Below are 499,912 nucleotides of genomic sequence, written 5' to 3'. Positions count from 1 at the left end.
CAAGTAGAGAACAGGAATGAGGGGTTGCCTCTTCCATATATATTTGTACTACCCAGGACAGGATGGGGTTGTGCAGAGTTGTTAAGGCAGCAGAGAGCATTGTTGGCTGCCCACTCTCCACCGTAGAGCAGATTTATGCCACAAGGTGCCATAGGAAGGCACTGGACATAGTAAAAGATCCATCGCATCCTGGTCACTGTCTCTTCGAGCTCCTGCCATCGGGACAGAGATACAGGACGATGAAGACAAGAACGAGCCGTCTTAAGAACAGCTTCTTCTCCAGAGCGATCTCAGCCCTGAATGGGAAGCCTGGACTTTGAAAGTCATCTAATCCTCCTTGCTGTATTATCCTGTATTGTTTTAATTAGTGTTTTTATAGTTGTTTTGATTTTGTGTGGAGTGCCCTACCTGGGTGGATGGAGCAGCCAAGTAATTTCGTTGTCCCCGAGAGGGGGCAATGACAATAAAGATATTGTTGTTGTTGTTGTTGTTGTTGTTGTTCAGGGCTGGGTGCTGATTAATGGACTGTCAGTCCTAAGCAGACTTCTGGGGGTGGGGACGGGGATTGAACTTCTGGCAGGAGGAGCAAATCTAAGGAGGACCCAAATCGGCGCACCAACCCTTTAGTATTTCTCTTTCCTACAGAAAGACTCCCCTGTGGCATCCCATGGGATGGGATGGGGAATTGATGCTTTCCATTGTTGTTCATGGTATTCTATCGGAACCATAACTTTAATTTCACGAGGTGCTATACAATATGCAACATAAGATTGGTAGTAACAATTTATTATGTAAATCAATTTCCACCAACCTGGTGCCCTAAATATGCTTTGGGTTATAACTCTCATTAGCCACAGCCAGCTTGATCCATCCTGACAAGTGCTGATGGGTCTTGTAGTCCAAAATATCTAGAGGACACCAGGGTGGGGAAAGCTGACCTAAACAGACAGAAGAAAAAGCTGGAATTAAAGGAGGGAAGGAAAGGTAGGCACAAGCTCTTGGGACTGCTGAATTTAGAGACCGATTCCAATACATCCAAATATAGGATAACCAGAATAAAATTGTACACTTAATGGTGCAGTCCCATACTGAAGATACACCAGCTGGTGGTCCCACTAAATTTGTGGAATGCAAAGTATTAAAAGCATGCTGGCAAACATGTTGGAGTCATGGACAAGACATGAGTGTTCCTCCAGTGTTGGTACGGAATTTGTATGGTTTATTCACCTATTTACACTTTCAGTCTGCATGAAGGAAGTCCAGATCTTACAGCCTGGTGATTTAAAGAGGGGATTGTACCCCACAACAGTGCAGCCAGCCTTCAGCCTGCCTGCCCAAGATGGATTCCAGCCTTCTTCCTGCTTCTTCTTCCCAGAACCCCTTGCTACGAGACCCCCTTTTCCTGCCACGTCATACACACAGCTCCCCTGGCAACCTTCCAAACCTGTCTCTGTTCACACCTCAGGGCAAGGGGGAAGGCAATTCTCTTGCATTGTCAATGGCCTTGTATTGTTTTTTATGGCCCTCACTTGGTCAGGTCATTTTTGCATAGGCTAGCCCTAGAATTCCTCTGCGGCTTGTATTCTCCCTTCATATCCCAAACAATCAAAATCCTACCATTTATTAATTTCTAGAGTTTAGGGAGTCCCGCCCCCCCAAAAAACAACACCAACTATGTACACAGATCCCACACCACCACCTCTCCATCTTTAGAATGCACAAGTGGTGGCCCAAAACTTTCCTAGCCCTTACTCAGGTACAGTCAGAAGGGAAAAGCTGTAATTTAAATGTGGGCACCCCTCATAATGAGGGGCGCATGTGGCACTGTGGGTTCAACCACTGAGCCTAGGACTTGCTGATCAGAAGGTCGGCAGTTCGAATCCCTGCGATGGGGTGAGCTCCCGTTTCTCAGTCCCTGCTCCTGCCAACCTAGCAGTTCAAAAGCACGTCAAAGTGCAAGTAGATAAATAGGTACCACTCCGGTGGGAAGGTAAACGGCGTTTCCGTGCACTGCTCTGGTTCACCAGAAGTGGCTTAGTCATGCTGGCCACATGACCTGGAAGCTGTACGCCAGCTCCCTCAGCCAATAAAGTAAAATGAGCACCGCAACCTCAGAGTTGGTCACGACTGGACCTAATGGTCAGGGGTCCCTTTATCTTTACCCTTTACCCCTCATAATAGATGATATATTCTGAATAAATTGCAAGTACCAAACAGACAATACAATGTATTCCTTGTTGTGAGGATGGGATGGTGAGACAGGACTCTGCTCATGTCATCAGCACTTCAAAATCCCTTCTGATTTTTTTCCAAAGATTTTACATGCACAATGGTCAGCACGTGAGGTAGCATATGAAATCTAGTGATCAATGGGCCCCTCGCTCAGGATGCAATATTAAAAGCTATAAACAAAGTTACACATAATGAAGAAATGCGGCTACAAAATGCATCCCCAAGCCCAGTATCTCGTTAAAAAAGGGTGCCTTTATTTATGATGCAAGTGAACAGAGGTATTCAGGTTGTTATCACTTTGTTTCACATTTTGTCCTTGCAGACAGAGCATTTCATTAAGTCATGGTTACAAAATAGATCATTCATCTACATCATCTAATTGAATTGTCTGGTTTGCCGGCAGGATATAAGTGAAGTCTGAAGAAACTGATAATACTCATGTTGTGATCAATAATGCGTGTCTCAAAAGGGTGTCTCGGGGCTGATTATGAACGCTTGGCAAAAATCAGGAAGGCCAAACTATGTCTCCAGCAAGCTTATTGAATGAAAAGGAATTGCACAGAATTGGAAGGGACCCCAAGGGTCATCTAGCCCAACCCCCTGCAATGCAGGAATCTCAGCTAAAGCATCCATGACAGATGGCCATCCAACCTCTGCTTAAAAACCTCCAAGGAAGGAGAATCCACAACCTCCTGAAGGAGGCCATTGTTGGGATTTTCCATTCCACCTTTAGTTGCAGACATGGGATTGTTACGTGTTACATGTCTGTTTACATTCCTGCACAGTTTGCTGGCGTAAGCGGAACTTCCGCTGTATGGCTTTTGTTTGGATTCTCTCTCTGAGAAGTCAGCAAGGAGAGACGGCATGTTTCTTTGTCATGATTTATGATTAATAAATCTGTGGTTCATAGTATGCGTCCATAGCCTCATCCTGTTCTGTTTGTGTGGTTTACACTGCTGAATATAGTGTGCACAAGTCTGAGAGGCTTGAGTTACTGATTTATGTCGGAGCCAGAGGTCAATGGATCTTCACAGTAGCATGGCTGGAAGGAGACAATCCAACTGGGCTTTTGACCCAAGGATGCTGACAACCATTCCACTGTTGAATAAGTTCTTACTGTCAGAAAGTTCTTGCAGATGTTTACTCGGAATCTCCTTTCTTGTAGCTTGAAGTCATTGGTTTGAGTCCTACTGTCCAGAGCAGGAGAAAACAAGCTTGCTTTTCGTTCAAAGCAATTCCATCAGGTTTGGGCAAAGAGATCTCTCAGAACCTTGTGGTTCCCCTAGAGACAACCTGCAAAAATCCCTCCACATGTTCATAGGTCTGTAGGTCAAGCTGACCATTTCAGGAACCAAAACACAGAGGCAGTGATTTCACATATACTATTATATACCAGAAAGGAAAGAAACAGGTCAGAGTGAGAAAGAAATGGAGACCATTGCATATGAGATCCATTTTCATTTCTCTATATACCTATTATTAGCTAATTTTTTCTACCCAACAAAGAATTAATTTCATTTTGGATGCTTCCATATAACTACAGCTACAAAGCTGGTCCAGCAAAAATATATGGTATTACCTCTTTTCGACAAAGCTCTTGTGTGTAGGTTGGTAGGTAGGCATTTGTTTATACAAAAGCATTTCTATACCACTTAATTTGTAATAACCTCTAAGCCAGCGGTTCTCAACCTGTGGGTCCCCAGATGTTGGACTACAACTCCCATCATCCCTGAGCTCTGGCCTTGCTAGCTGGGGTGATGGGTGTTGTAGTTCAACAACATCTAAGCAGTATGCAAGAAATACAACATGGAAACAACAGTATCATAAAAACAGATACAACATAAAAGACAATAAAACACAAATTCAGTTGACTAGGTTGACCTGTTAAAGAAGCTGAATCACTGTCTTCATGAAGATGACAGCTTCTAAAAAAAGAAGGCAAATAAATGCAACCAACAAAGAGAGAAATAAATAATTGTAACTAGGCAAGCATTTCTTCACTGCATGATTAATGTATATAATTAACAGGTACAAGCTGTGATGATGATGTTGAATGTGCTTAGATGGATTGGACAAATTAATTGTGGATAGACCTATCAGTGACTCTTAATCATGATGGCTGTATAGTACCGCCATGTTCAGCAGGAGTTATTGCTTTTGTGCCCATGTGACTTCCTGGAGGCATCTGATTGGACGCTTTTGAAATGAGGATGATGAACTAGAGCATGGGCAGGCAAACTAAGGCCCAGGGGCCAGATCCGGCTTTCAACACATATAAAAACATAATATAGGAGGAACTCATATTCTTAGGTTGAGATGAGAGAATACCCTCCAACATTCCTCAGGTGAAATTAGGGACATTCTATTCTACATCAGTATTACTGCTGGGGGGGGGGGGTTCCTCTCTCTTTTTGCACGTTAAGTTTTTTATTAAAGTTTTTCATGACACAGTCAACCCCTGAACTCTAACAAGGTGGGCGTTATCTCTCCCTACCTCTTTTATGTTTTTACTTTGTTAAAAATATAATTATAGTACTTCTTTTTTTCCCCTGCAGTCTATCCATGCACGCTAGTCCTAAATCTAACACCCTACCTGGAGAAAGTGAGAAGAAGAAAAACTGGGCAGCCTCCAAATCAACTTTCAGCGACAGCCTCACAAAAAAACTCCTTTAATTCCAAAAGAGAACCCATTTTCTCCCACAGGACTTGGGGAAACGGGTCACAAAAGCAAACTCAAATTGCACCACTGGAGATGGGGAAGTTACCGGGGGGAGGGGCAAAAGCTCCTAATTCATCTGTGGTGCAGATGAGCCATTTATACCCATCTAAGGTCTAGCACAGCACGTTCTCTTCCTACTCCCATTTCCTCTCCCACCCACCGGACCTCTAGGGAAGTTCAGGCATGATCAAACTGTAACCTGTCCCAAAGGTATGATTAAAATGATCTAAAGCAATGCATGCAAAAGCAAGCTGCAGCAGAAAAATGAAATGAAATAAACCGCAGGACTTGTTGAGTTCACAATTGAATTGTAGAATTGGAAGGGATCTCTAAAGACCATCCAGTCCAAACCCTGGCAAAGTGGGGACTGAATTCAATGGGGATTGCTCACAGGTTGCAAACCTACACTTATTTATCACGGAGGAGGTTCTGGTGGGCTCAGCAGGGCTTACCTCTGAGAAGACATGCACACAGCCTCCCGAAGAAGAAGAAGAAGAGGAGGAGGAGGAGGAGGAGGAGGAGGAGTTTGGATTTGATATCCCACTTTATCAGTACCCGAAGGAGTCTCAAAGCAGCTAACATTCTCCTTTCCCTTCCTCCCCCATAACAAACACTCTGTGAGGTGAGTGGGGCTGAGAGACTTCAGAGAAATGTGACTGGCCCAAGGTCACCCAGCAGCTGCATGTGGAGGAGCGGGGACACGAACCCGGTTCCCCAGATTACTTAAAGAAACCATTAAACCAAATGAGGCATATACCTACCTACCTACCTACCTACCTATAATTGTAGAGTTGAAAGGGACCCAACCCCCTTCAATATAGGAATCACAGTGAACAAAAGGAAGGTAAGGAGAAGTAGATTGTTTCCATGCAGCCCAGATCACTCACTCTCCCTTCTTAAACTTAACTATTGCTAGAATAATAATAAAAATTCATCATGTTTAGTGAGGCGCAATTGGTCCTCTGTTCTCCTCCTTCACGACAACCCTGCAGAGTAGCACTGAAGAATGATGAATGGCCACATGGATAGCTTGGCAGGCAGGCAGGATCTGAACCAGGGCTTCCCCGTACAGCAACTTTAACACCACCACTGCCCTCGATTTCGCTGAGCCCTCTCTGCAAAAGCTCACATGGAGGCGATTCGCTGCCCATCCCATTTCCTGCTCGCTCACTGAGACAAGAAAAGGACGCATGTAGGACTACCCAGAGTCTTATGCACAGGCTAACGGCTTCTGGCATATCATAGGTAAAGGTACCCCTGACCATTAGGTCCAGTCGTGACCGACTCTGGGGTTGTGGCGCTCATCTCGCTTTATTGGCCGAGGGAGCCGGCGTACAGCTTCCGGGTCATGTGGCCAGCACGACTAAGTCGCTTCTGGTGAACCAGAGTGGCGCACGGAGACGCCGTTTACCTTCCCGCCGGAGTGGTACCTATTTATCTACTTGCACTTTGACATGCTTTCGAACTGCTAGGTTGGCAGGAGCAGGGACCGAACAACGGGGGCTCACCCCGTCACAGGGATTCGAACTGCCGACCTTCTGATCAGCAAGTCCTAGGCTCAGTGGTTTAACCCACAGCGCCACCCGCGTCCCTGTGCATTTCATACACAGTAGAAAAACACAGGATTCTCTTCATCCACTCTCCAGACAAGCTGCCCAAGGGAGGAGACTGGTGGCTGTGGCCATGGAGCAGCGATGGGATGCTCCCTCACGGACGTCACAGCTGTCATTATCACTCGGGACAAGCGCTGTCTCATCCTCATCCCCCAAGCTTGGCAGTGGCAGTGCTGGTGGGGAATTGAGACATTCCAGGATCCAACCAGAAGCTGGGATGGCATTAGTAATTCCGGGACACTTCTGGCAAAATTGGGACACTTGGAGGGTACGCTAGAGTCCCTTTTCCCAGGAACCACTTCAGCCAGCATTCCACTCATCATAGTCTTAGTTAAGAGGGAAGCCAATGCACCTTCTGCTCATGCTCAAGAAAGAAGACAAAATGGCGGACTGGCAACAGAAAGTGGGACCCACAGGTGAGACCACCATTTCCCCCTGTGCCTACAGTTTGCTTAACCTCTCTGCTAAAGATTTTCCCTTGGCAGCAGAGTTATTGTGGGATTTCCACTCTCCATTCTTTTCTGTAATCAAATAAACAAATAACTTTGCGGTTCCTGCGAATAATCGGAAGACCTGAATGCATGGAGGCAATCTTCCCGGGTCATTTGCAAAGCAAATTAGCTGGGGTGTAGAAGAAAGATAAAGGGCTTCAGTCTTCATGGTGGCTCATATGACATATTCCATGAAAAAAATAACCTTGATTTGGCACAGCCAGATCTTACGTCTGTAACAACAAGAATTACTTGAAAGAAACATTATTGAGTCTACCCACACAGAAGGTTTAAATGCGCAATTTGTTGGCAGAGGAAAGGCCAGCTAAAGCCGGTTGGGAAATGCCAGCGGTGCTACAAATCAATACAGCTGACTTCCTTGATTTATGGGGTGTGTGCATTTGTGTCAAGTGTCTGTTGCAGCATCTGAATATAGCTCATTTAATTGCTCTACTTGACCTGTCTGGAAACAAACAAACAAATACTGAGTAAAAGTCTGTACAAAATCCCTGATGCAGAACTATCCTGAAATGTGTTCCTTCTGTAATTTCAAACCATCACTATCTGTTCCCGCTAAAGCTGTTTCGGTGGATTTTAAAGTTTTGATCCTATGACTCGGCAGAAAAGAAATTTTTCATTTAAGATTTTCTGTTGTAGCATGCATTCCTTTATGCAGGAAGTGCCAGGAGTCAGTCTGTGGGAGTTCTAAGTAAAATGTAAAACTGTAAACATGCAAAACCTCTCAGTAAAACTGTGCTGATTAACCTACCGTATATGTAAGAAACTGACAAAGGAATCCCATGCATGTCTATTAAGAAGTACTCTCAGGTAACTCTTTGTATAGCAGAAGTGTGGAAGCTTTTTCATCCTGAAGGCTGCAAATTTATGGCAACCAGATATCTTTGGACCTCAGAGCAGGCACGCCAATTCTAGGGGGCGGAGGTGTCGTCATTCCCCTCAATATAGGCCCAATATTGAGTTTGAGGGGATAAATAGGTACCGCTGTGGTGGGAAGGTAAACAGCGTTTCCATGCGCTCTGGTTTCCATCACGGTGTCCCGTTGCACCAGAAGCAGTTTAGTCATGCTGGCCACATGACCCGGAAAGCTGTCTGTGGACAAACGCCAGCTCCCTTGGCCTAAAAGCGAGATGAGCGCTGCATCCCATAGTCACCTTTGACTGGACTTAACCATCGAGGTGTCATTGACCTTTGCCTTTACCTATTGATGGGGCAGAGGAGGCCGAACTGCCAAGCTGAGCGTGGCACAGCATCAAAGGCAGACTCCTCCTGAGCGCACATGGCCTTTCAAGCTGCATGGCATTGGGCAAGGCCTCCTCCCGACGGTGCGCCTCCTTCTGATGACACGCATGCAATGTCACAAGAGTGCGTTGCGTGCCACGTGTGCAACATCACACGCACAATGCACCCCTGGGCACCCCAAGGCAGCGCCTCTGCCTCAGACCCAAAAGTGGATGGAGTACTGAATATAAATTTTACCATATACGGTAAGATAGTTTCTACACCCATGAGCACACACATAGGAGACAACTCCTAGGGACCAAGGTCCCTTCGGCTCCTCCCAATAAAATATTTGAAGGGTTTGTTGTCCGCCCCCCCCCCCAGTTGATGGGCATTGCCATTCAACTGGTGTTGTGTGATCGATTATGCAGGGTGGGGCTTAACTGCCCCCTCCAATATTTTACTCCAGTTGACACCCCTGCATATACACCTCTCTGTCCTCCTTCCAGACAAGCAAGAGGCATCATCAGGGGTTAACAACACATTCCAGGCAGGGAAGGCCACTCACAGAAGGTGTGAAGCTGGGCCTGTGAGAGGGAAGGGGTCATGGCCTAGATGGATTCCTGAGGGCCACATAGAGAGGCCCGGAAGCTCCCCCCCACTCGACCTCTCCTGATATACAGGATGACACCCTTAAATGCTTGAGGTAGCAGTAACTACACTAGCAGAATGCAAACCGAAAACAAAAACACACACAACTGTGTTTCCATGCGCTAGCATCAAAATGTGTTAGCATCGAAGGTCAGTATAGAATTGCAATTGCCACTGTGAGCCTAATGCTGTCAGTATGAATGAATGGCCAGGATACAATACTGGCTGACTGAGCCATTTTCAAGATATCCTACTGCATGAATTAAAGCACCTGCCATATTCAGGTCATTCTGGTCCTGCCAGCCTTCAGCTCTGCCCTTTCTCTATCAATCACTTCTCCTACCTGGGCAGTTATCTTCCCACAATGGCCAACATTGATGCCGAAATCCAGCATCGCCTGAGCTCTGTGAGTGCGGCTTTCTCCCAACTGAAGTGTTGAGTGTTTGAGGATCGGGATATTCACTGGGAAACAAAAATGCTTGTTTACAAAGCTATTGTACTACCAACTTTACTGTATGCTTGCGGAACATGGACCAATTATAATCGCCATCTCCAATTCCTCAAAAGATTCCATCAACAGTGTCTCCAAAAAATTTTACACATCACTTGGGAAGACAGGCAAACTAACATCAGTGTACTGGAAGAAGCAAAGATCACCAGTGTTGAAGCAATAATTATTCAACATCAATTTCGTTGCACTGGTCATGTTGTGCCAATGCCTGATGATCGTCTTCCAAAGCAACTACTCTATTCTGAACTTAAAAACGGAAAGCGTAATGCTGGTGGGTCAACAAAAGGTTTAAATACTCCCAAGGCAAATCTAAAAAAATGTAGTATAAAGCTTGTGCTGTCTTCTTTTGCCACGGTACAGGCTATGAAGCGGGCATGTGCAACCCACATGTAGGACTTCTTTGGCGACCACTCGTAGCCAAGTGAGATTGTCTTCCATGAACATGGTCTTAACAGTGAGTCCGTAAGTGACTGTGGAGGCCAATTCTGGATCCACATGTCCTTCCACAGTGGGGACATTGGTTTCTGGGTGGGAGTTGATCATGGTGAGGGCTTGCCAAGCGTTCCTTCCTCTTAGCACATTTCTCCCTTTGGTCCTGACTTTGAGCGTCTTCAAAGCCCATGACACTTTTGGTAAAGGCTGTTCTCCAACTGGAACGTGTTTCCGAATTGTTGGTGTTTGCAGAAATGTTTCTTGTGGTTGTTTCACAGCTGGGCGCTAGGGGGCGCCAATAAACATGGTAGCTCAGAATGAGTTCTCAAGATGTCTGCCTAAAAAAACTACCCTAATTTAACCTGACACGTCTGGTCTTCTGGATTCACGAAACAGTTTGCACAAGGATCATAATTCATATGTGGAAGTACTACGAGTAAGAAAATCCAATTTTTGAAAATCCCTTTCTATGTAAATTTTCTTCCCTCCATCCCCCAAAGGTTTTATCAAAATTTTCACAATACTACAGTAAAATAATATCTAGAACAAATAAAATCAAAAAGACAAAAAGGAAAGGAAAGAGAGAAGAACAAGAAAAGATAAGAGCAAAAAGAAGAAAAGATGAATCAGAGACCTAAAGAACATTAAGAATAAGAGCAATAATAATAACAATAAAGCTGTGTAAATTTTCAAGGATTTTTGATTCCATGAAATTGGCAATATAGCTTATTAATAACAGAGGATTTTGTACACATTATTGTGGCAATGTAGCTGACATGTCCTTCATTCTCCTTTTTTCAAACAAAAGCTGAAATATACCAAATGATCATTGTTTATTTCTCATACCAGTGGTTCCCAAACCCCATGAGCCACTTGAAAATGGCTGAGGGTCTTAATTATTTTTCTGCCTGTTGTAGCAATTGTAATGAGCTGCCCTCGATGTTGGATGACTTTAAAAAGTATTCTTATTTCTTTTATGGTCTTTTCATAATTGCATTCTAATTGTGATACAGTAAAATACAATACAGTGGTACCTCGGGTTACAGGCACTTCAGGTTACAGATGCTTCAGGTTACAGACTCCGCTAACCCAGAAATAGTACCTCAGGTTAAGAACTTTGCTTCAGGATGAGAACAGTGGCAGCGGGAGGCCCCCTTAGTTAAAATGGTACCTCAGATTAAGAACAGTTTCAGGTTAAGAACGGACCTCCAGAACGAATTAAGTTCTTAACCTGAGGTACCACTGTACAGTGGTACCTCAGGTTACAGATGCTTCAGGTTACACATTTTTGGGCTGCGCACCACGCTGAACTTGGAAGTACCAGAACAGGTTACTTCCGGGTTTCGGCGTCCGCGCATGTGCAGAAGCACTAAATCGCGCTTTGCACATGTGCAGAAGCGCTGAATTGTGACCCGCGCATGCGCAGACGTGCGCTGTGGGTTGCGAACGTGCCTCCCGCACGGATCATGTTCACAACCCAAGGTTCCACTGTACAAGAAATAAAAAAGCCACACATCCCAATTAAAATACAATATTGATATTTAATGCAGACATGCTGCGGACGACTCAGATGAAGTTCATGGACCACTGGTGGTTCACAGACCACAGTTTGGGAACCCCTGATTGATGCCATGTGGTACCATTCAGAAGTTCTATTGGCAGGCAAAAAAGATATTGTGGGCACCTTGGCACCTGCAAGGACCAAGATGGCAAAGACAGATGTACACATTGCTGAGCTATAAGGCAGCGTTCTGTGTTCCTGGCACGAGAGCCCAGGTTTAATCCTCAGCACAGCATTGCAGACCCTCCCAAGTTTTCCTATTTTCCAGGGACATCCCTGATTTGGAGAAGCCATCCTGGTTTCCGATTTGATCCAGGAATGTCCCACTTTTCCTTTGAATGTCCCTGTTTTCATTGGAGAAATGACAGCAACCTTGTATAGGGAAGCCCCCCCCCCCAATCCCATTTCTATTGGTTTTAACATTCTTCTATGCTGCTGTTTTACTGGTTCTGCATTGTTTTATTGAAATTGTTTATTATCTTTTTACATTGTACACAGTGCAGAGATTCTTTAAAAGTATCAAGTGGCTTATAAATGGTTTTAAACAAACTACACGAGCAAAGATTCACATTGACTGATCCTGATCCTGCAGCAAATAGCTTACTAGCCCCAGCAGGCAGATTTTAACTAGAATATAATTTTTCAAACTCTAGGGATTGTAAGAAGTTTATCTGGGATGTAGGGTGTGTGTTGGGATTCTCAGTGATAAATCAGTTTATTTTATTTTTTATAGCTATGTAGTGAAACAGGTGCAGGAGTCCCGAAGGGCAAAAAGTTGGCAACCCCAGGAAGGAGCCAACCGTGATTTCTCTTGTGTCTCCATCTTCCCCTCAGCCTCCTTCTCCTGGGGCTTTTCTCTCCTTCCCCGCTCCCCCTAATAACTGCCTCTTCTCCTTCAGCCACCATGTCCTTCTGTGACATCAGAGGCAGCCTGTTGCTAATGGCAACAGCTGAGAGGCGTCATCACAACCTCCCTAGGCCTGACCATTGTGGGGGCATCTTAGGAGCGATCTGTTTACCATTAAAAAATATGTACAGTCCACCCTTCATGTATACTAATATCAGGGTGGGGTGGCGGTTTCACACCACAAATGAAGGTACAGTATTTGCCCTTCCATTATCCGTCTTTGAGAAAAGAAGATAGAATAGACACAACCGCTGGATGTAGTTGGTGGTGGGGAAGAGAAGTATAAGATGGTTTGCACTTAAGACCTGCAAGTTCTGCTCATTGCTTTCACAGGGGGTGGCTGTGTTTTGAGAAAGCCTCACAGGCTTCAGGCTGCCCTATGTTCCCTCGTCATTGTTTTCAAGCACATTCCTGGCTTCAGAGATCCCCAGAAGATGAAAATGATAGATGTGACGAGGGGGATGGCTACCATCCCACAACAACACCCAGAAGCACCTCCACTGGCTTCTGCCTGGCAACTTCATCTGCTAACTTCTACCCTTCGCCTTGCCCACTTTCAAAACCTCCTTTGCACAGACACAAGCATACGCCAGCCAATATTCATGGAGAAGACGCATTCACTCACCTTTTGCTCTTCGTTCATTCACGGAAGTGCCCTGGCTTCGACCTACAAATATCCGCAGGCTTCTGTAGATCAGCTTCCGAAGGTCGAATTTCAACCAGCTCACATCAACAAACATCATTACCCTGTTTCAGCCTTGTAACATCCAAATGAGAACTCCATTGGCTTCCACCCACCAACATCTGCCAGCTTCTGCTAGTTCTACCACTAGAACATCACACAACTTGAACCATGGATATCAGCTGCCTTCAAGCAGCAATTCCACACTGCAAGGAACTTGCCTTATTATTGCTCCGTAGCATCCTACAGCCAGATGATCATCTCCGTCCATCTACCTATTCACCTCCTCCAGGTGGAAGAAGACTGAACGTCAAAGCTGTTGCTTGCTGTGTTCTGTTGGGGAAGAGGAAAAGGCCCACCTTTATAATCCACTCAGCTGCCATGTACTTTTGTGATGTCACAGGTAGTCTGTAGCCAATGGCAACAGCTGGAGATGCATCATTATAATCTCTGCAGGCCTCACAATTGTGGGTACATCTCCGCAGTGACTTACTTGTGTGCTTGTTTATTGTTAAAAATAAATATTTGGAGACCAACCTTCATCTGTACTGATACTAGGGAGGGGCATATTATAAAACTGTTGCTGGGGACCTTTTTCGGCACAAGGGGCACATTTCCATGTAGGGAATCTCTCTCTCTCTCCCCCCCCCCCCCCCGTTCTGGGGCTGCATGCCAGTGACTGATGGGGGTCAGAGGCAGGTGAGAGTGGAGCAGCCAGGTGTCTCATACCTTTGTAGCCTAGGCTCCATTCCAGCTATGCAAATCGAGAGGCTTCTATAGTCCCCCTGCCCATTTTTTTCAATCCACTAAATAAGAAGTATAATAAAAGTACAAGGAAATAAGGGACTGCAGCTGGTGATGGGAATAACCTGAAGCAGAATCCAGTGATCTGCTCTTGATTTGTGGACTAGGGGTTCCCCACCCCATAATAAAACCCAAGGGTTATATCCAACATGAGTTGTATTCAGAGTAGACCTACTGAATCAAAAGACTTAGTAAATCTAGTGATTTCAGCAGGTCTCATTTCAATGAAGTATTTGGATATCGCTCCAATAATTAAAAACAAAACCCTACTCCATAAACACACACACACACACACGTACGGTATACATATTTTTCTTCATTTTTTTTAGTTTTGCACCTTATCTGTCATGGTATTATCCCAATCATAATTTCTTTTGTTTATCCTTCCTGGAAGAGAAAGGAGAAAATATTAGTTTTCTCAGACTAAGACGATTAAGACTATAAAGGCTTATAAAATTTATCTAAGCTTTTATATCCTTAATTGTCCCATTTGCTTATGAATTGTTATATGTGCTGAAATTAATCATGTCGCCAATGTTTATTTTATCTTACTTGTTTAGACAATATTTTACACTGTATATTTATCTGATTTTCATTATTGTATTAACATCTTAATACAAATTATAATTTAAATCAACAACAGAGCCAACCAAATTAAAATAACAAAACACTATGACAAATTAATTACATTTGATTAAACATTGATTACAAATTGGACCTCACATCTTTTTCTTCAGTGTTGCAGGTGGAAAGCTGTTGCCACAACAATGAGTCATGCCCACAATCGCTGATCATGATCAGAGTGTCTTCCCTTGATGACATTTCCCAGCACAATTCACCTTTAAAGCCCTAAATGGCTTCAGCCCTGTATACCTGAAGGAGAATTTCCACCCCCACTCCAGCCTGGACACTGAAGTCCAGCTCCAAGGGCCTTCTGGAGGTTCCCTCATTGCAAGAAGTGGGGTTACAGGGAACCAGGCAGAGGGCCTTCTCGGTAGTGGCGCCCGCCCTGCGGAATGGCCTCCCATCAGATGTCAAGGAAATAAACAACTATCTGACTTTTAAAAGACGCTTGAAGGCAGCCCTGTATGGGAATGTTTTTAATGTGTGATATTTTGCTGCGGTTTTATAATTTGCTGGAAGCTGCCCAGAGTGGTTGGGGCAACACAGTCAGATGGGTGTCATATAAATAATACATTATTATTATTATTATTATTATTATTATTATTATTATTATTATTATTATTATGACCCCCGCAAACACATAGGGCTGTGGGTTGGGGCTTCAAGCAACTATACACCTTGTATCAGAACTCCAAAGTCTGTTGCTGTTGCTTGGTTGTTCTTTGAGTAAGGTTACGAGGTGGCTTTTTTTCAAATGCTTAGCTTCAGAACACAAGAGCTCAGTGGCCCAGCATCCTGTTCTCACAGAAACTAACAAGATTAGAAAGCTGCAAGGAGGACATGAGCACAACAGCACTCTGCTCTCCTGTGACTTCCCATAACTGGTATCCTGAAGTACTGGGCCTCCAACAGTGGAGGTAAACCACAACCATGCTGGCAAGTAGCTGTTGTTGCCTTGTTCCCCCTGAAATATTATTTTAGTATTTATGCATTCTATTTATTGGACTTACATACCACCCTCTGTCATAAGATCTCGGGGCAGTTCATAAGATAAAAATGCAAGGTAATAGCACAAATAAATAGTTAAAACAAAAGCAACAACAAAATCCCCTCCCCCCCCCAAAAAAAACATTTAAAAGGCTGTAGGATATTAATCAGCCTAAGGCCTGGTGAAAGAGTTTGTGCCTGGTGCCTAAAAAGATATAATAAAGGTGCCAGGCGAACCTCCCTGGGGAGAGCATTCCACAAACAGGGAGCCACTGCAGAAAAGGCCCGTTCTCGTATTGCCACCCTCCAGACCTCACAAGAAGGAGGCACATAAAGAAGGGCCTCAAATGATGAACACAAGAGTCTGGGGTGGTTTATATGGGGAGAGGCGGTCCTTGAGGCCTTGTTGTTGATGAATGGTACATTGAGTTGAATACAAGTAGAGGGCATACAGCAAAGGTGTGCTTTTATTTTATTTTTTAAAAACAGAACTGAATGCTAATGCTGCACAATACCACACTATGAAATTATTCATGCTGTAGCCTTGTTAAAACTAATGAGGTGCCCCCTGGCCAAATATACAGCCCGTTATTTTAATTGTTGTAAGCTGCTCTGAGCGATCTAAAATGCTCAGAGACGTGCTTGTGTAAATGTGCTCATACACATGAGCTGTACCTGAATGAGTGACACGAGACATTAATCTTGACCATGATATTATCTCAAGCCTGAAAAGATGCACCAATCATCACTCTCCTCTTTTCCTCACAGAGTGACAGAAATGACTTAACACCTGCATTTCCACACAATTTTTTAAAAAAACTTACCTGAGGAGTTGATGGCATGCTCATACTCTAAAATAAGAGGGTGCCCTATTTGATCAGACATATTTAAAACAGTGGTGTACAGTGGTTTAAAAAAGAGAAGAGGCCGCCATGCAACCTTCTGTTAAGGTCACTTAAAAACATTAATGAGCTGTGACTTAAGGATGCTGCCTCACTGAAATCAGTGGTATTTGGGTTGGTTTCAACTGGAGCAGAATTGCACCTGTGCAGTGTGAGCCTAAGTATGCCTACTAATAAGTAAGCCCTACTTTGTGTAATGGGACTTTCTCCCTAGTCTTTGGTGTGTTACTTTTTCCCCCCCTTAACATCAAGGTACACATTTACTTTGTGTTTTCAGACCATAGCTGTCAACTTACAGATTTGAAAATAAGGGACTAGCAGCCTCGAAAATAAGGGATTAGCAGCCAAAATAACGGATCAACAATTACTTTGATAAAATACATATTTTGTAGCGTGCAAATGGCTTTAGATACCTATTAGGTCCATAAATTACCATATAGCATATATTCAACACAAAAAACCCACAAAAAATTGTTGTTGACAAAGGACAGCTGGACATAGAAAGGGTCCCATTACCTTCAGTAGCTTATTTAAGGGACATCATCAATAAGGGACAGCAGCAGGACATGGCGCTGGGATAAGGGACTGTCCCGCCAAATAAGGGACGCTTGATAGCTATGTTTCAGACATGTGCTGGGTTCTCCATCTATTATCATGGTTGCCACCCTAGATGAACAAACAGAAGCTTTTTGAGGGGTAACATATGGAAAGGCCTTTAGGTGCACGTTTCTCCAGTCCATCAACACAATCTAGAAGCACCTTGAGTTGATTGTACATACTGCAGCTGCTGCACCTATGAGGATTGTCCTAGTCACTTCAGTGAGGGGACATCTCTGCCCACACAATGGAAAGTGTGTATTGCACTCCCCACAGCGAAGTAAGTTAGGTAGTTTTTTCAGGTGGGGCATCCCGATCCGGCAAAAGGACATAATATCAAAATATTAATGTAACTGAACAGGGCAAATCCATCTATATTAGTGGGAGATACATTATAAAAACATCACTTATTTATGGCCTTCCGATTTAATATCCTACCTTGTGGCGCTGACTTCCCAGCCCTAATTACACAATATAATTTACTTCTTCCTATGCAAAGTCTGTTTGTCATATGATGTACAATGTACAGAGGACAGGAGTCGAATGCAAACGGTGTTCCTCTTTCTCTCTTCTAATTCCTGAACATATACCATTCTTTAATTGCTCCATATTTTCACTTCTTTCAAGCAATGAATTTGTGAAAGGAGATTAATAGGTAAGCAGTCAGTGCGAACAGCATTCTTCCAGCCTTCCTTTCTCAATGGTAGAATTGGAAGCAGCAGAAGAAAGAGAATTTGAAGGTCATATAAATCCTGCACTCCAAGCAGCCAAAAAGCCGTCCATAATTCTAGAATTATACATAGCAGCAGGAGCAGCAGGAAAAGCACAAAAAGACAGTTGCTTTATAAAATATACTCTAGGTCACTCATCTTTTTAAACCATTCTGTGCTAGTATGTGTGGAAACTAACCTACTGTACGAAGATTAAAACGGCATTAAATGCTTCTCTCACTTTTGATTTTGGTGCTGCTCTCCACAGCTGTTCGGCCTCCAAAGGACTTCTCAGAAGGGAATATGGCCCTCTAGAGGAAAAAGATTCAATACCCCTGACATACACGGAACAGGAACTGTTAAGTTGTGGGTGAACATATCAGACAACACAGCGATTCTCCAAACAGCTCTTGTTTATTCACAGGTCAGAACAGAACTGAACTGAAGGGTTCAGCCAGCCTGCTTATATAGAGCTCCAATAGAACGCAACAGTAACCATTTTCTGTAACTATCCAATCACTGAACGTCACTTTCGATCACTTATTTGCATATGTGGACCTGAACTATCTACAGTATCCCCCTGCTGGCCCAGGGTGAGAACTTCAGTAACTTCAGGAACAATGAAACTATTACAGAAGGCGAGATTAAAAGATAAAATGTTGTGGAAGTGGAGATAATCACACATTACCGTAATCAATAACAAGAAAATATGTTGACGGTATATTACGAGGCCTCAAGATCTAGTAGAATCACACATCTAACTAACCATTGCCAATACCTTTGACTAAATTTTTTTGACTAGCTTTCCTAACTCACAAGCGCCAGAAGTGTTCGATTACATTTTTTAAAAAAAGTAAATAGACGGGTTAATAAATAATAAATAATGTTAATAAATAATACATATTTATTAACATACTTACATTGATTTTCTATCTATACAATACCTTCCAAGCAGCTATATAACTTCCATTGCAAGTGGAAATCAACACCAAAAAGTACAAATGAAGCAGGGAGAACCATTAAACCAAAGAGGGTCAAAATCAAGCTCATGGGCACATTGTAATTGTAGTGTGATGTGGTGTCTCTAACGACAAATATAAATTCAGGAAGCCAAGCGAATGAATCCCACAAGTTGCCACAAAAAAGCCCTTGTCCCGTGCATCCTGTCTTTTGTCATATAGCTCACCTGGCAGCTGAAACAAACCAGGAAATCTGAAGATCATGCTCATCTACTGTTCTATAGAACCAGCATGTGTAGTGGTTATAGGACTTGGGAGACCAGGGATCAAACCCCACTGGGGTGAAGCTCATTGGATGACCTCGGGCTAGTCACTGCCTCTCAGCCTAACCTATCTCACAGGGCTGTTGTGGGGATTAAATGAAGAGGGAAAAGAACCATGTACACCACCTCAAGCTTCTTGGAGACAAAGGTGAGATGGAAATACAGTAAAGCTAATTAATAAATAACAAACTGCCTTTTGGGTGCAGCTGGGATCTGTTTTGGACTGTCCCAAACACACACCTACCTACACACCTTAGAAACATTTCCAGGGGCCTTGTACAGATGCACACTTTTGTGAACAGCTGGAATTATTGGAAAGAGAAAAGGAACTGCAAAGGGCAGCTTTCCTTCTGTCAAGGATTCTGCGCTTTTAATAGCTGCATATCAGGCATCTATATTCCTGAACGGCAGCTGTCGAAGCACATTTGGAGCTGTCAGTTGTTTTGATGCCCTCACTGTTTTTTTTTTAATGTCCTGTTTCTTAAAACTATTACCTCCACCCTGGAAAAAAAATACCTCCAGTAATCCTGTCACCTGTTAATTTCTCCTCAGTGAAACACCATTCATTTAAAGCACATGGCTTTACCCAAAGAATCCTGGGGGCTGTTAGCTGCCCCTCATGGAGCTACAGTTCCCAGCACCTGTAACAGACTACAGTTCCCAGGATGCCTTGCGAAACCATGTGCTTTAAACATACGATTGTGGATGTGACCGCTGTTGGTAAATTCACAAACTAGTCATTGGCAAGGGTGGGGGGGGGGGGAGAAGGAAGGCAACCCCAGTGCTACCATAGCATAAGCCACACAGGATGTGGGTGAGTATTGCCCAATTCAAACTAAGGAGGTTTTCACTGCCTGGAAACAGCAGCACAGAGGCAGAAAAAACAACCCTTCACCAATGTTTTCAGTACCACAGTTGATGGCATGATAACTTCTTTAGTCTTTAATAATACCCTGTTTTCAGACAGGGTTCTCTTGCCTGTGAAGAATTTTGCCTTGCTTATGGGCATCTTTTTTTTCTTTTTTCTTTTCAAATCCTTGCCTATGTTATGAGAAAAAAACTGCTCCTTTTCCCTTATGGGGTACCCCAGGCCCATATAGAGTCCTTTTGTAGGTTCTCTATCGGTAGGAGAAAATAACAGAGACCAACCAGAGAATACAGTATTGAGAAGCAAAGCAGCTAGTAAGCCTGATCTTTATTAAAGCTGTTACAACAGGGTGCTCACCGCCACACACGGGGGGGGGGGGGAGGACCCCAAGCCATGCGTGCAAGCCCTTATATAGACATTTTAAATTGCCCCCCCCCCAGAGTCCAAGACCACCCCCAGAAACATCATACATACATCACAGAAGGGCTGTGGCCCAAGACCACCCCCTTAATACATCAGAGAAGGGGCGGAAATCTGGGTGTGTTGTTTCTTCCTGTTTGCCAGGTTACCTGATTGGATTACCTGGGCATCCTGGCCACTCTTGTTATGATAACTACTCAATTCCTGAATCCAGGTCACAGGTCCACACCTTATTCATATATTAAATGTGCCCTTAAGACAGGATTTGTAAAAGAGACAATGGGGAGATTTCCCATTTCCTTTGACCTTGCAGAGAAATATTTGAGGTCATTTTGGGAGAGAAAATGGTTTCAGGACTTTTCTGTGGGTTTCAGACATGGGGTTTACATATTTGTATGTGTTTGCTTGGTACATTTATGTACATTTTATATACTGTATATAAGACCTTAAAATTATTATAACACCTACACAGCAATGTTTCAAGTAGCATCTGCTTCCATCTGCATCTGCACAGCATCAAATCTATTCCATTAACCTCTTTATTGCATGCACGGGGGCTCCATTTGGTCAGTATTCAAGTTTTTTAATTATTATTATCGTTTGTTCTCATCTGCACTGCTGTGGAGTCCGACATTATTTTGATGTAACCTTCAAAATCTGTCAGCAGCATGCAAAATTAAAACAGTTGCTCATATAGTATATGGCACATATTATTATTTTTTTTAAAAAAATGTTCCAAAGGACATATAGCCCCATTTACAAAAGAGGGGACCGTACCTTGGAAAACACACACATTCAAGCTTTTGGTAGCTTTGCGAAATGACAAAAGTAAGAAGACCCTGCTCCGTATTGGTAAGACTAGAAATTCTGTGTTGTAGAGAAAAGTTTTTTTCAATTTAAGTATACAATGGGCAACCCTTGCAGAAATGTTGAGTTCAAAAACAATGGCTGCATTTCTACAGTTGTTGTCATCTCTTCATATAACTGGGGGGATAAAAAACAGAATTCATCTAGTTTGTTTCAGGCTTTTAAATTTGCAATTTTGAAACCACTGCAGCAGCCTTGAATCGTATGCGTATCTGTCAGAAGCTGAGAGAACTACAGGAGAAACCTAAGTTCTTTTGCCGTTCGTTCCACATGTCCAGCTACCTAAAATGTGTTGAAACGGAAGACTATTGCCTTGATGTGTGTAAAACCCATAGCCTGCGCAGATCTGAAAAAGCAAATAAACACAGTGATGTAAAATGGAAAGACTTCCCTGTTACCTCACAGGAAATTGACTGATTCTCAACATCCCACATTTGCTCTCTTCATTCAGAGCTAGATTACAGCCACACTAATAGCTAGGCAGTGGTTTCTACATGAAATGCCATTTCCCCTTAAAGGTTTTTTGGGGGTTATTGGTAAAGCACTTGCATTTGATTTTGTTTTTGAACAGGCATTTGGCATATCAAATATTTTTCTTAGTTCTGTGAATGGCTATAAATGGTTTTGCCAGATCCACAGGGCAATCCTATGCATGTTTGCTCAGAATTAAACCCCACTGTGTTCAGTGGGGGCTACTCCTAAGCGTGCATGAGCCTAAAGTACCAATTCCATGCCCACGTCAGCCCTGCAGTGTAGGATTGCGAGGCACACCTTTTCCTGGGTTCAGAACTCGAGATGCAAAATGACTGGAGAAGACACGCCCTTGAAATTTCATGGGAGGCGTGCAATCCTTTGTACGCTGACCTGAGAGTAAGGTCCACTGAATTCATTGGGCCTTCCTTCCAACCGCACACAGTCAAAGAATCTTAGAGTTGGAAGGTACACCAGGGGTCATCTAGTCCAAGCCGCTGCAATGCAGGAATCTCAGCTAAAGCATCCATGACAGATGGCCATCCAACCTCTGCTTAAAAGCCTCCAAGGAAGGAGAGCCCACCATCTCTCGTGGGAGTCTGTTCCACTGCTGAACAGCTCTTACTGTCAGAAAGTTTCCCCCCTGAATGTTTAGTCGGAATCTCCTTTGTTGTAACTTGAAGCCATTGCCTCACCTGGAGTTCTACCCAGCAGAGCAGGAGAAAACAAGCATGCTCCCTCTTCCATGTCACAGCCCTTAAGTCGACATGCGTAGATTTGAGCCGTCAGAATATACAGTGGTAGCTCTGGTTATGAATGGGATCCGTTCCAGAGGCCTGGCCATATCCCGAAAACTTTGTAACCAGGGGCGCCTTTCTGCACACGTGCGCAGTGCGATTGAGGTACCACTGTATATGACGTTATATGTGCAATTGTGTAACAATTTATATGCTAGGAATAAACAAAGGCAGATTGCTCCTAGAACTCCACAGGCATCTTATATTTTATCAATATTTTTTAACAAAGTTATACTATTTCTTTTTTTTAATTAAATTTTTATTATTCAGTTTTCTTTTTCATTCATTACATACATCTCATATTCATAGCATTTTCTATTCATTCCCTCCTCCCTCCCCTCCTAGGCTTCCCCCAACTTCCGCTTCTGGTTTGTTTCTCCTTTCACCCACCTTGCTACCTCCTAAAATAAAAAATACTAATAGTATACTTATACAATAACATCTAACCTAAAAACATAAAAATGAAAATAAGTACACCATATTATTTCCCTTTCTTCTACACATTTTCTAATACTAATGATGTGAATGTTTATTTAAATCCTGCCATCAAGTCTATACTTTCTTTGTTTCTGCAGATATAATCTAAATGGTTCCCATTCTTTTTCAAAGTCACTGTTGTCTTTTTCTCGTAGTCTGTCTGTCAAAAGTTATACTATTCCTTGTACAGACTTCATCGCCAAATGAAGGCGTCTGCCACACAGTAATATCTTGGTTGCTCGTGACACTTACCCTCTGATCGGGAAAACTTCTCCTCTGATCCTAAAGACATGGCATTTTGTTGATGTTACTCAACCATGAAGACATATGGATAGCTCAGTTGGTTAGAGCATGCTGCTGGTAATGCTAAGGTTGCAAGTTCAATCCCTGTGTAGGATGGCTGACTCTGCATCTGCATCTATATGGTAAGAAGCGCTTTTCTTTATTGTTTCTCATTGCCAAGCCTGTGCCTTGGATTTGGCAACGTGTTCCTGCGTTGACCCTTGTACTTCCTGCAGTGTCTGCTTCTGTATGGTTCCTATTGCGTAAAAGAAATAATAATACTGTGGTAGATTCTCATCTGTGAGCATGGCTACTGCTCCTCCAGCATCTGAGCAGTGGGAAATTTTAAATTCAGGTGCCATAATTTTCCTGAAAATCTTTATTATAGTATATTTAGCACAGCAATGTAATTCAAGTCCTGCAAATAAATAAATTTAAATGAGAGCTGGGTGGGCTGAATGGAAAGAAGATGGAATTAATGGGTGACAATAGGTAGAAAAGGTAACTTGCAAGAAAATGGAATTATTGGAGTGGGGGGGGGGGGTTTAGGGGGAAACGAACACAGTGTGATGTGAATCATCACTTCTTGAAAGTTACGAGTAGGCATGATTCACTCAAACAGAAAATGAGATACACCTACTCTGTCACATGAACAATCTTAAACAGAACTGCCACAAACTATTAAGTTTCTGAATGTTAGCACCAATAAATTTAATGGGGAAAGGTACATTGTCAGAAATGTACATTTGATTTAAAAAATGGCCCACGTGCTGTTAACAACATTCCTAGACTAAAAAAAGGGTTATTTGCATTGTCTCTTATGAAAACAGTGACATGCTGTGCAAGTTTGTGAGGCCTAGGTTTCAAACTCAACATATACAGAGTACTGAGGCTTGTATGGTCGACTGTAATATCAATCTCAAATTTCTGCATAATGTTGGCACTGCACATCTTGCAAAATAAATGCACAATCACATACTAAATGCAAAATCTTCCTTCCATTTTATTGCTGTTCAACTGTGCAAACACTGGAGTTTGCTAACTAGGGGGTGTTCTGTGGCAAAACCCAACATTTATTGTGTGTAATACATTATGTTACAAATGTTAAATGGTCCAGAAAGTAACCTTGTACAGTACTATATAAAGTACACACAGGCATCTTTCACAAGTTAAATCCCCAAACCACAGTGGGCAGGAACCAAGATGAAGCTTTTGTGCTCCGGTAACCTGAGAGGTAATAGTCACCCTGTAGTCCCTTTCTTGCAAACGTTTTGGATTTAAAACGTCCGGCTTTGATTATCCAAGAAAGTTTTTATCCGCTCCTCTGCGACCCACCTTGTGTGCGGCAGGATGCTTAAAGAAGTGTATTGAACAGTCACCGATCTGAATTGAACAGATCAGGGCCGCATGGCAGGGAAAAATAAATGCTTGGTTGGCTCCCCAGTTTTTGGAACCGACGAAGAGTCACAAACCGCATAAAACCGCTCCTCTCACCCATCGCCTTCCTATGCAGCAGAATGCAATGCCTGCTGACTCGGAAGTAATAATAGTAACAAAAAGAAACGGGAAAAGAAACCCTGCCTGCGATGCTCAAAGAGACCTGCTCATTCCCACAACGAGGCTGTGCACTTGCTTGAGAGGAAGTCCCTCCGAAGTCACTGGGACTTGCTTCCGAGTAAGCATGAACAAGAAGAGGATCGGGCCCCTTAAACGTTATTATTGCACCCATCCTCTCGGCGGAGAGGAGGAGCGTTGTTTGCAAACCTCCTTCCCGGGAGGGCTGGTTTTACCCCTCTCTCTTTTCTTTTTGAGCAACTATCCCTCCTCAATATTATGGTTTGTGCCAAGCGGATCAATTCCGGCTCTCGACTGCGTAGGGCTACTCCTGCTTCTAACGCGTGTAGCAGCAGCAGCAGCAGCAGCAGCTCAGCCTCCGCCCCCTCGGTGCGCTCCCTCCCCCACCGCGCGGCTGGCTGGCTGGCAGGAAGGATGGGAAAGAGGGAGGGAGTGGATGAGCGAGCTGCGGATGAGGGTTAAAGGTGCTGCTGGCAGGGAAGTTTGAAGGAGGTCGCCGCCGCTTGTGCGCTCCGGCAGCATCATGGCGGAGCAGAGCGACTCGCCCGTTCACGTCCAGCAGCAGCAGGAGCAGCAGCAACAGCCGTCGCCGCAGCCGTCGCCGCCGCCGCCGCAGCAGCAGCCGCCGCCCCAGCCCCAGCCGCCGGTGCAACAGACCCAGCCGGCGCCCGCTGCGCCGCCCCCGACCCCCGCGCCGCCCGCCGTCGGCTGGCCCATTTGCCGGGACGCCTACGAGCTGCAGGAGGTGATCGGTCAGTGGCGCGTGTAGCAGGGAGCGGCGGCTCAGGGGGAGGCGGGTGGGTGCCGGGGATGCCTCGTCAGCCGGCTTTGGGGCCTACCGGCTTTTTTTCCCTGAGCTTCCCCAGCCCAGAGGCTCTCATTGCGGCGTATGCGCCCGGCACTGCAGTGCCCGATGCTGCAAACTTGACTTCCTCCTGCTTCAGGCACCGGCTCTTTGCACAGCGCCGCTTTCATCTCGCTTCCTCTTGTTGCAACGTTCCGTGATCCGGGGGAGGAGGACGGAGCCCGGCTCGTTCTAGAACACTTAGGGCCGGCTCCCCTGCTTGCTTGCTTGCCTGCCTGCCTTCATTGAGGGGTGGGGCATCAGCACCCCCCCCCTTTGCTCTCTCGATTTCTCTCCCCCACCCCCACCTCGCCTCCCCGGAGTTTTCCCTTAAGCATTGCGGCTTCTGCCGGCCTCCTAAGTTGCCATGGCACTTCTTGCCTTTCTGGCTCCCAACTTTCTCTCTCTCCTGTTAGTGGGGAGATGTAAGTCCACCCCGACCTCCCTGAATCTCTCTTGTCCACCCCCCCGCCCCCACCCTCCAACTCCTTTTCTCCAGGTGCAGCGTCACTCTTGCATCCAGAAACGTCACGTCTATCAGTTTTAGATGACAGTTTTCTGCACATTGCCCTGGCCAAGGGCTTCAGTTACCGCTCTCCTTTCTCTCCCCTCCGTACCATCCGTGCCCCACCCCTTTAACATATTCTTCACTCTTTAAGTAGGTTTCTTTTGCAATGGCATAGCTATTGCTTTAAGTTTTTTTAATGCCAGTGCCCATCTTTTTCCCCTCCCCAGTTTAATAATCTGCTTGTTTGGTGTTGCAGCGATGTTAGCACCATGTAGGTTGGGTCTGTTTCTTGTTTCTTTCACGTTCCCCGAGAAGTTAATTAAATAAGCCTGAGGGGTGACTTGGATGCTATTTGCTGGGCATCAGTTGCTTTGCAAGTCTGGTTTATAGAGAGAGATAACACGGCTAAAGCCTTCAAATGCAACAAAACTCCAAATCCAGGAGTGTCATTGCTTTGTGAGCTAGGCCGCATCCAGCAGTGGGGTAGGGCTGCCTCCAGTATCTCTTGCAGTTGTTTTTAATATTGATGGCCTCAGAACTGCTGAAATGGGCATTTAAAGAAAAGAAAAGAGCAGACTCTCCTTTGGGAAGTTTTGGCACCCCTCTTGTACTTACCGAAATGTGCGTCTGTATTGCATGTGGTCTCCTAAGGACTGCTAACAAGAGAAACCGTATCCTTTTGTCCTTTGGATTTTTTAGTCCTTTTGTCCTGCTGCCTGTCATCCTACTACTTTCTTGGCCTTCTCACAGCCATGGCACTGAAATAGCTGAAGGATGCTGTGCAAGCAAGGTGCCTAAGCTCTCCTCTTTTCTGCTTCTGGAGCAGGGAGGTATCCTGCAGCAGCCCCACTTGTGGATTGCCAGCATCCTCATCGTCCAGGGGGAAGAAGACCATCAAAAGCACCTTGTAAAACTGTCCACTTAACATTCTTCATCAAGATTTTGGGGACACTTAACAGAGTCGCATTGGACTCAGCAGGGCTTACTTCTGGGTAGAGATATAGGACCGTACTTTTCTGTTTTAACTATACGTTCCAACATATAGTTGGCACCAGTTTAAGTTGTTTTTTAAAGATCAGCTCTTGACAGAGAACATTGCAGGGAGAGTAAAATAATATCTTTATTGGGGCCAGTTGATGTTCATTATGTGGCTTCCGCTCAACTTTTCCTCGGAGAGGGATTTATTTTAAAAAGCAAATTAAAACGAGAATTTTTTTCTGGGTGATGGTCTGCCTTGGTTTCTGACCAGTTAGCCTTAGAGACCTTGTGTTGACACAACTTACATTGCAAATGGACACTCTGCTTTTGGAAATAGCTCAGTTGGTAGAGCATGAGACTCTTAATCTCAGGGTTGTGGGTTTGAGCCCCACATTGGGCAAAAAGATTCCTGCATTACAGGGGGTTGGACTAAATGATCCTCATGGTCCCTTGAAATTCTGTAAATTTGTGAAATGTAAGAGCCAGCCATGTCTGGCCATGTTCTCCAAAGACTGCTGCATCATGGTAGGAGTTAAACAAGCCTCTGCAAGAAATCAGTGAATCACTTTCTTAGAGTGGTAGCCTAAGTGTGTTTATTTGGAAGTAAGTTCTATTGAATTCCGTGGTAGTTGTTCCCTTGTCCTCCTTTCCAAAATGCTTAATAAACTTTTTATTAAGTAAGCTAAGCAGGATAAAATCCCATTGACTTTTAAATGAATTGCAGACTGTCTTTATTTAAATCAAGGTGACTTCTTTCTCCAAGAAAACAAAATCTGAATTAAATAGGAAACTTTAGAAAATCAGTGAACAAGCTTGCACATTCCTTGGCTGCCACAACAGTTAAAACATACTGGTTTGTAACAAAAATCTGGCTTTGTTCAGTTTAGGCACATTCTCTCTTGCCACATAGCCCACACACTTTTTTGTGGTATAAAACTTACATTCATAGACTAGGGAGTTGTGAAATGAAGGATTTCTGTTTTGTGCTGCCATCTTAATTCTAAGCAAGATTTGTTTACTAGGAAGTGAGCACCATTGAACACATGTATAGGACTGTACTTTAAGTGCCCCATGCTTTCTATGTATAAGATCTGGTAGTAGAATAGAGACATCAAATGACCATACTGTTTGCAGAACAGCCTAAAGATTCATAGTTTGCACAATAACAAATACAGTACAAAAAGTTGGGTTACCAAGAGAATTGGGCTTTAACTGATTGATAGAGGGTTCTGAATTAACTTTTAAGAGAGCCAGGGTAGATTTTTAATATTTTGAGTCCTTATATTAAATCCAGACTTCATTTAAACCAAATGCTATCCCTTCGAGTGTTGCTTAATAGAATCAAACTTTTAAAAGCAACTATTTTTTTTAAATCTTGGTCCTTTAATTCCGTACTATGACTTGTAGCTTCTTTGTATTATGTATTGCTTACAAAATGAGGAAGATGAAGGCCTAAACTAGGCATTTGAAAATAAGCTTTGGATATGAGCTAAGCATGTTTACCTTTCAAAGAAAAACAAGCAGAAATAGTGCAATCTTGAACTTGTGAGAATAAACGTAACTTAAATCAAAGTTGGATCTTCGCTCAGGGTTTCATAATTACCATATTTTTAAAGAATATTTTAAAATACATTATATTATGCTGATGTTATGATAGGCACTAGGTCGGAAAACCCTAACCAGTGCAATTAGTCGGTTCATTCACTGCAAACATGAGCATGTAAGATTCTTGATCTTGGCTTAGTTTGAAGCCATGGATGTTCAGTACTTATGGCATTTTTATAATACATGTCTCTCTGAGTTGCATTTTTGGAAGGGTGTTCCAGATGGATCTTAATTTAATCCAGAGCAATGCTCCTTTTGAATTAACTTAAGATAAGTAAAAGCAGTGACAGGCCACAAAAAAACCACAGTTTTATTATTGTAGTTGCAAGGTAGTTGTGCAGAGAGTCTTGTAAAATCCTTGTCTTGATTAAATGTGGCTTACCTGCAAGATTGTTTTAAAAGCATGATCGGACTAGTGTAACAACTGTGATTCCTGATGGAAGCATATTTGACAGCTAAAAGTGCCAGAGGAATGGATTTTAACTTTCTCTGGTCTAATCCGGATGACACTTACCTGCTGGTTTTCTGTTTCCTTTTGTGTAATTTGCTTTGCATTCATTTTCAGGTCAAGATAATGTAATCTCTGAATTGGCTCTTAAATGCTTTATACTTACAACAAGAACACACAGTGTGTACCCACTATAGCAGTTAGACATAATTTATTCTAGGTCTTTAGCTTTCTTTGGGGAAGCCCTCATTCTGACAATTGGCTTCAAATATCCCATTGCTGTTAATGGGTTTGAATACCTTACTGGTGCATATCTAGTAGGACTCTGCCTTACGTTCTTTTAACAGTATTAGATAAACTCCTGGAGAATAAGGTGATCAATTGTCTACTTCCTACTCTCTGTTTCCTGCTACTTAACCAATTCCCGATGCACAAGAGAAGAGCTTCCCCTCTCATTCCAGGACTAGTAAGCTTACTCAGAAGTCTTTTATGAGGTACCTCATTGAAAGCTTTTTGAATGTCTTGAGTACACAAGGTCAGCTGGATCTCCTCTATCTATATACACTTGTTGACACTCTCAAAGAACTGCCATGGACTTGGGAGGCAGGACTTGCCCTTGCAGAAGCCATGTTGGCTTTGCTTCAGTGAGGCTTGTTCTTCTATGCTTGGCTACTGTATCTTTAACAATACTTTCTAACAGTTTTAGTTTAGAGAAAAGGTAAGAGATGACATGATAGAAGATTATAAAACTATGTCTGCCATGGAGAAAGGGGATAGAGAAAAGTCCACCCCCTCAATAACACTAGAACTTCTGGACATCTGGCAAAGTGAAGTGTTCAAAGATTTAGGGCTGATAAAAGAAACTACTTCATGCAGCGTAAATTGAACTACCGGTATACGGCTCACGCCAAAAGGAGGCAGTGAGGGCTACCCAACTTGGAGGCTTTGATTAGATAAATTCATGGAGGTTAAGGCTAACAACTATTAGCCAGGGTGACCATGTTTCATCTCCACTGTCAAAGGAGGTACATGCCTCTGAATACCAGTTTCTGGGGACTGCAAGGGAGCAGAATCCGGTTGTGTTTAGGTCCTTCTTAATGCTTCCCATGGGCGTTTGGTTGGCCACTGTGTGAACAGGATGCTGATAAAGCTAGCCTTTGGCCTGAGCAAAGAGAAACCAGAGGAGGAGGATGGATCACTGAGCCCACCATCCCATACACTCTTGAGTACTTTTTGGAAGATGCCACACACACCTCAGCAGGTTTTGTATTATATCCATCCTCTTAAAATTGGGACCCCAGTAGTCCATTTAATAGATACAAAACACTGGTTTTCTGTGTATGAAGGTCTGCTGGCGTAGTTTAGTGTACTGGCAAAAGGGCTACCATGCAGCATCCAAGACCCTTGGGAATCTGGTTGGGAGGTTCTGCTCTCCCTTTAGAAACTGCGGGAAAGTAAGATAGCAAAGGCCTTTCCTTCTTTCATCCTTAGTGGAAACCTTCCTTATTCCCTGGACTAAGCAAAGCTGCTCCTAGCATACTGTTGTCATTGCATCAAACTTGCAGGGTTGAGCAAAGGCGTTCATAAAGTTTCAGCTAGATGAGTTTTGCCCAGCTTACCTATTGCCATAGTTTCCCACTTTAGTAGTAGCTCTTTGCCCTGTAGTTCACTATAGTTACTTGAGGAGTTAGTGATTTCGCTTGTGGATTAAAGTGAAGCCTCCCAGGGAGCTGTTAATACAGTTAGCAAACCAGCAGGTTACTTGCAGCTTAAATAGGAGGTAACAGCATTTTTCTATTTTTAGGCTTTGGTTAAACACTCAGGAGTGACTTTAAGGGGGCGGGAAGAGTCTATTAGCTCCTGCATTCAAGCTATTGCTTCTTGGCCAGTATATCTGAATTGCTGTATATACCCTGAGCTTCAGGCTTGACAACTGGCATTGAGGTCCCAGCCTTTCAAGCAACATCTGTTTGTACACAGGCAAGAGTTCATTGTGAGTCGCTTTACTCATGCAAATAAAATTAAGCACATACCTGTGCACATACCTTTTTCTGAGGGTGCAGTTCAGTTCAGCTTCCTGATTATGTCAGCATATTTACATGAATAAAACATACCACTCTAACAAACATCAACTTGGTTTTACTGATTATTTTAAAAGCCACTATCCTTGTATGGAGTCGTTCCCCCAAGTTTGTGAGACTGCTGTACACAAAAGAACAAAGGGCTCCTATGAGAGCTATTTGAGGGTTTTTTCTTACTTCTGTTTACATGTGGCTGTTTTTGATAAGAATGCATCTCTCAGTTTTCCCTGCCAAAGGAGGATTATGTTCATTGATGAAAAATGTATGAAGATTTTCTGGAATTCTCCACTCTGTAGAGGAGGATATAGTTGTTGCTTTGCAACTGACACAGGCATCCTAGGAAGAGATAGCTCCGGTCTGCTAATGATCCCATGAAGAAAAAGTTAAGGAGGTCTGTGCCTCTTTGCCTTAATGTAAGGATGAAACTTCCTTTGAGAATTATACAAAAGCAGGAGTTCACAACTGAAGTAAGCAGCCATGTTGGCCCGTCACACTAAACCATGGTTTAATACGATATGCAGGAGCAGTGTGCAACTCATACCTCCTTCCACATGGGGGCAGGATTTTGGAAGCCCTTGCCTCCACTTTGCCTGTGGGGTTTGTTGGTTTGTTTTAATGGTGGATTATACTGTTGTGTTGTGCGACTGTTTTCAGTACAACTACTTTTAGTCTGTTTGAATTGTATTGTATGTATTCTGTATATTTCTGCTGTATTAATGCAAATTGCCTTGAGACCTTGTGGTAATAATGTGAACACATAAGGGAATGATAATTTGCCGTTTGTTGTGCTGTCCGTACTTTACCTTTAATTATGGTTTGTTGCAAACAAGTCTGCTTCAGACCATGGTGTCTTTTTAAACTATGGTCAGTTTTATGTCAATGGCCATTCTGTGTCCAGATAACACGGCAAGCTGTGATCAGGCAGAATAAACATTTAATAAATGATATAAAAGCTTAACAGTGGAAGCAAAAGCTTCTGAACTTCTACTGATAGTGTGGGAAGACACAAGGAGAATATGCTAGCCCACAGGTTTTTGTAGCTTGTTCCTAGTCATGCAGCTTGGGTATTAAACCATTTGAGAAATATGAACGTTGCTATCTGCAGGCATGACCTGAACGGCAGAATGTTAGTTCGTTCATTTTGTGATGGCTGACACTGCCAGTGTTTTGGTGTTGGATCACTCTGTTAAGGTCTTACAATAATAATCTAGTTATGTAAACACTTAGTTCTCAGGTTTATTACTTTAGCCTTGCATATAGTTGAGGCCCACTGTGTTCCCCTAGGCCAGTGCTTTTCAACCGGTGTGCCATGGGGTGCCTTGAATGATGGTCAGGGGTGCTGTGGGCAACACTGGCCTCTGTCCCTCTTTCCTTCCCACCCTCTTCTGATGCCCTCTTGCATTTCTGCCTCCCAAAGGCTCCCACAGCTGTTTGTTGCAGCAGCCGTGGCTACAAGCTCCCCAGGGAAATGGTGCCTCTGGGGCTGGCCAGGGAGTGCTTCCCTGACCCTCTGTGGCAATATGAGGAGGCACCTCTCTTTGGGGCAGGGGGTGCAGCTCAGAGAACAGGGGCAGCAGCTGTGGCTGCCCAGAGGACTCCTAAGGAGAGGGGAGAGGAGAGGAGGTTGAGGGAGGGTGTTAGAAGGGTGAGAGGCTGCCAGCTCTGCAGGCAAGGGGTGACATAACTGGGTTCCAGAGCCCCACAGGGGTTCCGCAGAAAGAATGCAGTTGGTCAAGGGAGCCGTGGACTCAAAAAGGTTGGAAACCTCCGCTCTAAGCTTTCCCCCCCTTCCAGTTAGAGTCAGGGCCATGAATGGGAGGGAGAGTTGTAGATGCTGTTGCCAAAGTACTGCTATATTTCTCCAGCTATAGGAAAGTGCTAAAAGTGGCATGGAGGATAATATGGTTGTGAGAGACTGGGCAGGTACAAGTATAATTATTGACTGTTGCTCAGATGAGCAGGTAGTCTTGATTCCAAGCACGTTGCATGGTGGTGATATAGGTCCTGTTGCTGCTACGGCCATCTCTGTTTTGAAGAAAAACATGTATGTGGGGTTGGTAATCTGGATTAGATGGGTAAAGGAAACAGAAATACGTTCATAGTTCAGAATTTTGCCCATTAATCTGCTACAGCCTTTTTTTCCTCTTTCTCAAAGGCAGGGCATTTTTGAACTCTTGATTTCCCCTTCCTGTGGAGCCTTGCATGAAGATTTACCTGAAATTGTCATGTAACACCATCTTTTTCTTTTTAAGATGGGAGCAAATGTCTCATGAAGAAGATCGGAAGTTGCATCAGATCCAGTGATCCACCCAGCTCTGCATCATTTGCCAGTGTTTCCCAAACTTGGGTTTCCAGATGTTTTTTGGACTACAGTTCCCATCATCCCTGAGTACTCATCCTGCTAGCTAGGGATGATGGGAGTTGTAGTCCAACAACAGCTGGAGACCCAAGTTTGGGAAACAGTGAATTATACACGGACTAGCAGTGGATTGCCAGGCTTTCAGACACAGGATTCCCTCGCATCCATGTAGCGTTAAAAACTCAGATATATTCGTTACTGTAATTGCAAAATGGTTACTTAAACCTAGGTTACGGTCACCACAATAGAATGCTTAGATGCCCTTTTTTTTTTGGCAGTGGAATTTATTTTTATTTTTATTCATTTCATTTCAATACCACTTTATATTAAAAATAATAATCTCAAAGCGGTTTACAACAAATTAAAACACCAAACAATCCAGAATAAAACAAATTCGAGCGCCAGGGAAAATATTTCAGATCCTCCTCAAAGTCACAATTTGCTTTCCCCGTATTTTTTTTTATCTACTTAATTTATATAACTGCCCCATAGCAGAAGTACTCTATGAAACCAATGTGGTGTAGTGGTTAGAGTGTCAGACTAGGACCTGGGAGATCAGGGTTCAAATCCTCACTCGGACATGATGCTCACTGGGTGACCTTGGGCCAGTCGCAGCCTCTTAACCCACCTCACAGGGTTGTTGTAGGGATTAACTGAGGAGCAGGGTGAATCCCGCACTCTTTGGAAAAAAAGGTGTGATATAAATGCAATAAATAAGCTCTTCTGCTTACCTGCAAAAGAAAGCTGGAGGGGCCAGCCAGATGGAGATGTCAATCACCAACCTGGTATCCAGAGATCTCCACGTGGTCCCAATTGAACCCGCGCCAGTCACAAAACTCGCCTGTCATCTGGGGGATTTCGAACCTTGCCTATGTGGAGATGATGGGGACTGAACCTGAGACATCTTTGCATGCAAAACAGATGCTCTGCCATCAAGTTGCAACCCTTTCCCTTCTCCTGTAGATGTCAGGTGGCAAGTCTTCCGAACTTGAAACCCTACCTGAACCCGAAAATAAAGTCGCCAGACTAAGTGGTGGAAATCTCAGAGTGGAATTGCTTGGTTGGGTGCACATTTGTCTTAGTTTTGCTACAGTTCCCAGAATAGTTTAATAATCATTCCCTCTTCCCAGAGAACTCTGGGAATTGTAACTCTCTGAGGGGAATAGGGTTCTCTGAAGAGCTCTCAGCAGCTCCCAGAATTCCCTGGGGGCAGCCAGGACTGTTAATAGTAGCATCATTGAGCACTAAATGATGGTTGTGAGTGTGGCCCTAGTGAGGACTGCATGCTTTACTTGCATCTTGGTGCAATTGTGTGAATAAAGCCATCCATATGACCAGTGTTGTTGTTTTTTTCCTGGGGGAAAAGGTAGGGGAATGCACCACAAAGTTTGTTTGTTGTGGGCCTAGTCACAGTGCCACTACCTCCTCGGGCAGTGGCTAAATGTAAGATATGATTAATAAAATCAAGTAGACAACAATCTGGATTAGAAATGGCCACAACTTTAGTGATTACAGATTATAGGTGAATTTTGACTCAGGCATTGGGTATATATCTGTTCCAGCCCTGCCACCCGACAAATAATTATTTATTATTATTTATTATTATTAAATCTTTATTAATTTGAATTAAAAAATATCCAAACTCAACGACATTTAATACAGACGCAAAGCGAGAAAATAAAGATGAAAGAAAATAAAAAGAGAGAAAAAGAGAAAAGCAAACAAAAAACATAATACTATGCATTTCATATATGTAAATACCATATCATACTGTATTTACAAACTCACAAAAAAGAACAAAAACATTACTGTGAATTAGCTAAAAAAGACTTCCAAATATTTTCATTTACTATATCTATTCTTTCCTTTATAATGCACAGTCTCAAATTAACTTAACTATTTTCGTAAGTCCAAACATAATATCATTTCCACCTTTTATTTACAAGAATCACTCTAGTTCTGCCAGGACATTCTTCTTACAATATTTTTTTAGATATTCTTTAAATATTCTCTATTCTTTATATACATTCTGTTTCTATTGATCTCTTACTCTCCCTGTCATCTTTGTTTTGTTTTGTTTTTTAATAATATTTTATTAAGTTTTAGGAATAACAACAAGCAGAAAAAAGAAAAAACACATACACAAAAATATAAAGTTACAAAATACAAAAAATACAAACACTTAACTTATAGAAAAAGAAAAAAAGAAAAAAACAAAACACACTAAAAACAAAAACCAAAAATCCCTCTTTTTAATTTCTCATCTTTGATTCACTTATTTTCCTGACTTCCTCACATCTCCCTTTTTTGTATCCCTTTAAAAAATTAATTCAGCAAATTCATATCCAATTAATTTATCTATTATCAATCCAATCTTATTTTTAGCCTTGTTGCTAGAACCCCTTCAGTTCATTTCAATGTCATCAACATTCAAAAAATTTACAATGTTTCTGTAAATAAATTTTAAATTTCCTCCAATCTTCTTCCACCAACTCTTCTCCCTGGTCTCGGATTCTGCCACATCTTTGCTAGCTGTAGATATTTTATCATCAGGGCTTGCCACTCTGCTATTGTAGGTATTGCCTCATTTTTCCAATTTCTTGCCACTAATATTCTGTCTGCCGTCGTTGCATTCATGAACAATGTTTTTATATTTTTTCCTATTTCTATTGGCAGTATGCCTAGAAGGAGGGTTTCTGGTCTTTTTTAAAAATTAAGTTTAAATATCTTTTCATCATAAATATTGTTCCAGAAGCCTCGGATAATTATGCAGTTCCACCACATATGCAAATAAGATCCCATTTCTTTTTCCCACAGATAGGTGATCTATTTGTGTACATTTTTGCCAGTCTTACTGGAGTAAGGTGCCATCTATATATCATCTTCATAATATTTTCCCTGAGATTATAGCACGCCATGAACTTGATGTCCTCCTTCAATAATGAATCAATAATTAATTTTTTTAAGTCAAGGGAACTTGGTTCCCCCAACTTCTTGTTCACAAAACCCCCTTCGTATGGCCAGCTGCTGAATTAGTAGCTTCCCTACCAAATACCACTAATGTTATGCCACAGTTAACGTTGTTGAAATATTGCTTAGTAAAAGCCCAAACTTCTGTTCTGGCACGCTTGGTCTCAATGTCAGCCTGGACAGTGCTGGCTCTGCAAAGTTTGGCACCGGGCAATGCGGCCGGATTCTTCTTCCTGACAGCTGCATTTGTAACCAGCTGCAGTATTCCTTACTAATTATGTTGTCCGAGGAAACCACAGCCAGATGGAACTGGCTTTGGAGGGACAACTGAATATCTAGTCATATGCTGCAAGAGAGGAATCAGCTGTCCTGGGAGAACAGCCCTCCTGAGCGCACTTTAGTTTCAAGTGTGTTTACAGTTCTGCTGCAGAATAATAAGGAAGCGCAATGATAACCGAGTGTCCGCTGTGCTTTCAAGTGTTCAAAAGGGGTTCCTTACTAAGTAGGCCGGTATCATCATCCCAATGTAGTGAACAAAGGATATCCTTTTTTATTTTTGTTTTAAGTTGAATTTTTGCAGCATAGAATCCAATTAAAAAACACTAAATAAGAATAATAAACAACAAAAAAGAGACGGAAAGAGAGAGGAACCCCCCTCCCAAGCCCTCCAACAGAGGTGGATTTTAACCCTTGCCTCTCAGCTCTCACCTGGGGGAACAAGGGATTTTTTGATTCACCATACTCTTTTGGGGGCTATTGTGTATGGGCAGACCAACTATGTGTTGGCTACTCTGCTGCTGGGCAAACTCTGCTCAATTTCCAGGTGCCCTTTCCCCCTTAAATAGTCTGCTGGAATGTACATTGCCTCCTCACTCCTCTGTGCTTTAGCTTGACTCCTGCCCCCTCTTGCATGCTTGGTATGAATTTGTTTTGCCCTATGAGATACTTTTCTTAAATGTTAACCTTGGAAAATTGCTCTTGATGGAGAGGAGGTAGCTTTCTGATGGTTGTCACTTTGATTTACTGCCCATGCTACAGCCTAAGGTACCACCAGCACACTTTGCAAAAATAGAAATAAATAAAATAAAAATACTTCATTTGCTGTACAGAAATACTGCAAAGTATTAAATAATACTGTTAAAGTATTATTTAAATGAGTAGGTATTTACTTATTTAAATAATACTTATTTAAGTATTATAAATACTTACAATAATAAGTGTTATTACTTAACAGTATTTATATCCTGCACTTCACTGAATGTTTTCAATCTTGGAGCGGAGAACAAAGTAATACAAATAAGCAGGGAAAAACAATACAGAAATTGCAAAAATCGTATTAGCAAGCCCTATAAGCAATATCTCAAAAATTCAGTCATAAGGTAAGCAAGCGAAACTGCAGTAACAAAAAATTGCATTTCCAATTTAACCAAATACCTAGGTAAAAGCAAACAAGATAGCTGGGATAGGTCAGTTGGTAGAGCACAAGACTCTCAATCTCAGCTTTTTGAGCCCTATGTTGGGCAAAATATTCCTGCATTGCAGGGCGTTGGACCAGATGATGTTGTGCCTTCTAATTCTACAATTCCAAGACATTCAAATAGATTAAATAACCAGTGGTCTTAGCAACAGTTCCCACCCTGTTTTTCACTTGCAATAGCCCTCTTCCTCCCTCTTCTGCCTCTTGCACAAAGAAGACCACACTCTGAGCCAATAGACCTCAGTGGCATTTGAGTAACTTAACATTTCCCCCTTCCCCTCTAATCCATCCAACCTCCCCACACACCATGAACTGCTGCCCACAAGCATCTACAGCAAGAAACTCCAGCCCTTTATCTACAATAGCAGCAGCCATGCACAGAAAAAGGAGCATCAACATGCCACAGCTGGTGTTTCTCTCCCTTTCCCAGTAGGGCTGCTAGATGGATTTGCTTCCTCCTAGGGTTCAGATCTACCGAGATGAGTTGCTGTGCTCTCTAGGTAGGCCTGATAGAATATTAGAAATGTACAGTTGGAAGGGACCCTGAGGATCATCTAGTCCAACCCCCTGCCAACGCAGGAACATGCAACTGTACCATATGGGGATCGAACCTGCAACCTTGGCGTTATCAACACCATGCTCTAATCAATTTGAGCTTTATGGCCGACCTGCTCCTGACAGGCATTTAGGTAAGAAGCTTGTTGTTGTTTAGTCGTGTCCGACTCTTCATAACCCCATGGACCAGAGCACGCCAGGCACTCTTGTCTTCCACTGCTTCCTGCAGCTTGATCAAATGCATGTTGGTAGCTTCGAGAACACTGTCCAACCATCTCATCCTCTGTCGTCTTCTCTCTCAAGAGTCTCCTCCAGCACCATAATTCAAAAGCACCAATTCTTTGGCGGTCAGCCTTCTTTATGGTCCAGCTCTCACTTCCATACATCACTACTGGGAAAACCATAGCTTTAACTATACAGACTTGTAAGAAGTTAAAAAAGGTAAAGGTAAAGGTACCCCTGCCCGTACGGGCCAGTCTTGACAGACTCTGGGGTTGTGCGCCCATCTCACTTAAGAGGCCAGGGGCCAGCGCTGTCCGGAGACACTTCCGGGTCACGTGGCCAGCGTGACATCGCTGCTCTGGCGAGCCAGAGCCGCACACGGAAACGCCGTTTACCTTCCCGCTGGTAAGCGGTCCCTATTTATCTACTTGCACCCGGAGGTGCTTTCGAACTGCTAGGTTGGCAGGCGCTGGGACCAAGCAGCGGGAGCGCACCCCGCCGCAGGGATTCGAACCACCGACCTTTCGATCGGCAAGTCCTAGGCGCTGAGGCTTTAACCCACAGCGCCACCTGTGTCCCCATTGTAAGAAGTTAGTAACCATCAAAAAAAATTCCACAGATGATACAACATTTACTAGTCATAATACTAAAATTAAAAAACAACAATGGGATATGTGCGCTCCAAACTAGAGGATGTGGTTGAAGACTTCTTCTTATGACATTTTTCCACTTTGAGGGGGATACAGGAGTAAGACTTGTGTGCTTATTTTTTACCCTTGCACAAGCAGCAGATCACTTTCCCGATTGCTGCCTTGCCTGGGGTTCATTTCAAAGCAACATTTCCACCCCTCCAGATTAAAGCAGTGATTTAAGTGTCCGTACATGATTCACAGCTGATTCAAGGAGAGGTCTTTGTATTTGTAGTTTGGGATGTATGTACCTGAATGCGAAACTGGCAAGGGAGAAGGAGCCCTGGAATGTAAGCAGGAGCTACTATCTCAGAACAATGTTCCTAAGGTGGTTTAAGTTTTTTAATAAGCCTTCAGTGGGTGGCATTATAGGTCAATCTATGGCATGAAGAATAAGAGATTCACCTTCGTCTTAAGTGGGCTGTAGTTAAAGCCACAGTGTTGGCGGTGGTGATGGTAAGGGAGGCAACTGCAGAATCGGACAACAGCTACTCAAAATGCAACAAATCCAATAGCTACTCAAAATGGCTGAACTTATTTTGAATGACACCACAGGATGACTGGCTCCATTCAGATATTAACAAGCATGGTCAATGGGCCACATAAATAGCTTTGATGGTAGCGCTTGATAACTGGTCCACAGAGGACTCTTTATGTGTGGAGATGCACATGTTGCCCCTAGGAATGAATTTTCTCATGTCAACCAAGCAAAGCCTCTTCAAACTTGATTTTTCCCCCTTTTTTGCCGGATAGATGGTGCACTGAGAGAGATTTAGCTTTTTTTCTGTTATAGAACTGCTTTTCTTTTCAGAGGTTTCCAGGGTGCAATGGAGAGAGCCTGAGTGAAGATGTTAATAATTAGTTACTTGTTAATTAAGTGGCAGATTGTTATGACATCTGTAGGGTTAATATTTCCACTTTTTCTCCCCTCTGGGTATTTGACCTGATTTGAGTGCCCTGTATGCTGAATTAATATTGGTTTTATTCCAGTTGTATGATTAATACCAACTTAAATCATCTCGCCAGACTAATTACATCTCAATACTCTGTGGACAGAAGCTGCTTTGTGAACTTGATGTGAATCCACAGTTTCAGGAGAGGTGTATTTAAAGTTTTAAATGATAGAATGGCCTCTCTTTTGGTATATGTATTAGGCAGAAACGTGGGGGTATGGATTTAAGAAGGTGTCAAGGTGGTGACCTCATGCTAGTGGTGATTTGTACCAGGTGTTGGACCTCCAGATTTGCTGAGTTCCCATCAGCCCCTGCAAGCATGGTCCATGGCAAGGGATGATGGGAGTTGTAGTTCAGCAACATCTGGAGGGCCAAAGATTCCTCACACTTGCGGTAGTGAATCACTCTGTGCAGAAATACTTATGTGTGCAAGAGTAGCATAAGCAGACCTTCCTCAGCTGGTAGATCTTGGATGCTATTAAAGGTTGACAGTGTGGGAGGCACTGTTTGCTTCGTAAAAGTTCTTGCGTGTTAATATCCCAAGACCTCCCTCAATAAATAAAGACACAACTGACACGGAATTTAGTTTAAGGCTATTGGCATAATTTTGAACACAACTTTATTGATTACAGATCATGAGTGGTTTGCTTAGGCATTGGTTCCCGACTAGCTGCACCTGACCTCAGCAGGGCAGCACTGATACCTGGACTCCAGCAGACGTCAATACGGGAAAACATCCTGGGGGAGCATTGGACCAGGTTCAGACTCTAGCTCACCCCAAATGCTCCCAGGGGCTCTAGCGTGGCCCTAACCCCTGGAAGGGGATTGGACAAAAGCAAGGCGAGCCCCTGGATTCCTTTAACGGAATACCCTAGCATTGGAAGGGCAGGCACAGCTTATCCACATCACCTCCACCACCATTGAACCAGTGCCTATCCGCCAAACCTTACAAAGTTGTGACGATTTGCTATGCAGCAGGCGAAACCCAAGTGGCACCAGCCAATCAGCCAAATGGGAGAATTCCTACCGGGCCCCCAAGAACAGATGACCCACGACGGCATAGCAAGGTCATAATGAACCCTAAATATAGGGAGGGTGGGCGGGTGATCCGATGCACAAGGCGAAAAGAGGAAACTCAATGCAACGTGCAGAGGTATATAAAAGGCCCCTCGGTTAATGTATGAAATGACCCCATTGGCCAGAATTATCCCAGCAACCAAGGGTCCACCAACTGGGTTGTTGTGGCTATCCAATCGCTCCCACTCACAACAGCAGTGAGGTCAGCCTTGATGATCAGACCGCAATGTGTGCGCTCTGGGAGGAGGACACGATTTCCCACACTCCTGCTTCCAGAAAACAAGCTATGGTCTAGTTGTCATTGTATCCAAATGTTGACCCATGACTTGTTTTTTCTCCCAACAAACCATGAGCGGTAACCCAGGACAGACCTAGGCTACAGTTTGTAGTTTGTGTGGAGAGAAACAAACCATGAGCTCAGCTTCAGGGAACATGGGAAACTAGACTCTGGCTTGCTTCATCTGCAGTGCAACAGCAGGAACGGTGGAGAAGAGAGTCATAATTCATTTTTAATTATGGTTTAATATGACGTGCACGCCAAATCGTGGTGATACTGTTGGCACTAGATGGCAGAACTGCTACAAGAAGTGTCAAATGTTATATGGGATATGCCTTTGTTGGGTCATCAAATGTTTGATGCCATATGGTCAATAGGCTAGTGTACTATGTACGTCAGCATAAAGATAGAGGAAATAGGATGCAAGACAGATGTTGCTAGTTAGGTTGTAAAAACTGTTCCTATGCATACTTACTCAACATTGTGAATGGGAATGCAGCATGAATAATTTAAGATGGTACATTTTTCAGTACATTTTTCTAACTCTTGAATCTTTTAATTATTCTTAACAGTGTTTTTTTCTGGCTTGTAGTTACCTCATTAAGAGACAACGAGAGCAGGTTGGTTAGTGTTTTGAGTTGTACCAAAGAAACTTTTGCATTTCTTTCCTTTCCTCTCCATGCTTAACTAGTATTTTCTAGATCTCTGTTTAATGAATTAACTACTAGTTGATGAAATTTGATATCCTAACATTCAGCTTTAAAAATCTAGGATATAAAATGTTGTATCTATTTATTGTATTGGACTATTCATAAGTAAGCCCTGTTGAGTTCAGTGGGCCTTATTCCCAGCTAAGTAAGGACAGCATTGCTGTCTTAGTCTAAAATAGTTTCATCTTGATATGATCTGGTTGTTACGGCCTCTTTGCTGTTGTCTGCAAACTTTTACAGCTATGGTGAAAAGGAAGAGAAACTGTGGTTGGTTTCAGTGCTTTTCCTTTTGTAATGAATTCTCACCTTCCCTTTAGTTAATTGCTATTAAAGTTCAGATTTGCATATTATGTTTCCACGTCCTGCATAGGGGACCCTGGGAGTTTTTCTGTTGGAAAATACAAGGTTTAAACATAGTTGTGGATCATACAAGCAAGGTAGGAAAGAGATCCCTGAGCAGCAAACAAGGCTGACCGATGCCCAGAAAACATAAGGGGGTGGATTGGCCTTCAGGCAATTTATGAGATTAGAACTGCTGCCTTTTCAGACTTTGCCCTCTGATCCCTGTGCAGCATGTTATAGCAAAAATATATTATTCAACGCTGGCATGCGGGGAGACCGCATCCCATTGTTTTGGTAAGTGCTCCTATCTCCTGGCAACATCTTGCCACTGATGCCAGGAGACGGAGGACTACGGAAGTGGCCCCTTGCACCGGTGCAAACCTGTGTCAGAAAACGTCTGGGAAATGTGTCTTTCTAAGAAAGGTTTGCTGCTTACATAGAGCAAGGGCCAGGCTTAGCGTCCGGTAGGTGACGCCGAAAATGAACGAAGCCAGGCCTCAAGCCTGACGGGGAGTCAAGTAGACTGCACCTTCCATCTGAGCATGCGATGTTGGGTCAGTGAGGAGGGAGTAGAACGACACTATGGGCTTTTATTAATTGCTTTGTATTCTGGGAGTCTGTTGTGGTGCTGAAAACTGATTCCCCAGCTGAGCCCTATTTGTGCCACACCTGCTACACGAGAGTCGGCTCAGGCTGCCAAAGACTTTGCCTTTCACTTCCTGAACCGCGGCACCTCCATGCTTTCTGTTGCTTTTCATACACACCTGTCGGTGTGGCGGAAAATCCCCCCTCCCCACACTCACGTATTTCACGCGGAAGGTTTTAGTCCGTGAGGGGGGGAGGGGACGAGGTTTCTTGGTTCAACTCATTCGTTAGACAGCTCTGAGGTGTTCTTCATATTTTTAATGATAACAGATAGATTTTATCCAGACACACCCAGCGGTTCTGTTCCGTGGCCTGGATTGTATAGCAATTCACAGGCCTTGGGCTGCAGCGAATTCTGATGCGTGGGGGTGCTTTGACCCTCCCTGTTGCACCCCCACCATCAGTGGGGAGGTAGACATGCTCATTAATTAGGGGAGAGGCTTTTTTTCTTCAGTTATCTACTGAGATGAGCAAAAAGAGAAAAGGGGCATAAAGGTTCTCATTTCTAGACTATAGTCCCTTGCTGCCTTTTTTTTCCTTTTCCCTATTCTGCAAGCTATGCCAGTGAGAAAAGACAGGAGGTTTCTACTGGCAGTCAGCCTGGAAGGCTAATTAACTGGAGGAGGGGCTAGTATTTTTCCAGTACCTCTCCGGAGAGAGCTGCATTTAGTCTATTTTTTTTTAAATAAAAGAAACCTTATATCAAGTTTGTTTTCCCCATAAAGCTCCTCCTCGCATTTTGCAAACAAGGCTTCATGGCACAGAAGTGAGACCCATAGATGATTATAATTTCCTGAAAAGATTTAAGTAGTAAATTTGAATATGCATTTGATCTTTATTCAGATTTCATACTCGTTAAGAGTATCTGATGAACAGCTCCTGGTCTTAACTTTGCACTCTGTGTACCAGCTGCCCGTGAGTGTGCGTATGTGCCTGATTTGTGCCTATTACAGGAGCACTTTGTCCAAGATGTGCCCATTTAGTTGCAAAGTAGATTTAAAAATAAAATAAAATAGGCTCATCATTGGAATGAGTCTTAACAACTTTTTCCAATTGCCGGGCATACTTATTGTCATAGTTTTGGGAACTAGAGCTGTATGATTGCTGGGGCTGGGGTGGAAATGACGACTTTCAGAGAGTTAGTTTTGTTTGCCACAACAAATCAAGACAATTTTACTGTGGCATATGCTTTTTTTTTTGTACCATCCGGCACAGGGAATTTAAGAATTGCCTCATGTTTTGCTGAAGTGCACTCTAGTCCGTGGAAGTTTATACTATAATAAATTTGTTTGTCTTTTCAAGCAGATTTGCAGGTAGATGGGCATGTATTTTCTACATGCTAGGGAAAGAGATTTCTCTCTCTGAATACTTAAATAGACATATTGGAGCATGTCAGTTGTTGGTTCCATGGAAGCAGGTTGGCATCCTTTCTAGATGATCTGTAGGAGCACATGCTTAACACACACAAAAATAGAATATTTTTTTTGTTTGATGTAGGTATCCTATCCTCCCCAAAGGAGGATAGACGATGACCTAGAACGGACATGTATAAAATACTAGTTTGAAACTGTCTTAAAATGGTAAATACTATGCTGGTTGGGACTGTGATGCGAATCCTAGCAACGACTGCAGGTTCTCCACCCCTGGGGAAATATAAAGAAGGGTTTGTTGCTTACACCCACAAAAGTTTGTTGTTGGGTGAGGAGGGTGCCCAACTCTTGTGGGGTAGACACAGAATGCATTAGTTAACTCTTTGACACTTTAAATATTATAGTAGAATATAAGACACTGCCTCCTCTGCGGTATCTTGGGACTGTAGATATGCCTAGAAACATAGTCTATTAGCTGTTTTACCTTAATTTATTTCTCATCTAATGCAAAATAGAGGGACTGTGATCATAATTGCTGAGATGAACTCATCCATTCCTCGCACGATTCTTAGCAAGTGTTTGAATTGCCTGATACTCGGATAATCATGATGAGTTCATGGTTTTTCTCCTCTTCCCCCATACTTATTATCATGTTAATTCATAGCTTCATTAACATAATTCCTCTCAAAGGTTTACTTGGCCTAGTGCAGGGGTCAGCAAACTTTTTCAGCAGAGGGCCGGTCCACTGTCCCTCGGACCTTGTGGGGCCCCGGACTATATTTTTTTTTGAGCGGGGGGAATGAATGAATTTCTGTGCCCCACAAATAACCCAGAGATGCATTTTAAATAAAAGGACACATTCTACTCATGTAAAAACACGCTGATTCCCAGACCGTCTGCGGGCCGGATTTAGAAGGCTATAGGGCCAGATCCGGCCCCTGGGCTTTAGTTTGCCTACCCATGACATAGTGTGTCCATAACTGCTAAGGCACATTAGAACCTTCCCTGTCTTGAAAGTATTATAGGAAGAGTGTAGAAAACCTCTGCTCTTCAACTGCTCTAAGGTTAAAGGCCCTGAAATACACAAGTAGTAACTTAGGACAGTTGGCTCATGCTGGAGTATAACATAACATGACTGGAGTGTGGAGTATGGAATATCTATATTGTTCATCATAAAAAATTATCCCATGGCAATTAAAAAATAAAAACATAAAGTACAATGGGCATATAAAATAACAGTAAAACTGCAGCAGCGAAGTATTTTGTTTACTTAGGGAAAGCGTATTTCCAAATGTTGCGGATGGGGTTTTGGGTTTATTTCAGTGCTTTCAAGTCTGAGTTGAAAAGCACAGGGAATGAGGTAGAGATTTTGGAGTAGGGAGGCTGAATGCGTTGAGGAGTCAACTATCAAGCTTTACTCCAGGTTTGTTAACCTGAGCTAACAACTCCCAGTGAGGCGTTCCGTATTTCATACAGAGTCATTTGTGGGTCGTGATACTTGCTTGTGTTATTAACACAATCACTTTATTTTTTTTTTATCCCAGGATGAGTCAAGAACATCTGGCCTTTTCAGATGATCTTACCACCTGATTCACTCTTTGATATATAAACAGAGGTTGAAGGAGGTTGAAGCTGGTTCACGGGTGATTTTCTTGGATGAACCAGTGCATTAGTGCGAAAGATGTGTGGGACATAGAAGGGAGTGAAGTGGCTTGTTTTTCATCGCAGTATGACATGATGGAGGAAATTCTTCTGTGGGTGTTCAGAGTTTTCAACTTGCCTGTTTCTCCTGACACCTCCTAGCAGTGATGCTCTAACATATCTGCCAGGAAAAAAATACCTCCCCAGATTTTACTGCTCCATTTACTAAGTTCAGTGTTTTGTTTTATATTCTGCCTTTCTTTCATCACAGAACGTCATGTGGGGCTCTGGACGGTCAATTCAGGCACTGAACAGGCCAAAATATGCTTGGCTTTAGTAGGGGGACTGCATTGTTAGACTTCAGAGCATAGTCTGCTATTCTTTAGTCTATTCTTAACAGCTGCTGTTGCTTTGTATTCACTGCAACCCATTCACTGTATCTTTTAATATTAAACTGTTCAGATGGGTGAAGGAGTGTGGTAATTAAAATGAATATTCACAACCTGGCAAAAAACCTACTTGGACTACTGCAGAGTGTATACAGAGGTGGATAGCTATTAGCCGTGGACCTCTTGTGGAAGTACCTCCTGGCTTTTGGCCAGGCCCATAAATTGAACTCTTGTTCTAGCTGTTAGTAGCAGATTCTTCCGAACACGTGGGTCTCTGGTCTGCTTCCTTCCTCCCCAAAGTAGTTTTTTCAGCATTTAAGAAGATTGACCCTGGCTGATTTTTAAAAGTACAGCTGCCATGTGGGTTGTGAGAGTTGGACGAAGCCGACCTTGAGCCACAGGAGAGATCCAGAACATTCCAGAGGCGTAGAAGTTGCTGCTCAAGTTTGTACCAGAGGCTCTGAAGAATAAAGTCGCAAGCCATTCCTCATCCCTCCAGTTTATGTTCCTAGAATCATTGCACCTGGGTTGGGATCCACCTGGTGATTATGCTAGGCCTTATGGTCTTCTTCCAGTTTGGCTCTCTGATTTTGAGGTGGATATTGCTTTGTGTTCTGCATTTAATCCTCCCTGGTTCCCCTTGACAGTGGGTGTGAGGGTTGAGGCTGGAGCACAGGAATAGTGGGCAGGATTCAACTAACGAGCCCCGTAAGTGGGAACCCTCTGCAAGGACCTCCGCTTGTGCAATGGTGCTTTCTCCTCCTCTCCCTGTGCCCCCCATAATTGGCTCCGGGTGGTGGTGTGAGAAGAGCGCTTAGGGGAGGGGAGGTGGCAAACAACAATGCTTGCACAGACAAAACGTTCGTAAACGGGTGATGTTGAATTTCACCCATTGCCCTAATCTTGCACAAGAAGCAGATTTGCAGACCATATAGCATGCTGCTTTAATACCTTCCACTGCCCCTCTTCCCCGACCCATGGTTCCCCCCCCAGATTTTATTCCCATGTCTCATCTCTTAATGGTACTGTGTTGCAAATGGATGGAAAGGCAAGCCTATAAAACAGATTGCCAAATGTGTGATTTAAACTGAACATCCGGCTTTGCTTGCCCAACCACTAACCAGCGGCTCAGAGTGATAAACTCTTAGCCACTTACGGTGTCTTTCCATCATCCACTTGGAGCGTGCAAAATGCTCAATTCCATGCGTACTTCCCCTCTCTCTTCACAAATGGCAAGTGAATCATTTCCCCGTTGCATCAAAGGTTTATGCACTCCACTGGTAGATTTCAGGGGTGAGAAATCTCCCTGTAGAGTGGAGAACGAATGCCCAGTGGCTTCTGATGCCACCAGATGAAGTATGGAACATTTCTCTGTGTGTATATGTGTTTGTTTGTTTGTGTGTGTGTGTGTGAGAGAGAGAGAGAGAGAGAGAGAAGATCTGAAAGGTGTTAACATATCAAAGGCATATGGAAAACCAGGCTTCTGTTTGTTCTGTAAAATACAGATGTACTCCCTTTTCCTTTTTTCTGTTGCTGTGGTTAGCTCTGCAGGCCTCCTCCCGTATTAAAACAGAACACAACATCATTTTTTTTACTCTGATGTTATATTTTGTGTGTTTGTGCCAAGGAGTAAGGACTTCTTTCCTTTCATCTCTTACGGAATCGTTACAACTTTATCTGCGTTCTCATCCTCCTCACCTAAAGCGGAGGAAGACAGTGACTCAGCAGGCAACTAATAATATAATGGAGTTGCTTTTTAAAGGAGCTCTCAAGCCTTAGTGCATGCCTCAGAAGTAGTAATGCATGGGCTGTTCTTTTCCTATCACACTCCTCTTTCAGCTGGTGTGTAGGGGGACAAATTTGAGCACAAGAGGAGTGTTTGAAGGAACTGGTCTCAGCTCCTTATCTCTTACTCCCAAAATGGCTCATTGTCACTATGACAGTGATGGCACCTGTGTCTCTGTAACTCTTCCCACTGGTCAAAGGTGGGAAGAGGCATTTCAGGTTCTCCTTTGAACCCACATACTTCTTCTGTAATTTTAAAAAAATGGAACTTGGAAGAAAATCTCTAATGATCTCTCTCAGCTGCTTAACCTCAGGCCAGGCTCATTCTGTTTTTTTCCTCAGTTTCAACACACCGCGCATTGCTGCAGGCAGTGGTGTAGGTTTTCCGGAAAAGTTTTCATTGTGCAAGTTTCCGTTTATAGGATACTCTCTAGAGCGGGGCTGTCCCGAGACATTATGGCACCTGAGGCGAACCACAGAATGGTGCCCCCCCCCGAGGGGGGGAAGAGCTACATTAGGAAGAAGGATGGGGGAATAAAGATCTACATTAGGAACAAAGAGGGGGATCCAGTTAACCTTACCCAACAATTGAAGTGGCAATCAAAGTATGTTTTTTGGGGGGTGGAATTGGTGAGAAAGGTTGGTGCAGAGCCCAGGAGACCCCAGACGGCAAGCTCTGCCTTTCCTCCCTAGAGGTGGGAGGAGACCTATTGGCCAAGATGCTGCTGTAAATATGGCATTAGAGGGGCTGCCGTGGAAGTGGCAGATCCAGCATCCTAAGAGCACATTGCTGCCACCACGGCAGCAGCAGTGGGCATTGCTTGGGAGGCCAGATCTGCTCCTGTGGATCCTGCCACCTGAGGCGGTCACCTTACCTTGTTATACACCAGGGGTGTAAGCGAACAGGCAATATGGAACACCCCTGCTCTGCTGAAATGAACGACCTTGAATATGTAATCTTTTGCAACCTTCCCAAGATCTTCAGGTGAAGGGCAATATAAATATAAATACAGTGGTACCTCTGGTTAAGAACTTAATTAGTTCCGGAGGTCCGTTCTTAACCTGAAACTGTTCTTAACCTGAAGTACGGTACCACTTTAGCTAATGGGGCCTCCCGCTGCTGCTGCTGCGCAATTTCTGTTCTCATCCTGAAGCAAAGTTCTTAACCCGAGGTACTATTTCTGGGTTAGCGGAGTCTGTAACCTGAAGCGTCTGTAACCCAAGGTACCACTTTACAGTATAAAGAATAGAATAGAATAGAATATGTACTCTCTTGTGGCACAGCAGCGATTCCATGTTACAGCGCAGCCTGCAGTAGACAATGTCCGGCCTTACCTGCAATTCAATTGTCTTTTTAAATTTCCTGTTTGACTGAGGAAGGCGGCCAGATCGAAAGAGTGAACAACAAGAGATATCACTAGAGTGAACCAGCAGGCCGAGATGAGCTTGAAACAAGCTGTGGCTGTGTTTTTGTTTTCTAACCCCCCCTCCCCAAAAATTGATAAAGCAGCCTATTTAGGATTTCCATCACCCCGCCTCTCCATAAGAGCAGTAACAAATGGTCTTTGTGTGCTTTAGAACTGAAAGAACAGAATGTGACGGAATCCGAGCACCGAGCTCTCCCTGCTTTTTGGAACTTCAAAGCTGCGTGCTTCTGGTGGCGGCGGATGGTTTGCAGTGCCTGTGACTTCTAGGTTCAGCGAAAGCTTTGGCTGCGCGGCCACTTAACATGCAGTGTTAGGGTCTGTTGAGGACGGCGTGCCTTAGCTTCTGTTGACACATGTTTTAAGCGCAGACATTTTCACCGCTAGAAGGGCCATGTTTGGCGAACTCTTGCGGGTGGAGAGAGGAGAATATCCCAGGATTTTTCTTGGCTCTGCTAGCTAGAGTACAGATACACATTCTCTCTTCCAGCCAGGGGCATTCCGAAGAGAGATCCATTTTTCTCGAAAGGAAAGGAACAAGGAGGACTCATCTTTAAACGGCTCTCTGCAGTGAATAGCACACAGTGTTGGGGGAACATTCACAGATGGGTATGTCTGGTAGTTGTCACCTAGCTGTGCTCATCGACTTATGAAGTTGGCTTATGCTAAGGCGGCGTTCACACTGCAGTTTATTTAGTTTCCCTGACATTTCCCTGTTGCTTTGCACATTATATTTGAGCTTTCGCACAGTGTAAAAGCCACTTCCAGAAAAGCTAATGGAATAGAACGTAGAACAAGTTTAGCACTCATTTCTGTGCCGTTGGATTCCTGGGGGAAAAAATCACTTTGCCGCTTCCACAACCTAGCTCAGGGTTTCCCAAACTTGGGTCTCCAGCTGTTTTTGGACTACAATTCCCATCATCCCTGACTGCTGGTTCTGCTAGCTAGGGATGATGGGAGTTGTAGTGCAACAACAGCTGGCGACCCAAGTTTAGGAAACCCTGCTCTAACGCGATGAACTCCACATGTGAAGACAGCCCAAGTCTAAGCTATTGGTCTTTCAGTTGCGCCCAATGTTGCCTATCCCAGTTGGCAGCTATTCTCCAGGTTCTCAACACAGTGTGAGTTGTGTGTGCAAACTGCCACATCAGTTGTGCACAAGCCTTTGTGTGTGTTTGTGTATGAGAGTGGGTGCAGACAAGATGTAGCGCAGGTAAGAGGTGCATGGGTATTAGTTTAGTTTCCAGACTGGTGTAAATGCATGGCAAACCATAAAAGCAACTGTGGCCGAAGACAGGGTGAGGACCTGTAGGGCATCAGATGTTACAGGACTACAGTTCCCATCATACCTGCCTTTTGGTCATGTTGGCTGGGGTTGATAGGAGTTGGAGTCCAGCCACGTCTTCAGTTCTGCAGGTTCTCCATGCATGGCCTAAGAGAATTTCTTTTGCTAAGAGCATGGCTAATCTTGTGGCCACCAAAGGGGAAGTGAAAGGGAAAGAAAGGCAAGAAAGGGAAAGGATCTAGGAAGAAGAAACCACCACCACTGCCACCCCCCCCCCCGATTGCAAATTCCCGACTTGTTTTCAGAAGGGTTTTATTTGAGCGCGACTGTAAATGCTGATAGCTGCATAATACAATTAAGCAGAGGAATTGTTGACATCGATTATACTACAAAATCAAAAACAGGGAGCTAGCCTGTTGTCATAAGAGCCCAGTTTACTTTGTAGCTCCCTGCAGTTTTTGGACTGCTTGAATCCATCTGGATTACTTTGACGGAACATGCAGCCCCCCAGTCGGGCCAATTTCAGTTCCTCTTTCTTTCGCAGATTGAATGTGGGCATGTCCAGTCTTTCCACAGCTGCTGGTCTGCACCCTGGTGACTTGTCTGCACAGCAGTGGTATTTTATTACAATTTGCACACCACACAGCCCTCTCTTCTGCCTGAAATGCCAGGAGTGGTTGGGTGGATTGTCTACGAAGAGTCAGCTGGCAAGGAGAAATCGTGTGCTCCTGATACCAAGAAGTAGTCTGTTTTTGGGGTCTGTATGTGAAATGGAGCCATGTATCTTGCTTCCCACTCTGTTCCTTCCCCAATCTGGTGCCACCCTGTTGTGTTGTATGACCGCCATGCTGCCTAGGGCTGATGAGAGTCTTTGCCTGAAATATCTGGAGTTCACCAGATTGGGGAAACCTGTGCTAGACTTCCTGCTACTTAATCGTGTAGGCAAAGCGGGGAAAGCAAATACTGTATGCAGGATGTTTACTTCTTAAGCGAAACAAAGATACTAAAGCGGACCTTCTGCCAGAATCACTGCAAGACAAACTTCAGTTGTATAAGACTGTTCTGGTCTGTGTGCTTATTATGATCTGTACTCGTTTGGCTGTACTGCAGAAGTGGGCTGGGCAACGCTTCTCGTTTGTCAGCCTAACCCGAGGAAAAGGGTTTGGTGTGGTGAGGCAGAAATCGTAAGTTCCAGGTAAAAGAAAATGGCTGACTGGGGATGCATTTGCAAACAAAGGTGATTAGTGTTACGGTACTTCAGTCAAGACTGTGCAGCCGTATTCTTTCCATAAAATTCAAAATAATTGAAGTGTTTGCCAGTCACTTTAGTGCCTTGGCATTCATTAGCCAGGTGGAATTATGTTCTTTATTACTACTTAACCCAGCAGTTTTGGTATAATACGGCGTGCCTAGGATGTGGAAGTTCTGGGAAACTTTTTGTGTGTGTGTGTGTGGGGGGGATTTCACTGCTCTAAGTAGCTTGAGATCTGATACAGTATGTTCAATCTATGTTGAGTAAATTAAAACAAAAATGCTGACATATTTCAATTTTCCAGTAATTTTCAGAAATAGTTGAACCTGAAATAGTTGATCAAGGAAAAACAGCAAATCACTTGGGCGGCAATCCTATACATTCACCTGGCAGTAATTACCACACAAACTCATGGGAACTTACTTTTGAATAGACTCGCATAGGGTCGCTTTGGATTGCACTGCTAATGTGGCTTAATTCTTTATCTTCAAGCAAATTCAAAGCTTTACCTGGAAGTTCTGTTTTCATTGGAATGCGACTCTGCTAAGAGAAGAAAAACAAGCCAACTTGGCTTCTTGGTTTTAAACCAGAATCTCCAGTTTGTACATGGTGAAAAACCAAGAATCTGAGAAACCAAGAAAATTCTACTGAAGGTCTTCTCCTGGTTGCGTAAGAGACGAAAATGTGTGAATTACAGGCCTTACTTGGGACTCCTTCCTGCACATGCACTTAGCACTAAACCATGGTTTAGCCTTACTTGAGGTCCCGCCCATACCTTCCTAGTTAATTTTAGGAAATGCCAGTTTTCCAAAGGAAAACATGGGTGCAGGAAATTTTCCAGCTGACAGTGCTGCCTGTGAGATTTCGTTTCTTGGAAGTAAGAAGGTTGGATGTTTTCAGAAATATCCCTGAAAGGCAAATGCCCTCACAGACATTAGCATAGTTTCAACCCTACACAGTTTCTGCTCGGTGAGAATAGTCTTACACTTCATTAAGTACACACTTCTTAGATGCTTTGATTACAAATTTATGCCTCAAATTGGCTTTTACTAGGTGGGAGAGAATTGTGCTAGCTTATATTGTATCTCTCTTCCCTGCCTCCCCCTTTAGCACTTTTCCTTTTAATGTGTTTTGGTTTGACTATTTCATTGCCAAGATGCAAAATAAACCCATACAAATTCCTATTTCAACATCCTTCAAAGACTCCCCCCCCCCCCGCAGAGCTCTTATTTAATCTCACAAGAAAAGGGGAAATTGGAATGTATGGTTTTAGTAAAGCAAGGGGAGAATGTCCAGGTTCTCCTTTTTGGCTGCAGTTTGTTCTGAGATGTCTAGCATCAGAAATGTGTGCAGTGCAAATGTCAAAATGATGTGATTAATTCTAAGACTGTTGTCAACTCTCCACTGCGGTTTATTCATCCCTCGCCTGGGGTGTTTTTTGTTCAGTTGTGTGCTATGTGATTCGTAATCAAAGGTGGGGCAGGTGACATGCTCATTTACATTGAGAGGACATAACACCTTCAGTGTGAGCTGGCAAGAGAGCTCTTTACTCCTCTAACAAGGATCTGGAAAATGTAAAAGTTAGAATAATAAGCTGAGGGGAGGGGAGGCCTTTGCTTCAATTCTCTTGTTCGGAATTCTTTATATAGATATAAATTAAATTTGGTGTGTTTGTTTGGGAATCAATGCAGTTTTACATTAGAAGTTGAACATAAGCTCCCTGCCCCTTCAGTTTAAAGGATAACCCAAGAAAAGATGCATTAGAATGGAACAGTAAGTGACAGGTTTGATCGGTGGGAAGAAGCCTTGACCTTATGAACTTGCTGATCACTTTCCATGATTAGGGAATTCCAATCCCATTTTAGCAGTAAACCATTGTATGCTGTTCTGCCCAAGTTCAACCGTGGTTTTCCATCCAGGATTGCAGATCTACCATGGTTTTTAGCAAACCATTGTTTACCAGGTTCAGATAGAATAGTAACAGTATTGTTTGCTGCTAAACCAGGATTTCATAGTTTCTCACTGAAAGCAAGGTGAAGACGAGGAAGGAGCTTATAAATCCCATGCTCCTTGGGGCTCACTGTTGTAATGCTAAAAATGGTATGTGTGTGTATATGTAGATATATATGTGTGTGTGTGTATAAATAAATATGTATCTGTGTATGTATGTATAAATATGTGTTATGTATGTGTATGTATCTATATCTATATCTATATCTATCTGTATATCTATCTTCTATCTATATAGCTATCATCTATATCTATCTATCATCTGTCTGTCTATCTATCTATCTATCTATCTATCTATCATCTATCATCTATCATCATCTATCTATCTATCATCTATCTATCTATCTATCTATCTATCTATCTATCATCTATCTATCTATCTATCATCTATCTATCATCTATCTATATCTATCTATCTATCTATCTATCTATCTATCTATCTATCTATCTATCTATCTATCTATCATCTATCTATCTATCTATCATCTATCTATCATCTATCTATCTATCTATCATCTATCTATCTATCTATCTATCTATCTATCTATCTATCTATCTATCATCTACCTACCTACCTACCTACCTACCTACCTACTATCCCCTCATATTATAACACAATAGTTGGGAGTTTTCTTTAACTCTGTATTTTTAGAAAGCTAAACAGCCATGAAATTGACAGGTAGTGAGGACAAAACAGGGCAGGTGAGAACTGCCTGTGCTTCCTTGAGGTCTTCACAAGGACACCGCAGGATTAAAAATGAAATAAGTAAAACTAAGTAGATCTTTTGTTATGCAGCTGTGGGGCCTGAGACTGCATCAGTAGCTCGCTGTAAGGCCACCTAGTGGGTTTATGGCTGAGATTACCTAAATCAGGAGCTCCAAGCTTTCACACCCATAGCTGCTCTGCTACAGCAGCTCTTGCCAGTTTGCTTCAGTTGTTATTGCATAATACCAGTTGTTTAGCTAAAACGTAGTTGGAGTCCATTCTTGGAAGATTAAAGTTGTTATTCAAAGGAAGCCCCTCCTGGCCATTTAATTCAGTAAATGGATTTTGAGGCCTAGCAGCTTTTGTCTTCCTTTGGCCTGGTGTGCACTAAGCATCATCTCAGTTTACAGTCCCCCTCCCCCGCCCACCAAATTCTCTCGGTCTCTTTGGATCATTGCTCAGCTTGACTTGTTCGCGATTGGCAGTTGTTTGCGTTGCTTTGAAACAATTAGCAGAATGGTGAATTCCTAGGTCTGTGTGCTCTTGTGAGAAATGAATACCCGGTTTCCAGCCATGCTTCTTAGACATTTATAGGCACTGACAGCAGCAGATTTCATTGTGGCAGGCCTTGCGCTGTGGCTGAGAGGAAAAGTTAAGGAATTAATGTGAAAATTATATCCTATCCTATCCTGTCGCAATCCTCTTTCACCGAATTGGTTGAGCAGCGTAATTTGCTCAGTACCTTTTGTGAAAACCCAAGTTTTCTTCCATGGCAGAAGAATAAATCTCTTCTCATTTTACAGTGGCTTGGATAACAAAATTGCTCAGTTACTCTGGTGTCAGACCAGCATAGGTTGCCAGGTTAGAAAACCACATCCCCCTCCTTTAAAAAAAGAAGAAAGCTGCAGGGTATTTATTATAAAGAGAGTCATTTTTGTTCTACATCTGCAAAGATCATTAACTTTCACAAACATTTTCTGCTAGCCTGGATCGTTTTCCTGTCCCCTCCTATATAATGGTGGTTTTCAAAATACGTTTTGGTGAATGGCAAGCTCCTCCTTTTCGAACAAGTCAGAATGTGTGAGGGTAGGAATGCAAACATTAAGCTACAATCAGGTCTCTGGTACTTTAAATTGGCTGTATAATTGCAGTCTAGGCTCTGCTAACACTCTCTGTAGGTTGACCAGGTAGATGGGGCTGACATGGTAAAATCTCTGTGCGATGACATATTAACTCATGTGTGTATGTGTCCCGTCCAATTCTTTGAATTATTTCTCTGATAGAGAAAGCCGAACTGTGACAAACAGTTTGCAAGATAGCACCTTTAGTTGCCTGGTACTCTTTTTTTCATAGAATTCTGATCTAGCTGAATTTTGGATGCTCTTTCCACCCTATTAATATTAAATCAGCCTCAGTTCTCTTGTGGGGGAAGGTAGCCAGCTGATGGAGGTAAATGAGAAGCCGTTTGTGTGCCTCTTTCGCAGCGCCGTTGTATCCTTTTACATCTGGAGAGTATCTTCTGCAAATGCCTCGGGGATTGCACATTCTCTCTGCCAATGGATCATATGTTCTCCTGTCAATGCTACCTTCAGTTAGCCGGAAAGGAATACAGGGAGCGACTGCAGAAGTTGTCTGCTGGTTTTAAAAGTCCGTGCCTACTTCCTTGTCAAGCAAAGTAGCACCAGACATTTTTGCTGACGGGTGGCGCTGTGGGTTAAACCACAGAGCCTAGGACTCACCGATCAGAAGGTCAGCAGTTTGAATCCCCGCGACAGGGTGAGCTCCCGTTGCTCAGTCCCAGCTCCTACCAACCTAGCAGTTCGAAAGCCTGTCAAAGTGCAAGTAGATAAATAGGTACCGCTCCGGCGGGAAGGTAAACGGCGTTTCCGGGCGCTGCTCTGGTTCACCAGAAACGGCTTAGTCATGTCAGCCACATGACCTGGAAGCTGTACGCCGGCTCCCTCGGCCAATAAAGCAAGATGAGCACAGCAACCCCAGAGTTGGTCACGACTGGACCTAATGGTCAGGGGTCCTTTTACCTTTACGGTGGTTAAAGTACATCCTGGTACCGATTGCAGTACATCCTAACCCTGAAAAGTAGCAAGTTAACTTGTGTGTTCCTTGCACATGGGTAGTGTTGACGGTCAGTCCTTAGTCCCGTCAGAGAGTTACAATTCCCAGAACTCCCTGCGAAGAGGGATTGATTATTAACCTACTCTGGGAATAATGGCCGCACCTGTAGCAAACCGCAGCACCCAAAATTATTTGGAGGAAGCCGTGACTGTTTAAAGAATGTACCGTATTTTTCTGGGTATAACATGCCCCTGTGTATAAGACTCCCCCTATTTTGGGGGACTCAAAATTAAGAAAATGGGAGGAGATTGCCCTCATGTATAAGACTACCCCCCCTTTTAACATTATTTTTTAGTCTTATACACGGAAAAGTACGGTATGTTGCTGCTTTAAATGTCCAGTTTAGTTGCGGCTTAGATGGAGAGCTGCTGGAGCCCAGAGGTGATGATTTCACATAATCCTTGGTGTTTTCTGTTGGAGTTCATTGACACCTTCAGCTTTCAGCAGTGAAATGTAGAGGGCTAAAGTGATGTGCAAGCATGCATGACGCAGCTTGGGGGACTAAGTGCAGTGAGTGCGTATTTGTATCTGAAAGTTCATGTTTCGTGTTCTAGAGAAAGAATCTGAGAAGAAGATAAATTGGCCTTACTATAACTTTGAAGCGAAAAGTTTGTGTAACAAGTTCAACTTGACAGCTGACACCTCAATAGTCTTAAGGACCAAGTTATAGGTTACAAATAAAACACTTATATAAAGTGTGTGTGTGTGTGTGTGTGTGTGTGTGTGTGTGTAAAATAGAAATGTGAGCTGCTCATGAGAATTTTACTAAAGGAACCAGTGTTTGGTGGGGAAAGTTGAAGGTTCCCCCCTCCCCCAACTGGTTACTCCTGCAAAATTTACAGTTGCTATTAATTAAAAAAAAAACTTTGGAAGTTATAAGTGCGTCACTTGTGACAATCTAGTTTTAGAAGATGATGTGTTTGCCTCTTCAAAAAAATAATAAAAAAATTCTCCCATCACTTGTTAAAATGATGCATATTGGCAAAGAGATTAACTTCTGTTGTGCTCAAAACTTTCCCAGGTCTCTTCCTCCTTCTGACTTTAGCTCTTGGAAACGTTCTCAAAATAAACTCTCTGAGCTCTCCAAGTGGACAGGAGCAACTTCTACTGGCACATTTTAAGGAGATGAGCAAAACCCACCTTGAAAAAGCTGGGAAAGGCTCTCTTTTCTCCCCAAATAACCTCTCCTTCAGACTAAATGGACTGAGTCATCATCAAATTCATTTTTTTTACACTATACCTCTACAGTATTGCATTACTGGAGTTCTGCAAAGAAATGCTGCCTCTTAGTAGTAATACTCACGAGAGGGAAGCCTAATTTTGGCCCAGGCGGTGTAAACTTCACACTTGCCTTTCTACCATCCTGTTCTGATTTACAGGGGACAAGATGTCTGGTGCATAGATGATTTTCCTCTTTCAGACTGTCAGTGCAATTGCACCCTCAGATCACTGTGATACATTAAAGGGCCCGTGTTTTTAAAGGCCTAAAACTCAAGTTATTAGAATTATGGTTTGCTCAGCCTCATACTTCTAAATGGCTAAGGCAGTTTTTGACACCAATTTGGGCCTCATCCTGAATGGTTTACCCCTTAAACTTTATACCAGCCTTCCTTAAAACCCACTTCTTTGTAATTTTATTGTTGGTATGATTATGCGGCTGGATTAAAAAAACAAAGCCATTCCCATCCCCCCCCCCCCCCGCATTGCTACTTCAGCCTATATTTCTCACTAGGTTTTGGGAGACAAGAATACTAGTTTTTGGGATTGCATTCTATGCTGTAAAGATCTAATGCTTAAACTGGTTCAAGCTGTGCTAATGTTGGTCATGTAGGGACCACCATTTCAGAAAAGAGAGAGAGAGAGGGAGCTGGTGAGTTCTCCTAGTTTTGGGTTGTCTTGGTAATCTGCATCATTTTAGTTAGTGGCAAGGAAGGTTTTTTTTAAACACATGGTGGGTTCTAATGTCGAAAACCAAAAAAGGTGTGTGTGTGTCCACTTGTTTGAAGGGTAAGCCAAGAACAAAGGATAGTCTTGCTGATTGCTAGGCTGAAATTGTATAGACGTGTTCTCTTCCAGGAACTTCCGTGTGAAGTGAGACTTAAATGACAGAGGCTTATGAGGCTTTCTTAACAATAACCTATTGTGGGCTATTGTTTGTATAATGATCCAATGAGTTGCCGTTTCTGATGGTGTGCCAGGGGCAATTCCTTTGTACCTTGCAAGGTGGAATATGTAGTAGTTCGGTCTTTTGCGGCACCTGCATGATTGCTCCCCTCCCCAGCTCTCCATTCCTAAGTCCAGCAGCTTAGAGTATGGTATTCCTCGGGCAAGTATATCATCTGTGTTCTACACCAGTGGAGCTGCTCATAAAAATAAAATTAGGGGTGTGTGTACATATCGGCACACTTGCCACATGCCACTTAGAATTTTCCCACCTGTTAAAGCTGTCTTCTAGGGAATGGATTTCCTCTTTTCCCTGTGACAGGCCATCTCACTCCTCCCCGCCTCTTTCCCAGCAAGAGTGCAGGTATGTTCTTCACTTATGCAACTTTTAATCTATCCTCCCCATTGGGGTTCTGAGACCATTGTGGAACTGCTGGTTCTGGGAACTGGCTCAGCGGGCCCTTTAGCTCAGTTGGTAGAACATGAGACTCTTAAACTCAGGGCTGTGGGTTCAAACCCCCCATTGGGCAGAAGATTCATGCATCGCATCAGGTTGGAGTAGATCCCCCTTGTGGTACCTTCCAGTTGTTCGATTCAAAGGTTATTCGGCCTTTTGAAGCATCAGCCTAGCCTTGCAGGATGTTGCTGAAACCAATATGCTGAGACAAGTCTTCTGTTATTTTCTTCTCGTAAAGTTATGTGGTTTCCTTCCCCTTCCCACACACTGCTTGTAAGTTTATGCAGTTTGCTCCTTACTTACACACATCATAGTAAATGTACAAGAAAAAAACGTGTTAAGTAAGAAGGAGATACCGGAGACCAGGCTGGTGGCCACTTCCTTGTCTGATTTCAAGTAGTCCCTCTTTCTACCCCCCACTCCAAGTCTTTCTCCCCTAATTTTAGTTGTTGCTCAAAAGCCACAAGTCTGTGCCACATGGATGTAAGTATGCAGTAGTACAAAGTGAGCATTTCATACAAGGCAAAAATTAGTCAAGTAATGAAGAGTTGGGAAAATGCTTAAAAACATTAAGACCAAAAACAACAAGATAATATATTAGTAGCAGGCAGCAGTCTAGGGAGGTGGTTAGACCCTAAAGGAGGATAAGGAGATTGCAGTGGTGCTGAATGAATTCTTTGCATCTGTCTTCACAGCAAAATATATAGGGCAGATCCCAGTGCCCAAACTAAACTTTTCAGGAGGTGAGTCTGGGGAACTCAGGATTTGTGAATGGATAAGCTGTGAGAATATCTTTATATTGCCATTGGTGTATAAGCTCATACCTAGAAAGAACATTAAGTGGAACAATAAATAGCAGTGAATCTTAAGAACTAAGGGTGAATAAAGAGAACCAATTTGCCACATGATTAAACTGTCACAATTAATTTATTAAACGTGTTCTGAAGCCCCCTAATATAGGCAGCCATGGCTGTTACTGTTTCCACAAGCTATTTAGTGATGATATTCTATTTCTCCATGCATTGCTTCCATGTTTTGGCACCACTTCCCGATTCTTTGTTTCTGGAGCTAAACCGGCTCATTGCTGCCTTCTAATAGTATGGCAACTTGCACTGAAAGTGAAGTTTGTAAAGTACAACTGTATTAGTTTAAAATATTTAACATCCTGATGAAGTAGTTGTATGTGTGTGCATTTGGGTTGTTATTTATAAAACCATGCCATGTACTGGTTTTGTGCCTTCATCTGCTTTGATCGCCAGTGGCAAGTTTGCAACAAGTGGACAGTGTGCTGTACCCTTCAGAAGCTTTAGCTGGCGTGGTTGGCTTTGTACCACCAAAATGCCAAGCCAAGATCCTCCACTGTTCTGAGTATTATATTAATGAAGAAGAAGAGGAGTTTGGATTTGATATCCCGCTTTATCACTGCCCGAAGGAGTCTCAAAGCGGCTAACATTCTCCTTTCCCTTCCTCCCCCACAACAAACACTCTGTGAGGTGAGTGGGGCTGAGAGACTTCAGAGAAGTGTGACTAGCCCAAGGTCACCCAGCAGCTGCGGGGAAGTGAACCGGGTTCACCAGATTACAAGTCTACTGCTCTTAACCACTACACCACACTGGCTCTTGAATGAAGATTAGAAGAACAAGGCAAGGAAACTTGTGTGCTCTTGGGTTGCTACTTTGTCTGATTATGTACTGCAGGAAGAATTACTATATTGGGATAAACCAACGTTCATTTATTTCATTTAGGGATATTGATGTTTCAGATGAGGTCAATATTGCCTCCACCCCTACCCTGTAGAACAGAGCTTTCCAAACTGTGCGTCGCAACACATTAATGTGTTGGCCGTAGTGTGTAGGTATGTTGTATGAACGCTTCCTGTACCCCTCCCGGGGGCTGGAAAAGGGTTAGTTTAACCTCTGAATTACTGAGCTGCAAAATGATGCATGTCTAAAAATTGTGTCATCAGCATGAAAAGTTTGGCAAACTCTGCTGCAGAACCTAAGTCCCTCTGAGTTATACTAGTAGTAACTCTGCCTCAACTCAGCCAATACTTCATTCCTGCCCTTGACATAGTTGCTTCCATTCCTTCCTGCATGTGCCCCTTTTAAGGATTAATGCCTAACCCATAATCCATTGTTTAGAAAAAAGGAAGAAAACGAGAGGACAGGGAATGAAATCCATTTGTGTTGGCAGGCAAGGAAGATCTGTCTCCTATGAAGACAAGGCAGCAGTAACTATTGATGCAAGTTTCCCCAATAAAACAAAAGGGCAAGGGAATCGCCACCACTGCATCATCAAGAGTCACTCTCTTAGCTGTAATTACACAGCCGAAATGATAAGGAAGGGATGTTCATAAGCAATAGGTCTGGCAGTGTTTTGCCTAAATTTGATAGCCTCAAACTGCACACGGTGGTTCACAAAGTTGCAAACTTACATATGGTCCCGGTCCATTTGCATTTTGAGCTGCTCCAGTGATAGCTGTGCCCCTCTACCCTTTGATTTGGGGGTGTGCTCTTATTTCGTGAGTACAGTTGTACCTTGGTCGTTCCAGAAGTCCATTTGACAACCAAGGCTCGGCTTCCAGTTGGCTGCAGGAATTTCCTGCACGCGATCGGAAGCCTGTTGGACGTTTGGATTCCAAAGAACGTTCGCAAACCGGAACACTCACTCTCCGGTTTGCAGCGTTCAGAAGCCAAAAAGTCCAAGTGCCAAGGCATTCGGGATCCAAGGCACGACTACATTGCTCTGCCGAGATCCTTATTTTTGTGGGTCTTCTTCCTTGCCTGTTATATGTTTGTCCCCTAAGAGGACCAAGTGTTGCCAGCAGGATGATCCTGGTGTCTTAGCGCTTCTAAATTTATAATGCTAGCATCAGAAATATTTTATGCGAATATGAACTTAAGAAGAGCCCTGCTGGATCAGTGACCCATCTAGTCCAGCAACCTGTTCTCACAGCAGCCAATTAGATACCTATGGGATGTCTGCAAGCAGGAGCTGAGTGCGGCCACACTCTCCTCACCTGTGGCTTTGGGCAAGTGGCATTCAGAAGCAAACTTTCTCCAACAGTGGAGCCTTTGCTCCAGCAGTTTAATTTACATTGAAGTAAATTAATACCAGCGGGACTTCGGCAGCTAGGAGTTAGCACTGGGATCTACGAGGTAATCATAGCTGGGTGTCTGCAGTAAATTTTCTCCAGTATGCGAGCGGGGTGCGCTCTTGAGTGTGTTTGCCCATTTGCACTTTAATGGGTTTTTAAAAAAGAATGAAAACAAAAAAGATCACAGGGTGAAAAAGGGTACAACCCTCTGGAGTGTGTATCAAAGCACTTGTTGCTATGTTGTGGTGTCGGTTTTTGTCTGTGTATCTTGGTAATATAATTGAGTGGATATGCTGAGCTACATGCTTTGTCTTCAAAGCGTGGCAGGGCGAAAATTGCATACAAAACATCCTACTTCTAAATAACTAAGCAAACATCAATTAACACAGAGACAATAACTTCCAGTCATGAGGTATTGTGTCAGTTCTGTTGTCCGATGGGAGGGAAGAGCACCCTATTATTCTGGATTAGGCACGTAACTGAATTCCCATTGTAAAGCTGCGTAACAAAAGGCCCTTTATGCACACGTTGTGTTAGTTTAGGGCATGCCAGTTTTGCTGGCAGAATGAAACCTAGTGTTTGAGAAGGCCAATTGGGGTATCTCACAAGTGTGGTCTGTTCACTGAATTTGTAAAATGCAAAATAATGTATTTTTTAAAAATAAAAAGGGGATCTTAGAGGAAACGTCAAGTTCTGATTCATGAACCAAGCAAGGGTTACGTATAGGAGTAACAGAGTTGTATTGCTTATTCACAGAAGATACTCAAGTGCTTGCGTAGTAGTCCTGTTTTGTAAATTACTAGCTCGTCTCAAAGGAATCCACTCATCTTGAACCTGCCATAGAGGATGCTTGCTTCCATGATGGATTTAACCAAGGAGCGCACTGTTCTGCTAGCTTTGGGTCCTGAATTTTTAGCTCCATCCAAAATACCACTTGGCAACCTTTGCACAAGGCTTCCATATTTCTGCACTCAGGCCAGCTTCTTACGCAATGTCTAGGGTTTCAAAGGGTCCATGTTCCCATCGGCCCTTTAGCATCTATTAAATAAACAAAAGAGCTCTTTTGCCTAATTGTCACCTCAGATGGTCCCAAATCTGAAATGTTTTTCCGTCAAGGTCGGCTTTATTCCCTAAGCTTTTTGTCTGCCATCAGTTGGGTAGGTAGGGGTGTCACTGAAACCACTGACAAGAGAGTCCAGCGTATCTAATCAGGCAAGCAGAAGTTGTGTAACTTGAAACTGAGCCCTCTTTTTTTTAGGTTCACCGAACCCTCTTTCCACAGAGCGGCTGGAAAGCTACGGGAGTTTAAACTAAGCTTGATCAGCGTGAACATTTTTCAGCTGAAGTGTGTTAACACACTCTCTTAGAAATTATTTTCAGATGTCTATTATTGTCACTGGGGTGGTTTAAAGAATACTCTGTTGACATCAGTGTAGCATCCATTTTCAGCTCGTAAAGGTTCTGAGTTACCACCTCCAATGCCTTAAAAAGTTGGAGGCAGGGTGGATAAAAATCAATGATTTTTTTTTAAAAAAAATAAAGCAGATTTTATACAAATTTAAATTGGATTTTTAAAATAAAATGCTTTTGGAGGAAAAATCTTTCTAAAGATAGTTTTCTATTTAAGTTACATTATAGTCCAAAGGCTATTCATCAGGAAATAAGGATTTGTTTTAAGTTTTTCATGTGTGCTAAAACTCAGTCTAAGTTTGGTTTTTTTAAAAAATGTTTTAACCACATTAGTCAACAAACATGGATGCGTATGCTATAATGTTATTGTTTTAATTAAATAATTTGTTTAAATTATTATTAAGGAAATGATTATTTTTCTCCTTCCAATAAAGTACAGCAGAAAAGTTGTCCAAATATAAACAGTTAACTTATTAAGCCTCACAATAATTTCATAATTGTCTGTCTATGTATTTCTAAATAATATAACCAAATCGGTAATTTTTGATATAACTGTAAAAACTACTCTGAAAATGTATTATTCCAAAAATAAAAACCTTCATCCCGCAAGAATACCAGCAAGAATGAATCTTTCTGTGAAAAAAATGATTTAAATCAAGTCTTACTGACTAGTGATTTAAATTGTTATTTAAATCAAACCTACCCTGTTTGGTGGTGCACAGATCATAGAGGCAGCTGGTATATAAGGAGAACACCAGGAATAATAATATTTTTTTACCTTCCCATCTGTCTGGGTTTCTTCTGGGAAGTCTTCCTCCTTGTGTATCTATTATTTGCTACACTTGCTCTAGAGTTCTTAGACTCCAGCCTGACCCTAACTCTGGGAAGACCTCATCTGAGGAAGGCAGCTCTGCCGAGGCCCCCAGAACCACTAGGGACCCGTGAAGAGCCTTTAGCTGCCATCGTACAGCCTGAGTTTCCCAGCCCCAAAGACGCATTCCTTGGGTCCTCTTAAGACCCTACACACCTGGCTTGATCCCCTCCCTTTTGCTTCCAGGTTCAGATCCAGTGGAGGCTTTGCTCACCTGGCTTCCAGAGAGGGCTTTGGCACCAGGTGTCTACTTCGGAGGAGGGAGAAGCCAGGGAAGGCCCCAGGTGTGCCCTGGGATCTAACAGATAACCAGGAAGGAGGAGCAGCCTGCGCGGATGAAAACCTTCCATCTTGGCTGGCTCTTTGTTGGGGTAACAGCTCCCCATTGGGCTCTCTTCGGCAGCTTTTGCTTTGTTTCCTAGTACTTGACACTGTACAAGAGTCTGCAGGCAGTGTCCCTTGTGACTGCATTGCAAGTGATGGGAAGGAGGACATGGTTGGCAAGATACTCTCATTGAGGATGAACCCGAGAAGCTCCTCTGAAACCTCTTTTGCAACCCACAGTTTGAAATTTGCTGCAGCAATAGGTAACTTTGAACCTTGTTTCTTCTATCTCTCCCAGGTAGTGGTGCTACAGCTGTGGTCCAAGCGGCGCTATGCAAACCCAGGCAAGAACGCGTAGCAATAAAAAGGATCAACTTGGAAAAATGCCAGACCAGTATGGATGAACTGCTTGTAAGTTAAACTGAGTTGAAGGACATGTATACATGTACATACTAGACGCCCTAACGTTTGAATGATGTTCATGAAAATCTAATATTTTTATAACAATGAAAAACTCTTAAAGTTGCTGCCCACCCAGAATCTTTAATCAGGTAATGGAACCAATGGCCAGTTGGCATGTTTCATCTCTCTCTTTTTATAATTCAAGAAAGGTCATAGTCTGAAAATTCATATTTGGGTTCAAACATTTATTCAACTCGAGGGCTATAGCTTTCCGGCCCCCTTCCCGAATAATATTTGTGCACATAGGGAGATGTCCTGTGTTAGTTATATTCAGAGTAGACCCACTGAAATGAATGAATTTAAGTAAAGTGGGTCTACTCTAAGTATGACTAACATGGCAACCACCCATATAATCTTAGTCAAGGTTAGTCAGCGTGTTGTCTTCCAGATGTTTTTGGATATCTAGCATGGCCAAAGAACAGGGATGGTGGGCGTTTTGGTCCAGCAGCTTCTGGAGGGCATGATGTTGGCTATCCCTGATCTGAGCCATATTTTCCCACTCTGAAAGCTGCAAGTATAAGTTGCTAGTTTTTAAAAGATGGCCATTCTGCAACATAATTTAAATTCCCTAGCTCTACAAAATAATGCCTCTCTTGGGTTTGAATAGCTGGAACATATTTTATAGAACATTTTTGTTTCCTTGCCAAAATAATATACTTGCATTTTGCATTACTTATAGAAAGAAATTCAAGCCATGAGTCAATGCAACCATCCCAACATAGTTACATATTATACGTCTTTTGTGGTCAAGGATGAGCTCTGGTTGGTTATGAAACTGCTAAGTGGAGGTAAGTCTCTGTAGTTTATCTAAATTGATGCAGTGAGATATTGAGATTAACTTTAGCTAATCAAATCTGTGATCGTGAGCACCTAAATCAGTGTTTCCCAAACTAGGGTCTCCAGCTGTTTCTGGACTACAATCCCCATCATACCTAGCTAGCAAAACCAGCAGTCAGGGATGATGGGAATTGTAGTCCAAAACCAGCTAGAGACCCAAGTTTGAAAAACACTGACCTATATAGTGAGTTGAATTTCTTTATATCTTTCTGCCCCCCCCCCCCCGCGCTTCAAGGCTGCTTTTATAGTAGCATAGCTCATTATCTAATAATATTCAATAAATCCACAACAAAACTAACAATTTGGTATGTGTGGTGTAAATTTTTAAAGCTGTGCAAATAGTTTTCTTTAGAAATAGGCTGCATGTTGCTACACTGACCTGTAAGAGGGTGTGTGTGTGTGTGTGTGTGTGAGAGAGAGAGAGAGAGAGAGTTTTTTCATTTGTGAAAAGCAACACATTTTGGGGTAATTTTGGGGAACGAGTCCTGAGAAAATGAGGCAGAAGTGTTCCCTGCTCCAGAGTGAAGGCAGTGCTAAAGCCCTTATTCATGTCTTAATCTCCTATTCAGTATATCATTTGGCTCAGATCACTCCCCAGGAAGAGAGAGGGCCCTAGTTTTTAAGGGTTGTGGTGGCATATGCCCATGTTTGTGTTCGGAACTGGAGAAAAAGCATTTGGCCCACCTGAAAGCACAACCTCTATACCAAAAATGTTAATGGGGTGACATTCAGCAAAGCTCTACTTGTTGGAGGTCTTTGTATGTATGTCAAGGCTGAGTTGAAAACGAAATGCTAAAGTATACATCATTAAGCTTGAATTGCAAGATGACTTCCTAAAAAGAACATTTCTCTTTTTATTCCGTTATATGTATATGTATGAAAATCTAGGCTCCATGTTGGACATCATAAAGTATGTGGTCAACAGAGGAGAGCACAAGAGTGGCGTCCTTGAAGAATCAATAATAGCAACAATTCTTAAAGAGGTTTTGGAAGGCTTAGATTATCTACACAGGAACGGACAGATTCACAGGTAAAAAAAGCTAATGCGCCATGTGTATTAGTGTAATTTCTCTTCCGTGATTTTCTAAAACGGCATTTACATACCCCTTAATTGTTAGCATTTCTAAGCGGTAAAAACAAAGCATATAGAGAATAAAACAATGAAAAAATTGCCATGAAACAAGATGAATAAAAAACACTGAAATGCAAGCTGAAGTAAGAAAGTCTTTGTCATATACGTGAAGTCCAGCCAGGAGAGTGTCTGTCGAACCACATGTTTCAGACCACAACACTGAATTGTGCCTCCTTCTATTTGATTGGTGTCCAGAATTTGATGCTGAGAGGAACAGAGAAGGAAGAAAAACGTGTGGCTGGGAGTACTGATGCTTCCTGGTTTCCACTTGGCTTCTCTTCCTATGTCACCTCATCTAAAGAAATTAAATTGTTGGTGGAATCTTCAACCTGCCCCAACCCTTTATTTGCTATAGTAGAGTGGGAGCAGTTTGAAGGACATAGCAGGTTGAAATGTGGGGGGAACTGTATATCCCGTGTTCCGCAGCACTTCAGAGACTTCCAGCTCGGCATGTGATTTAAAAGATAAGCTTTCAAGTGAGTGGAATAATACCCGTTTTTCGCAATCTCGTTTTAAAAGTGGCAATTTCAGTATTAACGAGAAGATCATATAATCACTGCGTTTTGAGTAGCTTTTAATTTATCCTGTGGCATGTTTCTCAACAAAAAAAATTCCGTCGAGTGTGATCATATTCTCGTTTACTTGAACTGAAATGACTCCTATTCATCCATTTTTATAGGGATTTAAAAGCTGGTAATATTCTTCTGGGGGAAGATGGCTCGGTACAAATAGCAGGTAATAATCATGATCATCAAAGCTTCAAAATGTGTATGGAGAATCTGAAATGTGCTAAGAGACCCAATTGAAGTTTTAACCTTTTAAAAATGTTACCAGGTTGAAGAGCCCTGGTGTTCATTGATGACGAACCATAGGCTGAAGCACCCACTGTGCGCTTAGAAAATGTTTATGTGGGTTGTGAGGTTTAATCCCTGCAAGGCGTGAAGCTAATGTCAGAGCATTGGTTAAGAGCGGGAGCCGGCGAGTCCTCAGTTGAAATTTCAACACTCACCGGACCTTACTTAGAAAGCCTTAGGCAAGCCGTTGCTACGTCTCCCTTCTGCAAAACTTTATATTTAAGATACAGTGGTACCTCGGGTTGAGAACTTAATTCGTTCCGGAGGTCCGTTCTTAACCTGAAACTGTTCTTAACCTGAAGCACCACTTTAGCTAATGGGGCCTCCCGCTGCCACCGCACAGTTTCTGTTCTCATCCTGAAGCAAAGTTCTTAACCGGAGGTAATATTTCTGGGTTAGCTGTGTCTGTAACCTGAAGCGTATGTAAACCGAGGTACCACTGTACAAACAGAGGTGATGGATAGAAAAGGGAGACCTGGGTGGAAGATGGGTCAGAGTAGGTTTTCCTCAGGGTGTGAGGCTGAGGAGGAAGGGAAGCTTCTTCAGGTGAGAGCAGAGATGACACACTTCTTTGCATGTGGATTGAAGATTAAGGTATAATATTATGATTATTATTAGTGTTATCCTCAATGTTTGTTATTTCTCTGCTTCTTTTCTTCCCTTTCTTTTCTAGTTCTTTTCTCTTTCCTTTCCTTTTTAAATTTTATTTGTTCTAGGTATTATTTCACTGTATTGTGAAAACTTTAATAAAATCTTTTGGGGGGAGGAACCAAACGATAGTGAGTAGTATTGACAGTTTATTTTTAAAAAATGACCGATATATCATAGTAAAGTGATTTTTTATGTACAAAATACTGTGTAAGCAGAAGGATGTCCCTTAAAAAAACACTATGGTCTATTGTTTTAACAAGTGCGGGGGGAGGATCAAAACCTTTTCCTTGGCCTTTTATCAAAATAGCAAGGAGACATAAATTGACAAGGCTGGAAATTTTAATTTTGTACCTCTTTTGTAGTTACTTGATGAAAGATTTTCATGAAGCTAATTCATTGTGGTCACTGATCCATCTCATGACCAGTGTTCCACAGTAAGGACAGTTTTGTATACTTTAAGCTTACATCTTGGCACAGCGCTTAGGTCTTAACAGTTGCACTAACACAGTTACGTGACTTTTAAGAAAACAAAAAAAAAACATGCTCTTCATGTATTTGCATAGTTTTACTTTGCTAGACAGGCAGAGTTGTAAAGAGCTTTTGGCAAGCTGCTGAAACCCCACCTCCAGAACAATGGAAATCTTGTTGCTAGCATTTTGACCCCAGGCGCTAGGCCTTCAGCAGGTGTTGATCAACAACTTAGGGCCTCCCCCCCATATCCATTGGTATTGGTATGGTTTCTGGGCAATGTACAGTCATACCTTGGATCCCAAACTCCCTGGAACTCAGACATTTTGGCTCCCAAAAGCGACAAACCTGGGAAGTGAGAATGGACTTCCCAGATTCCGTTCAACTTCCAAGGTATGACTGTATCGATACATTGCCCAAGACTGGTTTGAGGGTCCTTTGGATCTCCTATATTCCCATGATACTAGATTTCCAGAATACTAGGCATTAAATCAGGCACCCCCAGAGTCGGCCCTCCAGATGTTTTGGGACTACAGTTCCCATCATCCCTGACCACTGGTCCTGTTAGCTAGACATGATGGGAGTTGTAGTCCCAAAACATCTGGAGGGCTGAGTTTCAGGGTGCCTGCATTAAATAATAGTAATAAAGATCTATCCACATGCTCTTAATTCTAACACCTACTGGCCGAAATAAAACAAAGTCTTTCCTTTTTCCATGTAACCCCCTATATTTTATTTCTTTTTCTATGTTCACAGACATTTGTGTGTGGTAATAACTGTATTAGTCAAGAACATGGGAGCCAACTCCTAGGGGCTGAGGTCCCTTCGCCCCCCCCCCAAAAAAATTGATGGGCATTGCCATTCAGATAGGGTGTGTGTCACGTCCTGTGAGTGATTATGTGGGGCTTAACTCCCCCCCCCCCCCCATTATTTTATTCAAGTTGGCACCCCTGGCTCAGAATAATTCTGGGAACTTGTTTGTGGGGGTTATTGACACCTTACCAGCATTGGATAAGTGTTGGTGACAACCTCTTAAATTAATCCGTAATGACTTTATTGGCGAAAGAGATGTTTGCGGTGGTCTGCTTGTCTACCACAACACTCCATATCGTTCAATCAAGTCTTTGTTTTCCTCCCTCTTGAACTCTTGCTATTTAATATCAGGAGCATGAACAGAGGGCTTGTCTTTAGTAAAAAATCAGAATGCCACTACTTTAAGGTGCTGTAATTTTATTCCAGGGACCAGTGAATTTTAACTGGCCGCATAAGGAGGGGTAGACGAAACAGATGCTGATAAAGGTTTCTCTGCGCTCAGGAAAAGCGAGCTGTTGTTGTTCCTTTGATCAATGTCTCACAAAGAGCATCTTGATCAAGTGGCTCTTTTTCTGGAGGGTTGCATTTTTTTTCTTCCTTCATCGTATGCTAGAAAAACTCTTCTGCTCTCCTGCTGTTGTGGATATCTTTGGAGAAAACAAGGCAGTTCAGACAAAAAAGGCAAGCATGTGGCTTTGAGGACGTGGTACATCCTTGAGCACAGAACTTTTAAAAAAACCCCTTCAAAATAAGAAAGGTTCCCTCGTTGTGGGCTTCCCATAAACACCTGCCTAGCCATTATAGGAAATAGCCCTTGTCGTCCAGAATTCTTTGGTCTGTTCAAGCAGCAGGACTGCTTTTATTAATTGCCTCTTTATTTACACCCACACTTAGCATCTTAATCAGTTTCTCCCACAGCCCTCACATGACTGTTTAAAATTCTCCCTCTGATCTTGCAACTTCCAGAGTTACTTGAAGCAGAATGTGAAATAACTGTGCAAGCAGCTCTCTGTTGAAACTTTGATGCATAGCTAAAAATAACACTCTTTAAATTCTCAATGGAGCGTGTGGAAAACTGACCCAGAATGCTGCTTTGGAAGCAAAAGACCTCTTGTTCATGTCCATGGGTATTGCATGCCTTAATACATAAGGACAAATATTATTTAAAGGTATGATTCACGAGGGGGAGAGGCGTCTATGCAGTTTATAGAAGTGTTATTGTTACACCTACTGAGAAAACATTTAACTTCACAGCTTCATTTAAATAGGCGTTTCATATTTTATGTAGGAATCCAAGTGGAAATAGCATAGTTACCTCAGTATAAGCTAATCAAACACTAAAAGGGTTTCCTGTCTCTTCTATTCCTAGACTTCGGCGTTAGCGCATTTTTAGCCACAGGAGGAGACGTTACTCGGAACAAAGTAAGAAAGACATTTGTTGGTACTCCATGTTGGATGGCCCCTGAAGTCATGGAACAGGTACCTGTGTGATACACCATTCTCCTGGCCTTCCTCGAGTTCAGCATCTCAGCGCTAAACTAACCTGTCTGTCTTATGTTTTCATGCGATAGGTGAGAGGCTATGACTTCAAGGCTGATATTTGGAGCTTTGGAATAACAGCCATTGAATTAGCAACAGGAGCTGCGCCTTACCACAAATATCCTCCGATGAAAGTAAATACAGTTCTGAAAATAAGAATAAAGTCTAATTTTGTATAAAAAGTAGCATTGCATAGACAGCACTGTTGTGCCCCCCCCCCCCGCATTTTGTTCCCCGCTAAAAGTATGAAGTGATGTTGCAAAGTGGATTGTGTGCGCCATCTTGGAACTTTGATGGTGGGCTTACCAGATGAGACACCTAAGGGTGTTATCCTCCTCCTTCCATGTGGCAGAAAAAGTCCTCAGCAGTCCATTGGTGTTCTCTTCTGTTTTGGTACAGGTTGCCCAATGGAAACCATGCAGCACTATTCCCAGGAGTGTTCTTGGGAGCAACACTACATTGTGATGGACTGTTGTTCCTGTGAAGCCTTCTTTCCCAGTTTAGGAGGGAATGCGACTGGCATGCTGAGGGCAGCCTAGCTTCCTGTTTTGAAACAGCAGTGAAGCACTTTTTTCGTAATTAAAAAAAGAGAGAAACTCAAGCCAGGTCACCCAGATTTCTGAGAATATGCCAATATGTCTGTCTGTCTGTCTCTCTCTCTCTCTCTCCCGCCTCCCACCTTTCATGGAGTAGCACAGGCATCCCCAAACTCGGCCCTCCAGTTGTTTTATGACTGCAATTCCCATCATCCCTGACCACTGGTCCTGTTAGCTAGGGATGATGGGAGTTGTAGTCCCAAAACAGCTAGAGGGCTGAGTTTGGGGGTGCCTGGAGTAAGCAAGTTATCCCATGGAAGGAAAGCAGGATGTCATTCTGTGGTGAATTGTCAACACAGTTTTATGATACGATACAGTAAAATCCATAAAACCCAATTATTAAAACCAAATCAAAACAATAGGGTGGGTTAGGAACCGTGAGAAAAGTAGGCACCGGAGCTTTCTAGCTTGTTTTCTCTAAGGTGACTAACATAAGCTTCTTTCTGAAAAAGGATTGCCAGAATAACACGCAACAGTGGCCTGTGTTGAATCCCTTGTGTGCTTAAAAGAAATCTTGTCAAGCTACCAAGTAAAATACCAGCCCTTCCTGAGCAAATCCGAAAATGTGAAGGTTGAGATATGCTTTGCAAGATTGGACGGCATTGCTAGTTATTGTTGTTTGGGGCTTGTATGAGTGCCAGGTGTACTGATGTGCCAACTTGATGTTTGTTTTGATTCAGGGGTCTGTTAAACATGCGTAAGTGCGTACACATGCACACACGCACTATCGCTAAGATGGCCAAAAAGGTCTGAGCAAACAGATCTGAACATTGAAAATGTCTTATAGTCAATGTCTGCATAGCAGCTTCCTCCTAGGCTGTTGACTTGCTGAAGTCCTTCTCCTTCCTTCTTCCTTCCCTGTATCCCTTCCCCAAAGGATGTGCCAACATCAGTGATGCCAACTGCACAGCCAGTGCTAATATTGCCCCCCCCCTATTTTTACTCTTTCGGTCCATGGGACTGACTGAGAATGCCAAGCTTATATCAACTCGGTGCAAGCATCTTTAAGGTGTAGGTGGCCTTCCAATCATCCAGTTTTAATCAGAAATAAAATTTGCATATATGAAGTCATTTTTTGAGGAATTTAAAGTATTGAGTCATGTATGAATTATGTGTTAATTAAAATTATAACGCATAAGATATATATTAATCTTGCCAGTTGTAGGAATCGGGAATCTGTTCTAGGTTTCTGCTTGCAGTATTGTTGGTAATTTATACCGGGGGTGATGGACCATAGCCTAAAAAAGAAAGTGGACGACAGATACAACTTATGTTCCTTCATTATTTCATGCAACACAGAAAGAATAAGGCAGGAGTCTATTAGGCAGAGACCCCCAGAAATACCCAAACATATGTTAGGGTCATAATTTGATTTAGGAACATAAAAGGGGCTATGAACTTACAGAAAGTGAATGCCATATTTATATAATGACATAAGAATAGTTGCCATAATATGAACGTGTATATTTTGCAGTGGCTATTTAGATGTCCTGGACACTGGTCTTAAAAGAATGGCAACCCATAGGACAAGTTTGAACAAGCTCACTCTCCTTGGCCATGTCTGTCACAGGGCTGGAAAAACACTGCAAATTCCTAGGATCCAGTTTCACATATTCAGAAACTAACCCTTAACAGAGCTGAATATAGCAGTGTAAATTCCTAACCAAACAGGCTTAAACTTTTCGGTGCCTAAGAAACCAGATACCTGGTATGTTTTTGGTCCTGGTGTTGCAACTTCCGTGACTCTTGGCTCAGTGCTATGCTATTAAAGTGGATGACCTCTGGCCCCTCACTTTGATAGTAACAAGAGCACACAGACATTTTGAAGATGGCAGTGCCCGGTTTCGTTTTGATCTCGAAAAGAGTATGCCCGTTAGCAAGGGTGTTGTGCAAAGCCCTTAAAGGCGCCAGTGCGTAGGCTCATGACACAACTTGCATGTGTGTACAGAGTGCGTCCAACCAAATTAGGAAGGTACAGATGGCTGGGGTCTAACTTAGCACTACAGTGTGTCCTGCCGCTGTGTAAGGTCAAAGGGCAGAATATAGGTCCCGGCAAAAAAGATCCAGTACTTGGGCCCCCAGAACCACCTCCTATAGTGGGGTAGCATAGCTGACAATAATGCCAATATATTTTACACCTAGCAACCAATGTGCCCCTCGGGTTTCAGATAGTACATGGGTAAAGGTAAAGGGACCCCTGACCGTTAGGTCCAGTTGCGGACGACTCTAGGGTTACGGCGCTCATCTTGCTTTATTGGCCGAGGGAGCTGGCGTACAGCTTCCGGGTCATGTGGCCAGCATGACTAAGCCGCTTCTGGCAAACCAGAGCAGCGCACGGAAACGCCGTTTACCTTCCCGCCGGAGCAGTACCTATTTATCTGCTTGCACTTTGATGTGCTTTCAAACTGTTAAGTTGGCAGGAGCAGGGACTGGGCAATGGGAGCTCACCCCGCCGCGGGGATTCGAACCGCCAACCTTCTGATCAGCAAGCCCTAGGCTCTGTGGCTTAACCCACAGCGCCACCCGCGTCCCTAGTACATCGGTAGACGAGGCTAAAAAGTCTGGCACACAAATTTTCATGGCTGTATAGCGGCTGTGGTGGCTCATTTTCCAGAAGTAACGTATTTAGTGTTACTCCGGAAGTATATACTTGATTCTGGCCAAATGAGGCCTCCTAGGAGAGTTAACGCTAACTATAAGACTCTCATCATAATTTGATTCGACTTTCATATATGTTTCTAACTGCTATTGTGACATAGTGTTTGTTTTAACCTGTTTGTCTGATACCGTTTCTCTTGTCGCCTTTGGTTTTAAAATAGGTATTAATGTTGACATTGCAAAATGACCCTCCAACGTTGGAAACGGGTGTGGAAGATAAAGAAATGACAAAAAAGTACGGCAAGTCCTTTAGAAAATTAATTTCACTGTGTCTTCAGAAAGACCCTTCTAAAAGGTATGTCTCTTTAAAAGGAAAAGAAAAGGGAGGTGGGAAGGCTAGAGTTTGCTGAAAGTTACGCAAAGCTTCTCTGGAGTAAGGGAGGGAATAACTTTAAACTGCCTTGTTTAACAGTGTTTCTTTTGTTTAAAGGTCCATCTGAAATATATTGGGCACCGTGTTGGGTTATAAAGATGCCATTTTCAGCACACTTGAAAATTTGTTTCTGAGAACTTCAGGCTGTAGGAACATTGGCTATGAAGACTATATGCAGTATTTTTGCATTGTGAAGCCATGTTTCCTTTCCTTTCTTTCTTTTCATCATTTTGAGTCTTGCTTTGGATAAACTCAGTTTATTGCGCAAGAGCAATCTCAGATTTTGAACAACCCAGGGCTTCAGATAACCACCCACCTGTTTCAGTCACCTTACCCAGTCCGCAAAAGCAAGCCCCCACCTCAAAAACATATTTTTCTTCTCTTTTAGGTGGCAGTGATAGTAGCAAAGGTGCTTGGTTTGAGGGGAGAAATACCCCCCTTACCTCTGTCCCTCACAGTTCCCTGACCTGCTGGATAATAGCACCCATTCAGGGCTGGGTACCATATAGTTCTCACAAAGGTTGCTATGTTTGTTTGGCGGTCTAGTTGGGGGAAGGTGATTGGGGCTTTAAAAGCTCCCCTCTTACTTTTTTGGGTACTTTTTGTATTTTTATGTTGTGAACCTCCCTGTGATCTTTGGATGAAGGGCAGTATATATTTTCTGAACCTGGCTTTGAGCAAATTCACCAGCATCATTGTTATTATTAATTGAACGTGTATCCCTCTCTTTCTCCTGTGGCAGACACATCCACAACAAACATGTATTTCTTAATTATTATTTTTTAAAAAAAATCTAAAGTTTAAAGCGCTCCAGAAAGCAGTTTCAGTTAAAAATGGCCAAAACAATTAATTGTTCTAAAAACCTTCTCTCATCCAGTGATCTTAGGGTTGCCAGGGAGTTTATCTTTTCTAAGGAATGTAGCTATAATGTGTTTGCATTTCTTAAGATCAAGGCATAAAAGAAATTTCAGTAGTTCATTTCCAGTGATCTTACAAATTGCAAATAAAAACAGTAAAACAAGCCACATGTCCATTCTGTTTGTTTGTTTGTTCCAGTTCAAATGGAGCAGTTGTGATCATAACTGAGAAATTTGGAGTTGCGAATGTCTGCTATAAGTTAGCCTTTTGAATTCTCCAGGAGTCCCTGATTTTCTTCTCTCCTGCATCCTGTCTTCAATTTCTTTGGCCTTCCACTGTCTCTCTTATTAATTTCTTATTAATTCTCAATCCCCAGGGCATGTGCTTTGAAAGCAAAGGTTTGCCACTTGGCAGCAGATAGAAATGTGTTTAGTTATTCAGTCTGGAATGCTCCAGACAACTCATTTCTACTAAGCTGCTAACTGTGCACAAATGGCCTACTGTTTCATTGTTGGAATAAAATAAAGCAGATGAGCAGTTATCTCCTGGGAAAAGGCATCAGGACTATCCAACTTTGAAAATAATAATAATACAAGTTTAATATTTTTGTTTTGCATAAGTTGTGGTTTTTCTTTTAAGTTCACAGTAGCTTGATGGATATACAGTGGTACCTTGGGTTAAGTACTTAATTCGTTCCGGAGGTCCGTTCTTAATCTGAAACTGTTCTTAACCTGAAGACCACTTTAGCTAACGGGGTCTCCTGCTGCCGCCGCGCCACCAGAGCACGATTTCTGTTCTCATCCTGAAGCAAAGTTCTTAACCTGAAGCACTATTTCTGAGTTAGCGGAGTCAGCAACCTGAAGCATATGTAACCTGAAGCGTCTGTAACCCGAGGTACCACTGTATCTAGCATCTGGCATCCCACAATATGCCAACTCTTGCTGCAAAATGTTCCTTTTTAACGGCACCATCGAAGTCCTATAGCCCCCGCTCTGGCTACAGATTGAGAACTGATCTAGAACTTCCTTCCATACCTGATTGCAAAGAGTGTTTGCTGCAGCTGTGGAATAATGCTGTGGATCCAGAGCAAATGTGAAACCGGACTGGTATAAGGAAGAACCAGTCCTGTTTCAAGCAATATATGCTTATGGGCAGTGAATACACATACAAAATAAGGGGTATATCAAGAGATACAGTGGTGCCTCGCAAGACGAAATTAATTCGTTCCGCAAGTCTCTTCGTCTTGCGAGTTTTTCGTCTTGCGATGCACGGTTTTCCATAGGAATGCATTGAAAATCAATTAATGCGTTCCTATGGAAAACGCCTTCCCCCGACCTCTTCTGGCGGGCGGCATTTTAAAATCGCCCGGGACAGCGGAGGACTTCTCCGCTGTCCGGGGCGATTTAAAAGCCCCTGGGAAGGCAGGCAGGGGGGACAAAGGCTTTCTCGCCCCGCCGCTCGGCTTCGGGACATCGTTCCGATGCCGGGCGGCTGGGGGAGGCGTTCCTGCCCCACCGCCCGGCATCGGGACGATGCCCCGAAGCCGGGCGGCTGGGGGAGGCGTTCCTGCCCCACCGCCCGGCATCGGGACGATGCCCCGAAGCCGGGCGGCGGGGGGAGGCGTTCCTGCCCCACCGCCCGGCATCGGGACGATGCCCCGAAGCCGGGCGGCGGGGGGAGGCGTTCCTGCCCCACCGCCCGGCATCGGGACGATGCCCCGAAGCCGGGCGGCGGGGGGAGGCTTTCCCACCCGGCCGCCCGGCTTCGGGACATCGTTCCGATGCCAGGCGGCTGGGGGAGGCGTTCCTGCCCCACCGCCCGGCATCGGGACGATGCCCCGAAGCCGGGCGGCGGGGGGAGGCTTTCCCGCCCGGCCGCCCGGCTTCGGGACATCGTTCCGATGCCGGGCGGCTGGGGGAGGCGTTCCTGCCCCACCGCCCGGCATCGGGACGATGCCCCGAAGCCGGGCGGCGGGGGGAGGCTTTCCCGCCCGGCCGCCCGGCTTCGGGACATCGTTCCGATGCCGGGCGGCTGGGGGAGGCGTTCCTGCCCCACCGCCCGGCATCGGGACGATGCCCTGAAGCCGGGCGGCTGGGGGAGGCTTTCCCGCCCGGCCGCCCGGCTTCGGGACATCGTTCCGATGCCGGGCGGCTGGGGGAGGCGTTCCTGCCCCACCGCCCGGCATCGGGACGATGCCCCGAAGCCGGGCGGCTGGGGGAGGCTTTCCCGCCCGGCCGCCCGGCTTCGGGACATCGTTCCGATGCCGGGCGGCTGGGGGAGGCGTTCCTGCCCCACCGCCCGGCATCGGGACGATGCCCCGAAGCCGGGCGGCTGGGGGAGGCTTTCCCGCCCGGCCGCCCGGCTTCGGGACATCGTTCCGATGCCGGGCGGCTGGGGGAGGCTTCAAAAGCCGTCCGGGGGCTTTGAAATCGCCCCAGACAGTCCCGGGGCGATTTAAAAGCCCCCGGTTAGGCAGGCAGGGGGGGCAAAAGTCTTTGCCCCCCCTGCCTGCCTTCAAAAGCCGTCCGGGATAGCGGGAAGCGCTTCCCTGCTATCCCGGACCGCTTTTAAAATGCTGGCGGTGGGGAGCAAAGCCTTTCGCCCCCGCCGGCCTTCCTGGACCTCTTCTGAAGTCCGGAGGGGGGGAGAAGGCTTTGCTCCCCACCGCCAGCATTTAAAAAAAGGTCCCCGAGATTTCCCTATGGGCTTTCGTCTTGCGATGCAAGCCCATAGGGAAAATCGTCTAGCGAAGCGTCGCAAAAACCGAAAAACCCTTTCGTCTTGCGGGTTTTTCGTCTTGCGAGGCATTCGTCTAGCGGGGCACCACTGTACATATGTATTGGTTCAATGAAAGGAATTGGCTAAATGTAAGGTTTCTCGAGTGATTTGATATCAAGGTTTTTTCCTTAATTTTTTTTTTTTACTTCAGATTTGTGCAAAAGTGAAGTACAGCTGCTTTTTGAACCCACATTTTATTGGTTTTCTCGGTGTTTGCAGAACAGTCATTCTTATTCAAAGCTGCTCCCACCCTCTTTTCCCCACTTTCTAGAGGATCACTCCATTAGGTGCTGCGTTGCAGATCAGAGGAGGCAGAGAGGGCAGTGATGGGAGACCTCAAGCATGGTTAGGTCTTACCAGACATTGCCAGTGGTGTCATTTTCCCATTAGCAGCCAACAAACATGAGAGCTTCCACTATTTCTGGCTGTAGTTGCTGAGCCACCAAAGTGGCTTTTATCTATCTGTGTTGCTTTGTGAGAGGCGTCTCAAATTTCCAGTCGGTTATTTCTAGATTATAACTAACAATTTTTAAAGTATTCAAGGTGAGATGAGCCAAATGAGATTTATTAGTGCCCTCGGCCACCACCTCGAATGCTGCTGTTGATTCAGGCACGTTTAGAAGGCCTTATCTTTTTATGTATCATTTCTTAGGGGTTTTTGTTTTGCTGCCTATGTTGATCTGCTGAAGACACAATGTTTGCACTTCCCCAGTAACTATTTGCCTTAATTTTTTTTTTTTTAATATATTGTCAGCCAACCTCAGTTTGCAAAATAAGGACTGTTTATACTGCCCTCTCTCTCTCTTTGAAGTATCTGTTCTTCCCTACCTAAAACAGTACGTTGGGTTAAAATTCAAGGCAATATTTGGGTACCAAAGGACTGATAATGCATGTTTTAATAAACAATTGGAACAGATTCTTAATCCTTTTGTAATGAACTTGTTGAAAGCAGCTTTTTGAGCTATGAGGTAAACTAGAAAATGTGAGTTTCTAGACTGTGTGGCATCTTTACATTTTTAATCTCATATGTAGATTACAACTGTAATTGATTTTTTAAAAAGTCATACATTTTGAAAGCTTATGTACCCCCCCGCGCGCACGTGTGTGTGTGTATATGTATACATGTGTGTGTACACGTGCGTGTCCAGAATGGTACTCGCAATACCATTCTGAATACCTGTCTCAAAAAATATGTTTAATCACTGGAAGTTTAATGTTGGATTTTTGAACAACAGCTATCACTGCTGAATACATTAAATCCTGTGTACTGAGTAGTGTTTTGAACTGTATTTATTAGGAAATAGTTTTGTGTTTATGCTCTAACCTAACTTTTAATCTCTTTCAGGCCTACAGCAGCAGAACTTTTAAAATGCAAATTCTTCCAGAAAGCAAAGGTAAAAATAATTAAGGCCACAAGTAAACTGACCCTGTCTTAATATCAGTTGATTACTTATTTATTTATAATTTTACTTTCTCGGGGCTGCCTGGCCTTAATTATAAGCATGTTTTGCTTTGCAGACTAGAGAATACTTGATTGAAAAACTGCTTACAAAGACACCTGACATAGGACAAAGAGCCAAAAAGGTAAGGATTCTCACAACTTTTATTCCCTAAAGTGTAAGCCTCTTTGTTGGGGTGTGGCAGTAATTGCTTTGGACTGCCGGGGGTCCCAAGTTGGCCTGCAAGGCAGTTTCTCCCCAAACCATGCCCACCTGTCCATTCAGGGTTCAAGCCTGCTGGGATCTTCTTCACTTTCAAGTTAATGTGTATCAGCCCTCCAAGGCGTAGTGGCTGTCCACTGTGTTTATTTAATATTGGATATTCAACTGCAGTTGGCAAAACAGAGTCTATAGATGAGTGGCTTTTGTTGCGTTACTTGACCAAATACATGTTAATGTGATTAAAGCCTGGAGCTGATACTGTACTACTCTATTATTCTTAGATATTGAAAGCCAATTTCCTCTCACACAGAGATATAATTTTTTTCCATTACAAATGCCTAAGATTTATCTACAATCTATATAGAGAAGCAATATTTCAGGGTGACTTTGGTCCTGTATTTTAGTACTGAAATATACAGCAGAGGGCAGCAGTGCACTTGCAAGTGTTTAATATTGGTTCAGATGAAAAGGGGGGGGGGACAATGGCTTTTTCCATTTTTTAAAATGTAGTAATTTGTAGTACCGATATAATTCCATTCATGTTAGAATATTTCTACCCTTTACTTTTTATATTTTGCCCTTTGCCAACGATTGCACCAGCAACAATATAGGCTATTTAGTATTTATATAGGAGATTTACAATACACTCAATACACTCAATACGTTTAATGAGCGCTCCGCAGAACTGCAGCAAAGCTGTTGTTGTATCGGTATGAAAAATAAAGGTTGGGGAGTCATTGCTGTTTATTGTTAAGAACCATTCTGATAAAACCAGTCCTTGACTTCTGAGAAAAGGGCTGATCTGAGGGAGAAAGAGGTTCTCTTTGGAAGTAGTGCATGAGTATTTTCAGGTGCAATATGTCAAATGCCCGAGTACAGTTTTATGACAGATTTTGCATTTTGGCCTTGATACATTTTTTGAGGGGGGGGGCATCCTGTGGCCCTCCAGATATTGCTGGACTCCAAACTCCCATCATCATTGACTGTTGGCCATGCTGGTTGGGACTGATGGGAGTTGGAGTCCCTGCTGGCTAGGGCAGATGGGAGCTGGGAGTCCAGCATAGGGCCATTAGGGTGTGTTTCACCATTCTTTTCCCAGTTCATATTTACTGTATAGTCTTACGACTTTTGAAAACAAAATCTGCCCTTTTTCCCTTATGGGGTATCCAAGAGCCTGTATAGAGTCCTTACATGGATTCCCTATTGGTAGGAGAAAATAACAGAGGCCAACCAGAGAATATTGGGAAGCAAAGCAGCTAGTAAGCCTGATCTTTATTGATCTGTTGCAACAGGGTGCTCCCCTCACACGCAGGAAAGGAGGAGCACCTTGAACAATGGCGTGCAAGGCCTTATATAGACATTTTAAATTCCCTGCCCTGGAGCTCAGGACCACCCCTCCATACATCACACATACATCACAGAAGGGGTGTAATCCAGGACCACCCCCCTCAAACATCATACCTACATCACAGAAAAGGCGGTCTACAACAGAAATTTGAGTGTTGTTGTTTTTTCCTGTCTGGCAGGTTTTCTGATAATGCCTTATCTGATTGCCTTTCCTGGTAGTCTGCCCATTCCTTTGAAATGGTGATTACGATTACCCATTTCCTGAGACAATGGGAAAGTTCTCTCACCCCCTCCCTCCTTGCAGAGAAAACATTTGGTCAGTTTGGGAGTCAAAATGGTTTCAGGGAATCAGAATAGTTTCAGGAAGGTATTCCTGTGCTGCATCCAGACATTGTTACATTTATGAACATTTATTATATATATATTTAAGACCTTAAATTTTTATTACAATGGCTAGAACTATGTACTACTTAACTGCAGTAGAAAAAAAATATTGAGATGCAAATAGAGTGCTCATCATTGCTCACATTTACTTAGCTCTGTTCATCAAAGATTTAATCTGTATGGGGTAGCTCTGGGTTTATACACCTAGATTAGGTGTTAAAATTCTGAAATCAGAAATGGTGATTTTATCACCATTGGTATAAAACTGAAAGCAAATGAAGAGCAGGAATTATAGCACATTTGCATGGGTTTATCTTTCCTGTTCCCTGCTTTAAATGCCTGTGCATGCAATCCTAAATCTGCCATAGTGCTCTTTTGCTGCTGGAGAAAATTTACTGGGACATGATTATGTTCGCCACTAGAGGGGGCAGCCAGAACAGATCATTTCAGAGCCTGGTTTGAACACCACATATGTAATCTTATTTTCTTTCCCCCATTCTTCGGAACTTGATGGGAAAACTCGATTCCCTGCATGTTTTCCCTTTCAGGTTCGGCTGTTCCACTCAGACTCTCAGGCTGATTTTATCATGCATTCACAGCAACCTCCATAAGGCATAAAGCTAGCAAGCGAATAAAGTGGATAAATGGTTAAGGGGCATTTTTATTTTATCTTAATGGGATGAAGGAGAGAGGTTCACCTGCAAACTCCCTGCTGAATGATGCATGCCTTCTTATCTGCATAGCTTGATAATGTCACAGCAATGTACTTGAAGACCTAATTTTTAGTTTTTTAAATAAAGTGGAGAAAGAAGACTCACAAGGCTTCTGGTTACAAATCTATATTCAGGTATTCACTTAGGCTCCCAAAATACTTGTAGCAGTGCTATACAAAGCACCAGGCTTCCAGATTATAGCTTAATGTAGAACAGGAGGAGGAAGTCCCTGCTGTTAGTCATTTCTTTTAGATCCCTTATCTTAAAAGATTAACATTGTGAATGAAACTTGCATGTCTTATCCTTGCGGCATCTGACGTGTGAATATTTAAGGTGGAAAAGTAGAATACAGTGGTACCTTGGTTGTCAAACAGATTGGCTCCCTAACGAATCGGCTCCTGAACGCTGCAATCCTGGAAGTGAGTGTTCCGCTTTGCAAACATTTTCCTGAAGCCAAATGTCTGACACAGCTCCCGATTGAGTGCAGGAAGCTCCTGCAGCCAATCAGAAGCCACGCCTTGGTTTTCGAACCATTTCGGGAGTTGGAACGGACTCCCGGAACCGATTAAATTCGCGAACCAAGGTACCACTGTACACATTGCTCATTTTTTCAGTTAAACCTTTTTGGGCTTGTTCAATAACCCAGCCCCCCACCCCTTTGTCACTTTGCTAGGTTGCTGCTCTGAATATTGAAAGTTTGCCAGTCAGCTGGTAAAACCTGGTTTTTCCTGATAGTTGGGAAATGTCTGGGAAGGGAGTGGTAAAATGGATGGTTTCCCAGTCAGGGAGGTCTGGAAAGATATGTGCATAAACATCGGGTTGCAAACAAACTCACTTTCCGGGTGTCTCAACCCTGGAATGTTTATTTATTTATTTAAATTTATATCTCCCCTCCCACCACTTCCCAAAGGAGCTGGGACAGTTGGGAAAATCACCAAAAATGACAGAACGATACAATTAAAAGCAATATAATAACATAACGTTCAAAAACATTAAAACGTACACATTGAGAAACATACTGTATTTACACAACACAGGCTTGGCAGAGATTGATTCAATAACTGCTGAACTGGTGTCACCTGGAGCCAACAGTCCTTGTTCCGAGCCTTTTCATGACAACCACATTTAGAATTGTAGAATTGGGAGGTTGGAAGGGGGGTCCCTGAGGGTCATCTAGTCTAACCCCCCATGGCTCTTGGTTTTGTGCCGATTATTGTGTGCCTGCAGCGAATTGCCGGATTTGTTAATCATGGATACTTTTCAGCTGGCTTGGGCCTGATGTTACGGACGGGATTCTTCGATGCAGGAGCGAGATATCCCGCTTGCCCCCTTACCCAACCTGGCAAATTCTACCAAATGACACTGCATACCCACCATACATTTAAAGCACATGGCTCCCCCCAAAATAATCCTGTAGTTTGGTAAGGATTCCCCTGGGTCCTGTAGTTATGTGAGTTGCAAGCTACAGTTTCCAGGATTCTTTGCGGGGGAACCATGAGCTTTAAATACATGGTTTGTACATAGCCTGAGTGAAAGGATATTAGTCTCTTCTTATTAAGAGAAGGTTTCCTACCAGAAGCTTTAAAGGAGATTGAGGTGGTGAGGCTTTTGTTGAAAATGCCTTCACTAGATCCTATCTTGGCATGTAACTGTATGTAATCAGCTTAGTCACCATATCTACCCATTTGGACCAGTATAATCTGCACAGACTGGTTGTGGTTCTCCAAGGTTCTCCAGGGTCTCAAGCTGAGGTATTCTCCATCACCTGAACCCCTTTAACTGGGGCTACCAGAGACATTGGGATGCGGGTGGCGCTGTGGTCTAAACCACAGAGCCTAGGGCTTGCCGATCGGAAGGTCAGCGGTTTGAATCCCCGCAACGGGGTGAGCTCCCATTGCTCGGTCCCAGCTCCTGCCCACGTAGCAGTTTGAAAGCACATCAAAGTGCAAGTAAATAAACGGGAAGGTAAATGGCGTTTCCGTGCACTGCTCTGGTTTCGCCAGAAGCGGCTTAGTCATGCTGGCCACATGACCCGGAAAAACTGTCTCTCAGACAAACGCCGGCTCCCTCGGCCTGTAAAGCGAGATGAGCGCCGCAACCCCAAAGCTGTTCGTGACTGGACTTACTGTCAGGGGTCCTTTACCTTTACCAGAGACACTGAACCTGGCACTTCATGTATACAAGTCTACGCTGTACCCCTGAGTTTCTGGTTGCTCCCCAGCGTGGGGGGGATAATTATACATCATTGGGGGTTTTGGGGGCACATTTTTTTCTATTGCTTTTGTTCAATTTTTCATCCCATTCTGTTGTCATGTTTTAGGAAACTTGAAGATCAATTTTGAAGGATATAAATATACTGATTATCATCTTAGTATTAAATTAGTTATTTCAAAGACATTGTGGTTCAGTGTATAGTATAGTGGGCCTAGACTTTGACAGATCAGTGTTCAAATTCTGCCTCCCCTCAGACTTGCTTGTGTGGGCAAGTCACACATTTTTAATTCTCTGTCTGTAAAATGGGGCCATAAAGATATAATTGGTTAGCATAAACAAGGCAAGAGAGGAAATGACTTTTTTTTTGTTTCCTTAAACATTTTAGCTTCTTCACTTGCCAACAGGAAAAAAGACCGGTGTTTAAAATCTCAAATTCATTCCCCAAATCAAGATTGCCAAGGATAGTAAAATGGCAATTCATATTTATTCTCTTTTTTATTACTTTCCCTTGCCTATACCTTTTTACAGCTATTAGCAAGCAGTGTGATGTCATCAGCAAAAGTTGAAAGAACCGCTTTTAAAGCACATCTCCTTTCTCTCTATAAATTCTCCTAATTGCCTTAATTAAATGAGATGATATTCATTTTTTATAAACATCTTTTATGGTAATTAAACGTATTTAATTATAACTGAACAAATGAATATTTGATGAGTTGCTTGTAGTGCGACAATGGTTCCAATTTGCGTATATTTTAAATTGAGTTGCAGTGGCTTAAAACTGAATGAACCATGTTTCATAATCCAAAACTGCTTTTAAATCATGGAGTATTGTCAAATAATCACATTTTTCGAACCTTAACAACTAAAAATGAAATTTCTATACTAGCGGTACTGAGCAGCTATTTCAGAGTTGACAATATACATCCTTTTAATGGGGATTGAAAAATCCTAGTTGTCCAGATTTTTTGTTTTTAATGTGAAAGGTAATTTTAGCTCCTATCAGTTTTTGATTCTGGTCCAAAGATGTTTAGAACTTCTTTTTTTGTATTCATAGCTACTAAATTTGGGGAAAGCAATGTGTAGAACCATTGTTTACATCTATTTGGATTGTTACTTAAGAGTGAGACGCCTGTACAGTACAGTGGTTCCTCGGGTTAAGAACTTAATTCGTTCTGGTGGTCCGTTCTTAACCTGAAACTGTTCTGAACCTGAGGTACCACTTTAGCTAATGGGGCCTCCCGCTGCTGCTGCGCGATTTTTGTTCTCATCCTGAAGCAAAGTTCTTAACCTGAGGTACTATTTCTGGGTTAGCGGAGACTGTAACCTGAAGCGTCTGTAACCCGAGGCACCACTGTGCTCATATCTAGCCTGAATTTAGCATCTCCCCAATCCGTTACTGAACTGAGGCATCATATATGCACCAAATTCAGAGGGTGACTCCCCCTCCCTTCCTATGAGGAACGTAAGGAAGGACAAAGGTATTGTATACAAATACTGCAATGGAAGTGAAGAAAGGCTTGCCAAAGACGACATTCTCCAACTTGCTCCTGAATTGCACCCAAGGCTGAAAAGAGCCCATACAGTTAGACCGAGGGCTCGCGAAACAAACGTGTCTTGTTCATTCCTGGCGGTTTGCAGCGCCTGCTGTCATTTGAGACAGTCCGTGACGGGCTACCTAATCCTAAAGGTGACCTTCGGGATCTTAGATGCACCTTCAGGTGACACTAGCGGCAGTTGTACTGCCTGCTCCGAATTAACGTCTTCTCTTTTCTCGTTAGCACAGGACTAAGCTACAATGAGTTCTTAGAAATGACCTTTGTTAGAAGATTTCTGGCACCTTCTGACACAAATTGCTTGAGTAGTAGCCAGAAAAAGGGAAGAGAGAGAAAAAAGCACAAACACATCGAACCTCAGTAGAAGCTTGTGCGGGTGGCTTGCTTTTTTGCCATTTCTGTCATTGTGGTGTTGGTGTGTGTGTTTGTGTGTGCCTACCCTCTAATTTGTCCTGCATTCTCATGTTCCAGCTGACGTTCGTATTGTCTCCTTCCACAGCTGTGGCAGTGTTGGCAGCAGCTTGCGAATTTCCCCCTCCTTCCCTGCGTGAACAGCTTTCTGTTGCACATTACCATGTGCTGAAGTGCTGTTGTGTTACCTACATTTTAAATGTCAGCCGCTCTTATTCATTCTTTTTTATCACCTGCATGTTTGTCTGATTCATGTGCGCTGTGCCCTCTATATGTGTTAATTTGTCTTTCGGAGAGTGAAGGTTCCTTTTTGTTTTCTTTATGAAAGTTACAAATAAGTTTGCCTTTCCTGCTGGAAGGAAAGCTTTTGTTGCTGAGAGATAATAGGACCCAAATTAGAAGCTCTTTTTTATTATTATTATTTTCCTCCTCCATCTGCCAAAGCAGTGCTAATTGTGGCACATGGTATGATGCAACTTTGCTATTTCCAGTCCCCAAATTCCCTAAAATTCTTGATACTGGCACCCAGTTGTGCAGTACCCTTTTCTCTCAAGTGCTGACCTTGGTGGGTTTTTGGCACCAGCTGAAAACTTATTTATTCACCCATATCTTGAATATTTATTGCTGAAGGTGAGCCCTGCCGTTGCTAGACATGCTGATTTTCCCCCTTGCTGTCTAAGGGGATAGTAGTTTGTGGTTTATAACGTGGTCTTATTACAGCAGTTCCCTGAGGGAGCCGGCGTACAGCTTCCGGGTCATGTGGCCAGCATGACTAAGCCACTTCTGGCAAACCAGAGCAGTGCACGGAAACGCCGTTTACCTTCTCGCAGGAGCGGTACCTATTTATCTACTTGCACTTTGATGTGCTTTTGAACTGCCAGGTTGGCAGGAGCTGGGACCAAGCAACAGGAGCTCACCCCGTTGCGGGGATTCGAACCACCGACCTTCGTGTCCCTCTGTACAGTCATACCTCAGGATAAATACGCTGCAGGATAAGTATTTTTGGGTTGCGCTCTGCGGAGACCCAAAAGTAATGGAGCGTGTTACTTCCGGGTTTCGCCTCTCGTGCATGCGCAGACGGTCAAAATGACGTCATGTGCGGAAGCAGGAAAACGCTACCTGCGCATACGCAGACGCGGATCCTGTTTGCACCCCGAGGTACCACTGTATCATGATGTTTGGTATCACGATGTTGAAAAGCTTGACATCCCCCAGTCCTCGTGTCCATAACACCTTTTACTTAGGTTTTTCTTGGGAGACCATCCAAGTTATATATCTGATTAATTCTTGATGGTTGTTCTTTAGCTACCTTGCCAAGTTTGTTATTTCCAGTCCCCAAATTCCCTAAAATTCTTGATACTGGCACCCAGTTGTGCAGTACCCTTTTCTCTCAAGGGGGGAGAAAGGCAGTAAACCCTGAAATAAAGTTCCTGTTTATAATCCTGGAAATTAAGATTAGGGCACTCATTTCCTTATCCCGCCATTTTCATGAATACTTTGAGCCTTGCCGTTTTGTATGCTGTGCTTTATTCTTCGCCCCCTGCTCCCTTCCTGTGTCTCAGTAAACCTTGGGCAATGTGAACTAATTTAATTTTAATAATTATGTCCTGGTGCATCTGCTGATTTACTGAGCATTGCTCTTAGTCATCATGTGATTTCTGAGAACAAGAAGCGTCAAGCAGCCTGGCAACATATTATTTTGATCAAGCAGGCTGAGGCATAACACACAATCAACTAGGAGGATACTGGAAATGTACTGTAGCATCAGAAGGCCTCTCGACTTTAAATTCTGATGTGTGGCTTACATTATATCGGTATGCTTGATTGCCAGGCATATGTCCTGTCAGCAGTACATTTCTTAATAGGAATGAATCCATTTTAAATATTACATGTCATATGCACCTATTCATTTATAATGATAGAAACTTGACCAGCAAGGTCAGAACGCTATGGAAAAGCCTTTTTATCACTCTCATGTGTTGCCGGTGGTATTCTGCCTTCACTCTTCCTTTTATAATGAATCTGTTAGAGATACAAATGCTAATGTGGAAAAGGGGAGGCGAACAGAAAAAAGCAGCTTGGAATTTTGTTTCTGCCTATACGTTTAATATGTGAACAATCCCAAGGACACTTTGAAATGTTTCATCTTGAATCTTGTGCGAGAAGAATTCTGCGTGCTTAATTCCTTCACACACACTCGCAGCAAAGAAGGTTAGGGGAAGGGATTAAGGGCCACATACTATAAATTAATTATTCTACTTAAACTTTTTTTGTTTTTCCTTTTTAAGAAAAGCAGTTTAAGAGCCAAAGAATTCCATGTCTGTTTCAGGACCTTGGTGTGTTGGGGTGACAGTCTTCCTGATAAGAATCCTCTACTGTGGGTATGAATGACATATTTGAAAGGAGGGGGGGCATTTTCATTGGGACCATGGTGCAGAGTTAAAGGGTTAACCCGTGCACCATAGTCACAATCTGGTTTTGGCTCCCCTCCGTGTTTAAACATTAAACATTTAAAGATCTGCAAATATGACGATGCATTTAGCGTATCATCCAATTTGCCTCTAGTTGGAAACCACAGTTTTGACCCGTACTGAGATTCTGGTGGCTCAGACATCAGTCCTGGAAACAGAAGCTGACAGGTTTATAAGCTCTGGGGGTGGGATGGGGAGAAAGATAACGGGCCAGAGTGGGAGGAATTTGGCGCCTTCTCTTTTTCTTGCATTGTGCGATGGAGCTGCTTTCTACAGAAAGTCCCACAGTACGGATATTTTTCTCTCAGGATAACATTGCAGTTTTATTTCACCTACCTGGAACCAACAAGCACCCTCAACCTGCAAGTCCTCAGCTTTTGCAGACCAATCTGTACAGGCATCTGGAGACCTGCATTTTAATTTTACACCATAGATTTTGTACAGTGGTAGTTTTGCTGCTGTGACCTGCCCTTAGGTCAGGCTGTGACCCCAAAGCAGAAAACCAGTGCCTGCTATGCCATGTCTTTGGTGTGATACCTGAAGGCTACCGGCATCATTTTCTGGAATTGGGTCCTGTGTGGCTTCCTAAGCCAGCCAGGCAGTCGACCTGCATGAGCAATAACTGTCCTTTGAAAGCGAGACAGTACAGCAACCTGGAAGCACAGAATTGTAAATTCTGCTTCGTGAGGCCTGCTTCTGGCTTCCCTCTCCCACCCTTCTGCAGGATTGTTCTTCAATACGGAGGCTGAGACTGCTACCCTTATATTTGTCTGGAAAGTCTAAACTCTGAGATGGGGGAAAAAGAACCTTCTGGTATAGGAATCTTCTTATCCTCTCAGTGGGGAAGATAGGAAGAGGGCCAAATCAGTTGGACAAAATGGCCGCTTTGTGAAATGTGTCTCCATATTCTTGCACCCAGTGCAAGTGAATGTCAATGTCCCACTGTTGTAACCTGATTGTAAAAGCCTGGATTTTCACCTGCACTTACTGGCATTTCTAAAGTAGTGATTGTGAGAGTCCTAATAGTTTGGGAATTTTAAAATATCGACCAGCCTTACATAAAAAACCCCACAATACTGGACTGTACAGATTCTGCTAAACAACAACACCCTATCACCCTGCTTTCCCACAAATGCAGGCCTTTAAAAGCATGAGCCTGCATTACAAAAATGCTTCCCATGTTGTCTTTTCTTAATAAAACTCATTCGGTTCACTATTTTTTCCCTTTGCGAAGTACACTTGCCTTGTACTTTTTCAATTATTCAGCTAAGAGCAAGAGAAAGCAAAATGATCAAGGGAATGCAGACTGACTCTGTGGCAATAGGTGGACCTCACACAGAGCGAGGCTGTTTGTGCGAAACAGTAAGAAAGCTTCTGGAACGAAGTAAAAACACTCCGCAGTGTATACTGACCATGCATGGGGTTTTTTGTTGTTGTTTTGAATGGCCAGTCTGTCAATGGGCACATGATACAAATGAGCACCTGAGACTCTTTATCTTGGGGTCATGGGTTCGAGGGCCACATTGGGCAAAAGATTCCTGCATTGCGAGGGGTTGAACAAGATGACCTTCACGGTCCTGTCCAAATCTACAATTCTATAATTCTGTGATACAAATGAGGACCAGCTCATCTTGCAGGACAGCTCCTACTACCACCCAGGCCTGTGGTTATTTTCAAGCTTGCTATTCACCATTTACTGTTACGGAGACGAGTGTGTTCAAATTTGGTTCTTCTTCTTGAATTGTTAATATGTTCTATAGGGGTATTATTTCTTGATGATCTCTACCATATTCTTAAAAGCCAGGCATCGTGGTTGAGTACACTGTATGAAATTGCACTTTGATAGAGGTTATTCTACTAATAATTTTGTAAACCTTTGAGAGCCTGAGGGGAAACCATTCTTTTTAAAATTATTATCATTTATTGAACGTATGATTTTAAAAATTAATATACTGCCCTTCATCCAAGGATCACAGGGTGGCTTGCAGTTACTGTTGTGAAGTATGTATATTAAAAATAAATGCTTTAATGTTATGTGATGACCAAAGTATGTTTAAAAAAAATGGCTAAGAGGACTTCAGAAAGAAAACGTTGCAGTGTTGTTGCTTTTATATATAAGTGGTATAATGTTTTGTTTTTGTTAGGTTAGAAGAGTACCAGGTTCCAGTGGCCACCTCCACAAGACAGAAGATGGAGATTGGGAATGGAGCGATGATGAAATGGATGAGAAGAGTGAAGAAGGCAAAGCTGCATTTTCCCAAGAAAAGGTGACTTTTGGAAACTGCCCACTGTTACACACATATGTGGAACTTGGACCTTTTGCTCGTCTTCTGAGGCCCTTCTCCATGTGTCCTCTCCAAGGGATTGTGGAAAGGGTGATGACATGAGAATGGGCCTTCTCAGTGGTGGTTCTTGTTCTATGCAATGCTCTCCCAAAGGAGACACACCTGATGCCATCACTATCTGATTTTATATGCGATCCAAAAATATTTTTATTCCCCCAGGCCTTTGGACTTTAATATCTCCTGCATATCTTTTAGTGAGTTTGGGTTGAGTTAGCTCTGTTCTTCTATATATATTATTAGTGAACATTTTAGGTTATTTTTTTCTCCTGTTTTTATTCATTTTTAATGCTTGCTTCTGTGAGTTGCTTTGGGTTCACCTTTCTGGAAAAAAGACCAATAAATACACATATAAATAATTATTATTTTGGCACTTAAAAGCATGCAACAAGTAACTCTGGATGTTTCTCTTCTAGTCCCGAAGAGTAAAAGAGGAGGAGGATGCTGAGGTAAATAACTGTGCTCTTATCTCTTATGTTCTGAATAGGTGAATGGTCCCTTTTATATTTTTGTCTGTGATCACGCTAGGCATTGTTGGCATCTTAAAATATGAAGCTTTAGGCTTGTATTGTCCTCAGAATAGATAATATATGGGTGAGGTGTAGATTTCAGCTAGAAACCCTCAGCATTTATTAAACTATTTTGAAAAGGCACCACAGCAGATAAAGAATTTGGAGCATAATCTCACGCTCTAACCAACTGAGCTATCCACATAATTATACACCTCTAGAGCTTTTGCGGTTGCATTTTAAAGAAGGTTTTACTTACTTAAATTCCGCATGTCGCCAAAGTGGTTTGCAATCTGTCCAATTAAAACCTATCGACTCAATACAAAGCCCTTTTAAAAAAAAAGTCGCTCGGTACTAAATAAAGGAGCAAGGGAGACCAAGTGCCTACCTAAAATGATAGGTTTTATTTGCCACTAGTACCTGAAATGCACTGTGTCAAAGGAATTCCACACAACTAGCGTAGCTGCAGAAAGGAATAGGTGGAAATCAGTACAGAAGTTTAAGACTATAAGGAGCTCTCCTTATAGTCTTAAGGAACCCAGAATAGTTTAGGTCCATCTAAGTGAGTCTCTTTTTCTGGCAATGGTCAACGAGATGCTACTGTTGTTGTTCCTAAGCATCTAATACTTAGAGCTTGACTGCCTCTGAACCTGTAGGATACATCAAGCTATGATGAGTAAGTAGACTTCTTCCAGGAATCTGTCTTAATTCTCTTTAAAAGCTGCCTGGGCTGGTGTCCACCACCTCTTGTGGCGAGTTTGTTGTGTGAAGTACTTGGCTTTTGTCTGTTCTGATTAGTCTGTTGGTTCCATTGGACCACCCTAAGTTCAAGCAGTGGTGTGAAATTCCATGCAGGTGCTTAGGTTAGAGTAATTGCATACAGTGCTGTCCTTTCATTCACAGCAGGCTCTCTGATCCAGCAGAAGCTTCCATGAGTAGAGCAGGAAAGGAGGGAATGTGCACTGATTTCCTCCCTCCTGCTGTGTCTCTCCCAAATCTGCCCCACAACAGTTTGAGAGATGGCACAGAGGTCTGGAGCTGCAGGAGAAAGGGAGAATTTGAGATTCACTTCCCTCTCTGTTCTGCTTATAGAAGCCTCTGCTGTTGCGTTGAGCCTTCTTTGAACGGGAGGGGACATGTTCTCTGATTTTTTAAAATTCTTCCTTGAACTTGTGCAATGTTGGGATACGAAAACAAGCAAATGAAATTCACCGTGCTTTCTTTTAAACAGATTTCCATGAATTCCAGCAATATCCCCGATCAAATACAGAATCTATCTATTAAAGGTTCTGAGGTACGACCACTGTTAACATTACTTACGGTTTGGGTTGATGGGGTGGATTTTATGAGGTGTTTTGCACAATCAAACTAGCATGGGGTGTACGAGAGAGCACTGAGTAAGCAGCCTAAGGCTGGGTTTGGCATTCGGTGAAGTGGTTTCATGATAGCTCTCCACAACGCCAGTTTTCAACTTGCTACAGGTTTACTGTGCTACCAACTAGATTAGAAGTTATGCCATAACACATATTTTTTACCATGCGCCACAGTGATCGGTCCACATACTAACTGTGCAAAGTTAGCTGAATGTATTGGCCTTAAGCAAAATGGGCATTTGTGATGAGAGGAGTTGAAATTGTGCCCCTGTCCAGAGTCTTTGTTCCTTCCTCTCTCTGTTCTCAGTTAGCCACAGTGATTCTTCGTTTAGAGGCCCTTAACCTCATATTTGGGACGCGGATCCCAATGTGGGTTAAACCACAGAGCCTGGGACTTGCCAATCAGAAGGTCGGTGGTTCGAATCCCCTTGACGGGGTGAGCTCCTGTTGATCAGTCTTTGCTCCTGCCAACCTAGCAGTTTGAAAGCATGTCAAAATGCAAGTAGATAAATAGGTACCACTCTGGCGGGAAGGTAAACGGCGTTTCCGTGCACTTCTCTGGTTCACCAGAAGCAGCTTAGTCATGCTGGCTACATGACCCGGAAGCTGTACACCGGCTCCCTTGGCCAATAAAGCGAGAGGAGCGCCACAACCCCAGAGGCAGTCATGACTGGACCTAATGGTCAGGGGTCCCTTTACCTTTACCTAACCTCATATTTTATGTGTTGGACATATAAACAAAATACACATTACCTGGTTTCTTACTAAATTCAATTCTACGTTAAACCAGGGGGTGGCATAGTTAATACAGTGGTGTTAAGCTTTGCCTTCTTAAGTGCAGGTTTGCAGTTTATTGGATTAATCTGGGAAATAGATTTAAGGTGAGTGCTCTGTTACTGTCTTGTATCTGTTTTAAAGTTTGTTTTTGTAAGGTTAATTGTTTCTTCAGAAAGAATAAGTGTATACTACTTTCTCTTTCCCTCTCTCTCGTTGGAACTTAGACTCGGCCTGCTGTTAGTAATGAATTTGGTGAAGTTCCATGTGCTGTGAATCTTGTTTTAAGACTAAGGTAAGAACTTTCATCTATTTGCCTTCATAGACTTGGTGGGGTGGGGGGTCAGTGTTGTTAACTTTAATAACATTAGCAGAAACTAAGTGTTCACATAATCCTCTCTCAGTATGACCAATATGAATGGCATTCCCATGACTAATTGCTCTCTTTTAATTGCTTACTAAAAGAGAAGGGGTGGGGGTGGGGAGAGAAATAACTGAATATGACTGTAGCTCCAGGCTAAGGGTACCCTTCATTAAGTATTTTCTCTCCCCCCCCCCCCCGCCTGCCTGTTTCATTCCATTGCAGGATCACAGTGAGAGATTTTTAATGAGTTTCTTTCACACTTCAGCAGTCAACCTCTGACGGAAATAAACCATGGCTGTATTACAACTCGCCTGCTCAGAACATTTTTACTGGGCAGGTTTGATCTGCAGCTGCAGGGAAAAAAATGACTGATATATTTTCAAAGAACATTTAGCCTTTTAGGAAATGATACAAATATGGTGTCAGGCTTTATAGTTTTTTTGGCAGTAGACAAAAGTTGATTTCCATTTTAAGAAAATGAGTCTGTAGTCTATTAATTGCTTCTTAACGAGCAGGTTTTTCAGAGGCCTAATTAATTTCCACAAAACTAGCTTAACATGCTTTTCATGTAGACGTAACCTAGTTTTTCTCTTTAGCTAACCTAAAATAACTTTCGAAACTGAAACTTCTTTCGTGTTGATCTACGTCTTAGTCCTTCTTTCAATGGAAGGAAGTGGTTATTTCTAATGTACTGTGGGAAGATTGAGTACTGGTCTCTTGGCTGTAGCAATGAGATTAATCAATGATACAGAAGAGCTCACTACCACCCGTCCTCTTTGCATGTCCAAAGATCTTTCCTCTAGTTTCTCATGTGATGTGGTCCTCTGCAAGTTTTCTGGAACCAGCCCAGTCGGTAGTTGCTAAGATAAGGACTTCTTTTGCATTTCCCATGTACTCTGTGATGGAAGGTATTTGACATGTATTTTGACATGTATGACATGAACGCCTCATTTTGTCAATAACGCAAAAGGGGGGGGGAGAGAATTTAAAAATGGAAGCAAAAGTCACTTGGGCTTTCTCTTCCTAGTCAACCTTGCGCTCCCACGCCCTGGGAGATAGTGAAAATGCTGCAGGTTCATGTGCTCACTTCCTCCTGACCTAAATTCGCTTTCCCCCTGACCTCAGCAGGTCATCACATTTTGAAATTTCTTCTGTAGCTTGCCTATCCTGATGTCATGATGAAAAAACTTTCATTAGACATTCTAATTATGCACCATAAATGTAGGGCAGAATCCATTGTAGCTCTATGTCTCTTCTTTGTCAGTGGAGGAATTTCTCCTTGCTCAATGGAATATTGTCCTTGTTTTGTCCCCTCCTATGTCCCCTGAAACATTTTCTCAGGGTTCCCTTAGCTCTTTGGAGCAAATTTGAGGAGGAGAGGGGGAGGCAGTCCCATTGTGCAAGTGAAAATCCTTGTGCTGATGGGACATGGTAGTATACGTTATACAAAATGTATTCCTCTTGATTGTAAAACAAAAATACCTTTTAAGCAGTTCTATGTATGCTTACCTGGGAGTAAGACCCATTAGATGTAGAGAAACTTGATTCTGAGTAAACCTGCCTAAGATTACTTTGTTAGTCTCTCTATTTACTCTTTTCCTCTGCCTCCATAGCAATAGTATTTTAGCAGTGCTCGAAAGAGATTTAATTTTATTGTAACTCCTTTTGTGACTATTACAGATTGTGAGACTCTGTAGAACTCTGTGTGCATTCATCTTGTAGAAGGAAAGGGCAGGCAATATTTCTATTCCTGCCAAATTTACAACGGCAGTCCAAGATAAGGAGTTTTATTTTTGCTATTTCGCATGTTAAAGGAAAGTGCTATGGCCAGTGTAGGAATGGCACAACCTGTTTTTGCTATTCATAGATGGGGGGGGGGGGGTTGGTGGGATTTTTTCCCTCCTCGTCTTTTTTAAAGCCTTTGTCGTAAAACTATTTGCCATTAACAAAAGCTGTGAGAGCACAATAAGCTATAACTATTCTATAAATTGTATTCAGTCTATCTGTTGCTTTCATCAGCCCTTTCTGCATGGAGAAAAGCGCTTATATTTTGTACCTTCACAAGCCCAATCTCTTGGTTTTATACGGTTTGCTTTGTAATGCGCTGCATTGAGTTGGTATTAACACGAGTTCAGGCAGCTAAAATCTAGGGTTTTTGGCTTTACCCATCTCGACTACTTTCCTCCCGAGAAATTTTGTGCCACCACCTGCTGAGCTGATAGTTATATCAAGTCGTTGATGTGACCTGAAAAGCACATTGAAGAATTTCCACTAAGAGCTGGCTGTAGTCTGATGAGTTTTTGCCAAGGAGTAATCGAACCATTACATGTTAAACACATTCTCTTGGGAATTCCTATGCTTTTGGGATTGATCTTCACATGTACGCACAAGGGCGAAGGATGGAGAAGTGTCTTGGTGATCAAATCCCATTTTGGCTTCCCTTTTTTAAAACTGCTTTAAATTCTTTAATGACTAAATCTTTTTCTTAAAAGCATAGTTTGCCTTTTAAGAGCGGCAAACTTTTCTAAAGCCATTTCCTAGGCTCGTCACGAAGCAGTTCAGTATTAGTAATGCTTCTCTTACATCTGTTATTGCTGCAAAAATTGTAGGGGTTTGGTTGAATTCATGCTGGGTGCTGCAGAAAGGAAACGCTAGCAGAATTAGTGCTGTTCCACTGCAAATGGTATCCCTGTACCCCTGATCTCACCCATAAAGCTTACACTTTGTGGTTTTCAAGTATACATGAGAAGCAGTGCTCCTGAACACAATCCCAGCCACACTCTCTACTTGCACTCCATGTAATGTGTAAGGAGTCTTGTTGTGAAATGCAGAAACACTCTCTCCTCTGCCCTGGCTTGTGGCCATGGACTAACAATTTGATAAATGAATTATTCTGATGTTTGGCAAAAAGCACAGATTTTAAAACATCTATACGGGCCTGGTGTGCCCTTAAAGCTGCTATGTTGACCATTTCTCCATATAGACGTTCACATCCTGCTACTAAAGAAACACTAGTAGCTAGAGAAAATTGAATTGTGGCCGCTATACTTCTGGGTTTAGACGTGACTTAGTGCTGCACAGCATACAGTAATTAATTGAAACACTTTACAATCTTCAAGAGCTAGTATGTCTGTTAATGGGGGGAAATATCTTCTCTTCTTGGGATCCAGGAATATTTCTAAAATATTTGATCTCCAGCTTTAATTGCTTGACTTGCCTATACTTGTTTCTTGGCATTTTGTGACAAAAATGTAATATATAGCTTGTGCCAGAGGAGGTGGTTCCCTGGACGGTGAAGTCCAGTCAAAGGCGACTATGGAGTTGCGGCACTCATCTCACTTTTCAGGCTGAGGGAGCCAGTGTTTGTCCACAGACAGCTTTCCGGGCCATGTGGCCAGCATGACTAAACCGCTTCTGGCGCAACAGAACTGTGATGGAAGACAGAACACACGGAAATGCCATTGACCTTCACGCCACAGCGGTCCCTATTTATCCACTTGCACTGGTATGCTTTTGAACTCGCTAGGTTGGCAGAAGCTTGGACAAAGCAACAGGACCTCACCCCGTCATGGGGATTCGAACTGCTGACCTTCTGATCGGCAAGTCCAAGAGGCTCAGTGTGCCACCTGTGTCCTTTTTAACACAGAGGAGGACTCTGTGCCAAGAGCTGGTACTATGCATTTTACTATTTTTCAAAGCATTTTAAAATTCTAGGCTTGTTTGGTATTTTCACAGATCCAGAACACTCCAGCTAGAATATAGTGATTGTTTTGGCTGTAGGAATTAAGACAGCTATTCCTAGAGTACAGTTGACAAGTTGCAAGGTTCCTTTTTAATGGCTTTAATTATCCCCCAAGTATCTGGTGTAATCTGAGTTGGACTTATTTACATAAAATGAATATAATCCAGGCCCACGCATACATTATTTTATTTATATACTGCCTTTTAAACTATGGAAATAGTTAAGAGATAAGAGATCTGTGAACAGATCTTTGAGGGGCCAAAACTGTGTGTTTCAGCAGAGTCTGAATTGTAGCCCAAAATAACATCTCTATTCTCCCTGTAGTTTCACTTACCTGTGATACTATTGCATTCCCTTTGTCCCCATTACTGGTCATTGACCGTAATGAAGAGATGGAACTGAACTGCATTTTCCCCATGATTTTAAACTGATCTAATAGCTTGGCTTTTTCCAAAGCCGTTCATTGTGGTTTTCCAGTTTGAATAAACTTGGAAAATATGGTTAATTCAACTATGATTTTATTGCTTGATGCATGAACCACCTGTGTGTACGGTAAAAAGACTCATTCATATCTCAGATAATAATGGTGATTCTAAGATATGATCCTCTGAACTCTGCCCCTGAGATGCAGTTATTGGCAGTAACTGAAACGAGTGACATTTATGATGAAACTTCAGCATAACATTCATGTTGAAATTTGCACCATAAATGTACACTGCTTCTTTACAGCTTAATCGAAATGGTCAAAATGCAAACTTTAGAAAGTTAATTCTAATGCAAAGTTATTTTCAGTTCACTTTGATTTTACTTCTACAAAGACTTTCCCTCCACCTTGCGTTTAGGTGTATTGCATCATTTTTATCAAGGTTTCCCTGAACAGTAAAACTTAAATCAAACCATGATAACATATCTTATAGTAAAATTGACTTTGTGACACTCTATCAGTAAATCACCATCCAGAGAGACAGTGAACTCATTATAGTAGCCTTGAAATAGAAGTTGGGAGAACTGTAAAAGATTAATTTTGCATTTTCCCATCTTCCGTTCTTGGGAGCAAAACTTTTTTAAGCATCCGAGGCTTAATATAGTAGCCTGCCCCCACAAGCGTTACCTAATAATGAGGGCCGTGCTTAACTTTTGTCAGTTATTTCCAGAATGAAAAGAAGTAAAGTAAATGCAATTATAAAAGAGGTTTAGGGAAAAAAACTGAAAGAGGAGCTGGAGCTCACAAGAGCAGTAATTTATAGCCAAATTACTGTTCCTTTCCCACCACCGCCCCTCAGATGTGCTGTGTGTGTATATAACAATACAGATTTTTTTGATGCAGTCAGAGTAGGGGATGCTAGAGGCAGATTGGCAGTGCGAGAGAGGGATGGGCGGTGAGGAAAGGAAGAGCGGAACAGGAGGGATGGGTAATTGGAGCCGGCTTCTTTCTACTGGAGTGTTCATCCCTTTCTTCAGCTTGCTTGCTTCTAATTTAAGGCAGCTGTCAGATGAATCCTTTACTTTAAGGCTGGATTTTTTGTGTGGAGAGTTTTTTCCCTCAGTTGATTTTCTTACTCATGAGCTGAGGCTGGGGCCAGAGCCCCACACATAACCATCTCGTTTCCATGATTGGAAGAATGGCTGCATTCCCATTTGACCCAAGTGCATGGCAGTGCAGATGCCCTAGGCATTACATACACACTTTGTGCATAGCTTCCACCCATGGGTACATGCAGAGAATGCCAAATAGCTTTCATAACTGATAAGGATTGCTCTCCTGCAGTGTGCAAATCCTGCCTTTCTTCCCTAATGGAACCCATTGGGTGGCATCCATCCTAGCACTCACAGTTGGCAGATCTGCCAACTCATCTGCCTTCAGACCAATTATGTTGGATTGTGGACAGACGGGTGCTCAATAGCCTTATTGTGAGAGGAATAAGGTTACTAAGTATGGAATATGTTTCGACAGACAAGGAGGGAAGGGTCAGGATTTACTCTGTGGACAAAGGACACCCCAGTACCAGGATATGCCGTGTGTGGAAGGGTGGGCAACCAAGGTTTGTCAGTAATCTTTTGGTGAAGGAAGTATCCACGTAAATATGGGGGAAGGAGGATTAGAATTGGGCAGGGGGGATAAAAATCAATGATTAAAAAAATAAATCAGATTTTAAAAAAATTAAATTGGATTTTTAAAAATTTAAATTGGATTTTTAAAATAAAATGCTTTTGGAGAAAAAATATTTCTAAAGATAGTTTTCTATTTAAGTTACATTATAGTCCAAAGGCTATTCATCAGGAAATAAGGTTTTGTTTTAAGTTTTTCATGTGTGCTAAAACTCAGTCTAAGGGTTTTTTTTTTAAATTAACTACATTAGTTAATAAGCATGGATACATATGCTATAATGTTATTGTTTTGGTTAAACAAATTTTTATTAAGGAAATGATTATTTTTCTCCTTCCAATAAAGTACAGCAGAAAAGTTGTCCAAATATAAACAGTTAAGTTATTAAACCTCACAATAATTTCATAATTATCTATGTATTTCTATTAGGATAACAGAATCAGTAATTTTTGATAAAACTGTAAAAACTACTCTGAAAATTTATTATTCCAAAAATGAAATCTTCTTCTGGTTGCAAATATTAAGATTATACCAGCAAGAATGAGTATTTCTGCAAAAAAAATTATTTAAATCAAGTCTTACTGACTAGTGATTTAAATTTATTTGATTTAAATCATATCCACCCTGGAATTGGGTGGTTTAATCAGAGGCATGGTTTCAAAGACCACCCGTGCTTGACATGTGCTTGACATCACCTTCTCAGGAGATAAATTTATATGTTTAAAGTGGTATTATACCAAAGAATTCTGGGAGGTGTTGTTTGTTTAGGATGCAGAGACATGCTCAGTGGCCCCTGTTCCCCTCATGAAGCTACTCAGAGTGGTTTAGGAATCAATCTGCCTAGGGAATGGGCACTTAATCACAGCCTGTTCATAAAGATTGGTATAACCGTTCTATAAGATTTATATTCTTTGCCCAAATTGAGAGGAAGACAAGATGTGTTCCAATTTGTATAAAGTTCCTTGCTGTCAGAATTCTTCCACAGATGCAGGCTGTACACACACAGGAGATAGAAAGTCCAATAATTTTGAGCAACTGCAAATTGGGAGTTCTCATTTGAACCTTATTAGGGAGAAGGCAGTGTCTTCTATCAAATTCCTCACTTCTATTGAACATACAACATCACCAAGTAAAGCCACATCTTACTGCCCAAACAAGGTCTAATTCCTTAAAGGTTAGAATATGCCCATCATCTTCCCAGTGAGTCTCCAGATTCAATGCACATTAATGTTTTGTGGGTTTTCGTGTGCGAAGAAGCTCACTGGTTCAAGGGATGCAAGACTGCAATCTCTGGTTGAAACACTGGAAGCAAGTTCACTTCATAACTCCTATCAATGCTTGCTCCGATTGTTCTGAGGAATGCTGAATATTGACTTAGTTGTACCATCTTTGAACAGGCAAGCACCATGTGTGCCTGCACACATTTTCCAAGCAGAGTGATTTCAAATCTTGAAACGTGGTCAAAGAGCCCTTGGAACAATAGCACTGATCTTCAGCAGACTTTGGATATACTTGAGATAGTGGTGTGTTCTGATAGCTTTCATCATAACAGTCGCTGGTGTTGAGAATACTTAGGCAATGACTGTGCCAAATTGGGGTGACTGGATTTAAAATGACATTTTTGAAATTAGCAGAACTAAATGATATTGAAACCAGGCATTATGGAATCTTAGCGCTGTTGAGCAAGCCAATAACCTCTACAGGCGATCTGCCACCTTCAGTCACAGAGGACAGCCATCATTTTAAGTGGATAATTTAGAGAAATTAAAGTCTGGATTTTTGTAAGAGCCTAATGATGATGAAGAATAAGAGTGAGATTATTTCAACCTTTGGTGTTCTACAAGAGCTTCCGCAAATTGGGAGAAATATGAAATGGTGGGAGGGGGCAGTGATTTTTGCTTTTTGCTGTTCCCCCCACTCACCCCAAAAAATCTCCAAAAGGGTTGTGGAACTGGTAGTATGATAATACACATTTTGGTATAGGCCTTTAAAATTTTAGGTCACGATATCATAGCCTACTGGAACAAGATATTGGTTCAGGACTATATGCAAAAGCAGCCATGGTTTAGTGTTATGAGCTGCAGTGAACTTTTTCACCCCAAGCCCCACATCCCTTCTGAGAAGACTTTCAAGGGCCGCGTGCTCATTGTGTGGGGGGTCAGCAACCAAAGTGGGCAGAGCAATCAATGTAAATTTCATCTTTGTGCAACAGGCTAGTTTTTACACAAACTCACAGAACCTTCCATTATCCAGGCAGGCAGGCAGTATTATCAGAGTTCGTGTGCACATTTTAGCCAGGCAAAACCACTTGTGGGGTGAAACAGGGCCAATGAAGGATGTGGCCTGAGGAGAAGGGATGTACAGTGGTACCTTGGGTTAAGAACTTAATTCGTTCTGGAGGTCTGTTCTTAACCTGAAACTGTTCTTAACCTGAAGCACCACTTTAGCTAATGGGGCCTCCTGCTGCCGCTGTGCTGCCACTGCACGATTTCTGTTCTCATCCTGAAGCAAAGTTCTTAACCCGAGGTAATATTTCTGGGTTAGCGGAGTCTGTAACCTGAAGCTAATGTAACCTGAAGCGTATGTAACCCGAGGTACCACTGTAGCCTGCATCATCAGAAGGTCAGATAGGGAGGCCTGGCGGTCCCCATTTGGTCTCTTGAGCCTGAGGCTCTCCATCCCTGGTCTAGCCCATGGACATGTTTGCATTGCAAAGCCTGTCTTCTGGATTCACGGTTTTATTTGTTTTATATATTACATGCTGGGTAGCTAGAATGCATAGAAATATGCTTTAAGTTCCCATCAGATATTTTCATTAGCTGCTGCTTGGGGTGTGAGGGGAGCTTGCCTAATATGTGTAGCAGATAACGCAGTGATTGTAAAGTAGCCATGTGGATTCATCCGCAATGTGTAGTAATGGTCTCACATTCATCACAAAAGGCATGTTGTTAGAGAACACCATCAGTTCCCTGTTGCGTGGGGATTATAAAAGAATTTTCTTTTCCTTAGGTGTGCAATTGTAAAGGCTATTCCGTTCATCCTCCTAGGTCTAACTAGAGTTAAGTATAAAACTGTGTCTTCACATTAGCATTGCAAAGAGCTGTGTGCACAGGGAGGAATTTGCGTTGGGCCTGAGGTGTTGTGGCTCCAATTGTTGATGGGTTCAATCCCAGCGTTGATTCATTTCCAGCTGAGTGAGAGTTAACGAGTAGAGATTCATGGCAACTGCAAAGATATCTTTACATTTAATTGGTGGTTCTGTCTGTTGAGATCATGCGATCTTTCCCCCAATTTATTTTACCCAGAGCTCTTGGATAATAAAAACACAAATTGTGAATGTTGCCTCCGCATAGAAAGGTAGAATTAGCCCACTGGAGAAGTTTATTGGTTTGTGTACTGTTTGGTAGTATTCAGCAGCTAGAGGCTATGTTGTTTTTGCATTTTACAGTACTTTCCTCTTGTAGAGAGGTCAGTGTTGTGAATGGCAAGCACAGCCATTGTGCTATACTGTTAGCTGAAACTCTCCCCTTTCCCCCTTTTTATGAGGAGCTGGGGAAGTGAAATGAAAGTACTGTACGCCACATCAGACATTAGCCCGGGTGCTTTTATTTCATGAAGACTCTCTGCTAGACTACGGCACGTCTTAGGTTGGAGGCAAACAACATCCAAGAGAATTGGAGACAAACAGCATCTATGCTGCCTGATAGTTTCATCTGGTGTGCATGCTCATCCCTTTATGCAACGTTTGTCTGCAGCCTTTAACAGGCTTTGAGGATTTTTGAAGCACTGCCACTACAAAATGCTGGAAATCTGCATGAATGGAGATGACAGTTGGAATAAGCTTGCACTTCAGTTGCGGGGTGAAATGTCTTCAGCCGTACAGTCTGATCGGCAGAGTGTTTGCCCAGATGTATGTCACACTGAGTTCAGCAAGACTTGCCATTTTAAAGTTTAGGATTGAGGCCATGTAACACAATTCTATGCGTGCTTTGCTTCGGGGCTTACTCCTGAGGTAGGTGTGCATAGGATTGCAGCCTTGGATTCCATACACTGTATGGCACGTATATTTGCTCCAGATGCATAGTGTGGAATGTGGTTGGAACCAATATTTTTCTGGAAGGAAAGAGTGGTAATTCCAGCCCCTATCAGTCCCATGAAGTTTGTGTATAGGGAAAGATGCTCTGAACAGAGGAAGGACAGGCAGCCTGCAGAGTGCACAGGGTCAGGGTATGGAAGGAATTATGGAAGGAACAAGATAAAATGGAGGTTGGGAAAATGGACTGCCCTGTAAGAAATGTTACATTCTAAATCTTTATAACAAGGGAACCGAGTAAAAGTGCTGATGTAAATGGGAGCCTGTCAGTTTGAAGTATGAATGCGAGTTCTAGGTATTTTTATGTGTGAGGACTCAGTCCATTTAAAAATGGGAATGAATGAGGCTGTCTATAAAAAGCGAAATGACCAAAAATCAGTAAGACTCTTGGTATTAAACTGGAATAAGGAATTATAATGCAGCGGTCTGGCAGCCAATATTTTACTATATAGATATGGAACTATGCCAGTAATTTCCTACTATATCCTTGTTGAGTGAATTATTTTAGAATGGGGCTCTTCTCTAAATAATGAATGATTAATATAAGCACTTTGCCCAAATAATTGTTATAGAACACTGCTATTCTTAAGGATGTATGGGTTTTATGTACCTTGGTTTAAATCCCATTTTTACACTCAATTTTATTCAGCTTTGTAGTGCCAGAGACATAGAAAAAGAAATATATTATTTGCTGCACTTGCATTTCAAGTGGATTTTTAGAAGCTGGGAAGGAAAATCATGTTTGGAAAGACCAGGGAACACAATGGATCATTTATTAGGGTTTTCCTCGAGTTTTTCAAAGAATAATTGCACTATGTATTTAAGCTGCATTCAACCGGATCCAATGATACCTCTCATTGGAGGGGATTGTGAGCCAGCTTGTCTCACCTCTGAGGTCTCTTGCTGTCTGTGCAGGGGAATAAAGACTGAACAGAATCCACCAGAGTAAAATCAGCCCACTCAGGCCTGTTCCACATGGTCAATTTCCACACAAAATCTGGCAATTGACTTCATGATGTGGACCTAGATACACTGAATTTTGGGTGAATTGCCTCTATTCCAGCATCACACCCTCTGAATGTGGGTGTCCGGGGATGTTTGTGGCGGACACACTCCCTCACCTCTGATCCAGTCCACTAGAGATTTTCCTCCTAATTACAGGCACTCTCCTTTTTTAAAGTCATTGTTGTAAATGTCATTTATCCCATGATCAACCTGTCTCAAGGGATCAGATTAATACAAAAATGGGTGTGAATATGTTAAGTAATTTCAGTAAAAAAGTCAGTATTGAGATTTATGGTCATGGAAGGATTGTTGGGAAACAGAAGGATGGGGTTTATTGGAGGTGGGTGTAGTTGCTGAAATGGATCTTGCACACACCGTTGTGCCATGTAACCTTTTGGTGGAAACTTCTGCTGTTCCAGTAGGAGTGTGACTGGCTAAGCAATCGTCGTGCCAACAAGGCACTCAGTAGCATCTAGTCAAGATAGCTCTCTGACATCCATTGCTCATTGGCTGCATTTGACTCCTTCATAGGGCCACGCATTCACTGCCCTCCCTAATGCTTGTACCAATATGTTCTGCGCACTGAGCCCAAACTTGTCTGTCTTAAAATCTGCATTCGGCTTCATCTACCCTGAAAAGAGTCTTGACCACTCTGTTGTTTGCCCCTTTTAGTGGCCTTTATCACATCCTTTGCAAGCTGTACATGGCCCGTCTTCTTAGCCACAGTGCATTGATTAGTTTCTTAGCCACAGTTTCTTCAGTTAGTTTCTTAGCCATGGTGCATTGATTAGTGGTACCTCTTCTTGTCACTTCTTCTAACTGCTATCTCAAGGGGTACAAAAAAGAACGAAGAAGGAACTGAGATCCAGATGAAACAAACGTCTTTACAAAACAACTCCTGGACACAGGGAGAGATCTGGAGATCTACAAACACTGCCATATCCTCATCCACCAATATTCTCCCCGGTCTTGAGAGAGTAGGGATGCCACAATTCCTCCTCAATTGGGTAGGTGGGTGTGGTGTTTTGTGTTAAAACAGTGGACTGTACCAGAGGGTCTCTGCTGTTGTGGTGTAGTGGTTATAAGCGGTAGACTCGTAATCTGGGGAACTGGGTTTGCGTCTCCGCTCCTGCACATGCAGCTGCTGGGTGACCTTGGGCTAGTCACACTTCTCTGAAGTCTATCAGCCTCACTCACCTCACAGAGTGTTTGTTGTGGGGGAGGAAGGGAAAGGAGAATGTTAGCCGCTTCGAGACTCCTTTGGCTAGTGATAAAGCAGAATATCAAATCCAAACTCTTCTTGGACAAACAGATTAGCTCTGGAGTTGTGCCGGAGAACGGAGAGCCTAGGAAGTAAGATCTCAAAACCCTGACTATGCGCCTTGGCAAGTCCACCTTGCATATAGAATGCATGTAGAAACACAAAGGTCAGAGATTATTGTTTCCGGGTTTGTGAAAACAGAACTTTGGGGTACCACAGAGAGTATAAGTCAACTGTTTGTGGAAGAAGTCCTAATTTCCCTGAAGCCCTAAGTTGCAAATTACAGTCAATAGTCTCTTCTCGGTGGACAGTACTGAGGGTCATTTTTAATTATTATTATTTTGCATTGTGGGATTGTACTCTGTGCTGTAAGACATTTAATTTTTTGTTTTTAACCTTGCCGCTTTTACCTGTGTGAACGATCAATTTCGTTTTTTTCAGCAGCTGAGTACCTCTCCCTCTCTATTTTTTTTTTTTTAATCACATATAAATGGTTGATTCAATTTATTAAGGTAAATCGAACTCAGTACCTTTTTGGACAGCTCAGTAACTCACGTTATACACCTGCATGTAGACTGCTGCACTTTCAGCATCCAAAGTCATATTTTCTTTTCTTTTTGCATATTGCATTGGCTCATACTAACAGTAGATTTATATCTGTCTCTTAGATTATAAGGAGAGGTTCAAGAAGCCCCATATGCTTCTCTCTCCACCCCTAATATTCATAGGGACATCTGTGTGAGTCCAGATGCAAGTGAATAGATGGGGCTTTCAGCTAAAGCCCCCTCTCTCCAGCATCTTGTGAGCAGATCTGATACTTCCTGTGGGCTCTGAAAAGTTCCTACTTTCCACCCTTCAAAATAAAAGAAACCTTCTGTTTAATGGTCGGAGCTACTGAAGGCAGCAAATGAACTTTACCATTGCCTCTCACTAATCGAAACAGTTCTGCATGGTTGTTTGGCTGCATAATACTGCACTATGCAATATCCATTTGGTCTGACTAAAGAACGGGATAACAAGAAATTAATTCACCTTTCGAATCGCGCCTGCTATACTTAGCAGCTGGATACTTCTTTTGCTGCGCTCATTTTGCAAAAGTTGTATCTGTTGTCTTGCCAATCCATTTTTGTTGTTCTTGCGTGATCGTGTTTTTGTGACTGTGTGACATTTTCTTAATATGTGTTTAGCAAGTGATAATAGTTCTGAGTCATGGCTGAGCGTGCCTGGATGTTGGATTTAGTTTTCCCACAGCAAGACTTCATGGCCTGGTACACTGAAATATGAGTCTGCTTACAGTTTCCATGCTGAGGAACAGAAGAATAATGGACCGCAAAACACATTTCACTGCTATTAGCTTTTCAAGCAGATTGAGCTATTCGCCAGGAGAGGGAAAAAGTGTGCTACAGCAATTATGTTTGTATCTGGTCTTTGCCCACTTGCTGTTTCCAAAATGAGATGGCTGTCTTCTTTTTTCCTCTCCCTATGCCCCCACTTCTGTCCTCGGGCAAAGGAGATTGTTTTATTGACAAATGGGAAAGTGTCAATCAATATGAAAGTGGAAGTGCAGAATTAGCCGCATTATCAGAACATAAAGTTGTTTATGTTGTGTGTGGCACACATGTTAAACATGCTCTATCCTGCATGGGCAGATTGACACCGAACTCAGCGAAAATGTTAAAATAAATGATGTAATTAAATAGAAACATGTTAATGTTAACTACCTGCCCACCTTCAGGCGTATTCTAGAAGGGATTGCCAGGATTAAGATCTCCTTATGTTATATGCATTCTTACATACAAAGCTGTTACAAAATCCGTGCGCTACCGAACTTTTTTATGGTACTAGCAAAACACCTATCACTATGAATTGAGGAAAGAGGAGTGAAATTAGTCTCGTGCTGCTCTGGAGCTGTCTATATGCACAATACCTTTTTCTGTTTTTTAGTGGAAGGTGAGGAGAGGAGGTTTTCTCTCAATGAAATGTGTCTTCAGGACTCACAGGAAGTTGCTGCCTTAATCCATCTACCTCAGTATTCTCTACACTTGACTGGCAGCAGTTCCCCAGGGGTTCAGGGAGTATGTCTCAGGTGTACCTGGACATGCCGTGGATTGAACTTTGAATTTTTTTACATGCAAATTATGTGGTCTGCAGCTGAGCCATGGCCTTTTCAATCTTAACTCTGTGGCCTTTCTGCAATCTACGTGCCCACAGGTGTGAGGGGCAGCCATAGTAAAGGACACCGTTGGGAAGTAGCTAAACCCGGTGATCCAACTTTTGCCCAGGTGAGCTGGTTTTCACTCCCCCACCCCCGAATCATCCTGCTGATTAGTTGAATTTTGCATATGTGATCTCAAGGCTGAAATCAAGTGATTTCTTGCAGCCCATTCCTGAATTTTTTTTTTTTAAAAATTATTTATTAAATTCCCCAACATTTCAAAAGGGCGTAGGACATCAATGAAATCAACCAAAGGTCTGCTTAAAAAGGAACGTTTTTGCCTGGTGCCTAAAGGTGTATAATGAAGGTGCCGAGTGAACTTCCCGGGGGAGAGCATTCCACAGATGAGGAGCCACTGCAGAGAAGGCCCCGTTCTCATGTTGCCACCCTCTGGACCTCTTGAGGAGGTGGCACATGAAGAAGGGCCTCAGGAGATGATCTCAGGGTCCGGGTAGGTTTATATGGAAAGAGGTAGTCCTTGAGGTATTGCGGTCCTGAGCCGTTTAAGGCTTTATAGGTCAAAAGCAGCACTTTGAATTGGGCCCGGAAAGCAATAGTTAGCCAGGGCAGTCAGACCAGATCGGTGTAACCCTCTTCCTCCGGTAAGCGACCTGGCCACTGAATTCTGTACTAGCTGAAGTTTCCGAACTGTCTTCAGAGGCAGCCCTACGTATTAAGTTCCCTTTACATAAGAAGGGCAGCATTTTTCAAAACAGATGTGCAGACTAATTTTTTTGTTGAAAGCTCAGCTTATAAAACTGAAAGAGAAATATAACTTAACCTGCTGACTTTAGCGTGCTTGTAAGTGCTCTGCTGAGTGTTTGGGCAAGTGATAGCACTTGTCTCTTGAATTCGATTCCGTAATGCTTGTTTGTTTTCTTCCTTCTCATTTAACCTTACTCCTCTTCAGCTTAGTGATGCTGTGAAAATAAAGTCTCAAAAGAACGCCTGAAAGCTCTTGGGGCAGCACAGTGCTGTGGATTCAGCCCCTTATGATGGTCCCCCCCCCATTTCAGTGGCAGAATATAGAATTCACGATATATGAGTGGGGAGCCTTCAGCTTTCTAGATGTTCTTTGACTACCACTCCCGTCATTCCTGACCATTGGCTATTCTGATGGGATTTGGAGTGCAACAACATCTGGAGGGTCGCAGGTTTCCCACCTGTGCCCTAAGCTTATGTATAAGCACAGTTGCACTCAGAAATACAGGTAGAAATACAAGACAAAAACTTGGAGGAACTTGAATTGAGTTTTCTGATTGTAATCTAGCCCTTTACTATTCAGGGAGAGAGTGCTGAGTTATATTTATACTTCTTTTGGTACAGAACAAAACTTACTTCTCTCTCATACTTTTTTCTTTTAAAAAAATTGGATGCTCATAAAACTGAATGTAGACGTGTGTAATTTTAGATTTATTTGAAAAAAATGCAATATGGTTAAACTCCCCCCCCCCCTTTTCAGGGTTTTCCCTTGTGTTGATGCCCTTGTGCCTTTGTGATGCACTTGGGGAAAGACAAGGCCATAAAACTGCAAAATACTGCCTACATATTAATAGCAACTTATTTATGAAGCTTGAATACATTTGGAATGCACAAGGCTTGCACTTCATTACATTTTGATGTGTTTACCGTGGCTCCTTTTTTTCTCCCTCCAGGAATTCCAGAAAGGAACTTAATGACATACGATTTGAGTTTACTCCAGGCAGAGGTAAGACTTTTAATTGAAATTATGCTTTTATGGCTCCAAATGGTATTTCGGAAATTGATTTCTGCTTTATAGTTTAATATAAATTAGCTCTGTGAAATCGCTTGTACCAACCAAATGTTTTATATTACGCTACTTAACTGAAACAAAACTAGTGCCAAGTGTGTAAATTTTTAGTGGAATGTTTTGGTTCAAGGTAGAGGATACTAAAGAGAGAAAGAGAGAGAGAGAGGGAAAGAACGAGAAAGAGAGCACTCTATCAGTCTCTCTGAAAATTAATGTAATGAAGTGCGCAGTTCAAAGCAATCCTGCTGATAACTGACCTCAGAGTTGTACAGCATATGAGTTACTGTGGCATACAAATAAGTGATGGCTATGTAAAAATTGTTAACTGCAGGGCAGAATATAAAGTGTGGGAGCCTTTGCAGTGAAGATTCTACTAACCGACCCCCTAGGGTACAATCTAGCAGTTTCAATTGCAGGGAGACACTGCAGCCTTGTAGCTCTTCTCATCTCTGCAGGATGTTTTGCCTAGTGCTGACTCCTTATCGATGTGCCCCAAAGGCACCACATGGGACCATCTTGGGTACTAAGCTTCAGCACAGTTGACTTCTCATTATGGGCACATTTGCGACCCAGGGGGGTGGGGAAGAATTGGCTGTATTGTGTGTCAGGCTGCCATCTCCCAAGTGCCATTGTGGCAACTTGCCTGCATGGCACTGTTCCTGTCATCAGGATTCCTTACTTCGAGGAAGTCTGCGTGTAAGAAAATGGCTCTGGCATTGCGATGCACGAATCTACACTTCCTTGGATTGTTAAAAGGGGAGTCATCTTCTCGTACAGCTTTCCCCATGCTGCCTCTTGCACAATGCCACAGTTGCAGGTTGCCGGTTAAGCTGGTCAATGAAGGCCCGGGCGGTAGTAATAAGATTGTGCAAACGGGGTCTCTTTGGGCCACTGCTTCAAAGTGGGAGGGGCTGCCAAAGATGGTTCTGGCCATTTGAATCTTCTGAAAAAGTCGGGTGGGGAGGTTGCAAGTTGCTGTTCTAGTAGTTCTAGGACTACTTTTGGATATTAATCGGCCCGCTGGTAAGTTTTTATGCTCACTTAATTTTATTTAATATATTTAAAATGAACTATTACTTATAGAACGGTTAGCGCTGTAGGGAGATTGCAAGTTTGATTACCTATTAGGAGTATTTTATTTAGGCTGTTATTTTTGTAAGCTGCCTTTCATGTGGAAAATGTCGCATATAAATAGATTGACTAGGACTGTTTAGGTATTAGGAGCTACATTGAAACCTTAGTGGTTTGGGGTAAGAAAATTCTATTGGGAACCCCCATGTTTGCTTCTAGTGCTGTTAACTTTGGGTGATAATGGCATTTGGTGGTGATATAGTAATTCAGGCCAAGATAGATACTAGCCGGGGGTTGACCCCCTTTTGTTACAAAGGTCCATACAGCACCCCTAATGCCTTTTGCTATGGTCAAGCCATTTGCAGTACTTAAGAACAGAGTCACATTCTCTGCAGAACACATGTCCTTTATCACAAACCCTGGTTCTGATGAAACAAGTATGTAAAGCATGCATCTGCCTTTAAATGCATGTATGCCAGCAATGCTGTGCAATGTTCGGAAACCCTGGAACATTGCATTTGTGATGGGAAGTAGCAGTTTGCACATGGCAGTTCATAGAATCCTAGAATTGTAGAGTTGGAGGGGACCCTGAGGATCATCAAGTCCAACCCACAGCGATGCAGGAATAAGCAGTTGTCCCATATGGGAATCGAACCTGCAACCTTGACATGATCAGCACCACGCTTTAACCAACTGAGCTATCCAGTTTGCGTTTGCTTCATAAACTGTGGGCCTGCCTTAACAGCGTACACACTTCCAAAAGCCATCTTGATGAACTTAAACACTTTCAATATACAAAATATTATGATGGAAGGCTTTATCCAAAGCTGTTCAAGCTTAACCTTTTCACCAAGTAAACGGTAAACTTGGACTTCATTGCCTGCACAAAAGAGAAGGATGCACTCAACAGGGCTTTCCTTTTTGAAGTTTTTGTTGCAGCAAATCTGAGCGTTGAAGACATAAGTCACTTAGGGGAGAAACATACAGCAGCAGCATGTGTGTATATGGCTGCTAGAGCTTCTATGGTGGAAGACCCAGCTGTCCACATGCCTCTCTCCTTACATATCCATTTAGGGTTTTTATTTATTGTGGCATCAAGTGCTGCCATGTCATTGTGGTCCTAATACAGGAATATGTTACTTTTAGTTGAGATAACTAAAATGTCGTAGCATTGAAGGGTTACACAGATCATGGAAGTCTTGGAAGTCTTATACGTTACTCAGTACCTGTAGGCAGGACCGTATCAAACCTTTACATGGGGAGAAAGTTGTTTAGAGTGTTGTCTTTTCCTCCGCAACACTTTTACGTCGAGCCAGTGCAAACACTTGCTTCTGAAGCTGTTCGTGAATTTGGGTCTAGCTGCTCCTTGTGTCCTGAACTGAAAGCTCTTATTAAAAGTGAGGGATGGAGAAAGACCGTGTGGCTCTCAGGCCCTGTTTATTTCATAGGCCCCCTTAACTTTCCTACATTCATTACAATGTGGATACCTAATTACATGGCTGAGGAGGAATTCCACTGGCTTAAACAAAGGAGCTTTATAGGATTGGTGAAGAATTAAACAATTAACCCTGTGCTTTTGAATGTGTGTAGAAAATGAGAGAACTATCAGTGGTGGAGTACATGGTGCCTCTAACAAAAATAAGTTTTGGTTTTAAGCACCCTTTGGTAATGGACGTCCATAGATTAAAATTACTTTTAAAACAAATTTCCCTGGCTTATTGATTTTTGTTTTGTTTTGCCCCCCCCCCCCCGTTTAATTATGACTAATACATATTCATTTCATGTTCCACACAGACACAGCAGATGGCGTTTCTCAAGAGCTGTTCTCTGCAGGCCTGGTTGACGGCCACGATGTAGTCATAGGTAAATCATGTTTCGTTTTGAAATTACACTGTTGCTGTAACTCAGTATGGTTAAATGGATAAGGGCCCATTCACAACCTCTCTTATTCTTTGGTTTTGCACAAAAAGGACCCGTGTTATCAAAACTTCATTGACTACCATCGATTCTCAAGGGAATCCTCAGCATGATTTCTAATATAAATAAGCAGTACGGTACTTCAGTGTGGTTTAACTAAGATATTTTTATTTAGCTTCAGTGATTATCTCTGCCTCCTGGTGGAATTCTTGCTTGTTTGGTAACATAAAATGTTCAGCTTCATTTGGAACTCTTCTGTATCTGTGGTGTTAGGATCTATGCGTATGCTTTTAAAAGTATGAGGTTTTCTTCTCTTCTGATTCCCCCCCAAAACACACACACACACTCCACAGCATTTCAGGCTGAGATTTTCACAGAAATAGGCCTTACAAAAGGCTCCAACATATCTGTTATGGGATTAGGGGGGCTACTCGTGCGTAAGCGTTTAAGCCCTCCAGGCTCTGTAAATCAGTTTCTAAACTCTCCCAGTCCGCGGAGCCATGGGTGCATGGCTACCTCAATCGCTGGCAGAATCCGTCAGTGGGCGCTTCCGGAATTTACGCCAACATAAGAGTTCCTTAACGGAAACTCTCCGTCTGGATTCTCTGCGTGACAGTTTCCTGCGCGGAGTGGGCGTCCCCAGTGGAGGTCCTGAGCCCTCCCCGCTGTTCTCACTGGAAGCATCTTGGAGCCATTCCTCCGCCTGAGTTTCTGCAGGAACTCTCCCTCTCCCCCTGCTGGTTCCTTCCTCAGCATTTGAGGGTCTCCTAGCCTCCTTGAGCCCTTCCACCACCTGACTCTCCGATGGCAGTTCCCGGACAATATCTTTTGGCCACCAGCATCCTGTCCCTAAGAAAAATGAGGTTTCTTTATGGTTCTCATAACCTTCCAGTGTCCCCCATAGACATGAGAAGGAGACCCAGAAAATGAAAGAGAAGAGAGTGTTCAACTTCCTCTGATACAAAGATAGGGCCTATTGGATGAACTCATTAAAGAGGGAAGATTCCCAGTGTCTGCCAAAAATGCATATAAGCTACTTGCTTACTGGTGTGTGCGACTTGACTAACTGACATTTCTCCTCACCAAAACAATCTTCTCAGGGGTTTTTTTCCTACAGGGATTGCTGTTTAGCTAAATTTATTTTTTTTAGGAAGGAACAGGTTCCATCAGTTCCCAAAGCACCCTGACTCAAAGCAACCGGTACGTTGCAATTCCACTTTTCAGCTGAAGCATGCAGAGAAGCAACCTGTAGATAATAGTAATTTATTATTTATACACCGCCCATCTGGCTGGGTTTGCCCAGCCACTCTGGGCGACTCCCAACAGAATATTAAAAACACGCTAAAACATCAAACATTAAAAACTTCCCTAAACAGAGCTGCCTTCAGATGTCTTCTGAAAGTCAGATAGCTGTTTATTTCTTTGACATCTGATGGAGGCGCCACTACTGAGAAGGCCCTCTGCCTGGTTCCCTGTAACCTCACTTGCAGGGAGGGAACCACCAGAAGGCCCTTGGAGCTGGACCTCAGTGTCTGGGCTGAACGATGGGGGTGGAGATGCTCCTTCAGGTATACTGGGCAGAGGCCGTTTAGGGCTTTAAAGGTCAGCACCAACACTTTAAATTGTGCCCGGAAACATACTGGGAACCAATGTAGGTCTTTCAGGACCGGTGTCATGTGGTCTCAGCGGCCACTCCCAGTCACCAGTCAAGCTGCTACATTCTGGATTAGTTGTAGTTTCCGGGTCACCTTCAATGGTAGCCCCACGTAGAGCACGTTGCAGTAGTCCAAGTGGGAGATAACTAGAGCATACACCACTGTAGCGAGACAGTCTGTGGGCAGGTAGGGTCTCAGCCTGCGTACCAGATCAAAGTGCAGACAAAACTCTCAAGTTCTGTGAAAGCCTTGTGAGATTTGATCTTCCAGTAGGTTTTATAGAATTGTAGAGTTGGAAGGGACTCGGAGGGCCATCTTGTCCAACCCCCTGTAAGGCAGGAATCTCAACTAAAGTATCCATGACTGGTGGCCATCCAACCTCTGCCTAAACACACACACACCTGAAGCTACAGAAGCAGAAAGATACCGTATTTTTCGCCCTATAGGACACACTTTTCCCCCTCCAAAAATGAAGGGGAAATGTGTGTGCGTCCTATGGGGCGAATGCAGGCGTTTGCTGAAGCCTGGAGAGCGAGAGGCGTCGGTGCGCACCGAGCCCTCACTCTCCAGGCTTCAAGAAGCTATTCGCAAGCCTTGGGAGCCCGGCAGGAGGCTGCAGCCTGAAGCACGTAGTGCACTGCGGAGCACGCCCCGTGCTTTGGGCAGATGTCCTCTGGTTCTAATTTAAACCTTTTTGGTGTTGACTGGCTGTCCTTCCCACCAGCCCTAGCCAGCATCGCCCAGTTCTCAGGGATGATGGTAGCTGGAGTCGTACAAACATCTGGAAGGCTACAGATTAAGCACCCCGCCTATATAAATAGGTAACAAAGATGGTAACTGCAACTGGCTTTGACAAGCTGACTGGGAAATCTCTGGTGTAAAATAAATGTAAAATATCATTGAATGAATTTTCTCCAGTGCCCTCTTCAGCCTATGAAGTTTGTACAGCAAGCTTTGCATTTTGAATTTACTGTGAATGTGTATATATATATATATATATATATATATATATATATATATATATATATATATATATATATAAATATATAAATATATATATATTTGCTTTCGTAGATTTTCACGGGTACAGGAATGCAGGTTTTGGTGTCCTCGGGTGTCTTCCCGTGTAAAAGTTGGGGTGTCTAGGCGACGTTTCGACGAGGTCTCACTCGTCATCTTGTTACTGGAACAGAGCAGGATCTCAGTGTTTGAGTTCCTATAAATACTGTTGAGGGGGTGTGGTGTATAGCCTCCAATGTTCTGGGCAGAGAGGAAGTTCCCAGGCTAGTGTGCCTTTTCTTCTTTTGTTCCTTAATTACTTGAGGGATATCTTGAGTGATTTCTTGAGTGATATCCTGAGTACCACTTAGGTGGGTCATTAGGTGTGGATTAGTTGCTAAAGTCTTTGTGTCTTGACCTCTTGAACTTTGTGAAGAGTTTTTCTGAGAAGATGGCTGTACTGCACTTAGTTGTGCTCTGGCTTGGCTTCGTGTATAGGGGCGAGCTGTGGTTTTGTGGCCTGTGTCAGCCAGATCTGTGTAGGGATTGCAGGGGGGTGCAGCATCCGGAGGTGCCACCATGGTTTGGCTACTGGATGGTGTCTGTAATTTATCTGTGGAGAGGGTCTGGGTTTGGGTCTGGTGTGGTTGATTGGTGATGGCGTTCTGTGTGCCTCTGGATCTGGTGTCAGTTTTTGTGGGGAGGGCTAATTTCCAGATGTCTGGCAAGCGGGATGTGTCGTCACGCTTGTTCATGTTGTGAGGGTGTTTCTCTATCTCGATGGCTTCCATGATTATTCTCTTGTGGTGATGTTCCATGTTAAAGAGCAATTTGGAATCTGCAAAATTAATTTCGTGTCCTGTTTCTTTCATGTGTTGGAAAAGAGAGGAAGTTTTTTCTTCTTTTTTGACGGCATTCTTGTGTTCTGCGATACGTGCATTTATTCGTCTGTTTGTTTGTCCAATGTACGTGGCTGGGCAGACTTTGCAGGGTATTTCATAGACCCCTTGGTTTTCCAACTGGATTTTATCCTTGGGGTAAGACACCCGAGGACACCAAAACCTGCATTCCTGTACCCGTGAAAATCTACGAAAGCATATATATATATATATATATATATATATATATATATATATATATATATATATATATGATAATAGGAGGCTTATGCCTTGGTAACCAAGAGGGGTTGAAATATTATATGACATCGACTTCTGGTGAGACTTGAGTAAAGAAGAATTGTTTGTTTAGTCTTTGCGCAATGTGTTTAAAAAGAAAAGGCATAAAAGGTTAACCGAAATAGCGCACTTTAACATAATTTCTCGCCATACTTCAGTCGGATTGGTCAGACACATAAGAGTGAATTTGCTTAAGGATATGAAAATAACAGTATTCTTTCTCTTGAAAAATCCCATAGTGACTTGCTCCATGGCATGGTTTGCCTTCGTAATGTAAAAGTCGCTTGCTTCAGTTTTATATTAAAAGAGAGATCAAAGTGTCTGCATACAGTCTCTGCCTAATTTGCAATGGCATTTGTAGTTAAAGCACAGGAGAATATTGTAAAGCTTCTGAAGACTTGCCACTTCTGCTTTCATCATTTTCCCTGCCTATTCATTTCCCCGTCTTCTACACCTCCGTCTCTTGATACATACATCTAGCTGAAGATGGAATTTAGATGTCTTTTTGCGCAGCTTTCCATCCTGCTCCTTAATGCACTGTGAATCGTTAAGATACGGGAAAGCCATGAAACAGTAACATGCATGGCCAGGGGTACAAAACACAACAGAAACCCTTTTCACAAAGCACTCTCTGTCTCAAAACTTCATGACTTGATCCTTGTTTCAGAAGGCTTTAGGTTTTGTCTCCCCCCCCCCTCTCTCTTTTTTGTATTTTTTTCAAGTTGCTTCTTGGATAAAATAGTGATATTAATTTCCCCACCTATTCTTGATCTCCACTTTGTGTGTTCCTGTCCTTCAAAACCTCGTTCACAAATCACCAGGATTCACTTTAGTATTCCTCAGAGAGAATTTGATAATGTAACGGGGGGCTAAACTAAATTTTGGACAGCAGACCCCCTGTAACAATCTCACAGCTTTTATTTTTTATTTTTTAAGGAAAAGCTGCTGTAGCAGTGAATCAATGCGGGAGAGAAATCATTTGACCCTTTTAGTTTATTGCTCAGAACTAGGATTGAAATACAGGAATGTGTGTCTGCACTTGTGCACATCAGAGGTTATTTTTAACCTTATGATGTTTCTGAACAAAGTGTGGCTTCTCTTAACAGTTAGCTGACAGTGCAATTTGCAGGGATTACTTGCAGGCATTCCCTTGATCTGCACCTCTATCTGCCATTGCGTCCTATCTCAAAACAAAGGTATCGTTGTGTTTCAAACCTAAAGTAGTTTCTTCAGGGGAGATACCTTGAGTTAACAGGAATTGGTTGTCAAATAACATTTCCTGTTTTGATTAAAATATAAGGACTAAAATTTGTCAAGAGCTTCTGCTTGATCTTTCTTCACTAGTCAGTTTTATGAAAGTGATGGTAGATGTTGACAATGGAGGCACTGATTGATAACTGCCAGGCTAGTATGAAGTGGCACACCTTGATTTTTAACAACTCACACAAGTACTTTATGCTGTACTGTGTATGTTTTTCAAGTGTTCTCCCATGACTGCAAACCAGCCTTTTGAGCATCTCTTGTGTGTACTGACGCGGAATGTAGGCTGTGGGAGAGTCTGAACCAGGGTCATAGCCTAGGTTACCGAAGCCCGGCGCCGCTGGAGCGCTGGGTGGCTGGGTAACGGATGGAGTACACATGCGCATTCAACTGCCTAATGGCATCTACGTAACCCAGGAGATCACAGCCATTGAGATAAGAAGAGTCATTTCCTTGTCTGCAGAGGTCACTTCCAGGTTCACATGCAGAAGCCGTTTTCAATGGAGCCCACAGCTGTATTGAGGCAGCACTGGCTGTTGAAATTTTGTGCTCCTAACAATTTTGCTCCCAGGGCAACCACCCCTGTGGCCCCTCCACACTATGCCACTGGTCTGAACTGTAGCCAGCACAGGAGTGTTTTGTGGCACCTTTGATGACTAACAGATTTATTATGACATAAGATTTTGTGAGCATGGAAAAATGCACAAGGCACTTCCAGTATTGTATAGAAACTTCTTTAATCAATATCCATGGGTAATATTCAAGTAGGTTTTACTCAGAATAGACCCATTGAAATGAATGACCCTAACAGACATGTTCAGCATGGCTACTTTGAGTAAAACTTGTTTGACTACAAGTTCTGCATATTGTGCTCAAGCTGAAATGTTGTGAAGCTCGCTCTCTCTCCCCCCCCCCCCCAGGTCAGCAAAGAAACTTGAACCAAGGCATTTTCATTCTGTGAGTCTCTAATCTGGGCCTACTGTGGCCCTGTTCTTTGGTGAGAGTACTGCTTTTCTTCACCTAGTGCTGCCTCAGCTGGGATCCTTCTTTTCAAGAAAACTTTGGATAAAGGCTGACTGATTGAGTTATTCTGGAAACTAGTTAATCACAAATTCAGTTCCTTCTACTCTTGAAGTGCAGCAGGTTTAATGAACCAACGACTTTCAAATGTCAAAATTAACATAGTAATGGCATCAGATCAATGCGGAAATAAGTATCTTAAAATGCTTGTCAAAGAACACGAAGTAATTTCCAATGGTTTCTTCATACTTCTAAAGCTGGGCTATACCTTATGCTCACCACTGAAAACATGAACGGCCTAGCCTAGTCTGTTGAACTCTTAAATAACTCCCAGTAATGGGCAGAAATAATAGGAGTGGGGATTCTTCACAATCAAACTCAGAGGAGAGGAGGAGCTACCCTCTTGTCTTTGTCCATTGTCTGTCTCTACTGCCTCTTTCCGGAGTGGCTAATTTTCCCAAGGATTTGGGAGGATGAGGTCTAGGGACTGCTAAATATGAGACTTCACACCAGGAACGTTGCATCTCTATTTGTTTCTTCATTATAATTTGTTTTTACATATCATAAAACCCATGTGGCACAACTTACTTTTTGATAGATGCTTGAATTTATCACTGGGGGACATGGGCAGGACTAACCAGGTTTTGTTGGACTCCAGTTCCAACCATCATGGCCAGTGGTCAGGGATGATGGTAGTTGCACAGCATTTGCCCATTTTATCATAATAAAGAGTGAAAGATTGCTTATGTAAGCACATAACTAGAAGAGAAACAGAATTACAATAAGAAATGATTGTCAACACACTGGTGTTTTTCTAATAGCCAGAAAACAAAATTACTGTTTGCGTTAAAAGAAAACAGAAGGGACAGGAAGGGAGCAATGACACTTAAAAGCAAACAGTGTTTGTGACTTAAGAGTATTTGACTGCATATGATCAAGCTCAGGCTGGATTGGGGTGGAGCTCATGTCGTATTTGACATGCTGCCTGAAGCATCCTGGTTGCAAAGTTTGCACCATGTTGCTACTGCCACATTTGCAAATACTTTTCACAAGCGTGTTCTAATAAGTATATTCTTAAATGCTGTTAGGGCAGTGGTGGTGATGGTGAACTTGCCACTGGGATGCCACTTGTGATTTCATCCACTACTCTTAGAGCAGACGTACATTTCTTCAAACTGACCGAGACAAGTGCAGCCCAGGGACCATGTATTTTAGGTGCTAGAAAACAGTATCAACACCACCCATCTTCACCATACCAGGCAGCTGACAGCAACAGAAGGGTAATGAAGTTGGTGGTGGGGCACCAGAGGTGACAGGTGAGCTAAATTCAACTTGGTGGGTCACAAGAGATAAAATGAAAGTTTACCTCCTGGGATTAGCATTGAATAGATAAAAGCTGTAGACTCAGGAGTCAGAAGGTGCCAGCTGACTATTATTTTTCTGCTTTTAGAATATATAAAGTTTAGACCTCTTCTTAGTGGGGAGAAAAACCCACACTTTGACCTTTAAAAATAAATCTATTTCTTCTACTACTTAGCAAGAAAACTAGGCCATATAGATCTTTTTTTAAACTTGCAGTCCTACAGAAGATGATGGTCTTGTGGGTTGTGTGTTAATTACTACCCTGTTGTTTCTCTTTTAAAAGCTATAAATAACATTCTGTTTACTCACTTAATATGCTGGGTTGAAATGGCTATTAAATTATCATAGTCTTCAGAAGTTGAGTGCAAGTGTGCAACTAATACAATATATATTTTCCCGTCTTTCTAAGTCCTGGTCCCTACAAAACAAGCTCTGCGAAAATGTTAGAACAGAAACCATATCGAGATGAAATTTTGTAATCCCCCCCCCCTAATGAGGATCCATCTACAGAGGACAAATATTGAATTAGGACACAAGGAAATAGAGCAGGTGTTTGCCATGCATCTGTTGCAATCAAGCGGAAATTTGTGTAATTTGGGGTGCAGCTTCTTACAAGTTCACCATTCTGCTTCTCCTGAATAAATGTATTCAATGATTAACTGTATACCATGTTGCTTTCTGTGTACTCCATTTTCTATGCTTTGTTTTCCTCAGTTGCTGCTAATTTACAAAAAATAGTAGATGATCCCAAGGCCTTGAAAACATTAACCTTTAAGCTGGTAAGTACAGTACTGCGGTCAATAAAGTAATGTAATAAATAGAAAACAATTACTGATCTTTTGAGCCAGGTCTTCTTAATTTCTAGTGCTTTATTAGCTGCCTTTCTGTACTGAACATTGACCTTTTCAATGTTTTATTACCCTACACAAACTGAAACAGGAAAGCAGAAAACAGTTTTAATGGTCTCCTCTTTTTGAAAAAAACAAACAGTTCACTAACTGGAAAGGATAATTTGCAGAAAACAGCACTACTTAATTGCGAAGAGAAAAAAACAAACTTGGCATATGTATCCAAAGACTCAACAGCTGCTCTTGAAGTTAAGCGACTATTGATGTCTCAGGTTTATTACTTAGGAAAATAGCCAAGGCTTTCTGATTGGGACCAGCTGAACCAATGGCTCTACAGTATTTTCTATAAAGAGAGCAGAATCTGAAGTATTCTTTGTGGAGGGGACTTGCTGTTGTTTTGTGTTAACAGCGCTGCGCTTGAATTGCAATAAGCACTGCATTGTTCCTGAGATCCAGAGTGCAGTAATAGCATGCCAGCACCACATGTTTAGTCAGATGAAATTGTGGCTTGCACTTCTTACACAGCATGCACTTAGTTGCTCGGGCGCTGCTAATTCTCCATGTTCATAAACTTGCAGCTAAACGTGTCAATTCCTTCCTTGGTGCATAGTGGTTTGGATTGTAAGATAAGTTAACTTATGGAGGTTCATAGAAGGAAAATTTGCCTTCCCCTCCGTCCCTCTGCAGCCACCTCAAAAAGCCTCTCCAGAGGACCCATCTAAACAATTTGGGATGGATTGCAAATAGCTCCTACCTGATGTGGGGCGTTTCTCCATTTGTGAGCGATTCTCCCCTTTCCCAGACCCCCACCACACCATTCGATACCAAGGAGCTAATGTTCTCTGCTCTGTTTGCTAAGGGAGAGTGAAAGAAACAAGTGAGATTTATCAGCAAAACTGGAGAGTTCATGGATCACTTGCCAGAAAAACGTGCAGGTAAAAAGTTCCTGCTTTTCTGAGCCACCATTTTTAGTGATACATTTTGTAGGAGCCAAACTGGGAAACATGGATCTGAAAACTGTTTTCCTATCTTCTAATATTGTAGCTTTTAACACGTATATGTCCAGTAATTTAAAATGGACCGCAGCGGTGGTTGTTCTAAAGAAGCGTTCTGGTGGAGCCAATTGACTAAGATCTGTTTAGTTGTGAAAGATAACTGCGACATGTGATAGGAAGCAACTGTAGAATGGCCCAGGTGAGAGGCTGTCATACAAAGCCATCAAATCACAATAGCGGTCATTTATGCCAAGGCTGTGTTTGGGAGCCATTGAACCATAGATGTAATTGGTTTGTCGGGGCTATAACGTAATATGGGTGGCATTCAGGTTGCTCAAGGTAAACGTGAAGCCATGATGTAGCAACAGTTGTCTTAGCGATTACATACAGTTCAGAATTTAGTGCAATTCTTAGATGTTGAAAGGGGGATTGTGGTGGAGTAGCAGCCACAGTTAAAACTTGCAATGAGTAGATTTCAGTAAAAAGTGTTTATTATTGGATGTGCTTCTGTATTACATTCTGCACAAAAAAAACCTCCTTTCGGCTCTTGGAATCAATAATGTACTTCATTTATTCGCATAAATGCAGTGCTTTTGCATTTAAAAAGGTATTGTCTACATTGGGCTATGAAGATAAGTGCTGCAGAAACTATGGTGGGTTGCAATTTTAGATGCAAAAGAAACACAACTTACTTCCTTTCTATAAGGCTTTGTGGGGAAATGTATGGCCTCATGTAGGAAACACTGCTTGGGAGGAAACTCTTCAGGTATTTATTATGTTAAAAACGGTGAGCCACTAAGCAGCAAGGAAATTACTATGCTTCTACTATATGGTCTGTTCCCAAATAAGGATTAAGTAAGTAAGTAAGTAAATAAAGCAATCCATGATTGCAATTTTACACATAACATGAATTCAAGTGCCAAAATCTTAAGGCACCTTCGCTGCTGTAATCACACACATTTCGCTAACGAAAGCTAGTTGGAAGGCTCTGGGCAAGTGGGTCAAGGGAGCAATTAATGCTTCTGTGGGGAAGGCCTGGCCTGATTGAGACGGCTGTAAGGCATCTTCTCAAGAGGCCCTCCACAGATGCAGAGGTATTAGATAACAGGAGTGTGTTCGTAAGATAATTGAAAGTGTATGTGAGGGCTGGTCGACTCCGGTTGTACCTGAATGTAGTTGATTGTCTATCTAGATCAGTCTCTCTCAACTTTAGGTCCCCAGATGGTGTTGGCCTACAACTCCCATCATCCCTAGCTAGCAGGACCCAGTGGTCAGGGATGATGGGATTTGTAGTCCAACGACATCTGGGAACCCAAGGTTGAAAAAGGCTGACGTAAACAAAGGATGGGAAACTTTTTCTGGTTGGAGGGCCAGATCTTTTATCTCTTCCTACCCCTGGAAAGTCAAAGTTGACAGTTGGGTGGAGCCACTCCTGATAATCACCTGATGTCATAGTGATGTCAGGTGATGTGTCCCTTTGAAGCCCTGATGGTTGGGAGTTTAATGTGAACTGCAGGGCTCTCAGAACCTGCCTTGCAATTCTCCCTCTCTTTTAGGCATCCAATAAGAGACATTTGTTTCTTTAGGCAGGCTTATTGAAATAGCTGGTATAAAACCTAAATTGTTCCCGGATTCTTTTTTTAGTTGTGAGGTGCTTTTCAAAAACTTCTTAAATTTATATAATATATACTCTTGCTTCTTTTATCTTTTTAATGATATTTCAATGAGATAATAACAAAAAAAAAGTTCTGCTTTTTTTAAAATACAACAACAAAATTCTTTTCTGCCTGCAGTAGATGAAGCCTATTCAAGAATGGCTTAAAATGGATATATTCACAGAACGATTAGGACATGTTAACACTTGGGATCATTGACACAGGGTAGTTAATTGCAGAAGTGCTAAATTTATGCTCTTGACAAACGTATCAGTCTCTGCTGATTTAAAATGTCGGACAACTGTGGCTTATTTTTCAGCTTGCCCTCAATAGGGAGAGGGGAGTGTGTGTCTCCAAGCTGTTGTTTTAATTAGTAATATTGATTCAAAGATCTATCGCATCTTGATAAAACAAACGCGAACTTGAGTTAATGAAGGTCAGCTACATTAGCCCTGTTGCAGTTTCCAGGAAATTGGCTAGGGCAGGCTTGGAAGAGGGGAGAAGTCCAACACTGCATATTTAAAGGTCTTGCATTTTGAAATATAAAGAAAATGGTTTGCAGCAGGAGTAGCCAACATAGTACCCTCAAGCTGTCGTTAGTCTACAATGCCTATTGTCCCTGACGACAACAACAACAACAACAACAACAACAACAACAACAACAACAAAATAATAATAATAATAATAATAATAATAATAATAATAATAATAATAATAATTTATTATTTATACCCCGCCCATCTGGCTGGGTCCCCCCAGCCACTCTGGGCGGCTTCCAACAAAACACCAAAATACAATAACCTATTAAACATTAAAAGCTTCCCTAAAGAGGGCTGCCTTTAGATGTCTTCTAAAAGTTTGGTAGTTATTTTTCTCTTTGACATCTGGTGGGAGGGCGTTCCACAGGGCGGGCGTCACTACCGAGAAGGCCCTCTGCCTGGTTCCCTGTAACTTGGCTTCTCGCAGCGAGGGAACCGCCAGAAGGCCCTCGGCACTGGACCTCAGTTTCTGGGCAGAACGATGGAGGTGGAGACGCTCCTTCAGGTATACTGGACTGAGGCCGTTTTCAGGTATACTGGACCGAGGGAGCTTCAGTCACATTAGCTGAAGCTGTTGGGAGCTGGTGCCTTTCACATGCTATGGGTGGTATATTGGCTATTCCTGGTTTAACTACTAAAACTTTTTCTCATAAACACACAGGTCCAACCCCCTTTTAACAGGTAGCTGCCACCTGCTACCCATTCAGGTGTCATTGTAGATACCCCTTTGGCCGGGAATATTAGCATGCAAGAGTTTTCTTAACACTTATTGGTGTTAGAAAGTAGGAATAGGAGTAGGATATACCCTGGGCTTTTTTTCTGCTGGAACTCAGTTCTGGCACCTCTCAGGTGGGCACCATTGCCATTCTAAGAGAACAAGGGAGGCATTCGTGGTGAGTTCCAGCACCTCTTTTTTTCTAGAAAAATAGCACTGGATATACCACGAAGAAATCCTTGCTGCGATAGAGACCAAAGGCTGCTTGGTTGAACTTAAGACAAGAGAGATATTTTGCTCCTTGTCTGTATTAGAAGGTGTAAAAAAACATAGTTCTCACCCCCCCCCCCCGTAAACTTGTTAAGATGTACAGACAAGGGTCTAATATATGCTGGAAATGCTCAGAGGTTGAGGGATCCTTTATCCATATGTGATGGCATTGTAAACTTGCCCAAAAATTCTGGGGGATGGTTTATGACGAACTCAAAAAAATTCTCCAGATCACATTTCCAAAACAGAAACAAAAAGCGGAAGATTTCCAATTAACGATCATTGGAGATGAGATCCCCACAAAGGCTCATAACTTATTTCTCTACGTGACGGCAGCAGCCAGAGTAGTATATGCCAGAAGTTGGAAAGGGGAAAATATCCCACTAAAGAACAATGACTGTATAAACTAAAATAATTTGCAGAACTTGCAAATCTCATAGCCAAAATAAGAAATCAAGATGGAAAAACAAAAAGGGTGAATGGTACAGCTTTGGGGAATATTTTTTTAAAAATTCAATACTAAAATCAATCTTCAAGTAAGGGTAATTCCATAAACAACAGTTAAACACAACGAAGGAATAGGAGGAGAAAACTAGGGTGGAGTAACAAACTGATATGCAGCAAGAGCTAGGTTTGTTAAGAATGCCATGGAATGTAAGGTTGGGAAGTCTGCACAAAATTTCTGTACAATGGTAAAATGTGCATAAATAGAAAAATAGGAAATGCACAGTTGTTTTTTTAAAAAGTAATGTGCATTAAATTAAAGAGGTTATGAAGATATTATGCAAGCATATAGATAGATATGCCTCAACACATTATGGCTTGATGCCTATATGATATGCTGTGTATCTGTCAGATGTAATATAATAAAGGTCTTTAAAAATGCTTGCAAAACAAACCAACCATAGTTCTCCTTACACATATTGACATTTTTGTGGGGTTTCCCTTCTGCTTTTTCCCCTCCAGGCTTCTGGCTGTGATGGTACCGAGATCCCTGATGAAGTAAAACTGATTGGGTTTGCTCAGTTAAGTGTCAGCTGATGCCAATCACTTGACCCCCGGCGAAACGGTGAGATTGCGAAGAGGCCAGCTTTACATTGCAAAGGAAAAATTTCAAGCACCACACACTGAATTTCTGCTTCATTCTCTAGCAATTCACCAAGTTGGAACCCAAGCAAAAGTCCACAGCTACACTGCTTCTGCTAACATTCCAAAAGCTACTAAATGTGTCTCTAGCAATCAGTTTGGATTTCCCTGAAGTTAAAAAACAAAACAAAAACCAGACAGATTGGAAATGTGCTCAGGTGGCTATGTATCCATTGGTTACAAAAGGAATTTTCTATCAGAGCTATTCTTTAATTAAAATAATAATGCAGTAATAACTATTTTAGTGGATGATACCAACTCTCTTTTGTTGTATGTAGAAATGAACATAATGGTAAATGCTAGAGTTTATTAGCCAAACTTGAATTCTAGTTTTAAAACCCAACTGTGAATTTTATTTCCCCCTATATTTATGCATTATACATCCTAGTTGTAAGAAATTGATTTCTCCCTCTCCATTTCTTGATTTACGTGCTTATTGCAGTTAAACATGTTTGTTTTAAAGAGAGTTTCAGGTTTATCTTTGAAGTATTTGTCACTATCTCTGGTTTCCCCCTTTTTTGAACTGTTGTAGGCATTTAGTTTTGGTTTTGTTTGGTTTGTGTGTCCTTTTAAAATCCGCAAGTGGATTGTCAAGAGTGTGGGAGGTGCCTTGCAGATATTAAATGTTCTAAGACTGTGCCTGAAGCTGGGTGAATCTGAGCTCATCTCATCTCTAGGCCTGCCATGTCTAGATTGCTGAGTAATGAGGAAGATTTATTGTAGCAGAGACTTGAGACAAATATGGCCTACGTTCTGCTTTGTTGGGGGAGTCTACAAGCTGAGACCTTATAAACAGTTGCCATTAAGCTAAAAAAATGCCTTTACTTTGCCCATCTCTGATTTGGCTTATCTTTAAGGGATAGGAATTGTTTTATAATGATAAAACTTGAAGAGAATCTGAGCTTTACTTGAAATTCTGCAGAACACCCAGGTGGAGTGCAAATAATAAGAAAGGGCTTTGTGCAATGACTTAAAAGGTAAAAGATACAAAATTCTGTTACAAAACCTTTTTAAATACTTCAGACCGAAGTAGTCATACGCTTAACCTGTGGCATAGATATTTTGGAGCTAGTAAATGTTAGAATGATTCTCTAATCTGAAGCGTATTTTCAGAGAAGTGGGTTTCTTGGATGTTATCATGTTAAACAACTTCCTTGCTAAACTTAGATAAATGGCAGCTCTCTTAACATACTGGGGGGGAATGGCAAATGTGTTATTTAAGAGTTATTTATAATGCCTTGTCATAAATGTTTGAGGTGTTCTAGAACCATTTGCATACAACTCATTGTAATTCCATTCCATTCTATTGTTTACACAATGATTACTCAAAGACTGACTGCAGAGGTAAAAGGAAAATAAAAGTGTATTGCACAAATAAGTTGTTGACTTTCCTTTAAGGGTGAAGCTGCGTTGTATTAAGTCAGAATTCCAAGTAACCGTGAGAGAGGAATAAAAAATTCACTCACCCCAGGTGACTGGTTACTGTCTCCAATTGCTGTTGGTTCAGTGTATATATGGAGCACTTCAAAATGTGCCCCACGTGTTGCACATGCTCAGTTCAAGGATGAGTCAGTCTAGCATCCTAACACTTCTTACCAACCAGAAGCAGTCTGCTTTTCTTCATCTTTATGGCGCCACCTTCATTGTTTTTGCTGCAGCAGACTTAACTCTGGAAGTCAACTCCATTTTCTTTCCATTTCCTGCTTTCCTTGAGTTCGTGTCATTTCTAGTTTTTTAGTAATTAGCAGTCAACCCCTGCACATGTTTAACTGGTGAGAAGCCTCTTTACTTCCATTTTTTCTTTTCTTTTTTGAGTTTTAGTTTTTCAAAAACAAAAACCACTTGTCATCACAGAACAATTGTTTAAAGCTGTTGTGTTAATAAGTACTTGGTTTTCTTTTTCAAAAGTTTTTTTGCGAGGAGGAGGCAAGGGATTCTAAAAATCCATCCCTGTGGGCAAGAAAGACCAGAAAAATGGGGATGTTCCTCTACGGGTGAATAGAGACCATGTGCAGCATTTATACCACCACTATAGAGTAGGTAACAGGCAGTATTAGAGAGTAATGGTGCAGAGACAAAATGCTAAAGCTATTTAAACATTGCTATGAATGAAAACAGGGTTACTGCCGACTACCTTGAAATAAGAGGAAAAGCTGTTACCTGGCACAGACAAATGATCAAGGAAGAACACAATAAGCTCAGCTGAAGTAAGAGCACGCATAGGAAATCAAACACCTATGGCTTTTTAATGAACCAGTTGACAGTTTCTGCTGTTCAGTCTCTCCCCCCCACCCTTTTAAAGTAGAAATCAGAATAGTTTAGATATTTAAGGAGTGACAAAGCACCATAAACATTGCCTAAGAAGCCTCTTCACTGCAACTCTATTTAATTCATGTATTTATATACCATCCTCTAAGAAAACAGCAGTGTACAGCAGCATAAAAAAACATTTAAAAGGAATACAGCACAATTGTTAAAATGACTGGTTACCAAAGACATTTTTTAAACAATTGCCTAGGTATGTTGGCATAAGGAAGCCTTCCAAGGATCTCCTGACAGTCAGAAGTGAAGATTCCTGCTGAATTTCTGCTAGAAGAGTGCTTCAAAGCATGGGACTGGAAACACTAAATGCCCAACTTCTGGGGCCATAAAAGGTAAAGGTACCCCTGCCAGTACAGGCCAGTCTTGACAGACTCTAGTGTTGTGCGCCCATCTCACTTAAGAGGCCGGGGGCCAGCGCTGTCCGAAGACACTTCCGGGTCACGTGGCCAGCGTGACGAAGCTGCTCTGGCGAACCGGCACCAGAGCAGCACACGGAAACGCCGTTTACCTTCCCGCTATAAAGCGGTACCTATTTATCTACTTGCACTTAGGGGTGCTTTCGAACTGCTAGGTGGGCAGGAGCTGGGACCGAAAGACGGGAGCTCACCCCACTGCGGGGATTCGAACCGCCGACTATACGATTGGCAATTCCTAGGCACTGAGGTTTTACCCACAGCACCACCCGCGTACCTGGGTTCATTGGGGGTAGGAGAAACAAATTGAGCAACCACTCAGAACAGCTATTTGCACCTCTTATTTCAGAAAGGAAGTAAACGAGGGTGTCCAGTCTTGGCATCCATTGAAACGTGGGCATGTGTAAGGGGGCACATTCAAAACAGGAGAGGCCAAGCCAGTATAGATGGGAACCAAGAGGGAAGAGCAATGGGTGGATTTCAGGTGAGATATTTACCTTATGCAAGCATCCTGTGAGGTTTTGGTAGATAGCCTGGTGGCGCTTGTGGGTGCCATGTTGGCAGTCCCTGAAACAATTACCCCACAATGCTTTGCAGCACTGTGCTATAACAAGACTCTGTTAGCCTGTGGAAGAGTTCACAGTGCATCACTAATACATTTTTTTCTCCCCGAGCCTCTTTCTATGCAGCATTCCTTCAGAAATAACAATGGTAGTCACCTGAACTCCTTACATAGTTACTATTGACAGAAGTAGAGGCCACGCTAATACCCAGAGAGCGAGCGCCTGTAATATGAAGTGAAAAGTCAACACCATCTTGGAAAAGTAAACTACAGCAGCTAATGCTCATTCATGCATTAATGATCAATGTAGAGGCGCAAAAGCTTTCAAAGGTTTTCTGAATACATAGAATGAAGCATTGGTATTGTTAAAAGCTGTTCACTTGAATACTAAAAAAAGAGGAAAAATAACCAGTAAAGTTGTGTTAACATTAATTTACAAGATTTATATAACTAAGGGAAACTGACGCTGAGGTTGGAAGTGAAGATTGCTTAAACTGCAGGGGGTGGGAATGTGAAACCTTGAGGTGGCAAGATGGTTCACTTCCCAGAATGCAACACCTGAAGCCATTTTATCTAATGCTCAGTGTTTTTACTGAATTTAAATTGAGCTACAGCAGAAAGTTTGCTCAGTTTCACTTGTCAGGGAAGGATCCCCCCACCCTCACCCGGCCCCACAATTGTAAGAAACAGAAACATTTCACAGTGTTGCATCTTGTTGATTTTGAGTCAGATGCAGTGGTGATTCACAGACAATGTTTCTGCTCAGTTAAGACAGCTCACCTAATTTTCACATATCAGCCTTCATTTGCCAGGAGCAAAATTTGAAGTCCATTGGAGTTTACTGAACATCACAAATGTACACTGAAGCACACAGGGTGTGTTTTTCTTTGACTTGTCAACAGGTAGCAAGTGCTCGTGTAAGCCATGCTTTCCTATGTTATCGACTTGATGCTATAGCAAAAACCCAGAGGCTGAAGAAGGGTTTTGTGGGAAAGCAGCTGTCATGGACCTAACTCTTTGCAAGTGATCATGAGAAACCACATATGACGAATTGAACAATATATGGCCTTTTAAACTGTGTTTGTGGGGTTTCTTACTATGCTATATATTTTTTTGTTTTTATATTGTTAACTACTCTGTGATCCTTGGAGGAAGGACTGTATAGAAGTTGTTGTTGTTGTTGTTGTTGTTGTCGTCCAGTCTCGGAGTTATCGGCAGATAGTCCTCACCAGGAGCCACAGTGGGGAGAATGAAAATTGGTTTGCTTGAACTGCTAATAGCTTCAAGTATCCTGGAGGAAGGTGTGACTGGAACCCTGAGTGGGACTGATCCTGTTTCAGGGTGAGGAGGATATAGTACAACATCGCATTGCAGTTCCTGCATGTATAAAACAGTATTGAAGGCTGCACAAACCCGTCCTCTCTTAAATTTATCCTGAGGTTCTACATGATATGTTATTTGCACTCCTGGTAGTGATATGTTAAGTGTGGTTAGGACGTAAGTTTCTGAGGAAAAATGTGCTTCCAACCATTGACTTAGAGCGCAACCGCTGAGAATTCAGAGGTTGGTCCCCCTTCCCGCAGAGCCTTCTATTTGGCAAATTGCATGTGTGTCTGCTTTGCTGTTTGTACATTCTGTGAAGCTCTAATTCTGGACCACACAATTGTCACCAGAGATGATCTCCATTAAACTCGAGCTGTTGTTTTTCTCTGCTCTTTTCCAGTTGCTGGGGGTGTGTCCCACTGAGCACAGTGTTTTTTGTGTGTGGAATTCAGCCATTCAAGTGGGTCTGTGGTAATTCATGAAGCAGAAACCGAAACCCACATAGCTGGTGATAGTAAAGTATACAGCGACTTGCCTCAGAGGCATGAAGTTGAGAGCATGACAGGCAGCTGTACGAGAACGAGAACGGCAATACACAGGAGGAAAAGAGCAACATTAGTAAGCTGGCATTCGAAGGCGAGAAGGCCTTTCAAAGGCCAAATTTACATATCTCACACTGTGAAGGGGAATATCGGTGAGATCACTCTGAGTGACAATCAAAACCGAAAATGTGGACAGCGGCTCGGCTGGTTCATCGCAAGCCTGCCTCTCTAGTTCAGCTGGGTCTAATGAGCCTGTAGTGCAATTAGCGTAAAATTTGGCCCTGCTGCTTAGCATAAGAATTTAATCAGTCAAGAATGGGATAAAAGGTCAAAAGGAAACAGCCAAACACTTGTACTGCTGTGAATGCATTAGCCTTTCCTTGGTTGTGGTCTTTCTTGTCAGGGCTCCCAATTCCCCTGAGGGCACACACAGTGCCTCAGATTTTGAAAACCTTTGCCAAAATTGCATTATGTGGTCAAATAATCTGCACGGGGCTGCCTGTTTATGCCTTTTCCATGCCCGGTATCTGCTGCTGCACAGACTGACCTGACCTCCTCACAAAGTGTCAGGCTGTGTAATAAATTTTATGTAGGGAACTAACTCCATTTGGGGGGAATAAATGAAAAGTGCAATAGCTCTGACCTGCTTCCCAACCTTTTATTTTAACTCCTAACTGCAGGGATCTTTGGATTAGTGCTCTCATCATCCCTGATTATTGGCCGTGCTGGCTGGATCTGATAGCGAGTGGAAGCACTACAAGAAGGCCTCATTTTTGCCCTAAATAATACTTCTTCTGTGTCTATTTTGCCTTTTTTTGGAGGCATCCGCAGCTCTGCATGCAGCCCATATTCCCTCAGTGTGAAGGATATTACACTGTGTGAATAGCCCTAGAAAGGGCACTTTTTTCCCAGACGGAACTTTCTGGAACTCAGTTCCAGAACCTCTCAGGTGGGTGCCATTGCCATTCTAAGAGAACTAGAGAGGCATTCATGGGTGAGTTCCAACACTTGTTTTTCTAGAGAAATAGCACTGGCCCTAGATAACCTGTGAGTTTTGCAGATGGGCAGGGATTCATATGCAGGACTCCTTAAATCGAGTCCTCTAACTGCTACACTATACCGCTGAGCTTTCCAAACTGTGTCACGACACGTTAGTGTGTCGGCTGCAGTGTGTATGTGTGCCACACAAACACTCCCTCCAGTCTTATAAGGGGTTAGTTTAACCTCCAGTTTGCTAGTAAAACGGAATTGCTGTGTTAAGAAATGATGCATGTCTAAAAAAGTGTGTCACCAACATGAAAAGATTGGAAAGCTCTGCTATACCAGTTCTCAAATAGCATCTGCAGAATGTCCCAGTTTCAGTCCTCAGCATCTCCAGGTTGGGCTGGGAATGTCCCCTGCCTAAAAACCCTGGAGATTGACTGCCAGTTGGAGTAGATAATGTTGAGCTAGAGAGACCATTGGTCTGACTCAGGAAAAGGCAGCTTCATATGTAGAGCCTGATCCCTTGTGAGGAGATCTGTGTGAAAAGACACTGGGATTCTGAAAAAGCTGCAGCTGCCCATGCATGGACTCTTAGATCATATATCCAATTTCGGCTGGAATTTCAAGGATGGTCTTGAAAGAGCAGGGAGCTTTGGCAAGGAATCTGTTTTTCTATTCTTCCATTCTCTACATTTACTGACTCTCACATAATATCCTTCATATCCTTAAGTCCTTAACTTCTGTCTAATTTTTATTTCCTCTGGGCAAGTTGAAGAACAGTTGTATAATGACAAGTCTATATAGAAACCTTGCTGCTTTGTGTTTTGTTCCAGTTACAGATAGGTAGCCGTGTTGGTCTGCCATAGTCAAAACAAAAAAAATTCCTTCCAGTAGCACCTTAAAGACCAACTAAGTTAGTTCTTGGTATGAGCTTTCGTGTGCATGCACACTGTATCTGAAGAAGTGTGCATGCACACGAAAGCTCATACCAAGAACTAACTTAGTTGGTCTTTAAGGTGCTACTGGAAGGAATTTTGTTTTGTTTTGTGTTTTGTTGTTAGTTTTACTGTATTTAAATTGGTTTCTTTTTAAATGTCAGCTGCTTTGGAGGTCCATTCTGAAAGTGAAAAGTGGCATATATTTTCCAGACAGTGGCGTAGCGTGGGGGGTGCAGGGGGGGCCGGCCGCACCGGGCGCAACATCTGGGAGTTAGGGAAATCCACGGGTTAGGGGGCGCAAATCCACGGGTTAGGGGGTGCAAATTACTTGCCTTGCCCCAGGTGCTGATAACCCACGCTACGCCACTGTTTCCAGAATGCCTTCCATCTGCTTAATGTGAAGGTGAAGCGACTGATGGACGTCAGATTGGGTTACACATATACCTAATGCCTGCTAACTGACTCACCTTCTTGCATTATCTGTTATGCATGCATTTTTTATTTTCTGCTTGTGAAACATTTAATTGTGTTAATGTTGGCTCCCACCACATGGCTGCCCATCACTGTTCTCTAGGTGTGCAGTCTTCACCTTCTCAGAGCCAATCCTGTGAACTACCTTTAATCCAAACATGGATTTGGGGACCCTTTCTAATTTTTCAACCAAGTTGGTGGTTGTGAATGATGCAGTTGTGACCCTCCTTAGATTAGACCCTACCCACCTGTTGTGTGTGCTTATAATAGCCACTTTTTAAAATCTTTTTGCCATTTTTGCTTTCTGTGATCTCTGCTTTCTCCTCCCTGGATTATAGCCACATGAACGATGCCACCCAGTTAGAGAACTTAACCAGGCAAACCAGGGTAAGGACAGATATTCAGCACTGTATCTTCATTTTTCATTCTGTAGACATGTAAGAGCTACTTGTTCTTGAATTTGTGTCCATGAAAGTAGCTTTATTTTCATGCATCATTAGTTCTCTGCTAATGAACTGCAGGATTTGCCCGCCTAAGCAGGAACCACCGCCCCCCCCTTGCAACCCTGCTTTTTTCCACTGCTAGAAAATGTCCTTTGTTTTTACTTGTCTTTCATTTACATGATGGCCCAACTGATTAGATATCCAGATTTAATGGCTGAGCACTGCGACACTCTGTAATTCATTTTGCCACTGTGAATAAACTCAACCTTACAGGGTACATAAAAACCGAGGTTTTATGGCTGTTTTTATGATTGCTGGATTGCTACTTGTCAAGCTTATATGCATAGCCAAGGCAATCAGACCTGCTCAATGAAACCAAGTTAAGTGAGAACTCCCCAATTATGGAAGGCCGGGGCAATGCTGGATCATCATGCAGATGAGACGTTGAAGAGGTTCATTCAGAAAAGCTTATGCCCCAAAGCAAGAAGTCTTCTAAACTGCTGACAGGCGGGGTTTTTTGTACCAAAAAAAAAAAAAAGGCCACGTGTGGGTGAATTCTTGCCACCCATTATACAAACATGCCTTTGGAAATGGCATCATTCTGTTATCTCAGTAGGGTACACAGAAGGCCATTATGGCAGCTTATGTGAAGATATGGAGTTATGAGGCAATTAGATACTCCTAGACTATTTTCTGCTCATTCCTCCCCTCCACCTGTTTCCCTGTCTGCCTTACTGTTCAAACCAACATTTCCCCTTTATCTCCTTTTGTTCTACAGTTATTAAATCCATTGAGCTTTCACTGGGGTGTGTTAGGGAGTCGGTATTACTGAGATTTGTATTAAACAATGTAGATAATATTTTATCATGCAATCTACCACACCTCTGCACCTGGTCAGTAGTTGAATGCCCCTCACCACTTGGCAGTTTCATACAAGCTACTCATGGCTCCCTACCCCCGTTTATATATTTTGCTCATTTCCTGTGTCTGTGGTTAAATGGCTCCAGAATGCAAGTCTGTTATATCTGTTCCCCTCCCTCCTCCCCCAAAGAGAGTTCTTTCTTTCTGAATTCCTGGGTTTGTTTTTCAGCCTTCATTGGCGGGAAAACAATGTCCTCTTCAGAGTTAAATGGAATTAAGGTAAGTAGGGGAAACATCCTGCAGCCTTGGTTTCCATCTGAAATATTAAAAGATAATCCAGAGGTAATGAAGTGGGCTAAGCCATGATTTATAGGAGGGATTTTAAGTTATTTTAAAGATTAATAGGAAACAAACTATAAATCATCATTCCCACTTGCAAAAGCACTGTGTGGGAGTTGGGACAAATTAATGGTTCGAGGAGAAACTGAAGCGTCTTGTGTTTGTATGCTCATGTGACCGGGGGGGGGGGGGAATTGAGAGAGCGAGAGCTCATGCTGGGCACAGCAATTTGGGATGCTTTGCTAAAGGAAAGCTTTGTAGCCACTTTCCTGGCTTTCAGTTGATATGCTTTTGCTTTGATGCTAAAAGCCACGTATCGGTCCCGTAATAATAACAAAGGCAGAAAACTCTGCTGTTTCCATATATAATTTTTACTTCCGCAGACTACTGCTAAGAGGAATTACATACACATTTTTAAAAATGAGGGTGCTGGGCTTCTAAACTGGATGTGTGTGTGTACTTGGAATGGGGAAATGGCCTGGTTAGTAACAGGCTTGGTAAAGGTAAAGGGACCCCTGATCATTAGGTCCAGTCATGACTGACTCTGCGGTTGCGGCGCTCATCTCGCTTTATTGGCCGAGGGAGCTAGCGTACAGCTTCCGGGTCATGTGGCCAGCATGACTAAGCAGTTTCTGGCGAACCAGAGCAGCGAACGGAAACACCATTTACCTTCCTGCTGGAGCGGTACCTATTTATCTACTTGCACTTTGATGTGCTTTCGAACTGCTGGGTTGGCAGGAGCAGGGACCGAGCAATGGGAGCTCACCCTGTCGTGGGGATTCAAACTGCTAACCTTCTGATCGGCAAGTCCTAGGCTCTGTGGTTTAACCCACAGCGCCACCTGCATAACAGGCTTGACTGACTGCCAAATCAACCTTGAAGAACTCATTCTTCCAGGGGAGTGGAAGCCATAGTCTTATGTCAGGGGTTGCCAATGTGCCACCCTCAGGCACACATGTATCCACAGAACAGAACAGAACAGAACAGAACAAAATAGAGTGGAATGGAACCAAACAGAACCTGAAGGTCCCCTCCAAGGCAGGTATGGATGATGGCCATGACAGCTTGGGCTTTTTCAGTGGTGGCCCCTAATTGTGGTAGGTTCTCCCCAAGGAGACCTGCCTGGTGCTGACATTATCAGCTTTTTAACACCAGGCAAAGACATTCTTGTTCTTCCAGGCTGTTTTTTTAAAATGTGATTTTTTAGCCTGGTGTTCCATCTTTCGGTAGGGTGGGGAAATGTGCGTACAGTGGTACCTTAGGTTAAGAACTTAATTCATTCTGGAGGTCTGTTCTTAACCTGAAACTGTTCTTAACCTGAGGTACCACTTTAGCTAATGGAGCCTCGTGCTGCCACCGCGTGATTTCTGTTCTCATCCTGAAGCAAAGTTCTTAACCCGAGGTACTGTTTCAGAGTCTGTAACCTGAAGCGTCTGTAACCCGAGGTACCACTGTATATCAATTATCTATAGCTATACACACACATCTATTCTATGTTGTGTTGTTCATGGACTCATAGTATGTCTGTTTTTTTATTTTCCTGGCATTCTTGAATTTTACATCTTTGTAAGTCACTCTTAAGACTCTTGCGAAAAGCTATGAATACATTTACATAATGATGATAAATAAATAAATGCATTCAATAGAACTTACTGCTGAGCAAATACACAGTTCACCTTTCTCAGCATGTTTGCTCGCCTTGGTGGCCCCTGATCAACTGTTTTCACCTTTCTGAATTAGTGGCATGCGTAATCCCACCCAGTTATGGATCTTCAAACTGTAAACACAACAGCACGGTACTATGTTACATAACTAAGCACATTTGGCTACAAGGGGTTACAAGATGATGGAAGTGAGGCCAATATAAATGAATTTGCAAATAAAAAGCTTGACTCCCAAGCAAACAACTGACTCCCGATATCCTTGAGTTGAGTTAGGTCATCAAGGCTTTTGAAAAAATCCATTTATAAGCTATTCAATATATAAACTTGTCTCTTACTCCATTTATAAGCATATCCTAAAGGCTTGGGGGAAGTCCCAATGGGACTTATTAGGAAGCAAGTATTTTATGATTGCAAGCTTACTTTCTGATGTGAAATGAAATCATGTCCATACCATTGTGGAACTTTCTATCTGGCTCCAATGTAACCAGCCTCCACATCATATCCTTTGCCAATGAACAGAAGCAGTGGTCACAGGAATTAGAAATCGGATCATGGTTTGGTTGCTCAGTAAGAAAGAAAACATCAAACATACTAAAACCCTATGTGAAACTTAAAAAAACAACACGGCTTCTGGTAGTTATGAGCCACATCGAGTTCCACCTTGATCTATCCAGCTCCAGGCTAGTTACCTTTGGCTATAGTCTTTGTCTGCTAGCCCCCTGCTAAACTTTCACAATGTGTTCTACTGCTTTTTTATTCATGTCTCAGGGTATAGCTAGCTACCCCAATGATTCCCAAAGACCCAAAAAGAATTATATGTATTCCCATAAAATACAGAACAGTCCATAAAATAAAGCCCATTCTGTTCAGAGCAGCCAAGTCCATCAGGAAAGAGAAGGGAGCCAATCTTTTCTTATTCCTTGAGTTTTCTAGAAAGTTCCGCTCATGTCTTATCTACCACATCCCCAAATGTGTGACCATAGGGAGGATCATTAAACAGAAGCCCTCTTTTTCTGAATATAAATGGAATGAAATCCACAGTTTTGCCTGGGTCAGAACAACATTAGACATTGACAAATAGGCTGTCTGTTCTCTAGTTTTGCAGCCAGAGGGTGAGATTTCCTCCTGTTTTCTTATGTCTTTGCTGTAAGCACCCAGGCTTACAAAATATGTCCACTAGATTTCAGCCGTTAAGATCATGATAATGTTTTCACAGCCATTTGGTTGCAATATGAATCTTTTAGCATATGTGTGTGTGTGTGTGTGTGTGCAAATATATATATATATATATATGTGCAAATGCCTGCATATGTATGTTAAAGCAACTGCTTGTGGCACAATAGTGACATCAGCTGAGTGATATTAATGACAAGTTGAAATGAGGCAGGGAAGCATAGATAAAGGTGTGCCTAAAATGCTCTGTCAAATAAAAGTATCATAAATCATCCCTTTCTTCCATTCCAGAATTTCTTTATATTATTCCTATCCCATCCTGTCACTCCATATTGTTGTTGGAATTTGTCTGTCTTGAGACACAATGCATCTCTGGGGGTGAAGTCAAACCTCTGTGTTAGGAGCACCGAAGTGACCTCCCTGGGACACAAACAAGCCTGGGCAGTGTGTATGGAGGCCCTGGGCTGCTTAGTTGACAAGACCCCCTCTCTTGGTCTCACTGATGCGGTCCAAAGGAAAGCAGAGCAATACATTTGGCACCAGCTTGGCTGCAGGAGTTGCTGGAAGAAGGAGTACAAGATGCCATCCAACCATCTTAGGGACTCCACTCTGGATTTGTGTAGGGTTTACTCCTTAGTCTTTCTTCTCCTGAAGATGTCCCGCAAGGCAGTGAAAGTCTAGGATCTGAGTTTTGGATGGACTATCTTCCCAGGTTGATGAGCCCCATCTGCCCCTTACTTCCTTCTACTGCACATTCAGAAACCTCCTTCTTGACTGTTGGACCCATTATTCATCTTATCTACTCAATCCGCTGGACCCATTCTTCACATGCAGGGGAAGTCCCTAACTTACCAAAGGTTTAAAACCCGTTGGCTACCCTCACCTGGTTTAGCCACCCAGTCGAAGCCATTCTAGGAGCTACAGGTGACAGCTGAGTGCAGGGAGGGGACTAAAGGTGGACAAACTATCCTAGAAGAAGCGCAATGTGTTCCCCACCAAAGATACTAACCTTCCCCTAACACTCCATGCACCCCATTCCATACTGTGACCCACAGAAAAGAACCAAGCATCTGTAGCACTTTTTGCTTTTAGCCTAACAATGTCAACAGTAAAATGTGAACTAGTTTCACTCTGCATCATTTTAATGTTGAGAAGTTAAGTATCCAGTCACCATGCATGGTACTCTTACAAAGTTCTGGAAGCTTCTAGACAGTTGCTCCAATGTATTTAAAAGTGGAACCCAAATTCTTCTGAGTATCGGTCATTCTTACTCCTGTCAACCTCAGAATATACACGGGAGGGTTTGAATCTATTAACTTCATCCAGATGAGAATATGTTCATCTGTTCAGGTAAACATGAAGAGCTATAGAGCTCAAGTAATTTGGACGTCATTAAGAGACTTTAATGGGGAGAAAAGCCAAGGCCCAAAGACATCTTCTGCTCTTGGGTACATTCAAGACTGAATTATTAGTGTGTTCTAAGAATAGGTGTCTTTTTCTTTTTCTTACAACAGCATTAACAACACAATTGTAACTTATGTGAAGGGATTTGTGCCTTTGCAATTCCTGTCTGATGTATAGTTCCATTTGCAAGTTTTCCAATAGCCAGCTATTCAGTGTTTAGAACCAGTGGGCTCTCCAAATTGTGGTCTGAAGCACAGCAAATAGCAAATATCTTACCCCCTGCCAGCTGTCTTTCCAAAATGGTGGCCATACCTGTGTACTTATTTCAGAACATGCACACCCCACACATTGTACACTAAATAAATTGGGTACATTCTAAAACTGATGGAAGAGTATTTTGATGTGATGCATGCTTGGACAAACACATCAGCATTTTGGCCCCTTCTGTGAACTATTAAATTTGGTGGTATGCACAAATGCAATAACCAAGTAAATTAAATGTGATTTGCTGGATTCCAGCAGTCATCTCATTTTCCTCTCCAGGGCATTTTCAGTTGTTAGTCCTATATGTATTTGTGACACTTTGTGAGTATCTCAGCAATAATTTCTTACTTCCATTTCCCCCTTGCTCTGAATTACAGAGCATCTATACTCACTTGGTGGTACTTAACTTTGTTTATCTGTGAGAGATGAAACTTACCTAACTTTAATCTCTGACAATTTTTTCTCCTTTTTTCTGCTACCTTATTCTCCGTAATGACCAATTTAATTTTCTCATTAGAGCCATTGTATTTTATTAGCACTCCCCAGCATTTCATTTACTGGTGCCTGTGGAGACACAAACAATCAGTATGGATTCCCTCTCAAAATTAAAACTACCCACATCTCGATAACAATCTCTACACAGATCCCCAGAGATTCCTTACACTTCTGTGTGACTGAATTCTTCTTCTTCCTTTGAAAGTTTCCATGGCTGAGATTCAGTCGCAACCACTGTGTTGTTTATCTTCTTTTTCAAAATATTCCTCTGCTCCTTGGAAGTATGTGCCCATCACCACTTCCAGGTTGGAAAGAGGGACTATGGACTCCCCTTCTTTGGATGTCTCCAGTTTAAGCCTGGACAACAGGTGTTTTCCCTTGAATGGGAATGAGTCCCACTCAACACAGTGAGGCTTACTTATGAGTGGCTTCCAACATATATAAAAACATAACAAAACATTACACATGAAAAAGCTTCCCTATACAGGGCTGCCTTCAGATGTTTTCGAAAGGTTATACAGTTACTCATCTCCTTGACATCTGATGGGATAGTGTTCCACAGAGTGGGTGCTACTACTGAGAAGGCCCCCCTCTCTGGTTCCCTGTAACCTCACTTCTCGTGGTGAGGGAACGGCCAGAAGGCCCTTGGTACTGGATCTCAGTATCCAGGCTTATTCACAGCTGGTCCAGCAAAATGCTGTGATGGGTGATATCAAAAGCTGCTGAGGGATCAAAGAGGAGCAAAAGCCCCAAATGAGAAGCATACCATTAAAATAAGGGAAAATAAGATGAAATGTGACTACATAACTCGGGGGCTTCTATTTTTAAAATGCACTGTAACCCATAAGAGCAATTCAGTGAATGACAAACTTTGCTGGTGTGTGTAAATTCAAATAAAATAGATTTCTGTGTGAATGTATTGTGGTGTGTTTTTGAAAAGCTACTTGAGAACTACTAGGTACAAATGTTTACTTAGATGCCTGTCGCCGTACGTGATTATCCAGACAAGTGCTTGAGAAGAATTGCAATATGAATCACAAATAATTGTCAAGGAGCTGCCAACTATCTAAGCAGAGCCCTGCATTTGAAAGTAATGTGCAATCAGTGATGTAGTTCAAATAGATCTGTGCTGGGAAAATTCTCTCCTGTCTCTCTTACCACTAGGTAGAATTTAAACATGCCATTGGCTCTTCTCATTCATAGCCTTGCCATGACAATGTGGGGTTTTTTTTCTGGAAGCTGCAACTAGTGCAGAATGAAGGGCAGGGTTGCTAAAGGCAGTGGCTGGCCGTGTAACTGTGGAATATTTGCAATACAGTCAAACCAGCAATGTATGTTTGCCAGATAGGCACATGATAGGAGCAGAAGCTCAAAGAGTTTCCCTCTAAGTTTGCTAGAGAGAACTCTGAGAATCATTGGTACTGATAGGGGGAGTATGTAGCCATATATAATCTCCTCACCTGGCTAGGCTCTTTCCTCTTTGACCTCATTGCAGTAATGTAGAACACCTGCATGTCTGAGCTCCACAGCTCAGACACCATTTTAAATTAGACTAAAGCATGTCTTTGTTACTGGATTACCATTTTAAGCCTGCCTGTACAAAGCTGCTGTTATCGATTACTCTTCAACAAGTATTCTGAGTGAGTAAATGCTATTTTTACCTTTGAAAAGACTGTGTGATGACTGCTTTAAGGGGGGAGAAATACCAGGATAGTCATCTGCCTTAAAGCATCCTGGATTACTTAAACTAAAAGGCTAAAACTAGCCTATCTAAGCTTCCCTTTTAAGCTGCAAAGGGTTGCACTCTGCTCAACTCACAAACATGGGGAAGGAAGGATAATTTCTAACAAATACATTCTCTCCTACCATCTATACACATCCCAACAATAACACCATTATTAAAAGAACTGCACTGCCTGCCAGTTTGCTACCAGGCCATGTTTAAGCTTTTGGTATTAACGTATAAAGCCCTTAACAACTTGGGACTAGCTTATGTGAACGAACACCTTCTGCCACATAGAACCTGTCCATTTATTAAGGTCAGGGCTTTTTTACAGCCGGAACTCACCGGAACTCAGTTCTGGCACCTCCAGTGGGCGCCATTGCCATTCTAAGAGAATGAGGGAGGTATTCATGGTGAGCTCCAGCACCTCATTTTCTAGAAAAATTGCACTGATTAAAGTCATCAGTTGAAGCACTCCTGACTCTGCCACACTCTGCAAAAGTTCATTTTGCAGCAAAGGGATGTGGGTGGTGCTGTGGGTTAAACCACAGAGCCTAGGGCTTGCCGATCAGACAGTCGGCGGTTCGAATCCCCATGACTGGGTGAGCTCCCGTTGCTCGGTTTCAGCTCCTGCCAACCTAGCAGTTCAAAAGCACGTCAAAGTGCAAGTAGATAAATAGGTACCGCTCCAGCGGGAAGGTAAACGGCGTTTCCGTGTACTGCTCTTGTTCGCCAGAAGCGGCTTAGTCATGCTGGCCACATGACCCAGAAGCTGTACGCCAGTTCCCTTGGCCAATAAAGCGAGATGAGCGCCACAACCCCAGAGTCAGTCACGACTGGACCTAATGGTCAGGGGTCCCTTTACCTTTACCTTTACTGTAGGTGGAGGATCTTTCAACCTCCCCTCAGAAATAAGGTGAGTGCCAACAGTTCACTGCGTGCTAAAAACTTGCCTGTATACTGAATCGTTTGCTGTCTGTTGGCCATTTGTTCTAACATCTGTGCTGACTGAGGCTGCATACACACCATGCATTTAAAGTATATTTAAAGCATGTATTATCCCTCACTGAGCTACAATTCCCAGCACCCATAACTACAGAGCCCAGGATTATTTGGGGGGAAGTCATGTACCTTAATTGAGCTTTCCGTGTATGGTGTATACTCAGGCTGTTTTTTGGAATGGCTTTTATTGAAAACCACCTTGAGATGTTTTCAAAAAAGCATCTCCAACTAACTAACTGACTGACAGACTGACTAAATGCCTTTTGAATTATGAGAAAGGGAGAGGTAGATATCTATTTGTATCTCTCTCTCTCTCTCCACATAATGCTGGGAAACCTTGCTACAGAGCATGATTTGGGATAACTAGCCATTTATAACCAACATGCTTAAGTCTAATTAATGCATGAAGGGGTTAAGACCATAGAATAAGCTGTCCTGCCAGGCTTAGCCAATTTCACTCCCCCTCACCTAGGGAGGAATGGCTATCGAGCTCTTTGTTCTTTCATTCCATTATGAGAACTCCTATGAATAAGGTGGTCTGAGATGGTTGCTTCGAGTTTAGAGTGTGCGGCTGACAGAAGCCATCTTTAGGATTCTATACAAATGATTTAGAAACTCTAACCACTTTGGAAGCTAAGTTTTACTGCCTGTGTTTTCTGATTGCTGTGTGGAAAAGCACACGAATCTGACCTTTGAAGGGTTTGTAAGCAAAATCTTTTTTAAAATTTACCAAATGTGTGGTGGAAAGGTAGAGCGGAATCTTGGAAGCAACCCAGAAGGGGGTACAGTGGTAACTCTGGTTGTGAACGGGATCCATTCCGGAGGCCCATTCGCAACATGAATACAATGCAACCCGCAGCAGCACGTCTGTGCATGTGCGGGTTGCAATTTGTCGCTTCTGCACATGCGTGTGATGTCATTTTGCGCATCTGTGCGAGCGGCATAACCTGCAAGTAACCCTTTCCGGTGCTTCCGGGTTGCTGCGGGACTCAACCTGAAAAAAAGTATCATGAAGCAAATGTAACATGAAGTATGACTGTATTTGAAAGGTCCAATAGCCTAATTTCCATGTGTTACTTTGCTGCATATTTTGTGATCTTAAATATCTGCTGGGGTTCTCTGACCAAAGAGTACTTGCACCAGACCTGGATCTTAGGCATCCAGGAATTCTCCTTTAATTGTACCTATATTTTTCTTTAACCAAAATCCAACATAAGGTTGGGCAACCTTTTGTCTGTGGAGGACTGCATCCCCTTGGGGAAAATTTGTCAGGAACTGCATGACATGTGTGGGAAGAGTCAAAGACAAGTGTGGATGGGGCTACTCCTTTTCTTCTCACTTACCCTGATCCCCTTTCTCTGATTGTCGAGTAGGTAATTCTGTTTTTAATAAAGTTTTATTATACGTTTTATCCTTGTTCTTTTAAAAAAAGAGGAAACTGAAAAATCCCTCCTCAAAGTTTGGATTGCTTTTTAGTTTTCATTGTGCTATTCAATCTGTAGACATCAAATAAATTACGTCTGGTGTATCATCTGCAAAAAGTCTCTTAGTAGAATCTCTGAACCATTATGTAATTTATTGAACTTAATTAACACAAGCCAATATTTTACATAAGTAATTAAATGAGTTGAAAGTGTTGCACGACTCTCCCATCTGTTGGAAGCAACAGCTAAATTGCAGTACAAATTAAAACACATAGTGTATGTCTTCCATGTGTGACTATATACCATTTTTGACTATGTGTCTATTTACATATAAATTATGCTATTGAAATGCCTCGCAGTATATATATTCCTTATTGTGGCCCATTAGTTTTATTCCTGACTGTAGAAATGCTGATTCCAAGGAATATGGCAGTAAACAATAGAGCTTAAGGACCATTTAAACCAGCCTAACCTCCACCTTGACATCTGTTGAACTGTAGCTCACGGATTACTGTTGCCTTTTAAAGGTGCACCTGCCCATTGATCCTCCTGATTATATGCACCTCACATTTGCCCTTTATATTGTTTTGAAAAGCATCACTAAGCTGGTCTCATCAAACTACTCGTAAATTGTCAGATGAACTTTGGAAAATTTAGCCGTTACTGTAGAAGATTAGTATCTATCATTAAAGTACCACGGAGTCATGCCAGTTTCACTGCCCATTCAGAATAACATTTAGGGAATAATACATTTGGTGGATTTCTCTCTCAGTGTAGAGGGCACTCAGATGTCAAGTTGTTTTTGTTTAGTCGTTCAGTCAAGTATCTATCCACTATGTTTGTGTTCTGGCCTTCCCCAAAGCAAGGTTGTCCAGCCATCTTAAAACAAAATGGAAGCTTATAAACAGTTGTACTCGGTGCTGTTTTTCTAGAAAAAGAGGTGCCAGAACTCACCACGAACTTCTCCCTTGTTCTCTTAGAATGGCAATAATGCCCACCGGAGGGATGTCAGAGTTGTGAGTTCTGGCTGAAAAAACACACCCTGGTTGTACTTCAGAATGGTCTCAAAAGTATAAGAAAGCATTTTAGGCTGGAAAATAAGAGCACTGGAAGATGAGGATCATGAAAACTAAGAAGATGGGGCATGGTGTCCAGATTCAACAATGTCACTATACCTTGACACCTGCCAATATTCCCTCCTTGTTCAAGGCCAGTATTGGGATTTCCTATATAGCAACAGCACAGGTTTGCTGCGTTCTCAGCAAGGTATACCTCAGCTTCTGCTGCATCTGGATTGAGTAAACTATGGCCAGTGAAGAGGTATGGGGAGAACTTAGATTTAGTTCTCATTTGAAGGTGAACCTACCTAATTCACTCTCTCTGAAACAATACACAAATTGAAAGAATAGCCATCCTTCACAATAGGCCCTTTTCTGAATTTTGCAGTGCAGTTTTCCAGCCAAGCAATGTTTTCAGAAATGCACAGTCTAGGGCAAACTGCATTTTAAATGCATATGTTGGTGAAAATTGCTTTTTAAAACTGTATATTGGGCAAAATTTTATTAAAAAGGTATATTTTGGGAGAAATTTGCCCTAAAATTTCCAAGAGAACTTAAAAAATAAATAAAGTCATAACCGACATAGAAATGTGGAGAACTGAATTTAAGACTGGGAAAATGAGAAATGGAGGGGAAGTGAAATGGACAGGTTTTCCATCCCTTGGTCCTGTGTTGCTCATGCTGAGTGACTGATGACCCATTGTACTTCCAAGGCAGCATCTAGAGTAAAAGATATGAGTGTGGTAATTTAATCAGCTGCACCTCCTCAGACAGCCAGTCAGAGAACAGGGACGCTGGGATGATCGAGAGGGGATCACAGCTGGATTTCAAGCTGCTGTGGCAGCAAAATAAAGAATCATGGGGAAGGTGGACAGCTTAAAGAAGGTGTTACCAGACAGGGAGATAATAGCCTGCCCTCTGAACTGACCTGCACAAAACTCTATTTCTGCTTGTTAGCTCAGGTCAGGACTGGCCTCAGGTCTGTGTCAGAAGCCCATTAACAAACTGGACACAGCTCAGAGGGCAACAGCTAAGAAGCCATTTCTGCTTCCTCTTTCCTTTCCAGTGGCAAGTCTGAGCGGGGTAATATTACTCCCAGCAGGTTTTGGACCTTTTTCTTATTTTATAGCAGGGGTTGGGATGAGGGAGGCCTAGCTTTCTGCTGAGGGGATAAATCTGTAACTCTACTAATTACGGGCATGGATGCGAGCTCCCTTGGTTCAATGCTGTTGGATAATGCTGTTTTTGCTTTGCAATGTTGTGTGTGAATGAATGGGTGTGTATTATGTGTGGGAATGAATATATGTGGGTGTTATGTGTGGATTCTTATGAATCTCTGTGTGTTGCAATGAATGGGTATGGGTGTGTATATATGGATAAGAACCCACCTTTTCCTGTAAGGGGGGGGGAGTTAGAAAAATTATACACCCCACAATTCCCTTCTACGACACAGTGCCTGAAGGCAAAGGAATCCCAGGCTCATACTTCCTGCCAATCGTGGCACATCCACCATGCTTATCAAAGCATGCTGCAGACTCACACAAAGCTTTTATCTAAGGTTGCCTCTGTTTGCTGATTTAAATCCGCAGAGGAAACCTTCACAAATCCTCTGCTGTCATTTCCACAAAATATGAACCCTCCTGAAGCAGGCCATCTTGCCCGGCATCCTGTTTCTCACAGTGGCCAATTAGATGCCATGGGGAATCAGACAAGCAGGATCTGAGTACAACAACACTTTTCCCGCATGTGATTCCTAGCAACTGGCGTTCAGAGGCATTCTGCCTCTGCATTGGAAGTTGTATATAGCTATCATGACTAGTTGGCATTGATAGCCTAATCCATGGGTAGGCAAACTAAGGCCCAGGGGCCGGATGCGGCCCAATTGCCTTCTCAGTCTGGCCCATGGACAGTCCGGGAATCAGCATGTTTTTACATGAGTAGAATGTGTCTTTTTCTTTAAAATGCATCTCTGGGTTATTTGTGGGGCATAGGAATTCGTTAATCCCCCCCCCAAAATATAGTCTGGCCCCCCACGAGGTCTGAGGGACAGTGGACCGGCCCCCTGCTGAAAAAGTTTGCTGACCCCTGGCCTATTCCTCTTTTAAAACAATCCAGTGAGCTACAGGAAGGCTCAGGTCACTGCAAGCAGCATGGCAGTTACATAGCTGCTATAATATCGAATAAACAGACTTTTTGTTGTAAGGAAGCTAAATGTGTTTTTTAACCTTCTGCACAAGCGGCAGCCGTGCCGACTGCCTCCACCACCTTTCTGAGTAGTCTTTTCTTCAATTTCACAAATGTCTATTTTTAAGTCCAAAGGTTGGCAGGTATTGTTCAGGGCAAAGTTTTTCATTGCATGCATATTCTTTCGAGGCAGACATACTCTCCTGAGAGGCCTCGTTTCAGTACTTTTAAGAATTATATTGGCTTCTTGTGCAGTACTGTGGATACGTTGGGAGATCTATGACAATTAACCAAATGAGAAAATAGAGTGCTTGTAATTAAGATAATCAAGCTCAGGAAAAACCCACCCTCCTAATACTAATAGCCATGCAGCTTTAAGCTGTACATTAATTAAACCCTGGATAACAGTTACAGTCACTCACAGGCAATTTGGGGGAGAGAAAAAAATACGCAAGATCTGTGGCATGGAGACAAAACTGCTGCTAAAACACATCTACTTCTTCTTTGGCGATCACTCGTAGCTGAGTAAGATATAAACACGGTTTTAACAATGAGTCTGTAAGTGACTGTGGAGGCCAGTTCTGGATCCACACGTCCTTCCACAATGGGGACATTGGTTTCTGGGTGGGAGTTGATCACAGTGTGGATTTGCCAAGCGTGCCTTCCTCTTAGCACGTTTCTCCCTTGCGTCCTGAGTCTGAGTGTCTTCAAAGCCCCTGACTTTATCTGCAAAGGTTATTTGTCCATTTTAAGCAGTTGCCAGGATGATTTAATGTGCTTTTTGCTTAAGGCCATCTTCCTGCAAGAGCAATGAATGTGCCCAACATATGTTTCTTATCTGCAATTCTGTTTTGAAGCCTATATATGTGGCACAATCCCAGCCTCTCCTCGTTGATCTAGAGGCTCTGATCTGCTCCTGATAGGATGATAAAATACAACAGGAGATTTGTGTGAATGGTGTATGATCTCTGCTCTTTTGAATCTGCTCATCCCAAGGAAGAGCCCATTTCTCTGCTGCATCTGATCATGCTAAAACATGGCAGTACTTGCCCCAACCTGCAATGGCATCTCCATCCATGCCAAAGGAAGGGGCAACATTGCACTCACAAAAATGTGTTTGTGCTGCATGGAGATGTCCTCTCCTATGAAGTAATTGGATCACAGGGCTCTGGATATATATGGTAGTGAGCATGGGCGAAGCTACATTTCTTTGAGTATTATTATTATTATTATTATTATTTATTTTGCAGCACTGGAAATTTCACAGTGCGTCAGAAGAAATTCATCACTTTAGGAGGAATAAGTTACAGAATAACTGTAAAAAATACAGGGGAGAATAATAATAAATTTTATTATTTATACCCCACCCATCTGGCTGGCTTTCCCCAGCTATTCTGGGCGGCTTCCAGCAAAATATAAAAAAAATATTAAAATGTCAGACATTAAAAACTTCCCAATACAGGGCTACCTTCAGAAGTCTTCTAAAAGTTGTGTAGTTCTTTACTCCTTTGACATCTCATGGGAGGGCATTCCACAGAGAGGGCACCACTGCTGAGAAGGCCCTCTGCCTGGTTCCCTGTAACTTCACTTCTCACAGTGAGGGAACCGCCAGAAGGCCCTCGGAGCTGGACCTCAGTGTCTGGGCTGGATGATGGGGGTGGAGACGCTCCTTCAGGTATACTGGGCCAAGGCCATTTAGGGCTAAAGATCAGCACCAACACTTTGAATTGTGCTTGGAAACAACTGGGAATCAGTGAAGATCCTTTAGGACCTGTGTTATATGGTCCCAGCGGCTACTCCAGGACCACATGTAAAAGAAACATGTAAGATAAACATAGTGATCAGCAGAGTATATTTAATGGGTACAGCAAGCTCCAAATTCTAACAAAGATGTGCAGGTAGCCAGCAGGCGGTGTAATAAAGGGGTAAACAGGAAGCCTTGACAGTTATTTAAATATGAAGCAATTGCATTATCCATTGTTAAAAGAAGCCCCTCAAGCAGTGAGTTTATTACTGGAGAAAAAAGAAAAAGATGAAAAAAAAATGAAGGAAGATGGATCTTTTTGGTTTCACTTAGGAAAGAAAAAGAAGAAAATAATTCAAAAGATGCTGACCAAAGGAAATGTGGATTACTTTTCTCCAGGTCTAAAGTTCATGGGAAGAGATTATCATGAGACCAAGGATGCCACTTGGGTAATGAGTTCTGCTGAGTGGGTTAGAAATAGGTGATCCATGGAGTGAGTGTCAAAAGGCCGTGTGCCGCTCAGACTGGAGGGTGCAATGCTGGAGTTTCAGTGTCCAAGTGTGCAGTGATTGTATGTGTCATGTAACTAACAGGAGCGAAGAAACATCAGTTTTGCACCACTGTGATCAAGTATATGGTGCAAGAGATGCTGCTGTACTGTAACACCTCATCTGTTTTCTTGCCTCAGTAGGTGTTACCTAGAGCTATCAAAGCTTTGGTATATTAGGGCAAAAATGATGACAGGAATTCAGTACAGGGGTGGAAATTTGGGATAAATCTTGACATCGAAGGTTTGTCAAGAAGTACTTAATTTGTTCCGGAGGTCCGCACTTAGCCTGAAACTGTTCTTAACCTGAAGCACCACTTTAGCTAATGGGGCCTCCTGCTGCCGCCGCGCCGCCGGAGCACGATTTCTGTTCTTATCCTGAAGCAAAGTTCTTAACCTGAAGCACTATTTCTGGGTTAGCGGAGTCTGTAACCTGAAGCGTATGTAACCTGAAGCGTATGTAACCTGAGGTAGCACTGCATGGAAGTTTTAGAATGGTTTTATGCAACTGATCAGATGATTACATATATCACCAAACTTAGATGTGGCATAAATTCACCAGGCCCTGCAGAATATTGCTGTTTTGAATGAGGTCCCATTCCCTTGACAGCAGTTCTGACATCCTGGTTGTCCTGATATGGGAAGCGCTGGAATACTCATTGTGTGGATGATGAATGAATAAATGAAAGTCAATGAATGAATACCAATGAAGGATTTATATGGGATGCTTATAAATGGCAGGCCTTTTGTGGTTGCTGTTGAGCTTGCTAGCAATAGGAGGCTGAGGATGTCAGGAAGTTCTGATCAAAGCTATATGTGCACTTCTTTTGTTTACCTGCAGCAATTATGCCACTGTGTGAGGAAACAGTGACTTGTGGATACTTCAGATGCAGTGGTATACCAGAGGAGATAGTGTTTTGTTGATGGGAAAAGAATAACGCTCCTTGGTTTGTCTTCCATTTTTTTCTCTTGAGCCAATGGGAGCAGACCAGAATGAAACAAAAGGAGTAGGTATAGAAAGACTACTTGTCCACAAAATGAGAGCAAACAATGACAAAGTACTGTTGATGGGGGCAGATATCCATATTGATAAAGTATTTTATTTTGTTCAGCCTTACACAGAATGTCCCATACACAAAATGTGGAAGTTGGCACATTTACCCCCTACTCTCAATGCAGTTATCATGGTGCAAAGGGAAGAGTCAGGCCAGTTTGGCTGGCCCTGCCCCCAACATTGTGTCTTCCCCCTGTCATCTATACCAGTGGTTCCAAAACTCCCCCCACCCCCACCGCCTGCATGGACCACTTCAAGATTGCTGCAGATCTTGGTGGACCACTTAACACTTTTTCTGCCTGTTGTAGAAATTCTAATTTCATAGAATGTAAAATGTAAAACAATAAAAAGCAGAACAGGAATTGAAAGGAGTAATAAAATAGAACTGAAAATCAATATACATATTCAGTGCAATGGATGTGACATCTCCCACCTTTAACCACAAATCCACAGACACCCTGCAGAACACCTGAATGAAGCTCATGGGCCAAAGTTTGGGATTTATGCATTGGAGGAAGAAGGTCTGAGGCAGAGAGCCTGCTTTAAGTATGTTGACTCCTCTTGCAATTTAAAGCTCTGACAATGCAGGGACCCCACACATGTGGAGCAGGCTCTCCGTCTCACACCTTTCCCCTCTAATGCATGCAAGATGGTGAGGGCCAGGTGATGGGCTGAAACAGAAGGGGTAAGGTATAACCAGCAAGTAGAACCTGTGTGGTGTAGTGGTTAAGAGCAGTAGACTTGTAATCTGGTGAACCGGGTTTGCGTCTCCACTCCTCCACATGCAGCTGCTGGGTGACCTTGGGCTAGTCACACTTCTTTGAAGTTTCTCAGCCCCACTCACCTCACAGAGTGTTTGCTGTGGGGGAGGAAGGGAAAGGAGAATGTTAGCCGCTTTGAGACTCCTTTGGGTAGTGATAAAGCAGGATATCAAATCCAAACTCTTCTTCCCCTCACTTGTTTGAGGGTGAGCTAACATAGTACAGGGCTATGCTACTCCCAGCTCCAACAGGAAATTCTCCAAAGAAGAAGAGTCAGAGCAGCTAGATAAGATGCTCTTACGACGTCCTCCCTTCTTATGATGAACTTGTCTCCCATTCATGTAAACTTGCTTCATATTGTGCAGCTGTGGAAGCATGACAAATGGATGGTGTTGGAGTCTTGGCCAAATTCTGACCTATCTCTTCATGCATCTCTTTTGCCCTGGCATCCTATTCGTACTGTGAGTCAATATATTTCAGCTGCCTAAAGAGCAGATTTCACTCTTGAAGAGACCTGCTAAGTTACTATGAGAAGTGTTAACCCTGCATTTGAACTGATTTTGACCCGAATTTAGCATGGCTTACTACTAGGAGTCTTATCTGTATGCTTGCAATATATCTAGCTACAGTTCCATAGGATACATAACTTATTCAAGAAACATGAAACAACATTGTAGAAATGACGACTTGATACAACTTTATTTTTCCTTAATTTATTTCCTCACCCCCCCTGCAATTTTTAAAAACAATCAGCAAAACAACACTCTGTCCTCCTCAGATGTGGTTATAGCTTGGCTTCGTGCTGTCTGAGTCTAGTTTACATTTCAGTAAGGAATGACAAAAAAAGAAAACTGTACAGGACACTTTCATTTCCCCCCTTCATCTTTTTTTGAACATTTATATATATGTTTATAAAAACTTGATTAGCAGCTTGGCTGGCACCCCCACAACCCCCTAGATAATACTTTTCAACTAGAAGAAATGCACTTTTAGACAATTACACTAGATAAAACAATATATACAGTTTTGACAAATAAATACATAAATACAGCCATCTGTATATAATGGTACATTTAAACTTCAGATAATGTCAATAAGTTTTCTTAGTTCATTACCTTTTTTCCTTCCTAAATTGTACTTCTCTACATGACTCTATAAAGGTTTAATCCCAATAAGGGGTCATCTAATCCACCAAATCTTAATGACTCTGGAATCCTCCAAAGTCGCCCACTAAGGAAATCTATTATTATATAGTTCTTCAGAAGATAAGACTTCTGAAAGCTTATTGGCAACATGTGCTTTGTCCATTCAAATTTCAACAAAAATCAAACATGACTTTGATTCGGATGTTGGTTGCAATTGTAAAAAAAAAGAGTGGTTTGTTCAAAAGTAACGTAAGCACTTATTTTCCTCAAAGATTTTTTTTTTTAAAAAAAACCAGTAGTTGTTGGTTCTTTACAATCTCTCTGTGACCAAATACTTCCAAGTAACAGAACTTGTATGCAGGTTTCAGGTTCCAAAATTGGTCTCCCTTTGCTGATTTAACCCCCTCCCAAATTTGCTCAAAATAATTAAGAAAAGTATAAAAAACCAGTTATTTTTAAAAACTTCTTGTACATTCAAAAATCAGGGCACTCATGCTTAAGGCTTTTGAAACACTAAGAGATAAAAAGCCTGTCGCAGCTCCATGCAGAACAAAATGTTACATTGCAAGCTGACTCTACAGACATATGCAGTGGGAAAGAGAATAAATTGATTTAAAATATATACAGTACAACACTTTCCGTGATGAATATTTACAAATCTGTCAAAGAAAAAAAAAAGAGAGAGAGGAGAGAATGCTAAGCATAAATGCAACACTGAGGGAAATTTCAAAATCTCTTGACTTAGGAAGATCTTATTTCTTCACTGTTGAAAATGTGTTTTTCCCATAGTAATCTTGCAATTTTTAGATTTTTTCTTTAAATAGCTGCTGGATTTGAACTTAGATTGCCTTGTACTCTTTTAAAACACTGATTACATCTTGATGTATTGCTAATTGTGATTCAATACTGCATTGAAACCATATCTCTCATCTATATTCCAAGAATAATTCATACGGTAAGCCAACATACTTAGATATTTTATAGAGCCTGCCAGCTTCTCTAAGAATGTAATGTAGGATCCTATGATGTGAAATGTGCAGTTTGTCCTTCCTCCTAATGAAAGCACTCCTGTGGAGGGTTTCATCCAGCCATTCCCTCAAGCTGAGCATTTCATTCGTCTCTCCATGCCCCTGGTTTTCCATTTTTCTTGCCAACAGACATTCAATCATCTGTGGCTACTGAGGATGCTCACTGAACTCCCTTTTTTTGCCCTGTTTGTGGGTGTCTTAAATATTTTTAAAAGCTTGAGAGTTCTTTGTGATATGATACCTCCTCCTTATTTCTCAGTTTTGCCACCAATTCTGTTGAAACGTACTGAGTTTGTTACTGGAGGGATTCATGATATGGCCACAGACCAGCAGGGAACCGGTTTATATGTTACTCAGTCTATACATCCCCTGCTATTTCCGAATGATGAGTTTCCATCTGTGCACTTTAATATCTGCAAACATTCTCCATGTGACATTGTTGTCATATGGTGAGTTTTAACTCACCATGTGACAACACTGCGTCACATCTCACAGTGAATGTTTTGTTGACATTACGGTCTCAGGCACAGGTTCAGTAACATCTCAGTCACTGTGAGTTTTCAGTCCTGTGTAATGCTGGATTGCAAATTGCTGGCCACCACTTATTGCCGGTGTGCTAATGAGAAAGCAGCTCTCATATAAGAAAACGAATAAGAAGTGTCAGGAAAATGCTGAGGTTCTGCATAAGCTGTTAATCAAGCCGAAATACAGGAACTCTTTAACAGCCACTACAGAATGCCTTCCAGCATGTTGGTAGTAAAATGTTAGTCAATCTACCCGAAGTACCCAAAGATGAAGTGATTTATTGAAGCCCTAACTTCTTTGTGATCTGTAATGAGTTCCACTTCTTTCCTGAGACATTCTTGGGCATCAGTGCAACTGGTCATTGCTTATAACTAATGCTCACCATCACTGTCACTATTTTTTATCCTAGTTTGGGTTGTGTTACACAACCAGTAGGCACACCGACATCCAGTAGTTCGTTTACAAAATATTGAGCAAAGGTATCAGTTCTTACAGATTATTTGCACAGTATATTAAATGCATGCTGCATACTTAAAACATACTTTCTAAAATAAGTCAAACTATCTTAAAAGATAGAACAGATTTTACACTGGTGTCTTTCTCCTGTAAGTATGATAAAAATGTATCTGAATGTCTCTCTTCCTGGCTAGAGAGCAGCTTTCATCGGATGATGCTGGTCTAGTGAAATGCTACTCTCCCTACTACATCCTAAAGCTGATGTATGCATCATGTGAACACATATCAGTGTCTGATATAAAAACTTCTTCTCTGCAATGTTTGACCTGTGACATACGATGGGCATTTCACACACTGAGCTATCATTTGCTATTGCAGTCATTTGGGGGCAAGTTAAAGAGAAGCCCTTTTCAAGCATTCACCATGAATGAATGAAGTGGACACAGGTACAATCCCTGCCCTTAATGTCCTCATTCCCACAGGAAACCTTTGCACATTGAGTGTGAAGTTCAGAACGAGACTTGCAAGTACATTCAGCTGAGCATGCTTAGAAATATCTGCATGATGAGAAATCCTGCATTATTCTGATTCCCTATCAAGTGGAGATTTCTAAGCATTTATTTGCCCAGTCAATGTGGGAAAGTTGAGGTGATGTATGTGGGATGGAAACACTGAGTGAGCAAGCCTATGCACCTCCTAAATGCTGTCTCCCTCCCATGTTTCTCGGATGCCCAACTAGTCCTGAGCTTGTTGGCTGCAGCAAAATCCAGATGCATTGCTTTGAGCATATCAATTCTGAAGAAAGCCCCATCTGAGTTCAATGGGACCTACTCCCAGGCAACTGTATATAAGGTTGCAGCCTAAGTGATGACTAACTTCTGCCAGTTACTCAGCTACATGAGTAAAGAAAAAGCACCTTGTATGTGTTATAACACTGTGACACCAGATGGCACTGTGGAGTTCCATCTTTCGCCAATGCGATTTCCCCCTTTGAAGTGTACAATGCGTTTTTCTGAAACAATTTTTTTTGATGTGTCTTGATCCAGCCAATGTCCACCAAGCAGCCACAAGCGTGTGTGGACTTGCTTGCATTTTCTAGGACTTATATGGGAAGTCTCTACCAAACCGACATGCACAGCTACCATGTGATATTAGAACAAAACACCTTTACATCTCTGATATTAGATATTTAGAATTTAAACTCTATTGATATGCTGAGATGTGCTCTGTCCATTGCCTGCACATATTCTCTTTGCCAGTAACGCCATCTAAGTTAAATGGAAATTGTTAATTACTTGGCCTGCTTTTATTTGCTGTTTGTTCAGCAGTTTTAAAATTCAGATTTATTCCCCAAATTATTTTTCAAATTTAATATAGTTATGTGTGATCAGAAGTGGGCTTATTTTTCTTTGCTGCTATTTTCAAAATTCCTTATTTGCATAGCAAATTTTTAATGTGGATTATCACCAGCATGAATTAGATGGCTATGAAACTTTTCTCTCTGCTTGAGCTAAGGAAGCAGGTATGTGGGGTTGGGCTGGAAGTGGACATCTTCCTGGAATCTCTTGACAGAACTGCTGTACTCTGTGGCATCACACAAATGACACTAGCGTTCAAGAGAAGGAGGGAAAGGAATAGGTGGCTTTTGAATGTTCAACTTGAGACACTTTTGTTAATTTCAAATCATGAGGCAATCATAATGCCACTGCCCTTTTGCTTTTTGGCAAATGCAAGGGTCAACTTATACATGACACTGAGCCACATGCATTGTTTACTAGAGTGGGAGATGTGTTTGTGTGTGGCATGAACCTTTCCCCCTCAAATAATATTTTAAACTTTAAGGGGGGGGGAAGACCCCCAGCTGCTTCTTCCACTGCCATGGGGAAAGCAACAGGGGATTGTTGATGTTTCGGGAAAGGCATTGAATGCAACAGGGATAGAATCATGGAATGGTAGAGCTGGAAGGGACCCTAAGGGCCATCTAGTCCAACCCCCTGCAAAGCAGGAATCTCAACTAAAGCATCAATGTCAATCTCTGCTTAAAAACCTCCATGGAAAGAGAGTCCACATCCTCTTGAGGGAGACCACAACCTCCACAGAGGAAGCTTCTCCTCCCATGCAGAACTTCTACCACAGGTTGAAGCATCAATGGCAGGTGAAAACAACAAATGACTGAGCATCTGTAATAGATTTGCTCTAAGTCTTTGAGTAGTATTTCCAGCATAAACACTTTCCTTAGTAAAAGAAACAAAGAAAAAAATGAAATGGAACCTGTGCTGTGTAGGGGGCTTTGTAATATTTTTTCTTCCACCCTTTATTTCAGAAAATATCTCCGGAGTCCAGACTATTAAATATGCATCAAAAACGTTCCAATCCCCTCAACTAAAGGAGAGCATGCTCATTAGTGTTTTAACGGACCCTGCCCCTGCTCAATCGTAACTTCTGAATTCACTTGTAGCACATAGGAAGCAGCAAGGGGGCGGGGGAAGGAGGTTGTTAACAATATTCCATTCAAACTATGTGTTGTGTATGAAGAGCAAAACAAGCTGAGGATTTATCTGCTACTCTTCTAAGTGGAAAGAAATTATCGCCCATCCCAGGGGTACTAAACTGGTGCCTTTCAGATGTTGTGGACTCTAGCTCCCATCAGTTGCCAGCCAGCAGGGCCCAATGGTCAGGGAAGATGGGAGCTATGGTCCACAGCAGCTGAAGGGCAACACATTGGCTATTCCTGAACTACTCCTTCCAGAGTGCCCTGTGGTTCTGCTGTCCAGAAAAAAATAAATCAAGTAGTTACGAGATGGCCCATAAAAAATACTGGGAATGGTCCACAAAGTTCCTTTAGTTCAGGAATGGGAAGGTTTTGGCATCCTTAACCACGAGCTGGTATCCAATGACACCTTGAGGAACCCAGTTTCCTTGCCACCCAGCTTGAGTTGCTGGTAAATTTAGGAAAGATTTTGAGTTGAGTCCACTGCTTGATTTTGTAACAGCAATCTCTTTGTTTTTTTTAATATTGGGTATCGCTGCTTTTAATTGACCTAGCGATGTGTGTGGCTTATTATTACGAAGTTGTCAATGTGTCTGTCAAATGATGATAACTGCTGGCTTCAAATCTAATTACTACTAGTGTCACTGGGAAAGGCATGCAGGGAGTAATAAACAGAAAGCCCTCCCCTTTCTATTGGTTCTCTGTGTAGCTCTTAGGCCTTTTAATTATGGGGAAAAAACTAATTATGCTTATATCTACAGAATACAGTGCTATAATTCCTATGGGCAGCCTTTTATAATTGAAAAAGCACTTAGGCTCTTCGAAAAGCAAAGTGCCGTAACAAACGGTTTTCGGCTGAGGATTTGCTTCCCTCCCACAGCAGTTACAGATGTTTTCCAGTTAACATTTTGTTTTATTTAACAATACTGCATATCCTTAATAATCATGTGATCTTTAATTCTGTGTCTACAAATATAATAATAAAACGGAAAATCTTATTTTGATAAATGGGCATGTCAACATCTGTATTAAAACTGCAAAGTTCTAAAAGGTTCCTTTTTTGCAGTTTACATACTGGAGAAATTTGCCTTTTGTAAAGAATATAATGTAATGTAATGTATTTTGGCACACACTTTTTGTTCTGTATTTTAACATCATCATCATCATCATCATTATTGTTAGTGTATTTTGAGGCCTTATGTTGCATCTCAGTGAAGAAATTGTGCATAGTGATTTTTTAAAAAACAAAAACCCTGCACCATCCCATTTTGGGGTCTGTGTTTTAATCTCTAACAATGCATGTCTACTCAGAAGTAAGTCCAGTGGAATCCAGTAAGGCTTACTCCCAGGTAGGTGAGATTAAACACTTGCTTCCAAACAATCCTCTGCATGGAGAGAGACTCCTGATTTTTTTTCTTCTTCCAACCACAGCCCCATGTTCTGCTTCAGATCAGGAGGCCACTAGTATTTAGGGGAAGGAGAGGCTAATTTGAAATAGAAGACCATAATAAAACAGCTTAGCTTTCCCCATTCAAATCCATCTCAGTGAGCATGAGCTCAAGAAAGAGCGAGCTAGGATTCTTGATCTTTCAGACTGCTTACCCTTGCCTTAGAGGAGGGTTCCTATTCTGGATGTGTAATAGGAATAGATTACACAGCATCTAGCAGTCATTTGTCCCCTTTATGCAGTTATGAGACTGGCCAAGACAGATGTGACCCTACCTTTTTTGACAACTGCGTTATGTGGTCTGTAAACCAGAAATCAAAGCCGTAAAGAAGAACAAAAACAAAACAAAAAATACAGAAGATCTTCCCCTCCTGAAAGTTAGCATCCCATTTTCCAATCAAAAGACATCCATTTACTCTCTACTCAATTAATTTTTTTGTGTGTGTGGGGTTTTTTTTTTACAAAAAGCATTTACATCTGCAAAGTGTCCTAACACCTGAGGTGCTTCTTGCTTGACATGTCATTCCAAATTCTGTGCATTTCCTCAGGTGATATCTGATGCACTGTGATAACGCGCCGGTATCTACATAGGCTGTAGGCCATCTTCCAGTGATTAAAGCCACTGTTTTGAAAAGGGTGGATGCCCAGCTTCCGCAGGCAAAGTCCCACGTACACATCTTCAAGATGAAGAAGTCTGGTGTGGAGGGAGGTTTTGTAAATCATCTCCGCTACATCCGCTGAAAAGATGTAGCCAGTGCCCGAGCAAAATGGCGGGTAGTTACTGTCAGGGTACAAGTCCCTAGGCATGTACCACTTGCTACGGACATCCCTTATTGGGCCTCCGTTGATGACGTAGCCAGTGAAGTACCTCCGCCTCGGCTTGGTATTGGGTTTTAGCAATTTGTAAATGAGGTTGTCCATATTCACGAAGATGTCGCTGTCCGTTTTCATGATGTACTTGGCTTTCGAACAAAATGTCGCCACCCACCTCATTCCCATCAACGTCTTCAGAGTCAGGTTGTGATAGGAGTCGATGAAATCCTCCACGATGATGTCATGGAAGATTTGACTTTCCTGCTCCACCATCTGATTTAACACGGGGTCTGTGTTTTTCCCCAGAAGAAAGAGAGTGGAAATCTTAATACCTTTGAAGTTGTTCTCGTCTCCCCATGTCTCCCGAATGGCTTGCCTGGCATCAAATTCTTTGTGTGTGGTGCTGATGAGAATGACCAGGAAGGGGGCATTCTTTTCGCATTTCTCCGGCTCGTTTATGAGGAAATCAAACGAGTGAGGATTGATTGGCCGAGTCCTTATATTGCCGAAGGAGACATTCTTTCTAGCTATTGAGATGGTGCGGAAACTTTTGTGGACTGTGTAGGACGAAGTGGGTCGTGTTATACTTAAGTACCACAGAGCACTTGCCCAGCAAACGACCGTCAAGACATACAAACAGGAGACTTTTGAAGCCATTGTTCCTGGAGCTTTCCTATTCAGCAGAACAAATGAATAGCCTCGCTACCTCTGGCCTCTCCCACAAGGGCAGCATGTTACTTTCCAAGCCGTAAAGTTCGACGTAGAGAAGCAACTTGGGACGCATTCATGGAGCTCAGAGAAAAGGTTTAACGTCTTGAGGGGTCTTCCTTCTCCTGTGTAGCCCCCATTCCTTGTGGCAAGGTGCTATTTCTGAAAAACATGAACAGAAAATGATTTTTTTTTGACAGGGGCTGGTTTATGTTGATGCTAGCAGCAAAACATTTGAAATGCTAAATGATACCAGTTGAAGATGTTTTAAGGTTTTGTGCAGAGATAAATGAATGGTAACTATTATCAACAGGCTTGGTCACGACTGTAGGGAAGCAAATAAAGCATCATTAACTTAACATGGCAAAGCAATGCAGTTCACTTGGGTACTTTGATATTTTCAATATTGCCTAGCAATTATGGTAGCCCATCTAAGATCTTCAGCAACAGGTCACAAATATCCATACTGATGTCTTTCTCTTACAACTAGTTTCGGCAACCCGCCCCGTCCCGTAATTGGCTGACCTAACATTGATCTGAACCATATGAAAAGAACCATTTATTGTAGGCTGATATAGCACAAAATATCAGCTGCCTTCTGAAGTTCAGGCAGCTCCTCACTTACCCAGGGGTTACGTTCCGAGGCATCGTATGCATTGGAAATTGCGTATAATTGAAACCCTTTGAAAAAGCCTGCAAACACCCCACTCTGCCTATTTGCTGATGTTTCAATGGCGACTTTATGACATTTCTGGGTCACTTATGGGTTCAGTGCAATGCACATGTAGTCATGCACATATTGTATGCACATACCGTATTTTTCACCCTATAGGACACAATTTTTCCCCTCCAAAAATGAAGGGGAAATCTGTGTATGTCCTATGGGGCGAATACAGGGTTTCGCTGAAGCTTGGAGAGCGAGAGGGGTCGGTGCGCACCGACCCCTCTTGCTCTCCAGGCTTCAGGAAGCTATCAGCAAGCCTGGGGAGCCCACAGGAGTTCCCGCAAGCCTCCCTAGGCTGCGGATAGCAGCCTGCTGTCCGGCGCGCGGGCGCCCTGAAGCAGAGCGCCCCTCGTGCCGGGCAGACATCGGCCAGCCCCACAAGCTCGGGGGACAAGCTGTAGAAAACTTGGGAAAATCCAAAGTTTAGATCACTTTTTGGCTTCTTTTTTTCAGTTTCCCCCTGAATACAAGTTAGAGTATCTCCCACAGAATACAATGGAACCAGCTAATCACTGCTGACTTATGTTAGACCCAAACCATATCTGATTACACCCAAGTTGGTTAATTAAGCTTCTGCTGAACTTTTTCTCACTGAACTCGTGGAGGCTTAAAGGTGTTTTAACACCTCTACATTTCCACTCAGATCTCCCAGGGTCCTCCTCAGTTCAACTAGACATGCCAGGTACTGAACCCATGGACCTTCTACTCTACCACTGAGCTTATAAGCCTTTGCATATAAATTTAGGTTAGCTCACCCCCCTCCCCGATTCTGTGCCGTACTTTCAGAGTGGAATGTTTTTTTGGAAATTTGTTCCAGAGGCATCTAACTCTTGTATTTCCCCTCTCACTGCCTTTAAGAAATTGTTCTTGGAACTTCCTCGGATTCCGTGTTGCGCGATAGGTCGCCTGTGATTACATCGATCACATTCCGCTATGGTAGTAACGTGGAAATTGCATCCTGGAGAGATTATAAACTGATGCAAATAACACATTTCACCTTCAGTTGCCATAGCCACTGTGATTATTCCTCATCACATATGTGCCAGGCTCTCCTCCAAGCTTTCTCAGCGAGCCTCCTTCCCTCTATTAAATCAACTATAGTGTTTTTCGTTTGATGGAAACTTTACCACAGCAACAGACAGGGACCCCCGCCCCCATACGAGGCCTCGGCGCCTTTCTTTTTTTTGGGTAGGGATGTCTTTCAATGCTATTTAATGAATTCTTCATTATCTCTGCAATAATGCTACTGACAATAATTGCCACTGGAGCCTGTTAAATTATATCGTAGTAAGGAGCTGTTTCTCTGCTCCTTGTCTTAATCTTAAGCCTATTCTTTCTTGTAGTGTTCATAAAGATGCTTGTGGCGTGGCAGCCTGGGTTGTGACTTTCAGAAGGGGTGACAATGGCCTTGGTGATATAGAAGCCTCTTGGCGGAGCAGCGCAGCTTTCAATTAATCTGTGTCAGGATGAGAGGAGCTAATACTAATATGATGGCTCAAACAACTGAAAGCATACTTACGATGTCCGGGGTGTTAGCTCACTGAACTGAATAATGAATCAGCCTCCTATAACTCAACAAGTTATCACGACAAACAATTTAAAACTTTGGCATTTATTGGGCAAATTTCTAGGAGAGCTTTCGAGCTTACACGTCAGATTATCCACAAAAATTATCCAGGTATTTCTAGTGCCCTTCACTCCAAGTTCAGTTTTCCACATTTCTATTTTTAAGTCATCAAGAAAATTCATTAGCATTTTAGCGCTAATTACCCGCAGCAATAATTTTGACAAATCCCAGCTTCCTTACTCTTGGCCATGCCATTTGTGCCATCTTATTAATTGTCGTCTTATTAAAATCACTCACTTTTGATCTTGCTTCACTTACTATTTATAGTGGCACACTATATGGAGTTGGTTTTTTATTTATTTTTTGCATGCTGCCATGTGATGTCATTATTCAGCAAGTATTCCAGAAGAGTGTTCTTAAAAAACAACAACACAACCCTTGCTTTTCCTTCTCTACCACAAAAAAATCTGATACTTCGAGAATGATCTGGAATGGCTTTGTGTGTGGCATTATTCTGGATTTGGTGAAGAGGGGATGGGGGTTGGTGGATGTGGTTTGGGGGACAGCTGTTTCATGCCACTTCTATTTGACTGGTGTGAGTTGTCAGTTTGAGAGTTCAATTCTGAGGAGAGTGGTGGGAGTCAAAGTACTGCCCATGACATCAATTCTTTGGTGCAGACAAACTTTCATCAGAGCAACCAGGTTTGACGTACCTAAGGCAGACACATTTTCCTCTTTTAATCTCATATACTGCACATCCACATGATTAGAATTCCTGAATGCTAGGCATTAAATACGAAAAACAAACAAACAAACAAACCCCAATAAAATGGCTGTCCACAAGTGTAAGCTCATAACTACAGCATTTACTGGCTGAAGGAGCATGAGGGTATGTAAAGGGTGGGACGTCTTCTTTGGAACTTTTTCCAGCTTGGGCGCAACTTGTCAATTGTGTGGAAAGTAAAACCCCACACTCGCTCTCTGATAACAAAGGCATGTGATCAAAGCTGCAGATACAATTTCACTCCTCAAAACATCACAACAGACAGCAGTTATACAGCGGTACCTCGGGTTACAGACGCTTCAGGTTACAGACTCCGCTAACCCAGAAATAGTACCTTGGGTTAAGAAATTTGCTTCAGGATGAGAACAGAAATTTGCATGGTGGCAGCGGAAGGCCCCATTAGCTAAAGTAGTACCTCAAGTTAAGAACAGTTTCAGGCTAAGAACGGACCTCCAGAACGAATTAAGTTATTAACCCGAGGTATCACTGTACCACAATAACTGGTAAGTGCAGACAGGCCTTTCAAAAACTTTGGGTCCAAAATCAACTACAGATCCTCCAAGTGTCCCTATTTTCCAGGGACAGTCCCAGATTTTCAGAAGCAATCCTGGTTTCTGGTTTGATCTTGGAATGTCCTGCTTTCCCTTAGGACGATCCTATTTTCATCAGAGAAGTGTTGGAGGGTATGTAACTATACCACTACAAATAACATATGCAGAAGGCCCCCTTGTTTGTAAAAATAAAATAAAAAATGGCCAACACCACTTCTCCCAAGAGCAATGCCCCACTTCATGAATATTTTACTTAATTATTTTGAAACTGAGACAGAAAAGCACACACCCATGATGTCCTTCCAAGCCACACATAGGTGCTGGCTCCCTGCGGACCTGGGTGCCTGAGCACCCACAAAATTCCTCATGAAGGGGCCGGGCACCCAGACATTTTGGTGCCAGGGCCACTTCATGGCACCCACAGGCCCAGGCACCCACAGTTGCAGGGCCAAGATGGCACTCCTGAAGCTGCGTATTTAGTGCAACAGATAGTTTGCATTGGAGCAAAGGCTAAAACGGGGTTGAGGGCCACACACTCACACACTTTCTGAATAAGCAGAAAATTGAGAACCTAGAAGAAATGTTTTGCATCTAATAGTCTGCCAGCATGGTTCCACTAGTGCAATGGGATTCTCCTTCCACTGTGTGCCCCCAAAATCTTCTTTTGAGGGTGCACAGGGAACTGGAGGGGACAGGAAAAGAAGTTCTATTGTGTGCACGGACCTTATGCCAATGGTCCATTCTGGTTTAGGACTAAGGAATCTACTATATATAAAGAAACAGCAATCAGAAAACCATAATAACTATTTTCATTATTAATAGAATTTCAGTTGTATTCAGTATGATGAATGCAACAATGGCAATGAATAGAAGAATCAGACACCTTAATTTTTTTACCCATTAACTTCTATTCTTTGAAAATAATTGATCATGGAAATCATCATATCTCAATGCAGGTGTCATGGAGGGCATTTAATGATGTTAATTGGCTCTCTAGACTCAGGGACAATAGAAAAATCATGTACCGTTTTGAATATCATAATCTTCAACGAATTCTGTTTGAAGCAACATACGTGATAAAATTGCTTAGAATAAAGGTCATCAGTACTGATCCTTTTCTACAGGAGACATCTTTGATTAAACTCTGTTCAATCACAGACTCATATTCTAAAATATGTGATTAATCCATCATTTCACAACCCATTAGGATTTTCAGTCCAGACATTGTGCAGAAGGAACTGAACTCTTTGACTTTTTATGAAAATGAAACATCTGCGTTTTAGATTTATAAAGAGGAAATTGGACAGCAATATGAATGTGCAGCAAGAATGTGCAATAATCTAAACAGGAAGGGAACCTGAAATTCTACCTTTTTTGTAACAAAAAAGAGTTTTTGTTAAAAAAATGCTTTTTAAAAGAAATGATGTGTTATAGATGTAAACATTTTAAGTGCCAATAGATACGAAGCAGCAAAATATTTTATAATGTTTAAAATTGTGACGTGTAATTACAGCTTTTTATCAACATAATTCTGGAACCTACTGAAGATATATAACACAAGGTCTCTAAACTTCCAGTTACCCACCACAAATAAAAGCAGACATAAGCTATACAGGGAACGTGCCCATCACAACATGACTGAGTGCTCTCTCTCTCTCCACCCCACCCTAATTTCTAAATAAAATTTTAATATGCCGATTCCTACCTGGAAACGATTTCTAACCTGCAAACTGTGTTCCTTAATCATGAACATGAACTTACTCAGGCCGACTAGATGTGTGAATTCTGCTTGCTGGTTTCGCTGCAGCAAATGTTCAGCCACTGTGTGAACAGAATGCTGGACTAGATGGGCCATTGGCCTGATCCTGCAGGATCTTCTTATGTGAGCTCTATATGCAGAGGGTCCACAAGGCATCACTCACTCCCCTGAGATGCACAACATTCTCATCGCTTTCCTTAACCTCTGATGGGGAGCAAACGGCCAACACTGACTCCAGTGAAAACATTGCACATTTGAGGCAACCTGAAAGGTTGCTTCTTTATTTGGTCTTTGTTCTGCCCTCTGTCACCTAAGTGTCCTCGGTTTGACTCCCAATTTCAAAAAAGAAAAGAGAATATGGTCAGCATAGAACAGTGATGTGGATCGCCCAGATGTTGGAGTACTCCACCTCCCATCAGCACCAGCTAGCATGGCTGGTGGTCAAGGATGATGGGAGCTGTAGTCCAACAACATCTGGAAGGCCACAGGGTCCCCACTCCTGGCACCAAAGATCAGAAAACTACAAAAACAGCAGGTAAAAAATTATTGTTGTTGTTTTGAAAGCAGCTTGAAACGATTTAAAGTTTGGTAGAAAACAGAAATGGTCTTTTTGGATGTTATGAAAATGACATCAAGGGCAGATGGGGAGAACATTCCTCAGGCTGGCTGCCACAAGATGGCCGCCGTCTCCAGTTGCCATCTGCCTCACCTCAGGACATTCAGAGGTGAGTCTCTTGGAGTCTTCTGCCTCTTCAGTTCCAGTCATTTCCCAGTCCCAGCCTGTTTCAGTTACACTCAAGAGGGTTGTGGTAGGTGAAACACCTATATAGTTCACCCCCACTTTGAAATTGGCTGGTGTGGGTGGGTAACAGAGGTCTGGATTTTGTCCTCCTCCTCTCCTCCCATAAGCAGATGACTGACCATATCGAACCACCTCTAACAGTAGGCCTAGATGCATTAGGTCCCAACATCTGGAGCAAGTTTCTCAGTTTGGGAAAATGTATGCACGGCACCCTTGTGTTCTCGCCTGTTGGATCAGGGCACATGTCTTTAAATTGTAAGTGTTTAAAATGTATAGCGTAAAATAGAAGTTACCAAGGGGTCTAAGGAAGAAAGTGCTACGTGAGTATTTCTGTCTCCTGTTTCCATAGCAGCGATATTTAAAAAGTCCTGCAAGCCACTCCAGAAAAAAGGTTCTTTTTTCCCAACAGAAAACTCCAAATCGTAATTCTCATTCATTGCAGAATTTTGTTCCTAGGTCTGTGTGCAGGAAATATGGTATGCTAGTTAAAAATGACACGCTTTAGGCAAAAATATGCATCTACTTAAATGCACAGCTGGCTGATTAACGAAATTTACAACCGCTGTCAGGGTAGCTGTTAAATCTAGGAACAGAAGACGGAAACTAGGTTCAGATGTGTTTAAGAGGAACAGCTATGCAAGAACGAGCTTGATGGGTCCACTTATTACTTTGAATGGGGAAGTTCTGACATCTTTGTTAAGTTCTTATTGAAAATAAGGCAGAGCTGCTCACTTTGGTAGGCCTGGAGCAAGAGGCTGTTTGTTGATGAACAGCCCAACATGCAACTGCAGAGGAGAATGAAAGGAACCACAAGAACAAACTAACGGGTGGAGTTTTAGCTCCAGCCACTACCACATTCTTCTTTTGAAAGTCCAGTCCAAGAGAGGGAATTGCTCTGTAAGTTTATGTGAAGATAAACAACCTGAGCGTTCTGACTCTTCCTCCACCCATTAGCTATCACAGAGGCCGCAACCCCTTGTGCCCTAAAACCAGGGTGCTGCTGATAACCTAAATGCAACAATGAGAGCATTCAGACTTCTTGCTCGGTCTCTTATTTCTTTCTCAGCATCATTAGAATTACCTCTAGTAGATGTTCTTGTGTTTTTATTTGAGGTGCATAAAGTTCCTGGAGTGCTGGAACCTCTGGTCAAACATGCTAGTCCAGACCTTTAATCTAATCTATCATCTATCTATCATCTATCTATCTATCATCTATATCTATCTATCTATCTATCTATCTATCTATCTATCTATCTATCTATCTATCATCTATCTATCTATCTATCTATCTATCTATCTATCTATCTATCTATCATCTATCATCTATCTATCTATCTATCTATCTATCATCTATCTATCTATCATCTATCTATCTATCTATCTATCTATCTATCTATCTATCTATCATCTATCTATCTATCTATCATCTATCTATATCTATCTATATCTATCATCTATCTATCTATCTATCTATCTATCTATCTATCTATCTATCTATCTATCTATCTATCATCTATCTATCTATCTATCATCATCTATCTATCTATCTATCTATCATCTATCTATCTATCTATCTATCATCATCTATCTATCTATCTATCATCATCATCATATGGGGACGCGGGTGGCTCTGTGGGTAAAACCTCAGCGCCTAGGACTTGCCGATCGTATGGTCGGCGGTTCGAATCCCCGCGGCGGGGTGCGCTCCCGTCGTTCGGTCCCAGCGCCTGCCAACCTAGCAGTTCGAAAGCACCCTCGGGTGCAAGTAGATAAATAGGGACCGCTTACCAGCGGGAAGGTAAACGGCGTTCCGTGTGCTGTGCTGGCTCGCCAGATGCAGCTTGTCATGCTGGCCACGTGACCCGGAAGTGTCTGCGGACAGCGCTGGCTCCTGGCCTATAGAGTGAGATGAGCGCACAACCCTAGAGTCTGGCAAGACTGGCCCGTACGGGCAGGGGTACCTTTACCTTTACTATCATCATCTATCTATCTATCTATCATCTATCTATCTATCTATCTATCTATCTATCTATCTATCATCTATCTATCTATCTATCATCTATCTATCTATCTATCTATCTATCTATCTATCTATCTATCATCTATCTATCATCTATCTCTATCATCTTCCTTCCTTCCTTCCTTCCTTCCTTCCTTCCTTCCTTCCTTCCTTCCTTCCTTCCTTCCTTCCTTCCTTCCTTCCTTCCTTCCTTCCTTCCTTCCTTCCTTTGCATCTGCATCATTTGGTTTATTGCAGTTGTTGCTCCCTGTTCAACAAAATCCCCTGGGTAATCCCATGTGCTCTGCCTTTCCATACTGTGAATTGTTTCTTCAGCAAGGTATGAAAGTGGGGTTTCTCTCCCACATCCTCATTAGGCAGCCTGCACATTATACTTGCATTTTCTCCCCCATTGCACTCCCACTAGAGGAGCATGAGCCAGGCAATCCCTGCATCCCAATCTAATTGGAGGTTTCAGAATACTCTGCCCGTAACCTTTTGGATCCCTAGTGGGATGAGGCAGGTGCAGTTGGGCTTAGTGCCTTTCCCCATACAAAGCAGTGTAACTATGGACTAATGGAACTGCAAGGTTCAACAGAGGAGGAATAAAATGTGTGTATCTCAGAGTTTGCTTGTGCTGGAACACCAGGGAAGTATGCAGAGTACATTCCTTATAATATGGAAGTGTTACCATTAATGTCCTAGTCTTCTCTTTCACCCACATGCACACTCACTAATGCACATGTGTGAAACTCCCCTAAACTGGCCAAGGCTACCAACGAAGGCATGACTGCCCTGAGATTTGATCCCAGCACGTTCATGTCTAGGTCTTACCCCCCTCAGCCCCAGCAACCACTTTTGGGTTTTTCCCAAATTCTTAGGATTTTCAAAGCAGGAAACTACAAACTAATTCCAGACACTTGTATAAGGCTGTGATGCTTGGTGGAACAAAGGCTTTTTTCAGCTGGAACTCTCCAGAACTCAGTTCCGGCACCTCTCAGGTGGGCACCATCGCCGTTCTAAGAGAACAAGGGAGGTGTCCATGGTTGAGTTTCGTCATCTTTTCCTAGAAATACAGCAGTGGCTAAAACTGGTGGGGTGGAAGGCAGGGAGGCCAACAGCTGGCAGAGCCAGAGCCCACCACAGGCAGAATCAGCTAATCTCTTGTTTCACCCCCATCCTCCCCACTGCTAAGTTCCAAAATGGCAACACTGAGACTAAAAAGGAGGGTATTGAAAGTCTTTGCCAGCTGCTGGACTGGGTGTAAGTAATAAGGCAGGAAGGCTAAGGGCAGACTGTGGTTGGTGAGGCAATGCTCCATTTGCTCTGACGGACCAGACTCCCCTGGTGTCAGGTGACTTGTGGTGGCAAGACTAGTCTTGGCTGGTCCTATCAGCTATGCACATTGAACCAAGAGGGACCTCACCACCAGCAATAGACTTACAGTGGGCACCCAATGTTAGCATGGAGCCACGTTGACTAACAACCTGTATTGAACCACGTTGACTAACAACTTGCCATGACTCCCAGCAAGCAATGTGAGGTACCTCCAATAGGAATTTCCTCTAATGTAATTTGGTTCCCTCAGGATTCCATAATTGTCTTTTCTGAGCAGCAGGTGCTGACTTTACCTTTGGGGGTGTTTTTTAGATGAAATCTGGTGGCAGCTCTGTCCATTACTGAGCATTCATCCTGATTCGCTTGCGCAAGGTTTATGCGGAGGTTAGACTCTATCCAGTCTTTATTGAGTATCCGTTCTGATTTGCTTGCGGGACAGTTATAGGTGAATAAGCATTTCTCGCACATTCATTCTGATCTGCTTGTGGGGCGTTTATACATCTTTTCTTTAGGGCTTGACCACACTTCTGCTTGTGCTGTCCTTAGAAATCGCAAGTCTGTACAATTCCCCACTTGACCCGCACTTTCTAGGAAAGGGGCCAAGTTGTTTCCCCCTTGCCCCACTCCTTTCCAAAGGAAATTGCGCTCTTTAGCAATAGATAGGTAAAGGTAAAGGTAAAGGTACCCCTGCCCGTACGGGCCAGTCTTGCCAGACTCTGGGGTTGTGCGCCCATCTCACTCAAGAGGCCAGGGGCCAGCACTGTCCGAAGACACTTCTGGGTAACGTGGCCAGTGTGACATCGCTGCTCTGGCGAGCCAGAGCTGCACATGGAAACGCCGTTTACCTTCCCGCTAGAAAGCGGTCCCTATTTATCCACTTGCACCCGAGGGTGCTTTCGAACTGCTAGGTTGGCAGGCGCTGGGACCGAGCAATGGGAGCGCACCCCGCCGCGGGGATTCGAACCGCCGACCTTTCGATCGGCAAGCCCTAGGTGCTGAGGCTTTTACCCACAGCGCCACCCGCGTCCCAAGCAATAGATAGGAACAAATGGCAATTTGGGGGAAACCTGAACTGCTGTTTGCTCCAAAGACTCTCCTCCCTGGAAGAGAGGGGAGTGGTTGTGGGCAGGAGCCTGAGCTCCGCCTCCCCCACTCACCTGGCTGGCGCCCACCCCCATCGGCAGGCACCCAACCAGGTGCCTCCGAGGGGGCGTTGTCAGCATCCTAAATGCTGCAGCGCCAGCCCCTCCACAGCCTCATTCTCCTTCGTCCCGTCGCGAGTCAATACCTTTTCACTGCTGTAATCAATAAAGTTGTGGCCTTTTCTTGCCCATTAACCTTATATCTCGTGTCCTTGTGTATTCATTTCACATTGCGGGGGTCGGGTCCTCGAACCACAATTGAGTGCTAAAGAGTGGTTCCCCCTGGGGGAAAGCAATGGGAAAAGATAAAGTGTGGAGTCATTCAACCCAAACTTTTCAATGCATTTCCCCAACACTTCCCAACCACAGAATGCTTTTTTTTTTTTAATGGATTTGTTTTGCTAGGGAGGCAGGGCCCTTTGGTCTGCTTCAAATGTGAAAACCTAAAGTTCTGATATGTGATGGAATCTCTCCCACAAAACAGTGGTGGTGCCACAGGTCCAAGTTTGGACAACAAATGCTGTTTAATGGGGATAGCTCAGTTGGCAGAGCATGAGTCTCTTAATCTCAGGGTTGTGGATTCAAGTCCCACGTTGGGCAAAAGATTCCTGCATTGCAGGGGGTTGGACTAGATGATCCCAATGGTCCCTTTCCAACTTTATGATTCTAGGATTGTGATGCTACTCTTTGTGTTCAGGGTTTGTTTGCTGCTATTCGTGGTTTGGTAATTTGTGTTTCTAATGGTTGGATCGCTGTCGTCTTTATGTTTGCTTTTATATTCATAAGTCGCTTGGGGAATTACCTTCCCTGGAGACAAGTAGGGAATCTTTATGTGAGTTGGCCCATATTTTAATGGCCTAGGAAGGTGAGAAACAACTTTGACAGTTGTCTTTTATCAATGCAAATTTGTATTGTCTTTTGTCTTCCAAGGCTTTTCAGTCCTTTGTTCAGGTGAGGAGAGTGCTCTTGCACTCAGGTCCTGCTTGAGGCCTTCTCACGGGCACCTGGTTGGAGACCAGGGCTCTTATGTTCTTACCCAGCTTGCTGTTTTTTTTTTTTTTTAATTCCACGGACTGCTTTTGTGCTGCTCTCTTACATTATGGTGTCCTGGCGGTCTTGTTTTTTATTTTAATTTGTTTTACTGTTAATGTTAAGTTCCTGTAAGCTGCTCTGGGAATTTGCCGAAAGATGGGGGATAAATTAAATCAATGCATACATTACATCCACGACAAAGGGGGGGGGAACGACACTGGTGTGTTGTGTCCACATTCAGAGCTGGTCCTTAAGAGGCGCAGAGCTGCCAATGCAATTTGCATCTCTCGCTTAATACTTTAATAGTGCCTTCCTTTGGGGGAAATGGCAAGGGCTTTAAAAATATTAGCTCGCTGAGCATCTCTGAGGCTGGCAGGAAAGTAATAAAATCTACTAGACCAAAATACCTCCCTTAGAGGTGGGGAAATTCAGCAGAGTGTTTTTTCTCGAGAGCCATTCTCGAGGAAATGTATCGAGACAATACATTCATACTCCATTCTGGGATGGAGTAGCGTTTCCTGAGTAATTTACTAAGCTCTGAGGGCAGCCAAGTACATCCGCTCAAACAGCAGTGGCTCGGCTATAATGATCTCGAACCCGGAGCTGCTCAGAAAGAAGCGCCCCGTGCGTGGGCTCAACAGGGAGCCTCTTGAACTCTGAACATCTCACCTCCGCTATTCTTTGGCCTCTTTCTGTCATGCCTAGGATGCTTCCATCACAATTTTAATCTGAGAGCTGTCTTGGAACAAAAGGTCTGCCTGCCCACCCTCCCCTGCACCTCTTGTGTCCCTTGAACCTGTTCTTTCTAACTATTCATTTCTCTGACACGAAGAGCAGCCTGAGGCAAAAGTGACACACAATTCGGCAGAACAGCTGCTAAAGCCAACTGGTATGGCAGTTCATATTGCGGCTGGGGTGGTGTTGGGAGACATTATTCAGAGTAGCACTTCTGAGTTCTAAGGCAGGAAAGTGAATATGTGTTTGTTTGTTTGTTTGTTTGTTTGTGTGTGTGAGAGAGTGGCTGTTTTGTTCCACGCTTCCTGCATATTGGGGGAAATATGAACAATATAATTACAGAATATAATTATAATTACAGAAGGAAATGTACTCTCTCTTTCAACAGTGGGTGGGTTTCAGCGTTCCTGTTCTGCTACCACACAAGACTTTCACTCACGAAACAGAATTTCCCCCTATTATATACAATTTTGTACACACTGTTCGGCTGCACTGAAAAATTCAGAGATGTGCCAAATCTGGTAGGATTAATGTGTTTTGCTTTGAGGATTGGTTTGAAAAGTGTGAATTCTCATTAAACGGCGAAGGAAAACAAAATTCGCCCCCACCCCTAACCCTGGGAGCCTTTTGGTTTCTCTGTTTTGTTTGGGTTTTCCCCCCAGAAAAAGTGGGGTAAGATTGCTTTACATAAACAAATAATAATTTTCAGTGCGGTCTGTGGAATGTTATGCCCCACGTGTATGGTAACATTAAGCCTTTTCGCACTGTTGGAAATTGTGTGGGCCTGAATGTGGGTTAAGGCATTCATATACCACCCTTCTTCCAAACCTCACTCACATGTGTGTGTGTGTGTGTGTGTGTGTGTGTACGCACACACATACACAGAATTGCAGTTTGGAAAATGAACATACTTTAAAGGGCATAATCCAAATCTCTTTTCACACATCCCCCTGGCAGAAGTTCCAACAGTGTGTGGGGGAAAGCTATTATGGCTTACCACTAACTCTCTGCTATGCTAAATGTTCAAGTGGTAGTGCTTTGTGGTCTCACTAAATATATACGATGCGTAAGAAAACACCTAGAACTGGACAATGTAGCCTGGTGCTGCAACCAAGCTGATTATACAAACCCATTCTCGTTGTAAGAGAGGTTTGTTAGAATCATAGAGTTGGAAGGGACCCTAAGGGTCATCCATCCCACCCTCTGCAATGCAGGAATCACAACTAAAGCACCCATGACAGATGGCCACCCAGCCTTCGCTTAAAAACCTCCAAGGAAGGAGAGTCCACAACCTCCCAAGGGAGGGCATTTAGGATAGCACAGTTGGGTGGAATCTAGGCACATATAAAAATCTCGGCGAAAATGCCTTAAAAAAATTGAATTTGCCATAAACTCACCATCGCCATCTAGTGTCACATTTGTATAATGCACGCAAAACATTATATTTGCAGATGTACAGCTGAGTCCTTGGTTAGAGCGTGCTGCTGATAATGCCAAGGTTGCAGGTTTGATCCCTGCATGGGATGGCTGAATATTCCTGCATTGCAGGGGTTTGGATTAGATGTTCCCCGGGGTCCCTTCCAACACGACTGTTCTATTATTCCATCCCACTGTCAAACAGCTACTATTTTCTTTTCTTATATGATACCTTCCTTTCTGATCCTGTACAATCAACAAGAATGCTTCTTGTTGGATTTGAATTGCAACACACTGACGTTGCCAAAAAGTCTGCTGTTCTGCTAAAATAACAGGGTCGCCTTATTCCAGTTCCTGGAGGAAAGTTGGCAAGTAATATAAAAGCAAGAGCTGGAGAGCCTTATGCAGCTGCCATGTGGCTATTAAGGTTACCAGCTGGTTTGGATGTGAACCCTAATAACTCAGAAAGTGGTGGCAATGTTACCGAAGCTTTGACAGCTACAACTAGGATACGCCAGGTAAACTGATGGAAGAAAGTGTGGTGAACAACCTGCCATTCTCCATAGCATATTAAGTAAAGAACAGAATAATAGCTGTGCTCTGCTTGATTTTATTTTGGGTACCTATTTTGAAGTTTGGGCATCCTTTCAACCCTATGTGCAGAGAGGTCAGTGAACATGCCAAATGGTGCCTGGCAATGGTGCAGGTGAGGCGATCATCACAATCCTGCTCTCTTCTCCACTCCCTCTTACCTACTACTGAGCAAATCTGATACTACAGCATTCATTTCCTACTTTCTCTCTGTTCCCCCAAATGCAATTTCTGGCATTCTGTATTTTTTGTTGTAAACAAATTTATGTTTTTTCCATTTGTGGCAGTGCATATGCACTTTGTAGGAACACACCATCTGCTACTTTGTTTAACATCTAGGGAGGCAGGACAAGAGTGAGCGAGTTCACAGCACAGAAAGAAAAGTAAAAGGAGCTTATTTTTATTTTCTATGTTCAGCAGTGGGAGCGATTCCATAGCCACTCAGGAAGAGTCATGTAAGTGCCAATTGCAATCTTCTTATATAAGCTGCTAATTTAGTTCTTTTGAAACAGTTGCACATCTTGGAACATTGGAGTTTTGTAACTAGTTCACAACTCTACTTCCACCCACTCAGAAAACAATGTTTGTGTGGTTGCTTTGTGGTTGTTGTTTTTTTAGCTTAAGGTTTGCTTCTTCCTAGAAAAGAAAAGCCCCATTTTTTTGCTATGTGATGATTGGCCTCATAGCTGGTTTTGTGCTAATCTTAAAGCAATAGAACATATGACCATTAGGGCTGACCTGGAACAGCAAGAGCTGTGTCCATGATCAAAAAGCACAGTTCCTTTCAACAGTGGGCGGTACTATGGTGACAGAGATGAAGATAATGAGGATCTGATTGGCCGAGATGACCCATGTGACTCGGCCAATGCAGGAAGTGGTGCCTTACAGTGACATCATTGTGTAGCCACCATATTCAATATTTGAACTGAGGTCATTTAGTGGAAGAGAGCAAAGCTCTGCGAAAGAGTAAAAAGGCACCAAATGGAGAAATAGAATGAAAGACAACTCAAAGGAGGCAACATTCTCAGAAGTAAGGGAGTTTCTAGGAGACATCTCATTGAAAACGCAGCTTTTGCCCTGAAGCCCAAAACAGATGCCCACCTAGTAGTGACTGGAACAATGGGCTAAACCAAGGTTCTCTTACCTTGAAATAGTCTTTTGGGTGTCAGCACTGACATACCCTCTAACACGTTGAGTCCCAAAATCGGGAGACACGTCTTTGTGACTTGTATGAGATCAGAGAGCCCAAAAGACACACTTTTTCAGGGATGTGCTTTCATGGTGCCCCAAAACACATGTTTTAGGGTGCTATGTCAGATCATAACCCTGAAAAAGCAGGGTTTTTTTTCCTGGGCAACATCTCAGCACAAAATCACATGAGATCAATGACCAAAATGACCACCGTGCTCTCATGGGAAAAAACAGGATGTTCCTATTTTTTCCAGAAAACTTGCGGGGTATGTACTTAGTCCTGGCAGATGTGTGGTACATAAATGCCTTCAGTCATGCGCCTTGGAGTTAGCGGACCAGGCTTCTTGGCCAAAGCGTGCGTACATCTGGCACTTTGAGCCCTCACGCTTTCTAAAGCAACTGGAACACCCTGATGGCTGAGGGCTGGATCTAGAAGAGGCTCGACCACCGCATGACCCCTCGGTTGCCCACAAGGACAAGAATATGGTGAGAGGCGGAATTAGGCTGGGATTCGCATTTTTCACCAATTTGTGGAGGATGACTGTTGGAAGTGGAAAGCCCCTTGTACTCATGGAGGCTTCCTGTGCATTTTGGAACCCCAATCTTCTGGGGTTCTTAAATATGTGGGGAGCCTCCATTAAGTATGAGAAGGTCCTTGCTTCAGACCTCTACCCTCTAGCCCATGGAGGGCTGATAACCGGACAAAGAGGACATGCTGGAAGGAGAGGGACTTGGCCGCATATCTCTCCTGTCTCTTGTGCGCTTGCTTAATATATGGATAATGTGAACGCCTGAACAGAGGCTATGGATGGAGCATCAGATGGTTCTATTTGTACATCATAAAGTGCCAATCTGCTGTGATAGTATTTGCAATGATGTATGAACGCCTTCCATCATATAACAAGCCACTGTGATTACATTAGTTTCTCTGGCTCTCTTGGCATCATGGAAGGCACACACACCTTTAGAATCTCGGTAGCAGAAAGCAACAACCTTTGGCTCAGGACACAGCGAGCAGAATAATTTGGTCTGCCTTCTGAATGGCCAAGTGAAAAGAAAAGAAAAGAAAGTACAATGCAGCCAATTGTTAAAGAAAACCGCTCCTAGGGCAGTACGAAGCTGTACTCAGCAGTCCTGCCTAGTTGTGTTTCTCAGGGGTTCAGTAGCTCTTGTTCTGAAAGGGCTCGAGGAAAATGTACTTGAAAAGTTATTAATGCTCCTCCAAATTGCTACCCAGCCACACAAAGTTTTCTCCTGCAATGTCATGCTGTAAATCAAATATAACATGAGAAGCTAAGCTGTATTGGGAAGAAAACTTGCCAGATGAAGATCCAGGACTACTACTTTTTTTCTCTAGCAGAGAAAAGAAACATGTAAAAAACAATAACATATTCTTACAAAAGTCGGGTGCCTGCCTCTCTCTCTGCTGAGCAGTGGCAAGAGCCCATGGGGTTTCCGGCACTCACCCAGGGTTTGTATCCTTTGGAGAATGGAAGACACAGTGGAGACAGTTGTGGCTTTAAGAAATATGCATGGAGCGAGTCCAGATCTTACAGCATGGTCCTTTCAAGAGGGGCTTGTACCCTCACAGAAGTGCAGCCATGGAGTCCAAGGCCTCTCTCCCAGCCAGCCTGCAGCCAACCTCCCCAAATATGAATCCCAGACCTTCTTCCTTCTTCTTCCCAGCAACCTTTGCTTGAAACTCCCTTTTCCTGTCACCTCAAACACACACCCATCACACTGGTAACATCTGACTCCCTAGGCCAAAGGATTCTCGGATGGCCCATTAATACCTTTTGTCATGTTAATAGACTTGCTCTTCACTAAACCAGCCAGGCTAGTTTGCATAAGCCAGCCCAGGGATTCCTCTGCAGCTGGTATTTCTCCCTTCACATCCCAAATAATCAGAATCCTAGCATTTATTATTTTATAGAGTTTTGGGGGTCCCCTCTCCCAAATCTGCAACAATATAATACTCACAGAATAGATTCACCACAAAAGATTTTCACGGTAAAGAAAAGAAAGGTCTAAGGTTGACAATGGTTTCAAGTTTCATTTGAGTGGCCTGGGGCAAGTGGCTGATTCTGCTTCATTTATTTATAAAAATGTGATTGGCATCTTACTCTGGAGAGCTGTTGTGAAAATGCTAAGGCAGGTGAGGGTAGCCAATGGGTCTCAAACCCTTGGCTGTTCAGGATCTGGCAGATTGAGCAGATGAGATCAATAGTGGGTCAAACTGTCAAGAAGGCAGTTTCTGCATGTTCTTCCCATCATTCCTCTGCATCCAACCATTCCATGACATTCCTGGTTGGAACTGGAGTCCAACAGCATCTAGGCAGCACCCAGCTGCAGAAGGTCAGACTAGACATTTCTTTCAGGGAAGGCACTCAATCACACAAATCAGCCATCAGACTAGGCAGAAAAGAACTGCCTTTAATTAGCATTAGGAACCATTCTAATAACTAAACATGAAAACTTGTCATATATTATTGGCAGACATCTCGACTGACAATTGGACTTGTTGCATTTTATAGATTAGTATTGTATATAAATAACTGGTAGATATCTCAAATGACAGACGGCTCGATTGTTTTCATAATGCTGCCCTCTTAAAACCATGTTGTGTGTAATGATACCTTTGGTTTTCCCGCAAAAAAAGTCAGTCCCCTGCAGAGCTCCGAAGTATATATAAACCCAGCAATCGAGAAATAATGCTGAATAGTAACCCCTGGAAAGTGTGAAAGAAAACCCACCAGACAAATCCAGACAAATAACATTTATCTCTGTGTGCTGTGACCCAATGTGAACAAAAAAGCAGGCGTCCACTCAGGATGCTGCGTAGGCAGTTCTTTGAAATGGAAGAATGCTTGTATCCAGCACTCAGAGGTGGCATGTGCCTCCTCACGCTAGATTTGGAACTGTGCACACAGCACTAACATGATTGACTCAATTTCCCTTCCCATCAGTGCATCAGGTTGGACTCACTTTTTCCTCTGATTCAGGTGACCATCAATCAGCAGAGCTGGCAGCACCACATAGCCATGAGGCTGAGAAATGCAGCCAGAAACCCATATATACCTGCATATGGTATATACGGCCCAGTATACCTGAAGGAGGGGATGCAGGTGGCGCTGTGGGTTAAACCACAGAGCCTAGGACTTGCTGATCAGAAGGTCGGCGGTTCGAATCCCTGCGACAAGGTGAGCTCTCGTCGCTCAGTCCCTGCTCCTGCCTACCTAGCAATTCGAAAGCATGTCAAAGTGCAAGTAAATAAATAGGTACCACTCCAGTGGGAAGGTAAACGGCGTTTCTGTGCGCTGCTTTGGTTCGCCAGAAGCGGATTAGTCATGCCGGCCACATGACCCGGAAGCTGTACGCCGGCTCCCTCAGCCAATTAAACGATATGAGCACCGCAACCCCAGAGTCGTCCGCGACTGGACCTAATGGTCAGGGGTCCCTTTACAATACCAGAAGGAGCGCCTCCACCCCCATCGTTCAGCCCAGACACTGAGGTCCAGTGCCAAGGGCCTTCTGGTGGTTCCCTCCCTGTGAGAAGTGAGGTTACAGGGAACCAGCCAGAGGGCCTTCTCGGTAGCGGCACCCACGCTGTGGAATGCCCTCCCATCAGATGTCAAGGAAATAAACAACTATCTTACTTTTAGAAGACATCTGAAAGTAGCCCTGTCTATGGAAGTTTTTAATGTTTGAGGTTTTATCATGCTTTTAATATTCTGTTGGGAGCCACCCAGAGTGGCTGGGGAAACCCAGCCAGAGGGCAGGGTATGAATGAATGAATGAATGAATGAATGAATGAATAACTAACTAACTAACTAACTAACTAACTAACTAACTAAAGACAGACAGCACAAAAGGAGATCACTTTTGCATGCCCATATTTCTGAATCATGGGGCTCGATTTGCTTTGGAAAGCACAATGGCGAACGGTGCACCATCATTTAATTTGTGGGAGGAGGGAACTAACTGCAGCTTCTACGCAGCATTCCTGAAGAGGGACTTGGGTTCATCTGTCAGTCTCTTTATTGGAGAAGCTAAATAGATTTGTATGCAAAGTGTCATTGGCATTCCACAGTGGAGATGACCGGGAGTGGGAATCCATTCTATTCTTAGGAACAGTGGCTTAATCAGAAGCAACTGTATTCTCTTTAAAAGGCACATGTCAATATGTGGCATGTGCACTGTGGAAAAATAATTGCACAAATTAAGCGGTACTCAAGGAGAAAAATGAAACACCCCCCCCCACCCCAAAGCCTTCCAGGCCTGAAGCCCATATCTATAATGAACGGAGGCAGAAAGGTAGCACCAGATATGCAAATTATAATACATCGATTTAATATAGTTATGGGTTTGAATCCAGAGCAGCTGAGCCTCCAAAAAACACAAGGAAAAACAAAATAGAAACACAGGCTGAATGTGGGATACAATTAACTCTTGGTTGACCTTGCTCCAAATAAATGCTCCCCCCTTTTTTTCAAGGTGCTTGTGTATTTGAGAAGAACAGACGCAAGCCGCAATATTCCATGGTTGAAAAAGGATAGGGGCCCTCCTGTGCAGGAGTGGGTGGGACAAGAGGCAGAGTCTGGCAGCCTAGTGGTGTGATGTGGTGGGGGACAGAGGCAGGGCCAACATGGGCCAGAGTCAAATGTGCTCTTCATGTGTTGGATTTTTTTACCTGGAAGCTGGGTTCCCTACTCCTCCACAGGGCTCTGAATATTATGTCTTGTTGTTATACAGTCATACCTCGGGTTACGGCCGCTTCAGGTTGCGTTTTTTCAGGTTGCAGACCGCCGAAACCCGGAAGTACCGGACTGGGTTACTTCTGGGTTTCGGTGGTCGTGCATGTGCAGAAGCACTAAATTACACTTTGCGCATGTGCACAGGCACCGAATCGCAACTCGTGCGTGTGCAGACATGGGTTGAGAATGCTGCATCCTGCACGGATCACGTTTGCAACCCAAGAGTCCACTGTATAATGCTACTAATGAATATTTTTGCACACAATTACCATATTTTTTCGTGTATAACAGGCCCCCATGTATAAGACACCCTTATACCTTGGAGCACAAAAAAAAAATAAAATAAATGGGGGGGGGGGAGGGAATTGCCCAAAATCATTGAGCTTTCTTGGGAGGACACAGATAGCCACAGAGCCACAGCCAACAATCATCTATACAGCTCGCCGCCAAAAGACCACCTGCCCACTAAACACAACCACAGCCAATTGCACGCACACCTTGTCACTGCTGTAAATCAACCGCCCAATTGCTGCAGCCAATCATCAACAGGCCTTGCCGCAGCAAACAATCACACGCCCAATCAATGCTGCCAATCTCCTGCTGGCTGCTGCCACCAATCGCCTGTCTGCCCTCTGCTATCCATGTATAAGATGACCTGCAATTTTTGCCTATTATTTCTAAGGAAAAAAAATCATCTTATACATGGACAAACAGGGTAAATAGTGAGACAGGCGTCAGCCACCGGGTGTGGCAGAAGAAGACTTCCCAGAAGAAGTTAATGAAATTCATCATACATTAATTATAGCTGGAATTTCCTGTCCAGGCTCTTGCAATTTATGTCTAGCCGGGAGCCTATCCCCTTTCAATATTTTGAATCTCCAGGAAGGAACACTGTCTAGGGCAGATTTCATGCATTGCTGGAAGGCTGGATTTGATACCACTGAGCCTGCAGAGCGTGTTTCAATGCGGATGGAGACAATTCTTCAGATACTTTGACCAGGGTCCAAAGAAGAGTGACACTAGCGAGGCCAATGGGATATTACACTTGTGCTGTTCTCCAACAGTAGATTAGGCTGAATAACTGGCACCAAGTCAGCCTGTGAGCGTGACTTAAGTGAGGATTTGAACCCGGGTCTCCTGGGTCCAAGATGGGTGCTTTAGCCACTGTACTACACTGACTGTTAGACTTTGATATGGATCCATAATATACAACAGCAGTATCCATGACACTCACACAGTAAAATGGTCAGGGAAGGAAATAAACCTGCAGTTTAAGTGTTTAGACCTGATCTTTCTGTTTTATTACTTTTACATGCTAGCTTTCTTCCATACATATCAGAACCCCACAAGCCAGCGTGAAGCAGCCCCCTCTGCCGCATGAACCCCCAAGGTGACAGACCTGTGGGAACGCTGGTAAAATGCAAACCTGGGTGGAATCCATATATATATATAAAACGCTGTGAAAATGAATATATTGAATTTGTCATTAGCTCACAGGTGCCATCTAATGGAGAGCCAGTGTGGTGTAGTGGTTAAGAGCGGTAGACTCGTAATCTGGTGAACCGGGTTTGCTTCCCCACTCCTCCACATGCAGCTGCTGGGTGACCTTGGGTCAGTCACACTTCTCTGAAGTCTCTCAGCCCCACTCACCTCACAGAGACCCTTGTTGTCGGGGAGGAAGGGAAGGAGAATGTTAGCCGCTTTGAGACTCCTTCGGGTAGTGATAAAGCGGGATATCAAATCCAAACTCTTCTTCTTCTTCTAATGTCACGCTTGTATATTGCACTTAAAATGCACTGAAAACGTTATAATATGCAGCTGCATAGCTGAGTCCCTGCATAACTTCAGGTGGCCTCATGTGTCTTCAGAACACACACGGGAACATTTAATGGCTACTGAATAGTGGGATGATAGCAGACAGATTTGGGCCTACATGTCTATATAATTTTCTTTGTTAGTCCCCCTGTATGATTTCTAATAGTTTTAAATAATATTTTTTTTTGTTTTTTGAGGGTTTTTCCTTCTTCTTCTGGCAACCGGATGAATCTAGTAATTTTACAGACCACATAGCTTTTAATCACCCAGTTTCAATTTTCACGGGGCATGGAAAACAATGACTGTACTAGACTGTATAACATAGTGTAGGAAGTTGCGTATTGATTTGTGGGGTGGGGGGAGAAAAAGATATTAAAAGCCAAGCTTTGCAGCTTTTCTCTGCGATTGTCCAGGGGCCTTGGGTTATAAGTGGAAAGAGCTTAATTTTCGACAACAGCATTGTTTGTGACAGTGTTCGAAAGCTACTTCTGTGAGGTTTCTCCTACTTAGGACTGTCTTCTCTATCTTGTTCAGTTATTGGCTCATAATTCCTAAGCACTACGAAAGTCATAGACTGAAGATCTTACTCAGTGAACTCGAAGTGTGCTGCATAAGCTGGGGATTTAAGGAGATTTTTTTTTTTTTACAGCCACACAAATGGATATGGAAGAGGAACAGGATTGTAAAGAAGAAAGAAGGTGAGTTTGGTGAATGTATGGGAAGGCCTTTGGGAATGAGAACACCATACCCTCCAAAATTTCAACAATGAAAAATAGGGACATCCTATTCTATTATGAAGGGACATGGGTGGCGCTGTGGGTTAAACCACAGAGCCTAGGACATGCCGATCAGAAGGTTGGGGGTTCAAATCCCCACAATGGGGTGAGCTCCCGTTGTTTGGTCCCAGCTCCTGCAAACCTAGCAGTTTGAAAGCATGTCTAAGTGCAAGTAGATAAATAGGTACGACTCCGGCGGGAAGGTAAACGGCGTTTCCGTGCACTGTTCTGGTTCGCCAGAAGCAGCTTAGTCATGCTGGCCACATGACCCGGAAGCTGTACGCTGGCTCCCTCGGCCAATAAAGCGAGATGAGCACCACAACCCCAGAGTTGGCTATGACTGGACCTAATGGTCAGGGGTCCCTTTACCTTTACCTATTCTTTTATTATTGTGATTATGATTATTCCCCACCCATCTGATTGGGTTGCCCCAGCCACTCTGGGCGGCTTTCAATGTATATAAAAACATAATAAAACATTAAGCATCAAAAATCTTCCCTATGCAGGGCTGCCTTCAGATGTCCTCTAAAGGTTGTACAGATATTTATCTCCTGGGCTCGTGGTTGCATAACTGCATACGCTCCCAACATTTCTCCAATGAAAATAGGGATGTCCTGAGGAAAACTGGGACATTCCGGGATCAAATCAGAAACCGGGGTAGCTTCTGTAAATCTGGGACTGTCCCTGGAAAACAGGGACACTTGGAGGGTCTGGGACATAGGAAGATGTGGAGCAAGACCAGGACTGGTGTGAACAGTCAGGTTGAGCACTGCCAAGGGAACCAGGACTCAGGAGGGGCCCTCACTCGCTCAGTTAGAGGGATAAGGAAAAAGAAGCCCCATCCCTCACTGGTCCAACTTGTCGTACCCCCCCCCCCCGCCGGGCCTAGTTCCCACCCACCACAGCCAGCCTGTCAGACAGTTGGCTCCATCCTCTCCATCCCTCCTTTGCCTGAGCTCTGAGTAAGAGTCAAGGAACTCCTTCTTCTCAGAGTCTGGCATTTTGGGTGAGGTGGCTAGGAGAACTCCTGAACTACTGCCTCAGTTTGCCTTAGTGAATAGGAAAGTTTTAAACTTAGATTTATTTATATACAGTGGTATCTCGGGTTACATATGCTTCAGGTTACATATGCTTCAGGTTACAGACTCCGCTAACCCAGAAATAGTGCTTCAGGTTAAGAACTTTGCTTCAGGATGAGAACAGAAATCGTACTCCGGCGGTGCGGCAGCAACAGGAGGCCTCATTAGCTAAAGTGGTGCTTCAGGTTAAGAACAGTTTCAGGTTAAGAACGGACCTCCAGAACAAATTAAGTACTTAACCTGAGGTACGACTGTATATTCTTAAAAAAGTATCTCACTTTCTCCCACATAATTAAAAAACAGTTGGTGCTCCGAAATGTAGTTTGTACACAGAAAATGGCTGAAAACAGCCACACTGCGGTGAAATTCCACATCCTTAAGGACAGGCTGCTGAGTTTTCCTTCGACACCTCTTTAAAGCCCATACTTCATTTGTATCCAGCTTGAACTTTTGCCCTGTTCCCCATCCTCAACGAATTAATAGCGATATGCACTGCGTGTATGAAAATATATGGTTGAATCAGTATAATAAACCTGTTCTTAGTCAACTCTGGGAAATGAAGTGGTTTTAATCTTGCCTGTACATGGCCCTTAAATTAGAGTTCTAATAGGAATTAATACCTCATTAATTCCTTACAAGGATGAGCCCTGGCACTGAAAATAGATTCTAGCCCTGGCGAGTCCTGGCACAAATTAAAGCTCGGAGGGTGGCAAGGGGGAAAAAAAGAAGCAAATTGAGGCTGACTTCTTCAGATGGAAGAGCACTGGAAATGAGAACTTTTGGAAAATAATAGGAAAAAGGAAAGAGGATAAAGAATGAGATTAGAGTTGAGCATGAGGAGGGCGGTCCAGCAGGAGTCCCAATTTGGCCCACGAGGCCATTTTCCCCAAGCTGCACACCCCTGTCCTACACCTGACATCACGCATGACATTGCATGTGGGGCAGGTGAAGACAAAGCTCACAGCCGAAAGTGGGCTTGCAGATACTGCCAACCAGTTTCACTGGCAGCTCCTGCAAAGCCCTGTGCCTTGGCCTGTGTGACTCGATTTCAAACTGTGCAGGCAAAGGAAAATGCTTCACTTGACATCATGGTCAAAGTCAGGTGTTTGACAGGTCAGTAGCCCCAGAAACCTATCAATTTGGCCCACACGGGTTGCAGACCCTCCAAGGGTCCCTATTTTCCAGGGACAGTCCTGGAATTACAGACACTGTGGCAGTTTCTGATTTGAACCTGGAATGTCCTGCTTTTCCTTAGGACATCCCTATTTTCATGAGAGAAATGTTGGAGGGTATGACCCCTGAGCTAAGGAGATAAATAACCATACAGCCTTTAGAAGACATCTGAAAGCAGCCCTGTATAGGGAAAGGTTTTGTTTTTTTAAAATTATTTTAAAAATGTTTTTATATGTGGAAAGCTACCCAGAGTGGCTGGGGCAACTCAGTCAGAGGCGCGGGGCACAAATAATAAAATTATTACTATTATTATTATTACAGTGGTACCTCAGGATGCGAACGGGATCCGTTGCAGAGCCCCATTCACACCCTGAAGCGAATGCAACCCGTGAATGTGCATCTGTGTGTGTGCGGGTCGCAATTTGCCGCTTCCGCGCATGCGCTTGATGTCATGCGCGAGTGGCGAAACCCAGAAGTAACGTGTCCCGTGACTTCCGGGTCGCCGCGGAGCGCAATCTGAAAGCGCTCAACCTGAAACGTATTCAACCCGAGGTATGACTGTATTATGGAATAGGACGTCTCTATTTTCACCGGAGAAATGTTGGAGGGTACGGAGTTGGGGGAGATCAGGATCTGTCCTGTCGGCTGGATCCAGTTCCCTACCCATGTTCTAAACTCTGTAACTTTATCCCAGTGCAAAGTTGGTTGATGCCAAAGATGCTTTCAAACAAGCTGCACTTTTGGAGACGACAGGTGTGCTGATTCCCCATACCTGGCAACTATGTGGGAAAAAAACAGGGCTCTCCAGGCTGCTTTCCCAAATTGTGAGGCTCAGGAGTGGCACAGCTTGGGGCAGTGTCTGTCACACAGAGGTGATGTGTTGGTTGAGCTTGTTCGAGGTACCTTTTGGTACGTCTGGTTTAATGCTGCAGCGGTAACATCTGGAAGCTGTTGTCCAGAAAGCCAGTGGCAGGAGAAGATGAAATAAACTCTGCCTTTGACAGAGTGCAGCTTGCACATGTAACTTTCGATCACACACTTGTGGTATTGAGTGTTCATTTTAAAAACATCATTCCATCGATGGCTGAGAGATGCAAACATGCCTAGCTATGATGAGACACATTCCTGATAATCCTCCTAGAAGAAAGCAATATTACACCCCAAAACGAAACCCCAAATTTTAGCTCATGCCTAGTTTTCAGCCGGGAAGCAGCCTGTCACAGGATGTCTGAAAGCTTGGCACTGTCTTCACAGATACCAGCTGAAAATGTGGCTTGTCTCGAGTGCCCTGGCCTGGTAGCAGCAGCAGCCGTGGGCATTGGGCGCCATATGTGTTTGATTACTTGCAGCACGTTCCGTGTTGGGGGAACAAAAAGCTGATCCAAGTCCTGCACAGTTACTGCAGATGGCGACACAGCAGTCATCTGTCATTAGGGGTCAGCTCAGGAGAGACTTCATGCCTGCTTTATCCTTCCATGCCCCCCAGGAGCTGGTACCACAAGTAGCAACCGTTTTAGATTACAGTTTTGACATTTAAATCTATAAATGGTTCCAATCTCCCCCTTCTCCCACCCAGATCGGCTTGCATGTCAAGTATCATCTCAGATTCTCCCACGCTGAATGGGATGATCCAACTAATCTCGCAGGGAAAATAACTACACTAGTATTAAGAGATCTTTGGTTTCCAGAGTATTTATGTTCAGGCCCTAGAACAAAATGTGTTATCCGGATGCGTAAAGTTTATATAAGAGAGCTCCAGCCCTTTATTTTCTTCCTTCTTCCTTCTTGGTTATTATTTATAAAAATGCACAATGCATGTGATCAGAACAGTGTGGGAAGAAAGGTGCATATTGCCTCTCTTTCACTTCCTATAGAATTACTATAGATTCCCACTAGTAATTCATTTATTTCGGTGCCTGCTAAATAATTTTTTTGTTTTTGTTTTCAGCAAGCCTACCCAGAAATGTGACATTAACATGTCCATGTCCATGTTTTATTTTAATACACCGCTGTATTAAAACCGCTGATTATTATTTTTTGGTAAATTTTTAGATCAACTTCTTTTTAATATTTGCATTCATTGATTTTATTTTATTTTTAAAAAATGAGTATTGTAGATTGCTCCATGTAAACTCCATAGAGGTTGTCATCATGTTGTACATTTTGTTGAATAAATTGTGTGTGTGTGTGTGTGTATGTATATGTATATATATGTGTGTGTGTGATATATATATATATATATATATATATATATATATAGCCATTTTATGGAAGTTTCTAAAAAGCTGGGTATAAATACATAAAATAAATACATAGAGTAACTTGACAAAAAACGCTAAAAGAAATACTTTCAAAGAAATGCCATATGATAGCGTCATTGCATTAGTGGGTGGAAGGTTAACTGTTCAAAGACTACAAGATAATTGCAGGGAGAGTTTAAAAAGATCACAACAGCAGGAGCTGCAAAGCTCTAGCATTCAAATGTTTGAAGACAACAAAACGTTACATTTTGTAGGAGATTCTTGTACTTGGTGTTCTACCCTAACACCCCATGAGTTTTGTTTTTGAAACCGTTCCTGTGCAATCCTATTTATTTATTTAATTTGTTAGTCACTTTATCTTGCCCAGGACAACCCAAAGTGACATACAACCCTATGCAAGTCTACTCTGAAGCAATCTCAATTGAGTTTGATGGAGCCAACTCCTAGGTAGAACTGAATCCATTTCTCCTATTACTACATTGAACTGTTTGGCAGAGGGCATTTTGTTTAGCGCTTGCAGACTACAGCATGCAGTTGATGTTTCTGGAGTCACACAAATGCGCAGTGCATTGGATTTGTAAAGGCAACAAGTGATTCTATCCCCATTTCCCTACTTTACTAAAGCTAACAAACCTGACCCAGGACTCCTGCTGTCCCACAGCCAATGTACGTCCATCTGCATTTCGTTAGCATACATGAAACCAGAACCATCTTTTATGATGTCTTTTCATTTTGAGGGTTTTAGCGCTGCCACTTCAGTACTGGGACTGACGTCTCCCCACTAACAAGTGCTTGTGGATTACGTATTGAACCTGGGCTAGGGAACCAGATATGTTTGTGCATTTTGTAAATTTGTAAGCTGTGTTGTCTGCTCAGTTGGTTTTTTTTAAAAAACATGCTTTGTAGTAATTAATTTATTTTGACTTTGCTGTTATTTTTATTGATTATAATTTATTAATGATTTGTTATAATTGCTGGGACTGATTTTCTGTTCAGTAATGATTTGCTGATATTTTGAGTTGATTCCCCCCCCCCCACAGAATATTATATTTCAAGTAGATCATTAAATATGGAATTTATTTCTGTTGTTTATTTTGATAGTCATGGATGTTTATAGGATGTGTGGGCTTTGTTGTTTATTTTGTCATTTCCATGGCTTGCAAAATGCCTTGTGCATAGCAGTGTACAGTGGTACCTCGGGTTACAGACGCTTCAGGTTACAGACGCTTCAGGTTACAGACTCTGCTAACCCTGAAATAGTACCTCAGGTTAAGAACTTTTGCTTCAGGATGAGAACAAAAATCACGCAGTGGCAGCATGAGGCTCCATTAGCTAAAGTGGTACCTCAGGTTAAGAACAGTTTCAGGTTAAGAATGGACCTCCAGAACGAATTAAGTTCTTAACCTGAGGTACCACTGTATAAAGCTGGCATACAAATTAAAAATGAAATGAAAAAAATATGAAACAGTAACTCAGAAAGTCAAGATTTCCCTTGATGCATTAGGTGATACTTTATAGCCCAATGCGATACCAGTGGATTCTAGCCTAATATTAGCCTTCTTAGTTTCCTCATTTTCTCCCCTAAACTTATCAAATGTGCATGCATAATTATAATCAATGCATTCCAAATTCATTTCAAACCGTCAGCACTTTCCAAATTCATTCTAACCTGTCTGAAGTCCTTTATTTTTTCCAGTTGTGTGCTAGTTCCACTCTTGCTACAATGATTAAATTGACTATGAAATCTTGTTACTTACACTGTTGCTTACGCTTGAGTGTTTCCTTTAGCAATGCCAGCCAACCAGTCAACGGACTTAAAGGGACCTACCTACATGATGTAAGATAGCAAAAGTTGTCACCTTCCAGGGGTGTCAACTTGAATAAAATATTGGGAGCGGCACATAAGTGATTACAAGATGTGGCACACACACCATTTGAATGGCAATACCCATAAACTTGGGTGTGTATGTGTGTTGGCCCACTCAAATATTTTATTGGTGGGGCTGAAGGGATCTTGGCCCCTAGGAGTTGGCTTCCAACAAGTATTTTTTGATGACCAAGCATTCCCACGATATATGGTAATAATGAATCAGCGTGACTCCCCCCCTCAGTATTTATGGTTCTAATAGATGGCTGGTGGTAGCATAGTGGTTAAGAAACTGAGCTGCAAAAGAAGAAGTATTTCATTCTACTCTATGCCATGAACCCTTAGGCATGGGAGACCAGCAAAAGTGCCCCATCGACTCTTAGCTGTGGCCCAGTCCCTACAATATAGAGATACAATCTTGTCAGGTGGTTTGTAAATTGACAGCAATGTGATGTTGGTAGCAATGCATGGCTCAAGTACTACATGCCTGCAAAGTGGTAGCAAAGATACATTTACTTCCAGAACAATGAAAAACCAGCACTATAAGATTACTGAGGGCCATGTGAATATGCACAAACCCTCTCGCACACAGTGCAGATGCAACACTACTCATCTCAAACAATGATTAGATCAGATGTGAGCCATAACCTTCCCTTCCCCATTACCTATGCAAATCTCCATTTTTTTCCCTTGTAAAAAAGAACAGCATTTGTCTTCCAAAGGGTTCCCCGTCTTTTTTTAATCTCCATTTCTTTCCCTGGGCAAGTCAACTGGGAGAAGAGGCTGTATTGCCATAAATCTGTGGTATGGGGGACAGAAGCCAACACCCCACCAATGACTCTTGAGATAAGAGTGTTCTTGCTGGTGCTCACGCAACATTTCCTCTCTCCCAATCTTTCCTGGGAGCGCACGCGTACAAGTTCTGCGCACGCGTACAAGTTCTGTGTGCAATTTACAGGCCTTCAACTCATAAAGCAGATGTGGGGGACATCCAGATGTTGCTGGTCTACAGCTCTCACCAATCCCCGGCCACTGACCATGCTTACTGGGGCTTGGCAGGAACTGTAGTTCAGCAAAACATCTGGAAGGCTAACGTCCCCCCGTAGTTGTCATAAATGTTGGTGGAAGGATCAAGGGGCATGACCCCAATATCCCTTTTATCATGTTCACATTACACTTGGCTACGCTTGAACAGCTTATGGGAAAAGCCAATATATTTGGAAGAAAATACATTAACCATAAACCTGTGCTCTTGTTTAGTTGGAAAGCAAACCAAATGCATAATTCTTTCCAGATGTAGTTTAGCTCACAGAAAAGAAACTGTTTAGAAACTTTCGGGATAGTCTCATAAACTTTTCTGATGGATACTGCAAGCCCCTGAGATCAAGATACTTATCCAAAACCTGGACCTTTAGATAATTGATTTTGTCTGCAAGCTAATGCATCAGTCTTGGTGCTTATTTTTTTGCTTTTAAATTCCAGGTCACATAAGCAGTACCATCAGCAATGAATTCCTTTTCTGTCTTGGGGTGAGGTGGTGGGAACTTTCAGAGTAACTACCCAACACAATTCCCCGCCCCAAGCCAGTTAGTTACATTTTTAATCCATAACATCCTTTCCACTGTAATATTAAAACCTTTTAAATGCACAGTGGGGAGACCAGATAGGCTGGCGTTGCTCTTTTAATTCTTCTCTTGCCCTGCTAACCTTGAATCTGTAAACACTCCAAGGGCTCATTTTGCTCAGCCCATTGAGGAGAGAGCGATGTGCTAAGCTTGCTTCCATGGGAAGCAAAGGCCCACAAAGATCAATCCATGCCCTTTCCATTTGGAGGGTTAGCAACATGATGTTGTTCCTCAATTCCCGTTACAGTAATTGTGGGTATAAAACAGAAACACATATCGGCCACAACACAACAGCTAATCTTAACTGTGATAAGCATGAAACCTACTAGTTTGTCTCTATCTAATATTCACCCCTATCCTATGTTTACTGAGATGTCTTCACTCTCGGTGTACTCAATGGGGCTTACTCCCAGGTAAGTGATACAGGATTGCAGCTTTAAATTTGTGGATTATGTGGGTTTTTTTGGGGGGGTGCAGGAATCTACTCTTGGAAACACCAATTTACATATCTGGCCCACTTTGATTAGGGATCCTGTGCAATCCAAAACCTAGTCATTGCCTGGAGATGAAAGGCCACATCCTGCTCAAAGGCCTTGCTGCTCATGCCAACAAGGGGGAAGGTGGGGTGGCAGGTAAATTGCTGCTCCAGCCTAAAAGGCATGCCACATGATGCCATTATTATAAAGGCAATGTCCAGGAGGGAGGGGGGAGTGACAGAAACAACCACTGAACCTGCTAGAACCTGCTTTTTGAGGAACTAAGCCACTCAAGTCTCACGGAGGACTGACCACAAGGTTTCTCCTTTGCTATCAATGTCTGCCTCCTTGACTTTAGCAAAGCATGCCTATGATCTTGGGTTGTTCGCATGTAACTGTTTTGGGACTCTTTTGAGTCGTGCAAATTCTTTGGGTATTAACTTACTCTCATACTCACCAACATTTCTCTGATGAATAATAATAAAAATAATAATGATGATGATGATGTTATTATTTATACCCCACTCATCTATCTGGGTTGCCCCAGGCACTCTGGGTGGCTTCCAACATGTGTAAAAACATAGTAAAACTATACAAGGCTGCCTTCAGATGTCTTCTAAAGGTTGTATAGTTACTTATCTCCTTGGCTCAGGGTTCGTATAACTCAATACCTCCAACATTTCTCCAATGAAAATGGGGACTTGTTCCATTCCCTCCAACATTTATCAGATAAAAACAGGGACAACCTAAGGAAAAACAGGACATTCCAGGATCAAATAAAAAACCGGGATGGTTTCTGTAAATCCAGGATGTCCCTGGAAAATAGGGACACTTGGAGGGCCTGTAATCTGTGCCTTCTGCCATGGCTAAATAAACTATTTGACTTTCCATCCCAGCGTGTTCATTGGCTACGTTGCTCACTAATTAGTGACAGTTTGGTTGTCCATAATGAACATGCTTTATTATGGCACTTTGACCCTGAACCAAGCTACTTATTCCTCTGATGGGTTTATTTGATGAATTTACTCCATAAATACATAAAACACACACACACACACACACACACACACACACACACAGAGAGAGAGAGATTTGGCATGCAGGGGACTGGCAACAAGCACACATGGGGATGACATCATTGTCTCTCCGCTGAAATCAATGGTGGCAGTTCATCCATGCCCATCCCTGGAGCAATTCATACCTGCCCCTGCTGATAACGCTGTTCTCTGTGCAATTGTGCATCTGAGCATGGTCAAGAGGAATTGAATGGGAGCCAATGGCATGTGTGAATTACTGATCCATTGCTTTTTTTATTTGGGTGTTCGCTGTTAAACAAAACCTGAAGTTCAAAAGAGCCTGTGGGATGCAACTAATTCCGCACTGAAAAAAACTGGACATGGATATATGATGTTGCTGTGTTATTTGAGCTGCCTTATTCATTCTAGGCCCACTGCTCACAATACAAAAATACCAGAGCCCTGCTAGCTGCTCCCATCCCTCTCGCACTCTGTCTTCCTGTCTCATAAAATGAATTGTCTAGTTTGCCTCCTTTGGTCTGAATAATGCCATTGCTACTGGAGCGGCTGGTGGGGGTTGCGGGGGGGGGGGAGAGGAGAGAGACAACAGCTGCAAATCTGAGTTAATGTATGTTTATTCTTTGGGAGATATTTCTCCTCTGAAACTCTAAAACACATTCCTCCTTGATCCTGAAGTGTGGCTCATGATATATGACTATGAGTATTTTTAATCAGACTAGATCTATTATTTTCTGTTTTCTCTCTCTACCCGAATGCAATGAATTTTACCACTCCTAGATGTACTTTCTCTCCCTCTCTTTACAATGTACATGTATAATAAAACCCTGCATTAACTCTCAACCTCCCACCGTCACATACTCTCTTAAAAGATGCTCCTTTCAAATGCATTTCTTTCCACCCTAATTTCTTTCTCTCCTTCAGCCCATACCATGCCAGAACCCCATTCTTACAAGTGCTACTGACTATTAATGAAATACAACTGATAAACATAGGCAAATATTTTGATTATGTACATATGCTAGGAGGCTGCTTCCAAAGATTTGGGTAGTTATTCTGAATCTGAACTAATATTTGAACAGCTTTCATCTCCTGCCTTCATCAGATCCTACTGAGCATATACTGTTCCTTTAGTGCTTTGGCCCCGTATAATTTTTTTCGTCAGCCCCCTCTACCTGACATCCCTGCTTCTCAAATCCTTCTTCAGTATACAGCACCCTTGCACTTAGTCCCTACATGATTCCTCCCTTGCAGGGTGGAACAATAAAATTATTTTCTGCTTCTCTCCATTGTATTTTCAGAAAGTGATAGACCAGTTCCCTTTTGAAGTTAGAATGTTTGAGGACATTCCGTATCACCAACAGGGCCACCTTCTCCCACACAAACCTTCCTGTACACTGAGTTAGTCTTTGGAGACCTTTTAGCTGGGTATCTCTGCCTTCTGAGGTTAGATGGATGGGGACTGGAGAGAGGACCTTTTCAGTTGTTGCAATCTCCCTTTGGCACACTTCCCCCAGAGATGCTTTCTTCCTGCCTATCATCTTGTAAGTGCCATGCAAAGACCATTTTATTTCCCTGGGCCTTTTAAGATAGCATCTGAATTGGATTTATCATGGTGCTGACATGCTTTATACTGCTTTGGGCATTTTAATGTGTATGTAATTTTTGCTGTGATATGCTTGTTTTCTCATTTTAATAAGAAAACCACCCTGGGAAATATGAAAGGGTGAGATGATGATAATGATAATACTATATAAAAGTGACACCTTGGGCTTTTCTTCTTTGTTTCCAGCTCTGTGTGAATGTAAGATTTGGAGAATATGTGTGAATGTAAGATTTTGAACAGATGGTTTGAAAAGCATTTTTATGCAACAGTTTTTAAGGATAGTTTTTCCAAGGCTTGGCTTAGATGTTTCCTAGCCCCTGGAAGGTTGGGGTGAATCAGTAACGCAAATATTTGTTACTGGAACTGTGGGACAGGAAATGTGGATTATTTCAGTTGGTGGTCATATCTTAAAATACAGAGGGTTTTTTCTCTCTTTTTTTGGGAGAAAATGTCCAAAAATGATCCTAGATATAATGGGCTGGTTATTATGAATGGACCACTTGGCTATAGAACTGGAATATAAAAGAGGTTTGGAATTGGTACTAAATCTATTAATTCTGGTTTGAATAGAGTTGGGAAGTGGGTAAGAAAAACCCCCAAATGTTTTTGTCAAGTCTTTGGTTTGTGGCTGAAATGTTCAAATTAACTATTTTGTTAGGCTAAGGAAGATAATGAGTAATGATTTTCAGCTGTGATGGGAACCATTTGTTAAGTTATATGTTGGAATCTTTCTCTGTTATGCCTTTCATGGCTGAAATATTTCATTTTGTTCCTTAATTGCAATGATGAATAATTTTAGATCAATACATACTGCTCAGAAAATACTGCCTCCAGTTTTTCAGTGAGAATCTGAGCTGAAGGAGTATATTCTCACATTTATTTATTCAACTCCTCTGCTGTGGGAACTGGAATCCCAGAAACTAAACATCTAGAGTTTCACTGCTGCTGAAGAATCAGCATGAGCTACACTTCCGACTAAAGGTCAAGACGATCAGTTTGCTACTGGCTACCAAAGGGATGGATGTACACTTAAGACGGAAGCAAGGGAATAGTTGTCTTGAGTTCCAAGTCTTGTATGCCTTTCTGTCGTGTGATCCAAATGCAGGCATCACTTACTGCCAATCACCATTTATGTCCCAAACTCAGACACATAAAGAAGAAGAGGAGTTTGGATTTGATATCCTGCTTTATCACTACCCGAAGGAGTCACAAAGCGGCTAACATTCTCCTTTCCTTTCCTCCCCCACAACAAACACTCTGTGAGGTGAGTGGGGCTGAGAGACTTCAGAGAAGTGTGACTAGCCCAAGGTTACACAGCAGCTGCATGTGGAGGAGCGGGGAAGCGAACCCGGTTCCCCAGATTACGAATCTACCGCTTTTAAGCACTACACCATGTAGTTTGAAATCCTTAAGAATCTTTATAAGCACACACAATACTTCAGTGGCCTGTTAAAGAGGCCACGTAAATATCTGTGGCAAAGCATAACTGAAGATTCTAGGACTTTAAAAACTGGACTTTTGTAATGAAGGAGAAATGATGCACCGCGAAGCAAAATATCCATCTGCCATAGCAGTCTTGCATGCAATTCATTCTTTTTATGCTGTTCTACATGGAGTGCTACAAGAAACTTTACACTCCCCTGCAAACTTTACAATGAAGATGTGGAACAGCTGTAGCTCAGTGCCAGTGCATTTGCTATGGCGGCAGAAGGTCCTGGGGTGAACCCCTTGCTTGTATGAGCAGGGCGGAGCAAGACTCCTGTCAGAAAATCCTGGGGAGTTTCTTTTAGTCAATGTAGAAAATTCTGAGCTAAATGAACCAGTAGTCTGACTCGCTTCCTATGTTCCCATTAAAATGTCCTTATGCTCAGCTGGTCAACCACAAAATTTGCATGTGGAATTCTAACAGCCCAGTCCTGTTCACTCAGATGTTCTGTTGAGTTCAATTGGACTTAGTTGGCCAGGTATTAAAGGAAGGGTCTGGCAAGGAGGGGTGTGTTTGAGTTGCCAGGAAGGCAGGGTTGGTGAGGAAGGTGAACCAAGTAACAGAACACTTAGCATATCTTGAATCAAAAGTTCCTGAGCAAAAAAGACTTCCAGGTGCAAAAGGGGATCTTCATTTTCAGCAAAGTCTCCTTGCACCATATATCACACCATTCCAGAGGGTTCTGCAACATGAAGAAAGAATGGAAAGTGGGTTGAACCAAGAATAGTCCTGAGAGCACTGCAGAGCTCATGGTTGGTAGGTAGGTAGAAAGACAGACAGATAGGTAGACAGACACTCACCTAACCACCTGAATAGCAAAAACTAGGAATATAACACAGGGAATGCTCCTGTTCATTGTGAGCTATTGGAGAAAGACTCCCATTGATTGACTAGCCTGCTTTTGTGTTGACATGCCCAAGATTAAAATGTTTGAGGAACTTTAGACCTAAGGAAGCAAACCAGACAGATGTTTCTATATGATCTCAGATAGGATTCCACATTTTACTTTGTTCCTGTGTATCAGAATTGGATGGAACATAAATGTTCTCCTTTCAAGACCCTACAGTTCTGTAAAATGCCACAGAACCAGACTGAACCACAGAACCAAAAAACAAAAACAAAAAAACAATTCTGAGTTCTCACTCACAAACCAATTTGGGGACCAATGCCATTTTGCACTGCTGTTATCTGTAATGGCTACTGATTAATTACTGCTTTATTCTCCACACAATAAACAGATAGTGACCTCCCTCCCCATTCTCAAAGTGTTTACACAGCAGTAATCCCATTGACCTTGAAGGGATTAAGCCAGAGTAAATGGTTTGAAATTTGTAGCTAGCAAAAGGTGTTTATCTCCTAGAACAACACACACACACACACACACACACACACACACACACACACACATATGCACACACCAAAAAAACAACGAAAAACAGGCAGTGAGAGAAAGCAGAGCCGAACTGATTATTTTTTTTCTTCAAAGAGAAGGGATGAGAGGCAAAACATTGCTAAGGGTCACTGACTTTCCACATTCCTTGTTGAAGTAAACTGGGGATATTTCTAGAAGGCCGGTTTCTCAACAGGCATAAAACTGTAATGTGAGGTGGGGCAAAACACTGCCTACAATAAACTTTACTGGGTGAATTATTTAAAATGGAGACATTTTTACACTGCCTCAAGGATGATGGGAAGAGGATGCTTCTGAGAGCAGAGCTGTGTGCGCATCACCTGGGATATATGGAAAAAAGAAGCAAAACTTGGTCTTATTGGGATTTATATATCAAGTACTAGCATCTACATTCTCTCATATTACACAAACCACCCTTCCTTCTCCTCCTCTGTTTTGTCATCTGTTGCCAGCATGTAGGTACAAAACTTTATGAGTAGTGCCTTTTCTTTTTTCTCGTTCTTGTTCTCATTCTCTTTCTCGTTTTCTTTCTTTCTTTAGGTTCGTGAAACTTCTGAAAGTGACTGGTTTATTCATGTATTTTATATTTAGAAGAAATTTTAAAAAATCCACCCCACATTTCAAAGAAATCACCAAGTGTCGACCAACCTTTGACAGCATTTAAGATGACACAAGCACATGTATAAACCAGTAACTGCATGTAGAAGCAGCAGAGGGGGGCAAAGACCAGTGACTCCATGGTAAAAGGGGAAAAGGGGGGCGGAGAGAAAGGTTTTAACTTGTTTTGAAATGGCTGCAGGACTGTTTCTTGCCAGAGGTTAATCCAAAGCATTGGGGCTGCATAGGGAAGACTCTGCTTCACATAGACCAATCCACAGAAGGTAGAATCAGAAGACATCAAAATTCTAGCTCAGCACAACATGACTGCAGGCTCTTCTGCAGAGCTTAGCTTTGAGCCCCCAGTGTGCTTTTGGCTGCAAATGTAGTTTGCAACATCCTTCTTTGCATTGACAGGATTATTGTATATCCCAGTTGACTAGTAACTATAGGAGTTCTGCAGCCAGATATGTCAGTCCTTTGTTGGAAATCCACCATCACAAAAAAATAAAAAAAAATAAAAATCCTACTATTTCTTTTCCTAGTAAGATGTCTTCTAAGACTGGAAAGCTTTTACAAACATTAATTGACTAATTATATGGTTGAATATATATGCTTTATCTTATGAAAAGAGAGAAAATGTTCATTTTGAGATACTTTCCCTACATCATACATTATGTTCTCATAACTTAATGTGATTAATCCAAAATGCATCCAGCCTTTGGGTGTTTGCTATTAACACAACTGTCACAGCCTGCAGTTCTAAGGCTGCAATCCCTAAATGTACTTACTAGAGGGGAGGTCCCATTGAATTTAAGGAGGTTTACATATGTGAACTCATGCCATTTTGAAATCATTTGCTATTTTAACAAATTTCCAATTTCAATTAGCATTATTATTTTTAAAAAAAGTTTAGATGAACACTACATACTCCCCATTCTTCAAAGAAACAGAAACCCTACAACAGCGCCAATAGGTTAAATATCTGTTTGCCTCAGAGAACAAACTCATGGTATCTTTGTAACATTTGATTACAGTGATACCTCTGGTTAAGAACTTAATTCGTTCCGGAGGTCTGTTCTTAACCTGAAACTGTTCTTAATCTGAGGTACCACTTTAGCTAAGGGGCCTCTTGCTGCCGCCGCGCCAACGGAGCATGATTTCTGTTCTCATCCTGAAGCAAAGTTCTTAACCCGAGGTACTGTTTCTCTGTTAGCGGAGTCTGTAACCTGAAGCATCTGTAACCTAAAGCGTCTGTAACCCGAGGTACCACTGTATTTACAAAGAGACAAGCAGGGAATAGTGCAAGCAAACAGAATCCTACAGCATGCAGCACAACCACCAATCCTACATCAGATTCTCAAGGCAATAATCTGGACCATTCACAAGTCTGAAGACTCCTTGTAGCTAACCTAAACTCACAGCTCTTTCCCATACTCTGAAAATTCAAATTGCTTCTGGCTGTTTTTCTATCCCTTCCCTGTAAGCCAATATTCTTTTCCCCGAGGAAGGGTAGAAGATTTGCTCTGAATGCAGAGCATTCTGTCCCTGTTTTCTATGTAGAAATTCATCCAAGTTGGAGATAAATGCATGCTTCAAAAACTTTATGCAGCACTTGGTGCGTCTATGTCATGCCCAACTTCTTGCAGAGTAAATCTTAGCAAGAATACTTGCTGGCAGTATCCCAAAGGATTGTGCGCTTTACTTTTTATATTGTTTTATAAAGGATCCCATGTGATTCCGATAATTCTTGTGCATAATTCTAACATGAGTCAAGTTTTAAATAACCAAATGCTGTGTGAATAAAATTATTTTTAAATTAAAAAAGAAATTCATCCAAGTGAATCTGGTGAATTGTGGTTTGTGAGTTCTGTGCCTACTGTGCACCAATTTCCCAATTTACTCTGTTGTCTCAGTGTCTCATTGCATCAGGATGTGAGTGCAAAGCTTTGCAAAAGTTGGTTACTGAAAGCACATAGAAAAAAAGCAACACTGCATCACACAACTTTCATGTAGTGCCACACAAGTCTCACTTCCTCGCAATCCACACTGAAGCACATTTCATCTAAATCAGCCCATTACCATCAAGAGAAAGATTTGGGGATTAGAATATAATTGATTTCACATGCAAGTATACAATTCCCAGATGTATAATGAGAGCAGAACTGGATCCCCTGGTACATATGGGTAAGTTCTGTCGGTAAACAATTTCCTAGGTGTTTGTGTCTTGGTCCTGAGAGAGCTTATGTCTGATGAGTCCTACTGAAATATGAATGCTTTGAATAATGAGTCTGTGAATGTGTTTGTGTGTGTAATCATTAATCAATATTAGCTCCTAGCTATTATGTTATGATCAATTGTGTGTCCTTGGATAAGGAGAAATTAAAGCCAGTCACTGGTATGTATATAAAATGACAGTTTTTATTTGTGTTTCTAATTTGGAATTTCAATTCCAAACCAAGCACATAATTAACAGTTCCTTGAAAGGCTTTGGGAAAATTCTCCTTGAACCAGTGAAGGTCCAAGAGGTTTGCTGCCTGAGGCAAAGGACAAGATGGCACTCTTCCACAAAACCCCACATACAGAAGATAGTTGGACCTCAATGCTGGCTGCTTCTACCACACCTGAGGTCCAGGATTAGCCACCTGAGGCAGTTGCCTGGCTCCACCTAATGGTAGGGCCAGCTCTGCCTGGAACCTTATCCCACAACTGAACTATTCTCAGACTCAATCTATATATACTTTCTGCCACAAAGGCGACTGCTTGAAATGGAACCATATGAGTGCAGATCTGTGCGGCAAGATGGTGCCCCATCTTTGCTACTGCAAACTTGCTTTTTCAGAGGGAAGGAGTTACCTTCCCACCAATTGTTGCAACGATACAGTCTGGTGTCGTGTGAGAAGTTTTGTGGAGCTCATTCAAAAAGACCCGTTTCTAATTAGGCGAAGAGGAGGGATAGGGAACTTTAGCATCCCATTGCACTTTCAGCGCTCGCAAGAATTGTGATTAAATTTACAATTAATCCTATTTGCTAGGGGTTCCCAAACTGTGGCTCGTGTCTGCATTAATTAGTCATATTGATTTTCAATTGTAGTTCGATTGCTTCTTGTATTTCTTATATTGTATTTTATTGTTTTGCCATTTGAATTCTAAAGCACTCACGAGTTTGGGGTGGTGGTGGCAGCTTGGGAGAGGGAATTATCTGTGATAACTTCTAGAGTTCCATTTCTACAAAGGTGTGCCAGGCACTTACATTACTTAGGACGGCCATACATCCAGATTTCCCCCAGTCGTTACCGGTATTTCAAAGGCTGAATTGATGGGGGGGGGGGGATTTCTGAAAGACAGCAGATTGTCCTGGATCATAGACAAGTTAATTGAAAAATCGCTTTTTTGTGCGTATTTGTAAAAAAAAAGGCTCAACAGCTTTCGGGGTGTCCTGCTTTTTACTTTTTGAATTATGGCAACCCTATATTACATAGTTTTTGACATGTGCTGAAAATGTATCTTGCTATCCTGGCCTTTGACACCTGATAAATAGATTTAGGACTAACCCCATTCCCTTGATTACAATCTGTTTTAACTTTTTTTAATATTGTATTTTGAAATTGTTGCACGCCCTTGAACCTCATGGTGAATGGCTGGCAAGAAATGTAATAAATAATGGTAATAGTAATAATACTGAAATTTGGACAATTATTTTGGATGCATTCCTCAAGTCAACATATAAAACAATAGCAAAATAATAATGTAAGTCAGGCAAAAGCCACCGTCTGCCCCCACAGTACTTAGGAGTTGAAGCCGAACAGTTCAGGCACTATTGTTACTGAATAATAATGATATGCAAAGTACTAGAAAGAAATTAACAGCTAAAGCCTATTTCTCATCTGAAATATAGCAGTTAGCTGCTGGAAGAACAGTTCCCCCCCCTTGCCTTTGTGGAAGAAAATAAGGATGTTCAGCATATGCATTATAAATATTCCAAATAAAGCTGTTCTTTAAATGTTACGTTAAATTGGATTTGTTTGAATAGAGTATGAATTCATTATGTTCACTGCAAGACTTCAGTTTACTTTGTGGTAATAAAGCTGAGAAATAATTGAACCAAGCTGGTATTAAACACAAGAGAACTAGAGCCATGTTTCAAGAACAAGTTTCAGATGTGAGAAGTGAAAGTTGACGTTGGGTGGGGGGAAAGAGAGGGAAGAAGGCATAAAGATGTCACGACCCAAAGTTCTGCCTTTAAGAAAAAGAAAAGAAGAGTTATGCAGCCCCATTCAAAGCTTAGCAGATGCCGCAATGCGCAAATCCGAACTTTTCTAACTGTGGAATGTCCCATTCACTTTGAAGGAGAGGGGTATAGTTCGCCTATAGTTGAGTTGCCTAGTTCTGGTGGCTGCTTCTACTTGACCTCCAGCCCTTGATTTCTGGTCCTTGCAGTCTTCATTAGGGAACTGCCTCCAGAAGAAGTGTTGGGTGGGGGGCACTTTGAGGGTTTAAGGTAAAGGTCTTCTGGACAGTTAAGTCGACTAAAGGGGTTGCGGCGCTTATCTTGCTTTCAGGCTGAGGGAGCCAGCATTTTTCCACAGACAACTTTCTGGGTCATGCAGCCAGCATTACTAAACTGCTTCTGGTGCAATGAAACACTGTGACGGAAATCAGAGCGCACAGAAACACCGTTTACCTTCTCGCCACAGCAGTACCTGTTTATCTACCTGCATTGGCATGCTTTTGAACTGCTAAGTTGGCAGGAGCTGGGACAGAGTGACAAGAGCTCACTCCGTCGTGGGGATTCGAACTGCCAACCTTCCGATCTCCAAGCCCAAGAGGCTCAGTGGTTTAGACCACAGCGCCACCCACTTCCCTTTTAGGTTACTCTAATGCCATCGGCGTTGGGGCTATTTTGGATGGGAAGCTGTTGAATACTGTTACTTGGACCATTGGTAAGCTTTATGCTCATTTTAACGTGCAATTGTAAAACCACCTGTCAGTTCTTAGCATGTTGTGATACTATAACTTCATTGGGCTGGTTTGGGGGCTTCCTCCCCCTTTTTCATAGTACAAGCATATACCTCAAGCCTGCTGATATCTTCATGCTTTATGTGCATTGTGCTGTTTTGGCCACTGAAGCAACAGACCTCATGGTAGGACACCAGAAATAGAGGAAAGCCACTACATATCAGAGACATTTGTGCTGAGCGCTATGCTACAAGGCTGAAGACAGTCACATTCCTTGAAGTCTTATAGGAACTCATGGAATGTATTTGCACAGTTGTGGACTAGCAGATTATCTCGCTGTTCTCTTACGATATCTGTTGTGCAGCTCACACAGGTTTCCAAGTGAGACAGCTGCAAATTAAGACATGATGCATTTGTAACTCCCCGTGACACGTTATTCAGTCTTCTGCATAAGTTATGAAATAAGACAGAACAGCTCTTTATTATTTATGGAAGATCGTTGTTCATACAGAAAGCTGTAACATTTTGAAGCTGATGAGTGTTCCTGTAACTTTCTCTGTACTTCATAATGCAGCATTAAATTTTGTGGCTATTTCAGGTTTGTACAAGGCATCTTGTAGGGTAGTCATTTCATTTTGATTGTTTATTTATTTTGGCCTTTTGGCACTGTTGGCTGGAAGTTGTGGGAGGCAAGTTTCCCCACCTCAGGACGAGCCAGTTTTCAGACTGGTCTAGCAGAAGTGGTTCACCAGAGGTTGTTGGACCCCCAACTCCCATAATTCCCAGCCTGCATGTCCAGTAGATGTGAATTATAGCTGAACAACATCTGGAGGGAGGCCATAGGCTCCTCATCCCATTTTTCAAGGGGAGCAGATGTAGGAATCATTTATAGGTCGGGCTGTTGGCAAAATAATGAGAGCAGGAGGAACAAAATCAAAGTTCTAAACCCATCTCATGCTTCCAGTTGAGTTATGAAAAGCATTCAATATTTTATATACCCAGTTAGCAGAAAACACTACAACTGTGCATCCTTTTTGAGTTCTTGTAGAATGGTTTCCTTTTGCTTGTGCATTACCAAGCACTATTAGTTTGTTGCTGTATCTACAAATACTTTTGATCTGATCAATCTCATTCTGCTGCTCTGGGTTCCTTTGGAAGGATATATTTAACAAATATATAAACAAATAAATGAGTATGTTCAACCAACAAGCCATGAAGCATGAAGGAGGCGGAGAAGGCGAAGGTAATTTAGTCAATTTGAACTGAAGGAAGGCAGGGCAGAGGAGGAAAAGGTGAAATTGCGCTGAAGGCAACGGTGCAAGTTGATGAGGGAGACAGTGGTGGAAGAGATTTGGCTATGAAGGCAATGGTATTCAAGGCGATTCAAGGTGATGGTATTCAAGGTGTATTGCAAAAGCTGAGGAGAGGCTCTTGAACACTGCTTTGTTGGTACCTTTGGTGCTGTGAAAACTGTGTAAAGAAATGATACCAGTCTGGCCTGCTTAGAAGGAAATTTTCCTGTTAGGCTCTGGAAACGATTCTTTCAGACTGAGCTGCTTTGTGACACTGGTTTGTCACATTTGATGTGTCCAGAGATGGAATTTTGTGTGGGGTTTCTTGCCATCCCTGATGTATTTTCTCCTCTCTTGGGGTGCCACCAGACTGTCACTATTTTGAGGAAAGAAACCGAGCATATAAAAGCGGATTAAAGTGCCCTGTGGTTTGAGTGCAAGAAATTCACTTAAAAAGCAAACAAACCCAGACTTTTGCAGTTTGAAAAGTGATGTGTGTGTGGGGGGGGTGGAGCATGGGTGATTAAACACCCCTCAAGTAAATCTGGGTGAATGCTCATTGTTTCACAATTGCCCTGCAAACAAATCAGAGCAAATGGACAATCAAGGCTGGCCATGCTGCAGAAGCTTTGTGCCAGCAAATCAGGATGGATGCTCAATAAATAGGTGATGTGGAGGAACCCTTGGCTGTGTGTTCTGGGGCCCAGTCAAGAAGGCCACCAAAATGTGTCCCTACCTTATAGATCTTTACGATAGAATGATTAGCAGGGCAAAGAATCATCCTGTGTTCAGATGAAGAGAGGTTCGGGAAAGACTCAAAGCCATCGAGGTGATCTCATTTCACGCTACTTAAGTTAAAAGCCACCTTGCAGCCATAAAAGCAGCACAGCTTCTAATATCCTTTCCCTCCTTTCTCTAAAAGTTTATATTACAGCCTTCCCATTGTAAATCCAACCTTTTGCCTATGTCTTCATTCTCCAGTTACTTTGATCAATATATATGAGGCATTTAGAATGAGTATTCAAGACCCCAAACTGAACCACCTCGTATGCGTTCCCAAAGCCCTACTTATTCAGTTCGGGGATTTTAATGGGTATTGCAGACCACGGGAACCCCCATTCAGAGGCAGCTGCACTAAACTCTAATCTAAAATGGTAGGGGGACTTAAAGACACACACACACTCAAGCAACTGCAACTGCAACTGCAACTGAGCTTCACTGCTGTTGCTTCCTCGTTCCCTTTTCCTTAGGTAACTCTGCTTCCTTTGTTTGTCTCTGCCAAATGCTTAGTTCATTAATGGTGGAAAACTGCATCTGCAATACATTATACAAGGCATGAACAGGACAAATGTGAGAAATGACTCCATAAATAATGAAAATTGACATTATTACAATGTGCCAAAAAAGCAGCTAAACCAGGACTTCATCAAAGTATATCATACTAATAATGATATAATTCACAATGAATAATTTATCTGATGAATTTAGCCCCTATTTCTCTGCTGCTGTAATACTAGTAATTAGCCTGTGATTTCCCAACATCATTCAAATTTATTTGACTTTTTTGTTATGGATTGATGGCAGTTAGAGGAAAACACATCTCACAGAGCTTGACTATAGCAGCTCACTTCACTTAATTGCAAATCCGTTGTACCAGGTCCTTGACTAAAATGATTGCTGCGGACATCTGTGCTGGGATGACTCCCCTCCACACCTTCCCTTTAACTGGAAACTTCAAATCCCTGCCCCCACTTTTTAAAAAAATCTGGTCTAAGGGACCAGAGTTTATGGTGTTGATTCTCAAATGCAAAATACAAGGAAACAAAAAGACACAAACAACTACAGTGCAATACGACCTCATGAAATACAAAAGCTAACATTTGACACCAGCTTAGAGAAACTCTCTGAATAATGTAAAAGTAAGGCACACGGGTGGCGCTGTGGTCTAAACCACAGAGCCTAGGGCTTGCCGATCAGAAGGTCGGCAGCTCGAATCCCCACAACGGGGTGAGCTCCCGTTGCTTGGTCCCTGCTCCTGCCAACCTAGCAGTTTGAAAGCACGTCTAAGTACAAGTAGATAAATAGGTACCGCTCCAGCAGGAAGGTAAACGGCATTTCCGTGCACTGCTCTGGTTTGCCAGAAGCGGCTTAGTCATGCTGACCTGGAAGCTGTACGCTGGCTCCCTCGGCCAATAAAGTGAGATGAGCGCCGCAACCCCAGAGTCGGTCATGACTGGACCTAATGGTCAGGGGTCCCTTTACCTTTACCTTTTAAGGCACAATTGCACATCCTTGTCAAACTCTATTCCTGCCACATTTATTATTACTTTTTCAAGGGCAACAGTTTGTGCAGGCCTCTCTTCAACTTGGGTGCAACTGCCCTGCATAGGTTGTAATTAACTGTGGCTGATGAAATGCTCCTGCAATCTTAGACTGCACCTGGCAACCAGGGGCCAAGGTAGTTACCCCCCCCCCGATTTTTTTGAAGGGACTGGGCCCTCTCAATGTTCTGAGGGTGTTTGGCAATACCCCCCGGCTCTTCACCACATCAGGACATCACATCAGTTCCCTCAATCAACCTGAGAAGATGGCGCCTCTGGGCTGCATCAACAGTGTGCAACTCTTGGTACCACCAATGGACAATGATCAACTGGCGTATGACCAGAGGAGGGTGACCAGGATCCCAAAGGGTCTAAAAACCAAGTCCCATGAGGAAAGTTGAAAGAGTTGAGTATTGTGGTACCTTGGGTTAAGATCTTAATTCGTTCTGGAGGTCCGTTCTTAACCTGAAACTGTTCTTCACCTGAGGTACCACTTTAGCTAATGGGTCCTCCCGCTGCTTGCTGTGCCACTGCTGCACGATTTCTGTTCTCATCCTGAAGCAAAGTTCCTAACCCGAGGTACTATTTCTGGGTTAACAGAGTCTGTAACCTGAAATGTCTGTAACCTAAAGCGTCTGTAACCTGAGGTACCACTGTGTGTTTAATCTGGAAAAAGGGGGAGGTTAAGGAAGGACATAAGAACAGTCTCCAAGTAACTGAAGTGCTGCCATGCACAACAGGGAGAGCTGTTGTTCTCAGCTGTTCCAGAAGGCAGGATTGGAGCCACTGGGTGAAAATTGCAGAGAAGCAGATTTTGGTTAAACAGTAGGAGAAACGTCCTAATGGGAAGACCTGTCTGCTCCAGGAGGTGGTGGGTTCTCCTTCATTGGAGATGTAATAAGCTAAGACTGGATTGCCGTCTTGCACCAAGCAAGGGTCAGACTAACTGATTTCCAAGCTCTCTTGCAACTCTTAACGATTCTATTCTCAATCGTTATTTTCCTCTTTAACTGTTTTTTTTTAAAATATCTCATTCCATTTACTCATTTTAAATAGTTTTTGAACAGCAACTTCTGCTTTAATGTCAGCTTTGTAGATTGTCATGCACCTCGATAGGTTACATAATCCTTCAGAAAAAAAATCTATCTGTTTTATCCAGCAATGAGCAGCAGAGGATACAATAGCTCTGAAATCCCTTGGTATGTTTGGCAGTGTTGGCGAAATTGGCAGCTGTCAGATACATACTGTTAGGCTCAATTTACTATTCTGTTTTCATGCAAACTGACACACAGCAGGTTGCTTGTCCTTTTCTGAAACATTTCTCCCAGGTGCTGGCTTTTGTATTCACCAAAATGCCCAAATAATTCCCTTGGGAACAGTTAGAGGGAAATATTTCAGGAACCAGTCAGAAATAAGGGATTTCTTGCAGTATTAATGAAATGTTATAGTGCAAAACGAGAAGCAGTGTTCATGATATATGAACCTAACAAACTCCAGCATATTCAGATGCCATTTTAATAAGCATACAGATATGCTTTACAATGCCAGATGTGCATAAGAATAGGTGTGTGCGTGAGAGGGGGAATCAAATATTTGTACATGATGGATAGCTTAGTTGGTAAAGCAGGAGACTTAATCTCAGGGTTGTGGATTTGAGCCCCATGTTGGGCAAAAGATTTCTGCATTTTAGGAGACTGGAATAGATGACCCCTCTTGTCCATTCCAACTCTACAATTGTATGATTCTATCTTATGCCCAGAAGGTTTCTGGGGAATGAAGCCTTGTTACTTTGCTACACAATGCCCCAAACCACCCAAAACATTTCCAAATGCATTTTTTTTTAATAAAAAAAGAATTACATTTCAGTGACTATTGCCAACATCCAAGGTATCTTTTCTGCTGTACTGTTGCTCCCCATCATCTGTTGCTGCCCCTGGTGTAATGGTTAGAGTGTTGGACTAGGATCTGGGAGACAAGGGTTTGAATCCCCACTCAACCATGAAGCTCAATAGGTGACCTTTGGCCAGTCACCATCTCTTACCTTAACCTACCTCACAGGATTGTTGTGAGGATGAAATGGGGAGGATGAGAACCACGTACAGCATTTTGAGATCCTTGGAAGATAAATGAAACAAACAAACAAACAAACAACAAACATTTGGGCCCCCAGGGACTTTGGACTTGGGCTCCAAAGTTCAATTGTAACACCACCACTGGCTTAGGTTGTGAGACAGTAGCTCATCCATGATGACCACCCAAAGGGCTTCATGGCTGAATGGAGGTCCCAGGTCTCCCTAGGATGACATTCACAGTGGGAGCTGTGACACTGGGTCACAATATTCACAGCACTGCTTTGTGACTGCTGCAAGCCGCTGGTAGGAATGTTTGGTGGCGACACACTTTATCTTAATGCACAAAGCAAGTGCCACATGCCTGGAGAAGTGTCCCCCAGGTACAAAAAAGGGGACACTGGCGATGAAGCAAAACGATGGGCTTAGCGGCAGCCTCTGTTTCGTACGGCTGTGTCAGGACCGTTCCTCTCTGCGCCAAGAGCTTTGATGGACTTCTGCATTCCTGAAGACACTCAGGGCCATTAGGAAGAAAACAAATGCCACTGTTTGCTGCTCAATGAAGCCTAACATTAAAGGCTGATGTCCGTGGTGTGTGAATCCAATTAGCAATTTGATCAATGTTCTCAGTGCCAACAGTTGATATCATACAGAGGCCCTTATTCCAGAAGCCCATTGTAAATTTAGCACAGTTCGTTACAATGCAGATGGGCACACTGTTGCAAATGTTCTCGTTACTCACTGTTTTAAAATGTAAGAAGTTGTATGTTTTTATTTACTATTTTAAGCAAGAAGTTTCTGTTTCACATCAGGGGTAGCTATCAGCTTTTGTGTAAGGAAGAGAAGACCACAAGCATCATTACTCTCAGCTCGAGACAGCCCTACAGATATCTTTCTGCTGTACTGAAGAAATATTTCAAAACATCGATGTCACAGCTATCTGCTGGCATTTTTATCTTGGATCAAGGAGCTTTGCTCCCTCTTCTGAAGCCCACCTCTCTCCATGTCAGAGGTACCAGACAACACAAAGTTACAGCACCAGAGACAGCTGTAGAAGGGAAGAGGGAGAAGAGGAAAGGGCAGAGGAGCCTGCACTTTTGTTAAGGCACAACAATTGGATGACCAACCTGCTGTGGATGTGTGTCCCCATTTCAGCATGTGTCGGCGTCCACGTCGATTACATGTCCAGTCGCTGGACTGAGGTAGATAAATGCACAGCCCCACAAGTTCCCCTTGAGCAACAGACTTTTCCAGAACTGCTTTGCTGGGAACCAGGCTTGGTTTGAAAACAACAAAGACTCTGGGGACTTCCGAAGGAAGGGCTTTGGCATTGTCTAATGATTTAGGCAGAGCTTTATTTCACACTTCATTTAGTTAGATGATTGGGACTGGAAATGAAGAGTAGGGGAAACGTGCCAATCTCTTTTAAATGACTTACTGTGTGTGGTTTTTATCGTCATGTCCCCTTCTGGGTTCCAGTGCAAGTTCTGGCTGTTTTGTCAGACCATCTCCTTAATTTATTATAATTAGTTGCTGCTGCTGCTGTTATTTTCCAGTTAGAAGATGTGCCTTCACTACCAGGATTGGCTATATATGTATTTTTTAACAAGTAAGCCAATTGAACCTTGGTGGATTAGAGAAGAGAGGCTTTCATAAGATCCTTAAAAGTACAAAAGAGAGGGGTGGCAATGCACAGGCCTCTCCCCTGCTGAGCAGAAGAGGTAAAACCTACATAGGCACATAGGGTGAAGGTCTAGTTTTATACTTTATGAGAAATCAAGTGATGCACATGTATGTGTGTACCTGTCCGGAGGTGGAGTCAGGAGCAGGTCAGCAATATGTTACAGACTGTTTGGATGCAGATGAGTGGTGCGAGGCATCAGCTGTGGATGAAGGCTCAGAGCCAGGGGACTGATGGTGGGACGATGGTGAGTAGTCAGAGGGAGAAGAGGGAGGAGACTGGGAGGAGGAGGTGTCAGAAGCTGAAGAGGCAACAGGGTTTAGTGAGCAGGAAGACGCTTGGGCAGACAGCAGCCCTGTTTCAGAGGTAGGAGAGGAAGGGGGCCAGGAGACCCATATGACATAGGCTGCTGAAGAATCCAGGGAGTCTCCTCCTGCTGCGACCAGCTCCCCTCTTGGCTGGTCTCCCAGAACATGCAGAGAAGTGAAAAGAGCAGAGGAGAGATTGTTTGCAAGCAGACAGTCTCCGATTGCTTGTGGGGGAAACCTTGGAGAGGAGGGGACTTAGGCAGCTGTGGGAAGGTGAGGACTTTCAGTCCTCACAACTGCCTCGTTGGGGAAAGACCTACTGAGAAGAGTTGCCTGCACTGTTTTGGTTTCTTTGAACAAAGAGCTAACTTCACAGGCACTGGGTGCTTTCTTGTTTTATTGCGAGGATATGGAAACCACATACCCACAGAGCTTCTGCTGAAAGTTGCCTGAGAATTGTTCTGCTGCTGAACTGAGTGCACAGTTAGCTCAACGGTACAGCATCTGCTTTGGGGGCAGAAGGTGCCAGGTCCTTTCCTTGCACTCCTGCCTGAAAATCCTGGAGAGACGCTGCCGGTCAGTGTGGACAATACTGGACCACATGGACCAATGGTCTGACATGGTACAAGGCAGCTTCCTTTGTTCCTTCTGGCTCTCATCCTCCCATGGCAGTCAATCCACACACACCACAATGACATCTTCTCCAACTCCATCCAGTCAAAAGTTTAATAATCTAGCAGGGGAGAGGAGGATGCTCTTCATCTAATAAAAAAGGGATAATCATGAGCAGGAGTTGAAGATTACACACTCCATGAGCCTTGCTTGTTTAATCGGCAGGTTTTGTAGTGTACAATAAAGCTTGATGCAGAGAGGCATGTAGCTTTTACCATTGCTGCACTCAGGCAGGTGACTATGTAGTAAAATTTTTAAAAAGCACACCTGCAAGGACAGCCTTGACAAATATAAGCAGATTAGCAGCAAAGACCTTGGTTTGCCTCCTCTCCGCTTTAAAGGAGATGTTGGAAAATGGCAGTGCTCTGCACTTAAAAGACCAAGAACCAAGTTCGTGCGAGGCAATTTTATGGTCCGAAACAGTGAATGCTCTTCCAACTCTTCTTCCACCTTTTTTTTTGCAGTGGAATAAATTCCTGGTCCAGAAGATATTAGTGAGCTTTGGCTGTGTTGAAGGATTTGATATGGGAAGGAAAAAGAGAAATGCTAATGCTGAGAGTGGGTCTTCATCCCAGAATTAGGCCAGATCTGTATTTCACCTTATTTCTTCCATGTAGTTCCATGTTGCAACCCCTTCCCCAGCCAGGACAGTCAGTTTGCCAGATTTTGGATATGAGGCCTGCAGCCTGCATGGGTGGGCAGGACCTGTCCAGAGCCTTGAGAGGATATTTCAAGGCTACATTTTTTTTAAAAAAGACCTGTACAGAATAGTTGTACCTAGTACTAACAACCCCAAATTCTAGCCCCAGTGGTGATTCCTCATAGCAATGGGAGTGTTTCCTGAAGTAACCATGCAACCACAATATGTATTTATATAGCAATAACAACAGCTTTCTAAGGTTAGGCTTATTCTTCTTCCTCATCAGCTCTATATGTTGTGCTGTAGTCTTTACCCAAGCAGGATATATATATTTATTTTTAAAAATGTGATTCTGGAGATTCAAAAATAATCAGATTCTGCTTTCTTAACCACCACAGGACACTCTCTTTAATCACCTTCAGCGGAAAGCAGGTGATGAGGTTGCTTAGCAACTGGAAAATTCTCACCCTCCATACTTGGAAAAATGGCCATCCAAGCTGTGACTAAAATGCTCTGCTCCATTGGATATATGAGATGTTTGTTGTGTGTGCTGTTCTTGCACGAGAAGAGCTGCCACAATTTCTTGTAGGACAGGGATGAATTGTACCTTTATCCATTGAAAATTCTAACACCTATATTCATACAACTCTGTAATGAAGTAGATATATCTTTATCTATTCCCACCACAAATACGTTTAGGAAATCTAGAATGAAAATCACTTGGGCTTTTCAAAACTTATAAAAAGCAGAACAATGCCTCCCTGTTCTGGGCAAAGAAACGTTAGTAAATTCACTTAGATAATGCAGATGGTATCCAGACAGAAAATTCCTGATTGCACTTTATTGTGGAACCAGAACAAAACAGCATATAACGTGAGGAGAAATAAACATAGATTGTTTTTGTCTTTCTTATTTCAGGCTTTGCACGTAGCAGGACAACATTCAACTAAACATACAGAGGAAAACCCCTCAGAACTACACAGCCAATCAGAACTCAGGCTCCTTCAGCAAAGATCCTGCTGAACTAATCTTTTAAATTACAAAGTGAATGATCCCTGCTGTTCCACTTCCAACAAGAAATGCATTAAAAAATTCAGTAATCAATCTTACCTTGTTTTCCTACTTTTGTTAGAAAGCCTTGAAAAGACAGTTTGGAAACAATAAACCTACAAACAACCTGGTTCTTCTTTCTTTCTTTCTACTCAAAAAGCAGCCATTTACACGCACACCCAATCCTGAGAGAAATGGTTTCCCAAATTCACACCTCCTCCCTCTCTATGTAATAACTCCACTCTGACATACTTATTTGTGCAGTGTTGGGGATTTATCTCAGATTCTTCCCCTTTGAAATGATGCCCATGGATCAACTGCAAGTTGGTCATGTGACATATGATGCACTGCTAGGATATTATGGCTGTTTTATGTCTTGGCTAAATAAATTCTGCTTGGCTGATTAAGTGGCATTCATCCTATCATGCTTGTGCCTTCTCCTCCTTTTTTAAAAAATGGAATTTGTGTGAAGGAAACTATAAATGAACACAACATAAATTCTTTATACCTTACCAGGATGAGGACTCTGATGCAGAAAGTTACCTCTTGGGTGGATAATGTCATTGTATGGTTATGCCACTAGGTGGCACTGGAGTTTAGTTGTGTCAGGATGGAGATAGGGCAGGCATAGACTTCCTCACTGTGTGTCTTCTAAGCTTCCTATGACACCTGCCCACTATACAAAGTTTGCGAAGTTCTTTCCATTCACAGGCTTGAGAAGTGAATGAGTAAATCTGATCCTACTGTGCAGTACAGCAAATATGAGGTTTAGGCCAAGGCTGGGGTGATAACATCAATACCAGTAACCCAGGTGTGCTATCCATATAAAACCTGATGGCAATCTGCTTCTACCAAGTTCAATAGTAAAGCTACCATTGGTTTTAACGGAGGATTGCAAGCCCTGCATGTCACTTAAAACTATATGCAATATATTAAAATACTAGTGAGAGAGCTTGAAGCATAACAAGGAAAACACACAAGCCTCTTTTAATCTAATCTACTTGACAGACCCTTTTCCATATCTGTTCTATGATTGCTCAGTGCTCCAGAGATATTGCTGGTGTAAACCTAATTAGCATCCCTGGTCTGTTTATTTATCTTAAGTGTTTGATATAATTTGATGTGTGCAGATATATTGATTAACTTAATGTATCTATAGAGTTTGTTTTAACCCTATTAGGAAAAAAGAAAGCGTGGGAGGAAGTTACCCAAAAAACACAAGTTTATCTCTTAAGCATTTGCTGTTAGAGCCTGGTTTACTTAATGCTATAAATTGTAAAGCACTTGCTAATTCTTGAATGTGCTAAATAATCTACATTTCTAAATGCATATGTTGAGGATTTAAAACAAAATAAAACAGGTAAGTTGCTATAGAACAGATATATACATTCAAGTTGCAAAATACATAGCACTGGAATTTTTTTTCTATATTATGCCCTTATCTTAATAGCTTCTTCTTATATTAATAACAATAACATATACTATAAATATACGTATGTTATAAATATGCTACCTCTGAAACCTTCTAAAACCTGGAATGCCAAGGTAAGGAATAAAACAGCTATAGATAATGCAAAAAACAATGTGGATTTTAATGAGAATTAATTAAAAAGTATTAGTAATAATTCTTAATATTTTAGGGGTTTAGACTACATATATGATTTTTATGCATTCATCTCTGTATATTCCGGTGACCCAGTTAAGGTGGCCACCCAGTCAACTGAATTTCCATGCTAAATAAGACACCGTTTCTGCTTAGGAACTTGGGCCAGACATTTCCAGGAGAAGCACATTGTGCTCTACAGTGGTATCTCGGGTTACATACGCTTCAGGTTACAGACTCCACTAACCCAGAAATAGTGCTTCAGGTTAAGAACTTTGCTTCAGGATGAGAACAGAAATTGTGCTCCGGCGGTGTGGCAGCAGCAGGAGGCCCCATTAGCTAAAGTGGTGCTTCAGGTTAATAACAGTTTCAGGTTAAGAAAGGACCTCCGGAACGAATTAAGTACTTAACCCGAGGTACCACTGTATGTCTAATGCCAAATGTACTTCATGTGCTTATGCTATCGCCACACAAATGCAGAATCTGACACCTGTAGTATCATGCTCTTTAATGCATGCTAGAAGTATTCAGCCCGGCCATGTTCATAGTCTTCAGGAGATGGGTGTGTGACAATAGCCCCCGAAGTTTATTGTGATTTTTTGGGAGCTTTGAAATTTGGTGGCAGCCTGGCTTATTTGAAAGATATAAGGTGGCAGAAGTTTGCAATTAGTCTCTGCCCCCCCCCATTGTTGCTAATTTTGTATTTGCTGCAAGCAGCGGTGGAGCTGCAATTAAAAGCAGCAGCCTTGATAAATGCCCCGCAGGAACCATGCTATGTCATGACTTAACGTCATTCCCACAGGCATTCTTGACACACCAGTACATCTTCAGAATATATAATCAACATTTTTTCCATTGAGTTAATTTTTTTAAGTGAAAGAAAAGGACCAAGTTCAGCTAAAATAATTTCAGTATTTGAAAATACTGAAACTACGGGTGGGTTATCCACCTCTCCTGTTTCCCATACAACCACTTCCCTAGCCAAGAATCTACCATCAGTAATCAGCTCTCCAACTTTAGTCAGATTATTTAATTCCCATATTCTAAAATAATCTGACCCCCCCTCCCGATTGAATGTTTTATGCCACACTAACTATTGCAGACCCTCCAAGTGTCGCTATTTTCCAGGGACAGTCCCAGATTTACAGAAGCCATCCTGGTTTCAGATTTGATCTTAGAATGTCCCGCTTTTCCTTAGGATGTCCTTATTTTCATTGGAGAAATGTTGGAATTTCTCTATTTTCATCAGAGAAATGGTGGCGGGTATGCTATTGATATTAATGTATATAATCTTAACTATAATTCACAATAAATCTAGATGTATGACTAATATACCTAGAGGACTTGCTGCATGTTTCTATGTTAACAAATAATCCTGTTTCTGAATGGTTTTGCCCAGAAGTTTTGCTTATGGATTTTTTTATTTTATTAAAAATACCTATTCTTGTGTTGTAGCAGCATTTACATTTGGTAAGGCCCCATGATGTTAAAGGCTCGTTCTAGATTAATGAAGACACTCTGCTAATTAGTCAGTTCACAGGCTATGTCTACACAATTTATGCGTTCCTTCAATCTTTTTTGTTTCTCTATGTCTTGGGAACCACAGCCTTGACGTCCAGCACCTGCCAGCACTTGATTTACCATTATTATAGATTGTGTTAAGTGGAGGTTGTACAAGAAGATGATAAATGTACCAATGCGCCTTGAATTCTCAAATGGAGAAACTTCACAAAGGGCTCCCCTAACACAAAACTGTGCATTAGCTTATCTATTTGTTTTGTTTTGTTTGTAGGGCTTTCTGACCCGCTCAACTTATAAGATACCAGAATCTTGTGCATTTTAGGTCTTGAAAGCATCTGCAAAATAAAATACAGGGGGGAAACCAACAACAGCATGGCTGTGTCACACTACTGGGAAAGTCTGTGTCAATGTTTTAAACACCCAAAGCATGGATGGGGAACCTTTGGCTCTCTAGATATTGATGGGCTTCAACTTCTTCAGGCTGCGTCAGGGATGATGGGAGTTGGGAGTATGTCAACATCAGGACAGCCAACAGGTTCCTACCCCTAGTCTACAGCATAGTACCACAGATGCTTGCTGGATACCTAAGGGAGGGATTTCCACAAAATAGTTGTGGTAATGGTAAAAGCCCTGCCCTAGGTGGTCACAAACTGTACCTCAAAAGTGTGTGGCATAGTCAAAAGCTCCTTTCCTGGGCCTGGGGCTCAAATAGGCTGGTCCCAAGTTGTTTAGGGCTTTATATACCAACATGGTTTTCCCAGTAGTGATGTATGGAAGTGAGAGCTGGACCATAAAGAAGGCTGATCGCCGAAGAATTAATGCTTTTGAATTATGGTGCTGGAGGAGACTCTTGAGAGTCCCATGGACTGCAAGAAGATCAAACCTATCCATTCTGAAGGAAATCAGCCCTGAGTTCTCACTGGAAGGACAGGTCCTGAAGCTGAGGCTCCAATACTTCGGCCACCTCATGAGAAGAAAAGACTCCATGGAAAAGACCCTGATGTTGGGAAAGATTGAGGGCACAAGGAGAAGGGGACGACAGAGGACGAGATGGTTGGACCGTGTTCTCGAAGCTACCAGCATGAGTTTGACCAAACTGCAGGACGCAGTGGAAGACAGGAGTGCCTGGCATGCTCTGGTCCATGGGGTCACGAAGAGTCGGACACGACTAAATGACTAAACAACAATACCAACATGAGCCTATGTGATACCATAGAGAGATGTGGGTGGTGCTGTGGTCTGAGCCTCTTGGGCTTGCTGATCAGAAGGTTGGTGGTTTGAATCCCCACAATGGGGTTAGCTCCCATTGGTCTGTCCCAGCTCCTGCCTACCTAGCAGTTTGAAAGCACGCTAGTGCAAGTAGATAACTAGGTACCACTCCGGTGGGAAGGTAAATGGCATTTCCGTGTGCTCTGGCTTCCGTCATGGTGTCCCATTGCACCCAAAGTGGTTTAGTTATGCTGGCCACATGACCTGGAAAGCTGTCTGTGGACAAATACCAGCTCCCTTGGCCTGAAAAGCAAGATGAGCACCACAACCCCATAGTCGCCTTTGACTGGACTTAACCGTTCAGGGGCCCTTTACCTTCTTATGTGGTACCTTAAGCATTTTCTTGTCTTTATGGTAAGCATTATTAAATGGGCAAAACAAACTATACGTTTAGCAGATAGTTGAATAAAATGATGTTACTCTCAACAGATGGGGAAAATGCTAGCTTCTGGTGATCTGATATCCACAGATAAACAAGAACAGTTTTAGACTTGAGTAACAGCACTGCCATATATCTGGGTGACTTTTGTGTAAATCCAGGGCGTTAAAGATTCCTGACATGTTTCTCACTGAGATGTCAAATAACTGCAAACCCCCCCCCCATTTTATTTGACAGCAAGCGACTATGTCTTTGAGAAATATGCTGGGTACCTCATCATTTAATTAATTGTGTTACTCTTTGGAAAGCAACAACAAGGTCAACTCTTGACAAGCAAACTTCTGCAACCATTCTGCTCAATGAAAATTCACTCAGCATATTGGTATTCATCCACATATCTGAGACCTCCTTTTGCCTCAGTAAGGGGTTTATTATCATTTTTCTCGATGCTAAATTTCTGCATGCTCCTGCTACAAGGAGAAGAAGGAAGGAAGGAAGGAAATGGTATGTCAGGCTGAGAGATGGCTTGTCACATTTCTGAAAGGTACATGTAGGCAGGTGAATTCATGGATCCATCTCAGATGCTTAAGGTCAGCTGTTTGTCAGGGACTCTGCTAAGAGTTTGATCATAACAAACAAGTGCCTCAGCAATAACTTTAACTAGCCTAAATTTGGGAGATTTTTGTGTTCTGTTTAAACAAACCTATGGCCCTTATAGCTGGACTTCATTGGCCCTTGAATTTCATGGCCTGCCACCACGGGGTGAGGTGAGATATAAGCTCTCTGAACATGTCACTCTGCATTCTCAATCATAATACACATCCCTTTAATTTTAAAGTATTTAAGATGCAATCTTCATTGTCATCAAAACCTATTGCAAGAGTTGATATGTGACAGGTTATTGAATCATTGCTTCAAAGGAGAGCTCTCTCCCCACTGGTCTGATGCACCTCACATACAATTATGTACCACATCTAGCAATATAGTAATATTGTTGTTTTTATAAAATATATTTGCATAGAGTAATAGTTTTATGTTGCCTTTGATCATCGTGCAACTGCTTACCTAGAACTAATCTGATCTCCCATAGTGTTTCTTGCTTATCTTAAACACCCTGTAACCTTTCAAAAGACAGTCAAATAGGGCAGTTTTGCTGAGCACTAGAGATGCTTAGAAAATTCAGTATATATCAATGTCAGAACAGATATTTACTTAACCAACAGAAAGTGTTGAAGCTTGACTTAACATTATTCTTCCTGATGTAAGATGCCAAGGAGAGTATGAAATAAATGAGAAAACGTAGTGTTGTAGAACTTGGCTTTCTCTGTTCAGAGAATTTAAGCCACATTAAATACTTAACACGTTCAGAGGGATGAAATAAAATACAGTCTCTCCATAAGAAGCTGGAATTTTTTTGAAAACGGAGATATATAGAAAAGCTGCTTTTTCATCTTCCCACAAGTATGCTACACCCCACATAATAAAGAGTTACATTTATACCAATAGCATAATTACAACATTAAAGAGCTGAGCTCTAAAGAATGGCATCGTCAAGAGAGTTTCAGTGACTGCATTATACCCATTTTGCACATGGCTTTAATTAAGAACAGAAACTAAGACCGGGGCAATAAAGAAAACAAGCACATTACAAAAAAATAAATAAAACAAATTACCCTACAGATTTTTAACACATTTTCCCATGGGCTTCACTGAACCAGACTCTAAAATGTCCTCTTCCAGCCCAATAATATGTTACATCCATCTCTATAATCTATCTATCCCCTGAATCCTGTGAAATGTTTATGACTATCGCTATCACTAATTTGTTTAGTGATGCTATTTCCCATGTTTTCCCAGAAATCATGTTATGGGAAAACTATTCCATGCCACCATCATAGTCACTTCCTAACATTCTGTCACACTCCAGTAAGATTGACAGCTTGATCCTATGCAGTTTTTAAGTCCCATGTATTACTGCTATGGAAAATACTCATAAACGCTTTGTTTCAAGGCTTAAGAAGGCCTCCCCTGCCATTTTGTTTTGTTTTATGGGAAACAAGTGGAATTCAGTATTAACAGGACAGTCTTAGGCATGCTTAATCAGAAGAAAGTCCCATAAGTTCAGTGGGACTTACTCCAAGCGAGTCTTCTTAAGACTAGGGGTGTAACATGGAGGGGGGGGGCTACCAGAGTGATTGCCCTGGGTGCATTTTTGGGGGGGAGGGGTGTTGGTCCCTGAGCCAACCCAGTGTCACTTTGTGAGACTGAGATCATTCCAGCCTTGCAAAGCGGCTTGGGGTTGGTGTCACTCCATCATCGCTGTTGCCATCAAGGGCTGGGCTGGTGCACGGTGGGCTCCTTTCGCCCTCTGCACCTGGCCCCAACCCGCAGGCCAGCCCCCGCAGTGTGTGCGTGCACCCTGGGCATTATTAAAGCACGCCCCGCAGCTGCTTAAGACCCAATGAAATAATTTGGAGAACGAAGGTTGGGAATGGGGTAGAGGTAGACAGATCTGTCCGTTCTCAGTTTCTCATTTCCCCAGTCTGGGTTCTCACCCAGTGCCCAAACAAGCTCTCAGCAAAACCCCAAAAGTCTCACAACAAGAACAGTTCCTAGAAACAGTGGACATCACCCTAGTACAGTGGTACCTCAGGTTAAGTACTTAATTCGTTCCGGAGGTCTGCTCTTAACCTGAAACTGTTCTTAACCTGAAGCACCACTTTAGCTAATGGGGCCTCTCGCTGCCGCCACGCCGCTGGAGCACAATTTCTGTTCTCATCCTGAAGCAAAGTTCTTAACCTGAAGCACTATTTCTGGGTTAGTGGAGTCTGTAACCTGAAGCCTATGTAACTTGAAGTGTATGTAACCTGAGGTACCACTGTATCACACTCTAGACTTGCTTTTCCAAGGTGTATGGCACTTCCTCAAGTGTCACCCAGTTCCAGATGCAGAACGTTTGAGTTCCCAAGGTGGTTCAAAGGATGGGAAGAGGGGCTCCCTTCACCCCACTTTCTTCACTCTTTGTCCTCTGCTCCTCCTCCTCCTCCTCCATCTCCAGTGGTGTTGGGGAGGAGTCTTGCCAGTCCCTCTTCTCTGCAGCATCCATTATTCCCTTCTATACCATTCCAGGGCGTTGGGGGACTCTCCTCTCAAACAGTGTGGTAAGTGGCATCGGGGGGGGGGGTTACTGGGGGTATGGGAATCAGGAGCCATTTTGCTTAAACCAACAGCCTTGTGGACAAAAGGAGACTTTTTGTCCCATAAAGCACTGTCTGAGCGCAACCCATGGTGTTCTTAAACATGTGGCATGCACAGAAGACCAACCCTTTTAAACACCAGCCACCTTTTCTGCCTAGTATCCTCTGTACCCACCAAAAACTGCTGAATTGCAGAATAATCTTATATTGTTAAGAGTAATTAAGTTTTCGGATCAAATTAGCCTGAAAGGCTAAGTTTAATAATGTGTCTAAGAAACATGGTTTTGAATTGGGTAATTTATTGGGATACATTATTACCAAAGTATTCCGTATGAGACGCTATATTTGTCTATATAACAAAAATAATGTGCATGCCGTTAAGTTTAAAAAGGTCTATTAAAACGACAGCGAGGGAATAAGCGTTACAAATTACTGTGCAGCCATAACAACAATAAACTTTTTTGTGGCTTAAATCTGCTAATAATAACCTTGCAGAATTCAAATATGGGGTTGAGCCAAAGTCCTGTTGATGTCAGCTATTCAACTCTCTCCCATTTTAAACAACAGGACATATAAATGTACTCAGTTTTGGCTGGATTGTGTTGAGATCTCCCACTATTACTAGCAATTTAATCAGCAGCTCTGTCTTCTCCTCCCTAGCCACCAGCTTCCTAGTTTATTCAGAAACGATTCATTCATCCTCACCCCCGCAGCCGGAAACAATTCTATTTAATCACAATTATTAACAGAACCATGCTATCCGTTCTACATCCAGTGTGGTGTTGTGTAGTGACTATAGCAACGGGCAGGGAGTTGTGGTCCCCTATAAATTGTTAGAAGACAACTCCCATCAGTCCAGACCATTGGCCATGCTGGCTGGAGCTGATGGGAGCTAGATTCCAGCAATATTTGTAGGTTCTCACTTGACATACAGTGGTACCTCGGGTTAAGTACTTAATTTGTTCCGGAGGTCTGTTCTTAACCTGAAACTGTTCTTAACCTGAAGCACCACTTTAGCTAATGGGGCCTCCTGCTGCCGCCGCACCGCCAGAGCACGATTTCTGTTCTCATCCTGAAGCAAAGTTCTTAACCTGAGGTACTATTTCTGGGTTGGCGTATGTAACCTGAAGCGTATGTTACCCGAGGTACCACTGTATTAAGAGTGTCAGGTTGGCATCAAGGCAACTCAGGTTCACATTCCTACTTAACTAGCCTAGACTACCTTTTCAGGGTTGTTGTGAGAATAAAATGGGGGGCAGGGTGAGCATGTATGCATAAATGAACTCCCTGGAGGAATCTATATGAAATAAATAAGTAAATATCCCCCTCCCGCCAAATGTGGCAGTAGCACAAACAGATCAATCTTCATTAACCACTTCTGCGTCTTCTCCAGCCAGTCTCTTCTAGCCAGTTGTTTTTCATTGGCGAAATAATGTGCAGAACATTTTGTGAATTTCCAAAAATGCTTAACATAATAATTACCATTCAGATATAAATCATACCTCTACTCCAAATTTCAATACTGTTTTCCACTGTATCATTTATGTATTTATTTCATATACAACTCACCATTTACGATGGCATCTGAAGGCAATGAGCCATGTAAAATAGCACATAGAAGATTCAAAAAAAAGGGGGGGGGGATTCATACAAAATATACAACATCCCCCCTCCCGAAATCCAAACTTGAAACACAATAAAAGTAACAAGCACTTAAAAACATAGGTTATTTCTAGCACTATTTCATATTAAATAAAATGAGTCCTATCCCAGGCATACTCAGAGTACACCAGTGAAATAAGTGAACTGATATCCATGAGGTTGTTCTGAGTAGGACATACAATGAGTTAATCACCCATTAATCTGTTTTACAATCCTGATGACACTTAATACTTTCATATGTTTCATAATAACTGAGCGTTTAAAAATAAGTGACTTCAGATTTAAAACATTAATCAGGAGTATCGAGAATATGAGACCGAATGACATGAATTCTCATGTAAAAATGCCTTAGTCAACATTCTATCATTTCTTACCCTGTTCTTGCCCTCTCTGACCCTCTTATTATGTTTGTTAATTTAATCATATAAACTATATCCCATATTGTTGTTACCCGGCTCTCTACTGAAGCTCTGTCCCCCCTCCCCCATTCCTGACATACAGTCTTCCAAGCTACTATCACCCAGTCTCTTCTGTAGTTGTGTCAAAGATCCCACACCATGTGGATCCCAATAGCTGCACTGTGAAGTGGGAAGGGGCCTTTCGAGTTTTGAACCTGATGGGTCTTGCCTGTAAATTGGTGAGCTAAGAGCTCCCTGAGGACAAAGGAACAAAAAGATGGCTCAAATTTTCATGCGCTGAGCATATTTTTCTATGTGCATGTGAGGTGGGAATCGTATTTATAAGGAGCCAGGGAAACACTGGTTGATGTGCTGTGGGTGGCTCCTCAACAACAATAAAATGTCAAGGGCATGAGGACATAATTTTATTGTCAAATCTGTCTCCTATTCCCCTTGCAGAGAGACAATTCCCAGAGTGGTTTAACAATCTACCCCTCTTCCAAGGGAACCCTGAGAATTTTAGCTGTGGGGGGAGGGCAAGAGGGGCTTCCTAACCACTCTCAGTACTATTAATAAACCCAGAATTCTTTGGGGGAAGCCATGATTGTTTACAGTGGTATGAGGGCTTTCCCCCCTAGCCAGAACTCTCCAGAACTCTGCCACCTCTCGGGTGGGCACCGTTGCCATTTTAAGAGAATGAGGAAGGTGTTCATGGTGAGTTCTGGCACCTCTTTTTCTAGAAAAAACACTACTGAGTGCTTTTAATGTATGGTGTGAATGTGACCAAAATTCAGTGGTGGACTTGGGTATTATGGCACCCTGTGCAAAGCCAAAATTTGGTGCCGCCCCAGCCCTCATGCTGCCTTCTGAAAGGAGGGTAAAGAGGTGACCAGCTTTGGGAAGGAGACACAAGGGCTCTGGGGGAGGGTCCTAGAGTTGTCCCACCTCCATCCCAAATCTGAGAAAGCACTAACTAGGCTTTGGGAAGGAGATAAGAGGACTTTAGGACCCTGCCGGAGTCTCACACCTCCTTCTCAAAACACCAGTGCCTCACTTACCAGGTTTTGAGACAGTGCCCCCTTGGCCCTGTGCCCAGTGCATGCTTGCACAACCCTAAATCTGCCCCTAAGTCGCACGTCTCTGCAGTACAAAGTTCACTGTAGTGAATGTCCACCTACATATGGCAAACCCTCCTACTGTGTCAGCTGTTAATTGGCTATCAGTGTGCAGAATCTTGTTAAATGTCTGGCCATGCCATCCACATGGCACGAGAGAGGGTGGTGATCGGAAATGGCAGTACCATTGTACAAGATAGCAGAGAGAGGAGAAAGGTTTTCCAGCTGTCATCTCCTCCTCCTCTAAAACCTGACAAATAGCAGGGAAATTATTATTTCCCAATGTTTTTGTCAATTTTGGATAGCGGTTTGATGCAGTACCTCTCTGAGTTATTACCTTTTGCTTGACATGCGTCTGAATAAGATTCTCGCTCCTCAAATGAGACTGAATAGCCGTTTTTCATGCAAAATGCCCATGCTGACATTCAAAGAACGATTTTTGCCTATTTGTGGTCGAACTGTGCAGATACTTAAGCAGATCCTGTTATCTGGTGGTACAGCAGAAACATTATGCTGTGATTTAGAGGGCTGAAATCTAACCAAGATGGATCGTCAGAGGCACATTAAAATGAATACTTAGCAAAAGTTTGTGATCGAAGCAGCTATATTCATTTCTCATCTGTCCTTCCCCCTGCCCCACTTAGCTTTCTGGTGTGTGTGTTTTAATTTAAAAAACAACAACACTACTGCTATACGTTATGCAAGTATGATAAGCGGAAATGCCCTTTAATACTGAAGTGGTTTTTTTGGGGGGGGCAGTGGGGTCAGGAGAGACATGGGCTATAATCTTAAAGCCATAATATAATCTTAAAGCCATTCTTCTGAAAGCATAGGGTTTGTCTCCAAATGTAAATTCCTTAAATAATCACTTCAGAGGAACAGACAATGCACAAACCTTGCTCTTTCCTTGAATGATGTAACATTTGCGTTGTCTTTATTTTCCCCTGCATTAGGGATATGTTGATGGGAATGAGCAGATCACAAGGGGAAGGGTGCCAGAGCACATGCTTTACATAGGGATCAGTTTTCTTATGTTTCCAGTTAAATCTTTCCATTTGTTTGTTTATTTATAAGATTTTGTACTCGCCTGTCACCATAAGGTCTCAGGGCAGGTCACAATAATATAACCATATGTTCTAAAAACAACTAAAACAGTTTCAAAGTATTTTATGAAAAGATTCAGGTAATATCAGATACCAGGTGATGCAGAAGACCTCATTTTTGAGACACCACAGAGCTGCCGCCAGTAGATAATATTGACCAAGGTGGACATTAGCCTGAGCTGGTAGTTTCCAGTGTTTGTATGCAGGTCCCTGTTTTCATTACTGAAAATCTGGAATGTCTGCTGAATCGGCCCACAGTCTACAGTTGGTGGGTTTAGCAAAGTTTTACTCAGATTAGACTCATTGAAATGAATGGACCTATCTTAGTCATGTTCATTAATTTCAATGGGTGTAACTCTTGAAGAAAACTTAGTTGACTACCACCCAGTGTTTCTTCAGAAGAATACCGAGGCGTGCTGAAACTTACGAAGATTGCTCCTTGGCGTTTTGCATTATGTACAAACACTCTTCTTGCTGTAACCCCCCCCCCCTCCGTCATCACTTTCACAAACACTGTCAATATTTTGAAAAGAAGCAGCCAGGCAACTCCAAGCGAAGAAGGTATTTCTGGAGAAATGCTGATGCGGTGATACCATTCCCTGGCAATCCATTAGTATGCGGTGTGTGCCTTTTTGCTGCATGACACCTTGTCAAGAGATAGAAAAATGTCTCTTCACCCCACCCCAAATAATAACATAGATGAAATAAGCAGAGCTGGCAGGACAGGAACAATTGCATATTCCTACAGCAAATGATTAAATCAACCCCAGAATTACTGTCTCCTTAGATGTGTCTCGAACGTTGCAATTTCAGGAAAGGCATAACTGCCTAGTAGATACGCTTCAAAATGGGGAAAAAGCCAGTTATCTCTCTGATTGGCATTCTTGAGGGTGTTGAAAACGAACTCTTCCCCTGAAAACTTGCTATAATGGGCCAGACTCCCCCAAGCCTGGATAGCTCAGTTGGTTAGACCATGGTGCTGATAACACCAAGGTTGCAGGTTCGATCCCTGTATGGACCAGCTGCATATTCCTGCATTGCAGGGGGTTGGACTAGATGATCCTCAGGGTCCCTTCCAACTCTACAGTTCTATGATTCTATGATTCTAAGCAGCACACAAGGGATGCATGCTAACGCCCTGTGATTTCACAGAATCAACGAATCTTAGAGTTGGAAGTCTAGCAATGCAGGAATCTCAGCTAAAGCATCCATGACAGATGGCCATCCAACCTCTGCTTAAAAACTTTCCATGAAAGAGAGCCCACCACCTCTTGTGGGAGTCCATTCCACTGCTGAACAACTCTCACCGTCAGAAAGTTTTTCCGAATGTTTAGTCAATGGTACCTTGGGTTAAGAACTTAATTCATTCGGGAGGTCCGTTTTTAACCTGAAACTGTTCTTCACCTGAAGCACCACTTTAGCTAATCGGGCCTCCCGCTGCCTCCGCATGATTTCTGTTCTCATCCTGAAGCAAAGTCCTTAACCCGAGGTGCTATTCCTGGGTTAGTGGAGTCTGTAACCTGAACCGTCTGTAACCTCAAGCGTCTGTAACCCAAGGTACCACTGTATTTATAATATTAGTATATCTCACTAGTGAGTGCATCTGTATGAGTGAAAAGACCCTCCTGCCCCCCCAACCTGCATTATAACGCTTTCCTTCCTTGCCAAGCCCTGCTGACACAGGGCATTCTGCTGGTATCCTATGCAGCATGCGCAGGAACATGCTGCCTTAAACTGAGCAAAGCCATTGGTCCGTTGGTGTCTGCACTGATTGGTGGCAGCTATCTGTGACTGGAGGCATTCCTACCTAGAGATGCTGAGGATTCAACCAGGGAGACCTGATCCATGTAGAGAAGATGCTATGGCCCTTCCCAGTATACCTCCTCCATCTGTGAGGGCAACATCTTTCCAAGTGCATCAAGTAGCTTGTGTACTGAGAGTGCCTATGAAGATGCAGGCCACTGTTAGAATTCCTGCTCCTTGATTGAAATCATGGGATTTTTGTCTATCCCATGACGGTATATGTTTTGACTCCACAGAGTGGGAAGTGACGGAGACAGGATGTTTGTGTTACTGTGTCCGTGAAGTGGGACTACTGTCCTCCCCCCCTTTGCTGTTTGATGCTAGAGAGAGAGGGAGCCATGTTGCAGTGCTCTCTGTGTGTTTATATGTAAATAAAGTAGATTAGCCAAAATGCTGACTTGCTGAGGTCTGTTACGCATGATGCACAAACTCTGCAGATCCCTAAGTGTGCCGGTGTCTGTTGGCATCGGTTGCTGTGATGTTCGGGCAGAAGAAAGCTTTTTAAGCTTCTGAATGTAAACCAGGAGGGAGAGAACATGCCAGTCGGGCATGTGTCTCTGCCAGGGTCCTACTTGAGTGTAGGCTGAGCTCCTGACAGCCACTGGGTGCTGCAGGATGAGGAGTGGGGGGCCTCAGCTTCCCCTGAAGGGCCTGAGGTGCTCCACTGGGCCTGACATGTCCCTGATGTGCCTTGTGCCTGGGCACGGGGCTGGGGAAGGAGTAAAGAGGATGACAGCAGAGTCCTGTGGGAAGTTCTTTTCACTCTGCTCCTTACTCGCAGAAGTGAAAGGATTTCCTCCTACGAAACCACTTCTCACTACTCTCATTTTGTTTTCACTCCCTCTTATTTTCAGTTAATTCACATTACATGTTAATTGCCACACACCTTCATCATTATATGTAACATGAAGACAGTGGTACCTCGGGTTAAGAACTTAATTCGTTCTGGAGGTCCATTCTTAACCTGAAACTGTTCTTAACCTGAGGTACCACTTTAGCTTAATGAGGCCTCCCGCTGCTGCCGCGCTGCCGTCATGCGATTTCTGTTCTCATCCTGAGGTAAAGTTCTTAACCCGAAGTACTATTTCTGCGTTAGTGGAGTCTGTAACCTGAAGCGTCTGTAACCTGAGGTACCACTGTATATTATTTCTGCAAATTCCCCACATCTAACCCTGCAACCACCTCCCTTTATACCCAAATGCCCGTGTGACTTCCTTCACCCACATGCATGATATCCAACTTATTACTTAATAAAAACCTCTAATATTGTGTTCATTTTCATTCACTGCAATAGTCATTCATCTATTAAAAAAAGAGAGGGAAACATAACTTCTTAACTTAATAGGGTCAGTCTATACTTATCCAGAGATTTGTATGGTGATTTGCACAGGACCCCTTGAAGATCTGAGCAGGATCTGACCACAACCAAGCACTGTTTAACAATAAGTCAATTTGATGCCAACAGGAGAGATTTAAGTATGTGCTTCTCTCCATGTATCGAAATTAATGGAACTTGACGGTGCTGAAATTTGGCTTATGTTTAGGATATTAGTCACCTGTCCTGATTATTTCTGCTCTGAATACTCCGCAGGTGCTTCCACCTCCACCCTTAAGGTACATATTTCCAAACAATTCAATTTTTGTTGCGATGTAATGGCTCGGCGTTGTTGTTTTGGGACACTGCCTGGTTGGAAAGTTCGCCTGAATGTCTCTTTTCAAAAAAGTTCACGCAAATTCAGTAGTTACGCTACTTGTCTTTTGATAGCTCCCTTCCCAATGGGCCACTTGTAGGGCTGAATGGATAAACAAGCCTTTATTATTTGTTTATCTGCGCTCTCTCTCTACTTGTGAGGCCAAGTAGAGATCTCCTTACATCCTGGAAGCCTGTATTTGTTGTTCTTTGTCTGTGGACAATTGAAAACTGTATTTTAATTTATGTTTAAACCCAAGTTTGCTTTTTGAATGAAAATAGGAGCATTATCCACAGGGAAGGCTCGTGACTATCAGGCAAGAATGAAGTACACACCAGATAAAGCTCCCAGCTTATACACCCTCTGGGATGAAATTATAGAAACAGATTTAGAAATAAAAGTCGTTATTTGTGCTGTGAAGTAAGCTTTTTTAAAAAAGAAAAAAAGAAGGAGGAAAGGAAAAAAAGACCGGTTTCTGCAGAAGAAAAGAATTTCTGCCTCCAGGATCTTATCAGCGCAGCCTTAATTTAGCAAAATCCTTCTTATGCCTAAGCCCCACATATAGTAAAAAGCAAGAAAGCTAAGCAATAGTAGGAACCTTTCTTTCTTTCCTAAAAATCCTATTTTTAGAGGAAAGCCTCCTACTGAAACAAGGTGTCGCTAAATGTTGGATGGAATATAAATCTTTTACAATGCTGCTTGCTCATTTTGATTGCTTTCTTTGATTCCCTCCAATGCTTCCTTTAATAATTTAAATTTATTTATTTATTTCCTTCAGGTACCTTTTCTTGGCCGATGCTTTGAGGTTTATTTCGGCATATTGATTTTGATCTTTGATATTGCAGCTGTTCCATAATACCCCATGTCAAGGACAGACAAGTATCCGATATTTACACTTTGGAGCAGTGCTTGGAAAGAATATTTTTAAAAAGGAACCAGTTCCAGTTCAACTCCATCCTTTCACAAAATCAATTAGTTTCGTTCTAGTTTAATTCAAGTTCTACCCCCCCCCCCAATTGAACTTAATTCATCTTTAATTCATTCAACAATAATGGGACCTACTTCTGAATGTGGTTTGGAAAATTCCAAACAAGTTCATCCCAAGCAAAGAGGAAATGTATCACCAAAAAAGTGGGCAAATAAGGTATGTGGTATAAAGCACAGTGGTACCTCGGGTTAAGAACTTAATTCATTCTGGAGGTCCGTTCTTAACCTGAAACTGTTCTTAACCTGAGGTACCACTTTAGCTAATGGGGCCTCCCACTACCGCCGCACGATTTCTGTTCTCATCCTGAAGCAAAGTTCTTAACCCGAGGTACTATTTATGGGTTAGCGGAGTCTGTAACCAGAAGCGTCTGTAACCTGAATCATCTGTAACCCGAGGTACCACTGTATATGCATATGGCAATTTATATGTATAGAATATTTATACAAATTTAGAAATAACTGCTATAATGTAAACCTTTTTTTTACAAAGCACATTTCATCCTAGTGTAGCAGGAACTTAGGATCCTATTTGGCCTGCAACTTCTAGACTCCAACTCTCCCTTCTCAGGATTATTCATCTTTAAAACCAAACTTGATCACTCCCGCATTTAGAAAGGCACTCGCATAAGCCAAATTTATCATCTTGCCATCTGCACTATTGGAAGGCAGATACAGAAAGATTCCCCACGGCAAGCGGCTCTGCCCATGGAAGAGAGGTCAAATTGAGACCGTGGGCCATGTTCTTTTCCCACTGCAGATTTTATTCAGGTATCAGAGCCTCCCTCATAATCCCGCTTGTACAAAAAGTACCAGGGAGGATGGAGAAATATTTTTTAAGTTACCTCTTGTCTGACTGGAATCCCTATGTCACCAGAAATGTAGCCATAAGTCAAAGAAAGCAAAAGACTACACAGCTCCACAAACAGTCATAATCTGACACAGCTCACAGTAAAATTCTTCTATTATTATTTTTAAAAAAACTTTTAATGGAGTTTATATTTCCTTGGATACATATTTCGAATCTATTGAATTAGTATATTGATTGTTAAATTCCATTTTGACTGTTTTAATGTTTACAGGAAAATGATGCTGAATTTCTGATTTTAACATGCTGGCTGTTTAGCCGTAATAATAAACATTCATATCTTTAAAACAGACAGTCCTCCAAACAGAGGACTGTAGCCTGTAAAGTAGGACACATGGCCACTATTAATTAAACAACCACTTTCTTATTTCGGTTTAAGGGAAAAGGAAAAGTCAACCTGGTTTTCAACACACTGAAAGCTTGAATAAATTCCTTAAACCTTAATACTACTGGCCATATTAGATCCTACCACAAATAAGGATCCCTCACACGAGAAGTGACATTTAAAACTGGCTTCAGAGCTTAGGCCTGGTTGAGTGCTAACTCCAAGTCTATTCTGTTGGGGGGCACCAAAGACAATACCATGTCAATGTCAACACAGCCGCCAGCAAGGCATTTAGCTCCCTGAGGTGGAGCAGCAAATCCCCCCTTTTCCCAAAAAATGAATCAAGATGGACCCAAGGCAGGTCATGTTATTTTGGTACCTAAGGCAGAACATTCCACAAGCCTTTCTCTCGACACCCTGGCAGTAAAAATACAATAAAGGGACCCCTGACCATTAGGTCCAGTCGTGGCCTACTCTGGGGTTGCGGCGCTCATCTCGCTTTACTGGCCGAGGGAGCGGTGTACAGCTTCTGGGTCATGTGGCCAGCATGACTAAGCCGCTTCTGGCGAACCAGAGCAGTGCACCGAAACACTGTTTACCTTCCCACCGGAGTGGTACCTATTTATCTACTTGCACGTAGACGTGCTTTTGAACTGCTAGATTGGCAGGAGCTGCGACCGAGCAACGGGAGCTGACCCCGTTGTGGGGATTCAAACCGCCAACCTTCTGATCGGCAAGCCCTAGGCTCTGTGGTTTAGACCACAGCGCCACCTGCATCCCTGCAAAAATACAATACAATGCTTTAAATAAATGGCTGTCCTTTCATATCATCAAAACTTCGCTGATGGAGGTAGCCATTTCACTCTTTCTAATGGAAGGGCCAGTATATAACTGATGCAGATGCACATAAACATCTGCATGTGCCGCCCTCATCTGCAGGGCAATACCATGTGGTCCTGACTGGAATTGCATTCACATCATACATTTAAGAACGATGGTACCACTTTAAACAGGAATGGCTTCCCCCAAGGAATTCTGGGAGCCGTAGTTTCTTAACGGGGAGCTGTGGTTTGTTAGGAGGTTCCTGTTCTCATCACCTAGCTACAGTTCCCAGAGTTCCCCATGAAGAGGGATTGATAGTTAAACTACATTGGGCTTGGGGGTGGAATGGGGGCTAATAATAATAATAATAATAATAATAATAATTTGTACCCTGCCCATTTGGCTGGGTTCCCCCAGCCACTCTGGGCGCCTTAACAACTCTCGCCACCCTTAACAAATTACAGCTCCCAGAATTCTTTAAGGGCAGCCATGACTGTGTATATTGGGATGATAGTGCTTTAAATGTATGGTGTCAGTGTGGCCTAGATGCATCTTGTCATATGGATGGATATGTATAGCACCACTTGGGACCCAAAGTTGCTGCAATGAGCAACTAGTTGTTTGTAACCATTGCTCGGTTAAAGCTTTTAAGTGTTTCCCCGTTAAGAATGATGGGAGAACATATGGTTGGGTGGTTTTAGCGTCTCAGTGACTGAATGTAGAGCACTGTACCCTTCAGGTAAACATCACATGGCAACGAAACCGCATTTTCCAAGCCACTACCCTCATTTCGTACTTTCAATTATACCCCTCGTTCTAATTCTGTGCAAAGGTTAACAAACGTGATCTGATGAAAACCAAGACCCGAAGCATTTTGGAGTTGTTGTTATTTAAATCTAACAATTCTGAACATGGTAAACAAAGCTCTCTTGAAATGTTGCTAATAAATCAGGATAGGAAAATTAATGGGAATTCACGAGCACTAAATCAATGCTCATCAGCAGGAGCAATTTAAACCCAACCCTTTGGCTGAAGGTCCATGCAGCTTTTTTAAAAAAGAGCAAAAAAGCACAAGAGAGAAGATATGTACAAGCCATGCCAAAGTGTGAACTCTATTGGAAATCAGTGGAGATTTTGCCTACAGAACTGAGGCCACAGTCCTAATTATGCTTTCTAGGGAGTAACATGGCTTTAACAGCCAGGAGGAGGGCAAGGCTGCCCATAAGCCAACACTGAACTAGCAAAGACATCCTATTCTATCATCATCATCATCATCATCATCATCATCATCATCATCATCATCATCATCTTTATACCCTGCCCATCTGACTGAGTTGCCCTAGCCACTCTGGGCGACTTCCAACATATATAAAAACATAATAAAACATTATACATTAAAAAAAATCCCTGTATAGGGCTCCCTTCAGATGTGTTCTAGAGGTTGTATGGTTACTTGTTTCTTTGGCTTGTGGGTTGCATAACATCATAGACTCCAACACTTATCTGATGGAAATAGGGAAATCCTAAGAAAAGGCGGGACATTCTATGATCAAATAAAAAACCAGGACTGCTTCTGTAAATCCAGAACTGTCCCTGGAAAAACACTTGGAGGGTCTGTAATCGATAACCCTGCCTTCCTTCTCATCCTGGTATCTGTTTGTTTCATAAAGTGTAAGACCCCTTGGGCACTCACCTGCATCAAAATTGGACTTTCTATAGGGCCTGTTGCAATGTTAGGCAGCAGTCTTGTCATGAGGGACCAGTAAGTACCTTGAACACCACGAGAAAGCAGGGCACATTAAAGCCAAGAGGACATTAACCTGAAGTGCTCCCATTCATATAGTGGGAGGATTGCGCTTGTCAAATGCTGGCAACTGCTTCTTATTTCCATCGTAATAAATACATGGTTGCAGCATTTGCTTTCAAATCCACACACTGGCAAACCACTTCTGTTGGTGGGTATCTGCGGGAGATCTTCCAGTGCAGGGCAGTGGTTAGAGGCCTGTATTGGGTCCTGGGTCCAAATCCCCTCCTATCCATGAAGTTCACATGGTACCCTCGGGCCTATCACCAATGCTCAACCTCACCTACCTGACAGGACAGTGATGACATGGAGAGCCAAAGACCACTTGGAGGAAAGGGGGGGGGGTATAAATACAATAATTAAATGAATAAATCTGCTACCACCAGATTCCTCTTGGTGTTAAGAATAACTGGCAGTGGTATAACAGAGGAACATTACTCTTAACAGTGGTTACAAACAGTGCTATTTTTTTGAGAAAAAGAGGTGCTGGACCTCACCACAAATGCCTCCTTTGTTCGCTTATAAAGGCAAACGTGCCCACCTGAGAGGACCCGGAACTTAGTTCCGGCTGGAAAAAAACCCCGCTTACAAATAGAGGTATGCAACACAAAATGTGGCAGCTGAAAATTGCAGCTTTTGTGATTTGGAAAATGTGCAGCAGGATCTCAAAGTATGCAGAGACCATTGTAATCCCAGACCTAATAAAACATCTGCCTGTCACAGTCCCTCGTCTATATTTAAACCAACAGTGCTTTATTCTTTTCTAAATTTACTTGACTGTTAAGCCATTGGCTCGGCATTTATTTTGCGCACACTTCTCGAAGAAGACGTTTGATTTTGTATGAAAGTCAAATTCAAAGCAAACTTGATTGCACAGGCGACACAAGCATCGATTCCCTCTGTAGCCTCAGATAAAAAAAATAGGAAGGAATATGCTAAGTATCTGAAAGGGAGGCAAAGAGAACTGTCCTGGTACATCTCCCCCACCCCCTGGGAATCAAATCAACAGTGAACAACTTTCTTCCTGCTGAGGACTTTGTGGGACTTTTGCTCCCACCCAACAGGAACCAGCCAGTTCTTTACAAGTCGTCTCAACTGCTTTGTACCCTTATCCTTCTAGCATTCCGAGTCTTCTTCATTCTTTTCTTCTTCTTCCATTGCACATTTTACTGCATACTTCCTGTTTTTGCAAACTGTCTATCTTCAAAAGCCGCTCAAACTGTTGCTACCCCCTTGTTTACACCCCTTCCCCGGTGCTCAGAGATGCATTTGCAGATTTGAGAGGACTCCTTCTGCAGTTTCACTCTATAGTTAACTCAGCAGAAGCTATGCGATAGCACAGGCAGCGGAGTGACTGTCTTTGGTCACGGAGGGTGCTCAGCATTTCTGTGCCAAACGAAAAGCGGAGAGCCCAAGCGTGACTGCTGGCATCACTATGTTTACTTGGCAACGTATCAAGTGCTTGGCAAGATTCGAATAAAAATTCCAGTGGAACTCTACAATGCTCTCTCACAAAGTTCATTCTCATGTTTTCTTTAGCAGCAAAAATGCTCCCAAGTTAGAAATACATAGGAACACGTAGGAAGCTGCCTTATCTCAAATCTGACCATTGCTCCACCTAGCTCATTATTATCTACACTGACTTGTAGATCCTCAGGCAGAGGGCATTTCAGCCCCACCAAGAGATGCCAGTGATTTGAACCCAATACCTTCTACATGCAAAGCAGATTCTCTGCCTCTGAGCTACAGTTCTTCTCCTTCACGTTCATTTATTATAACTTGCCTTTCCATTAAAAGAAGAAGCAAAAGCCACAGAAATCATAGCCTCATAGTTAAACACAGGAAGATCTGATTATGATCCATATACTATTTAATTATACTCTGCCTTTATCTCCACTGGGCCACAAGGTACCATATGATGCCTTAGTGTTGTAAGCCCTCACTCTTGCCTCGTGAACAAAATATCCACAAACTAATAATACCACAAGTTGAATTGACTGTATCAGTTTGGTGTGGCCAATATTTTGTTTGAATGCATTTGTCCCATGGCAAGAGCTACTATCTTCCACATCAAAGAGAGGCCTTCGTTTCAGTAGCTTGCCATGGTGTGATAAATACCAGCGCTCAACACAGGAGGGCACATTTACACAAAACATTCCCCACGTGAAACTGATATGGTATTGCTACTTTGTAGTAACTTTATCACATCACATAATACCTTCATTGCCATTACTGTTTTAGTCTTGTCAAGAACTCCACAGTACGTGGCTGAAGAAAATGCGTGCTAATACACGACCAAAGTGCTGTTACACTGTTGGCTTCATTCTGCTGAGAACTGTGGAGCTACTGGAGCAATGGGGCCTAAGGCCATTTTCATAGCGGATAATAAAGGCTGGAGACAGGCATGCACAGGTCATTATAAATAGCTGCAATGGACAGGTTGGATGCAGGTGACGGGAGCGAGCCAGCAGCAAATTACACCAAGTAAGTTGGAGTTAACTCCTTATTAGCAAAAACAAGATCTGCACAGCAGTGTCCGGCTTCATGAGCACACCTGCGGGTATCACGTTGGTGACCTTCGCATAGCATCAGGGAGGCAAATTGTCCAATTTACATTGGGAGCTTGGGCTTGTATCCAAAGCAGCACCAAGTAACTGTCCTATCAGTGCAAGGATTTACACTTGCCCAATGAGAATTTCCTCCTCCTCCTGTGCTGTGGGTACATTATATCCTCCCAAAATCTGCTCTAGAGGGTTGGGGGGGCATAATTTGGGGTGCATATGGGGAAATGTCTTGTTGCACAAATGTAAATCCATGGGTTGATGTGACATTTCCTACCACTGTGCTGGATAGAAGCCTATGTGTGCGCAAATTTTTGAGATACTCACCCTTTTCACCTGTCACGGAGATCAGTATTAAAACTTTCATTGGCTTTAATGCAACTTAATTGTTGCTTTACATCTTGAGATTAGGAGGAATGATTAATATAAGCCATTCAAAGTTGACTTTCATTTTTAAGTAGTTCAGGCTTTTGTTATAAAATGGATAAATGGGTTGTACCTATTGAAATGCACACGTAAACATCTTCAAAAGCACTATCCATACCTTTTAAAAGTCGTCCATGTCACTAACATTAATCTCCTGATGGAACTATTACTATATTTAATGGTATTACTGCAACTTTCCCCCCCTTGGTCCCATTTTCATCTTGGGAAAGTGCTTTGATGTCTAAGTTAAACTCATTGCATATTTGTAACTCTTCTTACAGCGTAAAAGCTTATTTGTGTGTCAAAGGGGGAGGCGATTCATTACTTTCCATTGACAAGAATCACAGAAGAGAATGCACTGCAGAAGTGTTTGATTTTGTGTCTCATTTTACAGTGGCAGAAATAATCAGTTGACAAAGGGAAGGACTGTGAGGATAACCCCAGCTGTGTGCTAAATTAATTAATGCCATCACGTTTCGGAAAATACCTTGGTAATAATTAGGAATAAATTAAAATTTTATCCTGTTTGTTCTAGCGCTGTAAAATGCCTAATTGTAGACAGGAATGGTAATTGTACCTTTGTGGTGGCCACATGAGGCTCTTAAACACAATGCATAAGAGAGAATATGGTTGAGTCAAGTCCTTGTAAATCAAAAGAGACAGACGTCTAATTCCAAGGACATTCTAAACGAAACTTCAGTTTCCAAAGAATTAACACACACTTTAAATAACTGGCTAAATGAGATGCCACACTCTAGGATTTCACTGATTAAATAATGTTTCTTGATAAAGCACCTTGTGATGGAGAGCATGCTACCAATTAACAAAGACTACATTTTAATCTAAACACGTCACATTTATATTGTGGAAATATACACAACTGGGAGAATAATCCAAAAGGCTTACAATTAATTTCTTATGGCATATTCATGCCAAAGTTAAGTGCTTTTATAAGTTCCATTGATTTTACAGGGAGAATTGGCCATAGACTTAAATCGATGGGATTTGAAAGTGCTTCACATTGGCTAGATCACAATGTCAGCTTCTAGACTTTTATGAAAGTTCGTTCCCTCTTTCCCCACAACTTGAAGCATTCACCTAGACAAATTAACCTGCAGGAGGAACACATCCTGCACATAGCTATACCAAGTATTCCCAAGATCACAACAGTGTAGACTGGGGGGGGGGAGAACCCAACACTATCACATGTGATTACATAAGACACACAAGCCATTAAGCACAATCAAAGACGTACTCCAATTGTTTTCCATTCAGCAAAAAACAAACAAACCCCAAACTTGTGACAGAATGCATGCAACCAAGTAGATTGCTGTACAGAATTGAAGACCCACAGATAAATGAGTTAAATGGCAAAGCACTTACCATATACTTGGCATCATCAAGCGAAATTTGCCCAAAGGTCCCGAAAACATTGCCAACAGCTGATTAAAGGATGACCTGGGCTTCTTCCTTCTCCCCTTCTTTTCATCAGAAGCGCATCATCTGGAATCAGAGCACATTTTGTTCATACTCAAACCTATCCCGCCCTGTTGTCGTTTAAAAAAGACTGCTTGTCCAAGAAATAATCGGGCTTGACAAACGGCCACCGAATGTGAGGACGGTGCTTCTTCTTCAGAAGGCTTCTCCATGTGTGCATGTGTGCGTACGTACGTAGGTGACTGATACAGGGCTTGTGTTAGGAATTTAGATTCCATTTCACGAAGCAGGATTCCAGCAGACTGAGTTAAAGAAACAGATGGGAGGAAGAGCAGGACAGATGGGGGGTGGAAGGGGGGGTGGAGAGAAAGCAAGCAAAAGGACCGAGGCTGAAACTGTTTTCATTACCTGTGTGTTTTGCAATTATGGAACAACCAGCATTTGGTTTATTGAGATTCCATTTTTAGGAGGTGCTTACTGGCACTCGGCAGTACTTTTCATTCAAGTTACGGGAATGATACTGAAGTCCTCAAAACCAATTTCTGCGCATGATTATTGAACGGTGCACACAGCACAGTCACCAGTTTTGTTTACATATTCTGGGTTTCACCCCCCTTTCCTAATGAAATAAAACACCAGCAGGTGTTTTGTACTCATTTGACATCTATGCCGGATCTAAGCAATGCTATCCATCTTTAGGTGCCAGCTAAAGACCTGCCTTTCCCTTCAGGCCTTTGAATGTGAAGGAATTGGCTGACAGATGGCAGAGGTTTTATCTAATTGCACCGAATTGCTTATTGTGTTTTAATGTTGTCGATTGTTTCATGTGCCTTATTGCTGTAACTGGCCCTGGGCTCATGAGAACGTAAGGACGGCCCTGCTCGGATAGACCAGTAGCCCCTCTCTTATCACAGATGCCTATGGGAAAACCTCATGAAGTTAAGTTTGCGTTGGGACAATTAATGCATCAAAGGAGAATCCTTAGAGGTTAGACAATAATAGATCACTGTTATTCAGCATGGCATAAATTCTTCTCCTATGTTAGCTCAGATGCAAAGCCCACTAAATCCCCAGTTTCCCAGGTAAACATATGGAGAGGTCTTTATAGAAAATTAAACTACCTTTCTTCCCTTCCTTTGCATATTTTATTAACAATTGTGGTGTTAAGCTTGCATTGCACATTTTGTAATTTTCCTGTTTCATTGCTGTCCCCCATCCTCTTACGTTCAACCACTGGTATTACTACTGTATTATGCCTTCATGCAAGTCTGTAAAAGTATTCTTATGAAAAAATGTCAACAAAAGTCTTTAAGAAAAGAAGAGGTTTGCGTTCAAAGGCGAATCTACCTAATTCACACTTCCCCAAACAGCATGTGAACCAAAACACAGCCATCCTTTGAAATTTGCACTTTTATGAATTTTGCAATGCTGTTTGCCAACCAAATTGCGTTGCTTAGAGAAATGCTTAGAGGAAGAGAAAGTGTGCATAAACATGTACATTAGCATAAAACAACATACACAAACATATTCAGTATTGGGAACTTGCTTGCAAAAATATGTATGTCAGGAAAGAAATGTGTATCAAAACATGCAGATGGGGGGAAATGCCCACAAAAAAAAATACATTCACAAAGTATTGAAGAAATGTGGAGAGCTGAACTTAACACTCGAAAGAAGAAAGAAAGAAAGAAAGAAAGAAAGAAAGAAAGAAAGAAAGAAAGAAAAGAGAAACTGAAAGAAACCAAAATTGAGAGGTTCATCCATCCTTACCCCTCACCGTTCTGGAAATTCAAGCACCCTTCCTAATTTGTTCCTATTGTATTTTGTTTTAATCTGCACAGTGCTTCATGGTAGCAGCTATCAGCCCTGAGCGCTCACTTGAAGGACAGATCCTGAAGCTGAGGCTCCAATACTTTGGCCACCTCATGAGAAGAGAAGACTCCCTGGAAAAGACCCTGATGTTGGGAAAGATGGAGGGCACAATTAGAAGGGGACAACAGAGGACGAGATGGTTGGACAGTGTTCTCGAAGCTACCAGCATGAGTTTGACCAAACTGCGGGAGGCAGTGGAAGACAGGAGTGCCTGGCGTGCTCTGGTCCATGGGGTCACGAAGAGTCGGACACGACTAAACGACTAAACAACAACAACAACAATGGATTCTCTGTTGTAAGGGGCAGTGGGTGCTCTGCCTCCCTCCCTCCCTCCCTCCCTCCCTCCCTCCCTCCCTCCCTCAACAGAGATCACCCTGCTTCAGCAAGCTGACACATGAGCAATCACTGCTTTGGACTGTAATGTTCACTTTTGCGTTTGCATGTATATTGAGCCTCCTGCAGAACTACATACATCAGAGCACTGTCCCAGGGATGGTCACAGGGCCATATTCATTGACTCCCTCCTCCCAAGGATTGCAAGGCAATGACACGTGACCTTCTCATGAGCCAGAAGGCACAAGGGAGACAGTTGAATGTCAGGAGGTCATATGTTTAAATGTTTCTTAAAGTAAATCCAAAGTTGAGGAGGCAGGGGGGAAGTGTAAGCCGTACTGGGAGCAAGATAATGGATGGAATGAATCTGATGAATGACTTACAATAAATGTGTTTTTCAGGGCCTCAGGAGAATGAGCAAGGGTGAATTGATCTGTGTCTAATTGATTTAAAATCAACCTTTTTTGTGCTAGAGGAGATAGATGAATTGATCCAATTATTAAGTGATAAAAAGTGCAAAGTCCCTGAACTGGAAGTTACTGAGAAGTCGGCTAACTTAAAGCATGATTATCAATGAAGAGGAAAAGAAATTATCTGCAATACATTCATCTGGACATATATACCGGTATATATATATTTAAAAAACCTGCTGCCTTGTGGGACATCTTTGGGTGAAGAAAAGGCTAAGGAGTAAACCCTACACAAATCTGGAGTGGAGTCCCTAAGGTGGTTGGATGACGTCTTGTATGCCTCCTTTCAGCAACTCCTGCAGCTAGGTAAAGGTAAAAGGTAAAGGGACCCCTGACCATTAGGTCCAGGTACCTCAAGTCTCCAATTCCTCTCTCGATGACCTCAGAATCCTGAATTTACTGTGCTTTTAATCTAAATAGACAGTGGTGGGGGTTTGTGAAGTTGGTACTTTTAAAGCTTTTCTGAGTTTGGCCCCCTTCTTCATTTCCTCATCTTCTGAACATATATTTCAAATTATAGGGAGCATTTCATTATGATAACCCTGTTGAATTGCTCATTTCATCCTATTTCCATCTCTGAATTGATGAATTTCATTCATCAATACTCTTTTATCCATAAAACTCTTTCCCAATCCAATTAGGCTGCAATCCTATATCCATTTTCCTGGAAACAAGTGCCAGTGAACTCAAAAGAGGATTTCTTCTGAGTGGACATGTATAGGATTGCATTGTTATACTTAGCTTTTTATTCTCTGAGAACAGGGTTTTAACTGCTTAACAGATGCTTTTCAAACATTACCTCATGAAAGCGACTCTTGGATGATTGAATATTATGCTGAAGGGTTCCCCCCCTTTTATTTCCCCATCTTTAGGCCACAAATGAGAGGCACTTTAAGAAAAAATGCAGGGGTGCAGAAGAAAACCAGTAGATTTTTAGGGGCATCGGGTTAACTAGGAAAAAAAGTAGTGAAAGCAACTTCCTCTTGGCATCTTCTTGTAAAAAATTTCTAGAAGCTTCAAGTGGCAGCACAGTTCCAACTCGCAGCCTGGCAGCAGACTCGATATCCCACAATGCTTTGTTGCTAGGAACAACGCTAAATGTAGGGATATTGTTGAGAAAAAGATGGCCCCTTCCGCTGGCCAATGGTGGGGTCCGCCATCTTTGTTTTTGTACAAATGTCACATTGTGAAGCATTATGGCAAAATATGGTGGCTGCTGGGCCACTGGCTGCCGCTCCACGACCACCTGAAGTGGTGGGAAATATATATACATATATTTCCCGACACTTTTCATAATATATGTGTGTGTGTGAAAAAAAAGTGTTTCCAGTGCTGTTCCTAGGACGTCCCCTCCTGAAAATTTCAACTCAACGTTATTCTGCCCCCCTCTGTTTTCATATTCTTCTTGTTACCATTATTACCTCTCTGTGGGATTTCTACAAGATGGTTTATGTTTCACTTCCAAACTTATATTCTATTTATGAACTTCAGTGGAGAGTGCCCGCCTTTGTGTAGCGCCCACATACAACAGGGATTTGGGGAAACTCTTCAGTTTTTGAGAATTAATAGTGAAAAACCCCTGGAATGTGGGAACCTTTCTCCACTCCGAATGTAATCTTGAGATACTGAGACTGAGGGCAGGATGACTGACAACCAGATGTGAAGATTAGGGAAATACAGAATGGTGTACCTGGATAGGGAAGGAGGGAGGCAGGCAGGCTAGAGTTACACAGAGATAAGAGTGCAGTCATTATCCTGTGACCTTCCCTGAGACATGCAGGTATTGGGCGGTATACAAATTTAATAAATGAAAACAACAACAACAACATTGTGCTGGGAGAGGCATCTGCAACAACCCTCCACAGTAGTCTGCCATAACCCTATTACAGGTTGGAGGGCTGTGCTGACACAGAGTAACTTAAAGCAGCCCTGCTATACAGTCAAGCATTAATATTGTAGGCCAGAGGTGAGATTGAGACTTGCTGTGGATTCCCAGCCCCAAACTGTCATACTTCTCAGGTTGCAGCAAAGGTCTATCAACTTAAATTCCCCGCTCAGACTCACAGATATTTTCAAAGTACAGTACATTATGGTGTTGTAATACATTCGTTGTAGCCATAAAAGGATAGGAATGACTTAAAATGATAACTGTCAGTTTACAGAGGTCCTCTGGGAACGTTTGTTTTCCTGACGTCTGCTGAATAATCCCAATCTTGGCTCCCCCACCCCAAGTGACAGAATATGTGGGCTGGAAAACACCAGCTCTCCTTAATGCTCCGTCTCAGCAAAACACTTTCCCAAGTCGTTTCTGCCAATTCATATCCATGTTTACCTCACAGAGATATCTGGGTATCAGCTGGATTGCTTTATTCTAATGTGCAGGGATGAGACAACCTTGAATTACCGGGCTAGTGTTTATAGACTGCTTCTTTTTTCTTAGCTTTGTAATTACAATGTTTTAGCAGCATTTTATGCTTTTAATTGATTATATGAGCCACATGGTAAAGGTAAAAGACCCCTGGATGGTAATGTCCAGTCAAAGGTGACTATGGGGTGTGGCACTCATCTCACTTTAGGCCGAGGGAGCCGGTGTTTGTCCACAGACAGCTTTCTGGGTCACGTGGCCAGCATGACTAAGCCGCTTCAGATGCAACACAAAGCCAGAGTGCACGGAAATGCTATTTACCTTCCCACTGGAGCGGTACCTATTTATCTACTTGCACTGGTGTGCTTTTGAACTGCTAGGTTGGCAGGAGCTGGGACAGAGCAACGGGAGCTCTCCCTATCACACGGATTCAAAATGATGACCTTCTGATCAGCAAGCACAAGAGGCTCAGTGGTTTAGACCACAGCGCCACCCGCATTCCTTAAGGAGCAGTGGCCGGTGGGGGCTGAGGTATAAGTCAGCTTTTTTCTTCTTTTTTCCTCTTAAAATGAAAAGTGAATGGTTTTCAAGAACTGCATTAATAGAAGGGGAAAAAGTAGTTCATAAAATGGCAAAGCATTCCTGCTGGGTAATAACACAGGTAGAAGGAAAGGTGTAATGTTGTCAAGGGCGATGGCACATGAGTTGTCCAACTGGTGCTTGTGACACCCTCACTCATTCCACCTCCCACACCAGCTCAATGTAAGTACTAGCTGGGGGGAAATTTGCTTTTCCTTGGCAATAAAACATTGTGCTTTTGAGTGCAGTGAAAAGGTTTCCTCGAAACTGTTCTGCCACAAACAACAACTGTACATTTATTGTGCAATAAAGCAATCATTTGGAAGTTCTGAAAAGCTATTCAGCTACTATATTGCTTGCTGACTTTCTCACCTTGCCTTACATCCATTTTTACCCTACAGCGAGGGAAGAATTAGTTTTGCTTTGTATTCATTCTTCACACATTCATTCAGTCTTCGCACAAGACACACAAGTATCACTGAGTGGAAACTGGCATGTATTCACTGTGTACACAATCGTCATGCCTTATGGGTTCTGACACGTTTGTTTCATTGCACAGACATGCTGTAGACACACATGGACAACTGCTGCTCTCCCCATGTGCACATGCTGTCAATTATTATTATTAGAATTTATATACCGCCCTATACCCGGAGTTCTCAGGTAGGTCTCAATTAAAGTCTGCTCTCAGTATGTGATGGTGTGTTGTTGGCATCTGCCTGTCTCATCAGACAATGGAGTAGATCTTGGGGGGTGAAATCAAACCACTGCATTAGCAGCACCAAAGTGACCTCCACAGGGCACAAGCCTGGGCACCGTATATGGGACTCCTGGGCTGCCCAGACAACAAGACCCCTGGACAACAAGACCCTCCTCTCAGCCTCAATGTTGTGGTCCAAAGGAAAGCAGAACAGTATTTTGGCACAGTTTGGTTGCAGGAGTTGCTGGCTGGAGGCATCCAAGGCACCATCCAATCGTGTGCAGGGTTTACTCCTTAGCCTCTTCTTCTCCCAAAGTTATCCCACAAGAAGAGGAGGAGGAGGAGGAGGAGGAGGAGGAGTTAGGATTTGATATCCTGCTTTATCACTACCCTAAGGAGTCTCAAGGGACACGGGTTGCACTGTGGGTTAAATCACAGAGCCTGGGGCTTGCCGATCAGAAGGTTGGCGGCTCGAATCCCCGTGATGGGGTGAGCTCCCATTGCTCGGTCCCTGCTCCTGCCAACCTAGCAGTTCGAAAGCACGTCAAAGTGCAAGTAGATAAATAGGTACTACTCCAGCGGGAAGGTAAATGGCATTTCCATGCGCTGCTCTGGTTCGCCAGAAGCTGCTTAGTCATGCTGGCCACATGACCCGGAAGCAGTACGCCGGCTCCCTCGGCCAATAAAGCGAGATGAGCACCACAACCCCAGAGTTGTCCGCGACTGAACTTAATGGTCAGGGGTCCCTTTACCTTTAAGGAGTCTCAAAGTGGCTAACAAACTCCTTTCCCTTCCTCCCCCACAACAAACACTCTGTGAGGTGAGTGGGGCTGAGAGACTTCAGAGAAGTGTGACTAGCCTGAAGTCACCCAGCAGCTGCATGTGGAGGAGCGGGGAAGCGAACCCGGTTCACCTGATTATGAGTCCACTGCTCTTAACCACCACACCACACTGGCAGAAAACATATGCCAGGCAGACTTTTCTCTCCTAGCCTTCTCCTTGATATGCCAGCTTTCTCTCTCTGTAAGGTCTTTAGATGTGAAAACATTCAGACGTGCCCTCCAACAGGAAGTTTGAAATCGTCTAGCTCAGCAACAGCTGTAAGAGACTCTTGACAGTGTTGCTTGACTGTTTGGGGGCGGGAGGTGGGGGGAGGAGGAAGGGGCCAAGAAAGCACATTGTTTCTTTCATGTTGTGAAAAGCACCCCGTTTGATTAAACACAGTTTTGTAAGTGGTTCTCGAACCCCCTGCTCCAATGCATCCTCAAAGGAAAGCAATATGTATTGAATGAGAGTGGCACTTGGAAACAAAAGCAAACCCAAGACTCAAGATACTGGAGAGATGAAACAATCTGCTTTTGCTTTCGGAGCTACGTCAGAAGGTCGCTATTCCCATGTGCTGGGATCAAGAAAAACACTGCAGCTTTGATGACTTGCCTTCAAGAGTACACCACTGAGTCAGGTCTAGAGATGGACTGGGGAGCAGAGTACTTTGCAAAATGAACCGTCATTGATTTGATTTTGTTTCGGCTGTGAATGCTACTATTCCTCAGGCATAATGACACCTAATCCCTTCCACTGGGGATTTCTTCGCAGAACTCTCTATCTCTGCAAAACCCTTCTTACTGCTCCCCTCCCAACCTCCCAATCTCCAGCTTTTCCCGTTTCTGCATCTGAAGCGGAAAGAGTTGAAGTAGCCCATATAGTCAATAGGAGATTGAAGGCATCCTGTTCCTTCCTTCAGACTGCAGACTGAATTCTGAAAACTGTAACCCAATGAGGTCTTTCCAAAACACTGGTAAAGTCTTCGCAGTTATTTGTAACTTAATTATAGAATGAGTTAGTCTTGTAATTCTGCTTTAAAAGAAAAAGAAAAAGAAATCCCTGTAAGATTGCCTTTAAAGGACAAACCAGACAGTACCCGATTGCTTTCTCTGTGCCCGAGTTAAATGTATTTTCTGAAAGCTAGCTGTTATCACTGCATCACGGTGTGGCTCTGAGATTTCTGCCAAACAGCAATAGTGAAATCAGATTTGCATGGGGAGAGAGAACTGGTTAATTTTCACTAATTCGAATCAAGAGAAGCATTCCTACAATTGTTGTGGGTATGCTGGAGTCCATACATCTTTCTGCATGAACAAAGCAATGACGAATCTTGTGTTAATATAATACACAGGGTTGCATTCAATTTTACTTCTACTCAGAGTAGACCCATTAAATTAATGGACATGCCTAAGTTTAAGTGCTTGACATCACTCACAAAAACTCTGAATCTGATAGGTAAAGGTAAGACAGTGTTCTGGAAGCTACAAACATGAGTCTGACCAAACTGCGGGAGGCAGTGGAAGACAGGAGTGCCTGGCGTGCTCTGGTCCATGGGGTCACGAAGAGTTGAACACGACTAAATGACTAAACAACAACAAAGTTTAAGTCCATTGATTTCAGTGCATCTGCTTTGAATACAACTTATACCTGTATACCTGAAGGACCATTTCCGCCCTCATCATTCAGCCCAGATACTGAGGTCTAGCTCCAAGGGCCTTCTGGTGGTTCCCTCATTGTGAGATGTGAAGTTACAGGGAACCAGGTAGAGTGCTTTCTCAGTAGTGGCACCCACCCTGTGAAATGCCCTCCTGGCAGATGTCAAAGAGTTAGACAACTATATAATTTTTTTGTAGACATCTGAAGGCAGCACTGTTTTGGCAAGCTTTTAATTTTTGTTGTTGTTGTTGTTGTTGCTGCTGCTGCTATTGTTTTCCTGTATTTTTGGTGAAAGTCCAGATTAGCTGGGGCAGCCCAGTCGGATGAGCAGGATATAAGAAATAAATTATTAATACTATTACTATTATTATTAGTTGGATGCAACCCATAATGTTGCACAATATTTTGTGGGCCACATCCCACTATGTCAAATATATGAAGTGGGTAGATATGAATACAGTGGTACCTCAGGTTACATATGCTTCAGGTTACATACGCTTCAGGTTACACACTCTGCTAACCCAGAAATACTGCTTCAAGTTAAGAACCTGCTTCAGGATGAGAACAAAAATCGTGCTGCGGCGGCGCGGCAGCAGCAAGAGGACCCATTAGCTAATGTGGTGCTTCAGATTAAGAACAGTTTCAGGTTAAGAAGGGACCTCCAGAACGAATTAAGTACTTAACCTGAGGTACCACTGTACCTACAATTATAAACAGAGGACAGATCCCCACTCCCAACCACAGTGCACCCCAAAGACCAAGGAATGCCACAGGTATCAGGTAGGTGTGCCATAAAGTGAATATAAGACCCAATCAATTGAATACTAATACTAGTAGGTCCAATTAGTGTGGGTAGCAGTTGCTGGTAGTAAATGGGCATAGCTTGATGAACAATGTAAACCAGGAATAGCCAAGCCTGATGTCTTCCATATCTTGTGGATTAAAATTCTCATCAACCCCAGGAAGCATTGTCAATAGTCAGGGCTCATTGAAACTGTAGTCCAACAACATTTGTAGGTTGTCATGCTGGCTACCTTTGATGCAAATAAACACCTAGAGGGACAAGTACTTTCTTAGTGAGCTGCTTACTTCTCATCTTCTTATCTAAGTTCTACATTTTAAGGTTTGATTAATGATTTTAACTTTTGGGTGGCTTAACCTTGGGATATCCCTTCATCAGATCACTATTGCAGTAGAGCGTCATAATAGAAATGGATGCACCGATTGAAGCCTAGACTTTATTTCCGCTCTCCTTCCAAGCTATTTTGAGCTACTTCAATACAGAAATGTATATGCTGCATGTCCAAAATATTTTAAAAATATAAAACAAAAACCTTACCTATATTCTAACTTTAGCCATAAAAAAAGGACTGCCAGACATCACCACCTGTTCTTGTATTCTGAAATGAGGCATTCTTGGGAAAGTAAGCTTCTACCATAGTTTGCAAAGACTCATTATGAAACTTAATATCAGATTCAAATTGTAATTACCAGACTGAAACAGTCTTCGCTGATTTCTTTCCTCTCCCATCTTTCTCTCTTCCTTAATTGGGTATCGACTGATTAACTTGAAATAAGCTGATCTATAAGGACTCGAGGTGCATCTAAAAATTTGCTCCCAAATGTGACCAGTGTTTACAATCAAACCCATCAGAGATTGCCTGATTGCCAAGAATGGCGCTACTTTATCCATTAGTAACTTTAGCAAAGCAGATAATCCATTTTTTTTTTAAGTTCTTAATTGTCGAGAAACAGGAGGGAAATGGCAGGGAGAAACAAACAGCAAGGGAGGTGTGTGGATAAAGGCTCCAGGTCTGTAAATAATGAATGCTGCTGGTTCCATCTATTACATCAAGAGTTTTTCAGAGTCAGAGCGATGGAACAAGAGATAACTCCTGAATGTGGGGTTGGTGGATGGGATTCGAACTTGCTCAGCTTGCACTGCTCAGACATACTGAGTGCCCTCCAAGAGGCTGGATAATACTCTGAGCCACAGGACCCACCAACCCCGTCCTGTTGCCCTCATTCCACTCAGTTGCTGTATCAATGAGGACAGTGGTATGAAAGAAGGAGATTGGGAGACTGAAGTGATTGGGCAATTTAAGTGCAAGAGACTCTTGGGAACATAGTTTTCTACAGGCCAGGGAGGGAGGCCTCCAAGGCCTTCAGATCTCTCTCTCTCTCCACTACCCTCATTTTTGTTGCTCTAATGGCTGTCACTAGGCTAAGCCAGGGGACTGAAGGGGTAGAGTATTTGGGGATGCCCTGGGAAAAGGGGACAGGGAATCTTGTGAGACATTTGGAAAACCTGATGAGCTCCTGATGATGACGACGACAGAAGCATGGCAGGGTTGTCAAATACAAAACTAAACTAAAACAAAAAATATATATCTTGCACCCTGCCCAATATATTGGTAAAATTACTTGGTTTACTAAACCCAAACCCAAGTCAAAATGGAGCGGGTGGGGAAGTATCACTGAAAACCTTTTGCAATCATTAGTGCTCATAAAGAAGTCTTGGTGTTTAAAAGTCATCACCTTCACCTGTGCATTCTACTGTACTTTGGGGAACAGTGGTATTTATGGGTCACAATCCGAAAGCAGCAATGTGTGAAAGCCAAAACCCCCCCATGCTATTCTGATGCAAAAGTTTATACTACACAAAGTGTTCCTTCGTCTTTAACTGGACTTGCTACAACCAAGTATCCACTCTGGAATTTTACATTATGTGCAAGGTTGTTGCATATTTTACAATGAATTTCTTTTTCTTTTTTTAAAAAAGAAGCTTTGAGATCTATTTATTAGATGTATATCCATCTCGTTATTCCTTTATCAATGGCTTATATCCCAGTGGTCTTCCTTCCAGGTCTGATCCAGCCTGTATTGCTTTGCTTCTACATTGCAAATGCTGTAACACTGGGTCTACCATTCGCTGGAATCTATGGGAGCTTCCGCAAACCTTTACAGAGCAGGAAAACACATACAAAACCATCTGCCATTCACAGACTAGGCACTCAAAAACACAGCTGCTATGTTGGCGTTTCATTGGCCATTCACTGCTGAAGTTTTAATTGACCCAAACTTTCCTGGAAAAAAAATGGAGATGTAATTTACAGAACAACGTTGTGGCTTTTCACATTCACCCGCAAGGCTTATACCGGGCTCACGTGTTTGTGATCTTTACAAAAGATAAGGCTACTCTTGTCCTGCACACTGAGAGGTTTTCTTGTCTGTCAGGTTTTCTTGCTTGCTTTTCCAAGTGTGTTTCTGGTATCTGAAGAAGTGTGCATGCACACGAAAGCTCATACCAAGAACTAACTTAGTTGGTCTTTAAGGTGCTACTGGAAGGAATTTTTTTTGTTTTGACTATGGCAGACCAACACGGCTACCTATCTGTTTCTGGAGGAGATCTTCTGCTGAGCTGCCTTTTGCTTCTCACCGAACCAAGGTGGCTATGTACTTCCTCTAACATAGGAACACAGGGATATGGATTTTGCTGAATCAAAACAATTGTCTCTCTAGCTGGGTATTGTCGTTACTCACCAGTGCTGTCCTTCTCTTCAGATATGTTTTTTCTACTTCCTGGAGCAGACCATCCACGTGTCCCTATTTTCCAGGGACAGTCCCAGATTTACAAAAGCCGTCCTGGTTTCTGATTTGATCCTGGAATGTCCCACTTTTCCTTAGGATGTCCCTATTTTCATCAGGTAAATGTTTGGAGGGTACTGAGTTATTTGACCCCCCCCCCCAGCCATCTGAAGGCAGCCCTGTATAGGGAAGTTTTATAATGTTTTATTATGCTTTTATATATGTTGGAAGCTGCCCAGAGTGGCTGGGGCAACCCAGTCAGATGGGTGGGATATAAATAGTAAAAGTATTATTAAGATCATTGTTATGGAATAGGACACCCCTAATTTCATCAGAGAAATGTTGGAGGGTATGCTGGAGAGGTCTGGAGGATGTCAACATGAGCAAGGGCCTTTTCTGCAGTGGCTCCCCATTTGTGGAATGCTCTCCCCACGGAGGTTCGCCTGGCGCCTTCATTATACACCTCTAGGCGCCAGGCAAAAACGTTCCTCTTTGACCAGGCCTTTGACTGATTGACATACAATGCCCTTTTAAAATGTGCTGGGGAGGGGAGATTATTGGGTTGTTTTTGTTTTTATTTTTATTATGTATAGGGAGGTATAGAATAGGGAGGTATATTATGTAATAATAATGCTGCAAAGCACTGAGACATGGCCCTTACCTTATCTTTACCTTCCACTTGTGCTTCAGGTCTTAAGGGTTTGCTTGTTTGTGTTAGGGACAAAGTACCTCATTGGGACGTGGGTGGCGCTGTGGGTTAAACCACAGAGTCTAGGGCTTGCCGATCAGAAGGTCAGCAGTTCGAATCTCCGTGACAGGGTGAGCTTCCGTTGCTCGGTCCCTGCTCCTGCCAACCTGGCAGTTCGAAAGCACATCAAAGTGCAAGTAGATAAATAGGTACCACTCCAGCAGGAAGGTAAATGGCATTTCCGTGCGCTGCTCTGGTTCGCCAGAAGCAGCTTAGTCATGCTGGCCACAAGACCCAGAAGCTGTACGCCGGCTCCCTCGGCCAATAAAGCGAGATAAGCGCTGCAACCCCAGAGTCGGTCACGACTGAACCTAATGGTCAGGGGTCCCTTTACCTTTACCTTTACCTCATCACACTTCATTCTGTTTCCTGTCTCTTTGGAGTGGCATCAATGGAAGATAAAGAGAGGCCCAGAAAGCAGGAAGAAAATCTTTTTGTGGATTTTTTTAAAAAATGCATTTGAAAAAAAAAACCATTCTCCCCTGCCCCAGGGATAAAAGAAAGGACAAATGCCCGTGGCTGTATTTAACAGAATTTACAATGATGTCTCAAAGCAATTCAGATCAGTTGGGGAAGTCTGAGGGGGTGAGGGAAATGGATTTAACAAAGAGATTATGAAGAGTGGTGAGAAAAATGACAAGAAGTATGACCCAACCTCTCCGATACTTGAAATACCATATTTTTTGCTATATAAGATGTACCTAGTTTTAGAGGAGAAGAACAAGAAAAAAATATTACCTCCCTCTCTGTGCAGCGCCCCTTCAGTGAAGCGGCAGCGAAGCCCCTTCCGTTTCTTCTCCTGCTTCGCTGAAGGGGCGCTGCGCAGAGAGGGAAAGTTGCGCAGCACCTTTCCAGCGAAGCGAAGCCAGGAGAGGGATCGGTACGCACCGATCCCTCTTGCTATCCTGGCTTCAGTGAAAGCAACACGAAGCCTCCGGAGTGCAGCGGGAGCTCCCGCTGCGCTCCGGAGACTTCGTGTTGCTTTTGCTGAAGCCACGGAGCCTGCATTTGCTCCATAACACATACACACATTTCCCCTTACTTTTTAGGAGGGGAAAAGTGCGTCTTATAGAGCGAAAAATATGGTAATAGCAAAGGGTTGAGGAAGAAGGACAAGCAAATAAAGACAGAACAGGTGGTGGAGAGAGGAGAGCTCACTAAAGAAAGAATCCAAAGGCAAAACAGAGAATTGAGGAGGAGCTGCAGCTGCAGAGCTTGTGGCTTGCATGCAAAAGGTCGCAGGTTCAATCCCCAGCATCTCCAAGGAGGGCAGGGGATATGTCCGCTGTCTGAAACCCTGGAGAGCTGTTGCTAGTCAGTGTAGACAACACAGAGTGTAATGGGCAAATCCTACAAGGCAGGCTTCCATGCTCCTAAACAAGGAGGGTCGGCAAAGGGGTAAGGGAGAAAAGAGCAGGGCAACAAGATGCAGAATGCCAAAAATGGAGAGGAAAGGAGAGGAAAGAAGTGGGAAGAGGGGGAAATATGAATTCACTTTCCAGGGAGCCATTTTTCTTCTAAGAACAAGGCTTCTTCTCTGTTGCATGTGCAATAAACAATGTATCATTCACTGGGAAGGGTGGCAGGTTTTTAGAGATAAGGATGAATTTCATCTCATGCACGCAATGTCAGATAGTTGGAGGCTGAAAATGTGACAGAGCCCTTCACTGTCGCTATTTTGGAAGAGAAATTGTTTACCCATATTGGGTCAGCCCTCCTGCTCCACTTAACTTCCTATGTAACGCAAACAGCACCCACTGTTGGAATGAAGTGAGCAGGGATGCCTATTCTGGATTCACAGCCCATACTTCTGTGCCCTGCCGAAGACTGTTGGCCGCAGGAATTCCAAGCGGCAAGTCATTTGTAATGAGGCAATCTCTTTTCCCTATTAGGTGAAGGTCTGCGTTGGCTCTGAAGGAAATACCTTAAGGAAGGATGACTGGGCTTTCAAATTCAGATTTTGAGATGGCTCTCAAAACTAAATGATCTACCAGGATCAACATGGAGGAATATAACAGTGATTGGATAAAATAAGCACCAATAGCACCCAATCCTCAGGCTAGATAGCACACATTCCTTCACTTCTTTTGACATAATTAGAGCTAGAGAAAATGCACTGGGTTGTATTCAACATTGCTGCTCTGCTAGTCCAAAAGACTTCCACTTGTGCAATGAAACTTACCTCTCCCCTCCCCTCCCCTCCCCTCCCTTGCCCCCTCAAAATGTGCTCCAGAGGGTTGGGGGACAGGGGAAGTCCTATTAGAATTTTGCACACATGGCATTAGATACAACCCTTAGATCTCCCTTTGGCCTCCTTGATGTTGTTAGGCCCACAGCTCCTATCACTCCTCAGCACTGGTCCTATTGACCTCTGGCCATTCCTTAGCCACACTGGTTGGGACTGGTGAGAGTAGGCAACCAACAATATCTGGAAAGTCACAGGATGCCCATTCTTGACTTAGCTTATGAACCAGTTCACACAGAAGTCTTCTAAATGAAGCCTCACGTGTACTGAGTTCTCAATGTTGAGTTGTGGGCTCTTCTTGAGAGAGAGAATAGGACTGGTGACTTAGTAGCTTGGACTACTGTAATGCGTTATACCTTGGGCTGCCTATGGAGACTATTCAGAAAGGGCAGATGACACAAAATTCAGCAGCCCAACTGTTGAGTAGGGCAGGATGGTTGGAACATATAACACCAATGGTCATGACCGCACCCTCTAAGGCAGCGGTTCTCAACCTGTGGGTCCCCAGATGTTGTTGGACTACAACTTCCATCATCCCTGACCACTGGTTGTGCTGGCTAGGAATGATGGGAGTTGTAGTCCAACAACATCTGGGGACCCACAGGTTGAGAAACACTGTTCTAAGGATTTCAGTGTTTGAAGGGGTCCAGTTCCTACCTCCTCAGGTCAATCAGCCTGCTGCTTTGCTATCCTTGTGCAGAATGTGCAAAGAGACCCCTTTGCCAACTATTGTGCCTTTCCAGCAGCCTCGGTCGTTGCCGCTGCTTTTGATCAAGGCACCACTTACTCCCTGTCTGCTTTCTAATTGTGCCACTCTTTGCCTCTGTAACTTTTTATCTCTTTTGATACTGGAATGACCGGTGCTGAGTATATTTTAAACAATAGCTTATCATAATATTTTACAGTCTCATTAAAACTTCCTCAAACGTCTAGCCTGCAATTTCATCTCTCTCTTTTCTAATGTGTTCCCATTTCCTAGATATTGCTCCAGAGACTGAATTGAGAGGCGAGCACGCCTCATAAAAAGGCTCGCTTCTGCTTCTCCTGCAGTCACTTTGTATTTGTTTTATCATTACGCATGGTGCGTACTGTGCATGTCATTCGGTTTTGTGGTGAGCCCCGATTTTCAAGTTAAAATGCAATTTGCAGCTATTGCACTCTCCAGGCAGGGGGTACGGGAAGGAAGCCTCAAAGTAACTAGATGATCCCTCTGCAGTTCATTCTGCTTCTCGACCATTACAGGAAAACAGCTCTTGGTAGTATTCATGGCTGGCTGTTTTATCCAAGTCCTCGATTCCTTCCTAGGTCCAAGTCCAAAACCGTTTTGTTGCAATCTGATATGGCACGGAAGGCTCTTTGAAAGTCCAACCTAATTTACTGATACAACAACAACACTTAGCCCGATATTGAGTTTTTAATTAATAAATCATTATAATTCCACAGTTGCTGCGAAGGAGAGCGAACTGCAATGGTATGATGAAAAAGAAAGTACTTAAATCTTCATTAAAGGAAATCCGGAGACCTAATTAAAAAGCATTTGGGGATTTTTTGCTGGAGTCAGAGTTCACTGGTTATTCAATATATCCCACAAATTTGAGAAGAAAACTCAGCAGCATACCAAAGGAATAAAGCAAAGTCACTGATGCTTTCAACACACACTTAAAAAAATAAAATTCTACCAATGGAATTCAGGAGTTGTTTACATAACTGACATTTCATTCATACCACACTGAGAAGAGTGGGGGGTTTGTAATATTTTTATCTGTAATGAACTGAGAAGGTTCATTAACTTCAAAGTATTGCTACAGTGACTTGTATACTCTGCAAATGAAATGCATATTTACAGTACAATGCATTTATCCTTTCCCCTGTTTCAAGCCATGAACTCATTGTACAGAAAACCAAGTAAACAAGTAATAGAGCTACAATTAACTTTACAGAAGACTAATTAGGTTGATTCCATTACACTATCTTCACTGAACATATTTCCTTCTGACAAAAGACATTTCCATGCAGTGGTGTAGTGAAAGAGAGAGAGAGAGAGAATATGAGCATTTGCTAGTTAAAAAGGTAATCATAGAATAATGCACTGTGCCTTTATGTTCAGCCAGATGGTAAGAACTGAATCTACTTAATTGTGAGTAACTTCACAGAATGCAACACCAGAGACTCAAGACCAATTCAGATGTTACTGGTGGTTATGTGGGGGGTGGGTGGGGTCTCATACTTCCCAGAGGATGTCTTGCCCCCATGGGGCGAATGGTATCCATTGGCAGGCTAGCTTGCTGGGGTGGGGGGGAACCTGAACAGAATTTCAGCCATCTTCTGAGAACAGTCATTTGATCAAAGAAGCCTGTTTTTTTCTATTCTATGAGAACTTTTAGCAGCTGTTGAAGCTGGTAAAGAATTAAAGGAAGAATAGAAGGCTGTCCAGGAAACCAGAAGAGCTCCAAAATAGAGATGGATGCACATGTCAATTTCGTTTTCCTTCAGTTTCCTTATTTCCCAAACTTCAGTATAAAGGTAAAGGTACCCCTGACCGTTAGGTCCAGTCATAGACGACTCTGGGGTTGCGTGCTCATCTTGCTCTATAGGCCAAGGGAGCCGGCGTTTGTCCGTAGACGGCTTCCGGGTCATGTGGCCAGCATGACTAAGCCACTTCTGGTGAACCAGAGCAGCGCACGGAAACACCGTTTATCTTCCTGCCGGAGTGGTACCTATTTATCTACTTGCACTTTGAGGTGCTTTCGAACTGCTATGTGGGAATAAGCTGGGACCGAACAACGGGAGCTCACCCCGTCGCAGGGATTCGAACCATCGACCTTCTGATCAGCAAGCCCTAGGCTCTGTGGTTTAGACCACAGCGCCACCCGCATCCTTCAGTATAGCTCACCCTATTTCCACATCAGTTTGTGACCCCCCTTTTTAAAAAGTCCACATAAAATTTATTGTGCTTTTTTGCACTCAACATGCTTTTTGCATGCAGTCTTGACGACCAGATCAAAACATTAAGCCTTCATTATTCTCCCAGTATGTAACTGTCGGAAGCTGTTTGCTGGTGTCAGGGACTGGGTAGATGAGGAATAGTGGTAGAGACCTAGAGAGGAGGAAGGGGCAGACCTCCAGGAGTTGTTTGGCATGGGGCACACCTCAGAGGGAGATGAGGGCAAAAGTTGGGAAATAATGGGAGAGGAGGAGGAGGAGGAACTTGAAAGTGTTCAGCAGGCAGAGCCTGAGCAGCAGTTGAATGAGATGCTGTCGCTGGAGAGCATCCCAGAACTCATACCCTTACCCAAAACCAGGCATTCGCTGAGAATAGCAGAACAGAGAGCTCAGAGGCAACTGTCATTTCCCGGGCCACCATCGGAGGCAGAAGGAGACAGATGAACAGGGAAGTCAAGGAGAAGAAGGGGGGTGGGGGACAGCTTCACTTGTGGTGACATTAGGCTCTACAGTGTATCTGGGATTTGTCTCTGTAAATTGTATTAATAAACAGAACTGAAAAAGCTTGCTGTTTCTCTATCTCACTGCTTTCCTGGGAATCGGCCAGAGTCTGCTGACAGCACCCTGACTGTTGGGTTGAGTGGAGCCACGACTCTAGCTTCCCGGCAGATGAGTGGATATCCAAAGTTTCAGGGAGAGGACATTCCCAGCCCTAACTGGAGATGTCAGGTATTGAGTTGGCCTTTTATTGAGGGGCCTTTTGCAGGAAAAACAGATGCTCTTCCACCAAGCTTCAGCCTTTCATCGAAGAAGTACTTTGACTGAGTCAGGTGAGTAGCTACTGCAGACACAACACTTCCAAGACCTGCAGCACCAACATTTTGATATGGTTCCGTGAATCAGCTCTAACTCTCTTGTACTCCTCAAGCTTAAAAATAGAATACCTTCATCTCACCCGGAAAATCAAAATTTTAAGTCATAAAAAGGTAATTTAAAAAGGGAAACAATTATGTCCCTCTTAAGAAGCTCATCAACATCATGCTACAAGAAGGAGCAAATCTCACTAAAATGTATTTCCAGAGTAAAAGGACATGTTCTTTGCTCATCAGACCTTTGAAACCACTAAGATTTTCCAAACACAAAGGCTGCACAAGAACGAGTGCACAGGGAGGCTTCTATTCAAAAGATGGACTAGGCACAACCCTGGTTTTCCTCCATATCAGATAACACCAGCCTCTGTGCCTGTTTTAAGTATTTGATTTTCCTCTTCTGTTTAAGGCAGTCGGCTCCTGCTGGTTTCCATGACCACAGCTAGGCTGTTCATAACTCTCTTTTCAAGATCAGTTAACTTCTTACTTTAACAAACATAATTATGATCAATGACCTGTCCAATAAAAAAACCCATCAGCACTCTTTCCCAAATTCAGAGATATGGAGGCACTCCACCCCACCAAACAAGCAGTGCTGGTTTTTGTATTTTTTTGCAGTAGGGGTTATCATCAAAACTATATATAAAAAAGCCTTCATTGATTGAGTTTTCATCAATTGTTCAATTAATTAATCGATTAGCCCTGAATACATTTTGCATTTAAAGGAAACAATACAGGTTGGTTTTCAGACTTAGTGATGCCTACAGTAGGCCCACTGAAATCTGAAATCTCATTGATTTCAATGGGCCTAACTCAAAGCATGATTAATAGTGCAATCCTAAACATGTCTACTGAGAAGCAAGTCCAATGTTGAGTCCAAAGGGGTGGGAGTGGGGGACGCTTGGCATCGTTTTTAGAAGTGCGGTTCATTCTTCATTCTCTCACAGGAGGAACTCCTAAAATGACTTTTGCAGTTTAAAAAAATAAAAAATAAAATAAGCAGTTGTATTAAACACAACGATTTTTATTTAGGGAAAAAAAATCTACTGTCCAATTGACAAAGGTTTTTCTTTTTAATTACCATAACTGCATTGCAGTCACCTACCCATTATTTTTATTTCCTTACAAGGAAGGGTACAGAAGACTGCAGCCTTCCTGTGCCACCCTATGCATGCTTACTCAAAAGTAGGCCCCTAAAACTGCCATCAAGACACTTACCTGGAAGCAAGCCCATTGCGCACAGTGGGACTTTCTTTCGCAGTGAGCATCCATGGGATTGTGCCATTAGTTCGTGCTATTTTACATGCCACAAATCTTTCCCCCAATGATGCCTTATTTCCCTCTCTGTACTTTGATGTGATTTGGACACTTATCACTGGACATTTAGGCTTCCCCGTCACATAAAATAAATTGTCCATAGTTATGTATATGCAATCTGGCAAATAAAGCAAATCACCCACAGAAGCACATATTGTGAGCTTCGTGCACATTTGATCTGAAACCAGAATTTAATAATCACAAGGGAAGAGGCATCCATTGCCTTTTACGAAAACATTAGTCACTCCAAGGTATTAATAAACTAACCAGAAAGTCTCACTGGAAATTATGCACCTAAGCATCCAAATCATTTTGCATGCATTTACAAACTCCCAACACAATCCATTTGCTTCAGTGGGATGTGCTAAACATCTAGGTATGCATCTTTTAAACAAAGCATGTAATTATACACTTCAGTTGCACTATAATTATTCCAAGCTGCTATCTCCAAAGCATGCCAGATGTGATGGCGCTAGAGGTAAAGACCAAAGGGCAGTTTCCCCTGACTGTTAACAGCGCAATTCTTCGTATGTCTATCCCAGGAGTAAGCCTCACTGGGTTCAATGGGACTTAAACTCTTAAGCAAATATTTACCTGCAGCCCTCAGATCTCCACCAGAGAGTTTAACAACACTTTATAGGACATCTGAAGTGGAGTGCACACTTAGATGGCAGTAAGTCCTATTGAACTCAATGGGGCTTACTTGTGAGTAGACATGCATAGGATTGCATCGTATTTCAAGTTTCACAGGTTTCATAGGAGAGAGGTCATGCTCACATCTATAACATCTAATGGGTATCTATAGCATCTAAAAGTGCTTGGATGTCTCAGATCACCCTCTGAGTAGTGAGGGAAAACATAGCGGCAGTGTATGTTGAAAATTAAGGATGCTAAAAAAATTCCTTCCAGTAGCACCTTAAAGACCAACTAAGTTAGTTCTTGGTATGAGCTTTCGTGTGCATGCACACTTCTTCAGATTGATCTGACTATGGCAGACCAACCCGGCTACCTATCTGTATTAAAGATGCTAATTTTCATTTATTCAAGTGGGAGAGCAGCTTCTTAATTCTGTGGTGGAAATCAGAAATCCTGTTCAAATATACGCAGAGGTAAGTCCTGTTGAGATCAGTGGGGGTTACTCCCACTTAAAGGAGCATAGGATCAAAGCCTTAATTAATAATAATGATAATATTTTTTTATTTATACCCCGCCCTTCCCAGTTCAGAAAACCAGGCTCAGGGTGGCTAATACAAATTTTAAACACTTAATTATGATACAACAAAAAACAGCATAAAATACAGTATAAAAGCGTGAATAACAATAAATTCAAAGTTCTAAAATCAATTTAGGGGAAAATCCACCCAATAAACATTAGATGATCACCAGGGCTAGCTGGCTAAATTGGTCCTACTTGGGCCAGCGAGGAGGCCAGGGGGAAATTAGCTGTGGGATATCAGAGAGGGTAATCTTCATAAAAGGGGAGGGGGAGGGAAGGAAGGCGAATAAAAGATCAGGTTAAGTTCAAATTGAAAGCCAGGTGGAACAGCTCTGCCTTACAGGCCCTGCGGAAGAAAGTTAAATCCTGCAGGGCCCTGGTCTCAGGGACAGAGCATTCCACCAGGTCGAAGCCATCACTGAAAAGGCCCTGGCCCTGGTGGAGGATAATCTGATTTTCTTAGGGCCCGGGACCTCTAAACTATGATTATTCATGGACCTTAAGGTCCTCTGCGGAGCATACCAGGAGAGGCGGTCCCGTAAATACGATGGCCCTAAGCCTTAAGCAGGGCTGGCTCAAAACATTTTGGCACCTGAGGTGATTCACAAAATGGCGTCACCTCCCTGCCAGGGAAGAAGGGATGAGTGAAAAACTACAACATGAACAAGGAGGGAATAAAGATCTACATCTGGATCTGTTGCCCCATGGATCCTGCTGCCTGAGGCAGTCGCCTCACCTTGCCTCATGGGTGGGCTGGCCCTGGCCTGAAGTGGCTAACATAGTTTGCATTGTGTTAAACATAAAGAAGGGAAAAATGAAGACAAAATAAAAATGGAACAGGATAAAGCAGGAAAGAGTAACGAAAAAGGGAGGTGGCAATGCCAGTTCTATAGCTTTTTATTAACTGTGAGGTTCTAGTACATGTTTTAGTTTGATTTACCGTGATTTTTCTTTAGTTGCATAATATTACGATAGTAGACCGTGAAGCCAGATATACTGAACAAACTTTTGTTGCCATATTGCTTCCCTGCAATTGTTTCTGGTCTTGGATACTGCCTGACCCACTGCAGACATTCCACTTAGAAACTTCCAAGGAAACTTCTTTGGCTTTTTCACCGGCCATGTATTTTTATGGTCCTGTGCGTTTCAAACTGGTGATGCAATGAAGCTTTGCAAGAGGTGTAATTGAACTGCATTGCTCACTGGCTTTCTGATTGCAAAAGAACAAACTAGCCAATGAGCGCCTAAATTAAAACACAATTTCTGGACCAGCGGACCTGAAGAGAAAAACTCCTGTAAGTAAAGGGCAGCCCAGCCTTACCTTCTGTTCTGTTCGACTCTAACGAACACAAATGTCATCCCATCTGCTATGGACTTAATTCAGATATGCCAAATAAGCTACTTATTCTGAGTATTTATGCTGCTCTGCTTTACACTGCTCTTTCTCCCTTCCTGCACTTATTTCAGTCATTCTTTACAACGGCACTTTGAGGTAGGCAAGGCGAGGAAGACAGGAAACTGCCTGCTGGTCCATCAAAATGAAGTGTTGTCTACACCAGGGATCACTGACCTTTGGGGACCAGTGGGCACATGTTGAATTTTGGGGGAGTTCTGGGGGCAGCGTTGTTATCTCCTGCTTGGACTGCTGCAGTGTGCTCTATGTGGGGCTACCTTCGAAGGTGACTGCCAGACTGGTGACTGGGAGTGGCTGCTGGAGCCATATAGTATTACTCCTAAGTGATCTACATTGGCTCCCAGTACATTTCCGAGCACAATTCAAAGTGTTGGTGCTGACCTTTAAAGCCCTAAATGACCTTGGCCCTGTATACCTGAAGATCCCACCCCACTACAACCTTTTTTTGTGAGAGACTGAATCTCCTGGAAAATAGCTGAAATGCCCTCCTTTGCCTGCCTTCCACTGGGGCAACAAATTTTATGGAAAGGCAGTTTCAATTAGGTGTGTAATGCCCTGGTCTCAAGCTTACCGTCACAAGGACTGCTATGTCACTGGCTGAAGAGCTAGACCTGGCTCACGGCTTGCTGAACCAGAGCTGGCCTTCACAAGCCCCTTCCCCAGAGTCTCTCTTTCCATGCCTACTCGGGAATGAAGAGAGAAACTATGGGAGGCCACAGAAAGATGAAGCAGCACCCATCTCCAGAACATGTGGTTGGTTTTCCCCCTCTGAGAAATGGGTTAGAGCAGGGTTTCCCAAACTTGGGTCTCCAGCTGTTTTTGAACTACAAATCCCATCATCCCTTACCACTGGCCCTGCTAGCTAGGGATGATGGGAGTTGCAGTCCAAAAACAGCTGGAGACCCAAGTTTGATTAGAGCTTAGGAGGGGTGAACTGGAGACCAATGCTCAGAAGAGCTCAGTTCACTTTTAGCCTGGGGGGGGGTTTCACTCAGAGTCGTTCATGGTGCCCTAACTTGCCTTGCTGCCTTGTGGACGTCCTCTCAGGCCAAAGACAGGATAATCCTTAGAGACAGGATGGGGACTCCTATCAGTCCCGGCCAGCATGGTCAAGAGTCAGGGATGGCAGGAAGTCTAACAATATGTGGTGGGCTACAGGTTCCTCACAGCTGCCCCAAAATCTATGGAGCCTCTGTCTCAGAGCAAAAGTCTGTGCATTAGTATTACTGATGGAACATAACCTTAAAGAGCTGGCTGGGTGTTTCCTCCTAGGCTCCCATTATGTAATCGGCTTTCTTTGAAGATAAACAAGCAATCTCATTGTATAAAGTCAACTTGTTATGATGTAATTTAAAATAAGGCAACTAACAAGACACTTATCCTGAGGGCACTGATATAATGTAATGTAAAATATTGGCAATATAATTTTATTCTTCCCATAAATATTTAAGAGCTTAGGGAATTTATGAATGTGTAAATTGCTATCGGTTAAGGAGAAATCCAGTCTAGGAGTTAGAAGTACAAGGATGACTTTTCTTAAAATAATAATTAAAAAATATGCGTGGTGTTTGTGAGATTATAATTAATCTCTGCAACAATCACACCAGAGTCATGAAGCAGGATTTATATTATACTTAGTTTACATAAACAAGAATAATGCCAGAGGGAGGCATAAAAACTAACCATGATTAGAATGCCTAATACCTTGTAGATAAATCTTCCACATGTCTGATTAAAACACAGTCGTCTCCCCACCAAAAAAAGAGTAACAAGTGAAAATATTCCAAAAAAATGATTGCGTCCAACACTCTGGAGAATATCCATCTGATTTGACTATTCTAGCCTGTTCACTGATATTGCACCTCTTGCTCCTTTACTCCATTTAGCATGGAGGAGAGTGATGAGAGTCATTTTTGGCTATCAATTGTCTGTCTGGAACAGACCAGAGACCCAACAATTGCAGCACCTGGTTTCTGACCCTGGGCAGCTGGGTGCCCTTAGGATGTGCATTGCCAACCTGCTGCCCCCAGATGTTTTGAACTACACCTCTGTTGGCCCCAGCAAACCCAAAACATCTGGAGGGCTCCAGGTTTCCACATGTTTGGCATGCAGGAAGTCCCAGGTTGCAACCCCTGGCATCTGTAGGTAGGGCTGGGAATAGCTCCTGTCTGAAAACCATGGAGAGCTTTTGCAGTCAGTGTTGGCAATACTGAGCTTGATAGATCAATGGTGTGACTTGCTACAAGGCTGCTTCAAAGAATTATAGATTGGAAAGGGCTCTGAGGGTCATCTAGTCCAACCCCCTGCAATGCAGGAATCTCAACTAAAGCATCCATAAACATGACAGCTTTATCAGCTTTGTAGCCAGTAGCCAAAGGAGGTGTGCAAACATTTCTCTTTCCTTCAATCCCAAGTGCATAGCGTTATGTGCTCTGTAGTGTGTGGTTTATGGTGCTGACAAGGGACAGGCAGCAGACAATGTGCTTATTTCTGGCAGGCTATTTGTATCTTTGGGATTCCTCCTCTGGGGCTGATAAATCAGCTGGCCTTGCTCCCTCCCTATCTGATTGATCTGATCAATTGCTGCCGGTGAGATCTGTGTGTCCCATTTTAGAAATTATGTTGGGCACAGGAAATCCAAACTGCAAGTCATTCATAATTCAGCAACCTCTTCTCCACATCTGATGAATGTTTGCATTGGCCCTGAGGCAAGGACGCTAGAGAACAAGGCCTGGGCTTTCAGATCCAGATACTGAGATGGCTTCTATACATGTAAGAGCTGCGTAGAAGGGGAAAATTATTCCCAAACCCGGGGTGTCCTAGATGTTTTAAACTACAGCTCCCATCATCCGTGATCATTACCCATACTGGCTGAGACTGGTGGGAGTTGTAGTGTACACTAGTTGTCAAAATTGTGGAAACCTTTGGGAAAAGTGTATTTCTGAGGTTTGATGGCTCATAAAACCCCCTTTTTCTGAGTAATACCATAGAATTATATATCAATGGAATGATAATTTAATGAAGAATGTCAAAAAGTTTGTTCAATTATCTGTATTCTATCAAAAGTTATAAGCCAAATAACAAAAAAAAAAAGGAAGCACAACTTGCTTAGGTTGATATGCAGTAGTTTTCCTTCATTTGAATGTAGCCAATGAGAGCCAATCAGATGTCATCTTGTTTTGGCAATGATTCAATCAGGTCACAGTAGGATTCAGCTAGTGGAACTGAGAGGAGGACATTTTCCAAAAGGTTTCCACAATTTTGGCCGCTAGTGTAACAACTGTGGTGTCCCATCACAGAAGAGAATTGCACTACAAGGAAATCGTGTGATACTATCAACATTTCCCTTGGCACATCAGGAGAAGGATTTGACATTGCCTGCTATTTGAAACCCATGATTGTAGCGTGCTAGTATGAATCTGTATATTTAGCAGTTACTCTGTAGAAAATAGTAGGATGTCACCTGGCTGACAAACAATGCACTAACTGGGTGGATCAAAAGCTGAAACTGGTTTAGCTTAAAACCATGAGAATATCTACAGCAGACCTCCCTTTCCTGAAGAAATGCATGTAGCCTAGGTGGATGTGATGAATACACCAAACAGCCTTGCCAGCATAGTGCAACAATATATAAGAGGGAAGAGTCATAGAATTGTCTCTCCTGTAGATATACATCAAAGTTGGAGAAGCTGTGGACCTCTGGATGTTGCTGCAGTACAAATCCCTGACCAGTGGCTGGGCTAATGGAAGTTGGAGTCCAACCACTTCTGGACTCGTAGATGGCAACAGGTTCCCCAGCCCTGATCTAGGTTTATACACAGGGACATGTGGACACCAGCAGTCCTTAAGGGCTTTCTTCTACCAATCTGTTTTCAGTTAGGTTTCCTTACCTTTTTGGTGTAGGCTCTCCTCCCCCATCCTTAATCGCAGGAGCAAATATACCTTTCAATGACGCAGACATGAGCTAGTTAAATATTGCAAGTCTCTCACTGTTCTAATATCTCACAGGCTAGATAGCATGTGAGTTGTTGCTGCTGCTGGTTTTTTTAACTGGCTATCGAGTCTGGAGCACAGATAGTTCTCCAAAGCTGATTAGTGCTACCTGTGTTACGAGTTCTTTATAATGTTGTCACTGCTAATTGGCTCGTTAGCGCCAACAGCACACTAATTACCTCTTTTATCTAAACCTAAATTATCCAACAAGTTGTAGTGTCCTTAAAAATGCTGGATACTTAATGAAACTGCTGCAGATGGGGGTAGCTTTTGGTATAATATTATGAAAAAATATGCAGATCGTGTCTGCAGTTAAGCTCTACAACTCCTAGCTTCCAGTATTTTGATGTATAAAATGTTGTACCTTTCCTGACCGAACATATCACCAAGTTCTTCAGAAGGATAGTGTTTATTCCCTGTTGTTATTTTTTATTAATCATAGCTTCTACAGCTCTCTCTCTCTCTCTCTCTCTCTCTCTCTCTCTCTCTCTCCTCTCTCTCTCTCTCTCTCTGTGTGTTTGTGTTTGTGTGGTTATATATAACAAACAGTTGCCCTCTTTCCCACTTTGTCAAATATCTGTGACCTGATTACAGAATGGCCTCAATTTGACTTGATGTTAGTAAGAGCTGCTCAACCCCCCCCCCCAAGTAATGGGGAAAAAAAGCTACAGTAGGAATGTGTGTATTGCAGTGTAATTCTGTACAGCAGGGGCAACCAAAGTGGAACACTCTAGATATTGTTGGACACCAACTTCCATCAGTCCCAGCCAGCATGGCCAGTGCTCAGAAATGATGGAAGTCATTGGTCAACAGTATTAACTAATACAGATTAATGGCAACATGGCTAAGTGGTTTACAAAACATAAAAACCAATTTGCACAACGTTGTTAAAATATGGAATGAAAAAACACACCCTCAATAAACCACACTATAGAATGATCCCATTAGAACATAGCCACTCATGATTAAAATATGCAATAGAAGAACCCCATTAAAACTGAAACAGGAGACTAAGGTGAAGAGATCAAGGGAATGCCTGTGGAAACAGATGCATCTTCAAAAATTGGTGGACTGCCAATTCAGATGAGACTACACTCTTCATCCCTTGTTTGCATGTTTCTCAGAAATAAGTTTTTTTTTTCCTAGTTCAGTGGGGTTCATTCAGTGGATATAGACTTGTACTCTTAGGAAGCAGAGGATTTTCCACATTCTGCAACTCTGGGTCCTTCTGCCTGGTGTTTCGCTCCTACTGAATTATTGTTTAACCAGGGGAATTTCTAAAATTACAAACGAATCATTGCAGCTTGCAGTTCCTTCAGTTTACTTGCATCTTTCCCCTCTTTGGGTTACCAATGCTCCGAACATCTTAATTCCAGGACATCCACAAGATTGTTGCTGCCCTGGACACAGAATTGACCTGCACCTCCATGGACAGCTATGAGTCCAAAATGACTCCCAGGCTGCGCACCTAGTCATTCAGGGGCACAGTTACGCCATTCAAGACCAAGGAGTCCCCCACACCTGCTCTCCTGATGCCCCCCCAAAACAGTACTTCTGTCTTGTCAGGATTCATCCTCAATCTGTTAGCCGCCATCCATCCTCCAACCACCTCCAGGCGCTCACACAGGACCTTCACTGGTTCTGATTTGAAAGAGAGGTAGAGCTGGGTATCATCCATAGGCTGATGAACACCCCCCCCCCCGATGACTCCAGCATCAAGTAGCAACTTGCTGTAACTGAATCATCGCAAATCATAACCACAGGCACAATTTATACAAGCCCCCCCCAAAGCCTTCAAACCTGCAGTGATTATTATTTATTATGTTCATATCTCACTTTTCCTGCAAGAGCTCAAGGGAGTGTAAATGGTCCCTGCCCCAATTTTGATCCTCACAATGACTCTGTGAGGTAGCTTAGGCCAGGGCATCCAGCAATCTTCATGGTTGAATTTGATTTGAACCTGAGTTTCCCTAGTCCTACTCTAAGGCTTCATCTGCACTATACATTTAAAGCAGTATAATATCAAATTAAACAGTCATGGTTTTCCTCAAAGCATCCTGCTATTTGCTAAGGGTGCTGAGAGTTGCTCAGAGACCTAATTTTCCCTCACAGAGCTACAAATTCTGTGGCTTTTAATAGCCAATCCCTTTTCCTAGGGAACTCTGGAAAGTGTAGCTCTGTGAGGAAATATAGGGTTTCCTAACAACTCTCAGCACCTGAAACATGGCTCTTAAAAATAAACAACAATCAACCAAACACCAGAAGGGTGCATTTATCCATCCAAACAATCCTGCTATTTTAAATCCTTCATCTTACTTCTAAATACCTATTTCCCATTGAGCAGAGTGCCTTCCCCTCTAAGTTCAAATGTAAAAAAAAAAAAGTCTGGTTATCCCCTCTCCCACACCTAGGCTTTTTGGGACTCTGGAAGATGGACTTCCCTGTCCTATATTATATTTATGTAGTAATTCTGGTACTGGAGAGGGCTCAGGGGTGATGGCGTCTTGACAGCAATGCGGAAATCTTAGTGGCAATGCTCCATTTCCCTTCAGAGCCCAAGTCACCTGTGGGATCACGAGCTACAGCATGAATCAGTTTGCAAGAACGAATTCCATGCAGATCTCTGCCACAAAGCAGCAGTCACTTAGCAACCACGTGAATCAACCAGTCTCTGCTGAAAAAGTTTAATATAGCTGCCTGTCTTCTGCAATGTTTTGAAAATCAATTCCGATGTGAATTTCCGTGTTGATGAACAGGTGCCAACAAGATGCTTGTCAATTAGCATGCTGTGTTTGCGGGAAAAGCTATACCTTATTTTAAGATGGTGTTTTCCTTCCAAAGTGTGACATCTTTTTAAATAAATAAATAAATAAATATGCAAGCATTATTCTGCACCTGAAATGTTTTCATAGTCTCCCCCTGCCTCTCCACACCTGATTGAAAAAAGGAAAGAAATTAGCATTTAAATAGCACCGTGTTGTACATTGCAGCAACAGAAGTTTTGTAAGCTGGTTAGCCCTTGTTGAAGGGTGTTACAAAATGGAAACATACAATGATGTCTGGAGAGAGATAGAGGAAAAAAACACACCCTGGAATTATGGTCTCTAATTTACAACTGTCTTTGTAACTGGAAGGGAAATGAAGGTGCTCAGCTGGTGATAAAAAGACCATAAATGAGAGAGAGAAAGGCTAGCTATTCAAATGTGATAAGGACCATAAGGGAAAGAGCTGTAGCTCAGTGGTCAAACACCTGCTTTGCATGCAGAAAATCTCAGGTTCAATCTCTGTCATTTCTAGGTAGGGCGAGGAGGGAATCCTGCCTAATTTGAGACTTCCACAGAATTGTAGAGCTGGAAGAGACCACAAGAGTCATCTAGTTCAATCCCCTGTAATATAGGAATCTTTTCCCCAACGTGGGGTTCAAACCCACAACCCTGAGATTAAGAGTCTCATGTTCTATTGACTGAGCTATCCCGTTGAGTATCCTGAATCCCTGGGGAAGCTGCTCTCAGGCTTTGTAGATAATATTTAGATAAAGGGAAATAAAGGGGACAGTTTCTGGGCCTCGCAGTGGGATAGAGCCAATCTTTCCCCTCCAGCCCTACAGCTCAGTAAACTAGGGGCAAAACCAGACAAAACTACACCGTATGCAGCACAAAGGGGGCAAGGAGCGTGTATATGAAAATAGTGTCAAAGAGCACCAATGCAGGTTTGGCCCACCAGATGTTGTTGCACTCTTATCCCTGACCATTGGTCATATATGCTGAGCAACATCTGCAGGGCCAGAGATTCTCCACCCTGATCAAATGCTTTGGATTTGGACAAAGTCACTCCAGTGTTGCCCATCACTTTCTAAAAGTACACGCCTATAATAAGTACAATAAGTCTAGGATCAAGTACCAGGTTTCAGAACTGCCATGCACACATGGAGAAGACCATTTCCCACTTATGTCTACTGGCACTGCAGGAGAATATATGTGTGTATCCCGAGAAGAATTTCCTTTGGACTCATCTCTGAACCTAGCAAAATTAACTGCTGCTCACGCCGCAAAGCAGTGCACAGTTTCTTAGAACGCAGGTCAGCAGGCTGGTTCTACGTAACATGCCTCAGCATTCATGCTGTCAATAAATAGCAGCCACTGAGACATTGGCGACACCATCCCTGTGACAAATTCTACCCTTTTCATCACTGTCATGACTTGGAAGTCACTGAACAAGGAGGACAGCAAAATGTCTTGGTGAGAGGGCATAAGAAGAAGGAAGTCTCCTGAGGTGTGGCTGAGGCTTCCAAAAAAGCTAAATGTATGATTCTGGACCTTAGCACAACATGATGCCTTAATCCAAGGATGGGGAACCATTTTCCACCAGGTTAAGGGCCACATTCCCTTCTGGTGAACCTTCCAGGGGCCATGTGCAGTGGCAAAAGTAGATTAAACAGTAAATATAAAGTTGTGGGTTTTTTTTGTTTTTTTGCATTTTAAATGTATGGTGTGAATGTGGCCTAAATATAGCATACAGTTGTACCTCGGTTTTCGAACAGAATGCGTTCTGGAAGTCCGTTTGACTTCCGAAATGTTCTGAAACCAAGGCGCGGGCTTCTGATTGGCTGCAGGAGTGTCAGACATTTGACTTCTGAGGCAAAATTCACAAACCGGAACACCTACTTCCGGGTTTGCGGAGTTTGAGCTCCAAGTGGTTCGTAAAATAAGCTGTTCGAAAAGCAAGGTACGACTGCACTGCCATGCAAGTGTGTGTGTTTTAAAGTGTCTTTGCGGCCTACATGCCTTATAGCTCTTCCTCATCAGGCTGAATATCCATGTTTCCAAACATGATATTAAAATGAAGATATTAAAATGAAGTCTTCTGCCTACACATATTCCCCGCCCCCCCCCCGCCCAGCAAATAACAAATGCGCTCTTAATGAAATTCATTAAGGGCAACCTGAGGGAATATTCCCAGATGGAGGAGACACTGACAGGTGTGAGGGCAGCTGGGCAGCTGTGGAACCGTGGGAAGAATGACGAGAGTCGAATAAATGCTTGAATGCCTCAGGGTAAGAAGTATCAGACACGGAGACAGGCAACACCAGGAGAAAAACATTTAAAAAGTGATTTGTTTGTAAACAGCTTGCAAGATTTAATTTGGTACAATTTCAACAACTAAGCCTTCTCCCAAATGGCTCCTTGTCAAAAAATGAAAGCCTGGTGGTTTTTCTCTCCTTTTTCTTTTTCATTGAACAAGTTGCATTTAAACCTAAAACTCTTAATGTACAGCAGCAGCAGCAGAAGCTCCGAGAGAAAAGCTGAAACACACTGTTTTCGGCCAAACTCATACTTATAATGCTTTTCAGATGAAGAAGAGACATACTTCTCTTTTCGTTGCCTGCTTGCTTCTCTATTGTGCTCCACCGCCAATTTTGTTGTATAGAATCCCAACCATTTCTAAATTACAGTGAGGAGAAAACAATAGCAGCATGAGAAGAATGATATAACCGCTGTTATTTTATTTATTTATTTATTTATTTTTTAGCCATTTCTTTTCATCAAAAAGCCAGGCCCTTCAAAGGGAAGAAAAATGGTCCCAGAAAAAGGCCAAAAATGAAAAAGTACTTTGAGAGTAACGGTTATTTATCTTTATATAAAAGCCACTCCCTGTGTCCTCTCACAGCCGAGCCATGACCACAAACGTAAGTTTGCATTTATGCAGATGTTATATAAATGGACATGTGGCACTGGGCTCAGTAGGTCTTGCTGAGTTCCAGTCAACAGACTGTTATTTGGGATGGAGGCCTACCACCTGTCCCAGTCATTGGAGTTGACATGGGTGGGGGTAAGTTTGGACCCCTTCCAATGGTATATCTGAGTGAAACTCTTTATTTTCTGCCATTGAAGTGAATGGCTGAATTGATTACAGTAATGATGTTCCTTTTACCAAACAGAGCTGGAATAAATAATAATTCTAACAATAATAATTTTATTATTTATACTCCTGCCCATCTGACTGGGATGCTCCAGCCACTCTGGGTGGCTTCCATCATATACAAGAACATAACAAAACATTAAACATTAAGAACTTCCCTATTCAGGGCTGCCTCTAGATGCCTTCGAAAGCTTGTATAGTTACTTAGCTCCTTGACATCTAATGGGAGGGTGTTCCACAAGATGGGCGCCACTACTAAGAAGGTCCTCTGCCTGGTTCCCTGCAACCTCACTTCTCACTGTGAGGGAACCACCAGAAGGCCCTTGGAACTGGATCTAAGTGTCTGGGCTGAGCGATGGGGGTGGAGACACTCCTTCAGGTAGACAGTGCCAAGGCCATTTGGGTCAGCACCAATACTTCGGATTGTGCTCTGAAACATCCTAAGGTGCAGGGGCAAAATCTAAGAGTGGCCTGTGGGGAGGAGGAAAGCCCACCACCACCACCATGGACAACTTGTGAGGGTGGGTTCCCTCCCCCATTCTTAGTTCTGATCCCTGCAGCTCTTTATTCTGAACCCCTTAAATGCCAAAATACATTGAATGAGGTTAGAATAAAGAGGAGCAGGGACTAAACCTGACAGCAGACAGGGAAGCACATGCCCCAACCCCCCATGAGGGATGGGCTCCAACCCCACCTTTGGTTCCCCCCTACCTCAGGGTTAGTGTGCAAAGGGTTGCAGCCCACTGTGTGTATAAAAAAGAAAAATCATGGAACAAACATGGTAGCTTTTAATATCACCCATTTATTCAGTACTTCAAGGTTGAGAAGCCTAGGGCCCTCCAGATGTTGCTGGACTCCAAACCCCATCAGCTTTGGCCAGAATGCAAGTGGTCAGGGATGATGGGTGGTGTAGTTCAAGACCTGTCCTAGTTAATCCATCATGGAATTGCCTATGTCCTAAGGTTGCCCTTAGATGCCCTGTTCTCTGGCCTGTCATTCTTAAGAGATTCAATGGAGACCTTTTCAGTGGTGGCACCAAAGATTTGGAAGGTTCTACCTTGTGATATCTGTCAGGTTCCCTCTCTTCCTTCATTCATATGGGATTTGAAAACTCGCCTATTTAAAATTCAATCAGGCTTTAATACAAATGTTCATATACCTATATATGTTTGTGTGTGTATCCAACAAAGTAATTCCATTAGAACAAGAACTTGTAGCTTCACAATGGAACTTCTCCTCCCTCTCTTTTTGGACACTCCCCAAATCTGTTCTAGGTATTCCCCCACCCCTCCATAGCAGATTTGGGAAGGATGTTGATAGTTCCGTTGCACAAATGGAATTGCACTAATTAAACAACTTCATTTATTACTGCCCTTGATTTTTGAACACACTTTAATTATCTGCTGATTTAAAGACTGTATAAGTCCAGTGTCACTCTCTTATAATTTTAACAGCAATGGTATTTTGGTTTTAACTGTTCTAATTTATTACTGCGTTTACAAGCTGTTTTGGGTTTAATTCCTTATTTTAAAAAACTGGATACAAATAATAATATATTTAGGGTGTGAGATCAAACAATATTTTTTAAGAGCTATGTGCAGCTACTAACTGGCCACAGTAATACTGGCAAAAGCATAAAAGAAAATATGGCAAACATTTGCTGGCCTTTTTCATGACTAATAGGACATTTCACATCACTCTTCTGAACATGCCAGGAACATGGAGGTAAACATGCCATTTACCTAATAGCTACTGGAAAACACATGGACACCATAACTCTAAACATTCAGAATAAGCTGCTTAGTGAGTTTTGAGCCAAGATTTATTTTCCAAATTATCAATAAACACAGAGAAATCACTATTTGCTTAGGCACTGTTCATTAAAACAGAAAGAGGAAAAAATAGTGAAATAGATTATTTATAAACTTGTTCACCTGTAACATTTGCTGTTGAGCATATCTTTAAAAGATTGAAATGTCTACCACAAAGATTTTACATTATTTCAGCTTGACTCACACAACTACTGTCTATCTCCCTCCCAGCAATTTTGTAATTATTCTATGGATGAGATTCATGCAATATTTAGAGCTGTCAATTAAAAACAACCCCAAATGGATCCTTAGTTGTCATATGAACCAGTGTTTCACATTGCTGTTTACACAGTGCCTGAGAATAATATAAATGGATTTAGAATCCTTTCATGATGGAAATTCATGTGACTCTCATAGTTGGGATGAACACAAAAATAATCCCATGGTGGGCATGGATTGACCTTTCACCTTTTTTGCCTTAACTGAGTTCTGACAGTAGACCTTGCACTACTGAAAGAGCACTGAAATACTGCAAATTCAAACAAATACTGACAATATGCATGCATATTTCCTGAACTGAAATACATGTATGCATGTTTGTTCTTATGTGTAATCCAATGGACTTCAAGTGGAGAGTGCTGAAGCTGAACACATCACAAAACTATTAAGAGACTAAGCTTCAGCAAAACAGTGGCACTGAAGCCTGGTTCATGGCAATGGTATGGGACTTGCTTTGCGGTGATTTCTTTCCTCGTTATCCTATGAAGAATTCAGGAACCATGTCAGCAGCGCCAATGATGTAACATTTTCCCCTATGTTATCCAAGAGCCACCTTTTGGAGGGAAGACTGTGTGTTTTGATTAGTAAAGAACCATATGACTGGCCCTGCTTATGAGGTTTCTGGATGTTAGAAAATGAGTCAAAACATCCAGATTAATTGAAGTCTTTTGGCATAAGGGAAACAAGGATCCAAACCATCAACTTTCTCAACTCACTCTCTTATAAAATTCTCCATGATTTTGAACTTGGACTGAAAATGCTTGATGGTATTGCATTGATGACCTTACAACTACATGGATCTTTAGTCATCAAATGAATGGATGTTTCAAAAACCTACTTTCAATCCATTGTAGATTTATTTTCTTGCATGTTTATTTATCTGCACTGATGCACTAAAACAGCATATAATGGGAAGAACCACTGAGTGTTTGAAGTATTTCTAACATAGCATGTTTCCAGTCTTCATTAACTTTCTTGCTGCAACTATGATACAGTACATAGTAGAAATGCGTCTCATATTTCCTAAATCCTGAGCTTAACTTGCAATTCAAATGGCCTTGTCACATAAAGAAGCAAATAGATGCCATGGCTTTAGAAGAATACTCAATGCTTTCTCATTTACAAAATGTGAGATTTAGCTTCTGTTCAACAGCAAAGCAATCAACTTTTTCAATGGTGTATAAAGAGGATTTTTTTTTCATATTTAAAAGTCAAAGGAAACACAAAACCTTTGCAGAGATTAGATAGTCTACAAAGATCACAGAAGTCTATGGAGAGCTTTTGAAATGCATACATCACAGAAGAGACCAATGTGTACATTTACTGAAAAGAGGATGTAAGAACCACTTTTCAAGAGAGCCGTGACTGATGATTTACCAACTGTATGCACCAAAGGAGGGGGGGGGAAATCAGTTTCCTCAAATGAGCTATTCGGTATTAGTTCCCCAAACTTCTCAAAGGAATATGTGCTCTAAAGCTGTATTGTGCTGTAATTTCTTCCTATTTAATGCATGAGTAGATATGTTCATTTTTTTTAAAAAAAAAGATAATCTAATTATGCATGTATTTCTATGGTCTGATAGCTGTGTATACACAGAGGTGAAAGGGTCTGATAATTATGCTGCACTAGATGTCAGACACTGTATTATAGCTTTCTGTTGTCCTGGAATCAAAGAGTGTATCGTGAGGGAAAACTGGCCTGGCACACCTCAGCCTCATTCAGATCAAGCAGTGCCTTCTTTAATTGAGAATTTTCCTGGCAGGTCAGTAAACAGCCTGCAACTAGGCTGGATTATGTTAAAAAAAGAATTATGTTTGAACAACTGCCCCTTGCCTGGCTTCAGCCAAGCCTGAATTACCGTAGTTAACTTTTTCTCTTCAGCATATTTTGGATCAGATGGGAGTAATTTCTGTGTGAGTAATCACCTTAAAAAAACAACAACTATGAGAAAACAATGGGAGTATGCTAAACACATGGACTATTAGGTCTCACAAAATTAGATGTCTTGGAAAAGGAGGTGTGTCCAGGATCCTCTGGCCTAGAAATGAAAGGCCAGGAGCTCAGGCTTCAAGCTTCAAGCTGGAACTGCTGAACTGATCATTTTAGTCTATTCCAGCAAAACCAGCACTATAAAGCACCTTAAAGATGAGCAGTTTTATTATGGCATAAGCTTTTGTGGACTAGATTCCACTTTGCTAGATTTAGTGGACTCCAGTCAACAAAACATCTCTGTAATAGATTTTCTTTAAGATTCTTTGCTGGTGTTGTTTGAACTGTCCATGGTGCTGAAGTCTACCCAAGCCAGCCTGTGTTGTGGATGATGTGTGAGAATTCCCATATATTTACCAAAAACTGAGGACCCTTTGCACTCTCGTTTTCAATTCAGGGGTTGCATTAATGGGCAGCAAAGAAGCAACTCCTAATGTGTCCAGCATGGGTGAGTGAGTGGGCTTGAATGCAGGAGATAGGGTTGATTATTTCAGCTTCGGTGAATAACATTAGCAGCATTCCAAGTTTGATTGCCACGGTGGCGCAGAAAACAGGAGGAAAATGTTGCAGATCCCAGACAATCAATTAAGAAATACTCTTCAAGCTGTGTAGGATTTATTGGCCCCAGTGACTTTAGTTTGATTTAGAATATTCCCCCCTCAAGAAAAGCAAAGCAAAACACCGCACACCTAAAGAATATGGAATAAAAGAAAGAAAGGAAAGAAAATGCTGCAGACAAAATATTCTTTGAAGATTGATGCCTCCTGCTATTTTAAATAATTTAAATCAAGTCAAGACAGAGGCCCCAGGACCCTTAAGATCCCGAACAACAATTTCTACCAAAGCACTTCTTCAGTGGAAGCAGATCCAGCCTGCACGCTATAGCATATGATGAGGGGGCCTTTGAAGTCACTGTGCCTTGGACTGCAGCTGTTCCCAATTCCGCAGAGATAACTGACAGCTGCTTTCTGGTTCTGTTTTAACTTTTTCTACTGACAGGCAGCTTCAATTAAGGGTCACAGTAAAATCAGAAACACAATTAAAATGGCCGAAACAACTGATGTTCCAATCGTTTCAGACGGGAAGAGCTGGCATTAACACACATAAAAATGAGGTGGTGTTTTTTGTTTTTAAAAATAATAACAACAAAATGTTCTATGGTATCTTCAGGTATATATTTTGGGCTGCCCTCCTTTACCCAGACATAGGTTTTCTGCCTTCTCCAGCTAGGGAGAATGCAGGTAATGTTTATTCTATATATTATTGCACAACACCCTGTGTTAATCAGCTTCACCATCATCAGTGATTGTCTTCTGTGGGAAAGAGAATTGTATCTTTTGGCAGAAACTAAAGAGAATATAGAAAATTGCATGACTTGAGGAAAGGAATACTTCATCATCAACAACCAAAAAACTACAACAACATCCAGACTAAATTGGTCAAACTTAAGTTTCCTTGAAATCAATGGAAAAAAAATATAAATTGGCTTAGGTTGCCATTCGAACCTCATTTACTTGGGAGTAAGTCCCATTGAATCCAGTAGGGAGGGGGTTCCCAAACTGTGATCCATGATCTTCATTCAGGTGATCCATGGTGTTCCTGTGGATTTGTGAATTAAGATAGGAGATTGCATATCCATTGCATTCAGCAGTGTGATTTTAACTGTATTTTTATTGCTTATTTTATTTCTTATCATTCAAACTGCAATAAAATACAGTACACAGGAAATAAAAAGCAATAAAATACAATTAAAAATTATACATCATTGTGCATTAAAATTGCTGCAACTGGCATAAAAGTCATTAAGTGGTCTGCCAAGACCCTTAGCAATTTTCAAGTGCTCTACAGGGAGGAAAAACATTTGGGAGCCACTGCAATAGGACTACTCAGTAAATATGGTTAGGATTGCAGTGTCAGTTCCCATTGAAATCAATGGAACTCGAGTTTAATTAGTTGAGGGGGCAATTCAAACACAAAATCCACTGGGATGAATGGAGTTTGGGGACAAGAGGGTCTCCAGATGAACTGACTGATCCTGGGCTCAAGCAGAGTCATGTCAGCCCAAGTCCCTCATCCTGGCTCAGCCAAAGATACACCGGCACAAGTGCTCCACCCAGGCTCAGCCACCACAAGCAAAGCCAGCTGAGGATAAGATCCAGAGGGGAGCATTCTGGAGCAGTGGCAAAGGAGTTGTGTCGTAGAGAGAGACTCCTGTTCCAAACTCCCTTCAGCTCAGTCACAGGATCTTAACAACCCAGTGGACGCTACACTGGAAGAGAGGGTGGTGTTAAATCAAACACTACCTTAAAGGCTTGCTTTTTCTCTGCCAGGCTCTGCCTGTTCCTGAATAGAGTCTGGAACACAGGAAAGTTACACTAGCATAATTTCCCAGAGTGGTTTAACAACCAACCCTTTTTCACTGGGAGCTCTGGGACTTATAGCTCTGTGAGGGGTATTGGGGTCTCTTAACAACTCTCAGCACCCTTTAAAAACTACACATCCCAGGATTCTTTGGGGGAAGCCATGTATGGTGTGGGTGTGACCACAGCCGTGTGAACCAACCATCTACTCTTCCCAGCAGGGGCGGAGGAAGGGGGGTGAGGTGGGGGGTGTCGGGATCTCCGCTCAGTCAAGCTGATAAAGCTCATCTTCCTCCGGCCAAGTCCTTCGGAATTGCCTCCGACGTGATTAATGACCTGAGCCTTTGATGAGGCCTTAGGCACATTCCCATCCAGCAGAGAATCAAAGCAGCACGCGGAAGTGATGAGATTTATGGCTACATTGCAAAGAGTTTTATTTTCCTAACTATGCAGACAAAAAACTCATCCTCTCTCTGTGAGAGCAGAGAGCAACTGAACAACAAAGGAACAGGAACAGGAAACCACTAACGTCACACCCGTCTCCTGTGAGACTTCCAACAGCCTGGACTGTGTGGAATGTAAACAGAGTCTTGTGACTCCAAAGCACTGCTCAATGGCAAACAGAAACTAACAGGGGGGTGGGCCGCCCTGGGGTGTCACCACTGAGGGGGGGGGCGACAAAATGCTGGGTAGCACTCACCATGGGGCCTGCAGCACACCTGAGCCATATGTCTCTCCTGGGAATGATGTGGTAGTTTTGTTGCCCCAGGCTCTGTGCTGCCCCAAAGAGTCCACTCACTGCCTTCTCCCCCCCCCCCAGCTGTAGGGCGGCTGAGTGGGAGAAGGCAGGTAGACTCCTCAGAGGCCCTGTAGAGTGCCTTGCCCCGGCATCCAATCTGCTTGTTCCGCTGCTGCTTCCCCAGTACATTCAGTTTGCACACTTTCTCCTTCACACATTTCCCTCTTCTCCCCTCTGGCATGGCAAATTAGTTAAATTACCCCGCACAAACCAGCCTTCCAGTGCCAAGTGTAATTTTATATATATATTTATGCATTGGTAAAAAAATGTTTTGATGGGTTCCTCAAAGAATTATTAAAAATGACACAAAGCTGTGGTGCTAAATGAACAAACAGACCCATTTAAGGATTGCTCAGGTCAGAATCACGGCAGCGCAGTTTAATACAGCTTGAAAGGTTAATTTGTCTATTCCTTTTACTTCAGTGGTATTTTGTGGCCTTTCCCAAGCAATGATGAGCTTTTGTGTTGCAAGAGGGGGAAACGAAACAAAACAAAAACCCAGTTAGACTTGGGCTTTGGAAAGAAGCACTTTATGTCTTCTTATTTTTCAACCAACCAAAAACCTTCTAAAATTAAGATCATTTTCTTCCCAGGAATGAGGGGGAAACAAGCTATCATGATTCATACTTGGGGAATTGTTCCCTGCTTTATTCTCCTGCCTTCTTTTCCTTTACAGAACACAATCTGGCCCAGGGGACAGTAAATCCTTTGATGTGATAGGAAATCACTAGCTGGCTGATCAGTTGGGATTGTCCAATCTGTAAGACAATGACTTAGGCAGATTTATTCTTAAATAGAAGAAAAAAAGAGGAACAATTATAGGCCGTTTCCATTAATATATCCCTGTAGGCCATAGATGTTTGCCGCTTATACTTTTCTATTGAATATCAATATCATTATAAGGAAATGACAGGCATTGGTGGGGGGAAGAAACATTCATAAGCTGTGTGGCAGTGGACAAATGCTGGAAAAGATTGAAGAGGCCTTCTTGCATATTATTTAAAACGATGATTCCTGGCTTGGCATTGAGGTTCAAATATGACCTCCCCCTCGCAAAACGTGCTCTTGCTAATCCTGATTTGGGAAGCAGCCAAAATGATTCCTTGTGTCACAGAACAAGAGATTTATTACAGCAGTGGTCATGCCAGATACTGGTTGGGATCCAAAGTATTATGTAGTTACACAGGGGGCTTTTCTGCTATCCCTTTTGGCAACAACCCTCCCCCAAAAAGCCTATCCAGAGCAGCTTTAGGTGAGTGTGAAGGACTGCAAACATGGTGGTGGAGTATTGGCAACTCTCATGCAAAGGCATGCCTTCTGTTCATACATAGCTTGGATCCAATCCATTGTTCTTTCTTGCTGGGAGATACAGCTATCTTGAAAGAGGATGCAAATATTGTGCTTAGCTGCAAAAGGCTGATTAGGCTTAGGAGACGGAAGAGGAGGCATGACTGATGCATACCTGAGATCACCAGATTTTTGTAACTTCCCCTTGTTTTGAAGGATATCCAGAGGACACCAGTCTTTCAAATGCACTCTCTCTTTCCCATAGCAGTGGGAATTCTAACTACGCCTTTCACAGAGAATTGCCAGCTATGATTCTGCTTAGGATTGGCTGATATTGAAACCTTGAGAATGGATAAACACTGATAACACATTAAATCTAGGATACGAGCTACAATAGCTACAGGAAGTCAGTTTGGCTTAATTGTCACACACACACATACACACACACACACATGTCCCTTCCACTGCTTATATATTGTTAATCACATGAAGTTCGCTTCCATTCCATAATGTTCTTATATGCTCAAGTAATAAGCCAAGGACAATTTCATCAAAAGCGGAGATGGTGGAGCTCCAGTTGTTAGGAACTGGACCCTCTTGGTAGTTCTACCACCCTCAGAAGCTTGTGGGTAGCAGCCTGGGAGAAGGCATTCTCTGTTATGGAATTCCCTCCCCACAGAGGTGCATCTGGTACATTCATCATGTCGTTTTTGAATTAGGCTGAAGGTGCACAACTTTACCAAGGCCATACGCACACACAAACATTCTTTTGACTGGAATCCATTTTACAGTAACTCTTTTTTATATTGTAACCCGCTCTGGGACTTCATGGTGAAGGACAGATAAGACATCTACTAGACAACAACAACAACATCATGACATTCTCAGTTTTTCTGTAATGTTCAGTCTGTCTTTCATGGAGAATTTAAATAAGCCCAAGTTTTATTTTTAGTTGTTGTTGTTGTTTAGTTGTTTAGTCGTCTCCGACTCTTCGTGACCCCATGGACTAGAGCATGCCAGGCACTCCTGTCTTCCACTGCCTCCCGCAGTTTGGTCAGACTCATGCTGGTAGCTTCGAGAACACTGTCCAACCATCACGTCCTCTGTCGTCCCCTTCTCCTTGTTTATTTTTAGTAGGCAACCATTACTGAATGTTATATATCATCAATATTCTGATGCAGCTTTTTGAGTCTGAACATTCTTGTCTGACAGAAAGCTCCTTTAACACATAATATTACTGGGAAGAGCAGCATATGCTTTAATAGTCCATTTACATCTCCTAATGTTTGAGGAATGTGGTTTTATATCATGCAGTGCTCTAAGATCCACTGGATTAAGGTATATAGCCATAGAGTATGAGGCGCACTTAAGTTATTTATTACGTTTTGCGTTTAGAGTTCCCATGTTTACATACACTGCATATTTATTGGTGGGGAAGGGGGGGAAGCACATTTCTGAGCCAGGAAATATTTTTAAGAATATTTCAACATAAAGAGATGCATGCATATGCTGTACATAGCTGTTCTAATTATATGAGGCTGGGAGAGTAATATGGTACGTCTTTGCATCTGTTTACATCAAACATACATCTGCAAAGAATGTGATGCTACAAACATGACCTTTCAGTGTACAGAAAATGCCGACTATTAAAGCAGGGGCAACTTTTGCTAATGCTCATTCCTTACTTAGCCTGGCCTTTTTCATTCCTTTTCCAGTTGTGACACCTCTCTCCTTCACTGCCCAAACCTAAATTGCAAGGTTCTTGGGAGCCATGTGCAAACAACACACAGGTAGAATTTAAGAACAGGGGGCCTCTGAACACATTCTTAGCCTAGGAATTCATCATCAGTACCAGAACTGAGCTGAGCTCACAGCCCAAAGCCCACCCATGGCTAGCTTTCTTCATTTCAGCAGCCCAGTTTAGGTGGGGAAAGTCTGTTTGTTGTTGCTATTGTACAACAATTGGGAGTCAGAACCCCTTGATTATCTATTACCCAGAGATCTACAAGTAGATCCCGATCTACCTTCTTCCCACCTCTGCTCTCCTTTCCAAAGAGCAATGGAGCTGTTGGTGGTTGGGCCAGGTACAAGTTGCTGATTATTCTTTCTCAATATTGTTTTTTTATCCCAGGATAATTTTTGCACCAGGAATGGGGAAACTGCTATCCTCCAAATGTTATTGAACAAACTTCTCATCATCCCGGACTGCTATCCATGTTGGCTGGGTCTGATGGGAGTTGGGAGTCATCAACAATAACAACAACAGCTATACAGGGCTGCCTTCAGATATCTTCTAAAAGTTGTTTAGTTATTTATCTCCTTGACATCTGATGGGAGACATCTTTCATGGGGGGATGCCACTACTGAGAAGGCCCTCTGCCTGGTTCCCCATAACTTCACGTTTTGCAGTGAGTGAACTGTCAGAAAGCCCTCACAGCTGGACCCTCAGTGTCTGGGCTGAACGATGGGGGTGGAGATGCTCTTTTAGGTATACAGGGCTGGGGTCATTTAGGGCTTTAAAGGTCAGTCCCAGGTCCCTCATTTCTGCTCTATACCATAACTAGGCAGCCTGTCTACAGAAATGTGTCCATTACTTATTTCACCAAGCAGGAAACTGACAAATTGAGTAAGGAGTGGAGAATCTCTTACTTATACTGTCAAATGTAAGCATTAGCAGTACATAGATCTTTTTCCTAAGAAGCAAAATGAAAGAAGAAATATGCAATATTCAGTACGATCATGCAATATTAAACATTATAGAGCTGTGGCCAAGTATAGCACTTTTATGGGTTTAAATTTTTATACCTATATCTCTCATCATTCACAATTTCCTTGGCATTTCTTAATCCCAAATTCTCATTGCCCCTCAGACACATGTAATATGTTATCAAAATATTAATAGTCCATTTCTTTCCATTACAGTCTTTCTTGGAACTCAAAGGCGTTTTCTTAGATCCAGAAGTTGTGAAATGTAGTGGGGAGCATTGCAGGTCACAAGTCCTTTTAGAGATTCAGAAATAAATCAAGCATTTGAGAAACAGGTTTATGAAACTTCCCTTGAATTCATTGCGGAACTAGAGATTGACATACACACAACTTCTCTTTTTGCTGCCCCAAAGCAATGCAGCAGTGCCTTGAACTTCTAAGCATACAAGCTTGATTCATACATCATCCATGCAACACAGCTGCTGTCTCACAATAACTGCATTTTATACCACTCTAATAATGTATAAAACAGCATTAGCAGCTTGTGGAGTGGGATGGAGCCAAGCTCCTAGCAGCAACATGGTTGAGGAACCTGGACAGGCCTAGGAAAGGTCTGAAGCTCAGGGAGAGAGCATCTGCTTCGCATGCAGAGGATCCCAGGTTCAATTCCTGGCAACTCCAGGTAGAGCAGGGCAGGACTCCTGTCTGAAACCTTGGAAAGCCACCGCCAGCCAATGCGGATGATACCGACCATGGTGAGAGGAGTTCCCTACCAGGACAGACTGTAACCTGAAGCGTATGTAACCTGAAGCGTATGTAACCTGAGGTACCACCGTATGCTGAACAAAATGCTTGTTTAACCTGGAGGTAGGCTGTATGAACTGTGCATTGCTTTGTAACAATTTGTTGGGTCTCTGGACCGTAATAAAGATTGTTGTTGTTGTTGTTGATACTGACCATGGAATAATGGTCTAAGGTAGCTTCCTGCATTGCTGTGTTTGGGATGGGGCAGGTGGCAGTATGTGCACCAGTAGAGCCAATCTGGCATTCTCATCAGTGCACCTGCCCAGTCCTGGCATCACCACCACCCTGCCCTGCCCCAGCCCTGCTCAGGTAAGGTACGGCAATGCCATTGTTGGCAGGACAACTCCAAGGTTTTGTCCCTCCACGTAGGCCAGTACTGGAAAACGGGGAAGTTTCATGGAAGGTGGAAATACCATAGGCAGTTCCTCTGTTGTGCAATCTTGTAGCACTTAAACACCATAGTTCCACATTATTCTTTCCACCATTCCATGCATTGCTCTGAACGCCACACAGAACACAGCCACAGAAGGCCCAAGATATGGGGGATCTGAAGTAAGAGTATGACAAATGGAGGGTGGCATTCAATGCAAGTTTTATTTGGAGTAGACCCATCAATATGACTCATTTAGGTTCATTAATTTCAGCGGGTCTGCTCAAATTAGCTGAAGGCCACCTGAACTCTCCACCACCAAATGGTAAAAATGTAACTAAAGATTTGGCAGTTTGCTGTCCTTTCTTAGTACAGTGGTGCCTCTGGTTGTGAATGGGATCCATTCCGGAGGCCCATTCGCAACGTGAAAAGCCCACAACCTGAAGTACCGTATCTGCGCAGGTGCACGGCGCGATTTGGTGCTTGTGCGCATGCGCGAAGCATGATTTAGCTCTACTGCACATGTGTGAGCACCGAAACCTGAAAGGAACCCTTTTCGGATGCAACCTGAAAAAACGTAACATGAAGCAAATGTAACATGAGGTATGACTGTACCCTCAAAAGCTACCATCTTCTACCTAAACCACAGGGTCAGCTCTGATTACTGACACCTGAGGATTCAGCAACTATGCCCCTCAGCAGATGCCCCTATAATCCTTTAAACCACCATTTCCTTTGACACATTTCTGGCATGCTGCAGCTTTTGATTTGCTAATATTCATTCTGGCTAAAGTAGAACTTGAAGTACCAAAGCCTCTTCGTGTGTGTGTGTGTGTGTGTGAGAGAGAGAGAGAGAGATATTGCACAAAGGAGTCCAAAAATGTGCAGCCACTTACTGACCTGGCTGTGGGTGATTCTAAGCTTGCTTATTTTGTCCATCGGTACTTATTTTCTAGAAAATCTGTTTACTATACTGGGCATTTGTTCTCTCTTTCCGTGCTAAATAATGGTTTCTATATTACTGAGAATAAATAGCACTGGGACAGCATTTCCTTCATTTCAGAATGCTTTGCTTCTCTATCTTTATACCGATCTTGTATGCATATACCACTGGAGTAAGGGAAATTAAGCTGCAAGAGGTTACAAAGCAAAATACCTTGCCTCCTTGTTGCATTTCCTCTGTGCTTCACCCATCAGCTCTGTTCCCTTGGTGTTATCAAATAGCTCCTCATTTCTTTGTTTGTGGGTGTTCACACAGCGATGCGGAAGAGGAAGCTTTGCAATTATAACACCACAACAAAATATTGGCAGGAGACTCAGGCAGCTGAAATGACTTCTTAAGAATCTCCTCAAGAAGGTACCCTGGAGCATCTAAGCATTCAAGGCAGCAGCATGCATTTGAAATATATATTTCATACACAGGCTGCATGAGGGTGTATCATCAGCCGAAAGTCAGAGAGTGTCTAACAATCATGTCACTGATAGTTCAAGGCTTCTTTCTGATAAGAGGTAATCCCAGCTTATATGAAAAGGGAGCAGTGCAGCGATTCAATGAACAAATGTTGTACTTCAAACCATTAGAGGAATAATAATAGGTCTTCTTCAAAGGCTTGGCAGTTGGCATCAGGAGAAACCCGCTGTGAGCTGCCCCTGCAACAAATGACTCACATTTGGACAATGTGAAAACTACTGACCTCCATGGAAAAGTATTGGTTTTTGAGGTGATACAAGATCTCTCTGCGAGGCTAAGCAAAAAGGACTGTTGTATACATAGCTAGGTAAAGTTTTCCAATTTAGCATCTCTTGAAGATGATGATTCCCCCCCAGCACAGCTCCTGAAATTAATTCGCAACTTTTAAAATATAAAAACTGCATTGTTCTCTCTCTTTCTCTCCCTGCCCTCCCCAGTTTTCCACCTACCCAAGAATCAGACAGAGCCTCATTTGAATGTCTGCACCTCCTCCCACAATCTGCCTCAAGACTCTTCAAAGAGACTCATATGACAGCTACTGGGAGTGTGATGCCATAGGAAGGCTACTAGGAACACCATGTGCAGCATTCTGAAATGACACAGTGTGGCACCGTGCTGAATGATTGCCAGTTCCTGCATCACAAAGTCTTAGAAGTAAAGGTAATCCTTAGCGACCGTAGTTTTTTCTTTTCTGTTTAACTCCACACAAAAACAGGCAGGAGTGGCCATATTTTTCAGATGCAGTCTGTGGTGTGTCTGACCCACTGTGTGGAAGCTGATCACTCCTTGACGAGAAGCAACTTTTCATTTTACCTGCTCCGCTAAAAACATGTACAATTATTGCACATGATTTGCATAATTACAAACAATATTATATCCAGTGCTATTTTTCTAGAAACTCACCATGAAGGCCTCCCTTGTTCTTTTAGAATGGCAATGGTGCCTACCTGAGAGGGGCTGGAACTGAGTTCCAGTGAGTTTGGGCTGAAAAAAAGCCCTGATTATAACTATAATATTATATGCATGTTGTACACATACACACTCTAGGTTTCCTATAGTAACCAATGCATTATCAGATACATATTACAACACATATTAGGGCACTGAAATACCTATGCATGAATACTTGTAATTTTATGCTGCAGAAGTATAGTACTGGATGGGTGTAGACTCTTTTGTATATATTATATATACAATATAATTTTTGTTGCATATACCGTATTTTTCGCTCTATAAGACGCACTTTCCCCCCTCCAAAAATTAAGAGGAAATGTGTGTGCATCTTATGGAGTGAATGCAGGCTCCATGGCTTCAGCGAAAGCAACGCGAAGCCTCCGAAGCGCAGTGGGAATGCTCCCACTGCGCTCCGGAGGCTTCGCGATGCTTTCGTGTTGCACCGACACCTCTTGCTCTCCAGGCTTCAGGGATAACCACCTGAAGCCTCCGGAGCACAGCGGGAGCTCCCGCTGCGCTCCAGAGGCTTTGCGTTGCTTTTGCTGAAGCCAGGAGAGCAAGAGGGATCATTGCACACCGATCCCTCTTGCTCTCCTGGCTTCGCTTTGCTGGAGAGGCGCCACACATCTTTCCCTCTCTACGCAGTGCCCCTTCAGCGAAGCAGGAAGAGAAACGGAAGGGGCTCCATTTCTCCTGCCGCTTCGCTGAAGGGGCACTGCACAGAGAGGGAGAGAATTTTTTCCCCTTGTTCTCCCCCTCTCAAACTACGTGTGTCCTATGGTCGGCTGCTTCCTATAGAGCAAAAAATACCGTACTTAGTTGGACTGGTTTTGTTTTAAAAAGCTTGACAAAGCATAAGCAATTTGGACATAAGCAGGTCTTTGAAGCAAGATGTAGTCCAATCCAGGGATTGGTCAGAACCGCCGAATTCTGTGCAAAAAGTTGCATACATTTAAGGCACATTCCCCCGCAAAAGAATGTGCAGTTTATCCCATCACAGAGCTAAAATTCCCAGCATGCTTAAAAACACACAGTTCCCAAGATTCTGTGTGTTTATGTGTGCGTATGCACGCGCGCACACACATTTTAAATGTATGTTGTGCATGCAGCTCATTCTGAGGTGAAAATAGATTGCTCCTCCACCCTTATCTCCCCCCCCCCACCTGCCCTATGCTGGTCCTGCTCCCAACTTCACAGCAAGCTAAAGTCATCACGATGCCAATGGGGAAAGCAACTGTGCCACAGGGGGTTATGTTCACTGCTGGCAAATGGTAACTTATCCTAGTAGGCACACATCCACGTAGAGCACCAGGCTGCATTTACATGGCAGCTGACTCCATTCCCCTGTTAATTTTGGCCCTGTATTTGAGCTTCCACACAATGTGAAAGTCACTTCTGGAAATGTAATGAAATATACCGCCTTGCTGCACCTCAAGCACAGCGATTCTACATACCTGGAAGCAGGGAATCCGTACTTTGCAATAGGCTTCATGGGGGAATTGGCCCCAGTTCCCTGCGCAGCAAGAAGCGTACACCGAATACTTGCATTTTTACTGCATTTTTAAATAACAAAACAACCTTTTCCCTTAATTTGGTTTATGTGCAGCCTGACCTATGAGGTTGTATTTATGTGTGCGCTGATTGACACATATTCATTTTTTGTTTGTTTTCTCCCCTCAATCCCTCTCTGTACATATGCTGGTCCCTCAGTGCTTTGGAAAGTTCTGCTGTTAATGATTATATATGAAGACATTTTTATCAGCTGTCTTCCAGTAACGTGGCAAGAGAAGGCAATCCATCAGCACTCCACTTGCGCTATCTTTCACATTAAGCAATCTGTTAAGCAGCCATTTCCATGCAGAGTAGGGTGGATTTTATTATTTCCGAGGACTGCAAATGACTTCAGAGGCTCCCAATCTGGAGCATTCGTGACGGCAGATGCAGCAATAACTGTGAAATGGCAAGGCAAATATTTTAATAATGTAAACTCCAGAGTTTCACCACAATGGGAGTACCACTCAGCAGCTAACACTTTAATAGTCTGTCCTAAGGGCAATTCAGATTTCTCTCCCCCGCCAACCCCCGGATTGTTTTGAAAGAAAAGACAACAAAGCACTTTTGCTTCCTCTCCCAGATGTACTAAGGCCAGATATAGATGTTATGGAAGAGGCTGCTTCTCGGCCTGTTTCTGACACTATTTTTTAAAAAAGAAGTTTAGCTAAAAAATGTATAAGCTACCTGGGAAGGAGAAGCCTTAGACCAGGGGTGTCCAACTTCCAAGAGACTGCAATCTACTCCCACTATAAATAAACTGGCAGTGATATACCCATTGGATTGACCAAAGTTGTTGAGTTTTTTGGGGGGAAGGGTGAGCCAAGGTTTTTGGTCGATCGATAGGAAGTAGGGGTCAAAGACCTATTGCTTTTTTCTGCAGCGGACTCCCCACAGGGTCCCTGTCTCCAGTGTTTTAGAGCTGCCCAATCAGCATGGAAGGGGAGCATTGCAGCCACTGCATGCTCCAGTGCTAAGCTTTTAGGAACACTGAAAAACAGAAGATGCTTCAGTGTCAAAATAATTGTGTACAGCTTCTGTTACATACCATGGAACTTCATGGAAAACACAAGTCACACCAAAAGAAGGTATTGGAACCCTCAAAATCATTTGCCCATGCACAGAAAAGAATAGATCTAGCTGAAAGGCAACACATGGCCATCTGTACTGATCATGGCAACACAGCCCTAATTATTATTCTTGCATAATTGTAAGATTTCTGAATAATCTTAGAAAGTCGTATCATCTTAGATGGGGTGTGGCAGTGACTATCATGATGGGACTTTTCTGAATTTGTCACTACATTACCATGAAGGGGGAGAAACTGTAGTGGAAGGGCATAGACGTCTTCATTTGGTCTTACTTGCAGAAAGGGATGCAGGTGGCACTGTGGTCTAAACCACAGAGCCTCTTGGGCTTGCCGATCAGAAGGTTGGCGGTTCGAATCCCGCGAAGGAGTGAGCTCCTGTTGCTCTGTCCCAGCTCCTGCCAACCTAGCAGTTCAAAAGCACACAAGTGCAAGTAAATGGGTACCGCTGCGGTGGGAAGGTAAACCGTGCACTCTGGTTTCCATCATGGTGTTCCGTTGTGCCAGAAGCAGTTTAGTCATGCTGGCCACATGACCCAGAAAGCTGTCTGTGGACAAACGCCGGCTCCCTTGGCCTGAAAGCGAGAGGAGCACTGCAACCCCATAGTCACTTTACCTTTTTACCTTACTTGCAGAAAGCTCAGCTCTAAAAATGGGTGTGCCTGGGAGGGCACTGAACTAATCAAGGTGCCAGGATAAAACCTGGAGGTAGGATGTTGACTTGTAGCCCTACTTGGAATTGATAGGACAGATCTAGAAACAAAGCAAGAAATTAGGAGAGCATGAGCGACGTGTGTGTGTGTGTGTGTGTGTGAGAGAGAGAGAGAGAGACCGAAGTCAATAGACTAATAGAACTTCGACAAAAGATATGTTAAATTAGGAAGTAGGGAGAGGATAAAACTTTGCTCGAGGGGATTGAGTTTCATGTCTGAGAGAGCCTGAAGAATAAAGGCTGAGAGTTAAAATGTTGGGTACTGAGTTATAAATTAAGCAGCTCAGTGGAGTTAGAAAATTGGTTTTGACTTTGCATCTGTGGCAAGCCTCCCCAAGGCATCTGTGGGACTCTATTCCCTTGGGGCATTCTCACCAAGCAGAAGCTGAGTGAGAGGACTGATCAGGTATTCTGAGAAGCGGCTACTGCAAATGCGTAACACGGCCCGTTTTCAAAAAGAACCTCAAGGCAGCAAAGAAATACAAACATCACTATGACATTCACATACATCATAATCACCATTCCAAACCCCACCATAAATCAAAATTATTAATAGTAAGAACAAAACTAGAACGAGGAATTTCAAAATAGCCACTAGAACTATCTCATCACAGAAAAACCAGAAACCGAAAAACAGTTCAGTTTTCTTTTTAGAAAACTAACACAGGAATCTCAGTTGAAGGCCTTTTTAAACAGCCAGGTTTTCACCAGCTGCCTAAAACAGTACAGTGATCTGATGCAGCTCCCCTAATAAGGTGCCATGGTAGAAAAGACAGCCATGAACACTTGCCTTTACGTTGTCAAAAAGTTCTTCCAGATATTTAGTTAGAATCTCTCTTCTTGTAACTTGAAGCCCTTGGTTTGGCTCCTACTGTCTAGAACAGGAGAAAACAAGTTTGTTCTATTTTCTTTGTGATGCCCCTTTAGATATTTGAAGGGGACTATCGTATCTTCTCTCAGTCTCCTCTTTTCCAGGCTAAACATACCCAACTCTCTCATAAGGCTTGGTTTCCAGACCCTTGATCATCTTGGTCACCCTCTGCTGCACACATTCCAGCTTGTCAATATCCTCCTTAAATAGTGGCACCCAGAACTGGACACAATATTCCAAATGTGGTCTGATCACCACCCTAGATGCAAATACCAACTTTTTTTAAAAAAAGATAATTTATTACGGTCAAAGACCAGCTCACAATAAAAACAGCATTCATAAAGATAAAATGTACAACCAGAGCAGATTGCAGCAATAGCTCATGAGTTAAAATTGAGATATATACATACACCCGTACAACTGAGATTTGGGCTACCATAAAAATTGACCCTGAGGCACCCCAAAGGGAGACTTCAACATTTCCCTAGTAAGCTATTTTATTCTAGAGGATGATCTGTGCCTACAAATCTGGGTGCAGAATCTGGCTAACAGCCAGGTTTCTTTCTTGTGATCTTTGCCTAAGAGGAGAGAATTAAGTTTAGACTTGTCTGAAAGACTGGCGAGCCTCTTCAGCAAAGGTTCAATGGTGTCTCTACGAATCTCAACAAAAAAAGGACATGTAAAAATATATATGTTTGGGGCTTCCTATTTCCCCTAATGGGCAGGCACAAAGTCTCTGTGTGTACGGGACTCTTCTATAGGAGCCTTCCAGAACCGGTGAGGGCAAGGCCGAGCTTCTAGCAAGAGTGAAAGCCCTTCTTGCGTTTCTGGATGCGATGCGAATACCAACATGAGAGTGATACCACTGAGAGGAAAACAGGGAAGGGGAGCGGGAAAATGACTGCTCCTTGTTCCTTCTCTTGCATTGACTATTTGCTACACACAACATGAAAAGAAAAAAATGGATAACAATTGAAATACAGATCACATTTAAGGCTGCTTTGCGTTCATCACATCATGACGGCAGCATCAAATGGTAATCTGCATGTGTGAATGGACAGGTTGATCATGGGTGGTCCTTCCACACTGCCTATCACCACTGCAGCGGTGCTGTTCAATGGAGTCAGTTCACACACTCAGTTGAAAAGCAACCAGTGTGGAACAGTGCAGAAGCAAATGTAGACTGACCTTGTCAGAAAAGTAGGCCCATCAGCATGGAGACAGATGCTCCGGTTCTTTATCAAAATTGCACATGATGCTTGGTTGTATCAAGTTGGTAGGCTGGCCATTATAAATTGCTGAGCATTATGTTAGGTGTTCAGTTTAATTGGACAAAAACCCATTTTCTCAGATATTTGGGTGGCATTCATTATGAGATCCGTAGGACCAGAATCTCTCTCCCCCATGCCAGTCAAATGCTAGAGTGCATTTGTTACCCAGCTTTCCACATAATATAATAGGAGCCAGAAAATTGTCAAAAATCCCAATAGAGTTATTTATCTAACTCACACAGGAAATGGACGTGTGTCACACATCACACTTGATGAGCCATTTAAGTGAGTTATGTGGAGAGGCTGATAGACACTCCAGGAGGGCTGATAATATTCTAGCATGTATCTCTGTCACTCTTCGTTCCTTACCTTAAAGTGCATGTACTTTATTGGAACAGAAATTTTGGAACAGAAATCCTTCACATCCTGAACTTACTTTTTTAATTGGAAGCAAATATCACTGAAACAAACAGTAGCTGCTTCCAAGTAAATAGGTTTAACTTGGACTGTAAGTCAGCTTTGTTGTGGTTTAGTTGTTTAGTCGTGTCCGACTCTTTGTGACCCCATGGACCAAACCACGCCAGGTACTCCTGTCTTCCACTGCCTCCCGCAGTTTGGTCAAACTCATGCTGGTAGCTTTGAGAACACTGTCCAATCATCTCGTCCTCTGTCGTCCCCTTCTCCTTCTGTCCTCCATCTTTCCCAACATCAGGGTCTTTTCCAGGGAGTCTTCTCTTACCCCTTTGCAAAGTGAACTTTGACAGCACAAACTCTCCTAAGTATGGGGTTTTTTCTTTGAAAAAGAAAGGGTGTATGTGTGGTTGATTTCATTTAGACACCAAAGATGCAGTATTGGGGGGGGGGAGGTAGAGAGTGAGCAAAATAGCATTTATTGCCCAGAGTTCTGAGAGAAATCTTATCAAAAATACAAGGATGTTCAGGGCAAACAGAACTTCTCTTTTGTGTAGGCTCCAGGTTTTGATCAAGCTATTCATTCCCTGCACTGATCGGTCTGGTCCTCCTTCACTTAAGCCATGTGATGCAGCCCTTCCTCATCACTTTATATATGTTCTGATTCCAATCACTTTTTGATCCGAACCACTGAAGTCTGCATGATGGCTTCCTTCCTCCCTTCCCCACTGCCTTTCTGTTACAAGGGCAGATTCTGCTGCCAAAGCTGGAGCAGGCAATTGATTACCAACCAGCCTTATCATGGAGCAAGAGGGCATCCCACTGCACTGCACAGCTGGCATCAAGAAAGCAGAGTCCGCTTGTTTGGATTAGCACTACAGTTGCATTTTGCCAGAACATTGCACTACCAAGAGTATGCAGTGGAATCTGTCTCTTCTTCCAGGGGCAAAATCAATTTTATAGGTGTACATCAGTGCATAGCAACCAGTTGCTTTTAACAGAATCGGACCATTGGACCACCCAGCTTTGTATGCCTAGACAGACCAGCAGTGGCTCTCCAGAATTTTCAGACATTCCAAGCCCTACCTAGACATGCCGAGGATTGAACTTCTGCATGCAAAACAGATGTTCTATCTACTATAGAGCTTTGGTCCTTCGCCCTACGTGAAAAATTCAACATTGCCTTTGTGGATTCTTTTCTGAATATACACCTGGCACCTCAAAATGTACATCCTTCAAAGGCTGCCTGCGTATTTGGCAGTCCCCAGGTATTTACTCCCCAAATGTTAACACTCTCCAAATGTTTGCCCATCAGTCCAGAAACGCTTGTTTGTTTTTCAAAATTTGATGGCAGACCCTTTGCTGTTTTACTATTATTTATCATTTCTGCTCATTTAGGCTGCAGTCCTTTACTGTGTGGATACAGAGAGCAGGGCACAAAGTAGCTCACATCGAGATCTGCTGCAACTCTTCCCTTCTCTGCACAAACCTCTGTGTCGGATGCATACCTGGTACAGTAGGTGTGCCTCAGCGGAATGTGGCAGTTAAATCTGAGTCCCACACTCACCTAAGAGTATCCAGCCAATTGCTTGTCACCAGGCAGTGACATATCCCCCCCCCGAGATGTAGCACTGTTTATCTAAGAGGCCATTTCACACATTGCAATAGTACACTTGCCAGAGGGGTTAGGGTCGGCCAAAGTATTGTTCCCTGAGAAAGACAGCAGTAAGAAAAGAAGCGTTTGCCACACTCACAGTTTAAAACAACCACACAAAATAATGGCAGAAACATTATTGTCTTAATAGAAAAGCACAGTGCACGTGTTAAATAAATCAAGGCCATATTCATGCCAGTCATTTAAAACACTATGCTATTACTTTAAACCAGGCATGTCCAAAGTCTGTGTTATCTGCCTCTGTGGCAGTTTGTTTATTGGCGTCAAATCCTTTAAAAAGCTCAACAACTTTGGACGACCCTCACGCATGTTCACTTCATCAAATCTGGCCCTCTTTAAACAGTCATGGCTTTCTCCATGACTCCTGGGAATCCTGGGAACTATTGTTGGTTTAAATGTGCCTTAAAAGTGTGGGTGAATGTGACCTACACATTATATTCAATTCTATCTATCTATCTATCTATCTATCTATCTATCTATCTATCTATCTATTGGGTTTATATACTGCCCTATACCTGGAGGTCTCAGGGTGTTTCACAGAACAAAATCAGAATACAAAACCACAAAATATATAATCAAAATAAAAACAACAACCCAATAACCTCACCAAACCACACTTTGAAAGGGTATAGGATGTCAATCAAATCAACCAAAGGCCTGGTTAAAAAGGAATGTTTTTGCCTTGTGCCTAAATGTGTATAATGAAGGTGCCAGGCGAACTTCCCTGGGGTGAGCATTCCACAGACAGGGAGCCACTGCAGAGAAGGCCCGTTCACATCATTGTAAGTTTCTTTAAAAAGTCATTAGGATTGGCATACAATTTTTTCATTACACAGTTTCCCCTAATTTTTTTGCTAACTAGTTTCCCCTAACATAATGCATTTTTGTTATGCTCTTTTAATCAATATATGCATTTACATGAACACTTTGCCCTAATGGATGCATTCTCTGTGCACATGGGTTGGTTGGAGAAAAGAAATGCACACAGGGGCACAATTTCTCCAAAGATACAGATTTTTGTATATTAGGTTGGAAAATCACTTTGCAAAATTCAGGGAGGTGACAAGAGAAGGATGGATGTTTTGGTTTGCAAATTGTTTCGGGGTATGTGAATTAGGTAGGTTTCCCTTTAAATGTGAAGTGAATCATTTTTCCCCCCCATTTATGCTCCTCCCATATTGAAGTTCAAACCTTTGCTAAGCCCCATCCATCCAGCTAATCCATTTCCCCCTTGTCCAAGATACCAGGTAACCACAATATTAACAACTTTGCTGCATCTTTTTTAATTTACAGAAGGAAGTAGACATAGTGGTGTGTCAGAATGTCTTTTTTTTTTTTAATGATGTCTTTAAAAAAAATCTTCTGAGGGACATTCTTGTCAGCACTCAAGGTAGCCATGGGTGAAATGCCCTTTCTTATTAAATGTCACAAGATTTAATGTCATAGTATAATTGGGATGGAAGGATAATTGAACTCAGCTCAACATGTCTTTTCCCACAACCACGTTATTAATCGGCAGGAGAATTGAAATATATTACGGAAAGGCCCAAGTCTCACAGAAATGGTTGGCAGCTGTGAGGGGGGTGGGGGTGGGAGGAGAAATTACAGCATTTCACTCTGAAGCCCAGACATGAAGAATTTGCAGAGAAATTTGATTTGCAAGTGGAACGTCAAACAGGAGGGGGCCTGCGACAGAAGTAGGCATTTATTCGTCAAGCATATGATTTTCAGGATATAAAATGCCCATATGCTTGATCTATAATATCTTGGTGTCAAGGCAGTCACTGCGGAATAAGCTCGAGAAAAGGTTTCAACACAAAGCTTCTATTCTCTTTCTCTCTCCCCCCCCTCTCATTTTCTATCTACCTTCATGTATAAAAACATGAGACAGAGGTTGAGGGGGCGGGGAAGGAGGGAATTCTCACCCAGAACTGTACAGAACCAAATGACATAATGTATTACTCGGAGTACTGTTTGCAATTAAATGCATCCATTCATCTTTCTCTCAGGGTTCTTATTGCCAGCCATCACCAAAGTGTTTGAGTGCTTTCCATGAAAAATTCATTAGGTAAGATCTGAGCGTATTTTACAGGGCTTCCATCTCTCTTTTGGAATTTGGGAAGAGACAAGGGGCTTGATAACATTTTTGCTTCCGCAAGGGCTTCAAGTTAGGGCTTCACTTCAATTAATCCCACGTTGCCCTTTCTTCTCGGTGCATTTATTCAACTATGGTTTTTTCCACTTGCTTTCCCAAGACAGCTTTGTTGTCTGGTGTGCATCACGCTGAACACCCCCCTGCCTTTAACCTTTCAGCTCCTTCCTTCCTTCATTCATTCATGGAAATCCTTTACTTATACAAGCCAGCAGAGCTCTGTGTTTCCAGCCAGATGACATCTGCAATCTGGAATGCTGCATCAGGACCTTGGAGACTTTGTAAGTGGCACTTTGTGGCTGTGACGTGAAAGCTCCCAGGCTGCATGGGGAGATGGTTCCCATGGGTGGCCCAGAATGAAAAGGAAGGGCCACAGCTCAGTGGTGGCGCATCTGATTTTCATGCTGAAGTCCCAGGTTCAATCGAGACAGCGCAGGGAATGTCCCCAGCCTGAAACCCTGGAAAGCTGCCGCCACACAATGTAATAATATTGAGCTAGATGGAGCTTCCTATGTCCCTATTGCCCAAGAGTGTTTAGCCTAAGAGTATGCATTAAAAGCTAACATATTTAGAAGCATGCCGTATTCTGTGAGGCATATTCCCAGGTGTAAACATATCACAGGTATCCCCAATAGGCATTGCATAATCAGTAAATAGCACATTAATGGCATCTTAGGAATATGTCTCACTGAATACTATATAGGAATGGAGTCTCAGGCTGCAATTCTGGGCATTGCAGTGGGGACCACCACTGCATTTAATAGGATAGACTTCTGAGTAAATACAAACAGCGCAAGGCCACCCAGGTTATATAGTTCCCCCCATCCCAAGTTCTGAATGGTATAATAAGAGCTAGGGAGAAAGATGAGTCACCTCCACAAATGCAGCTGCTATCCCTTCCATTTGTATATATCAGGGGTGTCCACCAGCAGGTCAATTGCGATCTACTGGTCGATCGTGAGGTGTCCCTGCTCGATCATGGGACCCCGATCACCCTGCAAAAAGGCTCAACAACTTTGATGGGTAGATCACTGCCAGGTTTTATATATATATATATATATATGCTTTCGTAGATTTTCACGGGTACAGGAATGCAGGTTTTGGTGTCCTCGGGTGTCTTCCCGTGTAAAAGTTGGGGTGTCTAGGCGACGTTTCGACGAGGTCTCACTCGTCATCTTCAGGCTGGTGCTTTCGGCTTCTTGTTACTGGAACAGAGCTCTGTTCCAGTAACAAGAAGCCGAAAGCACCAGCCTGAAGATGACGAGTGAGACCTCGTCGAAACGTCGCCTAGACACCCCAACTTTTACACGGGAAGACACCCGAGGACACCAAAACCTGCATATATATATATATATATATATGAAGACCAACAGGTCACTTGCATGTGCTAGCAGCAGCTGATTGTGAAAAGCCCATTGGGGAAAAGCAAGCAAACTTTAAGCCCCCAAACATGAAGTTGAGTCTTGCACCCTGCTTTTTCTCCTGACAAGCCAGTCAGCAGAGTATTATTATTATTATTATTATTATTATTATTATTATTATTACTATTATTATTTCTACACTATTATCAACCACCACCACTGTGTTCACAGCCCTTCCTCTTAGATCAAGGAGGGCAGCTGATGGATCTCTTTGTACCCAACCAGATGAGAATTATGCACACAGAAGCTTCCTTTCACAAGCACTTAATTCCTGGCCTGTGTATTGAGCTGTGGTAGCAAATCTCTCAAAAGGCAGCCTGATTGAAAAACAGTAGATGCTTTTCAATCCGATATATGTTTGCATGCATTTGAATATACCGTATTGGCCTGAATATATGCCTCACTTTCCCCCCAAATTCCGACCGTGAAAAGTTGAAGTGTGGCTTATATTTGTGACCTTACGGCATGCAGCCAGGAGCACAGGGCAGTGTGTAGTCCCCCGTTCTCTCCCCCAAGGTCGGGAAGGGAGAGCGCGAGGAAGGGGAAAGGCCTCTGGCGACGCAGTGTGGTACCCCCCCCCCCAGTATGCAGCCAGGAGCGGCAAGGAAAGGAGCGGCTTATATTCGGGTATTTCCCCATTCCCCCCCTCCAATTTTAAAGGTGCAGCTTATATTCGGGCTAATATGGTATTTTCAGCTACTGAGAATCAAAATTGGACACCCTCTCTATCCCCTACGAGAAATAAAGATGAGCACACTGGGGAACCTTGAGACACCCAGTCTTTCACTTCTGCCCATGTCACATAGAATGATAGAACTGTAGAGTTGGAAAGGGACCCCAAGGGTCATCTAGTCCAACCCCCTGCAATGCAGGAATCTCAGCTAAAGAATCCATGACAGATGTCCATCCAACCTCTGCTTAAAAACCTCCAAGGAAGGAGAATCCACAACCTCCCGAGGGAAACCGTTCCACTGTTGAACAGCTCTTGTGGTCAGAAAGTACTTATTAATGTTAAGTCGGAGTCTCCTTTCTGATAACCTGAAGCCATTGGTTCGAGTCCTACCCTTCAGAGCAGGTTGCTATGAGGGTTATTATGAAGACAAAAGGGGGAGGAGGAAGACCATGCATTCCCCTTTGAACTCCTTGGGAAAGAGGTGGGATATAGAGATAATTATGTAATAATAATTAAAATATCATAGCCACAATGTGGATGGTGAGGGGTGAGGTTGGGGCTGGGAAGTGAAACCGCATTCCACACAATTTGCTATACACAGGATCTGAACTCTTGCTGACAGGATAGCATCTTCCACTGTACCTGTGGACACCATGTTAGCTTAGAAGCTGCATAGCACACACTGTCCAGTCCACCAACCATTTGCTCCCACTCTCCAGTCCTCAGCATCTCCTGCCTAAGGTGGTTGCCTCATTCTGTCTAATGGCTGGGCCGGCCCTGTGTATAAAACTTTAATCAACAGACAAGTACTTCCTTCTCACATACAGGCTGGGCAGCAAAACTCTTCCTCAGTACCTGAACATCAAAAGCCAACCTACTAGCTAAGCCTATCAGTGCCAGAGACACAATATAGTATAGATATGAAAGGCATATCTCTAACCCTTAATTTATCCCCCCTCCATTTATTAGAATATGAGGGAACATTTCCACCTTTGCTACTGTTAATTTTCTTTATTCTCCACCCATAAAAAGGGGGAAATATGAACTTGTCTTCATAGCCAAAATGTCCATTAGAGTTTGTTCCATATAATTAAATGTGACCTCTTCAGATTTGTTGGATTATAGTGATCCATTAGGAAAGGATCAAAGATCAGGGATTGGGCAAAATGCACCATACTAGAACTTCTGTAGGAAAAAAAATGAATAACACTTACATAAAGCCAGATGGCTCAAGCAAATAATCCCTGCCATTTACCATAATTTAAAATAATCCCCAGAGACACCAACAAACTTTGACCCTGAGGGGAAATTCCTATCCATTCAGAAGGCAAATCTATCGCATGTTTTGACGTGAGAGAAATTTTTTCCTGAGACCAAATAAAGATTTAGACTGTGGTCACATCTACACTGTGCATTTAAAGCACTTTAGCAGTCATGGCAACTCCCAAAGAATCTTGGGAAGTGGTTAAGGGTGCTGAGAGTTCTTAGGAAACTCAAATCCCCCTCAAAGAGCTACAATTGCCAGAGTGGTTTAACAAATCAATCCCTCTTCCCAGACAATTCTGGGAACTGTAGCTCAGTGAGGGAAATTTCTTAACAACTCTCAGCACCCTTAACAAACCACAGTTCCCATAATACTTTGGGGGGAGCCATGACTGTAAAAATGGAATAATACTGTTTTAAATGTGGCTTTTGGGAGTAATTCAGCACCTCACTGTTCTGATCACCACAAGTATTTCGGCTTGCCAGAAGAAAGAATCTCCCTTGTCTCCCCTGAGCTGTTCTGGGGGGTCTTCTGCTCCTCCCTCCGTGAAAGAATTTGTGGTGTGCAGGGAGTCCACAGGGAAAGCCCCACTGAACAAGCGGTAGTCCTTGTGCAGGGTTTACCGATTTCCCTCAAAATGCTAAAGTATACCTGTAATACTAACTTAAAATCGCTATCTGCATTGTAAACATATCCAATTTGTACGTGGTATTATAATGGGTCCAGACGTTTTGTTCCCTCAGCAGGAACAATATGTGGGGCAATCCAGTAAAGGTGCATAGTACCCAAAGCCAGCCAAGTTGCCGGCATTTTATTACCGGAGGCAGAAAAATCCCACAACCGCTTGATGCTTGGAGGAAAACACAATGGAAATAAATTAAACAACTAACCATTTGCTGCCTTTTCATCACAACCCCAATCAGCTGCCTGAGGCTGTCTGTGCCAGGATGAAATTCCCACTGGGGTGTTCAGCAGCTGCTAGTATCTCCGTGTACTTTAAGTAACAGAGAGGTAGGGAATGGGAGAAATCCTCAGCCACTTCATTTGGAATATTGAGCTAGATGGAGCAATGTTAGGCAGCTTCCTAGGTTCCCAAGATTTTTTTTTGGGGGGGCATAAAGTTTGATTAAGACTTCTCACAATACAATAAAGAGCAAACTACCGTATTTTTCGCTCTATAAGATGCACCAGACCACAAGACGCACCTAGTTTTTGGAGGAGGAAAACAAGAAAAAAAATATTCTGAATCTCAGAAGCCAGAACAGCAAGAGGGGATCGCTCCGCAGTGAAAGCAGCAATCCCTCTTGCTGTTCTGGCTTCTGGGATAGCTGTGCAGCCTGCATTCGCTCCATAAGACGCACACACATTTCCCCTTACTTTTTAGGAGGGAAAAAGTGAGTCTTATAGAGCAAAAAATACAGTATTCTAAACCTAAAATAATAGAAAAGAAAAAAGAAAAAGAGCTGGGAGAATGCAAAGTAATAAAAGAACAAAGAGAGAAAAATAAAAGAGGGATAGGTAAAAGCAAAGGGATAATAACGGAATAAATCCAAAGAGAAGAGATATGAATAAAAGTAACTTCTAACTATCCATCTGTCGGTTGTATGTTCCTAAGAATTTACCCTGACCTCCTCAAATTTAATGCAAGGTTTGGAGGCTGTTTCTGCCCTCTCCCCAAATGCCCCCCCACCCAGGTCTGGCCCCAATCGGCCTGCCCTATGCTATTAAATGGTAAGACAGAATGGAAGGCACTTTTGATTGAGGAGATAGAAAGAGTGCACAATTTATGTCTATTTTCCACTACAGGTGCAGTTCCATGCAGGACCAGGGATGGGCAAATCTGCCCATTTCAATTTATCATTTTTTTTCTGTCCTAAGCTCAGTTCTCCACATTTTTGCATCAGTTTGCGATTCCTTAAAAATTAAAAACAAGTCCTCGTGAAAATTCACCAGCATTTTATTGTTTCTCCCAATACATTTTTGCATGCAACTTTTGCCTGAAATGAACATTCTGGCAAGCAACGTTCCCTAATGTAATGCATTTTATATGTTCATTCCCTCAAATGTATGGCTCTTTATGCACACCCCTCCCCTGATCTACACATTTATTTATTTTTGCATGCATCATTTGCTTCGAAAACCTGCACTGCAAAATTCAGAGAAGTGATTTTTTTGTAGGATAGCTGCGTTTTGTTTTGCATATTGTTCCAGGATGTATTGATTAGGTTCCCGTTAAAATGCAAACTGAACCAAATTTCTCCTTCATTCCTATTGCTCTGAGGTGGGCTCAACTCTCAGGAATGTTTTTTTTTTTTTTGAAGGGGGTTTAATGGGCTCCAGTGGAATGGAGGAAGAAGGCCTGCAGCTCTATGGATGCTGCCCATGGAGCACCAGATAGCCTGTTCTAGTATATTATTTGAGAAAGGGGCATTTCTCAGTGTTAGAGAATCTGCTTTGCCTGCAGAAGAACACTGCTTCAATTCCTGACATCTCCAGGTAGCGCTGTGAGAAAGCTCTGTCTGAAATCCTTGGCATCTGCTGCCAGTCAGTGTGGACAACACTGAGTTAGGTTTCACCTTGCCTATTTTGTACCTCCCAGTTTGGTTTTCAGCATTAGATGTCTGGGAGGAAGGAGGCGGCTGTGAAAGTCTTGGTGGGGGAGGCAAGCACCCTCCTGACGCCCACAGGCTGCTGTTGTCAAGTGAAACCTGTCAATCCATTTGTGACAACCCTATGCAATATCAGCAAAAAGGTATCTGTCATCCTGAATACCGGAGCGTAGCCAAGCGTGAGCGGAGTCTATAAAAACTGAGACGCCTGGAGAATCGCAGAAGAAGAGGTGATCATCCCCAGGGAATTATGCAACAATTCTTGCAGAAGAGCAGACTCCTGCTTGGTGAGCAGGAGGGAAATAGCTACAGCCCTTCTTGTAACCTCGAAAGAATGTTTCTTGGGATGTGTGGAGAAATGGCAGATTCTATTCGTCTCATAAATAGTTTCTTCATCTAGAAAGGCAAATAAATCAATAAATGGAACCCCACCCCTATCCTGCCCAACTGACTGCAATTTGTAAACCAGCCTATACAGTGGACACTCGGGTTGCAAACATGATCCGTGCGGGATACATGTTCGCAACTCGCAGCATTTGCAACCCACGTCTGCGCACACACAGGTTGTAATTCGGCGCTTCTGCGCATGTGCAAAGAGTGATTTAGTGCTTCTGCGCATGCACAACCACCAGAACCCAGAAGTAACCCGTTCTGGTACTTCTGGGTTTCTGTGGTCCGTAACCCTAAAAAACGCAACCTGAAGCGTCTGTAACACGATGTATGACTGTAGTTTGTCTGGTTTTAGTGTCAAGCATATGTGGCATGCGAAGACTTAGGGTTTGATTTTTTGTTTTTGTTTTGCAGGGATCACTGACATGATGAAGTTCCCACAGGAACTTCAACCCTGCTGATTACAAGGGCTGGTTGAGCTCCACACTGAACTTGGCTGTGCAGCCACGTCTCAAACATCCCCAACCCTGATGTCACATATGATCTCACGAGTGGAGCCGGAGGGCGTTTTGGGAGGGAAACAGCTTCATGGGCCAAACTAGGATGCATGCTGGGCCAGAGCTGGCCCGTGGGCTGGAGGTTCCTCACCTCTGTTGTAAAATGTCTCTGATGTAAGCATGATGGGCAGAGTTCTTCTGAGACCAGAGCAGTGCAGTTCCTGCTTCTTCACAGTTGCATGGTCTTGCAACCCTGCTAATGGTTGATACATAGAGACCCTAGTGGGAGATGCAGAGGCATGAAGGCAGCACAATCTCTCTCCTGTCTTTATGGAGTGCTATCCTCCCATTTTTAAAGGCAAGCACAGGCTCCAGATTATTATTGTTTTTGCTGTGCCCCTCATACCCCCAGCCCCTAATCTCCACAATGCTAAGACATTTTTGTTCACAGTGACTGTGTGTGAGCAATGGAACGAGCTGGGGGCATTTTCAAGCTCTGTGAAATGGATGTGAAAACAGTGCTGGACATAAATTGCCTGGGAAAGAAAAAGAGACACAGATTCCAAACGCAGCTATAAAAATAAGAGTATGTTTCACTGAAACTCAGGTCAGTGCTTTCTGCTCTTCCCCCACCTCTTGCTAGAAGACACCACTGCCGCTGGCACTCTTTTACATGGTCACAAAATATCTATTTTCTCCCAGGCTAAGAGGAGGAAATTTAATTTTGCTCCTCAGGCGATTGAACCAAGTGCAAGTGCACCAAGTAATTAACCATCACCAACTGATGCATGTTTCCAGCATTGGAGAAGGTACTGCAAAGAGTGTGAGACAATTATCTCCTCCTTGTAAAGCTCCCAGGAGCCTTCCCCTCCTTTTCCACTGTAAGCTACAACAGGAACTGGAAAGGAGAAAGTTCAAAAACTCTGCATCCTGAAATTTTACTGACCAGCTGTATGCAAGCATCAGGAAAGGCTCTGGTTCCATTATCTATAAGCAACATCAGCATCACCCCATCTAGAGACGTTGCCACAATTATGCTAAACCAAAGAGCAGTACTATTTTATACAACTGAATTATCAACTGTGGCATACATGGAGCTTGTATGTAGATTTGTGGTGCTGCACATTTACCTACTTTCTCCATAAAGCCACAGTGTTTTATATTCTCTCTGGCAGAGATGGGCAACCTCTGGATAATTTTGGAACTTCAGCTGCAATGGCCTGATGTTCAGGGATTATAAGAGTAGCAGTCCATCAACATCTGGAGGGCCATCCCTGCTCTATGACATTTCAGCTAGGCTGCCAATCATTTACCTGAGCTCACAGGAGGTGAAAGAAAAACTCCAGGAACAAAGGTCCCTGTTTAGGGAAGTTTTTAATGTGTGGCATTTTAATGTATTTTTAATCTTTGTTGGAAGCCACTTAGAGTGGCTGGGGAGACCCAGCCAGATGCATGGGGTACAAATAATAAATTATTTTATTTTTATTATTATTATTATTATTATTATTATTATTATTATTATTATTATTATTGACAAGCTCCAAGCGACAATGGGCTCAGGACAGCAGTTTCACTCATTATTCCCTGGCTGAGCTGAAGAAGATACTGACCTCTCTTGGTCAGTATCTGCGCAAGTGCAGCAATGGTGATGGTGAAGGACCAGGACTAGAATTGGTTTCTCACTCTATTGCAAGGAATATCCATCTGATCTCAAAAACCTGGAGATATGACATGACGAGGTGGTGTGTGCGTGTGCACGTGCCACTTCCACTTCTGTTGATTAGCAGTACTTTACAGTGATGTAGTTTTTGAATGTTCATTCCCCCCATTACATTATTCTGAGTTTTCTATTTCTGCTGGGCCCAACAGATGAGTGTGACAGCAATTATCTGTCCCCAAGAGTAGATACTCATTGGTGAGCTAACAACCCTTTCCAACAGTGCAGTAATTACCTTTGTATAAAAGGATAATAAGCTGGTGCCATTGTCAGTTCTTTTCAGGCTAGTTATGAATATACCAGAGAGTTGGCTCTTATAGACTGAAGGCTGTCATAGGAGGAGGAGGAGGACTTGCAGGGTTAAGGGGATCTGTCAGGGAAAAATTAAGGAAGGCTGTAAAATTATTTTCTTGACTCTCCTAGAAGAAAGATAAATTCTGATGTTCCTGGGAAGGAACTGTCAAGAAGCTGGAAGAAATCCATAACGTGCCTTTGCTGGATTGCTTTGAAAACTTATAACAACCCAGTGAAAAAGTTGAGCATTCTTGAAGCCAGTTTTCTAACACAAAAGCTACTTAGCCATCAATAATTCCAAGCGTGGCTTTTGGTGGGACGTCACAGAGTCTATATCCAGATGGTCAGCCTGAATGCTTAATTGGCACAATGATGAACTACCTAAAGTTAAGGGACATCCCATAAGTTGTTCCTGAAGTAAACCTGTTTATATTTTCACAGGATTAGCATGTTGAACTCCAGATGCCAAACAGGTGGAAGGAGAGCAAGGAGAAATAGAGAGATCTAAATACAATTACCGCAACATGAGAAAGCAAGGCAGCTACATTAGGAAACAAGGCTAGTTAGGGACCTCTGGCTTCTTTAGACACTTTAATTGCAGCTCGGCACAGAATACTAATATCTTGCCAGATACACCATTTGTCCCATCTTATATCTGAAGAACTCATCAGGACTTCTAGTGCTCACAATGTTCATTTTTTGGCTGTGACCCAATGCAGTGATTTATTATTACATGTGATTTACTCATGAGTTATGACACAGGATACACGTGAAACACACACGCATGCACACACACACACACACACACACACACACACTGCAAGGAGGCAAACTCATGGTCAGATTTGAAAGAGGGAATCACAGAAATAATGGTCTGGTTTGCACATGATGGATTATTGGGACTGCACAAATTTACCAGTTCCAAGAGATAAGCCCATAGTCACTTTGCTCCTCTTTGGTCTTTCTTACTGTTGTGCCATGCTGAGCAAAACCAAGGTTTGGCTAAGTGTGCCATCCAAATTCAGGCTTGATGGGGTGCAATTGCGGCTGCCCCACCACCTGTGCTGGGTGGCGTGCCCCTACGGGTGGCGTGCCATGCCCCCAGGACGCACACCACGCCCCTACGGGTGGCACGCCACACCCCCAGGACGCATGTCAGCCCTGCCTCTGCCTGCTCTCCATCCCCCAGTGCTGGAGCATGAAGCTCCACCACTGACTCCAGGTTGGAAGCAGAGTGGAATATAAAAATATGAAGAACAGCCGGGCTGCTGGATCAGACCAAAGGCCCCTCTAGGTGAGCATCCTGTTCTCCTAAAAGCCAAGCAGATGGGGTGCCTGCAAGCAGGTCATGAGTGCAACAACACTCTCCTCACTTTTGTGGAGCCCAACAGCTGGAATTCAGAGGCACACTGGATTGGGGCAAAGGCTCATCTAGTCCAGCATTATGTCCCCACAGTGACCAACCAAATGCTGACAGGAACCGCCAATATGGATGACTTCCTCTTTTCTCTCCTCTATGTTGTGCGGCTCCTCACCACTATTAAGTGGTGCACATGAATTCCTGAATATATGCTGCATGTGGTAGGAAGAGTGAATAACTCTTGCTTTGCTCTTTTAATGCATCTGCTCCTCCCTCAGAAGCATTAGCAGAAGATGACAGAAAAGGAGCAGAGGCATCCGTTACCTTCCCGCAAGAGCACCAAAGTCCCTAATGGCAAGAAATTTACCTTTTCTTAACACTCAGGAAAAACACCTGCCACATTTTCAAGGCCAGTGGTTTCTTAGGGACTAGTTCCATTAGTTAGAATGCACCTGGTAAAAATGGAGAGAGAGAGAGTTGCCAGATCCAGTTGAACACAGAGATGAACATCTCTGTCTCCCTCAACAGCATATAAATACTTCATTTTCATTCATTAGTGCAGAAAATTAAATATAAGTAATCCTTCATACACTTCGCCCACCTGCTTGCAGGGCCTGAAAAACCTGCGCAAAAATTAGCAGATGGGATCTCGTAGCAATTTCCCTTTGAAAAAACGTTTTTGTATAAAATACTCAAGAGCCAGAGTTGATCTGGCTCTGCAGGGCTAGCTTCTCAAAAGGAAATAGAGGGAGTGGGCAGCAGGCATGCAGGAAGGGTCCAATGGCTTCTTATAGGCATCTGGTTGGCCACTATGGGAAATGGAAGGTAAGATGCTGGACAGGATGTGATCCAGCTGTGCTCTCCTTATTTTCTTAAGGGTGTGCTGCTTTGGATCACTGTCCAGTCCAGATGATGTGGTTTGCCAGCATGATGCAATGTCAAAGCCATCTGTTGGACCTTCTTCTTATTCACATACAAACGTGTTTGTGTTCTTATATTATTGGTGACACCCGTCTGTCTTGAGAGACAATGGCGTACGACTCTGGGTGTGTGTGTATGGAGTGTGTATGGAGGCCCTGGGCTGCCCAGATGACCAGACCCCTTCTTGGCCTCACTGATGTGATCCAAAGGAAAGCAGAGCAATATGCTTGGCATCAGCTTGGCTGCAGGAGTTGCTGGAAGGAGGCGTACAAGGTGCCATCCAATTGTATTGTGGACTCATCTCCATATCTGTGTAAGCTTTACTCCTCAGCCCTTTCTCCTCCCAAAAATACCCTGCAAGGCAGCAGAGGTTCAGGACCAGAGTTTTCCTTCACCTAGATGGGCTACCTTCCCAGGTTGATGAGCCCCATCTGCCCCTCGCTTCCCTCTACAACTTGTTCAGAAACCACCTTCCTGATATTAACATTAATACTGCAAGACTACAAATGGCAACCTCAATGCTTGTTTTATAAGCTGCCAAGACAAATTTACCAAATTCATATTTTTTTTTAAAAAAAAATCCTCTGTGCACTCACTCAAAGACCCAAGCAGAGCTGTCACCCAGTCAAACAAATCCTAGTTGAGTGATCATGTGATTAGTTGATCAAGTTGACTACTCAGTTAATCAGATAATTAAGATGAATGCGTAGATAACACACACAATAGTTTTGAAGGAGAAAGCATTTATTATTAGATGCAGGCCTGTTTGTAGCAGATATCACCTTCAAGAGGGTATGTCAAATACTTCATTTAGGATGGTGCTTGCCGCTGGCAATTTTGAAAAGTAGTAGTATTAAAGGTTTCTATATAGTCAGTATCCAAAGCTCAATGAAAACAAAAATGAAATATTCCACCACATCTGAACGACAGAAGGCTACACACTGCAGTGTCTCACATTAAGTCATTTCTGAAAAATAACAAAGGGTTTCAAAGTGTCAAAAGTGAACTCCCTGCTCAGAAACATGAATTGATACCTCAATTAAATCCATGAAATAATGCACCTGTGATCCCGAAATTACAATATCAGCCCTTTGGCTAACCCTTCAAACGAGCCTTAATTAAATATAGTGGTACCTTGGTTTTTGAATAGAATCCGTTCCAGAAGCCTGTTTGGCTTCCAAAACATTCAAAAGCTGAGGCGCGGCTTCCTATTGGTTGCAAGAGCTTCTTGCACACAGTGGAAGCTGCATCGTTAGGAGCAAAAGAAAAAGAAATGTCTAATTGACTGGGAAAGTGGTCACCAAAGAATAGGCTACGGAATCTAACAAATAAAAGAGCCTTTTGTTAGTTGTTTTCTAGTCTTCAAGCTTAATGCGGAGTTTAACATTACCGACAACCAAGACCATTTGGGAGAGAATGGCTTTGTGTTTCCACATTTTACAAGGTTAAACTGGCATTCTGAAGCCACTTAGCCCTGGCATGACTCTAGCAGACATTAAAGCAGAAGAACGTTTTCCATTGTATGGTTAGACAACTGTAGACAAGTTCTGTTTCATTTTTTCAAAACAGTGCTCATTTCCTAATTAACGAAACAAAGCTATATAATTGAGACACTCAAATTTGTCCTCTTATGTACCCCAAATAAGCTTTACTTTAAAAGCAACAATTACATACAATTGTCTGTTTTTGTTGTTTTCTTTTAAAAGATGATGCCTACAATAATGGCATTTCTGCAGAGAAACGTATATGTGTGATTAGTGTGATTACAATACAACAATAACCCATCACTGCTAACTATTATAAAACCGTAAACTATTATTCAGTACACTATAAAATTCAAAGCCTAATTGAAAATGCTAGTTTAGCATAATTCCCACAAGCCATCATTCTTTAATATTGTGAAATGAATGAGGTTTTCGTGGAGCTATTAATTGATACTGACAAGCAATAACCACTGGAATGAAACTCCAATTATGAGAGGCAATTAATCACTTTTACTGTCATCTGTGGTGTCAAACAAAATTCAATAAAGTTCTAAACAGTAAGAAAAAGAGAGAGAGAGAGAGAGAAATGTATACCTCTTGTGGATGAATGCAATTCAAGCAAATCAGATAGCCTTTTGTTGAGGGAAATCATGTCAGTTCAAACATGTTATTTTTGCAGAAGTAATAGGACATTTGACTTTCTGTTGTATTCCCCAAGATTAAATTTCCATCTGATTTAGACTTGCCATAATAAGGGTTTGTTCTGAAGCAGCTGGCATTGTCATGGCATAATTAACAACAAGCATGGGTTTGTGGCAGATAAATCATTAAGAAAAAATATTCTACGGGATCCAGCTAAGTCATTTCTCAGTACTAAGATTCTAATTGCAGTTCTAAGATTCTAATGCTGTCCGTAACTTAGTTTTAGGGCCAGGGTGGACATAGTCTCTAATGAATATGGCTGTCAGGAGCTGCCAGGGCTTGAAATGAGAATTTCTGGTACTGTTACAGTTTCCCTGTGTGTTGAAGCATTAGAACTGTTGCTTGGAACATCTTGTTTGTAATGAACTAATCTGGGGCATTGGATTGCCCCCACCCATCACTCTAGGTCTATAAGAGACTTCCCGTTTGAGCTTGGAATTTACAACCAACATCAACAATGGGCTTCTTGGCTCTGGCAAGTTTCTGTGTATCTGTTTCCTTAGCTTTCTCTTCTTTCTCAGCCCATTGGCTTCAACTATTGCCTACAATTCAGCCTTCGCAAGAGTCAAGCACCAAACCGAGAGGCACTTCCATGAAACCATTAACCACTGTATGCAACTCTTTGCAGGTCACAAGACTGTCAACTTTGCAGTGGGTCAGAAAAAGAGAAATGTTGTGAGCCATTAGGCAAGTGGGGCCAAGTTACTCAAACTCTTCAGGACTCTTCTGTATAAAGATGACTAGCTGATAGCAGCCCAATCAGTACCTATATTAATATAAAGCAAAAAAACCCAGGCACCAAGGATATTAGATTTTGTAACATGCCTTGGGTTCATTTTCTTGCAGAGGGGTAGGATATACCTTTAGCTGCCATTCCAGAATGAGGCTTCTGTTAAACTCCCATTTCAAATATGACAGAATCTGCTCAGTATGCTGTTGGTTGCTTCCAGGCCAGAACAATTGCCAAGTTAAAATATATGAAAATATTCACAACTTGTACTCTGGCCTTCAGAGGGGAGAAGAAAGGTACATCAAACGGATTACAGAATAACACAGTATTGATCCAAGAGACTACCCACACGGCCAGGAAAATACGCTCAGGGCAAAACCACCCATTATGCTGAGAAACCTACATCTGTCAACCTGAATTGTGGAGGGGGAGGCAGAGTGAAGATTTGTTGGGGAGAACTGTTGGATGGGAGCGGGGAATGGCAGTGTCAAATCCTTTCTGCACCTTCCAACTCTCCCCTACAGGTGGCTCCCCCAGTTATTTCTCCATGGAGCCAGCCTTCGAGATAGGAATGGGCAAATCCGGCCATTCTGGATTTTCCCAGGTTCTCATTTTTCCAGCCAGTCCTCCACATTTCCATATCAGTTTGTGGTTGCTTTTTTATTTTTTGAAGATCCTTATTATTTTTTGGGGGAAATCCTTTAAAAAATAGGAATTTTAGTACAAATTTCTCCTGAAACACACAGAGTAGTGCAAATTTCAGCTAATGTACACATTTTCACTCATAGGTGCATTTTCAAATGCTTCTTTTTTTATAACCCTGGTACATGCATTCGCTTACACATTCCTTGGCTGGAGAACTGCACTGAACAAATTTTGAAGAATGGCTGTGCTTGTGTGCTGTTTCAGAAAGCACAAATTAGCTAGCTTCAACTTGCTGGTGGAATGTTTGCATGTGCCTCCTTTGATGTTGCCAATGGCTCTGGAGCATTTTCTCCACTGACCTATCCCATTCCTTTCCATCTTCACTAGCTGTGCTTGCAATTCATCAACCCCTCCCCCTCCCTGAATAGGTAAAGGGCTATTCTGCACCAAGTTCCCCAAAAGCCTTTCCTCAAGAAGCTAGGGCCAACCCTCTTTCATAGTTTTCAAAACTGACAAAAATGTACTGTACAATTCCAACATAGCTTAATAACACAGGTGCTTAAGAAGGGGTTGAGGGAAAACCAAAAGCAGTTGAACCATCTCATCCAACACCTTGCCAGGCCTGCTTGGAGATTCAGAAGGCATCAGATCCTTTAGATCCAGGTCAGTCCCAGGCCACCTTCCAAGCCACCCATAGCATGACCCCTTAGTACTTCTGTCGACACCAGAGCTCTGACATTAGTAGGCCAAGGATGCAGGTGCTTCTATGGAAAAGAGGCACCTGACACTAGACCTCTCTTGCTTTGATGTCTTTGTGTTGTTTCTTATGACCTTGGGATGCCCGCCTGAGGACGACAGCATTGCAGAACGAGAAATGCTTTAAAACACAGCTACAAAATGCAAACAATAAAATATCTTATGATGCCATATCTCTTTTGCCACCTCCAATAATTAAGAAAAGAACATTTCCAGTAACAAACATCCTTCATTTCATCTCTACATCTTTTCTTTTCTTTTTAATTCTCCCTTTCAACAATATCTTGGATTTTTCCTAGCCAGCCAAAGACAGATGGAACACTTTGTCCTGTCTGGTATCTAGCCCACACACTTATTCCAGCAATAAACACATTAGCACTATCAATGAAGGCCAAATTATTATATGAGCCTAAATCAATTTCTGCAACATATTTCCAGAATTGTCTTTTCTACTATAGATGGGGTAAGGAAACAGGTGCCCCCTTAGCAATCCATAAATTCTTCCTAGAACAACTTCCTGCCTTGTGCTGGCCACCAAGAAAACTCTTTATCTTGTCTCCAGATTCTCCTGTACTCTTGAGGTTCTCCTCAGTGTCATGATACTCAGGTCACTTCCAGGTGACCTGCTTATTGAGCATTTATCTTGATTTGTTGTGGGGAGGTTAGAAGATGTCAGCTATCTACTGAGCTTTCATCCTCCTTTGCTTGCGGGAACGATATATTACATTGCGTCAAGCAAAGTTCACCCCATTCTTCCCAAAGCATCTCCCCACAGCTTTCCATGAAGCATTAGGAGAAGAAGGTTTGCTGTGCAAGACCTCCAAATCAACTTTAATTGTGCTACCTGAATTTGCCTTAAAACAGCGACAGCCTGGAAGCAGCCTCTGTTTGTGTGTCTGCTTGCTCATTCCTGCTCCAGCTCTTCCAGTCACCCAGCTGGATCCTCCTGGGGAGGAAACCTACCAGTAATTCTATCATCCACTTCCTGTCCTCCCTCTAAAGAATAACAGTAGCTAAGCCCAAAGGAATCCTTTAATAGCTTGCAATATATGTAAATAGGTCAAGCCATTGGATCTCACACTGTTTAAAATTCCATTATCAAGATATCATAATCGTCCCTACAGCTCACAGTCCTTCCAATATTAGATGAAACAGTACTGAGATTCTACATCATCCCACCCCCAAAAAAACGCTTGGGTTTTTTTTGGCTCCAATTCAAGGCACCTTTCCTTCCCTTTACTATGACTTCAAATGAATTGAAAGACCTTTAAGAGGAGGAGAACCCATCACACAACTAATATGCAGTACGTAATGACAATGGTTTTGTCAGCGATTAAATTAAGCAGACTTCCCATTTGACCTCAGATGCTTCCAAGCATCTGAGAGGGAGAAAAGTCTCTCTCTTGGCTGGGAGTTAAAGACTCTTGTGGCTTTACTACTTAGATGTTTTGATATAATTTGGGGTCATTACAAGACAGCCAACAGGCTATAATCAAAGGAGTGAGTTCTTTTGAGCTGCTTCCAAACAAGAGTCAATATTTTCAGCAACTTTAACATAGTAGTTCCATTCCATTCCATATATATATGATTTAAAAATTGAGTTTCTCTTGTTCAAAGGCCAACTTTGGCTGTCCACACCGAAAAACAGCAAAAGCCATTTCCAGCATTTTCATCTTTTTTACATTTTAGCAAAGACAGTTTTATTATCAGGGTAACTGACTTTTGCCAAACACTTGGAAAATTTTAATACTGGGGAGGGGGGCACACCACAAAGGAAATATTCAATGTGCAGCTTTCAAAGAAATGTCTGGTCTGTCAAACATCATTTTTCTCACATTCACTGAAAAATAATAGGGATGCAAATGCAGATATGCCAAACGCAACAAAACCCCAGAGCTTTAAAAGAAATCATTGTGCTCTTCTCTTAACTGGCAGACAAATTAATTTTAGTGGGATGATTCTGAAAAGTTCATGCAACAGTTCCGGCAACAATTGCTTATGACATTTTAAAGAAAGGGGATTCTCATTCCAGAAATTATTTAAAGTTGTTCAAATTCTAGTGGCTGCTAATGTAAAGAAAGCAAACAGGATGACCATAGATTTCAACAATAGAGGGCAGCAGTTTAAAAATTAGGGTTATCCTGTTGTAAAACACACACACACACACACACACACACACACACACACTTGTATCTTCTGATGATTATTGGAGACTATTGGTGTCATGTAGAAGCACAGTGGGTATAAGGGCTATTAACTCACTTCCTATGAGATTGGGTGATACTATCCTAATAAACTGCCTTATACCATGTCAGACTATTTGTCCATGTGGTTCAGTATTGTCTGTTTTGACTGACAATGGCTCTCTAGAGTCTCAGAAAAAGGTTCTTTTTATAAATAAATGTAAAAGTCATTGGTATGTGTTGGTGCGGCTGTCCTACGAGTTACTTCCATGCAAGCACCATATTGTAGCATTGTGCAAAGGGAAACGAGCTACATGATTGATTGCTATGGGAGCGGGAACAGTGATATTTAGATTTCTGATACTAAGGTTATTACATATATGCACATTATAACAACTAAATATGAACCATACATAAGGTATTTCTCATATAAGACATGTGTTGCCATTTTCTCTTATGCTGTCTTGTGAAGGGGAAGATCTGTAACAAGAGGGGTTATATATGTGTTCAACTCACACCCAGGACACACAGACAGGCTTTGCATCAGATTTTGTTACATCCCAGATTCAGAACCTAATAAAGTAGGGCTGCCACAAGTCCGGATTTTCCCAGACATTACCAGGATTTCAAAGGCAGAATTGATGTCCAGGGGGGGATTTCTGAAAGTCGGCGCTTTGCCTTGGATCTTAAGCAAGTCAATCAAAAAATTGTGGGTTTTTTGGTGTTTTTGTAAAAACAAAAAACAAATCCCAAACCCCCACGCTCAATAATTTTAGGGTTTACCCCCCAAAAGCTCATATTTTGGGGGTCTTCCTAAAAAAGTTCAACAACTTTTGGGGTCTCCAGGTTTTTACTCTTTGAAATATGGCAACCATAAATGAAGTGATTCAGCTTAACCCATGATTTGTCCAGAACAGGTAGAGGCAGCCCCAGATCACCCACCCACCAGGGCGGTCAAAAGGATTGATGGACTGGCATCGAGGGGAGGGGGAGCGGATATACAAGCAACCTGCATGCACCCCCACCTTCCAACGACATTTAATTAGGGGTTTAAGCCCCAATTAAACACTGTGCAATGCCCCTGAATTGGGTCAGGTCAGTCAGAGATCATCGTGGGTCAGTCTGGGGCTGCTCCGAAACACCTGATTCGGGTCCAAAATTGGATTGCAGGGCCCATGCATAGCCCTACATACTGCTTAAGTGACCAATTCAGGAGCTGATAAGGTGAGCGCTAGCCCATGAAAGCTTACAGCAAAATAAGTTTTTAGGATGGCACATGACTCACTGCTGTTTTTGTGGCAAAAGGCCAACAGGGTTACTCCTCTAGAATGCCACTCCCAACATCAGGAGGGGGGGGTTGCGGTCTCACGCCCCATTCACTCTCTCGTGGGGCTGGCTGCAGCCCCGCGGGAACAAGGGAATCCTGGGATCATTATTATGCATTATTCATCGCGCCAGCCAATCGGCTGGTGGTGGGGCGGGGCGAGTAAGGGGCATTTAAGGTCGGGGAAGCCCATACTCGCCCCTTTCTTTTCCTTCCAGCAGCTGTGGTTTCCCTCCCTCCCACCCTTTAGGTTCTCATCTGGTCTTTGCTATGGGCCTCGGCTGGTCACCGCAAGAGGCCTGGTAGGAGTTTTTCCATTTGGCTAATTGGCTATATTTTGGAAGCCACTTGGTTTTTTTCGCCTACCTCGTAGCAAAACGTCACAACTCCTTGGTTTTGGCGGTTAGGCATTGGCAGGGGTATTGTTATGCAAATGAGATGGGGGGGAGGAACGCCATCACCTCCCCCAAAATGCTGAAGGGTAGTTCGTTAAAGGACTCCGGGGGGCGTCGCCTCGTCCAAAACCTACGGAGGCTAGGGCCTAAAGCGTGCTCCCGAGTGGTAACCCCTCGGGGAGTGCCCAGGGATGTGCATCTCGGGGGCTCCCCCTGTTGGTGCTTAACCCTTCCCGGTTTACCGATTAGTCTGATAGGGCCAATGCCTAAAGCCAATACCGCTCTTACCTGTAATCAATAAAGTTGTGGCCATTTTTCGCCCATTAACCTAAATTCCGTGTCCTGTGTCTTTATTTTATTCCATTCAGTGGGAGGGGGCGGGAATAGACGGGAATAGACAAAATAGGCGGGAATAGACAATCTGTAGCAATAAAAGATAACCCCTGGAGAACTTAGCCTTTCTAAATAAACCAATAGTATGGTAAAAGAAACTGCCATGCTGAGCTCCACATGAAGTGTCCCTCATAGGCTACATGCTCTGAGAACACGGGGCACATGGTGTCCTTTTCCACAGCTGGCCATACATGAGCATCATCCGATGGTTCATAGCCAAAGTTTTCCACTGAATACACAGCAACTTTCTTCATTGCTAAAAGAACCCACTTAAATCTTTCATGCCGTGAGATGCCTTTGGAATGTGCTGCAGTGTTTAAAGTCCAAACCCACAGAATTCAATTTGGTAGCGAGGGCAATTTCTCTTTTTGCCATAGCCTGCCAGTTTATTACATTGCAACAGGATTATTTTAATGCAAAACACAGAAACTTGACTAAATAGTTCACCATCCAAGAAGTAAATGCGGCAGAAGATGCGGAGCAAATCAAATACAGTTGTTCCAGTGCTTTATTCCCAAATATTTTATAAGCCTTCAGCCTAACTCCAGCAGATGGAATGAGGACAAGTTAGGCTCTGAGCTGATTTTTGCAATAGATAAAATGCAGCCTTAAGACTACAAAACCTATGGCGCATATGAAAAACACAGCAGCGACAACAAACAAGGAGAATCTTTACTTTGCCGGGGGCTCTTTGTTAAATCTTGAGTTTCACTTCTCTGCCTCTCGGGAACCAGCAGTGATGCTCGGTGTTCGGAAGGCAGGTGAGCAACACCAGCTTGTCCTATTGAATGCCACTGGCTTCTAAAACACGTTTTGGACACCAATTAACTTCAAGCTGTTATTTAAAGTGTGTGACCCTTTACGTTTTAACTGTTGGCATTTGCTGCATCTGGAAATCAATGTCAAAATGCCCTGACATATTCTGATATCAATTAGTGGATGTGGATAAAGCATTTGCCCTTTTGTTTTTTTGTTTTTACTCCAGGAGAATACACAGGCAAAAACTGAAATAGCTCTGACCAGGTAGGTTCTGTCTTTGGTTCTGTATAATGTTACTATGACCACCGTTATGCACATGCCTTACATCACAGCTTTCCAAACTGTGTGTCGCGATACACACAGTGTGCCACGCTTCTCCCCGCACTTCTCCTGGGGATGGAAAGGGGCTAGTTTAACCTCTGGTTTGCCAGTAATACTTAATTACAGTGTCACAAAATGATGCATGTCCACAAAGTGAGTCACCAACCTGAAGTTTGGAAAGCTCTGCTTACATGCATAAGAGTCCTAGATTCACTTCCAGGTATGGAGTACTGAGATTTAAGGAAGGCTATGGGGTTTCAAATAAAACAACAACAACAACACATTGGAAGGCCATGGCTCATGGGCAGAGCGCATGCTTTGCATGCAAAAATCCTCAAGTTCAACTCCTGGAATGTCTAGACACAACTGGGAAAGACCCCTGTCTGGAATCCTGAGGAGCCCCTGCAAGTCATTGTTGACAATACTGAATTTGGTGGACCAGTGGTCTGATTTGGTACATGGCAGCTCGCTATGCTCCTTTCTGTGGGTATTTGCAGGCAAAGAAGCTCGCTGTCCCTTGAGCTCTGTGACACAGTGGCACAGTGAGTGCTTCGGTTCTGTCACTGCTGCAGAAGGTCGCAAGTGGGATAATGAGATGGAACGAAGCTGCATGAAGACGGAACCCACTGTTTAAAGGCACAGTCTGAAAGTGAACCAAGAATGGATGTGGACAAACTATTTGCCTTTTTTTAACACCAGGATAAATCACAGTCTCTCTGCTTCTTTAACTTATATGCAGAATTCATCATGCGAAAGGCTGGGCTGGATGAATCCCAAACTGGAATTAAGACTGCCGGAAGAAATATCATCAACCTCAGATATGCAGATGCCACAACCTTGATGGCAAAAAGTGAGGAGGAATTAAAGAACTTTTTAATGACGGTGAAAGAGGAGAGCGCAAAATATGGCCTGAAACTCAACATCAAAAAAACTAAGATCATGGCCACTGGTCCCATCACCTCCTGGCAAATAGAAGGGGAAGAAATGGAGGCAGTGAGAGATTTTACTTTCTTGGGCTCCATGATCACTGCAGATAGTGACAGCAGTCATGAAATTAAAAGACGCCTGCTTCTTGGGAGAAAAGTGATGACAAACCTAGACAGCATCTTAAAAAGCAGAGACATCACCTTGCCGACAAAGGTCTGTATAGTTAAAGCTATGGTTTTCCCAGTAGTGTTGTATGGAAGTGAGAGCTGCACCATAAAGAAATCTGATCGCCAAAGAATTGATACTTTTGAATTATGGTGCTGGAGGAGACTCTTGAGAGTCCCATGGACTGCAAGAAGATCAAACCTATCCATTCTTAAGGAAATCAGCCCTGAGTGCTCACTGGAAGGACAGGATCCTGAAACTGAGGCTCCAATACTTTGGCCACCTCATGAGAAGAGAAGACTCCCTGGAAAAGACCCTGATGTTGGGAAAGATTGAGGGCACAAGGAGAAGGGAACAACAGAGGACAAGATGGTTGGACAGTGTTCTCGAAGCTACCAGCATGAGTTTGACTGAACTGCAGGAGAAGAGAGGAGTGCCTGGCGTGCTCTGGTCCATGGGGTCATGAAGAGTCGGACATGACTAAACGACTGAACAACAACAATGCACAGTCAAAACCAAAATAAAAATACACTAGGATCTTTAGCTAGCAGCTTTCCTTCAGGCAACTGTTTCATTTATTAAAAACCACTTGCATTTTTAAATTAGATTTGCATTATTTTCACAGTGGATTAACCTGACACTTTGTTTTAAAAAAGAATCTGTGGGTTTTTCCACTCTTCCTCCTTGCTAAATCCTTCTACTTGTCCCAATTTTGAAATAATTTAAGAATCTTTTTCTTTAATCCCTTTCAGTAAATGAATTTTTGTTAATGTTAATACCACTCAGCCTGTGGACATATTTGCTACAGCTACGCATATGGAGAATCTCTTTTGGAGATTATTGGATTAACATTTTTTGGAGATTACCCTAGAAAATCTGATGCATAGTTGCGTTGCAATTGTTGAAAAGCTTGGGATTTCTCAGCTTTGATTACTTTTGATTTGTCTGAGGGGCTTTTAAATAAAATAGTTGGGAGATTTCTTCCTGTTCAGATGTTCCTAATAGGATTACATTGTCTGTTCAGCACTAGGGCCCTGAAAATTGTCCACCAAGCTCTCCGTGGTATTTCACTCCTCCCCTCTGCCGTATCTCAATTAGATATCACACTGGTGTTATCAAGGACTACAGTAGGTTAACTTCTGATTATCATTCTATTTACCTTGAAATGTTCACTTCTCTTTTAATCCTTAGCACATTCCCAGAGGAAATAATAAATAATATCATGCCATATGGCAAATGGGATCAGCTGCAACTCCATGCAGCTTGTAGCTGAGGAGTACTGCCTCTTGTAACACAGCCATAGCTGGCATATAAAACCTGCTCCTGAATTCTCAGTAGAAGACAAAGACCTGGGCAAACCAGATCTCTGTACACAAAGTTAGGCAGAACTTTCTACTGTTCCTTCCCATTATGGCTCAGTCTATAACCTACTCTCCTCCAACTGAACCAACCCTCAGTCAACCTCCTCTCTAGGTGAGCAAACCTATGGACACCAACAATAGAATAGTTTCCCTTTTTGTCGGTGACATTTACAACTAATTCAGAATGTGGCAGCTAGACTGGTGACTGGGAGTGGCCGCCGGGAGCATATAATACTGGCCTTAAGGATCTACACAGGCTCCCGGTATGTTTCTGAGCACAATTCAAAGCGTTGGTGCTGACCTTCAACACCCTAAACGGCCTTGGCCTTGTATACCCGAAGGAGCATCTCTTAACATTGTTCTGCCCAGATACTGAGGTCCAGCTCTGAGGGCCTTCTGTTGGTTCCCTCACTGCGAGAAGTGAAGTTACAGGGAACCAGGAAGAGAGTCTTCTCAGCAGTGACGCCCTTCCTGCAGAACACCCTCCCAGCAGATTACAAAGAGATAAAAGAACTACACAGCTTTTAGAAGACACCTGAAGGCAGCCCTATATTGGGAAGTTTTTAATATTTGATGTTCTATTATGTTTCTATATGTGCTGGAAGCCACCCAGAGTGGCTGGGGCAAGTCAGACAGATGGCTGGGGTATAAATAATCTTATTATTATTATTATTATTATTATTATTATTATTATTATTATTATTTACCCAAGATTCAGGACAGACCAAAGAAAGTACTTCTTCACATAGCTAAATCATGGAATTTACTCTCAGAAGAGGTAGTGACTGCCACCAATGGGAAGCTATCAATGGCTCCCAGCCACGATGGTTCTGTTCCACCTCTGTAGGCCAGTTGCTGGGAATCAGAAGTGGAGAGAGTGCCATTGTGCTCAAGTCCTCCTTTTGTGCTTTCCTTAGGTATCTGGCTGTTCACTGTGAGAATAAAATTCTGGACTAGATGGGCCATTGGCCTAAGCCAGTAGGCTTTTCTTATGTTGACGCTTAGGATTGTGTTGTATAACAACCTGATTTAGTCCTCTTTTCTGTCACTCATACCGCAAACCCTTCTCACAACATAGTACCACCTCTCTCTCTCTCTCTTTTCGTTCAAATCCCCCAGTCTCAAATAAGTCCAAGCACATTTAACACACAACCTCTTTAAAACACCCGTCTCTTGTTAACTGTTGGCCTCAGGCCTCGTTCTCACCATCCATGTTTTGGGCTTGGCACATGAAGGCTTCTCCCATAATTTGGGATCCTGCAAGATCAGGATTCTACAGCACAGAAGGAGCTTGCACACATATATTAGGTTTGCCTTTAAAGAGAGCCCTTTCCGATGCATGAGGAGCAGTACCAATGGGAATATGAAGGTGCATGGGGAAATACATAGAGGAAAAGACCTGAATAGCAATAGATAGATAGATAGATAGGAGACACATTAACGTATTAATCTCTTCAGGATGGGGTGTGGGTTATTGTCCCCACCCCAACATCAGAGAAATGTTACACTGTTTCCTCACAATTACATTTTTCAATGCAGCTTTCTGAATGACTCACCTAACTTCTCAAGACGTCCTGTTTTTTCTGCTTCCGTTTAAAAATCTGACATTCTTGCCACTGCATCGCCACACCCATCTTGTCAATAGTTCTTCATTCTCTGCCATACTTGACTGTGTCCACCCCACTTGACATCAAAGAGAATAGGGCTGCTTGATGCTGAACCTGTTTTTTTAAAACAAAAAACAACAAACAAACCAAGAAAATTAGAGTTTATATCAGAAAAGCTCTTAATGACCTGTTTAGAGAGCAGACATTAAGATAATCCCAGCATGAATGAAGGAGAAAATAAAATCCAGTGGAACCTGCCTGTGAGGGGGTTGCCTTTAACTGATGGGCTGGTCAGCTGATTATCTTTTGGTGGAACGGAGGAGCGGCTGAGAAGACAAGATGCTGTTTATTGGTTATTAGCTCAGCAGTGGTGCTAATGGTCAGCCACAGTTCACAGTCTGTTGAAGTTGTAATGGGGAATAAGCTTGCAGTTTTCCCTTACTGAACATGCCTGTGTATTGGGTACTTGAGGCTAGCAGGCAGCCTTCTGGAAGACTTAGAGCGGGGTAGCTTACTCCTCAAGATATTGCTGGACTACAATTCTCATTCTCCCTGACCATTGTCCAGGCTGGCTGAAGCTGATGGGAGTAGGAGTGCAATAACATCTGGATGACACCATGTTAGCCACTCATTAGTTAAGGGGAATGGAGATGGGGTAGGCAATTCTGCAGTGGGGCAAGTTCTATAGGATTTCTATCAATGTCCAAACAGAGGAGAGTAATGAATGGCTTTTGCTCTGTGGCAAGCAGTATTGAAGGAGCATCTCTCTCCACCCCCATCATTCAGCCTGGACACTGGGATCCAGGACTGAGGGCCTTCTGGCGGTTCCCTCACTGAGAGAAGTGAAGCTACAGGGAACCAGGCAGAGGGCCTCCTTGGTTGTGGCACCCACCCTGTGGAATGCCCATCAGATGGTATATAATGAGTAAAAGTAAAGGTAAAAGTAAAGGACCCCTGACAGTTAAGTCCAGTCACAAATGACTCTGTGGTTGTGGCGCTCATCTCGCTTTACTGGCCAAGGGAGCTGACGTTTGTCCGCAGACAGTTTTTCCGCATCATGTGACCAGCATGACAAGCTGCTTCTGGTGAAGCCAGAGTAGTGCACGGAAACACCGTTTACCTTCCCGCCGGAGTGGTACCTATTTATTTATTTGCACTTTTTGGGCGTGCTTTCGAACTGCTAGGTTGGCAGGAGCTGGGACCGAGCAATGGGAGCTCACTCCATCATGGGGATTCGAACCGCTGACCTTCTGATCAGCAACCCCTAGGCTCAGTGGTTTAGACCACAGCGCCACCCGCGTCCCTATATAATGAGCAATTATATAACATTTAGGAAACATCTGAAGGCAGCCCTGTATAGGGAAGCTTTCTAAGGCTTAAATTTTTACTATGTTTTCATATATGCTGGAAGCTGCTCAGAGTGGCTGGGACAACCCAGTCAGATGGACGGGGTACAAATAATAAATTATTGTTTTGAATTGCCTTAGCTCTGCATTTCTCAAAATTTGCCCTATCATCTTCCCCTTTGCCAAGTTAGACAAAGCTAAGGGATGGGGACCAGCTTACTGGAGAGTTAGCCACACTTTGGGATTGTCTCCCTTAAGACAGAATCAAGGAATTGTCGAGTTGGAAGGGGTGTCCAAGGCCATCCACTCCAATCCCTGCAATGCAGGAATCACAGCTAAAGAATCCTTGACAGACGGCCACCCAACCTCTGTTACAAAACCTCCAATGGAGATGGTATCTCCATTCTGACATCAGTAGAAGGAGGGTGGATCAGAGGGGCCTTCTCTCACGCATGGACACATAGTAGTGGACACTACTGTTGAGCTGATTCCCAAGGAATTTGCCATCCCTTCTTGCGGCATGCTAGTTTGCTCCCTTGGCACAAAGCTTGGGAAATACCGGCTTAGCCTGCCAAGCAGAATGCAGTAGTAAGCAAGCCACTCCTAGTCATGCGCAGAACAAATGAGCTCCAATATACAAGCTTCAGGACCTGACTTCTTAAACCTCTTTTTGGAATTTGTGCCTCGGGAAGAAAGCTCTTCATTGCCTGCACCACCTCAAATGCTCCACAAAGCACACGCATACCCAGATTCCCAAATCAGCAAGCCACTGTTATCTGTAATGCTGCTTCTTACAGAGCACCGGGTTTAATCATGTCTTAATGCAATTTGCATTTGTGTGGGTCCGCTGTGCATTTCCTTGAAGCATGCCACATTCTATTAAAGTGTCCGGCTTCTTGCAGGGAGAATATTAAATGAAAGCAGCTCGTAATTTGCCTGGAAATGTATGTACTACATGAAAAACACACACAATGTTATCTGTGATTAGTTTGCAGAAGCCATCTGTCATCTCTGCGCACACACGCACACACCGCCTTGCACTCAACCAAACCAAGGATGACAGAGGAACTGGGAAAGAAAAGTATATTTACTTTTGACAATGGAATCTACCAGCTTCCTTTTTTGCTATGGTTATCCAGCTTGGAGGAAAATGTGTTGGAGGGAAAGGATGTGGATTCTAATTTACAAGAGGAGAGGCATGCCTAGTCCAGACCAGCAGGCTTTTAACATCTTGAAGAAATGTGTGTGCAAAGTTCACGGCAGGCAGGTGCGCATAGAGTCTATTTACAGCTGGAAGCAAGAACCGAGATGCTTGATGAGGTCGGGTATATCAGGGAATGTGTCTTTTCGGCATCCTTTCCTGAGAGAGCAAATCATTTGCCTGTAATGAGAATACTCGTTTTGAAATTAAGCGCAGCAGGTGCGGAAAAATCTTTCCTATTTATGCTCCAAAATATGTAGGTTTAGCGAACAAAGCCAAAGAAAGAATAGTGGATACCAAACTTCAGAGTTTGGGGGCCAAAGAGGGGAAATGGGAAACAGGTTGGATGCATGTAGCTGCCACAAGCAGAACAAAGAGGAGGGGTGAACAGCAATCAAGCAGTGAGTAACAATGGTTTGCTGAGCTGGTATTGTCCTGGGATTCTCAAGTCTTACTGCAACAAACATAGTGTAGTGGTTAGAGCATGGGTAGGGAACCTTTTTCTCTGAAGGCCAGGCAGAGAGGCTTAGAGGACTAGGTTTGAATCCCTGGGTCTGAGGTTCTGTAATCTGTACCACTGGGTCAGAGTGTCAGGCAAGAATCAGGATGATCAAGGTTCAAATCCCCCCGGTCCACTGAGTGACCTTGGGCCAATCACTATTTGACAGACCAACTTTTCTGGCAGGATTGTTGGAAGGATTATGGGAGAGGGAGTGGATGATGAACGTTGCTCTAAGCTTGCTGTGGGAAGGGCAATATAAAAACTGGAGTAAATAAAGATAGAGCGCCTATTTTTTTTTTTTGCCCCCCTCCCCCGCAATATTCAAAAATGCCAGAGAAAATGGCAGCGGAGGCCAAAGGGAAATGTGAAGAGCCTAACTGCCCCCAGAGTTTCAGGCAGGAGTCTATCTCAGCCCACCTTGGGATCCCATGGTTTGAACTCGGGGCACAGCATGTACGAGCCAATGGTTTGTTTGTTTCCTGCTTGGCAGGGGGTTGGACTCGATGGCCCTTGTGGTCTCTTCCAACTCTATGATTCTATGTGCCTTGCCACTGAACAGTGTTCTGTAGTCAGAAAGCTCCCTCTTTTCCAACAGCCACATGACAATCCTTGCTTTGCCTACAAAAGTTTGTATTTTATTTCTGGAGCACAGCCTTTGGTGCTTCCTGCAAATTCCTGAAATTCCTATTGAAATTGTTGTTGTTGTTTAGTCGTTTAGTCATGTCTGACTCTTCGTGACCCCATGGACCAGAGCACTGAAATTTCTATTGAAATTTCCAGTCTCAGAGATGAAAAGTTGGGGAGCCAACTATGGACATTCTGCTGTTCTCATAAGGGATGTGCTTATGTAGCCAAAACACACCCTTCCTTTTTTGGTGCCAGAGGACGAAAGGCAAGTTTCTTTGTTTTGCCTGGGAAGGGGAAGAGCTGCCACAGAGGGCTGGCTAACAGAAGTGGCATTCTCCATCTTAAGCCAGAACTGAATTCAAAGGTGCTGGCTTGCAACATGGGGTTCTAGCGAACTAAATCGACTCAGACAAAACACATTTAAATGAATAGACCAAAGTAAGCTGTTCTCATTCATTTCAGTGAGCCTATGCTGAGTAGAACTAACATTGGCTGCAACCCAGAGTGAATCTGTATTTCAAACCCGGCTGCAAATCTGCTCCCAAAAATAACTAAAATAACTGAATTATCTCATAATGGTGAAGTGGGGATCTTAGTATGTCTCATTAAGAATGATATTCTAACTGGGATTTTAATATACCTGCTACCTCCTTGCTTGCTTACTTTAACCATTAATTTCTAATGGCAGACGCTTGTCAAATTAACAGTATACTAAATCTACGGCCTTCCTCTCATCCATCACGGTAATAATATTCTTCAGATGACTCCTATGTGTTAGCAAAGCATGACCTTCTCTGCCTGAATCTATAGAAGTGACTCTTAATCAAACTCTTCATTCCCAGGTGTTCGCTGAAAGCGTCTACTTAAAAAAACCTATTTTCTTTCCACAGCTTCTGGGTGACTACCAGTTTTTTTCGGCACAATCCTAGGCATTTCTACTCAGAAGTAAGCCTCATTCAGTAAGCTCAGCTGGATTTACTTCTATTTCAGGTAAGTGCGCATGGGATTGATGGTATTCTAACAAGAAAATATCCTACATTGTTGTCTGAGCTCTCGAAAGTTTATCTCCTTTTTATTGCCTTTTTATTAATTTATAAAGATTTCTTGGTTTACAAAAGTATGTGCAATGTCTCTTTTTTCAAGTTACATTTTCTGCAGGTCAATTTCATTTGTTGAGACGTTAGTGTTACATTAGGAAGAAAAGGGGGGAAGAGGTGGAGGGGGCAATGGTGGGTGGCGATGGGGGTGGGTGGCGATGTTTCTCTTTTACTTAAAGTATGTTTAGGGTTTTGTGTTGTTTCTGCAGGTTCTCCTTGCCAATCACATTGTGTACCAAAAATGATGGCTATTTAGGGAATGATTACTCAATATTAAGATTTATGTATGCATACTGTCAGAGCCACCCGTCTGGTCCCAGCTCACAAGAGACCCAACTCCGATCCGGTTTATTTACAGAAAGTCTTTATTGAAGATCATGGTTGCGTTTACATTCCGTCTTTGTGACTCTACGTCTGTAACGTTAGACCGCTGAAGTCCCCTCTGAATCCGTACCGCCTCGGCACCAATTTAAGAGGCTTGTGCTGGACCACCTCTTCCTCTCCTTCCTTTTCCGCAGGGTCTTTCTGCCCCCCTGGGTTCCCCCTCGCCGGGACTCGCCCGAGGCTGAATCCTCTGACGCCTCTGCCCCCCTCCTTCTCGCTTTGGGGCCGGGCTCCTCCCCAGGGCTCTCCTCACTTCCGCGCGCCTCTACATTTGAACTTGGCGCGCGTACGTTGCTTCTGACCTTTCTCTCGACCGCTACACTGCTCCCGGTGCTGCTCTCCACCCCTTCCGGCTGAGCGCCCTGCTCCGATCTCCTTCCCCTGTCTCCTTCTTGCTCTGCTCCCTCTGACACACTGGTAACTCCACCCCCTTCACTCCGTTCCTGCTGAGAAGCCGGCTCCGGTGTCCAACTCCCACTGGGGCTTCTCCCTTCGCTCCCCTGCTCCTCACTGCTTCCCCCTTGGCCTCCCTTTGGTCTGACCAGGGGGGCCCCCTTTTGGGAGTCCTCTGACTCACTGGTCAGACTCATGGATGACCTTTGGGCATCGTCATCCTCCTCCTCATCTCTCTGGGATTCTTCCCCCTCGCTCTCTGTCTCCTCCCCCATCTGCTCTTCTCTCCCTGAAACCCTGACATCCATCCCCCCCTCGAAGCCCCCCTTCCCCCCTCCCGCTCGCCGGGTGCCGGTTGTGGAAACTGCGGCTCTTCGGGGGTAGGCTCAGGATACAGGTCGTCTACGTCAATGTTCTCTGCTGGCAGTTCTGTGTATGTGTGTTCGAACTCGGGTTCTTCACCCAAAGGCATCTCAGTCTCTTCTTCCATTGCTACTTCCTCTGGTGCTGCCCGCCAAGGACCCATCATCCACCTCTTACGCCATTCCTCCTCTGGTTGCTCCTCCCACCAATAAGGGGTTTCCGTGTCCACCCCCGAGCACGATCCCCTGGGCGGGCTTGATTCTGGTGTTCTTTCCTCGGGGGAAGAGAAACCCCTGAACGTGCTATCTGACAATGTGGGTGTGAAAAGCCAGTCATCAAAGTACTCAGCTGGCATGGGTCTATGTGGGAAAAGTGCATGGAACTCTTCCTTCAAAAGGGGTTCGTCTAACGCGTAGCCCGGCACCCAACTATTGGCAGTGGCTGGGGTGCCCTCTCTGGCGAGAAAGTATTCAACCCCCTCTTCCCCCCATCTCGAGTCCAGTATCTCTGTGACCTCGTTGAGGGGTTCGGCCCTAGGCGACCCCCCCCCTCTTGGGCGACTCTCTGCGTGGGTCTGGTACTGTTTCTGACTCTTGAAACCTGTGCGGGGCCTTGTAGGGAGTGAGCACCGACCTATGAAAGACCGGGTGCACTCTGGAGCCTTCTGGAAGGGCCAGGCGAAATGCTACAGGATTGATCCTAGCCTCAACTTGGTATGGTCCTAGCTGCCTGTGTCCTAACTTCTTCTTGGCTAACGATCTGGCTGGCATCGCTTGGGCCGCTAACCATACCCAGTCCCCCACCTGGATGTCCTCTCCCGCCCTTCTGTGCTTGTCCGCCTGCACCTTATAGGCCTGTTTGGCCAGCTCCAAATGTCTCCGCAGCTCCTCGTGCACCTCTTGCAACTCTGCTGCGAACTGGTCGGCCTCTTGAGGCACCCCCTCTCCTGGTGCTATAAGCCTCGGAAAGGTTCTGGGATGACGGCCATTGTTCGCGAAGAACGGCGTCACCCCGGTCGATGCGTGCTTCGTGTTGTTGTAGGCAAACTCAGCCATCGGCAGGTAGTCCACCCACGCTGCGGGTCGCTGATTGGCGTAACACCTCAGGTACTGCTGCATGATCGCGTTGACCCTCTCTGCTTGGCCGTTGGTCTGTGGATGTCTCGCCGACGCTAGGTCGATCTTGACGTGCAGGATACCCAGAAGCTTCTGCCAGAAGTTGGAAACAAATTGGCGCCCCCTGTCGGACAGGACGGACTGCGGTAGTCCATGCACTCTGAACACGTGGTCGATGAAGAGTTTGGCGGTCTGTTCTGCCGTCACCACCTTGGCACAAGGAATGAAGTGCGCCATCTTGGTGAACAAGTCCACAACCACCAGCACCGCCGTCTTGTCCCTGGAGCTGGGCAGGTCAGTAACAAAGTCCAGTGCTACCCTCTCCCACGGTTGCTGCGGCGTTTCCAGCGGTTCCAACAATCCCGCCGGCTTCTGGTGTACTGGTTTGGACCTCTGACAGGTGTCACACCTGGCGACGTAATCCGCCACCTCTCCCCGCATCTGGGGCCACCAAAAGTCCCTGGCCACTAATTCTATTGTCTTCTCCTTGCCGAAGTGGCCCGCACTGGGGGCGTCGTGCAATTGCTGCAGAACCTTTGCGCGAAGTTCGTCGTTAGGCACGTAGAGGGCACCCTTGCGAGTTAAGAGTCCGTCCCGCAACTGGAACTCATCGTCTCTTTGCGACCCGCTGCGCAGCTCCTCCATCTTGGACTGTGCAAATTGATCCGCTTGCAACGCGCGTCGCACCGCGTCCAGGTCGACTGCGATGGCAGCGCACGCCCACGCCTGTGGTGCGAAAATGTGCTTCGCTGCAATTGGTGTCGTCTCCTCCAGGTATTGCGGTTTCCTGGAGAGCGCGTCTGCTATAACATTGGAGTCTCCCGGGATGTATTCTATTTTGAAGTCGAAATCTGCAAAGAATTCTGCCCAGCGCATGTGTCTTTGGGTCTGCAGCTTTGCCGTTCGCCAATACTCTAAGTTCTTGTGATCCGTGCGGACCTGCACTGTGTGCTTGGCTCCTATGAGGAAGTGTCGCCACGCTTTGAAAGCTGCATGAATGGCCAACAGCTCCCTGTCCCATATGGTGTAGTTCCGCTCCGTCTTGCTGAGCTTCCGGGAGTAGAAGGCGCCCGGCCTCCAATTGCCTTGCGGATCCTCCTGCAGAAGGACGGCTCCAACCGCTCTGTCTGACGCGTCGGTTTCCACCCGCATGGGCCTGCCGGGATTCACGTGCAGTAGCTGCTCCTCGGAGGCGAAGAGGCTTTTAAGCTTCCGAAAAGAGCGCTCTGCCTGTTCCGTCCAAGCGAACTTCTTCTTCTTGGAACTGAGGGTGTCCGTGATTGCTGCCGTCTCATTTGCAAAACCTTTGATGAATTTGCGATAAAAATTGGCAAATCCGATGAATCTCTGGACTTCCTTCCGATTGCGTGGGCTCTTCCAGTCCAACACCGCTTGGACCTTGACTCTGTCCATGGCCAGCCCCTCGTCGGACAGCTTGTAGCCAAGGAAATCCACCTCCGTCACATCAAACTGGCACTTCTCCAACTTGGCGTACAGCCTGTGCTCCTGCAACCTCTGTAGGACCTCCTTTACATCCTTCTCGTGAGCTTCCGGCGATTCCGAGAAAATCAGGATGTCGTCGAGAAAACATACACACTTCTTGTAGAGGAGTCCCGCCAACACGTGATGCATAAATGCTTGGAAAACGTGGCTGCCATTTTGGAGACCAAACGGCATAACTCTGTATTCATACGTGCCTAGAGGCGTGAACATGGCAGTCTTCCACTCATCGCCCTTCCTGATGCGGATGAGGTTGTACACTCCACGCAAATCCAACTTGGTGAAGATCTTACCCTTCCTAACGGTCGCTAGGAGGTCGTCAATCTTGGGCATGGGAAAGGCCTTGGGCTTAGTCAGTCTGTTTATGAACCGGTAGTCCACAATGAGTCTTTTTTGGGGCGTGTCTTTCTTCTTCACAAAGAAAACAGGACTGCCTCCCACTGCTTTGGATTCCCGGATGAACCCGCGCTTCAGATTATGCTCTATGAACTCTCTGAGCTCTTGCATCTCGTCCTCAGACATGGAATACAGCTTTGCAGTTGGCAGCTGCGCCCCTGGCACCAGGTCGATCGCACAGTCGTAAGGCCTGTGAGGCGGCAACTTGTCAGCTTCTTTCTCGCAGAAAACCTCCAAGAATCCCTCGTACTTGTGAGGCACTGCCTGCACTATGCCCAGGTGCAGTTGCTGCTCAGCTCCTTCCTCCTGATTGGTTTGGATGCAATGCTGAGCACAATACGATGAGCAGAAGGTGATTTGCCGCTGGTACCACGCTACAGCGGGACTATGCCTCTCCAGCCAACTCATGCCTAACACAATGGGCGTGTCTGACAGGTGGGTGACATTGAAGCTAATGAGTTCTCGATGATTTCCAATCTGCATCACCATGGGAGGCGTCTGCTGCACAACTTGCCCTCCCAGCAATTTCCTGCCGTCCACTGTGACCACGTTCAGAGGCGTCGTTGCAGGCAGGAGCGCTATGCTATGCTGCTTGACAAATTGTATTCCCACAAAATCCGCATTGCTCCCTGAATCAATCGTGATGGGAACTTCCAGGGATTGTCCATTTGGCAGCTGAAGGGTCGCAGTGAGTTGCACTGCTGGTTTGGGTGGTAAAGGGTCTGTGCGTTGCAAGGGTGCTGGGGACTGTTCTACAGATCCGCCTGGCTGAGCCCCAGTAGCTCCGCTTCCAGCCAGGCACTGTCGTTTCCCTGAGGCTGCTCTCTTTGCACCACTTCCGCTGCCACTGTTGCTAGAGCTGCAGTGTGTTTTTGGAGCCTCTGGGGGCACTCTTTCGCCATATGCTGTGCACTGTCACAGATGTAACATTTCCTGGTCCCTCTAGGAGGCTTCGCCTTCACTGCACCGGAAACAGGGGCTCTGGATGGTGTCTGAGCCCTAGCACCACCAATTTCCATCGGCTCTTCTCCTTGCCTCCCCAAGGGCGAGGGGTGCGTCTGGCTGAAGTCCCTGGGGACAAAAGGGGGGGTTCTCGCTGGTGCACGCGCCTGGGGTCCCTCCCCCTCGTGCCACGGGCGTCCCTCATGTCGTATTCCGATAGCCAAAGCCCGTTGCACTACGTCTTCTAGGGTCTGGGGTCTATCCCCCCTGGCGATCTCATCCTTGACGGGGGGGCTAAGACCTTCCCAGAAAAGATCTCTGACGGGTTTACTATCCTTCTCCCAGCCCAACGCAGTTAGTAATGCAAAGAATTTGGAATGATATTGACGTACAGTGGCTTTGCCTTGCCGCAGTCCGTGCATCTGTCTACGAGCAATATCCACACCCACAGAGGACTGGAAACAAGCATCCATCGCTTTAATAAATTCATCAGAATTGTGGCGGGCAGGGCCATCTTCGCGCCACAAATTGCGCAACCAAGCTCTGGCCTCCCCATGCAGATGCGAAATTATGAACCCCACTCTCTCCTCCTCATCTTTAAAATCATGACGGAGCAAATGCAGTGCATACACGACGTCTGCCCTGAAGTTAGGGTAGTCTTGCAGGTTGCCATTAAAGTGCGTAACTAGGGCGCCCCCCCGCCGTCCAAGTGCAATGCCCTCCGATCTGGAACCCGGGACCCCTGCCCTGCTTGCCTGCTCCCACCTTGTTCGCAGGTCCTGGCAAGCCTTGTCCAGTTCGTCATTCTTCTTCTGCGATGCAATGACTGCAGCTGTGAGTTCGGTAACCTGATTCCTCAGCGTAAGCAGCTGTTCCTCCGCGCTCATGGCTGCTCCCGTTGGTGAGCTTTGCAAAAAAAAATTTTTTGCGTTCTGGAGAGGGGACTTACTGTCAGAGCCACCCGTCTGGTCCCAGCTCACAAGAGACCCAACTCCGATCCGGTTTATTTACAGAAAGTCTTTATTGAAGATCATGGTTGCGTTTACATTCCGTCTTTGTGACTCTACGTCTGTAACGTTAGACCGCTGAAGTCCCCTCTGAATCCGTACCGCCTCGGCACCAATTTAAGAGGCTTGTGCTGGACCACCTCTTCCTCTCCTTCCTTTTCCGCAGGGTCTTTCTGCCCCCCTGGGTTCCCCCTCGCCGGGACTCGCCCGAGGCTGAATCCTCTGACGCCTCTGCCCCCCTCCTTCTCGCTTTGGGGCCGGGCTCCTCCCCAGGGCTCTCCTCACTTCCGCGCGCCTCTACATTTGAACTTGGCGCGCGTACGTTGCTTCTGACCTTTCTCTCGACCGCTACACTGCTCCCGGTGCTGCTCTCCACCCCTTCCGGCTGAGCGCCCTGCTCCGATCTCCTTCCCCTGTCTCCTTCTTGCTCTGCTCCCTCTGACACACTGGTAACTCCACCCCCTTCACTCCGTTCCTGCTGAGAAGCCGGCTCCGGTGTCCAACTCCCACTGGGGCTTCTCCCTTCGCTCCCCTGCTCCTCACTGCTTCCCCCTTGGCCTCCCTTTGGTCTGACCAGGGGGGCCCCCTTTTGGGAGTCCTCTGACTCACTGGTCAGACTCATGGATGACCTTTGGGCATCGTCATCCTCCTCCTCATCTCTCTGGGATTCTTCCCCCTCGCTCTCTGTCTCCTCCCCCATCTGCTCTTCTCTCCCTGAAACCCTGACACATACACTTAAAACACTTCCTAGCTAAAAGATACCAAGGTGGGGTAAGAGAGGTGCAAATAAAACTTAAATATCAATGCCATATAAACAATACACAATATACTGGCCAGAACAGAGGGAGAGGTGGTGATGGTGGTCCACTTTTCAGGCACTGCATATATGCAACTGAACACCTGAACAATACAGGTTGCTTTGGTCATGCTCATCCTGTGAGGGTAAGGATGACGTGAAGGTACCGTATTTTTCGCTCCATACGACACACTTTTTTCCTCCTAAAAAGTAAGGGGAAATGTCTGTGCGTCTTATGGAGAAAATGCGTGGTCCCTGGAGCTGAACTGCCCAGGGGCAAAAAGCAGATCGTGGAGGGGGGAGGGAAAGACAGCGAACTTGCAAGGAGAGGAGACTGGAAGATTAAAGCAACGAGGAGAGAAATTAGAAGAAAAGGAGGAGCAAAAAACTGCTCCAGCTAAGGAAAAGACACTAAGGCAAACAAGAGGGAAGGGGGTATTGAAACAAAGCTGCTGAGCAGCTGATCGGCAAGGGATCGGGAGGGAGATAAGGGACTATAGAGATAAAGGAGGCTGCCTGGGAGGGGGGAGGTAAAAGCACATGGATCCTCGGGATTTTTGCATTGGGTCACCCCAAATTCTCCATCAGATTACACAGCATGTCCATGGCTACATCCTGCACCAAAAAACACATGCATCCACTGTTTCATGGGGCCATAATGGCACAGAAACGTGGTTACAAAGCATGGGTCCACATGAATCCTCAGGATTTTTGCATTGGGTACCCCAAACTCACCGCCAAATCACATATCATATCTGTGGCCACAGCATGAACCACAAAAATCATACATCCACTGTTTTGTTCAGAATATTTTTTTTTCTTGTTTTCCTCTTCTAAAAACTAGGTGCTTCTTATGGAGCGAAAAATATGGTGCCCTATTCCTTCTCCCTTCTCCCCCAACAGGGGATCAGCAGAGTCATATCTGAAAACTGATAATTTCTGTGGCGTGAAGGAGATTCTTAAGAGTAAAATAGTGATGTTTTGCACAGAACTCTGGGTATGCATTGCTCCCCTTGTTTCATTTTTCTTTTTTCTTTTTTGCAACAACTCAAAATTCAGCATATAATCCATATTTTAAGAAGTTTAATTCAATAACAGCAAAACATTATGGGTCTGCCTAGATTACAATAAGAAATCACGGTCTTGAAGATAAGTTTATTCAACTCTATTGTGGGTATTTCCAATTATTCTATTTAAATTATGGTGGGCTCCCACCTCCCTCATTTCTTTGTGTATTTCTTTCCTCTGGTCCCATGCCTCTTTTTTTATTTCATTTGCCTTTTCTACAACATCAGCTTATTTTGTGCTCTCTATCCTTTGAAGCGGTATTTATCATCATTTCAAAGTGGGGGATATTGTGATTATAGAACAAACAAGTTTGCATAAATGAGTAAATGGATCAGATTGACTCTTTATTCTTTTGCATTACATAGTTCAGTAGCCACTGCTGCTTGTTCAACTTCTAAATAAATGTGTGTGCCTAAATAAACACAAGCCCATGGCAAACTTGATTTGACGTTCAGGGTGCATTTCTGTAATTCTCTGTGCCAAAATCCTATCCCCAATGACTTTGTGGTCATCTCCCACAAAAGTGGGAATGGCTTGGGGACTTTTGTGGAATTGGGATAAATTTCTTAATTTGTGGGGGTCGCGGGGTCAAATACTTCATCTGACCTCCAGTAACCTCTCGACATTTTGTTTGCTGGCTGAAAAGTACAGTTCTATTCCAGCAGAATTTTGACAGCTGAGTATGAACAGAGTATTTTTCACCTGCAGTCTTGGCTCTTGCTACTTGCAAAAAGGATGTTAAATGCCAAGGATTTTATGTAACGCTATAGTTGTATTATTTGTATTTCAATGAGTTTTCATTTTATTTTGATTTTAGATTGTCACAAGCTGCCCTGAGTGGTGTATGTTCATTAAGAGAGTGGGGGAGAAAAAGACAGATAGATAGCAATGAATTAAAAATGAGGACAATGAGAGTGAAGTAATTTGATGCATTTTTTCCTGAGATGGAAGCCCTGTGCAGATATTCTTAAAGTGGGTCCACTCACTGCATGGAGAGGGTGATTGGGATAACAATGCCAGACCTCCTTCGTTCTCTCTGCATGGATCAGTCATTGTGCATCAGAGGCTCCATATGCAGGATTGGTGTCCTGCCAAAAGTCTGCAGACTTTTGGGTACAGGATCCAGAGCCTCCACATGCTGGTTGCATGCAAAAGGTCCGATCAATGCATGTGAATCAAGAGGCAAGAACCACCTTGAATTCACAGGCCAATCTTTTGTTATCCCAGTTTCTACACTGTACAGCAGGTTAAAAGAGACTGTGGACACCCAAGTTTCAGTCATGAGGCTCCTTGATTGGTCTTAGAGAAATAAAGAATGCACTTCAGAAGGCTATTATGAGAACAAAGTAGGACAACCTCATATGTGCTGCCTGGAGCTCCCCAAAGACAGAAAACAAATGAAAGTACACCAGCAAGGAAGTGATTGAATGGATGGTTGACCTTTGTGACTGTAACTGCTCAGCTTGTATTGAATTATGAAATCACAGAGCAAGGTCTTGCAAAGAATCAAAGCAACATTCAACAAATAATGAGGAGTGCCTCCATCATCTTTAAAAGAGATAGAATAATGTGCTGGAGAAAAGACAGGATCATTTGACCCTGCTGACTAGCCTTCCCAGACCTGGGACCTCCAGATCTTTTGGACAACAACTCCACCCAATGATCTGGGATGGTGGGAGTTTTGGATTAAAAACATCTAGAAGGAACCAATTTGGAGAAGGCAGTTTTAAACCAAAGCAGGAGACAGGTTTTTGTTTTTTTTAAGGGCTTGGGATTTATTTTCTCACTTTTACTTGCAAGGCTCAACAGTGCTAAGGCATTAGTGATTTTTTCCAGTGAGAAGTCACAGAAACGTTCATTTGCATTCTTTGGGTACTTGGAAAAATGAAGCCTGGAAAAATGAAGGAGGCACAAATGAGTCAAAGGATCTGGGTGAGGAAATTACTACATTGAAATATGCTGATGAAACCTAATATAATTTCAGGTGTAAAAACCCTCCTTCAAGTGCTCTCCTTCATTTCGGTAAAGCTTACTCAGGAGAACCTGCCAACAGATTGTGTCCTGTGTCATTATAGCACAGGGCTAGAAATGTAGTTTCCGATCATAAGGATGACTCCATGTTGGGCTGTAGAAGTTTAACACCTTTAAAAGAACATCTGGAATCTAATTAGCAATTGCAGCAGAAATGGGGAAGCATTAGTGTTGCCAGCTGCCTTTATTTTACGGGACAGCTTGGATTTAAGAATCACACAGTTCCATAGGACAGAGTGGGTTAGAACTCAGAAGGGACCCTGTATTTCAGAGACCATAGATCAACAGCAAAGGTGGGGAACCTGAGACCTCAAGGTGAAATGCAGCCCTCCAAGTGTCTATCTTGCCCTTAGAACGCTCCCTAGCTCATACTAATTCTCCCCAGGCCACATGCCTCTGTGTTTTTACCAAGCCTGGATGTGTCCTTGAACTCTGAGGATGCTTTTCGACTACTTGAATGGAGAATGGAGAAGGGTGTGTGAGTATCTGGAAACTCGCCTGCTGTACAAAGGTAAACATTTACATCTGCTGTTCCACCCATGTGCATCTCTGACTCTGCACACCACTGACATGCAGCTCTTGGATGCTTCAAAGGAGATTTAGCTCTTGGGTTGAAACAGAGTAAAAGAGTACTGGGAGATAATTTATAATGAATTGAAAACAATGTTTAAGAGTACTTTTCCAAAAACAAAACACAACAAAAAACAGAGTCCTTCTTGTTGGGGATAATTCAGATGGGAACTCCCAGGCGTCAAAAAAAGCTATTTATGTATGCCACTATTGCGGCCCATGTTTAGTTAGTCCCAAAATGGAAAATGAGTGAGGTCCGAACTAAAGAAGAATGGCAACTTAAACTGATGGAATATGCATAGCTTGCAGACTTAACTTACAGAATAAGAGAACAAGAAGAATATTCGTTTAAAGAAGATTGGAAAATGTTTATTGAATATATGGGTGAAAATTGTGTACATTGAAAACATTGGCAGCTTTAAGATAAATTCAACAGTGTAAATAAGTTTTGGTGGAGGTAAAAATGCAATAAATGATTTGGTTTATGTAAAATACGCAGGGATCTATGGCATGAAAATTGAACCATGGAAAGAGAAGAAGAGAAGTCACTGATATTTTGAGGTTGTTTAAATGAATATTCTAAAATGTAAAATAGAAAACTTAATAAAATTTATACCAAAAAAGAAAAGAAACAATAATTATCACCTCACTCTACGGTGTCCCTCACTAATGAAACTTTGTTCTGTGATGCTGTAGAAGGTGCAACAAACACGGCAGGCCACAAACAGCTGCTGCAATCATTCCCTTCAAATTGGATCACGTAAAGACAAGGGGATCTGAATGTCATTTCAAATTCCTCTGAAATCTAGAAGGAATATGGAGCAAGGACCCAAGACAAAAGCCAAATATATGGCAATATATAAATGCACACACACAAAAGTATGACAACATTTGCTTCCTTGCCTCCAGTCCATGGCACAGATCGGCACCAGCCAAACTTCCCTTTGCAACAGGGGAAGGAATATAATAACTGCAATTTGTCAGAATTAGAGAAGCTGTGGGAAACACTGGGCTGAAAGTGGTGAGCAATTTTGTTGCAGTCATTGCCTGAGAGGTTGACAGACCACAAGGGGAAAGCACAGCATATTGTGGGCAGAACTATGGAACCCATCAGTTTAGGATTATTAGAAACACAACAACAAAAGCAAAGGGCAGCCTTCCCCATCCTGGTGTGTTCTAGACATTTGGGCAGCCAATTCTCACCAGCCCTAGCCAACATTGCCAGTCATCATCTGGAGGATACGAAGTTAGGGGAAGGCTGATTTGGGGGACAAATTCACAAGCCATTTCGCTAAGCAGTCAATTTACACAAGTAGCACTTGACCGACCCTGTATAGATTGTGTGGGTTAATCTACAGGGTTGCCTAAAACTGGTGGTTAGGCATGGTGATTTATGATGACACACCTTTTGCTGGGCATCTCTGGGAAGGAGCTTTTTGAGAAAAGAAGGTGGTACGTCAAGTTCGTGAAATGCAAGGATGATGGGCCTATGCTATTCACTTCAAATGAAAAGAAATGGCTGAGTTAGGATAGGACTTAGAAAGCAATGTTTCTGAATGTGTGTGTTTTTATTTTTATTTTTTTTAAAAAAATCTTAACCTGTGTCTTTTATATGGCTATGTCTGAAATGAAATCTCATGCTTCCAAACATAAAACAGTTGCCGCAGATCAAACACCTCAGTCAAAGCTTTCACATCACCTGGCTTCTGTCAAACTTAATACTTTTCAGTAGTGGCAGTTCACCTGTTAATCTGGTAGTCATCCAGACATAATTCCTGGAGTGAAAGCTGAAATATCTAGTGATGCATGTAAACATGCAAATTAGCTATCAGTTAGATGTGTAAGCTCTTTTTCCTCACCCCATCACTTATCAAAATTATTTAAACAACCTTCCACATTTCCCCTGAGCAGGCGAATTCCGCCCCCCCCCCCAAAAAAAAATTACCATTAGGTAAAATTTCTATAGACACACAAAAAGCCCCGGAAAAAAATCCACAAATCTCAGAATAATTTTACTGTACCTCCCAATTCCTACAGATGTTTAGCTTGACTATGACTCTTCAATAGCTCACTTCAAATCTTGCCGTAGGCAAAATTTGATGATAATTATAGCTGTGTTATACCCACACTTGGAGTGAACAGAAAACTTCCAGAACCAAACTTCCAGCATTGTGTGTGTTATTTGAAGCCCTTGAACTGGGAGATTTTAGAAACAGGATTCAGACTTTAAAAAAATGGTTTCAACGATGGTGGGAAGAGAACAGTGATCTCCTGTTCTTCTATTTGTTTTTTAAAATAGTTTTGCAGTTGTTTGTGGTGGCATCTGATTTTATTTGCAATGAACAACTGGCAGCTACCATTCCCTCCCCATTCCAATGTCCCTGTTGTGTTTTGATCCAATGTTGGATCCCACAGAGTCAGCAGAGTGGCAAGGCAGAAGTTGCTGGACCATGGATAACTCTAAATAAGTAAATTACTCTGGCAAAACTTGGGAGCAGATTGAGCCCTTTTAAGTCTGTGTCTCCAGACTATCTTTTCTAGGCTTCACCCTCTTGTAGAGAACTTTAGAGCTTTAAAGGGCCAGTACTCTGGCCTGAAGACAGGAACCCCTCCTCTGTTTCATTGCTTCCCTCCCGGTGCACTCCATGAGCCACTAAATTGGTGACATGCAGTGGAAGGTATCTGGTCCAGGAGAAGGTGCCTGTGAAGGTCCAGGCTCTAGCCCAAAGGTTTCCCAAACTTGGGCCACAACTCCCACCATCCCTAGCTAGCAGGACCAGTGGTCAGGGATGATGGGAACTGTAGTCCAAAACAGCTGGAGACCAAAGTTTGGGAAACCCTGCTCTAGCCCTACAGGCATCAGTGATTCTGGGAGGTTCTTCTAGGGGCTGAACTTGACCCAGCTCCCTAGCTGGTGCCTCTGCACCCTCTGATTCGGTGTCTGCATTGGTGCTGGATTCAAGGGTCATGACAGTTCCCCACTCCTGGAATTATTTCTACCACCGCTGTAAGTGGCTTATACTGACAAAAACCATTCAAAAATTCTAGGGTCCCAGTCCTGAAATTCCCCCTTCCCTCTGTTCATGAAATTTCTGTTCCATTGATTTTTAATGCAGTCATAGTTTAGGCATGACGTGGTAAGCAATTTAAAAAAAGAAGTCCAAAACCATAATTGAGGTGGGTTTTTAGAAGGTCCTTTTCACACTTTCACCCCCTACTGCCAGCATTGGTATTTTGTTTTTTTCCGGAGGGGTGGGGTTGTACAAAAAATTGCCTTCAACAATTTGGGAGGTTGTATCATCAGACTTTGTTCAAAACAATGAAGGGCTAGATTCAGCCACAGGACCTGCTAGTGGAAGTCAATGCAAGGACTTTTGCTAGCACAATGTGTCAGGAGACCCTCTAGAATAGCATGGCGGGGAGAGGGACAAGTGCTCTATAGGGCAAGGAGAAATGCTTGCACTGATGGAACCATCTCCTTATTGCTGCATTGAATTTCTCCTCAGATATTGTTTAAGGGAAGCTTTACACAGAAAGGCATTCCTCATACGCCAGAGTGAAGTTTAATCACCGTGAGAAGCCCATAGAAACGTTACACAAATAGTTAATAGTGAAAAAAATCTGTCAAAAGTGATATGTGTGCACTTAAAATGCAGCTCTTTGCTTTTTATTATTCATAAATCTCAGAGCCCACCTTGTTCCATTTTACCTCCCTCAGAGAAACTCTTTAGAAAAGCAAAAGTTGAAAAAAGGACAGAATCAGCCAAAGGGAAGCCTGTGCTGGCTCTAGAGAATATTTGACATTCACATCTTTTCTCTTTGCAAAGGGGGAAAAAGTATTAACATTTTTCCAAATTACAGGTGTGAAAATTAAGTCAGCTGGAGGCATGTGTCTGAAATATGCATTATATATCTGAGAACCTTTGGAATGTTAACAGTCAACCTAGGAAACGCACAACAAAAACAAATAATAATGAGGTGATTAATGAACTAGAAAATCACCAGTAGTGGGGTACCAAGATTGCGTGGTGACCTGAATGAAAAGTGATGGCAGGTCCTAGGCCCTTATTCATTGTGGCCATGTATAAGTGAGTCACCACCTGACAAGCTTTCAGGACAGCTATTGCATTTGCTGTAGAAAGTGCCTAAATGTTTTATGCCTGAATCGTAAAATGAGTGAATGCACTTTAAATCAGAATATGAAATTTCTCTGGTGGAAGTTATTCAAATACTTATGAAATGACAAAACATTTTGGAGCAGGCAAAAGGAAGGAAGGAAGGAAGGAAGGAAGGAATTAAGGAAGGAGGCTACATTTTTGAAACCCCAACGATCTGTAAAACAGAAAACATTTAGATACAATTGCATCTTGAGCAGAGGTTATGTTTCGGGTATGGCGCGCATGTCCCCATTGGAACTGTCCTCTACAATTATCCCTACCATCCAAGTAAAGGAAGAGGCTTTTTAAGCTGTCCGCCTTGCTTACTGGGTTCTGGGACACTCTTGTGAGATCCAAGTTCCCACAAAAGCCTCCCAAGGCCTAGGAACCAAGGTTGAAAGCTTACATGATCTTTCTGCACCAGGAAAACCCAGCACAAAAGGAGCTTTTAAGATCTCCAGCTTGCGTGCAATTAATTTGCAGGAGTTCAACTGTCCAGCTTTCAAAGTTGAAATTGTGCAGGTTGATCGCACCAAATTTTGAAAAAATAACACAAGGAGTTATACAACCATACAAATGTCTTTAAGTGAAAATGGTTTCAAAACAGATTTGGGGGTTCAGAATTCCCTTCCTCCTGCCTCTCCATTTCTATATGATTCTCCCAATGTTAGGATGCATGGAAACTAATGGATGTTAGTTTATGGAAACTAACAGAAACTCAAATGACTTCAGAGTCTAGCACGGGACACTGAGTCAAAGCCTATAGTGCCATCAGTTAAGGAGCTTGATCTCCTCTGTTGGAGATCAGGGGAACCTATGGCAGAAGCTCACTGAACCAGATGCCACATGATTCCCCACAAGTTGCTCACTAGGAGCTCTTCATGGTGCTGTAGCAACCAACCACCCTTGTCTATGGGCTCCTATGTGAGGCCCAGAACAGGGCAGAAACAAACACGTCGACACCCTTGAAGGCACTGTTCCTCTCTGTGCAGCAGCCATTTTAAAGGTACTGGGAGGGAATCAACGTTGCATTAAGCTGATTGCACCATCACAGCATGCATTTTTGATTGCATGGTATCACAGTCTGCTGCTCTCTCACCCCTCTGAGATTTTCTCAACCTCCTGAGTGAATGTGTGGAGGCAGCAGGACTGCACTTGTGGAAGTCTTCGTTCTTGCTTCTGCTGGTGGGGCTTGTTTGTTGAATCCTGCCCACTGTATACATGAGCATTGTGTTTAATTTGGCACCACCAGCATAGAAAAGGTTATGGTGGTAGCAGGGATGTGGAAGCTGCAGTATGGCCAGAGCCAGGAACATCTGTTTCAGAAAGGTGAAAGCAAAATTTGTGTTGGGTGTGTGTGTTTAGGACAAATGAGAAAGACTGGATGGGAACATGGGGTCAGGCATGAATTTTTGACTTACACCTTCAAAGCTAAAGCTACCTTTGATTATGCAGGTAATGGAACAGAAGACAGGGTGCTACGTTATGCAAAAGGCTGAGAGAAAGGTACTGAGAGGTATCACAACCACCTGAATGCTAAACATCAAATAGTGCAAAATGGTCTCCCTAGTAGAGACAACCACTCAGAAAAAAATGTAGGCTATTTTTTCCTTTCTTTACCTTGCCAGTGCTTTCATGACCGTTACCTTTCACTAAGAAACGGAAGGCATCACAGAGTACCTGGTCATAAAGGTAATGAAATCCCACACCATGCTTCTCTATTCCCTCTGCTTTTCCAAGAGGGAAACAATACGGAGGTTACAGTCCGGTTGTTGCTACCTTGTGCCATATCAAGAACATTGGGTGAGCTGTTCATCATGACTTAGTACTCACTGTTGAATCAAAAGAACTTTTCAGTAGGGGGCAAGGAAGAATGATCTTCAAAAGAAGTCATGTAGAAATACAACAAACCTGGCTTTGAAGTTACCAGTATTGAGCAAGCACATGAGAAATGCCAAAATGAAATGACTATATATATATATATATATAGCAATTTTATGAAATTAAGCAAAGTTGGTTGTTTTCCCAGTTTGAGCCAGCTAAAAAGATCTCACTTCTCTGGATCAATTCCCCCCTCCTCTTTATGATGTGGCGTTACACAATGAGTTAGCAATACAGCTCAGTAATTAGATTTTTCAAAGTAGAAATATGTAGGGGAGGAAAGCGAGCTGAATATTAAACCTTCATCCCGCTTTTCAGTATGGAGCTAAAACTTGGTCTTCTGAGGTCACCTCGAAAATAGTCCATTCTTCCCGCTGGCATCAATTTCCTAGATCAATTAAATTTAATATAGCCCATTATTCCCTGCAAAACTTCCACTCCTCCTTCTAAGCTCCTTGCTAAGAATTGTTAAAATGAGGTTTTGCCTTCATCAAATCACCAAGGAGATGAGTAATAGAAAAATGAGAAAAACCTAAACAAAAGCTTCCATTAAACTCGTCCTCTCAATTTTGCCTTCCTTCTTGATAACACTATTTTATAAAGGCAGTCTGAAGCCAGGTACAAACCCTAAACATTTCAAGGGAATCCAATAGAGGCTCTCCTCTGAACACTTAGCAAAACCTGAATATGTCACTCATGGCAAGGCTTGCCCCCTGTTCTTTGTTTCTAGAAATGGTCCTTTATCTGAATTTATTTAACAAAATTTATATATCACTTGATTCTATAATTGAGATCTGGCTTGCTAGCATGGCTCAGCTAGAAACTAGGCCTTTATGGAAGCGGCTCCTGAACTTTGAAATGTTCGCTCTGAGACAATGATGAAACTTTGGATGATTTTTTTTCTTATACTTGTTAGTTGTATTTACTGTTCAACGTTGGTTTTATGCTCTTTGTGACCGCTACTTGGGGGGAAAAACAATTTATAAATATCTATTTATCCATATCTACTTTAGTAACTTTGTAACGGCAGGAGTGCAATTACATAAGAAATTCAGGGCAAATTCTGAAGTTGGCATCTTTCGAGCCCAAATCCTTATTAAACAGAAAAAAGGGGAAACTATGTTTTGTTAATCTCTTTTGTGAAATTCAAATCATGTTTATACCTCAGGGAAAAGGCCAGAGGCTAAGATTGCAGGCATGAGCTTGGAGACGATTAACCTACTTTACACTGCTCTTGCTACATTACATTCAGTTAATCATTAATTTTTACCGCAGTTTCTTTAACAATTAGGCAAAATCAGTGTTTATCTGCTCGCTATATTTAGAATATGAAGCTAAGCACTGTTTTCTGTTCACATTTCCAACAGGATATTTCATATGTCAAGTCCTGGAAGTTCAGTTAGCAAGCAAAACGCATAATTGTGGTTCCAGTGACTTTGACTGATGAGCTACATCTTCCTTGCTGTTAAGTCTTCTGTTAACATTCATGTTTAAGGAGTAGGTGTGGATATGAGCAGCAAATGGGTCTTCACCCCCATTCAGCTTCACAGCCAGACAGGGATCCCCCCCCCCGCCCCGTCCAAAACCTATCTTTATGTTCTTAAATCTTTCTAATCTACTGATAGCTAATATATGAGAAATGACACTTATCCTGGAGTGTAACCTACACAGGGTGGCCTAAGTGGAATGGAAACTATTTTCATTCTGTTTCAAATCAGGCAGCCACCGTGCTGCAGCATAAATGGAAGGGTTTCCAGTGTACGCTCAGACTACATTTAGCATGGGAAAATGTCCTATTCTTGTCGAAAAGCTGGACCAATTCCTTCTTGGCATGTTAGAAATTCTGCACAGTGCTCCTGGGGCAAAGACTACAGGGTAGCACAGAGGTCATTGGCCACTAGCTCCTAGCTCCCAGCCCTAGCTAGCAAAGGGAATAGTCAGGAATGTTGGAAGTTGTAGTCAAGCAGCACCTATAGGATACCATGTTGGCTATCCCTGGGTAGTTCCTTCACTGGCAGCATTTTGTATGCAGATCAGAGCTCCACAGAGCTCTGGGTTGTGCCTAGGATGAGGGAGGGAGGGAGGGAGGGAGGGAGGGAGGGAGGGAGGGAGGAGGATCTGGCCCTGATCTGGCCACAGTGATCCATGCGACGATCACTTCCAGGCTTAATTATTGTAACTCGCTCTACGCAGGGCTGCCCTTGAGGCTGCCCTAGAAATTTCAGCGGGTGCAGAATGCCGTGGCGAGGCTCTTTACGGGGTTCTTGCAGCAGGATCACATTCATCCAGTGCTTTACCAGCTTCACTGGCTCCCGGTGGAGTACGGGGTCAGGTTTAAAGTGCTGGTTTTGACCTTTAAAGCTCTATGTGGCCTAGGACCCTCGTACCTACGGGACCGCCTCTCCTGGTATGCCCCGCGGAGGACCTTAAGGTCCACAAATGACAACACCTTGGAGGTCCCAAGTCGCAAGGTGGTTAGATTGGTCTCAACTAGGGCAAGGGCCTTTTCAGTACTGGCCCTGACTTGATGGAATGTCTATCACAAGAGACCAGGGCCCAGCAGGACTTGACATCTTTCCGCAAGGCCTGCAAGACAGCTGTTCTGCCTGGCCTTTGGTTTGGACTCATTCTGACCCTTATGTTTCCCTCCCCTTATGGTTTTGATCTATGGGCTACTTTTAAAATGAGGCTACATTTTAAATTATATTTTAACCTGTATTTTAAATTGTTTTTTTATTTTATTGTAATTTTACTGGTGTTAGCCGCCCTGAGCCCGGCTCTGGCTGGGGAGGGTGGGGTATAAATAAATTATTATTATTATTATTATTATTATTAGATAAAGAATCTTTATGTTTGCTTGATGTATATATTCATATGCGGTGTTGCTTTTTTCTTATATAGAATTATAGAGCTGGAAGAGTCCCCAAGAACCATCTAGTTTGACCACTTGCAATGCAGGAATCTGAACACAAAGTCCCCCATCCAGCTTGAAACCATACTGGAACCTGCTTAGCCTTGTGATTATGCTAGCTGTTTTATCGCTGCATCGCATGCTACACAGATTGATCCAACCAAGGAGTAGCTCCTAAAACAGGTGTGAATTTATTTGTCGTTAAGGGTGTATGATGGGGTGTTAGGGGAAGGGTGAGGGACACGTTGCACACTTTTGTCCACTTTTGTCCACACGTTTGTCCACTTTTGGTCCCCACCCTGCACTCAGCTCTCACCTAGAAGCTCCTAGAAGCTGTCAGCATGCGACAGCAGCCACACTCTGAGAAACGAGTTTGACTGCCTGGCAAAATCAGGTGAGGGTAGCTGATGAGTCCTCAAACCCTCAGTGAGTTAGGAACTTCCTCTGCATGCAAAGACAGGCTTTGGCAGATTGAGCAGATGAGAGCAAGAGTGGGTCCAATGGTCAAGAAGGTGGTTTCTGCGTGTGCTCTAGAGCAGTGGTTCTCAACCTGTGGGTCCCCAGATGTTGTTGGACTACAACTCCCATCATCCCTGACCACTGGTTGTTCTGGCTAGGAATGATGGGAGTTGTAGTCCAACAACATCTGGGGACCCACAGGTTGAGAAACACTAGAGAAAAAGTGAGAGGCAGGTGGGTCTCGTTAACCTGGGAAGGTAGCCCATCTAGGAGAAGGAAAATTCTTATCCTAAACCTCCACTGCTTTGCAGGATATCTTCAGGAGAAGAAAAGGCTAAACCCTACACAAATCTGGAGTGCAATCCCTAAGATGGTTGGATAGTGCTTTGTACGCCTCCTTCTGGCAACTCTTGAAGCCAAGCTGGCGCCATATTTATTGCTCTGCCTTCCTTTGGACCACACCAGCAAGGTCAGGAGGGAGATACTGCCATCTGGGCAGAATCTCCCAACTTGTGCACTTTGCTGCTGCTAACACAGCGACAGACGGGTGCTGCCCAACTTTGTAGTTATATCTGTATTTCTTGTCTGCAGTTTGTTGGAGGTAGAGTTATTAATGGCTAATCAAATTTTGGTGACCCCAAGCTCTATTAGTGCTTTTAATATAGCTTTTCTATAAGAAACGCTAACTACTATATTGGTAGGGACCAGAAGGGTTCCGAAAAGTGTGGGGCAAAGGCAGGGGACCAGGGGAGTGACCCAGGAGAGGAGAGGAGAGGAGATCAGCGATTAGAGTTTGGTGCCACCCATGAGGCAGGAGCCAGTGCAGGGGGAGGAGGAAGAGTCAGGGCAGTCCAAGGAGGAGGACAGAATCTAGGATGTGGCTGAAAATAAAAGACTGTTCTGCCAACAGATGGGTCAGTAGCTTTTTTTGTCAATAAAGACTTAACTATCAGACATAGGCCTTCCTCAGGTGTGGTAGGCCAGGACACATTCCCACAAAATGTACTCATTCTTATGATTAGTCCCTCATGTGGACACAAAGATTTTAAAAAATGGCATATTTAGTTTATGATCATCTAACGGAAACCCAGAGAAAAGCAGAATATATTCTAAAGGGTTTTAGCTCTCTCTTATGGCAGATCTGATTTATAATTCATTTCTCAGTTATGAGCCTTTTGCTTTGTAAAGGAAACCTGACGATAATCCTTGGCATATGAAGCAAAGTAATAAATTGATATTGCAACATCTCCACTGATGAGAAACAGCCCAGCTCCATTCTCATTAAAAATTAAAAGGGGACTGAGATGGGACTTTAATCTTAAGATTTTGATAATGCAAAAAAAGTAAATATAAGGACAATCAAAATACTTGCCGGCATAATAAAATGCAAGGTCCCCCTCCACTCAAAAGGATTTTGGATTAATTTTTGTGAGTGTCAGAAAATAGGTATATATTTCACCTTATTTTGAGCATATACACAAAAAATTGACTTGAACTTAGATTTTTCAAACGTTCACTATATTTGTCCGGAAGGACCATTCAGGTATGCTGACAATGTAAATAAACTACAGTCAGTCATGCATATCAAATAATGGAAAACAGGTGTGGGTTTTGAATTTTGACTCTTATTTAGATTCTGAAACCTCTGGCGGAAGCTTGTAATTTGGGTAAGGGCCAAAGTGCAGTTGCAGAAAGTCTCAGGCTCAATCACTAGCAGTTAGTGTAGACAGTATTGAATGGAACAATGGTCCGGCTCAGTATAAGGCCGCTACCCATCTTCCTATGGTACTTGTATTCTGAACGTGCTGTTGGTGAGAAGTGAACGTGCAAGAGAATAGTTAAACTCACTACCACCATCAAAACAATACCCTTTCCCTGGAACATTTGGCTGAACAGTGCAGTTCCACCAAAAACCTCCTGATATCTGAAAATATGCTATGCCTGCACCATTGCCATGGTTACAATATATGCTTTGTTGAGTTAGAGTTCTGTATTCGCCTAGTATCTGCTTTCTCCTGATACAATGCTGTCTCCAGCTTTTGGAAGGCTCTTGGGTTGTGGGCTGATGTTTACCAGGGCTTTCCTACTCCTCTGCAAGGCACTGCTGCCCCTCACACGCAGCAGATCTCAGGGAATTCTTTCTAGCTATATCTTTTCCCACCAGGACTGCGGTGACAAAGGGAAGAGAGGAAGTGGGTCCTCTTTTTCTTAAAGTACTAGAATTTGGTTTGGATAAGTAAGAAGTCCACAAAAGTTTGTGGTTTGTCTTGTAATAGACTATAAAATGGCCTCGGTCCATTCCTTGTGCAGCCAAGCTTTAAATGAGTAATTGACAAAAAAACGACTGGAGCGGTTAAAAGAACTAAAGGGCCATAAATTCTTTGTTAGGAGACGATAGATTGCTTAATATGGTACATGATTAGTTTGGAAGCATGCCATGTTTATATCATAGCTGAAATCAAGGTGTAAATGAGGCCCCATAGAGTGAGGCCAATGGCAACAATGGTTCTGCTGTGCCATGGAAAAGAAAGTTGCGCCATCTTTACAACTGCTGTAAGGAGTCTTGGCTTTGTCCAGGGCAAGTTGGGGCTTTCTCAATGATACTGTTGTATTTTTGTGCAAATGCTGGAAAAAAGACCCAGTGGTTGCATCAGCAGAATGTCAACTGTGCAACCAATATTTTGCACACACCCTGATCAGCTGCCCAAACAATGGGAGCCATACATGGGAAAGGGGGGGGGGGAAACACCAGAAATCAATCAGAGGGATCTTGAACCATCAGAACGGCCACTGGATCTACCCCCCCCCCAAATTTACAGGTAATTCCTCTGCAAATAGTAGCCTTAAGGCCTTCTTAACCACCCGGAGAGGGATGTGAAATGGAATTAGCGATGGGAGAGAAATTAGATTCAATTCAAATACACAGGCAAACCAAACCTAAGCTGCACTTCTAAAAACAATACCTAAAACAATATGTGTATTGTCATTCCCCAGCCAAGTAATGGGTGCAAAAAATGTACACACAGGGGTAAACTGTGAAAAAGTGTGTGCGTGTGTGTGTGAAATAACATGCACCATGCATTGTATTAGTGGAAATTGCTTTGCAGGAAAAGTGAGTATTGGGCAAAATTGCATAGAAACGTGTGTACACAAGGAGAAATTTGCACTAAAATGCGGATGAATTTTCATGAGGTTTTTTTTTTAATATAAAAATGCAGATAGATGTGGCAGTGTGGAGAAATGAACCCAAGCGCAGAAAACTGAGAAAACAGAGAGAAACCAAAGTTGATGGATTCACCCGTGGCTAGTAGAATATAGGGGGCTGCAAGAACAAGGAGTGGGGAGGGAAAGAAAACAAAGATCAGTTGTGCAAGCTGTCTTCCAAGCATGCAACTTTTCACACACCCTTGTTCTTTGCAGTGTCTCTATCCACCAGTTAATTAATTATACCCCTCATTTCCAAGCAAATGGCCCCCACAATGTGACTGCCCTAATCTTCCTGCAGGCCCTGGTGGACACTAACTTGCACCTTATCTGACAGCGGAAACCTTCTCCCCCCTGTTTTAGCTACATAATAATGCAGGCTGCTTAGTAGTAGCCTTTGAGGATTTAAAATTATAAACCGCAGGAAGATATCTCTTTGCATAAAAGAGTTGACACAATGCTTCTCTTCTGCTTTACTCTGGCATTCTATTTTATACAATTCCTAGCGGGGTGGGGGGGTATATTTTGGGGGGTGGGGTGGGGGACCTTGAGCGTGTTGATCAGTCGTGCATTGTGATTTGGAAAGATCGAAAGCCTGTGTGCCTACTCAACTATAATACTATATCCCCATCGTGAATTATTACTTCTTTCCAGCAAGGAAGAATTACTATACATAATGCATATAAATAGCCTCGTGTGGAATTTTATTGGGAACAAAGGAACGGTAAGGTATTCATGAGAAATGCTAGACTGTTCCGGTTCAGAAAGTTGCTGCGAGTTGGTCCTTGGGAACGAGAAATACAAGTGGATAACAAGGCAGCGTCCCTTTCCCTAAAGTTATTGCCAAAGCGTTGATACTCTGGTGTACTTATTCTGGGCACCACTTGCCTCTGAGCATCTACAGAAAAATATTTCGAGTGACAGCTTGCTCCCTGTTACCTGATAGGTGCATTGCTGTGTTGCCAGAGAACGTTCTGACTGAGGGGCATAGGTCTGTTTCCAAATGTGGAGCTGGTGGGACATTCTTGCGGGTGGTGTGGTGTCAGGGATGACTGGTCACTGGGGAATGGTGGCTGGGTCCTGAGCAGGGAGGCAGGGGGTTTGGAGACTGACTTGGGAGAAGGGATCAGTGATCTGGAGGAACCTGTAGCAGCTGTGAGATGAGAGTCAGAGGCAAGAGAAGCTGCAGGATTGGATCAAAGAACAGGGGCAGGAGAAGAGAGAGAGAGATCAGTCAGGCTAGTGCAAAGGCAAGGGCTCCCACACCTCCTCCTCTTCCTCTTGCTCCCACCTCTCCTGCTCCACTGGTTCCCAGCACCAGGATAGGATTGAAGTGGGAAAAGCAGAAACAGGTCACAAACAGGTAGGCCCTCTGATTGCTTGTGTGCAGAATGGAGAGCATAGCTGTCAACTTTCAGATTTGAAAATAAGGGACCAGCAGCCTCAAAAATAAGGGATCAGCAGCCTCACCTGTCCCAGGGAGCCTTGAAAATAAGGGATCAGCAGCCTCACCTGTTCCGGTGACAGTCTATGGGATATCTAACAATCTGGGATAGCAGCGGGAAACGGCGCTGGAATAAGGGAATTTCCCGCAAAAAAAGGGAAGGTTGACAGCTATGGCAGAGAGGTCAGAGGTGGGGGGGGGGGCTTCTCTGTTGTGGCAACTGCCTCATTGGGTGTAAACCCAGGAGTAGCTGAGAAACAAAGAACTGGTGGACATGCCTTTTCCTAATTTGTTAAGTGTACTTTTGACACTAAAGAGTCAAATCCTCACTCTGGACACTCCTTGCCTTACAGGTGGAGATCATTCTCATGGGATCCTCCTGCTCCAGCTTGTCCACTTTCCTCTCCTGGCTGATGCTCTTGTCCATTGCTAAGGATGGAGCAGGACAAGTTGCCAGTGGCACTGCCTCCCCAACCTCTACAGGCAAAAGGGTGAAGCCTCTGTCCACCCTCCTAGGCCAACCCCTGCCAAGGGCACCCTCCATGCCACCCTCCTCCTCTGATAGCTAATCTAACAGCAGCTGCCACTCCAGCCAGTTGGGATCATGGGGTGCACAACAGAGACTGTGCAAAATAAGAGTGGATGTATTACTTCCCATGATTTACAGAGAGGCTGTGGGTTAGAGCACTAGCTCTGCAGGCAAATCCCTTGCCTTGCCAGAAATCCTGGACAGCTGCTGCCAGTCAGTGTAGACAATACTGAGCTAGATGGGCCGTTGGTCTGATTCAGCATAAGGCAGCTTCCTAGGATTCCTTTAAATCTGGACACAATGCAGCCTAGAACTGAGTTAGCTTTTTAGCAGCTGCAATGCACTATTGGCTCATGCTGGGCGTATGATCAACTGAGATGCCTATATCCTTTTCATATGGTTCACCATCCACTGAAACACACACACACACACACACACACACACACACACACACACACACACACTATGGGGTGCCTCAGTACAGGATTTTACATTTATCTCTCTTTAATTTTATCTTGTTGGTGTGGTTCAGTGCTCCAACCTGTCAAGATGGTTTTGATCGTGTCTTCGGTGATGGTGTTAGCTATTCTTCCCAGCTTCATGCCACCTGTGAATCTGACTGGCATCCTTTCTGAGGCATCATCAAAGTCATTTATAAAAACCTTATGCAACTTTTTTGATACTCTACTTGTGAAATAATACCCGCTGAACCCCATGAGGCTTACTCCCAGGTAAGCTGCAGTCTGGATCCAATAAAATCAGTGCCAAACATGTAAATAAACCAAGCTATAGACTAGAATGGAGAACAATGCCCAATGACTACTTAAGTGAACTGGAATTTGAATCCAGCTTTCAAGGATTCACTTCCAGTCTTCAGCCCACTGGACTGCACCAAGAACTAGGCAGGAGAGTGAGGAATGAGTATCCCTGGCAGATTGAGAACATGATGGAGCTCAGGGGCAGCTGACATGGACCACAACTCCCACAACCTACAATAATCTTGGAAGATGGAGCAAGCTTGTTTTCTGCTGCTTCAGAGGTAAGGACCCCTGGAGATCCATTACCATTCTATCCTTGACTCTTGACCCATGTGGGCTGGTGGGAGTTGGAATCCAAAACATCTGGAAGGTACCAGGTAAATAATCCCACTTATAGACCATTTGCTAGTAAAAGGAAACTGCAAAGCTAAACCCTCCAAAATTTTGGCAGGGGAAACAGGAAGGCTGTAGGACAGGGAGCTGAAGCAGCACAGGTCCTAATGAGGCATTAGCCTTTATCCAATATACCTGTATGGAAAGAGGTGGGATTGAAGCACCCAGCCCAGGTATGTTTGTCCTAGATTATCTACACCATCGCTATGCAAATGTAAGATGTATGAAAAGTGCTATTCCGCTGATGAGAAGAGGTGCGAAGAAGAGGCAGGAGTGAAATTCAAAATAATTGGCTAGTATTTTAATCTGGGAAGAAAGAGAGAAAGAGAGAGAGAGAGAGTTGAGTGGCCGAGGTGCAATGTGAAAAAGAACAAGTTTCCCCCATCAAATTGAAATCCCCAGCCAAAACTTCACCCCGCGAGGATCTAGCACATTTTCATTCCTGAGCACATCTTTGTACAGGTGTTAAACAATCTCCCTTTTTAGCGCAAGAGATGGGAGATCAGAGAGGAAGCAATCATGTTGACAGGCATGCTCAGCCACAGGTGAGACTAGACCAAAATAACTTTCTTCAAATGATGTTTGTCGGTGTGCTCCTTACTTCTATTAAATTTGCATTTTATTGCCTTTAATAGCGATCCAATAACAGGCTCTCTTCTAGAAACAACAATATCAGTCTGGGTTTATTATTTATGAAGCGCCTCAGAGATCTGAGGTGCTGCGCCATAATTAAGTTTTAAAAGAAGAAACTCTGCCGACGGGCTCTGCGACCTTATCAGACAAATGCAACAAGGGGAGGAGCAGGGAGATGAGATGGAAGGGGGACAGGGAGAAGAAGGAAAAGAAGAGATCAGAGGTTAAAACCTTGGGAGAGGGGAGCCACATTCACAGAGACCATCTAAAAATCAACAAGGAGAGGGAGTGTTGTAAACAACAGGAACAGAAATAGGCAGAAGAGAAGCAGCAGCTCAAAGGAGATATTAGTGACCCTTCAGCAATCATTTTTTTTTAGTGTGGACTCATGATTTGTGTTCATGTTGCTTCATGCGCAATCCTGCTATCGAGGCTGCTTGCACCTGAGAAAATGTTGGGGGCGGTCACATGGCTTCCTTTCCAGACAGTGCACACCCTGTAACTTCCTGCTGAATCTCCATAACTTTTTATACCGCAAATGTTCCAGGGGCTTGTTTTTGCCTCGCTTTGGCTGTGCTGTAGCCTCTCCAGGCAGCAATAATGTGATTTTGGCATTGGGGAAAGCATCGCAGAACAAGCTGAATCAGAATTAATCCACCATTAAGGCACTGTGATTGTTGTCAAAATCATGCTGCTGAAGACACCAGCAATAAAACACCTGTCTGGAGAGGCTGTGTGTGAAGATGATAAGAGGGCGAATAAAGAGAAAGAAGAAAAGATAAGATAAGGAAGAAAGGGCTAAAAAGGGGAAACTTCTCCCAAGACAAAAGGACCAACCTGAACAGAGGAAGCTCACGTTCTACCTATGAGAGAAACGTATTTTATTTGTACAAAAATTATCCACCCCGAGTCATGTATTCAGGACTTTCTGGGACACTTCCTCCCAACTGAAATCAGACAGGCAGGTTGTTGGACTACAATTCCCATTATGCCTGACCATTTGCCATGCTGGATGGGGCTGATGGGTAATGGAGTCCAACAACTTCTGGAGGGTACCACATTGGCTATCACTGAAGGATAGGATGAAGCTGAACAAAAGGCTAACTAGAGAGAAGAGAATTGATCAACTGAGAAAAGAGACAAAGAGTAAACCATGCCGCTAAACTCCGGCTCCCATAAACCCCCAACACTATAGTCAATGATGAGGGATGCTGAGGGGTGTGGTTCAGCATCTGGAGGTTCCCCCTCCCCTGGAATAAATCAGAACTTTGCAGGAAGTGGACAGCAAATAAATAATAATAATAATAATAATAATAATAATAATAATAATAATAGAAGAAAAATATTTCTTGCAATATTGAAAAATTGAACTGCGAAGACTTTGCAGCAGTTCAAATAAAAATAGAAGAAAGTAAGATGTGGAGACAGACTTTCTCAGGTGTAGTCTAAGTGGTTTTGACATATATTCATTGGATCACAAAGTATTTGTTTTTCAGGCAGTGTGTGGCCTGGTTTGCACGGCACAGCAAGCCAAAATAGGCTTACTGGAACCATGTAAATGGGTAGGACTTTGAAGATGACCTCACAGCTGCTTTGCTCCTATCTGGTCTTTTTGCTCCTGCACTGTGCTGAGCTAACCCAGATGCTCTTCTTGTGCACTTTCCATTTCTTCTGAAAGAGTGAATGCATGATAAGCAGCAAGGTTATCCTCGAAGATAGCACACCATTCACTCCTGAGGCTATTGGGTGATCCACCGTTCCTAACCATTTGGTTACGTGTGCCATTTCCTGATTTCTTCACAATCAGGTATGGTCTCAAAATAAGATTCCGGCCTTCAGAAAATGCCCCCCCTCCCGGAAGCACCATGTACTATCACAGAGCAGGGCTGCTTCCCTATTAATTAATCAATCTATCCTATTAACTTCAATGGGATGAAGTGACCTCATAGTCTTGTCCATTGCACTGCAAGGGTATAACTGAATTTATTTGGCTTTATTACCGTTTATAACAAAGAATACATGGTCCCTGTGTAATGCTCTCTCCCCCCCCCCCATGTATTTCAGATGAGGCACACACAAACAAAAAAATAGGTTTAAGACTCCACTTACACAGATCATTTGAAGCACAGCTAGACAATTCAGTGGCACTTAATCTGCATTCTAAAAGATGTATGCATTTTATGACACATCACTCCTTAAAAGCATCTTAATACTTCCAGTCTTAACTGTAGCATATTACTCATTTTCATTTGCCTGGGTTTTTCTTATTATTATTGTAACTCTTTTTTGTTCCCCTGTTTGCAGTTTTTTCCCTTCTCTTCCTCTTCTTTTTTATATTTCTGCCTTTGCAGGCATTCTATCATACAGCAGCCTCAGTACCTTGCTGTTTGCTTCCACCCTTGGGGAGAACTAAAGCAAAGCGCTCAGGACAGGTTCAAAGTAATATCTTGTCGTATTACCCTGTAACATTACAAATGTGCTGCTTGTGCAAGTCATCTCACTGCCCCACTCCCAAGTTACCCTATGCCATTAAAACAGTGACCCTGTAGCCTGAAAGCAAGCACAACTATGTTTCTCCAGCCCGGGACAGTGTTCACATGCTTTTCTCTCTCTGTCCCCCTCCCCTTTTGGGGGAGCTGAAACCATGGCTTTTATTTCCAAAGACCAGCAGAACATGCACGTTAAGAGTTTAACTGTTCTAGATTTTTATAAGACAGTCCTCTGAAGTGCTTCTGAAACAGAAAAGTGGATGTGCATGGCTCAGAAGCAGAGCACATGTTTTGTATGAAGAAGATCCCAGTTCATAGAATCACAAAATTGTAGAATTGCAGAGTTGGAAGGGACCCCAAGTGTCACCTAATCCAACCCCCTGCAATGCAGGAATCTCAGCTAAAGCGTACCTTTTGACATCTCTAATTAGGAAGCACAAGCACTTAAGACCTTTGTAGCACTTCAGTGCTCTCCCCTGGGAGGTCTACCTGCTGCCAACTGTGTCATAATTTCAGCACTAGGTGAATATCTATTTGTTTCCCTGGGCATCTGAGCAGCAGCAATGGTTGAAGGATTATATTCCAACTAACATGGGACGCGGGTGGCGCTGTGGGTTACACCACAGAGCCTAGGACTTGCCGATCAGAAGGTTGGCGGTTCGAATCCCCGTGCCGGGGTGAGCTCCCGTTGTTCGGTCCCTGCACCTGCCAACCTAGCAGTTCGAAAGCACATAAAAGTGCAAGTAGATAAATAGGTACCACTCCGGCGGGAAGGTAAATGGTGTTTCTGTGCGCTGCTCTGATTCGCCAGAAGTGGCTTAGTCATGCTGGCTACATGACCTGGAAGCTGTACGCCGGCTCCCTCGGCCAATAAAGAGAGATGAGCGCTGCAACCCCAGAGTCGTCCACAACTGGACCTAATGGTCAGGGGTCCCTTTACCTTTATGTTTCTAACATGCCTATTTGTTTTTATTATTGCATTTTTACTGTGGGTGTAAATTGCTTCCAGACTTTACGTACTGGGAAGCAATACATTAATTTAACAAACCTAATCCTAAATTTTAGTACGGCACAGTTATTAGTGTTTGAGTGACGCAAACCTCTCTTCTTTTTGCAAATGGCATACTGAGTCCAGAAGATCTTGCTTGCAAGCCCAGTTAATGCTTTGCTATCCATGCAGGAAATATTGGGTGGTATTCAAGCACGTTTTACTCAGTGTAGTCCCGTTGACGTTAATAGACCCAACTGAGTCACGCCAATCAATTCCAATGGGTCTACTTTGAGTAAAACCTAGCTGACTATTACACTAAATATGTGCCATGTTCTTTTGTGACTTTCTTTTAAAGTGGCATCATATTGATCATTCTATCCTCTTTGCCTGTTTTCCACTTGGCAAGACTCCAGCAGTCAGGAAAGAAAACCACTTATTGATTGCTTGTTCCTGAATGCATGACCTGGCTCTTTGTGCTACTAGATGTCACAATGCTCCTTTTACTCTAGAACACATAGTCACCCATTTCATCCTGGATTATTTACTGATGAGAACCTGAAGGTAGCACAGGATAAAATGAATGTTTTTCACCATCAGTTTTGATCAACACGCCTCCACTGCCATCATTAGCAAAAATATTGAATCAAGTACCGGTATGTTGCAAGACTGAATGGGTTGCATCCCACGCCTGTTACAAGATTGCCTGAGATGACTGGTATTATAAATATAATGACACAAAAGTGGAGTGGAAGCCACCTAAACGGAGCTGATATCTGTAATAATTGGTACTGGCACAAATGTCAGTCCACTGCCAACCTGATATAAAGTTGCATCGGTGGCTGAATGCTGACTATTCAGTCTGCAAAGAAATTTTCTGTTCACTCTAATTAAACTGGATAAAGAAATTCATGAGCTGTTTCTGGATCATTGCTTCTCTTACTTTAATGGAAATCAATGAAAAATAAGTAGGCTTTCTGAAGAGGAAGTGAAAGTGCATTCTCAGGCACAGGGAAAACAAAGCATGACCATTGTTCAATTGGACTGGAAGGTATCAGTATAAATACACATGATGTAGAGGGTTGTGTTAAAGCCACCCAACTCTGCATGGTGTTTGAGTGACATTTGAGTGGCAACTGTATTCGGAATACTTGGCCTTATCTTAGTTGCACGTGGCTGACTTTTTATTTACGTATTTCTGGGACTGTAAAAAAATGAGCTGTGTCTGCACTCATTTGAAATGAGCTCTCTCATTTAATGTTCATTTATGCAGCTGTAGTAATGGAAAAATAGCACTCGGTGTTACATTATCCTGAGTCTGGTCCATTAATACTAAGAAAATTAGAAGAGCCCAACTACCTCGGCTATTGCACTCAGGTCCTGTTTCCAGGTTTCTCATCAGCATCTGGTTGCTGGATTAGATGGGCATGTGGTCTGATCCAGAAGTGCTCTCCTTATGCAGTTAAAAATATATAACTTATTCTGAACAATAAATAATCATAACCTCAACGTGGGTCTTGCTGTCACACATTTTCATAACTTAAGTTTTATACACTTTTAAAATCCTTTCTCAGTCTTTTATTTAACAACTACACCGCCATCAACAAATTGATTGAATGTATAAGCTGTTCTGAGCCCACATAATAGGCTTTTTATCTATATAATTTCCCCCTGCAAGGTGTCTGCCACAGGATGCAAACCACATGAATAAAACATGGAAGCGTTGGCTTCACTGAGATGTAGACCTGTAGATTGGTGGTGGTTAAAGATATCGACACTGAATTTGTTTGCCAGTCCCATGGAAAATCTTCCTGTGGAAGAGTTGAATGTTGGGTTTCATCCCAAGAGCCTGGTGTGCCAATATTTACACACACACACACACACACACACACACACGGTCTGCCAATGAGTGAATGATACCTCATATGCCACTGTACATACATGAACCTTCAAGAGAATTTCATCTGGCAGGACATGCAACAAACTTCCAGGTGAACTAGATCTCCCAGTCACATGACTTATCTGGATTGACCCCTCAGTTTATTTACTTCCCGCCCCCTGCACACACACAGAGCTGCCTTAGCACAGAATCATAGAGTTGTATAGTCCAACCCCTTGCAATGTCTTGAAGTACTTATTTAAGGAATTCACCTTAAAGAATTCACCTGGATCAGGTGTAAAAGAGAAAGGGAACTTGGCGTTATCAATAATAATAAGAAGAAATTATTTATACCCCGCCCATCTAGCTGGGTTTCCCCAGCCACTCTGGGCGGCGTCCAACCGAATATTAAAAACAATACAGCATCAGACATTAAAAACTTCCCTAAACAGGACCGCCTTCAGTTGCCTTTTAACAATGAAATAGTTGTTTATTGCCTTGACATCTGATGGGAGGGCATTCCACAGGGCAGATGCCACTACCGAGAAGGCCCTCTGCCTGGTTCCCTGTAACCTCACATCTCGCAGCGAGGGAACCACCAGAAGCCCTCGGTGCTGGACCTCAGTGTCCGGGCTGGACGATGGGGGTGGAGATGCTCCTTCAGTATTCTGACAGTACCATACTCAGAGGACTCTGTCCCAGGAATGAAAAAATGGAAACGCACAGCAGCCTCACAGGACAAATCCCATGGCGTGGAGCAGGCCACTCCCAGCATCAAGACCAGAGTTTGGAACCTGCCTTTTAGTCAGGATGGGAAACGCTGTCAAAATGTCAAACCTAGCCAAGTGATTCAGTAGGGGGCCACGGTCAATGGCAACTTTTCCCAATCTGGTGCCCTCCAGATGTTTTGGATTGTGGCTCTCAGCATTCCTGACCATTGGCCATGCTGGCTGGGGCTGATGGGAGCTGTATTTGAAGGATGCCAGGTTGGTCACCAGTAGCAAAATTGACCAAGAAATCTTTGCCGTGCTCCAGCTTCTAAAAATATTATATAAGGACATGACTGAATTTGAGGCTACCATAGCTTTACCCCCCACCCCAACCCAGTCGGTGTAATTTACATAATATGCAAATTAAGAGAGCTAATTACACAATTTGGGTGTGCTAAATTAGCTTGCCTTATTTGCATAATTCCCAGCCAGCATTATCCCTCTTCTTACCACATGCTGAACGCAGCAGGGGAGGGAGCAATAGGAGGTCTTAAGTGTCTCTTACAGCTGCTAGAAGGAAGGGTCTACTCATACCAGGCTTACTCTCAAGCTGTATCCATGTTTTCTGGTGACATTTTGCCCCACCTGTGAACTTCTGCCTTCTATCTCTGGCCTCAAGTCAATGTCTATGAAATTCCAGCACCTCAGCTCCTGGGCTTGGTATCTCGGTTCAAAGCAGTTATTCTCCTCTATGGTGGCCCCTCAGTTATTGAACTCCAAATCCATAGAGGTGCATTTGTCTTCTAGAGTGGCATTTTTCTCACCACCAGTTAAAAGCACACTTGCTTGAGCCTGTGAGGAAGAGTGACTCGGGCTCAGGTTTTTTTTATCCCTGGCCTCCTTTGGAGGAAAGGTGGGGTAAAAATAGAAGACTATAGAAAATTCTAGTCTTCCCCATCTCAAACTTGCATGCTGAGGAGGTTGACTGGAGGATATATGATATCTTTATTGTCATTGTCCCATGCAGAACAATGGAATTGATGGCTCAGTCAGTAGAGCATGAGACTCTTAATCACATAGGTTCAAGACCCAGATTGGGCAAAATACTTCTGCATTGCAGGGGGTAGGACTAGATGATCCTTGGGATCTCTTCCAACTCTACAATTTTATGATCCTATATGGCTCCCCACTTGAATGTACACCGTGGCCGGGGGTTGCATTTAAGTCTTGTTAAAAAAAACCCTTTTTAAAAAGGTATACATTAGTTACAGCTTCCACACAAGCATCAGGAAGGATGCTGCCTCAATCTGAATTTACTCCTTACGGCAATCTACCAGCTTTACTAGTTACTCGAAAGCTTTCATATCGGCCCAGGAAATGAGAAGCCTTCATTTAATTCGGCAGACATGGTGTTCTGGCTGCTTGGTTGTTTGTGCCCGTAAGCCAAAGTGTTACGCTCGGTGCCTTGGAATCCAGCTAATTCCCGAATCTTGGTTGCGTTGGCAAAAAACCCCACCTAATATAAATTATATGTTCCCGGGAGGGTCCTCTGCACATCTTCCAGCACACCCTGTGAAACTCTTTTCCGGGAAGGTTTAATAGGTTATGCCACCTGACATTTTATGTTGTCAATCATCGTGCCTCGTTACAATTTATAAAGCAGCGCTCGACATGAAGGATTTTGAAGCGCTCTGCAAATTAGAGCAGTCTCCAAATGGCCAGGGATGCCACACCAGCCATGCCAGCTGCATCTCCTTCCCATGAGCCAACCAGGCTCACCTCAGTGTCAAGTCAGCCTTAGCCAGCAGGAACGCTGCAGGCTTCCTTCCAGAGCTGAAGCTCCAGCCTTTCCCCTTTCTGCACCCCTCAGCCATATGGCACAGAGTCAGCTACCACCTTCCTGTCAGGGCCATCTCACACTTTACTCTGCTGGCATATTATCTGCTGCACTTGCAACATTGCTTGCTGTGGGGAAATACGCAAAGTCTGAAAGGATGTGCCTCTCTATATAGTCAAAGGCCGTGTGGTTGTGGAAGGATGAGGAAAGCAGGGCTGGCCAAGACTAGGGCTGCTTTTCAACATTGGTATGCACCACCAGAGAAACATCGCAATGAAGGGATATAGCACGATGTCTGAAAATGAGGAGGAAGGAGGACTTCAAAGCCATTTGAAGCTGGCTCAGTGCAGTAGCCAGCAAGCCCTCCATAGCCATTCCTCCTTTGGAGGAAAACTGGGACATTCACAGAGAAACCAAAATGCTTGTTTACAAAGCTATTGTACTACCAACCATACTGTATGCTTGTGAGACAAGGACCACTTAGAAACGCCATCTCCAACTCTTTGAAAGATTGCATCTCCAAAAAAATTTACATATCACTTGGGAAGACAGGTGAACTAATGTTGGTGTACTGGAAGAAGCAAATATCACCAGTGTTGAAACAATGGTTCTTCAACATCAGCTTTGGACTGTTCATGTTGTTCGAATGCCTGATGACCGTCTTCCAAAGCAACTCCTCTATTCCCAACTTAAGAATGGAAGGCGGAATGCCGGTGAACAACAAAAGAGCTTTAAAGACACTCTCAAGGCAAAGCTAAAAAAATGTAGTATAAACACTGACAACTGGAAAACACTGGCCTGTGAGCACTCCAGTTAAAGAGAATAGTCTCTAGCAAGAGCTTTGAAGAAGCACTAACTTAGGACAAAAAGGAGAAACAAGCTAAGAGGAAGGCACGTTTGGCAAATCCTCACCACGATCAACTCCTGCCCTGAAACCTATCTCCCCACTTTGGAAGGATTGCAGATCCAGAATTGGCCTCTACAGTCACCTATGGGCACACTGTTAAGACCATATACATGGAAGACAAATTTACTCTGCTACAAGTGAATGCCTACGTGGGTGGCACTGTGGGTAAAACCTCAGCGCCTAGGACTTGCTGATCGTCAGGTCGGCGGTTTGAATCCCCGCGGCGGGGTGCACTCCCGTTGCTCGGTCCCAGCGCCTGCCAACCTAGCAGTTCGAAAGCACCCCTGGGTGCAAGTAGATAAATAGGGACCGCTTACTAGCGGGAAGGTAAACAGTGTTTCCGTGTGCTGTGCTGGCTCGCCAGATGCAGCTTGTCACGCTGGCCACGTGACCCGGAAGTGTCTGCGGACAGCGCTGGCCCCCGGCCTCTTAAGTGAGATGGGCGCACAACCCTAGAGTCGGACACGACTGGCCCGTACGGGCAGAAGTACCTTTACCTTTACAAGCGATTGCCAAAGAAGAAGAAGATGCAGCAACTGCACCAATGGGATTCATACACCAACAGCATTGCTTCACCTCGGTACCTCTTGCCACCCCCAAGCAGACACACCAACTCCCTGACTTACCCCATGGCTTTTGCTGACTCGTGGTACACCCAACAGCACCACAGTCAGTCCCACTACCTCCATCTTTGGGGCAGGGGCTTGACAGACACCAACACCGCCAATCCACCATGGCTCAGCCCAGAGACAAGGTAGAGGAGCCAGCACTGATACTGCCACTGATCCCCATGTGCTCCCACCGCAGGGACTCGCAGGACACAGTCATGCCTCCACTTCCCGGTGCCTGGCGGAAAGGAGGAAGGAGGCAGCCTACTTCCTCGGCCAGAGAAGCAATGGTGACACCTGCTGGAATTGGCAGTGTATTGCCTGGCTTAAAATGGTGAAATCGCCACCATGGTACAGCTTTTGAAGCCAGTTTTGGGCAATGAATCAATACATTGCCCAGGCCTAGCCAAGACCCCAGGAACTGTTGCTGGTTGGAGCCAGCAGTACCAGGTTCGACTGAGGTGGCATTCACAAGACTGTTCATTCCATTTTCATGACTTCCCCCTAACTGCTAACTTCTGTGTTATATTTCAGCTTTCAGGTGATGTGAAAGCCGCTTCTGGAACCATAGTGGTATATAGTGCCAGTTTAGTGCTCACTTCTGTGTTATTTGTTTCCAGAAAAAAATCATGCTGCAAATACAGTGTTACCTCGGAAGTGGTACTGTTCTGGAAGACTGTTCAACTTCTGAAATGTTTGAGTTCTGAGGCGTGGCTTCCGACTGGCTAACAGCTAGGTTTTTGTACAGTGGAAACCGCATTGAACGTTTGTGTTCTGAGGAATGGTCAAAAACTGGAGCACTTACTTCCAGGTTTTTGGCGTTTGGGAGCCGAAACGTTTGAGCCGTTTGAGTTCTGAGGTACCACTGTACAGGGGACTCCCCACTGATGTGAGGGTTACATTCCAGGTCCTTGTGTAAGTGGGGAGTCACATCAGCATAAGGAACTAGGGTGATTTCTTCTTCTTTTACACCAAAAATTTCAGAGCTCTTCTGAACCCTACGTAACAAATAGTAACCCATACTGTACCTTTGCCTCCAAATCACCAGAAAGGGCAGGGGGCAGCAAGAGCTCCCTTTGCACCATAATTGTTTTGTTTTTACAGCTGTTAAAACTTCTTTGGGCTCCAGGGAGGGAATCCTCATGAGCCATGAGGCCTTTCCAACTCTCTCCCACCATTTCAAAGTTTGAATTGATTTAAATTTATTTATTTCCCGGAGCCACACATATACACAGTCACACGCATAAGTGTGTGTGTGGGTGCCTGTAATATGGAAATGGGCGCTAAACTTGCCCTATGTTCCCCTATAGTTTCACTGTGTAGCTCTGGAAGTGGCTTTTACATTGTGCAAAATCTCAAATATAATGCAGAAGTTAACAGGTCATGAAAATGGAATAAGATGCCATGTGAATGAAGCCCTAGATCAGGAGTGGGGTTTTTTTTTCCAGCTGGAGGGCTACATTCTTTTCTGGGCAGCTGTCCAGGGCACACATGCCTGCGGTGGGCAAGGTTAGAGGCCAACGTTGGCAGAGCAAGAAGAGTGAGTTTTATCTTTGTCTAGTAGGCTAATTCCTACATACAGTGGACAGTCAGTTGACTCTGGAAAGCCTCAAAGGAGGACGTGAGAGTGATATGCATCTCCTAATATTTCGCAGCAAGCTGCCTTGGATCCCGGAGACAGAATGAAACCATCATGCTTAGGAGCCACTGATAGACTTATTCTCCATGAACTCTTTTTCAGCAGCTGCCATCTGAAAAACAAGAAACACTCTTTTCTGCCACTTAAGATTTATACATTCTTGCAAAACCGGGCTTCGCTATGGTGACAAGCTATAGGTAAACAATGAAGAGAGAGAGGGGGAGAAGTTGTTTTCACTCCCTGATGATGATGAGAATTGTCTGGCATGGAGAATTACACTGAGCTGTTCCAAGAATAGATGTTCCTATGATCTTCCGCCTGCCGGATGTGGTTGTCTGCAAAATGGAAAGTATCCCTGCTGCCTTCTCTTAATGCGTATTGCAGAATTGACTTGAAAAGCTTCTAAGCTGAAGTGGTGGTGGTGGGTTTCTTTGGCCTTCCTTATATCAGCTCCAAACAACCCTTTTTAAAGGTTTGCAGAGCTGGTTTCCTTTGGAATCCAATTTCAAAAACAGTAGTAATTTCACTATCATGCATCATGAAGATCCATATTTTTATTGCTTTGGATAACTTGGCATGGAGCGGAAGCTGCCTGGCAGATTGCCACAAAATCCTGACTGCAAAGATTTAACAGTTTTGTACTATGTTTTTTTATTCCAGTTGGTATTACAAATGTCATAGCTTTTAAAAACAACAGCAGCACTACTGCAAACTTCCCTGAGGCAAAAAATCTGAATGAATAATAAATTAAAAAGAAAAGAAAAGATAGGCGCGCTGAAAATGTTCTAAACTGTCTAGACAGGATTGGTCAAAGGCACAGTTTCCCAAACTACAACTCCATAATCCCTAGCCAGCAGGACCAGTGGTCAGGGATAATGGGAATTGTAGTCCAACATCAGCAGGAGACCCAAGTTTGGGAAACCCTGGTCTGTGGAAATTGGCCACCCAAGGCTATGATAATTCAGTTCCTCTCTGGGGGATGTTTTAACTGCTCAAGAAAAAAAGGTGAAGCAGAGACATGATAGTGTGAGGACTTATCCCTGGTCACATCCCACAGTTGGCCACAATTAATATTGTATTTATATATCGTAGTAACCTGCTCCAGGATTTTATGATGAAAAATGGATAAGAAACTGAAATTATTATTATTACATTACTGTTATTATAACAATATTAATATAACTGTTGAACTATTAAGTTTGTATCATATTATAATTTAATTTAATTTAATTATGGTTATGCTATTAAAATTGTTTATCCTGTGAACTGCTCCAAGCACAATGTATTGGTGGAAACTGCATTATACAAATAAATGTGACTTTGAGGCTTGTGTTCGAAATGGACCCTAGTTATTCCTAGCAGGTCTTATCTGCACTGCCAAAACAAACAGAAAGAAAGAAAGAAAGAAAGAAAGAAAGAAAGAAAGAAAGAAAGAAAGAAAGAAAGAACGAACCTCTATGGTCCATTATGGAAAAAGTAACGTGTTTTCATTACTTAAAAACATAGTGTGTCATATCATTTCTGTCTCTTTTTTAAAAACTTCAAAGGGCTGCAAGAATGGACTCGGGGTTTTAGTTGCACTGCACATTTTGGATTCTCCATTCAAGTGTCAGGAGAGCTCTTGGCTTTCAAGTGTAGGAAAAACTAAAAAGAATTGCAGTGTATCTAATTTACGTTTATTGTCAGACAGCGTCTGAAAGAAAACCAGAAGGGAAAGAACGTGATTGCAGCCGAGTGTGCTAAAATATCTCAATATGTTGAACTGCAGATGATGCAATTTCTGGTGATGCAGGGAAGGGAAGTGCAAGGGTTAACGCTTCACATTAAAGATGGAGGCGATGCACACAAGCTTCGGACTCAGATACAAAATTTGAGATCATAAATTTTCATATTGTAGAAGAAACAAGGGAGCCACCATATTCTTCTTCAGCTTGGATTAAAATCTGAACCAAAGAACTACTCCAACCTTACTCCTGGTAGAGCCCCCAAGCCTTCTTCCACACACCAATCGCCAACCCTCTTCCTTGTTGAAAAGCCTGGGTGAAGAAGCAGTGGCTGTGGTCCTCTTGTCAATATGTGGAGAGGAAGGAAGGGAGCCCTTTGGGAATTGTTTTGGATGGAATAATTCTCAAAGGGTCAACGAAAGAGCAAGGGAAGGAAGGGTAAGACCTTTCTCAAAGAAAAGAAGGTAGGCAGATGTAATGCAGGGTGGGCAGTTCCTATTGTCTTAGAAAATAAGCCAAGCCATTTCCAAGTTTTTGAGAAGCAGCCTGGCTTATTTTTCCAATCCAATGCAATCAGACACAAGCCCAAGGGAACTTGCCCATCCCTACTTGGTTCACACAAGGTCCTTGGTGCAATTCCTGCCACATCCAGTTGTTTTTTTTTAAAAAAAGGACAGCACTAAACCTTGGATGGTGAAGAATGGGGAAGAGCTCCACTTAAGAAATGTGGAAGGAATAGACTACAGTCTGGGTGAACGTAGGGCTAGATGAACCCCAAAGGTCTGGTTCAGTACAAGTCAGTATAAGAATATATCACCCGACATAGAGGTTTAACAGATGTTCAGCTGTGCTTGAGAATCTTTTATTTTGTTGTCTCCAGCTGAAAGACTGTCATGTGTTCCATCTTCAAGGCTGCCATTCTATGTATACTTACCTAGGAATTCATCTCATTGGACCCACAGGTTTGCTCTGTATAACTGCTTGAAAATGCAACCCTAGACATGTCTACTCAAAAGTAACTCCTGTTGAGTTCCACAAGGTTTGTTTTCTTGTATATAGTTGCTGCCTGAAAGCTGTGCGAAATGTAAGGGTAATGTGATTAATATTATCCAATCTACAGCTTGAAAAGTGGTTGCTTTTCTCCAGTTCTGATGTATGTATTAAATATGTATCAGGAAGAAAGACATCCTGGTTGTGGCAGGTCCTTTGCTCTCCACACTTCTACATGGGCAGGAGAAATTTGTGTGTTATGTACAGATTTTCTATGGGAATCACTTGGCTTTTGTTAGTATGATGGAAGTCGGAAACAGCCTTAGGTATTCCACCTCTACCCACCCCCAAGGTAGTCTTATTTTCCAAAGTATGACTTCTGCAATGGCAGAAAGGGCATTTCAAAATTAACAAGGAGATGTTTGGACCTGAAGGCAAATGAAATTTGACAGCAAGAAAATGTGCATTTGAAAAAATATTTATTGTGCCTATTCAGCAAAGTTTTGTTTTGAACATTTCTTAGGTTCTCCTCTTAGCACCTACAAACATTCATAATAATTCAGACAATTAAGTGGAGAGGAACAAAATTAACACAAAAGAAAACAAATGGGTTTTGAGTTTAGGGAAATATTGATATTGCACATCTATTTCTTGGAATTGAATTTTGTTTGCGGCTTTCTTAAATGTTAATAATAATAATAATAATAATAATAATAATAATAATAATAATAATAATTTATTATTTATACCCCGCCCATCTGGCTGAGTTTCCCCAGCCACTCTGGGCGGCTCCCAATCAAGTGTTAAAAACAGTACTGGTAGTTGCTCCAGTTTGCTTTGCAAGTCACTTAAAAAAACAACAACCTGTTTAAATGTATTTTAGTTTTCTATCATTTTAATTAACTTTAAAAGGTTTTGCATTTTGCTGAGTGACTGAATATATGCATAATGATGACCACAGTTTAATTTTGTTTTTTTAAAAATGAGTACAGATGCAGCATATTCTTGTTTGTCATTACAGCATTTTTGTTTGTTTGTTTGTTTGTTTGTTTGTGAGTGAGGTGGTAACAGGTAACCTGGAATCTGTTAGGAAGATGAATACAGTGGTACCTCAGGTTAAGAACTTAATTCGTTCTGGAGGTTCATTCTTAACCTGAAGGTACCACTTAACCTGAGGTACCACTTTAGCTAATGGGACCTCCCACTGCCACCGCACAATTTTTGTTCTCCTCGTGAAGCAAAGTTCTTAACCTGAGGTACTATTTCTGGGTTAGCAGAGTCTGTAACCTGAAGCCTCTGTAACCTGAAGCCTCTGTAACCTGAGGTACCACTGTATTAATTTGAAATTGTCAGGATGTGTTTGCCTGTTAATTTCTTGCAATGTAAGTGTAAATGGTTTATTTTTAACAATCTTTAACCCTGCTTTATGTATTGTATTTGTTTTGCTTTTATGTTTTAGTCTCCAAATTAATGCAAAATATTAACATTTAAAATTTAATTGAATATTACAGATTTAGCTGTTAAGCTATACCCAGGAACCTCGGCTTCTCCTGGAGGAAAATATCTGATGAGTTCCACTTCTCAGTTAAGAGAATTAAAAGCTAATGGTCTTCAGAAGGCAGCCAACAGGAAAGGTGCACACCCCCCTGTTGCTTTCATCACCCTCTCTATTAGAAATTCAGCTGGTGAATGCCAACAGGAAGGACTCCAAAATGGGGTCAATGAGAAACAAGGTAGAAGTAAAGGACCCCTGGATGGTTAAGACCAGTCAAAAGTGACTATGGGGTTGCGGCGCTCATCTCGCTTTCAGGTCGAGGGAGCTGGTTTTGTTCATAGACAGCTTTCTGGGTCATGTGGCCAGCATGACTAAACCGCTTCTGGTGCAAAGGGACATTGTGATGGAAGCCAGAGAGCACGGAAACACCTTTTACCTCCCCGCAAGAGTGGTACTTATTTATCTACTTGCATTGGCATGCTTTGGAACTGCTAGGTTGGCAGGAGCTGGGACAAAGCAATGGGAGCCCACCCTGTCATGGGGATTCGAGCCACCCAATCTTCCAATTGGCAAGCCCAAGAGGCTCAGTGGTTTAGACCACAGCGCCACCTGTGTCCCTATCATTGAGAAACAAGAGGGAGGTATCAACACACTCAAGGGAAACCCAAGTTTTGAAAATAGTTATAGAAATCTTTTTTTAACGTGGACCCCCCCCCCAAGCCCAATGAGGACTGAGGATGTTCAGTTATAGCAGGATGTAGAGTATTTGTTGGGGATGGGAGGTGCTCTTCCAGTGACTGGAGATGAGAAGCCTCTCACATACTTTACGAGCTCTCATATGGGGTTGAAGAAATAGCGATGGCAGCACTTGAACATGGTCCATAAGAGAGTAGATAAAACTGCTAGCACATGCACAAAGCTAAGCAGGGTCCAGTATGGTTTCAAATTGGATGGGGGACTACGAGTTGAGATTCCTGCATTGCAGGGGGTTGGACTAGATACCCTTGGTTCTGCTGACAACAATATTACATGCACAGAAATTGAAAGAAGAGAAGGTTATAAGGAAGGGGAATGGCTTCTGAAAGTAATGGACTATGCAGAAATGGCAAAGCTGACAGCGAAATTAAGAGATCAAAGGGAACTTTTTGTAGAATGGAGGCCTTTTGTGAACTATTTTGTAAAAAAATTACAGTCAAATGAAATCGCAGGCAGGATTAGAGATTAAAAAATGCCAGAATAATTGTAATAGAGAAACTTTTTGTATTAGATAAAGATTTAATGCTGTAGGAAAGGTTTGAGTAAAAACACGGTGGAGGTGAGAGTAGGAAGTCAGTTTATGATTTGACTTCCCTGTAATTTGAAAGGAATTGTGAAAATGTTTGGGGAAAGTTAAAAATTAAATATAGATGACCCTCAGAGTCCCCTCCAACTCTGCAATTCTATGATTGTCTGTGCTGGGTGTTTGGGAAGGATGCTGCAGAGTAAGGAATGCAGCTCAGGGGTAAAACATCTCTTCTGCAGACGGTCCGAGGTTCAGCCCCTGACCTCTCCAGAAAGGGCTAAGAAAGACTCCTGCCTGGGAACTGTGGAGAGGCACTGCCAGTCAGGCTGGTTAGTACTGAAGTAGATAGATGATAGATAGATAGATAGATAGATAGATAGATAGATAGATAGATAGATAGATGATAGATAGATAGATAGATAGATAGATAGATGATATAGATTAGATAGATAGATAGATGATAGATAGATAGATAGATAGATAGATAGATAGGTAGGTAGGTAGATAGATAGATAGATAGGTAGGTAGATAGATAGATGATAGATAGATAGATGATAGATAGATAGATGATAGATAGATAGATAGATGATAGATAGATGATAGATAGATAGATGATAGATAGATAGATAGATAGATAGATAGATAGATAGATAGATAGATGATAGATAGATAGATAGATAGATAGATAGATAGATGATAGATGATAGATAGATGATAGATAGATAGATGATAGATAGATAGATAGATGATAGATAGATAGATAGATAGATAGATAGATAGATGATAGATAGATAGATGATAGATAGATAGATACATGATAGATAGATAGATAGATAGATAGATAGATAGATAGATAGATAGATGATAGATAGATAGATAGATGATAGATAGATAGATAGATAGATAGATGATAGATAGATAGATAGATGATAGATAGATAGATAGATGCACAAGTACAAGACAGCTTCCGATGACCTTCCTGCACAGCATCCTGCTTGGCATAGAAGATTCCCTGGCTGGAGCTTGTTTCCGCACACAGAGATCTGTTCCCAAAATTGGGCAACAGTGTGTTTCTTTCTCCCTTCATGCATTACCTTGGTCCCAAGACACCCCTGTCCTGTCATCAACTCCACAGCCAGAGGTCCTGCCACATCCAGTTGTATTAAATTAAGTGCCACAATCGCATGTGTTAACCCCGGGCACTTCTATAAAAAGGCTGCACATGATTTCAAGGAAGCAGCAGCAGCAGCAGCAGCAGAGGAGCGAGTCACTAACTTGACACAAGTCCTGAGAGGTATAGGGCTGTGTAAGAACCTAGCAGAAGAGAAGTCATGCGCTGTAACTGTTGCACTGCTAGCTTCAAACATGACAGCTTCACAAATCTTCAGAATGGTTGCCTGATGTTGCCTGAATGTTACACTTACAAGCAGCCCGCAGAGAGCCATTGTCCTAGGTCAGGTCTACCCAAGGAAACCAAATTGCTCTAGTCTCCCTCCCCATTTTGTTTCCCTTTCTAATGAAGAAGTAAAGTAAGATGTCAACAGATGTCTCCTCAAAAGTGACTCTTGCTGGAAACAAACCACCAAGAGAAGGCTTTGAGGCTGTGCAGAACCTCATTTTATTGGGCCCCCTGCAAGGATCTCGGCCTCTAGGAGTTGGCTCCTATGTCTGTTCTTAACACTTGTGTGCTAAGTCTGACAGAAATGGTTCCCTGTAGACATCGCCAGATGTAGGGATAGTGAGAATGTGTGACATCAGACGTGGAGCTAGTCTGTGTGAACCTGGGTGGAATGGAACACAAGACCCATGGAACAATAAAGGAAAGGAACTAGAGGAAATCTTCCCAAATATGTTGCAGTGTTCTTGAGAGGTTGAAGCATGACTCTCACCCCACATCAATTTTTAAATTATTATTTTTTTGAAGCACAATTCAATTTGCTCTGCAAATTAACAAGAATAATTGCGGGACATGTCTATACAGTGGTACCTCTGGTTGCAAATGGGATCCGTTCCGGAGGACCGTTCGCAACATGAAAAGAATGCAACCCGCAGCAGTGCGTCTGCGCACACACGGGTTGCAATTCACCACTTCTGCGCATGCGTGTGACGTCATTTTGTGCATCTGCGCATGTGCGAGCGGCGAAACCCAGAAGTAACCCTTTCCAGTACTTCTGGGTCACTGCGGGACGTAACATAAAAGAATGTAACATGAAGCGGACATAACATGAGGTATGACTATATTTAAAAGTGGGTGTGTCTATCCTTATTGTATGAAGGAAGGTCTGTTTAATAAGAATGTAAATAGATTTTGCCAAAGCCTGTCCTTGAAAAGTTGAGGTCTCTAATATTATGATTTATACACCTGCTCAAAGTTGTAGACAAGACCAAAACATTAAAAAACAAACACATGCACAACAGTCCTCATGTCTCCTTGCCTGCAAATTGAAATCTTTGGTTCCTGGCGCTTTACAGCAAAATGTAACCTTCAAGTACTCCAATACATAAATAACCACCTGCAAGCTCCCCAAAGCTACTCCCATGCCCTGTTACAGAGAATGTTCATTACAAGCCTGATCTCCCTCCAGGCCAATCTGACAAAAGGTGGGATGGCTGTGTTTCTAGCTTAGGCAACAGAGGGGAGAAAACCAAGGTGGTAACTCCTCCTTCTACCTCCACGCTGAGCGGCCTGCTTTGCACAGACTTTACGAGGCAGAAACCCGTTGTTCGCCCCTTTTAAAAAACAAGGCTCTAATTTGTGTGTCAAAAATATCCATTTGCAAGTACCACTCCTAGTGCTTTCAGACCTGCAGATAGGTGTATCAATTTAAACTCTCTCCCGCGTTGTCAAATGTGCCAATTATACCAAAACTGAGAAGCTACTGAACTACTCTCTCTTTAAAGCCTGTTATTACAAAGTAGCTCTCAGTGCACTAGGATGGGCTGAGCCTGGCACTTTCCTCTTAGTAATAAATTAAATCCAACAGGGTTTCTTTTATCACCAGCAATCCTACATCTTCCTCCCCAAGAAGGCAATCACTTGCCATAGATAATTCATTAAAAAAACACACAAAAACCAAAGTCCTACAGATCCGAGATTTCTGAAAATTGGTTTGCTTGCACCACAGAAATAGTGAGAGAAACATGAAAGAGGAAATCTATTACGAGGATGGAATGATAGCTAGTCAATGTCTCAAAATTCTGTCCTGCGTAAAGGAGGGTGCATGAAACGAAGAAGCAGCCCATCAAACGCCAATGGCGGGGAGGCAGAGAGCTTCCAGCTCACAAAAATCTTGGTGCAGCAGCCATATTTGCTTATCATTTCATTTCTACAGTGCAAAGAGTATTATTTCTTTATCATTTTATACTGCTTAACACCTTAGTCTCTAAGCAGTGTAAAGATAAAAAAGATACAGTGAAGATAAAACCAGTTGAAACTACAGTGGTACCTCTAGATGCGAACGGGATCCGTTCCGGAGCCCCATTCGCATCTAGAAGCAAACGTAACTAGTGATGGCACGTCTGCACACATGCGCGTCGCTTTTCGCCGCTTCTGCACATGTGCGTGACGTCATTTTGAGCATCTACACGTGCGCAAGCGGTGAAACCCAGAAGTAACGCACTCCGTTACTTCCGGGTTGCCGCGGAGCGCAACTCGAATGCACTCATCCCGAAGCACATTCAGCCCGAGGTATGATTGCATCTGTAACATAAGGAAACTTACTTAAAACGGCTGCTGAAATGAATCCCAGTGATCCTATCTAAACTATGTAAGTGATCCTATAAAAGAAATATAAAATTGTTTGCAATTTGGGCATAACAAGGGCATATCTACAGCTCCAAAATGGAAGCACCAATGGTTCACAGCAATTACACTACTGCATAGCTGTGGCCCTTCCAGAATCCCAGTGGTCCTATAAAAGCAAAAACATTTGCAAAAACAAGGTGCAAATTGCTACCACAAAATTGAGTTGCAGAAATCCTTGAGCGCTGTTTGGCTGCTTACGTGTACAGCTTTAGTCACACTTAAGTCCTATTGATTCCAGGGTAACTTGGGATGCCTAGGAAAGTACCTTAAGGCCGGAGTAGGCAGTGTTTTGGTTTTTTTTAAGAGAGCTGAAAGTTGTTTGAAAGTGATGGTAATTGTGTGTGTGTCCTTGCCAGGATCACTTTTACATTGTTTTCACCATCTCTTCGAATGCAACCACCTAAACGAAGGAGAGAAGACAGTGGCCTACTCATGGGAATTGCAATGGCAGAGAACATAAGCGGATTCTGTGTGGAAGGATCTCTGTTAAACTAAGAGCTATATAAAAAAGAGTGTTTCCAAGTGAGGTGATCTGTCTGTCTTGTATACCCTTCTGCGGTTCCTATTCTTTCTTAACTTGCTGGACTGAGAGCAATCAGTGGCCTTTGTTCTCTACTTATTTCTAACTACAAAATACGGCTCGCTCACTCTCTCCATTATCCTCTCTCTTTGCAATCTGGAGAGGCAAATACTTTCCCCATTTGACATTCATATTAATTCAGCTCTGCCTGAAGAATAAATTACATCTATCAACAATTACTTGCTCACCTTCCCCTAGACTACATTTTACACTTCAGTCTCATTAGTGAGCGAGAGCATGTGTGTAAAATAATTCCAGTTGGATAACTGCTTTTAGTCTGCTGCTAGCCTGCTTACAACCATTCCACGGCATTATGAAATGTTGCAGAGTATGTCAGGGCCCTTAATTGCCTCTTCTCCAATTTCTTTTTTATGATCTGAAATGCACACTGCCACTCCAGCAGCGTCATAGAGAGGTGTTGCACTGCTAACCAAAGACCGCCTGATAAATTCTGCTCCCAGGCTCCTCACTCATGCTTTCTCTGCCACCACCAATACAACTCAAAGGCATTTCCTCTTTTTCCCCCCAGTCTAGCAAAGAAAAGTCACACTTGGTAGCAGCTGACCACAGCTTGCTGTAATGGAATGAACTCACTGACACAGGTCTTGGCAAAGCTCTTCTTTCTACCACCAATCTCCTGCATCTAAACCTTCCTCGTTAAACAAAAGAAGTTATTAGAAGGATCTAAGTTCCAAAGGGTAACCTTTCAGCCAACTGCCTGTTCAGCTGTTTGAATTCCAACTAGGCTGTGTTTTAATGTGCAAAAGGAGCGAAGGGGAACTTCGCACACATCAAGGTGACAGCAATTGTTTTTCCTCTTTGGCTGGCTTACATGAACCCACTGAGTCCAGTTCTCCTGAAGTTAATGGGAATTTTGTCATTGGATCAGGTCTGCTATTCAGAGTCCTTTGAATTAAATGGGTGAAAAATGGGTGAGAGAATCAAACACACTGCAGTTGTCTAGGGCAACTGAAAAAGAGGGGAAAGGAGAAGCGTCATGGCAATTCAGTAACAGAAAGGTTAGGAAAGTGGAGAATTTGTAAATGCGGGGCAGGGGGCAGAATCTACTAAAGTGAAATTGCTTTGTTCTAGATGGTGCGGTACTGCATACCTGGGGAACAATTTCTTAAAATTCTTTGTGCGAACTGTTATGAGATCAAACAGCAGTGGAGTGACATGGAAAAACTTACTAGAGTCATGAGTGACTGACAGTGTGATCCTATTCCTGTAAATGCACATGGAAGACCCACTGTGTTCAATGGGGCGTACACCCAGGTACATAGGACTGTAGCTGACTGCAGTCGTACACTTACCTGTGAGTAAGCTCTTTGAATAAAGTGAGGCATACCTCTGAGTAAGTACGCATAGGACCACACTGCAAATTACATACTGGAATGTGAGATAGGTTCAAATGAATGCCAAACCAAAGCAAGATGCTTTGCAGGCATTCTGGGCTTGACTGAGCGGCATCTGCCCAATTCACCCTGAACCAAAGTGAGGACCTCTGAAGCGCTTTGTGGCACCTTAACAAATCTGACATAAAAAGCCAACGTCCATGCAAGCAGAACTAATGTTTCACAGCTTACAGTAAAAGCAAAATGCCAAGGAGAGGAGAGCAGAGAAGATGCCCGTCATTGTTACTGACAGGTCTAGCTCTCCAATCCCAATGGTTTGAGGGAGCGGTGCTGAAGCCTTCAAGGGAATGATCAGAGTCAACAACTAGGCCTGGAATCTTGTTAGTCGCATAGCTGCTGTTGCATAGCAGACATTGATTTTATTTTATTTTAAAATTAGTGACTTGGAAAGAAACGTGCTTTTGTTTGTAAAATGGGGGTGTATTGCACTGCAGGGGGCTGGACTAAACGACCCTTGTGGTCTCTTCCAATTCTGTGATTCTATGATATTTTCTTATCTTCATTGGTGGGGGAAACCCCAAACCTTGTTGGAAGCTCTGCTAAAGGTTTAGAAAGCAGAATAGGTGTGTGTGTGTGTGTGTGTGTGTGTGTGTGTGTGTAGCTCACACCAATGAACAGAGTACCATGGATTTTTGCATACAGTAGTTCTTTGGTAACAGATTTTTTGCATTCAGTGGTTCTTCCAAGCATCATAACCATCATCTTCTTGAGCAATGGGCATCTCTAATTAGCGACTACCTTCAGCTCAATTCAGAATTGGTTCAGTAGCTACCAGCTGTGAGGCTGGTGACTCCCACCAATGAAGGTTTGTACTTTTCAAAAGTCAGATTATGCGGGGGTGAAGGGGAACTCAAGCTCATACATAAATTGTAATAAAGTTTAAACTAAGTACATTAATGCTCTCTTATGAGTCAGAATGTCAATTCAGTAGAGGAAGAGGCTGAGATTGCAGACATAATACACTTTTAATTGCTGTGCTTTTCCCATAGAGTTAGTTTATTATGTTCTTAATTCACATAATCCTCAGAATACTAGAGAGAATCATTCTACTTCATATACCATAATCTGTTTCCACATGGCTCTCATTTGGGCATTTTATTAAGTGGCACTTTCTGCTAGGGTAAATCTACTAAGGTGGTGGTAACCAAATCTACACACAGCCTGAAGATCAAGGGGGACCAGTCTTTAGCAGCCAGGAGATCTCCCAAAAACCTGGATGCTTTCAGGGAGGAGCAGATGACTAGTTAAAAAGGGAGCATTGACAAATGGTTCTAATAACCCTGCTGCAGTAGTCGCCGCAGTCGAATTTGTAATGCACTCAATTATATTTTGTTAGACATGCTCGTCTGGTGGCATTATTTTCCATAACACGGTCTAGTAATTTATAATAGAGATTAAATGATAGCAATCAATTATGGAATTACTCTTGCATTTTCCCCTGGACACTACTTTTCCTGCTATTATTCCAAGCCTGATTATAGTGTCTCCCCTTTTCTTTCAAGCCTCCATTGCTTTGCTTTATTGTCAAGGTTCACCACCGTCGACACTTTCAATATGCAGCATAATTCTGGGGGGAGACTGTACTGCACAACAGACAAAAGCTTTTGCTTTGCACTGACATTCCATCTAATGAGGTAAAATCCTGCAGCTCTTGCTCTGGTTCTTCAAGCACCATTACTGTGAGTTTAGAAAACTGCCACCAGTTTTTAGCCACCCTCATAAAGCATGATCTTCTGAAGCAGGACGCCCCTGTCTCACCACACATTCTAGAACTTAAATTTTCTAGGGCTCTATAACATGTTGGGAGCTTCCATGAGTACCACGCGGAGGAAGGGGACTTCAGAAATTCATTTTTCCATTTGCAAGGGCAACAAGAATGGCAATGGAAAGGTGGAGCTCATCACTGTTTCCCTTCCTTTTGTGTTTACTTAACTTGCCGCAGGGAGGAAAGACTTGCTGTGTGTCGGGAAGACTCACCTTAAGAGTTGGTTTCACCTTCAAAAATACTCACAACTACATTTTAACTAGCTTGGTCACAAGGCTGTTTTTTATCATTTTTTAAAAAAAATCAATCAAATTTACCCATTATACAAAATACCTTATAATATGTGTGCTTATTCATTGAAATTATTTCTACACTGATTCCCTACAATGAAGCTTACTCAAGGCAATAAAGCCACAACTTATTTCTTAAAAGAAGAAGTACAAGCACAACAATGGAACAGTAAAAAGCAGCAGCAGTTGAAACACCAGAGTCCAAATTTAGGAAATGCTTGCTGGAATAAGATTCTTTACTGCCCACCAAAAGACGGGGATTAAGTGTGCAATGCACCAAGCATACCTTCCCATCACATCAGTTTGTTATCACTGATATTATAATGAATTACTCACATCTTTATATCTTTTCAGTTCATTCATCAATAATCCTGTCCTTTGATGCTCTTCTTTACCCATGTATTTGTTATAGCAAATTGCCCAACATAGTGAGAGGTGTGTGAGTGTGTGTGTGAGAGAGAGTGCAGAGTGTGTGCGAAGAAAAATGTTACAATGGCCTTTGGGGTAGTGATGGCAAACCTGTCTCCTACCAGGTATTGCTAGACTCCAACTCTCATCAACCCTGAATGTTGACCACATTGGTCATTGGAGTTGGACCTGCAACATCTGGGCAGTTGAAGGATCGACACTCCCTGCTGTGTTTTACAAACTACTTCAGAAGTCTTACCAATGAGGGTCTGAGTATTAGGGATGGGGGGGGGCAGACTTTGCCCTCCCTAGGCCACTATCTTCTTTTGCGGTGCTTCATTCTGCTACATTGGGGTGGGACGATTCATTATATGTGACAATCCACTGGAGGGCTATAGTATTCCCTCTGAGGATGTCAACTACTGAGCCCAACTACATGACCACCATCCAAATAGTAGCATTCTGTGTTCTGCTTCCTGCATGCACCAGAAAAGCTCCATCCCGATCTACTAATCCTTTCAGCCAAGCGGACCAGGGCACCTAAAAGGTCTGCAAGGTTGGAGACAGGCAAGTTCCTGAGTAATTTACTCCTTGCATCCACCAGTTCTTTGCAACCTTGTTCATGGGGCTATCATGCACCCTCCTCTCCAGATACAAGGGAGGGGTATGTGGCCTTGTGCACCCTTAAGTATGCAAACCCAATCCTGTGTTGAGATTTGCAGGTCAGTATCAGCACCTGTCTAGTTTGAGTTTCAGTTCCCTTGTCATATTTTTTATGTAAATGTGGGTGGGTGGGGGGACAAATTACCTGAAATCCTGTGGATGTATTACTCATTCACTTTGTAAATGGAGGCAAAGCTATTAGAAAGAGGCTTCCAGTTTTAGCCAGCTTGCTGCTCAATTAATAGAGCAGAGTACATGTATTTAAGAGAAAAATAATGGATGCCTTCCAGCATGACGCCTGCTTCACAGCACACATGCGGAGAAAGTAGCTGAGTCAGTCTTTTAAATAAGAGGGAAGGCAAGCTGTGGCCAGAAGCACCATAGAAATAAGGTGGGATGCTCTAAATTCAACCCCAGTTTTCTTTCACCTGGAACACAAAGAAGCACCTTTGACAGCGATTAACTCCCTGAGAAGGATTCCATTCTGACTTGAACCATAGCAACTCCAGGTTAGATTGGCTCAGCCCACAGCACTGCAGCAATACAAGTACATGCAGGTGAGCTCTAAATCAATTGGTCAGTTTGCATTAGGATAGGGAACCATGACCCTCCACATATCATTGGACTTCCAACATGCCAAAGATCAAGGATGATGGGAGTTGGGAGTCTGGCAACATCTGGTGGACCACAAGTTCCTCATTTCTGCACTAGGTGCTTCCAAATGCTATCTTTACCTTGTGATCACATAATCATTGCAGAGTTAGAAGGGGTCCTGAGTGTCATCTAGTCCAACCCCCTGCATGATAGATGGTGATCCAACCTCTGTTTAAAAACCTCCAAGGAAGGAGGGTCCACCATATCTTATGGGTGCCTGTTCCACTACTGAATAGTGTGGGATGTAAAACACAGGAGCAGTCAATGACAACATTCCTAGAGTGTACATGTTAGAACATGGGGAGGGATGTCTGTCCAGCAAGCAGGTAAACTTCCTGGGGACGGACTTCCTCCGCATGTGACCAGAGGTGGGTGTGGCCTCACCTGTGCAGGTAATGATAAAAGCACAGGGCAGGCAGCCATATCTCTCTCTTGCCTCTTGCTCTCTCTCTCTTGCCTCTCGCTGCCATCTTCCTTCCATGAGGAACATCTAAGGATGCTCTCTTGGCTCCCAGCCAAGAGAGGAGATAAGGACTATCTTGCTACAAGATAGATTCTAAATGTATTTTACCTTTTTAAGTCTGTGTGCCTTCTGGGATCATATTGTGAACAGAACGTGAGTAAACTCTTTTATACTTTTATAAAGACTGTGTAGTGTCTTGTATTTTAAGAGGGATCAAAGGGGAAATTACCAGAGTAATTATTATAGAGGTTCTAGCGAACCTGTGCACACGTTACCGTTGCAAACTAAAAGGGAATGTTTATAAACTCTGCTGATATTTTGGGAACTTGTTAGCACAAGTTGGATAAGGATATAATTAGTCAATATATCCTCTCCTGCACCCCAGAACATTCCCACAAAGGGTTATGGGCCCAGTATTGCATATTTCTGCGTATTTTTGAAGGATTGTGTTGGATTGTGATTTTGAATTGAGTAGTATTTTTCTGAGTTAACTTCCTGGTAAGCACATGGTCCTTTGTTCCATTGTGCAGTGGGGATTAAGCAACCCCCCCCTTCCCTCAGAGTTCACAGTGACCCAAGGCAGTGAAGAATTGTTTTGAATTTTGAGATTTTTGAGATTTTGATTTTAAAATTTTGAAATTTTGAAGAATTTTCAAATTTTTGGATTTTAAGATGGCTAGAGCAGTTTTTGATAGTGATGCAAAACTAGGATTGCCTGTGCTGAACGAATACAATTTCATACACTGGAAGCAGCGCTTGATAGCATGCTTAGATTATAAGCACATTTTGGAAGCTTTAAACCCTCAACCTACGGGAACGACTGAGGGAGATTTAGCCAAGATAAGTGCTTGGAAACGCATGAACAGCGAAGCTAGACACATAATTTTGAGTGGACTTCGTGATGAGCAGCTATCATTAATAAATAGTACAGATGATGCATCTCAAATCTTAAGAGATATTGAGCGCGTGTATGGAGAATCTAGCATAAACTGCTTCAGAAACTTGGTGTGTAAATTAACCAGAGTGAGGATGAATTCAAAAGAGGAATTCACAGAGCACATCAACAAGTTTACTGAGATTATTCAAAGAATTGATTTGACTCCCAAAGCTTTTGATGAAGATACAAAGATAGCATTTTTGTTATCATCACTTGGACCACGCTTTAGCGCATTTGTAAGTTTGATGGATCATAGACAAGGTCTGACTTTTAAAGACTTGATTGGTTATTTAAAAGAAGAATGCAGAGATAGAGCTGAATCTCCAGTGAGAAATGCTAGAAGCAAAGACAGTAGTTATGCATCTAGGCAATTTACAAAGTCCAAAGAGATGCCTAAGAAAGTGATTTGTTTCAATTGTAACAAAGAAGGACACATTGCAAAGAATTGCAAGGCTCCTAAAGCCAAGAGACCCCACCCCTTTCAGCCAAAAGGGGAAAAGAAGGGGAAATGTGAGTGCACATGGCTACTGCAAGAAAGGAATTTAACTGTCCAGAATCGTGAGAATAGACGTAATAAATGGATTTTAGATTCAGGTGCCAGTTCACATTTTTCATATAAAAAGGACTATTTTAATGAGATAAATGATGAAGAAGGATCTGAAATTGAGATTGCAGATGGCAACATTGTTAAAGCAAAAGGTGCAGGTTCCATGAGTCTGAAATGCAATATAAACAATGAATGCATTGAGAACACAATCTCTAGAGTTTTGTATGTTCCAGAGCTGAGCTGCAATTTAATTAGCGTGTCCACTTTGGACAAGAAAGGTTTCCAGATCACATTTGGAAATGGAGAATGTAAAGTGACTAGAAATGGCAAAGTGTTTGCTCAAGCAAAGCTAATCAATGGTGTATATGAGCTTGATCTTTCAGAGAATCAGTCTGCAAAAGTGGCACATTCCAGCCAGAAGGATGAAGCAGATCTGGACCTATGGCACAGAAGGCTTGGACATAGAGACACCAACGTCATTCTGGATCTACAGAAAAGAGATCTTGTAAGAGGTTTGCAGGTAAAGCAGAGCAACAAAGCTCCAGCAAAATGCATAAGCTGTATTACTGAGAAGGCTGTAAAACCTTCATTTCCACGTTGTGCAGAACAAAGAAGCAACAAAGTGCTTGACATAGTGCACACTGACATATGTGGACCCATGAATGTTCCCTCACTGGGAAAGAATAGATATATTTTAATATTTCTGGATGACTTTTCAAGATTTTGTGTTGTATATTTCCTCAAAGAGAAGAGTGAGACAGTGGACAAGCTCCAGGAATACATTGCCATGGTCAAGAATAAATTCCAAAGAGCTCCAGCTGTGCTAATGAGTGACAATGGAGGTGAGTACTGCTCAAATGAAACGCAGGCTCTCCTGGCCAAGGAAGGAATTGCACACGTAACCACAATTCCTTACACTCCACAGCAGAATGCCATAGCTGAGAGAAAGTTTAGGTCCATTATGGACATGACAAGGTGCATGCTAAAGGATGCATGTTTGCCACAGAAGCTGTGGGCCGAAGGAGTGTACACGTCGGTCTATTTGCAGAATAGACTGCCAACTAAAGGTGCAGAGCGCACACCATTTGAACTTTGGCATGGGAAAGCTCCCAATCTTTCGCACATACGTGTGTTTGGAAGTCCGTGTTACTTCCACGTGCCCAAAGAACACAGACACAAGCTTGACTCCAGGGCAAAAGCAGGTATCCTTGTGGGATATGCCTCTGGAGGCAAAGGATACAGAATTATGGACTTACAAACTGGTAAGACAAATGCATACCATGCGGTTTATTTTGATGAATATGGAAAAGTAGACACTAAGAACACTGTTGTGGATTCTTCAGATGAGTCAGAAAGGACTCAAGAGTTTGTATATTTCCCTTTTGAGACCCCACAAAGTAATAATCTGCCTTCGAGTGTTACAGCGCCCCCTACAGGCAACACACTAGAAGACGCAGAGGACCAGAACCCTGGCGGCACCAGAGACGAAGATGAGGACTCAGATGGGGACATGCCTGCGTTGGAGGAGGATGAGGAAGCTGATGCGGTTGCAGAACCAGAGGTCAGACGCTCGTCCAGAACCAACAAAGGTGTCCCACCATTACGGTTGTCCTACTTTGCAGGGTCGGCGTTTCCACAGGAACCTTCCACTTGGGAAGAGATACAGGAGATGCCAGCTGCAGAAGCCAGTCTCTGGAGGAAGGCCGCGCAGGAGGAGATGGATGCACTGCATCAGAACAAGACCTGGACACTCACTGAGCTGCCTCCCGGTAAGAAGGCCATTGGCAGTAAATGGGTTTTCAAGGTTAAGAAGGGGTCAGAAGGAGAAGTGCAGCGCTACAAAGCTAGACTTGTAGCACAGGGATTTTCACAGCGTTTTGGTGAAGACTATGATGAAGTTTTTGCACCAACCGTGAGGTACAGCAGTGTAAGAATGCTTTTAAGCATTGCAGCCTCCAAGAAAATGAGAGTGAAACACATAGACATTGCTACCGCTTTTCTACATGGGCAGATTTCAGAAGAAATTTATATGAAACAGCCCAAAGGTTTTGTGAAACCACATGAGGCGCATTTAGTGTGCAAACTCCAGAAAGGACTTTATGGACTTAAACAGGCTGCTAGAGCCTGGAACCAGAAGTTGCATAAAATGCTGACGCAACTTGGGTACAAGCAAGGCGACGCTGACAAGTGCTTGTACAGTAAGTCAAATAATGGACAATTCTCATATATTCTAGCATTTGTTGATGACCTGATTATTGCCACAGCAAGTGAAAAAGACTATACACAGATAGTAAAACACCTTAGCAAAGAGGTGGAGGTCAAGGAGCTAGGAGATGTCCAGTACTACCTCGGGATCCAGGTGGAAAGAGAAGAGGACGGTTCATTTCTTCTCAGCCAAAGACAGAAGATCCACGAGCTAATTGAGCACATGCAGATGCAAGACGCACATCCAGTTGCTACACCGATGGCTACTGACTTCCTGAAGAATCAGCAGGATTCGAAGCAGTTGCCAGACAACAATGACTACAGGTCGGCAATTGGTAAACTTTTGTATTTAGTTACCACATGTAGACCTGACTTAGCTAATGCTGTGGGGATTCTTAGCAGAAAAGTGAATTCTCCCACTGAGCATGATTGGGCAGGTGTAAAGAGGGTGGTGCGATATTTGAAGGGTACCATGAATTGTAAATTAAGGTTACCAGCCGTCAGAGACCCTAAGTTGGTTGGGTATACTGATGCGGATTGGGCTGGGGATAATGCTGATTATAAATCAACAAGTGGTCATGTTTTCATGTTTGGTGATGGACCTGTTGCATGGGGCAGTTATAAACAGAGCTGTGTAGCATTATCTTCCACAGAATCAGAATACGTTGCAGCAACAGAAGCCTGCAGAGAGATCGCCTGGCTTGATCAACTCATAAAGGACTTTGGGTTGGTGAGAAAAGGGCCTGTCAGCTTGCTGGAGGACAATCAAAGTTGCCTGAAGCTGACACAGAGTGAGAAGTTCCTGGCCAGAACAAAACACATTGGGGTTAAATACCACTACATACGCCAGATGATCCAGGATGGACTTGTGGAGCTATCCTACTGCAGCACCCAAGAGATGACTGCTGACATCCTGACGAAACCCCTACCAAGAGAGAGTTTCCAGAATCTACGTGTCAAGCTGGGACTCTGGGTGGTTGAATAAAGTTGTTTATATTTTGTGTATGTTGTATTGCCTGAGAAGGGGTATGTGGGATGTAAAACACAGGAGCAGTCAATGACAACATTCCTAGAGTGTACATGTTAGAACATGGGGAGGGATGTCTGTCCAGCAAGCAGGTAAACTTCCTGGGGACGGACTTCCTCCGCATGTGACCAGAGGTGGGTGTGGCCTCACCTGTGCAGGTAATGATAAAAGCACAGGGCAGGCAGCCATATCTCTCTCTTGCCTCTTGCTCTCTCTCTCTTGCCTCTCGCTGCCATCTTCCTTCCATGAGGAACATCTAAGGATGCTCTCTTGGCTCCCAGCCAAGAGAGGAGATAAGGACTATCTTGCTACAAGATAGATTCTAAATGTATTTTACCTTTTTAAGTCTGTGTGCCTTCTGGGATCATATTGTGAACAGAACGTGAGTAAACTCTTTTATACTTTTATAAAGACTGTGTAGTGTCTTGTATTTTAAGAGGGATCAAAGGGGAAATTACCAGAGTAATTATTATAGAGGTTCTAGCGAACCTGTGCACACGTTACCGTTGCAAACTAAAAGGGAATGTTTATAAACTCTGCTGATATTTTGGGAACTTGTTAGCACAAGTTGGATAAGGATATAATTAGTCAATATATCCTCTCCTGCACCCCAGAACATTCCCACAAATAGCCCTTACTGGCAGAAGTCCTTCCTGATGCTTGGTTGGAATCTCCTTTCTTGTGACTTGAATCCATTGGTTCAGGTCTTACCCTCTGGAGGAGGAAGCAAATTTGCTCCATCTTCCATGGGACAGCCCTTTCCATACCTGAAGATGGCTATCATATCTCCTCTCAATCTCCTCTTTTCCAGGCCAAACATACCCAACTCCTTCATCCATTCTTCATAAGGTTTGCTTTCCAGATCCTTGATCATATCAGTCACCCTTCTCTGCACATGTCCGGCTTGTCAATATCCTTCTTAAATTGTGCTGCCCCAAACAGGTCTCAGTACTCCAGGTATGGTCTGAACAAGGCAGAATAGAGTGGGGCTATTACTTCCCTTGATCAGAACACTGTAAATGCAGTCTAGAACAGCAGTAGCATATTTTATTTTATTTTATTGCTGCTGCATCATTCTGTTGACTCATGTTAAGTTTGTGGTCTACCAAGACCCCTAGATCCTTTTCACATCTACTACTGGCAATCAAAGTTTCCCCTATCTTATATTTGTGCAGCTGGCTCCTTCTGCCCAAGTGTAGGACCTTCCATTTGTCCCTATTGAAATTATTTTTGTTAGTGATGCTGGTGACTATCACAGCATAAGGGCAACACTTAGGAGGATGTGAACTTACCCAGTTAAATTGAAAGGCTGGAGCCCTCTGGCATTGCCTGCATGCTTGCTAACCCTTCCCATGACACCCATCTGAAAGGAGAGTCTATCTCTGTCTGTGACTGGTATTCCTGATCATGTGGACTAACTACATTTGTGCAACTGTATCTGTGTAGGTGGCTCCTTTTCAGACATTGTACAGTCACCAGTTGTGATGGCTGAGATCTCCATGTTAGGTTTCTGTGTGGAAGGGGTTCATTCAAACACATATCCAATGGCATAGGAAAAAGTAGAGTTTTCGCAACATCAGAAGAACAGCGTAGGCATTCAGGGTGACATGTTGCTAGTTTTATGAAAGCTTGCATGCTTCATGATACACATTTTGGTGGCAAAGGCACAGTAGAAGTACAGTGGTATCTCGGAAGTCAAATGGAATCTGTTCTGGAAGTCCATTTGATTTCCAAAACATTCAGAAACCAAGGCACGGCTTCCGATTGGCTGCAGAAAGCTCCTGCAGCCAATTGGAAGCCACGTAGGACATTCGGGTTCCAAAGAACGTTTGCAAACCAGAACAGTCACTTCCGCGTTTGCAGCATTCAGGAGCCAAAACGTTCAACTTGCAAGGCGTTCGGGATCCAAGGTACTACTGTATATACATGAATCAACTTCTGTCCTCTAACTTCCTATTGTATCAATGCTGCAAAAGGGCAAGGTGCTGACACAGGCTGGTTCTTAAATACCAGCTGGCTTCTGGCACATTTATTCACTAGATTTCTGAAAAATATTCTGGTACTTCTGAAACAACAGTGTTAACTCATCTGCCAAAATGATGACACACTATTGATTGCAGAAGGTTACATCTGTCTTTTCGGAAGAACTGCCGTGATGTTGACTCTGTAGCTGCCAAAAATCTGTCCTTGGGTGAGTCTTGAAAGGGCCAGAATTGTGAATATAAAAGGATGGTTCACCAGGGAGAAAGGAGATAGGATTGTAAAGTTGATATTTAGTCTTCATGTCAGTCAACTTGCCTCTTTAAATAGCAACAGAGACATTGATAATGAGTATTAGATGCCACAAAGGCTGCTTACAGACTTGGTATTTTGCGTGCAGGGTGAATTGCACACTAGCAAATTGACCTTGCATATTTAAAGTGAACTTGGTGTTTTTTATTTTTTAAAAAGCAGATTTGTTGCACAAGACTTTTTGCTGTAAGGACAGTGGCAGGAAAATTCCCTGCTGTACATGACATTGTATAACCTCCCCATAAAACAAATCAGAATTATTGCTCAACAAACAGAAAAGGGGATGGTAACAGGTGTTGCCTGTCATGCCAGAGGAAGAAAAGTGGCACTTGCTGGGGGGGGGGGGCACACATTTTCCCCTACAACAGACCTGTTATTTGCCAATAGCCTCTCTACTGGAAAGGAACAAGAGTTTGGTTCTGTTCCCTAGGAATAAAGTGGACTGCCATTGATGCTTCCATTACTCGGGGCTGGCCTAAGACATTTTGCTGCCTGAGGAGCAAGTCAAGATGACACACAATCCATATACAGAAGCAGACTAGAGTAGAAGCTGAAGCTGAATTCAGTGCTGGAAACAGGACAGCATCCTTCACCACACCTGAAGAGTGCAGACTCACACCACCATCACTATCATTTATATACCCGCTTTTCTCCCCCAAAAGCCCAAGCTACCAAACACACAAATGATAAAACACCTAAAAACAATTCTAATACAGACTTAGGGGGCACAGGGTAGGCCACATGGTGAACACAACTGTTGTTCTCCAACAGAGGGGAACAGCTGAAGGCGGAAACAGGAAGTGTCAGGAGCTCGTCCTACACTTGAGTAGGACCCTGGCATGTTCTCTCCCTCCTGGTCAATCGTTCAGGAGCTTCAAAAGCTTTATTCAGCTCGAACATCACAGCAACCAATGCCAACAGACACAGGCACACTTAGGGATCTGCAGAGTCTGCACAGTTTTCATGACAGACCTCAGCAACTCAGCAGTTTGGCTAATCTACTTTATTTGTAAATAAAGTACACACACGGAGCACTGCAACATGGCTCCCTCTCTCTCTAGCATCAGACAAGAAATAATAAGAACAAAGGACAATAGTCCCACTTCACGGAACACAGTAGCACAAACATCCTGTCTCCATCACTTCCCACTTTGTGGAGTCAATGTGAAAGACAACAATCCCATGACTGCAATCATGGAGCAGGAATTCTAACAGGAAGATGGTCCGGATGCCACTGTTCCATCACATACTCCAAGTATCTGACACCTGAGGCAACTTCCTCAGTCTGTCTAATGGAAGAGCCGGACCTGCAATTTCTTCATGAGTCTGCCTGAATTCAGACCATCTTGTTTACTCTGGCTGGATACTACATACTGCATACTGATTTTGAAAACTTATTATTTTGAACAAAGATAATGATGTGCTATTGCAACACTCTGGTTTGGGGAAACTGTTGCAATGATACACAAGCTTAAATAAAAAATGCCTGCTGAAAATGACTTTTTGGTCACATTTCTTGCATTATTCATCAGTAACAAACCTCTGTCAGAACTTTTTTTTAATTAAAGCATATTCTGGACTATCTTAAATGAGTTTTGAAATTAATTAGAAAATCCAGCCTCTTTATCACCTCCTGTCAGAACTATTTGCAGAAATAAGGTAATAACCAGAGTTATCTTTTTATGAAAATTTGCAAGCGTGACATAAGGATTCCATTTGCCTAATTAACACCTTGAAATAAAAAAGATAATATTTACACATGATTTATGAACAAAATCCAAATTGTTTCCAATTTATTATTGGCACACATGCAACTTGTTCTAATTAAGGAGGCTCCGTTCCACGAGAAATACCTCTGATACGTTTGTACTGGTGATAAATCCTTGAGAACGTCTTATGCCAGTGAGGTGTTTGGGTTATTTTCCCAGGTAGGAAGACTCTTGCTGACTTTGCCTATGCAAGAATTTCAATATGTGGTTGTGGCTCACACATTCAGCTCAGGCAGCATAAAGGAACTGCTGTTGCTGCAAACACAGTGACGTGGCATGTCCAAAATGCAGCACTCATATAGCAGAAGACAAGGGCAGCAACAACAGCATTATTCCAGGCCGAGTGAACGAGCATGGGGGTGACAGGTGGGAAACCAAACACCTCCGTGTTTCGCTTTTGACGACATAAAATGCATCTATAGCCATTTTATGCCCTGCATGAGTCGCCACCCAAGGAAAGGTGAATAGCATATACTCTTAGCTAGAGCTAGGTAATGAGTGTGGGACTTATTTCTCCATGCAACGCCAATTCCTTTTGTTCCAGGAAAGCCGAGTTTTAGTCTCAGAGCACACCTTGGGGAGAGAAGTTTGGACAAAGACAATGGACACTAATGCATACAGTACAGTACACATAGTTTAAGTGTGACAGCAATGAATACTCCAAGTCGACAATGGACTTGTGCAAATTCAACAGAAGCACGGCAGATTTCAATATTTGAAGAGCAGGAGTCAGATTTACTGGAACAGTAATACCCAGGGTAAAGTGGGCAGTATTTAAAAAATCAAAATAAAAATTCTGTAATATTTATAATCTGGGGTATCAGTTATTTAACCCCTAATTGTTTGTAACATTTGTATGATATCCATCCCAACATGGAATAAACCCATCAAGATCGCAATTTAAAGGAATTTACTTCCCATACATCTCTTTTATGGTTAGAGGAATACAATTTTATATATATATATATATATATATATATATATATATATATATATATATATGCTTTCGTAGATTTACCTCGTAGCCTTACCTCCACTCTTGGCTCCAATGGCAGTTCCCTGACATATATATATATATATATATATATGTCAGGGAACTGCCATTGGAGCCAAGAGTGGAGGTAAGGCTCCCTAGCGATGCAGGAGAAGGGCCCAGCAGGGAGAGAGGGAACACTTCCTCTGAGGAAGGAAATCAGCGTGACACGAGGAAGAAAGGGGAGCAGGGAAGGACTTCGGAGAGATGGCTCCAAGACTCTTCCACAGAGACCAGCGGGGAGAACCCAGGACCTCCGCTGGCCACACCCACTCTGCACAGAAAACTTCCGCGCAGGGAGGCTAGGCGGAGACTTGGTGTCAAAGAGCTTTTATGCTGGAAGAGGTTCAGGAAACGCCCACTGACGGATTCTGCCAGTGACTGACACAGCCACGGAGAAAGGGCTGTCCAGCCAGGGAAAGGTTTAGCCAGACAACGTTGCCTAGAGCAGCGGCCACTTACGCACGAGCAACCCCAATTCCCTTTACAATATATATATATATATATAAAACCCAGCTATGTGTTCAAGCACATTTCCTCAGCCTTGGTTCACTATTATTTGTTCTTTTCCAGTCTCTTGATTTATACTAGATCATGTTTAGTGCCTCATTTCACTCAGGGCCAGACCTCACTTACCTTGAAAGATATGAAGATGTTCAATTTTAGCAAACAAAATATTGCTTTTGGGGTATAATAATAAATTCCAACCCAATATATTTTCATCCTCAAAATCATTCACACCTGAATAACGCAAAGCACTGTGTGGTCCATTAGTCTACGCAAGCCAGCTTAATGTATGGAAAACACATAAGGCTGTGATATATTATAGCAGCACCATCTCTAAATGTGATGGGGAGAGTGAGATGGGGTGAAAATATTCAAAAAAGACACCTAGTATAGGCAGAAAGGAGGCCGTTGGCATAGGCATTCCTACCATCATGACCAACAAAAACAATATATAAACCCAAAACAAAACTCTTCAGCTTTATCATATCCAACAGTGATGCACATTGCTTTATCTAGCTTTTGAGCATGGAATGCCTTCCATTCCTTTGCAATTCAGACAACTTCAGCATTCATTTAAAAAATGTATGACACTATCCAGCCAAAAATAATAACTTTAAAGTTTTATGAATCTCAGTGGGAGAGAGGGAGGCCTATGGCCAACTCTCCCACTAAAATCAAAGGGATTTAAGTATGACTGGATCGCAGCCATATATTTTCTCTCTTCAAAATAATGATTTCAAAATAGCCCAGCTTCTCCTGATGTTTACTTATGAAGAAGTGGTTCTAAAGCAAACTGATTAGGAATTCTTCAGCGTTGAGATATTCCCCTTCTCCCACCCCAGCAATACTCGAGAGATACGAAAGATCTAGCAATGTGAAATCCATGAATACAGAGATTACTTGCCAAATACTGAGGAGTTTTAAGAAATCTTTCTCTTTCAAACTTGGTAGATGCCAAACTAAAAATTACTTATTTATGAGTGACTCACTGCATTTTTAGCCCACCTTTCCTTCAAAGAGCTGAAGGTGACATGCATTTTTCTCTCCTTCTTCATTTTATCCTCAAATTGAGAGAGTGAGTGCATGACTGGCCTAACAAGCTTCATGGCTTATTTCGGATTTGAACCCAGATCTCTCAAGTCTGCTCCACCACACTGATTCTATTACTCTATGACACTAGACTGGTATAACATGAGGTTATTGAACTTTTTTGGCTGCAATCCATTCCACACACAAACCAGAGAGAAAACTGCATTAAACAGAAAGGGGCTCAGGTCTGAATAAGCACCTTCCAATTATAGGACTCTCGCTATTCTGTTATTAAAATGAATGGAACACAGAAAAGAAAATTAAAGTAATTTTCAGCACTCACTGTGTCAGTTAGAAAAGAAAGGTTTTTCCTACCTTTGTTTTTAAAATAAGTCTTTCCCTTGAACTTGTTTCCAAATCACAAATATGTTATCATGGCAGGTTTTCGATAGCGCTCAGTAGAAGTGGTTAGAAAAAGTAATAATGCTAAGAAGCTCTAAGTATCGGCATTGTTAGCAATATAAATTACTCACGTTGGTTTATTAGCTCAGAGAGATACACACATTGTGCCTGCTGAGATTTGTAACAAAATATCAATAGAAAACAAAGCACGATGGCTTCACTCCCCTAAAAGAAACAAAGCTACCAGTTGGTTCAGCACAGGCAGACCTAATTCCTTAACCTTCCTCAGCAAGTTTTCATTCTTAAGGGGCAACTGCAGGTTGAGTCATGTCATCTAAGCAGCCAATTACTATTTGGGTTGAGTAAAAATTGCCCTCAGGTGATCGGGCAACGAAACACTTCTAAATGGGAAGAGAGCTGGGATGTGTGTGCTTAATTCTTTGGGGCTTTCAGTGTACGACAGCTTTATTTATTTAAAGCATACATAGAATCATAGAATCATAGAGTTGGAAGAGACCACAAGGGCCATCGAGTCCAACCCCCTGCCAAGCAGAAACACCATCAGAGCACTCCTGACATATGGTTGTCAAGCCTCTGCTTAAAGACCTCCAAAGAAGGAGACTCCACCACACTCCTTGGCAGCAAATTCCACTGTCGAACAGCTCTTACTGTCAGGAAGTTCTTCCTAATGTTTAGGTGGAATCTTCTTTCTTGTAGTTTTGATCCATTGCTCCGTGTCCGCTTCTCTGGAGCAGCCGAAAACATGTGCCTCTATTAAGAGTAAAGACTCTCTCAAGGTTGCTTCTGTCATAAAACACTAGCAGGCAGCATGTGATATTTTCCACAACTCACATTGCAGTCTCACCACCAAAGGTCAGAGCTTAGAGCCACTCTTGGTTCCTGACCGCAGACCTAGGAGCCCAAAGCTCATCATAACATAGGATTCAGGACAGCACCTCCCTCCTACAAAAACGCGATATATCATGATGTTGAAAACCAGATATCTCCAGCTAAACACAGTGATATACAGTGGTACCTCGGGTTACAGACTCCACTAACCCAGAAATATTACCTCAGGTTAAGAACTTGGCTTCAGGATGAGAACAGAAATCGCGTTGCCGTAGCACGGTGCCAACAGGAGGCCCCATTTAGCTAAAGTGGTACCCCAGGTTAGGAATGGACCTCTAGAACAAATTAAGTTCTTAACCTGAGGTACCACTGTACTGATATATCATGATGTCTGAAATAAGGATGGAGCTATGTAGAGACGGGAGGCGGGTGGCACTGTGGGTTAAACCACAGAGTCTAGGACTTGCCGATCAGAAGGTCAGCGGTTCGAATCCCCACGACAGGGTGAGCTCCCGTTGTTCGGTCCCTGCTCCTGCCAACCGAGCAATTCAAAAGCCCGTCAAAGTTCTGTCACACCACACCTTGCTGGCATGGATGAAAATTTAGTATGGCGTGTCAGTATAAGTGACCAAAAAGTTGCAGTTTCATAACACAAGAAGCAATGCAGTGTAAAATAAGCCTTGGAAACCGAGGCAGATGTGCTGGCATTGTAATGAGGAAAACTAGCACAATAATCCTCACATCAAATGCAGCCACTGGAACTTCGTTCCAAGTTTATCTTCTGCATGCAAACCTACTTCACTAGCACCAGACTTCATTCAGGAGATCCAGTGATAGTGATGGCCACATGGGCACAAACATATTCCATGTATCCAACATAAGCATGTTGCAATGAATTCCACTTTGCCTTCTCCAACTTCATTTCCTTTTGCGGGGTTTCAGTTTTGCTTTTCCTGAGTGGGAAACCTGTAATCAGGATTCAAAATCTTATTCAGGTTTTAATGAGAAATCCATGTACTTTTTGAAACTCGTGGAAGACTTCATAACAAGCAAGGAAAAGAGCTCATATTTGTGTGTTTGCCATGCAGCGAAATTCCAGTTATTGTTGGGAGTTTTTGCTCGTATTTTGTTTTACATTTCTAGTGCCACTGGGACTTTTACTAAATTAAAAGGTTTTCTAAAAATTAATTTCTCTCTTGCTAGAGCCCATAATGAATTTCACATCTGAGTTAGTACAATTATAAACATCAAAGAAAGGTCAAAGCCCACAAGTGTTCCTAATGGTACTAAAACTCTCACCTAGGAAGCAAGACTCTCATTTTATGAACTTGCATTTATTACACTGCCATCCTATCTACTGTATATCTCTTTCAACATCTCTCCCCACTACCAATATTTTTTCACAACTGTAGACAAATGTCAAGCAACGTTATGTATTTTCTTTGGATCACTGAAATCTGCATCATATTGTAATTAATCATGTTTAAAACTATTATTTAATAATCCCTAACTGTAAAATTGGACGCGGGTGGCGCTGTGGGTAAAACCTCAGTGCCTAGGACTTGCCGATCGTATTGTCGGCGGTTCGAATCCCCACGGCGGGGTGAGCTCCCGTCGTTCGGTCCCAGCTCCTGCCCACCTAGCAGTTCGAAAGCACTCCTAAGTGCAAGTAGATAAATAGGTACCGCTTTATAGCGGGAAGGTAAACGGTGTTTCCGTGTGCTGCGCTGGTGCAGGCTCGCCAGAGCAGCTTTGTCACGCTGGCCACGTGACCCGGAAGTGTCTCCGGACAGCGCTGGCCCCTGGCCTCTTAAGCGAGATGGGCGCGCAACCCCAGAGTCGGTCACGACTGGCCTGTACGGGCAGGGGTACCTTTACCTTTACCTTTAACTGTAAAATTATTTCTACAAATTTGTAAGGGCTACATTACACTTACATTAAAAATATATTTAAAAATTGTGGTGTGCCTTGAATACAGTGCTGTCTGTCTCCTAAACTTGTGTACTCTTTCCTTCTTGTTGATTCTATACAATAAAGAAGCATGCTAACCCTGGAGTAAACTCCTCTGAATCCAGTGAGACATACCTCTGAGCAAATATCCTGGGGACAGTGATGTACACGCAGGTTCAGGGAACCTATGCGAGAACTGTAATCAAATTCCACATAAAGCAAACTTTACCAATTTAAGAGGAATCTGTGGTACTGTAACAGCTCTAACCCAGTCAAAATAAATAAAAACTGTCCAGTAGCACCTTCGAGACCAACTCAGTTTGTTCTGGGTATAAGCTTTTGTGTGCACTTATACCCAGAACAAACTGAGTTGATCTCTAAGGTGCTACTACACAATTTTTTAATTTATTTTGACTGCGTCAGACCAACACGACTACCTACCTGAAGCTCTAATCCAGGCACATGAAGGCCTGCTCTTACTTAACCTTTTTCAAATTGCTGTCACTTCTAAACTCTCAAAAGGCTTTGAAAGCCCAACCAAGAGTGCAAAGCTACTTGTGATAAGGTAAACTTCTGTGTGTACATATTGGAGCTACCCAGATCAGAACGGGCGTTTTTAGAAAATAAGTCATGCATGTCTGCAACATTTCTGGATATTATGTTTGCATGGAAGCTTACCTTTCCAGGTATTTTCAGAAGCAAAAGGTGGGATTCGCCGAATAAGCCTCATCAGTTGAAGCCTTGTGCAAGGACTTTTGCCTGTGTTATAGGGTTTACAACCTCTCGTCCTCCTCCTCCTCCTGCACCCCCTGAGATTGGCTTTGAGTGGGTTGGGAGAATCCCTAGAACAGTTCATGTTGGCAGGAGAGGGGGGATCATTCCATCTGGCAAGCTGCAATGCTTGAACAGGCAGAAAGTTCATCATAGTGCAACACTGAATTCCATTCAATGTATTTTAAGGTCAAGATCCAATGCAGAACTCCAAAGCAGAACTCTTTTTGGTGTGGTGAAGAGACAAGCTACTTTTCAGTTAATATAGGCTAAGAGTAAGCAAGTCTTTTTGACAATGGAATTTTCTACAGTGAAACCGTTTTCTCTCTTGCAGTCTGATAGCCTTTCTTTTGGAATACAGCAAAATGGTCCTTCACTGTATGAGTTGTAAGCCAAGCATCCCCCAGTTTATGCCACACCTCAGCCATGAATTCAGTAAGTGGCCTTAAGCGAGCCATCGCCTGATCCTTACATGGCTTGATCACTTTCTAAGTGTTGTTCAATATTGCTAAATATCTAGCATATGTTAAGAAAGCCACTAAGAGCATCAGAGTAGATTTTTGTCATCTTGCAGAATGGAAGCCACGAGCACAATTGTATCTGCCACTCCTAATTGAATGCCGAATGATTTCAATGAATAACAAATAAATTTTTGGACGGTTAGTAAGATATTCATAGATAAATTGCAAGCAAAGTGATTAGAAGTACTGAATTATTCACTGCAAATTACTTGCCCAGCTCTTGTTAATTATCTGCAAGTAGCAATTCCTGCTCTATCATTTGCAGTCTCCTAAAAGGGAAATTAGAATCCAATGAATGGGCAAGAGGGAAAGCCAGCAAGTTTAAAAGCCTCTCAAGAAAATCAAGATATTATGAAATAAACAATAGCCTAAAACATTCAGATAGCTATGGCAAGGGCTTGGTTTCTAAGGTGTAAAGTTCCTGGATATGCCTTTTAATAAATTGTCAGTGGTAATGTGTGTGTTCATATAAAATAATGATTTATTGATGTTGTGTTGAATAGTATGGAACACTTTTTGCTACTTTGGTTTATAGTTGACATATGAATTCCATCTACTACCTTTGCCATGAGTGTATATATCTGAGTCAGTAGTGTAAAAAAGATGGCAGTGAATCACAATGTGCGTATCTATGTATAAAATACGATGGTCGATATGATACAGATGATACGTGTAGGATATTAGATCTCTTCCCATCTCCATTTCCATATTTTACAATACAACACTTCTTTAGGTTTCCTTTCCTTTTGGTAATGCATATAGCTATCCATCTATCTATCATTCTATCTGTAGAATTGGGGGGGGGCAGTTAGGTGATTTGGGTACTGTTCCATGCAGGAATTAGAAACTGATGTTTCCCTGGGTAAGGTTAGAATAGTAAAAGGTAAAGGTACCCCTGACCATTAGGTCCAGTAGCGGACGACTCTGGGGTTGCGCGCTCATCTCGCTCTATAGGCCGAGGGAGCCGGCGTTTGTCTGCAGACAGCTTCCAGGTCATGTGGCCAGCATGACTAAGCCGCTTCTGGTGAACCAGAGCAGTGCACGGAAACACCGTTTACCTTCCTGCCAGAGCGGTACCTATTTATCTACTTGTACTTGACGTGCTTTCGAACTGCTAGGTTGGCAGGAGCAGGAACCAAGCAGCGGGAGCTCACCCCATTGTGGGGATTTGAACCGCCAACCTTCTGATCGGCAAGCCCTAGGCTCTGTGGTTTAGACCACAGTGCCGCCCGCGTCCCTCCCAAGGTTAGAATAAGAGAAGGCAAATTACTCTTGATGTTACAAACATCTAACACACCTCCCCTACCTATTCCGTTTTGTAGAGAGCGTCCCCAAAAGGTCGCCATGTCTGAGACTTTTATCATCATATCTCTGATTAGATGTGGTGATTGTATATGCAAGCCGCTCTGCAATTAAGGACATGCAATGGGCAACAATGATTCTGAGCTGCATTCTGCTGGCTACAGAGATGTCTGTGCTTTTTAATGGGGAACGTGAGTGGCAGCTAAACCAATTCTGGATAATATTATTCAGCAGCCATTTGAATCTGCAGGTCTCATGTTCTATTCAGCACCATTTGGGATTGAGGACAGAGCTAAAACACATGCAGAGAAGGATTATAGGGTGCAGCTCTTGCTGAGTCATAACCATGCCAGAATGCAAGTCTTCTTTTCTTTTCTTTTTTAAAAAGAACCTCACTGCATATAGAAATCTGGAAATTAGGACCCTCCTCCCAGACGTGTTCCCCCCCCTCGTATAGGCATATGATGGGGTGTTGAAACATGTTATTCCTGTGCTTAGACCACAATCTGAAATGGTGGGATTTTAGAGATTTTGCAATCTGCATCCCTACCACCACCACCCTAAAATACTGGGCAGCTAAAAAAGCCTGTGTCTGCTCATTGTCAGCAGCTCAGACTTTAGGATGATAGGACAATCACTGACTCACCAAGATTTCTTGCCTCAATAAAACTGGCACTCAAAAGAGACTGACTACCAGGTAAGGAAAACAATAAAACCACAGACAGGCTGGCTGACAAAACAAAAGTTCGCTTGCATGAGAGATGAACTTCAGACAACTGATGTTCTAAAGGCAGGGGGGAGCGACGTGATTTGGGAGTGCAGGGGTGTGCAAAAGGGGTGAAAGATGTGAGATCCAGGTGTCTGATAGTGGGATAGAACAGTAAAGAACAGAGAGGTGTGAGCCTCAACTGTGAAAGGTCCTCACATCCTGGCATCCTGGCAAAGGAGATGTAAGTTGAGGATCCCACCAGAGCTTCAGAGAAGTTTCACTTTGACACTCAAAGCAACAGCAAGAGATCCTCCCTCCCCGAGCAAATGTAAAACTCACAGTGCAAATAAAATGTAAAAAGAAGTGCAAATAAACAGATTGTTTAGGAAAATTTAAGGTACAGTGGTACCTCAGGTTAAGAACGTAATTCGTTCTGGAGGTCTGTTCTTAACCTGAAACTGTTCTTAACGTGAGGTACCACTTTAGCTAATGGGGGCTCCCGCTGCCGCCGCATGATTTCTGTTCTCATCCTGAAGCAAAGTTCTTAACCTGAGGTACTATTTCTGGGTCAGCGGAGTCTGTAACCTGAAGCGTCTGTAACCCGAGGTACCACTGTATATAAAGGGACAATGGTTCAGTCCATACTAGAGCTCTTGGGCTGGGGGAAGGCTCTCCTCTCTCTACAGAACTGACCATCCCATGGTGAGACAAATGCACCTTCAAGGTTGGTGGCATGAATTTTTATTTGATTCTTTTCCTCGCCCACCCCCAATGTCTTTTGCTATTACCTTTTAAAGTCATAGTCTGGCCTTTTGAAAATGCTTAGAACCTTAATAATTAGCAAATACTTGATGTCCTTCACTCTGCTGTTGCTAAAGCAACCACCGGCTGTCTTGTGTTAGGAGAGGACAACAGTGAAAGCCAGCTGGGTGGCATTTGGGCAGCTGTGACAAAACTAGAGAATTAAATCCTCCCAAATAATCTCGGGCTGCTTCAGACTTGAGGCTTGGGCTATGAAAGGATTTCATTCCCAGGAAGCCCATAGAGGGATCCTGGGAGGCAGAAGGAACTTCTGGATGGGTGGGAGATAGGCGGATCATTCTATGATCACTGTCATTCTCCTGATACTGTCGGACTCCAGCTCCCTCTGCCATGATGGAATGATGGGTGCATACCCTCCAACATTTCTCCAGTGAAAATAGGGGCACCCCATTCCATAAAGATACTTTTACTATTTATAACGCACACATCTTACTGGGTTGCCCCAGCCACTCTGGGGTAGCTTCAAACATATATAAAAACATAATACAACAATAAACTTTTTAAAAAAACTTCCCTATACAGCTTGGGGGTTGGATAACTCCAAACCCTCCAAGATTCCTCTGATGAAAATAGGGACATCCTAGGGGAAAGTGAGACATTCCAGGATCAAATCAGAAATTGGGATGGCTTCTCTAAATCAGGGTCCTCCCTGGAAAATAGGGACACTTGGAGGGTCGGTGGGAGCTACAGGCTGACCCTATATTGGACTACAACTCCCATCATCCCTAGCTAGCAAGGCCAGAGCTCAGGGATGATGGAAGTTGTAGTTCAACAACATCTGGGGACCCACAGGTTGAGAACCGCTGTTCTAGAGTGTAGTGGAAGGGAAATAAAAGGCAGTTTGTACAAGCACTGTACATATAGCAAGCAGGATCTCACCTCAATAAGGTCATGGATGCTTCTGATTCCCACCCTAGTCTTCCGGGATTTAAGCTGTGGGAAGAACAGGTTCAGCCTCATGGTGTGGCCCAGTGTGAAACTTCTGAGCATGTGTTTCCACTCTTAGACTGGTGATGAGTGCTCCTAGTGGAAAGGAAGGAAGGAAGGAAGGAAGGAAGGAAGGAAGGAAGGAAGGAAGGAAGGAAGGAAGGAAGGAAGGAAGGAAAAAGAAAGATACAGCATTTTATTAATGTTCTCAGCTTTTGGGAACCTGCACTTCATTATTTTTTATTTTTGCCTCTGCTCATTGTAAGCATTCCTCCTCCCTCCTTTTTAATTTTCTTGTTCTCTAATCTTCTCAATCCTCCCCACCCACTGCTTAGCAGTGAACTAATCTGTACTGTCTGAGAGAGTTGATGGCCCAAAACAGAGAATTGTTGCAGGAAATGACATCATTTAAAGACTGAAAGGGAGGGAGGAAGCATAGGAGACAGGATTTTTAAAAGAAAGAAAGAAAACAATTTAGGAATTTGTTTTCATTCGACTTATTAGTTACCGCTTTATATTGCATCCTTTCCCTGAATAAATTGTCCCCACGCCCTTAGCTCAGTCTGGAAGAACTGAAAAAGGGAGGGAGGATTATTGAAATTCAGAAAGCATTCCAACCTTTGAAAGAGCTTTAAATGTGAGAGGAGCTTTTATCAGCTCATGGGTGTAATTGGTTGCCTTGTAAAAGCAATGATATGGAGTGATAGGACAGCCTCAAATGCAATCCATCCATAGTAACTACAGATTATGTCTGGACTTTCTTTGGGATGCTCAGAGTAAATCTTTAACTCCGGACATTCCAAATCAGCGAGAGTACTATTACGCAGCTTGTTTCACACACAGCAATAATCTTCCTCAACCTTGTATACCTTGTAAACCACACGGCTGCACTGGTAAATCCTCCTCTTAATCTAGGATGGAAGTAGACCCTCTGGTTCTCACAGTTCATCTCTCTGGAGAGCCTAGCTCAGACCTTTTCCATTACTCCACAGGTGAAAGAGACATTTACGCATTCTTGCACTGAGCAGCATTGCCCACCCCCGCCATAATGTGAAAGTAGAAGACTCTTCTCCAATTTAGCACCCTTCAGATCTTATGGGCTAGAATTCCCAACCACTAGAGGACCTTCTCTGACTTTCATATCCTCTGGTTCCTGAATTGCAGAATGTTGGATTAGATGTGCCCGGAGGTCCTTTCCAGCTCTACAATTCCATGACTTTTGAGTAGCTCAGCATCTTGTGCTGCTCTTGTTTGCTTTGCAGTGGCATATGTATATTGCTCAAGGGCTGCAATCCCTTTCGAGGGATGCATGCCAATTCTGGGGAGGGTCAGGTGAAAAATTAGGCAGGTCAATTATTGTAAGTTTTCCCTTTGCGAAGTAGGTTGGTTTCTACTCACACCCTTACATATTTTATCATTCATCCAGGCAGGAAAAAAGAAAAAAGAAAAAAAGAATTATCAGATCTCAAGAGTATCAATGCTCAACGCAAAGAAGGGTCACAGAGCAGGCGTGGCCTTAGGATAATCTCAAGGGTCAGACAGAAAGTTCTAGAAGGCCATGTTTGGCTCTGCAGCCAGGGGTTCCCCATCCCTGCAGTCTTTGTTTTATATTATTCTATGTTGCATTTTTAACTATAACTATATGTATAGTTAAAGCCATGGTTTTCCCAGTAGTGATGTATGGAAGTGAGAGCTGGACCATAAAGAAGGCTGATTGCCGAAGAATTGATGCTTTTGAATTATGGTGCTGGAGGAGACTCTTGAGAGTCCCATGGACTGCAAGAAGATTAAACCTATCCATTCTGAAGGAAAACAACCCTGAGTGCTCATTGGAAGGACAGATTGTGAAGCTGAGGCTCCAAGACTTTGGCCACCTCATGAGAAGAGATGACTCCCTGGAAAAGACCCTGATGTTGGGAAAGATGGAGGGCACAAGGGGACGAAAGAGGACGAGATGGTTGGAGAGTGTTATCGAAGCTACAAACATGAGTCTGACCAAACTGCGGGAGGCAGTGGAAGACAGGAGTGCCTGGCGTGCTCTAGTCCATGGGGTCACGAAGAGTTGGACACGACTAAATGACTAAACAACAACAATGTTGCATTTTTATTTCTTTTAAAACTCATTTTGCTAAAGAACTCTTCATTCCATCAGTGAAGTGACTTTCTCTGCATCACTTTGGCACCTATACTCTTTCAGGGGGAGGAAGAGGGGGTCATTTTCCTTACTATTCCTGTTTTGTCTACTTTTCTGGAAAGAATTTTTTAAAAATGAATTATTGTAACGAGGTTACAGACAAATGCAAATACTAATTTAACCAACCGACGAACAAATTAAAATAATCTCTCATACTTCTTACTTGCAAATTTCCCAAAGGGCATTCCCAAAATCGTCCTCCAAATTAATACACGGTGCTAAAAATCGTCATGCATTCAAAAGCTGACATTGCATATGATCATGTTAAACGAACGCCAAGATTCAGAGCCTTATTTTCCCCTTAGTAGTGATCTTTTTCGCCTTCCACCGATGGTATGCATTAACCGGCAAAGCAGGAGACAGAGTGTTTATTCTTTGAGTAGAATTATTATTCCTACTCCACCGAGGAGACATTAGTGCCACTAGATCCCCTTGAGTAACTTTCAACACACTATATTAGGTATCACTTAATTCAGCACCCAGAAGTGCAGAAAAGCCAGCAAGTTCAGACACAGCATGCTTCTGCTGCGGCAAAGTTGCACCAGAGGAACTGCATTTGAAGCAGCTCCCAATCCCCAGCCATTACATGTGGGGAGCAGAGAGCATACATCTTTCTCCACCATCTGCAAGGCATAGAGGATTCCAAGTTTTTATAACCATGGCAGCTGGCAGCAGATGTCTGGGGGGGTCGGCGCTGCCCGTCCCCTAAGGAGACCATTAGCACCAAACCCGTATACACCAGTCAATTCAAATTTATTTGTACTGTAAGATTCAGATGTACAATAAAAAAGGGGCCTTAGGGGAGAATTCACTACGTGCAGCATAGTGGGAGAAAAAAGAAAAGGGAAAAAGAGACAGTCCAGAATCTAGGATAAAACTATTCTTGCTCTCCACTCCTCCTCCTTTAACTGAACCCATTGCAGATCAACATCCTTGTTAAGAGAAAACATTTCTCCAGAGATGGATGAATGGATGCCATATTTCAATGGATTTGTCCGAGTCCTGGGTGTTATTTAGCACTTTTATGTGTTTAGTCAATTTCTCCATCAGGGCTCTCCTGTGCGAGATGAAGATGGTCTAAACACTTTCAGTTCTGTTCAATAACTTGCCTTGGCACTACAAGTAGGAAGGTTATGAGTTCTTTATGAAATTATTTATGCTGCTGTTCTTTGTGAAGCATAAATACTGTTCTTCTCCAACACTGCATTCATAGCATGCCTCATAGGCCTTATTTTTCTCTGGAATCTTTCTCTTGTGGTACAAGAATTCCACTCTTTAGACTGCGTGTTCTCATGGTTTCACTGAACATTTATAACTAGGGCTGTATCCAAGTTATACTCAGACCCATTGAATTTGGCGGACGTTTAGCTATGTCCAGGGATTTAAATGGGTCTACTCTGAGCAGGACTAATGTTAGATACAACCTACAGACTGTGCCTATATAGTACATTCAAAAATTTTGTGTCGGTTTATCTGTTCTGATCTTAATTCCCAGAAGTGTCAATTTAGCTTATTTTGCTTAAGCCATGGAGGTCCTGGGCTGCCCAGACAACAAGACCCCTCTCTTGGCCTCGTTGATGTCCCATCGTCTCTCGAGACAGATGGATGACAGAAAGAAGGTTAAGCCATTCACCTTATTCTCTCCAGTTCTATTTGTATGCACAACTTTATTTGTACAGTCACTCCGAAAACAGGATGCTAGACTAGATGAGCTTTTCGCTTAATCCAGCAGTGTTCATTGTTCGTTGTACCCGAGAGTAAGGCACACATTTAGATTGTGCTATTGTGGTTACCGAAGAACAAAACACTGTGATGATCATCCAGCTATGACACCTTCTGGCGTGCCAGGTGTTTAAAATATATCAGTTGCCAAGGAGAGCTAGTCTAGCTTCACAACAACCTGTTCCTGAAATCCTATATACACTTACCTGGAAGTAAGTTCCATTGGGCTCACTGGAACTTACTTCTGAGTAGGCATGCATGGGCTTGTGCTGCATCATGGAGCCTTCTAGCTCTCCAGCACCAGCTACAGCAGTCTAGTTGCAATGTCTACCACATGGTCTGAAGAGAAGTGGCCCTGCTCCCAGAGCTTTGTATCTGCTTCAGAGGGTTGTTTTGAGTTTCAGTTTACACAAAGCAAATCCCCCATTATATTGAAGAGAAATACAAGGCTACTGCTGGTGGTGATGATGGGCAAAGAGCAGTGGATAAGTTTTGTGATAGCTTAAGCTTCCGATCCAGAAACAACCTTTCCTGCACTTTCCAATCATAATGCTTTAGGGAGGAAGTAACTTGCCCAAAGTTGTTCCATTTCTATTGAATCTCCTTGGCACAGCAACTTTCAGAGTTGCAGAGTTGCGAGCAGTAGTGGTTGAACTTGTATGATCTTATTGCAATCCAGACCAATTCTTCCCTAAAATCCAAACCCTTGTTGTTGTTGTTCTGTTGGTTTTACTCTTGCTGTTGGTTGCTTTTAAGTCACTTATCTTCTCCCCAACCCCAATCTCATTCCTGTTCTGGCCTTGGTTGCATTTGATTAAAGTTTAGCATTAAATCATTGCATCTGTGAGTTATAGTAGAGTATCTGTCTGACTCTGTGTGTGTGTACACTATACTATGTACAAGCAGGCCCGTGCAGAGCTAGTCTGAGGCCTGAAGCGGAAGCCCTGTCCATGAGACTCACCATTGCAGCACCACCACCTAATCTGATCTGACGTTACACACTGGTATGTAGCAATGCAAGTCCAGATTTTACTATTGAAGCCTTGCCATGCAGACAGACAGGCGTGGGCATTCCACCCATGGCCATTTGACTCATTAAGTCCCCGGCTGGCTGGGAGGCACAGGGCATTCTTGGCATGACAGTGTAACTCCGTCAAGCCCCTGGCAGGTCCCCTGACTGGCTTAACCCTCCAAGACCTGGGGGGGGGGGCAAGTGAACCTGGCTGCACCCCCTCTGCACGCGCCTGTGTACAAACACTGTATTGGTGTACACTTTTAAATTTCAATAAAGTGTCATGCACTCCATCAAGCAGGAGCCTGGCATGGTTTGTTCTGTCCCTGCCCAAGGTAGATGTGTATTTTTGGAGGACATTCTCAATCCTCTCCCCCCAAATCAACTTTAAATGTGCCTGGTGCACAGCCACACCCACCCACACACCCTGCATTTATTTGCCTGAAATATGGCAGGTTTCATCACTTCAGATAGGTCTATAATGCCTGCACATCCTCTCTCTCTCTCTCTCTCTCTCTCTCTCACACACACACACACACACACACTACAGCAATTTGGGGTTTTCCCAACCAGAGTTATTTGGGAGACATACAAAGATTTGTATTTTCTGAAGTGAGGCTCTGCTTTGAATCTAAAACATAGTGAAACAACAGTCTGAACCACTGAACCTCAATGACACAATATTTGAATTGCTGAAGTGGGTTCTTAAGTGATTCCCCCCCCCCACACCCCAGCTGGAAATGCACTTATGAATTGGGGGTCACTTATCCTAGGATTCCTTCTGTTTCAGAGTATAAGTCAGTATCTGCATCAGATCTTTAAAATGTATATTATGTTTTACATAGATATCTATCCCAAATTTCCCAGAGTTGCATTCCCCCCACCCCCGACCAGTGTGAAACTCTCTGATGTACAGGGGTTACTTGCGGACCCCCATGTACATTGGTGGGGCCTGCGTAAAGCATTCTGCCCCACCCTGCCCCTGTTCCACCCTTTTAGTGATGTTTTAGTGACATTTGGTGGTCACTTCTGGGTTTGGCACTGTATGTGTATGCACAATCAAGCATCAACAGGACACTTGTAAATTGGCCATCACCTGTCTTTCATTTCTTCCATAGATGTGAAAGGATCCCACCAATTCAGGTAGGATAAGGGGACTCCCAGTGTCATTGAGGTGACAGCAAAACGTGCCTCCCATTCTTACTAAGCTGGACTAAAGGGCCTAAATCTGCTTTTACCCACAAAAAGTCTTTTTGATTTACATTGTCTAATAAAAATCAATGGGAGCAATTGGTGAGGGCAGATGAAACCTCTGCAAGTAGGGAAGCAACAGGTCTCACCTCTTCCCTAAAGGAAGGGTAGCCACACGTTGCCCTCCCAATATTGTTGGCCTGCAGCTCTCATCATCTGTGCTATGGCTGTGCTTTCAGTGACTGAAGGGAGCTGCAATCCACCAGGTTATGGAGGGCACCATGTTGACTATACCTGCATATCATGTTGACTTTCCAGCATCTGCACACCCCTTCCAGCAGAGGATGCAGCCAAGGAAAGGGGGGCTATTGGCAAGCCCCCAGCTGGCCCCAGCCCACCGGCCAGTGTGCCGGACAATCTTCAGTCCTTGGTGCAGCATCAGTGACTCGAGCTTCAGAAGCTAAAGCTTTCTACTTAGTAGAGTAAATGCTATGCAACAGAAGTGGCAGGAGACGGCTGTGTGAGCATATCTACAAGCAGTTTATTCAGCATACAGCAGGACAAAAAGAAAACATGTCCAATCTCCTTCGTGTCCAAAAGCAAGCAGCATAAGCAAAAGCTATACACAAACGGAAGTTCCCAGCAAGCTGTGCTGGAGTGTAAACAGGCATGTGACACAACAATCATGCCTGTACTTAAGGTGGAACGGAATATCCTAACAGGGTCCACTGCATCGAACGCCCAGCATGACCAAGCCGCAAACACTGAACTGTCAACCTATCGTCTTCATCTCTTCCATCTCCCCCCACTCCTGCTTCTCTGTAGTGGACTTTCTTACTTCAGGCAGTGCTAACACATTACTTTGTTGAACCATCTCTGCAGAATATGAGTTTCACACCGGGGTGCTCATAAATCACCCAGAGAACCCATTCAGTACAAGATACATTACAAGGAAAATTATCTTTGTGGCGACAGAGGAGGTTAAAATCTTGTGGGCTGCAAAGAAAATGCCAACCAGCCAGCTAAGTCACTGAAGGCCATTAAATCAGATTTTAAGTATTGTCCCACCAGGGGGAAAATCAATCGGGGCTAAGTCCTTAACTTTATGACCTAAAGGCTTTCTAAATTATCAGCAAGTGACTTGCATAAATTGTAAGCAACACCATATAATGTACCAAGAGTGTCGCTAAATATTGCAGCTTCTTTCCCTGACTCTTCTGAGCAACATGCACAGTCGTAGGTGAAACTTATTACTAATGAAAGCATCAATAAACAGGCCAAGTGACCCCAACACCAATCCACACACTCCAGCAAGGTTTCAATGGCAGGCTATGGCTGACCATCCTCTTCCATAAGTGATGGGAAAGCCTGGCATGTGCTCATGGGCCCACCTAGCCAACAGCTCTTCCCTCCTCCCCAAACAAGCATTGCATAGCCGTGAGCTATGCCATACAGTGCCACCCAAGACGGACAGGTCATAGCTGAAAGTTTAGACTAAATGTGATCCACCTGGAGAAGGAACTGGCAAACCACTCCAGTATTTTGCCAAGAAAACTCCATGGACATAAAAAAGGAGAAGCTTTGAGAAGAAAGTGAGAGTTTCCAAGGCATGTGGTTCATAGGGTCACGGAGAGTCGAACATGACTAAGACGACTAAACAACAAGCAAAATAAATCATGTAAGTATTTACTACATGAGGTAGTATGTTTCAAGTCTCAACACTCTTCTTTCAAAGGCTAGTGGGGCCTGGAGAGACACAGTGTGGTGGCAATGTTCGCCGCTCGTGCATACGCACAAAAATACATCATGCACATGCGCAGAAGTGACAAATCGCGGCCCGCTCGTGCGGGTTGCGTTCTTTTCAAGTTGCGAACAGGCCTCTGGAACGGATCCCGTTCACAAACAGAAGTACCACTGTAGTTCATTCCCACACCGGGTGACTATTTCCACAGCTTCATTAACATGCAAGCCCAAAATTCTGGATCCCCCCCCCAAACTGATGCCAAAGCTTAGTGCCAGTTCTGTGCTGTTTTGTATTATGTTTGTGCCGTTGGCTTACAGTTTTGTGTCTTGGCAAACAGTAATGACTGTCATCACCCCTGGTCTTCTCATTTTATCTAGTTGCCTGTGCATCTTATCTTGCTTTGGATGGTAAACACAGAGAAGATGTGAAACACACCATGAGGGTGACTTCACAGATCAACGTTTTTACAACCTAGTGTCCTGCTGGACTCCTGTTGGCCCTATAAAGACCAAAACATCTGTAGAGCGCCATGTTCGGGAGAGCTGTCATTGCCACAAACAAATAAGCCAAATACTGTGTGTTACTTGCTTGAAAAGCAGAACCACAACTGATAAAATGAAAACATGGCCACTTTGAAGGCAAACTAATTCTATCGCTGTGATATTCAGTAAACTTTCATTTAGGCATTAGCGGCATTTCCTATTCACAGTATGGGACAATCTTTCCTGCCAGTAGATGTACCCAGCAATTTAAAAAATTGAGCCATCATTGTATTTTACTTCGCTGTACTGTTCAGACTGCCAAGTCTAGAGTAAGCCTAAGGCACAACCTTTGACCTGAAAGACACTTAAAAATAAAAAAGCTGTAAGTCACAATGGTCAAGTTAAGCCATCTAAAAATTGATTCAGTGTTTCTTTTGTATCACACTTGCTTTAAGGTAAGGTGAACTGAAGGCACTTAAAAGATTTTAGTTCTTGCAATAAAAAAATATTTCATTAAATGGGAACAATTATGTCTCTGGCTGATGTATGAGCTAATACTTCCAGTTGTGACCTAATTAAACGGTACTTCATGGCAAGAGTCCTGGAAAAAAAAGAAATTATTTGTACATTCACAGTTCATGTTAGAAATCTCAGGAGTTCTCATTAACTGAAAATTACAGTAGCGCAATCATCAGCGCCTTTGTCATTTGCAGCTAAAATAGTCTCTGGGAAGCTGTGAAGTATTTCAAGGTCTCTATGATTCTGCCTGAGCCACAAAAGCTAGCTGTTACAACTCTTATTTACCTTGCTGAGCGCTCATTTGCTGGAGGAGACAGAGATAGTCTGCCTTGCGGACAAGTTTGTCTCACAACAAAGCCCCACAGAAAGTGGTTAGGCTGCTTGCCACATATTTTAGAAGGCAAGTGGGTATGGAGCCAGACCCAGGATGGGGAACCCCAGGCCTTGGGGCCAAATGCAGGCCTTCAGGTCTAAACCCTCTGCACCACCACCATCTGTCCCTAGGACTTATCCCTCATGGTCCCTGCTTTCCAGTCTGCTTGAAACTTGTCCTTGAACTTTGATAGTGTCTGCTTGCCTGGATAGAGGATAGAGGACAGTGTGTGTGTGTGTGCAGAAACTACTAGTCTACTGTACAAACACATCCTTTAAATATTGCTCTCCCTACTTTTGCCTTTGGCCATGCCCCTCACTGGCAAGAGGCACCTGGAAAGTTGCCCATAAGGAAATATGGCCCTCAGTGTGGAAATTGGTTTCTCAGCCATGAGCAGAGCTGGGCTGTGAGACTGGGGACTTTGGAGGCAGGCTTTTAACTATATCTAATGATAACTTTAATATTCCTTGTAAACTGCTTAGAGGTTTCATGATAGGCATTTTGCTATAAGGAACGAATAAAAAGACGGCCAGTCATGGGAAGATGAGTACGTCAAACAGCTTCTCCAGATTGCATAATGGATCTATGTGCAATGCAAAAACACAAATTTATGGCTGCAGGTTCCATTTATTAATGAGAACATGGGTTATTTTTTTTCATAACCATGTGGAATCCTGGTCCATGTTTTTGTGCCTTGAAACCTAACTCAATGTTAGGCTGGAGGAAGATTCCTACAGCTGGGTTATTCTTATGCCAATTTTGGATTCCCAGAGTTTGTTTGGTTATTATTCTTTATTTATTTTTAAAAATAAATAAATTGCTGTGAAGCATTTGGGACAAGTTCCAGTATTTTTGGAACAGCCTTGCCACCATCTGGTACCTGTACCCACAAGGGTATTCAGCTCTTACTCAAAGAGGCAACACATTCATTAACAATTGCTTGTCTCTGCGAGGACGCAGATGTGTCTGGGACCGAGCTTCATAGATTATAGCTCCAGGAGATTAATGATGCTGTTTCATGTTCCTTCAATGGGCAATGGACCTCACCTCCAATTCTTTCCTATGCAATGTTCCAAGCTCCAGAAGATGCCATCCTCCAGGGTAGTAGCAGCTGAATGCAGGAAAGCGGTGGCATCTGTGCATAAGGATGAAACATTGATTCAACTGAACATCTGAAGCTGCCTTGGATGCAGTCAAATTATCCCTCCATCTATTTAAGACCAAGATAGCCGAAGCTGATGGGAGCAACTTCCCAAGCTCTGTCTGGTAGAAATCTTCCACAGCCCTACAATCCAAGTTCTTCTTAAAAGGAGATGTTGCCTTAGAAGGAACCTAGAACTTTCTGTATTTAAGGTATGGACTCTGTCGCTGAGCTACAGGTTCCTCAAAGTGCAACTGACACAATATTCCAGGATTGTAAGGAAAATGGAATGTCTCGAAAGAACATCCATGCAGCCAACATTTCAGATATATGAATGCAGAGAAGGCACTAGAGATGTCACTACAGCTGCAGTGCTTTAATTCCCCCTTTTCACAACATCTCTCTAAGGACAGGCAACCCCTGCCTTCAAACAGCAACACACACAATGGAAAGGAGGCAGTAGGGTGGTTATCGGCAGCGCTGCAAATGTTCATGGATAACAGTGAGCAATTTTGGATCAGCCCTAATGTTGACAGTAAAATCGAAGTGTGACAATTTGCACATTCAGATTTTCTGCTGAAAATTCATCTTAGTTCCTCAGACACACTTTACTGATATTCCCTCACATCGCTTCTTTTTTATTTTCTGGTTTTAATTTTTTCTTCCTCCTACCCGCAATCCTCTGAGGTAACTTTGTCATTCAACTTCAACACTCTGAATCCACAGTCGGCAAGTTCTCCTATGTCTTTTACATTTATCTCTTCTGAGATGTTTACCTAGCATAATTTTGTTTTCCCTTCTGTCTCTCTCCACACAAACACACACCTTTGCATCAGCTTGCCTGCATCCTAAAATCAGCCATAAAGCCCCTATTCAAAAGCTTAGAATCACAGAATTATAGAATTGTAGAGTTGGAAGGAACCAACTGTTTTGCCCAATGTGGGGTTTGAACACACAACCCTGAGATTAACTAGTTTTACATGTGTTATTTGTAAATTGCCTTGAAAGGGGATATAACATATTTTTTAAAATAAATAAATATGTGCATGTGCGTGAGATATTCTCTCTCTCTCTCTCTTGAACATTTTTCACCTCTGTGCAAATGCTGTTTACTCTTCCAGCCTAGTCCTTTTTCATTCTTCTCATACAGAGGCAGACACTATTTCTCCAGTGCCACATTCCATGCAGATTTATTCCACATTTATTTTATTTATTCAAGTTTTGCTCTTTGGAAAAATGTTACTAGTGCTGCAGCAGGTAGAAATTATTTTAATTGTTTAAAATTCATCCCTTTAATGTTTTGTATTAACATTAAATAGCTATGCAGAGTGAAAAGGGGGCACAGTGCCCTTGCTTGCAATCCAAAATAACCACAAAAATAAATAATTTATTTTTTACTGCATGATTTACTGTTTAAAGAGGTTTTAAAAAGAAGGATGGAAGGGGGGGGGATAACAGAAATATTCTACCAAGGTATCATAACCATGGTGTATTCGGAATAGTTCAGCATTAGCAGAATGAGTGAGAAGTTAAGAAAGCTCTCTCAGAGGCCTTGTGTCAGGAGGCAAATGTATGTTTCTCCTCACCAGGCACCTATACAATTTGAGAGTGGAACTGGGCACATTCACCAAACAACCAGTGCTGAAACTGACCAAATATTCAAACTGACAACACAGATTTAAGTGGTATAAAGAGCAGTGGTGGACTTTGTCTCTCAATTTTCAGTGGCACCCTGTGTGACTAAAATTTGGTGTGTCTCCACCTCTCATGCTTCCCTCAAAAGCGGATACCCTAAAACAACTTCTGTAAAGAGGATTCATAAGCAAAAACATGGCTGGTTGTCTGCTTTTTAAATCCAAGGTCTTTCTCCTTCAGTAACTGGGTCACTTTCTATTTAAAAAAAGTGAAGTGGTGTCTGTTGCTTTAAGATGTGTTTACACATTGTGGCATTATCCACTGGTGAGGTAGGGTTGGGAGGATGTTTTCATCTTTCTGTTTGATCACTCCAATTTTAAGTGGTTGCTGGCAAGCTGTCCTACTACGGAATTTAGAAGTGCTCTTCCCTTTTTGCAGATTGCTTTTCCATCCAGAAAAACCTCACCACGCTCAAGACAAAGAGCAATCGGAAAAGATAAATATCACTTAGCAGATTTACACATCTTATTTGAATAGCTTGACTTCCAGCAACCCTGTGTGAAATTATGTGTGTTTTGCATGAATCTTGACAAATCTAGGTCTGTGAAGGTATACTTTGCAATCCCAAAAGTAGGCCACCTGTAAATATTTATTACTGTTGCTACAGCCAAACAGATTTGAAAACAATCCTCATGGATGTCAACTTATCTCTTTCCAACAAAAACAACAACAACCCAGTCCTCAAATGAAGACGTGGATTAGTCAAGCCTCTGCCATTTTTAAATTAACCCACTCCAACAACAAGACATTGTAACAAATTATTCCTCTGGAATTGAGGTATTTCTAAGTTAATTGCCTCCCACACCTTTTTATTCTCACTCCAAACCAGTTTCAGTTTATGGTATTTCCTAGCTCAGTGTGGCTTTGCTTTTATTTTTAATTAACTCTGCTGCCTTCTTTTCTTCATTGGATGTTGCAGTTGCTGTGCTGCCTTGGAAAGCAATTTTTGTGCTAGATATTCCTGCTATCTCTCCTGCCACAGCTGTGCTCTGAGCTGCCACAGAAGTGTGCTATGGTTATGGTACCTCTTAGCATTGTGGTGGAGTGGGAGTGCGGAACCCTTGTTTCCACAACTGTCAACCCTGGCCATTGGACATGCTTCCTGAAGCTGATGGGAGCTGAGTTCAGCAACATCTGGAGGATCAAAAGTTCCCTCCAACTGTACTAAAAAAAATGGGGGAGGGAGGACCCCTGGATGGCTAAGTACAGTCAAAGGTGACTATGGGGTGTGACACTCATCTCACTTCAGGCCGAGGGAGCTGGCGTTTGTCCACAGACAATTTTCCAGGTCAAGTGGCCAGCATGACTAAACCGCTTCTGGTGCAACGGAACAGTGTGATGGAAGCCAGAACGCACAAAAATGCTGTTTACCTTCCCGCCACAGCGATACCTATTTATCTACTCGCACTGGCATGCTAGGTTGGCAGGAGCTGGGACAGAGCAATGGGAGCTCACCCCATTTGTCTCAATCATTCACGATATGCAGCAACACTCCATCTTATGCAATGCTCGTTTCCCATGCTGTACATCATCAGAATATGTTTTCTCCAGCCCACGACATTCGTGGGGTAGGGAAATAAAATATATAATGCGATGCCTTGACATGGACATATCTGCACTTAGGGGGGGGGGTGAAGATAGTCCAGTGCAGGGTTTCCCAAATGGGTCTCCAGCTGTTTTGGGGCTACAACACTCACCATCTTTGCCAACTACTCCTGCTAGCTAGGATGATGGGAGTTGTAGTCCAACAACAGCTGGAGACCCAAGTTTGGGAAACCCTGGTCTAGTGAGAATGTATTGGATGGGCCACAACATAAATGTTTTGGCATCTTTATCTCGGGAGTAAATGGAGGACTGCACCTTTGGGGGTGAAGTCAAACTATTGGAAGGTTGCAGTGCCTGTTGTGGCTGTAGAGACTGATAGAGAAGAGAGACATTTTGTTGCAGCTGGAGCAGATGAAGGTTTCTGGTTGTTCTGCTGCTGCAGATGCACCACGGCGTTTCTTCTCTGTGCTCCTCCCAGTGGTCATTCCTCCACTGGTCACTGCTGTGGATACATGACCTGTCTGTCTGTCTCCAGGCGCTGTGGTTTTCGCACATAGCGAGGTTGATATTGCCAACCTTCATGTCATGTTTACAGACAACTTTGTAAAGCAGAGCTGGTCTGCCAATGGGCCTAGTGCCCGAAGCCAGCTCCCCATAAAGCACATCTTTGGGGATTCTGTGAACATGACCAAGTCAGCATAGATGTCGCTGAGATAGGAGTGCAAACATGCTGGGAATGTAGACTTGGGAGAGCACATCTTTGTTTGAAACTCTGTCCTGCCATGTGATAGACTAACTATTTTCCTGCCACATCACGTGTGGAAGGCATTGAGGCGTCACTCCTGACAACTCATCTTGGTATTGGATGTTAGCATCAAATTCTCCCATATCCTTTTTGAGAGGTGAGCCATTGCTGTAGTTGCCTTGTCAATATGCTAGTCCAGTTCAGCATCAACGGAGAGGCTGCTGTTTAGGGTGGAATCCAGGTGGTAGTAGAATAGAAATATATGTCTATGAAATACAGGGGGGATGGGACTCACAACACACCAGTAAATATTTCGCTTCACAAGCCAACTTGCTACTTCCTCCCTCTAAAACCGTAAATTTTAAAAATGCTTCCTTTCTTGTCTTCCTCAACTCTTTCATTTTTGAGCCAAGTAGTAATTTGTAGGTGAACACAAGCTGTAATTTAATTTGAGATGGTGCTGTCATTAAATAATGCCACACAGTTGCCTAACAAAATCCTGTGTAAACAAAAAGTAATTCGGCAAATTGGGTAAGTGCATCAGCAACGCTAATGCAGTTGTGCTGCGTTCCTTTATAAGCAAAGTGAATAAAAGTAATAATGTTGACAGATGTTCCCTTTTTTAAAACCTTAATAGCTTATTCCAAAATACTTAAACTCTACAAATAAGCCATAAAACAGGACTGCAGGCTGCTGCTCATGATAGGGCCTGGGATAGCTCAGTCTGTAGAGCAGGAGACTCGATCTTAGGGTCCTAGGTTCGAGCCCCATGTTGGGGGAAAGAGTCCTGCCTTGCAGGGGTTGGACTAGATGACACTTGTGGTCCCTTCCAACTCTGAGTCTATGATTCAGTGAGCAAGCGTCTTCCTTGCATTCGAAGGAGTAACTACCGGCACTTTGTTGTTTAGTCATTTAGTTGTGTCCGACTCTTCGTGACCCCATGGACCAGAGCACGCCAGAGCACTCCTGTCTTCCACTGCCTCCCGCAAACTCATGCTGGTAGCTTCAAGAACACTGTCCAACCATCTCGTCCTCTGTCACCCCCTTCTCCTTGTGCCCTCCATCTTTCCCAACATCAGGGTCTTTTCCAGGGAGTCTTCTCTTCTCATGAGGTGGCCAAAGCATTGGAGCCTCAGCTTCAGGATCTGTCTTTCCAGCGAGCACTCAGGGCTGATTTCCTTCAGAATGGAGAGGTTTGATCTTCTTGCAGTCCATGGGACTCTCAAGAGTCTCCTCCAGCACCATAATTCAAAAGCATCAATTCTTCGGCGATCAGCCTTCTTTATGATCCAGCTCTCTCTTCCATACATCACTAGCTACCGGCACTATACAGGGATAAATCTTTCTACTGACTCTAAGAGGATTGAATCCTGCAAGGTGTTGCTTCAGGGGTGAGAAGGAGGAGAAGCCTGGCAGGAAGAAGAAAAGCTCAGGTGGGAAAGCAGCCACCCACCCTCAACTTCTACCATGAAGATGATTGCATCTCCTTCCTCCGATCTACACATCACCCTCAGACAGCCCTGAATTAATATGGAGCCTGCAACCCAGCCAAGGGTATCTCAACCCAACACAACTCACATTCGGAGCCCTCCAAATCAGTCTAATCTGTTGCATTGTCTGAAACATGGAGATGTTCTATTTTCGTGTTCGCGTTACTCTCTTTCCTGTTCAGCTGAAGCTATTTAATTAGGTTACTTTATACAATGTTTAGTTTAAACTGTTGAATTAGATTAGTGTATTTATATCATTTTCATACAAATATATTTTTTTGTATTTATTGATATGCTTATATCTAATTGTTTGTAACATTTCTCTATGTTTATATTTATTGTTGCCCATTTTACATGTTGCAAGCTACTTTGGACACAATTTTGAGGAAAGTGGCATATAAACAAACAATGCCCCATTTAGCAGAATAAGCAGGCGGGCCCACAATACATAGTTCAGTTGGTTAGAGTGTGGTGCTGATAATGGCAAGGTTGCAGGTTCAATCCCCATGTGGGACAGCTGCATATTCTGCATTGCATTCTACCATTCTATGAGTAGTCTGTGAACCTGGTGCACAGCCCTAGCAGAAACCTGGTTTTCAATGCTACCCTAGCAAGAAAGGGCCACAGTAAAGTAGAGAAGAAGTGGAGAAGTAAAATGACAACTCCACTAATATACTATCATTCCACACTATATATACACCTTATTTAAGCTGTAACTAACCACCCACTTTTCTCTGTACTGACAAGCCCGGGGTGACGAAATAGAACAATGTTTTTAACTGTAACTGCTTTTAGATGTTTTCAACTGTAATTGTTCTTAGAATGTTTCAATTGTTTTGGAGTGTTTTTGCTTTCAATTGTGGATCTGTTTGCTGCCTTGGGCTCCTGTGGCAGGAAGGGCAGGATATGAATTCACTAAATGCCTCAGTGCTGTTTTACTCGCTGTTTTCCATGTTGTGCACATAAATGCTTTAATCATAATAATTGTGTGTTTCTTTGCTAAATTTTCCCTACTAATCAAGGAAACTGAGACAGAGTATTGGTGTTCACCGCGATAATCTCTGCAATACAGAACTCTCTTCACAGTTCCATTACCACACATATTAAGATAGGAATTCACACACTTTGAAACTTTAATCCAACAACCCAAGGCACATGATAGCTGATTTACCAGAGTATCATGTGACTCAGTGACATGGTCAACTGGCCTATTGGAGCCTTGGATGACTGCTTGGCTAACCTATGGAAGCCTACTGAGGGAACTTGAGGGTAGTCAAAGGAAAGGGAAGCAGACAGAGCTGGATAAGGGATATAGCCCTTAAAAAGTACAGCTGCCAAGCAGTGTTGAAACTCAGATATATAAGCTAGGCAACAAATGGCTCCTTAAACCAAGGTTACAGTCGTTAATACGGAATGTCTAGTTGCCATTTTGGAGCAAGATGGCTCTAAAAGTCTTTATTTTTCAAATGATGCACTGACTGTGATTATCAGCTAAACATCTGGCTAGTTCAGATGACAACCTTGAGCTAGGTTAAGAACTTTGAGAACCCAAAGACGAAAAGTCACTTGATCCAGGGACAGTCCACACATATATATATATTGGCCTATGCCTACCTCTCTTTCTGAATGGCGACACGAACCATTCATAATGTAGGGATAATTCTTCTCAACTGTGAGCAGGACAAGGGACAACAACTATAACATTATTCACTGCTCCTGCTCAGGCTGCACAGAAAAAGCATCTTAGTTCCTGAAATTCAAATGCAGATAAAATATAACTGCTCAAAGTCTGCAGGATGTAGTATTAAGTGTGTAAAAACAGGCAAGGTCCAATGATTCCCCAGACATGTACCTTCAGATGGTGGAGATGTTAGGCACCATCCTAGCGCCCAGGCATCTTCACTTGATTGCAGGTGGCCAATAGTCAGGTGCAAAGTTGCGCCTGGCTAATTTTGAACACTGCGATTAAGTGAGGAGTCAAAGAAATCTGCTAAGCAAGCCTCACAGTGTGCTTGAAGTTGACAGAGTACTTAGAGGTCTTTGTGAAAACCACATTCTTACACACTTTCACACAAAAGTGGTGAAAAAGAGAGGCCAGATGATTTAAGAAAAGTCATTTTTCAAAGTGTACAGCTGGAACCAAGATATTTCACTACCAAAAACGAGCTTACAGCCCCCTACACACACCTATCGTACTGGGTTTCAGGGGTGATGGGGATACAGCTTAAGGTGTAAAGGCAAAGCAGGATCAGCTTTAAAATATGTATTACCCAAATAACCTCCATGGGAAGGAAAGGCAAGATCCAGACAACACCTGTCTCATCCAGTCTTCTCTAAGCTGGAACTGCAACTCCCAGCATCCCTGGGCATCGGTTGTGCTGGCTGCAGCTGATGGGAGTTACAGTCCAGCAACAAGCGTAGGACAGCAGTTTGAGGAAGGCTGCCTATACAGTCATACCTCAGGTTACAGCCGCTTCAGGTTGCGGTTTTTTTTGGGTTGCGGACCACCAAAACCCGGAAGTACTGGAATGGGTTACTTCCGGGTTTCGGCGCTTTGCACATGCACAGAAGCACTAAAATCGCGCTTGGCACATGCACAGAAGCGCCAAATCGCAACCCACGCGGGCGTAGACACGGGTTGTGAACATGCATCCTGCATGGATCACGTTCACAACCTGAGAGTCCACTGTAATCCTACAACTCTGGCGTTTTGATTGTGGCTCACCAGGCTCCTGATTAAACTGAAGTAGAGGTCATGTGGGCATTTGGGAGTTCCATGTCCTCCTAGATCTTAGTCTCTTGACGCATTTCATTCTGAAGGAATACTTGAATGAATGGTGGACACTGTCCAGAAATCAACTTTATAGACCATCTGTTTCGATAAATCAAGATGCAAGAATACTGCACCAGCCAGTTGTCAAGAATGAAGAGTTGTACCTGCTAGCAGAGATGTTTTCCATTTCTTAACCACCATCCTGGTCCATGACAGAACTGATTGGCTTTTCAACATATTCTTCTACACGCGGAGATAAAAAATGATCCCTCTTCAAATCACTATCTTTACGCCAAATTTGTTCAGGTCAGACCTGCTCAATATTGTAAATGTTTTGTGTTTTGGAAACAGAGAAGTGCATTAATCCAAAGCTACAGGGCTGTGGCGTTTATCTTTGGAGAAATGCATTTTTTTTCCTAAGCAGAATCTGCAGAAGGAGAGCATGAGAAAGAGCTTGTGTATTTGTCATATTGCAAGCACACTGCATGGGATTTGCTCCTCCACCACGGTGTTAACCACAAACCCACATTTTGGGACTGAGACGGACATTAAATTAATCAACTCCAATCTCCAGCTTTGTAAATGGTTAATATACAGCAATATTTTAGTAAGGTTGATAAATGTGCACTATATAAAGACTGTGGTTAAGGCAATCATTTTAACTGGGTGCAAAGAGATAAGCCAAAAAAATAGAAAAAGTCCAGCATGAATTGCCTCCTTTGTCTAGATGGGCAATTTCCAGATTTACACTGGAAGCAATGTTCAGATTTTTTCTAAAGCAAATGTGAGTGCCGTCCATGGAGATCAATCTGGAACTGTTGTTTGACTATGGGTAGACACTATCCTGTCCATCTTCAAGTAAACAGAAGAAGCAAGCAGATGTGTTCCTGGCAAAACAGTCAGAGCATCAATGTAAAGTCCTCTCTCCCCTAGGGGTGGCAATGGTAGATTTGGTCCCGGCCAGAGCAGGGGGTAAGTCAGCTGTCACTATTGCTTGGAATTCCCACTGGGTATACAACAACCTCCATCTTTTTTGTGATGACCATCCTAACCAATCGGTACAGGTCTACCTGTGCTCACTACTACGAGGAATGACGGACCTCCTCCAGCACCTCCCAATTTAGAAATGAAACACTGATGAGCAAGAGAAACAAGTTCATTGAAACCTTGTATCTTAGAACATCATTTCTGATCACTATGAAGTTGAGCTTACATGTGCTAAAGGAAGCTCAATGAATAGGATGACTGAGCTGGAGGAGCCACCAGCCATTGAAGCCATGCCATGCCATGCTGGGCTCCACACTTGGCCTCCTCCCAACGTTGCAGGCATGATGCTGCATGTGCGCAATGCACACCAGGCTCCCTCAATCTTGGGCACAAGGCGGCACCTCTGGTGCTTGATAATCCCACTTGTGGTTCCAGGCAGGCAACAGAATCAGTTGGTTTTTAATCAATGGTTTACCAATCCAAACAGTAGCTGCAAAGGAGTGGTGCTGTGGTCGGATGAAAAGAGGATAAATACAGCTATATCCGGAGGACCACATGCATCTTGCTCTTATGCGGAGGACTGCATGAGTAAGTCATTCAAATTTAGCTCCAAGGCCCAGTTCAAGGCTTCTCGGTTGCCTGTCCTTATTCCTATCCAAGGCAGGTTACATTATTGTTTCTGCAGTACAGGAGCAGTTCATCAGTGGAACAGTCTGTCCAGATCGGTTTAGGAATCTTTCTTGGAGCTATTGAAACAAAAGCCAATGAAGAGTAAAGGCATCCATCAGGTGTGCTTTAGGTATATGTTCTCCAGCCTCAGGACCGTTGTCTACTACTAGATGAATGATGAATACCTAACATTTAAAATCTATAATCCCACAATTCAAGAAATATAGACACCTAGGGCTTGCCGATCGAAAGGTCGGCGGTTCGAATCCCCGCGGCGGGGTGCGCTCCCGTTGTTCGGTCCCAGCGCCTGCCAACCTAGCAGTTCGAAAGCACCCTCGGGTGCAAGTAGATAAATAGGGACCGCTTTCTAGCGGGAAGGTAAACGGCATTTCCGTGTGCAGCTCTGGCTCGCCAGAGCAGCGATGTCACGCTGGCCACGTGACCCGGAAGTGTCTTCGGACAGCGCTGGCCCTTGGCCTCTTGAGTGAGATGGGCGCACAACCCCAGAGTCTGGCAAGACTGGCCCATACGGGCAGGGGTACCTTTACCTTTACCTTTTTACAAGCCCTGCACACTTCAAATTAGACTGAGTGATAAATAAAGGCTAGAGCATTGTTAACAGGGACACAGGAAAGTCAGGTGGGTTGCGAGAATAGGATTTCTCCCAATGGCACTTGCCAACTGTTGGAAGTTTGGGTGCAAACTACAAAGTTTTCTATCCAAGTTATGCATTTCTTCAGTAAACAACTTTATCATTTTCTTAAAGGTAAAGGGACCCCTGACCATTAGGTCCAGTTGTGGCCAACTCTGGGGTTGAAGCGCTCATCTCGCTTTATTGGCAGAGGGAGCCGGTGTCCAGCTTCCGGGTCATGTGGCCAGCATGACTAAGCCGCTTCTGGTGAACCAGAGCAGCGCACGGATACACCGTTTACCTTCCCACCAGAGAGGTACGTATTTATCTACTTACGCTTTGACGTGCTTTCGAACTGCTAGGTTGGCAGGAGCAGGGACCAAGCAACGGGAGCTCGCCCCATCACAGGGATTCGAACCGCCGATCTTCTGATCGGCAAGTCCTAGGCTCTGTAGTTTAACCCACAGCGCCACCAGCGTCCCTACAAGCATTTTCTTACCTACAAGCATATCACTGTGTGTGATCACAACAGGTAAAGTCTATTCTCTAAGCAAGATTCACTAGTCAAACATTGCTCATTCTGCACAGAATCACAGAATTGTTGGAAGGGACCATGAGGGTCATCTGGTCCAACCCCCTGCAAAGTAAGAATCTTTTGGCCAACGTGGGGCTTGAACCCAAGACCCTGAGATTAAGAGCCTCATGCTCTACCAACTGAGCTATTTCAATGAGTAACTGACCCAGTTATCCCAATACAAAGTCTTATTTCAATCAGACTTTTCCTGATGACCTTAAATGAGTTTTTCATGTAGCGACATTAAATTGCAAACATGCTGCCCTGAAAGTAATAAAATTATAATGAAAACAATCATAAGAATATTTTCCTGAATCTTTTGACACATACACTTAAAAAAATAAAAATAGAAAGGGCTTACAACTTTTGAACATTAGATTTGGGTCATGTTAAATTTCACACACTTTCTGCATTTTAAAAAATTCCTTTCTCGACAGCTTTACTTTTTCAACCCAGTACTGCAATTCCTTTGAGGCAGAGAGGCAAAGCATAGATCTAATTATGCAAACATGAAGCAAATGTGTGGCTCACTTTTTAAAATGTTCTTGCATGGTCATAGGAGAGAGAGAGAGAGAGAGAGAGAGAGAGAGAGAGAGAGAGAGAGAGAAGAGAGAAAGGAGGATTGAAATTGTGGTTGCATAGAGGATGCCATTCCTGGAGAAAAAACCTTCTACAACATCTCTCAGCAGTTCTGTTTCACAGCGATTCAATACATTAAAATGTTTGCATTTGGAGGCTACCCATGAAATGCCATCTATAAATTTGTAAGATTGCAGGATTATAAATTTATAAACCTACAAATGTTGTGAATTCAATAAAGCATGGGAGAACAGTGCGGTTCTGATGTGGGAAAAGGAACCACAGCCCTGATTCAGGAACACTGCATTTCCTCAGGCAAAGCGCAAGGTGTGGAACTAAGGGATCAGCACAATACCACAAAGCTGGAAGAAAGCCTTCGTGGAAAACTGCAACTTGCTTCTCAACAAATATGCACAGATAACATCAAGCTGTAAGTAGAGATGCAGGAGAATTCGGATGAAAACAGACATAGGAGCAGAATTGCCAGTATTTGCTTATTTGCCCCATGTCCAGAATGGAAACCTATCTAGCCAACACAATCAGGATTTGCTGCCTAAAACAATAAGTAATTGATTACATTCCTCTCCATTTGCGCTGTGTTTTCTTTGGATTGAAATGAATGGGGTGGACTATCATAATGACAGAGCCACTTACGCAATTTACATAATTATTTATGTTACATAATTTCATCACAGCAGACAGTGTTATGAATAATGTAGGGGGGGATGGGCAGAAGACAAACTGCAGCAGAACAGAAAGAGCACAGCATGCGATGAATAGATGGTGGAACAGAAAATGGTGCATGTTTACATTCCCAGGTGTAAGACCATCTTGACTGTGAGTCCTGGATGCCCTGCTCCCTGTATTGCAGGCCTTTGCTCACCTGGACTGAGAGGGCAGGGCCCAGACTGACTCCAGCTACAAAAGCTGAAGCTGCTGAAGAGACCAGAGACCATTTTGGCTGTATCTCAGTGCAGACCCAGATCTTCATGCCTGAACTACCACTGCTGCTACTTACCCTGAGCCACCACTGGAAGGATTGGCAGCAACAGCAGCAGACATGTTCTATGCTTATGATAACATTGTATTCTCTTGCTTATTATGCTGTTTCAAGTGTGCATTTTATATTTGACTTCCTTTAGTAATGATTTATTTTGAAATGTTTACAGCATTTTTTTGTTAACTTTGATGCAATAAACGTGCCTTCTGTAGTTGGCTTCCTTTGTAACATTTTATTTTGAAATCTTTAAAATAATATTTTAGGTAAAGGTAAAGGTACCCCTGACCACTAGGTCCAGTCATGGACGACTCTGGGGTTGTGGAGCTCATCTCGCTCTATAGGTCGAGGGAGCCGGCGTTTGGCCACAGACAGCTTCTGGGTCATGTGGCCAACATGACTAAGCTGCTTCTGGTGAACCAGAGCAGCGCACGGAAACGCCGTTTATGTTCTCACCGGAGTGGTACCTATTTATCTACTTGCACTTGACGTGCTTTCGAATTGCTAGGTAGGCAGGAGCTGGGACACAACAATGGGAGCTCACCCCGTCACAGGGATTTGAACAGCCGACCTTCTGATCGGCAAGACCTAAGCTCTGTGGTTTAGACCACAGCGCCACTAAAATAATAATATTTTAGTTTCCTATTAATTATGTTGCTTTGAATGTGTACTTTGTGTCTTCCACCCTGTGGAACGCCTTCCCATCGGATATCAAGGAGATAAATAACCACACAACTTGTGGAAGATATCTGAAGGAAGCCTTGTATAGGAAAGTTTTAAATGTTTGGTGTTTCATTATGCTTTTATATTTGTTGGAAACCACCAAGAGTGGCTGAGGAAACCCAGTCAGATGGGCAGGGTACAACTAATAAAAATATTATTATGACTATTGCTGCTACTACTACTTTATAGTTGACATTCTTCAGTAATGTTTTATCTGGATAGTTTTATTTGATGTTTTAATGTGTTGTAAACTGCTTTAAGATTTTTTTCATAAAAATATAAAGTGATATAGAAATGCAAACAATAATAAGTCCACGTATCATTTGGAGACTTTATGTCTGTTGGACAGAAGCATACCAAGGGTTTGTGATTTGGCATGGAAGGGGAGCTACTGTTCAAAAGGACACATTCATATTTCCCACGGGAGACATCCAAAAAAGTGCCCTCTGGATTATCTCCAGTCACATGTTTAAGCACGCTTTGCAGCTGGGGGGGGGGGGCAAGGAGGCGTATAACCAAAGAAAAGACACATTAGGTTACACCATATTTTCAAAGCCTTGGGAAATTACCAGACTTTTAAAAAACCCAGAAGCAAAAAATGAATGATATTGAGTGCGCTAACAGTACGACGTTCAGTCTTGCTTAGGGGGAAAAAAATGCCAGTGTAATGCTTCCAGGAAGATTGATTTGTCTGACTAGTAAATTTCAAAAGAAATAAAAGATTAAATTACTTTCCTGCAAAAAAAAAAAAAAGTGTAAAGACTTAGTGAGATCTTAGTAGAGTTACAGGAAACCAAGCACTTAAACACATAAGCAAAGCTATAATATATTGTTGAGAAAATAGCAAAATTCATTAGTTAACTGTGACTATGAGACGTCTGCATAAAGAAAAATGAAAGAAGTTATTTGTCCAGAGAAGCAGGGTCTCTCTATGGCTACTTTCTTGACAGGCAATGCATGCACTATCAACATATCCTGGAGAGTTGTCCATTGATCATTGCTGGATTGGATCTTTAACTGCAGCCATTGCTCTGACCATCTGTCAATCAGTTCTGACAGTTCCAGTCACCTGCTGCGAGGGCAGAAGCTGGACCTCCTCTTCCCAGAAAAGGGGATCACTGCTGCCAGACCAGACACCATATGTTTGCTGATGGCACATAAGGATCTGTTTACTGAAGCCTGTATGTCAAAACTCTATTGTGTTGAGATAGCATGTTCTCCAATAAATGAGAGCATGTGTTGCGGTGTGGGCCACCAGGCCAGGCCTCTTGTTGCCAGGCAGGTTAATAGTTGTTGCCTGGCATCATTATTGGGTAACCGGGTTGCTGGGGCAAATTGTATGTTGCAAATTGGGTGGGTGGGACCATAGTCTTTAAATATTGGTGCACTCTGGTTTCTCTTTCTCTTTGCAGAGTGCATCGGATCACCCGCCCGCCCGCCCTCTTTTCCGGTTGACCTTGCTTTGCCTGTCATGGGGTCGTCTGCCTTGGCGCAGGGGCCTAGTAGGAATTTTGCCATTTGGTGATTGGCTGTGCCATTTGGTTTTTGCCTACTACTCAGCAATTCGTCACAACTTGTAAGGTTGTGGTTAGGCATTGGTTATAATATGCTGGTGGTGGAGGGGTCAGGTTAGGCCGTGCCTGCCCCTCCCGTTGCGCTGAAGGGAATTCCGTTAAAGGAATCCTGGGGCTTGCCATGATTTCGTCCAATCCCTGTCATGGGACCAGGGCCGCCCAATCCCTGTCATGGGAATCCTTGTCATAGGACCGGGCAGGCAAGCTTTCGGGGAGTTGATGGGGTGAGCGGCGTGGGTCCGACGCTTAGCTCAAATGATCCCCAAGATACACTTTCCCTTCTACTGGCTACCGATCGGACCTCGGGATGTCAGTTCTGTCCCAGGCGGGGGGACAGATAGTCATAACCAATGTCTAAACAACCACTCACTGATTTTGTATTTAATAAAGTTGTGGCCAAAATAGTGCCCAAAAACCAAAACTAAATTACGTGTTATTGTGTGAAGTTATTTGCGGGGTGGCCTGGGGACCTACACACGCAAGTGTGTGTTTCTGTAAGTAGACTTTTTAAGAAATAAAAATAAAGAGTTAAACTTGATTTGAGACCACTATCAGCCGTGTCACATCAGAATCAAATGCAGCAAAACCATTATGAACAGGAATGTTAATCTCAAAAGGGAGAGTTGGAGAAATCTGAAAATAATCAGTTCTGCTGTTTAGATTTAGACACAGAGGGACAAAGTCCAGGGCTACTTGGGTGTCTGGTCTTACTATTTATAAGGTAACTCACTGCACCTTAAAAATAACTAAAAGCAAAATCACAAAGCCCCTCTTAAAGTTATATTAACTAAAACAGAAGCCCTAAAAAACTATGTCCAAACCAGGGCCAAGGAATACCCTTTTACAGCTTCAGGTTTCACAATGAGCAGCATTAACGAGAGCATTAACAAATAGGTCAGTTATGTAGTTTTTCTGCCCTTATTGCACCTGCCGATCTTGGTGGCCACAGGCTCTACCTCAAAGGGTGAAATCCCTTTGGCTCATGCCCTTTGGTTCCCGCTAGAACCTCATGCATGAATTTTAGTTGCCCAAGAGAAACAAGAAATGCAGAGCTTTCTGAAACAGTCCCAGGTGAAGTCAAGTCAGGCAACAGGATTCTGGGTCAGGCTTTCATATGTGGCAGAACAGCTCCCTCAGTGGAATCTATTGAAGGAGTAGGCCTATTGCAATGGAGACATAATTACATTTTACTAAGTCAGTAGGCTGAAAAGGATGATAAGGACTATTAACGCTGAAGGATGAAGACAGCTTCAAATGGCAATTTCTCTAAAGTCTTTTAAACATTTTAAGAAGTCAGCAGAGAAGCTAACTTGGAGCTGTAGGTTGGCTAGAGGTGAAGTACAAGGGGGTAAATCTTCTGAAATATGGCTTCCTTCTGCTGCATATGTTAACCGCAATGGCCATGTGCTGCAACCCTCAGCCTTTCCAAGGTCTGCTTGGTTGGATTGGCTCACAATATAAATTACTGCTAGTGCCTAGATATACTGGCTAGTGCCAGTATATCTGTATCACTGCAGATATACTGAAACTGCAGGTATCTACTGTTGAATTATTGCTTTTGTTTATTATCAATATTCAATTAAAACATTGAAAAATAAAGAAGAGGGTGTTCCCTCTCTTCCACCACCCACTGTCTTCACCCACTGCTTTCCCTTCAGTGCTGCTTTGTGAAACTTTGCCTGTTAGTGGACTCTGTTGAAATGTCAGAAAAGTAGTTTCTCCTAGAAACAAGTTGCCATCACTTATTTACAAGCTGATGAAATATGTTTTTTGTGCCACTGTAGATCACATTTTTTTGTTAGAACTAGGTATAATTCAGGCCAAAGGCTTAGCTTTTAAATTTTAAAAGGAGAAGGAGGAAAAACAAAACAAAAAGACTAAACTGGAAGGCAGCCTGCAAGAAAAACATGAATAGAACTCATCTACTCACACTAGCCAAAAGGCGCTGTGCAGAAGTTGGGTTGGCACAAGCTGTTAGGAACCAAGAAGTGCAAAGTGCCAATAGCAAGCAGAGCAGCAAGCACTCCCGTCAGAACAGAAAAGTCCAAGCTAAATACGCAACAACACAGGCTGCACATATATTTTAAAAATCTGTCAGAAACACAAGCTATGGAAATTATGGACTTGCCTCTTTATTCTCCCCTGTGCTCCCTTTGAAATTAGTTGTGCTTCTCAGAGCAAGGAAGGAGGCTCCAACAATTCGCAAAGCACAGTATGTCAAAGCACACACACACACCCCATGCAATGTGAGGCAGACTGATGGTTCATTCCTATGATGAACAATGCAGGATCTGGTACACTCCAGGATCCCGATTGCCAACACAAAGCTGTAGTGGAAAATGGACCGTAAGGGCTTCCTAAGACCAATGAAGCTGAACTCTACAGTTTGGCCACACGTGGCCTGACATGGGATGCTGCTTTAACTGCCCTGGTGCAAGTGTGTGCTTGGCTGCTACAAGCTAAGGTGGCAGCAAAAGCCATAAAGCAGCAGGTGAGGATGTTATGGCTGGAAGCATTGCCCTAAGGATGAAGGAGTGAAGCATTGCTTAATACTGATAATGGTCAGAAGAAGCATCATTTTCCATCTGACCTTGTCAACTAACTACAAGTTGCAATCCGAGCACAAGTGTATGTGTGTGTGTGTGTGTGTGTGTGTGTGTGTGTGTGGCTGTGTGTGTGGCTGTCAATCCCATCTACATTACCATTACATTCAGCGGGGGAGAAGGGGGGCTTTAAAAATCCAACACAAAAAACCCCAACATTAAAACTATAAAAACATTGTGGTAGCTAAATAACTTGCTCTGCTGTTCCACTTGCATCAGCCAAGGAATTCTAGAGAGACAGAAGCTTATCCACAGTTTATCAAGCCGATCTCCATTGTACCCATAAACTCCCTGCTCCTTCCTCTCACATGCCTTAGTTAATGCAATATTTCTGGGGTATTTTTAAACACAGTTTCTTGTTCCCTCCAAACTGGGAAAGTGGATTAAGCTTCTAACAGAAGCCACGATCAATTCTGGATCCAAGTTCTCCACCATTATTATTATTTTTTTGCCTTTTCAGGAACCTGAGTTATCGCAGGAGATTTATGTTTAATTTTGCTTGATTTCTGTTTACTAAATGATATGTAAATTCTATCAAAGAGAGACAGCTGCCACAGCATAACTTGTTATCAGAGGAAGTGCAATTAGGAAAGTTGCAGAATGCAAGCTATCATTTACTGAGCAGTAGTTTAATCAAGTTTCACCCTCCATAACAACTCTTCAAAGAAATCTTTGTGCAAGATGAGTATGAATGAGAGCAGCAAAAAACAACCTAGGAGACTAGCAAGTAGATCATACAATATGATTAGGAGACAGTGGCTGCATTTGCATGTCACATTTAACCATACTTAGTGTTTAACTATGGTTTAATGCAAATGAGCAGAATGCTGCTCTGTCCTGCTCAAAAGCCCCCACTTCAGTCCTCCTCCTCTCCCGGCGACACCACATGCCTTGGTCTGTCAAGTCACTTGAACCCAGACTCATGGCTTGTTTCCCTCAAACAAACTACAAGGGGAAAGCCAAGAAGAAACTTTGATTGCTGCTCATGGTTTCTTTGGAGGGAAAGAAACCATAAGGACAGGGCCAGACTACACAACAAGCCAAGGCTTGTGGTTTCCCAGTGCAGTGAAGTCAGAACCAGGCAGTGGCGTAGCGTGGGGGGTGCAGGGGGGGCCGGCCGCACCGGGCGCAACATCTGGGGGTTAGGGTTAGGGGGTGCAAATCCATGGCTTAGGGGGCGCAAATTACTTGCCTTGCCCCGGGTGCTGACAACCCACGCTACGCCACTGGAACCAGGAGAGGGAAGCCGTAACTTTTGAGTAGAATGTGCACCTTCAAAATAAACCAGACTTAAGCATTAAGCAGGGCTTAAAGCAGCCTAGTGCTTCTCAGAGCTCCGGGCCAGAAAATAAAAATGTGTAAAAGGAGAATTCAGGGCATGCCAGTGGTGCGACCGCACAGATTGCTGGGTCCCTGGCAGGTGTCTAACAACACTGGGTACCAACGCCAGCCCTGCACAGTTTTTTTAGGGGTCGGGGAGTTACACCAACAGAGTGCTGGAATTTTGTAGATCAGGACATAATGTGGAACAACCCATGAAATGCAACAACAACTAACTTCTCTGTGTGTAGACAATATGGAACGTTTTGGGATTTTTTTCCTGTCTGGGAGTATCAACAAGGGACATTGCACAATTGAAATAAAAAGTGTTCTGACTTTAATTTTCCACTCAACTGAGCAGTTATTTGGGAGATAGTTTTCAGAAATAATGCCATCTCAAAATGCAATATAAATAAGATGTTAGTGTTTATTAAATAAAACGTTACTATCCAAAAGGCCGATTCTTCCCCTTTGATGCTGCTAACTCAGCATATTTTGCAATATTCAATTTATTAAGAAAGAAATGAGCCCATTTCATCTGGGAGATTTGAAGTGTCTTTAAAACTCATTTTCCCTTTGTATTATATTTCTCCCAGGGAGGTGTGTGTGTGCCTCGACTTCAGTAAGGAAGCTGATGCATTTGATATGTCTTCAGAATAGAAACACAACATCTTCCTCTTTGATCTAGTGTGCTCAGATACCTTGTATAATAACACTGGATATTTACACCCAGATATGCTTGGTTCTTGATAGGTGTCAGTGTAATTGCACAATTCAGTACAAACACTGCTGGAGTTATTCTCTGCATAACCCAGGAACTAAAATTCACTTCTCATCTGCTTTCTCCAGAAACTGAGTTGTGAAGAAAAGGCTTCAAGGATGGCATTACTGAGGGTTTTACAAGGAGGTATCCTGGGGGAACGGAGGTAGCATTAGGACCCTGCAGATTTAGTGATTCCCAACATACCTCAATACCCACCACCTATGGGGCATGTATGTTTGAGGAAATGGGGAAGACTCCAGCAGCATTAGTGCCATCCCAATTACAGGCCTCCCTCTCATGTTTATGCTGCTTTGAATGGCCCTAAGCCAACTTTTGGCCAGTTTTAAGATAAAGTTCTATAAATATTTGTGCATGTGCATCTCCTGCCTTGAAGTCTATCCCAGCCATCGTGTCCGAAGTATTCATAAAATGCAATCGAGCTGATCTGCATAGCAAATTATAACCCAACCACAAAAACAGCAGCAAGGTAAGCTTGTTGAAGGCACTGCTCAATTATTATTATTAATTTTTAAAAAACAAAAACAAAACCCTGATGTTCTGATTACATTCATGATTTAAAAAGCATCTCAACAGTCTAAAAATAAATGGAATATAACAGTAGTCACCAAAATTTTAAAAAATCCTTCCAGTAGCACCTAAGAGACCAACTAAGTTTGCCATTGGTATGAGCTTTCGTGTGCATGCACACTTCTTCAGGTACCAAACATGGGTAAAGGATATGCAAGTCTAGGGGAAAATGGGAAAGGCTGTGGGAGAAACAGAGCCCCCTCCCTTTTTCCTGAAACATTGGCAATTGGGGGAAACTGGGTGGTGTTGGGAACCACTTATCAAGGACTCACTTTGGTCTTTCAGACTTCCACGGCACCCTGTGCAAGCTCAAAATTCAGCACCGCCACCTCTCGTCTTCCATTCAGTTCACTACATCACCCTCTAGGTTCAGCTTCTAGTGTGGCAGAACTGCCCTAAATCTGCCCTCTGCTCTTTCGAATCATTTTCTCTTTTACAACAACATGGGAAATGTTTTATAGATTTGAAAATCGTTTTAGTCACACTTTGCACCCTTAAAATAATTTGGGAGGCAACATGTATATTGTTGATGTGAACCAGTCTGTGGTCAGAGGCAGTAATCTTTCTGAATACCAGTTGCTGGAAAATGCAGGAGGGAAAGAGTGATGTTGTTCTTGACTCCTGCTTGCGGGTTTCCCACAGGCATCTGATTGGTCACTGTGAGAACAGGAGGTGGGACTAGATAGGCAGCACTCTTCTCAGGTAGAGAGAAACATTAGTTCTTTTAGGCGAGTAGAAAACTGCTTCAAAGAGAGAGGGATGGTTATAGCATGTAAAAGCATCCTAGTCACCTCATAGAAGTGTGTGGTTTTGGGGGTGGGGGTGGTTATGGGTATTATTTCTTCTGTTCCTGTATAATACTGAGCATGGAGATTCTTTCTAAGCCCAAATATATATTTTTTTTACTTCTGTTTTCCTTCTGTGCAAATTTTCCTTCTGTTTACTACAATGTTGATGGGTTCTATTCTTAAACTCTCATTTTCCCTGTTTTCATAAATATGGAGCAGCAAGCTGTTATAACCTAACACTGAATATATTTTTAATGATCGTTTGAACAAAAGTAAAACATTCAAAATTTTAAACGTAATTATTTTAGCAACTGCATGTGCTAAGTTATTCATAATGCATTTTATGTTCTTAAGCAGTAGTTTAGAACAGAGAAGAGAATAAATATTGCAGATATTTCATTTCCCCTTTTTTTTAATTTCCCCCCCAAAATGGGGGGGGGGGTGCTTCCCTGGCTTCAAAATGTCTGAAAACTCCACATCTCAAAAAAATCTATAATACCAACAGCAGCTGCTAGAACATTGTTGTTGCTGTTTAGTCATTTAGTCGTGTCCGACTCTTCGTGATCCCATTATATGCACATAAATGGAAAGAAAAGAAGGTTGCAACAAAGGAGGAATGGCTTTTGAAAGTAACGGACTATGCAGGAATTGCAAAGATGACCGAGAAAGGAAGAGATCAAAATGATCAACTTTTTATAGAAGAATGGAGGCCTTTTGTGGACTATTTAAAAATATATTACAGTCAAATAAAATAACGGGCAGGATTTGAGATAAAAGCAGTGGAAGAAAAATGATGAAATAATCAGAATAGAGAAACTTTTGTAATAAATAATTATATAATGCAGTAGAAAAGGTTTGAGTAAAAACACTGTGGAGGTGAGGATAGGAAGTCAACTTACAAAACAATCTAATTATTTGATTTGAAGGTGGCTATTGTTAAAATGTTTGAAAAATCTAATAAAAATTACACACACACACACAAAGATATATCCATCCGTAATAAATGGGCAATTACAGTGCAATCCTATATGTACTTGCTCAGAAGTTAGCCCGATTGGGTTCAAAGTAGACTCTACCACATGAAAAGTTTAATACCCCAGTTGTAATAACACGGCTTATCAATCAGTACTGCATGTCGGCAGAGGCCCAAATAAAAGTGTTATTTTTTGGAGGGTGGGGGTCAATATTTAGCTCCATTGACTTTCTAAGAAGCTCACTGCTTCAGCTGGCACCCTGCTCTGTGAAAGTCTCTTTGAGGTTGAAAGCTTCGCATAATGTCATTGATGATCATCAGAAAGAAGTGGAATATGTCAAGTGATTAATGCCGCTAAGATGCAGAGCAACCCCATGGCTTCAAAAGATCAGAACTGGCACTCTGCAGAATGAAAGATACAACTTCCTAGAAGTGGCAGATGAGAAACAAGACTGGACACTGGGCAACACAACCCAGTTATCTTTTGAAGTAGATAAAAAGAACGGATATAGTTCTCATCAGATTTTCTACATGAGGTCTAGGGCTAGATTAAAGAGGCCAACCCCCGTTACCTTTCATGGACCTTTTACATGTTGGCTTTAAAAAGAATTTGAACACAGTGCTTTCTAAAAACTGTATGCCTTCCAAACCAGGGCCTTTAAATTCCAGTGGCAGAGGATGTGCTATGCCCTCCTTGACCCCTGGCTCAAACCTGCATTGTCTCCCATTGAATGACCTCAAGAAGAAAGGTCATTGCTGAGATCCAGCCATATATATTCGCATCTGCCAGGTGTAAGAAGAGTGACCTGAGATGGGCAGATTCACTGACCTCAAAAGGAGCAAGCCAGTCCTTATCAAAGACTTTTAAAAAAAAAAAAACAGTGTAGGAAACCAGAAAAATTGCACCTGCTGTTGCCCATTTGTTCAGGGTTTGGATAAACTTCACTAGATTGTGAAATTACAGGGTTTCATTGCAGTTTTCTCCTTGCAGACACTCAGCCCCATAAACAGAGCTGTTTTCCTCACCTCTCTTAGAAGTAAAATGTTTTCTGAGGACAGAAAGGAATGGCAGACTTCCAAATTCTTCTTACAGATACAGAAAGCGTGAAAGTGTGTGAGAGAAAGCAGGGTGGGGGTGGGCGGGAGAGAAGGAAGCAAGCCAAGCATATCTGGTCAACAAGAGCTAATGTATTATTGGAGTGGGTATTGGTTTTTATATGGGGTAAAGGTGGGGAAATAAATGTGATCAAGCTTCCAACTCGTTTTTCTCAGTATATAAACTTTTTTTATATATAACCGCACAAAGGAGCATACGTCTGACTTTCTGTTACATATAGGAGTTGTAAACCTTGAGTGCTGCCCAGTCAAATTGAAAAAGATGGCTCAAATTGGGTTTCATATTTGCCACCAAGTGTATTATAGCTACAGTGCAGGAATATTGAGCTCAATGGGGGGGGGGCTCAAACGCATGATTAAGAGTCTCATGCTCTACTGACTGAGCTGTCCCTCAGGGCTGAAGAAGTGGTGAGGAACCCTGGACCTCCAGATGTTGTTGAACACCAACTTCTATCAAAGCCATTGTAGCCAATAGACAGGGAGGATGAGAGTCGTATTTCAACATCATCTAGAACAGGGGTAGCCAAAGTGGTGTCCTCCAACTATTGAGGACCACAACTCCCATTATGAGGTTGATGGGATTTGAGCTCCAAAATATGTGAAGGGTACCACACTGGCTATTCTATATCTAGACATTTTTGGACTACAACTACCACCCCACAGGTTCCTCATTCTTGGTGTTCTTATATCCAAAACCTGGTTTTTTAAAAATATTGAAAGAACCTGCTAAGCATCCAATCCGTTAGTGTGGCCTACAAAGCCTTTCTACAGTGACCTTTCCCTACTGCTGCTCTCCCCCCCCTCCCTTGACACACGTGACAAGGATATGTTGCTTGGAAAGGGGGAGGAACTAATAGTGGGGCTCAAGACAAGCTCTCTCAAGCTTGGCATTTCTGAAACTCCTCAGGGGAAAAAACTGGGCCCCACCCCACATCCCATGATTTCTCTGCAAAAGCAAAATTAATTATGAGGTAAGCCTGAGGGAGCTCACCCATCCCTATTTATTTTTCCTCATGCCAGTGCTCTAAGCATAGTTATTTTCAGCTACGTCCATGGTAATAACTATACTGAGACAATCGCAGATCCACAAGTTGTAATTAAGGCTCGTTAGTTCCCAAGATGCTTTTGCTGTTGCCAAACAGCAGAAATGAGGGCCCCTTTTGTTTGGCAGGAAGGAGAACATTTGCTCTTTCTTCACCTCCTGCTGCTGAGTTTGGTGTAGAGCTGAAAGCCCAAAGATAATCCTTTCCTTGCTTGGTGCTGTTTCTGGGATCCTACAGACCGGTACCCATTAGAAACCTTAACATTCCCAGAAACATAACCAGCAGATCAGCTTAGAGATGGGCACATTCCCTCTTAAGGTCTTCTCTCACTTAATATTTCAGCCCACACCTAAGACAGCAATCTGGAGAAAAACAATCTGGGGAGGAAAAAATGCTGAGAATTGATTGGATCCAGATGCCTGCATACATAGCAGCCAAAGCTGCATATGTATAATGCTCTGAAGAAATAGGGGCGAAATCTACCTGGCTGGTCCCCTTCCCGAATGGCACCTGTTCGCACAGCCAGTTCTTCCTCCTGAGCTCTATAACGAATACACAGAACAGTGTTTGCCTATCCTGGCTGGCTTATTTACTACCATAAACAAGACAGGCCAAATGTCCCCTGGATGGAAAATGAGTATAATTTTATTGATTTGTAAGAAAAAAGGATAGGAAGGATCCACAAGCTATAGGTCAATTGGCTTGTTAGACATATCCTCAAAGCTATATGCGCGGCATTGCCTTCAAAAGCGATCAGACTGGTTGCAAAAACAACAGCATTATTCATGAAGAACAAATGGGATTCAGAGGAAGACACAGTACCATTGATCACTGTTTTACTCTGAACCATATTGAAAGGAAATATACTAAGAGCATTAAGAATAATCTTTATGTAGCCTTTATTGATCTTCCTGCTACATTCGACTCTATTAATCGAAACAGACTGTGGGGGCAATTTCAAATTGTTAACATCAACTGCAGACTTTTGCTATTGATCCAAGAACTATAAAGCAATACAGAAATGAGGGTCAGAGTAGGTTTAAATGGTGGCATGGCTGATGCTTCTAAAATGTCACGAGGCATGAAGCAAGGCTGAATTCTGGCTCCCACTCTTTAACTTTTATATTAATGATTGATGCCAATGCAAACTCCCTCTCTCCAATAATTAGGAAAAAAAAGATCTCAATCTTGATGTATGCAGATGACTTAGTGCTCCTCTCTCTTTCTTGACTGGGCCTCAAAAATCGCTTGGAGGTGTTCAGCACATAGTGTAACTAAGACCAAGATTATGGGTTTGGGCAAACACAGTCCTGGGAATAAACGGAGCTTATATCAGCAAGCTATAGAACAAACTCACTTATTTAGATATCTGGGTGTATCATTTAGTGAAACCCTCTCTGCCCATCCCATCTTGGATGGTTGCTACAATAAGGTCCCAAACCCAGACAGACTTTGTATTTGTGGTCAACCTCAGGTGGAATACATCACACATTATCTGTTAGCCTGCTCCTTATAAGACATCCAAGAGATCACTTTCCAAAACCTTTATTCACACATGTGCAGAAATGGTTCAATTTCTTTTCAGTGGCAATAATAGCTTCGTAACACAGAGAGTAGCCCTCTATGCACTGGCTGCGAAAAACAAAAAACAAATTAGGAAAAAGGAATAAATTAAAAAAATTAAAAAAATTGCCCAGTAGTACCTTAGAGACCAACTAAGTTTGTTCTGGGTATAAGCTAAAAAAAAAAAAAAGGAATTTGCTAAAATTGCAATAAATTCATGTGGTGATTTGGATGTTTAATCTGAAATCAAGCTGGCTTTGAGTTTGTTGGTGTCTCTGGTAACTTCTCTCTCTTACACCATGGAAGTTGGCAAATTGGATTTTAAAAAGGCAAAATAATATTAGAATTGGAGCTGTCAGATATGTACAAGGGAAACTTTTAATGCTCGGAACTTCACAAAATCTTTTTTTATATTACGGAAATTAAATAATCAGTCAATGGCTATGGGTAATGGGAACTGTAGTCTAGGGGTAGCCAATATGGTGCTCTACAGTTGTTGCTGGACTACACTTCCCATTATTCTTGATCATGCTGGCAGGGGCTGGCAAGAACTGTAGTCCCACAAAATATCGAGCGCACCCCATCAGGTACCCCGTTGTAGTCCGATAACATCTGCAGTGTCATCTCTGGGTTAAACCATTATAATGATTCATTATCCTTATTCAATCCCTTTGTGTTCTGTATTCAATGGGATTAAAAATTTTAATTCCCAAGCATTTCTTATTCACATTTCCTCTTATGATAAGGACTAAGAGCTTAGAAAGAGAGAGAGAGGATGAAAATAGTCAGGTTGGGGGGAAATATTACGCAGCTGGCAACTGTGACTTCTTTCCTCCAGAAATGCTACAGCAACATGTTGAAAACCCAACTACCACTGCATGCACAATAAACATATGCAGCTAAGGAAGTAGTTTCAGAATACATTTTCTGAGGCAAGAAAACAGTATGGTAATCTAAGGCCACCAATCCCTACTTTGGCAGGTCTTTAGCCCTCCATGAGCTTTCTCCACACCCTGTCTTTCATTGACCCCTCTTTTTTCAACTGTGCTTTATCTGCTGTTGTTTCCCCTGGCCATCTTCTGCACCTGCCTTCCTTAAGGTTGATGTAACTCTCTCCACTCTGCTACTTTCTTCAACTTCCCTCTTCTAACTTCTCTGCCCCTTGGATTTCCCACCCCCTGTGATATTGCTACACTCAACTATCCAGTATTCAGGTTTGTTCCTGGGGTCTGTGTGAAGCCAGACATACGGACATATTTCCTCACACCTGCTTGAAGGTCCATAAAAATTCCACGATACCACAGAAGCTTAGCCCATCTTTGCCAAAGGCGAAAAACTTCAATGCCTTCATTACAATCTAGTTATAGAAGAATCCTTCCAAAGCTTATATGGACACTGACAGAGACATATCCGCACCTGTCAACCATTCTTGTATTGTGACTTTATTGAGCTTGATTTCTCATGACTTCCTCCCCCCTTCCCCTCATCACTTTATGATGGATTATGGCACAGCTACCTTTGTACCAGAAAAACTGCCACCACCTGACAAACATATTCTATTTTTATCCTTGTTTACCGCATCTTCAGATTTTGCAAGAAGACAAATATAACGAGAGAGCAGCTTTTAACTTGCAAATAGTACTGAAAGATGATTCCAAAATTTAAAATAAAATAAAAAGACTAATGGATACAGAAAACCACTAATTTTAAAGTTAAAGATGTGAAACCACATGAATACAATGTAGAGTTGAGCATTTTGTTATCTATATATATATGTAATTTTCCTGATATTAGTGGGCTAAGAACAAAGCCAGAGTGACACTCAGAGGAATACCGTATATATTCTTTAATGTACTCAAGTTCTTTCTCTGCGTCACCGAAAAAGAATAAAACTTCCGTTAGGTTAAGAATGTCTAGGGAACACAGCAAATTTTCTCACAATGTTCCCTTACACAATCTGAAGAAAGCAAAATCAGTTTCTTTCAATGCCTGCCTTAATATATATTGAAAGCAAAACTAAGTTGTAAACTATTTTTCGGGAATATGGTTTTGAACTTCTTTGGCCAGCTGTGTCAAATGTTGTGAGCAAACAATAAATGAATAGTGCCCCTTTCCGAATCTTTGTTGTTTTTTTTTTAAGGTTTCTCACAACAAAAATGGACTTGTATGTCCCTGACCTTGTTTGGATCTCAAGCTGAGCACATGAGAGAAATCTGTACTAGCTCCCTGTGACAATTTACCATCCTCCCACCAACACTGAAAGGAAGATTCTCTGCATTGATTTTACAAGGTATCTAGAAGCCCTCCTGTCACTTGCCACTCATTCTCTATCCTGTAAGAGTGATGTGAGCAAACATTTTAACCCCGTCCAACTAATAGGATATTATCTGAGAGGAAAGCAGCTTTTCCAAGATGTCTACCTTGGAGAGCAACAGCGTGAGGGAGCCAGTGACAGCTGGATTCCGAGCCCATTAAGTGTAGTTCTGTCCCCATTTCACTCTCTGCAGAATTCTGTAAGTTTAACACTTAAGACTAAGGGGTGGGGGACCAGATAACCAGAACTAGCCCCTGGACTGGTCACAAGGAATAAGGCAGGCAATTGGGAGCTGGCTGAGGGCAGGCTTTGGTTGGTGGAGCAGCTCCCCATTTGTCGCAATGGACCAGCCTTCACCAGTGTAAAATCAGTTTAGGACTCTGCATATGAGAGGATGATAGCCAGACCTCTGTCCAGCTGGCTTACTGTGATCACTCTCCTTGAAAACATCCGATGAAAATTTTCCTTGAGCACTGTCTGGTTGCTAATTAACTTTCAACAGAACAGCAGAAAGTGGAGAGACATGAGACAGTGCTTGAACACTTTCAAATATCTGCAGAAGACTCTCTTGGGCCCCATTTACATTTAAAGCAGTATCATGCCACTTTAAACAGTCATGGCTTCCTCCAAAGAATCCTGGGAACTGTCGCCTTTCCAGGGTGCTGAGAGTTGTTAAAGGTAAAGGGACCCCTGACCATTAAGTCCAGTTGTGACCGACTCTGGGGTTGTGGCGCTCATCTCGCTGTATTGGCCAAAGGAGCTGGCGTACAGCTTCCGGGTCATGTGGCCAGCATGACTAAGCCACTTCTGGCGAACCAGAGCAGTGCACGGAAATGCCGTTTACCTTCCCACCAGAGTGGTACCTATTTATCTACTTGCACTTTGATGTGCTTTTGAACTGGTAGGTTGGCAGGAACTGGGACTGAGCAATGGGAGCTCACCCTGTCGCGGGGATTTGAACCGCCGACCTCCTGATCAGCAAGTCCTAGGCTCTGTGGTTTAGACCACAGCGCCACCCGCATCCTTGAGAGTTGTTAGGAGAGCCCTATTCCACATTCAGAGTTTTACAAATGACAGCCAATCCCTCATCCCCAAGGAACTCTGAGAATTCCCAGGTGGTTGTTTTATTTCTGAGTGGGTGGAGATACCACTTTCTGAATGGCAGTCAAGCTATGTTCCCATCCACAGTGGCCTGCCGCCATCTTAATTTACCCAATCTATGATTTCACAGATCTATAGCGTAGGGCATGGCATGGCATTTTGGGTAAATAAGGATGGCAGGCACCCATTCAAAAGTGGCACTGCCATTTGCTCACTGCTAAAACACTACTTGGGGAAGAGAGTGAGTGGGTGGTGGTGCTGTGATGACAGAGATGATAGATAGATGATAGATAGATAGATAGATAGATAGATAGATAGATGATAGATAGATAGAGATAGATAGAGATAGCATAGCCATATTGGGGTGGGGTGGGTGAACTGGAGGGGAGCATCAACAACACCATGACAAGGATCTCCCCAAATCTGGCCCTGATCAACAAACAAGGAATGCGTTCCCTCAAAATTATATTTTAATCAACTCTATGGTCAACTGTGAAATACATGGAAATGTCTTGTCAAGCCAAACACCACTGAGCCTAGGAAGTTACTTAAAGTTGTGCCCAAAGCTGTTTACTGGTATAATGTGTAAGCAAGATTCCTAGGAACCAAGGCTCTCAATTTCTTATACCAGTGGAGTTGGAGATATGCAACCAGTGTAGTTGGAGATATGCAACTTTTATCCATTCAGAACCATCCTGTTACTCCTTGGGACAAGTGGACCTCAACTGATTAAACTAAACAAACACGAACATGCCAACAAACAATTACATTGCCATCTGACAACACATTTTCCTCCCAAATCATTTGCTTTTTAAAAAATGGTATACAATAAACTGAAAAAGAATTACTCTGTTCGTCTCTAAAGTCTCAAGGGTAAAAGTTGATTGGGCAGGCTTTTGCTAGCCAAACACACATCTGTTGAGCTACATCAGGTCAAATTGCACTCCACATTACCAATTTTTTCTGATTTTTTTTAAAATATATTAGAACAGGATGCAAGCTATAACAATCTTTTGCCAGGTATTTCCAGAATTTTTAAAAATAATAATAATAAATGGGACTGAATAAGAATGAAAACTGTTTTGCAATTTCGGTAATTGTCTTTCTACCATATGGTGTATATTAAGGCAAGAAATAAGTAACCACCAGCTTAAAGCTGCATGCAACCCCTTGGGATAGTTGTTTCAGCTATATGATCTCTATGCACAGCTTAGGTCATTCACAAATCACTCAGCATCTTTATGGCAGCCGCTAAGAAGCAAATCACACACACCAAGGCTTTATATGATTACTTATCCAAGGAAGGAAGAGAAGTATGAAAAGAAAAATAAAAAAATTAAAAATGGTGGGTGACTCTTTGGAGCCAACGTCAACTTCTGAGGCTTGATTCACACTTTGCAATGCAAACTTTTCCTCTGATGTTTGCACTGCCACAGACAGCACCGTTAAATATGAGATCATTGTTAGCAGTAGAATGCCAGGTATCATGGGACGCGGGTGGCGCTGTGGGTAAAACCTCAGCGCCTAGGACTTGCCGATCATCAGGTCGGCGGTTCGAATCCCCACGGCGGGGTGCGCTCCCGTTGCTCGGTCCCAGCACCTGCCAACCTAGGAGTTCGAAAGCACCCCCGGGTGCAAGTAGATAAATAGGGACCGCTTACTAGCGGGAAGGTAAACGGTGTTTCCATGTGCTGCGCTGGCTCGCCAGATGCAGCTTGTCACGCTGAAGTGTCTCCAGACAGGACTGGCCCCCGGCCTCTTAAGCGAGATGGGCGCGCAACCCCAGAGTCAGAAACAACTAGCCCGTACGGGCAGGGGTACCTTTACCTTTACCTTACCAGGTATCATTCAATTGGTAACCTACGGGTTAATTCTCTTGACAGTCAGCCAACCAACCAACCAGAGGGTGATGATGGAGGTTTTGCCTAGCAATGAGTCAAGATTGCCATGATCCTTGCTGAGGTAACTTGTTGATTGGCTGTGTGGTTCTGAGGGAGCTTTGCCCAGTATGTGTAGCTGTATGTCTTCCTGCTATGTACTAGTCCTGAACTACTAAGAAATACAACTGCCCCTCTGTTTATTTTTCCTCAAGTAATACACTTTTCTTTTTCAGTTTGCTCAGTGAAGTATTATCAGTTTCTTTTAGTCTCTGGACTCTGACTGCATTATTCAAGTGACTCCACTTACACTTATGTCTCACCCTAAACATGCACTGAACCAGAGTGCCCTCCACATGTTGTTAGACTACCTCTCCCATCATCCTTGACCATGCTGGAAAGGGGTGATGGGAGTTGAAGTCTAACAATATCTGGTAGGTTCCCCATTGACTAGCCCTACACTAGGCTGTAGTAATCATTCAAAGCTCCCCAGCAAGAACTGTTGTGTTTCCCTATTTGAATAGGGAAGTTATAGTGTTTGTCAGGTCTAGATCAGGTATTTGAAATTTGAATTTTTTTGTTCTTATAGTGAAGAAGCAGGACCTCCTCCTCCTTGGAGTTCACAATGTAATGTGGGTGATAAAGCTTATCCACATATCCATCAGTGTGAAGGACCAAATCACACAATTCCCCTCCCTCTTTCTCCTGCAGCGTTAGGACTATAATGTATATGAAATGCGAATCAGTCCTCATTCATGCCCTTGATCATTTTTATAAGGCTGAAGGGAGTTCAGTGGTTGTTATCCCAGGAGAACTGATCTTATGAACAGGCTCAGAAATGGGACACAACCAAGCACAAAATGCTTGGTTTTAGCTCCTGCTCCCAAAACTCTGTATATCAAAAGTAACCAATCTTTATTCAGAGAAATAAAACTCAAACCACATGCCTTTTTAATCATCAGTGTCTTGTATTTCATCAGAAGTGTCTTGCAGGAAGGAAATAACACCAGTATAAAACAAATAAACCTCAATATTTACCTCCTCTGTTCTTGACTTGATATGTAGCTTGCACGTCTAGTGATACTTTGAGTTTCCTATTGACGTTAGAAACATTTCAAGTGAAAGAGAAACCAGTGGTTTGTCAGCATACTAATCTGATGTGAAACTAATATGAAAGGAATGCTGACAGTCTACAAAATATTTCTCTTTCCTGAATACATGACACCCTCTCCTCTAGCTCCAAATTAAAAACTGACTCAAACCAATTTTTGACAGGACTGGTGTGTAACTTTTGAAAACCATGGTACAGCTGCATTGCAATAAAGACTCTCAATTTTGGAAAATGCATAGCGCTCGGTTTAAAACATAGAGGTTAGTTCACCTCAATGTCCACTCAAAACCCTACAATATGAAATAGCCATCAAGGCATTTCTTTGCTTTATTTCACTTTGAAGGGAAAAAAATGCATTAACATTTCTAGCATTATCAAAGTTTTAATTGTATTGGTCACTGGCAGTCAGAAACAAATGCATTTCAATTATTTAATAGATTATTAAATTATTTAATAAATTTATATGCCATTCATGGTAAAGAACTTCAGGGCGGCTTACAAAACACTATTGAACACAATACAACTAATTAAGATCAGTGCTAAAATCCATACCAAACCTACAGCAGAAAGCAGTTGCTCATTATAAATGGACTACACTGATGACCTTCCCAGTTGCCTTCAGCTAGCATCAATCCCATACAATGTAGCGGGGCTAAACATATTCCTGATGAGAGGGAGTTCCACAGCTGGGTGCCACCACTGAAAAGGCCCTATCTCGAGTCACCACTCATAGTATCACAGTTACTGGCAGGACCTCCAGAAGGGGCACACCTGCAAATCTCATATGGCAGGGATAAGATACCATTTTCAGCCTGTGGACTGTATTCCCTTCTTGGCAATCTTCCAGGGACCACATGCCACTGGTGGATGGGTCCGTATGCAAAACTAGAACAATGAATGAATATTACCTTCGTACATTAGATTAGTATCTACATACCACCCTTCAGCCACGCGTGTGAGAAGCATTATCAGCATCCAAATACACATTCCAGCCAGGCAAAAACACCGAAGCAGATGAGGGGTAGTGACTGGTGTAGCTGAGGAGAGTCAAGAGCCAGATACAGAGGCCCACATATGGAACCCAGGTCTGAGGCTCCCCACTCATGTTATACACCCACAAACATACCCCACACACCCCAATACATATCACACCCCCACACCCCACATATTTGCCTTCATAGGATTTTCAGAATTACATTTTTGTCTACTCGCATCATTCCTATTCTTCAGCCTGAGTCCGTTTCATACACGTGAACGATGAATTCCTAGAGCTTAACCTTCTTGCCTGATGCACGCTTCAGTTAAAAGCATCTCATTTCCGCATGTTTCCACTAATCAAGGCGCGTTTAACTCTGCAGCAAATTTAATATTTTTATTTGTTGCAGAAGTGCTTTGGAATACGGATGTCAAAATGGGTGCCTTCCTCAGATGATTGACTCAGACCCTAAGCAGAAGTGATGTTAACTGCGGGTTTTTGGCACCTAATGAGCAGGTTTTTGAAAATGCAAATTGTGCCCACCTACCTGCCTGATGCTATTTGCATTTAAAGAAGCTGCACCTTAGATGTGAAGGAAGGCATATCCATCTCATGATGCAATCCAGACTGCAGCCCCTTTTGCTTGGGAGGCAAAGCTGCGTTCGTATTTTTTGCTTATGCAGTTGCTGTTCACAGAGCACAAGTATGGAATACAATGCTGGATAAAGGCAATTGTGTGTTGCAGGTGACTGGGGGGGGGTCCAATAATCATGTCTACTGTATTGTCCTCCCCCTGCCCCACTATGCAATATAGGAAGTGTGTGGTGCTTGAAAGGCCACTCCCCCCCCCCGGTACATCCATGTGCACTTCCACACCTGCCCAGATATGTAATGCACATTAACAGATTAATCTCTCCCTTGACTTGCATAGGGGAAAAGAGGAGGCTGCATCCCCAGAAACAGCTGGGGAGGAAATCTCACCACTGGCGGATGTGTGCTAGTGGGGAGATATTCTCCACCAAAACCACTCATTTCTGAAGATCCAGTCCCTGCTTTTCCCCATGCAAGCTAAGGGCGGAATCACTCTCTCAATTAACGTGTATTGGGGTAAATAGGAGGCACCCCCGCTTCCCCCAGAAAGGGTTGCAGGCTGCATGCAACTACCACCACAGTCACATTCTCCAATCCCTGTGAAAGGTGAAGATCTGGATGAACAGGGCTTTAAAAGTTAAGCACAGCTGTGCAGTTGTGCAGTAAACATTTCCAAAGGAACTATGACGACTGTCCAGTCAGAAATGTGGATAACACTAGGTTTCCAGTCTATTGGCAATGCAGGCACAGTTCCTGGAAGCAGGAGGGAGCAGAGCTCTCTGAGGGCTGAGCATCCCCAGATATGATTGGGGACAGGGACTGCTGTTGTAGTCGAGGGTGGCTGTTGTTCTTCCATGTTTGTTTTGCTTAACTACTAGTTATTATTTGATCACTGGGAGAAGCGCAGAGAGAAGAAACGCCATGGGGCACTTGTAGCAGGAAAACCAGGCGCCTTCAACTGCCCCAGCTACAACAAAACATATCTCTTCTGCAGTGTTTCAGAAACAGATATGAAAGCTAAGAGGTGAATGGCACCTTAAAACTAGGTTATGGGCGCAACAACGCAATGCCTAGGCACACTTTTTTAATAAGAAGAATACAGAGCTGATAATGAATGAGCTGCAGCTAAAATATGTTCATTTTTCACATGGTCTAGTCCTTCCCTTACCCACCCCTTCTAATATTCTTAAGAGGGTCTCTTCTCTAGACTTCAGAGAGTATATGGAACTGGGGAGGCAGAAAAAGGTCCTCCTTTCCTTCCACTCTGCAGTTTTAATCTGAAATCTTAGGTGCAGCACTGTGCTCAGAGCTCAGAAACTGCTCGCGTGAATGAAATTCCCTATTGCAAAATGCGCCTAGAACAATGGGAGCCTTGGACACTGCTCTCCTGTATTGGTCTCTAAAGCCACACTTCTGCTGTCTCCCAGGACAGACGGATGGCAACAAGTTAATATATTATTCTCTCTTTGTGCATATGAGTGCAATCAGCTCATTTCAAAAATACTGAATGTGATAGTTTATAGCTTTATACTTTGCCCACTAAATAAGCTGATGTCATTAACAAACATGAAATGCGGTCAACATTCATCATGCCCTCCTGACTGCCTTGGGCATTCTCACCCACCTAAAAATTCTCCTGGTGTCCATCAATATAGACGGAGGCTAGATCTGAATAGCTAAAGCCTCAGCTGCCAGGGGACACACTTGCATTGCACTGTACCAAATGCATGTGCTGGGGTGGGGGTGGGGGAGAACTATGATAAACAGACAACAAATCTTCCTTATCAGAGCCATCTCCACTCTATGCATATAGCTGGCAGCAAAATATATATTATTAAAATACTCACATTGCCCCCATCTAAGTAAAAGGCTTTGTTATTGTTCCTGACAGGGTTTTCTTCTCCCACACTGAGCTGTCTTAGCTCTTCAGAATTAATTAAAAGGGGGGAGAGGTTTTCATTTCAAGCAGCACCCAAGCTTGCTCTTAAAAGAAAGTTTTCAAATCTGCTAAGACCACCACAGTGGAGCCACTCTCATTGGTGGTTCCATGTTCCAGCCCACAATTCAGCCCCACAGGTAAAGAGGACGAATTATCTCCAACAGATAACGCACAAGCCATCCATTTCAAGTGCATGACTTGCCCTCAAAGAAGCCTGGGGACTGTGGTTTACCCTTCACAGAGCTATAACTCCCAGCACCCTTAAACTACAGTTCCCAGGATTCTTTGGGGGATAGACACATGGTTTAAATGTACACTGCACACACAGCCAATATGTGAGGAGCTAACATCTTAAAAAGGCTGAGGAAAGTTCGGAAAAGAGCGAGACAGGGAGACCATAGCAACACAGAGAAAGCCAATGCATTTGTTTTGTTTATGGCATGGAGACAGTTCTACACAGAGCAATTTAAAAATGCCTCAAGTGCATGAAAGTTATTCACTCTCACCTTGTTTTGCTGCCTTTTAACATACATCATTTAAAAATATTGTGCTTTTGGCAGCCCACCCTGTGTTGCATGTCTTGTATAACTGCCACAGATGTGCTGTCTGACAGTTCTATCAACATCTGCATTAGCGTCTTATTTTAAACCAGAAGGTTCAGACTTTTAAAGGCAACCGTCAGCCATAACCTGTTTCAGAGAAATTATCAGCCTCGTGTGTTTCCCATTAACACACTGCAAGCAGCTCCTAGCAACTGTAGCAAATGGAAGGAACCCACACCTCCCTCTTTTTGTTCTTTCTGCAAAGAGATTACTGTACTTAGCTCTTTTCATATTACAAGTACATGTTGCCTTGCTTCCATTATTCCGATTCACTAAACATTACTTAAAAGGGGGTAAATGTACATTTTCAAAAGATTAGGAAGTGAACAGACTTTATCTCCCTGTCTCTGTTCCCCACCCCACCAAGCAATTGACAGGCAGACCCACAACATAAAATCAGCAATCTGCACTCATCAGAAAACTCCAGTTTTAGTAATGGCCTTCAACGCAGTACGCGACAAAATGTGCTTTAAAGGATTCTCTAGCCTTCAGCTGGTCATAAACAAGTCGACTTGGTTTGCGTCGCCACAGCAGCACTACCTCCACCGCCAAACAAATTATGAAACGAGGCCCCAGTTTGGGTTCAAGGTGGGTCCTTTCAAAGGGGACCCTACCTCCATTTGGTCTGTCCTCTCCCAGCAGTGCAATTTCCATTGCACAAGGTGGAGAGGCTAATCTGCAAGCAGGAGAGAGGCTGACCTTCTGGCACAGAGAGCAAACTGTACTCAAGGAAGCTCCCTGCATGATCAACAACCCTGACCTTCCAAGGTTCTAAGTCAGGTGGGTGTCATAGTCTCGTTGCTGAGCAACAATGTGCAGAGTTCAGTTGAGTGGGAGGCCAGCCAGCCAGAAGAGCCTCTGAGGTGTACTTGCCTGGAGTCAGAGTCAGCATCAGGTCCAGTCCTAGGGTCGGACAAAAAGCAATCCACGTGGTCAGACAGTCCAGGGGTCAGGGAATCCGAGGACCATGGGGTCAAGACGAGCAGCAAGGTAGGACCAGGAACTACAAGTGTTGTTACCAGCATCTGACTGCTGCTGGAAGCTCTGCTTAAGAAGACTGAAGCCAGCTGGTTCTCATCAGTGCCTCCTCCTCTGTGTCCTTGAAAGCTGATCAGCTGCAGGTGGAGTCACTCTGCCTTCTCCACCTTCAAGCAGCTGTTCAGCAGGCGAAGCTGGCTCCTGGCCCATGATAGTGGGGAAACTACACAAGTAGCAAAGGCTCCCTGCTGCCCTCTCTCCTCTCTCTCTCTCTCTCTCTCTCTCTCTCTCTCTCTCTCTCTCTCTTATTGAGAGTGCTCATTCCTTGCTAAAACAGCGTTGTGAGGAAGTTAAGGGGCTGTAAGATTTTCCACTGCTTTTACCACTCACCTGGGGATTCCACCCCTTCTGAAAGAAAGAATGCTGGCCTTTGAGGAGAATGGAAAATGGGTGTCCCTTGGCTGCCACATGTATCAGTTGTAGCAGCAGCAAAACAAAAGAAAAACCACCACTGCTAATGGTGATATCCAAGAAACTGTTGGAACATTTTGCTAGGGGAGGAGAAATTATTCCCATTTATCCACTGAGAGGATGGGGTTTTGAGAGGCTATCTGCATGCATCTCCGGACTTCTGTAGCATGGGAGTTGCTTGGTAACACTTTTAAATCAACTGGGTTGGCCCAGCCACTCTGAGCGGCTCCCAACAAAATATTAAAACACAGTAAAACATCAATCATTAATAGGTGGGGGCGGGGGGCGGGTAGGAATGACCCTGGCTGATGTCTCCCAATCAGGAAGAGTACTAAATACAGTGGCACCTTGGGCTAAGAACTTAATTTGTTCCGGAGGTCTGTTCTTAATCTGATACTGTTCTTAACCTGAAGTACCACTTTAGCTAATGGGGCCTCCCACTGCCGCACCACCACTGCACAATTTCTGTTCTCATCCTGAAGCAAAGTTTTTAACTCAAGGTAATATTTCTGGGTTAGCGGAGTCTGTAACCTGAAGCGTCTGAAACCCGAGGTACCACTGTAGCTTCCACTGGTTGCCATGCTGTTCCCATGGACTCAGAATCCGGTCACCCAAATGAGGTGTAGAGTCGATGGGAGCACAGCTCCACTTTCTCCATCATGGAGGACTATGGTTCTGTGGTAAAGCACATGCTCTGTGAGCAACAGAGGTTTAAATCTGGTATCTCCAGTTAAGGCTGGGAAAGATCTCTCCCTAAAACCTTGGGGAGCCCTTAGCAGTGTATGTAGATGCAACTGAACAAATGGATCAATGGTCAAACTCCATATAAGGCACTTCCCTAGAATCCCAGCTGGAAGATTTAATTAGGCTCCTGCTTAAATGTCGCAAGCTTTAGACCATGCCATTAATAAACTTTGCCCTTTATGTCTACGTTAACTTGTATTACCTGAGAACGCATAATGATGCTCACAAAGAAACGTTCATTGAAAAGTGGATAATGTTTGCAATGTACTGGAAACAACACATTCCGGGATAATGCTCACCTATAATCTTTTTCCAATTATTATATAAATAACCTTATTTTTATTTTTAAAAAGCTGCACATTGACATAATTAAAGTAACTTGCTCCTCCAGAAACGACCAACTTTCAGATGATTAAAAAACTTACTTCTTATCATTCTTCTGGCACCTAGGAAAAAATAATATTCACGCCTTGCCATAGAATATAGTAAATAATACAATAAAAAGTAGTAGTATGAATTTCAGGAAACTATTTTATATTTCTTCATTATGGGTTCATCCCTACAAAGATACACTTAAATAGATCCCAACTCAAAAATACTGTGTGTTAGTGAGTCTTGTTTAAAATACTTCTCTTCAGTGAACCAGACTAGCATATCTAAAGTGCAGAACCAGCGAACAGGCAAATTCAATTTGTGGGTGTGCTCCAAGGGTGGCTTCCCCAGTGGAAAATGTTTTAATTGCAGCTCCAAAGTGATAGAGTTCATTCTTAATAACTTGCATTAACTGCATCAGGGCTAGGCAATGGAGAGGAAAATGTAGCAGCCTGCTCCGCCCCTTAATGGCTGCAAAGAATCAAGGGTAGGCTGAAATGTGGCAGTTTCCTTTCACCGCAGTACATCTACTTAGCAAACCTCCTTCCATATATATGCCCAATGGGGGGGGGGAGTGGGTCTGTGCCTCTCCAGTGTCTTCTCTCTTCCTCCCGTGCCCCCAATGACCACAGACTGAGAGGAATGGTGGTGGGGAACTACATTTTGTGATTCGAGGACCCGTCTCCCCGCTTGGGAATAATAAAGACACGTGGACACAGGTTAATGGGGTAGAAAAGGCTACAACTTTATTGATTACAGCATGTGAGAGGTATTGGGCTTAGGCATTGGACAACAGAAAATCTTGACTCCACCCACTCAGAGAGGGGTGAGCCTAACGAGGGTTAACCACCAGTAGGGGGAGCCTGTTGATGCAAATACAACTACAAGCTCTCCCCTGATGTCACCGGGGGTCGTGCCACGGCCCCCAGCCACGCAGGGCATTGGACAGGATCCACGACTGCCAGATTCTTTTAACAGAATACCCAGAAGTGAAGGGGTAGGCGATGGCCACACCCTGCTCTTCCATGCACCAACAACACATTCCAATGCCTAACCGCCAATATCGGGAAAGTTGTGACGATTGCTACGAGGTAGGCGAAAAACCAAGAGGCCAGTGCCAATTTGCCAATTGGGTAAAAACTCCTACCAGGCCCCCTGGGCAACCAAGGCGACCAAGCATGGGTCCAAAGCAAGGTCAAGCATGAACTAAAGGGAGTGGTGGGTGGGTGACTCGAAGAAATCTGGCAGCGCAATGAGGGGGAGAGCTGCCGCGGCCACATTTGAGCAACTAAACCCCGCCCCCGAGCTTCCCACTGATTGGAAACCTATCCGGGGAGCGGCGAGCGTCAGTGATGATGGCAAGCAGGGGCCGGAACGCCCCCTGTGAAGCACAGGAATCAGTTCCCAATCACAATCCCTCCCCTCCGGGAAGAGGAGAGGCTTTTCTAAATGAGCAGACATCTAAGGGTAGGGACATAGCTAAGAGGTGCAGTCCCATACACACAATCATCCTAACACCCCCAGGGAGACTTACTCTATTGCTTTCAAAGCATGCAGTACCAAGGAGCCCTGCATCCTAGAAGTTTGAAAGGAGAGAAATCTCTTTTGGAGGAACAGAAGGAATGCTGCAGCCTTCAGACCACCTCAATCACAATTAACTTTAAAAAGATGTAAGGATGGGAAGTCGCCAAGATAAATAAATAGATGTTAATGTAAACTGTACGTTACATCATCTTAAAGTAAATAAATGTAAAAGAATATTTCCAGAAAACAACAGCATAAAAATACATTGGGTGTCTCCGCATGATATTTTAAAGGTTTCCCCTAAAAATTCTGCACGTAAATGGGATGGACTTGCCAACACCCTTGCAGAACAGGGGTGGACCAGACTTTAATAAGGTCTATCCATCCCTAGATACCAATTAGTTTATGGGCCAGATGGGATGGTCATTACCATATGGTTGAATAAATGAGGTAGCTTAGGTAATAAGTTGTTTCACTGTGTGTGAGGAAGGTTGATTATGTTCAATAAATAGCCAAAAATAAATAGTTACCAGTTTGGGGCTATAATTTTCACACATTCTGCCCAATTTGGGCCCAAGACAGCTGAAATTGAGTGCAAAAAATCCATAATGTAGTGACATAATTTTTAGAAGCAGCACTGAAAAAATGTTGGACAGTACAAAACCTGTAAATAATACAAGGGATGGGTGGGTGGGGGGAATAAATATTATAATTTAGATTTCACTTACAGATAAAATGCTACACAGGTGCTGAAGTGTGGTCTGTCTTCTGCATAACATACACCAATATGCCTTTAGCCTGCTAACATTGATCAGTGGCTGGTCATCTCTCTATTGGAGTAACATTCTTGATGTAAAACAATACTGAGGGAGTCGGTGTTTGTCCATAGACAGCTTTCCGGGTCACGTGGGCAGCATGACTAAACCACTTCTGGTGCAACAAGACACTGTGATGAGTGCCAGATCACACAGAAACCCTGTTTACCTTCCCGCCACAGTGGTACCTATTTATATACTTGCACTGGCGTGCATTCGAACTGCTAGGTTGGAAGAAGCTAGGACAGAGCAACAGGAGTGCACCCCATTGCACGGATTCGAACCGCCAACCTTCCGATCAGCAAGCCCAAGAGCAGGAGTGGGCAACCTAAGGCCCGTGGGGCGGATGCGGCCCAATCGCCTTCTCAATTCAGCTTGCGGATGGTCCAGGAATCAGTGTATTTTTACATGAGTAGAATGTGTCCTTTTATTTAAAATGCAGCTCTGGGTTATTTATGTGGCATAGGAATTTGTTCACCTCCCCCCCCCAAAAAAAATATAGTCTGGCCCACCACATGGTCTGAGAGACCGGCCCACAGCTGAAAAAGGTTGCTGACCCCTGCCCAAGAGGCTCAGTGGTTTAGATCACAGTACAGTGTCACCCACTCCCTGGTCACAGTGTAATACTCAGCTATGAGCAACAAAATAGCAAAACATCTTGACAAACACAACATATTCTACAGCCAGAGAAATGAAAATAGAAGATAATTCCATGAGAAAATGTTTAGCATGTTGTTACTATACATTCATTCACAAATCCACAAAAACAGCAGAGCTGGAGTATGTTTTGTCCAGCATTTTAATGAAGCATAAAGCCATTGTCACCATTCTCTATTTAAAAAGGGCAGGCTCAAAGTCATATTCAGCAGCTTGCTTGTCACAATGGCTTACTGTCATGCCCATCAAATAACTCTTCTTACAGGTACACATAGAGGACACTCTCCTAGAGGTACAGGCATGTGATTTGTAGTAGTCCAAACTCACTTCTATCTGCTTATTCTCTTCTTCGTATTTTGCCTATTAGTGGCATGGGACTGCCATGCTTGACAGTGTCTGGTGCCCAAATGATGCACTGAGCCGGATGTCATGCTTTGTGATTTTGTAGAAGACACACCCCTGGAAGTGTGGCTGCATCATTTGTTGAGGACCAACAAACTGAAGTTCAGTTGACCCAAGATGGAGGTTCCACTGGTGGGCAGTTTAATGAAACAGAGAGGTGGCACTCAAAGTGTGCTGGAGAGGTTTAGAAAGGTCAGGTTCATGGATTGGGGTTATTCTTAGATCAGTGGTGGAGAACCTGTGGTCCTCTAGGTGACCCTAACTTGGGTCTCCAGCTGTTCTTGGACTACAATTACCATCATCCTTGACCACTGGTTAGTTAGGGATGATGAGAGTTGTAGTCCAACAACAGCTGGAGTCCCAAATTTGAGAAACCCTGCAGTGGGTGATCTTTGATTCCAACTCCCATTGTTCTCAGGAAGCATAACCCATGGGAGGTGCCATTTAGGAACAAGCTGAGGTGCCATTTAGGAACAAGTTGCTCAGCCAATGGCTGTATGCATATAAACAAGCCGTTGCAGTCCCTTCCAGCTCTACAATTCTATGATTCTAAGCAGGTGAAAACTCTCTCCCCCCCCCCTCCTGGGTCTTTGATGACATGACTGTGTTAGACAGACAGGTAGCAAATAAGTAAACTAAAATTGAATCTGATTGTGTAGTTACAGATACATTAAAAATATTACAGGCATGTAGTACAAAAGTGATGTTGTCCCCATAACATAAATCTTTGCAATTATATTGACTAAGGCAGTAATGGAGCACAAAATGTGAGGGCCAACGATGCAGGACTCAGGGCCAGCTTCCGCTCTGAAATATCCTTAGTAAAGTTCTCCCCAGCAATGCTGGTGGGCTCCCAGCCAAGAGCTTTTCCTCACAGCAGCAGTAGCAGCAGCAGCAAATGAACACTTTAATTTCCCACAGTGCCTGCATGACACTATGCAAAGCACTGTGGGAAGATAAAACACCTCCTTGATGCTGCCGCTCACAGATAAGCCTGTGGCCATCAGTCCAGGACTGGCACCAACATGGATGGACTGTGCTAGGGTTCCAAGGGTGCTGGGCATTGATGCCAAGCCTGCTGTGGCCTGGCAGGAATGACTTCTTGGGTTTCTTCCCTGGCAAAATGCAGCCTTTTTATGGAAAGAAGAATGAATAAGAAGTGCAATGGAGACTAAAGTTCCCAACTCTTGCATCGCTTCCTCACAACAGTTATTTTATAGCCTTCTTTGTGAATGGGCCACTTTCCCTTCTTCCTTAGTTCCTCTATATTTCTTACTTTTATGTAAATTTTACCCTAGATACAAAGAGAGAGATGAAAGTCCTGCATCAAGGGGAAAGGAGCTCTGTGATAATCAAGAGCAAATTATACCGAGGTGTCATTAAAATGCTGGTTGTTGTTTTTTTTTAAAAAAGAGATCCTCCTTAAGACAATAGTATGCTTTCCATACTTACTATGAAAACATGCTATCAAGTAAACAGCGTGTGGTTAATTTTTTTTTACGGCGTGGCTAATTATTTACATCCTTTCTTTCTTCGTCTTATGTGGTGTAGATGGGCAGGTCTGCAATAAGTGGAAAGCCCCTATTAGAACTAATGAGAACTGAAGGGAAAATAGACTCCCCACCCCCCAAAAAATATATTTTAGAAGAAAAATATTTAATCATCAGTTTAATTATGCAGTGTCCTCCTTATTCTGAAAAGCCTCTTTTTCTTAAGAGCAAGGCATGGAATGGAGAACTAAATCACAAAGATCTAAGCCCTTCCTTGAGAGAACTGAAAATCCCTATTTAAAAATGGGGGGGGGGGCCTTGTGTTCATGTTAACATACATTAGGTTTCCAGTGTATATTTCTAACCAGAACTCATATATTTTCTCCATCTCTACCCCATCATATCTTCCATTTCTATCAATATTTTGGCACATTTCTATATTGGTCTCCTGGTCAGATTGGATTGCAAGCTTAATTCCACTGGAATGAAGAGATACAAGCACACAAGTAAGGACTAATGGGCTGTTTCGGATATAAGTCCCGTTCTGACATAAGTGGGGGGGGGGAGGCAGAGAATGAAAATACCTCAAAGGAGCTGCATAGTGGCAGCAGGCTCTTCCCACCACCTAGGCACATTCATTCAAACATGTAGAAACCCTCCTATGATATATAGTTTCTATGTGTGGGAACTCTCCATTCTAAACAAATGTGTGCTGGTTGTGGAAGGTGCCTTGCTGCTGGGATCCTGATCCCTCCTTATAAATCTCTAAAACGTGAGCAACCCCAGTCATCCCCAACTGCCTATCCACATGCTCAAACATAGTGCAGGAATCAGCCACTGACAATAATTTCAAAGAACAGGGGCAGTCCTACCATTAGGTAGATGAGGCCTCTGGCCATTCCCTTCTGTTAGGGATCAGAGCTCTGTGTGTGTGCGTCACACAACCTGTCATGCAACCTGCTAAACTGACCCACTACCTTCAAGTGCAGAAGATGAGGAGGCTAAATTGTTGGTAGCGTCAAGTAAGATTCAACTGCTAGTCCAGCCTGCTTCTGTACAATGAATAGGAAAGGGAACCTTCACCTGGGGCAGCAGAAGGTCTTGAACCAGCCCTATCTAGGAAGAGGGTGACACAATGATTCACCAGCTTTTGAGATCATCCATACATGCAGCAAGTGGACATTCAGACAGCCAATGTAGCTTGTGTGAGCAGAGGATTGTAGGAGCTGATCATGTCTTAACTGGTTTTAATATTGTATTTCCAAATGGTTGTGACCTGCTCTGGCCCCTCACAGTGAAAGGTAGGTAAGAAATCTAATACAGTGGCACCTTGGGTTCCAGACACTTCAGGTTACAGATGCTTCAGGTTAAAGACTCCGCTAACCCAGAAATAGTACCTCAGGTTAAGAACTTTACTTCAGGATGAGAACAGAAATTGCGTGCCGGCAGTGCGATGTCAGTGGGAGGCCCCATTAGCTAATGTGGTACCTCAGGTTAAGAACAGTTTCAGGTTAAGAATGGACCTCCAGAACAAGTTAAGTTCTTAACCCGAGGTACCACTGTAAATAACAGCAGCGGCAACGGCGATTCAAATTAGGTGCACCTACTATTCTGCAGGAATTCAGGGAACTCTGCTGAGAAACTTTCCTAAGTGCATTTATATTGCTTTGCCATTCGGCAAAATTCCTCAGATGTTTTTCTTGATGAGAAACTCTCTCCCCATCTAGTTCACTTGATTTCCGCTGCAGGTAGCATTTCCATGCCAAAGCTGCTTCTTTGTGTCTTGAAGGCTGGTTGTACTGCATTTGTATGTGATGGATCTGAGCGAGCAAGGAGACAAGACATGGTCTCTCTTTTCACCATTTATTCATTCCATTTCTAAAGTGCTTCTTAGCAAACTCCACAAACAGAATGACTCTTTGGTTTACCCAACTACACCAACACTAAGTAACATCTGGCCTGATGAAAAGTTCTGGAGAACTTTAAAGCTCACAGAGTATTTGCGATGTATTAATTAGTCCTAAAGGCATTATCCAACTATGGTTTATTTTTTTAAGAATAAACCAAGATCCAATGAAATCAAAATACAAAACATATTTAAGACCATAACTGAAATCCAAAGTAAGAAGTGTTAAACTAAAGTAGATCAGCGACCAGCCCACACTTTCAGGATCTAATTAAGCTTTTGGGAAATCATCACTTTCTCCAGTTTTGAAAAAGTTTTGCTTTTTAAAAAAGAAGAAGCAAGGCATATGAGTCATCCCCCCAATTCCAAGGGCCTGTACCACTGATGAGCGATGAACTATTTTAAATTTGCTCATTAAACACACACATCTGTATCACTGCCTTTTGCCATTATGGAATTCTAACCAGCTCACTCCCAAATACATACCTCAAGAATCAACTTTTTAAAAGAAATATGCTTCCCAATTAGCAATAGAACAAGTAATTACTGTTATTATAAGCACTTCCATAAACTGCAGATGGCAGGCATAATCTTTGAACAGACATTCCCCTTCAGTTTCACACAAAAGCAAATGCATCTTTTGTGACATCTACATGCACCACCTAAAAACAAAGGAGCGTGTTTTTGATCAAAACTATTGTTTTAGTCGTATGCAAACGTATGCAGCCTTAATCAAAAATTAAAATTACTTTGATTAGTTGACAAAGATTTCTTTAATTGGATGACATCCCTTATCTCTCTTTTTCTCCCAGCGATTACATTTCTTGGTATAGCCTTTCAGACCAAGCTGGCAGCAAAGTGCTGTAAATCATCCGGATAAAAAAAAGAACCATTCAAGAGTTCCGAGAGAATTCTAAATCCCAACACCATTCCAAGCCTGATATTAATTAGATAAAGAAAGGTTAAAAGAACCGTGCACATTCATTCTCTGTGAATCCTGGCACTCAGATATTCAATGGGGGGGGGGTGGACAGCAGGTAAAGGAAACAATTCTTCCCTGGCCCAAGGAAGAGGGCCAAAGGACTGCAGCAGCATCAATTTAGATTGAATAACAACAGCTAGGAAATTGAACATGTTGCCCAGAAAAGCTTTGGGATCTCTTATCACTGGAGGTTTTAAGGAAGCTAGATAGAAATCTCAGCGGGATGCTTTCGGTACAGAATTTCCTCCTCTAAGCTTGGGCTGGGTGATGCCTGCCAATGTCTTATGTTTTAGCGATTCTACTGGGCTTCAATTTGCAATTCTGGCAGCAAAGGCAGTAAGCAGAAATTTCAAGCAGGGTTAGATGAAATTCCGTGAAATGGTACAGAAGACTTGTGGGTCTAGAAGCCTGACAAGCCACATGAATAAATCTATCCAAGAAGCAAGGACAAGGGATTTAGCCGCGAAGATTTTGCTATTAGTCATAAATCATCAAGCAAACAAAAATAAATAACATTTGACAAAGAGCAAGATACAAAGGAAGGCTCCCTTCATCAACACCATGGAGTGAGCAAACCAGATTATAGCAGCGTCTTCTCAGAGCCCATTATTCAGCTGCCCCTATTGCACAGAACAAAGCCTACTTGCTATATAGTTCAATGTGTTGGGGTTCATTTCTCTATTGTTTGAAGTCAACAGCAGAACTTTCCACTTGCTCGAAGATGAGACGTTATTGATTCCAAAGATGTACCACACACAAAAAAACTTTAATGGGGAAGTTACTGCTACATTCTGGGTCACACCATGGGAAAATGAGATGTATTGTTCTGGGGGTAGAGTTGCAATTGGTCAATCATCTGTTTGGAGTATTGTAGCTATTTGCAAACAAAACTTGTATTTTCCTTTTTTATATGAAGTTTCTGTTTTAAGACTGAAATCCAGAATGGAGGCAAGGGTGGGGGTGTGCTCTTCTACTTCGCCATCCTTTGTGGGCATTTTATTTTATTCTATTTTAGTCAGGCAGCAGCAATGAGAGGAAAATCAGAGGGAAAGAAACGTTTGAACCAGCTCCTGAGCTGGTCTAAATAGCTCCATTTTCCAGAAATGTTATGCACCGAGGCAGCATTGGGTGAAAGCCATTTCCTGTTCCTCCGTTCTTATGCCCCCAAACTGTCCTTGATATCCCAAACATTTGGCCCTACCAATAATGGTAAGCCACTATCAGTTGAGCCAAGACACCAGAAGTTCCACAGGTTGTGGCGGATCTGATATTGGAGCTCTCACTCCAGCGTCAGAGTGGGAGACCTGGAATATTCTATCACCCCTATGATGCCAAGAGAACCAGGATTACGGGGCAAGTAACAAATGCAAGGAACAAAAAAACAAAAACAAAAACAAAAGCAGCAGCAGCGTTCTGTTTGAAATGCCTGTTTCAGAAACCTATCACTATGCTGACAGTCTTTTCTCTGGAAGCATTCAAGTTCCTGGCATTAATTCATTATCACAGAACAATATGTCTTCAAAAAAACAACAGCCACATGTTTTTAATATTACCTACTGCAATTACTCCAGGATTTTGTTTCACCGTTAATCCTGGATATGATTAAATTGCCTCGCGTGGTATCACCAGCACAAATCTTAATAATTTTTATTTAGTGGGGATTGATACAATGTATCATTATAACTTGACAATACAATTGGAAAAAGCAATTAAATTTGTAAACACGTTACTGTGCTCCACGGGAATCATTTGACCAATAAATATTTTTCAAGCAGGAATAAAAAAATTAAGTTGATAGTTCTTTGTTCAAAAAAGACCTACTAAGAGAGTTTCTCAATCTGACAATCACCAGCTTAAGTTCCAATTTAACCATTTTCATTATTTCATAGTTATCCATATAAAGGAATGATATAGCTCTGGTCCTTCTAGAACAGGGTTCCCCAAACTTGGGTCTCTGGCTCATTTTTGGACTACAACTCCCATCATCCCTAGCTAGCAGGACCAGTGGTCAGGATGATGAGAACTGTAGTCCAAAAAGAGCTGAAGACCCAACTCTGTTCTAGAAGGTAACAAGTAATTACATGTGGCAGATTTTTACTGACAATAGCTATTCATTCAACAGCATTTATTTAGTACCTATTTGCCCCTATAAACACCCTGATATCAAGAGCACAATCAAAACCCTGGTGGTGGGAGGCAGTGTTGGGGTTTAATGGAGCAACGGAGCCACTGCAGCCCCACAACTTGCAATGGTCAGGATGGAAGGTAGCAAGGGCAGGAAAATGTTACCGCAACAACTTCAGAATGGAACAGCAGAGAGCCCTGAATCAGGCCTACTGCTATTTTATGGTGGCTGGTCCATCTTAGGATTCAGTGGGTCTTTGCCTGATCCAACTCCTCCCTGTCCCCACCAAACAAAAGTCACTGAACTCCAACTCCCATCAGCCAGCAGGGCCAATGGGTGAAGGACAATGGGAGTGGGGAATCCAAAATAAAAGGCTGCTATACTGCATATTCTTTCTTCTTCTTCTTTGCTGCTGATAACTGCGTTCTCTTTCTCCAGCTTTCAGGCAGAACCATGTAGAAACAGGAGAAGCAACCACCCAAAATGCCCTCACACTAAGAAGTTTGCTTTTTGATGATGTGGTAGGTGATTTGTTTAAATACCGTACTTTTCTGTTTATAAGACTAGGTTTCCCCCGCTAAAAAATAATGTCAAAAAATTGGGGGCATCTTATACACAGATACACCCCCCAATTTTCTTAAATTGGAGTCCACCAAAATAGGGCGCGTCTTATAGATGGGGGCGTCTTATAGACGGGAAAGTATGGTAAATAAATAACTAGCTAGCTCCTGACAATGAGAACCATGCAGCAATTCAAAGGCTTCTCCGAGCTTTCGGTGTCTCTCCTCCAATACCTCTCTGGTTTTAGCATTTGTAATTATTAATAGCTTCAGAGAACCTGGAATGAGGTATGTGGGTAGGTGGGAGAAGACTCTACATTCGCCGATATTAATCCAGCCCTGGATGCACTGATTCAGAACTACTACAGTTCTGAATCCTTCAGGCAAAAAAAGGGGTGCCAGTGAGCTGGCTTCTAGTATTCAGTGAATAGAGCTCAGTCGAATGCCGTTTTGACCTGCTTATTGATATCACAGCCACAGCCACGGGGCTCCCTTATGCTCAAACAAAAGCCTCAAGTGATGCCACTGAAAGAAAGAAAACAGAAAGGGAAGCTACTTTTGAAAAGATACAGGAGCTTCTTCTCCCCACCCCCCACTACTAAGGCCGACTTTTGGCTTTCAGGAGACTACACAAATGAGGCCTCCATCCTGGAAAACACAGGGCAGGTTCACAGACATGCTCACAGTTGTGAAGACTATTCCTACACTATGAATGGTCCATGTCGCCTTTAAGAAAAAGAGGTAGGAATAGGCTGATATATAGAGGGGGTGAGAAATGGAGGCAGTAAGAGATTTTACTTTCTTGGGTTCCATGATCACTGCAGATGGTGAGAGCAGTGATGAAATGAAAAGACGCCTGCTTCTTGGGAGAAAAGCAATGACAAACCTAGACAGTATCTTAAAAAGCAGAGACATCACCTTGCCAACAAAGGTCCATATAGCTAAAACTATGGTTTTCCCAGTAGTGATGTATGGAAGTGAGAGCTGGACCATCAAGAAGGCTGATTGCTGAAGAATTGATGCTTTTGAATTATGGTGCTGGAGGAGACTCTAGAGAGTCCCATGGACTGCAAGAAGATCAAACCTCTCCATTCTTAAGGAAATCAGCCCTGAGTGCTCACTGGAAGGACACATCGTGAAGCTGAGGCTCCAATACTTTGGCCACCTCATGAGAAGAGAAGACTCCCTGGAAAAGACCCTGAGTGATGTTGGGAAAGATGGAGGGCACAAGGAGAAGGGGAAGACAGAGGACGAGATGGTTGGGCAGTGTTCTCGAAGCTACCAACGTGAGTTTGACCAAACTGTGGGAGGCAGTGGAAGACAAGAGTGCCTGGCGTGCTCTGGCCCATGGGGTCATGAAGCGTCAGACACGACTAAATGACTAAACAACAACAACAAGTTCTTAACCTAGCTCAAGGTTGTCATCTGAACTAGCCAGATGCTTAAGTGATAATCCCAGTCAGTCCATCATTTGAAAAATAAGACTTTAGAGCTGTCTTTGCCCCAATATGGCAACTAGACATTCCTTTTTTGGCAACTGTAGCCTTGGTTTAAGGAGCCATTTGGCACCCAGCTTATATATCTGAGTTTCTAACACTGATTGGGGGCAATTCCGGATGTCCAATTTCTGGCGCGCCACATTAGAGAAAGAGTGCTTTCCACCAGCACAAAGTCCATACTAGATATTGCCCAATACATCTACACTTTTTAAAAAATCTTGTTTAACGATCCTTCCATGCAGCTTTTTTTTTTTTTTTTTTTTGCATGAGCAGACTTTTAACAGAATGTGGCTAATTATGTCAAGTGATAGGCAGTGATTTTATAATACAGAGACCAGCCTGCTGGGGGGCAAACGGAAGTCATCTAATTTGTTTAACTAAAGACAGAATGTTCTATGAACAGCATCACCCCCAAAGAGTTGAAAGTGCAGCCCCTTCTTCCTGCAATTCCTAATCTTTGACATTCTTCCCTGTTTAGAATTTTTATCACCCATTATTTCAATAAAGTTTCTATGGTTACAAACCTATTAGAGTTTGAGCAGTAGATGCTAGATAATCATATGAAAAATTCAAATTTTCTCCTTTCCTGGACTATGCTAGAGGCAGAAGATACCCATGTATGATGCCCCATGTATGATGTCTGACAGGACATTTGAAGCAGGCCTACTTAATTCTTAGACCTAAGATGTATTGTTTACAATGGTCTACTGGATAGAGGACAGTTGGGAGTCAAATCTCCCATTGTCGGGATTTTCCCAGCATGCCTTGTGTAAGGATGAACGAATCTGTCAATTTCAATTATATCCTCTCAATTTCTTGGCATTTTAATGCTAATTTCTCTTAAAATAGACATTTTTGTACAAAGGTCTGATGAATATGCATGTTTTTTGCAAGCAATTTTCCCTAATATAATCCTTCCTTGTATGTTATTTTCATGAATGCAATGCATTTTTTGCACACCCTCTCCCCTAATAAGTTCATTTTTGTTCACAGTGGCTGGAGGCCCACATCACAAAATTCAGAGAATAGCAGATTTCAAGGGATAACCATGTTTCAGCCAGCATACTGGTTTAGAAAGTGTAAATTGGGTAGTTTCTTATTAAAATGCAGACAAAATCAATTCCCTATTCAAAATTTATGGGTCAGCCATGATCTATTAACCTCACCCTCTCAGCCTTACAGAACCGGGGGGTTTTTTGGGGGGGGATGGAATCACCCCCATTCTTTGCTGCCCTCAGCAACTTAGGTGCCATCAACACTATACATTCAAAACCATTATCATATCACTTTAAACAGTTGTGATTCCTCCCCAAAGAATCATGGGGACTGCGTAGTTTGTTAAAGGTGCTGAGAGTTGTTACAGACCCTTATTCCCCTACAATTCTCAAGAGTTCCCTGGGAAGAGAGGCTGATTGTTAAACCACTTTGAGAATTGTAGCTCTAAGGAAAATATGGGTCTCTTAGCAACCCTCAGCACCCTTAGCAAACTACACTCCCAGGATTTCTTGGGAGAAGCCAAGCAGTATCACAGTGCTTTAAATGTATAGCACAGATGGGACCTTGGTGGAAGGATAGGAAAGAAATGTAAACAAAAGCAACAGCCATAAAAATCTGTGCTGTACTGCAGGCTGCCTCTGTTGTGCTTGTTCTGTGGAAAGCTCATCCTCGAAAGGCCTCACTTCTTTCCAAGCAGAGTTATTTCGTGCCCTGGCTCCAGGGACAAAATCATTGCGGAATGATGCCAATAATTAATAGGAGTAATTGGAGAGGACCTGCGCAGGTGCAATCCTAGAGAGCCGGAGCAGTTTCGAATGCCAGACTCCTTGAGTCCTGAAGAAGACATCACTCAGTCTCAGAGCTCCAACACCAAGGGATAGAGATGGACTGGAAGACCAAAAGGATGTCCCTTACAAAGAGGAGGATACAACAGGAAAACTCTGACGGAGCTGTGACGAAGTTCCAAGGTGAGCAGAAACAAGAAGCTGCGACTGAGCAAGAAAACCGTATCAACAAGGAAAATGGTTGGATCTAGAATTGCCCCTCTGTGACTAGAAGGGCATTTGATGGAACTGTGCTCAACACCACCTTCCATGCAGGATCCTCAATCTTCAAGTTCAACTTTTCAGGGTTGCAAAGGGAAGGAGGAATAAGCAAAAATAATTTCACTACCCCTTTCTCCAGCACGAGCAGAACTCTGCTGAGGGCTAGGCTGGATCTAACCCAACAATTTTTATTCCCAGTCACCAGTAGGGAAAGCACTCCATGGGGGGGGGGGAGTACATGCTTAGAGAACTCTGAGAAATTTAAAAATCTTTCTAAATAAAATAAATAAATAAAAATTTAAAGGGGGGGAGGTCAAGATACATCTCTTTATGGCTATACAGTCCATTCCCACCCCCCAAAAATATGGAAATGTACTTCTCGGGTTCCTTAATAAAAGCAGAGGGGTGCTTCCTTACTTATAAAATGCAATAAATAAATCTGCAATATAATTTAATGTATTGCAGATGACATGCGATTTGAAGGTAGAGGGAGGGAGCAAGGTGGTGCTTGCTAAACCCCAATCCGTTGTGCAGAAGACCTGCTTACCGTACAGCAGAAACAAAGAAGGAGATGTGCTCAAAATCACTTCAAAAACTGTGATTGACTGGAACTGATTAAAATTCAAGCATCCCAAAAAAAAAAAAAAGGCTTCATTTTATCAGGTTGTGGCACCATCATGGATTCAAAGCATCACTCGAATCAAAGCCTAGCACTACAGACATCCCACTCTCGGTTGGAGAACATGGGAGTAGCAATGACCCATTTCATGTTACAATTCACAAATGTCTCTTCAAAAGAAGAACTACCCCCCCTTCCACAAAAGAAATCCCTGGGGAAAAGAAGAGAATTTTAAAAACCTTGCAGTTCTCAGGGTTTGTACCATAAATCATTTCATAAAAGCAAAAAATAACAATAAAAAACAAAACAAAATCACATCCACACCTGCTGTGTGACGCATAATAAAAGCAGAAACCCAAAAGAAAGGCACAGAAATGAGAAGGAACACAAAAAGAAAAACTTGTTCTCAAAAGTGCCGGCTCGGGAGGATTTATCATAGCTCAGTACATTTCAGAACACAGATCCCATCTTCTGGCACCAATACTTAAAAGAGCTGAAGCTACTACTTGCACAACTATTGCTGCCTGTCTGGCAGCAAGCAGAAGACAATAGCAGCAAGCCAATTAGGCATTTAAAAACCAAAACAAAACAAAGCCTGAAAAGGGCCAAACAGTTCCCTCCAACACACTGAGATCCAACTGGCAACCCAAATCAAATTTGCAAGCCCTGACAGGACTTTTCATGGTTTATTGGAGCTTTAGAGAAAGCAGCTCATAGGGTGAGGAATGCGAAACTCAGGTCACTACTCCAAAACATTCCAACCTAAATATAGTAGATGCTGGGTTTCAGTCCAACTCCTCAGTACAGGTATGTTAACTTTCTGGGGGTCACAGAATATAATAGGGCAACCTGCATGGGCAATGGTCAGGAATGACGGCAGTTGTAGCCCAACAACATCTCCACCCCTAGTGTAGAGACAAGGAACCAGAAATACAGTACACAATTTCTGGAACTCAGGGACTGCCCAGATAACTCCACTATTATTTTAAAAGAGGCATATAATCAATACTCACATTCAACCCTTTAGGGAGTAATTGAATAAAGCCTCACAATCTTCTCTGCTTCTTTCTTAAGAATATTTTTCTTATGCCTCTCTTTAGGGAGGTATTTGTTCTATAATAATACAACAAAACACAAAGACTCCATCTGTAGGAGTGGTGTGGTTGTTCTTTTTTAGCAGAAAGTGGCAAGCTCCGTAGCAAAGTTCAAAAGTCTGATCTTGGATATATTCAAGAATATATGAGAGAGGGTGGGCTGGAAGAAGCATTGCATTCCAAGGAGAATTTGTTGTGTTCCTTGTTTACATGTAATACTAACCATAGCAATGCCTTTTGAAAGCAAAAGAGGGGTTTTGTTTTTGCTTCTTTTGGTCTTTTGATACCTAGTACATAGACCAAGTTCAGCAGAAGGAAGACTGGGATCTATCAGTGATGCTCTGGATGCTTTTCAACCAGTTGACAATGATATTTGATTCCTAATTGGCTAACAATGGCAACATATCAGATTCCCACAGAAACCTGAGGGAAAGTCAACTTTTTGTCAGTCCTGTGTATTATCCCTACACTATGTCTTAGGGACAAGCCCATGGCCCTTCTCAATGTTCCCTACCCATGCCACTGGCTTCAGTGTTCCAGACAATGTTGTGTCCTGTACCAGCCAGCTTAAATCTGTCAATTCAATTAGTCTTCGTCTCATCTAAAGAGTAGTCAAAAATGTTTCCCATGTGAGGATCGCTCCTCCTGTCCTGGATAACTGCTCTCTAAGCAAATCATTCATTATAAACAGACCCCATCTTCTGCGACTAAAGAAAACTAACACTTTGCCAATTGAAAGGCTTTTATGGTACAATGATATTTTAATAATATTGCAGGTGACAGTTACTTAAATGAAAAGCAGTTTCTTTGAAATTTATCCACACTGTCACTATCTATATTCTGTTATTATTGATATAATATGATTACTTCTTCAGTATGATGCAGTTTTCGTAGTGTCAACAGAAGTGCTGCTGCTTTCTGTACCCTATGTATGTGTGTGTGTGTGTGTGTGTGTGTATTGGTAGAGAAATGGTCTAAATCAGGCACATCCAACAGGTAGATCGTGATCACTGGACATCTGTGGTAGATCACCGGTAGGTCACTGGCTCCCCCCAAAGAAGCTCAATAACTTTAGCTCCCCTAAAAAAGCTCAACATTTTACCCTGCATTCCCCCAAAACAGACCTTCCTCCTCTTTGAACATCCCAAAACAGGGCTTTCCTTCCTATAAAAAGCTCAACAACTTTGACCTGAACCCTCAGTCAGGAAGCTGGGCAACAACTCCATTGTCTCTTTCAAATAGGAAGCAAAGAACTGAAGAAAAATTCTGCCACATATATGTAATTTAAGTTCACTAGTAACTAAACTAGGGGTTGAAATGTATGCTGCAAGACTGGAGTTCTGCTCACTCGGAGGACTTCCTTTTTCCTCTCCCATTCCCTGCAGCCCCAAACTTCCCCCTAAAATTGCTCTAGAGGGTAAACAGGAAGCCAGCCACACCTCGTCACATCAGATTAATGAAGGCTTCGGTCAGCCCAAAATTGCAGCTGATATCTCTTTCTCTAGGTATGTTAGGAGGGAAAAGCTTCAGCCAGCATAACCTATTTGGAGCTGTCCAGGGTCCTGTTGTGCTTCATGTAAGAGAACTTTGCTCTGACTTTGCCTTCATTGACTGGGCTGGACCTGCTTGCTCTACCCTTACCTACCTATCCCTGTCCAGATAAAGGTGCAGCTAGGCCACAAGACAAAGCTGATGGAAGGCACTCCATGCCACTGAGGCCACCTGAGCCTCAAGTGACAGCAAAGAATCCAGAAGGACCCCCAGGCTATGTATCTGCTCCTTCAGAAGAAGTGTGACCCCAGCACGAGCAGGCAGCCTCCTAACCATCCAGTCTAGGGAACCACCCACTAGCCGTCAGGAGCTTGCCCTACACTCGAGTAGGACCCTGGCAGAGACATATGCCCAACTAGCATGTTCTCTCCCTCCTGGTCTTTCGTTTGGGAGCTTCAAAAGCTTTCTTCCACCTGAAGATCACAGCGACCGATGCCAACAGACACCGGCACACTTAGGGATCTGCAGAGTCTTCGCAGTTCGCATGACAGCCCTCAGCAACTCAGCATTTTGGCTAATCTACTTTATTTACATATAAACACACACGGAGCACTGCAACATGGCTCCCTCTCTCTCTAGCATCAGACAGCAAAGATAAAAAACAAAGGACAATAGTCCCACTTCACAGAACACAGTAAGACAAACATCCTGTCTCCGTCACTTCCCACTTTGTGGAGTCAAAACATACCACATCATGTGAAAGATAACAATCCCATGACTGCACGCACGGAGCAGGAATTCTAACACTAACAGTGCCTATCTGGATTGAGCATCAGTTTGTTGGCTCTCATTCAGTCCATTACCGAGGCACATCCACTTACATACTTGCAGGTGTAAAGGAAAAGCACAGCTGTATGTCCTCAGCATTTTGCTAACATTGTACTACAAAACTCTGGATGTTCCATCTCAGCAGTTTCATGTAGATGTTTAACAGCATAAGGTAGGGGGTAAAATCGAACTTTTGAGGAACTCTACATTGAAGGCTCCACAGGGCCAAAGAGCATTACCCAGGCATCACCCTCTGGGAACGACCATCCAAGAAGGACCAGAACCACTGCAAAGTAGGGCCACCTACCTCCAACTCAGACAGCCACTCCAGAAGGATACCATGGCTGGTGGTATTGAAAGCTGCTGAGAGGTCAAGGAGAATTAACGGGGACGCATTTTCCCCAGATAGTCTCCCAACAGAGATCTTCATACAGCTGGTCACCAAGCAGTTTTTGTCCCAAAGCTGGGCCTAAACCCTGTTTGAAATGGATCCAGAAAATCGGTTTCCTCCAAGAGTGCCTGGATCTGGTCCACAATCATCCGCTCAGGGATCTTGCCCAAGAAAGGGAGATTGGCAACTATATGCAGACTTTCCCTATTTGTATTTTTTTACGCATTTTCTATTGGATAACAGCATTTGAATAAGTTTGAACTGTGAAAGAAAGAACTGTATTTCAGTTTGTGTATTGTTTCAGGAAGTGCATATCAGGTAGGCTTGCCTTAAAAAGAGAACCATATCAGATTTCTGCCCCCAACTCTACTCTTGATAGAATATGATCTGGGCATTTCATTTTTCCCAGTACTTGGATTCTGCCATGCCTTTTCTCTACCACCACCAGGTGCCTTTGAAATTGTAGTAAAGCCTCTCATTCAGTCAGCTTTGGGGCTCAGGGTTAAGTTGACTGAGGATGGGAATTATATTTAATGATATTCTAGCCTGATAGGATTCTATTCTGTTTTGCTGTGGAGGGAAAGCAGCTGTTGCTACCTTTGGGTTGACATTAGCTATAAAGATAAAAAATTGGATTTTTTTTTAAGTGTCTAAAGTAAGGAAATGAAAGCATAACTCTTCTCTGGTAGAAAAATAGCAAAGAACCTCAATAGGGTAGAGGGTATTCTGATTTTTTGTTAGGTGGTTTACTTTGAGGTTGATGTGTTTGGTTTTAACATGTAATGTCATTTGCAAACAGGTGGGTATTTTTGATACATTGTTTCATATTTTAAAGTAAAATTAACCACAAAAGCAACTAAGCTGAATCAACGCAAAACAAGACCAAAAGATGTTGATATTCACTGAAATGTTTGAAGAGTTCTGCCTATTTCTTCACTCATCACAAAGCTTACGGAATCAAAGGAGAACACAATAACTGCATGATCAACCTAATTATTCATCCTCCTTTAATTTAGTCATTTATATGGATGCCGTGTGCATGAGCCCCAACATGCTATGCCTCCAATTCTTTAGCCAAAGCAAAATCACACATGCATTTTAAAGCACATGAATCACCACTTAAGTATCTTACTCCTGTCCATTTTATGTGCATTACTACCATTTACAAGATAATACCTTTCCCAGTTCAAATGTCACCTACACATTCCTTCAGCTAATTTAAGAGTATCCCCTAACCCTTGACTTTGCCTATCCTGGAATCTAGAAACATAGGAACATAAGTAGCTGGAGAACATCCAGTGAATGGGTCAAATTAGGCCCACCAGGGGTTCTAATTCAGCCTGTGGAACAATTTCCCTCAGCTATGCCCACCAACCACACACATCAGCTGTAGGGCAGGTAAAATCACTACTGCAAAAGCAACAATCAGAAACCTTGAAATAGATTCTCAGTTGTTCTTGCATTTGGTGTCTTTTAAATCTGGCCTCAGAAGCAAGCCCAGCTAGGACTGATTCCTGAGTGCAGCTGATCCCTGCCAGAAGTAGGGCTTGCAGCTGCCCCCCTAAAATTTATTCAATTCTGGAGGTCCCAACTACAAGCTCCCAAGTGGAGCTGAAAACAGTGAGCTTAAATTCAGCACTGACAGCAGGTCCTGCATTCAAGTACTCCATCATTCAAAGTTGATCCAAAATCAGAACATCTGTCATTTTGTAAATAATATTCCACACAATGGAGCTACGATTAGCAACGTGAAATAGAGGACAGAGTAAAAGGATTTGGATTATAATAGGATAGAAGCTGCCAAATGAGCCTTTGCAAAAATTTCTGAGGCTTCTAAATGTGTTTCAGAGATGATCTTGTCTCTCTCATCTCCTCCCACTTGAGACTTTTGATGGATATAAAAATTCCATTATGTTGACCATCTTCTAATTGAACAAATCTGCAGCTGTTACAGACTTTAGGGTACAATCCTACTCCCACTTTATACTTACTTCTGAGATGTGTTGCACTGTTAAATTATGTATGTGTGTGCATATATATATATATATATATATATATATATATATATATATGAAATCAAAAGGATGGTTGATTCAATCTATTTTTGGCCCCTATCTCTTTCATGAGACTTATACACCACCCTGTGAGTGCAGAGAGGAGGTCTCTATTGCATGTATCTAAGCTCCCGTGACCATAAACGGGAATCTACTAGGGATGGATGAATTAGTCTATTTCTGGTTCATATCACTTTTGCATGCACTCACCTATAAGACTGTCCCATCCTGCATGTGCATTACTTCAGCATTATTTGCTGCTTCTTTTCACACATACACAATCTACATGAAAATTCACATTTAAATTTCTAAGCACATTTTTCTCCCAGAAGATGCATTTCTAAACGTGATCATGTGAACAGAAAACATGGAGAATCCCAGAAGTGCAAAAGTTGCTGGATAACCACATTCCTATTTACATATTAGTCCAGGAGAGGTGGATCAGCAATGAAAGACTGAATCCTCCAATCATTCCTACTGCTATGGCAAAAAAAATTACTCATTTGTTGCAAGTTAGCCAAACACTCTCAACCTAGAATCAGAATGTGCTCCACAGCAGGTTTAGCACTGAAGTGGAAATGAGCCAACAAAAGGATAGCATCAACAAAAACTCTCCCTGCAAAACATCAGCAGAGGCTTGCAGAAGAATGTCATCTTACATGCTTCTTCAAACAGGCTAGAGCACAGAAACAGAAAGCAGCTTTATATATTAATGCAGACCATTGGGCTAACTAACTCAGTACTGTCCACACAGACTAGAAATGGATATTTGGACAGGGTTGTTTTCCCAGTCCTGTCTGGCAATGTTGGGGATTGAATCTGGGAACTTCTGCATACAAGGGAGATGAACTACCACTTAGCTACATCATTTCACCTATTTTGCCTCTCAGGTTAAGTAGCACTATCCATGGGTGATACTTGGAAAAGCCACCCACCCGCTGCTGCTGAAGGAGGACAGATGGGAGAATTACCACAGCCAGAGGTCTCTCTCTCTCTCTCTCTCTCTCTCTCTCTCTCTCTCTCTCTCACACACACACACACACACACACACACACACAAACACACACACACACACAAAGTCAAGACTCTGGTTATCTCCCGCTTGGACTACTGCAATGCACTCTACGTGGGGCTACCTTTGAAGGTGACTCGGAAACTACAACTAATCCAGAATGCGGCAGCTAGACTGGTGACTGGGAGCGGCCACCAAGACCATATAACACCGGTCTTGAAAGACCTACATTGGCTCCCAGTATGTTTCCGAGCACAATTCAAAGTGTTGGTGCTGACCTTTAAAGCCCTAAACGGCCTCGGTCCAGTATACCTGAAGGAGCGTCTCCACCTCCATCATTCTGCCCGGACGCTGAGGTCCAGCGCCGAGGGCCTTCTGGCGGTTCCCTCATTGTGAGAAGCAAAGCTACAGGGAACCAGGCAGAGGGCCTTCTGGGTAGTGGCGCCCGCCCTGTGGAACGCCCTTCCAGCAGATGTCAAAGCGATAAACAACTACCTGACATTCAGAAGACATCTTAAGGCAGCCCTGTTCAGGGAAGTTTTTAACGTGTGATATTTTACTGTATTTTTGGTTTTTATGGAAGCCGCCCAGAGTGGCTGGGGAGGCCCAGCCAGATGGGCGGGGTATAAATAATAAATTATTATTATTATTATTATTATTATTATATGAATAGAATCCAAGGCTGGCCAAGTTATTATGGTGCATTGTTTATATTTTATAAGATACCACAAATGGTGAGAAGAAAACAACTCTCTTAAGCATTTTAATTTTAATTTCCATGGCAAAACCTCAAATGGTCTCAAAGTAAACAAAGGTGTCCTTCATTTTCAGCCCAGTGATTAAAATGTGCCCTTGATTAATCAACAAAAGCATAGTAATTGGTCTACCAATTATGCCAGTAAAGACTGCAGCCTTACTTGCTGGACATGCCTTGAATGGACAGTATTATTCCTAAGCATTCCATCCTAAAACATGCTTGCTAGCAAGTCAGCTCCATTGAAGATAATGGGACTAATTTATGGGTAAACATGCATAGAATTGGGCTGCACAGCCAGCCCTCTGTCTAATTATATTTTTTAGAGACATAGCCTCATAATTAGGAACAAAGACTTTCTTCCATCCTTCCTTTCTCCCTGGCTCAGCTCAGAAGCACTGCTCAAAGACACAGCTTTAGGTAGACAATCTATTTGTAATGTCTTCCTGATTGAATATCAGCGCTTTCTTCTGTCACACTGAACTAATTGGTTTCCTGGAAAACAAATTTGCGACCCTAACTTTGCTTCCTCTGCTTCTTTGTTAAGAAATGTTCGTGTAAAAATAATGTGGAATTCCAACGGAAATGAAAAGATGCTTTCTTGCCTGTAGCAATAGAAACTGGATAAGGGGTCAGCCATAGATGTCCATGAGCAGCAGAGGTGCCCAGCCTCTCCAAAATGTCAAAACCTCACTTTTAGCACTGTTTCCTACATTCTACAGTGGTGGTTTTCAAATTTACAACAGGGAAAACCTTTCTAGGCCCCTTTGCCTGCCAAAGGGCCCTTTTTTATTTGTTTCCGGAGTTGACAACACACAACAGAAACTGCTCAACATTCCCCAGCCGCTGGCCTTTGCAAGGGAAGATCAACAATAGCAAAGAAACAACTACTTAGGGCATCTTGTCTATCAGTTAACAAACTTTCTCATTAAAAAAGCCATAAGAAACTTCCAATGAAGTCCAGGACCCTAGAGGATATAGTTATTGATTAAAACTGTATTTGCAAAATTTTTATAATTTTTATAAATATAAATGACTACATCATCTAGGGGGTTTCCTGCAACCCCCCCAAAAAACTTTTATAATTATATTAAAATCCATCATTTAGTGTAGACCTTTAAAAAAAAGTTTTAATAGAGGGAACACAGTTTGAAAACCATCATTATAGAAAAATAGCAATCAGAGTTGCAGACTTTTTATTGTGGTGGTAGTGTGATCCAGTTGCTTTTGTGGACCTCACTAGAAGTTCTCCTGACATTTTCTGCATCTACATGTCATTAGTAACTTCCTATGGAACTTTTCTTTACCTCTTATGTATTGCTCTCTGCATACAAAGGACTTGGGCAGTTAAAATACTGTAATCAAACTGCAACTAAGGCACTCAAAATTCCCCTCTTCCCTCCCCATACACAAAGTCAACTGGAAAACGTATTCCACTGCTTCCTGAAGACAATCACATTTGCATCTGAATAAATCAACAAAAGAATCAAAACCCAAAGTTAAGAAGCCATCATCATTAACGCCTCTCTGCCTATATGGCTTTGCTATGTATGCCATCTTGAATCCATTCTTTGGGAAAAGGTGGAATATAAGTCTTAAAAAATAAATAAATGCCATTGCAGCTTGGTGTATGGCTTGTAAACATAACAGGGTATTTCCAGCTGATCTTCCAGGTTGTGATGGGACAAAGGGATGGATCTGTTCTCTCAGGTATGATGAACTCAAGTCACTTAAGGCAATGTGGGCCATCACCGACACTGTCAGCTAAGAGAAGATGGTAATAGAGAGACCAATTCTCTAACCATGGGGTGGGGGATCTGTGGTCCTCTTGACAGTACAGGACCACAACTCCTGTCATATCTGGCCATTGGCTGAGCTGGATGGGCTGGACAGAAACATCTGAAGTCCAACAACATCTGAAAGGTCAAAGGTTCCCCACCCCTGCTCTAAGAAGAATGATAAAGAACTTAGTTTGTCAAAACACACTGAAGACAATAATATACAACAAATAGGTAGCAATACTACAATGGCATCAGTCTCCAGAACCTTCATATACTCTGCGTTTCCACTCTTTCTGGGGGTTGAGACTACTAGATGGCAATTGTCCAGCTGGTCTTTTTGAGTTGTGCACTGATTTTGCAAGTCTTTACATGGTTATGTATCAAAACACCTGTCTTGGTGTATGTGGAGAGACTTGGATGAAGAACCCAGACCTCAGACTAGGTAGTGGTGGGAGGGCATCAGAGAAATTAGAAAAATGTTCTTCTAACCAATATCAAAGTTACTTCATGCAAATGAAGGATAATCTATGCATGTCCCAAAGAAAACCATCAAGTAACTTGGAAGATGTAAGGCAGCAACTGACAGATCAGTGTAGTTTCATCTCTTGGTTGCCTTGGTAGCCCGTGGGAGGTCTGCTGAGTGCCTGAAAAATGTGCATTTATAAAAACATCATTTCAATGGGAGACATAGATGTCACCAATTAACTTTAGTTCAAGAAGAGGAGTAACTTTCCCATGCCAGTCAGAACGCAATTTTGAAGGGTTCATAAAATTACTAAATTAACAAGAAGAACACCTCTGCAGTTCTTAAAAACCACTTTAGTAGTTCGACCTGTTGTATACAAACACAATATTTAAGGGCTTTGTTTTCTCCTGCTGTATCCATGTAAGTCGCTTTATTGCTGCCAATTTCACCACTGAGATTTTAGTGCTGTGATATAATCTTTATTTGGGCAATTAAATCAGGCAGCAGGTTGGCATGTGCAAAAATGACTGTTTCATTCCATTTTTTTAAAAAAGCCAAACACATACATAAATTAATTGTTTACATCCCTTTCGTGCAATGAGGAAAATAAGGAAGTTTTTTCCCCCAAAGAAATATTGTAGCTCACTAATTATCCAGGCAATAGGATTCAAATATATTTTCAGAAGGAACTTATATTTCTTCTACCATTTTGAAAGGCAGAATGGAAACTGAATGCTCTTTTTGACATTTCATATTTTAATGCAAAGACAAAACACAAAAAATATGGCAAATATGCCCTGTGGTAGTTGAGTCATTTTTATTTTTATTTTTTTAAAAAATAGTTATTCTGTAGTAGGAGAATTTACAGCTTTATTGTGGTTAAGTTTGGTGTATCCAGCAATTTGAACACAAAAGAATATAATAATGTAAAAAAAAGTTCTTGATCCATTAAAATAACAATACCATACACTGAGGCAGCAGTCCTGTGTCTGCTTACCAGGGAGGAAGCCTCAATGAACTTGGTGTGCCTTAGTTATTTGATGTATCTGCATTGCACACGGTCTTCTAAGGGCTGGATCCCTACCAGATCCATTTCACTTAGGGCAAAGAAATGCCCCTTTCATCAGGCCTTTGAAATGGGAGCTTTTGTGTTATGAATTACTTTTACGTTGCTTTGATTTTATTCTTATTCTTATAATATCATTCTTATTTGCACCCAGTAGTTTTCAATGCTAGCCCTACTCAGAGCAGACCCACGGATATTAATACCCATGCCTAACTTAGGCCCCTTAGTTTTAATGGGTTTACTCCAAGTAGGGCTAGCATTGTTGACAACCCATTATTTTGTAATCGCAATTGCTGCCCAAAGGACCAGTAGCTTAAGAGGTAAGGCAATACAATAAAAAATAAGGGAGATTTCCTATATTTCTATTCAGATGAATAATTGCACTGAAGTAAATAGGATTTCCCAAGTGAGTAAGCAGGAATCAAATGAACAATGGATTGAAGCCCCAATATACAATGTAAGGCACAAGGAAAATCAGTTTGGGGGTTTCAACCTTGCCTTTTGACACAGCATTTGTCTATGTCACTAAACCGCTAGAAAAAATTGACACTGACTGCACCCAGTGGTGTAGGTCAGGAAAAACTAGAATGGAAGCACTAAGTAGGAATAGAACAAACTGCACACAGTTCTCTGCAATGTACCTAGCTACCGAAAAAAATCTTAAATAGATTTCATTAACTGCATCGCATCAGTGTAACACTTTTCTAGCACCATATGACAAAAATTCATAAATCTGTTAAAGTACCATTTCAGTTCTGTTTCCTGTAAGTAAATATATTTTTCTCTGATAAGTGCATTGCAGGGCAGACGTTTTGTGTTTTATAGGGACCAAGAAAAGCACTGAGCATTAAAACCTACCCTTAATATTTACAATTCAGCTATAAAAGCTTATTGGTGCAAAACACAAACATGCTGTTAATGACAACCTGATTTGACCAAAGGATTAAGTATTTTAAAGCCCAATGGTGTCAATATGTAGCTTTCATTAACTTCCCATTAGTTTTACAACTATTATGAATGGATTTGTGCATCCAACCAAGACATAGTAACCCAGGTTGCACCATGTTTTGGAGGTCTGGGAGTGTATTGTGGGTTTAAACACTCCTTCCTCTTCCCCCTCTCTGATACTTCAACTACTCATCCATTTCTAAGTTGCCCTAACCACAGCTTTCCAATGCAGCATCCAAGTCTGAATCAAGTAAAATATGATTGATGCTAACACTCAAACAAGCACAACTTGAAACCATGGTTTGAGGTCGGTTTGCAAAACATGAATTATTAGTGAGTGCTAACCATGGTTTACCCAGTTCAGACATCAAGGGAAAGTGTGGATAGTACAACCTGGAAATAGAGAATTCATGTGTGTTAGAGAAGGAGGTTGCATAAGCAACATGGCACATTCCTAGACTTCTAAACTATGTGAGACTTTTTCAGAGCTAAACATGCCCACAGGGAACCAGATGGTTTTAGCAGAACAAAATACCATCTTAAATATTTGAGCAGTCTCCCTACCATTCCACCACTGGCTTTGAATTAATAAGGCCAAGGTATCTGCAGATCACAATCCATTATTTAACAAATCATTAGAATGGTATGTAGATTAGACTCTACATCAGATGGAAGATCATAGATATGCTACACTTTCCCCAATGTGTTGGTGTTTGGCTGCTAATTACATCAGTGGCACAATGCTTCAGAAAATTTAGAAGCATTAAGCACCATAAAAAATAAAAATAAAGATCCCTCTCGTAATTATGAGGGTTAGCTACTGCTCTATTAGAGAGTTAATGTTTTGCATCATGAAGTCGTTCCTCTTTAAGAAAGATATGAGAACAACCAATGCATGCTAAGATAACAAAACACTACTAACCATCTCAGAATCTAGTGTTCGTAATGGTGTGCAGCCCAAGCCTGTGCATATTTACTCAGGAGTAAGTTCCCACTGAGGTCCATGGTGCTTACTCCCTAGGAAGTGTGTACAAGATTGCAGCCAACAGAGCAACATATTAGACCACTGGATAAGCTGAAGTTTGGCTTTGTTTTATTGCTTCCAGTCTTCAAGAAGAAACAACACATCCCAGTAATTCCAGAACTCATCTGGTGAGACTTAAGGTTTGGAAGAATTTAATACTGTGATCCTAACTACGCTTACAAAAAAGTAAGACCCCCCCCAACGCAACTGAACTTATTTTAGAGTAAACATGCCAAGAGCAGAACTGCACATTATTATCCGCAAGTCAAGGTCAGGGATTTTGCAATAAACTTTCTGCAACCAAAATCTCAGCCAAGTTGCTATTCTCTTTAAGTAGCTCTTGGGCATGTGTCTTTTGACCACTAGCTGGCTCTTTCTCAGTATGCACAGAGTAGCTTTTTCTGCTTCATTTCTGTATTGCATTTACCCCTCAAAGAACCACGAGAAGACAAACAGGCGACTGATGTGTCACTGAATTACTTCACCTCAGTGGCGTAGCGTGGGTTGTCAGCACCCAGGGCAAGGCATGTAATTTGCACCCCCTAACCCGTGGATTTGTGCCCCCTAACCCTAACCCCCAGATGTTGCGCCCGGTGCAGCCGGCCCCCCCTGCACCCCCACTACGCCACTGCTTCACCTTACTTCTGAGAAAAACTGCTTAATATTAGGTTGCATATCTCTAAGGAAAAAACAGGGAAAGTTCTGATGTATCTTTAAGACTTACAATGTATCATGCCAAAAGGTTTTATGGCTACAAGCAACCCATTTTGTTATATTCAAGAGGATACATATGGCTGCAGCCACAATCCAATGCACATTTACTTGAGAATAAACCTCACAGACTTACTTTTGCATAGGATAGCAAGCGACTTCTCGTCCATGAAACGTTATACCACAAGATCAGTTAGCTTTTCGAAAGGTGCAACAAGACCCTTTCTTCAACGTTGCTACAACAGACTAACACCATTACCTCCTCTAGGATCAATATTCAGGGTGTTCTTCTTTTAAAAATAATAATCCTCAAAAAAAAAAAAAACTGTTAAGGAACAAGCATCCCATCCACTTCCCAAAGTTGCAAGGTTCCAAATCTACCAACTAACCAGCGTTAGCCATCAGCAGAGTTGGGAACAAAAAAAAGCCCTTTTCATTTAACGCAATTTCTGTGGGAGAATAAAATCAAACCCAGTCCCCTGCGGAGATGGTTACAAAAACAGAAGGTTAACGCTGTTTTCTTAATTGGCAATCTGTCTTTTAAAATAAATAAATAAATCCCTGCATCTTATTTGGGAGGGGAAAAAAGCAAAGTAACAGCTGCCCTGACATCAATACACTTTGGAAGTCCAACAGTGCAGGCTGGCAAATAATCCGGCATCCCATTGTGGGGAACTGACAGTTCACAGCTGAGAGCCACTGGACTTCTCAACTCTCTCGCTCAGACATGAAAACAAAAGCTTGCTCTTCTCCACCCCCCCCCCAGCCAAACACACGCCTCCAATAGTACTCTCTCTCTCACACACACGGGAAAAGCTCCAGAAAAGTAGGCGAGATGAACCCAAAGCCTGGCATCCACACGGTGGATCTATAGGTATTGGAACCAAGGCAGAGGTGGGCAGGGAAGGAGTTCGGCGGCTGCCTACCTGACTCACCCTAAGGTCTGAGGAGCTCGAATCTGCTAGGAGAAATCAGTCCAAGGGCTCGCCTCCTCAACTTCGGGCATGGGCTGCGGGGCAAAGCCCGCCAGGCCACGGGCTCCAGCTGAAGTTTCGCTTGCAAGAAGCAAAAAGAAGCCCAAAGCAAGCAACCCCTCTTGCTCTCCAGCAGCCTGCGCCCAGGGCATTGCCTTGCCAATCCGCGCTTCCCCTCGCCATGCAAATCCTCTTTTAATTAGGCCAATAAAGTTCCATCTGCGGGGCTTCCTGGATGCTCCTTCGTCCTCGCGTTCCGGCTGCAGGCGAAGCCTCCTTGAAGGGCATCCGAGCACCAGGGCGATGATCCGGAGGCGGCCGGGCGCCTCTGCCCCGCCAAGTGCGCCCAAGCTCTCCAAGCGCCCATGCCGCGCTCGCCCCTCGCCCAGACATCTTGCTCAATGCCCCCCAGCCCAGCCCTGCCCTGCCCGGGAGCGGCCGATCCCCTGCCCTGCGCCGCCCGAGTCCAGCCCTTCCAACAACGGATGCTGCGCGGGGAGATCGTGCCCCTCACGCACAGCCACAATACACACAGAGAGACACACACACACCACAACACACACCCAGAAAGAAGCCTGCCCGGCGCCAAACCTCACCGGCGGGGCTCGGCTCACGTCCTTCCCTTGACTGGCAGCAGCAGCAGCGCGGATGCTTCTCAGCGGAGTTCCGGCTCCCGCTCGCCGCTTTCCTGCCCGGCCGCCCATTCCGCCAGCATCCCTACTCCCTCCGCCGCCGCGCCGCCAGCCTCGCTCTCCCCGCAGCTGCACCAGCCGCCGCGGCAGCAGCAGCAGCGATTCACGCCGCACGCCCAGCCAGCAATGGAACTCGGCCCTCGCCGACTGACAAGCGCCGGCAGCCAATCGGCGCCTCCTCGGGCTCCCCGGGAGAGAGGGGCTCCCACCAATGGCGGGAGGAGGGCTGCCCGCCCAGCCGCTTCCCCCGCCCACCCAGCCCCCGTGGTCGCCTCCTTGCTTCCTCGCGTTCTTCTTCGCCCCCTGCTTCAGTCGGCAGCTCGGCTTCCGGGAGAGCGGGAAGGAAGGGGCCGTCGGCTCCCGGTGGGGCTTTCGGGGGTCTGCAGCGCCGAGGTGCGCCCGCCTTGCCCGAGGCTTTGTTTAAGGTGGCTTCGGCCATCCCCTTCCACTTCCACCTTAACCGGGGGATCGGAGGGACCCAGGGTCGAAAGAGAGGGGGCGGGGGACAAATCGGTACCAAAGGAATCACTGCTTCTTCGGGAGAATACCTTGCACGCAAGGAAGGTGGGGTTAGCATCGCGGGGGGTGGGGAGTATAGGGCAGAGCTAGCAAAATATGCCCCCATGCTGAAGCAAGGTTTGCACCTGCTGCAAGCAGAAAGTGCACCTTTCTGATCCCTTGTCCCTGATCACTCCAGCCTTCCCCGTTCCTTTCCTCCCCAGCCCCTCTCCCCATTTCCCTTTTCTTATCTGAAAGCTGGCATCGTTGCGTTTCTAACAGATAGGTACAGTGTATTTAGGAATGAGGCTGTGGGGTGAGGGAATGTAGCAGAGCCATTGGTAACAACAAAGGAGAGGTTCGTGGCCAAGGATGGAGATTTCCCCCAGCAATAGGGAGAGAACTTGTTTTTGTTTTTTGAGTTTCATGCAACATAGTCTGCTTCTCATTCTCAAAGGCTATGTACAGGTTAGCAACTAAGAACACAGTAAGGTTAACTTCACCCAATATGCATTGCCTGTTTGGTTTCAACTACACCTGCTACCCCCCACCCACCCCACTGGAAAACGCCTATTCTCACAGCTGGCATTTGCACATGTGTCAAAACAGTCTCGAGTGTATACATCACAGTTTCATCATGAAGTGAATGTGCCTTACATTTTCAAATCAGATGGAAGCTGGTTTGAGGGGAAGTACATCCAACAGCTGTATTTCTCAAAAATTACAAGGCAGATACAAATGTTGGCTAATGTCATAGAGCCATAGAATGGTAGAGTTGGAAAGGACCCAACAACCCAGGAATCATAGCTACAGAATCCTGGACAGATGGCCACATAACATCTGCGTAAAAGCTTCCAAGGATGGTGAGGCCACCACCTTCTGAGGGAGCCCATTTGACCGTCAAACAGCTCTTACTGTCAGAAACGTATTCCCAATGTTTAGTTGGAATCTCCTTTCTTGCTATTTGAATCCATTGGTTCATGTTCTACCCCTTGAAGCCTCAGCAAACAAGCTTGCTCCATCCTCCATGTGACAGCTCTTCAGTTATTTGAAGATGCCTATTATATCTCCTCTCAGTCTTTTCTTTTCCAGACTAAGCATACCCAACTCCCTCAACCTTTCCTCATAAAGCTTGGTTTCCAGACCCTTGATCATCTTGGTCGCCCTCCCCTGCACACGTTCCAGCTTGTCAATATCCTTCTTAAAACTGTGGCGCCATGTCATATGCACATGAATTCAATCACTATTGGTGGGGGCGCCAGTAATGTGTCCAGAGCCAAATGAATGGGAGAGCCCATAACCAAATATTTATAACAATTTTGGAGCTTATACAATGTCCATGGGTTAAAAGGAAGATGGGACACATACACTGTTATGTTGGAAAAAATATGTTCTTTGAGAACTTGTGGGTTCAGTTCCACACATTTGTGTGTGTTGATACGCATTCATCTCACTTCAAGATTAGCACCCTGTATTTGGTGCATGTGTGGTGGAAGTGAACTCCAACTAAGTCATACTCAGACCCACTGAAATCAATTATCTACTCTGAGTACAGTATGACCAATATTGTATATTACCCAGCTGTAGCATGTCTTTGCATCATTTACCATGTGAATTTGGCAGTATATGCTGTACATTTATAGGTACCTGTCAACCATACCACCTCAGGAGAAATATCAAAGTTTTTCTATAATGCTAAGGCACTTGTTCCATTAATATATTGGTCTTTCTGTGAGGATTTAAGCCTTTCAACAACCCTTTGAGATAGGCTAGGCTGCAAGATTGTGACTTGAGCAAGACCACCCAGTGAGCATCATAGCCAAGTGTGGATTTCAATAGGGACAAATGTGAGGCTCTGCATTTAGGCAGGAATAACTAGCTGCACAAGTATAAGATGGGAAACATCTGGATTGCCGGTAGTCCATGTGGAAAGGATCTAGAGGTCTTAGTAGACCACAAGTTTAACATGAGTCAACAGTTTGATGCAGCAGCAAAAAATATATGCTAATAATGTTCCAGACGGCATCAACAGAACTATAGTGTCCAGATCACAATACGTTTCCAAGCACAATTCAAAGTGTTGGTGTTGACCTTTAAAGTCCTAAACTGCCTCAGTCCAGTATACCTGAAGGAGCGTCTCCACCTCCATCGTTCTGCCCGGATGCTGAGGTCCAGCGCTGAGGGCCTTCTGGTGGTTCCCTCATTGCAAGAAGCAAAGCTACAGGGAACCAGTCAGAGGGCCTTCTCAGTAGTGGCGCCCGCCCTGTGGAACACCCTCCCATCAGATGTCAAAGAGATAAACAACTACCTGACATTTAGAAGACATCTGAAGGCAGCTGTGTTCAGTGAAGTTTTTAATGTGTGACATTTTAATGTATTTTTAATCTTTGTTGGAAGCCGCCCAGAGTGGCTAGGAAAACCCAGACAGATGGATGGGGTACAAATAAAATAATCATCATCATCATCATCATCATCATCATCATAATATCAAGGGATGTTACAGTCCTGCTCTATTCTGCCTTGGTCAGACCACACCTGGAGAACTGAGTCTAGTTCTGCGAACCACAATTTAAGAAAGTTATTGACAAGCTGGAACCTGTGCAGAGGAAGGCAACCAATATGATCAAGAGACTGGAAACCAAGCCTTCTAAGGAACGGTTGATGGAGTTGGGCCTGGAAAACAGGAGACTGAGAGGTGATATGATAGCCATCTTCAAATATCTAAAGGGCTGTCACATGGAGGATGGCTTTTTCCTGCTTCGGAGGTTAGGACCCGAACCAGTGGATTCAAGTTACAAGAAAGGAGATTCCAACTAAGCATCAGAAAGAACTTTCTGACAGTAAGGGCTGTTCAGCAGTGAAACAGACTCCTGTGAGAGGTGGTGGCCTCTCCTTCCTTGGATGTTTTTAAGCAGAGGCTAATTGGCCATCTGTCATGCATGATTTAGTTGAAATTCCTTCATTGCTGGGGGTTGGACTAGATGACTCTCAAGAACCTTTCCAACTCTATAATTCCATTATTCTATGCTTAAAATCTCAGATTCTTACACTGTGTAATTTATGACAGAAAATTATAAGTTCTCTTAAAGCCTTACAGCTTGAAACATTTTTCAGGCCTGAGGGGACTTAGGATGTTTGTGTACATAGCATGTCAATATAAAATAGCTAAAAGCCCAGCAGGAAACTGCATTTTAAACAAGTTACCACAATGTATACTGCCGATTCTGTTTAATTCAGAATTAGTTACAAGCATCATCAATATCAACGCTGCCTTGTATGTATTTTGTCAATCCACAGAGATCTGCAGCAACTGTACAGAAATCCAAAGTGCCACAGCAAATGGAACATGAAGACACTTTTCTTCCATCTAGCAACTCAACTTACAAAAACTAAAAACAAAACCTTTCAATCTCTTCAGTAAAAGCACCCCACATTTCTTAAACTGCAAAGCATTTAAAGAGCAAAGCATTGATCCCAGCGCTAATAAAATCCATGGCTGCATGTCAACATTGCTTGGGTTAATTACCCTTGGGTACCGGAGGATTAAAAACAAATGTGTGCAAAAAGATGTCTTGAAGAGAGCTAGCTAGCTTAAGAACAGCAACACACCATTCACAAATATAAGACGATCTGCATTGGCAGGAAGACAGGACTCCTGAATAGACTGACAGCAATACCAAAATATGCTAAACTTCAGCAGAAGTCAAACTTGGAAAGAAAAAGCCCAGAGGACGGCAAATGAACTCCCAGCATTATTATTGGTCAGGATGCAAGTAATAAAAGCTTCCCCTCCTCCCTGTCCAAACACAATAGTGTGTTACCATCATACTCAGCCACAATAGCCTCTTATCTAAAGTTATTTATTACTTAAGACAGAGCACCAGGCACTCCTCACCTCAAAATGTCAAAATCTTAGAAGATGATACAAAGCAGTGTCTCCTATACAGTTTTATGGATGGGAAGAGCTGTGAGAGAATGGCTTAGCCCAGAGTCGATGGCAGATAATAAAGATTAGCAGTATAATAACTTGCTTTTTCCTATTATGATACCGTAAGGAGAAGGGTACAGGCCCTACGCCATTGCCAAGCTTCTGTTGTGCTTTGTAGCTTCCTGAAAAATCTTTCTGCATTTTTAAAAGTCATTTTCCTGTCATGTTTTCAGGTAGAAGCTTTAAATTATGAGGGCAGCACATTTGAAAGGCAACCATAACCGGGAAGCAAATAAACTGAACATATGTTGTGTTTTCCAAGCTTGTGATTCCTAAACCAAGATTTCAGTTGAAAGGCCTCAGCGCTATACTTGGGAGTAAGCCCCACTGCGGACTTATTTCTGAGTAGACATGTACAATTGCACCATTAGGATACGATCTTAAAGCCACTTACTTGGGAGTAAGTAACTGATCTTGGTTGGATTTCCTTCTGAGTAAATATGCATACGTGGTATTGCAGTCAATCCTTATTTTATGCTTTTAGAGCAATATCAGAGTTTCTGCCCAGAAAGCTTGAAGGTCCCTCCCTCTTTGACCAGGTCCATAATTACATAACAGTTTATGGGCAATATTCTGAATGGTGTGTGGTAAATGCCTTCTTGTTCCACCAGCCAAAAACAGTCACATAGATATACCAGGCAAAATCCTCACACTCGTGTTTCCCCCAGTTCTGATAAGGTCATTCTGTTCTTTTGTGTGCTCACCAAAAGACCCCAAACAAAAGGATTTTGTTAGGCATTACAAAACCGTGGGGCAAACTCCGAATGTTATCTTCCTGGCAGTGGGGTGTCTTTCCTGCTTCAGTTTTCTCCAGTTTCTGCAAAGCAACATGTTAGCAAAATTCACCAGGAAATCTACAAAGGCAACCGTTGTCAAATTCACACAGCAAAGGATGCAAAAACAGATAGACAAACACAGTCATGGAGTATATTGTTGCTAGGGCAACATCAGGGCCTGCTGGAGTTGGACTGACTCCTCTCCTTCCCAGGGCCAAAGGGGTCTGCCCTGTGACAAGGAAGAAGAGAGGAAATATGTCAAACAGCCCCCCCCCTCACACAGTGCAAACTGACACTACCTGCCCCGTGAGAAGGAAGGAGAGCGCGAGAGAGGCAGGGCCTGTGCCCTCTCCCCTTGCCTTTGTCAGGTGCAACTTTTACATATGTGTGTGTGTGTATTTCCGGAAGTCTGTTTGACTTCCAAAACATTCAGAAACCAAGGTGTGGCTTCTGATTGGCTGCAGGAAGTTCATGTAGCCGAGCCGTGGAATCCGAGCCAGATGTTCGGGTTCCAAAGAATGTTCACAAACCAGAACACTCACTTTGTGGCGTTCAGGAGCCAAAACGTTCAAGTTGCAAAGCATTCGTCAACCAAGGTACGACTGTATACATACATACATACATACATACATACAGAATATTTTATTATGTTGCAAAACAAACAAGGTACATATAGCGTCTCCACTTTCGATTCATAAAGTCTTGTATCATTTTTTTGTGTTAGTATTTTAACATTGTAAACCGCCTTGGGGGCATTGGCAGAAAGGCTATGTATAAATGCAATAAACAAATAAAACAAACATGAAAGGTAAAGGTAAAGGACACCTGACAGTTAAGTCCAGTCGCGAACAACTGGGGTTGCGGCGCTCATCTCGTTTTACTGGCCGAGGGAGCCAACATTTGTCCGCAGACAGTTTTTCTGGGTCATGTGGTCAGCATGACTAAGCCGCTTCTGATGAAACCAGAGCAGCACATGGAAACACCATTTACCTTCCCGCCGGAGCAGTACCTATTTATCTACTTGCACTTTTTGGGCATGCTTTTGAAGGTTGGCAGGAGCTGGGACCGAGCAACTGGAGCTTACCCCATCACGGGGATTTGAACTGCCGACCTTACGATCAGCAAGCCCTAGGCTCAGTGGTTTAGACCACAGTGCCACCCGCGTCCCACATAGATATGCATAAAACAAACAGATACACATAAATGTGTGTCACTACATTTCTCTTCTGCTTCCTGCCTCAGATGGATCCTCTATGTCCTCTTCAGTCCTGAAGACACATCCAAATAACTGCTAGATTCTCTGGTTTCCAACAGTACAGGAGAACAACCATCATCATTGTTTCTTTGTTCTGGCAGTCCTCAATGCAACCTGAACACTGTTTTGCACCTTGCAGAGCCAAACATGGTCTGCCTACCACCTCCTGCACCCCTATCTGCAGACTCTGCAGCTTCAACATCATGTTCAGCAATTCCTCTCCCTTTCTTGTGCCTCCTCCACCTCCTCCTTCACTGTGGTTCTAACTTCCAGCCTAAGCAGTTCTGGAGAACTTGAAAGCTGGCTTCTACTCTGTGTGGCATTTTTCTTAATAAAGGTTGTGCCTCACTGAGACTTTGCCTTGTGTTTCCCCCTCCTAAAGTACTTTTTTTGTAAACAGATTCTCAATATAATTCATTAAGGCTAAGTATTGCTCAGTATTTGCTTTGTCATTGCCACATTTCCCCTTCCCATTGTGAAATAGGAGGAGTTAAGAACACCTCTTTATTACTGCATCCTAAGGGGGTGATTAGAAGGGATGCGGGTGGCGCTGTGGGTTAAACCACAGAGCCTAGGAACTTGCCGATCATAAGGTTGGCAGTTTGAATCCCCGCGACGGGGTGAGCGCCCATTGCTCGGTCCCTGCTCCTGCCAACCTAGCAGTTCGAAAGTACATCAAAGTGCAAGTAAAAAAATAGGTACCGCTACAGTGGGAAGGTAAACGGTATTTCCGTGTGCTGCTCTCGTTCGCCAGAAGCAGCTTAGTCCTGCTGGCCACATGACCTGGAAACTGTACGCCGGCTCCCTCGGCCAATAAAGCGAGATGAGCGCCGCAACCCCAGAGTCAGCCACAACTGGACCTAATGGTCAGGGGTCACTTTACCTTTTTAAGGGGGTGATTTGACTGTCAGGGGTCAGCAAAAATCAGCTGCACAGCTGAATTCTCACTCCTCACCTGTTTTGGGTGACACCAACCTTCCACATTGCCAAATATCTTCACTTGGGAACTCATGGGGAACTTGGCAGCTAAACTAATTCCTGTAGGGAGTGTGATTTGAGGATTTATTTAGATGGTTTGAGGGAGCTGCTAAGTTGTAAATTTATTTCTTCCAGTCCTTGTCTCATTTTACTGGCTTGACCATCTGACCCCGAGATGATAGATGAGACAACCTGAAGCAAAAATTTGCAAGCTTCTGAAACTGGAGATGGTCAAGCAAAGTTCTGGGAAATGTCCCGAAAATCCCGTGGGAAAGCAGTACCATAAAAAGCAAGGAGAGTTCTGAGAAATAGAAAGCTCAGTGCTGAAAACCAATATTATGATTTTAATTCATTGTGAGGTGTGTGTTTTTAAAGAAAAAAGTCAAAAAAATTAGATATGATTTGCAGTAAATTAATCAAGGTACTTGAACTGCTTAAGCTTACAGGATTTGAAGGACTATAAGCCAATTAATTACACTGTATTCTTCATTGGATTTCCAAACTTGTGTGCTTGCAATTCTTTATTTCAAGGCATTTTGAAACAGTTTACACTAGCAATAGTACCTTTTCTTCTCCAGTGCACTTGCTGTAATCAGAAGGCTTCACAATAATTTTTCAGAGAGAAAGCTGACTGCACAGAGGATGGGCAGCACAAGCTACAGCTCAGCATCCTTTTGACAAGTTGGGTACCACTGTATCAACTGACAACGTTCTTATAGTTACAAAACCTTGTGTCATTTGGAACACGACAGTGATACAAATAAGCAAGCACCAAAACACCTGGAAAGAATGATATGTATGCAGGGTGGTTTAAGGAAATAGGGAGACTGTAGTCCACATCCATCAGACAGCCGACAAGAGATGATACAAGTATGAACTCAATGTGTATGGGGCATCCCTGTGTTTGTAGATTAAGGTTGTTGCCTTCTTACAAAACACCCTTTTGCACATGTGGCTGCAAGCTCATCCCTAACAGGGATGAGGGAGCCTGTGGCCCTCAGGACATTGTTCAGCTCCCACCACCCCTGACCTTTGGCTATACTTGCTGGGGCTGATGGGAGTTGGAGTCCAGCAACCTCTGGTGGGTCACAGGTTCCTCATCCCTAATCCAGAAGAACAATCCACATGATGTTCCCTTTAATGAGTTGCTGTTACAGGATGAGGGTAAAAGATGTCAATGGAGCGTAATCCATTAAACTGTGCACAGGCTAATGCAATGTTCCTGCAGTCACAAGGGCTCAAACAGATATGTGTAGTTCCTCAGGAGTTTATTAACTTTGATGGAAGAGGAAGTTCCATGCACAGAAAGGAATGTGCATGTGAAGTGGAGTCCTTCATTGAAACGTATGGTGACACCTGCATGCGCAAGTATGGCACCCGGGTCAAAGCATTCTTCATTGGGGCATCAAAGTCCAATGCGACCACCAGTTTTCAAAATGTGACTCTTTGGATGCAGCAGAATTGAATTAAAAACTAATTATCAGCTGTAAGTTACTCAAACCTTCAATGAATATTCAAAAGCTAGCCTACGGTATTGTATGTGAGTTAAAGCAGATATTTAGCAATAGAAATGTTTAGTTGTCTTTAGAACATAAATATTTAAAGTCTGCAGTTTTACATATAATGTATTTTACATTTTCCCTGTGTGGGATTCATAAATCCTTCAAGCCAGGGGAAAAAAAGGGAATAATTCTGTGTTCAGTCATTTCTGAATAGCTAAGAGAAATATTTTTGTATTATCTGAGAAACGTAAACAAAAACCTTCAGCCATTCCGCTTGGACAGTATTGGCCATCTCATAAATATAACCTTCAAGACTCAACATTCTGGTGCAGTTTCTTCCCATAATATAATAGCTCTGGTGCACACAGTAGCTATTTTCTTGTCCAGAAAAGCCTGCCCTCAGCCTACTCAGAATCAGTAATATGTCTAACCCAATTCATCAAAAGTGTTGGAAGATAACTAAACAGCATTTGGTTGGAATACAAAAACCATCTATCACATCTCAACAGCTGTATTGTTGCAGATTCTCCCAAAAGTGCCTGCTGGAAGAATCTTGGTGGAGGCAGAGATAAAGGAAACAAACCGTTTTAAAATCACACTTTGGGGAGGGGTGTGTGTGGAAATCACATCAATGATATGCCTAAAATTTAATTTAGCTAATGCTTATTGTCTCATTTTTTTTTTTTAGTTCTCCCTGTTAGTAAGAAATGCCCCACACAGGTGAACTCACTGCACAGAAAAACCAAATCGAGAAGAACCAGTCCTAGTTTTCAGCATTGTCGAGGCTGGATATTATTGTATTAGTAGTGCTAGATTTTATTGACGATTTTCTGTCCATTGCTGTATTGCATTGCACTATACCTATCTGCACTATACATTTAAAGCAGTATCATGCCACTTTAAAGCACTCATAACTTTCCCCAAAGGATCCAGCGTTTCTTAAGGAGGCTGAGAGTTGTTAGGAGACCATTATTCCACTCACTGAGCGCCGATTCCAAGAGTGCTTTAACAGTCAATCCCAGGGAACTCTGGGAATTGTGCCTCTGTGAGGGGAATAGGGAGCTTCTAATGATACTGCTATGATAACAGTGGTATATGATACTGCTCTGGTTTAAATGTACAGTGCAGATGTGGCCTGTGTCTCGTTATTGAGGTCTTTTGCTTTTTAAAAATTCTGGAACCTGAAACTGTAACTCCTCCTCTCCAGAATGAGACAGAACATATTTCTGCGAAGATGAAATCACAGTTTGGAACTGTTCCATAAACAGACTCCACCCTTTCCCCTTCCTGCTAGCGAGCAGAGGTATTTGGATCCTGGTTAATACTCCTCAGGGACCTTCGTTTTGACTTTTAGCGAAATGATCCAGCTTTCCAAACAACCTGACTGAGACAGGCCTGCCAGTGTCTGGACTCCTTCCCAAAAAAGTTCACACATCATCCCTGCCATGGGAAAGGGAAACAGGTTATCTTCTCATGATTATTAACAGCAGCAATTGCCAGATTATCCCATGAAAAGCCTTTAGAAAGAAATTACATGCAAAATTATAAATAAAAAGAAAATATTAATCACGATTAAGGAAACCACTGAACAAAACTACAGATTTATGCAAGCTGAAAGCTGAATGTTCTTTCCCTCGGTTAATCCAGTTCAGATTAATTTTTTGTATTAGAAAATTAATTTTTCCATTCTTGATAGCATTAATGTTCCTTGAAACAGATGGTCTGCTACTGTCTGGTGAGGGGGTGGAGAGACAGATTCTAACTGGGGGGTGGCAGTCGGGGGTGGGATGTGAAATAGTTTAACCACTCACAGATGCAAAGGAAGATTGAACAAAAGGAACAAAAGTCCATTCTGCAGTCCACTCACCTTGCTTGAGTCAGAAATTAGTTTAATTTATGGGGGTTGTACTCTCACATGGCTTCCAAATCTAGGTGCATTCCATCTCCCACCATCCCTGACTTTTAGTCATGCTGGCTGGGGCAGCAATATACGGAGGGGGCCACATGGTCTAACAATGTCTGAAGAGTAAATCAAGGACAGTGCAATCCTACCTGTGTCTACTCAAAAATAAGCCCTACTAAATTCATTGGAGCTTACTCCCAGGTACGGGGGGTTAGGATTGCAGTCTTACTTCAGAGTGGACATGCCTTGGCTTAAGCTATATATAGTTTAGAGCCTCATTTCCTGTACCAAATTTACAGTGCAGAAGGTCAGTGTGCTACAGTTCACAACCAGACATACTAGATATGTACACACACAAAAGAGAACACTATGCAGCCTGCATCACTCACTGGTTCCATAATCATTCTGCACCACAGACTGAAGCCCCTTCAGCATATGCACTGTGGCAATTTCATGTGCCATTGTCCGGAGAGATGTGCAGAAACATTTCTAATGAGAAGTCCATGCATTTATCACAGTATTACATGCTTCTGTACATTGCTTAAGGTCAAGGTAGATAATCAAATTGATAAGGTGACCTTCAGAAGCCCTCCTCCGGGTGCCCCCGCCAAGTGAGCTATGACTAATGGGTATTGGGGAGGTGGTCTTCTACCTTGCCTTCCACCTTCTTGACTTGCACCCACTCGGCATCCTTCTTTGATTTTAGGTGCAGACCCAGTTAAATGCCGACGACAACAACTACTCAGTGTTTCTACAATACAAAGCTGTTTTAACACAAGGTGCTCTTCCTAGGGAACCCTGAGAATCTGTAGGAGAGAATGGGATGGGGCATTTACCTGACCTCCTTGCAGCAGAGTCTCTACAGCTCACCTGGAGGGATAGTGGGAATGGCAAGGAAGCAGGGAGGTCAATGCTGTGCAAACACACCAGCAGGAGCACCATGTCAGTTGAAGTATCCACTGCCTTGCCTCGTTCACGCTCCCTCTTGGAAAGCAGCAGGAGGTTATGTAACTATTGCCATCCTACCCTATCACCTACTACTGCTCAGAACTGAAGTTCTGGAGTGGTTAGAGGGTTTTTTTTGGGGGGGGGTGCAGACAAGCAAACATCTGAAGACACACCAGCTATGGTCTAAGGCATTTATTTTCAGGGCAGAGAATGTTTTCCGATATGTATTCCACTAAACATAATAGGTAAAGGTAAAGGTACCGCTGCCCGTACGGGCCAGTCTTGACAGACTCTGGGGTTGTGCGCCCATCTCACTCAGGAGGCCAGGGGCCAGCGCTGTCCGGAGACACTTCCGGGTCACGTGGCCAGCGTGACATCGCTGCTCTGGTGAGCCAGAGCTGCACACGGAAACGCCGTTTACCTTCCCGCTAGTAAGCGGTCCCTATTTATCTACTTGCACCCGAGGGTGCTTTCGAACTGCTAGGTTGGCAGGCACTGGGACCGAGCAACGGGAGCGCACCCCGCCACGGGGATTCGAACCGCCGACCTTTCGATCGGCAAGCCCTAGGTGCTGAGGCTTTTACCCACAGTGCCACCCGCGTCATGAGGAATTCCCAGCGTTTTCACCAAACTACCAATCCCAGAAGCCCTGATAGTTAAGATGATATAAAACTGGCATAAGTTTGTATTGTAGCTGCACTGCTGCCCCCAATGAAGGGATTATAGGTGCTTCTGGAGGACATTCTGACAAATGGACCACCACTGTCTCTAAATGGTACCATGACCACACTCTTGGGGGGGGGGAGATTTCTGCATGTTTCAAAGAATCCAGCTGGTGATAACAAAAGATTGTGAATATAATTAAGTTAAACATAATGATAAAAAATTCTGAGACGGGGCTGAGTGATTTGGTGGTGAATCATGATGACACAACAATTCTATTGTTAAAATGTTGTTGATCAAGAAATATCTTTCTGGCTTCCAACCGATGGCTATTAGCAGCTGTCTATTTACCCTTGGGCTCAGCACAAAGCCATCAAAAATATGCAAATGAATGAAAAAAATGGATTTTAGAATGCAGTGTAACAGAGCACATCTCTCCGTGAACAAAAGGAGGTAAATTGGAGACAATATGAATAGGGTGGAACCAGTAGCTTGCAAACAACTTTGTGTTCTGACCAATCTACAATATTCATTGTCTAAAATACCCCACATGGAATGCATTCCCTGGTGCCTAAGACCTGGAATAGTCCCCTGTGCATGTTAGCAGATTCAGCTTGAGAAGAGGTGTTTGGATCCCCCAGTCCTACTACGTTAGGTAACTTCATAATGCAAACCAAACCAGGGTCCATGGACAAGTGTTTGATATTTCTCACTAACTTGGACATATCAAATGTCACTCGCTTCCAGGATATTTCCGAGCACAATTCAAAGTGTTGGTGCTGGCCTTTAAAGTCCTAAATGGTCTCGGTCCAGTATACCTGAAGGAGCATTTCCACCTCCATCGTTCAGCCCAGACACTGAGGTCCTCCTCCGAAGGCCATCTGCTGGTTCCCTCACTGTGAGATGCAAAGTTACAGGGAACCAGGCAGAAGGCCTTCCCGGTAGTGGCACCCTCCCTGGTGGCACCTTTGGCCCACTTTTTGAAATATGGCAACCCTACAATAGCCCTTTCCTGCTCATGATCCCCAACAATTGGTGTTCAATGCTGCTTCTGGTATGGGAGGTAATATAATCACCATGAATGTTTCAATCCCTCTTTAAAGGTAAAGAGGTAAAGATACCCTGACAGTTAGGTCTAGTAGTGGACGACTCTGGGACTGTGTGCTCATCTCACTCTATAGGCCGAAGGAGCCGACGTTTGTCTGCAGACAGCTTCTGGGTCATGTGGCCAGCATGACCAAGCCGCTTCTGGCAAACCAGGGCAGCGCACGGAAACACCATTTACCTTCCTGCTGAAGTGGTACCTATTTATCTACTTGCACTTTGATAAGCTTTCGAACTGCTAGGTGGGCAGGAGCTGGGACTGAGCAACGGGAGCTCACCCCGTTGTGGGGATTCGAACCGCCGACCTTCTGATCGGCAAGCCCTAGGCTCTGTGGTTTAGACCACTACCCCATCCATGTCACATTATCACCTATAGTAGCGGGACCCAGTTGGTCCTTGGGCGGGTCCTGAAGGTCCAGCGGGGGCACCTCGGCTACCCCAATTGAGGTGACCCCTGCCTCCACGAAAGGGCTGCTGCTTTCCTTTGTAGCAGTTGAAAGCTGGGTGGCTGCCCAAGCACTTATCACATTTGTGCAAATACTTACAAGCCGCGCGCTGACAGGTCCCCTTATTGAAGTCCCAGCACTGTCTACGGCGTTGCGCCTCCGTCTTACCAGATTTCGATGCAACTGTCCCAAGCAGGGATCAAACCTGCAACCTTGGCATGATCAGCACCATGCTCTAACCAACTGAGCTATCCTCGTCAGCTGCAAGGGAGAAAAGGGGCGAGCCAAGGGCTGCCCCGACCTTAAGTGGCCTCTGGAAGGCCCGCCCCCGTCGCCAGCTGATTGGCTGGCGCTACGAGGGGATGCAAAATAAGGGAATCCCCGCTTCCCGCGAGGCTGACTCCAGCCACGCGGGAGAGTGGGCGGGTCGGGAGACCGCAATCCCCCCTCCTCCTGAAGATCGGTAGTGGCATTATCACCTATATGACCATTAAAGTTCCTTTGAAGTGCTAACTACTGTTTTCCTATGCATCTTTTAGACCAGTTGGATGCTTAAGCTCTGAAGATTCAAGACTGCTTTATTTCAAGGATCTTTGGGGATATACCCACTAATTTGGGGGATGTAGTGAGGTACCCCTAATGCAGCAGGGCAGATTGGGTAAGAGGAGGAAGAACCCTAATATCTCTCTCTCTCTCTCTCTCTCTCTCTCTCTCTCTCTCTCTCTCTCTCTCACACACACACACACACACACACACACACACCCAAACTTAGAACTGCAAGGTAAGTTGGGAGGGAATAGGATCACATATGAAGTAAGGTATGTAGAAAATCACTTAAAGTTGTGGAGCACAGCAAGTACAAGTGGGATCAGGGTGTGGGAATTGTTTTCACACTTGTTCATTGCCCTGGAATCTCCTGATAAAGGACACTTTGGCAATATTTCGGATGAATAACTAAATATATAAAGCAAACAAAGCTCAAGCTACCTGAGCAAATTAAAACAGCTGAAGGTCAATAAAGAAGGGCAATCATGGGTCTCAGAGAAGAGTTTATTCCGCAGCATTGGGGCAATGTAGTCATGTACACATTTATACATAAAGTAATTAAGAAACATGAACATGTTCTGCCACTCTGCCTTTGCCCTGGACATAGCACTCAGGTTGTACTTCTGATCAGATTAGTTGACGATCGAAGCCCACAGAAATTATTTCATCAGTTTGATCTTTCAATAGCCCTTACAATATAATCCTGTACACATACACTCAGAAATAAGCCCCATTGGCTTCAATGGGACTTACTCTCAGTTAAGTTGGTATAGAGTTGTAGCATTAGTTGAATTGATCAGAAGGTGCTTGTGTGTGGAATATTCCAACCTCTGGCATCTCCAGCTTCTCCAGATGATTGAGGGCCCCTGACATGTCATCCTGACATTGCGCACATGATGATGTGTGATGTCCTGATGTCACACTTGGAACTCTCTGAATTTTGAGGGGGCCCAGCCCCTGCAAAAAAGATCAGGGCCCGAAGTGCCTTGGGCCCAGAAACCGGTGCCCTTGTACCCTGGAGACGCCAGAGATAGGAACAGGGGGCTGTTGCGTACTAAGCAGATGCTTCACCACTGACCTCCAGCCTTTCTCCAAATGGTAAAATGGGGAAGAGATGATAGGAACATAGGAATACACCTTATACCAAGCCAAGCCATTGGTGCATCTGTTGACAATGACAGGAAGCAGCTCTCCAGATTTTCAGCCCAGGGTATTTTTCAGTCCCATCTGGAGATGGAACCTGAAACCTTCTGCATACAGAGCAGAAGCTCTGTCACTGCAATACACATCCCTCCCCCCCTCCCAATATATGTAATCTCTCTCATTGGTTTTAGAAAACGCTAATTATCTGATATTGCCACAACCCTGCTTCTAAAAACCAGGTGACTTAGGTGGTGTTCCAGCTGTGCAGAGCTAAGTGGAACAGAGGCAAGAAGAATAAACGTTCAAAAATAGTGGTTTTGATCCCGAAATGTGCCAGTTCTTTGAAGTGCTAAGAATCCTCCAGGGCTGGAACTATATAATGAACACATCAGGAGGAGACATGCCTTCATTTCAAATGGTGGCAGGCCATTCTGTCCTGTAGCCGTTTCCAGCCCCCGAAGGCCGAACATTTCTAAACCAGGCACCTAACTTTGTACTAGAAGGTGACTTTATTCCGACACGGCGCACAGTCTCTCCAGTCAAAGCATCTCCCTCTTCTGCACATTTATTTTCCTGATGGTTTCTCAGCCTTGCTTGTGGAGCCCACGTGAGCTTTATTATGTCAGGCTACCATAAAGCACCAGTGAGCTTGACAGTGAATCATTTCATCGCAACATTAATCTGGGCTTGGGTTGTGGGTATTTGGGGGAGGGTTTGTATCTTCCTTTCTGGCTGTGCCATATGGTGCCTTTAAAAAAAAAAACTTCCAAGGTGTGATAGTGCACAAATTGCAGGCTTACGTGCTTCCGAGGAATAAAAAAAAAATGGGGAAAGGCTCCTGGCGATGCTGCTTCACTCCACAAGCAGGGTTCACATGGCTTCTCTTTTGTGGTACTCCGACAGCAGAGACAACAACCAAGAGCCTTTCAAGTTGTTCTCCGTTGCCTCTTTCCCAAGTATCAAAATAGCCGTGCTTGATGGCGATGCAAATCTCCTCTCACCAGCCTTCCTTACAAAGACACAATTTGTATCTTTTTTTGAAAAACGAGCCCCGTACTGATGAACTATAAGCATTGACTCAGCAAGCAAAGGAAGATAGAAAACAAGAGGTTGCAAAAAAAAAAAAAAAAATGTGCAGGCATTAATTTCTTCCCCTTCACTTATTGCTTCACCCTAAGCCAGGGTTGGAGGACCTGGAGAGCTCCAGATGTTGATGGACTTCAATGCTCATCAGCCCCAACAAGCATGGCCAAAGGTCAGAAATGTTGGGGATGGTAATCCAACAGAAGATCAGGAGGAAAACTGGTTGGCTGTCCCTGCCCTAGGTTGCACAAGGCTTAGAAAATAAGAATGGAATATATAATAACATCTAGCTGTCCACTGCACACCTTCCTCCTCTTAACTGCTTTTATAGTATGCCTACCTTAAGGGGGTGGTCCAGAGAAGACAGAGTACCCCTCATTGGAAGAAGATTTATACACTGAATATATTGTACCTGCCAAGTGCCCCAGAAAAAAATGGGACATACTGTTTTTCACTCTGCATTGTCACCCCTAAGCAGTGCTTTTTGGGGGTTGCATGAGATCTTGCCCTCCAAAGGTGCTTTTTGGGGCAAAAGAAAGGTCTGGATCAGGTGACTCTCCCAGAAGCACGTCCTGGAAGACGTGCACCCAGTTTGGGGACTGGAAAAGTTGGACAGTGTGATAGATACATTGCTTCCCATCCCCCTTAAAAATGTTTAGGGCTACTCTCATTTTGATTCAAGAAAACTACCATTTTATAGTTCAAACCAGGGGAAATAAATTCAGTAAGTGGACAAAAGTACAAAGAGTCACAAATTGTTTAAGCACCGGATAGATACATCCTGATGGTTAGTTAGTTGGCAGGGCTTCCAGATCACAGGGCACAGAGCTGGGCACAGGGCCTTTGCAGGTACTTCCAATCTGCTGGTTGGTGGTGCCTGGAAACAACCTGTTGGCCAAGTCTCTTAGTTACCTCCCCACCACCTCCACTTGACACATACCCTCCATTTTTCCAATGAAAATAGAAATGTCCCTTCCAACATTTCTCCACTGAAAATAGGGGTGTCCTAAGGAAAAGCAAGGTTCGTGGGTGACACTGTGGGTTAAACCAGAGCCTAGGAACTTGCCGATCAGAAGGTCGGCAGTTCAAATCCCCACGACGGGGTGAGCTCCCGTTGCTCGGTCCCTGCTCCTGCCAACCTAGCAGTTTGAAAGCACGTCAAAGTGCAAGTAGATAAATAGGTACCACTCCAGCAGGAAGGTAAATGGTGTTTCCGTGTGCTGCTCTGGTTCGCCAGAAGCGGCTTAGTCATGCTGGCCACAACCCAGAAGCTGTACACAGGCTCCCTCAGCCAATAAAGTGAGATGAGCGCTGCAACCCCAGAGTCGGTCACGACTGGACCTAACGGTCAGGGGTCCCTTTACCTTTATGGAAAAGCAGGACATTCCAGTACAATTCAGAAACCGGAATGACTTCTGTAAATCCCGGACTGTCCCTGGAAAACAGGGATACCTGGAGGGTCTGTATATCATATGTGACATCAGGTGTAAGGCAAGGGGGCATGGCTTGACCAAAACAGCCTTGTGGGCCAGTTGTGGAAGCCTGGGAGGCCTAAAGAGGCCTGATGGTCAGAGGTTCCTATCTGCTGCTATGTAGGTTGGAAGGAAAAGCATCCAGCAATGTTCTCCAGGCTCATGCTGTATCTTTATTCCAGATGGAAGGGGTTGTTGAGGCCTTCACTATCAAACTGGATAGACAAATTGCACTTAGAGGTGGCACTTTCACACATGCAAATATTTCTTTACTGTGTGATCACCATGACAGAACCCCCCCCCCCCCCACTATTTTTCTCATGCTGGGCAGCTTTTAAAGGCATAGACAAAAAAGTATGGGGGGAAACATGGCAACTCTAGTAGCAAAGTGCCCCGTGTCCCAAGTGTGAGGGAAGGCAGAAAGTAATCTGTTACAGCACCTTTCAATAACTTCCTGAACTTCTTGTTTGTTTGTTTTTAAAAACACCCTGCAAAACAAATGCTTCACAGCCTATTCATGATGGATTTAATTTTTAGTCGCAAGTTCAGTTTATATACCTAGAAGCCATTAGCACTTATGAAATATTTCATTTAGATTATTATAATTAGACATTTGATAGTTGTTACGCATTTTTTGCTTTTGCCTGTCGTTTGCTCTGCATTTGTTTGTTGTGTGTTGTTCACAGTGGTAATTTAATATGCTTGCAACTGCATTTACCAGTTGGAAGTTAACTCCTGTGACCTAAATCTTACATAAATAATTCTGGTAATTATCCTCCATGTTGGAACAGAAGCCTTGACTGTAAATATTTATAGCTGAGATTCTGCAGAAAGTGCTTTGTGGGGTGCTAGATAAGGTTGGGCTCTAGCATGGCAGGAAGAGTTTTCTTGAATGTTGCTGGGGAGGAGTTTGGAAGCTTCCATCCGTTTAACCACCTACAAGACTATCCTCTGTAGAGAACTCTCACCAAACCAGCATCCTTTCAAGGCAATCCAACCCATACTTGCCTTAAAAAAACAACCATCCCTTGCCTTTACTTTGGTGGGGCTGGGGGAAGGTTTTTCTTGGCTCAGAGTATTTTCTTGGCTACCTCAGCCAGCCTCCAGATCCCATGAGTTGGTGGGCGGATTATGCAGCAGGATAAAAAAATTCAACACCCGGTGCTGCCTTAATACAGTCGCACACTTCCGTCACTGGGTACTTTTGAAAATGGCTTCTCCATGCAAACCAAGAAGTGATCTTTCTAGGCAATGGAACACTCTTCTTATCTCTGTGGCTGTGATCTCCTGAGTGATGTGTCAAGCAGTTGAATGTGCATGCATACTATGTCTGTTTCCCTCCTTCCCACCCACCCCTCTGCGCAGCCCCGGGCACTGGCAACCCATGTTACACCACTGATCTAATTCCATCACCAGGGCAGGGTGTGTGTGTGTGTGTTAGGTTTTAACACACGGTAACCTCCAGGTTTTGTTGGACTACAACTCCCATGAGCCTTGATAATTGGCCATACTGGCTTGGGCTG

At 43.1% G+C, this 499,912-nt stretch overlaps 2 protein-coding genes and 1 long non-coding RNA gene across 12 annotated transcripts; 2 read left to right on the top strand and 1 right to left on the bottom strand.

Annotated features, from left to right (window-relative positions):
• Positions 1-19,671: 19,671 nt before the first annotated feature.
• STK39 (serine/threonine kinase 39) lies at positions 19,672-130,095 on the top strand. 6 transcript variants are annotated; one of them, XM_081923438.1, is made up of 18 exons: positions 19,672-19,758; positions 66,057-66,169; positions 66,900-67,008; positions 67,946-68,087; positions 68,869-68,924; positions 72,345-72,454; positions 72,547-72,648; positions 75,930-76,063; positions 81,123-81,171; positions 81,296-81,361; positions 92,676-92,798; positions 93,290-93,322; positions 94,614-94,676; positions 95,757-95,824; positions 111,972-112,024; positions 114,953-115,021; positions 123,264-123,328; positions 128,538-130,095. In XM_081923438.1, exons 2-18 carry the CDS (start codon positions 66,155-66,157, stop codon positions 128,610-128,612), a joined length of 1,332 nt encoding a protein of 443 aa, XP_081779564.1. In that variant the 5' UTR covers positions 19,672-19,758; positions 66,057-66,154; the 3' UTR covers positions 128,613-130,095. The 6 variants fall into 6 exon arrangements, with proteins under 6 accessions (XP_081779564.1, XP_081779559.1, XP_081779560.1 ...); XM_081923433.1 differs by lacking the exon at positions 19,672-19,758 and adding an exon at positions 24,689-25,453; XM_081923434.1 differs by lacking the exon at positions 19,672-19,758 and adding an exon at positions 25,898-25,970.
• A 3,792-nt stretch (positions 130,096-133,887) lies between these two features.
• On the top strand, positions 133,888-215,728 carry LOC309376849. The gene is made up of 4 exons (XR_014171314.1): positions 133,888-133,955; positions 136,611-136,659; positions 137,806-137,855; positions 215,477-215,728. It is a non-coding gene; the product is annotated as an uncharacterized lncRNA (long non-coding RNA).
• On the bottom strand, positions 160,915-480,208 carry B3GALT1 (beta-1,3-galactosyltransferase 1). Of its 5 annotated transcripts, XM_081923629.1 has the most exons (6): positions 479,989-480,208; positions 400,937-401,080; positions 323,037-323,201; positions 288,409-288,489; positions 240,523-240,642; positions 160,915-163,187 (listed from the first exon to the last, which is right to left on the bottom strand). In XM_081923629.1, exon 6 carries the CDS (start codon positions 162,972-162,974, stop codon positions 161,994-161,996), a length of 981 nt encoding a protein of 326 aa, XP_081779755.1. In that variant the 5' UTR covers positions 162,975-163,187; positions 240,523-240,642; positions 288,409-288,489; positions 323,037-323,201; positions 400,937-401,080; positions 479,989-480,208; the 3' UTR covers positions 160,915-161,993. The 5 variants fall into 5 exon arrangements, 4 of the variants coding, with proteins under 4 accessions (XP_081779755.1, XP_081779753.1, XP_081779752.1 ...); XM_081923627.1 differs by lacking the exon at positions 288,409-288,489 and having other exon boundaries at positions 479,956-480,208; XM_081923626.1 differs by lacking the exon at positions 288,409-288,489.
• Positions 480,209-499,912: the final 19,704 nt, after the last annotated feature.

The sequence above is a fragment of the Podarcis melisellensis genome (genome assembly GCF_964234715.1).
Source record: "Podarcis melisellensis genome assembly, chromosome: 1".
Classification (NCBI taxonomy): domain Eukaryota; kingdom Metazoa; phylum Chordata; class Lepidosauria; order Squamata; family Lacertidae; genus Podarcis; species Podarcis melisellensis.
This window is presented reverse-complemented; position numbering and strand designations above follow the sequence as displayed.

Excerpts from the sequence above, each read along its gene's own strand:
- B3GALT1 (XM_081923627.1), bottom strand. The coding sequence starts at position 162,974 with ATGGCTTCAAAAGTCTCCTGTTTGTATGTCTTGACGGTCGTTTGCTGG.
- STK39 (XM_081923433.1), top strand. The coding sequence starts at position 25,225 with ATGGCGGAGCAGAGCGACTCGCCCGTTCACGTCCAGCAGCAGCAGGAG. Across the intron at positions 66,170-66,899 it reads CCAGTATGGATGAACTGCTT|AAAGAAATTCAAGCCATGAG; the intron begins GTAAGTTAAACT and ends CATTACTTATAG. Across the intron at positions 95,825-111,971 it reads AATCTTGTTTTAAGACTAAG|GAATTCCAGAAAGGAACTTA; the intron begins GTAAGAACTTTC and ends TTCTCCCTCCAG.